Raw genomic sequence first — 576,716 nt, 5'->3', positions numbered from 1 at the left:
AGTATTATACAAGAAAAATAAAATCCCTGCTTCTCAAGACTGTAATAAAAACGTTTGCATACTACATTAAATAAAACAAAAGAAAATCATTGATTTGAGTGTTATTTTCTGCCCTTCCTGCCACTCTAATGTTTGTAGTAGACGCGTTTCGGAGTACTTCCATTCTCAAATCTACTTTTAGGACTCAGACTTCCTAGAACGGAACGGAATGATAGTGGAAGATTTATGTATCTCCCTACTAATCGCAAAGCCTGGATGAAAGTCCCTTGCTGCTGTGTCATTTTTTTCATCGGGCGGGTATTTATTTATTTGGCGGTTATATTTTGATTTATTTTATTTATTGGCGGAATCGTGTATTGCGTTCCGATCCTTTAAACCAGACTGAAATATTTACCGGGGGTGACCTTGGGAGACTAGCCGCATATGCGCTTCGTCCTCCCGGCGTGATTCCCCTACAGTGCGTCCGCTGAAGTCCTTTGTGCTGAAGTCTTCACCCTAGCAAGAATGCGCCTCATGAGGACTCTAGTTGGTGGAGGATGCAATGCACTCCCCTCGCCCGAAGGAGAGGCATGTGCTATGGGTGAAAATTTTGTAAGAGTTTGGAAATAAAGATGATTGGTTGGTGAAACACGGTTGGGAAGCTTTCTTCACTTGGACTGCCTTCATCATTACGCCTCGAACGGATTCAGGCTCGGCAGGGTTCAATCCGTAGTAGTAGGTCATTCTTATTCTTCTTTCTTTTTCAGCCTGCCTTTCCGTAAAACCGGCTGTAAGTAATTTACAGACCGTAACCACAACCCACCGGGTTAGTCTAGTAGTGAACGCGTCTTTGCAAATCAGCTGATTTCGAAGTCGAGAGTTCCAACGTTCAAGTCCTAGTAAAGGCCTCTTCTCTTTTACTTTGGGCGATTGCTAGGCTTCTTCTTTTGCATTTGTCGCTGTCCGTCGGCGAGTATTTCTGAGTTGGGATCGTCTAAAAAATAGTGCTGTTAAGCTTCTCCCACTCACTATCCATACTGTCATGGCCTCTTCAGCTTTATCCTCCCGCTCTAAAGTTTTAATTCTCCCTCTCCCTTTCGCTCTAATTTCTTGAAACTAATCCTTCTGATTCTTTATTTTAATAATTTAGGATTTTTAAAAATTACATCGGATTGAGTGTTTATTTGTTCATTACTTATGTCCTGTCCCTTTAAATTTAACTTGGATATTTCCATTTTTGTAGGACATTTAAACGTTTTCCTTTTTGTACAATATTTACATAGATTTTATTATTTCATTGAAATTATGTCTTTTTTCTATCAAATATGTTGTTTAATTTGATTCTTTTTTCTCTTATTTACATGTTCTTTTATATGTTCATTAAATATTTTTTTTTAATTTTCGCCCCGTTTGTCCTATATATGTCGTGTTACAATCGCATTTTATTATGTATATTCCTTCTTTGTTGTAATTGTTTTTTTCTTCTATACTATTTATAAATTTATTCTTGATGTTGTTTTTCTTGGTAAATTCTATATTTAGGTTATATTCCTAAAAAAAAAATCATTTAGTATTATTACATTTTTTCCCCATGAACGTAAATTTTGCCAAATTTTGTTTATTTTCTTTTGGTCAATTGTCGTTCCTTTTCGGCTTCTTTATCTTTCAAAGTAGTTCTTTATTATAATTAAATATACGCTGCCATTTGAAATGTAATATTTAGTTATTTTATATATTCCACTTTAGGTAACGGTAACCTCTATTGAAAATATGTCTAAACGCAGCTAATTTATGTTGTTATGGATCGTTAAACTTAGTGTTAATAATATTATCAGTGTAAGTGGATTTTCAACATATGCTTAATTCTAGATCTCCTGGCTTCCTTCTTACATTCAAATCTCAAAGGTTTATCATATTGTTTCGTGTTTTACTTTCCCGTCTGGATAGCGTTATAGCAGAACTATAGCTGTACAAGGGAAAGTATGGTAATCGGTCCAATTTGGGCATATGCGGTTACCACCGGATTTTTAAGTTTTTACACCTAAAGAACCCAAAAAACCAGATGAAAATTTTCCAGATGTTAATGTTTCTATGTACGTGTGTGTGAGTTCGGTGTCGCTCTCTAAATTAACTTATATCTCCAGAACTACTCCACCGATTTTGACCAAATTGGGTCATATTATTTCTATATATGGAGCATAATGCCATTATATTTTCAACCTAAAAGGTTGAGGGGATGAGGCTATAGAGCAAGGTCACCTTCAGTATCTCGAGATATTGCCTAATTAAGATCATATTTTCTTAGGCATATTTGTTAACAATTAAAAATAACAATATTGTAAAAAAAACTTTTGCAAAATCGCAATCCTTCCCCCAAAAAAATGCTGTTATAGTTGTCTGCTATATCGTAACGTCACAGGTGAGCGGTAGAATTAAATAAATAAATAATATTTGAAAGTGTAAAAAAGTAACTCGGTCTCGCTGGGTCTCGAGCTCAATCGCCCGGTCTACTCGGTACCTGATGCGTTAAGCCTCGCGGCTACATCGGTAAGCCGACCGTACAAGCGAAATTTGTTGTTTGTAAGCTGTGAAATTACATTAGTTTAGTTAGTGCGACCGTAGCCGCCAGTACCGCTACATTTGCGCGAATTAAATACGGTATGCGCGCACGCTTTAGTTAGAATCACTAAATTAAATACATTAAACATAAAATATAATATCTAAATAAAATGATAAATATTTTAAATTAAGTTGTGTATGTAAGCATCAGAAACAACCCGCAGTTGTAGGATTCTCCCGGAACGCTTGACGGGAACGTCTGTGTTTGTTGTTTCTTTTGTTTTGAGTTGTGCCCATTATTTTTAATAAAAAATAAATAAAAACATTGTAAATAGACAATTTACAAAAAAAAAAATTATGTTGGCCGCCATATTGATTTTCGCCTTTGAGTATCTTGAGTAACTCCTTATCTGTATCTTTCAAGAAAAAAAAAAATATAAAAAAAATACTAAAATTAAGTTTTTTTATTAGAAAAGATAATCTTTTTTTGTTTAATAAATAATAGCCGACTGTCAAATTACAAAAATAAAGTGATTTAAAAATGTCAACACCCTTCTTTATCTTATAAAAATATAAATTAAGTAGTAACTAAATAATATATGTACAGATTTCCCACGGAGTAACATTCAGAGCATGTTCAACTGGTGAAAGTAATGAAAAATTAAAATACGAAAGCTATTGGATTTATCGGAAACTATTCTGAGATGTTACGGAAAGCCACCGGAAATATTTTACGTCGGGCAGAGTACTTTGTGAAGGAGGGAATTTCGAAGAAATACCGTAACTGAGGTTTGTTATTCTGTTACCATTTATCATTTCATGTATTTTATTTTGCTGTTTTACTACGTTAAGAATAATACTTATTACGCACAAAAAGAATAATACAATTTTCTGTCTATTTTTTGTCTGTTTTGCTCTAATAGAAAAACGATTTTTTTTATTGGGTGTATTTTTCATTAATTTTCCCAGAATTAAATTCTCTACAACTTTTGATACTGTGAACGGTTACACAATTGTTGAAATATTAGTTTTTATTAATATCAAATATTTATACAATTATTAATCCAACAATCTTCCATGGATTATTACGATAGAGTAAAAGTCTCTTTATTACTCGTATTACTAGATCGTTGAAAAGTTCTCAATGAGGGCTTATTACTGCAGTTAAGAAAAAGTAAAATATCCAACGTTTTTGGAATTTTGGGCTTATGGACACTTTTGGTGCAGTCAATTGCAATCAAAAAGGGGAGGTGCCCAACAAGATGTTACAACAGTCTTAAATCAAATATTTCAACATTGTACGACTAATCGTTTTTTAGTTACGTGAAATACATACGTCTCGTCGAAACTAGTTAAAATGGGTTCAGGGATAAATATTTGCGTTGAAATCTGAAAATGTAAATTTTTCGCGATCATAACAGTTCCTTTGCTTCGTACAAGGAAGTAAAAACCTTGTTTTCGACACCGAATTTTGTGTTTTACGTCGGGTATCTTAAAAACTACCGGAGTTACAGTTCTCGGACCTGTTTTATCCTATTTCCCAGCTCTAATTACATAAGAAACCACCAACTTTACTGCTCAATTTGGATATTAAAAATTAAAGTAGGGCTTCTTTTTATTAGAAAGCTGAAATCCGGGCGAAATTTTTCGCTAGCCGTAACTCGAACACAAATCGTTTCCAGACCAATGTTTATTGGCACCTTTCATGATTATTTTCACCAATAGAACATGTCCTGAAAGTTTCTTCGTTGGACACTCTGTATATTTATTTGAATACATCATGTATTTGCAATCATTAAGTCCTGTATTTATTATTTTATAATCATATTTACGGTACGTAAAGTTAAATTAAAAAAAAAAAAAAAAAAAAATTAAATACATTATTTGTTAAGGTGATCTATAACGAAATGAATATAGAATGTATGAAGGGGAAAACAGCAGTAGGGAGCAATATAGGAGATTGGTTGATGCGACCCGCATATAACCAAAAGTTATTAACTTTGCCGTAGATAGAAGTTGTACGAAGTAGATTTTTTTTCTTGTTTTATAAACACACAAACCGCCAACGCCCACTGTAAACAAAAAAAAAAATATTGCATTAAACTCCCTCAATATTGCAGTAATAATTATTTATTGTACCAAAGGATTCTGAATGTCGACCTCACAAAAACGTTTATTATTCATCTAAATATTAACCGAAAGGTGGGCTATATCTTATTAAAAAAGAGTAAATTACTTTAATTACCCCTTCATTTTTCAAATGTCACTCTTATTAGAATTTTTTTAAACAATATTTTATATCTCCTCTAGAATTATGATAATAATTGATTTGAGAGTTATTTTCTGCCCTTCCTAGCATTGGCAGTGCAAGATTCGTAGTTAACGCATTTAGGAATACCTCCATTCTCAAAACTACTTGTAGCGCTCATTTTAGAGTGTAAAAGTAATTTTGACAAAGGAAGTACTCCGAAACGTGTCAACTACGAATGTTACAGGGCTAAAAAGGACAGAAAATAAATTCAAATCAAATCAATCACTCTTATTAGAGTTATAATAGAAATATAAATAGGTTTTCAATTTAATGTTGCCAACAAGCGAATTTATTTTCTAAAATAAATCTGATTATTTAGTTATTCAATGTCGGCAATCTTGCCTTTTTTTGGAGGTGAGAAGAGTGAAGGAAGCAGTGGATTATAGAGAATGTGCAATGAAAAAATCACTGGCAAATTATTGCATGACTTTCCCGGTTACACCGGTCAAAAAGTTGTATTGTAAAATTATAAAAGATTTTTAAAAAAATGTAACAAAAATCAATTCTACAAATGTTTAAAGAATATTGAAATAAGAAAATAAAAGAAAGCTGTAAAAAATGAAATCATAAAAGATTCTAAGAAATTGTAAAATAAAATAGCCTTAAAAAGTCATTACATGTTCTTGTACAACTTTCCAGTACAAAAAAAAGATTCACCAAAATTAATTTTAAAACTTTTGGAGCAGGGAAAAATAAAAAAATATTTCTCGAATTTTTAAAAATTTCGAAGCCCAAATATCAAGCGGCTTTTTTTATTAATTATAATAATTACCAAAATAAATCTAAAAAACAAAATTCCAAAATTTCGAATCAAAGATGTATTGGTTAAGGGGCTTCCCCTCCTCTTTAGAGGCCGTGAAAATTTAGGAAAAATTTATTTATAAAGAAATGATCTATAACAAAATAAAATTAATTTAAAAGAGAACTGTTTAAAAATATTGAAAAAAAATAAGGCATAACTTTTATGAGAGTAATGGAAAAAAATTTGCTTCTCATTTTGGATCCGGAATATAATGCAAGTGCCAAAGATACTTTAATTTTAATAGCCCTGTAAATAATTAAGAAAAAAAATTACTAATAAAAATGAAAATAATTGGAGCCAAAAACAGAATATTTATTTTTCAGAGACGGGAAAAAAATGTTAAGAAACTTTTTCTAAAAATATTCATATACAGGTTACGCTTAAGTAAAGTTTCCTCTAAATCTAATAATCCCCCATTCAATAAAGGCTGAAAAAAAAAATTTCAAAATACCTTTTGCAATTTAGGTACGGAATTAAAAATTTAAAAAGATTACAAGACATTTCTTGATTGTTCTATATGTGAAGTATAAACTACAAATAATTTTTGAAAAAATATTTATATCGAAACAAATCTGGCAACAAAGTAGTAATAATTTCCTGGCATTGATTATTATTTATCCTTATATTGATACGTGAAAAAAGTTAACTAAGAGTTCTTTCTTTTTAACTAAGAGTTCATTTTGGGGTAATTTGAGGTGAAGTTTTGTTGTTTAATTATGATTATAATAAAAATATTTAAAAATTCAAAAAATCGGTGGGTTTTTATTCTTCCTGCTCCTCCACCACCAAAATAACCTTCCGAGAAATATTTTTGCCTTTTTTATTTTTGCTATGTTAAATGGAAGGAACTAAAAAAAAAAAAAAAAATCACGAAAAAATATACAACCATTAGAAAGTTACCACGATTTCTTTTTTGGGGGTGGGGATGAATTATAATGAAGTTTTGTTGTAATATAATTACTAAAAATTTGAATAAATTCAAAAATTCTTTATTTTTAAATTTTGATCGCCTCTCTCTCCCAATGTTGCCCACAAAGTATTTTTTGGGGGATCTTATGAACTAAAACTATGCCTAAAACACATTAAAAATATGCAGTAATTAAAAAGATTAATTTTTTAAATTTTGCAAAATATGTACTGAGCTTAATACAAAGTGCGTTCATGTTTTGAGAAAATCAACCCCCCTCCCTCACAGCTCTGGAAATATTGACTCCAAAATCTTGCCAATAAATTGCCCCATATATATGAGTGTAAAAAATTTCATCAAATTCGGTTTATCCAGTCAAAATTTATTAATCTCTAATACGCCAACGCAAGTACATAACCCAGTTTTTTTTTATTTTTTGAGATCCCTGGGACATGAAACATCGAAAAAAAAGCAATACCTCATTTTCTGACTGATTGCCATAGTTTCCTTCATTCAGCATAATTGTAGACTTATACAGGAAAGTAAAACAAACAAAAAAAAACCAACATATATTTCAATTTTAAGCGGTAGGGATTGATTCTTTGACAAATATATTTTTGGATTATTTATAAAAGTATTCTAAGTAACAAATCTTCTCTAATAAATTTTTCTTTAAAATGCCAATGAAGAAATTTGAAATTGGTTTTTTCGCGATATTCCTCAACTTATATACAACTTAAATATAAATATTTGAGCCAAATTTGAAGAAAATCTGTTCGGTTAATCTTGAGATGTAAGGTCAAAAGCTTTCAGACACCCAAACATATGCACACACACACATACGTTCTGTTGGTCTACATGAACTAGTTGGACACTAAAACGTATAAAGATTTGCAAAAACTATATACCGATTTTTGACATGATCAAATTTTCTCCTTTAAAATAGTTATATAACTATAATTGCTAGGAAAATAATTAATGTAAACATTTTATTACTGAGGACTACTGCCTTCAACTAGTACTTAAGCAAAAATTAAGTGGAATATTAAAGTATGTAAGCGAAGAATAATATTTAAAAAAAAGTTATTAAAATTTTTGAGTAAATTGTGAGTTCTGTGGTGATAACTTCCCATCCAATCAACCCATTTTAACTAAAATTAGATGGCGTTAGGGCACTACATATTTAGATTTCAGCATATAAAATATTATAAAAATCAGTTAATTCAGTCTAAAAGTATCATATATATATCTTATATACAACATCCAAAAGTGTGAACTGTTTTGTTTTGGAAATTCCTCAATAAAACGCTGTTTATCATGATTATTAAATATTTATCATTAAGTAAATTTCCATCTGATGTAAAATATCATCCCGTAAAAAGTCATAATAAATTTTCTAGATAAAAAATGGGGCTTAGTTCATCGTTTCCAAAGCCCATCTTTCTCGGTCCACTTAAAGGGTCTCTTCCATATCTTTCCTGTGTGTAGCCTCAAATATAACCTGGTACCATCGCTGTCTCTCTCATCCATGATTTTTCTCTCACCTGGAACCCGTTCATATATTCACAGAGATATATATTCCTATCGGAATAAATTTTCCTTAGATGCCCATACTTTTTAATGCACCGATTCCCTTCGATGGCATCCAGCACTGTTCTTGCAGTCTTCATTTTCTTCCGTATATCTTCATTTTGTTATCCTATTCTTTAATGTTAAGTGACAACAACGTCTCAAAAATTCATTTCTGTCGATATCAGTTTCTTTTTGATTCCGACAACATCCATACCACTGTCCCGTAGGTCACACAACTTTCCCTTAAATAAACAGTAAATTAAAAAAAAATATTTTCCAACAATTTATTTAAAATATAATTAAAAGATTTTATTTTATTTATAATTTAAATAGTTAAAGATTTATGAATTTTAAATCATACCTATCTTTTATTTTACAATTATCCGTGTATCTTATGATGAATAATGGAGCCCACTTTCAACAGCTGTTATAACTTACTTATTTTCCCTATAACTAACTTTATTTAAGGTTGCATCGCTTTACGAACACTCTACGAACGCTTATTTATCGCAAAGAATAAAATATTTATCAGAAACTATTATTCAACAATTTTGAGTCTATTTTAAGCTGATAATAGTATTAATCAGCTGGTATGATTTATTTTTGTTATAATATTATACGCTATAATCTCACATAAGAATTGTGTTTTTGTTGTTTATTCGAATAAAGGTACGCTATGATCCCTCCCACTGCGTTATTACACCTGTAGACAAAAGACTACATACATTGCTGCATGCGTAAAGCATTACAGAAAAAGATTATATTGTTTTATGTAAATATACAAAACAACGTAAATAATCATAAAACAAATATGTACTTTGAAATATGCTCATTTTATAAACAACGTGTATTATTTGAATTAGCGGAAGTAAGAGTACGAATCAAATATTTTGTTTCTCTCTTCTTAAAAATGGAATGGAAGTTAAAGTAAAATAATTTCTTTTTATTCATTTTTTTCTTTGACCTCTTAAAAGAATGCTCAAAACCATTAATTTTATTGATAAAAGATAAGCTGTATGACAAGTAAAGCACAACTTTACATATACACAGTTTTCAACTGTGTATTTTCAACTGTGTTTTATTATACTTAAAACTTTTATTACAAAACATTAAACGATTCTTTTATACATTAAATTAAATTTAATAAATACAGTGTTTACAAAATATGTGAACCGTTAAGTAACTTTTCAAGGATTAAAAATAGAAAAATGAGATTTAGCAAATACTTCAACCTCGAAACGATCTATTTTTATGTATGAGTTCACTCTTAGCAATTTTTATGGGATAGCTCAGAAATGTTAAATGGAATGGATCATAATACATCCATCGTTATAAAGGCCGTTAAAAAATACAACTTCTGACGTAAAAAATATCGCACTATGATAATCCTAACCAAAATAGTTGTAATTTAATATATCTTACAAATAAGTTTCAAAAATTGCGTACAGTATATCCTATATAGCATTCTCGTACTGAAAAATAAATCGTTTTGAGATAAAAGCAAATACAAAATTTTATTTTTTCTAGTTGAATTTTTATTTATGAAATACTGTAGAGACCTTTTTTAAAGTAAATTAAATTACCACCATTTTGTTAGAATTGTATTATTTAGAAAGATTATTACATCAAAACTTTTATTTTTAACTTTTTAACCTTTCAACTTATAATTTTATTTTCCCGTCTAGATATAGATATAGCAGAGCTCTATAGCTCTAGAAGGGAAATAAATGCAATAGGTCTAATTTGGGCATATGTGGGTTTTACCAGATATTGACGTTTTGACACCTAAGCAACCCAAAAAACCGGATGGAAATTTTCTGAATGTTAATGTTCGTATGTACATTTTTTCGGTATTGGCCTCTAAATCACCTTATCTCCAAAATACTACTACTGGACCCATTTTCACGAAACTTCTATAGATTACTTCTATATATGGGGAATTGATGCTATTAAATTTTCAACTTAAAAAGGAAGTGAGGCTGTACAGCTAGGTCATCCTCAGTATCCCGAGATTTCGTTTAATCAAGATCATATTTTATTCTTCATTTGTTTATAATAAAAAAATAACAATATCCCAAAAAAGGCTGTTGACGTCTGCTACGTTGCCACGTCACAGGTTAACGCAGAATTAAATAAATTAATAATATTTAAAGTGACAAAAAGTAACTCACTTCGGCCGGGTCTTCAACTCGATCGCCCGGTAGACTCGGCATTTGATGCGTTAAGCCTTGCGGCTACACCAGTTTCCCGACCGTAAAAGCAAACTTTGTTCTTTGTTCTTTAGTTGTGAAATTACATTAGTTTAGTTAGTGGCGACCGTCGCCGCTAGTACAGCCACACACGCGTTAATTAAATACGGTATGTGCGCGCGCTATAGTTAGAATAATTTAATTAAATAAACGAAAAAATAGAATATTTAAGTAAAATGATAAATATTTTTAATTAAGTTGTGTGTGTGTGTGCGTGTGTGTGTGTGTGTGTATGTATGTGTAAGATGTCCAGCAGAATCAACCCATAATTGTAGAACTTTCCCGCAACGTCGTTTAGCCGCGTGACGGGAACGTTCTATTTTTCTAGTTGAGCAGTTATTTATGAAATCTTTTTTTAAATAAAATAAATAGCCATCATTTTGGTTAAAGTAGTAGTACTTCGAAAGGGTTTTACATAAAAATGTTTATTTGCCAATAACTTTTTTCATTCACTCCTCAATCCTTAATGTCTCTCAAAGTTCGAATCCTTCATTAATTTACGTGTCTGTAGTTGAAAATAATATTTCTTCATTGATTCTTTGCCTCACTGATCCTGTGAAACGAATAAGAAAAACCTTGGCTGTTACGATGCATTAAGATTAAAAAATTAATTCACCAGACAAAAAATAAAAAATTGTTAGGATGATTTACACAACTACGAGATAAATTATATAATTTTATATAAATTACATGTAAATAATTCCCTTTTAATAATAATTTACCTTATAATAGATAATTTACTTTTATATAAATTATTCCCAGTACACCAAGAAACAATATGTTTGAAAAACAAAAAAAATAATCTCTTTCAACATGCCGGAGGTAGATTTCACCGGTGCTAAGTAGGGAATAAAAAAGATTTCCACCTTAAAGTTAAGAAAAATGTCAAATTTACTCGAAACGACAAGGTTGCATGTGAGAAAACGTTTCACACGTTTAGCATAGGACAAACTCCATCTTACAATTCCAGCAATATTTTGGTCATCCATTGCCGTAAACCCCCACGGCAATGCGGTTTGGTTTCCATCTAACCAAACTTAGATAAGTTTTAGGCGCCCTAAAACTTATCGATTACACGAAATTTTTTCGTGTAATCGACGACGTTATGGTGTATATAAACTAGCTAGCCGATCCTGTAAAATAAACATATCGCAATGCGCACATCGATTTTGTTTTCATAAGAAATCGTCGGAAAGCCGACCCAACAACTAACAAACGGCAGTTATTATTCAGCAATCCAACCGTAATGTCTTCTTGTGACAACTTTGCTACGCTTGAGATAAGTGGTGCGGTTTTAGTAACGGGTAGTTTAAACGAATAAAAGAGACAACCTCGAAGTTGGTGGAGGACTGAGCTATTCACAAATAATGGGGTGACAAGGAACCGATGTTAAACATGACGTCACATATAAATATTTATTTAAATCCAAAAGAAAATAATTCAATTTATAATCGAGATTCTCTTTAAAATAAAAAAAAGTTTTTTTTAAATTTAATTATAAGTTAGAGAATAACTTAAAAAATCCCTTTCGGCACAACGGAAGGATAAAGAAGTAGATTTCACCGGTGCTAAGTAGGGAGTAAAATAGATTTCCACCTTAAAGTTAAGAAAAACTTCAAATTTACTCGATACGACAATGGTTGCATGTGAAAAAAAAAGATTCAGCATACGACAAGTCCCATCTTCTTACAATTTCAGAAACATTTTGGTCACCCCTTGCCGTAACTGTTGGTCATATCAAAAAATTTTACTAGACGAAAGTTTTAGGTAATGTTTATAGGACTAACGACCACTTTAAACTGATTCGATGCTGTGCCTATTAAGGGAGGTATGTTTTTTGCCTTCGAATTTCCTTTTACCAACTATTGGGCCAATAGTTGATGACATCAAAAAACTTTATTTATATAAGTTTTAGGCCCTTATCCAAAAATAGTAGAAACTTTAAAGGAATTCGATATTTTACTTAGTAAGAGAGTAATAGCGATATTTTGTTTTTTTCGAAAAAGCTCCTCCATTTCCACCCCCATAGTCCGATTTTTCTAATTAACGAACTCGACCGAGATTTTGGCTCGTTATATTTTATATATCAATTTGAAAGTGATTGACGCAAAATTACGGCAGTTATAATGTCCACGAGTGGTTTTGGGATCTGGGGGATGTGAAACGCGAAGATATGTCGAAATTTTCGGAAGTCGAATCATGGTACCCATTACAATAGGTAGCTTTCTTATGAAATCTACCTAACAGTTCACATTTGTATCCGAAGAGATAAGAATAAAACGAAAGACCAAACTTGGGGTAGTATTCGCATGAAAGCCATAAAAAAACCGATTCTCTAATTTTGGTTATTCCACAGTAGGACCATTCAAAAAGGACTTCACAACTTTAAAATCATACAACAATTTATTGAGATGACTTAATGATTCGGTTGAGGACTCATTTTATAAAACAACACATCAAGTTTGTCACCTATCACTCACTTTGATTTAATATGGCTTCCATTTGTAATGTGACATATTCGATTTTATTCCAGACTGTAGCCAGCAATTCGGATGGTATCTCTGCAGCTGAGGCGTTAATTCAAAGAATAAGAACAGCAGGTAAAGGTATTACATAAACCCGATCTTTAATGACACCCCATAAGAAAAAAATCTTGCGAGATCAAGTCTGGGGAGCAAGGTGGCCATGCGATTGGACCTTCACGACCAATCGACCGAACTGGGAGTCAAGTATCAAGAAAATCTCGGACTTCTAGGCGGTAGCGAGGTGGTGCCCCGTCTTGCTGATAATAATAGCGTCCACCTCAGCCATAAACTTTTTACCGAAGAATCAGAAAATTTTGAAGTATGTCCAGATAAACGATACCATTTACGGGTTTCTCCTGAAAGAAGAACGGACCGTTCTGTCTGGAATAAGAACATCCTGTCTCGACGAAGGTTTGGTGCCAAGAGTAAATTTCAAGCTTATTAGGAGGCTCCCTACCGTAGTCTCTACGAAAATTATGTGTAACTTCAGTTGCTGACTACAAGTCGTGAATTACCCACAGCGAGCACGTTTCGAACCAGTAAATGTATCTATTATATAACAACACTGGTAACAGCGCTGGTGGCGGAATTCAGTACTAATGAATTAGAGTCAAAACTTGACGTGTTTTGCCATGAAATGAGACCTAAACCAAATCTGTAAGTTACCTCAAAAAAGTTTTATATGTTTTTAAAGTTGTGAAGTACTTTTTGAATCACCCGAATAGTGATTGAAATGATTATTTCAATTATGCTGTCATTAATAAAGGCTATTAATTAAATCATATTACTGTTATAATTTTATTTTTCCTACAAGGAATAAATCATAATAAACTGTTAGCATCGATGCCATTCTATGATGTACTACCGTGTTAAACACGCCGGTATTTTCTACAGATTATTCGATCTTTGATCCATTTATAAAAAATATGATTCATTTATAAATATCTTCAGACATTCATATTTCATTATTAATGTAAACAATGACTCACAATAAATGTCTACAAGCGTTTGGTTTTAATCGAGAAAATAAATCATTTTAATAATTTTCATTTAAAACATTTTCATTTTTTACGAGGGCCAATTATATAAAAAATGAAGCTCTTAAGACAAATGTTGAGGTCGTACTTGGATTCAGCGTCAACAAAATCATAAGTCAAACTGTGTAACAAAACTATTGTTTTTTTGTTTTTTTTTTAGTTTTATCAGCATCAAATGCTACTATGTTCATTAGGCTGATGACATTTGTAGCGTATGAAAAAATGCCATACCTGAGCGGAATTCAAACCCGAGACCTCCGGATGAATGGCTGAGACGTTACCGCTCTACCGAGGAGATCAACTAAATTGTAATTTTTAAATTAATAAAAATTTAATAGAATAAAATAATTATATAGAATAATAAAATTAGCCGATCATTAAATGGCAATTGAAATGTACAAAATATGTATGTTACGTACAACTTATAATTATGTATACATTGTTTTTTATATATTAATACCTTTAATATAATAAAAAAGGTTTGTGCAAAACACTGAAATAAAAGATTATCTGGGGTTGCAACCTTTCGAGAGGAGTTTCGGTACAAGATCCAAAATGAGATTGAACAAACATGTTAACTGGCTCGTGGTTAACCTCCTGGGTAACAGCGGGGATGCCTAAAGCGATTGCATATATTAGATATGCGAGATCTAATATAATATTGTGGTGAATCTAACTATCCTAGAATGTTCAGCATCGTCAAAATTCTTCATTTTTTTCCGCCATTTACTTTTGTTGGTTCTTTGATTTGTTACACCATCTCTTTGTTTGATTCGTTATTCTTTGTGTGATAGTAAAAACTATTTTTTGGTGTTTTCTCTACTTTATATATTTTGAACTTTGGACTGATCTTTGTATGTACTTATTTATATTTATTACATATTTCTGTACACTGTATAAGATACGTATATATATGCATAAATATGTATACAGGTACAGTTCTTTGAAAGATTTCAATGGAAAGCTCTCTCAGCATGTCATTGTTTTTTGGTATTAAAACTTACTTTTGGTTGCGGTACATTTGAATGGAACGTAAATTAAACACTGCGGCAAAAAAAAAAAATATATATATATATAAATCGTAGGCAAATTAAAAAATCAGGCTTATTGCAATGCGCCCGGCTAATTGGAAAATGAAACATATTTACATTATTGCTTATAATTATAAATATAATCTAACCAAACTTAACCTACATCGCAGTTAGGTTAGCGAGCGAAGCGAGCGTAGGTTATGTTTGGTTAGATTATATTTATAATTTCCAATTATCCGGGTGCATTATAATAAGCCTGATTTTTCAATTCGTGCACACACACACACACACACATTTAATTTGATGGGAAGTTACAATTCTCATTTTTCTCTAAAATTTAAAACATTTTTTTTATTAAAATCATTCAATATCAAAAAATATATATACAGATAGATAGAAAACGTTTGATAAGATAAAGAATGATACTTGTGACTAAAATGACAAGTGAAAATATAGGTAACCATCCAGTCTATTTTAATGCTTTTCATTAAACAGTACATCAAAAATCAATATTCTGCATTAATAAATGGGAGTAGTATAGATTAAATTCCGGAATACCCAGTGATTTTAACTGTTGTTGTACCCTTCACTCTTCATTATCAGGATCAGGATTTAGAGCTATTATTACTAATGTCATTGTTACCACATTCATGTAATACTACCAAACAAAATAATAAACCTTGTATAAAGAACATTTAGTAACGCAAAAATATTATTAAAATAACAGCTCCTAAATATATAACAAATATTTAAAGTAGATAAAAAAATATTTTTCCAATTTATATGAATTTAGTTTATATAATATACAAACTATTGCATGACTATACTGTCAACACCTTGCATAAGCTTTATCAAGGCAAAATCTCTCTGTTTTGGCAGGAATTCAAACATTAAGGGTATGAATTTTATATTTATAAAAAAATAATTTTTAAAAGGACTTAGAAAAGATCTTTCCTAAAATTAAAAAAAATTAAAATATAAAGTATAACTATTATGAAGGTAATGAAAAAAATTGCTTTTTATTTTGGGATCGGGGTATATTACAGGAATCAAAATAACTTAACTTTTACAGAGTTAATAACTTAACTCTTTAAACGACTCATGAAGATACGGAAAAAAATTAATAATAAAGATTAAAGGTTAGAGCCAAAAAATAAAATATATATTTTTTAGACGGAGGAATAACTTTTAAGAAACATTTTTCTTTAAGTATTCATATAAAGGTTAAGCTTAAAAAAATTTGCTTAAGTGAAGTTTTTTCTAAATCTAACAACAGATTATTTAACACTTTAATTAAAGTTTTTAAAAAAAATTTCAGCATTTTGTATCCGGAATCTACAATTTAAAAAATATAGATATTTCTTAATAGCTCTATATATGAAGTATAAACTTTCAAAACATTTTTGAAAAATATTTAAAACGAAGAGAGAAAGAATAAAAGCTCATAAAATATATAATTCAATCTGAGGTGATGGGGTTAATTTTTTGAAAAAAATTTTTTTTATTATTACGTATGCACTGTAGGTAACAATTTGCTTTAATAATGTTTTCTCTAAAGTGCCTCTACAGAAAAAAACAGAAAATTAAAGAAGAAAATTTGATTTGAAAAATTCAAAATAATAGGTCACAGAAATGGGATGTCAGAAATTTTTGAGAAATCTGGAGTAAAAGACAAAAGATTGGGGTTTAAAAAATGTATAATTCATAAAATTAATTACTTAATTCTATGTATAATAATTAAATTTATTCAATTAAATCTATTATTTAATTTACAATAAAATAAAGATTTTTTTAAAACTTGTTTTTTACTCACTTACAATGTTATTTTGCGCCGAAATAAAATAGTGTGTTTTTCGACTCCCATTTTTTTGCCTTCGACCCCAAATTTCTCGAAAATACTAAAAATACAGTTGTGGCACCTATTTTTTTATAATTTTTCATGTAAATTCCATATTCACCCCTAAATTTGAATCCTAAGAATTACGGCCTGGCTTAATTTTACAGAAGGTACAGAAATGTCGGGGTGACATCTTTCGTCAGCCGACACTTATTAACAAAGCGTGTTCTATCCTTTGTTTATAAACAACTTTCTTCTTTATTTTCATCAGCAGAACATGTTCTGAAAGTAAATTACATTCTTTGTGAATCACTCTGTATATAATTTTAAAATTAATGTTTTTTTAAACTTTAACCGAAGGAGAAAATTTCTACCGTTTATCTAGTAGGTTTTGGATTCGAATCCAAATCAGGTTTGGAATTTTTTAAGTACTACAAAATTCTTTCTTCATCAATCATGAAATACACAATAATAAATAACAGTCCGACAGTCTGTTGTTATATTATTAATAAATAGCTTAAATAACACTTAAATATTTGTGGGGGAGGGGAGAATGAAATAATAATCAAAATACACTGAAAATATGAAAAGATGTATGGAAAACTAATCACATAGGAAAAACATTACTTTTTCCTTTTTTACTCCATTCTACGAACTAAAGCAAGCATTGTGACCGGGAAAAATTTCGGTTATCGCATTTCAACGGAAATATCCATTTTGACCATTCCTGAATCCGTTTTGACTAGTTTCGGCTTGACGTCTGTACATATGTGCGTACGTGTGTATCTCGCATAACTCAAAAACGATTAGCCGTAGAATGTTGAAATTTTGAATTTAGGACTGTTATTATATAATATACAAAGTATTGCATGACTTTTCCGGCTACGTCAACACCTTGCATAGGTTTATCACGGCAAAATCTCTCTGTTTTGGCAGGAAATCTTTTGCAATTCAAACATTAAGGGGTCTGAATTTTATATTTAAAAAAAATAATTTTATAAAAGGACTTAGAAAAGATCTTTCCTAAATGTGCACCTCCCCTTTTTATTGCAACTGGATCAAAAGTGTCCAAAGAAGGCCAAAATAAATAAAAAATTGGCTTATGTACTTTTTCTTAACTGCAATAATAAGCTCTCATTGAGAGCTTTTCAACAATATATCATAAGAGATACTTATTTTCATTGGTTTCAGAGTTGTAGCCAAATAAAATTTTAATTAATGAAATATTTGGATCTTACAAGGGGAAGGCACATCGGTTCAAATACGACATAATCTCCTTATAACTTTTTTTTTTATTTAATTTTAATATATTGATATATTAATAATTATTAACCTCTGATTGTAAAAAAAGTTTACAATAAATAATAATTCAATAACAATAAAAAAAAGAAAAAATCTGAAGCTATTAATGAAATAAAATTTTATGCACTTTTAAAAATGTGTTTATGTAATTTAATAGGTGGAGAAGCATGTCATGTGGTGTTCACATCAGATTTTTTTTAATACATCCATATGGATTTAAAGCAAATTCTTGGGTATGTATAATGGAGATTATTTATCTATAATTAAAACTTGCTAATAATAAACTAAATGTTAACAAAGATTTCATGTTTAACATTTTTAGCAAAACGCATTGATGGATAAACGACATACTGATACATATTGTTATAGAACAAGCACATGCTAACATAAAAACGAAATATCTTGTTAACTTTTAAAATAAATGTGATGACTAATTATTTTAATTTTTTTTATACAATAAAGTTTATCTTTCTGAGTTATCATATTTTTTTAGTTAATTAAAATGAAAAAATGGTTACACAATATGAGTTTGCATTATGATTTCATTATTACGATGCTAAATCTATGAGCTCCTACATTGTGAGTAATAACATCATTCCCGATGCGTTCATAGAGTCGTTTAAAATTATAGAACACAATTATCGTTTATAATTAAATTTAAGACGTTGGATTATATTGGCCAGTTTAATCAAGGAAGGAAAGACAGAGTTGTTAAAATTTTGGGAAAAAATATAAAAATACGCGGAACAATACAGAAGGGAAAATACATCTGTTATCAATATTACACAGAGTGTTTCTAAAATGGTGGGCTGGTTATACTTCTTCGGATTCTACTTTTAAAACTAAACAAAAAATAACCTGAGAAAAAATAACAACTTCTCCTTCGTTCTTCCTCTGTCCGCCATTTTTTTATTTTTATATAAAAATTTATATCTCAAGTTCGGATAGAGGAATCACATTAATATTTTGTGAGAGTCTTTGTAATAAAGTTTTAAAATTAGCAAAATTATTCTGGACTTAAATACCTTCACAAAATAGCGGCCATGTTTATTTTTCAATCCGTTATATTTCCATAAATATAATTTTTATCATAAGGTATGTTATTGCTAAAATATTATATCTTTTATTTTGAACAAAATTCAATTTTATTTGTTAAAATCAGTTAAAAAATAGTCGAGTTATGGCAGAAAATTGATGTTGTAATTTTGTGTCTGTTTTCATGCCCACCACTTTACGTTCAATTCGATTAAATATTAATTGTTTTTATTATTGTTAATTTTAATACTGTAAATTAGTATCAAATTAAGTAATAATTTTCTCACATTAAAATTTAACATTACATAATAATAAAACAATTGATATTAATTTTTCACTTTAGTATAATTTTACAAAGCGATTATTACTGCTGATCATGTTAACAATGTAAAACTGAAGCTTCTTTTAACAAGAATGGTGTTCAAAACTATCACAACCAGCGTATCTGGAGGGACGAGAATCCTCATAGTACCTTCCAAAGTAGGCATCAACAAAGACTTTTCCTGAATATAAGGACAGATATTTTTAATGACTATCTTTTGGGTTTTGTCATTCTACCAAATCATTCAAATGGAGAAAATTATCTTGCTCATTTGCCGAAAATCTTCCACATTTTTTGGAAGACCTACCTCTACATACAATTAAGAGGAAATATGTGGTTTCACTATGATGGAGTTGCCGCACATTTCAGTCAGTTGGTATCAGATTTTCTGCATGAAACTTTCCATGAAAAAATGTATAGGTCGCGGAGGCCCAGTGTCCTAGCCTGCCCAATCACCTGCCACCCCTCTTGACTTCTAGCTGTAAGGCCGTTTGAAACATAATTGTTTATTCAACTCCAATACTTAACATTGAGGATCTTCAACAAAGGATCCAAAATTGATTTCAAGAAATTAGGAATACTCCCGGAATAGGAGATGGGAAGACCGAAGGAGAAATTGCCATTGTTTCTAAGGATTTTTTTGTTTAATTTTAAAATTAGAATCCGAAAAAGTATAGTCAGCCTACCATTTTAGCAGCACTCTATATATTATATTATCGTTAGAAAAGAATGACAAAACAAAGTAAAATGTTAAATGGACTCAATTTTTGATATATACAGATATATTTAAATATAAATGCTCGTTTTTATAATTTGTTTTCAAAGATATAAATACTTAATTGATCACGTGGCGGAGTGGTAGCGCCTCGACGTTTTATCCGGAGCTCCCAGGTTCGGATCCCGAACAAGTATGGCATTTTTCATAAGCTAAAAAATTCAATTCGAATATTAAAGAAATCCAACAAAAAAAATTTTAATTAGTATATAAATTTATTGGGATGCCAATATTTACTTTTCATCAATTATTCAGTATTATTAAAACCTTCACTACTTAATCGTTCAAAGTTAATTTTTTCAACGATTTTAGTTACTTAAATAAAATTGACAAAATACTATCCTCAAATATTGTTAAAAAGTATAAACAAAAGAAATAATGAAAAATAAAAGTGTAGAAAGGAGTTAATACAGGAATGCAAACTTTCCCCTTCATTATTCGATCAGTATAGTTAGGAAGTTCTCAACAAAGTTAATTATCAGTTAGTTAAAGTTATAGTAATCTAAGGAGAAAGAATTAATATGCTGCGATTCGCAAAGATATTGCTGTCATTACTGAAATGAAATAGAATTAAGATATTGATTGAACAGAATGGAAGAAGTTTTAATTAATTTGGAAATAAATGTGAACAAAACGAAATGGCCTATAATAAAGACAGACAATATAATGTTGACTAAATGCAAAGAGATTAGAAGTGAGAGTTCATCTATTTACGTAGTAAAATAATTAACGATAGAAATAGGATTCTTCAGGCAAACGTTGCATTTAATAAACAAGCCGCTGACCTACGAGTATAAAGAAATCAGTTTAACATAATGAAGAGCTTTCTCAACTCTTATGTATGGCGTATAATACTCCACGACTGTAAAACTTGTAAGATGGGAATAGAAAAGCAAAGAAAGCTAGAGTTATTCGAGATGTGGTTTTGACAAAAAAATTTGAAAATAATAGGGACCAAAAAGGAGGTTCTTACCCAAATAGGTGGGGAAAGAAACATCTGATAAAACATCAGAAAATAAACTATGAACTTATTGGTCGACTCGTTAAATACTTCGATTATTATCCTAACCAATATAATATGTGTTATTATTCTAATCAGGGTATTGACACAGATGGGGGAAGATAAATATACAACTTTTTTCGGCATAATTCCCTATACTGCAGAAACCGGTCGCATACGATCATGTCATCACTCTACCCGCAATAATTGTACTCCACGAAGGGTCTCAGCATTCGTTCCTTTAGATTCGCCTTACAACACCGGTAAGGAGTCAGCTCACCTCCACTTATGGCAGGTCAGGTAGATTGAATCATCCGATGGCTGTTAAACGCATGGAATTTTCCCTCATGTGAAGTATGCAGGTAGTTAAATGGATTACCCCCAATCGGCAAATTACACAGTTTCTTTCTGGACATACTGTTTTTCAAGATTGGTTGACCAATTTTTTTTTTTAAATTCAGGCTTGTGTCCGGAATATAGGGCCATTAATGATGTGCGCCATGTTTTATTTGTCTTCCCCAGGTACATAGCTGAACGTACCAAAGTAGATAGAGAGCTTGCGAGGATCAGTTGAGGTCTTGATCTGCAAGTTAATTGGAAAACTGAAAGGGAATGGTACATCATAGTTGGTGGCTTCCTTAGATTCTTAGCCCTGCGGAGGATGGAGGAGAAACTTCACCTGTGGGATAATAAAGCACCCGTACGTTATTAACCTCCTTTTGTAGGAGTACAATTATCTCTTATTATGGGTACATAATAAGAAGTGGGTACACTTCTTGATTCTTTTCAAATTGAACTATATTACAAAATAATAAAAAAAAAATATTTATAATAATTTTGAAAATCGGAAACATAAAATAAGAAACATACTAGTCAGTATGAAGAAATATCTATGGCTGTAAATAAATTGCTTTTCGTGGTGTGGTAAACTGTAGCCCTTCCGAATTTGTATATTATGTTATGTTGTTTATAACATAACATTGTTTTATTTGAATTTATCTTATTTATAACGAACCTATGATAGAGATATTAAATTTTCGCTATAAATTCGCTAGGTGTCCGGAAATATAATGTTTTCCGGTATCGAATTGAGGCAAATCCGAACGGATTTCACACCATAACCAATCAAACGTCCGCGTCTGAGCACTAGTTTCCAGATCGACGACGTTTTGAGTGCGATTGATTGTCATATGAACAAAACCCTTCTTATTAGCCAATTATGTAAATACAAACAACGACTAATCATTGCGTCGACGTAAATATCTTACTTGATAATGTTATGAATTAGTTGGTCCTCGATTTGGTACACGATTAAAATAAATTTCGCGTCCTGGGTTCACTTATTTTGAAGGCCCGTTCACTCGTCCTCGATTAGGCTTTCTTATATGAGATTTTATCTCATCGGTTTTAAATATCTATGATCGGGGCCCTCCAATTTCGCATTACTCTCTCGTTTTTCTGTTTCAACCTCCGGAAGCACTGTAAAGTATTACTTCATAGCGTTAATGAGGATGATATGTATGAAGGTAAATGAAGTGTATTCTTGTACAGTCTCAGGTCGGCTATTCCTGAGATATGTGAATAATTGAAGCCCAACTACCAAAGAACACCGATATCCAGGATCTAGTACTCAAATCTGTATAAAATTAACTGCCTTTACTAGCAGTTAGTAACATTACTATGATGATTATGCATATATGATTACTATGTAAAATCCTGAAAGGATTTTACATAGTAATCATCTATGATACATTCACATAGATGATGAAAACTTTATTCCAAATTCGTCAAAGGCTATCAATTTGGAAAGCATAATCGATTAATTGTGCTTTGTTCTCATACAGTAAAAACATACAAGCTAAAACACCACGATTTTTTGTTTTATTGCGGATACAGGCATAGAACTGTCGGAGATGGTTTGTAGATGGGATGTAGCAAACGGCTCATAGATCCGGTCACCAGCGAAAAGTGAATATGCACCCCTTTCACAATTTCCCGTCTGTTATCAGATAAAAATGCTCTAACATAAAGTTGTGAAAAAGAATATATTCTGGTTCAGTGATCTATGTGTTTATGCTTCACATAAACACATAGGTCACTGAACCTAATACGAAATAATACCAAAGCAAATACGAAATGTATTTGCTTTGAGAATGTTATTAATTCTTGATTGTATTTTAAAGTGAGCAAAAAAGAAAATATTAAACATTTAGAAAAAATTAAATGAATATTCTAAAAGGAAATTTAAGAAATAAATTATTTATTCTGAATGGAAAATAGTAATAAATTATGTAGATAATATCAAGAATGGGTAAAATGGGTAAAAGAGACAACCTCGAAGTTGGTGGAGGACTGAGCTATTCACAAATAATGGGCTGACAAGGAACCGATGTTAAACATGACGTCACATATAAATATTTATTTAAATCCAAAAGAAAATAATTCAATTTATAATCGAGATTCTCTTTAAAATAAAAAAAAGTTTTTTTAAAAATTTTATTATAAGTTAGAGAATAACTTAAAAAATCCCTTTCGGCACAACGGAAGGATAAAGAAGTAGATTTCACCGGTACTAAGTAGTGGGTAAAATAGATTTCCACCTTAAAGTTAAGAAAAACTTCAAATTCACTCGATACGACAATGGTTTGATGTGAAAAAAAGATTCAGCATACGACAAGCCCCATCTTCTTACAATTTCAGAAACATTTTGATCACCCCTTGCCGTAACTGTTGGTCATATCAAAACTTTTACTAGACGAACGTTTTAGGTAATGTTTATAGGACTAACGACCACTTTAAACTGATTCGATACTGTGCCTATTAAGGGAGGAATGATTTTTTGTCTTCGAATTCCTTTTTTTACCACCTACTGGGCCAATAGTTGATGACATCAAAAAACTTTATTTATATAAGTTTTAGGCCCTTATCCAAAGAACAGTAGAAACTTTAAACGAATTCGATATTTTACTTAATAAGAGAGTTATAGCGATATTTTGTTTTTTCGAAAAAGCCTCCCCATTTACACTCCATGGTTCGATTTTGCCCGTTAACGAACTCGACCAAGATTTTTGATCGTTATATTTTATGTATCAATTTGAAAGTGATTGGCGAAAAATTAAGGCGGTGATCGTGTCCACAAGAAAGTGAAATTATATATATATATATATATATCTACCTAAAAGTCAAACATACACGAAATCATAAAAATGAGCGCTAAAACTAAATTATTAAACATTTTAGCCTTTGCAGACGATATATAAATTTTCGCAGGAGATATATACGAGGCAAAAATCAAAATTCAAAAACTAAGCGAATACGCAAGCAAAAGTGATTTTAAAATTTCTTATGAAAAACGAACTGGTTTTCCAATAACAAAGAGAAGCGAACTAAAACTCTTAAAATTTCCGACAACAAAGAAATAAACAGAGTTCAAAAATGTAAATATTTAGAAGAAGTCATAACATCGAATATAAATGCTAAAAAAAATTGGATGAAGAATGGTGTAAGAGAAATGAAAACCGCCTACCATCTCACGAAGATTTACAAGAAAAAAATCCCTGTCATATAACTCCAAATTGAAGCGCTATAAAACTGAAGTCCTACCAGAAAAGAATTGCATGGAGAAGAATTTCTGCAGTTTTTCAGAACAAGAAATATCAAAAGTAGAAAAAAGAATTTTACGAAAAATTTCTGGAACAAAATATGAAAATGGAATTTACAAATTGAAAAGTGAAAAAGAAATTTAAAAACTTCAGAAAAAACAGGAGATTTAATACGAAAAAGAGGGTTACACGTTCCTGATTTTTTAAGCACAATGAACGACCAAAGATTCTAATATTAAATTTCTACATAAACAAAGCGACAAAGACTAACTTGTTAAAAAAATATAAACAAATTTAAAAACATTAAACATTTCTATTATTCTTAGATTCAGGAATCTAAGTTTCCAGAGAGAAAGAAAAAGAAGGGTATAAACCTGAATAGATGAACGGTAGGAAGGCGACAACAACAGAACAACAGAATGAAAACCTTTTGGGGGAAAAATGAATCAAAATGGGTTTTATTTTCATTTCTCGACGTTTCTATGCAAATGGATCCGTAGAGATCGGAACGAAAGGAAAAAATAGAGGATACCGCGTCTCGGTATTTCGTAGAAGGGGAAGACCCGGGTTCGAATCCTGGTCAGGCATGGCATCGATTTAAACACTATCAATTTCCCCCGGGCTAATAACCATAATTTAAAAAATGTTTTAATTTATTTTTTAACGGATAAAATATCCTAATATATAATAATTTAAAAACAAGCAATAAATTTTATTTATTATAAATACCTAATTTTTGATTGAATCTTTAGTATAATTTAAATAGGAAAGTGTCGTGATGCGAAAAGATTTCAATCTTTTCCGCACCATGAAAAATGTTCACTCGAATAAATATTCAATCTTAGCTTTATAAGGACATTCTAAAGACGTTGTAAATCTATTCGTAACATTGTAAAGATTACATGTAGAATATTTAATACGTATAACAAATTATTCAGTTCAAGAATTCAATGTTCATTAATTATTTGGTTATCTTTCTAATTAACTACATATATATATATACATACATATATATTAACTACATATATATATATATATATATATATATATGTAGTTTATATACTAGTGTGTTATATACTGTGTGTGTATATATATATATATATATATATATATATATACACACACAGTAGTATATATGTATTATTACACCGATTCGTTAACTCAAGTTGAACGATACAATTTCTAATATAAAACAATGTTAAAAAATCCCCTCCACCAATAAAGCCCAATATCGTAGGAAAATAATGATGAAAGAGAAAGATAAAGATATAATAAAGGAGATAAAAGAAATCTGCACACAATAAAAGTTCTATAATCGTAAAATAATAGCTTCTCTTTTTTTTGTGCTACTGAGCTCTAATAATGACACTTCAATATAAAGAACTTCACTAATTATTTGAAGATCAACTCGGACTATCTATCCATAAAATGTTTTTGAAATTTATAAATATATTAAAACGTCTCATTACTGAAACTTTTACAAGCAGTTAGTAACGAGTTTCAAAGGATAGATAGATCATTATTTTCTAATAATATAATACTTTGAATAGGTATTTCATAATAAAATAAAATTTAATAGTTTTAGCTGAAGAGTTATTTGTGTTTTTAATTACTGAATGACTATCTTATATTGGTCTTGTTTTTTGATTGAACCAAGTTGGATAAATTTCGATTGATGATTTTTATATATCGGGTACTGTTGTTAGCTTTTTTGTCACATCTTTCAAGAAAGCAGGAAGATAAAGAAATTACGGGTCTCATATCTCAAAACTTTGCTAGAAGGATAGGTAAATCTTTTCATGTAATTTTAAATTGCCCTTTAGAAGATTAGAATATTTTTTGATAGTGTTCGAGGTTTCGTCTTCTTCAAATAGTCATAAAAAAGTGGAAGAAAAAACTAATTTTTTATATATTTGCCGTTTCTGAACAAGCCTATTTTTTTTGCTGGTTTTTTGTCAGTTATGGTTTTTCTTGATATCTTCAGACTGGATTAACCGTTTTTTATTAAATTTTGTACCACGTCTTATAAATATAGTTCACTGATGCTATTTAATTTTGATCACACTTTGTTAAAACTTAATGAATCTTCTCTCTTAAAATTTGAATCATGAGTAGGTAATGTTTTCAAAAAAATTAATATCCATTAAGTAGCCTAAACTACTTTGTGGAGTTTTGACTTAATCAAGATTTTTTTCAATCAAGACAATTTTCTTTCATTTCTGGATTTAAATTTGTACTAATAAGATGATTCCATTACATTAGTTTGTCATTTCGTTTATTCTTTTAGGATAATTTCATTCAGGGATTGGGGATAAATAATCCTATTTTTTTTTATTTATCATTTACTTTTTTTTAGTTTATTCATACGGACATACAAAACAAATTAAATTCCACTTTAAAGGATTCTTCCCCTTAGATTTCTACGGTAAAATGATGAGCTGCCGAATTTAAAGGTAGTCGCACATCCATTCAACTTGACGAATGCTCACGATGCCCTAAACCTTCCATAACCTAATATAATTATCATAAAAACGTATTGAAAAATCGCCGACTGAAACACGCGAGCTTGCTGATGTAGCAAATAGTCCGACAGATCGTGACCACTACATTTAACGCGACGTTTTGGGTATTAAAAGATTTTCCGCTCGATGGGCGCCTATTTATTAATATGGGACAACAAACGCATTCTACAGAACAATTCTCGGAAAAATTTAGACTTAATTAAACGTGATTCCATTGGATTTCTTCGACTTTTATAACAGCCAATGACACATGGATATACCATTACACACTAGAGATTAAAAGTGGGTGGAAGCAGGTGAAAGTGCGACAAAGAAAGCAAAAATGGTTTCAACTGCAAGGAAAGTTATACGAGAGTTACATTTTTTTTGGATTCTCTTTGCGGTGGAACTCATAAAGTACCAGGAAAAAGACAGAAACATCACTGGAAAATATTACGCTTCAGTATCGAACCAACTGAAGGGTCTCGTTCAGAATAAAGTTCACATCTGGCCAAACAGAAACTGCTCTTTCACCCACGAAAATGCACCTGCACACACGTCTCGCATTGCAGTTGCGAAACTCCATTACTTACTCTTAGAAGTGCTTCCACATATCTACACTCTTGGCATCCAGCGATTACTTTCTCTTCTTAAACCTGAAGAAGTGAAAATTCACTTCAAATGATGAAAATTTCACTATATTTTATATTTCCGTTAGCATTACTATAATTGATTTGTGTTATTTTCTGCCCTTCCTAGTACTGTCATTCTAACATTCGCAGTTGACGCGTTTTGGAGTACCTCCATTCTCAAAACTGCTTGTAACACTGAGTCTCCTGAGTAGGGATCGAACAACGAATAAAGAGCGATGTTAAACTCCTCACACACCCCAATCCTCTTGTCATGGCCTTTTCTGCTTTTCCCCTCCCGCTAAATGATATGATTCAAATGATGAGGTGAAATATGATAAAACCGTTCATTTTGCAATGCTGGAAAAATCGAATTTTCCTACGGATACTGAAAAGCTGGAAATTCGTTGACCTAAATGTTCCGAATTGCCAAGTGACTTCGTTGAAAAATATTCTGTAAATTCTTGAGTTTTCTTTGTCAGGCGGAGAACTTTCCGAAGGATCCACGTATAATTATACAGAGTGTTTCATTTTAATCGCCCAAGGCGAATTTCTCAAAATATACGCACAATACAAAGAAGAAAAAATGACCAAGACAAAAGTTACTCAGAATGGAGAGGGACACCTCATAGTGCCCTCTGATTTGACCTTGAACTTGACCTTGCCGTTATTTCATGGTTAAAAAGATTTTTTTATATGGAATGACCTATCTTTGACCCCCACCAATTAAAAGAGCACAAAATTCTACATTGAAATATGTAGTCACACATATGATCTTGGAACGTTTTTGAAGGTCGTACGGCTAACCATCAGAGATAGTGTTATACGATTGTATAAAATCATTTTTATGCTCTTTCCGATTCTTTGCAAGATAAATGGCCTGGAATACTATAAATAATCCAGGAATATTGTATGGCCTTCAAAAACGTGTAAATCGTATAACACTATCACCTGTATAACACTGTCTCTGATGGTTAGCCGTATGGCCTTCAAAAAAGACCCAAGTCATATTGTGACCACATATTTGAATGTAAAATTTTTCTCTCTATTTACTGGTTGGCTCAATTTGAAAAAATCTTTTTAACCTCAAAATAACGGTCAACGCCACGTTCAAGATCAAATCCAAGGTTACTATGAGGTGTTCCCCTCCATTATGAGTAAATCTTGTTTCAGTCATTATATTGTATTTTGAGTAATTTACGAGAAAATCGCCTGAGGCGATTAAAATGAAACAATAATAGGAAAAGCTAGAAAATGAGCAAATGGATTATTTAAATAAATGTTTTGCAAATTATTATATATATATATATATATATAAAATAAACAAGAGCTACAATTAAAAATATTTAACTGATAGCCTACGCTGTTATTTAAATATGATGAATAAATTAATATGATTGAATTAATATTCAAGCCTAACTCGTAAATATATATTTACACTTATAATTACTGAAAAGTACCTACCACTTTATATAATTAATCACTTTAGGAAATTGAAAAATAATCTGCACCATATTACATTAAATTTATCAATATTACAAAAGAGCCTTATGTAATTCTGTCACAACCAATTCTCTCTGTTAAGTAAGCAATTTAATATTACCTAGATATGGTCTTCATAACCCCACTTAAATACTTTCATGCAGACGAGTTTTGTGCGTGCTTGTCAATCATTTGTCATTTTGAAAGAGAAATATGATACGTAAAAAATATAGCGACATATAAATTGTAAAGTAAATGGTGTGACTTAAAATTTCTCAGCCATTCATCTTCGGTAAAACTTATAAAATTAGAAGATAATTCTTTATAACGCAGAAATAGAAATTTCTTTTTTCTACTTTTACATTTCAAAATATAATGAAATACCAAAATTTTGGCTACAGACGACTGAATTAATAAAAATTAAATTAAAATCAAACTATTAAAAGTCCAAATAGAACGCGTTCGTAAAATCACGCATTATAAAACGGACGCACAGACAACAAACGAAACACATAGATCATGTAATTCGTCATCTATCTGTATGTGTGAGTAGTTTTGTAGCAGTACAACAAGCATTACCTTAAAACAAGCCCAAGGTATATTCATTGTGAAAAATTACAGTCAACAATGATTTTGTTAAATGAGAGTGAATAACTGATTCTTATAGTATTTTTTATGCTGATTTCAAATATGAAATCGGAATTCTTCCATCAGGCTTAGTTTTTTTGTAACTACCATTATTATTTTCAGGTAGTATCATGCATGAACTCCATAAGCATATTATTTTGTGGGCAAAAATACGTTCATAAATATTCCCTCTGCCATGCGGCCAGTACCACATAGACAAGAGCTTCCAATTTCAGTACCACCAGATATATGGAACTTAGATGAAGATGAAAATGTCGAATCTTGTGCTGACTTATCAAATGATGAAGAAAGAGATCCAAACTTTCCAGAAAATAGATTTAATTAATCGTCAGAATTAAATGATCTGGTTCATGATCTAAGTTTATCAAAGAATCAAGCAGAAATACTGGCATCAAGAACTGAAAGAAAGGCATAGTTTACAACCAAGCACTAAAATAAGTGCATTCCATGACAGACAGTCAGAATTAGAACATTTCTTCTCTCAGTACAAAAACTTAGTATAGTGTAATGATGTGGACTATTTACTGGATGTTTTGGGATATATGCACCATCCTGACAAATGGTGACATTTTACTGACTCGTCAAAGCTTAGTTTAAAAGCTGATCTACTTCACATTGGAAATAAATACCCATCAATACCATTAGCATACGCTTGTTCACATGAAGGAGTCTTACGAAAATATGAAACTTGTATTGAGCAGGATTCAGTATGGGAAATATTTATAGCATATCTGTGGAGATCAGGAAGTAATAGCGCTTTTACTTGGACAGAAACTTCTTGCACATTACTTGGACTGAAAAAATTAAACGCAGTGATCATCCATCAGTATTCATAAACACAGTTTGTACGACATTTATAGGTCGCTTTTACGCTCTTCAGAAAACTAACTAGCCCTCGACAATTCGGAGGGCTAATTTACGATTGTGGGTTGTTCAAAAGGCTATAATAAACCCAAGTTATATCGTTCACATACAATTTCAATATTTCTGAAAAAAACATGACTTTAACGACGACTTTCAATACTGTTGTAGTTCAAATGCTCATTCGAGGTGGTTTGCATTTTGGAAAATCTATTTTTTATTCAGATAAAGCTTGCTTTTCTCTTTTTAAATACACTTACGGCACCAAAACAATTCAATATGGAGTTATGAGAATCTTTATATTTATCAAGAAATTTTATTGGATTCTCAAAAAAAAAAAAAATAAAAGAAAAGAAATCGGCATTTAATGAGTAATTTCGCGATAAAGAGTGGTCGGACAAAATATTTTCCACAAAAACATAAACTGCAGAACTTTATCCAAAAATTATTAGAAATTTCGTATCCTTGCTTGAAACTGAAGAACAAAACTGCCGGCTATAGCAAAGATTGGCATGTAGCACCCTACCGTTTTTACTAGGGAGTTATTACGCGAATTCTTCAATGACTGTGTAATTTTCCACGGTCTACGGCCTGCACATCCCCGGATCTCTCATTACCAGATTTTTATTTGTGGAGTTATTTAAAAAGTTTTCACTAATGACCAGCACTCTTTGTATAAATTAAAAGAAAACATCGAAGACAGCATCTCTAACATTTCTGTAGAAACTATAAGAAAACTTGAAGAAATAATTTGATCCTGCATCGACACTAAATATCGACATTTTAAACGTGTGATATGTAAGTGGAAAAAATAAAATATACTTGCGTATTTAGCTTTATCATATAATTAAATGTCAAGATTAATGACATTCAGTAAATATTGTTTGTTTTATACGTTATATTTGTGACTTTATGCACGCATATATTTTATATACGTGTGTGCATATGTTCGTCAAACATATACCCACACAATATAAATATATAAGCGTACCCTAAGAAAACGAAAACTTTTTTGATTTAGTAACACTCACCCAATCCCCCATCGATTCTATTGAAACTCTACATACCTTTTAACGAAGGTTCTAAAAATGTTCTGTGAAAATTTTAACCTTCTAGGATTTATACAAACAAAATGCGGTTTTCAGATTAAAACATCAATTTCAGATAAACCGCTATTCATTACAAAATAGCTGGAAAAAGTAATTAAATAAAAACAGATGATGTATTGTTAAACAACTGTTCAAATTGAATAAAAGTTAATAAGTCATAACCGTTAATATCTTACTGTTTTTAATTATTAAAGTTCTAATCATCATCTGTTTTTAATCATTTTTATCAGCTATTTTTTTTAAATAAAAAAGCTATTTTGAATAAAAATGTGGTTTTTCTGAACTTGATGTTTTTATTTGAAAGCCGCTTTTTTGCTTTTATAAATTTTAGATGATTTTAATTTTCACAGAAAATTTTTAGAACCTTCATTGAAAGATCTGTAAAGTGCCAATAGAATCGGTGGGGAAATTGGCGATTGACGCTAATTAAAAAGCATATACCTCTTCGTGGGACACACGGTATACGTAAATACTCGTATTTACATATACCTATCACATGACATATATTAAACGTCGTAGTTTATAAATCGTTAACACATAGTTGCGCGTAGTTTTATCTGGGGTGTCTGAAGTAGTGTATTGGCCCTGCACATAATGGAGGACTTAAAGAATAGCACACAATAGAACAGTCGCCGAACCAGGATTCGATCTCTACCTACTCGCCAACTGAGCTTTCTTTTCATTATTTTGTATTAGTCAGATCTGAATTTTATAAGTTTAGCCTGACTTTTAAGTAAAAATTAGAAAAAAGGAAAAGTAAACGATTTTTGTCCTGCAATTCTTAATACGTATGAAACCGCTAATGTTTCCTTCTTTTAATTTCTAATCAGTTTCTTTTCTTCAGGTTAGTACCACGACATTGTCTGAAGATTTTTTTTAATGACAAAATAATCCAGAATATTTTTTCATAAATAAATTAATATATTTTTATTATAATCACTATATAATATATATATATATATATATATAGATCATTTCATAAATGAGGAGATATCCTATTCCTTGGATAAAGAAGGAACTACCTTAACAGTTGTTTGAATTAATCAAGGAAAACCATGGTAGAACATTAATCAAAGAAATATCACAGATTTCAAAAGTAATTATAAAATTCATTTACACATATATATAAAAAAAAAATGAAGTAAGGTGATACAGAAAACGAGATACAAAATTCATCAACAGAGTTATATTGTCTCCGGAAAAAAGTCTTGTATTTTTAATTTTAAATAAATTGTATTTTAAAATTTTATATAGTATTGAAAATTTTTTTAAAATGGTTCGGTAATCTATTATAAACAAACATGGAAGCATAATAAGGTCATTTTAGTATTGAATTAAACAAAATCGGTTTTGTTGTTTGGCTTGATAAAGGTGGATTTTTTTTTTAAAAAGAAAACGTGATTATTTTTTTAGCGAAGATAGTACATTCATAAATTTAAACACAAGGATAAGTTAAAATGTTTAATTTTTTAAATATTTGCATGAAGTGTTATATCAGAGAGAATACAAATTTACTGAATCACGGAGTTCGTTAGAACTTCGCCGGTAAGAGGCGACGAATTCTACGAACAACGTTTACAGTTCTAAACTTAACCTAATCTAACAGTGAAATGAAAATTGAAAAAAAATATATTTCAGTTCAATAATATTAGTAATAAAGAATACTTTAAAAACAAATACCTCGAATTCTATTAGACAACGACCTTTTTTCCATTTGATGAACCGCGGAACTCGAATATGTCATTTTATTCATTTTTTACGGTGACTTTACGAATCGCGCCGCTAGATAGCAGTACTCAATAGTAATAAGTACCGTACAAACACTTGATAATGTACTTGAAATAACAGAATTTAAAAGAAAATATACTACAGCTTGTTTTAATAGTAAATGCTGTTATGTAAATGAAAGTACTGAAGATGAAAGAATTGTTTTAATGTATCACTTCTTTAAAAAAAAAAAGTATTATTTTACAAGAGATTATACTAGTTTAATTAAAAATGGAATAAATAAATTCGATTGGTAACATCGAATTTAATAATAAAAATCAAGGGTTACACTTACAAAGTATAAGTGCAATATTATAACACGGATTTTCGATTCGTAAAGATCATTATCCTAGTTTTAATAAAAAGGAAAGGTATGGTATGAAATGAATGATATGACTATCAACAAAAAAAATTGGCCGTGAAATTCACTTTGTTTACTGTAAGACAATAAGTTTTAATAATAAATCCATTAGGTAACAATCAGTAATTCTTAAAAAAAATAAAAGAATAATCTAACAAAACGCAGTGATATCAAAAAAAAATTCAATCAAATTGTAAACCGTACGGTAAGAGTCTCGCAGATATCATTTCTTCCGTTCAAAAAACTAAAATTTCTGTATTATATTTAAAACTATTTTTAACAAAACGAAACTGATATCAAAAAAGGTAAGACACTACTATATTTCTACATATTATCAAAATCTGTTATAAATTTAGAAATTTCTTTAAAAAGAAATATATGTTAAATATACATAATAGACAATAGATAATAAACAATGTTTAAGCGTTCCATACATATAATAAGCAAAAAAAAAAAAAAAATTTGTTACAAAACTCTTACCGGCCCGATTTCATTTATATGTAATACATATCACATTTACAGAAATAACACAATTCTTATTATTATTCATTGTTTAATAAATGAAATGAAATGGTAAGAGTTTTGTAACAAATTTTTTTTTTCTTATTATATGGAACGCTTAAACATTGTTTATTATCTATTGTCTATTATGTATATTTAACATATATTTTTTTTAAACAAAATTCTAAATTGATAAAAGAAATGTAGTGACTTGCCTTTTTTTATCAGTATCGTTTTGTTAAAAAAAATTTATTTATATTACAGAAATTTGTTTTTTGAGCGAAGAAATGATATCTGTGAGACTTACCGACGGTTTACAATTTCATTGTAATTTTTTTGTTGTTGATAATATTACTTTTTGTTAGATTATTCATCTATTTTTTTTTTAAATTTAGAATTAAAAATAACAAAATTAAGGACCTCAGTGGCTGAGTAGCATTTCGTGTGGTGGTCCTGGGTTCGAATCCCGGTCAGGCATGCCATTTTTTCATACGCTACCAATTCCCACCGGACTAATGACCACAGCTGTTGATGATCGCTCTTTCATAACAAAAAAAAAAAAAAAAAAATGGGTAAAAGTATAGCCTTTTATGGAATTTAAAGGCAGAAAAGCTCCAAAAAGTATGAACATGCCCTTTAAATGCATCTAACAAAAGATAAGATGTTAAAACATTAATATTTTCAAAGGTAATAAATAAATAGATTTTATAATATTCTAATAAAAATTTCGAAAATGGTACATCACATTTATCATTAAAGTAAGTCGGTGATTTAAAGTTTAAAGTTCTGTCAAGCTGTTTAATTATGACTATTATTATATAACAGATAATATTAGACATCGAAACGTAGTAGAAGAAAATAAAACTGGAGACAATAGAAAAAGAAAAGAAAGAAGAAAAAAGTACGGGAACTGGTAAGCTAATTTAAATAATCCTGAACACGAGAAACAAGAGATAAGATCGATAACGCTATTGTCACACCCACAAAGTCTTTCAGTACTTCAAGTAAATTAAATCGCTCAACTGTAACCATAGAACGAACGAACCTACAGAATGAGAATACGTAATTTAAATCGTTGACATGAGACAGGGATTAAAAGCCTGAAAGAATAAAAAAGAAAAAACCATTAAAAAAGTATCAAACTATCACTCAAGATTTTATTCCACGAGACCGACATTTAAATGAAACAAAATTAAACGATGCGTTTATAAAAAGTTAATATTTCTTTGTTGGTTCATACGAAATATTTAACTATACTTTTTACTCGGCAGCAGTAGAATAATGAATGCGCAGTTATAAATTTGAAAGTTTCCATTAACGTTTTTAGGTCTAACCTAATGCCCAAACAAATGTGATTTGTCATAAATAAAAACCGAATTAATAAAAATAAGTATCTATAAATCGGGGAAAAATAAAACACAAGGATAAAATTACAAAAAAAAGTAAAAGTAATTAAAATAAATAACGGAAAATATCGGATTACAAAGCTCAATACAAAACGTTAAATTCATGACAAACATAAAAAAGACTGGAGAAGAGTGAATTACTTTTCCCGCTTTGTTCTTGATCTTTATTTCGAATACACCATGCCCATCAGACTGGTCTAGCGGTTAACTAGATTAACTAAGGTTAACTAAGCGGTAAGTAGATTTCACCGGTGCTAAGTAGGGAATTAAAAAGATTTCCACCTCGTACTCAATACGACAATGGTTGCATGTGAAAAAAGTTTCACATGTTTAGCATACGATAAGTCCCATCTTTTTACAATTCCAGTAACATTTTGGTCATCCCTTGCCGTAAGGTTGGGTTGGTCATATCAAAAATTGTCTCAGACAAAAGTTTTAGATAATCTTTAGAGTATAACGACCACTTTAAACTGATTTTGATACTGTGCCTATTAAGGGAGGTATGATTTTTTTTTTGTCTTCGAAAATCCACTTTTTCCACTCCCTGGACCAATGGTTGGTGATATTAAAAAACTTTACTTAGAAAGGTTTTAGGCCCTTATCTAAAGAACAGTAGGAACTTTAAACGAGATTGGTATTCTACTTTACTTAATAAGAAAGTTATGGCGATATTTTATTTTTTCGAAAAAGTCCCGCTCCATTCCCTCCCCCCCCCCATGGTCTTATTTTGGCCGTTAACGAACGGGACCAAGATTTTAGGATGCGTTATTTTTAAGGAAAAATTTGAAAGTGATTGGCGCAAAATTACGGCAGTTATCGTGTCCGCAAGAAAGTGAAATATATATACAAACTTCTGAACTGACGGTGGTTTTTTGGGGTCTGGGGGATATGAAACGCGAAGATATGTCGAAATTTTCCGAAAGTCGAATCATGGTACCCAGCTTTCTTATGAAATCTGTCTAAAATCACCTTACGGTTTTAAAATATTGATGACTTAATTTAGAAATATTTTAGAATACTTTTACGAAAAATATTAAAACAATGCTATTGCGAAAAATATTAACTATACTATATTTACAATAAAATAGTTTATAAAAAATCAAAATTCTTAATAAAAAAGTTTTTTCTTTAGAATCTTACTCCTTATTTGACATGGGGGTAAATTGTTTAGCGATCTCATATTAAACTAGAGCGACGTTAAATTAACATAAGCCGCATACGGATCGGCTGGCTGCATTGCCGTACGTACAAACCCGTGCCTGAGGACAGATGTTTTCGCTGTTGGGGTTCAGGCAACTTCTCTGCGAAATGCAAAGGAAAACACAAAACCCAATTATGTTTCAACTGTGGAAGACCGGGCCATAAGAGCGCGCAATGCACGAGCCCGCTGACATGTGCGATATGCGGATTGGAGGGCCATTGGACAGGAAGATGTGCGCCCCAGAAATTAAGCTCTTGCAGTTAAACATGAACCGTAGCAGAGGGGCTCACGACAATTGCTGGTAGATAGCGATGCAACAGAGAGTAGATTATTGCAGCAGAACCTAACGCGTTCATGATTACTCGGCCCGAATGGATCAGAGATAAGAACATGGTTGCGGCAATTGGTTTCCCTTCGATGGGGACACCGGAAGGGACATGCGGATCTGGCAAGGGTTATGTATGGACGGATCTGGGCGATACGGTGATCTTTTCTGTATATCACTCACTGAATGCGGAAGTCGCGTATTTTTCGCCCTTGCTTGATGAACTGGGAAATGAGATACGGAAATTCAGAGGTAAAAAGATAATATTGATTGGCGATTTTAATGCTAAGTCACCAGTTTGCGAGGACAGTACGTAACTTAGGGCAGTATCTAGCTGATAAAATCAATGGTTTAAGACTGACGTCCATGAACGCCAACGTATATAAGGTCACAACGGAACCAAGACTAGTGAAGCCGGAAAGAGTAATCACCTCGAGGAGTGGGTGTATACGGTTTTCCGAAGTAATAGGGGTAAAGTTGGCCGACATAGTAGATCCAGAAGAATTGACAGCAATAGTCACCGCAGAATGCGATAAGGCGAGAGTTCTAGTAAAAGCACCAGAAAAAAGACACGCATACTGGTGGGGACCTGAACTAGAATTACTAGGTAAATGAGCCTGGGCATCACAAGAGTGTTACAAAGAGCAAATAGACGTGACTGTCAATTTCGTAAGGACAGTGCCAAAAAGGAGTACGTGGAAGCCACATCCGTATATGCATCAGCTATTAAAAAAGCCAAGACTAAATGTTGGAAAGAATTATGCGAGGACATTGACAGAGATCCGTGGAGGAAGGTTACCAGTTGGTATTAGGAAGATTAAGTCGACGGTTACCGGTGATCGCGGAGGATAAGGTACGTGAAGACGTCGAGAAGTTCTTTCCGGAACGATTAGAGCCTACCAGAGAAGAAATAGTAGCTGACGATATACCGCTGTTTACCATGCAGACCGCGGGTAAAGAAAATGAAGCTGCATAAGAGTCCGGGTCCGGATGGCATTCCGGTTGAAGTCGTCTGGATACTGGTAGAGGAAGCTCCAGTTACTATACTAGACGTAATGAGTAACATGTTAAAGGTGATTTTATCTCTACTTCTTGGAAGACATCGCGACTAGTCTTAATACAGAATCCCGTGGCGCCGGAGGGCGCAGTACCATATAGACCGATCTGTTTAGTTAACAACCACTGCAAGTTATTAAAGCGAATGTTAGAGGCGAGGCTGAGGAAGTACACTGAAGAGAAAGGTGGCCTACAGTTTGGTTTCCGGTCGACGAGATCTGCCACTGATGCAGTAAAAGAGGTGATGAAAATTGTAGATAATGTGGCGATAGATACTTGGCGTACGTATCAAATCTCAGTGGTCATATTGATAGATGTCCACAATGCATTCAATTCTCCCAGCTGGGAGGCTATATTCAAGGTGTTGAAAGAAATCAATGTGCCTGCATACCTGAGAAGACTGATTCAAAGATATCTGCAGGAGAGAATTTTGGTGTACCATACGGGCAACAATGAGCTCAAGTTTAAAGTTTCTAGAGGGGTACTCCCAGGGCTCAGTCTTGGGCCCTATACTATGGAATAGTACTTTAGACGGGATCTTACGCCTACAGTACCTAGAAAGGGTGAAGCACCCCTTCCGGATACCCAGATGCGAGGTCAAAACTTCATAAAACAAAGATCGTGAAACATGAAAAACAATCGTGACATTGTGAAGCCCCGGTTTTTTCGTCAACAGATCGCAGTGCTTCAACCTCTAACTGAAAAGCAGGAGAAGAGAGGACAACTGTGAAACTAAATGACACAGGTGGCCACACCTTCTTCGAGTGCTCCAGGTGGGCCAAAGAGAGATGCACTAGAATCATTGGAAGATTTGTTCTGCAAAACTACTGAATAAACTGCTCGACAGTGAAATCAACTGGAAGGCGATGCCTACCATGTTCCAGGCCATTCTTCAAACAAAAATGACGGAAGAAAGCTATCAACGATGATTACTGCTAGGTTGGGTGGCGATCAGACAACCTTGGTGGGGAGGTACCTGGAGGCAATTAGGGGTTGCCACTACTGTTGAAATACCCAGAACTCTCTGAAACACTCACTAAAGTCTGCAGGAAGTACAGAATGCCCCTGAGTAATGCCGAAAGACGGTGTCGGGACATGTTACAAACGGGGGAAATTTTTTAGTCGGTTAGAGCCTGACGCTGTCGTCTGTGCGGGCAGGCGGCGGCTGGAAGAGCTTTTCCCCTCTTCCGACGGAAGACAACACTAAATTTTATTCAATGAAAAGAGTAATTTTTACACGTAATTATTTATTCGCATATTTATATTTTTTAATGCTCCAATTAAGGCTTAAGTAAAGTTTACAACTCTTTGCCAGCTTTTGCAGTAAAAATTTAAATAATAGTTATGAGATCTTCTTCTTCTTCTTTCACGCAAATATTTGAACTCATAATAGGCTATTTTCTTTCATCTTTTTAGTGGTCTTCCAATGTTTCTCTTTCCGCATGGCTGATAATTTTTTATCTGTATCGGAATCCTATTATCAGACATTCATTCCTGGTGTTGCTTCCATCGATTGCGGTAATCTCTTTCATTCTTTCATTTAAGCTATAGATTTCCAATTCGGTTCATATTTTTTCATTCCGTACTCGATCTAACCATGTGCCGCCCTTTAGCCTCCTTAGAAATCTCATCCCCACTACCCGTATCTTACTTTCTTGTCTTTTTTTGATAACCCACGACTTGATTCCATCAAGAAGAACTGGTGTGGGCATAAACTTACAGAATTTTAATCGTGCTTCATTTCTAACTCTGTTATTCAACGTTCTGCTTATGGTATCACAAACATCTTGGAATTATTTTTACTTTCTTTTCTACATCAAAGTCCGTACAAAGCTGATATCGCAACCCAAATAATTGGAATGACATTTATGACATATTAATTAAATTAATTTTTTTATTGATGTTTCAATAAATTTTTAATTATTAAAAAAAATATATAAAAAATAACTACAGAATTGTCTACAATCTATATGTCACACTCACGCGCGAGTACAAGCAATCACGTAAACTAGTACAACTGAAAACATATACGGATTGTATTATAAAATTCGTATGTATATCTTCATGTAAATGAAAAAAAAATCTTTATGTAAATAAATTCTATATAATAGCATTCTAAAGAAGAAGCAATCAGAGTAAGTTTCCTAAGGCTTCTGCAAACAAACGAAGAGCCACCGTACTATTATGTAATACGAAAGGATTTTATGAAAGAAAAAACCATAAACAAAAAAAAAAGAAAAGAATTCTATTCTTTCTTTACACTTATTTTATAAGAGCAAACTCATTTTTTAGTTCTTTCGCTGCTATAAAATAAGTTACTTTTATTTAAAGAAAAGAATCCCCTAGGAAGGTCACGCCGTACTTTAAAAAGTCCTGTAGCTATAACACTTCTGTTTCAAGTTCTATTCATAAAAAAATATGATAGTAAAATTGTCTACTGCAAAAAATAAATAAATAAAAATAAATATTATTATATACTGATTTTATAAATAGTTACTTATGAAACCACAACAAACTTCAAACAATAAATAATTTAACTTTGAACAAAACCTTGCCGCGATAGTCATAAAAAAGCACGCATTATTTTGTTTGTTTTCCGGGTACACCAGTTTCAAAATATTTCACAACTTTATTAAAAAGAGATTATATTTACATAAAAAGACGAAAGTTTGTTTTTTGTTTGAACCAACCGACCGACCCTTTCATATTTGTAGGATACATTTGTGTTATTTCACGAAAGGTTTTAAGCCATTGATGGAGGCACTACCCTCCTTGGGGATTGAAGTTGTGAATTAAAGATATTCATTAAAAAGATTAAAAAAATCTGATGTGGACACTACATGACTTCCTTGTATGCCTATTAAATTACATATACACATGTTTTGTTGCACTTCATTTAAACTTATTTCATTTTAAAGTGAGATACGATCCTTTAATTTTTTAATGAAGTGGACAGTTACAGAATTGCATTGTGGCGGACACCGCATTGCATCATATTTTTTGGAGTTTCCGTATCAATATTTTATATTAGTTTATACATTAATTTTGTTTCACGTCGCTCAAGTAGTTATTTGGTATAAGTGAGAACGTGTCGGATCCGTAACCATGCATACATCGGTTCGAATCCAATTTAATATACATTTTTTTTTTTTTTACTTTTTACTTCCTTGTACGAAGTGAAAATTTCGGTTTTCAGGTTTCTACAGAAATATCCATTTTTACCATCCCTGAATCCATTTTGACTAATTTCGGTGTGACGTCTCGTCGGCGTGCGTACGTATCTCGCATAATTCAAAAACGAAATTTTTCGCTATCACAATACTTCCTTTACTTCGTACAAGGAAGTAATTATAACTAAATTAATTTCTGTCTCCATGGCAACAGAAATAATTTATGAAATTTTCCTCGTCAAAGGTGGGTGTACTTTAGTTACCATAGTAACTATTATTTTCTGTTTTGTAATTTAGTTTTTTTTCAGGTTTCTATAAATCCTGAATACTTTAGTTGTTATTTATCAGTATTATTCTTATAACCATGAGGATAACGAACAATGCGCGGGACCTCCAGGGGAGCAGCACCCCGGGGTGCTGCTCACTTCACCTCACGGGGTGCTGCCGGGACTCACTTCACTCGCTCGTTCGACTAGTAGATATAAAATAGTATTTATATAAAAAAGAAAAATAAACCTTAAAATTATTTTTGATTAAATACAATTAAAATTATTTTCTTTCTTTTTCTTTCTTTCTAAGAAGGAGGTTGATTATGTTCATGTGACTCGAAGCTTGCTGGAATGGAACATGGAATGGACATTTTTTACAATTTATTCCATGACGGTTAGATAAAATGAAACATGATCTGCTTAAAATTTTTTTATTCCGACGATTTAAATGTCAGTCATTAAAAAAAAAAAACAAAAACAAAAAAAACACTTTTGTCAGAATATTGATGTATATCTTGTTTAATATTATTTATTTAAAAATTCCGATCTCCGTCGCTGAGTAGATAGCGCCTTTGCATTTCATGCGGAGATCCCGGGTTCGAATCCCGGTCAGGCTTGGCATCATTTCATACGCTACCAATTTCCACCGGCCTAATGACCAAAGCTGTAATGCCCGCTCTTTCATAACAAAAAAAAAATTATTTGTTTATTGGAAATTTAACATATTTTTTAATATCTTCATTGTTACCGAAAAATTAAAAACAGAAAATTTCATTGTTACTCCATCTTAACCTTGGAATTTAAAAAAATTCTTTCTAGCGTGCACTTCACCGTAAGAGAATGTGTGTACAACTTTTCATCAATTTATCTTCTATAGTTTTTGCTGGGCATTGATTATGAATCGCTCATGATATTTTGTTGATTATATATACGTAATTATGAACTATGTAAACACTAAAGATTCAATTTAACAATAGTGAATATTAAATTATTCAAACGCTTTCGGATTTTATTCATTCATCATCATAATCGATTAATTATAAATTTTACAGTTATGCATTTAAACAGGATAATAGAAATTAAATGAAATAAATAAATGACTGAAATCTATGTATTCGTAACAGTTGATTGTCAAGTATTAAAACTAAACTAAGTCATAAGTTAGATATAAACGTCTTGTACGTAAGAGATTTTCAATTGTTATCTTACGGATAAGAAATTTTTATTTAAGGTATGACTTTATTTACTATTAATACTTGAGTCAACTGTTATAAATATACAGATTTTAATCATTTACTTAATTTAATTTCTATTATCCTATTTAAATACCCAACTGAAAATTTTATAATTAATCGATTATTCTTGAAGATGGATGAATAAAATCCGAAATCGTTTGAATAATTTTAATATTCACTATTGTTGGTAAGTTATACGTTTATTGCTTATATATGGTTTATATAAAATACTAACGGTGCCATGCTAAAATTTAAATCAGTTGTTAAATAACATGTATTGATATGATTATTAGGTAAAAATAAAAATAAAATGATGCTTCTTACAAATAGATCCAGAGAAATCTTAATATATACCGTTATAAACAAGGTTTTTCTTCGTGTCATAAATTCGAGATATCAATATATTTGCTAACCGTGGAGCAAGTATTGGAAAAATACTACAGTTTATTTCAATATTTGATGCTAAGGTTATACAAAGTCGGTTATACATAGTTATATAAAATAAACACCCATTTATATGTAAGCGTTGTTACTAAAGCAGTATATATATGTAACAACAGCCATATTTCAAACAGACTTCTCTACCACGGTCGTGGCAGTAAACAGTCCCCTATGTATAGTGAACGAACATCTCTCGTATAGATGCGGCGGTTCGGTTAGTCTCTCCGATGTGCTTCATTTCATCCGATTCACGAACCCAATTACAGCACGTGTTCACACCGCTCAACCTCACCCTCCCGACTCGATCTTCCTGGGATGTTTTCTTTTACAAATAAACTAGATTGTAGGCCAAGACCCACTGACTGACTTGACTCTCTTGAGCATTCACTCAAAACAGAGAAAATAATGGGAACCACAAAAAAAAAATAATAACAGCAGGAAGTCAATTTTGAGCAAAAATACCGACCACTTTAATAAAACTTGCATCAGGGAAGCTTTTCTTATTCTACTTCGTTATTTTACACGACAAAAATTCAAATATGTTTTATGAATTATTCATTTTATTTCGTTAATTCTTTGAAATATTATTATTATTAGACATTATTTTTTTACACTTTGTGGCCCTTATACTCTATTACAAATTATGAAAACCTACAAAGAGATAACCATTGAAATTCTTCAATTTAAATTCACAATAGAAAGTAACATAAAAGGGTATTTTTAAAAACTAGAATTCATACATACATTAAGATACTCCAGTAATTAAAGGCCTTTCTTTGCTCGATTATATTTATAATTTTTTTTTAAGATAAAAAATTAATTTAAATAAAATAAAATAAATTTTTTATTCTGATTTTTATACATCACAGTGTGTTCGAAAAATCGATGTACAGTATACTTTACAATTATGTGGTGCACTTCGTTCTTTCCCATTAGATTTGTTGCCTTGTAGGTTTGCTGGACTTTGATTAATAATTAACTAAGATGTCAGTTGTTGAGTTTTAATTGAACGCGCTTAGTTTCGTTTCGTTTGTTTCGTTTATCGGAATCAATATTTGCGAGAAGTTTAATGGTTTTTTTAATGGTTTTAAAGTTTAATGGTAGAGGAACGTATATTTTGTCATTGAACACATATTTCGTGAAGTAACAAAAAAATATATACTGATTTAAAAAGTACAAGTTTTCTGAAAAGTTTCCAAATATCTCACCGCAATGTAGTTTGACCTATTATCGAAAAATATATGGCAACAAGTTGAAGACGCTAATCGAAGTGGAAGACCACCTAAATTAACGTACAAAACTGCTTGATATTTATAATGTTATGGTCGAAAATCCATTACAAAGTCAAGGAGTAAGATATCACAGCAGCAAGATATCGAACTTACTAAAGCAGGTAAAGGTGAAACACAAGAACTGAAACTTTTCCCCTACACAGTAATGTGAGTTGAAGAACTGAAAAATTGAAATCTACAGATCATACCAAAAGACTAAATTGCAAATGGTTTAAACTTTTTATTGTTAAAAATTCCGTACGTATCCTCGACATTACATTTTGTTCACAGATGAAGCGTAGTTTCATCCGGGAAGGTGTATTAATTTACAAAATAAACGACTGTTATCAACAACTTTTTTTACCCTGTTTCCCCTCCGAGAATCACCGTCAGGTATTACTTCAGAGGGTGAATGAGGGTGATATGGATGAGTATAATCTTGTACAGTCTCAGTTCGACCATTCCTGAGATGTGTGGTTAATTGAAACCCAACCACCAAAGTACACCGGTATCCAGGATCTAATATTAAAATCCGTATAAAAGTAACTACAGAACGTTGGAACTCTCGACTTCAAAATCAGCTGTTTTGCAAAGACGCGTTCACCATTAGACCAACTCGGTGGGTTATTATCGGCAACTAACTCCAACGAATTACACAAACAATCTTTACACGTAGCGAAAATTGGAGCCTGGGTCGGTGCGATTAGAACGCGCATTGTGGGTCCAATCTTTTTTGCAAATACAGTAAATAGTGATCGTTATTGTGCTGTTTAACAAACTTTATCTGTAAGTTAACAGAAGTGGAAATCAATTACGGAGTTCCAAGAAATTGGCGTCAGAGCACGTGCAGTTAACAGGTTAATGACCTTTTTACTAAATGGCTTTGGTGAATAAATCATTTCGAAAGGTTTGTGGCTTGCACGATCGCCCGATCCGACTCCCCGAGATTACTTTGTACGGGGAGCAGCGAAACAAGCAGTTTATCGAAACAGACCACGCAGGATTAACGAACCAAAAACCGCAATAACGACATACGTACGAGACATTCTAGTACATCAGCAGGTTAAAGTGTATGAAAACAATCTGAAACGTGCACAGTGTTGTATTAATGTTGGAGGAGCTCATTTAGAACACCTTCTATAAAAACTATTCCAGTTATTTTAATATCCATTTATATGAAATAACGAATAAAAATACAAAGTAATAATTAAGAGTGTTTGTTTATTAAACTTTCATAATTTCAGTACACAACTTTCTGAATGCTCTGTACAATAATACATTATATAAATCACATCAAGAATGGGTAGAATCAACTCTAATGATAAAAAAGAGGAACTGCTCCAGTATTTCCCACAATAAATCAAGGTGTGCATTATATTATTAATTGTTAGCTATTAGGTAGACTTCATAAGAAAGCTACCTATTGTAATGGGTACCATGATTCGACTTCCGGAAAATTTCGATATATCTTCGCGTTTCACATCCCTTAAACCGTAAAACATTTATATATATATATATATATATATATATATATATATATATATATATATACACATTTCACTTTCTTGTGAACACGATAACTGCCGTAATTTTGCGCCAATCAATTTCAAATCGACATATAAAATATAACGATCTAAAATTTCGGTCAATTCGTTAATGGGAAAAATCGGACCAGAGGGAGTGGAAGTGGGTGGAATTTCAGAACAAACAAAATATCGTTATAACATTCTTATTAAGCAAAATAAAATATCGAATTCGTTTAAAGTACCTACTATTCTTTGGATAAGGGCCTAAAACTTATCTAAGCAAAGTTTTTTGATATCACTAACCACTGGTCCAGGTGGTGGAAAAAATGGGGTTTCGAAGACAAAAAACATCATACCTCCCTTAATAGGCATAACATCGAATCGGTTTAAAGTGGTCTGTTAGTCCTCTAAAAATTACCTAAAACTTTTGTCTGAAACAATTTTTGATATGACTAACCATTACGGCAAGGGATGACCAAAATTTTGCTGGAATTTTAAGAAGGCTTGTTGTATTCTAAAAATGTGAAACGTTTTTGACATGCAACTATTGTCGTATTAAGTAAATTTGAAGTTTTTGAAACTTTAAGATGGAAATATTTTTTATCTCCTACTTAGCACCGGTGAAATCTACCTCCGTCTTCCGGCGTGTCGAGAGGGATTTTTTAAATTAAATTTGCTATTAGTAGCAATTCTATTATTAATTATTATTCATAAATCAATAACAATTTATCATTTTTAAATAGTTATTTATTTATTTCATTAAATACTTAATTTTAAATACTAATAATTTAATTTAATATTATTAAAATAATAATTTATAATTTAATTAAAATTAATTATTAATGGTAATTGATCCTGTTGGAAAATTTATTTGGTTTATAACATATTTACATAATATTTAAAAATCGAATTTATTTATAATGAATTTAAATTTTATATTTATCATTTATTTGTAATAAATTTGCGTTATTTTAAAATATTTGTTTTCGGTTTTTGTCATTTCATTTCATTTCTTGTAGGGATTTCATTTAACATAATAGTTAATTTAACCTTAGTTAGTTAACCTTATTTTTAACTAATTCTTTCTTTTTCTAGTTTAGCCTCCGTGAATTACCGTTCAGGTATTACTTCAGAGGATGAAATGTATGAATGTAAATGTATGAGTGTAATCTTGTAGTCTCAGTTCGACCATTCGAAAAATATACAACATTCTATCAATTTAATTAAATATTAAGGAAATACAACTATAAATATTTAAAAAAATACATTTAACAATGGATTTAGGTTCAATATAAAGAGTAAATATAGTCGACAGGTACAACTGGAAATGAAATTTATATCTCCCAATCGATTGCTTCATGGAGAAAATATCGAATAATAATAATATCTTACAATCAGGTGTTATCCTCAAAAATGTGGATGTTTTAATTAAAAAAACGAAATTATTGCAAAATGGAGATTTCAAATATGCGAATAAGGTATTTTTAATGTACTAAAACAAAAATCTATAGAGTAATTTATTCGGTAAAAAGAAATAAAAATTTGTAATTTAAATGTAATAATAAACAAAATATTAAATTATTTTCTTTATAAAATTCATCTATGCTAATGAAAACTTATATGAAATGATTTTTTTTTATGAAAATTATCTTAGGTACATGGAAACAAAATTTTAAAAACTTTTGTTTACAATATTCATATAAAATTTCATTTCACGAATAAAAGTGGTTGGGCAACTTTAAATGTAGCAATAAAGAATTATTAATTACATCTATGTGGCGGAGTGGTACCGTCTCGGCCTTTAATCTAAAGGTCCCGTGCTTGAATCCCGGTCAGAATTTTTCATACGCTGCAAAATTCTATTTCCATACTCCATGCACAACCTTTAAGCTTAGGTGGTGATATATATCATCAAAAAAAAAAATGTATTATATAGCAATTTATTTTATTTACAGTAATCCAACTGTAATTCTGAACAACGTTTCAAAGATTTTATTGCACGATGATTCACTTTCCAGTTGCTGGATAACTGGATGAATGCATCCAGTTGTTTCCATTTTGTTGAGATGGTTTCTAAACTTATACGGCTTATAATTTTAACAATACTATCAAATTATTCGATTTAGTTATTTGGGAACCTTACGAGTTATTTTTCGTGAAATAAAATTGTGAATATTATAAAGAAAATCATTCCATATGTAGTTTTTACTGGCATAGATTAATTCTATAAATAAAATGATTTAATGTTTTAATTTTCTAAATTTTAAATGACAAATAATTTTTTCTTTTTAGTGTATACACTGCTTTATTAATTTTAAATAAAAGCCTATTTAAACTTTTTTCATTCATCCTTTCGTAAAATGAATAAAATTATTCAGTTACGAAATTATTTTATAATAAACATTTTGTGTTGAATCATAAAATAGGGTCATCGAAAAAAAACATCATATCTCAGAAACTGCTAGAGATAGTCAAACGACTGTTTTTTTTAAAAATTCACCAACTCAAAAAATTTTTTACATACTTGGAATGTTTCAATATGAGCTTCGTTCATCGCTCTGCAAACATCCAGCTCATAATCGACCTCTATCCAGATCCCTCGGATCTTCCAGTGGATGATACGTTGGCTTAATTGTTTTCGCATAGTTGTAGGATATGGGGATTTCAGCAACCCAATGAAATTATTGAATACGTCAGAGATTCCCCAAAAATGAATACGTATGGTGCAGTCTGATGTCCGATCGTGTGATCGGCCCATTCTCTTTTCATGAGCCTACTATCACAGGGCTTGTTTATTTATATATGCTATAATTGTACTTTCTCCCGCAAGTTGACCGAATTGAACAAGAAAGTAACGTTACTGTAATGTTTCAACAAAATGGTGCGCTCCCATTCTTTAGCTTAAGTGTTCGATGCGCTCTCAATGAAAGATTCTCTAATCGTTCAATTTGTCAACCCGGTTCTGTGCTTTCGCCTCCGAGAAGCCATGATTTATCATCCTAAACTTTTTCTATGGAGATACGATAAAAACTTTGTCTACAGTGAAAAAATCAGGGATGTACAACATTTAAGACATCGGATTACCGCTGCTATTGCCACAGTTAGGTCTCCGATTACCCAGCGGACCTAGGATGAAGTAGATTATCAGCTGCACGTTTGCAGAAGGATCAACGGAACTTAAATTGAAACATTCAAAGGTATGTGAAAAAAAACCTTTTGAATTGGTGAATTTAAAAAAAAATATCGTTTGATTATCTCAAGTAATTTCTGAGATACGATTTTTTTTAAGTTGCTCTAAATTATTGCAACCTTTTTCGATGATCCTATTTAAACAGCTGTAATTTTTTGTCATAAATAAAATTATTGAATTGTACGACTATTTTCAAATAAACAATATTAAAGAGCGCAAAAAACGACATAAAAATTAATAATCAATATTTTGAGGAAATAAAAAAAACGAAGAGCTAATAGAACAGGTTAACCGAGTGAAAAACACGAGAGTAGATTAAAAAATTCAAAAAAATGTTTATCAGAAACAGTAGCTTCAAATTCAAAACAGAAGAGCATCGATAGAATAGAATGTAATCATTTTTATCACTCGCAAATAAAACTATTAGAAACATCAAAAGAACAAGAAGCTAGATTGAAATTCAACGTTTAAATTTTTTTGCAAATTACAGCGAATGTTCTGTAAAATTAAATTTAGACAGAATATTTGGAGATTAATTTTTCAACAAAAGAAAGAACTTATCGACCTCAGTTTGAGGTTATATCTGAAACTTAAGTAGCTTACCTATCATAACACCACTAAACACAATAGTGACATAAGAAAAATCTAGCATGGAACTTTCCCTCTGACATGGAGCTAATTTGATCCGTAATTATGGACACGTCGGTTCGAATCCGACTTCATATACAAATAGTTTTTTTAAATTTTTTTTAAAAATTTTAATATATAAATTTATTAATAATTATTAACCTCTGAAAAAAGTTTTGAATTAAAATGAAAAGTACATAAAATGTTATCTTACTAATAACATTTGATTTTCTTCATATTTGTTTCCAATTAGCGGTAAATAATTATTTTTTTAAAATCAATACAATTAAATAAAAAAAAGGTTAAAAAATGGAGATTAAATTCGATTCGAATCGATGTGCTTTCCCGATGTAATATCTAAATATTTCATTAATTAAAAATTCATTTGGCTTTAACTCTGGAACCAATGAAAATAAGTACCACATATGACATATCGTTGAAAAGCTCTCAGTGAGGGCTTATTACTGCAGTCAAGAAAAAGTTCAAAATCCAAATGTTTTTGAATTTTGGGCTTTTTTGGACACTTTTGGTCCAGCCGATTGCAGTCAAAAGGGGAGGTGCTCAACTAGATGCTATAACAGTTTTAAATTCAAAATTTTAACATCCTACGACTAATCGTTTTTAAGTTATGCGAGATACATACGTACGTACGTACAGACGTATCGCCGAGACTAATCAAAATGGATTCAGAGGTAGTCAAAATGGCTATTTTCATTGAAATTGGAAAACCGAAATTTTTTGCCATCACAATACTTTCTTTACTTCGTACAAGGAAGTAAAAGATGCTTAAAAATCTATATAAACATATATAAGGAAAATAATAAATTGCTACTAATAACCTTCACGACAACACCACATGCACAATTATAAAAAGAATGAAGCAAAAAAAAAAAATTAAACTGAGATACTATTAAAAAACTTACGTCACATCTGAGGTATTTAACTCAAATAATAATCATTCATTTTCATAAAACTACGAAAGTTTCCTTAAACAGATATTACTTACGATGTCAAATGAAATTAATAAATGAAATTACCTGAAACAAAAGAAAAACACATATAATATACTATAAATATACATATTTATACAAGTACTAATTATTATTTTATTAATTAAGAAACCTTCTAATTTTATTAACAGACTTCAACAAAATGGAAATTATGTATTCGACCCGTGTATGTATATATTATGTTTGTTTGAGCATAACATTTTTTCCCATTAATCCGATTCAAATAAATCTTGCTGTAATCGACGCAGCTGCTTTTCGCGGTGGTAAGATGATTTTGAAAAAAGAATTAGACACCAAAAATTGATAAAAACTGACAAAATTAAAACTGAGAAAAAATACAAAAACGTAAATCTATAACTATTTCAAATATTAAAAGGCGTTTTTTTTTTGTTTTTTTTTTATACTCGTGTCTTATTCGCTGGATATCATAATTACATGCTAGAGACTAAACCAGTGGTTCCCAACCTTTTCCGAGTCGCGGTGCCCTTTTTCAATAAAACGTTTTCCATTCCGCCCTATCATAAGTAAAGGTATGACTACTCGTAAGTAAGAGATAAAAATAAATAAAACTCGTGTATCTTCATTATCGTTTTACTTTATTAACATTAAATTAATAATTACAAATATCTTGGTTCAATTAATTATGAAGCTTTTGCAATATTTCACGGCGTTCCTGTGAAGATGCCGCGGCTCCCCTGGGCGCCGCGATGCACGAGTTGGGTTCACTGGACTAAACAGTAGGTAGGAGTAGATGAAAGCGCATTAAAGAAAGTAAAAACGTTTCCATTGGCAAAAAAGGTCATAGTTGGATTTTTTTTAAATTCTCGTACTGTGGTGCTCCTAAAATTCCTGGAAAACGATAGTGTCATCACCGGTAGTTATTACACGACGCTATTGGACCGATTGAAAGGTGTTATTCAGGCTAAACCGTCCACATCTGACCAAAAAGGAACTGCTCTTTCACCACTACTGCGCCTGCACACAATATCGGGTTGTGACTACAAAGTTTCGTGTCTTAGCTTCAAGTACTTCCACATGTACCTTATTTAAGTTGCAGCGATTACTTCCGTTTTCCAAACTGAATGAAATGGCTCGCTGGATGTATATTCACTCCAAATGATGAGTTCAAAGTTTAGACAAGTGCTTAAGTCATGTTTGAACATGCATATGATACGTTTGAACACGTCGTACTCTTAGCACTATAAAACAGGATACGCAAGGTATTGTAGAACGTCAGTTTAGATTTCAATGTAAAGTGCTTGTCCGGTGCCTTTATTTAAGTTTTTAAATGCATAGTTTAATTGAAAATAATTATAATTGAGGTTTCGGTTTTTTAGTGAGCGGTCAAACGGAGTAATTGTTTTTTTTTCAATTAGATTCTTATGTAAAATGGACAAGTTTGTGAAAAAACGAAGTGAGCCATCTACATCCATCAAATATGTTGGTAAAAAACAAGGTTGTAAGACAGTTATTAAAATTATGGTTTTACCTCACTGAATGGAAAGCCATAATGATTTGAAGTTCTCCTCGATGAAAGCATGAAGCTATCAAAATTAATTGGATATTTGGAAACTAGGAAACTAATCATCCTGATCGTAAAAGCAAATCCTTGGAATTTCTTGAAAGAAAATTATATACTTTAAGATATCAAAAAGCTTCTATTGGTTAATCAAGTCATACTGATAAAAGTACAACTGAAACATCTTATCTTGTACCTTTAAGAGTAGCTAAGATATACAAACTCCATAGAATCGCAGAAAACCTCACATTTTTCCTGCAATTGATATATTCAGTGTTTTATTAGGAGTGGAAGAAGCAAATAAATTGAAAAAAATTTCACTTTCTAACGGCACAGGCGAATCAACGACATGGCTGTCGATATTCGCAATCAGATAATTTTGGAAGTGAGTTCAAATGAATTTTTAGTCTACCTGATGAATCAACAGACGAGGCAAACTTTTCTCAGTTCTTATGTATTATGAGATATGAATTCGATAGGGAAAATTCAATCGAAGAAATTATGTTGTTTTGAAATTCGATACCCATTTATGCAACAGAACAATGTCTTTTTGTTTTTTTTATGAAGCTACTAAAAACTATAACATACACTGGAAAAAATAAATCGCAGTATGTGGTGATAATGCAAAAGCGAAATAACAGGAAAGAACGGTGGATTTCTGAAAATATTAAAAGATTGCCTTGTAGGAAGGGCGGGATTGACGCACTGCTTCCTTCACAGACATGCACTTGCCACAAAAAAATATGCTAGAAAGTCTCAAACTAATTCTTCGTAAAGCTGTAAAAATGGTTAATTTCAGTAAAAGACGACCATTATGTTAATTTCAGTAAAAGACGACCGAATAGCTGTTTGCTAAACTATGCGATGAAATGGACGAAAAGAAAAAAAATCACTTCTTTTCCGTATAGATATCAGGTGATTATCGCGGGAGGAAATGCTAACTCGATTATTGGAATTGTGAGATGAATTAATAATAATTTTTCCAGGATAAAAACAGTCATTGTCAATGGTTTTTTCTGCAGAATAATGAGAATATGCTGCTGTTGGTTTACTTAGCTGATGTATTTTCGCATCTTAACGACTTGAATGCTAATTTACAAGGACGTGATAAAAACATTTTATTAATGACAAACTTCTTGTTTCAGGTGAGTCTATTGCGGGGAGGTAGACACACCTGAACACACCTTCTTCGACTGTAGTAGATAGATGCCGCTAAGGAGAGACTTTTCTTTTTTTTCCTGTTTAGCCTCCGGTAATTACCTGTCAGATAATACTTCAGAGGATGAATGAGGATGATATGTATGAGTGTAAATGAAGTGTAGTCTTGTACAGTCTCAGTTTGACCATTCTTGAGATGTGTGGTTAATTGAAACCCAACCATCAAAGAACACCGGTATCCACGACCTAGTATTCATCAAATCCGTATAAAAATAACTGACTTTAGCTAAGGAGAGACCTAGAGTGGATCACATAATGCTGGACAGCATGCTGGATTTCTCGCTCGAGGGGGTGAGGCAGTAGCGAGTGGTGGCAGAACTCGCCACGCAGGTTCTTTGACAGAAGGAGTGATATGATGGGCGGAAGGTAAAGGTAGAGTCGGAAAGGGTGGACAGCCTCATTCAGGAGGGGTGGAATGTTCTGGTAATCCACCCCCGATGAGTGATTGAGGCCTACAGGGGAGACGGGGAAAATAAGGACCGATGTCCCGGTGGGGGGGGACTCCTTCGGGAGTCTCCTAATTAGAGCCAAGGATGACAAAAAAACCCGGCTGATCGGGCGGTGCTGCTGAGAACAACATAGCCAGGCCTGGCGGGGCCGCCTGAGCAGTTAGAGGCTATGGCACCACCCGAGGCTATGTTTATACTTAAATTCGGATCCAGCCTCGGGAGTAGGAAAAACAAAAAAAGGTGATAAAAGGTACGGTTTCAATGGGTTCCGTACTAAAAAATTGTACTCGAAGGATAGGTAATTTTTTTCAAATAATTTTATATACTCTGAAGTCGAAAGATCTAAGGTTCAAATTCTAGTAAACGTTAGTCGTTTTTTTTTTACGGATATGAATACTAGAAAGTGGATGCCAGTGTACTTTGGTGGTTGAAGTTCAATTAACCATACGTCTCAGGAATGATCGGCCTGCGTCTGTTCAAGACTACATCTCATTTGCATGTCACACTTATCGTTTGGTCTCATCTCATTGGGGCATGAGTGAGTTGCTTATTGTTCACTAGTTGAAAAATTGCAACATATACATTGCATTTAAATTCATTCATACATATCATCCTTATTCATCCTCTGAATTAATACCTTATGGTATTTCCGAAGGCTAAACGGAAAAAGAGAGAGTTGAACTGATTGCAACGTACACATTAGAAAAAGAATAAAAAAAGTAAAAATAAAATAAAAATTAATACTCCTTAGATAATTAAGATAGTGATAGTGTTTAATCTTACTCAAACCCCCATAAAAGGGTGAGGGGCAAAAAAAAAATAATTGGGCAAATTCATTCAGAAATGAGGGACAATAAGCCTAAATGTTTTTTAGTCATTTAAAGTTCTGCTTAATGTCTTCAGACTGGATCGTTCGATTTTTATGAAATTTTGTACTATGAACTGTGAATATTAGTTACTGATTCTATTTGATTTTGGTTACAAGCGGTAAAAGGGGAAAGGAGATACCTTGGGTCTCGTATCTCAAAATATTAAACAAAAACTAGAAATGTTTTTTTTTTTACAAAATTCAGTATATCTTAGGAGGTTTATACATTTTTGGTTCAAATTATGTCGTATCAGATTCTAGATTAAAAGAGTGAGGGAAAAAACTTTTTTAATTTTTTTTTTTGAGCCGTAAAATTGGCTAAAATAGGTCACATATTATTAAAAAAATTTTGGTATTTTATTTCGAAGAATATGGTTGGAAATAATTCTTTTTTTTTTGAAAAGGCGAGTAATTTATATTAGATGTTTTCCTCAAATGAAACTTAAGTTTCTGTATGTAGCACTAATAGAATTTAAATTATAATAATTATTGATATCATTATATAAAAATAACTTTAAAATATTAACCTACGTATAAATATCGTAATTTAACCCCGGGAAATACTGACGTCATTATAGTTAAAAATCCTACTTTATTAACACAAGGTGCGATAATAAAATTTAAAACATATCTTTATACTCCATTATTTTATTTTTTAAACGAGTTGAGTTCTTTTACTTATATTTATTGATGCATCAAATATATTTATAAAAAAAAGTTGATTCAACAATCCAAAAAATTACTCCATGCAGCAAGCGATAAATAAATTACCTGCAAGTAACAGATTGTTCTACTATAATTACAAAAGCCAACAATGATGATTGACTGTGATAACAGTGAGAAATTTGTTACAGTAAATTTCCTTTTTTTATGAAATGAGTATAATATCTCTTTAATTAATAGTACTGTACCTAAAATGAAAAATGAAGCCTGTTTTTGAAACCATGTAATTCAAAAATGTGAAGTCAATTACAAAAATTTGATTAATGATTCCTTTTAATACATCTGTTAATTTATATAAAATTCCATAATAAAAAAGCCGGTATAACTTTCTCTTTGAAACCGGAAAAGTTATAAAACTGTAACTCTCGAGCCATTTAATGCAAATAAATTTTAACTGATAGGAGAGGTTCTGTGTACGGAATATTTATTATTCTATGGATTTCTTTCTTTATTCAGAAAGAAAGAACTAGTTTATTTATATTTACACTGATTTTTAATGACAATTTTAAATTTGGTAAAAAGCTACTGTTGTGTTAAAAATTTTTATTCTGACAACTTCTAACAGCTTTGAAATGACAAATTGCAGGCAACAAATGATGTAAAAAAGTAGACCAAAAAGAATGGGAAAAAATTTTGCGCAAGAAGACCGTCTTTTTGTGATCATATTTTGTATAATATTTTTTTAAATAATTATTCAGTTTAATTTTTTGCGCAAGAAATATACAAAACATAAATTAACTGAGAAAACTAAGAGAGGTGTAATTTTTTAAACCCTAATATTAAAATATATTTTCGGCTTATAAGAAAATTAAATTATTACAACAGTAGTTCGATGAAAAAAAATTTAAATAACGAGTAGACATTACACACAAGCATCAAGTTTAACTGGCTCATCACTGTGACTCACAGCAAAAGAGCGTATAAAAAATACAACTATACGAAGTCAACATACCTCAAATATAGGTTAAATTGTTAACATAACCTCAAATTCAGGTTATATTGTCAACATAACCTCAAATTTAGACAATCTTAAATTGAGATTATGTTGTCTGTTGTCTCGATCTTAAATTGAGCGTAACTGAAGAAGACGAAACCAATGTTCATCAAATTTTCACAGGCAGAATTTCATACGCACTAATATATGAAATTCAATGAAATTGATACAGTAGTTTTGGAGAATATCAAGCCACAAAATTTTCAAATTTTTTGTAACTACTGAACGTATCTTAAGAAATACTCAACCAATCTTCATCAAATTCTTACATGTACAAGTTCAGATGGACTAATTACTACAACATAATTAAATTTAAATGAAATTTAAGTAGAAATTATGTAGAATTTTCGAGCCCCAAACCTTTATACATAAATGTTATTTTTGAGATTCTGGAGCCAGAAAATTTTACATATGACTGGTATTTTCGTAATCCTCATACATCTAAACGTAAAGAAAATTCATTTTCGCCCCCTAATCACACCATGTGAAGAAAAAATATATCAAGCTTATATATATAAGGAAATTACATTTTAAATAAATGGTATTTTCGTACTCTTCATACCTCAAAACGTAAAGTAAATTTAATTTTACTTCCGAAGAACACCATGCGACCAGAAAGTAATACCATATTTTTCTTCGGAAAAAAAAGACAAAGAGAAAGTTTACAGCAAAAAATAAATTACTAGTACAAAATTTGATTATTGGGAATAGCTCTTTTACTAGTTTTATTATATCAATGCAAACATTTTGACATCGGGATTCTTCCCATCTAAGTATCAGACCCATTTAACTGGGAGTTAACTAAATCGCAGTTAATCCCAGTTAGTAACAGCGCTGATGAAATTGGAATTATTTTAATGAAAAATTTAAATACATTGGTTTATATTCTGGTTTGATTAAACTTTTAAAAATTATTTAACTTCATTTGCTCTATTCACACAACTAAGTAATTAAATTTTAAAAACATTTCAATTACAATAGAATATGATTTTTCCAGACATTAAATGATAAAGAAATGTGAAGTGTGTGAAACTTATTCTTCGATTAGTAACCTACATTAGCGTAACATTGGAAAACTAACTTTAAAATTAAAAATGTTTTCCATTTTTACTATCTTAATCTTACTTTATGTAGTATTTTTCTATATAAATATTACCGTCAGGTCATTTAAATTTCATTAATACCTATTAGTTGTAAATTTAATGGTTTTATGTATGTCAATTAGCTAAAAATTAGCAAAATTTAACGTTCACATTATTATTATTTCAAGGAATTTAGTCTGTTATAAAAAAAGTGCTGAATTATACTTTAATAAAATTTAAATTTATACACGGACAAGTATTTTATTAACAAGTATTTTTATAAACAAGTATTTTATTTCCTTTTTTTATTAATAGTAATTTTGTTTTAAATTAAAAATAAAATATTTCGTCAAGGATTCTTTCTTTAATACGTGCGTTAAACTTATTATTATTCAACACTACGTCCTAATGTAAAAAGAAATAAAATTAAATATCCAGATATAGTTCAGTATGACTACGCTAACATTGTACAATAATAGAAATAGACCATAGTTAATTATGAAATTAATGATATGGCAATTACCACAGCTAGAATGTGACTGTAAAATTTTTATTACGGATATTGAACCGATGCATAATGCATTTGTTTTTCTAATTTTAAAAGACTGCGACGATTGAACCATTAGCTAGAAATAATGACGTAATTATCCTTCACCTCAAAGATCGTTTTTATATTTGTAGGTTATGCATAATATATTAATTATACAGAGTGATATTTAAGTATGGAAACAGCGTTGTACTGCATATCTGAGAGGTATTTGGAGGCAGAAATAAATGGGGTTCTACATAGTTAAAAATTATCTGTGTTATGATTTTTTTTTTGTCCGCCATCTTAGATCCGCCATATTGAATTAAACTTAATTTTTTTTTAAATAGGAAGGTGGGTATATGAGACATGATATCGTTTTAAAATTTTACAAGAAAAACATTGCTGAAACCCGTTTTTCTATTAATGCCTTCGTTATCGAGTTATAAGCATTCAAAGTTACATCTTAATAAACAATAACTAATTGATATTATTTTCTAGATAAAAATTTACCTCCAGTGTCAATATCAGCTGATATTTTATTACTTATCGTAAATGGAATAGATCAGCTGGAAATACTTAAAAAAGTAGTACAATTTTTTTTTAATAAATCGGCTGTTAATTTATAACAATGCAGTTTGTATTATGTTGAAACAATGTGACTTATTAACGTCTCACTTCACCTTTTTACTTCAACTTGTAATGGTAAAATTTGATAATACTAGTAAAAAATTAAGTTGTAGTCCTAGAGATTCAAATTTTTTTTTTGGTGAAAGTTTTATTAATAGTTTCCTCGTTCATTTATTTAGTTTTATTAAATATTAAATCATCAAATAACAATGCTTTCTTTAAGTGAAAACAAAATAATAATTCTGTTGATGATGTACGGGATACGGTGAAAGAGTACAACAGGTATGCGATTTATTTAATAACATATTTCCCAACAGAGAACCGATACGTAAATTGATTGTGATCAAAAACAATACAGGAATTTGAAGAAACCAGTACTGTAAAGAATCGTCCTCGCACCGGTACGCAAAGAAATATCACAACCGATGGAAAGTAATTAGATGTATTGCAGACCTTTGTTTAACCCACCGGGTTGGTCAAGTGGTGAACACATCTTCCCAAATCAGCTGATTTGGAAGTCGAGAGTTCCAGCGTTCAAGTACTAGTAAAGACAGTTACTTTTAAACGGATTTGAATACTAAATCGTTTATACCGGTGTTCTTTGGTGGTTGCGTTTCAATTAACCACACATATCAGGAATGGTCGAACTGAGACTGTGCAAGACTACACTTCATTTACACTCATACATATCATCATCATTCATCCTCTGAAGGAAAAATTTTACCTGAACGGTAACTCCTGGAAGCTAAACAGGAAAAAGAAAGAAGACTTTTGTTGAAGACCCTCATTCTTCGATTCGGAAAGCTGTTGTCCAACGTGACATCAGTTATGTTTTCGTTAAAAAATTCTTAAAGAAATAGTTGTGGGGTTGTAATTGATCACTTAATAAACAATAAACTACAATAATATTTTTCAGCGGGAGAAAATAGTTTTTTCTAGGTATGATATACAGCTGGTATAAAAACGAATGATCCGATTTCAAAACTTTATATCTATAAAACCATGCATTGAAAATGAATCAAATTTGCAGCGATTGTAAGTATGCTTCCTACATTTTCAAATATCGGCCACCAGATTTCAATACTAGCACTCAAACGTACGCTAACCTCAGTCGTAAACAACACGGCATTCACGCAACAGAAGGCGTTTTGCGAATTACAATTTAGCAAGACAGTCCGGAATTGACAACCTCAAAACAAAAAAAAAATTGACAAAAAAAAGAATGTTTAAATTTAAGACAAACAACCTACGCGCTCGCTAACCTCGTCTAATTAACTTTAAATATACAAATTACATAATACGTTATTCCTTAACACTGGAGGCGGTTAATCAAATTAACCGCATTCAGGATCTACTGATGATGAAAGTTGAATAAATATAATTTTATAACAAAACTGAACAAAGGGAAAACCTCTCTGACCATTTATTTGAGTAGTTATCGTTCATCCGAGAGATTAACATTTCTGTATAATCTGAATGGCCCTTTTAATTTAAAAATGCTGAAAATTTGATAAAAAGTTTTTATAAATGCGGTGAATTTGATTAATCGCCTGCAATGTTGGAGAATAGCATATGTAATTTGAATATTTTACGTTATTAACGCTGGAACTAATGAAAACAAATACCATTTATGATATCGTTGAAAAGCTCTCATGAGGGCTTATTACTGCAGTTAAGAAAATGTCAAAAATCCAATTTTTTTTAATTTTGGGCTTTTTTGGACACTTTTGGTTCAGTCGATTGCAATCAAAAGGGGAGCTGCAAAACTAGATGTTACAAACGGTACTAAATCCAAAATTTCAACATTCTACGGTTAATCGTTTTTGAGCTATGCGGGATACATGTGTACGTACAGACGTCACGCCGAAATTAGTGAAAATGGATTCGGGGATGGTCAAATTTCGTTGACATCCGAAAATCGAAAAATTTCTCGATCACACTACTTCCTTTACTTCTTACAAGAAAGTAAAAAAATGTAATTATTAGTAACAGTACTAAATAATAGTATGGTAATAGTAACTTATCAAATTGAGTACCATTCCCGATTTCATTTAGACTCAAGCAGTTGTACAAGCCTTTCTGTCAAAGGCGTCTAATTTCATGGATTGGTTCAATGTAAAACAGGATTAAAGCATTACAAAGTAGCGATAAACTATTCATTATTTGAAGTCTATGACATAGGCTTTTAACAAAGCTTATTTGAATGAAAGTCAAATAATTAAACAAAAATAAATTTTAAAATTCATAATTAGTCATTGGATAAACGTTCAAAAAAACATTATAAATACAAAGCCTATTTATAATTGAATTATTCCTTTGATTAGTTTGTACTTAAAAACACTTTAATGTTAAAAACAGACAGAAATAATCCCTTTCTATATTTTCTTTCTCAAAAGAAGATTTAAACGTATCTAATTGGGGTTCTCAAAACGAAGGAATTGAATAAAATTTAATATTTCCCCTCTACTTCAATACACTTTATTTTGCACTGCGTGCAAGGGGCAATGAAAATTATCATTTATTCAACAGGAAAAATGGAATTTACTGTAGCAGATGAATGAATCTAACGCGGTTTAACCATAAGTATGGTTAAGAGTAAAAGTATACTCATGTATATTCTTATATAAAATCGTAACACAGAAAAGTTTTTTTCTCCATGTTTATATATTAAAATCAAGAATCTTTAAATAATTTACGAGTGTCGCCCTCAACAAATTACTGTAGAGAAAATGATTATTTATTAAATGACAAAAATAAACTAACGCAATTTTGTACATAATCCCCAAATACATTTACGCACTTGTCCCCTCTTTCTGTGAGGTATTTTATTCAAATAATAAAGAATTGTTCACTTCGGTGAACAATAGAAATTCTTGAACCTGCTTATTATCGATAAACTCAGTGGAAAGTAGAAACTCTTTGAGATGACGAAAGAAAAACATCTGTTGGTGAAAAATCGGACTTCCCGAATAGATATTCGAAACATATGCAGAAATTAATTTTAAAAACTGTTTACTATATTCGTACCAAAAATCGATTTCTGAAATCGTTTAATATTTTAGGCAGATTTCATAAGAGATCTACCTATTGTAATGGGTACCATGATTCGACTTCAGGAAAATTTCGACATATCTTCGCGTTTTACATCACCCACACCCCAAAACCACCGTCAGCACAAAAGTTTATATATATATTTCACTTTGTTGTGGACACGATAACTGCCGAAATTTTGCGCCAATCAATTTCAAATTGTTCCTTAAAAATAACGTCTCAAAATCTCGGTCGAGCTTGTTAATAGGGAAAATTGGACCATAAGGGTGGAAATGGTGGTGGGACTTTTCGAAAAACAAATTATCGATATAACTTTTTTATTAAGTGAAATATCGAATTCGTTTAAAATTCCTACTTTTTTTTGAATAAGGGCCTTAACTTATCTAAGTAAAGTCTTTTGATATCATCAACCATTGGCCCAGGGAAGTTAAAAAATTGGGTTTTGAAGACAAAAAAAAATCCTCCCTTAATAGGAACAGTATCGAATCGGTTTAAAGTGGTCGTTAGTTCTACAAACAGTACCTAAAACTTCTGTCTGAAACAGTTTTTGATGACCAATTTTTACTTCAAGGAATGACCAAAATATAGCTGGAATTGTAAGAAGATGGTGCTTGCCGTTTGCTAAACCCGTGAAACTTTTTTCACATGCAACCATTGTCGTATCGAGTAAATTTGAAGTTTTTCTTAACTTTATAGTAGATATATTTTTTATCCCCTACTTAGCACCGGTGAAATCTACCTCCGCCTTCCGGCGTGCCGAAAGGGATATTTTTTTTTTAATAATAAATGTGCTCGATTTTAAATAATAATTATCAAGTCACTAATATTTAAAAACCTTATGATTTTTACAATTTTTATATTGAATTTGAAATTAAAATCTGTCGAGGGCAAAGCAGGAAACGTTGTGCAAATTTCAGGCTATTTTAATTTTATTTTTTAATGCTAAATAAAACTACTTTGACTATTTTTTAAACTTAAAAAATAGTTTTGGAGAAACTAAATTCTATACATTTCTTCTGACCCACGCTTCTAAGTTTCTTTCTAATTGGTCAGCTAAAATTTGTTTATTAATTTTTATTTATTTATACAGAATGTCACACGAAGAAAGGAAGAAACTTTCAGGACATGTTCTACTGATGAAAATAATGAAAAAAGTTCATATAAACATAGGTCTAGAAAAGTTTTTTCGGATTACGGCTAGAGTAATATTTCAACTCTTCTAATGAAAAGAAGCCTACTGAAATTTTTGGGACCCAAATTAAGCATTACAATTGGTGTTTTCATATGTAAATTGAGCTGGGAGGTAGGATAAAACAGGTTTCAGAACTTTCCAGTAGTTTTTAAGATATCCGATGTAAAATACAAAATTTGGTGTCGAAAAATAATTTTTTTTCTATGTTTGCAGTGCAATAGCGTTGTTAAATGACTAATAAATGTGGAATATTCAGTAAAAAAGCTTGTAGAGAATTTAATCATTGAAAAGGTAAATACAGCCAATAAAAACTATTTAAGATCATTAAGATCGTTTTTTCCCTTTTCCGATTTGTCTCTTTCTACCTTTTTCCCCATGCGTAAATCGGTCCAGTAGTTTTTTATTCTATAGCGGACATACATATTGGGAATATTGAAATGGAATCGTAAAATATTTAATATAGTGTGTGTTGCTTTTACGTCCAACAGAGAGCGCTGTTTATCAAAGAAGCATGTTTTTACCTGTCGCAGGTAACACTTTAGGTATATAAATAGCAGATATATAAAAACACGCACATAATTTTAATGCAACGTTGTGCCAAAATTTCAAAGTAATCGGAGAAGAACTTTCAGAGAGTTAGGATTTTGAACAAATAACATTTACAGTTTAATTTATATAGATGCGATTGTTTTTATTCACGAAAAGAATGAACTACAATCAAAAATTAGCACCGGAATGTACCGATCACTAGCGAAGAATCTCGAATCATTAGTATCAATTTCTGGAGTTAAATTTATAATTTAACTTTCGTTATATCAATTTTCATCATTAAAAATAAAAAAAGTAATAATTTTATACAAGAGGTAATCAATTTTGGACACCAAATAACCCTATCCCGAGACGCCGCTCGCTAAGCAACCCGCCCAGCGCCCAGAAGCGTGCTTACGGCACGCCCTCCGCAGCTGGTATTATATAAATTGAAAGTAAAACAAAGTCATATAATTAATTTTAACGGTAATTCGTCAATATTTCGAGAAATTATGTAATAGTTTTTTATTTATTTTTCGAATGTACGTTGCAATTTGTTTAACTAATGAACAATAACCAACAACAACCCCCCCCCCCCCATGGCGAATGAGATGAGGAGGAGACATATATGACATGCAAATTAGGTGTAGTCTTGTAAAGATTCAGGCCGATCATCCTGAGTCGTGTGGTTAATTGAACCCCAACCATCACAGTACACCGGTATTCACTACCTAGTATTTAAATGCGTCTGAATCCGACTAACCTTTACTAGGATTTGAATCTCAGAACTTTCGACTTCGAAAATCTGTTAAACAACAGATTTGCAACGACGAGTTAACTATTAGATTAGCCCGGTAGGCTATGAAATATCCTTTCACCACTGATTTTAATTTTGGAAATAAGAAAAAACGCAAAGAGCCAGATCTGGCGAGTAGGGAGGCTGAGGGAGGACAGGATTATTTCACCTTGAGGTATGAATTCAAAATCGAAAAAAAACCAGAGAGCATTACTGACGTGGGATCGAGACTGATGTGCTTTCTTCAGGGTGAAATTCTTTGCCGATCCAGTGATGATTGAACTTTTGACTCAATGTCTTAGTCGTAAACCGGGATTTCGTCTCCCGTTATGATCCTTTTCATGAGTGCTTCATCGTCATCGGCTTGTTCAAGAAGTCGCGGACAAACATCCATTCGATGTACTTTCTGCTGTTCGGTCATCAAACGAGGAACAAACTTTGCTGGAACTCGATACACGTTCAATTATTCAATAAAAATGTCACGGATTGATCCGATCGAAATACTAACCTATTCTTCAAGTTCTCTGAAAGTCGATCGGCGATTTGCACGCACCAGATCGTTGATTTTCTGATTACGGGTGTCATAAGTTGAAGTCGAAGACCTTCCTGGTCAAGGGTAATCTTTGAATGACTGAAGACCGGTTTTACATCGTGAAAAGCATTCGTAAGATTGCGTCCAACTTAGAGCATCGTCTTCGTAAGCTTATTTCAAACGTTGAAACGTTTCTGTGAAAGTTTTCCCCAGTTTCTCGCAAAATTTTACGTTGTATCCTTGCTCCCGAAAACCTCACATTACAAAAACTGCTACTAACACTTAAACACGTTGCATTTGAAGAAATATAACACGAAAACTAAACGAGATATCAAATATCCAAGCATATGTGCTTGCAGAGGAGGTTAAGCGGAACGCAGTCCTGCTAACCGCACGACACTAAATATCTTCGTTGGCGCGTAATTAAAAATGTTCGGTTATTTTCTGAACACAGCTCGTCTAAGTACTTTTCCATACTTTTTGTATTCATAAGGACTTACATACAAAGGAACTTTTATTTGCAAACATCATTCATTAATAAAGGAAAAATGGCGGCTTTTTCTATTCAGTAGTAAAATTTGTTTATTATTTTTTTTATCCTAATAATTTTCGATTTTAATTTCATTCGTTTAATCAATCTTTAAAAAAAAAAATATATATATATTTTAAAACCGAAACATTTTTCGTAATTATAAGAATTTATGCGTATAACAACAGTTACATAATAATAATAATAATAATAATAATTTTAAACCCAAAATTCATCAACTAATTTCTACAGGTTGTAGGTATAATTTATGATGTGTAAATTTTTATGGTGTTAAAACATGTAAAATATGCTGAATTAATGAACCCTGTTTAATGGTAATGTCAAATACGTAGTATGTATATATGTTGACTGAAAGAGAGGGACAGAGATATAATGGTAAGAGAAAGCTAATACGAAAAAGAGTACCCTTTGTATGTAGAACGAAACAGTGTTTATAATGTATGCAGCAGTCTCTTGTTAACTTTGCCATGCAGAATATTTTATATATGTGCTTTCATACGATATAATTGCAAGTTCTGATTAAATTATTCTACTGTTAACTGAGTTTAAAGTCTCTAATAAATAATGAGGTGAAAAGTTGTAATTTTTCTCTTTTTTTAATAAGAAACCTTTTTTCAGAATATAAAACCGGTATATAATACAGAATAAATCTATTTGAAATTAAAAAAAATATATAATCTTTTTAGTTATTTTTATTGTTAATAATAATACAATGAAGCAAATATTTTCAATGAAGTGTTAAAATAATGGTGAGAAAGAAGTAATTATTTTTCAATGAAATCCTGCATCTAAAAATTTATAAAATTTTATTTTATTTAAATTTATAAAATACTTTTAAAAATATTTTATCTTTGCTAATTGCATAAAAATCCTTTAATCTTTAAATAAAAGATATGTTAAAAAAAAAATGTTAAAACACCACTCTTAAATTAAACGCTGTAAAAGGTAAAAAATAATTTTAAGACGGTATCTCAGAATGGATTTGACAACAAGCTCTGATGGTGATGTGTAAGAATGTGAAAGTCATGGCTTCAAATTAAAAATTTGATGTTTTTGTTAATTTTTTCATATGCGTGATTGATGTCCTAAAGAGTGGGGTGCTCATGTTTTCTCTTTTTTAGTGCATTTAATGTAAGAGTGGTTTTTAAAAAGTCTTTTTATATATTTCTTTATCTTCTACTTTTTATTCTTCATGAGTTTATACTTTACAGTTGCGCTAGAGCACAGGTTTGAGCGTATTTAACGAAAGATCGGATCGGTACGCTTTACGGTAGGTAAGTGTAATCAAAACACAGGTCTAAACGATTTAGTCTCCGGATAACCAAGATCCGGTCGATCAAGAGTGTACTCAATGCGTTATACATTTAACACTCGACCGGCTGATACATACGCCGTTTGCATCGTGAAAATCGGACAAGCGGTTGCCGAGATATTACGATGGCACCTCATCATCCCCCTCCACAATTTCCGAAAGGCGCCCCGGGGCACTTGAAAATATTATCATCCAACGGGTACAACTGGGAGCGAGTGAAATGTTACAAGAGAGGTCGAAAAAAATTTTCAAAGCGCTAGGACCGTCCGTTTTCGAGATATTTGCGATTTTCGTCCGAAAATTAAGATCCGGTTAAAAAGTACTAAAATTTCACCAGGACAATGCTACGGATCATAAAGTCAAAAACACTATGATTTTCTTGGATCAGTGTTTTCATGAACAAGTGATTTCGAACGGGTTGTGGCCCCCTCGGTCTCCTGATTTATTCCTTCCCGACTTTTCTTGTTGGGATATATTAAAAATGCCGCCTACAAAACTCATCTGCACACCGTTCCCGAATTGCAGAGCGAAATTGATCGATGTATCGCTGCAATTCCTCAACAAACGATACAACATGTGTTTAAGAGCATGCAACATCGTACTAAATTACGTTTAACGTATAATGGAGCCACTTTCAAGTACTATTGTAACTTTGTAACTCATTGTAACTCATTTTCCCATAAGGTGCGTCACTTTTTGAACTCTATGTATATGGGTATCATGGTGTCCCCTTGTCCGGTGATGAAAATCAGGCCGAAACAAGGATATATACAGACAAACAATTGTGCAAAATTTCGGCTGTTTTGGTCGATGAATTTTCGAGATATGAAGCTACGAGAAAAACTGTTTAGAAATAATGTTACATATCCCCCTCCCACAACTAAATCCGCTTGATTTAAAACTTTAAAATTTTAAATAACTTAATAAACACTTTCTTCATATAAAGTTCACTTTTCTACTATCACAAACAAAAATTAAAAATAGTGAAAATTATACCTCCTCTTTCTTAATTCTGTCCAAATTTAATGCACGATCAATGCCCTCTAAATATATAACTCTTTTGAGGAATTAACGAAGAATTTATGCTAAGCTAATCGGGAAATATTAATCAAAATCCAGAAACGCGAACATACATACACACATTTATCGAAAATTCTGTAGATTTTTTTTTTTTTCTAAGAGTATCTTGAAAAGTCTACATTTTAAAAACCCCAATACCCAAAAATCTAATCAAAGCTATCTATGCTTTCCCTTTATAGCTATGCTTTTGCAGCAGCAATAGAGCTATTTCTGGGAAAGTAAAAATTATACGAATAGATTTGTAAATATTTTGTCAATGTTCGTGTTTCGTTCTTTCCGTAATTTTATACAAAGCTAAAACAAAAATAAATAAAAATAAAAATTATTTGATACGCTTAAATAAACTCGTTAAAAATGTATAAACTAGTTTATATCTAACAAATTAGATTAGAAAAGACTGCCCTCTGGCTATGTGTCTTTTTTCAGTTCTCTACCACCTATCCTTGAACTAATTGAAAAATAATTATTATTCATTAAAAACTTGTCTGCCTCTAAAAGTTCAACTTTTTTAATAATTATTTGTTTTTAAACTTGAATATTAATGTATTTATTAATTATTTTAAAGAGATAATCTAAATTTTAGTTTTCTACCTTAATTATAAATTTTATTACTCTTTACCGAGATTTTTTTAAAAATATTTAATTGCAAAATTATATTTAAACGGTGTATAAATTGTAAAACAAAATTGCATTCATAAAATCATCTAAAAAAAAATTTACTTAAAATTTAAATCAAATGGCCAATCTTAGTTTTAATAAACAATTATCATTATAGATAACAAATATCTAAAGACAATGGTAAACGGCACTTGAAGTTATAATAAAAAATCTGATGTGAACACCACTTTAGTTCCTTGTATGCCTATTAAATTACATGTACATATTTTTTTTACAATCAGAGGTAAATAATTATTAATTAATCAATATATTTAAATTAAATTTAAAAAAAGATATTAGTCTTATTCGAATCGGTGTGCCTTCCTCTTGTAACAACCAAATATTTCATTAATTAAAATTTTATTTGGGTATAACTCTGGAACCAATCAAAATAAGTACCACTTATGTACGACATATCGTTGAAAAGCACTCAGTGAGGAATTATAACTGCAGTTAAATACAAGTACAAAATCTAAATATTTTATTTCCGCTGAAATCTGACAACCGAATTTTTCGCAATCACAATACTTCCTTTACTTCGAACAAGGAAGTAAAAATATTAATTGTCACATCTTATGGGTTCGACTTAAAATATGGTTAAAATTCTACGTAATAAACATAAAATGTATTTACTCTTCGGTATCTTAATTTTTACAAAATAAATAATTTATGTCATAAATAATTAATAAACTTTTAATTATAAAAAATAATACAAAATTAAAAAATTATTATGTTAGTGAGTCAATTACAAAATCAATAATAAACCTTAAAAAAATTTTTACTTTTATTTAAAAAAGGAGACTAGCTTATAATTTTATTAATGAATTAATGATGACTCCTTGTTCCTTATTCACAACGAATTCACCGCACACATTCTCCTACTTTCCCGTAGATCGAAGAACACTGTCACAAAACGGAATATATTCTCGAAGTATTTTCCGTTCTTACGCTGAAACTGTTATTTCATATTCACTTCGAATGATCGCACACTGACCCAAACAAAATGAAACGGAAGTGTGTCAAGGACGCTTTATCCTACATATCGAAGAACCTGGACAGTTGTCACTTTCTGCCAGGTCTTTCTGATTAAATGGAAGGTTTGGTTTCATTTAGTTTATTTTTGACGTGAAACGTCTTCAAAATCACATCAAAACATACGGGTACCAGAACAGATATATTTAGCGTAACGAAAAGGTCTATATCGTCCCGCCTTAATAACCCTCTAACTATTCTCAGAGACGTAAAGCGGTGCCATCTTATAACTTACACGATCAGCTCGCCGATACGACTTTGATTTTGCGTCACTGGGAAACGGGTGGTCGGGAAGAAGTCACAGCGCAGATCGGCCAAAACTGGTGCTCTCACTCATTTCCACTTAGTGTAGCTCACGACTTAGAATAACAGCGCGGTGATTCGTGTGTTTTTTTAAGAGTTTGTCGAGATACATCGATTTAAGCAATAATAAGTGTATTTTGGGCAATATTTACGTGTAAAAAATTAAAATAAACGTGTAAAAATGTTAAACGTACAAATTCAATTTGTCGCTTCAGCCCGCGAAAAGCCAGCCAGAAATATAAATTACGCAGATCGTAGAGGAGGTTATGGGCCACACACACATACCCCTATGTCCGGTGCCGAGAGAGCGAGACTGTGTCGGGAGCGTCGCGAAGCTGGCACGGCGCTCTCAGTGAACGACGCCGACGACGCGAGCATCTCTACCGCTGCTTATTATGCCTTATGTCTCTTTCTTCTCATGTGACACACCGATGTTTTACAAAATTGTCCTCGAATATTAATCGAAGTACGCAGGCAATGTCTCGTTATATTCGATCCAATGCACTAAACGTTACTCGCTGACATACAGACCGTCCAATTTATCTGTAGTGTTAGCCAAATGAAGGAACTAAAATTTCCATTACAGACTTTCAGTTTTGTTAAAAAAAAAGTTGATGATTACTCTCCCATTTAACTCTACGGCTTTTCATCCGGAGGTCCCGGATTCGAATCCCGATTAGGCATGGCATTTTCACAGGGTACAAAATAAAATAATTATTTCATCTCATCCTCTGAAGCAATACCTAACGGTGGTCTAGGACGTTAAAAAAAAATCTTACCGTTCCTGAGATGTATGGTTAACTGAAATCCAACCACCAAAGAATACCGGTATCCACGATCTAGTATTTAAATTCGTTTAAAAGTAACTGGCTTTACTGGATTTGAGTGTTAGCACTCTCGACTTCGAAATGAAGCTGATTTACACCGATAGGTAACTAAGTTTCTATATTACACTGTTAATTATGTCGGATTCTGAGGAAGAAATGGCTTTAACAACTATCGATATTAAAGAAAAGGCAGAACATATGACTAATGGCCTGTCACCACTGAAATTGTTTAATATATTTTTTGAAAAATTAAAAAAAGATATTCCGTAAATAATTTATCTATCATTGATCTATTATCAATGTATCTTATCATGCATTGATTTAAATCAATAACGCCCTCCGAGCTACAGACCGACCAGCTTATCTGTAGAGTTAAATGGAAGAACCACCATCGTATTTTTTTTTAACAAAACTGAAAGTCGCCAATGGAAAATCTTAGTTCCTTTATTTGACCAACTCTACAGATAAATTGGTCGGTCTGTACGTCAGCGAAACGTTTTTAGTGCATCGGATTGAATAAAAAAGAAATATTGACTGCTTAATAAATTTAATTTTTACATAAAACAGACACTAAATGGTACATGATATTTATTTAGACTAATATTCGACGACAATTTTGTTCAACACCGATCTGTGATATGAGAAGTAAAAAGGTTAGGTATAATAAGCAGCGGTAGAGCTGCTTGCCAAGGGAGGTATCCTCATTGCTGAGGGCGTTTGTAGTCCATCCACATACAAGAGTGGTTGGATTGGGGCGCTCCGATGACGAATTAAGAACCCTCGAGGTATGTCAGGTGTACCCGGTTGCCCCTGGGTGATTAAAAATGGTCGAAAAAAAAGGTTCGTATACTTCTTGGGTAGAGGTGCTCGCGCCGTCTCCGTCGTTCACTGAGCGCGCCGTGCCAGCTTTACGACGTTACCGAAACAGTCTCGCTCGCTCGGCACCGGACACTGAGGTACCTGTGCGTGGCTCATAACCTTCCCTTTCCAACGATAAGCGTAATTTATATTTTTGGCTGGCTGAGGCTAACATATTGAATTGTTATACTTTTTTACAAGTTTACTTTAATTTTTTACTCATAAATATTGTCCAAAATACACTTGTTATAACTTAAATCGATCTATCTCGACAAACTCTAAACACAAACGCACCAATTACCGCGCTATCACGTCTATGTCGTGAGCTATACTACTGAATGGAAATGAGCGAGAGAGCCAGTTTTGGCCGATCTGCACTGAACTCCCTCTCCCCAACAACCCGTTCACCAGTGACGCAAACTCAAAGTCGTATCGGCGAGCTGATCATGTAAGTTATAGAATTACACCGCAAATACGTCTCTGGATTAATAGTTTAAACTTATTAAGTCAGGACGATATAGACCTTCTCGTTACGCAACAAATTTCTGTTCTCGTACCCGTATGTTTTGGTGTGATTTTAAAGACGGTTCACGTCAGAAAACAATGTATATGTGTTGGTCTGATTTTGATCAATTTCTCTGGAATGCGTAATTATTAATATTAAAAATTTGGCTTAAATATTTCTATAAATGAAGCAGTGAGTCTATTAAATTTTAAACTAATAAGATAGGTTATTTAGTAACATTTTAAAGTTTCAGCATTTTGTGAGGGCTTGTAGGAATATGAAATTCAGTACAGTGGTAGAAATATATAATTTAGTAGAAAACGTATTCGTCTACATACGTTCTTTTTTTTAATCCAATCCGACAACGCGGTACAGCCTTACCCAAAAAGACAGTTTTTCTTAATTTTGTTATTTTTCAATTTTGTTTAATTTTTGCTAACAGGTTTTAGGATTAATCACCAAATTATTTTTTCCCATGATATCTTAATTTTATTAGCTAAAACTGATTACCTATTTACTGATTACCCCTAAAGAAAAACCGCATTCTTTTATATATGGCGTTAAAAAACAAAATTAAATTATATTTTTGAGATATAATTTGATTAGAGATGTAATTTCATTACTGATGTACGTATTTATAATTTTTGTAAATAATTTTTTCGCATATTTTGAATTTAAGACTGAAACAAAAAATTACATCCGGTAAACAGTGCTACATTCGGTGCCCCTTTGTATCACCACTTTGAACCTTTAGAAACATTCTGTAGAAACTGATTTCTAAATGTGTCATCTATAACGATAACTAAAATCGTATTCTATTTCCCATTTCATAATTAATTTTAACAATTTAAAATAATAATAATAAAGTCATTAATGTTTAAAACCCATTAATATTAATTAATATTTAGTAATAAATATTTGTAAAGGACAAAGGTAGGAAATTTATGTAACTATTTGCCGGATTTTTAAAATCTAAATAAAATAATTTTGTATAACTTAAACATAAAGAGGGTGAAACTAAACGTAGTACATCTCACAAAAAATACTGACAAAATTAGTCCATTGCATCAAAATACAGGAAATCATTCTGCAAAATATCATCCAAACGGCTCAATCAAGTTTAGAGATATCAAGCAAAAAATAAGCCAATATGCATACACACAATATGTACATGACTGGAAATTTTTCAATACTAAAATTTTGTTTTTTTGGTGGGTAAAGGGGTTATAAAACGTCGAGATCTGCAAAAACCACGACATTCAAAGTCTGATCATATTAGCATACTTTTTCTTACACAGTATTTGTATTTTGAAAGTGTATCCTTCAAAATGATAAACCAAATTTTTTTTTACATAAAATCGATATTAATAAGCAAGAGTTCGTTTGTTAAATCATCACATCTGAACTGCCCTACCGAATTTTGTAAAACTTGCAAGATGGTACTACGTTGAACCCGGTTGGAGGCCATTCAAAATAAATAATTATTGATTTTATTTTCTGTATAAATATTAAGTACAATCTAAATTGTTGGTTCCTAGATTTTCAACCCGTCAAATTCTCCGGATCGCCGAAACCGACAGCGTAGGGGATGGACTTGCGCCCCTGAATCTCTTCGTTTAGAAGAGAGGAGATTTACAAGGGTGCGAGTAGGTAGATGCAAAGGCATCGCTTGTTCTTAGATGGTAGGATGGATGGGAACAATCAAAGGGCAGATGGGGCTAAAGATTGATCCCGGACTTCCAGAGATAGTAGTACTGCAAATACGGGAAATTGGGATACGTGTTGACCCAGTTCCTTACAAATAACGAGTGCTTAAAAGCATACCTGTGCGCGCGGCGTTGAGATCCTGATAGAAAATGAAGCTATTGCGGGGAGGAGGTCACCGCAGAACATACGGTGTACTTGTGTACAGGGTTCCTACAACAACGGGAAGGATACTGAAGGGAATTCGGCATACTTTCTCCAGATAACATCACAGGGACTATGCTGCGAACCGAACGGACGCGGTATCCACGATATTTGTTAAGATTATCTATACGAAGATGGCGGAAGTAGTTCAGGGGTGAATAATTCCCCCCGAGTCTTCCTTGGGCCTATCTTTATATTAAAGCAAGACCGGTCCCAAAATGAAGGTTAAAAAAAACCGCTCTGGATCACAAAACTGGAGAAAGGATATTTGCAAAATTCATAAGTCACTTGTCCATTATAGATCGGTATCTTAGAATACAGGTAAATAATTATCTGGGCAAAGCCAGATACGCAGAAAGTTATTAATTAAAAAGGCAAATCTTCATTAATTTTTTAAAAATATATATATATATATTGAATGAAATAGTTAAAATATTAAAATAGTTACGATTATTACCTTCGAGGCGCAGTAGTCTCTCTTTCATCCAGCAGGTTCTGGGTTCAGTTTCCGATTTAAAAAAAAAAAAAGAGGAAGAAGTTGAGAAACAACAATTAACGTAGGCCTTCAGTTATCGGAAAGCAAATAAAATTGTACAATTATAACTAATAATATTTTATTTTAAAGTCTTCTACTTTTTATTCGATTTTTAGGCCCAGCATTTATTTACCTTGTGCCTTTCCATCCAATTCCCTCTGATTTGGTACACATTAAACTAAAATAAAACGTTTTAATTGTTTCCACTGAGAGTTTTTAATCGTACATTTCACATGTAACAAAATTTTAGTTTGAACCTATCGTAAAAAAAAAAAAAATAATAAATAAAAAGCAGAAGAAAATGGGGGTCTTTAACAACATATTTAAGATGCTAATACGATAAATCCTTTAGCTCAAAGGCATTATTATTTCATTACATTAAAATTAAAAAAGACCTATTTATTATAAAATTAATGTGTGCCCATTAAAATTTAAATTAAAAACAATTTATTCTAAATATTAACATATATTTAAAAATAAAATCACTGCGATAAAAATAACCATTACAACACTCGTTATATTAATTATAATCATTCATAAAATAAATACAATTTCATTAAAAAAAAGAACATCAAGTCGATTAGTTATAATCTTTTAAATTATAAAAGTAGACCTCTACAATATGAGGAGGGGAAGTATAAAGTTAATCTGCCGCTAATGTTTTATATTACAATGTTAAATTAACGTTTTAATAATAACTGAATTAATTATAAATTACAGAAGAATAATAAATTTAAAAATATAAAAATAATTTATTTATACAATTAACAAATCTCTCAAACAATAAACAAACATATTATTAATAAATTAGACGGTTGCCATTTTTATATTTACACCGTCTATAAAATTAGTAATGCTTCAATTATTTTCACCGTCTATAAAACCTATTATGTTACTCAAATTAACAACGTTTCAGTGTTTTAACTATTACTACAGAGTAAAAAAAAAAATTATTTTTAAATTTTAATTTTCTTTTATACAGATTGTCCTTTAAAGGTGAGGCCAAACTGTAGGAAGTGATAACCCACTGAAGAAAAAAATGTCAAGAAAATATAGGTCCAAAAACGTATATTTTTCTGTCTGTCCACCATTTTGTGTTTTTTAAGAAAAAAATTATTTTTCAACGATACTTTTTGTTAACAGATTTCAAAATGGCGGTCGTTTCAATTTTTCAATCTTAAATATCTTAGGAATTATTACATTGATCAAATTGTGTTGTATTATAAAAATTATGAAGCATATTTTTTTTAACAAAACGACAACTTAGTTATAAAAATCCGAAGACAAAAAACAGAGTTATTGCAAAACCTATGCCTAAACCGATATGGCCGCCATATCCGTTTAGGCTTACTTTTACCAATAACTGTGTTGTTTTTCGTCGGATTTTTACAACTAAGGTGTCGTTTTGTTCACAAAAAAATGCTTCATAATTTTTATAATAATAACATTTGATAAATCTAATAATTCCTAAGATATTTAAGATTCAAAAATTAACGACCGCCAATTTGAAATTTCTCAACGAAGAGTATCGTAATTTTTTTCTTATTAAAAAATGTTAGTTTAAAATAAAGTACAAAATTTTATTTCATTATTTTCAATCGTTCTTAAAAAATAATTTTTTTTAAAACACAAAATGGTGGACACACAGAAAAATATGCGTTTTCGAACCTATGTTCATTGACATTTTTTCTTCAGTATGTTAAGTAGAGTCACTTCCTAGAGTTTGGCCTCACCTTTAAAGAACACTCTACTAATCAAATGGTAATTCTCTTTTTTCTGTTTAGCCTCCAAAACCACCGTAAGGTATTACTTCAGAAGATGAATGAGGATGATATGTATGAATGTAAATGAAGTGTAATCACGTACAGTCTCAGGTCGACCATTCCTGAAGTGTGTGGTCAATTGAAATCCAACCACCAAAGAACATCGGTAAATATGATGTAGTATTCAAATCCTTAAAATGTTACTGTCTTCACTACAATTTCAACCTCAGAACTCTCCACTTTGAAAAACAAATAGTAACAGTGTTTTTTTACTTTCCCTGCACGTAATTCGTAATATATCAGTTACGGAAGGACGTCGCTAGCGCCCACTCTGGCAAGTATTATCTTTAAAATAGGGAATTTTGACACCTTCAAACTCATTTTATTAGATAAGAATGTTTTAAGACATATGAATTGTGTTTAAAAATCCTGAATAAAAATGTTATGCACAAAACAGTTTTTCGAATAGCATTCTTGTTTTTTTTTCCTGAAGCGCATCAAAGTCCCACAGTCATTACTCTAAAAATAGTCAGACTTCAGAAGTGGTACGAAAGAGATCAGCTGATCCTGATCGATCAGGAACGACTCAACCAATTTTCATCAAATTCTAACATGCATATCTAAATTTAAATGTAACTGATGTAATAGTTTGGTGATTTTTGAGCCTCAAAATTTATACTTAGGCATATATATAAAATATATCCCTTCAAGTATTTTTCATGATTAATATGTACATAAATATTTATATTGAAAAATGTTCACGTATACAATCATGCTTTTTCAAAACAAAGATCTACTTCCGAATTTATTTTCAAAATGAATGATCATTCTTTTTTAAAAAAAAAAAAATATTTCTGAGCAAGTATGACTTTATCTACTTGGAAATCTATAGACTCTATGACTCTATGCAAAAAATGAAATCAAAACATATTCTGTCAAGCTCAAATTTTCATTCGATCATTTTCTTATTACGTGAACTTTCTTTTATATTTCAATATGAGACATTTTTTATACATACAGCTCTATGCCTAAATATAATTATGTTGGGCTAATGTTTTTTGCAAAAAATTTATATATTATTACATATCAACGAAAGAGATGCGATGAACAAAATGTATCACAAGTTATTTTTAAATATTATTGTTAATAGCGTATCGTATCTTACTGAATTCATCCTGTAGAATTCGTAGTAGAATAAAAACAAAATGTCTCGTATTAAAATGTGATTCGTATAAAAATAAAATGGAATCGACCCAAATCATTATTCGATTCATTTTCAATCGAAAACCACGGGACTTTGAACATACTTGACCGGTCTAATAGAAAAAAAAAACACAGTTTTAGTATTGAAAACTTTCTGGAATAATGTACGTGGGTATGAATGCTAGCCTATTTTTTTGCTTGATATTTCCAAACTGGATTTACCAGTTTGGATAATATTTCACTGAATAATTCCTGTATATGGGGCAATGATACCGGTTAATTTTGGTCATAATCTCCAGAGGGGAAGATAGATACAGACCTTATGTACGCATAAGAGGTTTGAAGGAAGTTAGTTCTCATTAGAGTAAGAAAATACTACAGTGGGTCGCCGATCATCCGAATGCTGATTTTCCGGATGTTAAATATCCGGACTACTTACAAGCGCACTAGGATATTTTTAAATGTACTATTATTAGAGTATAGTATATTTCGGTATCTCTAAATTTTATTCGAAGAATGGTAAATTTTTCCACATAATTTAATACCCTTAGTTAGCAAAGATACTTTGTGATGGTGTTTTGTTTTATTCAAACCTCCATGAAGTTGTAAAGGTACAAATAAACCTTTCTTTTTTATTATTTGTCGTTTTTAGGTTTAAAATTAATTCTTGTCGTAATTAAATGATTCAATTGCATTAGTATGTCACTTCGGTAATCGTATATATCTATTCATAACTGGTAAAGAAAAATGTTATCAGATTTATCCTTTGGGAATATACAATAAACTAAACCCAATAAGTATACGAAACTAAAGAAAGTCCTTTTTACAAATTTGCATAAAGATTGTTATTAAATAAAGTGCAATAAAAAAAAAATCCTAAGCTATCTCTTGCATTAACAGCGTGTAAATGTTTCTAATAAATTCGTACAATGACTACGAGAGTTTATTAATAAAAAAAACAAAAAAAACAGCTTTTAATGAATAGAACTGTGATACAGTTTTTACCTTATTCCAAATAAATAATAATAAATTTATCTTTTTATTAAACCAGATCCATATATATATATTCTGGGATGTAGTTAAGCGCCTACTGTGCAGGACAATATGAATAACATTAAAAATAAATTTAAATTATTCCAGAAGTGATATTTCTATGGATTCGTTGTTAGTATATTTATAAAAAGATCATTTTCGAAAACTACATAAAGTTACCCTAGCCACACAATCATAAATCTTTCACAACGACAGGTAATCTATATAACTTAAATAATATCTAATATCGATAAATAAATTTTAAGATGATACTAACCATTCTAAAAGTTGGATAATAATTTCCTACTATGGGCAACCATACATTTTATTAAAATTTAATTCTCAAAAGTTTCAATCTTCTGACATTCAAAGAAAAAATTAGGATACAAAATTTTCTAAATACTTTACGGGATTCCATTCTTTAATTCGAAAGATATTATTGTACAAACAAATACATATAGTAACCATGGGCGTGCGTGCGAACGTAAGCAAGATAAATGCTGACATGTACTAGATGTCACAAAGGCCTTGTTGCTTTGTGATACGTTCAATAAAATTTAGTATATTGCATTCTCGCTGTTTAGACAAAAGGGAATGAATTGTTTGTTTGCTTTCAGGGCTAACGTTGGAAATTTCTAAAATATCTAATCCGTTACACTGAACTATTATTATAACATATAGATAAATAAAATAAATAAACTACATAAATATTTATAATTTTTCTACATAAAAAACCACTGTTGGACATATTTTAAATAATAATTATAATTTTTTTTAACTAAATCAATAAATACTCACGGAAAAGTGTAAAATAAATCAAAATATATACTTTTTTGGTTTCAAGTAATTTATAACAAATATTTTTAAACAAAACAGTATTTTTTTATAATGCTTTATTTTTTTATTTTTTAATCACCATTATATCCGAAAATTCTGAGTGTTTTTCGGAAATTCCTGGGCATGAAAAAGAAAACAGAAGATTTTTCAGGTATATATATATATATATATATATATATATATATATATATATATATATATATATATATATATATATATATATATAGTATCCCATGAAGAACGGAGAAACTTTCATGACACATTCTACTGATATAAGTAATGAAAAAAGTTCATATAAACATAAGTTCACAGAAAACCGTTTCGCCCGGTTCTCAGCTCTTCTAATAAAAAGAAGCCTACGGTAATTTTTGGAACCCAAATTAAGGAATAAAGTTGGTGGTTTCTTATGTAATTTGAGCTGGGAAATAGGATAAAATAGGTTCCAGAACAGCATTATTATATGGTTATTTATTAGGTATTTATATAATTTATTTTTTATTTTTAGTGCATTTTTATATTTGTTAATATATTATTTTTTTTTGTTTAAAATTCTCAATTTTATTTAATTATTATTTTTTACTTTTAGAGGGTTTTTCTAATTTGTTTCCTTTTTTTATTATTAATGTTAATGATAATATTAGTTAAATAACAGCTTTTTTTAAAAAAAACTTTTATATGTAATTAAATATATTTTTGTTTTTTTTAAGACTAAAAAAAGTAAAAATATTTATTTTTACACATCGAAGTTACATACGTGTACCAAATTTCATTGATTTTCATACGATAAATCAAAATATATAGCAGTTGCAAGATTTGATTATTCCTAAAGCGGGTTAAATAAAAGCTTTTAAAAAGTAATTAAAACTTTTAAATTTGGGATCAGTTTTATCCTATTTCTCTGCTCAAATTACATACGAAACCACCAACTTTATTCCTTAATTTGAGTCCCAAAAATTACAGAGGGGCTTGCTTTTATTAGAAGAGCTGGAATCCGGGAGAAGATTTTCGCTAACATTAACTCGAAAACAAAACGTTTCCAGAACTATGTTTATATGAATTTTTTTCATTACTTTCACCAGTAGAAAATTTCCTGAAAATTTCTCTGTTTCTTCGTGGGAATATTTTTTCAATGTGTCACTTTGCAATTAAATACATTTAGATCAATGACTTTCCAAACTTTTTAATACCCTATGTATAATGCGAATTATCCAACTTTTTCAATAAGGTCTGAAATAAACGGTCTGAAATAGAAAGTTAAATTTCTAACGTATAAGGGCCGAATTTTATGAATGATGCTAATTTAAAACAATGGTGCCGTTCATTTCGAGAAGGGGGAACGAAAGTTCAAAATGATGAACGCAGCGCTGTCCTACGTCGTTGATAACGAATGATTTAATTGAAAAAGTTGACCAAAATATTTCGAGAAACAGCGGCGCAAACCGTGTCACATTTATTTTTCCTTAATATCAGCGCAAAAGCTTAAAGCTTGTGCGTGGGATATAGAAATAGAATGCTGTAGCGTGTGAAAAGTTTCGTATCAAGATTCGAGACCGGGACCTCCGAATAAAAGGCCGAAATTAAAAAATTGGGGTATGAATAATTGTGTGCCGGATGGGTGTCGAAGATATTAACCGACACTCACAAAGAAAACGAGTTACTACAGCTCATGAATTATTTTCAGGCGCTACGAAATGAATTGATGTTGTTGCAGGAGACCAGATTTCTTATTCGAACGTCGAGACAAAGCAGCAGATGTTGCGATGACGCAATATCATTTCCTACACAGAAGATGTTCAAAAAAGAACAATTGGTAAAGAAGCTTACAATTACTGATTTTTGAGACTAAAAGGGTGTCTTCTTGTTTGTTGACTGCAGTGAACTACTTTGAACACAAAGTCGTACTGCGAAACGTTAAAAAATCATAGGTTTTATAAAAATCTATTAAAATCGCTCTAAAATCAACCGACTTGGGCCAATGCCAGTTTGTTTTTGCATTTTTGCATGTCAATGCCCGATCATACATGAGAAATAAGACAGTGAATCGATTGGAAAAATTTCGTTGGAAAATTTACAATCATCCACCTTAAAGTACTGACTCAGCTTCCAGCGATTACTTTCCTTCTTTTCATCTTAAACACTGTGTAGCGTCACGAACCTCAATGACGTTGAATTGAAAAATGGCATAATTGCATGGTTGAAGTCACTGGTGGCGGAAATTCTCGAAGAGGAAAAAAGAAGCTAGTGAAAAGCTACGTAAAAAGTATTGAAGCTGAAGGTAGATACGTAGAAAAGTAGCAAATTACTGGAGTCTTCATTCGTAAGTAAAAATAGTTCCTCCATATTTTATAGTTTTGCTTTCGTCTCAAAACGAACTTTATTTTAAAAACATGCCTATCTTTATTTTGTTTTTTCGAAGTTTATTTTTCAAAATTATATTGCTTTTAAACTTTTTCATATGTTAATATTTATTTAATACTCTGTCCTAATGTAAAAATAGGAAAATGAATGAGTTCCTCAGCTAGAAAACAGCTTTGGAAAAGAGCTATTTGTAGCTCTTTTCCAAAGCAAAGATTTTTGCCAATTGTAGGAGGAGTATTCCGTATTGTACTTTTCGTTTATAGATAATCTTAGTTTTCTATAAATCTGTTCAATACATGGATGAATCAGGATTATGTGATTATTGCAAGAAGAAATAAATAAAATCAAATATTGAGATATTTTTCTTTAAATAATAATAAAAGAGCGAATAAAAATTTACAAAAAAGTTCGTATATGTTACCGTGAAATACCGATATGTGGCAAATATCGATATTTTCCGGTGAATGTCGATACATATCAAATATGACTGTAAAAGACCGAAATATCTGCTTATTCGTAGCTTCGCCAGTTTATGTCGACAAACACACATAAGCTCTGGTGGGTATCGAAATGATAACTAAAAATTAAAAACAAATCACCCGATACTCCCGATCTCTTAAGGAAATACATTACGAGACACCCTCATAAAAAAAAAACGAAGTTTAAATTTAAGCCGAACGTAACCTACGTCCGCTAATCTCGTCTGATTTAAGTTAATATAAAAATCATATATGTTATTCTCCAGCACTGGAGGCGATTAATCAAATTTACAGCATTTATAAAAATATTTATTCGAATTTTCTGCATTTTATTAATTGAAAAGGCCGATCAGGATATACAGAACATGTTAACTGTGTGGATGAACGATAACGATATAAATAAACGATCAAATGGTTTGCCCTTTGTTCAATTTATTTTTATAAAAATATTTTTATTCAATTTTCACCAGCAGTGCATGCTGAATGCGATGAATTTGATTAATTGCCTCCAATGTTATAGAGTAACATATATAGAGTGACACAGAGATGTATACCCATTTTGGAATGAATCGAACACTGTTACTGTTACTCCAACCTGTAATTTAATTGACGTAGCATGTGTGTGAACTAATGCCATTTATTTTAGTTACCATGTCTGAGCTGTCAGTGGAACATCGCGTGTTCACATACGATGCGTATGTGAGAGGTGGCGATTCGGTTGTGGCAGCTCAGAGGTCATTCCCCCTCTACCCACCGGGTTGGTCTAGTGGTGAACGCGTCTTCCCAAATCAGCTGATTTGGAAGTCGAGTGTTCCAGCGTTCAAGTCCTAGTAAAGCCAGTTACTTTTACACGGACTTGAATACTAGATCGTGGATACCGGTGTTCTTTGGTGGTTGGGTTTCAATTAACCACACATTTCAGGAATGGTCGAACTGAGACTGTACAAGACTACACTTCATTTACACTCATACATATCATCCTCATTCATCCTCTGAAGTATTATCTAAACGGTAGTTACCGGAGGCTAAACAGGAAAAAGAAAGAAAGAAAGAGGTCATTCCCCCGACATCGGACTGACACGGAGCAGTAACAACACGGAAAACCATACTGAAATGGGTTGAACATTTCCGAAACAAAGATAATGCAATTTCGAAAACGTCACCAAGGCGTTTTCGAACTACATTACGTAAGGTGAGAACACAAGAAAATGTGGAGAGAATGAGAGTAGCAGTTTTCCACAGCCGCAACGTTCTGCACGGCTCCACACAATAGCATTACGATTTGGACGGGAATCGGTTAAGGAGAACCTTGAAAACTGACTTTAAATTTCATCCATACAAGATGGTCTATGTGCAGCGATTACTCCCAAAAGAATATGAACAGCGGAAAGACTTTTTCGTAAAGATATAAGTTCTTCTCCACGATGAACCAGATGCACACGTGTTTATGAGCGTTGAGGCTTATTTCCATCTAAACGGGTACGCTACCAGCAAAACTGGCCAGGTGTATGAACGACCTCTGCATTCATCCCGTGTGACAGTGTGGTGCGCGATATCAAGGCGTTATGTTATCGATCCCTACATTTTTGAAGAGGAGACTGTAGTGGTGACAATGAATTCTGATCGGTACAGGAACATGATTATCACCTTTTTATAGCCATCACTGTAGCACTTGAACATGGGTCACAGATGTGTGGTTACAACAAGATGGGGCGACAGCACAACTTGCCGCTCATTCAATGAAAACTCTACGATAATTGTTTCCTGGTCATGTGATTTCCAGGTTCAGAGATGTTCCTTGGTCTCCTCGATCTCCCGAGCTGAGTACGTGCGACTTCTTCCTGTGAGGATACTTAAAGAAGCGTGTGTACGTCGAGAAACCTCGTACATTACAGCAACTGAAGACAGGTATTCGTAGAGAGGTACAGGAGATCACGCAGGAGACACTGGAACGGGTGTGGGTCAGCTTTATTTAAAAATTTGAAATATGTATCAAGGAAGATGGTCATCATCTTCCAGATGTAATTTTTTTCCACCTAACATAAATGAAATCTGTTTCTCCACATGTTCAAACCAACATAATAAAATTTGGTGAAAAATTAAATGTGTCGCGTTCATTTCAATATATATATATATATATATATATATATATATCTGTGACTCTTCATAATTTATTATTTAACGTTGATTAGACGAGGTTAGCGAACGAAGTGAACATAGGTTATGTTTGGTTTAAATTTAAACTTCCTTTTTTTACCAGGGTTTCTCGTATTCTATTTACCTTAGATATTGGTATTGGTTGGTTTTATTTTTTTAAATTTCTAGTTATCGTTTCGAGCCCCACCTTAACTGTGTTTGTCGACATGAACCGGCGAAGGTCCGAATAAGCAAATCTTTCGGTCTTTCACCAACATATTTGACGTGTGCCGAGATTCATCGAAGAATATTGACATTCTCTAATCTCGGTCTTTCACGGTAACTATAAATATACGATTTATACTAGCATCTATGTTGCGGCTTCGTCATTCTCAACGCCATCAGTTTTTTCGTACATATTATTGTGTTTTTATCACGTAAGGGGAGGCAGAATGAACTAAGTCCCGTCACATACAGTAAAAGTATCTATGTTGGTTGAGCCGAAGCGCCGTACATCGTCGCACCCGTTAAAAAATCGAAATTCAAAAAAATCTGAAAATGGTTTTTATATATTTATATGACGATTATTTGCAAGCCCTAATTTACGTGAATATCTCGTTTAGGATAGTCGGGAATGAGAAAACTTTGCGGTCATTTTACAAACTTTTTTATCTTACTTCACCCTTTTCAAGGTAGTATTTTGAAAAATGAAGAATCTGGTTTTTAGATATTTACATACCAAAAATCAAGTAGCTATTCATTTGTTACAGAGATATTAAAAAAAAAAAAAAAAAAAAAAAATATAGTAAATTTCATTTTTATTCCATTTTAACCTGTTAAACTGGCAATTTAAAAAAAAATAAAAAAATTTAGTGTTCATTTATACCGCAAGAAAAACATGTTTAGGAATTTTCATCAATTTAGCTTCACTAGTTTTTGATGGACTTTGATCAGTCAGTCAGAACAAGTTGATTTATAGGCATAGAAGAAAGATATGTATGTATACTCTAATATTGCTTAGGTGAAAATAAATAACTTTATTAAATGTCAAACACTTTAGATCGTTATATCAAACCATAAATAGTTACAATGAGAGTTTTATGTATATGTCCTAACGCATCCCTGTCGAAAAGTATTGTGACAATGAAATTATATAATATAAGGAATAAAAATGATTTTGGTTCATTTAGCATACATTTATATAACTAAAATCGTTCAGTAGGCAATGAAAAGAAACATGATTTATTCATAAATCATTTTAACTGTAGAGAGGTAGGAAAGTAGCATAAATGGTGAGATGTAAGCGAACTGAATGAACGTTTGAACATTAAGGATATTGAAAATGCACATCTTAACATCTTACCGCCCATTCCATTTTACGATTCTCTTCCTCTCTCTCCACGCCCGGGCCCAAACCACTTGAACTGCCATCTATCCGAGAGCAAACATCGTTGATATAAATCCTCTAAGTAGAGGGATATTATCTACGAGAGTATTTCTCATAATTTATCATCCAATTTTTCTCTCTGTTTTAGTTAACCTGTCCCAACTCTGTTACGTGACAATTTTTCTTATAATTTCGATTACTGAAACTTTCTAGCCATAATAAAAAAGATTTAATAAATAAAATTAGTTATTAATGAATAAAAAACAAAAAAAAAAAAAACAATATTTAGCTCCCTCAAAATGAAAGTAAAAACGAGTTTTAATGACATAAAAATGAACTGTCAGATCATTGTTTAGCGTCTATAAATATAAATCATTTACATCAATATTTGAAATATTTAATGCGCGCGCGCGCGAGTGGGAACGTTAAGAGCGATTTTGCCGCGCTTCATAAAAGTTTAATACGTAGGTAGGTTGAAACTTGAGAGGTTTTTCATACTCTCCTTAACGAGCTCTGTTATATCTTTCTTGCAAAATAGAACATGCCTTCTTTTTATGCCTGTTTTAGCTCTGTTACAGGTTAACCCGCACAATGATGGTGGCCACGAGATCTCCCCAAACCCTTCCCGGACACACGTGTGTCTGGAAGTTTTCTCCAAACAGTAGGGCTCCCACGGAAGGAAAAATCCTGTTAGACCGAAAGGCTCTAGCAACAAAAGAAATGCAGAGGACGGATTGAAGGAAAATATTGCCGGAACTATTTACGTATATCCGCTTAGTCGCCCTTTATCAGCCTCAGTCAATTATTTCTCATTGGTCTAAAGGACTGGAACGCAAATACCAAATCTGTCCATATATAAAATAAAAAATATAAAATCTATAACCACCACTAAAATAAAAATAACTCGCCAGATAAAATAGAAAGACAAAGCAGCAAGGGAAATTTGTTCAGGTTCTGCAATTAGTAGGGAGAAAACAAACTCCCGCTATCCCTGCGTTCCGTTCCGTTCCGAAGATATTTAAATGTTAATCTATCCTTGTGTTAATATTTATGAATGTTCATTCTTTTTTAAAAAGATTGTTCATTTATTCATATAAAACAACAATATCCACTTCTATGACCGATTTAGATCTATGATCCTGCGTTGCAATCCTTACGTTACTGGGAGTGTCATAGGCTCTTTCTTTTCTGTTTAGCCTCCGGAACCACCGGAAGTTATTACTTCAGATAATGACAAGTGTGAATATAAATGAAGTGTAGTCTTGTTTAGTCTCAAGTCGCCCGTTCCTGAGACGTGTGGTTATTTGAAACCCAACCTCCAAAGAACACCGGTATCCACGATCTAGTATTCAGATCCGTATAAAAGTAACTGCCTTTACTAAGATTTGAACCTTACAACTCTCTAGACTTCGAAATCAGCTGATTTACGGTGACGAGTTTACCCACTTCACCAACCTGTTCAGTAGGTTTTCCTGGGCAATGATGATGAATCACTCACGACATAATTGTACCTATAAAGCAATTTATCCTGACTGACAGATTCATCAAGGCTCAACGACTGAAGATAAATTGATAAAAATTTTTAAACAAGTTTTTCTTACAATGTAAGTACACACTAAAAATATATTTTTTTGAAATTCCGAGTTTAAAGTGTTAAAATGGATTTTGAATTTTTTTTTTTGAAACGAGGCTTTTTAATTTCTTGGTAATAGATGAAGACTTGAGTTTTGGTGTACGTAATTTTCAAGTAAATAACAAAAAAGCAATTTCTAGATTATTCTAAATTCGACCTTGAAAAAGGTGAAGATAGGTAAAATAAAAATTTGAACAATAAGTTCAAATTTTCCCCATTTCCAATCATACTAAACGAGATTGGAGTTTGCAAATAATCTTCAGATAAATATTAAAAACCATTTTTTAAATTTAGATTTTTGAACGGGTACGTTGGTGGACGGTGGCGGTAGCTCAACCAACACAGCTACTGTTTATGTATGTGCGATGCGATTAGCTGCACCTGTCTCCGGTTACTTGACTAAAGAAAATAAAATAAGGTAATTAAAGATAAAAAAAAAAATGAGAAACGGAAATTATAAAAACTCGTGGTACTTATTTAAAAAATAACAGCTGGTCGTCATATGTTATAAAATCATGTCAACGTAAACGTCCTGTCAATTTGGTGGTCTCTCTCTTTACCGCGATTTTTTATAAGTTACATTTGAAGTTTTAATTACTATTACAAATAGGACGAATATGAGTTCCTGAAACTGGAATTTAATTCCGAAAGCTTTTGAACGCGTCGAATTTAATTGTTGGTAAGCGGTTTTTTTGTATATTAACTTTAATTATATACTTATACCAACGGGCCATGCTTAAAAAATTAAAATTAATATTAAAATTGTAAAAATCTATTTAAAGTGACCGCAAGTACCGCCACACCCGCACAAATGAAATACGGTATACGCGCGAGCTTTAGTTAGAATCATTGAATTAAATACACCAAAAATATTCTATTTCAATAAAATTACAAATATTTTAAATTAAGATGTGTGTAAGCCGTGCATCAGGAAAAACCACGTGACAGGAAAGTCCTACAACTGTGTTGTCAGCTTTTTTTTACCTGTACGGACTTTGATCGAATAAATTTTTTATTTTTATAATTATATATATTGTGATGTTGCTCTGAGTTTTAACCACGATTTCCCGTGATCAATACAGGCAAATGCTGGGTTAGTTTTTTATATCCTTGGAGTAACACATCTACACATTCCTGACGTGATCTGTGTAATCCATTATGTTTATAGATACGAATAAAAAAAAAAAATTTCTTTATTATCTAATCCTAAAGTATGTAATTTTTCAATACGTTACCGTAGTAAATTACCGCAGTTAACTCATTACTGGAAACAAACCGGTTCCCTGAGCTATGACAGAATAACTTATTCTGTCGTAATAGTTGGATTTCAATCAATTAAAAGAAATCTATGTATTTAGTATGTTTTTTATGAAACTAATCATTTTTAATGTTCATGTAACTATTTTTATATCATTAATTCTAGCGTAAAAATAATAATAAAAAAGCTTAAAACAAGAAACATCCGATAATCGATTAACTATAAACAAAAGAACGAAGAATACTTCGAACGGTTGTAGACCCGTCAGAAATGGAGGAATTACGATGACACAGAACTGCTACAAGAACAACATAGAGAAAATATAGAATATAATCAGTAAATAAAGAATCGCCCGATTAAGATTACCTACAAAGAATGAACCCTAAATGCAATTTAAATATTATAAAAATTTTAATTCAGTAACAAATGGATCAGAGAAACCGGAAGAGGCATGGAAGAACTGTAAATAACACAAGAAATCATCGAATAACGTTAACGACTGAGAAAGTAACCGTAAAACGTCACGGATTTACAGGAAAAACAGAAAAAACGGAATAAGTAAGCCTGAACAGAAGAAAAAAAGAAAAATATCGGGAAATGATGAGGGAGATGTAGAAGAAAAATAAAACGGATTATTTGGAATAATGTACTTCATAATAGCTAAAACGAAAAAATTCTAAAACAACTTAAATGCTCAGAATATTCCTTTCGTATCGATAATTTTTTTAATGAAAAAGCGGGAATCAACTGCTATGGTTATTAGCCCTGTAGAAATTGGTAGCGTATGTGAAAAGCCTGAGTGGGTTTTGAACACGGACCTCTGCACGAAATGCGTAGATAATACCTACTCGGCCATGAAACTCCGCAATTCTTATTTTATAGCTGAATTTCAGTTGAAATAATATTTTAATAACATAGTAATTATATTATATATAATTAGTTATTTATTATTAATAATATTTTATAATAAATACCTTTTTGTCCTACTAATATAAGTGAATAGGTAAAATCTTGATCATATTATAATTGTATTATAATTATTATTCTGTAATTAGTAAAACAAACGCTATTAAATTAGTTTGAACCTGTTTTACATTATAAGCAGACGGCTACACCATAGTCTGAAAAGTTAAATTAATAACATCAAAAAATCTGTTGAAACAAAAACTAATAATATACCAGAAACATTTCTAACTTTCCTCACAAATTTTACATTAGATTAATGTTTCTGACACCTATCAGAATAAGTATATACAACATAAAATAAATTACAAGTATACAACCGAAATAATTGTAAATATCCGTATGCAATACAAAATATAGTGTTGGATAAAAAGTTTTTTAATATTTAGATGCAAAGAAAATTTTCTTATACAGAGTGTCCCACGAAGAAACGGAGAAATTTTCAGGACGTGTTATTCTGGTGAAAATAATGAAAAAAGTTCGTATAAACATAGGTCTATCAACGCTTTATTTACGAATTACGGCTTGCGAAAGATTTCGCCTACATTTTAGCTCTTCTAATAAAAGAAAAGCCCTACTGTAATTTTTGGAACCCAAATTAAGGAGTAAAGTTGGTGGTTTTTTATAAAATTTGAGCTGGTAAATAGGATCAAAGAGGTCCGAGAACTGTAACTCCAGTAGTTTTTAAGATATTCGACGTAAAATAAAATTCGGTGTCGAAAAACAAGTTTTTTTTTAGGTTTGTAGTACAATAGCTTTGTTAAATGACTAAAAACTGCGGCAGATTTAGTAACAGAACTCTGTAGACAATTTAATTCTGAAAAAATTAATGTAAATACAGCCAATAAAAGTAAAAAAAAAACATTTAAAAATGGTTTTTTTTTTGGAAGCAAAACATACGAAAAATAAACAGAATGTTATTTTAATCAATCACCTTTTCCCATTTTTGGGATAAAATCATTACCCATTGCAGAACTGTGTTTTTTGAACGAAAAACTGCAAAAATGATGTTAACAGGCCTCTTTTGAAACTTTATATTGTTAAGAAAATTCTGAAGAGACCGAAATAAATATTATTCTGACTGTCCAAACTAAACTTCTCGGTGTATGAATGTTCGGCCAACCTCTCTAATTTTTCGAATGGTTAACGAAAATGTGTGAAATCTGGCGTTGTCGTGATAGAAAACGACACCTTCCTTATATGCCAATTCCGGTCGTTTTATCACAATCGAATGGGATAATCTTTCCAGTTGTTGATAATAGAGGTTAGAATTAACGTTTGACAAGGCGACAGCAGCTCATATTGAACAAATCCTTTCCTATTTCATAGCAAACACATGACTACACTTTTCTTGGAGTCAATCCTAGGCTTTCCACCATTGTTAGAGCTTTCACCTTACTTCGACCACCATTTTTCAACATTATTTTTGTCAGTAAGCCAATTGTCATGGCCTTTAATGAACTGTTTCAAAAATTGAGATTTAATTCTGTTTCCGTAATGATTCGCTGATGGAAATTCGATTAGGTAAGCACTTTTTCAATGTTAAATCATGTGACACGCAAACATCGCGTTCTTTTTTGTATTCAGCCTTTTTCAAATAGTTTAAAATTGTTTTACATTGCCGTCTAGATACCGCTATAGCAGAGCTATAGAAGCTCTAAAAGGGAAAAGGGAAAGCTCAGTTTAATTTAGGCATCTGCGGTTTTCACCAGATCTTGACGTTTTGACACCTAAGGAACCCAAAAAACCGGATGGAAATATTCCGGATGTTAATGTTCGTATGTACGTGTGTTCGGTATTGGCCTCTAAATCACCTTATATCTTCGGAACTACTGGATTGACCAAGCTTGTTTAGATTACTTCTATACATGGAGCAATGATGCCATTAAATTTTAAAATTAAAAGGTTAAGGGAGTGAAGCTGTAGAACAAGAGTCACCCTCAGTATCGCGAGATTACGCCTAATCAAGATCATATTTTTCTTAGGGAAATTTGTTAACAATTAAAAAATAACAGTATTTACAAAAACACAATTTTGAAAAATTGCACCCTCACTCTCACCCCAAAAACTGCTGTGAACTACTATTCTTTTTCTGTTCAGCCTCCGGAACCACCGTAAGATACTAGGATGAATGAGGATGATATGTATGAATGTAAATGAAGTGTAGTCTTCTACGGTCTGAGGTCGACCATTTCTGAGATTGTGGTTAATTGAAACCCAACTACCAAAGAACACCGGTATCCACGATATAGTATTCAAATCCGTATAAAAGTAACTGCCTTTACTAGAATTTGAACCTTAGAACTCTCGACTTCGAAATCAGCTGATTTGCGATGACGAGTTAACCACTAGACCAACCTGGTGGGCTGCTCTAAAGTACTGCTATGTTTTGACCTTATGAATAAGTGCTACAATTAAATAAATGAATAATATTTAAAGTATCAAAAAGTAAATCGGTTTGATTGGGTCTCGAACTCGATCGCCTGTTGACTCGATACTTGGTGCGTTACGCCTCGCACCAGTCTACCGACCGTACAAGCGAAATTTTTTCAGTGTAAGTTGTGAAATTACATTAGTTTGGTTAGTGCCGACCGTCGTCGCTAGTACCGCCACATCCGCCCGAATGAAATACGGTACACGTGCGCACTTTAGGTAGAATCATTGAATTAAATACACGGAATAATATATTCAAATAAAATGATAAATATTTTTAATTAATTTGTGTATGTAAACCGTGCATCAGAAACAACAACCAAACGTTGATCTACAATTGGTAATTGTAATCCTTTGGGTATTGTATAAACTTTCCCGAAACACGGCTTTAGCCGCATCCTACAACTCTGTTATCACCTCTTTTTTTTGGTCGATGTTTAGTTCGTTAACGATAACACAATCGCTAATGACATAGGCTTTATCAAATTTTTTCCATAATTTCGTCAATATTATGAGCCCTTGGACGACCAGGGCGAGGGCATCAATGACATCAAAATTTCCAAATTGAAATGGCAATTGAAAATGCCACCTTCATGTACTGATACTGCATCCTGTTCATAAATAAAAAAACAATACTTTTAGCAGACCGAATCGCATTCTTCCCTTTTTTGTAATAAAATTTTAGAAATGAATCGAATTTCTTCATTATTTTCACTTATTTTCAATATGAAATAACTTTTGAATAAATAAACTAATCTTTTGAATAAATAGCCTAATCATAACCTTTCTAAACGTACTGAGTGGTATGTCTCCTTTTAAAATCACGCACGAGTTGACAGATTTAATGGTACTTATCGTTTATTGGTTATCTGCCCGCCATATACAATCTTTGTTTAAATCAATGTTTTACCTAATGTAATTTAAATGACATCCACAATGGTTGGAACACCATCTCACTCTAGCGCTTACAAACAATGTCATGTTATGACCTTTTGGACATAGACGATGTTTTGGTAGGATCCCGGTCTCAATAAAGAACTGCATGGCGTTCTGTTCCGTATTTGGTAATTGACAAACGCTCGTTTTGTACAATGTAAATTAGAAGCACAAAACTCCGAACCGATCTAATTGAAGCGAAATACTGACTAGAATAAAAACTAGAAGTATTTAAAAGATATCAGTTGAATGATAAGCGCTGCTGTCAATAGAGATAACAATTATCAAATCGTAATAATTGTTTCAATAATTCTAAAATATAGTCATTTAAGTAAATAATATATAGCTAACATGTAAATTGATTATTACTTACTGATTTGAACTCGTTAGAACGAAAAATCGTTTGGCGGGCAGATAACCGATAAGAACCGATTTAATTAATATTACCAGATATATGCGTTCCTAAAGCCATCTATCGAGAGAATACGATGAAACCTTTTATCCAACCATCTATGGAATCTAATAAAATAAATTTAAATAATATAAAATAAAAAGTTATTTGGCAATGAAAAACGGAAATAAGGAAAAGCAAATAGAAAAGTAAAAAAAAAATATATATATATATATAAAATGTTTCTAGTAATTCTACAGTTTCTTTGCTACATCAAAGGTGAATCGTCTCTTTGAATGAAGATATTACATTACATAAACGTTTCCTGGAGCAAAGACACCACTTTCTCACAAAAATATCATCTTTTGACTTTTCTTTTCATAATCTTGTTACCCAGGTTGAAGATATGTTTAAAGTGAACATTTTATTTTCCTAAGGTAATATTTATAACCTTATCTTCCGTAAATATAACTGAATTTATATTTACTTAAAAAATAATTTATAAAATAATACCATAACGTACTGATATTATGTATGATCTGTCCTTACCCAGGCTTTTTGCATCTTCTCATCACCATTCCCCTCTAATTCTATCTAAACTTGTATGATCCCGAGGGTGTCAGTTTCGTTTTAGATCTACTATAATTTATACTATTTTCCGGTCTCTCATTTATTTCAATATACATGAAAGGGTGTTATGCTTCCGTTAGCATTTTTATGAGATACTGTCCATTTAACAAATTTTCCCATTGATTTTTTTTTAAATACGAGAGTTATTAGCTTTGTGTCGAGGACACAAATAGCTGTGAAGGTAAGAACAGTTTTTAAAAGGATTATTAAATTTTCAGGACATTAAATTGGTAACCCTGTGATGACGTTTTACCAACTTTTTATGAAAAATTATTTAACCTCAAAATTTCATTTTACGATGGCGAGTTCTCTTGAAGTTTGCGAATTAGTTAAACAGGGTCCAGTGATCGGCTTTCCGAAGGTAAAAAACCGGTTAAAATTTACTCTCATATGACCAAAGAATACGGACAAGGTTGTATGATTGCAGATATTTTTAAAAACGGGTAAAAAAATGAAAAAAACGATCGGACTGAAGTGACTGACGAGAAGCGTTCTAGACATCCAGTTGAAGTTTTAATTATTCCAGCGTTTGAAATTCATGTAAACTCTCTCCTTCAAGAAAACTGACGGAGTAATTAAAACTTTACACTACTGTAAAAATTACAAATAAATGTCGTTACAGTTTATAATTTATCACCGACAAGCTCGAGTACCGTTGACGGATCATAAGGAGAAGAGACTTCGCGTGTGCACAGATCTGAAACAACAAAAATGAGATGTTTTGTGCACAATACTCTAACTTGTTGTGGATTCAAGATTATGAAATAGAATCAAAACAACAGAGCATGAAGTGGAAGCACACGAATTCGCCTATCAAGAAAAGATACTTTACCGCCAGCAGGAAAAATCATGATAAATATCTTTTGGGATTGAAAAGGCCCGGTTTTTGTCTATTTTTTTTAGATCACCGAACAATAAACACCGAATTCTACTGTAATATGCATATCAAAAAAATGAAGCCAACACGTTTTTTAAAGAAAAAACGCCCACGATCTTAGCCCACAAAGGCATTATTCTAGTTTACGATACCGCCTGGCTTCAAATACCTTAGGTAATTGGAGAAACCATCGGCAAATTACAAAGAAAAGTACCACCCCACAACCATAAGTAAAGTCTTGACTTAACCTTATCGGATTACCGTTTGTTTGATCCACTCAAGAAGATGTATGATAAGAAGTATAATGGTTATGACGATGTCAAAGAAAATTGGCTCCGAAATCAAGGCAAAGATTTCTTTTCAGCAAAAATAAATAAGCTGATTTACAGAGGGATAAGTGTATTAACATATTGGAGATTATGTTGAAAAGTGAAAAAAAGTCACATCGATTAAATATACCGTTTTAGTTAAAGATTAATTTGTGTCTTTAATTACTAAATCACCGTCTTACATTTAAAAAGGTGTTTTTTTCCCAGAAGCAATATTATGTAGATGAATTTTTAAGTAACATAAAAAAAAATTCTTTTCGGCACGCCGGACGGCGGCGGTAGATTCCACCTATATTAAATAGCGAATAAAAGAGATTTCCACCTTAATGTTAAGAAAAACTTCAAATTTACTCAATACGACAATGGTTGCATGTGAAAAAAACTTTCACATGTTTAGCATACGACAAGCCCTACCTTCTTACAATTCCATCAACATTTTGGTCATTCCTTGCCGTAAGGGTTGGTCATATCAAAAATTATTACAGACAAAAGTTTTAGGTAATGTTTAGATGATTAGCGACCGCTTTAAACCGATTTGATACTGTACCTTATTAAGGGAAGTTTGATTTTTTGTCTTCAAAACCCCACTTTTTCCACCCCCTGGGCCAATAATTGGTGATATCAAAACCTTTACTTACGTACATTTTAGACCCTTATCAGAAGAATAGTAGGAACTTTACACGAATTCGATATTTTACTTAATAAGAAAGTTATAACAATATTTTGGTTTTTTCATAAAAGCCCCCATGGACCCATTTTAGCCGTTAACGAACTCGACCGAGATTTTGGGACGAGTTATTTTTAAGTAATCATTGGCGCAAAATTACGGCAGTTATCGTGTTCACAAGAAAGTGAGATATATATATATATACTTTTGAGGTGACGGTGGTTTTGGGGTCTGGGGGATGTGAAACGCGAATATATGTCGAAATTTTCCGGGAGTCGAATCATGGTACACATTACAATAGGTAGCTTTCTTATGAAATTTACGTAATAAAATACCTCTGAATTTTTCCATCCCGTTTAATCTGTACATAAATAATTTTTTTTTTCATCAATTGTCATTTTGCTTAATATCTTCAGAGTTAATCATCTTATTTTTAAAATTTTTGTATAATCCATAATTTATAAATACAGATCATGAAAAGAAAAAAAAAAATTTATAAATATCTTTCCAGTGTTGGAAAATTATGGTCATTTAAAACACCGAAACAAGTTAAAATATATATATATATATATATTTCTCCTACAGTTCAGGTGGTTTTCTTTTCGCAGTGTATATATAAATTAATATATTACAAAAAGTTATTTTTTTCCTTTGTGTACAAGGAAGTATTGCGATCGCAAAAAATTTCAGCTTTCAGATTTCAATGGAAATATCCATTTTGACCATCCCTGAATTCTTTTGACTAGTTTTGATGTGACGTCTGTACGTACGTATATATCTTGGATAACTCAAAAACGCCGTAAGATGTTGAAAAATTTGGATTTTGGAATTTTTTATAATTGGAATAATAAGTCCTCATTGACAGCTTTTCAACTATATATCATAACTAGTTTTTACTTTCATTGGTTCCAGAATTACAGCTCAGTAAAAGTTTAATTAATGAAATATTTTGACCTTACAAGGGGAAGGCACATCAGTTTGAATCCGACTTAATTTCCTTATTTTTTTATTAATTTAAACATAATAATTATTAAACATAATTATTTAAACATTAATAATTATTAACCTCTGATTGTTTTAAAAAATTACAATAAATAATAATAATAATAAAAATATATGTAATTTAATAGGCATACAAGGATGTCGAGTGGTGTCCACTTAGATTTTTCATTAACATTTTTGTATTTATTTCTTATAAAAAAAATATTCTCTAATGAATTTTTTTAAAGAATGTGTTTGAAATAAATTAATTACAGATTTTTTGTTGTCTTGATGTTAAAGTGGTTTGATAGATCCACTGTTGAATTCGGAAGTGTTTCAAAAGTTTTTAACAAAAAAAAAAAAAAAAAAAGGTGGCGCCCTGTTTACATCTTTTGTTGCAATTTTCAGGAAGTGTATGTTTTTATTTGGTGAATAGAAACTTCATCTGTATTTTTTCTAACTCTGAACTTTTATTGTCGTTTTTCCTTCAGTTTGTTGAAAATAAAAAGTTAAAAAAGTCATTCATCCATTTTTCTTTCTGTTTTTTTTTTTTGTCAATTGTGTAATGAAAAGCTGTTATAAATTCAAGCATATATTAATTTTCAGCAACGATATATTCAGCAGTAAAATATAAAATAATAATGTCTTATTTGTTACTAGTAATTAAATTGAAATTACTTGAGTACATTTTATTCTATTATAAAACGGGAAGTTGTTTTGCATCCGGAAGATTTGGGGTTTGAGTCCTGGTTAGGCTAAATATTTTCATTCGAAAATTAATTTTATAATATAAATATATATATATATATATATATAATGTTCAAGTATCAAACTTATGTGATAAATTAAATAGCTAAAATTAAAATAGCTAATTTTTGTCTTCTGAAAATTATACAGCTATTTTCAAGAATAACAAGAAGAATCATATGCCAATAAAAGTGAGGAAATAGGTTTTTTCATCGAGCCGAATATACTGTCGCATATTACCATGCATAATTCTCGGAATCGTAGATGATATCTATCTCTACAAATAATATTTATGTGTTATGTTAATAAAACGTAGCAATTTCATAGTAGACTCTAGGGTGTAGTGGTAGCTTAACTCAGATCAAAATGAATAAACAAACACTACTTCTAGGTAGTTATATCTGTCGGCCTCCGTGGTGCGAGTGGTAGCGTCTCGGCCTTTCACCCGGATATCCTGGGTTCGAATCACGGTCAGGTATGGCATTTTTCACACACGCTACAAAACATTCATCTCATCCTCTGCGGAATGAATTGCTTGACTGTTGACGCGGAGGAAAGGTAGTTAGTTATATCTACCCTGAGAGGAGTGGTAACCGGAAATACTGAAGATACAACTGCTGGCAGTTGTAACTTTATTGCAGCAATAACTATCTTTCATGTTGCAACTTGTTCGCGGTTCCCTCTGCCACCTACCTCGCGCTACCACTCCCTTAGTGTATAGCCTTAGTTCATAAGAGGATCCTTCTATTGTTTTACAACGCTCATCTTGTTTTAAACTATCCTCTTTTAACTCTCATGAAGAGCAGACTAATTTTAAGTTAATCGTTGCCATGGCGTGTTTATGACAGTTCATGAGAGGAAAATTACATCCCAAGAAAAAACATAAAAATTAGTAGGTGTAAGGAGCTATTAAGGTTTGAAAATGAAAATGTAAATTTTCCAGCAGAAGAAGTTTTACCTGAATTTTGAGGATGTGCTCTATCGTCCAGGAAAAAAAATGAAATTTTTTTTGGATTCCTTGCGACCCTGGTTTTCAAAGCGGGATTTCACTGGACATCGGAGTCTATCGTTCTACTGTATGTAAAACGATTAACTTTGTTACAGATAAGATTATCGCTAAAGCAAATAACTGGATACAATTCCCATAGATAGAGCGAGAAATAAATGAGGCGAAGTCGCTAATGGCAGAGACGTTTTATTATGCCGATAGTAATAGGAGCATTAGATTGTACCCGTATAGAAATAAAGAAACCATAGCGATACGGAAACGAATACATTAACCGTAAAGAGTATGCCAGCCTTAATATACAAGCTACTTGTAATGCGAATGAAGAATTCAGCAGTGTAAGCGTTGACTGGCCTGGAAGTGTCCGTGATGCCAGGATATGGCGGCGAAGCCCGGTTAGATCAGTTATCTCGCTATACAACGGTTCAGCATGCTTACCATCCTGACCCCCATGGGGGAAGACACCCTCCATATGAAGATTTCGGTCACCACGCTACCTCCTCCGTATCTAGCCCTCATGGGCTTTACCAGAGGTCATGTTCAGTACCTCGGCAGTGACATCTTTTGGTCAAGCCTCATCCAGGATGCCACCGATGTGAATGCCACAAGCGACATTCCCATCGGTATACTACTAACTAACATAAACTTCAAACAAAATACATCTATCCAAGTCTCAAACGAGACTGAATGACTTTCTAAGAACCAAGAAACTGAATTCTACCTACCAAAGAGGTAAAAAATGAGTTCGACACACAAGGAATTATAAAACGCAATATAAAAACACTAACAAAACATAACAATAACAATAAATAATGTAACACGGCATAACCAACGAAAAAACTATAAACAAACAGAAAGAAATTAACAATAAAACCAAGCATAAACACAAAGAAGGAAAGTTCAAGAGAACATCACACCCCTTCAGCAATCCTTTCTTTCGCTAAATATGTGATATAACTTTCTACGATCACCTATTCGGCCCGGCTTTTCCAATTAATACGAAGGTAAACTGTTCAACAGTCAACATTGTTCAACAATCCGAATTACGGACACATACCAGAGTCAGCCAGGCCGAATTTCTGTAGTCTGTCCCGAAAAGCGCTATGCCCTGAAAGAAATTGCGTCACTACTTGTTCAGGTGTACCCAAGAGACGTCCTGAAAATCAACAACATTAAGAAAAAAGATCATGCGTACAACGCCCAAATCCCGTGTCCGGAGTCTCCCGGTAAGCACGCTAACCGGGAGACTCCGGGTACGTAATTTTACCACGGCTAATAACTCCGTTCAAACCTCCTCGCAACGTGGAACAGCAAAATCATACTCGCCAAAGAAAGTCATCATAGAAAGATATTTTGAGAAAATCAAGCTACGCTTTCTAGTACTGGCGAATCACGTTCGAGTATCTGTTGAGAAAGTAGGAAAAGTTATTTTTTGTTATTCTGTATTATATAATGTAGCAAAACAATTGAATCGCAGATGTGATTTTGAAAATAACGCCGTAGTAGAAGACGACTACGAAAACGGTGAATATAATGAACACCAAAATGAAAACGAAGGAACAAAAATTCGAGGCGAACAAAAGCGTCAAGAAATGTCAGAGATTTTATTAAATGCATATTAACTTACTTTTTCAATCACTGTATTTTGTAAAGTCGTTCTTTTCAGTTTATGTCTTTTTCCTTCATCAAAATTCGTTTAAAAATCTAATAAAGATATATCAAAATAAATAACAAAAAATTTTAAAATAACATGCTAATAATAACATCTGATTAGGTGCTTTTTTGTTCACGAATGAACATACACACAACGTGTAACTGCAGTGTACTGAATGTAAGCTACAGTGTGCGTGCACCCGCATGTAATGCGCGTGTCGGCGCGTGTGCACCGACAGGTTAATTTTTTTTATTTTATTTTATTTATTTAATTTTTTGGTAAAGGAAAAAGTTTTAGGATGTATTTTATTTTAACTGAAGAGAACAAAAACTAAACTATTTTTTTATTTTCCACGAATTCTTTACTTACACAACTTTCTAAGCAATCCCAACATCCTTATCTTATTTAGAGAGGATGATGAGGACCATCAGAAGTAGCGATGACGATGAAGAAGAAACCCAGCAGTCGACAGAAGAGCGAAGAGGCCTGTACCTTCCTCTGTGTTGCTCTTTTCAGGACTCACAGGTCTCTCAAAGGTTACCGTTAATAATTATTTACCACCGAAAATACGAAAACAGGCTAAAGAAGAAAGAAAAAGGAACTGCAACCACGATATCCAATCCCGGTCCAGTCGTAACCCGGCCGACACAAGAAAAAAAGATGGCGAGAATGAAAAAGAGTCTATAAAACCTAAATTCCCCACCATCCTTCTTACATCCACCTTACAATTTAGGCTCATCGTAAGCACGTGCGACTCCCACTAGCGAAGGGAGTGCATTGCATCCTCCAACGACCATGATCCCATCAGGCGCATTCCTGCTAGACCGAAAGCCACTAGCAGGGCAGGCAGTAGATGGAATGAAGGGGAATTGTACCACGAGAAAGACGCAAATATACTGCTAGACTTCCAAAGTTAGCCCAAGTAATTATTTCAAATTGATCTATTCGGATCAGAACGCAATCCATAATTCCATCCGTAAACAAAAGAGATATACCGACATGAAAAAAATAAATTCCAGAAAATAACTACCCTTATAATTAATAAGAATGACCCAGCAGCAAGGGACGGTTTTCCAGGTTCTGCGAATAATAGGGCATATGCATCCTCCGCTATACTTGCGTTTTGTTCCGTTTCTGGAAGGTATTCCGTTTCTCGAATGGAGTACCTCCATTCTCAAAACTGAAGCTAGTTTTGATAATGGAGGCATTCCAAAACACTTCCGCTACGAATTTTAGAGTGACAATGCTAGGGTGGGCAGAGAATAACACTCAAGTCAAAGGAAAAATATTTAAAATTATTTATTTTTTATTTGTCAAATTTTTAATCTCATATAAGTTTTCTAATATAATCAATAAATTTGACAAGCGCCCCCTTTATAAAATGTCGCAAACGTTTCCAGTTGATATTCATGAGATTATGCATAGTCATTTTTTCGTCATACATGGATTATGGTTGTAATTTCTACCTTAATTCTTTCTTTAAATGATTAAAATCACGTAATTTTTGTAAGTTAACAATGTTTTTAATGTATACCTTCAAGAAAAATTCACAAGGGATTATATGTGAATTTCTTGGAGACTACGGTTTTGGACCTTCACAGCCTACTATTTACATGCAAATTTTTCATTCAAGACTAGCTAACGAATGTATCAAATTTGAGATTACTTCATTTTGTCAAAAATAAATTCGATATACATTATCAAGTTCATCCAGTTGAAGAAAAAAATAGCCATTTAACATACCAAGATAAACATTTTCATTAGTAATTTTTTCAGAAAACAAAAAAAGATCCAATTACAAGATTTTTTATTAAATCACGTCAGATATTCAACACCTAAAGTTTATGCAAAACACCTAAAGTTTCCCATATTTCCTCAAAAATTACACGTCGGCTTCGGACTTCCATATTCGTGAATCCTGTCAATTTACACACCCATTAAGATGAAAAGTAGATTCATCCATAAACATTAATTACAATTTTTTTCTCCGGGTGATGATAACGCCAAAGCGTTCTTTGCCCACAAATTATTCGCTTTGAATAATTTTTCCAACAATTTCCAACAGAAAACTAAAAATGGTTTTCTGTATCAGACGGTTTTCTTTCTTGCAGTAACAAAAATTTTGTATGCGTACACGTGCAATCTTTTGGGTAGAACGTTATGAACAGTTGATTTTTGAACTTGTTACTCGATGATCGATCGATTTATTACGAATTCTAATTGCAAATTTTCCACTCCAACACCTTATTATGATATTGATGGCCTACCCGGTACTTTCTGTTTTAGAACAAATAGTTTATATGAATTAGCGTCGTCTATTTTTTCTTAAGGTGGATGTTTTTTAAATGCATGTCAAACTGAAATTATTAACTTCGGTTTGGCACGTCACAAAACACATTCTACTTTCCTTGCACAGTAAACAAAATAAACAACGAACCACACATCAGCAATAGTACAGAAATTTATACAATTATTAAGATGACTTAACACCAACTTTTAGGGTACAGGCTTTCAGTGCTACCAACATAATATCTCGAAATTTCCCTAAAACGTAGATCTTTTTTCTTTTTTTTTTAACCTCCGGGGCCGCAGTTTAGCATTACTGTACAGAGGATGAGATGAATGATTTGTAGCGTGTGTGAAAAATGCCATGCCTGACCGGGATTCGAACCCGGGACCTACGGGTTAACCTTAAGCTTATAATCTAACCACTGTTTTAAGACAACCTACATATAGATGGAATTATTCACTGAGATTTAAAATATTTTAGCAGGACATATATCAAAGGACTATGGCGTTGCTTATTGTTCATAATTTGAACAGATTGCAGAACACATATTAATAATAGAAAATAAAATTAAAAAAAAAAAATTTAATTCTACTTCTTTAAATCTAAGCTTTTAAAAGTCAGCGCCAAATTGAAGGGTTGATGGTATTTTTTTTTTTTTTTAATTTAGTGCCGACGTTTTAAAAATTAAAATTTTAAAGAATCGAACAATTTTTTTAAAATTTTTAGTGGTATTTTTAAAATCTGTTTTATTTAATGTTTATTTTTTATTTTATTAAAACCAATAATTTTTAGAATAATATAATAAATATTTTTCAAAACTCTTTTTTTCAATCACAAATTATAAAACGTCTGAAACTTTTATTAAAAAAATTTTACCCACTATCTAACTATTTTATTTGTAGTATTAAAAATGTGTTCACATTCATCATATTTCAAATAAAATCGTGATATTTTAGTTTGGATTAGGATTATAATACAAAACATTTTTTATGTGTATTTATATTTATACAGCGGAGGGATAATTTCATAGATTATGGAAATAATATAATGTTTTTTTTTAAAATTAATTTTGCTTTAATCCTAGAATCATAACGAGCGTTCTGCCAGATTACGTATCTATAAAATACCAGTTTTTTTCCGAGTAGGGGTGGGGTTATTGAACTCTTTCTCCGTGTATCTTCCTACCCTCGCATAGTGTTGATCTTGACAGTGACCCGGTAACTACTGCCGAATTTTGTATTATTAGCCTTCGTACACTCAGTGTATAAACTTTATGAACAAATTAATAAAAGTTTGATTGATTTTATTAATTATTTTTGAAAAAAGAATAACATCAGAGGTGGAGAATATTGATGAGATGCGATACTCCTTGAAGAGGTCGTAATAAAAATATTACGTGTATATAGTTTTTAGAGCGTTTGGCATCATTACTTCTCATAGATATTTAAATTTTGATACTCTTTTAATTTCCTGATTTTTGAGAATTATTAATTTGATTAAAATTTATTTTTTTTATCGTTAGAGAATCATTTGTTCTTTCGAAAGAAATTTGTAAGCCTATTTTATAAGTGTTAGTTCTTTGTTATAGAACTGTCACGACCGAAGCATGGAAGCAATAGTAATATATTGTATAATGATTGGTTTACTTCGATCCACTAGCCTCTACTCTTTAATGTTACTATTGTAATATTAACCAAAATAAACCCGAAATTCCAGGCGAAATGAAAAACTACAAAGTTGGAATCCTCTTCAATATTTTACTATTGGTACGTGCAAATATTACTAATGTATATTGGTACGAAAAAGATATTTTCATATCAAACAAAGTCAACAAAATTTATTCTCTTTTGTCAACTAAAAAATGAAAAAGAATTTATTAGTTTTAGTGGTAATAAAATATAATTGAATTTCATAATGGTACGAAAAGTGCTGTTGTTTAGGTTGAAAAATCTGTCACTGTAGAAAAAAACTAGGAGATTGTTCTGTATATTACATGATAACATAAGTAGTATTATAATTAATTAACATGTGATATATTTACCACAAATTCAATGGATTAAAAATATTAAGAAATCAACGTCAAAAAGAGATTTTTAAAAAAATATTAATGTCCATCTGACCTTAAAGAAAGGAAAAAATTAAAAAAAAGACAAATATCTTTTCCGACGCCCTCACTATTTCGTAATCATAAACGTACTGAATTTTAGAGTATAACTCACTACATACGTTCGAATATACATAGATTCCTACACACAAGCATCAAGTTTCAACTCGCTCGCTAATATCAGTGACTGCATAAGCGCATATGAAAAATACACCACTATACAGTTAACATAGCCTGAAATCTTTTCGACTTTAAATTGAGCGAAACTCAAGAACAACTCAACCAATCATCAAATTTAAACATGCACAAATTCATATACATCATTACAACATAACTAAATTTCAATGAAATTGATGCAGTCATTTTGGAGATTTTTGTGTCACAATCTGTTATACATAAGCGTATAAATGTATAAGGAAACTCCATTTTATGTGAATGATATTTCATATCCCTCATATCTCAAAACGTAAAGCAAATTCATTTTCATCCCCCTCCATTACAACCATACGACCCGAAAGTAATACCGCACTTTTTTTTGAAAAGTCAGTAAAAAACTATCAAGGGATCTAAATCGCATTATTGAAGAAAACCTTGGCACGACCAGTAAAAATGTAGAAGATATTCCTCAAACATCATCGTAAAAAATTCTTCGCTTTTTGTCTAGCCAGAATAACAAGGAGGATTCGTTTTGTGGTGTACTAATTAGAAATAGTAAATTTTATATGAAGAATACAGTTTACTCAGCATTAGAAAAAAAATTAAAAAGAAATCTAAAAACGTTGTTAAAGATATAGTACTGTAAGATTGTTATGAATAAATAATAGTACATTATGAAACAAGCATATAATCATAACCGTAGATGTACGAGAGCGAAGTAAGTTACGACATGAGTATTGGCGAGTATCGTAACTAGTAAGAGTGCATTAATGACCATTTAGACAGTTGCTTACCGTATTTTTGTTCCGCTGAGAAAATATTGCGATTATTGATTTAGATCAGGGATAGAATACATTTTTACGGAATATATTGTTTTAAACTTTTCAAAAAAATACATTAAACAATACATTTCTATGGCAATAGGTTATTGGTCATAAGTTCTCGATTTTCTTTAATGTATATCGGTGTTAAAGACTTTTTCTCAGAATCCGATATAATTAACAAAACGACTGTAATACAGAAACTTAGTTACATATCGGTGTACTTTCAAATTAACCTCTGTCAACAGCTAAATCGGATTAAAATCAAAGTAAAACAACAGCCGATACATTACAATATCCGTTTCTGATCGGTCAGTGGTAGAAAAGGGAAAGGCTTGTGATCGGTTGAACAGTTGTATCATTTTTTTTGTGTTTTTTTTTTAACTCCGGGACCACCGTTAGGTATTCCTTCAGAGGATGAGATGAATGAATATTTTTGTAACGTCTGATAATGCCAAGCCTGACCGGGATTTGAACCGGGGACCTTTGAATGAAAGGCTGAGATGCTACCACTCGCGCCACGGTGGCCGGCAGCTGTATCATATTGAAAATCTATTTCATAACGACCCTCATTATGATTCCCGTTGTGTAATTCAAACGTTATAATACAGCCGTAGAATAAAACTTTTTTTTAATTAATTAATTTTTTTATATTTTTTAAGCATTGGTCAAACCACTCATTATGAATAACGTATAAGTTTTTTACAGTTACGATACTACGAGGGATATCTCTAAAGTAAAGATCACTGGGAAATTTATCTTCTTAAGGTTGGCAAACCTGTCTTTTATGGCACGCTAGTAATGCACACACTGTATTGTTGTCTGTAAGTTGTCTCGTTGCAGTATCTTTGATTACGTGTCAGTTATTACGTTATAAAATGAATACGAAACTCGATGTTGCCGCCGACTATGAAATACGTGAAGTCATACGTTATTGAAATCATTAAAACTCTAAGCCGGCTGAAATTCATTGGTTGCTGTGTACGGTGGTAATGTAATGAATGAAAGAATCGTCCAAAAGTAGAGTAAAGGTCTAGAAATAACAGAATTAATGTGGATGATGAAGAACCTTCGGGAAGCCCTCGATTACCACAGACGACTTGTTGAAACGCGTCTATGATGAAATCAGAAAAGATTGTCGCTCAACGATTTCAGAACTGGTCCTTATCTTTCCTGATGTTTCAAGAGCTGTTACCGGTCGCATTGTTCATGACCATTTAGGCTTCAGTAAGGTTTGTGCACGTCGGATGCCGCACTGCTTAAAGGAAAGTCTCAAAAAATCCGAATGGGATCGTTGGAATTTTTGATGCGCTACACAGAAAAAGATGATGGATTCCTTATTTCGACTGTTACCAGTGATGAAACTTAGATTTAGTATGACACGCCAGAGAAAAAGCGGCAGTCAATTGAATGGCGTCATCCTCGATCACCAAACAGGCCGATAAAAGTCAAGCCACAGCAATTTGGACGCAGACTGATGCCCACAGTCTTTTGAGATCGGTTTGGCATACTGCTGGTTGATCTCATGCCGGGTGGAAATATTATTAATGCAGAAACCTACTACGAAACCCTACGTAAGTTACGGCACGCCATTCAAAATTGGCGACGTGGACGGCTGACCGATGGCGTCGTCCTGCTGCACGATAATAAACGTCCACATGTTGCGGGTCCGACACGTAATTTACTGAGAACATTTGGATGGGAAATTTACGATCACCCACCGTGTAGTCCGGATTTAGCTTTTTCTGATTACTAGTTGTTTGAGAAATTGAAAGAATTTTTGAGCGGTAAGCGATTCACGGGTGACGATGAACTTAAAAATGTTGTTAATCAGTGGCTAAATGGAGCAGGGGCAGAAGAATACGACGAGTGTATATTGAAGCTAGTGCATCGCTACGGTAAATGTTTTAATTCATGTGACGATTATATAGAGAAGTAGTATAAGGCATTTAGTTTAAGAGAAGCAACAAATATTTATAAAATTTTCAGAATAATATTTTTTTATAATGAAACGGTGTTTACTTTAGAGGTAACCTCTCGTATATTAAGTAAACATTTGTTTTAGAGAACACAATAGCAAGTTTCAAAGGAAAGTTTAAAATGTTGCACTTTTGTTATAAATGGTGAGGAAACAAAAACTATTGATTCCCTAGAACTGAAATGACTTTAGAAAAATACATACTTATATTTTTTATATAAAATTATAATTACAATTTATAAAACTGCTTACCAATAATTATCAGTAGTAATACACGTTCTAGCGCTTTCAGAAAATTATTTCCATCCTCAGGAACGTATTACTTGTATAACTATAACAATTGATCCTCAAAATTATTAAAATTAAGTCATACGTAATTCGGTTAGTCATTATGGTGGTCTTAATTGTTATGTTTATTGGGAGGGCATCAGTTTGGCCAACATAGGAATCAACAATTATTATTAAAATTTATTTGAATAAAATGTCATTATCAAATTTTATTTGCTCGTTTATCAGTTTTCTGTTATTTAAATATATGTGATTTTTTTCTAAAATATTAGTTTTATATATAATATTAGAATAATCAAGTATATTAATAAAATTGTCTGGGTCGTAATTACGATTTTGATTCAGAATGTGTTTGGTAAAATTAGATTTTTCTACGTATCCTTTGTTTATACAATTTATATGTTCTTTAATCCTGATTAAACCTGATTTAAATCCTGACGTATTCTAAATCGCAGTCAGCGCATTTCAAACTATATTCACCCTATTTATTTAGATTAAATTTATTATTGATTTTGAAGGATCTCTATTATTTATATATTTTATTATTTTGTTGTTAGCCACGTGTGCAGTTTTTAATCCGAATGATTTAAAATTTAATATATTATTTTACCATTATTAGTTATTTATTAATACTAACATATATATATTATACATTATTCATTTCAATATTTTCTCAACTTACTATTTAGTATTATAATCTTGAAACCATTTTCAACCCCAGTACGATTAAGGATTTTTGTATTCTCACAACGTAAACTGTCAGCAACACTCCTCTTTTAATTAATAACTTCAACTATACCGTTAAGTACAAAACCAAATGGTTTTCAACTTTTCCATTGTTATCATTTGTTTGTTTACTGAAACTTAGATAAATATCTCAACAAATGCCCAAAATTTTCTTTTACAGAAGCATAAAATATAAATCGAGTGTTTACGTATTTTAAGAATATCAGGTTACGTTCTACAAATAAAAATAAAGAAAAAAGTTCATTTAAATATGAATAAGGAAACGGACCTTCATTTGCGCGTTATAATTTACGAAAACTTTCGGTCTGATTTCTTTTAACTAATTTATATTCAAATCTCGATCACATATTCAAACTTAATACATGTCAAATTTCGCTCACATTCTTGGAAATTAAATTAAAGGGTAAATTTTATGATTATAGAGTTTTTGACTTAAGTATTTACAGTAATTTTTGAGAAAATTATTGTAAAACACAAAAAAATGCTAGTTTAAAACACAATTTTAGGTAGATTTCATAAGAAAGATACCTATTGTAATGGATATTATGATTCGACTTCCGGAAAATTCCAACATATCTTCGCGTATCACATACCCCAGAACCTAAAACAACTGGTTCAAAAGTTTATATATATATTGTTACCACATATATGCCTATTTTAATATCGGTGGACGACAACGGTAGCACCTCAGATGTCAGCGGGAGCACAGTATATACGTACCCTCTGGTACAGCGTCAATCACGCCGCGCAGATGACCGAGCAGTTCTCCCACTATAGCGGCCCCACCACTCTCAGGCTTCAATAAAAGAGCGTGCACAAGAATGAATTTTTAATTCATCGTCGACCACCACTTGGAGAAGACCAAGAAGAAGAAGAAGTTCCCTGGCCGCCTCAACGTGGGACCTCCCGGCGGATGTCAACATCCCCGTCGGAGTAGCAGGCCTTGCCGGCCCGCCGAGGGAGTCACTGGACGCGGAGCTACTTTCCCGCTCCAGCTCGCTGGGATTCAATCGCCCTAGCCGGCGGACTCAGCAGCAAGAGCCGGTCCAGCGTGGAATCGCTCGGGGAGAACCGCGCCGGCGAAAGACCGAAAGACGACCGACGCCGACCCGACACTGTGGGGCTCTAGGGACCACCACTGCCACGCTGTAGTGGGGACCCAACTGCCACTGAGGGGAAGCCCGGTCTGATTTCAATCGACAAGCCGCAACTCCCCGACTGCAGCCAAGATGACTTCACCGGAGACCAGCTTCCGGACCCAACTGCTCTTCACAGAGCTAACGGCAAATAGGTCCCTTTTTAGAGCTACACAGGGTTATAAATTATAACGAGCCGTTGAAGCCAATCGAGTACAACAACAGCCCTTCTCAGGGCTAAACAACTTCTATACAAGGCCTATGGCCCGAACTGCACAGTTAGCTACGGTTGTTAGTGTATCTGGCGTAATGGCAGCACATGACTTTACAATTTTTTTACTAACTCGTCGATTGTTGCTGGTTTTAGTCGATACAAGTCATTCTTGATGGTCCCCAAAATGTAGATGTCCAGAAGTGCCAAATCAGAAGACCAAGTGAACAGCACCTCTTCGACCCATCCATCGCCCGGGTAGAATTTTATCGACGTACGACCTGACATCTCGAAGGTAGTGAGGTGGGGCTCCCCGTCTTGTGCGTAAAAAGGTTTATCACCATATAGGTTTTAGATCGCAGGCAAAATCCTTGTCTAAAGATTATCAAGATACGTCTCACTAGTTATGGTACCCTCGAAAACGAAGGGACCAATCAAACTACGCACTGATAGACCACACCACACAGAAGCCCCCGGTAGATTCACTGCCCTATCCACGTGAGCTTGAGGATTTTCAGGAGCCAAGTAGACACGAGCCCAATAATGGCGGTTCACAGTACCGTTAAGTCTGAATTGTGCCTCGTCAGTCCACACAAACTTCCCTGCAAATTCCTTATCTACGCCAACCATGTGCTGAAACCATTCACAGTACTTCATCAGTCGATCTGGGTCGTCCTCATTCATCATGTGTAGCATGTGTAGCAGTCTTGGAATGTAAACTTTTCACTTTGCACGCTTCAGAATGCGTCTAAAATTTGACCCACTCACCCCACTTTCGTGCGCTCCCTGGTTCACTGATTTTTGCGGTGATCGAATGAAATTTTTCAACACCGCAGTACTGGACGCCGGACTTGTAGCTATTCGTCGTCGGCCAGAATTTTCCTTGTTCCAAGCTCTCTCTGCCATTTCCGTTGAACCTCGTGAATGTTCTCGTACTTCCAGTAAAACTTCAGTACAGCATTGGTTCCACAAACGATAAACTAACCTCAGCCATTGTTGCTACTCGACTGCCTTCTGCTGCATTGGCTAATATTACTGGCTCGTTCCACCACCAACCACCCGCGCAAGCGCGGCATAAATTGCCAGCTCCGCCTACCCAGACAAATTTAACACCTTACACTACAATTCACATTACATTAGTGAGTGTAAGTTTTTTGTTTAAATATTTTTTAATTAAAAGTAGTGAGTACATATTTTTGGACCTCCTGTTTATAATTCACATGCATATAATACTATATGAATATGAGCGCGCACACAGTATCTAAGGGAGGTTTCCAGTTATCCAAAGCGACTTCCAAAACAATTTTGGAACAAAATTCAAAATTTCTATTGTTTGGCGGCAATTTAACTTGGTTATTTGTACGTCAAACCTAAAACATTGTTTTACAATAATTTTCTCAAAGATTACTAGAGATATAGCAATATATTACTATAAAAATAGCAACTGTTTTATTCAATTTTTTAGTTTTGTAAATAAATATGAAACCATCGCATTCATCTATTAATTTCATTTCCAAGAATTTTATTCTGACATTATTTTACTCTTGAAACAGAAATTAGAATAAAATTTTTCATATGCTACAACTGGAAAACAAAGTGTTCCCAGAATCACCGTTAAAAATATGGTTTTCTTTATTTTTACTTGTAAACCATGTCTTGAAATTATCTCCATTTCTTTTTTGGACATCTTATATAAAGATACAGAGAGACACATATTATACCTTTTCTAGTTAAGAATTTACATCAGGTTTTTCCTCTAGACTATATTAAATTCCTTAAAAATGTATTAAATATAAACAAAATTATGTTCTAAAAAACCTGTTTTAAATTAGTCTACAAAAAAATAATCGATACTTTGATAATCGTTATATCGACAACAGCATATATACAGAGATCACTAAATTTCTATATAGAGAAATTAATCGCTGATACGTTGTAAAACATCTACAGTTAACATGGATGATATAGACTAAAGGGGTTATTGTTGGAAATTTCTAGGGTGCACTTTTTTTATATTTCCTTAGCCTATAACATCAAAAGGATGACGGTACGGTATGCATTACGTATGAAAGGAGGAGGGGCTTGCGTTTGTGCAGTATAGTGGATGAGTCTGAGGTGCACTTCCACGTGACTGCACAAAGGATATATATATATATATATATATATATATAACAAGAGAACGGTCTCCCACCCGCAACTACCTTCTATCCTTATATATATATATTTATACTCGTATATATGCCAGTTCTATAGACGTGTACCCTTTCCCCTATTTGTACAATATGTTCACCAACCAAAACTTGCCTAAGCGATATATTAGAAAAACATAATATTTACTTTAATATAAGATTAAAGTAATTTTAAAAATCAGTTACTGAGTTTATTTTTAACAAGTAAATCTTTGGAAATAAATTATAATTAGTATTTATATAAGACAAAGTAACACGGAATATAATTACATAAACCTGAAAGTCCTCGGAGAACTTTCTAAAACAAACACACACATATACACACACACAAACACAAATATATATATATATACACACACACACAGTGGGATTATCCGAATGTCTAACACACCGGACTCTATTTTTCTGTTTAGCCTCCGGGAATTACCGTTCAGGTATTACTTTAGAGGATGATATGTATGAATTTAAATGAAGTGTAGTCTTGTAAAGTCTCAGTTCGACCACTCCTGAGGTGTGTGGTTAATTGAAACCTAACCACCAAAGAACACCGGTATCCACGATTTAGTATTCAAATCCGTATTAGGACTCCGCTTTTACTAGGACTTGAACGCTGGAACTCTCGACGTCCAAATCAGCTGATTTGGGACGCGTTCACCACTAGACCAACCTGGTGGGTTCTAACAATGGTGGGCGGACTAGACAATGTTAACAAATTTAATACAATTTAAAAAAAAAAAAACCAAAATACTATTTAAATAAAGCTTTGCTTCATTTGTTGTGTTCATAAAACGGGAATACCGCATGATTTAATTGGAAACTTTTACAATAAAAAATCCATATCTAGAAAAGCCAAACTAAGACACTATAAAACAGTAGTCCTTTCAGAAGTCTTACATAGTTCAAAAATACTATAAACGTTCTAAAGCAACAACATAAGCATAGTTGAAAAAAGAATCCGCATAAAAGTATATGTCCGAAATATAAGGATGGAATTTACCAACTAAGAAAAGCGGAAAAGTTATAACAAAAAATAGAAAGAATTTGAACAACAATGAGGGAAAGAAGCATTAACATTCTATGGGAATCTATACAGAATGAATAATAACAGACTGACAAAGAAAGTGCTTCATTATATTAATAAAAAAAAATTGGTACAGACAGATCGAAAAAACACCCCAAGTAACTAAAGATAACAAAAAATGTAATAAAGGAAAGACATACGTTACAGAAATTGGTTGGTAAATCTATGTTTAGAGAAAAAAATAAAACCTAAATGAAATCTCAAGTGGAACGAAAAAAGAAGAAAAACAAGCAAAGAAACGAGGAAGTTTAGGGAAACACAAAACAGCGTAAATTTAGGCCTGTGTAAACTAATTATAAAATAACATCTGAAAATATTGATTTAAATATGTTAGTTTGGCAAGCATGAACTATGATGTAATAATTCCTTTTATTCTATTATACACATAAGGTAAGTCAAAACAAATGACTTCATTACTGAAATCTTTGTTTTATCTAAAGTTCATAATTTTACGCAGGGCAGACGTTTTTGTAACATATTACTACAGAATCTGTTTTTTATTATACAGTGTCCGACCTAAAGGTATCCAAAAGTAATGGCCTGCATTTAAAAAAAACAGTCGTCGTAATCTCTTTAACATAGACTCAATCGACAGGAAATATTTCTAAAATTTGTTCTGTTATACTCTCAAGGTCAGCGGAATACGCATGCGCAGGCATGCCGTAGTCTAAAATGCAATTGTAGTCAATAATAATCAGTCGAGATGTAGACCCCCGCAACAGCATGCTTTGGTTAGCAGAATTTCAATCAATTACGTACATTCAACAGAGTGTACCAACTGAATGGATTATCGGTCCTCTTACATTCCAAGTTTAATCGTCAATTGGATAAAACTGGCAGCTTGGTTTCACAGACATTTGGATGAAATCATCCAAATGATACGCATTCAACGCCAGTCCAGGAAAATCAATTAGGCGGGCTAGTTATGAACTGCAAATTCCTCGTTCCGTTGTTCACGACATTGTTTGTAAGCGGCTCCGGCTCAGTTTGTGAGCGTACAAGTTGCAATTCCTTTATCATATTAAATCAAATACTCGCCGCCTACGATATTAGTTTACACCAGACGTAATGCACCGTATAAAAAACAATGATAATTATCTTGATACGCTGTTATTTGGTGTTACGCAACAATTTATACGTGCGGGAAAGTTAACAGACACAATTTGTCGAATTTGGGGTACTGAAAACCCTCATACAGCAATCAAAAATGAAAGGGACACACCGAAAGTCTGGTGAGGACTGCTTAAAAATGGGGTCATCGGTTCTTTTTTTCATGGAGCCCACTGTGACAGGACACGCGTACCTCGATATGTTTGACAACTTCGCTGTTCCTCAGATTCCTGCAGGCTTCAGTTTCCAAAAAGATGGGTTCCACTCACATTTTTTTTCTAGATGTTACAATATTCTTGAACAACACTTTCACAAGATGTTGGATCGGACGAGGAGGTCTAACTGCGTGGCCATCTAGATCTTTAGATATCACTCTTTTACCCACGGAGTTGGTCTAGTGGTGAACAAATAATCACAAATTAGCTGATTTCGAAGTCGAGAGTTCTAAAGTTCAAATTCTAAAGGCAGTTACTTTTATACGGATTTGAATATCAGATCGTGGATACCGGTTTTCTTTGGTGGTTGGGTTTCAATTACCCACACATCCAGGAACGGTTGACCTGAGACTGTACAAGCCTTCATTTCATTTACATTCATACATATCATTCTCTGAAGTAATACCTTACGGTGGTTCCGAAGGCTAAACGGAAAATAAAAAAAAGAGATATCACTACTTCAGACATTTTTGCTTGAAGATTTATTAAAAGCTGTGTGTACGAAAGAAAAGATCAAGATTTTGACGATTTAAAACAAAGAATTGTTGAAGCTGTTGGTCGAATAACACCGCAGATGCTCCTAAACACCTGAAAAATTAGATTTTTGCCTAGACGTCTGCTGAGTCACAAAACATGCATATATTGAACTTGCCTAACTAACATTAAATCTTGGTGAGTTGCTGTTTTTATTTTTTTTTAAATTATTAAACTTCATTAAATGGTTCTCTTAATAACGCTGTTATTTTTGGATACCTTGAGCCCGGACACCCTCCTACGTTCTGAGTATGTTTAATTTAACTGAAATACATTTATTTTTTTTTTTATTTTCTTCTTTTTATTAAATGTGATACCTATTAAACCCATTAAACATTCAAATGGTTTGTCCAATACGTGTGGTAATAATTTTATTCAATTTTTCAATTATCCAGATTTCTGAATATCCGTGTACGGTCTTGCAAGGATTAATCCGGATAATCGGCATTTCACTACACGGAAAAAAAATAAATTAATAGAATGGAAAACCAAAAAAAGATAGCTTTAAAAAACCGAATAATCTAAAATGTAATCTGGCCATCATCATAAAAAATGTAGAATAAGAAAATTTATCTCTACAAATGTAAAATTTGGTATTTGGAATATGGCGAATAGTTCAGAAGCGTTAAATTTTGCTGAATATTTTACGAGATCAAAACTGAAACTTTAAAAGAAATCCAAAAGAAAAAACCTTTTAGAAAAATATTTGATCCAATAAAGGATGACATAATGTATATAAATTTCGTCCCGTAGAATGCTACACCGGAAATTTAAAGAAATAATGCACGATAAGAGATTGGATTTCATAGAGCACAGTTTAAGAATAACTGATAATAAAATTCCTAAGAAAATAATTCTCTTTTATCTACAAAGTAAAATTTTAAGTATGTATCATGATAAAATTAAAAAAATATATATAATTTAGACAGGAATATACGGAAGCGTAATAAATATTTAGTAGAGATGACAAAGTTAGCTATTTTATTAAGGCGTTTCAAAGTAAAATTACCATATAAAACTACCAAATAAAGCTGTAACTACTATCATGTTAACACTAATGTTAGCAAGTCTGAATTCAGCTGAAAACCAACAGCATCTATATTAGAGTTTCCTACAAGTTTAAACAAAATTAATCCAGAAAAAAGGGTTTATACAGCAGTTTTTCTTAACATTATTAATACTTGATTATACACATAAAAGTGTAAAGAGTGTAAGTGTTAAACTACAAAAAAAGTTAGTGTAAAAACAAAACATACATAATATGTACGTAAGAATGCAGCGTCTCATTTTCACTGGCCTTACTGTTTTCTTTATTAATCTTTCATATTATAATTTCTATTTTGATTTTACTTCATTAATATTTTAATATGTAATATATTATAAAAACCAATTTTTTTTCTATAATAGAATTTATGTCAAACATTTCTTTGTTTCTATTGATAAATACTTTTAACTCTTGAACCCGTGGATCAATATTAAAAATTAAAGGTACTTCTTTCCTGTCTAGATAGTGCTTTAGCAGAGTTATAGCTCTAGAATATTCGTTTGCAAAATGGGCAATAACGCCCCCTTGTGCGCTGGAGGCCTTCAAGGGGGATGGTAGAAGGCCCACAGAAAATTGGGGGCGTTCAGGCAGTCTAAAAAAAGGCGATGACTGATTAAAAAAAAAAAGGCAAAAATTATGTTTTCCTGATATTTTAAACTAAAATTAAATACCTACTACACTAGTACAAAAAATGAAAGTGATACCTGTATTTTATGATAAAAAATAATTGTATTCAAACTACTTTAACTTTACAACTAAGACGCTTAGACAAATTAAAAAAAAAAAATTGAAGTTTGAATACTCTACTTTTTGACAGTATAGTTCAGATTTCAAAAATCACTAAATTAAAAAAAAATCAGTGAGAAGAAAAGTTTTAAAAATCTGAAAGTATTTTTTTTTGTGTTTGATCTAGCGCATGGGGGAAACTAAATTTTTCATTAAACTGCATTAAAGCCGTTTAAAAGCTTAAAACTTTAGCTTTAATTCCTTTTTTTGTATGCCTCTACGATTTTTCTAAACCGAAATATTCCACTTTAAAGAGAAAAGGCCGCTTTTATCTTTAATGCTGCAAATCTTCCGATCTAAGCAACGTATTGAAACAAATAAATATGGAAATCTATCTAAAAAATTTATCTAAATAAATATGGTTTCGATCTAGCTGATTAGGCTTTAATAACAAATTGTGATGTCTTTAATGTAGCGTTGCAGTTTTCGGCATTGGTTGTAGTTTTTGGATATTGTTCATTTTGTGCCGAGATATTGAAATCTTTAAAGATTGAGATTGCAATTTTTTTCACCCGCTCTCAGCCTTACCCAAGATCATGTTACAGTTACATCAGTAAAGATTTCAACATCTTGACACAAAATGAATAATATCCAAAAACTACAACGCTACATTAAAAACCTCACAATTTGTCATTAAAGCTAGATTGCGCCATTCATCGCCAACATTTAGTTGTGGGAAACCTGAGTGAACGCTTGCTTACAACACTAAAATATGTTACCAGAGCAGTTAATAAAATCAGGAGCAACTCACTAAATGATAGATCATTTAGTCAGATTTGCGTTGCCAACGATGCAGATTTCAACCAATTGCTGTTTCACATAGAAGTGCGCTAGCTATCAAAAGGTCTGATTCGATTTTACAATCCGTTTGACAACTGTGATAGAGTTCCTGAAAACAAAGATACAGAGTTGCGGGACAACCTCATTACATCAAAGAATGATACTGCGTATTTGACAGACCTACAAATAAATAAAGACAAAATAAGAAAAAAACGTTGTCCAGTCTTTTGTTCTTTTGTCTAGTCAGTTGAACTGTAGCTAATATGTAAGTCAGTGAATCGAACCAAACAGTAATGGTGTGAAGATGCGACTTGAATCCTAGGTATCACGAAAAGAGCTGGTCAAGTCTAATCACAGATTAGTGATAATTACAGCCATTATGACTTCTCTAGTCCGATTTAGAATGACTAGATAAATTAAATTATGATATTTATATAACTGTATCCTAACTATAAGTGTGCACCTAAATAAAAATGTCTGGAACTTGATCATTAAAATGTAATTTTATTTGTTTGTTTTTCTTTTTTTATATATATATATATATATATATATATATATTGTCAGCAGTTAAATACTGTTCACACCTAATTTCCATGTTTCATTGTTGACAATACTTTTTATTTTCATAATCATTAAAGGTTTATTTACTATTTTATTTACAATATGTGACAACAGTTTTAATTTATGAAAACTGGAATTTTTTCTTTATAATATTTAAAATATGTTGATAGTAAGTACAAAGAATACGTTAAAAAATGTTTCATTAAACTTTTCTAGACATCAGTATTTCACATCGTAACCCTGAGTGAAACTTTCCTGAATCAATAAGTTTCGAGAAAATAGAACCGTTAAAGTCGCATCCGAGTCTGAAAGGCCATCTAACCTTGACAGAGAAAAAATTAAATTATATATCTGATAGAAAATCTAAGAGAAAACTGACACAAGAAGCAGAAATCGTGAAAAGTTGTGATTAAACTTACAAAAGTATACCCGTATAAAATAACTGCAGTGCATCAGTTAACATCATTTATTCTCCTAAACATTTCTAATGGTTTATTAGATTTTATAAACAAAAAAATCTAATGTGGACACCACATGACTTCCTTGTATGCCTATTAATTTCCATATACACATTTATTTTTAAATGAAAAGTACATAAAATTTTATTTCATTAATAACATTTCATTTTTTTCATATTTTTCTTTTATTGTTATTATTAAATTATTATTTATTGTAAAACTTTTTTTACAATCAGAGGATAATAATTATTAATAAATCAATATATTTAAATTAAAAAAACTAAAAAAAAAAAAAAATGAAATGAAGTCAGATTCGAACCGATGTGCCAAATATTTCATTAATTAAAATTTTGTTTGGCTATAACTCTGAAACTAATGAAAATAAGCACCACTTATGATATACCGCTGAAAAGCTCTGAATGAGGGCTTATTACTACACTTAAGAAAAACTCCATAATCGAAATATTTTGGATTTTGAACATTTTTGGTGAAGTAGATTGCAATCAATAGAGGAGGTGCACAATTAGATGTTACAACAGTCCTAAATCCAAAATTTCAACATTTTACGGCTAATCCTCTGTGAGTTAGGTGAGATACGTACGTACGTACAGACATCACGCCGAAACTAGTCAAAATGGATTCAGGGATGTTCAAAATGTATATTTTCGTTGAAATCTGAAAACCGACAATTTTCGCGATTACAATACTTCCTTTACTTTGTACAAGGAACTAAAAAGGATAGCAATTATTAAGAGAGAACGATGAAAGGATCCGTTTACAATAGCAATCTCAATATCATGGATGAACTAAAAAATAATAGAAGTGAATTTATAAATGCAATGTTTAGAGGTTCAATATGTATTTTCAAATGTGTTTAGGCATGCGTGGAGGAAAATGGTGGCCGTATTGAGTATCTCCTGCAAATAAAAGTTCATTGTAGTAAATATTTTTTTTTTTTTTTGTGGTTTTTAGGGGCATCGACTACTTTGGTCATTAGCCCCATCCCACTTCAAAAAAAAAATAAAAAAAGGGTTCAATATTTCACATTTTCATGTGCCAAAAAAATGATCAAAATTTTACTTTTTCTTATAACTTCTGATCCAATAAAATTACTTTCTAGGCTTTCCTTTCGGCCATCCTTTTTTGCCCTTTCTCCATTCTTCTGACGGCCTCAACCTCTGATGACAGCGTATTTCCTATAATAACTTGCACCTCCATTTGCGCAGATTCAGATTTTTTTGTCACAATTTCTTTAAACTTGTGACTAGGCGACGGAGTGATTCGTTTCTCTTTGCTGGATAAGTCAAGATTTTTAATTCCCACACAAGTTGGTGACTTTACAATCGCAGATTTAGTAGGTTTTTAAACGGCGCTGGTGTGTCTTTCATGTCAACGGCGTCAGTCCGGGGATGAGCCTTCTCATCTTTACTTTGTTTTCTCTGATGAGTCGACTCAATCTTTGAATCAATGGTTCTTTCAATCATTGTCGCAAGACTTGGTGCCATCGTGTTAAGCAACTGCTCCACATTAATTTTAGATGTGGAAGGGGCAGCCGCTGCTTCTGCGTAAGAAGTCGATGGTCGTGGTGTACGTTGATTGACTATTTTCTTCGCTTCAGGATAACTGACCTTCTGAAGCGTTTTAACTTCCTGAATCGCTGTTTCTAATTTATACGTAGGGCAGTTTCTTGAACGGCAATTGTAATGCCCTTTACAGTTAACGCAGGTTGGAGGGTCTTTACATGGGTCAACCTCATGTGTTTTCTCTCCACATATACATATTTCCTGCGCTTCATATCTTGCTGCTGTGTGTCCGAATCGTTGACACTTAAAACATCTCATCGGCTGCGGGATGAAAGCTCGTACATCAAGCCGATGGATGCCAGCTCGTACCTTTTCAGGAAGATTCGGCCTATTAAATGTCAAAACATGCGAGGTCGAAGGAAGAATCTCACCATTTCTTCTCATAGTAAGTCTGCGACATTGAGTCACTCCCTGACTTGACATTTCTTGTACAATTTCTTCTTCTGTACAATTAAGAAGATCGCGACAAACAACTCCTCTGGATGAGTTCAGTGTGCTATGCGGTTGGACAGAAACCGCAAATCCACCGATCTTCTTCAACGCCAAAATTTTCTGACTTTGCATGTCGTTGATGGTTTCGACATGCAATCCATTAAAGGTTTTACGAATTTCCTTAACGGGTCCACCAGCACAATAGTAATTTCTCTTGCGATTAGGAATGGACTAACTGGAATGAAAGTTTCCATTCTCCTTAGTAATAATTAAAAATCTTGGCTTAGGTGCGCTATAGCCAAATAGACTTTTCTTTAATTCTTTACTGATTCTATCAGCATCTTTTTTAATCTTATCAGATTCTTTACTTTTTTCCACTTCGCTTGTGGCGAATCGGAGGTTTCTAAACGAGGGTGTTTACGTGCACCCTCTGCCACGTTAGTTTGTTCAAGAATGTTCATGAACATATATCCCTTCTGTGGCAAGGCTAGCCGCCGGGGTACACCCCCACTCCAGAGCTACTAACCTTGGAGGTCCGATCCGGTACTCCGGTGGAACCGGCATATGTCCTGGCAGAGAGCGGATTCGCAGTCTCTGCACTGACTCCAGGCTCCTACTCACCGAAGCTTCCAGAGCTCCCATGCACCGACATACATGGGCACCATTGCTACATGCTTGCCATCGCAGGGGGCATGTGGACAACGGAAGGGTCTCCGTTACACCTACAATAACATTTACCCTGGCCGCCACATCGCCAGCTCTAAGTTTGGTACGTGTCCACTTCCTAATCAATAAATTGTTCATATCCTGCAGGTAGCCGAAAACTCCAATCCGTCTATTGACCTGAAGATGGAGACAGGTCAATAAAGTAATACATCCGAGGAATTTACTCGGAGCCCCGTTAGCCAGCTATATATGTATTGTACATAAGTACAGCTGTTGCCGCTCTGGACGTGGAACGTAGATATTGTGTTCCGGACGTGGGGATTACCTACCTCAGGGCTGTAGTAAATATTATTCCTGTTTCTATGTTTTCATATTTTAATTTAATAAATGTTTGTAAACAATGGAACCATTGTTTACCATTCGATTTAAGATCGCAAGGAATATTTCAGCAGCTGACATTCATCGTCAGATATGTGAGGTTTACAGGCCTAATTCAATGATTGACAGCAAAGTGAGTAAATGGGTAAGACTGTTCAAGGACAGGCCGAGACAATGTCCATGACGAACCGCGATCGGCTCAAACTTCTGTAATCACAAACGATTGGTGCGCGAAGTTAATGCAAAATTTCGTGAAGACCGGCGATTCACGATCTCCACTTTTTCACTGATATTCTCAGAAGTTTCAAAGACAGTGCTATACAAAATCATTTCAGAAATCTCACACTTCAAAAACTGCTCGCGCCATGGGTTCCCAGGCTGCTTCCTGGGAACCCATGGCCAAAAAAGACAACACCAAAAAAGATGAATGGTTATTGATTTAACACCTTTGACCCGATACTATGAGAAAGGAAATAAACTTCCGGAGCAAATTGTCATAGTTAGATGAGACATGGGTTTCTCTCATTACTCCAACATCAAAGCGTTAGTCAATGGATCGGCGACACACAACATCTCCAGCCAAAGTGAAAGCTAAAAAAAATCAACACGCAAGATTATGGCAACTGTGTTTTGGGATAGACATGGTGTCCTATTATCTATCCGCAAAGGGACAAAAATAAACTCAGCTGCGTACTGCGAGACCTTGACGAAGCTTCGGCGTGACATATAGAAAAAGCGAAGTGGGCATTGTCATCTGGAGATTTGTTGCTGCATGACAATGCTCGACCTCATTCTTCTACTCAAACTAGAGTTAATTAGATCTTTTGGATGGCATCACATGGACAACCCATCGTATAGCCGTTACCTGAAGGAGTTTCTCAACGCTCAGCGATCTGACACCGATGAAGAAGTGAAAACAAAGTGTGAAGACTGGTTGTCTTTAGAGGCAGCTGATTTCTATGACATGAACATAAACAATCTAGTAAAATGCTATGATAAACGTTTAAAAAATAAGGTAACTGTGTAGAAAAGTAACATAAAGCGTAAAGAGTGAACTAAAAAAAAAGGTTTTTGACAATATCTTTACCAGTTTTGTTTGTATTAAAAATCAGATGTTACTTAAAAAATAAACCTCGTATAATGTAAGTATTATATTTTTTTTTAAATATAGTTACAGATGATCAAAATCCATTACCATCGTTTTTTACAAATTAAATATAAATTACATCTAACTTATTTTCTTTGATTATAGCATCTACGATTCTCATACCAGGAATCTCAGAGGTTACACCCCATGTCATTAAAAGTTAACATAATAATTCTTTTTTAATTAATATATAATTTTTCCCTTCAAGATTCTTTATATTTATTTTTTTTATTTTTTGTTGGAACAAAGGGGACTTTCCAAACTGTAAATCGGTTAACAATCTTTTTTAATACAAGGCAGAAAGGCAGATCTACAAATAACACAGCATTAAAAACATAAATTATTGTAAAAGTTCCCGATAGTTTTTTCTCGTGAGATACAATTTAAAAATATAACAATAAAAAAGGAACAATTGGTAGAAATTGTCTAGAATTCTAAATTCTAAATCGTACCGTTTAGAATTTTCGGTTAATTCAAGATTCAAGGAAAATAAATTTTATCCAATTTTTCCCCAAATTTTTTTGATGCAAATGAACATGTAATCTTTTCTTAAAAAAGAAAAAACAGAATGAGAGTGAAGAATGAGGGGGAAATGTACAAGATAGAGAACAGTTTCTTTGAAACTAATTTTGTTTCACAAAGACGGAGAAAATTCTCCAGCAACAAACTTTGAGAACGAAAGGAAATTACTGTTTACATCTTACATTACTTTGTTCTTATAAACGTTTGTAAAACACTCTTACTTACTTAATTAACAATGTTAAATTCTAAAAGTTAGAAGTTTACTGAACTAAGTGAAAGCCTGCCAATTGCAAGAATGAACATTATCGAACATTACGTATTAATTTACGTAGAAATAAATGTAATTACATTTACGACAATTTTAGAATAAATGATAAAACAAACAACTTATCGATTACAGGATACCTGAATTATAGATATGTTGGGACGCCGATTTTCCGGATGTCCAATTAATTATATGGCAATTACATCCGTACTAGGAAATTTAAAAAAAAATAATTTTTTCAATAAGTGCATAAAACTTTACTGGAACAGGAAATATAATTTTATCGAACTTTGTTTTTCCCGGGTTCTTACACGATTACCCAAAAAGAAGTGTAATATATTTAGAGTGTTTATATGTATGTATGTTTGTTCTACCATAGCAACTCAACGGCTGAACCTATTTGTATGTGTAACCCAGCGTTGGAATCCTTACGATACCGAGAGTATCATAGGGTATAAAAATATATGTAAATATATATTTAGTACTGGAGATTTGCCGGTTGAAAAACAAACTTTAATGAACTGTAAGCCTCTATCACTGTGTGAGCAGGGTTTGAACTGAATAATTCGATTCAATCGAATGAATAATATTACAAAAATAATATTAAATACATTAAAAAAATTTCTGTTTAATAATAATGGGCTTCCTGTGGGGACGGCGTGTGAGGTTAAAGTGGTGAGGTTCTGCGAGCACCTCGTAAGAGGCTAGACCAATCATCAACATCAACCGGTAACAAACGAGGTGCCTCTGAAGCACTGTTTTAGGATTTGCAGTGGGATGCTCTTGCAATATATCTGCTAACAATCGTTCGATTTTCAAAATTCAAACGGGGTATTTGTTAGTAGGTTGAAGGCTAACTTTTGCACGCATCAGGTACACTCTCTATCTAACAAATTCACGGTTATTCGGAAATGTTGTTATACCTTCGCAATTAATCTTCCGATTTTCATTTATTAATGTGATCTGTATATTCTCATTTATGTTAATGACTCTAATAAAACTGCATGTGTTTTAAACTGCATATGAAATATGTTTTGCCCTAAAAGGAGTGTAATGTATTTAGGGTGTATCTATAAATGTTTGTTCTACCGTAGGAGCTCGACAGCTGATCCGATTTAGGTGTATAACCCCGCGTTGGAATCCTTACTTTGCCGGAAGTATCATAGGCTATATCAATTTGTATATATATATATATATATGCTACCCTACTAAAGGGCATTTGTATATGTGTCTTGTGTGTATCCGTACTCCTTAGTATAGTACCGAAATGTACCGATTACCAGCGCAAAATCCCGATTCGTTAGTACATGACTCGTGATGGTCAGGTGCATACTTGTTATGTTATTACATATCGATATATCGATATAAATGCGAAATATAAATTAATATATTTTTTTTATTTACGTGATTGTTTTTCTTCATAAAATAATGAACTATAACCAGGACGTAGACTCCGGAATGTACCGATCAAAAGCGGAAAATCCCGATTCGTTCGTATCAATTTCTAGATTTAAATTTCTAATTTAACTTTCGCTATATCAGTTTTCATCATTAAAAAAAAAAAATTTTTACACAACAGGTAATCAATTTTTGACACCAAATAATCCCTTTCCGAGACGCCGCCCGTCAGGGCAACCCGCCCGGAGGGCCTAGCTGCAGAAGCATGCTGTAGGCACGCTTTCCGCAGCTAGTATATATATATACAAAACGGTTAATCAAATTGTAAACAAAATTGTACTACCAAAATTGTTATCAGCACGCTATTTAATTATCCTATATTAAAGAGCATAGTTTGTCAGCAATTTTTTTTTCAGACGTGCTTTTTAATTTTCAATGTTTATCTCCTGTTTAATTAACTTTTACGCAATTCATATAGCAGAAAATATATTTAAATTCAGGCTTGTGTTAAATAATTTTAAAATTAACTTCCGAAAAGATCGATGGAACCACATTAATTGGACGATCATAAACAATGCTGTAATGATTTGTATCCAATCCAGGGTAGTCGCTAGTAAAAATTCATTAATGTTTGTCTATCGCTATTTACTGATTGGAAAGATTATACACAGATTATTTGTTTAAAATAATTAAGTGATCTTGCACCTCATAAACGAAAATCACACAGAAAAGCAAGTAGAGATTACAGGATTTTTTAAAAGAAGAAACAGTATTTTTAAACGTATGCTTTTATTATTGATTTTCACTACGTTTTATCACATTAAACGTACTGTAAATTTTTTTCTTCGATTTTGATCATTTTTATGAAATTTTACTCTTTATAACACAAAGAAATTTAACTCAATTACTTTTTGATGCGTTTTACTTAAATGTTTTTAAATTATTTTATAAAACAGTGGATTAGTAAATTTTTTTCCGATAATTTTTGTAAATCTTGATTCTTTTCTTAGCAAATTTACACTCACTGGAATTATTATATCGTATACTCTCTGTTTTTTATTTATTATATGTATATTCTGAGTATCTCTTTTACTATAATAAATGTATTTTTTGTCTTTTTATTAAGTGTGATACCCATTAAATATTAGACTGATTTGTCCAGAACGTATGATAAACCTTTTTTAATATTCTAATTTTCCCGATTCGGCCTTGCAAATGTCATTCCGGACAATTGAAGTTTCACTGTATTTATTAAGACCAACACGCACACGTCTACGCACACACACAAACATAAATCTCGGGTGTCTGGATAGTAACTTATACCCCCTCTAACGTTTTTATAATTGAGATAACTGGATGCGGTTTGCGGCATTCTTCCTTGTACCGAAGGGTTTCTTCAACGAATGTATATTTCACTCATTTCGATTTTTGGGTAGTGGCGAGTGGGGAGCAACTCAAAAATTTCAAATGAGACGAATGTTCATTTGTTATATAATTTTTCAAGCAACATCTGCATTTCTACTTGGAGGAACAGGGAGGGCAGTTTGAACATTTAATATGAGGTGAACAATATCATATTTTTAAATTAAATAATCTTATTAGGCGGTATTTTTATTTCATAAGATTATTGGACTTTTCTTTTAAATAAAAGATAAATAAATAAATAAAAGATTAGGAACTCGTGAAAAATTAATAAAATTGCAAACTATTTTTACTTAAATTAAATAAAAATTCTTCAAGATTGTATGTTTAATTAAATCATCTGATATCGACACCACATGACTTTCTTGTACGCCTATTAAATTACATATACACATTTTTTTTTTTTTAATGAAAAGCACATAAAATTTTATTTCATTAATAACTTCTGATAATTTTTCTTTTTTTTATTGTTATTATTGACTAATTATTTACTGTAAAATTTTTACAATCAAAGGTTAATAATTCAATCAAAATATTAATAAAACAATATATTTAAATTAAAAAAATGGAGTTTAAATCGGATTTGAATCGATGTGCTTTCCCCTTGTAAGATCCAAATATTTCAATAATTAAACTTTTATATTGCTATAACTCTACAACCAATGAAAATAAGTACCACTTATGATATATCGTTGAAAAGCTCTCAATGAGGGATTATTACTGCTGTTAAAAAAAAGTCCAAACTCCAATTTTTTGGATTTTGGGCTTTTTTGGATACTTTTCGTCCAGTCGATTCCAATCAAAAAGGGAGATGCCTAACTAGATCTTACAACAATCCAAAGTTGCAACATCATACAGCTAATCGTTTTTGAGTTATGCGAGATAAATACAGATAAGTACAGACGTCACGCCGAAACTAGTCAAACGGATTGAGGGATGGTAAAAATAAATATATTCGTTGAAATCTGTAAACCAAAATTATTCACGATCACAATACTTCCTTTACTTCATATCTCTCTAATCGGATAAAATTTCCAAAGAGATAATCAGGATATTTCAACTAAGAAAAAAATTGCAGGGGAGCATACAACCGTAGTTCTAGATATCTGAAACAAACCCACCAGGTTGTTCTGTTGATGAACGGGTCATAGAAAATCAGCTGATATCGAAATGGAGAGTTCTGGCACCTTTAAAAGGATTTGAATACTAGACTGTGGATACCGGTGTTCTTTGGAAGTTGGATTTCAATTAACCAGACATCTCAAGAATGGACCTGATACTGTACAAGACTTCGTTTACTTTTATACACATTATTCTCATTTATCCTCTGAAGTAATAATTTACCGTGGTTCTGGAGGCTAAACAGAAAAAAAACTGTATGAAACTAACACATTTTTGGCCATCATTTTGAATTGAGCGATCGAATTTAATTTTAATTGGATCATTTTTCTTGTCTCATCGATCTTTAAAATGATATACCAAATGACCATTGGTCTCATTTAAAATTTTTGAGTTGCTCCCCCCATTTACACGATTAAAATATACGTTCATTGAAACAGCCCTTTGCTAGAAGCAAGAATGCCTCAAATAGCATCCAGTTATCTCAAGTATAAAAAAAAAAGTTACAGGACGGTGTAACCTTTCAAGCCATCCGCTATATACTCTCTATATATGTGTATATGTTATACATTACAGTCCCGTTAAGCGCTATGGCAGAGCAATAGTTCTAGAAGCGAAAGTATTGCAATCAGTCTTATTTGAGTACATGCAGTTTTCATCGGATCTTGATGTTGTGACACCTAAGCAACCCAAAAAACCGGATGGAAATTTTCTGTATGTTAATATTCGTATATATGTGTGTTCCGTGTTGGTCTATAAATACCTTATATTTCCAGAACTACTGAACCGATTATGATCAAAATCGGTCAGAGTAAGTCTATATATGGGACATGGATGCCATTAAATTTTCAACTTAAAAGATGAAGGGGGTGAGGCTGTAGAACAAGGTCACCCTCAATATCTCGAGATTTCGTCTAATTAAGGTCAAACGTTTTTTAGACGTATTTTTTAACAATTAAACGATAGCAAAATTTGCCAAAAACATTTTGCAAAATCGCATCTCAAACACCAAAAAATGCTGTTGCAGTCGTCTGCTTTGTTGTGGCGTTACAGGTGAGCGGTAGAATTAAATAAATGAATAATATTTAAAGTGTAAAAAAGTAACTCGGTCTGGCCGGGTCTCGAACTCGATGGTCCGGTAGACTCGGTACCTGATGCGTTAAGCCTCGCAACTAAATCAGTCTGCCGAGCGGTTAAGTGAGATTTGTTCTATGTAAGTTGTGAAATTAAATTAGTTTAGTTAGTGCCGATCGTCGTCGCTAGTACCGCCACACCCGCGAGAATTACATACGGTATGCACGCGATCTTTAGTTAGAATGATTGAATTAAAAAACGAAAAAAATATTACATTTAAATAAGGGATACATATTTTAAATTAAGTTGTGTAAGCCGTGCATTAAAATAACCCACACTTGTTGGATTTTTTCGGGACGCGGCTTCGCCGTGTGACGGGAAAGTCCTACAATTGTGTTTTCAGCTTTTATATATATATATATATATATATATATATATATATACATATATAGAGAGAGAGAGAGCGAGACAGGCAGACACAGTGAGAGAGAAAGATCGGAATAATCAATCCAATATGTTATATTTTAATTTTAAATTACTCGTCATTGTTTCTCTAGCGAAAACATATAGATGCGCAGTAGTTCTACCTGGGTATTTTCTGAAATCGTGTTGTGGGATAGTGTACTACGATAGGACACTAACGATTGATTGGCTTCTGGTCAGAGGTTGGCCAGAAACTAATCCACGATCCAGCAATCCATTCCAATTAAACGTAATTTTAAACTTTCACGAGTAATATTTCTGTTGGTGGATAAAGGTATATATTTAAAATGATCTAATTTATTAAATATACAGTTGACAAAAATTACCTTTTGATAATCAAAACGATGTTTTCCATTTGGTTACCTGAAAAAGATTCAAATGAAAAATATGTTACACTTTATCACCTTAATACATTTATCTAAATTAAATAACTGAAACATAAAAATAAATTAAATTATAGATTTAAAAAAAAAATAATCAAACAATTTTAGTTACTTGAAATTAAGAAATTAGTACAATAAAAAAAAACGGAAAACTTATGACACTTTGGCTATCGGAGGCTTTGCCTTCGATAGATTACTACTTAGACGGAAAATTAAGTGAAATATTAAAATATGTTATGCAAATAATAAATTAAGAAAAAAAATTATTCCACTCTTTAAAAGTGGAATTTTGAGATATGGGATGCATCGTGACCATGCTTCCCAATTCCTTGTTTTAAAATTAAATGGAATCAATTTTACTTAATTAGAAATCACCGTACAAAAGTTTATAAAGATTAGTTAATCCAGTCTGAGATAATCAAAAAAAACTGGAACGAAACGCAGGAGTAGCAGGGGATACACATCCCTCTATTAATTTCAGAACCTGGATTGCAGTCCCATATTGCTGGGTCTTTCTAACTATCGGGAGAGTATTTGTTTGTTAAATATCGGTTATACATTGGTTTTGGCTATAAACGGAACTGTGAATTGCGTCCGATCCTTATAGATCAAACTGAAAAACCGTTACTTGGGCTAACCTTGGGAGACTAGCAATATATTTGCACATTTCTCCCGGCACAATTCACCTTCAGTCTGTCCAGTAAAGAGCTTTCGGTGCTAGTGCCTTTCGGTTTAGCAGAAATGCGCCTGATGGGACGCTATAACTGACGAGGAAAAAAATTACGCTTTTATCCCGGATTCGTGAATGAAATCGAATAAATACATAACTGAAGTGACGCACTAATGTAATGGAATCATTCTAAAATGGGACGTTGATTATACAAACGCCGTTTTTCGGATGTCCAGCTATTTTTACCTCTTATATCCGTACTAGGGTAAATGAAAAAAATAAAACTATTTAAAAGATCTAAAATAATATTCACGTAAAGCTTTGCTTAAAGGGTATTTTAAAGAAAATATATTTTTATCGAACCTTTATTTTAATTCACTTTTTTTTGTAATTCCGTATAGCACAAAACTTACGCAAATTTAGGCACGTAAGCAGTTACTTAACTTCTGATAATATTGAAGGAAACACATTAATTAATCGAACCTGTAACTTATATCCAAGGCTGTCAGATGAAAACATTCATGAATGTTTGTCTGTGCTATGGACGGATTGGAGCGATAAAAAGAATGCGGTTCTATACAGATTCCTTGTTCAAAAAATTACGTGATCTTGCGGCTCAAAAATGAAAATCAACATTAAAGCAAATGCACATTACAGATTTTTTACTTCTTTGTAAGAAGTATAGGAAGTATTGTCATTGCGAAAAATTTCGGTTTTCTGATTTCAACGGAAATATCCTTTTTGACCATCCCTGAATCCATTTTGACTAGTTTCGGCGTGACGTACTTATGTACGTATCTCGCATAACTCAAAAACGATTAGCCGTAGGATGTTGAAATTTGGATTTAGACTGTTGTAATATATAGTTGTGCACTTCCCTTTTGATTGCAAACGATTGGACGAAAAGTCTCAAAATAAGCACAAAATCCAAATAAAATTGGATTTTAGACTTTTTTTTAACTGCATAAATAAGCTCTCATTAACAGTTTTTTAATGATATATCATAAGTGATACTTACTTTCACCGGTTGCAGAGTTATAGCCAAATAAAAGTTTAATTATTGAAATATTTGGATTTTACAAGGGAAAGGCACATCAGTTCGAATTCGACTTCATTTCCTTCTTTTTTTTTTAATTTAAATATATTGATTTATTAATAATTATTAACCACTGATTGTAAAATAAGTTATATAATAAATAATAATTCAATTACAACAATAAAAAAAAAGAAAAAATCAGAAGTTATTAGTGAAATAAAATTTTATTTACTTTTAAAAATGTGTATATGTAATTTAATAGGCGTACAAGGAAATCATGTGGTGTCTACATAAGATATTTCTAAGAAAGGAATAGTGTTTCTAGAGGTATATTTTGGTTTAGTGATTGTCGCTAAATTTTAATCTATGAAACTTAGCGTAATTTTTAAGAATTTTTTTTTAATTTTATGCAGGAACTCAATTTCAGCTTGGTTTTCTCTAATAAATTTTTTAAATTACATTTTTTATGAAATCGTGCCGTCGTAAATTATTATTTCTTTCAGATAATTTTTATAAATTCTGCTTATTTTATTAGCAAATTTCTATTCATTGGATATTTTGGTAACGTATTACTGTAACTTTTTTAATTTTCTTATTATCCGGGTTTGAGCATGCAAAGATCTATCCGGATAATCGATGTTCTATTGTAATTAGTAAAAGAATGTGAATTTGAATACAGAAGAAGAGGTTTGAATACAATACCGGAAGAGCGGGAAGTCCTTTGTACTATAATAAAGCCAGCTTAATCGGATTCTGCTGCTAACAGTTCTCACTGCTGGTATCGGTTACTGCTGATGGTAAAGGTGGGGAGGATAAGTTGTGGTGGAGATCGTCAGGTGTGTACATTCGTGGTGAGATGACCTCATTTTTAGTCGAATGCGGAACGATGGCCAATACGAGTGCGTTCGCTGTCGAAGAGCGTGTGTTAGGTTGCCTGTGAGTCCACACGCTGGTAAAATATTGAAAAACATTACGAATGATTTCTTTTTGCGTTTTGGGAAAGCGTTACAAACGTTGCTGACGTTGGAGAAGAGGCTTTAGCAACACAAAGTGTTCTTGATGCGCCACACAGTGGGAGGCTGAGTATTCGAGCTGAAATGTGTACTGCTGTGGAGACACTGATTCAACGAATGCCGAGGAAATCAACGCACAAATATTAAGGCATTCCAAGATCGACAATGACAAACCATATGCGGAAGGATTTGAAAGTTAAATCTTTTCTCCTAGTCACAGTTAACGAGTCGAGTAACTATGACCTTGATCGACGTGTTTATGTAAGTCAAATTAATTGAACGCTTTCCGAGAGCAAATGAAAAAAAGAACATCATGTTCTCAGACTTGTATGCGATTTATCGAAGCTCTAGTAACGGAAATGTTTTTCCTGGACGAAAGACAATCCTCATTTTTCTAATGAAATGGAAGCACAATCCGCCTCATGTTATGATTTTGGCTGGGATGAGAGCTGAAGAAAATCTCCTTGGTCCTTACTTTTTCGATGGCGCAGTTAATCAATACAGTTGTCTGAGAACGATCGAGGAATGGTTGCTTCCAGAATTATTGGCAAAAGGAATTGTTGACATCATGGCGTTTCGGAAAGACTATAAGACTCCAGCGCATTTTTCTCTGAATATTCGTAGACGCCTCAAAGACATTTTTCCGAATCACTGGTTCGGACGCTGGTCAGAAGAGTTACTGGCTCTATCGCCTTGGCCAGCAAAGTCCTGACTTCAACGCACCCGACAATGCACTCTAGGGGTTTTGTAAAAGACGAGATCCGAAAACGTAGATACCTCAAAAACGAGCAGCTTCAATACGCTATTCGATCAGCATTTGTGATGATCACCTGATGTGCTGTTGGGTATGAACAACCGAAAATGAAGCCGCACACAGCTGTGGTTTGAACATTATGGAACCAACACAGACGTTTTAGATCCACAGAAGGTAAGCTGTACGCATTCTAATAATGTCATAACTAGGGTAACGGGACTTTCTGCCCACTTTATAGATAGTATCAACCACTTAGGTAAAATACATTAAATTATAAGAAAATATCACTTACTATTTGAATAAAGTATTGTTACACGGAACCAAGGTCCTTATTTCCTTGTTCTCTTGATCAATTAAGACCAATATTAAATGGCATCAATGTCTCATACTGAAATTAATATGCCAAATTTCATCAAAATCGGTCTATTCAGTCTGGAAAAATCAATGAAAAACCACCCAATATACATGAATACATTCTTCCGGAATTTTTTTTAATGCTAAAATTGTGTTTTTAGAAGAAGGGTCACGAAAAATCAAGATCTGTAAAAACCCAAACATAAAAAATGTTACCCTATTAACATATTTTATATTATACAGGACACTGTATGCCATAGTTTAGTAAAAATTAGTTAAAATCGCTAAAATAAATTTTTAACTCTCTGATAAACAATTTGTTTTCTTTTCTCTTTTTTTTAAAAAAAAAAAACATCTCTGAATTAATGCAAGTAGGAAATAATTTTAGCGATATGAATAATTGATTACCTTTTCGTAGCATGTAAAATGAAAGCATTTGTGTCAGAAGTAGTAACAAATGATTGGCATGCAAATTACTTTCTAAAAGTTACTTTCTGAAGTTGCTTATCAAACTTTCATCAATAAAAAAAAAGAAAAGAAGTAATGAATATTAACAAGAAATAAGTGCGAATAAGGAATGAATTCATCGCATATTTATGATACAATTTTCCAATGCATAATCTTTCGATTAGTGTTCCATGATAAATTAATACAAATAAAGTATATGTGAATGCAAATTGTAGGCGAACATTTAGATACAAATGTACAACCTAATTGAAATTTAACATTTACATACATAAACAAGTATTATTATTTATTCAGAAGTTCAAAAGTGAACAGGTATTTAGATTTGAAATCTAAAACAACGATAAAGTATATTATTAATATTTATATCAAAAAGAGAATACTTAAGTGTAAAAAAAAATAATACAAATTGCAATCTGTATATTCTACTGCGTGAATAAGCAATAAAGTTCCGTTTAAACTTAAAAAAAAATACATTTAAAAATTAAAAACCAGACTTTACTATATAATTCTTCATGTAGACTTTAAAAAAGAGCTTTTAAAAATTAAAAAATAAACACATTAACGATTTGTTATTATTTAATTATTAAAACATCTAAAAAATGATAAAAGAAACAAAAATTTTAAGTTTTGAATAGTTAATTATAATGTAAAATCTTTATTTAATACGCTCTTTTATATAGAATATAAGGCTTATAATAATAATAATAGTAATAGCTTAAATCGTTATAAATGTTACTTAAAAAGGGTTAAAAAAGTTTTAGAAGTTATTATGGTACAATTTAAGAGAACTTTACAGTCATATTACTTTAATGTAAGCGGTATTGTAAGAGAACACACCTGTGCTCATCTATACGGGTTAGACTAATAACAAAATGGACGCTAGTGTATGGAACGCTCACAATACTAAAATAAATTGGTATCAATAAATCTAAATTCCGAGTAGCTCGCTACCGAATTCTGAAGCTCTGCGGTGGCTCTCCCCGTAAAAAGCTGACAAAAAATATTGTCAGATAGAACTGAAAGCAAACAGTCGATAGTAGTTTACAGAATCAAAAGTGGTGCTACTAGTAGTAGCATTAACTGTAACCTCAAATAAGTGCAGTTTTAACCGTTTCGGTTTGGTTGTAAGTTGCTCATTCGGAATTATCTAAACTTCAAGCCGGTTAGGATCACTGCCAGGCTACGTGTTTCTCAAATCTAAGCCTCCGTATAGTCTATGATCCCCCTTTGGTCCCTTCTTTAAAATCCTTTACAAAAGGATTTTTATCCTTTATTCTTTAATTAAATCAATAAAAGAAAACTACTAAATAGGCGAGTGGTTAGTATCATTATTACTAAATCATGGAATCCCAGATTACACAAAGTTAAAAGAATGGTTAATTTTAACCGTAGAATTCCAAGTCAGTGATCGAAAGGCTAAACTTTTTATAGTTTTGTTGGACACATTCACCATACTTAATTCTGATTACTAGAGGGGATTTTCCATGGTAAAACTTGAACCTGTTCTAATTTTAATAATGTTTTCGAGAAAAATAAATTGATATCTTTAACTGTTTGAGAAAGATAAAACCATTCGATACAAACATAAAATCATTTAAACCGTTTAAAAATAAAATATTTACAAATTAAAAAAAAAACAATTTATTTAATTCCTGTTGCAGCATTTAAAAAAATTTTTTAAAATTAAAAAAAATACTTCCATGATTTCTTATATTTTAATAATTAAAATATGTATAATAAAATCCGCACGACGGAAGGCGGAGGTAGATTTTACCGGTGCTAAATAGGGATAAAAATATTTCCACCTTAAACTTAAGAAAAACTTCAAATTTACTCGATACGACAATGGTTGCACGTGAAAAAAGTTTCAAATGTTTAGCATACGACAAGCCCCATCTTCATACAATTCCACCAAGATTTTGATCATCCCATACCGTAAGGATTGGTCATATCAAAAATTGTTTCAGACCAAAGTTTTAGGTAATATTTAGAGGACTAACGACCACTTTAAACCGACTCGATACTGTGTCTATTAAGAATGTATGATTTTTTTGTCTTCGAAGCCCCATTTTCTCCACCCCCTGGACAAATGGTTGGTGATATAAAAAAAATTTACTTGGATAAGTTTTAGACCCTTACCCAAAGAATAGTAGGAGCTTTAAAGGAATTCGATATTTTACTTAACAAAATTATAACGATATTTTGTTTTTTTAGAAAAAGCCCCCCCCCCCACCATTTGACGAACACGACTGAAATTTTTGGACGAGTTATTTTTAAGTAATTATTTGAAAGTGACTGGCGAAAAGGTACGCCAGTTATAGTGCTCATAATAAAGTGAAATATATAGATATATATAAATGTATATATAAAGTTTTGAGCCGACGGTGGTTTTGGTGTCTGGAGGAAGTGAAACGCGAAGTCTAAAAATTTGATAGTCCAATAATTGAAGTCTTAAAGCTCTGTTTTAAGAAAGTTTGTTTTTCTGTCTCGTTTTATTGATTTTTTTAAATTAATTCTGGAAAGTCATTAATCTAAATGTATCGAGTTTCAAGGTGACTAAAATAAAAATTATTAAAAAATTGTCATGCCGACAATTATCCAAACGGCCCTTATATATATATATATATATATATATATATATATATATAAACGATGGTTGAATCGTACTTGACTGCATATATAAATAATACTGTGCACCATTATTATCATTCATGTAATAATATTCTATTTAAATATAAAATCGGGACATTATTACTTCAGTAGAATTCTTTAAAAAAGTATTATTATGTAAATTTAACTGCAAATTGGAGAGAATTGAAATACATTACGACTGACTATATAACGAATAGCAGACGTTACTACTGCTTATCTTTAACGTGAAAATGATTCGGTGCAATAAAAAGTTATTGAACTGCAGTCTGAATATCTTATTTAACTATTATAAGAAATAACCTCATTCGTAAAAAAAAATAATTTAAAAGCGTAAATTAATCGTAAAATGTACCGCCAAATTTTATTGAATATGATAAAATATGATAAACATCTGGTTTATCCGAAGACAAAAAAAACGAATATTTATATCAAGATAGTGAGAGAAAGAAATTTTGAGGAGAGTAATAACAAGATTCAAATGTGTCAATGCGAAAAATAATCCAAGATTGAACTACCATAGGGAAATAAGACATAGCCTCTAGAGAAAACTTCCATCACCCTTTGTCCCTCCGGTGTTTTCTTTTTTTATTTTTTTACAACCATTTTATTGTCTCCCTTTTGAATCTTATAAGAATACATAACAGCAAATAAAGAGAGCTATTTGTTTACAAATGCATCATACGGCTTTGTTAACTCACTTTCTTGAAAGTATATATTTTACCCCTTTTTTTCTTTTTTTAAGGACAATTTAGTTTATCGAAGTGGAATCCATTTAAACTACAGACGATTTTCATGTTAACTCTTTTGAAAAGGAAAAGTTCTGCAGAAAGAGCTTTATGTATAAAGGTTTGCATATAATATATTCCTATCAATTTTTTATTATATATATAATTATGAATATTTTTATATATATATATATATAAATATGTATATAATATATATATATATAAATATGTATATGATATATATATAATTGTATACAATAAAAATTAAAAAAATAAATAAATAATTGAACCTGTATTTAAGATTCTAATAATGTTCTTGAGAAAAATAAATTTATATTTACAACACAATCTGAGAAGGATAAAACCATTCAATACAAATACGAAATCAATTGAACTTTTTAAAAAGAAAATATTTCAAAATTAAAAAAAAAGTTTACTTAAAAAGAAAAGTACACTTAAAAAGGGTATTTAAAAATTTTTTTAAATACTAAAATGATTTCTTATTTTTATAGTTATACTTCTTTTGGCGCGTTAAGAGAAACTCAGGGTGTATTTTCAGCAAGTTACGGAAGTTGCGCGCGATGATGTAACACACCATGAAGATTTGCGCAGGCCCAACTGGATCAGTTTGCACGCACATGTGTGTAGTGTTTAATTTAGTCAGTCGTTCAATACAATTATGTGATTAGCACGTGTTGGAAACATAACAGATATTGAGTAGTAATAAATATATATTTATATATACGGATTTCTGAAAACGGATATTTTAAACTGTGAATATTTTTGTTCATATTTATAAAACTTTATTTATATTGCGGTGTATGTATTTTTTTTTTCGTGAAAATTGTATGTATAGATTTGAGCTTATATTTATGTATTATTTTTTGAGTAAAATTATATTTTTTAATGACACAGAAAATAGCACATATCACATAAATTCTCGATTTTGCATTTACCAAAAACAAACTTTTTAAAAAATACACTATTATAAAATAAAATTATTTGAATCATATTTTTCATATCATAAGCCGCTCATAACCCTCGTGCCTATTCTATCGTCATCCGAAGAATTAATGTAACTAAACTAATCGAAATAAATTCGATGAATTTTGTTTTATATGACAACGAATACACAATACTTTTTAAATTATATAAAATAAATATTATTTAATTTAAGTGTTATTTATTCATACTTTACTCATGGTATTTAATGTCATCTACCGATCATTTGACTCAGTTCAAATATTTTTGAATACGTAAAAAAATCATTTTTTTATTCACGCCAAAGTAGCATAACTTCTTATGTGCGTACATAAGTACACACGAGCTTTTTTCTAATAATTAAAATATCTATAAAAAAAATCATACATTTTAAAGTTTAAATATCTAATTATAATGTATATATTTTTCCGTTCAGACTAAATATTTGATAGTTCAATCTCAGCCAAGATAGTAACTGAAGTCTTAAAGCAGGTAAGTCTGTTCAGGTCTTTTTTATTTATAAAAATAATAAATAGTATACAATATACTTATATATAAATTTCAAAAAAATAATAACAGAAATTATTCATAGTTTTATCTTAGAATACGACTATATAAGTCAAGTAAAAGAAGATTACTAGTGTTTATGATAAAAATAAATGTAAAAAAGCTTATAAACCATAATCATATAATAAAATACGTTAGGATTAATAATAATGAAAATGATGGTGAAGATTTAAAAGGAATATATAAAATTAAATATAATGAATTTAATAAAATTTATATTGGTAATACTAATAGAACTAGAATAAAATAGAATAAAAAAAAAATATTTATAGAATATTACAATCTCAGAAGAAACAGAAAGAGAGGTGTGTCTAATATGGCCGACCATTTGTTACAATGTAGGCATAGTATTACAGATGGCAAAAATAATTTAGATATTCTAGAAATTTGTAACAAAACAAAAAATTGAATATATTTGAAAAATATTGTAATTATATATTTAATAAGAATTGATAAAATTAAAAACCCCACGAAGACGTTTCTACTGCAGCGCCCCTTGGCTGCTAATAACCGCAAAACTAATCAAGAACCTGCTCTGAAATGATACCTGTGTAATACAAAAACGCAAAAAAAAACGGCTCAGCTGTTTTAGAGAAACACATCTACTGCAGCGCTCCCTGGTGGCCTATATCGGTAAAAAACGTTTCCTGCTCTGAGATGATACCTATGTAATGCAAAATAAAAAATCGCATCAAAATCGGCCTAGGCGTTTTACAAAAATACATCTACTACAGTGCTCTCTAGTTGCCTGTAACCATAAAACATGTCTAAGAACTTGCTCTGATGTGATTCCTATGTTACGCAAAAAAATTGCATCGAAATCGGTCTAGTAGTTTTTGAGGAAAATGGTAACAGACACTCACACAAACTCACACACGACCTCACCCAAAATGTATATACCATATCCGTTCTGTCGTGAGTAAAACGTATGAAATGATGAACCAACAGATCGTTTTTGAAGATGATGTTTTAATGAAAGACATACTGGGTTGCAGCAATTGGCAACAGCGTTTACGAACGTAGTTGTGTGACGCATTAAATTTACATCATTCCAGTATGGCAGTGAAGTTGTGTTGTTACAAATTTTGTGGTTGTTAGGGTTTATCATTTCTAAATTTTTATTTCTTTTTTTGTTTTTGTTATTTGTTAATGTAACTGCAGAATTATGTACCTGATGATGATGCAGGATCTCGCGAAAGTCGACTATTGGTATTAGTTTTTTTAGGTTTTTTCTAACTGTATTTGGTGGTTATGTAGTTGTTTTTTTGAGTTTAATTCGCACAGTGGTCAGTATGTAGATGAATTATTTATTATTTGAATTTTCAGAAAGTTTCATATATATATATATATATATAAATATATAAAATGTAGTTAACTAAAAAGTAGAGAATTAAATTACTAATAAATAAATGTTTAATTTCAATAGTATACAGAACGATTCATGTAATGATACCGACGTTTTCTGAGCTCATTCTACTAGCGAAAATAAATAAAAAAGTTCATATACAAATGGGTTCGGAAAAGCTCCGTTAGTGAGTTACGGGTAGCGAACTATTGCGCTCTGATTTGTGGGAAAGGTGTAAAGTAAAACCATACTGAAATTCTAGGAACCAAAATTAAGGAGTAAACTTGAAGGAGTAAAATTAACCTGAAAAATTGAATAAAACAGGTTCCACAACAATATCCGACGGAAACTTTTCATTAATAATTTCTGGAATGTTAATTATTTTGTAACTGTTTAAGTTATAAAACTGTTTAAGTAACTGTTTAATTTTTTTGTAACTATTTTGTAAGTATAAAGATACTTATTAGTATTTACCTTAATATTATTTCATGTGTTTTTATTATAAATAAATAAAAAGGAGTTTAATCACATCTATTCCTTTTTAATTTTATAATTAACTGCACATTTTAAATGCCGCTCTGTTCAAGATTTCGGGTTTCCCATAGTTTCCCTTGATCAAACCAGGAAAATATTTGGTTATTTCCTTTGTTTTATCCGTGGAATAGCATATCTATCCGTTTCTTTACGTGATCTATTATATATTGTTATACAAAGCGATTAGCAAAGAACGCAACAAATTTTCAGGATATGTTGTAGTGGTGAAAAGAAAGAAGAAAATATGTACAAACTTATGTTTGTACATATTTTCATTCATTAATTTCATTAATTATGAAATTTTGTTAGCGCCTTGAGTACGTTAGTCAAAGAAGAAATAGAAACATGTATTATTTTGTATTTATTTATTTAAAAAAAAAAAAGAAATTATAAATGTTAATGCTATTTTATTGCTTTGTTATTTTACTGGTATATAAATCTGTTATTTGTATTTTGATACATGAATTGTATTCTATATAAGGATAAAAATTATCAATATCTGGTCACGAACTGATGGGTAAGAATTGTTGCACCAGAAGTGGTTTGCTTAATAAAAATACTTTCAAATCTTACATTTAAAAAACCTTTCTATTTATAAAATATTATTATCATAAAGTAATCTAAATTAAAAATCATATAATCTTTTATTATTTTTTCTATTATTATATTTAAGGAACGTATTTAATTTTTATAATTATTACAACATTATAATTATAATTATAATGTTTTATAATTATTTTTATAACATGTTTTTTTTTAGACAACAAAATCAAACGATTGTAGACTGTCAACATACAACAGAAATTATTCTAAAAAATGTATAATATTTTTCCAAGAATAACAAATATAATATGCCAGGCTTACTACTACTACCAATAATAATTAGAGGAATGAAATGGTTTTCCATTGTCTTTTTCAGGCACTCAAATTTACTGTTACATATTAGCATGTCAAGTCCATCGAAATGTTTCTAATATTTATATCTATTAGCAACAACTTCAATATATTCATTATAACGACAGGGGAGTATGTAATAAACATCATTACTATTAGAGAAAATAATTAAAACATAACTTGTAAAAATTAAATATTTCATAAGATTGAATAATCTAAAAAAAAAATAATAATAATAAAAAATAAATAGATAACGAACCTGAGTAACGGATTCCTACCAAGTAAGAAAATATAATAATGCGAAGAATCCAGAAAGGGGTTAAAGAAACCCTTTTAGTAAAGTTAACAGGTTCGATTAACAATCGTCCTTTGTAATACTGCCCGCTGAAACACCTAAAGTAATGTTGTTCATGAAAACGGGTTACCGGTCTAGGGTAGGAATCTCATGGGAAAATGTGAGGGCGGACGATCATTCTCACGCTTCGAGTTGGGTCTGATCCTTCAGGTAAAGAGGACAGGAATATAAATACTCCGGGGAAGACCAGTTGACGATCAGTCTGCGAGAGAGTATCCTGCGAAGTGTTAATATGCGAGTCAGTGAAGGAGCGAATTTCTAATGCGTACACGTTCGATGCGATTAAGGTGGCGTCACAAGTAATTTCAGTTTGGACAGTATATGAAAACGAGAAAAGGTTTGATGAGTTACTGTTAGACTATAAGTGAAAGAGGATAATGTACTAAATTTCATTGTCTAAATTGTATAAATTGTCAGGGCGGTTTATTTGTGAACAGTAAAGGTATTTGCAGTAAAATAACTTTATACTTGTCTTACCTATTGTAATATTGTTGTTAATACAAGACTATTTGTTAAAAGTGTTAAAGTTAGCGGTCATACTAATGAATGTCTTTTTTAAATGAGACTGAATTCTGGTTTTCAATATTTAACTATCTGTAAATAAATCCTAATGATTACTTTAAATTCTGTTTTATATGTAATCACTGTTTATTATTATTCTTATTACTGACATTTACTACTATTAATGTTGTGTTTGTGTGATTACTAAATTATTATTTGTTTATTATTAACATTTATTATTATTGTTGTTTGCTGTCGTAGTTATCGTTATAGTTCTGATAATTATTGTTGTTTATTATTATTTATTTGTCTTATGTTCTTAAACGAATCATTTTTAATTATATAAGCATTTTCAATTGTCAATCTTTTAATATCCTAATCGAGCCGCGAACATCCGACAATACTTTTATGGCATTTTATTTTAATATGGCATATAGGTAAACCTATATATCATATATAGGTTTACCTATAAGACTGTATCATGAAATTCTCCCGGGACTTTCATAACCTATTCTACTAGTGAAAATAATGGAAAAAGTACATATAAAAATATGTCCTAAATTCTTCGTTTGCGAGTTACGGCTAGTGAAATTTTATATAACTGGTCTTTGTTTACATTAAATAAATATTTTTCTCACAAATTTAATAATGTTCTGTTTCTAAATAAAATTCGAATATTTCCAACTTCCCTTTGTTTTATTCAACTTATCTTACATCATTTTGTTCAGAAGTAAATTTTCTACAAATTTTATGTAAAAGTGGTAAGTTTTTATTATTCATTTAACAAAGTTATTGTACGTCAAACATAAAAAGCAGAATTTTTTTACACCAATCTTTTGGATTTAACCTCAGATTTCTCAAAACTTACTGCAGATACAGTTGTGGGGCCTATTTCATTCTATTTTTCGGGCCAAAAATCATAAAATACCACTAATTATGCTCTTATTTAACGCCCTTAAAATTTCATTTCGCTCTTAAAGACTTCATTTGACCGGGATAGCTGAAATCCGAGCAAAATCGTTCACTAGCCGTAACTCGTAATTTAAGCATTTTAGGACATATTTATAAGAACTTTTTCCATTATTTTCACGATTAGAATAGGTTATGAAAGTCCAAGGAGAACGTCGTGATAAACTGTATAATTATAGATAAATAGTATATCATACAAATATAAGATAAAGTTTACAAATCGGGATAAATTTTGTACGTTAATCCCGTCCATTAAATAAATATAATTTTAACGTTGAAGAATGTTGCAAGGATATATCTACTTTGACTTGTTTTGCTAGATATTTCCAGACAAAATGATTTACATATATAGGGTGATGATGTAATTTAAATTTTGTTAAAATCGGTAAAGGAAGGAAAGAAGACAGAAAAATTTTGTTTTTCAAATTTTTCTTCAAAAAATAAAATAAATTTTTAAATAATTTTTTATTTGTACATTTAACGTACTTTAATATTTAAATATTTTTCCTTATATGTAGTTATATGGGAAATGTAAAATATCTAACAGCAGAAACAAATTTGAAGTTTACAAATTTTGGTTACCATTCATGAGAAAGAAATGAAGTGGCACGATGTAATGATGTAATTAATCGTGATATAACGTAACGATTTTTTATAAACGTATTTTCAATTTAAATGGCTTTTGCCCAGTTTCATAATAATCTAACCCGATCAAAAAACAAGTGGTTTAATCAATGATCAGTTAATTACTTATTATATTTAAGAGGTACTAAATAGATAAAACAAACCTGTCGTATTACAACTAATAAAAGTTATGTAAATTATAATTTAGAAGATTAAATAAGGTTAAAAAATAAACAAGTAATAATAATTTAAATTAATTATAATATAATTTATATAAGATATTTCTTAAGGTTCCTTTAAAAAATCAGAACGAGTTAACAAGGTATAAAAATGGGCTATGAAAATATTGTTTGGCATTTACAAGCACGAATCACATAGACCAATATTTAGTAATTTTAACTTGATCTTATCTCATGTTTATAGCTTTGAATGTACAATCTTTGCTAAAAAAAAAACAGTCACTTATATATAAAAAAAATTAAGGATATCTAATTCAATCAAACAAGAAAAAAGTACTGTTATTTAAATTTAAAACGTACGTTTACCCATTTTTTTTTTTTGAAAAATACTGGGTATTTTTCTAACTATCGTAAGAAAATCTTATTGCTCTATTAAGAAATATAATAATTAAATGCAGTATACTGTAATGCAGATGAAGTCACTATCTATTTTATAAAATATTTTGAACATTACATTGCTTTAAAATTTATAATAATTATTTTCTTCCCGCGTTACTTGGAATAATTTCAACCAGTGAATGGATTATTGATTTTTTAAACTGTCTGGGCTCAGTTGTACGAACAGCGTAAGATAGGAAAGAGCTCAATGGTGCCGTTGTACGACCAAGAGTAAGATGAACGGAAATATGTAGTATAGAATTTAATTTCCTCAAAGTTATTCTTTTTTTGATTTTTGCTTCGTTTTAAAATAACGATTTGAAAGACTTAAAAATAATGGAAAAAATATAAATGTATTTTCATATACGTTACCGTAGTAAGCAAATCATTTTGGTAAGATGTTTTTGACGATTTAAAATTTTTAATTTCCAGAACTTATTTTTTTTAAAATTAGTTTACTTTTAATATTAGTAAATATTTAATTTTACAACAAAGTTTACTACAAACTGGTTTAAACAACAACGATTAGTTGATAAAAAATAATCTGATGTGAGCACCAAATGACTTCCTTGTACGCCTATTAAATTACACACACATTTTTGCTGTATTTCATTTAAACTTATTTCATTTGAAAGTGACATACGATCCTCCAATTCTTTAATAAACTGGACAGTTACACGATCGCTAAAATATTAGTTTTTATTAACATCAAATATTTATATAATTATTAATTCAACAATCTTACCTGAAATATTATGTTAGAGTAAAAGTCCCTTTATTACTCTTTGATTAAATGTAAGTGTTATATGTATTTAATACTATGTTTTTTTTAAATTATTATGATGTAACCATCATCAAAATGGAAACAAAAACGAAACAGAAGAAGGTTACTAAATTTTATAGCGATATTTATTATCAAGTAGACTGAAATAATTGCATAAGTAAAAATAATACGATCCTAAAACTATAATTTTCAATTAATATTAAATAATCAGATGTTTCACCAAATCTCATGTGGTCACCACATGACTTCCTTCTACGCCTATTAAGTTACATATACACATTTTTAAAAAATCAAATAAAATTTTATTTCACTAATAACTTTTGTTTTTTTTTAATGATTTTTTTTTGTTATTATTGAATTACTATTTATCGTAAAAAAAAAACATTACAATCGGAAGTAAATAATTATTAATAAATCAATATATTTAAATTAAAAAAAAAAGTTTAAAAAGGAAGGAAATGAAGTCGAATTCAAACCGATGTGCCTTCCCCTTGCAAGATCCAAATATTTCATTAATTAAAATTCCATTTGGCTATAAATCTGGAACCAATGAAAATACGTACCACTTATGACATATTGTTGAAAAGCTCTCAATAAGGGTTTATTATTGCAGTTAAGAAAAAGTCCAAAATCCAAATGTTTTTGGATTTTGGGCTTTTTTTGGACACTTTTGGTCCAATCGATTGCAATCAAAAATCGATGTACAACTAGATGTTACAACAGTCCAAAATACAACATTTCAACATCCTACGGCTAATAATTTTTGAGTTATGCGAGATACATACGTATATACGTACGTACAGACATCACGCCGAAACCAGTCAAAATAGATGAGGGATGATTAAAATGGATATTTCCGTTGAACTCTGAAAACCGAAATTTTTCCGGGTCACAATACTTCCTTAACTTCGTACAAGGAAAAAAATTAATATTCCAAAAAGAATCAATAAAAATTAAATCTAAATAACAATAATAAACGTACATATTATAATTAGGAGGTTCGTTCGGAAAGTTCACGTCCTGACAAAGAAAAAAATAAGATTTTTTCGTAATTACTATTTAATTTTGTAACGAAATCACCTTCCAATTCGATACATTAAGAATAACACTTTTCCAACTATTTAAATACATTCAGTATAATATGCGATTTATCTAATTTTGCAAAATAAGTGGTTGTCTCAGCTTTAACCAAATCAGTCGAAGTAAATCTTCGATCTTCATTCAGATTTTTAAAGAGGAAGTAATCACAATCAGTATGCCAAATACGATGAATATGGCGATGTATTAGCACTTTGTAACGGAAATCGTTCAGTTTTGCAGCGAAAACCCGAGATGCGTGCGCGCGCGCGCGAAGACGTATTCAGACGTGGTAAAAGAGCATTTTCTTTTTGACCAGATATGGAAGTTTAACTTGAGTAAAATCCTTCAATCGGTTCAATAGTGAATCGTAATACTCCCAGTTGAACAAGTAGTTACCTAGCACTATTTGTGTTGCAAAAGCAACTAAAACTACTCCGACACATTATTAGTAAACTCATAATATAATGTTTACACCTCGATTCGTTTGATGTTAATAAACAAACAAAAAATTAATTTAAAAGTAAATTTATCATTTATATGAATAATGTTTAGAAAAAACCATTCTTAAAATAAATTTAAAAAAATAAAAAGGAATAAATCACCATCCATATATCCTAATCTATTTAATAAGATAGTGTAAACATCGATAGTAATTCTACTTGAAGTTTAAATATGGGCAGTAGTTCTACATTAAGGCATTGCTAGTAAGTGTACCGCGAAAAAACATCGTAGGTAGGAAGAAGCCAGACCTCCAGGCGTTAACTGACACTCGGGCGTCACCACCCTGGAAGTCAAATGACCATTCTAAACCTTGACAAGCGAACTATAAAAATATTTTAAATAGTATTTTTATGAAATACCGAGACGAGATATTATTATATGTATAAATTTTAAGGTTATGTTGAAAATTTAATTGTAACTGGTTGGTGTATAGCGAAAAACAAAATCTAAAATAATAGAAAATGAATTTACATAAACGGTCAAACAATTTCTTCTAATTAAAAAATTTAATAAAAAACAGCCCATCTTTCTCTTTAATAAGAAAACATTCAGTTTTTATAAAGATTCAATTCAGATAATAAAAAAAGGAAAAAAAAACTAAAATACTGGAAGCAATAATACCACAAAAAAGAAAACCAATTAAAAAGAGGAGATAAAACAGCAGACCATATTAAACAATTATTTGATTAATAACTGAAATAAAGTTACAGAATTCATCATATTTGGTAAATATACATTAAATATGGTTGAAGGTGTTAAAAATTTAACCCATAGTTTACAACTTTGCTCGGTTTGGAGTTTTACCACGTAATCGAGAGAATTATTTATTTATTTATTTTTTTTTTTGTTTGGGGGCGAAAAACGCCTGTGCGTTATCATCGCCCAGAATTTCCTTTAATAAAAAGGTAAAATAACTGCAAAATAATAAAACTTATAAGATTTTAAATTAATATAAATCATACAATAAAAATTTATTAAAACAAACGTCAAAAAAGTGAAATAAAACTCAAAACTAATATCGCCGACGGAGTCTTTAAAATATAAAAGTTAAAATAATAAAAAAAGAAACTAAATAAAACATAACTAATTCCGATAGGTTGTGCAAAAGGCTTCCTTCTCGGATAATAAAATTAGACATAGGACCAAAAAAATCAAAATTTAAAGTAAAGGAAAAAAAATCATCAAAAACTCTTCTAGCATAAAAATACATATGATAATATTAAAATTTTTGCAGTAACCTGGTACTACGCAAAAACAGAAATATCCGGTTCAAAATTTCGTTATTATTGTACAAGATACCACGGATGTTTCTGGGTAGATTAAATTTACGACGCAACGCCCATAACATATGCAGTCTATGAGAATGTGACAGTTAATGAAACACGAATACATCACCATCCGACCGAAACCAAGAAACAATCAAAACTGCGGGTTGAAGTCTGGAACACTTGCCAAAAAAGGCGAAAGCCATTACACGATCAGGAAAGGTGATGGTTTTGTGACGCTCATGGCATAATCTTCATAGAATACCTGGAAGATAGTAAAATGATAACCGAGAAATATTATGCATATTTATTTGGTAAACTAAATGTGAAAATAAAGAAAATATGACCAAAATTTATAAAAAAGAAGGTTTGTTTTTAACATGCATCAACAAATTCTTTTGTGATCGCGGCAGGAAAAGTGGTCGAATTATGGTAGGAAATTCTTCCGTATCTTCTCGGAAAGAATTAGCATTTTTTGTTTCAAAATATAAATACGTAGCTTTTTGAAAAGAAATTTACACAATATAATGAAGTTATTGTCGAAACATTTGCCTGTTTTGAAAACTTAGATAATTATATTGTATAAATGGGATAAAACACTGGAGCATTATTGGACTAAGTGTACAGACTTGAAAGGAAATTATGTTGAGAAAAACGTTTTCCCAAAAAATTATGTCTATTTTTTCAGGGATTATCAAAAACTCAAGTGTATGCAAAAAAAATTAACAGATTTTAAATAAATGGAAGCGTGATATTTAAATTTCCTGATATATAAATCACTAGACAACAAACTCTTAGTATTCTAATCATTTTTTATATGTAATCTCTTTTCACAATAAATTTCAAGTAATATAAACGACTATAGCATAAAAATAGTAAATTAAGTAATTAATTAAACATTGATTAATATTATAGCATTAAGTTAAATTTTTAATTGAAGGATTATTTAATCATTTTTTTTTTACCTCCGGAACCACCGTTAGGTATTGCTTCAGAGGATGCGATGAATGAAAAATAGCGTGTGAATATGCCATCCCTGACCGGAATTCAAACCCGAGACCTCCGGATGACACATCGAGAAGCTACCATTCACGCCACGGAGGCCGACAATAAAGAATTTTAGAATTTACAAAATAAAAAACTATGAAATGTTTTTATCGTTGCATTTTTTTAAAGATTGTATTGAAAGGATATGAATGAAAATAAATGTAAAAAATGTAATTAAAAGCAAGGATATGAAAATACAACGAAACTTACAGCTAAGATGTCGTGAGCAAGTATAAAATTTGTTATATACTGATAAAAAATAAAACAAACACGGCTTCATATATTCCAGTTTATACGTAGATACCTCTATTATATAAGGTATACCTATGAATGTGGATCAACAGTTTTATAAAGATAGTGGTTTACGGAGACTACGGGTGCAAAACAGAATTGAAAATGCGGCTTGGATAAAATAGAACAACAAACCGTGAAATACAAAGAAAATAACATCATTATATATATATGAAAAACACCGACCATATTTTATTTCTGAAAATAGGTGACGTAAAAGGAAAGAAAACTAAAAAAAAAACCTGGTGAAAAAGCCACGAATAGATGCGATCATAAATGTTTAGATTGGACAGGTGGGAATGGTATAACGTTTGTACTATGTAAATAATCACGTTCCTTCACTTCTTTAATTCACTGACGTAAATAATTTAACTAAATAACTCTGAATCAATGAGTTAAGAATGTATGTTAAATAAAATTACCCAATCAGTTAAAAAAATATATAGAAAAATAAAAAACTGAAAAAAAAACTGTGTACGATGAAACATGAAGCTTGACTTTACAACCTCGTACGTCATAAAAGTATAGTCATTGTAGTAATAAAAGTAGATTATTTTTTATTTTTTTTAAACAAGTATTCTTAATTTAATCAAGGAGAATATATAAACAAATAAATCATCTATAAAAACATAATATCATTAAAAATTATCAATTCCCTCAATAAATATACAAAATCACAAAAGAATTAAAAATAAAATGATAAAATAACTTGAAAAAAACGAGCATTTATTGAACTAAAAACTTACTTTTTGAATATTGCTTAACTGATATTTGGAAGGAAATAATGAAAACAGGTTGGCCAACCACGAAATACAAAAATATGGTATATTTAGATTAATTGCGCGTGAGTTATTTGTTTTATAGCGTTTCATACAGTTCCTTTCAATTAGCTTGATAGTATTGATTATATGAGAATTTAAGATGAACATTTTCAACAGCTGATTTGATATCAGTGCTGTCGTAAAGGAAATTAAAAAAAAATTTAATTATAATTAAAAAAATAAAATATCATTTAACCAACAACGAATAGCTTTATTAAGTAATTTGAATACAAATTAAACATAAGTATCAAATATAAATGCGCAAAGAACAAAATATAAAACTCAACCAATATTTAGCATTAATTAAACAGTAGTCTACCTTTTTCCTATTTACCCTCCGAGAATCACCGTCAAGTACCACTTCAGAGGATGATATGTATGAGTGTAAGTGAAGTATAATCTTGTACAGTCTCAGGTCGACCAATTATGAGATGTGTGGTTAATTGAAACGCAACCACCAAAGAACACCGAAATCCATGATCTAGCATTCAAATCCGTATAAAAGTAACTGCCTTTACTAGAACTTGAACGCTGGAACTCTCGATTTCAAAATCAGCTGATTTGTGAAGGCGCGTTTACCACTACACCAACCCGGTGGATATAATAGACAATCTAGCTAATCATTTACAAAAAAAAGTACATAATAGCAATTATTCATAACTTATGGATGAATCTGAATCATCTAAATTAATAATTAATTCGTCTGTCTACATCCCAACCCTTAGGGGAAGACATTGTGGCGATTCCAGTCGCGTACCACCCCTCCGTTCCAAGCCCAGAGGAGCTTTACCTCTTTAGACCCTCTAACTGATTACACCTCACAGTCGTCAACCAGGCCTCAGTAGGGATGTCACCGATGCAAATGTCTCGGCAAACATTTACATCAGTAAAAATTATTAACTCAGCTAACGCTTTCGCATTAGGCTTCTTTCGGACATCTTCACACTTCTTTTCCTACAATATCATCCTCTGAACTAGCTAAACGAGTCCGCGGAAGCACGAACCCCGCAACTAGTCCAATTTTAATATCAACGCTTGTGATTTTAAATGCCTCAACCATCGACTAAAAATAACGAATACAATGCTAAACTCATACCGTCTACAGCAAATGCTAATTCATCTACAACATCCACTAAACTCTCATTTTTCCATGAAGTTGTTTCGATTTCCTTCACATGATTACAATAACGCTGCCTTCATTGTGAAGCCGTAAAGAATTCAAATTTTTCTTTTAAAACTTTTTAACAGCTAAAGCGTATTGTCAGTATTGTTATCGTCTACATGACGTTTAACCTCTGACGGTACTTCCTCTATCGGGTTTAGTTGTGGACGATAAGGCAGTAATAGGAGTACAGTATGACCTTCTGATTCAAAAATACAGTATATTTACATTTAATTATTTTAGGTTTCACAATTTGTACAAGTCGATACAGTTCCGATTTTAACAATGACATTGAAAATGGAATTGCGTTTTCCCCTCAACCAATTTTGCATTTCAGCCTTACGGGTATTCGACTCGGGAGAGGATTTGACAATCGCGTTGTGATACGGCGCATCGTCAAGTATGAAAACGGATTCATCGAGCGAGTAGGGGATTAATATTTCTTCAAACCGCTTTTTAAAATTAAAAAAATTCATATCATCGTGATAGTACATTCACGTCGAGCCTGACTTAAACATTAACGAACAGTTCGGAACAAAATCGGGTTCTCTGCCAGCATTGACTATAATTAGACGATTTCATTTAGAAATTGGTGCAAAGTAACTTTCTTTAAAACCATCTGTCTGTTTTTCTGGATAGATGAAAAAGTTTTTCTGGTGTATAATTGTTAAGGACAAAATTTCGTCTATATACACAATATTCCGATACCGTATCACACTATTTAAAAAATTATCCCTTTTCAGTCTTATGTCATATTTTGTAAAAAGACTGCATCTATTATTATGATTTTTCCGCCAGTGGAAACCTAAATTCTGTATGACACATAAAAACTACATTTTACTTCCGAAAAAACTTAGATCTTTAACGACCTTATTGTAAATAGAATCTACAGTAGGATTTCTGCTTTTAGTTATGTGAAAGTTATTAACAATTCGTTTAATTTGCATCAAATTTATCTACCACCGATAAGGGATTTCTTCTTTTTCTATTAATATTTGGTGTTGAAAATGACGACTGGCATGTTTTAAATTCCCGATAAATCCTATAAACAATGCTTGTACTAACCCCGGTTTCAGTCGCTGTTTTTTCAACGACATTCGCAGAACGTAAAAGAATTAAAGACACTGAATATTACCTCTCTAGTTTGATCCTTAATGATTTTACTTCAGTCTAACTTGTTTTTACATTATGACATTTTAAAAGTGTACAAGTAACAATGGATGACAATATTCATTTCGATAGGAAAAAATAAAACAAAAAATAACCAAAAACGAAATTTTATTTCCCCTTTATAAACTTTTAAATGAAAAATTTCCTATGCGCTTAGTATCTACTATTAAGTTAATTGAAAGCAACAGTAAATACTGTATATCTATCAATTAATTTTTTTTGCTACAAATTTTGTACCATTAATTTTTAAATAATAAAAAATTATAAAAATTATATAAATTTACGTAGAAGCAACTGATGATGATTGTGTAACAACTGAAATGGCCATCAAGGTTTGATTTTAAGTAAATATTTATTGTAAACGATTTTAAGTGTTATCATATTTCCAATTTTTTTTCAATAACCGTTAAACATATACTTTTATTTGTATTTTTTTTTACGGTAGAATATTTTTCAACAGTAAATCCATGAAAGATTTAAAAATTAATCCTGCAGTAAATTAGTTAAATGTTTCCTTTTGTTTAAGCATTGCAACAACAAAAAATAACAATAATTTGCGTTTAACTACAAATACTATGTATAAAAAATAAACTTTTAATTTAAAGAGATCTATAAAAATAAGTTAAATTAATTTAAGAACAAAATCTTCTATCTAAACTCAGCAAAATATGTAGAAAAAAATATTCCATCTCTCGAATTATCTTCCTCGTCAATATTAGAATGAGGGATCAGAGAAGAAAAAAAAGATTAAATTTATAAAATAATGAAAAAAGAGAGAGTTTAAATGAGTAAGACAAATTTTTCAAAATAGAAGGAAAAAGGCTAGGAAAAGGCTAAAGTTGAGACTTTAATTCTTAAAGTCTCAACTTTAAGAATATACTGAAAAAAAGAGATAACGAGATTTAATAACTGAAAAAAAGATTATTTAAAAAAATATATATATTTTTCTCTATGTAAATTTATAAACTCGAATAAAATTATAAATCTCAGGTATTTTCATTCGACTTTTATAAAAACCCATTAGTAAAACTAGATTATTTTTATAACAAAGAAAGTATAAACAGTATTGTAAGAAAATAAGACATATTTTATTAAACTCTTTAAAAAAATCTACAGGTAGAAGGAAAAAATTGTGTAGGCAGGCCACGCTTGGAATATGTAAAATAAATTGTTAGGGATGTAGGATGTAGAGGGTATACTGAAATGAAACGACTAGCACTAGATAGGGAATCTTGGAGAGCTGCGTCAAATCAGTCAAATGACTGAAGACAAAAAAAAAATCAAAAAATCTGACAATTCAGTTGTAGGACCTACAACTGTATTTTCAGTTGTCCTACAACTGTAGATTGTTTCTGACACACATACGCGCACAACTTAATTTAAAATATTTATCATTTTAATTAAAGAGAATTTTTTTCTTTTATTTAATTTAATAATTCTAACTTAAGCGCGCACGAATACAGTATTTGAATCGCACGGGTGTGGCGGTACTGGTGGCGACGGTTGGCACTAACTAAACTAATCCATTTTCACAACTTTCACAAAACAAATTTCGCTAGACTAGTGTGGCCGCGAGGCTTAAGGTACCAGGTACCGACTCATCCAGCCGATCGAGTTCGAGACCCGGCTAGACCGATTAACTCTTTTACACTTTAAATATTATTCATTTATTTAATTCTACCTCTCACCTGTGACGTTACAACATAGCAGACGACTACAATATTTTTTTGGGTAGGGTTGCGATTTTGAAAAACGTTTTTTTGCAAATATTGTTACTTTTTATTCGTTAACAAATGTGGCTGAGAAAAATATGAACGTAATTAAGCGAAAACTGGAGATACTGAGTGAGAATAACCTTGCTCGACAGCCTCATCCCCAAGACCTTTTAAGTTGAAAATTTAATGGCATGAATGCCCCATTTACAGAAGTCATCTGACAAGGTTTGGTCAAAATCGATCTAGTAGTTCTGGAAATAAAAGGCGATTTAGAGGCCAAACCTAACACACGTAGATAAAAATATTACCATCCGGAAAATTTTCATCCGCTTTTTGTTTTTTTGTATTCCTTAGGGGTCAAAAAGTCAAGATCCGGTGAAAACCGCATACGACCAAATTGGACTGATTACAATACTTTACCTATTAGAGGTACAGCTCTATATAGACGGGAAAGTAAAATTCTAATCATGAACATAAAAAGAAATCGCACCTGAACTCATTAAATAATAGATAAAACACTCAGTAACATCTTTTAAAATAAATGCCAAATCACAGATTAAAATTTGAAAAGATAATTTGTTAGTAAAAAAGGTTCACAAAGCTGAATTTTTTTTTCATGCTACTACAACTTAACTGTTACCAATTTGATGTATCATATACTTTGTTGTACATTACCTTACCGAATGATATTAAAGTACGGAAAGGCTTCTTATATCAAATTGAGGTATGTTAGGAGGTAGAAAGAAGTGCGATCTAAGTAGTTACAAAATTACTACTATAGTATACTGGAAATTTTTGTGCGCCACATTGAATCAAACTATGTGTTTCTTTTTCAATAGGAAGGTGGACAATACATGATTTTATTGTAAAACTTTACGAGAAAAACGATGGCGATAACCGTTTCTCGATAAATGTCTTCGTTTTCGAGTTGTAAGCAATCTAAGTTCCAAAAGAGAAAAATCGCGGTAGTAATAAAACGAAACTTTATTAGTAGTAGCTTCTTATTTCGTATTACCTTAAGAATTACAGCCAGTAACAGACTTTAAACGGTTAATTTTAGAATGAATGGCCAAAAACTAATATTTCCCAAAATAAATAACACTGATAATAAATAAAATACATAACATCTAATTTGCAACACTACTACAAATTAAATGGTTAGGTTAACTGATATTATTTACTTTAAATATTGCAATATTTAATTGTAAAATTTAATAAAATTTTTTTGGTCATAAATTGTTTAATACAATAAATTTAAAAAATCTGTTATTAAATTATATAATAAATTAACTGGGGTTTTTTTTTTTAATTTAATAATGCAATTTGTATTACGTTACAACAATGCAAATTATTAACTCTTCCGTTTTTGCAACTTGATTGCTTATAACTCGAAAACGATGGCATTTATCGAGAAAGGATCTTCGCCATCGTTTTCTTGTAAGTATTTACGATAAATTTTTATCGTAAAATTTGATTTAATGTTGTAGATCCAAGATGGCGAATAAAAATTTTAAACACACCATAAAGTAATAATTTTGTAACTATGCAGATCCGCACTTTTTACTATCTCCTAATATCCCTAAATTTTGAAATATAAAGCAGTTTCCATACTTTTCCGCTCTCCGTGGTGCGAGTGGTTGCATCTCGACCTTCCATCCGGAGATCCCGGGTTCGAATCCCTGTCAGGCATGGTATTTTTCACACAAGCTACATATCATTCATCTCATCCTCAGAATCATTACCTAACGTTGTTCCCTGAGGTTAAACAAGAAAAAAAACTTTCTATACTTTAATATCACCCTACATGTCCGCATATATAGTGATTATTCCCCCCGAAAAAAAAATCATGATTTAAAGTTAGCTTGTCGGTTTTTTAAGAACACGGATGAATGTGTTTGGATGATGTTAGCGAGATTTAAATTAAATAACTTAAATCTTTAAAGGTAAGCGTCTAAACATCATTAATTATACACAGTACTAGCAATAATTGCTCATACAAACATAATGTATCAAGGCTGGTTTATAACCTTTTATAAATGCACCTGCTCTCCCTCCACATTGTCGAATAATTTTTTTCTGTTTAGCCTCCTGAACCACCGTAAGGTATTACTTAACAGTCTCAGGTATTACTTATACAGTTTCAGGTCCACCATTCCTGAGAAGTGTGGTTAATCGAAACCCAACCACCAACGAACACCGGTATCCACGATCTAGTATCCAAATCCGTATAGAAGTAAAACTACCTTTACTAGGATTTGATAACTGCCTTTACTACGATTTGAATTTTAGAACTCTCGACTTGGAAATGAGTTGATTTGCGATGACGGGTTCGCCATTACACCGACCCAGTGGGTTAGAGACTGTCTAATCTACAGTTGACTGTCTGATCCGGCAGGTCGAGCCTTGGGTCAACCGAAGCTTTGGTGAGGCACCTACTGGTTGACCAAATTTTTATCTGGCCACGGCGTGCTTCGGGTATGTTTATATGCCAGGAGAAGAGCAAACGACCCCTTTTGCCTTTCTTGCGGAGAGCTTGATACACCATAATAACTCGTGTTCGACTGTTGGACGTGGGCTGCTGAGCGTCGCTGCTGTGAGTTGTTGACTGGGCTTCTTAGTTGACACAATCATAGACTTATGTTATCAGGGGCAGAGAGGATTCGTGCGGTAACTGCCTTTGTACACGGATACTCCAGCATAAAGCCAAGGAGCGGCAAAGGGTTGAGGGACAGTCACCTGCGGAGCTGCCGTTCATATGTGCTTGCACGGATGGGCGGCAGTGATGAGGCGCTGGAACTCCATCATCCCTTCGCGAAAAATACCGAGACCCGATGTGAGTACCCTACACCGGATGCTCTCACTAGAAGCATTGGCGACAAGACCGAGTACCGGCTTCTGGGGTGGGGTCCAGGAACGACATAGTCGGGCTTGGATACCCCGCCCTAGGGGTTAGAGGCAGGGAATGAAAAGATCTAAACGGCGAACAGCGGGCTGATCTGTCGGACTACGATTTTGGCCGGCAATCGGGGAGGCTCGTTTAAGTAGACAACCCCCTAAGCCACAGCCTAGGGGGTTGTCTTTGCTTTGTTGTGGATCCGGCCCGGGGGGGTAGGGTCAAAAAAAATTCTATCGTTGATTAGTGTAACAGAACCGGTAAAAAAATTAACAAGGGCAAGGGAGTCAGTTAGTTTACGATAGAGTTTTATAATGCCAGTTTGCAGCGTGGTAGGACGGAGTGTCCCTACCATAAAACTAAAATAGCAATTTCCAACTTGGCCCCTTTTTGAAGTAAACTCCATTTAATGATTTTCGTGTGATTCAGTAGCTTATTAAAATACTCTGTAGAAATCATGTGTATTCTACTTTTGTATTTTATTATTGATTTGATCGATTTTAAATAATAAAAATAGTCAAACAACCGATTGGCTTCGGTTTTCTGAATTGTTCTGATTATTTTCGTTGAATCTTCTCGTTACTTCTTACTACTTCATTTTATCTACTATTTCCCAATCATTTTCATGCCCTCATTTCAAATTTTCAAGCTTCCCTTTTGCCCTTTTCTTAGCGAAAATGTTTCACTAACATTTAGTGGGACATTTATCAGGTTTAACAAAAACCTAAGTTCGCTCCAAACACATAAATTACATTAAATAAAATTAGTTTTACCTCCTCTATTACAGATTTATGAACTGAATTAATCGGTAATCATGTTTGTTTTTTACATATGTATTAATAATTAATAAAAAGTATAAAATCTTAAATAATATTTATTTCATTTTCCGCTTCCCCCGGTACAAGAGACACGGTAACGCTAACATTTTGAACACCGATTCTCTTCTATATTGGCAACGATTAAAGGTGCATTTGATTCTTTTTTTATTAATTTTAATTGTTGAATCAATAATTACCGCTGATGGATCAGTAAAAACCAATAATTCTACTGCTTAATATAGAAATTGAGGAAAGAAAAAAAAAGAGGTGCGCTCGCATTTGCCTTGTGCGTGTAAGATATGATGTTAATGGAAATATGATCAGTTAAAATGGGTTTAAAATCCCCTAAAGTATTATTTGAGATATATTCTAGTAAACATGAAAAGGTAATTTATTAAAATTTTCGTAACACGACAAAAGTAAATTCATTATAACTAATAATAATAATAATAATAAAAATATAATTAAAATTGCTTAAAAAAAAAACAAAAAAAAACTGGAGATGAAAGTGTATGAACATGCAAAAAACGGATTAGAATGAAGATAAAAACGCAAATTAATCGACGACAAACATTAATTATTTACATTATGATAATGAAATGCAAAAGCATTTGCGTGAAAACAAAACACGTAATATTTCAATAAAGGAATATAGGTAAAATTTTGAAAAATTGTAAAATTACGGTATTAATTCCCATATATTAACATGAATAAAACAGATTCTTTGTACACTTGGAATAATGTTCATGAATACAAAAGTAAGTAAGTAAACGAAATAATTTTTGAAAAAATAAGAAATAGTTTCAAATTAGTAAATAACTATACAGGTTTTAGGATTTCATAAGAAACCTATTGGGTACCATGATTCGACTTCCGGAAAATTTCTACTTATCTTCGTGTTTCACATCTTCCAGGCTCAAAAACCACCGTCAGTTCAAAAGTTTATATATATACATACGGTCGAGTTCGTTAACAGCCAAAATCGGACCATGAAGGTGGAAATGGGGAGGGCTTTTTCGAAAAAAGAAAATATCGCTATAATTTTCTTATTAAGTAAAATATCGAATTCGTTTAAAGGTCCTACTACTCTTTGGATAAGGGCCTAAAACTTATCTACGTAAAGTTTTTTGATATCACCAAACATTGGTCCAGGAGTTTCGAAGACAAAAACATCATACCTCCCTTAATAGGTACAGTATCGAATCGGTTTAAAGTGGTTGTTAGTCCTCTAAACATCACCTAAAACTTTTGTTAAAACAATTTTTGGATATGACCAACCTGTACGACAAGGGATGGATCAAAATGTTACTGGAATTGTAAGAAGATGGGACTTTTCGTATGCTAAAAATGTCAAATTTTTTTTACATGCAACCATTGTCTTATTGAGTAAATTTGAAGTTTTTCTTAACTTAAGGCAGAAATATTTTTATCCCCTATTTAGCAACAGTGAAATCTACCTCCGCCTTCCGATGTGCCGAAAGGGATTTTTTGAATTTAACAATTCGTTTATAAACTTAAAATTATTTTCATTATACAGTAATGTGTCTAATTTATTATAAATAACATAATACAGATCTGTTTATTAACGGATACTCCACGTTGATTGTAAGAAACTTAAGGACTTATAGAAAAGTTATGTAAATCCGCGTTAACGGACACAAATAAAGGCAGGTTAAATGGTTATTGAAAAATTGCAGAACAAGATCGCGCTTAAAAACATTTACAAAAAATCTTTATTTAGAATCTTTAATCTAGATGGCCATATCGATTCTTAGCCAATCATCCTCAGTAGATACGACAGAAATGTGTGTAAGAAAATATAAAATAAAAAAGTAACATTACTCGTAATTTAAAAATGAATGGAAAGCCTTAATAAAACCCTAAGTTTTCCACCCTTATTAAATGTTTATTATACTTACAAACAGCGTGTCATTAAACATGAAAAAGGCTTAGTATTTCAAAATTGAGGGATTCTAGGAGGTAGAAACAAGTGATGCTTTACATAGTTACAAAATTACCACTAGGAAATGGTGTGTTGGAAATTTTTATTCGTCACATTATATCAAATTTTTTAAATAGAAAGATGGAAAACTAAAAATATTTTTAACGTACACACTTACAAGATGTGGAAAATCGTTTCCAAATTAATCCCTTCGTTTACAAGTTATAAGCAAAACCTGAAAATCGCGATTGTAATAAAAAGACCTAACACGCTCCGTAGCAGCTTTTTACTTCCTTATACGAAGTAAAGGAAGTATTGTCATCACGAAAAATCTCGGTTTTCAGATTTCAACCGAAATATCCATTTTGATCATGCCTGAATCCATTTTCATTAGTTTCCGCGTGACGTCTGCACATATCTCGCATAACTCAAAAACGATTGGATTTAGGACTCCTGTAACATCTAGTTATGCACCTCCTTTTTTGATTACAATCGACTGGACCAAAAGTGCCCAAAATAAAAAAAATTTCGATTTTTTTCTTAACAGCAGTAATAAGCCCTCATTAAGAGCTTTTGAACGATATATCATAATTGGTACATTTTTATTGGTTTCAGAGTTACAGCCAGATAAAAGTTTACTTAATGAAATATCTGGATCTTACAAGGGGAAGGTACATCGATTCGAATCCTACTTTCCTCCTTTTTTTTAACTATTTTTTTTTTTTTTTAATTAAAATACATTGATTTATTAATAATTATTAACCTTTGATAGTAAAAAAATTACAATAAATAATAATACAATAATCACAATAAAAAAGAAAAAAAGATAAAATATCAGAAGTTATTAATGAAATAAACTTTTATGTACTAAAAATGTGTATATGCAATTCAATAGGCGTACCAGGAAGTCATGTGATGTATACACCAGATTTTTTATAATTTATCATGTTTCTGTGATGCTGTTCTCATTAAGGTTTTACTATGGTCTGATCCATCCACTCAAATGTTTGGTCAGTTCCTTTTCTATCGGGGAAGAAGCATATTTACATATGGTTGAACATAATACATGTACATATATACATTATTTCTTTATGTACCGAGCAGTATGAAATTTTTTTATTTAATTTATCTGAATATAATGTAAAGTTTTTAAGATGTTTATAGCTCTAAACAGAAGTATTTTTATTTTTTCTACTTTTCGTAAGTATAAAAAAAAAATAAAATAAAATTTATCATAAATTTTCCCCCGTGTAGATACGTTTATCAGTACGATTCTCTTTTACTTTGGATTTATTACTTTATATTATTTTATAACCTTCATTTCTTTTAATTTACTTGTTTTCCAATCACCGTAAAACATTTTCCTAAAAAAAATTCTATTTCCGCTAAGAAACCCTCCCGGCTTATTTCCTAAACTAATAACAACCGCTTTCTTTTTCATTTTCCTAGATACGATTCTTACATCAACAGTCGTTCAAATTTTAAATGGAAAAAAGAAATATAATTAATCTTTTACTATTACTGAAAATAAAATGTTCTTTAAAATTTGAAGCTCTACTCTTGAACCTCAATTTTTTCTTAACGGAATAATATTTATGTAATCATGAATTTTGGAGTTCATTGTTATCTAAATGAAAAAATAATTAAACAAAAAAAATAATTCTACAACGGGTTGCATAAATTTCCTTACTTAACCTTTGAGAGATTTTTATTTCAAATAAGCCTTATATGATTTTTAAATATTATTGTCTATATTGTTATTATTTAAAATGATAAAATTAATTATAAAAGAAATACAAAATGAAAATAAATTTTAGATAACGTACTTATTAAACGATCTTAATAACCGATTTCTAAAGAATGTTTCTTGTGAAACAAATGCGACGGTATTTCATTAGATGCATCATTAAGATGCCAAATGTTGCAATAATTATCTCATGTAATTTTTATTTCAGTCTTGATTTTGTAATATGCACTAAACAAGTTTTGAGAAAAATATAACTGGCATTTTGAAAACGACAAAATAAAATGTAATTGAGATTTATTTTGCCTTCATAATACAGAGTAAACGGGTTTAAATATGTATTTGTAGCCCCGGGGAATATTAGAATCGAATAACTTATACAATAGAAACCGACAGCCCATCTTGTAATTTAATTATCATGGATACCTAGAATGTTGCGCAACGTGTTTTTGCCATCAAAGCTTTATAAAAATAATGATAATGTGGAACTGCGCTTAGAGAATTTCGCCGGCAGTTTAATTTAGGACACCACTATCAGTACATGCAATTAACACGTAGATCGTAGTTCTGAGGAAATAGATTCAGCAACGAAAAAAAAATATCGTGGTGAGGCGCGGATAATTCGTATACGATTATTCGAGCTGCTGTTATAAGAAGTCCACACCGTTCAATTCATCGTCATGCAGTGTCTTTACAGTCGCATAGTTCAAGTGTTCGGCCGGCCTATGTGGCGCTAGTTGTAGCGTCTCGGCCTTTCACCCGGCGGTCCCGCGTTCGAATCTCGGTTAGGCATGGCATTTTCACACACACTACAAATTATTCATCTCATCCTCTGAAGCAATACCTAACTGTAGTCTCCGAGGTTAAACAAAACGAAAAAAGTTCATGTGTTCGAAGAATACTGGTGCCAGGATTTACTTTACCATCCAAATTGCAGAATAATAAACAAAATTTTCGTTCTTGGATATAAGAGAATATTTTCAGCCGCAGATATAATCCACAGCCTTGGATATAATTTGAAAATTTTGAAGAATTATCATCTTTGGTCATCCGCCCCGGACGACTAAAAATGTCGAATAATTTGCCGACTTGATTGGGTTAAAATTATTCTATTATTTTATTTGCTGGTTCACTGAAATAAATGAAAATCTTTGCTTTGATTATATCCCAAATTATTTTTATTATAATTTTCAAACTTATACTTCATACATGTAACATTGTTATAAATTAATTAATTATTCATGACTGTTAAATACATGTTGAGTCTCTGATGGTTGGTACTAGACTGAGTAACCACAGAGAATTAGAAAAATTCATTTAATAAGAGTAACAAAACCAGTCAGAATTTAGCAGAGATGCCAATCTTCACTTAAAAATTAAATAACTCAATTAAGTAACCTCATTTAAATAATCGTGCGTCTTAACATAACTATATAGCTACACCACCGCCTTTCACAAAGCAACAAGGTTACCCGTGCGTTGTGCTGTGTCTCGTACGACATAATTGACCCTTATTTTTTTTTTAATATAAGAATGGCTTAACGGCTATATTTAGATCAGATCGATACATCAACGTGATGAAAAACGTTGTTCCGTAAAAACTACAGGCATTTTCACAAATTACTGACAAAGCTTGTTTTCTACAAGATGGATCAACATCACACACAACACGAATATCGATGGCTGCTGTAAGCCAATCGTTATAATTTCGAGAAATAGTGACATTCCATGGACATCCAGGTTACCTGATTTGTCAGAGTGCGATTTATACTTGTGGGGTAATCTTAAAAGTAAACTGTATAGTAATTAGTCGGTCAACCGTGTACGATAAAAGAACTCAAAGCCAATATCCGAGCAGTAAGTACTGAAAATCCTGTTGAATTGTTGAGTCGAAACAAGCAGAGTTTCACTACGAGACTGCAAGAATGTCTACGCAGAGACGGTTTTCACCTGCAAAGTGTGATTTTTCAAAAAATTAATTTTTGTATATATTCGTAAAGGCATATTTTTTACTTTCTTGTTCGAAGTAAAGGAAGTACTGAGATTGCGAAAAATTTCGGTTTTGAGATTTCACTGGAAATATTGATTTTGACTAGTTTCGACGTGACGTCTGTACGTACGTATGTGCGTATGTATCTCGCATAACTAAAAAACGATTAGCCATAGGAAATTGAAATTTTAAATTAGGACTGTTGTAACATCTAGTTGTGTACTTCCCCTTTTGATTAAAATCGACTGGACCGAAAAGTATCCAAAAAATCCCAATATCTCAAAAGATTTGTATTTTGGACTTTTTCTTAACTACAGTAATAAACCTTCATTGAGAGCTTTCCAACGATATATGAAGCGGACTTATTTTCATAAGTTTCACAGTTTTAACCAAAATAAATTTTAATTAATGATATATTTGGACCTTACAAGGAGAAGGCAGATCGGTTCGAATCAGAATTCATTTATTATTATTTTTTTAACTTTTTTTTAATGTAAATATATTGATTTATTACTAATTATTAGCCTCCAGTTGTAAGAAAGGATACGATAAATAATAATTCAACAATAACAATAAAAAAATCTTATGAAAAAAAATATCAGAAATTATTAATGAAATAAGATTTAATGAACTTTTAAAAATGTATATATATATATATATATATATATATATAATTTAAAAGGCTTACAAGGAAGTCATGTGGTGTCCACATCATATTTTTCTAATTAAAAGTTATAAATACGTTTTTCGTAGAAATATTTAATTTCTAAAATTTCCCGTTTTCCTGAATTGCTTTCTATAGCAGATTTCTTTTGTTAGGGGTATTTGTGAGCTATGAACTCTAGTATTTATATTTCTTTTTGGAATTTTTGTGGAATCCCAGCCAAATTTTACAAGATAAAAAAACTGTCTGATGATATTAGAAAAGTATCTGTTGAAACATAAAATTTAATACAATTAAGATTTCAAGCTCAAAAAACTATTGTATAATTTTAGGCTTAAGAATTAAACAGGTTTAGAACAATATGAAAAATCTAAAAAAAATATCCAATTTTTTTTTACATATTTTTTCTATCAAGGTACATCCTCATCCCTTTGGTAAATCAGTAAAAAATTTTAATTTTTTTGCATTGCTCTGATCAAAGTTTTACCATGGTTTTTCTCTTATTCCATCCAGGTAAATACTGGGACAGTTTTTATTTTTATTCGATGTAGTAGGATATCTACCTATTCCTGAAGTGTTTCGTATAATGTATTATTAAGAACCGATCAGCTGAATTATTTATTAATTTACTGCATCTGCTTTTTCTTTATTTTGTAATAAATTATTATTTTTTATTTATATAAATAAAATACCATTATATAATTAAAACGCCAGAATCAAACAGAAAACCGCCGACTTATAAAGAAGTAGAAAATGCACTTAAAGAACTTAAAAATAAGAAAGCAAGCGGAGAAGAGCAAACAGTTGCAGAAATTTGGAAAAATGCAGGAGAATCAGTTAAGAAATCTTTGCATAAAATTTCTCTGGATAAAATCTGGGAATCCGAAAAACTTCCAGAACATTGGACAACAGCTATTACACATCCTTTACACAAAAAAGGCGACAAGACAAATCCGGACAATTATCGTGGAATTTCGTTATTGAATTGTACGTATAAAATTTTATCTAGAATTATTTACAATAGAATTAAGGACCAACTAGAAAGCGAACTAGGCAATTACCAAGGTAGTTTTCGACCTTGGCGCAGTTATCAAGATAAAATTATTACTCTGAAATTACTTATAGATATTTATCATGGAAAGCAAAAACAAATGATTATTTCTTTAGTTGATTTCAAAAAATGCCTGAGAAATCTCGGATTGGATCCTAAATTGGTTTAACATTGACAAATACAAAATCTAAAGTGAAGTTTCGTGGCGAATTTTCCGAACCTTTTTACATAAAATCCGGACTGAGACAAGACGACGGACTTTCGCCTTTATTATTTAACTGTGCACTAGAATTTATGATGAGCAAACGGTTTAAAATTAATCCAAAAAAAATTCACATAGGATACAAAAGAGATAACTTAAATTTAAATTGCCTAGAATTTGCCGACGACTTAGCTTTATTACCTAATAGTATCGCAGAAGCCAGAATACAAATAACAAGTATAGAAGAAATTGCGAATAAAATTGGACTTAAAATTTCTTACGAAAAGACTAAAATGATGGCTATAGATCCTTTAGTTATTAATTCTTTGAATATTAATGGAAACAAAGTAGAACTTGTAGAAAAATTTAAATTTCTTGGAGAGATCATTACTTGTAATTGAACGAAAAATAAAATTGGACTGAAAGACTTAATAAATTATTTAAAGTGCTACAAGTAACCAAAAATACTTAAAACAAAAAATCGCTCTCGATTAACACTAAAATTAGACATTACAAAACTGTGGTTAAACCAGTAATTACTTTCGCGAGGGAGACTTTATTTAGATTAAATCAGAAAAATAGGACTGAACCTTTGCTTAAAGTTGAACGCAGGATTTCTTAAAAATATAAACACGAAAATCAGTACAGATTATTGCCTAATAAATTTCTGTACGAAAACTTGGAATCCTTAATTGATACTATGAAAAAGAAGCGAATTTCTTTCTGTGCACACTTGTTAAGATTACCGCAGGTTTAGGATTACTAAGAGAATTAACGATCAATTTTGGTCTTTAAAAAATCCGCCATTATGGATCAAAGAAGGCATGCAAGAATTAAATTTGACTTACGAAGATTTACTTAATAAATCCGAAAAATTAAAATTTGTTATTAAAGATCCGACTTTAAAGTAAGAACTTTTAATTATACAAAAAGGGTTTATTCAGAAGAGGATCGTAAAGCAAGATCATTAGGATGACTAAATATTGGGAGAAAGTAAAAGCTAAGAACTTAAAGGCCAAAATATCGGCAAAAAAGAGTTGAAATATTCTGACTTAAGTACTCCTTTGCGGCCTTAAAAGTAAAAAAAAATAATAATAATAAAAGACAAGCTACGTTTTTGTGTATGCCTAATAAAATTACTTAACGATTTCGCTGAAAATTTCACATTTTATTATTATTTGTCCCGGAAGTGTTTACATATTATTAGTTCCATAATATTTATCACTAATAAGAAGTGATAAACATTTCTCCTACAAAAAAAAAAAAATAATAAGTCTAAGAAAGTCGATATAGACAATGACAATAGATATAGAACAAGACGATATCTATCGATATATACAACGACATTAAATTTAATTAAAGAATTAAGTTTAGACTATCTGTTAAGAACTAAATTTTATTAATTTACTAATATTATTTATGATAAATAATTTTTATAACATTTAGTGTAGGAAATAAAAATAGACAAAAAATTATCAGTTTGCATTACGATGCTACTGCCGGGTTAATTTTCCGCAATAACTCGATTGTTTGACAACGGATTTTTACAAATAAGGTGTCAATAAAACACTTAATTTTGTAAAAGTAAAAATTTGATCAAACAAATAATTACAAAGATATTGAAGGTAAAATTAAGATGGCCACCATTTTGAAATTTTTTAAGGTGACGTTTTCAAAATTGTTTATTCTGTAGAATAAGAGACTAGTCGTAGATTTGTTAAATCTAATTAATTTAGATTTACCCGTTCCTGATAAATAATTTTTTGTTGTAAATCACAAAATGGCGTCCAGAAGGAAAACAAAGCAAAATAGGACTTATATCGATGTGAACATTTTTGCCCATTTTGGTGTCCTGAAATATGGCGAATACGTCCCGGAACCTTCTGTATAACAGAATTGTAACAAGGTCGTCCCTGTGTGCGCATTACGTGAAAACTACTGGACCGATTTTAATACAACTTTACAGATATATATATCACAGGGGCTTTCTCATTATCTCCAGTTAGAATTATGACGATATTCCTGATGAGGGTTAAGGTATCAAAGATATTCATTAAAGAAAATAAAATTATTATCATTTTAATTAGCTTAAATTGACACATTTTGCCAACTTTTATCGGTTTTTAATATGCCTTCAAGAAATAAAAGTAATCTTTCTTATTTTTCAAATTTTTCTAAAAAAAAAAAAAATGAGTATCTTGGTCTTCTGAAACAGCTGAAGCGCGTGATTCTGGTTAACTGCTGACTGAAAGCGCTACGCACAGACTCGAATTGCAGCTTTGTCTACAGTATGACGTAGAACTTCTACGTCAAGAACGGGAGAAACGTTATTGGGAAGAGAGCTTTACAGGCTTTAATTGTTATTTATCAATATTATTCTAACAACCTTGAGGGCAACAAACACATTGGGGGTCCCTGGCGGGCTAATTGTAAATAATATTAATTAAAATATTTAAAAATAAACCTTGAAATTTCTGCATCCCGTTCAAAGTATACATAAGTATGTCCCCAAATAATTTCCATTGAAAACTTTATTTTGTTGTCATTTTTTATATTAATTGTATTTATCTAAACATTATTTCATGTGTTTGTATTTTGATTAATAATATGGATTTTAATTGCATCTGTTTTTTTTAAATTTTATAATTAATTGGTTTTTGCGAAGCCTTTCTTATCAAAGGTTTAATATGGTTTCCCCTGATACATCCAGGAAAGTGCTGTGGCAGTTCCATTTTTTAATATAATAGGTATCTATGTAGGCTATTCCTTATGTAATCTATATAATACGTTATTTATGTACCTATCAGAAGAAAAATGTTTATTTATGTATTGTTTTATGTCCAATCAAAAAAATATTATGTAATCTTTTCTTTTTTTTTAAAGGAAGTTACTTTTTTTTAAACATTTTTTTAACGTTCTGTACAGTTTGTTAATTTTAGAAACGTAACTAAAAAGTGTAAGTATTTATGTTTTATTTTTCTTTAACTTAAAACGTTTATAAAGGTTTAAAGTATTACAGTCGTGTTAGTTTACAAGAGCTGACCATCAAACAATGATCAAGGGTGATCTCACGGTTACATTGTGAACCGGTCTTATAGGAGGGTACAAGTTGTTACCATGACGACGGCCAGGGAGGCGTCCTTCCCTAACCTTGTGTTCACCGCCTATCTTTTGCCCTCCCGCTCTCTCTTACTCTAACACCCTCTGATCTTTCATCAACTGTTTTATTATAATTGAATCTGTTTCGTTGCTTTCAACGTAGCAGCGACTCGGTACCGGGTCGGTACATATCCTTTTTTAGCTTTGCTGACTTCCCTTAACGACTTAGACGAGTTGCTCGTCAGGAAGTCGGAGTTTCCGCCGTGGAAATGATGTGGAGTTAGAGGTCGATACTCCGCGGTCTGATTTCATTTCATTCGGATGTAACGAACGCGTGTATAGTCAAATCAGTCGGTCGGTCTAATACCGGAAACTTTAGATGGAAGGGTGTCGTTAGATCAATATGCAGATGTTCTACCCCCTCCCAACACTTACTCGTGTCAGATATTTGCAGGTGTTGTCCGTCCTTGTTTTAAATGGAATCCATTATACTATTGTTTTCATTCTGCTTATAGATTCGTTTTATTCGACAAAATTATTGCTTTCTAATACATATATGTCTATCCTATTTGAGAGATATTAAATTTTAATTAGAGAGCATATTATTTTAAATAGATTATTGTTAAAACAAACTTTTCTTCGCTTTTATTTGAAAAAATTATTCACGGAGATATTTTTTAAAATTTTTTTTATAAGTGGATCTATAAGATTACTTTGCTTGGGTGAAACTAAATATCGACAGCAAAAAAATTTACTTTTACAATTTAAAATTTACCTTTTAAATTTCATTGTTAATGATCGAGATCTCTTAAAATATAGTGTTTAAAACTTTACTGACTAATGAAGAATGTGTTTATAAAAGAGCATAAAAAAAATTATATAATTTATTAAATTATACTTCAAAATGTAATATTTCTTTTGAATTAAAGGACATAAAACTACATGCTGAAAGAAACCTCTTTACTTCTTGTACAAAGTAAAGGAAGTGTTGAGATCGCGAAAGATTTCGGTTTTCAGATTTCATCGGAAATACCCATTTTGACCACCCTGAATCCATTTTGACTAGTTTCAGCGTGACGTCTGTACGTACGTATGTATGTCGCATAACTCAAAAACGATAAGCCGTAGGATGTTGAAATTTTGGATTTAGGACTGTTGGAATATCTAGTTGTGCACCTCCCGTTTTGATTGCAATCCACTGGACCAAAAGTGTCCAAAATAGCCCAAAATCCAAAAAAATTGTACCTTAAGAACGGATAAAATATTTTAAGAAAAACTCATTAACCATGTATTAAACTCCAACAAAATAATTAGGTTTTAAAATTGTAACTTTTAAAATTCCTAAATAAAAGCCATTTAAATATTTGAATCATTAGTAGCTAGATTTTTTCGAGGTATGAGACGAAACAGTTTAATAATAACGTTGAATATTCCTCCATCCCTACATCAAAGGAAAAGTAAAAATTTTTAACTTTATCACGTAGTTCGTTAGAACTTCACCGGTAAGAGTCCACAGAACTTGACGGCAAGCCGAAGTCAACAAACTATGATTACAGTTCTAAACATGACCTAATCCGCCACCTTCCCTGATGCGAGTGATAGCGCCTCGGCCTTTCATCCGGAGGTCCCGAGTTCGAATCCCAGTCAGGCATGGCATTTTCACACGGTACTTGTCATTCATTCATCTCATCCTCTGAAGCAATACTTAACGGTAGTTTCGGAGTTTAAAAAATGAGAAAAAAATTAAAAAATAAGCATGAAAAGATTATATTTTAGTTCAATTAGACTTCTAATAAAGAATACTTTAAAACAATATTTCGAATTTTGTTAGACTACGTTTTTTTTTCCATCTGATGAACCGCGGAACTCGAATATGTTACTTTTTCTCAAAACGGTAGGTCTACGAATCGTGCCGCTAAGAAGTAGTACTTGATAGTACTAGGTAGCGTACAAAAACTTGATAATGTACTTGAAAGAATAAAATTTAAAAGAAAATATACTACAGCTTGTTTATTAGTAAATGCTGTAATGTAAATGAAAGTACTGAAGATGAAACAATTTTTTCAATTCCCTTCACTTCTTTAAAAAAAATACAAGTGTTAGTTTACAAGAGATTATATCTGCTAATAAAACTCAAAAAACACGAACGGTAGGAAAGTGTTGCAAATGCGGCAACAAGGAGTTGTTAATAAAACAGAAATAAATTCGATCGGTAAAATTTTTATTCTACAATTAGAACTATTTGAACTAATCAATGGAAAAATAAAAAAAAATTCATTTAATAATAATATACAAAGTGTGTCCACAGATACGATAAAAATCGAGGGTTACACTTACAAAGTAATAAGTGCAATATTGCATCACAGACCTTCGATTCGTGACGGTCATTAAACAAGTTTTATTTAAAAAGGAAAAATATGATACGAAGTGAATGATTTTACTATCGACAGAAAAAATTAGCCGAGAAATTAAAAAAATATATGTTTGTTCTAGAAAGGTAATAAATTTTAATAATAAATACATAAGACAACAATTAGTAATTCATAAAAAAACTAAAAAAATAATGTAAAAAAACGCAGTGATATACAAAATAATTACAATGAAATTGTAAACCGTACGGAAAGTCTCGTAGATATTTCTTCCGCTCAAAATGCGTAAATTCTGTAATATAAATGAAACTGTTTTTATCAAAACGATACTGATATCAAAAAAGGTAAGACGCTACATTTCTATTATCAAAATCTGTTATTAATTTAGATTTTCTTTAAAAAAAAATACACGTAAATATATGTAACAGACAATATACGTACAGTAATATAATAGATATTACACAATGTTGAAGCGTTCCATATAATAAGCAAAGAAATAGAAAAATTTGTTACAAAATTCTTAGGGGCCGATTTCATTAATAGTAATACAAATCACACTTATGTAAATAATACAATTCTTATATTATTCGTTGTTTAATAAATGAAATCGGGCCGGTAAGAGTTTTGTTAAGAAAAGAGTAAAGTTTTTAACTGTTATTATTGTTATTATTTAATAACAATAAAATTAAAATAAATGTTTATACAATTATTTAAAAATTTAAATTATTTTAGATTATCCTATTATATACTATTTTATAAAAATTGGAGAGAAGTATGGATTGGTTTCATAGATATCCTTATGAAGCCAATCAGGCACTCAACAGAATTTGAATTACCTTTGTTTGAAAAGTTCAGTTGCGCTTGCCTTGCAGTTTCATATCAGTTTGAACTTTCGATAATGGGCTGTCTCGCTTATTCAACAAGAATTTTATTATGTGAGCGATAAATATAAAATATCATCATCTAAATCTTGTAAAAAAGTAAAGAAAAAGTGGAGCATTATTTTTGAATAATGATACGAATTTTTATTTGTTTAAGATTGATCATTAAATAAAAATAATATAAAAGGCTAATAATCTTAAAGTAATAATTTTAAATAGTTTTAACCATTTTTATTTTTAATTAATTAAAATTTGTCTCTTCTTGTAAGAAATTTGAAAATTATTTTTACCTTCAATATTTCACTTATTTAGTCATTTATTTATTTAATTTTTTTTTTATTTCTATAATTGTAAATGTGTCGATAATTCTGTAGTCTTAAACAGTATCAGGCCGACCATTTCGGAAATTAGTGATTAAATTAACTCCAATCACCAAAGAATAACGTTCATATAAACAAAGTTCTGGAAATGCTTTATTTTCAAGTTACGGCTAGCGAAATATTTCACTCGGATTTCATCTTTTCTAATAAAAAGAAGCTCTACTATAATTTTTAAGAAGTAAAGTTGGTGGTTATTTTATGAAATTTCAGCTGGGAAATAGGATAAAACAAGTCCCAGAACTGTAACTCCAGTAGTTTGTAACATATCCAACTTAAATACATAATTGCGTGTCGAAAATAAGTATTTTTTTAGTTTTGTAGTAAAACAGCTTTGTTAAATATAAATAACTAATTAATGCGGAAGATTTAGTATAAAAAATTGTAGAGAATTTAATTCTGAGAAAAATAATGTAAATATTACAGTCAATAATGTAAATATTAGTCAATAAAAAGTAAAAAAAACTTTTATAAATCAGTTTGTTATTGAATCAAAACAGACGAAAAATAGACAGAAAATCGGTACTGTACTAAAAACCTAAAAAAAAAAACGTATCGTTGAATTTTGTGTTTTACGTAGGATATCATAAAAACTACTAGAGTTACAGTTCTGAGATCTGTTTTATCCTACTTCCTAGCTCAAATTACATAAGAAACCACCAACTTTAGTCCAACTTTAAGTCCCATCAACTTTGGGTCCAAAATATTATAGTAGGGCTTCTTTTTATTAGAAAAGCTGAAATCCGGGCGAAATCTTTCGCTAGCCGTGACTCGGCTAGCAAAACAAAGCGTTTGCAGACCTATGTGTATATGATTTTTTCCCCATTATTTTCACCAGTAGAACTTGTAATGACAGTTTCTCAGTTTCTTTGTGGGATACTTTGTATAATGTCATTTTAAGCTTGAAATATTTTTATGAATATGGTTCTTTTAATGATATATTACATTATTTATACATTTTTTGTTTGTTTTTTTTTTCACCTTTGTAATTGCCATGATCACATATTTTAAAATCGTATTGTATTCTTTGAAAATACAATACGTTTTTTATAATTAAATATTTCTTACAAAGCTTATAAACATTCGATTTAACATTTCGGTTTTCATATTTTAATGGAAATATCTATTTTGACCATCCCTAAATCCATTTTGACTAGTTTCGGCGTGACGTCTGTACGTACGTATCTAGCATAACTAAAAAACGATTAGCCTTAATATGTTGAAATTTTGGATTTAGGACTTTTGTAACATCTAGTTATGTATCTCCCCTTTTGAGTGCAATTGACTGGATCAAAAGTGTACATAAAAGCTCAAAATACAACAAATTGGAGTTTGGACTTTTTCTTAACTGGTAATAAGCCCTCATTGAGAGCTTTTCTAAGATATATCATAAGTGGTACTTATTTTCATTGGTTCCAGAGTTATAGCCAGATCAAATTTTAATTAATGAAATACCTGCTCTTACAAGAGGAAGGCACATCGGTTCGAATCAAACTTCATCTCCTTTTTTTTTAACTTTTTTTTTAATTTAATAATATTGATTTATTAATAATTATTAACCTATGATTGTAAAAAAGTTTTACAATAAATAATAAAATTCAACAATGACAATGAAATAAAAAAAATATAAAAATATTACAAGTTATTAATGAAATAAAATTTTATGAACTTTTCATTTAAAAAAAAAAAAGTGTATCTGTAATTTATTAGGCGTAGATGGAAGTCATGTGGTGTCAATATCAAATTTTTTGACAATATAATTTTAGTACCCAAAAAGAGAAAGAAACTTCAACAATAAAAACATTCCGATATTAAAAATAATAAATAAAAACTAAAAGTTTTCCGATCCGAAAAAAAAACAATTTTTATTGAAAAAGATAATATTTGAATTCTTTATAACTGTAATAAATTGGATCTAAAAAAGCATAAAACAAATAAATTTTTAAAGAAAAAATCTAGTAAAGTGAAATTTTAGCGAAAAATCCAAAAATTGGAAGGTTTCCGAGCAAAAAAAAAAAATAAATAAATTCAGATCCAGCGGTAGGAAGAAAGAAAAAACGTCATGGTGCAATGATAAAGAAGAGAAAACTGGAAAAAGAGAAAACAACAGATAGACTGAAATAAAAGTTGTCACGTGATCAACAGAAACCAAATCGAAAAAAAAGAAACACGTTTTTATACTTGTGCATCAATTCATTCTATTTTTAAATATAGTTTAAAAGCAAATCAAACAGTGTAGAAATGTTACAACGTATATATGCAGAACACCTAAAAAAATGTTGGGCTTTTTATACTCAGATTCTGCAGGTAAAAATGATCAAAATAATGTATAAAAAAAAAATATCGATTTCCCTTCCGTTTTTTTTTGTGTCATCAATTTTGTGGTTTATTAATGAAATATTTATAACTCAAGATCGGAATGAGGAATTATGATAATGTTTGGTACACATATTTATACCAAAGTTGTTTAATAAATAGAGATTTATAGTGAAAACACGTTCACATAAATTTCAAAATGGCGTCCATATCAATTTTTCAATCATTTATATATTTCGATAATCCTCAGTTTTATCATAATAGGTTAATTAGCATAAATGTTAAGAATTTTATTACGATCAAAATGACATCTTAATTTTGAAAATCGCTTCAGCAATAACCAACTAATGACAGAAAATATGTGACAATCTTCTGTCAGATTTCATCTCCACTCTATTAAATTAGGTACTTGATTTTTTCCTCTATGATATCGCTACATAAGCTTGAAGCTTGTGCGTGGGGTATGGAAATGGAAATTTGTAACAAATTAAAAATACTATTCCTGACCGGGATTCAAATTCGGGATCTCCGGATGAAAGGCCGAGACGCTACCACTCTGCCACGGAGATCGGCATTTATTATATTATTAAGTGATTTACTGTTAATTACTTTACTAATTATTTTTCTTCAATAAAATTTTATTACAAATTGGACAATGACTCACTTTTTAGCGTACGATGAATATTAATCAAGATAGGCCAATTTTTTTTGTAAACCTCACAACTAGCATATTTGTAATGAGGAGAATCCTCATAATTTCTACCAGAGCAACCATTAACAATTATTTTCCCTAACCGTATATGCAGGGACGATTATCTATAAAGAGAAAATTGAAGAGGTTGAGAAAATACCTCAATCATTAGATAGAAAATCAAGAATTACAGTTTGAATTACTTTTACCGAAGGCGCAGAAATCAGAGCGAAATCTTTCGCCAGCCGACACTCGATAACAAACCTGTTTCCGAACCTATGTTTATGTGAACTTTCTTCTTTATTTCACCAGCAGAACATGTGCTGAAAAGTTGTTCTTTATTCATGAACAAACTGCCATTTCCTTAAAACGTTCGTGCAAAATTTCCATAAAAGGATAGGTTTTGATCAATGCGTCCTGTCAGTTATTACCTATAGAAGCAACACTTGGGCATTAATCGCTCAATCATTACAGAAGATGCGGGTAGTACAAAGAAATATGAAACGATGTATGCTTGGAGTTAGCAGGCGGAATAGGAAGACCTATAAATCGATCAAAGAACAGTCGAAAGGTCATGATATCATTATGAAAGTTAAAGAATTAAAATGGCGGTCGACAGGCCATGTACCAAGAAGAATTGATGGCAGATGAACTAAATTAGTACTTTAATGGGTAGCACCAGATGTTAAACGTATACGAAAAAGAATGAAGGCTCGTTGGATTGAAGATATTATCAAGTACATTGGACCGCATTGTCAGAAGATCGCACAAGACCGTTTTAGTTGGAAACATGCTGAAGAGGCCTTCATCTTGCAGTGGATCGATAACGGCTGAAATGGTGATGATATAAATATATCTATGATTCAGAATCATGAAAAATCAATATTATTGTAATAGTTAAAACGATTCGAAAAAAAATTTCCTACTCTGTTAATAATTTTTTTAAAACTGTTGTCAGTTTTTTTAAACCTACTCGAAAAATCGTATGTATTTTAAATGTTTATCTTAACTTTGTGGGTTTCATTTTTCGTAGCCTAATTTCTTCTTCTTAATATATATTAATAATTTATTTTTATTAAATTGCTCAATATTCGAATAACAGAGGTAAAATATTATTGCTTCCTTTAAAGTTTAAATGACTGATATCATGATATAGACTTAATTTTTTTAAAGAATTTTAATTATTAAAATCCCTTACGGTTTGAATTTCTTAGTGCAAGAGTTCAATTTTTACTTCCTTGCATGAAGTAAAAGGAAATATAATAATCGCTAAAAATTTCGGTTTTCAGATTTCAACGGAAATATCCATTTTCACTATTGACTATCCCTGAATCCAATTTGAGTAGTGTCGGCGTGACGTCTGTACGTATGTACGTACGAAAGTACCTCGCATAACTCAAAAATGATTAGTCGTAGGATGTTGAAGTTTTGGATTTAGGATTATTGTAACATCTAGTTGTGCACCTTCCCTTTTGATTGCAATCGACTGAACCAAAAGTTTTCGAAATCCAGAAATATTAGGATTTTGGACTTTTCTTAACTGCAGTAATAAGTTCTCATTGAGAGCTTTTCAACGATATAAGTGGTACTTATTTTCTTTGGTTCCAGACGTATAGCCCAATAAAATTATAATTAATGAAATATTTGGACTTGCAAGGGGGAAAGTACATTCGAATCCGACTTCATTTTCTTTCTTTTTTAATTTAAATATATTGATTTATTAGTAATTATTAACCTCTGATTGTAAGAAAGCTTTTACAATAAATAATAATTCAATAATAACAATAAAAAAAAGAATAATAATAAATGTAATCTATATAAATAAAAATGTAAAAACTTGGTTGTTCAAAATCTTAAATCTTCGAAAATTGTTCCCCGATTACTTTGAAATTTTGGCACAACGTTTCTTTCTAATACGTGCGTGTTTTTATACACCTACTATTTACATACCTAAGATGTCACAACTGTGACAGGTAAAAACATGTTTTTTTTATAAAAAACAGTGCTATCTGTTGGACGTAAAAGCAACACAAGCTATAATAAATATTTTACGATTCTATTTCAATGTTTCCGATATGTGTGTCCGCTATAGACTAAAAAACTATTGGACCGATTTACGCGCGGGGAAAAAGGGAGAAAGGGAAAACTCGCAAAAGGGAAAATCTTAAAAAGATAAAAGGGAAGAAAGTAAAAAGGGAAGGAGGGGTAAATGGAAAAAATAAAAGGGGGAAAACGGGGAAAAGAAAAATTGGAAAAGGAAACGGAACGGAGAGAGGAGAAAAAAGAAAAGGGGAACGGAGGAGTGAGGAAGGGGGAAAGTGAGAAATACGGAAAATAGAAACGGGGGAAGAAAAGGGGAAAAAGAAATAACGGGAGAAATGGAATATGGTAAAGAGAAAAATGGGAAAAGGAAAATGGGGAATTGAAATGGGAAATTGACGGGGAAAGTGAAAGGGGGAAAAGGTAAAAGGGAGAAAGGATAAAAGGGAAAGGTTAAATTTTATGAAGTTCCGTGATGTTCATTTTGTTAATGTTTTATAAAATTTCAATTGTGTTCATTATATATATATATACTCAAATCTAGCAAAAGCGAAGCATTGCCGGGTCTTTTAGTAAAAATATAAATGTATAAAAACTATATGTAATTAATAGGCGTACAAGGAAGTCATGTGATCCAGATCAGATTTTTTTATCTATGCATTAGCTTGGATGAAATTATATACACGTTTTGTTTTAAATTTAATTAAACGGATAATAAAAATATTCGCTTGGTGTGATAGACATTAGCGCTCAATTTATCTTTGAAAATTTCATACACGTGAGACTAATCTCATCCTCATATTAAATCATGAACAACTGTTCTCAAGGTATTTAATTTTATTAATATCTACTAAGACATTAAAAAAAAAACAAACTTAATTTACGTTATTAAATAAAGTTTGTTTGTATTATAATTTTACGTTATTAAATAATAATAAATTGTTTTAAAATTTAATTCCAGTTGTCTCAAGTATTTAATATTTTTTAATCTGTAAGTAAGGAATTAATTTAAATTAAACGTACTCGTGTAGCATATTGCAGAAGTTATAACAGTAAAGGAAGTTCCTGAAATTCTAATGGAATGTGTCTGATTGTAGATCCCAATTGGATTCTCTCTATCCCATTCCACAAAATTCACTCTCTCACTCTCTCTCTCTCATTCCAGTTTTACAGATCATGCAAGTTAACTGCGTAACTTTTGTCTGCTGGCATACATCCAGCAGATCTCTTCTTGCAGTAATACTAGTAGCGAAAAATACGAGCGATATCAGCATTAAGTTGTTATTGATACCGCTTTGGGAATTTTCCTCCCTCTTGACCATATGTTTTATCTGCGTTCTACTGTTTACTTAAGATAACTTTTGTATTACATTATTTTAATTTTTTTTTACTACTTAAAGTAAATTTTAATTTAAATTCTATTTTATTTCTATTTAAACATGAACTGATTTAATTATCCTAGAATATTCAAAATAATCTAGTTATGGTTTACGATATCGTTTACTGAATGAACGTCAATATGAAATTATTTAAGATTTTTATTTGTTATGAATCTGTTAATTACATATAGTACTCTGTATATTTTAATACTATGTACATATTTTAATTGTGAGTTTCCTGGTTTGGTATAATCGATATTTAAATAAACTTTTTATTATCTTTTTAATTCTAACTTTATTATGATTGCATCTTTACACCAGCTTTGTTACTGATAATTTAGACCTAACCTTTTTTTATGAATTAGATTACATTATTCCATTCAATTAATTTGATTACATTTCATTTGTTTTTTGTAATCATTTTCCATTATTTACCGACATTTTGAAGAAAATTACGGTTATTCCTTTCGGTCACACGGTGTGACTGGAGGGGTGAAGTTGAATTTTCTTTACGTTTTGACGCATGAGTTGTACGAAAATACCGTTCACTAAAAATCTAATTTCCTTATATGTAAATAGGTTATGTATAAAATTTGTGGCTCGAAAATCACCAAAACTACAAAATCAATTTTACTGAAATTTAGATATGCTGTATTACTCTATCTGAATTTGTGGATACGAGAATTTGATGAAGATTGGTCGAGTAGTTCCTCAGTTACACCCAATTTAAGATCAACACCAGGCAACATAACCTCAATTTCAGTATTTTTGCGGTCGCTTGTTGGAATTGGGAAGGGGTGAAAATGGATTTTCTTTAAGTTTTGAGATGTGATGATTACGAAAATAGCAATCATTCATAAAATTTTGTAGTCCTAAAATTTCAAAAATAGCATTTATATATAAAATTATAATTATTAAATTAATTAATAAAATAGTAATAATTGAATTAATTAATTTATAATTATAATTATAATTATTTATTATTAAATTAAATTAATTACACAGTTTTTTTTTTGGGATCATAAGACCCGAAAAACTATAAAACTACTAGCTCAATTTCATTGAAATTTAGATATGCTGAAGTTAAGCATGTAAAAATTTAATAAAGATTGGCCGATTCGTTCTTGAGTTAAATCCAAGTTAAAGTCGACAACAGACAACATAACCTCAAATTAAGCTTATATGACTTTGTGTATTTTTCATATGCGCTTATTCAGTGATGAATAAGTTTACTTGACGCTTCTGTGTAGCGTCTTCTGTATTTTTAATTAGTCCATCAAATTACGTTTTTAACAACTTAATTTCTTATAAATGAAAATATATTTTAATATCAAACATTATACCCTTTTTTTTCTTTTAATCGCCGTTAGATATTACTTCAGAGGAAGAGATACATGACAATTTTCATAGCGTGTGAAAATGCCATGCCTGACCGGGATTCGAATCCGGGGTCTCCGGATGAAAGACCAAGACGCTACCACTCGCGCCACCGGGGCAGATTTCTCATTTAATTTGTTTTAATATATTTATTGAACCAAAATTATTCAAAATAAAACAACGAAAAACTGGTCCTCTTGCGCAGAACAGCATAAGTATTCATTTTTAAATTACCATCTAGTTTTAAATATTTGTAGTTATTTTAAATAAATAAACAACCTTTACTTTTAACAGCGTATATATAATAATACATTATACAGATCACTACTCCATCAATAAAGAAAAAAGGAACTGTCTCAGTATTTAGCTGGATAGATCAAGGGAAACCATGGTAAAACCTTGATGAGAGTAGCATCACAAAATACAAAATTAATTATACAAAGTACCTGGTGCGTTAAATCTTGTGGTTACAGCGGTCTGCTGACAGCACAAGCGACATTTATTGTCTTAAGTTGTGAAATTACATTAGTTTAGTTAGTGCCGACCGTCGCCGCTAGTATCGCTACACCCGCGCGAATTAAATACGATATGCCCGCGCGCTTTGGTTAGAATCACTGAATTAAATAAACGAAGAAATATTACATTTAAATAAAATGATAAATATTACGTTGTGTACGCATGTGTGTTACAACCTACAGTTGTAAGTCCTAAAAATGTGTTTCAGCTTTTTTTTTACTTTGTCGGCTACAACTACATTGCTGCTTTCACCAGAGTAGCTGTAAAGGGAAAGGAAAGTATATTGAACGAACATAATTTTACCGGGTATCGGAATTTTTGCACATGAGAATTACAAATGTCGTGGTTTCAAGATCCCCATAGTCCAAAAAAAAACACAAAAAATTGCGAAAATTTCGGAAAGAAGTATATGTGTAAATACATACGTATGTTACCCTATATTTGATTAATATACTCGCACTGCCTCAACATAAAATTTCTAAAAGAAATGGTCCAATAATTTCATATGTGGAGTACTGATGAAATTACATTTTCAACAAAAGCAAGGGTATTTTTCACCAATTTTTTGCCCGATGAATTAATTCACCAGAAAGGAACATAAAAATATAATTTTTTGGCGTATGAAATGTGTCGTACCTGACCCGGGATTTGAATCCAGGACCTCCGGATCAAACGCCGAGACGCTACCACTTTGCCAAGGAGATCGGTGGTAGAATATTGAATTTTAGTATGATGAAGTATTAATTAATTTAAAATTCTAAAGCTTTATGACAATCGGATTTAATGTCGGAGGGGTATTCAACATTACTTCTAAACAGTGGGTAAAATTTTTTTTCGTCTTGTTGAATTACAATACCTAATCGGGCAAACTTACTGAAATAAATAAGTACTTCAATAAATAAATTTTTAAGTCCACAAAAAAGAAAGCGGAAAAATGAACCCGTACTTGAACTATCAATTTTTTTAACTTAATTTTCAAGATTGAAAATCCAAAGGGGTCTAGCATTAATGTATAGGCTACGACATGGAGACTTTTAAACAAACGACGTGAGATTCTACTTAAGAACGTAAACATTTTAAAATATTTTCTTATTATTTCTGATACTTAATCTATTTTCCAAGTCGTGGCTGTATTTAAAATGTAACTGTCGAGCAAATATGTCAAATTGGATCAAATATTTCTACTAAATTCGATTCTAACACAGAATAAATCTGGTGGTGAAAACATCATTTGGTCAAGGTATCAAATGGAAACCAAATTATTTTACTGAACATTTTGGTCTTTTGCAATTGTTATCAAAATATTTTATAATCGTCATTAATATTTAAAAACCTTATGGCACATTTGAAATAAAAATCTGTCAAACATTACGATACAAATATTGTCAGCCTTTTAAAATTTAAAAGGGTCATCATACTTGAATGCATTTAAAGATTCTTTTAAAATTTAAAAGGTCTCTTATACTTTAAAGCTCCTCTTGTTAACTCCTATTAAAATTTCAAAGACTTATTAAACTTTTTCTCCTTAATGATATCCCTAATTTACTACTATAACAGCAAATCTTAAAAGAGATCAAACAAACGATGAAATAACTACTTATCGAGTGAGAGGCGATATTTATTTACGTACAGTGACAAAATCCTTTTAAATTTGCTTCACTATCTTAATTTAGAAATTCTACGATTCTGTACATTAGATATTACGCAACTTATGAAAATGTTAGATAGTCTTAACAGAAACTTTATTTGATTTATGGATAACTGTACTCAATTTAAACTTCCTCTTCTTTAGAAGCTCAAGCATTTTGTTGTAACAAACTTTTACTTCATGAGTTATGTATTTAATTTAATTGACAATCTTACTTTCAAGCAATATTTTCATTAATTTTTTAATTTATAAGTTTTACAAGTAATATTCTACGAAGAAAGATCTAGATCCCTTTTAGTAGCGTTCTGTTTTATCCCAAAAATTATATAATATTAAAAAAAAAAACAAGATTCCTTAATATAACTTAACAGGTAACGTTTTCCATATTATTATGTGGTCAAAACATAGTAATATAATTAGATGGGTTTATTACGCCATTACATCCACCAATCTTTGCTTAAACTGTATAGAACAACACTTGCATGACGTTCCCAGTCTCTTTTTATTGGTATGAAAACAGAAAATAAGCTATGTTTTTAAGGAGAATTTCTAAAAGTAAAATTTTAAAGAGCTATAATGCAAATATCTGACAAAATACTTGTACTTTCCGGGTATTAATTATTTATTTTTATATAATGAAAAAATAATTATACATGAAAAACGTTTCCTAAGATTTCTTTTTTGGGTTGGGAGTAATTAATGATGAAGTTTTATTATAAAATTATCATTATATGTTTAAATAAACTAAAAAAGGTTTTTTAAATAAAATTTAAAAAATCAGCATTTTTTCAGCCCCTCCATCTCCAAAATCACTTTTAAGAATTTTTTTTTTATTTTGCTTCGTTTAATATGTTCAATGAAAAAAAACAAATAAAAATTCTACTAAAGAATGTACAACAAATAAAAAGTTATCCAAGATCTTTTCTTCTGGGGGAGGGAGTGAATTTTGATCAAGTCTATTAAATTACATATACACATTCTTTGCTGCACTTCATTTAAACTTATTTCATTTGAAAGTGAGATACGATCCTTCAATTCTTTACTAAAGTGGACGGACAGTTACACAATTGCTAAAATATTAGTTTTTATTAACATCAAATATTTATCTAATTATTAATCCAACAATCATACATGAAATATTAGGAAAGAGTAAAAGTCCCTTTATTACTTGTATTACTAGATCAGTATTATTCGTATCTTCGTTAGTTTTCCGATTAACAAAAAATTGGGATTTTTGGTTAATAATTTTTGGTTAATAAAAGTTAATAATAATTAAACTGTCCGTTTAGTGAACTCCTTAATACTGGTTAAAAACGTAAATAAGATAAAAAAAATATTAAAAGGAGATTAAGTCAGATTCAAACCGATGTGCCTTCCTTTGTAAGATCCAAATATTTCATTAATTAAAAAATTGTTTGGCTATAACTCTGGAACCGAAGAAAATAAGTTCCACTTATGATATATCGTTGAAAAGTTCTCAGTGACGACTTAATACTGCAGTTAAGAAAAAGTTTAAAAAACAAATTTTTGTATAGGTTTTGAGCTTTTTTGAACATTTTTGGTTTAGTCGATTGCAATCAACAGGGGAGGTGCACAATTATATTTAAAAACAGTAATTAATCCAAAATTGCAACATCCTACGTGTAATCGATTTGAGTTATGCAAGATACGTACTTACGTACGTACATACAGAAGTCACGCTGAAACTAGTCAAGATGAATTCAGGGAAGATAAAAATGGATATTCGGTTAAAAATTTGAAAACAAAAATTTTTCGCGATTATAATACTTCCTTTATTTTGTATAAAGAAGTAAAAATTAATGTTATTGTTTTTACGTTTTTACAATTAAAAGTTTAAATAAACCCTAAAGTTTTTGAAAAATTAAAAAAAAATCTGTATTTTATAAATTTTATTGGCTCCTCAACCCTGAATATTGCTCCCAAAAATGTTTAATTGAATCCCTTACATGAATTCCTGAGACATTAAAATAAAATCGGTTAAAAAAATATACAATAAATAAAAAGGTAGCTTTTAACGATTTTTGGGGTAGGGAGAACTTTCAGGCAACATTTTTAAAGAATGGTAAGATAAAAATGCACGCATGTACTTCAGTATTAATATTAAATTACAAGAAAAAATGATTAAAAAACATGACAGCCGAAAAAAAATATTGCTCTTTTTGTTCTGGTTTAGTTCCAGCGTAATTTTGTGCACTAACTAATACCCGTTAGAATTTTGAAAAGCGGAATATCGGTTGCGAAGATATAACATTTCCGTTACCTGTTAGATCAAGAGTGTACCTGTTGTATGCGAAAGTTAGCCTTCAATCTACTAACAAATACCCCGTTTGAATTATGAAAATCGGACGATTGTTTGTAGAAACATTATAAGAGCACCCTATATCACCTCATAAAACAGCGCCCCAGGAGCAACCCGTTTGTTACTAATTGATGGTGATGGTTAGTCTAGCCTCGCACGAGATGCGAGATTAGACCAATCACCTCTTTAGCGTCGCACTCAGTCCTCCATATGAAGCTCATTATTATTAAACATAAATCTTTTAAACACATTTTTTTTAAATATGTTTAATATAAATTTAACATATATTAAATTTTATTATTTTTGTAATATTATTCATTCAATTGATTCGAATCGTTCAGTTCAAACAGTGATAGAGGCTCACGGTTCGCCGTTTTTTAATTCAATTGATTAATATTTTGCTTCAACCAGCAAATCTCCACTACCACATATCTTAACTTACTAAAGAGCAGAGCAGAGAGAGAGAGAGAGTGAGAGAGAGAATTAGAGAGAGCAAGAGAGTATTAACTTAGCACCGGAATGTACCGATCACTAGCAAAACATCCCGATTCGTTAGTACACGTCTCGTGATGGTCAGGTTATACTTGTATTATTATATATCGATATTGCGCATATATATCGATATATGTACGAAAATATAAATTAATAATATATTTTTACTTCCCTGTACGAAGTAAAGGAAGTATTCTGATCGCGAAAAATTTCGGTTTTCAGTTTCAACGGTAATATCCATTTTGACTAGTTTCGGCGTGACGTCTGTACATACGTATATACCCGTGGGGGTACATACCCATGTATGTACGTATTTCGCATAATCCAAAAACGATTAGCCGTAGAATGTTAAAATTTTGGATTTAGGACTGTTGTAACATCTAACTGTGCATTTCCCCTTTTCATTGCAATCGACTGGATCAAAAGTGTCCATAAAAGCCCAAAATCCAAAAACATTAGGAATTTTGAATTTTTCTTAACTGCAGTAATCAGCCCTCATTGAGAGCTTTTCAACGATATATCAAAAGTGGTACTTATTTTCATTGGTTCCAGAGGTATAACCAAATAGAAATTTAATTAATGAAATATTTGGATCTTATAAGGAGATATCACATCGGTTCGAATGCGACTTCACTTTCTTTTTTTTTTGCGTTCCCGTGGTGGTCAATCTTTTTATTTTATATTTATTAGTCAAGTAACCGAAGGCAGGTGCAGTCAGTCACACATACAGTAACAATGGCATATCGCATTTCCCGTTGCTCAGTTGTTTCAGTCGAGCGGGATTGGGCTTTGAAGTACTCGGTCGCTTTCCAATCTTGACTGTCTTTCGTCTTCAGTCTCTGCCGCACGAACAGTTTTCATCATACATGCTTTTTTGTATTTCTCCCAATTGAAGAATGTCTTTTAGGCATAGTATGATGTTTTGAAAAAGGATCACAGAATTTAAAAGATTGCAGTTAAATACTTTACACACTTTAAATTAGTAAGACACACATGATAAACAAAAGCAGCTGTTTATTTATGTTTTTAAACAGCTGTAAAAAAATTGTAAATGAATGAATCGTAAAAATTACATATGCATGTGCGCTAAATCAATTGAAACTTAGAAATGTTAACTTAATGGAATTAACTTAACTTAACTTAACTTAGGAATGAAACGTAGGTACGTTAAAACCTCAGTTCTGTTCAAAATTAATCAATTCAAAAAAATGTTAGATTTTGAAAATTAAATAAGCTTTAAGGAAGAAATAAAGTATTTTAAATTTCGTTGTAAAATTTCGTTATCTCGGAGGTCCAAAAAAATTAGCCTATGTTCACCGCGCAGGGCTTCAAAGTGTAGGTGTGCAAAATTTTAGACAAATCTGTCCGGTAGATCTCGAGTTAACAAGGAACAGACAGACTAACAAACATTGATTTTTATATATATAGATTATTAACCTCTGATCTCTGATTGTAAAACTATTTTTAGAATAAATAATAATTCTACAATAATTCTCTTTTCTAATTGTGTCAAGGAAGGTTGTTAATTTCGTGTTACGATAATTTGTTTCGTAAATTGAATATAATATATAAAGTATATATATATATATATATATAAAGTAGATATTTTGTTTTAAAGTTATTTTGGTTTTAGAAAGCGCGATGATGGTAACCCACTCTAAAACTTATTTCCCAATGAGGAAGGATGCTTAATGAACGATGATGAACCCTTTTTTCGCTTTTACTTAATCAATTTTCATCAGTCAAAAAAAAAAAAAAACATTTTTATAAAAGAGGCAATACATTTGTGAAAACCTAAAAATACTATTCCGTGACGCCGCCCGCCAGACCAACTTGTCCGGAGGGCCAAGCAGCAGAGGGCGTGCCTAAGGCATGCCTCTGTAGCTAGTGTATTAATATAAATATTTATATATATACGAGGTGTGTGAGAAAAGTAATGAGACTGACTTTTTACTTACCAAAGATTTTATTTTTTTCAAAAAATAACATTATCCCCTTCAAAGTAGTTCCCTTGGCTTTACACCGGCGGAGTCGATGTTCCCACTCCTGGTAGCAGGGCTGGAAGGCTTCAACCGGTAGGGCTTTTAACTGGTCGGTCACAGTCTTTTGAATGTTCTCCAGAGTTTCAAAATGACGTCCTTTTAAGACATGTTTCAATTTCGGGAAAAGGAAAAAGTCACAAGAATTCAAATCAGGTGAATAGGGGGGTTGAGGAACAGCAGGAATGCGTTTTGAGGTCAAAAATTCCCTGATGGAAATGGCCGTGTGACACAGAGCATTATCATGATGAAGCATCCACTTGTCTGCAATGTCTGGTCTCAAGCGAATCACTCTTTTTCTGAGCCTTTCAAGGACAACTTTGTAAAACACTTGGTTGACAGTTTATCCTGGAGGAACAAATTATTTATGTACGATACCCCTACTGTCAAAAAAGCAAATCATTGCAAGCATTCTCAAAACGTTTAGTTGCTGTTTACGAAGAGGAACGATTGGATCCAGTTTTTCATAAAAACATTAACTGCAGAACGTCATTCAAAAATTATTAAAAATTTCTTACAAACATACTTGCAACCAAAGATTGAAACTGGTGGTTATAGGAAAAAATTTCCTATATAGGTCTATTATATGTATACATATATATGAGGTGTGTGAGAAAAGTAATGAGACTGACTTTTTACTTACCAAAGTTTTTATTTTTTTCAAACAACAAAATTATTCCCTTCAAAGTAGTTCCCTTGGGCAGCTATACACCGGCGGAGTCGTTGTTCCCACTCCTGGTAGCAGCGCTGAAAGGCTTCAACTGGTAAGGCTTTTAACTGGTCGGTCACAGTCTTTTGAATATTCTCCAGAGTTCCAAAACGACGTCCTGTTAAGACATGTGTCAATTTCGGGAAAGGAATGTCACAAGGACTCAAATCAGGTGAACAGGGGGGTTGAGGAACAGCAGGAATGCGTTTTCAGGTCAAAGATTTCCCTGATGGAAATGGCCGTGTGATACGGGGCATTGTCATGATGTGATGTAGCATCCAATTGTCTGCAATGTCTGGTCTTATGCGAATCATTTTTTCTGAGCGTTTCAAGGACACCTTAGTAAAACACTTGGTTGACAGTTTGTCCTGGAGGAATAAATTCTTTATGCACGATACCCCATTGTCAAACAAGCAAATCAGTACGGTTTTGATCTTTGATTTGCTCATTCGACGTTATTTCGGTCGAGGAGATGACGGAGTTTGCCACTCTTCGCTTTGCCGCTTTGTTTCAGGATCGTACTCAAATATACAGGATTAATCACCTGTGATCACACGATTGAAGAATTTTTGGTCATTGTCAATCCTCCCAAAAGATCTCAAGGCACACGTTTCTTCGATTGTCCTTCTATTCCGTTGTGAAGTTTTCCGGCACCAATTTCGCACAAAACTTTCGCATGTCCAAATCGTCTACCAAAATGTGATATACGGTGAAAGTGTTTAAATTTAACTGTTCACTCATCATCCTTATTGTTAAACGACGGTCTGATCTCACAAGAACCCTCACACGCTCAACGCTTTCATCAGATTTTGAAGTTGAAGGCTCCCTGAGCGAGGTTAATCTTCAACGTGTTTTCGGCTTTCCAAAAATGATTTGTGCCAGCGGAAAACTTGTGCTCTTGATAAGCAATGTTCCCATAGGCCTGTTTCAACTTTTCAAAGGTAACAATCGCGGATTCCTCAAGTTTAACAAGAAACTTGATTGCACAACGTTGCTCTAAATTCCGACGCTCCATTTTCGTAATACAACAAAAACACAACTTCACTGATAGCGCTGTCAAAAATAATGTGTTGGATGAACGGAGTTGAAACTCGTACTGAGCATGTGGAAGGGATGACCAAACTGGTCTAGCACGGACCTGTAGACACAGCTTTGCCAGATCGCTTGCAGTGTTACAACTCTCATTACTTTTCTCACACACCTCGTATATAGCCTATGACATACCCGGTATCGTGAGAATTCCAACGTGGGGTCATACATCTAAATCAGTTCGGTCGTTGAGCTGCTAGGGTGGAACAAACAAACAATAAACTAAACATACACCCTAAATACAACACTCCTTTTTGGGCAGTCTGTAATTAATTAATATAAAGTTGGATTATATTTACAAAACTTTGAGAAAATTAACTCCCGAACACCCTCACACCACTGGAAATATTAACCCCAAAGTTTTACCAAGAAACCGCCCGATATACACGAGTCTCTGTACAAAATTTCATCAAAATCAGTGAATCCAGTCAAATTTATAAAGCTTCAAACACTCCGACACGTGCAAATACGTAAGTATGTACGAACAATACCCCCCTTTTATTTGTTTTTTGATGTCTCTGGGTCACGAAACGTCGGGAAATGTAACAAAAACCTATACCCCATTTTTTGACTGATTACTATACTTCATTTCTTGCAGCGCAGCTCTAGTGCTATAATGCCAAGAAATTAATAACAGATAAAAATTTGATATTCTAATAATGCTCACATAATTATTATTTATCAACCTGAAGAGTAACAATTCGATTAAACGATTTTTAAATCGTTCATTGCCTTGTTTCATGAACGCAAATATTGTTAATTTTTATAATAATAAGTGACGACTATACATCTTAGCAAACGTTTTACACTATATAGATATATACCTTTTTCTTTTTTTTTTTCCTGTTTAGCCTCCGGTAACTACCGTTTAGATAATTCTTCAGAGGATGAATGAGGATGATATGTATGAGTGTAAATGAAGTGTTAGTCTTGTACATTCTCAAGTTCGACCGTTCCTGAGATGTGTGGTTAATTGAAAAAACCCAACCACCAAAGAACACCGGTTATCCACGATCTAGTATTCAAATCCATGTAAAAATATCTGACTTTACTAGGACTTGAACGCTGTAACTCTCGACTTCCAAATCAGCTGATTTGGGAAGACGCGTTAACCACTAGACCAACCCGGTGGGTTATATAGATATATACCGGGTGGCTATATAGTAACTTACTCTCTGAGAAGAATAATGCAATAGTTTTACCGATATTTAATGTTAGATTATTATAATTTATTCATTGAATACACAAAATTAATGTTTTAAAGAGCACTTTCGATAAAAATTATAGGAAACTACACCGTTGGACTAAAAATTATGACTCGATAAATATTAAATAAACCATAAAGAGAACAGTACACAAACCCGTTCACTTTGAAAAAAATTTCTATATAAATCTTTATTTAAATTACGAGGAAAAGCTTATAAATTCCATTTCATTAAAAATTAAAATTTTCATATTTTTGGTATTTAAATCAGTTTTTATTTCAAGTCTTCAATTATAGCATTAATTCCTTATTTTCTTTGGGTTTATCTTAAAATAAAAAGTGAAATTACTAAATAGATACTCCGTTCTCAATAAATACAAAAATAATCTAATGTACAAAAACAATAAACAGAATGTAACAATGTGGATTTCAATAATATACTAATACAATGAAAAAAAATAAACACTATGATTACGGCAATAGCCTCAAAGTAAACAGCACAACGGATAATATATTACATTCTGCTCCAAAGTATAATTGTTAAGATGCCCTCTATATAAAATAGTAACATACAGATTACTAATCTTAAATTCAGATATCGTATAACAAATAATAAAACAATGCATTTTTAAATTTATCGGTAAACATAACATTGTTACAATTACGAGAATAGAATAAACGATAATTACATTGGAATTTCAAATTTATTTCATTAAAATTAAAATGAATCCGTACTCTACTGTTTGCTTTAAAGCGCCGTAATAAAATACTATCTTTACCATCATTATTAAATATTTATTCTGATTACATGTATTCCTGTCTAAAGTATAACGTCATCTTTTGCCATTCGTGAGGGAATTTTTCATGAGTGAACGTCGGTTTCCTCAAAACGTTAGAATGAGTTTTGAAGTTTTTATTTTCACGTATAGATAGCGCTAAAGCAGAGCTACAGCTTTAGAAGAAAAAGTATTGTAATCGGTTCAATTCGGGCATATGCGGTTTTCACCGGATCTTGACATTTTGACACCTAAGGAACCCAAAGAACCGGTTGGAAATTTTCCGGATGTTAATGTTCGTCTGTACGTGTCTGTGTCTGATGTTAGCCTCTAACTCACCTTACATCTCCAGAACTAATGGACCGAATTTTACCAAGCTTGGTCAGATTACTTTTATATATATGGGGCGGCGGCGTTGATGCCATGAAATTTTCAATTAAAAAGTCCAGCGGGTGATGCTGTAGAGCTAGGTCACCTTAACTATCTTGAGATTCAACTAATTAATGTCATATGTTTCTCAGGCACATTTATTAACGATTAAAAATTAATAATATTGCAAAAAAACCTTTTCCAAAGGAAAGTTATACTTTCCTTTTCAAAATTTTTAAACAGATCTTTAATTTTTTTTTTTTTTTTTTTTTTTTTGTTAGTAACCACTTTTTTATAAATACGTTTTTCCTCTCATAAGTAAGGAAATCCTTTAATCAAAAATCTTTTTAATTGAAATTTGGGAAATTTGATGCTTAAATGTTACTTTGGTAATCATGATTTTACCTGTGTAGCCGGGAAAGTCATACAGTAATTAGCCAGATTTTTACTTCCTTGTACAAAGTAAAGAAAGTACTGTGGCCGCGAAAAATTTCGGATTTCAGATTTCAACGGAACTATCCATTCTAACCATCCCTGAATCCATTCTGATTAGTTTCGGCGTACAGATACGTCTGTACGTACATACGTATCTCGCATAGCTCAAAAAGGATTAGCCGTATGATGTTGAAATCAAGGATTTAGGACTGTTGTAACATCTAGGTATGCACGTCCTTTCGATTGAAATCGACTAAACCGAAAGTGCTAAAAAAAAGGCCAAAATTCAACAAATTTTGGATTTTTGGCTTTTTCTTAACTATAGTAATAAGACACCATTAAGAGCTTTTCAACGATATATCATAAGTGGTGCTTATTTTCATCGGTTCCAGAGTTATAGCCAAATAAAATTTTAATTAATGAAATATTTGGATTGTACAAGGGGAAGGCACATCGGTTAGAATCCGACTTTATTTCTTTTTTTTTTAAATTTAAATACATTGATTTATTAATTATTAACCTTAGATTGTATGAAAAAAAATGTTTACAATAAATAAAAATTCAGTAATAACAATAAAACAAACAAAAAATATGAAAGAAATCATATTAGTGAAATCACATTTTATGTACTCTTAAAAATAAATGAATATGTAATTTAATATGCGTACAAGAAAGTCTAGTGATGTCCACATCAGACTTTTTATTTTATAATTAATTATGTATTTAGTAAAATCCTTTGATTAAGGTTTTATAATGATCTATCTCGGAAAATATTAGGGCGTTAAATTTTCTATCCTTTTTTCCGTTTTGATGCGATTACCTAATGCATTATAAAAAAATTAGAATAAAACATTTATTTATTTATGAATCTAAACAATAAATTCAAGAAAAATATTTTTCCGTATCTTTTAAAAGAGAATATTTTTTAACCTTGGTGAATTCACTTATGTAAATATATAATAAATAAATGTACACATGTTCCAGAAAATATCTACTCAATAATTTTGCCAATATAACAACAAGAAATTACGTATTGTATCAACGAACATTAAGTGTATAGAATAAAACGAAAATAATTACAACAATTAAACGATTCAAAATCTTACAAATCAAATACGTAACAATGTCCCTAAAACGAACGAATGGGTTAAGGGAAATAGGATAATTTGGTTTGGTACTAAATAACGGGTAGGATGACAGAATTAATTAATTTCAAATTATGGAATCGGGCGGCAAACGTCAGCTTCATACAACTTAAATTGTAAAGATCTCCATTACTGTTTAAAACTTGTAACAGATTAACAGTTAACATGGAAAATATTACTTCATATTAATTTAGAATTTTAGTCATATCTTCATTAATAATTAATACAATGCTTATGTTTATTCCTTGATAAATTAAGGTGTAATATTTTGGGATATTAATGCTAATGAAAACGAATACAGCAAACCGACACTTCATCGAACATTCTCTCCTTATGGAAATTTCTCTACAAGGATTTAATGCAAGGATTTAATTTTACGTCTTAGAAAATATTTAAAAATATTCAGGATGTCTCGGAAGAAACGAAAAGAATTTCAAAACATGTTCTAGAAGCGAAAAACGCTTCGTTTTCCGGTTATAGATTGCGAAAGATTTCGTTCTGCTTTCTACTTTAAGAATAAAATAAACCTACATTAACATATACGGAACTTAAATTAAGAAGCAAATTTAATGATTTCATATGTTCCGTGACCTATAAAAACTGAATAAAACAAGTCCCAGAACTATATAGTCTACCGGGCTGGTCTAGTGGTTAACTTGTCATCGCAAATCAGCTGTTTTCGAAGTCGTGAGTTCTAAGGTTAAAATCCTAGTAAAGGTAGTTTTACTTTTGTATGGATTTGAATACTTGGATCGTGAATACCGGTGTTCTTTGGTGGTTGGGTTTCAATTAATCACACTTCTCAGGAGTGGTCGACCTGAAACTGTACAAGACTACACTTCATTCACATTCATATATATCATCCTCATTCATTCTGTTGAGTAATACCTTACGGTGGTTCCAGAAGCTAAACAGAAAATGAGAGAGAACTATATATAGTAATTTTTTAAAAAATTAGTGTAAAATAAATAAAAACTGTTTTTTACTTCTATGTACGAAATAAAGGATATTATGATCGGGAAAATTCTGGTTTTCAGATTTCAACGGAAATATCCATTGGACCATCCCTAAATCCATTTTCACTAGTTTCGGCTTTACGTCTGTATATACGTATGTATCTCGCATAACTCAAAAACGATTTGCCGTAGGATGTTGAAATTTTGGATTTAGGACTGTTGTAACATCTAGTTGTACACTTCTCCTTTTGATTCCAATCGACTGAACCAAAAGTGTCCAAACAATTCCAAAATCCAAAATATATCTGGATTTTGGACTTTTTATTAATTGCAGTAATAAGCCCTTGTTGAGAGCTTTTCAACGATATGTATGTGGTATTTATTTTCATTGGTTCCAGAGTTATAGCCAAATAAAAGTTTAGTTAACGAAATATTTGGATCTTACACGGGGAAGGCACATCGGTTCGAATTCGACTTCATTTTCTTTTTTTTACATTTTTTTAAATTTAAATATATTGATCAATTAATAATCATTAACCTACGAATGTAACAATTTTTTTACGATAAATAATGATTCAACAATAATAAAAAAAATATATATATGAAAGATATCAGAAGTTATTAATGAAATAAAATTTTATGTACTTTTAAAAATGTGCATATGTAATTTAATAGGCGTACAAGGATGTAATGTGGTGTCCATAAAAAATTTGTTTTAAATAACAAAAATGTTTTTGAGGTTTAACAAAAAATAACGTGGTTAAGTTTCTAGAAAATAAATAAATTTGTAGAAAATTTAATTCTGAGAAAATGTATGAAACTAACATGGAATAAATTTAACAAAGTTTTCTTTTATTAAAAATGAAATATAACATCGGCCAGCCTCCGTGGCTGAGTAGGTAGCGTCTCAGCATTACGTGCAGATAATCCCGGATTTGAATCCCGGTTTGGCATAACATCTTTTCATACGCTACCAATCTCTATTGGGCTAATGACCATAGCTACAGATGCCCCATTTTCATAACAGAAAAATTACACATTATTTAAGATTCATTTAGGGAATATTTAAACAATTTTTCAACCTTTAAACATTATATTCTGAAAAATACAATTGAACAAATTCTCCTATTTTAAAACGTTCTATTTTTCATTATGAAATCAGTATACCCTTAACTCTGAATCAAGGGAAAAATTTTAAATGAAAAGTATAGGGTTGTTAACTTTTAAAGGGCATCAATAAAGGAAAATTACACAAAAACATTCCAGCTATACCAACTCTAAGTTATTTAATGTTTTTTTCACAAGTGGTTTCAGGTGTACAATACCTCTTAAATAATTGTTCAACAAAGAAACACTAAAAAAAAAAAAAATAATAAAATAAATAAAATAAAATTTAACAAATGCTCTTATCTAAAAAGAATGTTTTTTTGTATTATGAGATTTACTGTACATTACTTCTGAAAGAACCTAGAAAATATTAAATGGTTGTTATTATTTAATAATTAAATAAAATATCCAAGAAATATTTCTGGAATTACGCACAGATTTCTATTACACGAAGGCTTATGTTTCACCCTATAATAACTTTGATAAGCTGGTAATGAAAAAATAAAAATTTGTAGAGAATTTAATTCTTAGAAAATCAATATAAGTACAGCAACAATTAACTAACCGATTGCGAAGAACAATTTATGTATTTAAAACAAAATAGATCGAAAATGTAGCAGAAGAATCTTATATTATAATCTAAATTGAAACAACAATCATTTCAATATTGAAAAATATCTGCAAGCAAAATCAATCATCAAAAATAATTTTAAAAAAGACGATGGTTTATTAGTTTTGAAAATAATATGACACTTTTTAAATTTTATTGTCTTATATTAGAAGACAGTTTTGAAAAAATGAATAAAGACATTTTTTTATATTTTATGTTGGTAGTAAATTAATAACCGATTAACAATTGAAATTTAAGTATTACATTTGAATAGTTTTGAATCGTTTCAAATGAAGAAAATAGCAGTGTCAGAGTATCACTTTATAATAAATATTACAAACGTTTATAAAGACTTTTAAAAACTTCCTTTATACTTTTTTGTCATAAATAAATCAAATTTTTATCAAACATTGGTTTGCTTGGAATTTCTCCCGCCACCACGCCATTCGTTCGCTCTAAAGCATAAGACCGAATGTTTGTGCCACAAACGGCAACTGAGGCTCGAATAATATAGTGACCAGTATCTTAAATAGCTCCTAGAGCTTATCTAACTACATGAGCGGACTAAGCGCGGTGCCATACACCACCGGCTTACGTGTCTCAACCGCTCACTTGTTACATATTTGCTAAAATGAGTAAGCGCATCCATTAACTACTAAAAATATATATGATATCGATAAATTAAACTTTATTTCGCCTAGACATCAATTCGCTGCCACGCCTAGGTCGCTGAACGACAGCAAGTACCTGTCCATCATATTAAAGCGCTTGGAGCCTCAATTGGCTGGTGGTCAGCCATATATATCTCTAGATTAGCTTCACACAGCAGTGCGGTAGGAGTCTTTTCACTTAGATAAACTACTGATGTTGGTTGTACAAAGCAACCGCATCAAAAAACTCCCACACGGTCCGATAATGGGGCTCTCGTCACATTGACTCGCCGCTTGTGAGTGGCCAATTTTCCCCTTGACCTCTAACTTTCAGGGTGGCCCGGTCTCTGCCACTCCCCAAGAGCAGGGCAGTCAAATATCAGGTGTTCATTTGACTGGACCTCCCCGCAGACGCAAAGGTCATCAGCTGCCAGACGGAACCGAAACAGATATTGGTTTAAATTAACATGGTTGGTGAACACCAGGGTACCCGTTGACTTAAAAACGAGCTCGAGGCATACTATCCCCCAGATCCTGTATAAACATGTACAAGTATTTTCCCTTAGTCGTAGTGTCCCATTCCAGCAGCCATGCTTCCATCGCAAGGCTCTGCAGCCTCTTCCGCAGGCGGGACATGGGCAACTGAACGAAATTTAAATCACGTGCGTTGTGATCACCGTTCCGCTTCGGTACTGGCCCGGCTCGAAACCGCATATCAAATAACCCGGCCTCCCGGCTTCTTCGCAACTCCTCATGTCTGCCCGATCGTTCACCACTAAATCGATTGGGAGAGCCTTTCCCAATACGGTGGTAACCTCGTAGGAGGTTGTTTTAAAAACAACAGTGTATACAATTAAGGCTCTGCTCTGGGCACCTCATAAATTTTGAACTTATTGAACTTGAAATTATTATCATGCATTGCATGAGTTTAACTGGCGGGTTAATTTGAATCTAAAACCCCGCAGGTAGCTGTTTTGCAGATTTTTACAATTTTGCAATTTTTTACACCCGCACCCTTAATCTACCTCCGTACGGGAGGATGTTTGCAAAAGTAATGGTGGAATATTGTACTGTCACTGGACCTTAGTAACAGTACAAAATTTCATCAACAGGCAATGCCATGAAGTATGTTAAATTATTATACCTGCACTCTTAATTTAACACCATCCCTACGCTCACATTTTGCTCACTCGACTTTTATCTGTTTGGCCCGCTCAACGATGCTTTGCGAGATCATTAATTTTACACATATACAGACTAGCAGGAAGCGGTTGCAAAAAAAGCTTTATGATCGACCAAAAACCTTCTTCTTGGAAGGAATACGCAAGTTTGTTAACAACTGGACCAAGTGCATTGACAAGGGAGATAGATGTCTATGTCGAAATTTAATATAGATGTTAGCCGGCCTTCTTGGCGCGAGTGGTAGCGTCTCGGCTTTTCATCCAGAGGTCCAAGGTTCGAATCCCGGTCAGGCGTGGCATTTTCACACGCTACTTGTCATTCATTCATCTCATTCTCTGAAGCAAGCAATATCTAACGGTGATCCCGGAGGTTAAAAAAATACATGTTAAACCCCTATATTTGTGTAAATAAATTGTAGAACGAGAAGTGTAAGTGATAATATTACACTTTATATATATATATATATCTTTTCTTTTTCTTTTATATCAAAGCTACTACTAATTCTTGTTCTTTCAATGTAAATTTAACTTCCCCAGACTTTATTCAAAAGAGGTGGTATTGTAAATTAGTATTCTTCCCCCGTTAGTGGTTGTATTCTAAAGAAAAATCCCCGAACTTCTTCTCAAGTAATTACTGTTACACACCAAACTTCACAAAGCATTCGATTTCTTTTAATATACTTTTAAATATATTATGTTCGTTCGTGCTGTTTTGGATTTGTAACAATTTTCAGTTAAACTAAATTTATTAAGTTTACATGTCTCTACTTAGTTCTGACCACGACTATGATTTAATTAAAGGTAAAGTAGAACTTACTAATTGACTTCACTGACTAAAACACAGTAGCTTTCCGTAGTTAAAGTAACCTATATGTGAATTAATCATTTATAAACGTCTTTACTTAACCGAGTGGCAGGTAAAGCTAGAATATATTGTTAGCAGTATTACTACAATGTCGGTAACAAGCTCTATAATTGAAGAGTTAAAGGCCACGAAGAGTAAATTGGGATTCTACGTTGACCGTAAGTAGGTCAAATTTTAAGTGAAATTTTCTTTTTAATTGGAAAATTTTTTTTTAAATTTAATTATTGTTTTAAAACTTCACTTCTAGTCTGTATAAATGTAAAATAATTTTCGTTTTTTTAAAGATTCTTTATTTTTAAAACTAAATTAAATATAATAAAAGAAACTTGAGATCAGTCCAAAAAAATAAATTATTTTTATAAGAAAAAATATATAAAAGCGTTTAGAAATTCTCAGTACAGTACCGAAAATTAAAAAAAATAATCGAAATTAGAAATACTGATTAAAAAAAACTCTTTTGAAGTTCAGCATGCTTTTCGTAGGAATGAAAAATCAAATGAACTGGGAAAAAACGTAGTAACAATCTCAGCAGAGTTATTTTTATCCTAAAATTAAATTAACCCAGTCTCATTTCATTCATTTTGCCTTACCGGCTTTTGCTGCTACAGCAACATAGCTACAAAGGGAAAGAATAGAAGAAATCTACCGAGTTGTTAGATAAAAGGGCTTTAGCAAATATTAGCGTTTTGGAACACCAAAGAAATTATAAAAATTTCCTGAAGATGTCTCTACGTAGAAGTGTTGGACTGTATTTTGCCTATGTCCGTGGTGGAGTGGTAGCTGCTCGGCCTATCATCCAGAGATCCCGGGATCGAATCTCAGTCAGGCATGGAATTTTTCATACGCTATAAAATTTAATTTTCATATGCCACGCACAAGTTTCAATATTATCTGCTAATATCATCAAGCAACGTAAAAACGAAAATCGTAGGACTTATTAGAAGATAAATTCTTCGAGAATGACCCAAAAAATTTCTACAAATGGAATGTTGATTGCACTAAAATAACTTTTAGAAAAAGTTAAAAAAAAGGGAAGAAGTAATTTCCTGCATATTTAATTTTTTATAGTAAAAGTTGAAAATATGATGAAAATTATTATGTTACGACCAAAAAAAAAAGTTGATCTTTGCCAAATATATTTAGTTATTTATTTATCCATCCCAATTTTGGCCTAAATTTTCAAATGCATTATACAACGGGACATCACTGTATTCATTTTTTTTTTTTTTGAGTAAACTATTTTTTTTAGATTTGTTGAATAAGATTGCTATAAACTGAGCCAAATTACTGCCTCTTCCCAAAAAACAAGCGGGCTGAATTGGACTTGTACTATAAATTAAAAAAAAAATTCTATCTTCAAGATTAAAAAATCGAACTGTATCTAATATTGAAACAAAAGACATGGGAACTTTTGTAAAAAAAAAAGGCACTCTTACGGGGCCTGAAATAAGAATTACAATTTTTTTTTCTGAAACTTTATCTGTTTTTCAAGTTATATTTGTAACCAAGATTGTTATATAAACTAGCTGTCGAGCAAGAGGTTCAAACGGGACCCAAAATTTTTACTTAAAGTTTGGTTTTTCTTTATACCGGGTGTTTGTTTTAAAGTGTAATCCAATTTAAATAGAAAAATATGATATATTTAATGCGAATAGATATAAATATTACAATTATTTGTGCATAACAATATTGAGATCAAACTTTTTTATAAAAAAATGTTGAAATTGTCCACCGTTTTCATCAATGCAAGCAATTAACTTCTTTTTTTTCATATTCCATTCAACCTTCCGAAGTGTAGCTTTTCCAATTTTTCGTAATTATTGAGTTATGTTGGCTTTCTGCTCTTCAATGATGTGTGGATTATTTTTTAATACACAACCTTTTAGATATCCCTGGGGAAAAAAATCTACAACAAAGCCAGTCGATATTACTACTACCCACCGGGTTGGTCTAGTGGTTAAACTCTTCATCGGAGATCAGCTGATTTCGAAGGTTCAAATCCTATTAAAGGCAGTTACTTTTATACGGATTTGAATACTAAATCGTGGTTACCGGTGTTATTTGGTGGTTGGATTTCAATTAACCACACACTTTAGGAATGGTCGACCTGAGACTGTACAAGCCTACACTTCATTTACATTCATACGTTTCATCCTCACTCATCCTCTGAAATAATACCTTACGGTAGTTCCGAAGGTAATGAGAAAAAAGTCTATATTACTCTTTCACTAAAGATTTCACAAAAGGCCCATCTTATTGAAACCACGAATCTCTCTCATATAATTCTAGATTCGCAATAAATTGCGTTACAATTTCTTCGTAGAGGTCTGCATTAAGCGTATTTTCAAACAATATGGGGCCAATTATTGTTCTTCGCCTGGAAACTGCACACCACACACATATTTTCTGTGGTTGTAGAAGTCGTGAATGGATGATGTGAGGATTTCTGAAGCTCCAATAGCGATCATTCCGACTAATAACGTAACCACTCAAATGAAACCGAGCGTCATCTGTAAAAAGTACATTATCTAATAGTTCAATGTTCTGACGAACAAAGCGATTAAACCATTGTCAGGAGTAGAGTCTTGCAGTATAATCAACCGTATTCATGTGATACATGAATTTGTTATGGCTTTAATTTAAGCAGCCGGGTAGCTTTACAGCATTGATTCTAAAATTTTTTCGCCCACCGCCCACAAAGATTTTCTAGCGCTCTAACATTTTTAAACTTACTATCTGTTACAAATAATAATTGCAATTACTATTTTTAAGATGCGCTCTTAAAAACAGTAATTCCTATTTCTGGTTCAAACATACATTTTAAATAAGAGCAATTAAAATGTATATTTAATCATATCTGAAATTATTTTTATTAACATTCCTCTTAAAAAAATTACAATTGTATCTCTACAGTTATTTAACAACAGTAGCGATAGTTTATTCAGTATAGCAATACAATAATCAAAACAAAGCCTTCAATTGAAAAATTACACTTACATTAGAAAGATGAATCTGATGTGCTTTAACGAATTTGTTAACATCAGGTTCAAATTTTCTTAAAAACAGCCGTAAGTCGCCGCGTTCGGTAACATACAGCTGATTTCTCTTTTTGGTTAGCAACATTGCTACCAAAAGAACGCCTCCAATTTTCTGTGGGCCTTCTTCTACCGCCCCTCTGAAGGTATCCAGCGCCCACTTTGAGAACGAATACTTTAAAGCCACTATACAGACATATATTCCTTATTGATGCGCAATGATTTGTGAGGCGAGTTTAAAAAGCCTAACCTAACATCTTCGAGAAGTTTCGTCAACAACTACTGAACGTTTCCGCTATGACTCTGATTGCAAATAGAACCAGTCCCTGTATATTTCTTTATCAAACGATGAAGTGAAGATTTATTTGGTAAATTCTTACCAATTGTAATGAATTGTAATTGTAACGCTTTTTGGCACAAAACAAAAGTTTTAGTTTTTAAATAAAAAGTTATTAGTTTTTAAATAATTTTCCACAATAAAAATCCTTACTTCCATGTTCAAAATCATTTCTTCTTAATAAAAAATACACTAATAACCAAAAAAACCTAACTGTTCACAAAAACGAAATAGAAAATTATATCAGTTGATTATAAAACAACAATAGCCAACCTCTTCATCTGAAATTATTTGTATTATCTTTTCTAGTAAGTATTTTTCTAGAGTTGCGTTTTAAAACAACCACCCAGTAGTAATTATACTCTAGATAAGTCTAATTTTGATAATAAAAGCGTCATTTGATCAAGGGGTTCAAATGGAACCAAATTTGTTAACTAACCTATTTTGATCTTTTTTTGCAATAAATGTATTCTAAATATTGCGTAATTAAATCAATAATAATTAAAAGCTCTATGGTGTATGTGAAATAAAAATCTGTCTTCGAGGCTAAATTGAGCAAGATAACAACCAGCTTTCGTCGATTTGTTTTTATGGAAAGTTCATTTGAAAAACAAAAATTTTCGATCTACGAAAACACTACCAAAAATAGCGGCCATTTAATATTTTTTTCAAAATTGCATCTTAAATAACATATCGACAATTAAACCTAACAAATTTCAATTTAGAAAATGTTCCAACATCAAAACAATCTATTTTTCCGGAATGAAACCAACTCACACTCAACCACCACGAAGCAACACAAAATTCTTTAATAGAACTTTTTGATACATACTTTTACAGGGCATTAAAAACTAAAAAATTGACGTAAAAACGTTCGAGCACAATATCCATAACCAAAATGATAGCCACTTAGATATGTAGTGAAAAATATGTCATGTAGTAGCATACCTAAAATAAGTACTCTTGTACAGTAAATTAGACTGTTTTAAAATAGGATACTTTAAATATTTATTTTGAATAAATATTTTATTTATGTAACAAAAAATAAATTTTTTCCCAAATTTTATAACTGTTTAAATGTTTTAGATAGATTTCATAAGAAAGCTACGTACTATAATGGGTATCATGATTCGACTTCCGGAAAATTTAGACATAAATTCGCGTTTCACATCCCCCAGACCCCAAAACCACCGTCAGCTCAAAATTTTATATATATAGTTAACCACTCGACCAGTCAGATGTAAAATTTAGATGCTAATCTATTTAATTAAAATGGTTTTCTGCTAAAACAATTTGATACAATATGTTTTCATTTATATTGACAATGTAACAATCTATTTTACGGTATGAAATCACCACGTCCTCCAAGATTATATGAGGGACAAACTCAAAAATTTTTAAACAAAGGGTAGGTTTGTTAACATCATATTAAAGGACATTATTAAGCAAACATTTTGACGCAAAAAAATTTTGGACTACGACAATCCTAACCAAAATGCTGACTATTTAGTTTTTTCACTGCTAGTTTTAAAAATTACTCTGCAGTACCTTTTAAAAACATCCCTTCATCACGCCGAAAGGCGGAGGTAGATTTCACTGTTGCTACGTATGGGATAAAAAAGATTTCTATCTTAAAGTTAAAAACAAACTTCAAATTTAGTCAATACGACAATGGTTGCATGTGAAAAAAGTTTCACATGTTTAGCATACGACAAGCCCCATCTTTTTATAATTTCAGCAACATTTTGGTCATCCCTTACCGTACAGGTAGGTCATATCAAAAATTGTTTCAGACATAAGTTTCAGGTAATGTTTTTATGTTTAGAGGACTAACGACTACTTTAAACCGATTCGATACTGTGCCTATTAAAGGAGGGTATGATTCTATTTTGTTCTCGAAACCACATTTTTTCAATCCCTTTGCTAATGGTTGGTGATATAAATAACTTTACTTATGTAAGTTTTAGACCCTTATCTAAAGAATAGTAGGAGATTTAAACGGATTCGATATTTTTCTTAGTAAGAAAGTTATAGCGATTTATTTTTCGAAAAATCCCCATCTCCACCACCATGGTCCGATTTTGGCCGTTAACGAACTCGACCGAGATTTTGGGATAAGTTATTTTTAGGAACAATTTGAAATGATTAGTGCAAAATTACGATAGTTATTGTGTCCAGAAGAAATTAAAAAATATATATATATATATTCTCTATATATATATATATATATCCTCCTCTATGAATCATGAGACCTTGCCGTTGGTGAGGGGGCTTGAGTGCTCAGGGATACAGAGTAGCTGGACCGAAGGTGCAACCATATCGGAGAGGTATCTGTTGAGAGCCAGACTAAGGAATGATTCCTGAAAGAGGGCAGCAGCTCTTTCAGTAGTTGTTAGGGGCGTGAGTCACAATGACTTAAACGGCCATATCAACATCACTCAGTCCTCTGAGTACTGCGCAGCTGAAAGCAATGGAAAACTACAGCTGTTTTTTTTTTCCAAGAAAATGTGGCTCTCTGCATTTTCAAAAGCAATAATGGAGGCGCCTTCCTTGGTAAAATATTCCGGAGGTAAAATAGTCCCCCGTTCGGATCTCCGGGTGGGGACTACTAAGGAAGGGGTCACCAGAAAAGTAAAAAATAACATTCTACGAGTCGGAGCGTGGAACGTTAGAAGCTTAAAAAAGGTTGGTAGGCTAGAGAATTTAAAAAGGGAAATGGATAGAGTAAACGTGGATATAGTAGGAATTAGTGAGGTTCGGTGGGAAGAGGAAGGCGACTTTTGGTCGGGTGACTTTAGAGTAATTAACTCAGCGTCAAATAATGGGCAGGCAGGAGTAGGTTTCGTGATGAACAAGAAAATAGGGAGGAGAGTGGAGTATTTCAAGACGCATAGCGATAGAGTCATTGTAATAAGGATAAATTCAAAACCTAAACCGACAACGATTGTTAACGTCTATATGCCTACAAGCGCCCATGATGATGATGAGATAGAATGTGTATACGAAGAGATTGATGAAGCAATTACTCCTTTTACGTGTTTACGTAAAAGGAGATGAAAATTTAATAATAGTTGGAGATTGGAATGCAAGCATTGGAAAAGGCAAGGAAGGAAATATAGTGGGTGAATACGGGCTGGGCAAAAGGAATGAAAGAGGGGACCGACTTATAGAGTTTTGCACGAAGTATAATTTAGTAATTGCCAACACCCAATTTAAAAATCATAATAGAAGAATATACACTTGGAAAAAGCCAGGCGATACTGCAAGGTATCAGATAGATTATGTCATGGTTAAGCAAAGATTTAGAAATCAACTCGTGGACTGCAAAACTTACCCTGGAGCAGACATTGATAGCGACCATAATTTGGTGATAATGAAATGTAGATTGGGGTTTAAAAACCTGAAGAAAAGGTGTCAGATGAATCGGTGGAATTTAGAGAAGCTTGAGGAAGAGGAGGTAAAGAAGATTTTTGAGGAGGACATCGCAAGAGGTCTGAGTAAAAAAGATAAGGTAGAAAATGTAGAAGAAGAATGGGAGAATGTTAAAAAGGAAATTCTTAAATCAGCAGAAGCAAACTTAGGCGGAATAAAGAGAACTGGTAGAAAACCTTGGGTTTCAGACGATATATTGCAGCTGATGGATGAACGTAGAAAATATAAGAATGCTAGTGATGAAGAAAGTAAAAGGAACTATCGGCAATTAAGAAATGCTATAAACAGGAAGTGCAAACTGGCGAAAGAAGAGTGGATTAAAGAAAAATGTTCAGAAGTGGAAAGAGAAATGAACATTGGTAAAATAGACGGAGCATACAGGAAAGTTAAGGAAAATTTTGGGGTACATAAATTAAAATCTAATAATGTGTTAAACAAAGATGGTACACCTATATATAATACAAAAGGTAAAGTCGATAGATGGGTGGAATATATTGAAGAGTTATACGGAGGAAATGAATTAGAAAATGGTTTTATAGAGGAAGAAGAGGAAGTTGAGGAGCATGAAATGGGAGAAACAATACTGAGATCTGAATTTAAGAGAGCATTAAAAGATTTAAATGGCAGAAAGGCTCCTGGAATAGACGGAATACCTGTAGAATTACTGCGCAGTGCAGGGGAGGAGGCGATTGATAGATTATACAAACTGGTGTGTAATATTTATGAAAAAGGGGAATTTCCGTCAGACTTCAAAAAAAGTGTTATAGTAATGATACCAAAGAAATCAGGGGCAGATAAATGTGAAGAATACAGAACAATTAGTTTAACTAGTCATGCATCAAAAATCTTAACTAGAATTCTATACAGAAGAATTGAGAGGAGAGTGGAGGAAGTGTTAGGAGAAGACCAATTTGGTTTCAGGAAAAGTATAGGGACAAGGGAAGCAATTTTAGGCCTCAGATTAATAGTAGAAGGAAGATTAAAGAAAAACAAACCAACATACTTGGCGTTTATAGACCTAGAAAAGGCATTCGATAACGTAGACTGGAATAAAATGTTCAGCATTTTAAAAAAATTAGGGTTCAAATACAGAGATAGAAGAACAATTGCTAACATGTACAGGAACCAAACAGCAACAGTAGCAATTGAAGAACATAAGAAAGAAGCCATAATAAGAAAGGGAGTCCGACAAGGATGTTCCCTATCTCCGTTACTTTTTAATCTTTACATGGAACTAGCAGTTAATGATGTTAAAGAACAATTTAGATTCGGAGTAACAGTACAAGGTGAAAAGATAAAGATGCTACGATTTGCTGATGATATAGTAATTCTAGCCGAGAATAAAAAGGATTTAGAAGAAACAATGAACGGCATAGATGAAGTCCTACGCAAGAACTATCGCATGAAAATAAACAAGAACAAAACAAAAGTAATGAAATGTAGTAGAAATAACAAAGATGGACCACTGAATGTGAAAATAGGAGGAGAAAAGATTATGGAGGTAGAAGAATTTTGTTATTTGGGAAGTAGAATTACTAAAGATGGACGAAGCAGGAGCGATATAAAATGCCGAATAGCACAAGCTAAACGAGCCTTCAGTAAGAAATATAAGTTGTTTACATCAAAAATTAATTTAAATGTCAGGAAAAGATTTTTGAAAGTGTATGTTTGGAGTGTCGCTTTATATGGAAGTGAAACTTGGACAATCGGAGTATCTGAGAAGAAAAGGTTAGAAGCTTTTGAAATGTGGTGCTATAGGAGAATGTTAAAAATCAGATGGGTGGATAAAGTGACAAATGAGGAGGTATTGCGGCAAATAGATGAAGAAAGAAGCATTTGGAAAAATATACTTAAAAGAAGAGACAGACTTATAGGCCACATACTAAGGCATCCTGGAATAGTCGCTTTAATTTTGGAAGGACAGGTAGAAGGGAAAAATTGTGTAGGCAGGCCACGTTTGGAATATGTAAAACAAATTGTTAGGGATGTAGGATGTAGAGGGTATACTGAAATGAAACGACTAGCACTAGATAGGGAATCTTGGAGAGCTGCATCAAACCAGTCAAATGACGGAAGACAAAAAAAAAAAAAAAAATATATATATATTTCACTTTACTTATATATATACCTATTTATAAATCAGTTAACAAGTTTCTGAAGTTCAAATCCTACTAATAGTTAGTTGCTTTTATATGGATTTGAATACTAGACAGTAGATCCCGATGTCCTTTGGTGGAAGATTTTCCTGTTTAGTCTCCGGAACCACCGTAAGGTATTACTTCAGAGGATGTATGAATGTAAATGAAATGTAGTCTTGTATTGTCTCAGGTTGACCATTTCTGAGAAGTGTGGTTAATTGAAACCCAACCACCAAAGAATACCGGTATCCACGATCTGGTAATCAAATCCGTATAAAAGTAATTGCCTTTACTAAGATTTGAACGTTAGAACTCTCGACTTTGAAATCAGTTGATTTACTATAACGAGTTAACCACTATACCGGTGGGCTACTTTGATGATTGGGGTTCAATTAACCACATGTCTCAGGAATGTCGGTCTGAGTCTGTATGAGACTGTACCTCATTTATATATCATACATATCATTCTCATCACACTGGGTCTTCAGAGGGGTTGATTTGTGTTAACTACTTGAACAACAGATTGAACGTACACGTTAGGAAAATAAAAAAATTGCTTTGTAATTTATTGGTCTATAGTGTAACGAGGCAAGATAATAAAATTAATCATTATATTTCGGTTAGAAAAAAATTATTGCTTTACTATTTCAGGGTGTTCATGAATTATTTATTTATGAATTATTACCATTATAAATTAGTTGTTTTAATGAAAACTTTGTAAGCTAAAAGTTAGTTGCCTTGCAGCCTTGCCAAATTTGTATTGTTTATAACAGCTCAGTGTTACTTGTTTAATCTTCATATCCGTTAAAATTATTTTCAATTTGATTTTATTTTATTTTAATTATTTTTATTTAATTTTATTATTATTATATAGTTATTTATCATTATCTACATTTATCAAATGAACCTATATTTTGTAAATTAAAAATTTTAACTTATCCATGCGTTTATGTCTATTAATATGTAGTATTTTCTAAAAAGGATAGTCACATATTTTTATAAAATAACAATAACAATTTCTATCAGAAAGATTATTATTATATAATAATTCCTTTCAAAATCTTCCCATAAATCTAAAGATAAATAATAAAAATTAAGAAATTTTATTTTTCGAAAACAATATACTCTATGAATTTTTAAATAATACTAATTGAAAATTATTAAGTTTGAATTCTCCGCATGGTATTCAATTTGAACAAAAATATTTACTCCCATATAATTATCTGGGCTTCTGAATTGCAATTTATTGTATAAAATTGTTTTTTCTTTAATGTACTACTTATCTTAATATTATTTTATGTATTGAATTAAATAATGAATATGGACTTAATAAAATTTATTCTTTATCAAATAATTAATTGTTTTATTTTGTGTTGCGGATGCGTTGAAGATTTGACCATAGTTTCCCTTGTTCCATTCAAGCTAATGGTGGAGGAACAATTCTTTTTATTTATCAGTAGAGTAGCATTCCTGAAAGTATCTATAAAATGTATTATTATTTACCTATCAGAATAAAAGATTATATTGGTTTTTTCTTTTTTGCTTCCACGCGAACGTGAGATTATCCACTCCCTCATATCCTTAACGTAACCTCCTCCTTTTTCTCGTCTAAAGGAAAAAGAAGAAGAATGGAAAAAAAAAGACGAAGAAGAAATAGGAAGTCTAAAGGCAACAAGAAAGAAGAGGAGAAGACTCTTCGTAGTGCAATACCCTTCTAAGAGCTTACCCGCATGGCAGCGATCCGTTCCGTGATTTTGTGCATCCAGTCGTGTCGTTGCTATTATGCAGAAGACCTGGGAGAAGATGATGAAGAAGAAGAAGAAAACGATATCTCACACCCTACTTCCTGCAACCTAATCAACTCTATCAGTCTTACCAACCGATAAACAGCTAACACTCGTTAGTCTTGCCCTCGATACACCTCTCCTGCTACAGAGAGTAAATAATTACTACAAATCACTAAAAAAGCGTAGAAGGAGTTTTTAGAGGATGGACTGAAAGTAAAAATGTACCATGGTGGAGGATTTTAAGGCGAAATAATGACTAAAAATTAGTAATGATTTTATGCTCCTCCATAGGTACAACTACTTCAGTACAAATTACAGTGTTTCGTGAGCTTTTAAAATTGAATAAAACAAGTTAATAATTAGTCATAACCATGAATTATGTTTTTTACTATTCTAGTTCTAATTATCATCTGTTTTTAATCATTTTTACCACTTACTTTGTAATAAATAAAAATGCGGTTTATCTGAAATTGATGTTTTTATTTGAAAGCTGCCATTTTGCTTCTGTAAATCCTAGAAAGTTGAAATTTTTAAAGAACATTTCACGAAACTTTATTTATTAAACTTAAGGTCTGTAAAGTTTCAGTAGAATCGGTGGGGGAATGGCGAGCGATATTAAATCAGAAGCGTATACACTTCTTCGTGGGACACTCTGTATATAACGAAATTAAATTTAGTAAAAGATATACAGAGTGAGCAACATATAACCGAAATCATAATGAAACCGCTATCCATCACTATTTATGAGACTCTTACATAAGTTGCGCGGCGCGATTAGTGGATGTATATGTTACTACTGATTGTTGCTTCAGTTTATCAGGTGGTTACGTGTCAGTGCAGTATAAGTTTTGTTGCAGTGCAATATTGTGAATGCAGTTGTGTTTGTATAAAATGCCTTATTCAATCCAGGAGAGGATAGTTGTAGTTGAGGCCTATATTCTTTCCGGATCGTATGAAGAATCTCGTCAAGTATTCGTACGAAAATTTCCGAATGCCTGAATCCTAGCGAAGAGTTGCATAAACGATTTAAATAAAAAATGGCGTACAACAAGTTCGATTTCAAATGCAAAACGAAATAGGCAACCTTCCGTTAGGACTTCACAGGCCATTGCCGATATTCAAAGAAAAATTACTGCCCGTCCAGAAGACGCCATTTTTGAAGAATTCTTTCTTTTTCCTGTTTAGCCTCCTGTAACTACCGTTTTAGATAATACTTCAGAGGATGAATGAGGATGATATGTATGACTGTGAATGAAGTGTAGTCTTGTACATTCTCAGTTCGACCATACCTGAGATGTGTGGTTAATTGAAACCCAACCACCAAAGAACACCGGTATCCACGATCTAGTGAATTCTATGAATTCACTATGCGCAATTCTAAGAATTCTATGCGCAATTAACTGATAATGAAAAAGAATACAGCTTCTTCCAACGAGACGTAGCAATTAAAGGAGAGATTTATGCATGTAATCCCCATAACACTGATGAACTGAAGGTGAACATTCAAACATTCAACCAGAAATCAACGCAACTGATAACAAGGTTTTACGTCAGACGACTCTCAACATGATCAGTCGAGCACAAAAGTGCATTGATGCCTGCAGGGATGTCATTTTGAACATCTTTTGTAACAATAAGTTAAATAAATGCAACATTTAAATTACGTTTTACGATTTTCTTATTTAATTTATTCGTAAAATACCATTCCAACATAACCTACCAATTCTGCAACGGTTACGTTATGAGTTCGGTTTTATGTTGCACACTCTGTATAATTTGTATAATATATTGCATAATTGGAGTACTAAGTTTTGAAAATGGAGTTACTCCTAAACGCGTCAATATTAAATAAAAAAATGAAGCTAATAATGGCAAACGCTATTGAACATAGAAATCATAGTGTTCATAGTAGAAAATGTAATAATAATTTTTATCTTAATAACAACAGTTTTAATCATAGAAGTTCTAAGTTATTTTTTTTTTTCTTTTCGAATAGCTCATTTAGAGGGCACGCTTAATCAAGTTTTTAGCCCATGCTTCTTTAATTTTTCTAGAGTGGTGTTCTTTGTCTTCTTGAGTCCATTTTCTCCCTCATCTATTAGTGAGTTTTTCCTCTCCTGAAACCCTAATTTTTGTATTGTTTTTCTGAATGTTGCTCTGTCTTTTAAAATGTCTGAGTCTATTGAATTGTTTACTAGGTCATTGTCTATTTCTTTAAGCCAGGTTATCTTGTTCATGTGAATGTTTAGTAGGGTAAAGATCTGTTTTGTTAGTCTGGTATTCTCCATTCTGTATATATGTCCATAGAATTGCAGTCATCTTTTTCTGATTACATCTGTTATTTTGTTTTATTTTGGAATATAGCACTTGGTTTGATCATTGTTTATAATCTAGTCCTGTGTTGTTTTTTGGGCCTGTTATACGTAAGATTCTTCTTTCTATTTTCTCTATTCTCTCTACGTCCTGTACTTTCATGTAGTTTCAGCGTTTCTGCCGCATATAGTATTTCTGGTGTAACTACCGCTTGGTAGTGTCTTAGTTTGGTGTTCCAGGAAAGGGATTTCTAGTAGTAGGTATTCTTCTAAGTTATTTATTTATTTATAAACTTTTTGTTATTTATGATTTATGCAATAGTAAGACTGGTTAGGTTTGGCTGAGGTAAACATTTCAGTGGTCATAAGAAAACCGCAGTTAAAATTTTGTAATCATTGGTTCGGCAGTTATCGCAGTTACCAGGTAAAAAAAATGAAAAATACGTTGTCTATATAATTGTGAAATAAACGGAAAAAATTAAAAAAAAAAAAGCTTAAAAACTGACTCAGGTAGTTAGTTATCTTCTTCACTCACCGACTCGGTTTGAATCCCGCCAGGCGGTGCTTAGCGCTTATTTATCAGTGTAAATGCAACAACCGTTTTGTTGTATTGGAAAAATACTGAATTATGTATCGCCACGATTAACGCTTCGGTCAAAACACTCTGTATGTATCATCATTACAGTCAGGCAGTATACCGCAACATAAATTAAAGTATCAGTGACACCTGGAGCGTAATTGTTCTAATTTTTTTAACGCGTTAATAACGGGATGAATTAAGCTTGGTATGTTGTACGAACCAAATGCCAATTTTACAGTTCACTGCTTCCCATTTCATATCTGTGTACGCTCAATTACAGCTGTTAATAAACCTTAACGTTTCTATTAATGGTAAACATAAAATTTCTCTTGCCCACAAAGCGGAATTTCTGGGTGTTTTAATAAATGACAAGTAAGATCAATTAATTTCGTTTGTAACAAAATCAAGGTGTACTGGAAGCGCTTTTAATAGAATGGTAAAGTTGTCATCATAATGCAATATTATTTATGCCCACATATATGGAGGCATTACGCATTATATGTACAATCTTCATAAAAGGATAGTGGGGTTTTGAACATGAAATAAATAAAAACAAAAATACTTACAGCTGATGTTGTTTATTCATCGAAATTATCATCTCGTCAGTTTTTACTACCTTGTATGAAGTAAAGAAAGTATTGTGATAGCGAAAAATTTAGGTTTGAGATTTTAACGGAAGTATCCATTTTGACCATCCCTGAATCCATTTTGACTAGTTTCAGCGTGACGTCTGTACAAACGTTCATATGTATCTCGCATAACTCAAAAACGATTAGTCACAAGATGTTGAAATTTTGGATTTATGATTGTTGTAACATCTATTTGTGCACCTTCCCTTTTGATTGCAATCGATTGGACCGAAAGTGTAAAAAAAAACCCAAATTCCAAAATATTTTGATTTTGAACTTTTTCTTAACTGCAGTAATAAGCCCTCATTAAGAGCTTTGCAACCATATATCATAAGCGGAACTTATATTCAGTGGTTCCAGTTACAGCCAGGTAAAATTTTAATAAGGAAATATTTGGATCTTACAAGCGGAAGACACATCGGTTCTAATTCAACTTCATTTCCTTTTTTTCTTTAACTTTTTTTTTTAAATTTAAATATATTAATTTATTAATAATTATTAACGTCTGATTGTAAAAGAATGTGTACGATAAATAATAAATCAATAATAACAATAAAAAATAAAAAAATATCAGAAGTTATTAATAAAATAAATTTGATTACTTTCCATTTTAAAAAATAAAAATGTGTGTATGTAATTTAATAGGCGTATAAAAGGAAGTCAGATTTTTTACATAACATATATTTCAATATGTGCACGAATAGTCCCTCGGCAAATGTCCAATCGATACTCAACTTCTGTCCATATCCGAATTAACATATCATCTGTCATGGTAATCCTTTCCTTTAAGTGATGTAGGTCGCGTATGTTTTGTGAACAAAAATTGTATTTTAAATAATCCCACAAGAAAAAATTCTCATGTGTCAGATGTGGACTCCTTACAGGCCAAGGTACAAGTCCTTACCGGCTTATCCATCGATGTCCAAATTTTCCGTTCAAAGCCTGGCTGACGAATATATTAAATTCGGGGGTTGTAAATGAATTCCTTGTATGTTTTCAAGTTTATCCGGGTGAAGAAAGCAGCAATTGTTTAACATATCGAGATAAATGTTTCCATTATCAATCTATTCAGAAAAGAAAAAAAGGCCCGATTATACGATTTTTCATCACACTATACCAAACATTAACTTAAGGCATGTCGCGTCAGTCCACCGGGCTGGTCTATTGGTTAACTCGTCATCGCAAATCAGTTGATTTTGAAGTTGAAAGTTCTAAGGTTCAAATCTTAGTAAAGCCAATTACTTTTATACGGATTTGAATACAAGATCGTGGATACCGTTGTTCTTTGGTGGTTGGGTTTCAATTAACCACACTTCTCAGCAATGGTCGATCTGAGACTGTACACTTCATTTACATTAATATATATCATTCTCTGAAGTGATACCTTATTGTAGTTCCGTTGGCTAAACAGAAAAAAAGGCGTGTCGCGTCGTTTGTTAAAAATTACTTGTGGGATTTCAGTTCTCCATATTCTTGAATTGTATCTGTTAACACAGCCATTAATATAGATGTAAAATATCAGTTACATTAATTATATCGTCTAGAAATGATTCGATTTCTTTAATTTTGTAGAAAATCTCAACGCGAAATTAGAATGTTTTCTCAATTTCAATTCCTGCAGTAGCTGGATTTTATATGCGTGAAATTTCAATCTTTCGTGTAAAACTTTGTGAATTGTTGTTCTTTGAATATCTAACTCGAGCTTCGACGAGACATGGTTTTGTCAGGACATCTGATCGCAGATCATCTAATTCGTTCAAAAGTTTTGTCTGATACTCGTGGTCTGCCGGTTGATTTTTCCTTGAGACCAGATCCAGTTTCTTCGAACTGTTTGGAATGACGTCGTATGCTATTTTCATGCGGTGGCTCTTTTCCATATTCACGTCGAAATGCACGTTGAACTAAAATTACGTAATTCAGCCAGCCACAAAATACACTTTGCCTTTTCTTGAAAAGTGAACATAGTGACGAACTAAACACACCTCAGCAACAATGCAAAACCTGGTGTGGTGGTTTGAACTGCTGTTGCGCAAACTTTTAAATTGGAGGCTATCAGGGCTACCAACATAACTTCTCAAAATTTCCTGTTCAAAGCTTGATCTGAATTACAGACCCCACCATTATTTTATGAATATTCTGTATTTATTACGCGCCCTTAAGTATTGATCGTGCAGACTGTTATTTATGAAATTAAAAATGTTAGTTTGTCTTTGTTTTTATGAATTTTCAGTCTTTGCTGAAAAGGATAGATAGCGATTATTAGAAAAACAATATCTACATTTATGAAACCAGGCAGCAATTCTTTTTCTTTTCTTATAACTCAATACAATACTTCGGCTTACAACAAACGGCCTAATTATGCTTTTGTTGCCATTATTAATAAATTTCCAAACTGTTTAAATATTTTCCCACCAATTTATTTACAGTACTATTAGGTATAATATTATTTACAGTTTACTTGGTTCATGAATTTTTAAATAGTATTAATTAAAACTTTTTAAAATCTCAGAACTTTTGCAATCTTTTTGACTGTACAAATAAAATTTACGCTAAATAATTTTCTTTAACGGCTTCTGAATTATGAAGTATTTTGTAGTAATTCTTTATACGAAGCTTGGCTGATAAATTTTGCACATATATGCGTAGCATAGTAATGAAAAGCGATATTGGAGTGAGATAAAAAATGAATAAAAATACAATACCTTAGCTACAAAATGCAGTATTTAGTTTTCAGTATAATCCCCGTTTAAACTGATACACTTTTCCTAACGTGTGACTAGTTTTTACATTCCGTCACTGAAACATTCTGGCAGTCTTTCTCGGATCCAAGTGGCCACAGCTTGCTTCATCTCATAGTCGGTGGAGTAATGATTACCTTTGAGATTCCTCTTGAGATGAGAGAAGAAGTGGAAGTCGCACAGAGCCGAATCCGGCGAATATGGCGGATGCAGAGTAGGTTCGAACTTCAATTACCACAAAGAGCTATCAGAGAGTTTGTACGGTACCCAACGTGCACAGATTTTACGATAACCCAACCGCTCGATAATATGGCCTACTCGTTCTTTAGATATGCCAAACTGAACAACGATGTTGGTCAGTTCTTGTTGTTGTTCTGTGTCTCGTCAGACACAGAAACTGGTCTTCCGCTTCGAGATGCGTTCTCAATTGTCGCTTTACCAGATTCACATTCGCGAAATTTCAACCCACCTACTTACAGTGCTGCTCTCAACAGTTTTGCTACCGTAAACCGCTTTTAACGATGAATATTCGTAGGATTCACATTTTCTGCTGTTAAAAATTCGATCACGGCGCGCGTTTTAACCGTGTTGACATATTGGCTGTACTGGACTCCATTTTAACTGTTACTGAAACCAAACCGATGAACGGATTTCAACGCATTATCGCAGGTTTGTAGAGGGGTATTTTAGCTATTGTGTGCTGCCACGCTCAACTCGATAATAACTTTGTCTCCGTGTAGCACGCTAGCGTGCAAAATTTATCAGTTGAACCTCGTATCTATACTTCTATATATTTATTATTACATAGACGAAGATGGTTTTTGTTTGTTCGGAATAAACAAAAAACTACTCGATAAATCCCAATGAAATTTTAACCCATGTTTCTTGGCATAACTGAGAAGGTTTTTAGATATATTTCATCTCAATATATAAACACCATAATGTATATGGTGTTTCATTTTAATAGCCACAGGCGATTTTCTCGTGAACTACCCACAATACAAAAAAATGACTTAAACAAAATTTACTCACATTAAAGGGGAACACCTCATTGTGCCCTTGAATTTGACCTTGATCTTATGTTTAATTTAACACGATTTGTTTTAAATGGATTGACCTATTTTTGACCCCAGCACTGAAAAGAGCAGAACATTTTGCATTGAGATATGTAGTTACACATATGACCTTGGACCATTTTTGAATGTCGTACGGCTAACCATCAGAGATGGTGTTATACGGGTGATAGGTTTGTGCAGAGATAGTGTTATACAAGTTACACGTTTTTGAAGGTCATACAATATTCCTGTAATGTTTATATTTCAGGTGATTTATCTTGCAAACGATGGGAAAGAGCATTAAAAATGGTTTTACGCTATCGTGTGTGTATATATATATATATATATATATACACGATATATATACATATAATGTGTGTGTGTGTGTAGTAATGGAGATTTGCCGGTTGAATTACAACCTTTAATTAATTGTGAACTGATAGTGTCTATCACAGTGTGAGCTGGGTTTGAACTGAATGACTGGAAACAATCAAATTAATAATACGTATTATAAAATAGAATTTTAATTAATAGAATTAAATTTACGTTAAATAAAATAATATTAATTAAATTTAAATTTTTTTTGTTTAACAATAACGGGCTTCCCGTGGGGACTGGCTGTGAGGCTAGAGTGGTGAGGTGATGCAAAGACCTGGTGGGAGGCTAGATCGATCATTACCATTCACTGGTAACAAACGGAGTGCTCCTGGGGTGCTGTTTTCAGAGGTGCAATGGGGTGCTCTTATAATATCTCTGCAAACAATCGTCTGATTTTCAAAATTCAAACGATATATTTGTTTAGTAGGATATTTGTTAATAGGTTGAAGGCTAACTTATGCATACATCAGATAACTCTCGATCTAACAGATCACGTTTGTCCGGAAATGTATATGTCTATATATATATATATATATACATCCCCCCTTACATCTCCGAGCCGGACATCCAATTAAGTATACCCGACTCGGGAACGTGTCCTTTCTGGATCTTTTAATTGGCTGGCACTAATCTCCAACAGAAGAAAACAGGCCCGGCCATGCCGTTCCCAGCACCCCCGCCGGAGACCGGGTCTCAGTCTTTCCTTTTGCCAGCCTCAAATCGACGACGCAGGAGCCGAAGCCGCCAAAATGTATCCGTGAACCCACACCGCCGGCCGGGTCTCAGTCTTTTCATTCATTCACACCTAACGAACCCCAGGAGTCCCCACTCCATCACGGGAACCCACTCATCAGTGCATGTGAGCCCTCACGAACGGGGCTGTCCGCCCAGCCCTGCTGTAAACTAAAACCCTCAGTATCCCAGTCGTCTTGCATCATCTTCTTTTATTCTGAGGACTGCTCTTGCAAATATAGCTAATTTATGCCAATTTCCGGACATGCATTTATACGATGTTCCTCCCATCGTCTGCACACGAAGATATTGTGTTTAGTATCGTCAACCGCATCGCAGTAACAGCAGATGGGTGACTCTCTCCAGCCAAACCTATGCAGGTATTGTTCAAACGCACCATGTCCCGACATGAGTTGCGTTGTGTGATAATCTTATTCGCCACGAGATCGATCTAGCCAAGCATCCAGGTCCGGGATAATTCTTCTGGTCCATGCACGCACAGTGCATCATACGATAAGGTTCGGTACCTCGAAACTACGCCCAGAAGCGACTTCTTATGAGTGCTAGTTAATTTTCTTCTGTTACACTTGACATTAACCGCATCAACCCATACCGGGGCGGCGTACAACAGAGACGATGTTATCACCGAGGTGATAAGACGTCTCTTCGACGCACGCGGGATTACTTGTCCCGCAAAGAGACCTCGCAAGGCACGAATTGTTGTTTCCACTTGTCGCAGATCATGTCCACATGACTGGGGTGTTTGAGGTGTTTATCCAGTAACACCCCTAGATATTTAGCACTTTCCACCTCGACAATTGCCTCTTCTCTCAGGCGCAGTTTTAATCTTCTGAGTATCCTCCTATCAGTGAAGAGGATACTCTTGCATTTGGAAGGAGAGCCTTCCAAACTGTTGTTGACGAGCCATTCATTAACTAATTGTAAAGTAACATTCCCCTTGTCCTCCACTTCATCTAAGGTATTGGCCTCCACTAGCAGTAAGATGTCGTCCTCGTATTCTACGACATTCACCCCCGGCAGGAATTGAAATCTGAAAATTTCATCATAGAAGATGTTCCAAAGTAGGGGTCCAAGTACAGACCCCTGCGGAACGACTTCAGTTACCATAGTTACTATTACTCTAACCGACCGGGTTGATCTAGTGGAAAAATCGTCGTCGTAAATCAGCTGATTTTGAAGTCGAAATTGTCAGGTTCAAATCCTAATAAAGGTAGTTTTATTTGGTAGTTTTAAAGGTACTTTTATTCGGATTTGAATACTAGATCGTCGATACCAGTGTTCTTTGGTGGTTGGGTTTCAATTAATCACACGTAGTCGATCTGAGTTTGTTCAAGACTACAAATTTACCGGTACAGTTACATTTCACTGATAAGTCGCTAATAATCTTAATTGTTGATGCGACTATAATTTTTTTTTAAATGTTACTATTATTCTATCTTTTGTAAATTAGTTTCTTTTTCAGGTTTCTGTAAAGCCTGAATATTATAATTATTATTTATCAGTATTATTTTCACAACCATGAGGATAACATACAGTGCGGGGTCCAGAGGTTGAAGTCCTCCGGGTAGATGGGATGGCGACTGAACCAAGCTGTCAGGGCGCCGGTCCTCCCGGCAGATTGGAAATGGCGAACGAAGCAACTTCTGTGGCCGTGGGGTAGGTCCCGAGGAGCCCCTGAGTTGGCTCCGAGATGACCTGAACGAGGGTGCAGGTTTTGGATAGACGGGCCAGCTAGTATTTAATATATTTACTTTAAAATTATTTTATTTATTTATATCTCAAATAATTAGTAAGGAGTTTAAATATTATATGATATCTTTATCATATAATTTGTTTTTATATTTATAATTTATTAATGTTATTTATACAATGTATTATTATGTTGAGATCAGAATAAAGATTAATCTATTTACATGCGGATTAAATTCAGTACACCACGCTATTATCACATCCGCTCTTTTGTCAAAGCATTGACAAAATAGTAACGCTGTTCTTTTTCTGTTACTACTGACTGAAAAGGAATAGCACCAGGTGAATAGTCAATCACTTTACCACTCCAACCGGACACTACCATAATCCTATTTTATTTATTTCCAATCACATATTGTTACATTAATTTACAATTATAAGTAATTAATTGAACAGAGAGAGAGAGAGAAAGAGTGAGAGAGAGAGAGAGAGATAGAGTGAGAGAGAGAGAAATGTAGAAGTGAACTTAAATAAAATTACAATAATTAATTAATAGCAGTTAATACTATTATAAACTTGTTAAAGGTATACCATAGATTAAAATCAATTTTAATTGATCTTTATGAGTACCGGACCACTGCAGCATCTTCGGGAACGAACGAGCTGATGAGGCTGCCAAGAGAGCAGCAACAAATGGCCTCTAATTGGAATTAACGTATGACAGCTACTTCACGAAGGTGAAGTGGCAAACTATAAACATGTAGCAAGCTATAAACATTGCAAACTATAGTGAATGGAATAATTTTTGGCTGCTGAGTCCTTACACGGCCTTACGTAGCATCCAGGAGAACATCTTCGAGAAACCTTGTCTCCCAGACAACAGAAAAGCCATACTAACGCGACTGAGAATTGGGCACACAAAGATAACTCACGCCCAGCTATTTGGCTCTTCTCAACAGAAATGACCCGTGCTATGTAAAATGGTCCGTGAACCATTTACTCCTAGATTGTTCAATGTTCGGAACTCTTCGTCGGTAATTCAATCTGTGTCTTTAGATTTATTATCTGTGATTTAGATGATAGGCCTATGGCCTATCATCTTCCTTGGGATACACAAATGTGTGCTGCAAATTTGAAAGTCGGTTGGTTAGATAATTAAATTTTTATTAATTTTATTATTATTATTAGCTTAAATTAACATACTTATCGAAATTTCATTGGTTTTAATTGTTAATTTTGGCCGATCAAATTGAACTGTCAAAAGTTAAACAAATACGAGTATGTCTTATTTATCAGTATTATTCACACAATCTCCGCTGTTTTTTTGTGAAACACAGCGGAGATCCAGGGAGCGATGCCCTCTGGCTAGATTGGAAAGGCGAGCGAAGCTAGCCCTGATCGGTTAGGTGACATTTAATATAAAGTAAATTATTATAGAATAATTCAAAATTCAGATGCCGCTAATGAAAATTACTTTGAGCACATATTTACGTACACGCAGTGACGGATCCAGAGGGGGACATGCCCCCAAAGGCCCCGAAGCCCTTTCATTTTAAGAATCCACTTGCAAAGAATTTAAATATTTTACCAATACACTGTATTGTCAAAATAACCAGTTGGAAGTTGCAACTTTGTAATTAACATATTTTTTTAATGGGTAATTAACAGAGGCTGACGTCACTTGCTCTAATGCATCTTCATAACGACATACAAATTGATATAATAGATCGCGTTATCGATCGGTATACTAAGATGCGTAATCATCGAGATAAAGTTATTTCGTAAATAAATTACTTTGTATTCTTATTATTATTATTATGTAAAATTTTAGATTGTAATGGATTAATCATAAATATTGAAATGAACGAACAAATAAAAATTAACTTAATTTAAATCTTCATCGTATTATTTTTTATCCCATCTTATATTATTATATAATTTTGATTGTTTGATTAAAGTTATTAGGACTATACAGTCCGAGCTTAAAATTAATTTTTTTTCTGTATTCCACGTGAGGGTCAGTTCGAATAACCTACAGCTTAATTTTTAGAAATAGAAATTAAGTTGAAGAAACTAAAGCAATTTTTTGGTTTTGGCGAAACCGTCCATTTTTACTTCTTTTACAGCAATACTTTTTTTTTTCTGAATTTTTATGGGCATCGACTGCTAAGGTCATTAGCCCTCGTCATAATCTTTAAAAGAAACTACTATCACCATCTGGATCGTCATATGTAAGGGTGTAAAGGGGCCTTACATTTTATTTAAAAGCACAAAACATTTAAGACATAAAGACAAGGACAATCACAAACACTTATGGGGTGTAAAGGGCCTCAATATTAAAATTTGAGATAGGTTCTCAAAAGACCATAAAAATTAAAATTTCAGCTTATCAATACCATATCGTTCTTTCTTTCTTCTACGAGTCTCATTTATAGTTGTTTAAGCACCCTCGGGGCGACCAGAACCGCCGTTGAGCAGTATATCAGTCGCGCCAGGGTGCCGTGGCAGTTGAATACTTCTTATAAACAGGCTATAGGCATGCACAGCGTACACCCACAGCCTCGCGCCCTCAATCCACCCTTGAGGGTCCCCCATGCCATCATCGGACACACCCCGACTCACTGCTCTTGAATGCAGGTGGGCCAAAATGGCCTAGGCAAGAGGGCTACCTCCCGTCACTATACGTGCCACGTTTCGAGACTCCCTTATGTATATATGCATACATTTAAAATTAAACTTATCAATACCATTTTTTCTTTATATATATATATATATATATATATATAAGCTACCGCTTAGAGTTTCTTTTGTCACAGCAATACTAACGATTGATTAAACGTTTTTTCATGTTTAAAAATAGTTCAGAATAAAAGTAAATGTATCCGATAAAAGTGTATGAAATATTATATACTCAACCCGATTAGAAAGGAGTAGGTAAATGTTCCCAATGCCCCCCCCCCCCCTCCCCCCGCAAATTCAGTTGCTGGGTCCACCCCTGTCTACACATTGAGTGGGATGCAAATAATTTTTATACAATCATTTGTCTCTTTAATTATTGGATGAACTTCGCGAGCGCGTTATATTACATTACATACATGCACACACATACAAACTTATTGTGATGAAATAAATAATGGTGTTATCAGGAATAATCAATATTTATATTGCATCTGTCTAATTTCAGTAAATGTTTATTATATTTATCTTATATATGTTGAATGCCGTTTTAAGAATTAATTATCACAAAAATTACATGTTCACAATTCTTCTAAAAATATTCATAAATAAACGAACCATTTTTCATTTCAACTTATCGCATAAAATGAAAAATTCTATTCAAGTTGCTATCCAGTGGTAGCAATTATAAAAATAATCTAATACATTTTCAGATATAAATATGACGAATAAATAACAAAACTTACCTGATTAAAAGCAACAACTGTAGAACCGAGTGCTATACTGAATGTGTTCATAGTTAACAGTTAACAGTGGTTAAAGGAAACGATGATAGAGTCGGGGTAGACCGTAAAAAGACCTTTCCCCCTATGTTATTGCTATTGTATTATGTAGATAGTAATTCACACGACCAAATTCTAACCTTAACTTTCATACAGCTGAGAAATGCCATTAAGAAGTAAAGTAAACAACATAACTTTCCACTTTATTAATTAAACTCGACTTCCACATGGAAAAGAAAAATTGATGCGTTCATTTAATACATGTAGCGTTCCAGGATGTTTTTGCCATATTTTGGTAGCCGTATTTCTCTCATTAAAATTTTGAAAAAAAAAATGGAAATTCTTTTCCGATGTAGATTTTATTCAATGAATTGAAAATACATTTAAATCCATTTTGATTATATTTAAATCTTTTCATTTTAATTTTGAAATAGTTACTCAACAAAATAAAGCAACAACCCAAATTTTCAATACTGGTAACTTAGCATCGCAATTTCGAAAAATATTCTTTCAAACTTTTAAAAGTTTGGAGCTCATGCATCGGGTTTTTTAATGCTTAAAATATTCACTAAAATTGATTTTAAATAAATTACAATCAAAATTTAAAAAAAGAAAATCGTTTTTTTTTAAATTTATTTTTTTAAATTTGTTAGATCCTCCATTAGGGGAAGGATATTAAGTTATTTTAGTGACTTTATTATTTAACAAAATACGTTTAAAGTATTAAAAATTTGAAACTATGAAAAATTTTAGTTTTCATTTTTGGGGCACCTATATTAAGGATATGTATTTGGGTATTATTATTTTTTAAGAAAATAATCCCTTAGTGATGAAAATAAATTTAAAAAAGGATTTTTTTTTAATTTTTTAAAAAATTTAGATACAAATAAAATTCTAAATAATCAAATTGTTAATTTTTCTAGGAAGAGGATGAAAACTTTTGGCTAATTTTTACTATAGCTCTAGAGCTATGCTGCAAGAAGGAAAGTATGGTAATCGGTAAAAAAAAAATGGGGTTTGGGTTTTCTCGAGGTTTCTTGACCAACGGACCCCAAAAACTTAAGGGATCCCAAGTCATGAACCTTAGTAAATTTTGACTGGATTTTGATGAAACCTGGCAGAGATTTGTGTATACTCGTATGGGACAATTTGTTGGTAAAAGTTTGGAGTCAATATCTCCAAGGGATGTAGTATATTGTTTATTTGGGGTGTAAAGCTTGTTCAAAATTTTACTAACTTTATTCCACTTTTTGTATTAAGCTCAGTGTACGCCTACGTACATAATTTTTTTTTCCCTGTTTGTTTAACCTCCGAGTCCACAGTTAAGTTACTTCAGAGTACAGTTACACAGAGTAGAGTTACTCCAGAGGATGAATGATTTGTAGCGTGTGTGAAAAATGCCATGCCTGCCCGGGATTCGAACCCGGGACCTCTGGGTGAAAAGCCGAGACGCTACCACTCGCGCCACAGAGGCCGGCAACGTACATACTTATCTTATCGTTTTTTATAAAAAAAATGCGTCCAAATTCGAAAAAAGCTATATTTTATTTATTGCACACTTTTTAACCGATTTTTTTTTTTGTCTTCTGAAGCAAAATACTAATGAAAATGGTCCAAAAAAATTATTTTGGGGAATATTGACGGCGGGGGAACCGATCAAAGTTTAAAAATATAGATTTTTTACTTTTTTTACTTTTTTCGTGTCATTTTTTCAGTATATCAGAATAAATAACTAATTCCGGGTAAATGTAACAACTTTGTTGTCACCTTTTTTCCAAGATATACCAAAGAGTAAGTGTATCAAAAAATTAAAATTTGTATACTTTAAAATCAATGGGTAACTTATGAAATGGATTTAAATTTAAAAACATTTTTAAAGATTAAAAAAAATTTTTTTATAAAAGACCATGGAGTGAGATTGACCAAACATTTTCATAGTGATATGAAGGCCTACTGATATTGATAATATAGATGCAAAAACCCCTATTAACTACTTTTCTGAAGCAAGATGTATCTAACAAAAGAAAGATTTTTTAATATTAATTAAAAATCTCTAGTTATTTGTGACATTGAAAAAAATTCAACTTTTGTAAGAAAACTCTTTTGCTAAAGTTCCCTGGTAAAGATTTGAAATTTTATTCCGGACAAAACGCTATCACCTTTTTTCCCCCCAATTTTTACAAAAACTTAATACATTCTTCCTCTCCGAAAGTAATACCTGTCTACCAAGTCTAAAGACAATGTGTCAATGGGGCCCAGAGTTATACGACCAAATACAGAGTCATACTTACGTACGTATACACGAACACACATCTTTATGACAAAATTAGATTTGTTGGAATAAAAAAGGTTTTCTGCAGATTATTAACGATTTATTTAAATCTACTTCTTTTTTTCTTAAAGTTTGATTTTAAATATCTCCTTAAAGAAAAAAACTAAAAAAAGACCAATTTTTTTCGATTTTCTTTTATCGACCTATGTACTTTCCCGTTATAGATATACCAATATATATCGCTATAGCCGGAACAGTAAAAGTTCACATGACAGGTCAAGGAAAAAGCAAAAAATGTTCATAATACGGGAATTTTTCAGAAATTTGTTTCTCTTATTTCATGAAGAAAAACCGCAAGACATATTAAATGCTATGTAACATAGCTCCGATAAGTTCATGCGAAAGTCGGCCTGACAGATATATATTGGCGTTGATCCTCTCTCATCACATGTAAAGTGAAGGCAGTTCAAAAGTTATTGACCTCATCTGTGGAAGACAAATTCAGTACAGTAAACAGTGGATATTTCAAGGCTGGATGAACAAATTTTGATGAAATTTAGCATAATGGTTTTGGCATGATATACGCTATTGATGCCGTTTAAGTTTGGTAACAATCGGTCAAGTGGGCAAGGAGATACAGATCTAATGGATCCCTTATTTAAACTTTTACTCAACGGTTGAGCAAATCTTTTTACATAATTTAATATCCCTTGATAGTAAAATACTTAACGATGGTGTTTGGTTTTATTCAAACCCCCACATAGGGATTTGAGCAAAGAACAACTTTTTTTTTGTTACTTCTGGATTCAATCAAAATTTTTCATTAATTACACGATTCCATTACATTAAACCCGCCGGGTTGGTCAGCGTAAAATCGGCTTATTTTCAAAGTCGAGGTCCGAATACTTATACAGGTAGTTACTTTTACAAGGATTTTAACGCTAAACTGTGGATTCCGGTTTTCTTGATGGTTGTATTTAAATTAATCACACTTCTCAGGAGTGGTCGACCTGAGTCTCTTCAAGTCTAAACGTTTACTGGTACATTTATGTTACATTGCACTACTTCTGCAGCTACGTCAGGCCTGGCAAGCCAGTAGCGGTAATTGCAATTGCTCACACAAACGCGCGCGCGCGTACACACACACACAGGCAGGCAGATAGACAGAGAGAGAGAGCTCTCAATAGCTAGAAAAACCGGTTGCAGAAAATAAACATGATTCATTACATTAATTTATATTTTTGGTGATGTATTTAGGCTACTTCATTGAGGGATGGGATATAATAAACTTAAATATTTTTGCTTTTTACGTCAACAAATCTTTTCCTTAATATCTGCAAACCGAAATTAGCTGATTTTTATGTAATATTTTACGTTGAATTCTGAATATGGATCACTGTTGGCATATATGTTTGGTTAAAATCGACAAAAAGGAGTGGGGAGATATGGCCAGTACCGTATTTCAAGATTTTACTCAAAGAGTAGAATAATTTTTGTTACACACTTACTTACTTACTTTACTTGTATACTTTTATGTTATAATGTTCCACTTATCCTCCTAAGCTGCAGTCTGTAAAACTCTCTACAGACCGAACATAAATTTGGGTACGAGAAGAGTAGTCAAGCACCCGGTTGCTGGCTTTTTCTGTTATTAATATAATTTTTTTTGTTTCTATTAATTATATTTTACGTTTGTTGGATAGAAGTCAATATTTTTTATTGTTTTTATTACTATAAAATTATGCATTACAAATAGAAAATTATACTCACAGAATGCTGCTTCCGGACTTTAAACATTAAAATGACAGAAATCTGAAAAAAAAAACAGGAAAAGATTATATAATTCTATATTTAACTACCAAATAATAATAAACGTTAATAAATAATAAATTATGTAATTATTAAGCGAATATAAAAATTACGTATAAATATTATTTATTTATTTCAGCAACTACTGGCTAACTGCCCAATTAAATTTAATTATAAAAGATAACAAGCCTGTCTAGGATTCGAACCAAGAACCTTCCGGATGAAACCTAGTGACACTACCATGGAGGTTGGTGAATTGGTGACCTCCATGATATATAAATGATAACAATGAAAGTTAATGCAATATATGTATATTCCTATTTAACAAGCTCTCCTTTCTGAGTCATAATCACCTCCCTATAAAAATTACAGAAGATAGATTGATGAATATTTGTATAAACGATTTTTGAACTTCCAATTTTAAAGAGTAAAAATGGAATAACAATGAAAAAAGTTGTAACTTTTTTAATTTCTCGGTAATAAATAAAGATATACAATTTACTTAATTCTGTGTATAATTTTCAGGAGAATACCTGAAAACCAATTTCTTTTCTTTTTTTTTTTGTCTTCAGTCATTTGACTGGTTTGATGTAGCTCTCGGGGATTCCCTATCTAATGATAGTCGTTTCATTTCAGTATACCCTCTACATCCTACATCCCTAACAATTTGTTTTACATATTCCAAACGTGGCCTGCCTACACAATTTTTTCCTTCTACCTGTCCTTCCAATATTAAAGCGACTATTCCAGGATGCCTTAGTATATAACCTATAAGTCTGTCTCTTCTTTTAACTATATTTTTCCAAATGCTTCTTTCTTCATCTATTTGCCGCAATACCTCTTCATTTGTCACTTTATCCACCCTTTGATTTTTAACATTCTCCTGTAGCACCACATTTCAAAAGCTTCTAATCTTTTCTTCTCAGATACTCCGATTGTCCAAGTTTCACTTCCATATAAAGCGACACTCCAAACATACACTTTCAAAAATTTTTCCTTACATTTAAATTAATTTTTGATGTAAACAAATTATATTTCTTACTGAAGGCTCGTGTAGCTTGTGCTATTCGGCATTTTATATCGCTCCTGCTTCGTCCATCTTTAGTAATTCTACTTCCCAAATAACAAAATTCTTCTACCTCCATGATCTTTCTCCTCCTATTTTCACATTCAGTTGTCCATCTTTGTTATTTCTACTACATTTCATTACTTTTGTTTTGTCTTGTTTATTTTCATGCGATAGTTCTTGCGTAGGACTTCATCTATGCCGTTCATTGTTTCTTCTAAATCCTTTTTACTCTCGGCTAGAATTACTATATCATCAGCAAATCAAACTTCTACATTTTTCAAAATTTGACCTTGAAAGGGGTGAAGAAAGGTAACAAAATTTTGAACAATGATTTAAAATTTTCCCCATTTCACCATACTATACGAGATATTCACTAAATTTGAGCTTGCAAATAATCTTTAGGTAAATATCTTAAAACCATTTTCGGTTTTTTTTTAAATTTCGATTTTTTAAGAGGTGCGACGGTGAACAAACCTTTTTAAAAGGCTGCTCAACCAACAAAGCATTTGTCATTGTTGTATGTGCTACGCGACTGGCTTAACCTGTCTTCCGTTACTTGACTAAAAACATAAAATAAAAATAAAAACTGACCTCTACCGGAATCGCAAGTAATATAGAGCGAGCGAAGCCACGACGGGAAATGCTAGTATATTTATAATTTATTAATTTAACCTGATTATTATTCATACAGCTACAAAGCTTAATTTTTGTTATGTAATATTCAAAATGTTATGATGGTAGCCTCACTGTCTGTAATCCCGAAAGTCTAACCGAGATTCTAACCTACATAGAATGTCGGTAAGGCTAAAATAAATAAAAAAATAATTAAAAAAAAGAAGAGAAACTAAGTACCGTCACCTCCCACTGGTGTTGTCGGATAACGCTAAGAACCGGAAATAAATAAATTTTTCCCGTACGAAGGACGGGTAACCAGCTATAACTATTATTTTTAAGATGAAAGCCGATTATTTTCAAATTCGAATCCTTCAAATCACTCAAAATTTTGGGTTCTGTGATGATCAAACTGTTGCTCTGAAGAAATTAGATATAACACAGATAGTCTTTATAAATTGAACAGGTTTCTCACTAGTATACGTTTAATGAACACAAGGAGGTCTAGGGGAAAGAGCCCCTCGCTAGATGGGAAGTGACTGGCTTGTATATATATATATATTAATTTTATTAATCATGGCCCGTTGGTACTGATATAAATAAATTATTAATTTCTTCTTACCAACTATTTTTATTATTATGTCCGAACGCTTTCGGATATTAATCCATCATCAGGAACATTAATGTCTTATGCATTATAATTATTTCGTTCACAGATTAATATATTAAATGAATTTTAAATTTTGAAAACAAAAATTATAAATACATGAATTGATCGCCAAAGGTTAAAAATGATGTCGACTTTGTCCGTCATGTCAGTAAGAAGCTCTCAATTGCTATGTGTTTCTAAGAATCAAAATTATTGTTTAATATTTGTTGAAATGATACATCATTATCATATTTCGTTAGTTCATTTATCAAATTTTTATTATTTAAGTATATATAATGTTTTTCAATAATATTTGTTTTATGAAGGTTATTGGAATATTCTAGTATATTAATAAAATTATCTGGGTTGTAATTATGATTAATTTGCGATTTGGAATATATCGGGATAACAAACCGATCTTTTTCGATAAGAATTAATGAACACATTAATTGTATAAATAGGGGAAATAAAGAACGAACCAAATTTGCTAGACATATCTTAGAAAATAATCACAATTATAACCTTATAACCCAGATAATTTAATTTAATCCAGTCAAGAGAATGTAAAGGTCTCTTGACTGAACAAATATTTGTTCTGAATTTTTTAAATGTTTTTAAATTTTATTAACATACAATTTTTTCAAGATAAAATGTAAAAAGCTAAACTTAATGTGTAACTAAACAAATCAAGAATTTATAAAAAAAAATATCACTGAAGTTGGGCTTAGGCCCGAAAACGTTTTGATGAGCATAAAAAGTAAAGATAAAAGTGTTCTCTAATTCTGTACTTTGAATAGGCTGAAAAAATATTACATTATATATTGTTATTTAACGTACTATATATATATATATATAAAAATAATAATAAATTCTTTGTGTGAAAAATTACATACATAAAACTTGTTTAATTTCTTAAAGAAGTATAGATTTATTCTCATTTACCTCTGTAAATATACGAAAATCTTATTTAGTCGTTACGTCTGAACTAAAATACAATGCTTTACTTTTCAATGAAATTCATACAATACAATTCATTGGTCGGGGTGTGAATGCGTGGATCCGACTGATAAGCCACCTTTGTTACAGAGTATGATTAATGCCATAAACTTTTATTGTAAGCGCTGAAATTTAAATAAATCCATAATAAGGTACGAAAATTTTCTTCGTACCTTTGATTACGTGTGAGTTATTACATTATAAAATGAATAGGAAAATCGATGTTGCCGCCGACTGTGAAATACGTAGAATGAAAGACTTTTAAACAACCAAAATATTAAGTCGGCTGAAATTAATAGGCAGTTGGTTACTGTGTACGGTGACAATGTAATAAATGAAAGAAATGTCGGAAAATGTTGTGAAGGTTTAGAAATAACAGAATTAATGTGCACGATTAAGAACATTCGGGGTGGCTCTCGATAATCACCGAGGACTTGTTGAAACGTGTCGAAGATGAAATCAGAAAAAGATCAGAGCACAACGATTTCCGATCTGGCCCTTCTTTTTCCTGATGTTTCAAGAGCTGTTATCCGTCGCACTATTCATGACCATTTAAGCTTCAGAAATATTTGTGCAAGTCGGGTGCCGCACGTCTTAACGGAAAGTCACAAAAAAATCCGAATAAGATCTGCTTTGGAATTTTTGATGTGCTACACAGAAAAAGGTGATGAGTTCCTTAACTCAATTGTTACCGGCGATGAAACACGGATTTCAAAAGGCAGTCAAGTGAATCGCATCATCCTCAATCACCAACTAGAACAACAAAGGTCAAGCCACAGCCATTTGGACCCAAACTGATGGCCTCAGTCTTTTGGGATCGGTTTGGCATACTGCTGATTGATTTCATGCGCGTGGAACGACTATAAATACAGAAGCCTACTGAAAAACTGTACGAAAATTACGGCACTCCACTACGGCGACGTGGCGTACGTAAGTTACGGCGACATGGACGGCTGACCGACGGCGTCGTCCTGCTGTACGATAATGCACGTCCACATGTTACGAGTCCGACATATGATTTACTGAGAACATTTGGATGGGAAATTTACGATCACCCACCATATAGTCCGGACTTAGCTCCTTCTGATCACCATTTGTTTGAGAAATTTAAAAACTTTTTTGAGCGGTAAGCGATTCGCGAGTAACAATGCACTTAAAAATATTGTTAATATTGTTGCAACAGAAGAATACGACGAGGGTATATTGAAGCTGGTGTATCGCTACGATAAATGTCTTAATTCATGTGGCGATTATATGGAGAAGTAGTATAAGGTATGAAGTTTAAGAGAAATAAAAAATATTTATACAGTTTTCAGAATAAATTTTTTCACAAAGAAACGATCTTTACTTTAGAAATAACCTCTCATTATTTGTATGAAAACCGGAATCGATTCGGCCTATTGGTATAGCATTTACTTTAATTATGTTTTAAAAATATTAATATCTACGCAAAATAGTATAGCAATGAAAAAAGATGCAATTATGTTTACAGAAAATAAGATCAAGCGGTACAAGTTATGGATGAACACTTAGAATAGTGACAGAAACTGACTTCAAGACAAGGAAGAATATATTGTAATTTCTCGTTAAGAAAAATAAGGAATTGTATAAGACAAAAATGGTTACAACCAGCTAATAGGGAGGAGTGAAAAGTTCATTTAAATATATCTCTATGGTTGCGAATGAATACGAGAGGTCGGAGGAGAGGAAGGTTATTATCATTGTAGATGCGAAGAGGCGGTGGAGGCTCCAACCGTCTCTGCCTTGTCTCAATATTTCTTGTCTCAATTTCTTAAGAATAAGGTCATCAAACACTCCAATATATTTACTAGACTACCTGCACAGTGTAGCGATATGATGCTGTCATATACCCAAATCTATGACTGCACCAGAAAATTTAAAAAAAATGCGTGAAACTGTACAAAATGAGCGTTCAATAGACGTTCAGGGACAAGTACGACGGATGATGCATTTAATCGATCCGCGACCTTATAGAAGACGATTGGCATGTTATAATTGATGAAACTACTTCGAAAGTGGGTATCAATCACGGAGGTAACCATTCCATTATTACAAAGCACCTAAGGTTCCGCAAAATCTGTGTGAAGTTAGTTTCAAGACTTTTGACAGAAATCAGAAACAGGCCGGTCTGGATATTTTTTAAAGCTCCTGAATCAATTTCGACAGAGAGAAATAATTTTTTGAATCGAATAATCACTTGTGATGAGACATGGATTCATCGCTACACTTCTGAGTAGAAATTGATGTATGGAATAGCATAGGACTAACGAGCTTTACCTGTAAAAGCGAAAACGCGTTCATCAGCTGAAAAAGTTCCCGCAACCGTCTTTTGGGACTGAAAAGACGTATTTCTCGTCGATTTTCTCCAGTAACGTAAATATGTAAAAATAGTTTTCATTAATGCATTCTAACTTGTAAATTATTTTGTAGTCATTTTTTTATTTAGTATCTTTATGGATGTACTTTAACAAAATTTTAACTGTTTACATTTTAAATTATCAGTTTACATGTAAATCATCTATCTTTTTTTACAGATTTTTCAGAAAAAAAATACGGATTACCCTCAGTCGCACAATGGGAATGGGGAATGAAAATTGAATTTTCTTTATGCTTTGAGGTATGAAGAATACGAAAATACCGTTCACTTAAAATGTAAGTTCCTTATATATAAATACATATATAGGCCTATACAAAACATTTGTGGCTCAAAAATGTCCAAAACTATAAGATCAATTTCACTGAGATATTCAGTAGTAGTCCATCAGAAGTAGTGCAAAATTTGATAAAGATTGTTTGAGTTTTCCTGAATTACGCTCAATTTAAGGTCGACATTAAACACCACCTAAATATTAGGTATTTTTTCGGTCGCATGGTGGAATTGGAGGGAGAAAATGAATTTTTTTACGGTTTGAGGTATGAAAATACCATTCATGTATAAATTTTTGTGTCTAGAAATCTTTAAAACTATTGGATCAATTTCATTGAAATTTAGGTATGCTGTAGTTGTGAATATGAAAATTTGTTGAAGATTGGTCGAGTCCTTCTTCAGTTACGCTCAATTTAAAGTCGACAACAGACCACATAATCTCAATTTGAGGATATGTGAGTGAGGTTTAGTGAGTGATTTTGGTGTGTAAGTTTAAACTTGACGCTTGTGTGGTCTATACACAACACTACGTATATGCCTTGTTTTCCGAAAGTCAGAGCATTAATGATTGCGAAGAGTGAAGACGTGGAAAACGGAAAGTTTCTTCAATCTTCTTGTGACTTCATGTTTTTTTTATAAGTAACTGTGTATTTTGAGATGCTGCTCTAACCTAGATTTTATCATGGTTTCCCTTCAAATATCTAATTTTTTTAATATAATATAATAATACTTATTAATTATAATTTTCTTATTTAAGTATTTATTAATTATGGCATTTGTGTTATTTATTTTTTCATTATTATTTTTTTAATATCTTTTAATAAATTAAATTTATATCATACACATACATGTGTGTGTGTGTGTGTGTATTTTTAAATTGATGAATTTTAATTTATTTTGGTGATTACAATAAAGATAAATATCTAGTAAAGGTCTTGCTTGATTTGAATCAACCATACATTTAAATTACATTATGTATGCTATTTTATAAAAAAATAATTCAGGTATTATTTTTAATATAAAAAATAGAGAGTACTAGGAAAACTTACTCAGTAGTTATATCTGAACGAAAGAAAGAATAAGATTTTCTTTTCAATACATCCTAAAACAATGTGTCTTTTCATAAGTATGAGCCTTTGATAAAAATGAATAAAAATTTCTTTTCTGTTATAAAAAACATCGTTACACCAGTATATATTCACACTTTACTGACTCAGTATTTTTCTATTTTATATATTTTTTATACTTATCTCAGGCGTATTTTACAACACACACACACATAAACGTGACTTTATTAAGAATATGTTTGGATAGCTTGTTGACTGTGCATTCATGATTCACGATGATGGTATCATTTCTTTATACTAGATTTATTTTCAAAACTAAAAACAAAGATTCTTATTTTGCTGCATTTTATGATTTGTTTCAATTTTACTCATCTGTTACTTACACTTTTTTTAAATAGCTACAAAAAATAAATGAAAATTTGTTATTCATATTCACAATGATGAAAAATACTGACAATACTGCTGAAGAACTTTCCCGTCCGGGAACGTCCTACCGGTTGTTTTTGAAGCGAAGTTGTGAACACACACAACTTAATTAAAAATATTTATCATTTTATTTAAAAATAATATTTTTTCGTTTATTTAATTAAATGATTCTAACTAAAAAAGCACGCACGCATACCTTATTTAACTCGCACGCATGTGGCGATACTAGCGGCGACGGTCGGCACTAATTAAACTAATCTAATTACTCGACTTACATAGAACAAATTTCGCTTATACGGTTGGCAGACCGGTATTGCCGCGAGGCTTAACGCACTAGGTACCAACTCAACCGGGTGGTCGATTTCGAGACCCGGCCTGACCGAGTTACTTTTTTACACTTTATCATTCATTGATTTAATTCTACTATTCACCTATAACGCCACAACATAGCAGACGAATACAAAAGCATTTTTTCGGGTGGGAGTACGATTTTACAAATATTGTTTTTGCAGATATTGTTAACTTTTAATTGTTAAAAAATATGCCTAACAAAATATGACCTTAATTAGGCGAAATCTCGAAAATATTGAGTGTGACCATGCTCCACAGCCAAACCCCCCCCCCTCGCCCAACCATCCACAACGCCACGGTAATATACATCGAAGTAATCTGACCAAGTTATGTCAAAATTGGTCTAGTAGTTCTAGAGATACAAAGTGATTTAAAGTGTAACACTGAACACACACACGTACGTACGAACATTAACATCCGGAAAATTTCTATCGGTTATTTGGTTTTTTAGGTTCCTTAGGTGTCAAAACGTCAAGATCCGATGAAAACCGCATATGCCTAAATTGGACCAATTACAATATTTTCCCTTCTAGAGCTATAGCGCTATCTAGACGGGAAATTAAAACGATGTAGTAACTGTAGTTTAAGTTCAGTAACCATTGTGTTCTGTTATCCATTGTGAATTTTTTGGGAATGGGGCTTTCGCTAATATTTGAGAAATTTTCAGCATGGATAACAATCAAACTTGTTTAATGTGATTTTCGTTTCAAACAATACAAATTTTTGGCGATATGACTTACGATAGAGTATGTTTCACGTATGAGCACTCTTTTTTTTAATTTTAAGTTAAATTCGTTAAAATACCCCAAGATGTCTGCAGTAAATACTAAATTCCATAGTCATTCATTGTTTGATAATAGCGTTTATGGAGCCGACCTCAGTGGCGCGAGTGTTAGTCTCTCGGCCTTTCATCCGGAGGTCCCAGGTTCGAATTCCGGGATCAGGCCATGCATTTTTCAACGCTAAAAAATTTCCATTTCACCTCATTCTCTGAAATATATATCACACGGCGGTCCGGAGGCTAACAAAATAGTGCTTATGGGCAGTTTACCTCATTTAGAAAAATATCTATTACTTCATTGATTTCAATAAACGTCAAAAAACCTTTCCATTGCCAAGATATTGAACTGCTGTATGGCAGGACACGTCAGGATATTCGGCTTCGATCTCTAATAAAAAATCAAGAAACTGACGATGATTTAAGTCCACAAGAGCGAATAAAGTTAACCGCTAACATAACTAGTTCAGTAACACAATGCCAGATTGAGGTGACACCCACAATGAGCCACTGGCGTATTATACAGAGAATTACCACATTACACAGAGTATTACAGAGAATTATAATTATACAGAGATAATTATTAGAGGTTTGGAACATTTAACTTCTTCACAAGTCTTAAATTTTTTTCAAACTAATCCTTTCACCGTTTCATACGTATTTCTATCACCATCAATTACGACGCATTTTAACTGATTCCAGTGCAAATTGTACTATGATAGCGTTTTCTCGACTTCCTTAAAGATATTTTCGCCTAATTCGTTCAATGTAAACTTCATAGAAGCTTCATTTACCTTAAACTTAGTATTGACCCCTCGAATAAACAGCAGAAATTGGGCAGTATCAGTAATGTCTCTCAACTCATTAACAGAAACGAAAACCGCTTGAAATTTTTTCCTTTTTTTTAATTACTCTTAATGTGGCTTCCTATCTTCATTCCCTAAAGGAATACACCTTCCATGTGACGGTTTTGGTGATGGTTTCGGTCGCTACGCCAACCCCACCGAACCTAGCTCTTATGGGCTTTACTGGAGATCATCTTCAGTACCTTGGCAATGACATCTTTCAGTCAAGCCTCAGCCAGGATCCTACTGATCGAACATTCCCATCGGTACTACTAACATAAACTCCAAACAAAGCACATCTAGCCAAATCTCATCGAATCATAAAAACGTTACGAATCATAAAACGTAACACAAAAACAGTAACAAAACGTAACAATAACAATAAATAATTAACATAACAAAACTAACGAGAAAATTAAATCTATAACCAACAATAAAACCAAACATAAGCACAAAGAAGGAAAGTCCAAGAAACCATCACACCCCTTCAGTGATCCTTTCTTTCGCCACATATGCGATAAAACTTTCTACGATCATCCATTCGGCCCAGCTTTTCCAATTAATACGAAGATCAATGGTTGACCCGATAATATCAAGCCGACAAATGGTCTAGGTGCGCATTAAGTCATACCTAACACATTCATATATCACATGATAAGCATCGTCCAACAATCCGCATTGCGGACACTTACCAGAGTCCGCCAGGCCGAATTTCTGTACTCTGTCGTGAAAAGCGCCATGCTTTAAAAGAAATTGCGTCATATACTTGTTCGGGTGTACCCAAGAGGCGTCCTGCAAATCAACAAAATTATGGAAAAGATCATGCGTATAACGTCCACACTCTGTCTCATTCCATCTGACTTGCCACAGGACGAATCCATGCTGGTCTACCTCCTTTATTTTCTCCGAAGTCAATTCACCTGACTTCTTAACAACATAACGATGTTGCCTCTCAGACGCAGTCAAGTCTACTTAATTCACCATCGGTAAATGGTTTTCCTTTCTTGGTAAATAAATGAGTAATTCGTAAGGTGACTTTAGTTACTTCATTATTACCATTTATTTTTTTTTATTTTTACGAATAAATTGCGTTAACAGTTAGTTTAACATTGAAAAATGAAGTTTATCAAATGCTTACGTATGAGACTACATAACTTCTAACCCAAGCCAACATCGAGTGCAATAATCTTAAAAATTTATAATACTAATGTTAAAATTTTTATATTACTTTAAAGGGCATTGAAAACCAAAATTTTGATTAAAAATATTCTGGCTCCGACAATCTTATCCAACGCGGTGGCCATTTAAAAAGTAGCCATTCAAAAGTGGTAAAATGTAGATTGTTTTGAAAAGGAGAGATTTTCAAATCTTAATTATTTAAATGTTTAAAAGTAGTACAGTTAATAAAGAGGTATTTTAGACCAATTTTGAAACTAGATATGTAAATGGACGCCATTTTGGTCATGGTTGTCGTAACCCGTTGTTTCTTTGGTTGAACTTTTTACATTTTAAGTAATTACACAATCTTATCCTTTTAATTGAATTTTTTTGATCTGATCACACATGAAAACTTGTGGGTGTGTTAGTCTCATAACTGAAAAATAGATCTTTTAAAGGTAGAATATTTAATAAATTTTATATTTTTTTTATTTTTAACGGTTAAAAATCTATTAATAAAGATTTCCCATACACACCCACCGTATCATATATTTTATCAAGGCTTTCAATACAAATAAATTATGAACAATAATAGTAAACAGGGAGATCGCAGGGCATCATGTAGTAATCTTGAGGGATATTTATGAAGTCACAAAATTATTTATTGGAACCTTTGAAGGGGAAAACATTACATGAAAATTGGAAACATGAGCGGAAGTCGAGGGTGCTGAATGTCTCTTGCATTATTTATTTTATATTTAGACGACGCCAGTAGAGAGAAATTGTAAATACTGGATTTGCTTACACATATAAGAAAAAGTAGACAATTTTATTTTTTCCAGTTGTTTGTTATGATCATGTGATTATGGTACGAAACAGATGTATTCTTCAAACAGCATTGTTGGAATTTTAAACGACGACAATTAAGTATAGGTTGTACAAAAAATAATGTCGGGCTTTTAGGTAGATTTCATCATAAGAAAGCTACCTATTGTAATGGGTATCATGACTCGACTTCTGGAAAATTTCGACACAACTTCCGGTTTCATATACCCCAGACCCCAAAACCAACGTCAACTGAAAAGTTTATATATACAAATATATATATATATATATATGTATATATCACTTTCTTGTGGAGACGATAACTGGAAACTGGGGGCTTTTGGGGAAAAATAAAATATCACTATAGCGTTCCTATTAAGTAAAATATCGAATTCGTTTAAAGTTCCTACTATTTTTTGGATAAGGACCTAAAACTTATGTAAGTAAAGTTTTTTGATATCACCAATCTCTGGCCAAACGGGTGGAAAAATGGAATTTCGAAGACATAAAAAATCATACCTCCCTTAATAGACACAGTATAGAATCGGTTTAAAGCGGTCATTAGTCCGCTTTACTAATGTCATTAGTATATGTTGAATTGACAGATAATTCATTTTTTTAGAATTTTTTTAATTGATATTATTTAAAAACTCATCAACCTTACTATTACATAAATAGATACTTCTTTTCGTTTTTTCCCGATAATTACGAACACTAATAAACGAACCATTAATAATTTTACAAGGGCGAGTTAAAAATTACCTACACTTCCACCACAACACAATTTCGTGGTTGTCATTATGCTTTCTGCAGATGTGTGCTTAGATGGTACGACTGCAGTCAAGTGTAAGAAATTTGATTCCGATCGTGTTATTTGCCCTCTGACTTTCCAGTGTAATCTCATGACCACTCCGCTAGCAGTCTCCTCCAAGGATTAACGAGCAGTGATCCGATTTCTTGGGTGGAAGAGTATGAAATAGGCTGAAATTTATCATAAACCTTTATCACAATACTGAAACAGTGATTTATCGCGTAAAAGTGGTTTTTCGCGAATAAAACCACGGTGAAAAAAGGTGGATAAAAGCCGATGTCAACCGGCCAATCGAGTTTGAGACCCAGCCGGATCGAGTTATTTTTTTATACTTTTGCATTTTGAAAAAAATGTAATTTTTTAATTGGTAACAAATGCGCCTAAAACAAAATAAATGACATTCATTAGGCGAAATCTCGAGATACGGAGTGTGACCTTGCTCTACCAGGCTCGCCACCTTAACCTTTTAAGTTGAAAATTTAATGGCATCAATGCACCATATATAGAAGTAATCTGACCAAGTTTGGTCATAATCGGTCCAGTAGTTCTGGAGATATAAAGGTAACTAAGAGGTAAACACCGAACACACAAACGTACATACGAACATTAACATCCGGAAAATTTCCATCTGGTTTTTGGGTTTTTTTTTATGTTCCTTAGGTGTCAAAATATCAAGATCGTTGAAAACTGCATATACCAAAATTAGAGACCGATTACAATATTTTCCCCTGCAGAGCTACAGCGGTAAACGGTAAAGTAAAATTAATTGCTACATATTTTATGGAAAGAGTGTAAGCATTTACACAATTTTGGTTCAATTATAATTTAAAGAAATAGACAACCTACATTACTCCTTAAAATATTGTCCTTTTTTTTTTTTTACTCATTTGTAAAATTTGTTTTTGATTGTTTGAAAGGTAATTTAAGTTATGCATAAGTTCCCTAAATGTAATATGAAATATTTTTCTTTCTTAGTGTTCAAGTCGGATGAAAATTCTATAATTATTTTTTCGTGGTGAAGTGTCTACTGATGATGATTATTTATCAATGTAAATGATTATCTAGGTTTATAATTCAAGATAAAATTCTTCTAAACTTGTCTAGAACGTAATGTTATCTTAAAATTTATTGTTTTGACGTGAAACGTCTTTAAAATCACACCAAAACATATGGGAACCAGAACAGAAATTTGTAGCGTAACAAAAAGATCTAATCGTCCTGCCTTAATAACTCCCTAACTATTAGCCTTAGAGACGTAAATTCGGTGTCGTTTTATAACTTACATGGTCTTATCGCCTGATACGGCTTTGAATCTGCGTCACTGGCGAGAGGGTTGGCGTGGAGGAGACAGCGCAGATCGGCCAAAACTGGCGCTGTCGCTCATTTGCATTCAGTGTAGCTCACGACTTAAGACGTAATAGCGCGGTGATTCGTGTGTTCCGTTTAGAGTTTGTCAAGATAGATCGATTTAAGTAATAATAAGTGTATTTTTAACAATATTTATATATAAAAAAATAAAGTAAACGTGTAAAAAAGTATAAAAATTCAATATGTCAGCCTCAGCCGTGCAAAAGACAGCAGGAAATATAGATTACGCATGTCGTTGAAAACGGGAGGTTATGAGTCACGTAAAAGTACCCTAAGGTTCGGTGCCAGCGAGTAAGTCTGTTTCGGGAGCGTCGTAAAGCTGGTACACCGCCCTCAGTGAACGACGCCGATGGTGCGAGCACCTCTATTGCTGCTTTACCCGAACTAATGGACATAACGAGTGAAGATAACACCTATATATCTGTCGAAGACGTGTCCGAATCGATGGATATCAACATCAGTCGAATTGATGCGATGCAGGACCATTGGCGTGCAGCGGAGAAACGATTCAAAACGGTATTTGAAAACAATCCGTTTGGTCTATCTTACAGCGGTTTGTGATTGACTCTGGTTCGACAGAGATTTAAAGCAAGCGAAAGCTCGTAACATTCCTCTTCTTCAGACTCCCCGGCGAAAATGTACCTGCATTTCGTTTGTATAGTATCTGTAGCAAGTCGATTAGATGCCAATAAAATCCCGACGCGTCGAAATAAAAGCAAGCAATAACATCGCGCTTGAATATCGTAGAAATGGTCCGTCTACCTCGTCCGAACTGTCTATGGCACGAGTTTCTGCAGCCAGAGCTTCTGCAAACCTACAAAGCTTTACAAGCTGCAGAGAAACCATCGTCGATGCCATCAGTCTTTGCGACAACTCAATCTTGAGAAAAAATAACATCGGCGACATATACCTGGTGGATGTGAAAGTCGAAGATCATCCGCCGTTTATCGTCGGTACCGTATATATACATCACAAAACGTCGGTCGATGTTAAGCTATGTTTTTATCAATCACTCCTGTCACTTTCCCGCGAATTTAACGAAATTATTACCAAGCTCTTCCCAGACCTGGAGACTCCGATCGCTCTCTGTGGCGACTTCAATAACGATCCACGACACAACAGCTCCGTCGTTGACTTCATGAAGAATGAATTTGGCCGTAAATATATGTACCATTTTGTGTCTGTTTTATGTTAAAATTAAATTTAGTACGCAGTCAATGTCTCGTTTTTATTTTAAATCAATACACTAAAAGTCACTCGCTGACATACAGACCGACCAATTTATTTATACAGTTGGCCAAATGAAGGAACTAAAATTTTCCATTGAAGACTTTCAGTTTTTTCAAAATATACGATGGTGGCTCTCCCATTTAACCCTACAGATAAGCTGGTCGGTCTGTAGCTCGGAGGTACTTCAGCCAAGGCATTTAACCTTTCACTTTAAACCAACTGTCGTGCGCCTCGACACCGCCCCACCCGATGTTTTTTCGTAGGTTACTACTCCAGTCCATAGTTATTAGTAAATATTTCATCCTTCAGTGCATTACAGTTTCGTTCTTCCGTTGTTATTTCTTTTTCTGAAATGTTTTATTCGAATGAGGAAGATTAGTTGTTACAGTGTAATGTTATGTACATTCTAGTTCCTTTCGAAGTCAAATATTTGAGGAAATATTTCCAACTACCAGTATCCCAGCAGAAAGTAGCTTACACGATATAATTAAATCATTTCAAAGTCAAAACGAAATCTGCGACCTTTCGTTAGGACTGAAGAGGTTATACTCACTCAAAATTAAAAGCATGTCCATCGGTTCGAAAAAATTTACACGTAAATAATTTTAAAAAAATGCGGAATAATATGCACACCTTCATTGATTTAATTTTGAAATCGTATCACATAAAAATTTAAGAAACAAGAAATCTTCTCAAAACATCATAAAAAATAAACCCGATGCTGTATTTCACATCAGACGAGGGACGGTTTTATTTATGCGGACATATTAATTCATACAACACGAGGTATCGGATGACTGAAAATCCTTACCGGATGTTTGAGCGTCCAGTTCAAGATAGAAAAACTGTATATGTTGCGCTCTTTCTGGTAATCGTATAACGCAACCAATATATTTTGATCGGAATACCAATTCAGATGTACAATGTATAATTTTCGAAAATTTTTTACGATTAACGCATCTTGAAAAAGTGTACGGATTATTTCAAGAAGACGTGACACAATTCAAACGATTTGCTAGCGGTTCATGCGGCTTTTATAGAAGAACGAACTGTCGGCAGAAGGCGGCGGGCTCCGTGTTTTGTCTGGTTGCGATTTTTTTTTTTTGGATCTATCTCGAATGCTAGAATTTGTGAATAGAATTCCGTGCTATCGATGAACTAAAGACGAACATTTTTCAAGAAATTGATGGTATTTACAACGTTTTGCGTCAGATGAGAAGTGCTTTGCTTTGCAGAGCACTCACTTCCAACATCTTTCACAGATCATTTTCATAAAAATTTATAGACATAAAATTTTGTTAAAGTAAAGATAGAATTTAATTTATATTTTCATTTCATAAAATGCTACATTTTCACAACTCTGTTTGGTTTTAAGGGTTGTTCACTCTGTATTTAACTTAATTTCAAATTTATTTTCAAAGAAAATTATCATATTTACCCCACATTTATATAATTATTAATTAGTTTTTATTAATATAAATTGTAGTATAAAACAAATTATATTTGATTAAATTTTTTAAATTTTAATTTAAGTTACTATTTGAACTATTTTAAGTTATTAAATATTATTAAAAAGTACAAATCCACCTTACCAGCAATTAATTTTGAACTCCTCAAGATCTTTCAGTCCTTAGACCATCGTTTGATTAAAATATCATTATAAAATAAAGTTAAAAAATTAAAATATTAAGCCATAATGACTGATTGCTAGTTATCAGTATACTGAAATATCTTGAGAATTTCAAAATTAATTGCTGGTAAAATTGATTTGTACTTTTTAACAATATTTAATAATTTATTAATAATATACCAGTGGTAATCATGTTTGAGAAATGGTTTATTTTAAGTTAACTATTTTATTAACAGTTGATTACTTTTGATACAGTTTACAGTACGTTTTGATATAATACTTTTGATTACAATTGATTACTTTTGTTTTTAGATGACGACATTGACTGCTTTGTTCATTTTGTCTTTATGAGAATGAAAATCTACAATGTATGTAAAATGCCATCCCTGACCGGGATTTAACCCCGGGATCTAGATGAAAGGCTGAGACGCGACCACTCCGCCATAGAAATCGGCAGTTATAACTTTATATTTATTGAATGAATCTTTTTATTTAGTTTTCCAAGGTTAAACAAAAAGTATATACAACATTCACAATTTTACGATGTAAAATTTGTTACGATGTGGTGGTGATACGTCTTGTACACGTGTTAGGTGGAGTGGGTAAAATTGTCGCATCTTTAATGTTTGCCACACGTTCTTCGGTCGTGTAACATTTAAACGACGTGACAACCTTCTGGTGCTTGTAGTAGCAAGTGATTGTATAACATCGAGTTTTCTTTCTCTATGTTTACATTTCTTATAAACCGTTATCGACTAGCATCTACTAGTTTTTGATTTCAACATACCTTTTTCTGTAAGACCGCTATCCGTTTATTCAAATCTATCATAACCGTACTAGATTATTTATTTTTAATTTTAACTGAATACGCCTCAACACACCAAATGTATTCAAACTGTGTTATCTTTCATCTACGTGTATAGCAATTAACTAATAATAGAATTCATTTTTTTTTAAATTGTCTACTCAAAAGTGTAGCACATAAATTACTCGTTGTTTTTGACCATTATTGAAAAAGTTATCAATTAAAAGATTTCTCGCATAATTTATTTTGTTTTAGATTTTATTTAGTTGTTATTTATTTTAGCATTATGAAAAACATCTTATTCTACCGTGTGTTTCAGAATGAATGTCGGGGTTTTAAAGTTATGTAATATATTTAAATCTGACTTACATTGATAAATTATACTGAAATGAAAGAGTAACTCCAACAGTTTTTCCTATAAATGTTCAATGTGAGCACCGTTCATCACACGGCACTCATCCACTGATAGGAGAGTTCATCCTGTACTTTAACCAGCAACTCTGGAACAATTGATGAAAAATCTGCTTCAATCCTGTGAAGTTATATAGATCGGCCGGTAACGGTGGCACATACATTTGATCCTTTATAAAGCCCCAAAGAAAAAAATCGCACGGGGTCAGGTCAGGTCAACATGGAGGCCAAGGCAATCTGGTCTACCGCTGACATCCCCGACGACCGGTCCAGCGGTCGGGAAGAATTTCATTCAACCGAACACGTACAGCGAAGAGGCGCACCATCTTGTTGCTAAAAAAGTTCTGTGGTTCGTATTACAGTTGAGGAAAAATTTCCTAGGACTATACATAAAAGAATCTTTTACACGTTCAACATTGTTTTCGAAAAAACTCGGTCGTCCTGTAATTTTTCCTTTACCAATACAGCCAGCGGTTTTAAATTGTTTATACCATCTACGATTATTATTGTCATCCGGGGATCACAACGGAACGCACGTTGAACGGTAATTACAGATTCACACTTTGAAAATTGCAAAATAGAGAACGCTTTCTGTTGGGAAGGTCGCCATATTTGCTACTAGCGCTTTCAAGCGGAAGGTGCAGGAAATAGTTTATGAGCTTGCACACAGGTAAAGCTATTTAAATTTCTCTTTCATTTCTTGTATAATTAGTGAATTCACGTGAAACTTGAGAAATATTATATAGCTTTAAAGCCCCGATATTCACTTTGAAACACTGTATATTTAAAATTGTATTGATCTTTGTAACGATGTGATATTTATCTGCTTTTCATTCAGAGGTTTTGGGTTCGAATCTAGGCCATACATGGAATTTTTTCACGCACTACAAAAAATGAATTGCATTGTTATCCACCGGTAGCTGTTACATGGCGCCAGAAAGAATAAAACGGAATGTTTGATTTTCTCTTCTTCAAAGTCAATTATACATTCATTGTTCAAAGGGAAATATCTGTTAATAATGTGATTCGAACACCTATTTTCCGGATGCTCAATTATCTGGACCACTTACATTCGTTTATTTTTCTCTACTAGACATTTTTTTTTTCTCTACTACGAGGGAGTCTGTTCAAATGGTAAACAATAATCAACCTTCACGGCCCAATGAGTCTTGTACAGACTCACGCCGACCATTCCTGAGGCAAATAAAAGTTTAATCGTAAAAATAAATTAAAAAATTTAAGGCTACTAAAAAAAAAAAAAAAAAATGAAAATCTAACATACTATTCAAATTATTTTTTAAAGCTTTGAACTTTGCTTCAACCGAAATGTATTTTTATCTTTCTATTTCCTGGAATTTCTAGTTGGCCTTTTACAAATCGTAGAGTATAAAACATATGTAGATTTAGCCTGCGTTAAACTAAATTAAAATTAACTTCTGACAAGATTAATGGAAGTACGTTAATTTGTCGAGCATGTAACTTGCTCCAGGGCTCATATTGGACTCTGGGCTCATATGTTAAAACACACGTAAATTTAGGCCTGTGTTAATCTAAATATAAAATTACCTGCTGATAAACTTAATGTTAATACGTTGTATTGTCGAGCAGATAACTTGCTCCAGCGCTCATGAATAAAAACCAAAACATCATGAATATTTGTGTATCGCTATGGATTAGTCAGAGCCACAAAAGCAAAAAATAAAAAATAAAAACTGCAATTAAACACATTCTCTGTTTAAAACGATTACGAGATATTGTAGCTTATAAAAAAATATGAACATTAAATTAAGTACAGATTACAGACTTTTATAAAAGAAATCTTGTTTTTAAAGGTATCTTTTGATTATTGAGTGCCACTAAGTATTATTCTATTAAATGAGGTAATTCTATTGATATGAGGTAATTAATTCTATTAATTTTTTTTCATAACTTATTGTGAATCAGTTTCTCTTCAATAGGTTATTTTGTAAATATTTTCTAATAACTTTTTTTAATTAAGTTTAAAAAAAACGTAGTAAATTTTAATTTCTTTCAGATAATTTTTGAAAATTCAATTTGTTTAATTATCAAATTTCTGTTCACTGGATTCTTATAACTATTACCGAATCTATTTTGTATTACATTGTATTTTTTATTTTTGTACACTGTATTTATGATTACAGTGTATTTTTAATTTTACTGAAATACATTTATTTTTTTATTAAATGTGATACTTGTTAAACGTTAAAATGATATGATCTTTACGTATGATAAACCTTTTTTAATTTTCCAATTATCCGGTTTCGGCCTTGTAAAGTTCAATCCGGATAATCAAAGTTCTACTGCATTTCACTGTATTAAAAAAGATGAATAATAATTCTTTTGAATGGTACATTTTGGTCTATTTTATTTTGAATTAATGTTAAATTTCTATTTTTTTTTTTTATTGATTTATTTAAATTAATTTTCGTAGAATTAAGTTCTGTACAAATTTTTAAAAATAAATATTTATTTATCCGAGATTTATCAAAGTAAAGGTAAATCTATCAAACCCTTTCTTTTTCAAAACCAGTGTTTTTTTGTTTTTTGTTTTACGATACTTTTATAAATAAATTACTAAAAATAAAGATGTGGGACCTATTTTATTCACTTTTTGATGTAAAGAAACATAAAAAAACAATAAATTTTCGTTGAAGAATTTCAAAAAGGTTTCATTTTTACACGACTACCCAAAAAGTAGTGTAATGTACCAGGGTTATTTTTTTTTCAATGTCCGATCGGTCACGAAATTAAAACCACAGTGAAAATAAAATTTTTTTTATTTGTGACAAGTACTTATATAGTTACGTACTTATATAGTTCTTTACATAGTCGCCACTCCGATTTAGACATTTGTCATAGCGTGGTACAAACTTTCGAATACCCTCGTCATAGAATAGAGCCGCCTGTATTTTCAGCCGTGTTTCTACGCTGGTCTACAGTTCGATGTCTGTACCAAAATGTTGTCATTTTGGTACAGACATCGAACTTTTGTACAAAGTTGCCTTTGTACCACATTCAGCCACAATTCAGAATAAGCGGTGAGGAATGTTGTCATTAGGCATTGTATTTCTCCATGACAATGCTCGGCCGCACACTGCAGCAGTAACAAAGAAGCTCCTGCATCGTTTTCGTTGGGAAGTGTTTGATCACCCACCATACAGCCCGGACTTGGCTCCATCCGATTTTCACCTCTTTCACACATGAAACACCGGCAAGGAGGACAACATTTTGGCACAGACATCGAGCTGCAGATCAGCGTAGAAACATGGCTGAAAACACAGGCGGCTCCGTTCTATGACGAGGGTATTGGAAAGTTGGTAGCACGCTATGACAAATGTCTAAATCGGAGTGGCGACTGTGTAGACAAATAGCGTAACTATGTAAGTACTTGTTACAAATAAAAATTTTTTTATTTTCACTGTGGTTTTAATTTCGTGACCGACCAGACCTTGAAAAAAAAATAACCCTCATATATATGGATGTTTGTTCCATAGTACCAACTTCACGGCTGAACCGATTTAGGTGTATGATTCTGCGTTGGAATCCTTACATTTCCGGGAGTCTCATAGGCAGTCTATAGGGAGTCTATATAGCTATATATATATATATATATATATATATATATATATTTACATTCAGGTGATTAGAAAGGAAAGGGAAATAGCCTGGAAATTGTTTATACAGCTTGAAATGAGGAAAAAGTTGATACAACCGTATATCCAAAACCGCTTTGTTACAGAGTTACGCTTTGAATTCCGAACGAAAAAGGATTTCAGCATCCCAGTGAAATTTCAGTATATTAGGGGTAAAATTGATGTTTTTTTTATGTTTTTCACTTGAAACATCCAACAAAACAGGTCCCAGAACTGTATTTCTCGTAGTTTTCGTGTTATCCAACGTAAAACAGAAACATTCGGTGACGAAACCTTTTTTTTATTTTTGAAGTACAATAACTTTGTACTTCTTTCTCCCACTAACCCTAAAATATGTGTGTTGTCAAGTAGTTCAGGAAAAATCATAACGAAATCTTGATAAATTTAGCAATAGCTTGTAGTCAAATGTGAAAACGTAGTGTCTGTATAACATGGAAAGTAATGTTTGATACGAGCTCGTACAATCCGAGTTCGCTACCCCAATTTTCCCCCGGTGAAATCTACCTCCGCCTTCCGACGTGCCGAAACGAATTTTTATTAATTACAAACATAACAAAAAAAAAATTGTATGAATCTTTAAAAATTAAAAACAGCTGTTTTTAGTCCAATGAATCTAGATCTTTGAAAAATTAATATATTTTAAATTTACATTTAAAAATATTCACAGTGGTTTATACTGTAATAATTTATTACACGACGGCCCAAAAAGGAGTGTGATGTACGTAGAGTATATGTGTTCCACCGATTGATCCGATTTAGATGTATGATTTTGCGCTGGAATCCTAACGTTAACGGGTGTCGTAGGCTATATAAATAAGTTTAAATAAATTTAAAAAATTCGATAAAAAGATTATGATATATACAAAATTGTCACCCGGCACGGTCTTTAATTCCCCGTTATTAAACAGCAATTTTCTTTTACAGTCGTGATTTATTAATTTTTAATATTTATCTCCTGTTACCATTATAGAAGATATCACGGCGAAATATTTTCGTCAGCCATCTCAAAAACAAACCGTTTCCTGACATATTTATAGAAAATTTTTACTTATATTCATGTCCAAATTCATCTGGAAGGTTTCGTGTTCAAATCTTGGTATGGCTTACTCATGCAGTACAAAACTTCTCATTTTATTTGTTGAATTTATCACTAAAAATTTAAATACAAATTTATTACCTAAATATTGCCAAGTAATAATTTTGAAACATTCTGAACAATATGATAGATAACTCAGTAATACTTAGTATTATTATTTGCCAACCTCCATGGCAAATGATAATATTTCTGCCTTTCACCCGGAAAGTACTTCTTTGAATCTCGGTCACGCTTAGGGTTTTTTCATAAGCTAAGAAATTCATTTATCATCCAAAAACACGGTGTGAAATATGTAACTGGGCGTAGGCCGCTGTTATTACTGGAGAGAGAGAGAGAGAGAGAGAAATATACAGTGTACTAAGAAGTGTCGACCAAGCTTAAAGAACTAATTCAGGACATCAAAATAAACAAAAAATGTTCACGTGAAAAAATTCACTATCTAGCTGTATTTTACATCTACCCGCCATTTTGTGTGTTTTTAATAAAATTTATATGTTATTAATGTATTGAGATATTATAATGAAATTTGATAAATAATGTTCTACAAAATAAACAGCACTGAAAAGTTTACCTTTCAAAATTCCAAAATTTCGGCTATTAAAAATTTGTATTCATTAATAATTCCGTAAATATTAGTTCTATTGAATAATTCTTCACTAAATAAAATATTAAGTCATTTATTGTGAACAAAATGACACCTTTTTTTGTTCAAATTGATTGATAAATAGTTGAGTTATAACTAAAACTGTAAAAGTAGATCGCAAAAAATTGCGAGTAAAAAGGTACAAAATTGTCAGACTGCATAATTTTTGAGATCCACTTTAACAGTCTCAACTGTTTTTCAACCGATTTGAACAAATAAGGTGTCATTTTGTTCACAATAAATGACTTAATATTTTATTTAGTGAAGAATTATTCAACAGAACTAATATTTACGGAATTAATATAGTTTAAAAATGGTTAATCGTTTCTAGGCTGTCGTTTCTGATTTTCAAATGTAAATTTTGAAATTTTATTTATTTTGTAGAAATTTGTTGATCAAGTATCGAAGATACTTGTTCAACAAATTTCTTTTAACATATATCAATCTGTTCTTAAGATATACATAATTATTAAAAAAAAGCAAACGATTGTGGACAGGGAAAATAATTTTTTTTTCTGGTGCACGACGAGATGTCGTTATCAGCGCCCGGACACAATATTACTACAGTAACAGTTTAGAAAAATAACACCAAACTTAAAAATTTAAATATCAGCAATAGAAAACAAGTAAAAATGCACAATATTAAAAAAAAAATATTCCTCATACAGTACAGGATAGATGTAAGCGCCTATGTCGTTTGCTAAAGGCGAAATAAAACCATAATGAAAGACAATATTAAATATTAAATTAAAAGTAAAAAATACTAACATCTGGCATATACTAAACGTATATTTACGAAATTATTATGGATTAAATGTGCCTAATCGCCGCCGTTTTAGAATTTTTAAAGACAAATTTAGCAGTTTCATTTATTTTGTAGAATATCTCTTTGGATACATGTTCATAAAAAATATCTGAATACAGATTCCAGGATATGATGCACCGTTAGTTGTTAATCGCAGCTAACACAAACGGTTGCATCGGTATGGGTCACGAAATGTCCATTAGTGAGCTTAGTGTGCCCTATTCGCAAACAACAAATAATGACCGCCATTAAACGGTTATTTCTGCATGGGGATCTCCACGGCGACACAATGTTATTAACTGGGCAAAGTTTATTAGTGATTGTAGCATTCCATTCACTTTGATATTCATCACGAACTACAACGTTGATTCTCATATTTTTTCGCTTACCGCCCACATTGAGAATCAAACATTTTCTAGCCCACTCCAGAATTTTTAAACTTACCATTGCTGTTTTAAAGATGCTCTCTTAAAAACAGCAATTGCAATTATTGTTTTTAAACGTGGCATATCCTATTTCTAAGTTAAAATTTTAATTTTAAAACTGATTTTATTTCTTTTAATTTCATAATTTTTGAAATCTGAAGTATACTGTCAAAAAGTAGAGTACTCAAGCTTTAAGTTGTTTTTTTCGTCTGTCTAAACCTCTTGGTTGCAAAGTTAAAGTAGTTTGAATACAATAGATTTTTTATCATAAAATATAGGTGTCCCTTAAATTTTTTGTACTAGTGTAGTAGGTATTTAAATTTAGTCTGAAATATCAGGAAAACATAATTCTAGCCTTTTTTAAAATCAGCTATCGCCTTCCTAGACCGCCTGAACGCCCCCAATTTTTTGTGGGTTTTGCACCGCCCTCCCTGAGGGTCTCCAGCGCTCACAAGGAGACGTTATTGCCCACTTTCGGAACGAATGAACTACACAGAACATTTATCTACGTGAAATTTTTGTTTATTTCGATGTCCTAATAGTTCTTTAAATTTGACTAACATCTACTGAATCACTTAATATAATTTTGAGACTGTTAAAAAAATTGTGATCAACTATAATTTATTTTGAGTCCAGTAATTTATTTATGATCTGTACATCCTTCCTTGATGTTTAGGGCTTACTATGCACAATACAGTGGTCATATTTGTATTTATTAAAAGCTATATCCGCATAAATTTTAATTTTGAAACTATTTATTTTTAATACAACCCGAAAATTGAATTTAAAATTAATATAATTTTTTAAAACAAGCTTCTACCAACTAAAGAATAAGGTACCTTCCTTTTTTTTTAATTTTTGTTTCACTTAGAAAAATATAAATACAATTTATAATAACTTTAAATTTTAAGAACGGTTTACCTTTCTTAGCTTCATTCTTTTATTATATGTTGACGCGTTTTGGAACAACTCCATTGTCAAAAGTTATTGTACTGGTACTTTTAAATTTCTGTTAATCTTTATATAACGTTTAGTCAATAGTTAATAAATTAACGGTTAGTTAATAAAGGGAGGGGCGTTTAGTCAACGCCCCTTCCTTTATTTGATATTTCATGCATTATCTGGCCTTCTACAATCCTGGAAATAGATAAATAAAATTAAAAGATAAGTATAACCGTCAATAACAAATAAACAAGATCAGATAAAGCATGACGTCAAATAAAGGAAAAGGCTATATACTAAACACTATATAAAGACTAAGGGAAATTTAAAAGCATCAGTACAATATGTTTTGACAATGAAGTCGTTCCGAAACGCATCAACATATAATACAAGAATGAAGTTAACAAAGGTAAACAGAACTTATCATAGAAATCATAGTGTTCTTAGCAGAAAATATAATTATCTAAATTACAACAATAATAAACTTAAAATTTATTTTTCTGTATTAGCGTCTATTTTAGTGGATCTTTAAATATTAAAAGTTAAATGAATTTTTAAATTATTATAGTATTAAATTTTTATTGTTATAAGCGTAAATCTTTGTGGTACGTTACATTTTAAATCTACAGGGAGTAATTTACATGGATATTTTGAATGAATGAGGTTGAAATATACTTCAAATTATTTACTGTTTGTATGTATCTATGTATTATATATATATATATATAAAGAGAGAAGGATTGATGGGGTGGGAAGGAAGAGAGAGTACAAATCTCTTTTACAACAATTTAAATGAAATGAAGCTTTCATAAGGGTGGGGGTGACAAACGATAAGGGAGAATGGAAAATGGATGAATGCAGAAGTACGCTTGCGCGTGTGCGTGTATATTTATGTACGTAAAAGAGAGGAAAACGTGAGAGGGTCAACTTTAAATAATACAATTCGACATTATCAAACTGTTCACGTACTAGCCTCTTCGTACAAAGTTGAGCACAGTTTTCAGATAATTGAAGCAACCAAAATATTGGCTTAAATTAGCAAATTTATATGGATTCCGACAAGTATTATAAGTTATATTAAAACTGTATTGTTATGTTATTTTAACAAAATCATTATTTATTCAACCAACGTCATATTGGTATTTCAGTTTCCATTACAAACGGAAAACTAATTTCAAAATACGGCTTTATGTAAAGATAATATTTAAATCCTTTGGGACTGCTTATTCCTGAACTGGCCGAAATAATAATTAATAGGTATTAACAATTTTCAATAATAAACATAGTTATAAGAGAAGTTTTTTGCAGTTGCTTTTTTATATAAATAAGGAAAAGAAAATAGTTTTTTCGTCCCAACAACATTCTTCCATACCGAATGGGGATGCTGCACCGGAATTTTTTTGTGGGCCTTTTCAAGGCTATGGTTAAAGTTTTCTAAGAGCCGAAAAAAATGAATCAAATAGACTAGCTGGAAGCAGGATAATAATCTAATTATACACTTTATCACATTCAAAAATATGGTACACGGTTTTTAAGCAAAATGTGTTTGAATAAATAATAAAATATCAATACAGATGTTATTTTTTAGTATTATTAGATAATAACTTAAAATGTCCGCTTAAAAACACTATAGTCCAACAATGCTTAATTTAAATTTCTACGTACATAAAAAAAAAGCATAATTAGTTTTTACTAATTACCTTCACTTTCGCCCTTCCAGCTTGTTTTGGAACACATTTGGCAATCATTGAGCCCTTGCTTTCTGCCATCTTCTGATCGCTACTAAAAAACAACTAAACCGCTTTCACATTCCTTTCACCGATTAAACTAGAAAAGGGAACAAACAAGAAACGTTCCATACACACGCGGAGAAATAAACTACCTTCCACTAGCATGCCAGGGTCGGAACTGCGGGAGTGACAGTGCTCTTTCTTTCTCGCAGCCTCGCGTGCAGCTTCCTATGTGCGCATGCGCACAACTGCCAAACACCACGCCACTGGAACTGTGAAGCGCATAGTTCCATACAAAGATCTTTATATCTTTTTCAAAAACTTGGGGATGACTACTCACATTAAGCTTAAGGTTTTATATATTGTACAAGTATAGAGAAATAATTATAGAAGAAGGACTCCTTATATTAAATATTATAGATAATATCAAGTGGAAATAGGGGGTGCTTCAGTTCCACAGAGCCTATACGCGAGCTGCCACTGAACAATTAAAAAAATAAATTTTAAATTTTATGTGTTTTCAATTGATACGTAACGCAAAGAACATCCATCATCAGTATACCATTTGATATACCAGCATCTAGTTTCCGAGAAAAAATAGCGAGGTTTCAAATAGTCACAATTTTGGAATAAAGAAAAACAGAGAGATACAATGTACATCAAAATGTCGAAAAACATACCCAAGTTTTTGATACATAAACGTTTTCGCTTTGAAAAAGAATTGGTTAATTTAATTTATTTCTGCCTTGAATGAAACAAGAGAAGAAACATTAAATTCTAATCAGAAGGTGAAAATATTTTTCCGATATGTGTTCCATCCGAGGATTCAAAAAGTTCACGGTAAAGATTGTAATGTACATAGAACCACCATCTATAAAACAGTTGCCCACGTTCAGCAAAATCTAAAGAAAAAACTCCCGTCTAAATTTATTTTCCGTAAACTGGCTATGACAATGAGTGTAGCAAAACAGATGGAATATATTTATTAATTTCTGTATACCAGGTTACTGAGTAACAGCACATTGACATGATGTTAACAGTACTCTGCAGAGAAGCCAAGGAATCTGTGCGCAGTCTGGCGTGTAAGTGTAAATGTACCGGTAAATGTGTAGCCTTGAACAGACTCAGGCTGATCACTCCTGAAACGTGTGGTTAATTGAAACCCAACCAACAAAGAACACCAGTATCTACAGTCCAGCATTCAAAAGCATATGAAAACAAATGTCTTTACAAGTACTCGAATTTTAGAACTCTCGTCTTTGAAAATCAGCTGATTTTGCGAAGACAAGTTTAACCGCTATAAAAATGCCTTGTGTAATCGGTCCAATTAATTGTAATCAACGTACAATGGAAAAGGCGAGGAATATGGGATGAAGATAAATACAAAGACAAAAAGCATGATAATTAGCAAATCAACCAAAAGGGCAACAGTTAGGATTTGGGGAAATAAAGTTGAGCAAGTGGCATCCTTCAAGTACCTGGTATGCATCATTAAGGAAGATATGAAGTGTGATCAGGAAGTGAAAGTACGAATTGCGAGGGCAAAGGAAGCATTCAGCAAAAAGAGGAGTGTCCTATGTAGCAATGTAATTCTGTGACTAAGGAAAAAACTTGCGAAATGTTTTGTGTGAAGTGTGGCTCTTTATGGGGTAGAGACATGGATTATTAGGAAGGTAGAGGAGAGAAGATTGGATGCCTTTGAAATGTGGGATTGGAGGAGGATGGAAAACTCAGCTGGGCGGATTCGGAATGAGGAGAATGGAAGAAGAGAGGGCGATTATTGAAATAATAAAAAGAAGAAAATGCAACTGGTTGGAAAATTGGCTGAGACGTAACTGCATTTTGGTGACGGCATTGGAAGGATTTGTAAAGGGGAGGAAAGCGAGAGGTCAGAGACGAATGAAAATGGTAGACAATTTAAAAAGGGAAGGAAGTTACTATAGAATGAAACGGATGGCACAGAATCGAGCAGAGTGGAGGGCGGCCATGTGAAAACCTGCCTTTGGGCAGTACAGTTATTATTATAATGTATGACGTAGGAGGTAAGGATGCCCGCTTCCGTGGCAGCGTCTCGGCCTTTCATCCGAAGGTTCCGCGTTCGAATTCCGGTCATGCATGGCATTTTCACAAGCTACAAATATTGTCATTCATCTCATGCTCAGAAGAAATACCTAACTGTGACCCCACAGGGTAAAAAAAAAAAAAGGTAACACGGGTGGGGAATTACAAATCCTGATGCTTCTTTTTTTCCAGGACATCACCTACGATAGTCAAATTTGTAGACAAAGTAGCGTTTTGAAGGTAACGAAAACATTTAATGCTTGTCTTTTGGGAGGTAGCGGTTACGGAATAAAACCACGGTTAATAACGCCTTTTAAGGATCCGTGCAACAGGGGTAAAGAATAATTCAATAAAGTGCACGTAAAAGAGTGAACAGTTATTGAAAAAGTGACTAGCCAAATAAATGCTTTATGATGAGGGAAGACATTTCCCACGCGGTAGATGCCGGTAACGAATTCAAAAGAAAATGTAGCAGATTTTGATATTCTTGTGGAAATTATCGTTCGATAGCTAAAAAGAATCGCGGCGTGATAGACGAAGGAAGAATGATCGAAGTGATAAAAAAATACTGAACTGAGAGAATGACGATCAAAACTAGCCAGGCAAATTGTAAAATCGCTATCTTAAAATAAAATGTGATCGTACGACTGAATTCTTTTATATCCTGTAATTGAAGCATTCAAGAGTTATATCACAACTAGTGACTTTTAAAAATAAGCTTCAATATCGGTATCATCAGCCCAATAAGAAAAGTTATTACTTTAATAATAGTACTAAATACGAGGAACTACATATAAATGCTGTACAAGGTTTGTTCATTTTAAATACAGTACAGTAGAACACCGATTATTATCTGGATTGGTAAAATCAGTCTCTTATAAACCATTACGGTAAAATTAGAAAAGGTTCATCATACGTACTAGACATATCAATGTAATGATTACTGCAAAAAACATTAAAAAAATAAATGTATTTCAATAAAATTAAAAAGATACTCACAACATATGTAGAATGAGTAGACGTTTGATAATAAAAGAATCAGAATTTACCAAATATATCTCTTTCTTTTACTGTTTAGCCTTCGGAACCACCGTAAAGTATTCCTTCAGTGGATGAATGAGGATGATATGTATGAATGTAAATGAAGTGTATTCTTCTGCAGTCTCAGATCGACCATTTCTGAGACGTGTGGTTAATTGAAAACCAATTACCAAAGAATACCGGTGTCCACAATCTAACAAAATATATCTAAAATTTCGTACCCTGTGATTTTATTAAAAAAATATCAGTTAAGAAACTTATAAGAAAAACTTACAAAAGAGAAATTGAGTTCGGTTAATGTATGTTATTAAAAATATGATTCTTAAAAAATTTATTTTTTTTAAACAAAATCGAAAAAATTACAATACGTTTAATAGAATAAAACTTAATGAATCAATATTAAACAAATACCTTTAAAAACACTAAATCTTCTTAAAAAATATTTGTAAGCAGTAATTCCTTTAATGCCGATCATTTGTGAGTTGCAAGAGTAGGTAATGATTTTAAACAAATTATCTGTGTAGAATTTCATTATTTTTAAGACTTCTCAGTTCATAATGGTAGACAATCATTCATGAGAATTTTAGTGTGACAGATCTGGATGCAAGTCATTACATCATGGTTTAATATTGACCAATTAATGTGTTTCTATCAATTTTTTTTATAATTATTTAAAAACAAGCCTAAATTTAAGTGTATTTTGTGCTATAGGAATTGTAAAAAATCAATTTAAAAACCCGACAAAAACAAAGATCTATAAAAATACTTTTTCTGTTGAAGCAACGATATATTTGAATAGTACATAGATTTTTTTTTAAATAATGTATTAATTTTTTTTTAAATTACCTAGAATGCAAGTAATTCAGATAACTGAACATCGGGAAAATCGGTATCCCATTGTATTTACTTCAATTATTACATATTTACTTTACAGAACAAAAAAAATTTCCGTATTTCCTACGTTTTATTTACTTCACCATCAACATATCCCCATGAAGCTAATTACTCCTCCTGATTACGTTGCAGACGAAAATTCAGTTAGTTTTGTGGCTTGCTAAATTATAGTGGATTATAATTATTAAGCACGAACACCATCGTATTTTGGATTAAAAAACCACCACATGAAAAGAATATTCGCCAATAGGATAATCAACTAAGAGAAACAAATAACCTATTGAAACAGTCACGTTCTTCTCAACCCACACACTGATCAGTGTCTGGCGAGATCGTTGAAAGCTTGCGAAGATATTTGCATAGCGTGAAAAAATATCAGTGTTGAAATCAGTGAAGTTCAATTAGACGTTCTAAAAACAATTCATTATTTTTTTTAAAAATGACTATACTTTACACCAGAATTAATCCATACGACAAAATTAAACAGCTTAAATACGTTTCAGACATTTTGGTTTCGTCTTTAAACAAGTTTATTTTTATTAATGAAGAAGTTACATTCCATGTTTAAGAATGAGTTCATCGATATAATTTATAAATACGAGGTACTGAACCTGTAATTTTCATTTATGGAACATCAATGTGTTGGCCCAAAAAGTTAATCTATAGTGCTCAATTGTATCGTAAAGGATCTTCTTTTCTAAAAATATTAGGAAACTACTTCCTGAATATATTAAAGGAGTATGCAGTTTCCCGAATATCAGAGAATTCCATTATAAAATTACAGAAAGCTTATCCAAATTTTGCCAATTTCATGCAGAATAACCTTAACGAACATATTTTTTTTTTTTTTACTAGTGAGTCGAACGAAAAAGGTAGATAACCTGGCCACCACGTTCTCCAGATCTTGCCCCTGTGGATTGTTTTTTGAGGTTACATGTATTTTTTGTTCAAATAAGAAATTTTGTTCTTTTAAAAGAACGGATTACTGAAGCTGTTTCGTCTGTCACACCGAATTTTCTCTATATGGTAAGAGACTGAATATTGACTTGGTGAATACGCGGCAATTAAAGGAATACGGAGTTTCCTTTTGTTTAGTGGTAAGAACAGGAAAAGGAAGAAGAAAATAAGTAAAATTTTACTGATATTTCGGAATTATGGTGACAGAAGACTGGAAGAACGCAATGCAATTACAAGGAAAGAGCGATGTTGCCATCAGTAAGAAGAGGAAATTACTTCGTAGTAAGTTTGTATTTTACATTATTTAAGGAAGAGGTTAGACAAAATGCTATGAATAGATGATGATGAGGAGAGGGACTGGATTGAGACTTTTGAAATAATGATAGGAAGAAGGATGAAGAAAGTTAGGTAAAAGGATGAAACGAGGAATAAAGAAGTAATGAACAGGATTAAAGTTGAAAGAGTATTTATGCGGGAACTACTCAAAACAAAAAGAAAACGGTTAGGACATGTAGTTAGAGAAGTGGAATTTTGACAACTGAATTAGAAAGATCAGTAGAAGTAGAAAGAAGGCGAGGAAGAAGAAAGATGAAGTTAATAGATGTGGTGAAGACTGGAAATTGCGAAGGGACGAAGGAGAAGGCTTGGAGTAGAAATGGATGGAGAGAGCGATGGTAAGGTACCTGCCGCCAGGCTGAACACCAGTTGATGATGAAAGAAATGCGTATCGATATTTTCTAAACAGGTAGGAATCTTGAAAAATTTTATTTTGATATATACTTCACGATTACGTCAAGCTTTGTTCCAAAACTACTGTTGTTTTAATTCTACACAACCCTAATTTATTTATACACAACCCCACCATTATTTTATAAACAGACTGTACGTACGCATTTAATGTACCAGTATATTTCTTTATTGTATGAAACCTCGCCTGGTTTGTGGGAAACGGTTTGATGTTTCTTTAATTCGTGCATCCTTCGTAAATTTACTAACCAAATAACAAATCTAAATAACTTTTTGTAGCTTATATTCCCCCTACTTTAATATTTAATTCCTCATCATCCTTATTTTTCATCATATTTCATAGTTATTGTTTTACTCATGTTTACTTTTTAAATTGAATTTCCTTCCTGGCATAAATCCTTTAAAAAATTACTTTTTTAACTCATTCTTAATTCAAGCCATAACCACCAAGTTTTTTTTTTCTTTATGTTGTTTATACCATCTAAAATTTCTCTTTTATATTAATTATTGCATATTCTATTTAAAAATTAAAATGGAATGAAAATAATTTAAATCTTTCATTATATTTTTATGCTACAACTTGTTTTTTCTCGTTTACTAATCTTGCTACAAATTACCTGATTCTTATATAAATTACGTAAAACATTTCTGTCTATAATTCTCTCAAAGTTTCTTTTTTTCTGAAAACTTACTACTTCCTTTAACGTCCATAATTATACGTTTCATAATATATATTCCAATAATTATCTTCCTATACTGGTTTTATTTTTCACATAGATCTCCATCAACAAATTATTATTATTATCCATGCATTCATAGTTATTTTAGAAAATTTCTACTAAAATAACACACCAAACAAAGAGATAAAGAAACTTAGATATAAACTGTATAATGTTTTGTTGCGCGTTCGCGGTTTGACAAGGATGTTGAGAGACTATCAAACGTAAAATATTCCTATAAATACAATTTATTACTCTAACAACATCGAAAATAAATAATAATAATAAATGTAAGACATACAAAACAGTAATTCAAATGACAAGATTTGTTTAGACAGTTAAATTATAAGAACCAGAATATAATCTAATTTACTATAAACGTTATAATGACTGCTAGAACGTGATTGCATTAACAAGACAACACCCTCCTTCTTTTCCTATTTAGCCTGCGGAACCAACGTAAGGTATTACTTCAGAGGATAACACCAAAAACGTCTAAACACAAGATAACACCAGAAAAGTCTAAAGTTCACACATTCAATTTTTGCAAATATTATTTATTTAATGTTTATAAAACGGCTACCCTACACACTTTATGAATGAGTAGATAGAATATTGTCACATTCATTACTGTTTACCAATAACTCACCGAACAACTTCCTGTATTCACCCACTGTCCAACTGGAATCCTCGTGACGTACTCTTCACTCGTTATTACACGCTTACTGAAATAGCTGTCACCGCAACTGCATTGAACTCGGGCTTGCGAAACTAATCACTGTTATAGTTGTTATCACTACTACGCCGAACACGCCCTTCACCGAACAACTGACTGTTATCCGCTGGTCCCTGACAATATTTATATCCTCTGGCCTGCAGAACCAGTACACGCTTCATCCTTTTAACTGTTGAAGCGTAATAATTTTCTTCATCCGCGCCCTTAAGATTTTCTATAAATTCTTATTCCGGTCCGGTAACCGTTCTGGTTGAACAACAGCGTTGGGAGATGCCATTGTCTGTATTACATGGAACAGATTCTTAAACGGACCCCCGTTACTCTAAGAAAAGGATCACTTTTAGTTCCTTCTGGATTCTTCATTTCATTATTATTTTCTCTTTTTTTCTTCTTAAATAGAATAAATTCGTTACCATGGTCCGCTCTACTGGTATTGTTTACAGTATTATAAGTATAAATAAAAAAAAAAGAAGCTATATACGGTGGGTTTGCTTTAATATCTTCTTTTGTGAATTTTGCTGTATTTTACTTTTCTAGTTATCAAAATGTCCCGGGAGAGTTAGCTGCTCTTAAAGAACTAATTTAGGACATCAGAATCAAAAAAAAAAAAGCTTTGTACAGTATAAATAGATTCAAATATTTTACCTAAAACAGTTCCAAAATGGTGACCATTTAAATTTTTTAATTATTAATAACTCTGTAAATAATAGTTTTATTGAATTACGTTTTATTAGATAAAATGTGAAACGTTATATAATAAACAAAATGATAAAGTATACGTTTAAATTGGTTGATAAAAATCCGAGATATGATTGAAATTGTTAAGATCTCCAAAATTATGCATTTTGACAATTTTAAACCAGTTATCATTCAGTAGTAATAGAAAATTATTATTAAATACGTTTAATTAAATTTTTGAAAGAAGTGAAAACTAATATTTATGGAAAAATTAATGACTAAACAAGAGATAATATTAAAAATTAAAAAACACGACTGCAAAAAAAAAAACATTGCTCTTTAATATCAGAACTGGAGGGAAATGTTAATTCAAGAAATGGAATTAATGTATAGCATTTTATATGTAAAAACAATTGTTCCTTTTTACTTCCTTGTACGAAGTAAAGCAAGTGTTGTGATTGCGAAAAATTTCGGTTTTCAGGTTTCAACAGAAATATCCATTTTGACTATCCCTGAAACATTTTGACTAGTTTCAGCGTGATGTCTGTACATACATACGAATTTACGTCTCTAAGAAAGTACGTATTTACATACGTACGTATACAATGTCTCGCATAACTCAAAAACGATTACTCGTAATTTTTTGAAATTTTGGATTTACATCTTTTGTAATATCTAATTATGCATATTCCCTATTGATTGCAATCGACTACACCAAAGTGTCCAAAAAAGCCCAAAATCAAAATAAAAGAAAATCTGGATTTCAAAATTTTTCTTAAATGCAGTAGTAAACCCTCATTGAGAGCTTTTTAACGATATAAGTGGTAATTATTTTCATTGGTTCCAGAGTTATAACCAAATAGAATTTTAATTTATGAAATATTTGGATCTTACAAGGCACATAGGTTCGAATCAGACTTCATCTTCTTTTTTTAAAAATTTAAATACATTGATTTATTAATAATTATTAACCTCTGATTGTAAAAAACATATTTACGATGAATAATAATTCAATAATAACAATAAAAAAAAAATCTGAAAAAATATCAGAAGTTATTATTGAAATAAAACTTTATGAACTTTTCGTTTAAAAAAATGTGTATAAGTAATTTAATAGGCGTACAAGGAATTTTGTAGTATTCACATTAGATCTTTTTTTACTGAAAACTTTATACGCCATAATATATATTAATCTGATTTCTGCTCTAAGTAAAAAATGAAACCGAATTGAAATTCTTGTATCTCAAATAAAAAAGTAAATTGGATGGTTACATATTTCTCTTGACTTAAAAAATTGAAGAAAAACTGTGCAAAATACAAAAAAATAACTGATATCATTAAACATAGTTTTTTCTTTGTTTTCTTTTTTAAATTTGATGTAATGTAAGTTAAACTGCTAGATTAAGAAAATTCAGGTACGTAACATGAAAAAAAGTTTTAAAAATTGTACTTGTATTAAATGGCAAAACAGATTGAAACGTCATAAAAAAAAGAATGTATATAAGATTCTTTTAAGGAAAATAAACATTATTTATATAACTTTTCAACCTTTAAACATAAAAAAATAAAATTCAACAATTCTCCACCTCAGAAGATTTATTTTTTGTGTGAGAACCAAATACCATCAAGTCTGCATGAAGGGGAACTCAAAAAACTTTAATTGAAAGAGTAGGGTTATTATAAATCATCTTAAAGGACTTAAAAAGGAAAATGTTTATTAAAAAACTTTGTGACAATAGTAATCAAAATAGGGGTTATGTAATATATATGGTTTTAAAATTGGTGTATAATACTCGTAAATAATTTCTCAACACCGATATAATATAAAAAAAAAAATTTAACAAATACTTTATCTAAAAAGAACCTATTTTTTGTTATAATACCAATACTTGGGCATACTATACATTACTTTTGAAATTAGCTGTAAAAATTATTAAATGGAAGTCATTTCGGTTAGTGTTTTTGTTGTTCAAAATTTTTACGTTAAAATTGCTGTTTTTAAATGCCTTTTAAAATTATGTTAACAACCCCATCCTTTTCATTTAAAACGTTTCCCCTATGGGAAATCTCCATGGTAGTTTGATTTTTGATAATCCCATAACGAAAAACAGACCGTTTCGTGATAGGAACATTTACTAAATTTTATTTTTTACGTCTACTTGTTGAAAATTTGTTTAACGATTACCATATTTTGCTATTACCCAGTACATGGATAATATATGTACTCGAGCGATAAATGCCAGTAATGCAGAGAAAGAGAGATTGTGAAGCACCATAATAGTAATAATACGTATTATAATAATTGTGTGTATGTGGCAACGCCATCTGTCAAGAATGACGTTAATTACATTATGTAAATGATAAATGTTGAGTTAATTACAAAGCTTATCGTATCCAAACAGAATTCTCCGATGGAATAAAATTAATATTTAAATAGGTAATAATGCAGATCATTAAATTCAGTATTTTAATAAATAAAATTTATATAATTTCTTTTGAAATTAATTTCATACAAGTTTAAAAATTTTAAAAAAGTATAATAAAATCGTTGTGTTCAATAAATCCTGATAAAAATCTGTCAAAATATTGCTTGACTTTCCCAAATATAAATCATAATTTAAAGAGTTAGAACCGAAATATATATATATTTTAGAGGTGGAGAATAAATTTTAAGAGAGGTTTATCTAAAATTCATATATATATTAAGCCTCACAACCTCACGAATTCGTTTAAGTAAAATGTTCTCTTAATCTAACACACGTTTCAATAAATGCTAAAATACAAAAAATAAAATTTTCAAAAACATAACTGCATTTTAGGTCAGGGTTCTTCTTTCTTTCTTTTTCCTGTTTAGCCTCCGGTAACTACCGTTTAGATAATTCTTCAGAGGATGAATGAGGATGATATGTATGAGTGTAAATGAAGTGTAGTCTTGTACATTCTCAGTTCGACCCGTTCCTGAGATGTGTGGTTAATTGAAAACCCAACCACCAAAGAACACCGGTATCCACGATCTAGTATTCAAATCCATGTAAAAATATCTGGCTTTACTAGGACTTGAACGCTGTAACTCTCGACTTCCAAATCAGCTGATTTGGGAAGACGCGTTAACCACTAGACCAACCCGGTGGGTTAAAAAAATCTGTAGACATTTCTAGTTAGCTACATACTAGTATATGAAGTATAAACTTTTAGAAAGTTTTTCCTTCAAAGAATATTTTCTGAAAGTTTTTTCCAGAAAAACATTTAAAACGAAGGGAGATACATCAAAAGACAAAAAATATTTATTTCAATTTTAAGAGATTGATTTTTTGAAAAAAAATTGGATTATTTAAATACACACTGTAGGTAACAAAATTGCTTTAATAAAGATTTCTCTAAAATGCCCCTGAAGAGAATCGAAATCGACTTTTTCGCGATATTACCCCACCCCGTTAACGAATTTTGAAAAAAATATTAAAATGATCAATGCCCCATCTATACAAACATTTAAGCCAAATTTTATGAAAATCGGTATGGTCAATCATTGATACAACGCCAAAAAGCAGTGCGACACACATACGTACGCATATACATCTTTTTTTTTGGGGTGGGGGGAGTGAGTCTAGATGAACTACGAGTAGTTGGATCCTAAAAAGTAAAGATTTGCAAAAATCCAAATATCTAATTTTTTCATGATCATTATACTTTTCCCTTTAATATATTGTATTCTAGTTGGATTCTCCGATACAGTAATAATTTAAACACAAAATTATGAAAACAGTGATATCAATTAATCAACTTGAAATTTCATGATACAATTTTTTTCAACAAAAAAAAGATTAAAATAAATTTTTTACCGATAGGAATTTTCTAATATTCAAGTCCCATAAGGTTTAAGATAAATGACTACTGGTAAAAAATCGGTACAACCATTCTAATTGTTTTTTATAAAATTCATCATTTTTACTACAAAAAGAATTGAACAAAATAATAATTATTTGTTTAATGGGTAAGTAAGAAACTAAAGGGATAGAAAAAAGCAAAACTGCGAAAGCATAAGCTGCCTGCATGAATCAGGGAAAATAATTGTAAAACCATTGCTACAGCTTTAAGCTGCCTGCATGAATCAAGGGAAACCATTGTAAACGAAGGCTTAATGCCTTTTACCACAACCCCAACTTTCTCATTTAAAACGTTTGTTTCCCCTATGCTCCAGGATACAACGAAATAATGTAAAAAAAAAAATAAAATTTTACCGAATTAGCCGAATGAAAAAAGATTTCATTTAAATACAAAAATAGTAAAAAGAATATTATTTAAAATATGAATTTGCAAATGCCGAATTAAGCTTTAAGAAGCTTTGCTCGGTAAAACATTGCTGTTAGCAAATATGAAGCTTATTTATTTTTTACACTGAAATAATTTAATTAATGTTGCCTGCATGAATCAAGAGAAATCATCGTAAAACCTTGATCAAAGCAGCATCAAAAAAACATAAGATATAATTTTTAAACCACCTCGTATAAAGTCACCTATTCCATAACATATTTTAATAATTTCAAAATAATAAAATTGTTTTATTCGTGAGCCAATAAATAAGGTAGTTTTTATGATGCAACAAAAATTAAAAAAATTTTTTCTCTCACACTTTTAATTTAGGGTTCAATGGGACGCAAGATGAAGAAAAAATGTACAAACCTCCTAACAAATATTTAATTACGTGAAAAAAATATTATTCTACTCTTTGAGTGTAATTATTTTGAACCATGTTGACCATATTTCTCCCTCCCCTTAACAAATTATAACCAAACCCGTATATAGAAGTTAGCTTATAGAATTTAATAAAAATAATTCTTTCCAATTTAAAGGTATCATGCAAAATGATAACTATTTTGGCTTTCATTTCTTCTATTTTTAAAACATTATGGATAATTATTTATCTGAATATTTAAATTTTTGGACTCTTTTGATTGATCCTCCTTCTAATACAATTAATTTTTATTATAATTTTTTTTAAATTAAAAAATAACCAAAATTTTTATTTTCAAATTCATATTTTAAATAATATTCTTTTTAGTATTTTTATTTTTGAATGAAATCTTTTTTAACTAATAAAAATGTAATTTAATTTAAAACTTTTACTATTTAAAATTAATTAAAGAGAAAAAAACAATTATCCTAAATTATTTTCAACTGGTTAAACTTGTTTTAAAACATTACAACTTTATTAATATTTACGTAAAATAAATGCATATAACATAAAGAAGATGAAAAAGTTTTAATACTATTTCTACTAAAAGATAAGTAGCTTAATAAGACCTAACATATAATTTACTTAAAAGATACAAACTAAAGTTATTTTACGCAGGAAAAAACAACGAGTATTAAAGTATTAAATAAATTTAATTTAACATCTACGAATATATTAAACCATAATAAAGTTTAAAAATTATAAAGAGAATTTAAATATTAAATGTACTTCCTGTTTGCGTATCATATAAATAATACGGGTTTTTACATTTTAAAAACAATTTAATAATTTTTTAATTTTAAATGGCCGAATAATATTATTTTATATTATAAAATTATTCTTTATACGGAATTGCAGTATTTAAATATCTGTATGAGATTCATATTAATTTAAAATAACTGCATTCTTTATTTAAATTGATTTAAATAGAATTAATTAAAAAAATAAAAACCTGGCAATAAGCCCGATCATATTTGGATTGAAATATCAAACGTTATTACGTAAGTATTTAAAGATTATTTTTACAGCATTTTTTAATAAATTTATTTCAATTGTAAGAAATATAATAAATATGGTAAAAAATTTGTTATATTTAAAATGCGTTTATTCCAGTTATAAAAAAAAAATTATAAGCAGAAAATTAACCAGCAATATCTGGCTCGTAACTCTTAAACAGAACGACGGTAAAAGTTACCGGTAAGTAGAATTAAATATTTGTTCTCAATAACAAGGTGGAAATGAGAGATAACGTAAGAAAGTTAAAAAAACTTTCCACCTACAAAATAAGCTACAGAAGTACGGCGTACCTGCTTTCTAACATCAGAAAAACATATAGTGCCTTCAAGTAATCCAAGAACAAATCCCAAATCTACATATGTAAATTTGCTTTTAGAGAGTTCCTGGTGATGGGAATATTGTGGCGAGATTGCGCTACAATAGATCAAAATGCATAGATCATGTGCTCCAGCTTGTAGATCGTCGTCCCACCAAACCTTGTCAATAGTTTCCCAACAGTAGAAGTCCATGTTTTTTACAAGCCCGATTTATAATTATTGTGGAATATTATTCAATGACACGGTTTTATTCTGAATACTAAAATGTTTCTGTGGCTAATTTTCCCGGTAGTGCAATATCAAATAAATCGACAACTTCTTGATTATTTTTTATATTTCATGATACAGTGAAACTACTGTTCGTCCGTCAGTGTTAGATGAAAATAGTTTGCACATCATTCACCAGTCGCTTTCCAATAAAGCCATTCAAGAAACTTACCCGACAAATTGGATTTTCAGTCAGAAATATTCACAAGGCTAAAAAAAATCCCAATTTCCCAATTTATATCGCGTGTTACAAGAACTCGAAGAACCTGACTTCAAAAGGCGACTTCAATAATGTAAATGATTCAAATGTTAAATTCAAGATAATGTTGACTTCTGAAATCCTTACATTTATCGTGCAAGCATTCTCAAAACGTTTTGTTGCTGTTTACGAAGAGGAACGATTGGATCCAGTTTTTCATAAAAATATTAACTGCAGAACGTCATTCAAAAATTATTAAAAATTTCTTACAAACATACTTGAAACCAAAGATTGAAACTGGTGGTTATAGGAAAATATTTCCTATATAGGTCTATTATGTGTATACATATATATGAGGTGTGTGAGAAAAGTAATGAGACTGACTTTTTACTTACCAAAGTTTTTATTTTTTTCAAACAACAAAATTATTCCCTTCAAAGTAGTTCCCTTGGGCGGCTATACACCGGCGGAGTCGTTGTTCCCACTCCTGGTAGCAGCGCTGGAAGGCTTCAACTGGTAAGGATTTTAACTGGTCGGTCACAGTCTTTTGAATATTCTCCAGAGTTCCAAAACGACGTCCTGTTACGACATGTGTCAATTTCGGGAAAGGAAAAAGTCACAAGGACTCAAATCAGGTGAATAGGGGGGTTGAGGAACAGCAGGAATCCGTTTTGAGGTCAAAGATTTCCCTGATGGAAATGGCCGTGTGATACGGGGCATTGTCACGATGTAGCATCCAATTGTCTGCAATGTCTGGTCTTATGCGAATCATTTTTTCTGAGCGTTTCAAGGACACCTTAGTAAAACACTTGGTTGACAGTTTGTCCTGGAGGAATAAATTCTTTATGCACGATACCCCATTGTCAAACAAGCAAATCAGCACGGTTTTGATCTTTGATTTGCTCATTCGACATTTTTTCGGTCGAGGAAATGATGAGTTTGCTACTCTTCGCTTTGCCGCTTTGTTTCAGGATCGTACTCAAATATCCAGGATGCATGACCTGTGATCACGCGATTGAAGAATTCTTGGTCATTGTCAATCCTCCCAAGAAGATCAACGCACACGTTTCTCCTTCTGTTCCGTTGTGAGGGATTCCAGCACCAATTTCGCACAAAACTTTCGCATGTCCAAATCGTCTATCAAAATTTGATATATGGTGAAAGTGTTTAAATTTAACTGTTCACTCATCATCCTTATTGTTAAACTACGGTCTGATCTCACAAAGACCCTCATACGCTCAACGTTTTCATCAGATTTTGAAGTTGAAGGTCTCCCTGAGCGAGGTTGAACTTCAACGTGTTTTCGGCTTTCAAAAAATAATTTGTGACAGCGGAAAACTTGTGCTCTTGATAAGCAATGTTCCCATAGGCCTGTTTCAACTATTCAAAGGTAACACTCGCGGATTCCTCAAGTTTAACACAAAACTTGATTGCACAACGTTGCTCTAAATTCCAATGCTCCATTTTCGTAACACACAACTTTACTGGTGAATAATAATGTGTTGAATGAACGGAGTTGAAACTCGTACTGAGCATGTGGAAAGGATGAAAAACCGGTCTAGCACAGACCGGTAGACACATTGTTGCCAATATTACCAATCTCATTACATTTCTCACACACCTCGTATCTATATTATATACTATACTATATATATATATATATATATACTATATATATATATATATATATATATATATATATATATATACAGGTCTATAGTATATATATAGATCGTATGATTTCTCGCCTCCACAATCCCCAGATCTGTCACTAAATTTTGATTTTACTTTCCCGTCTAAATAGCTCTATAGCAGAGCTGTAACTCTACAAGGAAAGTATTGGAATCGGTCCATTTTAGACATATCATGATTTTCACCGGTGTTTTGACACCTATGGAATGAAAAAACCGGATCTAAAATTTTCCGGATGTTAACGTTCGTTTGTTCGTGTGTGTTCGATGTTGGCCTCTAAATCACCTTATATATCCACAACAACTGGATCGAATTTAACAAAACTTCATTAGATATATATATATGTGGGACATTGATGCCTTTAGATTTTCAACGTAAAAGGTCAAGGTGGGTGAGGATGTGGAACAAGGTCACCCTCACTAATTCGAGATTTTGCCTAATTAAGGACATATTTTTCTTAGACAGATTTGATAACGATTAAAAAATAACAATATATGCAAAAAAGATTTCTGTAAAATTGCACCCCCGCCCAAAAAAAATCACCTTATCTAGTGCTATGTTGTGACGTCACAGGTGGCGGTAGAATTAAATAAATCAATAATATTTAAAGTTTTTGTAACGTAACTCTGTCTGGTCGTTGTCGAACTCCATCACCCGGTTGATTCGGTACCTGATGTGTTAAGCCTCGTGGCTACACCGGTCTGTCGACCATACGAGCGAGATTTATTCTATGTAAGTTTGAAATTACATTAGTTTGGTTCGTATCGATCGTCGGCGCTATTACTTCCACAACCGTGCAAATTAAATACGGTATGCTCTCGCGCTTTAGTTAGAATCACTGAATTAAATAAAAGAAAAAATATTGCATTTAAATAAAATTATAAATTAAATTGTGTGTGTAAGTCGTGCATCAGAAACAATCCACAGTTGCAGGATTTTCCGAAACGTGCATGACGGGATAGTCCGACAACTGTGTAGTCAGCTTTTTTATTTGTGAGATCATCTGAAAGGTACTGTTTTCAGAAGAACAATCCGTAAACTTTGAATGAATCCAGTGATAAAGTCGGAAACAGAATCTTTCTAACATGTACGAGTATACAGCGACTCGGAGAAAATTTGTACAGAGTATGAAGAAACAATGTGACGTCTGCACCAAACTCAAGGTGATGTAAATATTAAATGTGATATGAAAGTAGAAAAGATTTTTAAATATAGTCCGTTTAGTTTCTTGTATCATATAATTATATTACAACTGTCATTAAATAAATACAGATTCTAAAACAATATTGTTTCTTTGCCAATTCATGTTTATAGTTAATATTTTATTACAATATCCTATTATTGGCCTTTGCAGTACAGTATAATATTAAAAATAAAGGTTAAATGAAAGACAATCGCACACTAGTATATCTAATAAAAATTGTATAATTTGAACCTAACACCGAAAATACTTTTTCGAATAATTTAATGAGAATCTTATTCTTGGAATACATTTATAGAATTCAATAATTAGGCTGTATGGATTTTGGCCACCGGGTTGTTTATTGATTAACTCGTCATCGCAAATCAGCTGATTTCGAAGTCGAGAGTTCTAAGGTTCAAATCCTCGTAAAGACAATAACTTTTATACGGATTTGAGTACTAGATCGTGGATACCGGTGTTCTTTGTTGGTTGGGTTTCAATTAACCACACATCTTAGGAATGGTCGACCTGAGACTGTACAAGATACTTCATTTACATTCATACGTATCATCCTCGGAAGGAATACCTTACGTTGGTTCCGAAGACTAAACAGAAAAGAAAGAAGGCTGTATGGATTTTAATGGAGTTAAAACTGTTAATCAATCAATATGCTGATCAATATGCTGATCTCTGTAACTGAGTGGTATTGTCTTCGCCTTTCATCCGCAAGTTTCAGATCTGAATCCCAAACAAATATGAGATATCTGACATAAAATTAATTATTACATTCATCAGCAAATGTAATTTGGTAACAATGTTATTTTATTTATTAACTTATTGTATAAATACATAAAAATAGTCCACGAAATTTTGTGTTCGACTCCTGGTCAGGTTCACCATTTTCATAAATAACTGAAATTGGGAGGAAGGTGTTATTTGCTAACAGCCACTAAATTGGAAAAGGTTGTGCTTTTTTTAAATAAATAATAAACATAAGGAAAACGTATATTTATTTATGTAATACCGTGTTACAAAGTAACAGCACAATGACATGATGTCAAAATACTTTACAGAGATGCCACGGCATCTGGCGCAGTCTGTCGTGTAAGTGTAAATGTACCGGTATAAATGTAGTCTTGAACAGACTCAGACCCACCACTCCTGTAACTATGGAATAGTTAACACAAAACTACGGAATGTTCATGCGCAATTGATTCATGATGCGTCCTCAAATTTTTTTATGAAGAAGGGATCTACAAGCGCTCTTCGTGGGAAAAAAGGTGTAGAAATTCAAGAAGACCAAGTAGAAAAGCAATAATTATGCTTTGAGACTGGAAGTAACAGAATATGCAGCTTGCATGTCAATCAACGTTTCTAGTTTTAGCAATTTGGGTCGACCTCTTTTGGCTGCATCTGCCACATTTCCAGTCTCTTGGAACTTGTCGTTTGATGGAGGATTCCATCCACACCGTACTTTTCTGTGAAGGCATTCTGGCTCTGGGTATAAGTGGCAGGCACATCTAATATATCTGGAGGCAATGAATATTCTCTGCTGCATTGTGTATCGCATCTTTCCTCAATTAAACATGCAACAAAAGAAGGAAATATTCTCTTTCACAAGGCTGCGTTGCTTTTTGAACACTTTTTATTTTATATGGATCTCAATCTATACTGACCCCTTTCATTCGCTTTGGGTGTCACAAGTGTTCTTAGTACTTTCTTCTCTACGTTATTAATCCTTTGAATATATGCAATGTCGTTCAGAGAATGGCATTCTATGTAATACTGTATGTTATACTGTGTAATAATCTTATTTTTGCCTTGATCATAAAAGATTTTTTGTTGTAGATGTATTTTGACAGTTAATATGCTAGTTTCATTTAGGTTTTTAGTTCTGCTGTGACCATTTCTTTTTATCGTTTGGTTAGATCCATTTTCCCAAGTATTTAAATTTTTCTCTTCTCTGTATCGTTCTATATTTTGTTTTATCTTCCTATTCTATACACTTTTTTTTTGCGATGAACTCAATTTTTTATCGCGACAAAGTAAACACAATATTATTTTTTCATTATTAAAAAAAATATTTTAAAAATGTATTTTTGTTACTTAATTCAAATTTATATAAACAGGTGTTTAAAACTGCTGGAAGATATTATTTCTTTATTTTTGTAATTTGTGGTTCTAGGAAGGGCAAGTATTACGTCATAATATTTAAATGGTTATTGCAATATAATCAGAACCCTCGGGAAAGCGGTATATAAAGAAAGGAATTATTTCTTAACCTCTGACACGGTTAGATAATAATAGCCTGTAGTTGAATCTAGAAAAATGTTAACCAAAGATAAATGTTATTATGTTCAAGCAGATAAATTATTATATCATACTGCTTGGTTTGTAAACTATAACTGAATTATAGGCCGGTCATTCATCATTCATTATTTTAATTTAACTATATATTTTAGCGTTTCTTTTTACCTTTCCTCATTATTGATCTTTTTTTTTAATTATTTTACGTCTATTTTACTGCAGCATTTTAATCTTCAATGAGAAAAATAATTAATTTTTTTTCATTTAAAATTAGGTCATACAGTCCTTTGTTTTTATTACAATGTTTAAATGCTAATAAATCCTGAAACCTTAAAATAATTTTCAAAATTCAACTTTCTTATGGGTTTTTCTTAATTTCTGAAAAATCTTATTTTCTTTGCCAGATCGAAAACTTTTCTAACGGCAAGCAAAAAAGTACATTTTTTTAATCCATAGAAGGATCATACAGATAGCAAGTTTTTTTTTTTTAAACTCCAGGACCACTGTTATGTATTGCTTCAGAGGATGAGATGAATGATTTGTAGCGTGTGTAAAAATGCCATGCCTGACCAGGATTTGAACCCGGGACCTCCGGATGAAATGCAGAGATGCACCACTTTCGCCGTATATAAGTTATCTATTTTAAATTATTTATTCAACCAAAGATTGTTCAAAAGAATATTTTTTATAATGTAATTATTTTTAAAAGTAAAATGATAAATTATAATTTTTTTATTTTTAATACCCCGCTTATAAGCTATATAATTTATTAAACGGCATATTTACAAAGGGAAAAAAGTACAGTGATTAGCTAAGTGTTTGGTATCCGAGTATTATTGTCAGTAAAGATAGCTTTGACACCAAAGAAACCCCCTCCCAAAAAAAAACAGGAAGTTAATGTTCGTATGTACTTGTGTGAATTCGGTGTTGGTCTCTAAATAACCTGATATCTCTAAAATTACAGGACCTATTTTGATCAAACTCGGTCAGATTACTTCTACATATGGGGCATTGATGCCATTAAATTTTCAACCTTAAAGATCAAGGGGGTGAAGCTGCAGAGCAAAGTCACCCTCATTATCTCGAAATTTCACCTAATTAAGGTCATATTTTTCTTAAGCATATTTATTAACGATTAAAAAATAATAATATTTGCAAAAAAATTTTGCAAAATTACACTTCCACGCCAAAAAATTCTCTAAACTACTAACTAAGTAGCCATACTGCGTCAATAGTACTTCCTGTCACCACAAGGAGCGTTAGCATCGCAGTTGGCCACCTTGTAATTTCCCTTTTTCCCTGTGGAAATTCCCTTTTCCCTCGTCCTCTTGGACCGGAAAATTTTTAATTCCACAGGGTTGCCAAACAAATTATTTTTTACATTTTAAATGTTAATTATTTATTTTATGTAATTTGATTAATAACTAAATTATATTTAATTGATATTTAAAATCTATCGATTTTTGTTATTTCAAAGGTTGGTAGCACTGACGTACAGTTGTAGTCGTTTATTATGTTGTTACATCACAGGTGAGCGGTAGAATTAAATAAATGAATAATATTTAAAGTGTAAAAAAGAACTCGGTCTGACCGGGTCTCGAACTCGATCGCCCAGTCGACTCGGTACCTGGAGCGTTCAGCATCGCGGCTACACCAGTATGCCGACCGTACAGGTCAAATTTCTTCTATGTAAGTTGTGAAATTAGATTAGTTTAGTTAGTACCGACCATCGTCGCTAGTACCGCCACACGTACGAATACCGCATGCGTGCGCGCTTTAGTTAGAATCATTGAATTAAATAAACGAAAAAATATTATATTTAAATAAAATGATAAATATTTTAAATTAAGTTGTGTGTATATGTGTGTGTAAGCCGTACATTAGAACCCATTGTCTTGTTAACTTTTTTAAATGTACTTAAAGCTGACCTACGTGGCGGTGTGATAGCGTCGCGGCCATTCATCTGGAGGTCCCGGGTTCAAATCCCGGTAAGACGTGATCTTTTTCTTACAGGGTAACACTCAATAACATTTTCAATTATGGATGATAATGAATTTTCGCTGTGTGAAAAAAACGATAACATGCCAGACCAAGACTCGAACTAGGAAACTTTACATGAAAGGCAGAGACGATACCATTCCTCCTTGAAGAACGATAAAATATAAAATTATCACGATATTACATATAATATAAAATAAAGAATAAAAATAAAGATATGCCAAATTTATCTAATCTGTACATTATACATGTCGTGTGTAAAACAAAATCCAGCAGGTACAAGAATGAAAGCAAAATATCACTCCCGAGCTGTATTACAATTAAAATTCTATGATATTGCACTACAACGTGTTTTGTACATTAAAATTTACTGCCTTTACTTGTAAATGGACAAAGGTACTGAATAACCTCTGCGTTATTTGAAGCAGACCGCGTAACACGTATCTTCTAGTGAGTAAGGGTGGCGCAGGTGCTAACCCTCTGTGACTAAGTTGGGTAAAAAGTTGACAATAGGAGGGTAAATTGGACAAGTTACATTTAAAAAAAAAAGAACTTGATTGTCTTTTTCTCGATCCTGCAACCATCCACTATTGTTTTTTTTTTTTTTTTAATTAACTACGGATCTTCGAGTATAGGTATTCAGTTATGTAATAATCTACAGAAATACAGAGTGAGCTTATTAAAACCGAACCGTTGTAGATTAAAATATTGCAACATGTAAAATTTTATAAATGAAACGAAACCGTTAATTAAATGATTTATTTACATTAAAAAAAGGTTTTCATATTTAAACATTTTATATCTATAAGATCAATTAAATATATTTCATACACAAACCTTATTTATGTTATGTAATCATTGTATTTTCCAAGTATTTTCATTTTTCTTATATATATATATATATATATATATATATATATATATACTATAGTAGATATATATATATTATTTGTATACCTGGAAAGTATATTGTACATGGAAAAGTATACTTTTCCTAAACTTGGTTCAACAGTGTCTTCAAATCTCACCACGTTAATTAAACTCATTTCCCTCGATGTCATAGAATGGTAAAATTTTACACAGCGACGTAACTCGGGTGACAACACAATATTCCATTTTTAATTTCATATATTTCTATATTTTATATATATAAAACATTTATATATAATTTGTCGGAGATACAAGGGAAGATCTTGAGCAAGGGAGCTGAATCGATAAGATGGAGCTATCGATCCGATTGATTTTGATTGTCGATTCAGTATGAGTAGATCAGGTGGCTGTTGAGGTTTGAATTCTAGATCGTGGACAACGGTGTTCTTTGGGGGTTGAGTTTCAAATAACCACACATCTCAGGAACAGTCTCAGGATCGGTTGAAGTACAAGACTGCAGTTCATTTACATTCATACATATCATTCTCTAAAGTAATATTTATAATGGTTCCGGAGACTAAACAGAAAAAGAGAGATCAAGTGGCTGTTGAAGCGGATTTTAATATAACGTGTAAATTTAACTTCTAACATATATTTACGCTAATAATATGATTAAATAGCTGATATCATTTATAAAGGAAATGTAATTATCCAAGTTATAATATAGGATAAAACTGCATATAAATATATATATATATTTTTTTGTTGTTTAATTAAAGATTAAAAGAATTAAAACTAAAACATTTCTAGTCAGTTTAAATACTAAAACAATTAAAACATAATTTATTTAAATGTTCAGAAACATGCTTTTTTCCAAAAAGTAAATAACAAAGGAAATAATACGTACTAAAACATAAAAATAATTTTGTTTTTCAGAATATAACTTTCAAAAAAAAATTGTCCATTTATAGATGACAAAAAAAAAAGCATGGGGCGCATTCTTATATATAAGGCACTTTAAAATTAGACTGTTTTCCACGCTTTTTAGTCAATGCATAAATGAAAATATTTTTAAAAGGAATTTTCTTGAAAACAAAATTGTATTGTCTCTGTTTTTAAAATAGTAAAGGAAGTATTGTGATCGCGAAAAATTTCGGTTTTCAGATATCAGCGGAAATATCTATTTTGACCATCCCTGAATCCATTTTCACTAGTTTCGGCGTAACGTCTGTACGTTCGTATCTCACATAACTCAAAAACGATTAGCGATAGGATATTGAAATTTTGGATTTAGGACTTTTGTAAAATCTAGTTGTGCACTTCCTCTTTTAATTGCAATCGACTGAACCAAAAGTTTCTAAAAAAGCCCAAAATCAAAAAAAAAAATTGGATTCTAGACTTTTTCTTAACTACAGTAATAAGTCCTCATTGAGATCTTTTTCAACGATATATCGTAAGTGGTACTTATTTTCATCGGTTCCATAGTTATAGCCAAATGAAATTTTAATTAATGAAATATTTGGATCTTATAAAGACAAGGCCCATCGATTCGAATCAGTCTTCATATCTTTTTTTAACTTTTTTGTAATTTAAATATACTGATTTATTAATAATTATTAATTTCTCATTGTAAAAAAAAACTACAATAAATAATAATTTAATTATCACAAAAAAAAAGAAAATATGAAAAATATAAAAAGTTAATGAAATAAAATTTTATGTACTTTTCATTAAAAAAAAAAAATTATAAGTAATTTAATGGGTGTACAAGTAAGTCATGTGACAGCTACATCAGATTAGGTGAAACATCTGATTATTTGATTTAATTTAAAAAGGAATATTTCAGCAATTGTGTAACTGTCCATTTTATTAAAGAATTGAAGGATCGTATCTCACTTTCAAATGAGATAAGTTTAAATGAAGTGCAGGAAAAAATGTGTATATGTAATTTGTAGGCGTACAAGGAAGTCGTTTGATGTCCCATCAGATTTTTTTTTCTGTTTGAAGGAAGCATGTTTTTAAACATTTTTTAAAAAATTATATAATTTTATATACCTATAAAATATATTATACAAAAATAAGTAAGCTCAAATATAATTAAAATTTACACGTTGGTAGTTTTGCAGATCTTCACGTTTCACGTGAAAACGCTTACGTTTTTACTTAATATCTTCAGACTGGTTAGACTGATCTAATTGAAATTTGGCTCTATCATTCAGGTAAATGGAACGATTTATGGAATTTCTCTTTAGTCACAATCGGTGGAGAAGAAGAAGGAAATAAAAGGACCTGTATCTCAAACTTTTATTCAATGAGTACATTTCTTTAATGTAATTCAATTCCCTCCCTTTAAGTACTTGAAACACTTTCTCTGATGTTATTAGTTCTTAGTCAAATCCCAGAAAGGGGTGGAGGCAAAAAAACGTTTTTTTTCTTTTTTGTAATTTTTTGAACTCAAAATTATATTTCTGTACTAATTAGATAATTATATAACATTAATAAGACAAAAATAACCTAGGCTCATAAGCCTATTTTTTAATCAATTAATTTTTTATTTTTATTTTTTACGCCAGTTATCATTTTGCTTGAAATCTTCATATTAGATAACCGTATTTTTTAAATTACGTAATTTAATTTTGGTTAAAATTTGTCAATGTAGTGGGGATACGATCACTATGGGTCACTATTGGTATTTCAAAATTATGAAAATATTACAAAACAAGCGATATAGAAAACCTAAGATCTTATTTCAAGAAAAAACACATCACTCCACAAAGCTGACAAGCGATACACACCCCTCAATGAGGTGTATATCACTCGTAACCAAAGAATAACATGTGAAGATTAACGGGCAGGAAAAGCACTCTGTGGTAATCGCTACAACATAATGCAAGATCCAAACATAGACCGAACATTACCATACAAATGGCTTACAATAGGACAACTACTCCCAGAGACTGAAGGATTTAAACTAGCTGTACATGATAAAGTAATAGCCACAAAAAACTACATAACATAAGTCATGAAAGAAAACATAGATCCAGATACGTGCAGAAAATACCTTACGTTCAAAGAAACTATAGAACATATAACAGTATGTTGTAAAGTACTCGCTGCAACAGACTACACTGAAAGACACAACACAGCGGCGACAATAATTCATCAAGAACTTGCAGTAAAATATGGACTTATCGCAACACACATGCCGTGCTACAAGTACACCCCTGAAAACGTACTAGAGAACGCAAACTAGAAACTATACTGGGACGATCGATACTCACAGACAAAACAATTACATGCGATAGACAAGACATCATATTAATCAAAAAATCAGAAGAGTATACGTTCATAATAGATATTGCTAAACCGAACGACAATAATTTAATATTAAAAGAAAGATAGAAAATAGAAAAATATACTCCCCTTGCAATAGAGTGAAAGAAATTTGGAAAGAAAACCTAATAACAATGTTACCGGTTATAACATCAGTCACTGGGGATAATAGCAAATACAATGACACAAAACCAGAAGAAATTAGATCTTCCAGTACATATTCACACCAGCATACAAGCCGTATTTCTAAAAATAACTGCAATAGTCAGGAAGTTACTACAATAGAAAAACAAGTGAATTGGTCCGTCACATGATCTGAATTACCACTTCGGTGAGAAACTTCAAAATAATGATGATAATAATATTATATTATTATTATTTACAGATACAAATGTCGTATGAAAAAAATAATAATTGTAAGACGATTATTAAATATAAACTGAAATCTCAAAAACTAACTACTGTAGAATTAAAATAGTTGAAAAAAATAAAAATCAGAAATAAAAGCAAAAACAACTAAAATATATATATATATATAAAAAATCCCTTTGTTTTAACGCAAACTTTACACATTATAACACAACCATTAAACCATAATGCTCATAAGTTGAAGAAATGATGATGGCAGTCAAACAACTGAAAATTAAAATATTAAAAAAAAAATTTCAAATATTTTAGGACCAAAATATAAAAACAAATGAAATATTTTAAAATGAAATAAAGAAATTAACCAAAAATATGAAGAAGAAAAAAAGGACTAAAAAAAAAAATTAGATTTTTACGGAAACTTAAATTAAGAAACAAGGTTCTTTAAAATTATCTTTCAAAAGTAAAACTTATAAAAAGATTGGTTTTAAGAAATAATTATCTTAAATCTAAAAATATAAAAAAAACCAGCTGATAACACAGTTAGTGGACTTTCCTTCTGATGGAGGAGCTTTTTTCTGATGCACCGGTTATACACACAACTTAATTTAAAATATTTATTATTTTATTTAAATATAATATTTTTTCGTTTATTTAATTCAATGATTCTAACTAAAGCGCGCGCGCACATCATATGTAATTCGCGAGAGTGTGGCGGTACTAACCGCCACTTTAAATACGATTTTACTCTTTGAATATTCATTTATTTAATTCTACCGCCCACCAGAGTCGTCACAACATAGCAAACGACTGCAGCAGCTATACGTCAGAGCTTTACTAGATCTCCTTGTTGTAAGAGGGGCACTAGTGAAACAGTGTACCCACTTAGCCACTAGTTTATCTAGAGAATTTTTTGGGATGGGTTAGATTTTACCAATTTTTTTTTTGAAAATATTATTTTATTTTAATCGTTAACAAATGAGCCTAAGAAAAATAAGGCCTTAATTAAGTGAAATTATTAGGAGGTGACTGCTCTGCAGCCTCACCTCCTTGACCTTTTCAGTTGAAAATTTAATGGCTTAATAACTCATTTATGAACAATTTGGTCAAAATTGGCCGAGATATAAGGTAACTCTGGAGATATAAGGTGTTTTAGAGGACGACACCGAACACACTCGTACATTCGGAAAATTTCTATCCGGTTTTTGGGCTTTTTGGGTTCCTCAGGTGTCAAAACGTAAAGATCCAGTGAAAACCGCCAGTGAAATTGGGCCGATTATAATACTTTTCCTTCTACAGCTATAGCTTTGCTAAAGCGCTAGACGGGAAAGTAAAATTAAACATCAACTAAAAGAAATTTTGGACCGAAATACTTTATGGAAAAACATTTTTTTTTTAATTTGAAGAGTTTTCATGAAAAACCAAGAGGAAAAAATGAAGAAAATTTTATAAAAAAAAATTAGATAGACGAACAATGAAAAAGTAGTAGGAGAACAGGAAATAAAACAGTAAATAAAGTCGTTTTTAAATGCGATCCGTAAATGATCCAAACGAAAAAATTTGAAGTTTTCAAATACAGTAGTAAAGTATTTTGTTAATAATAAGCAGAATAACTATCGGAAAATTTAATGATTAGAAGCTAACCTGAAATGAATTTGTGATCGCTTGAAAAAAAAATATTCAGAGATATATACGATAAGCTAATCTAACCCATAAATTACTATTGGTGACTGCCGATAAGGGGGGGGGGGTGGTCTGCATGAAATAGGGGAAGTAGAATTAAGGGTAATTTAACTTGGTAGTAAGCGATGTAGGAGTGACTTTTTCATCCTATTTTTCTTACTCAAGCAAAAACGACAGTTTGCTTTTACGAGTAACAAATGAAGCAAATACATCAACACGTTTACAAAGAATTTTTCTTTTGAAGTCTAAGAAACAATATACTTTAATGTCACGCTACATTTTATACTTTAAATTGGTTATAAATTTTAATATTTTAACACAAAATACTAGCTGCAGAGGCTGTAGGCACGTCCGCCTCAGCTAGGCCCCCCGGGCGGATTTCCCTGGCGGGCGGCGTCTCGGAATAGCATTATTAGGTGTCAGAAATTGATTATCTCTTGTGTAAAAATATCTTTTTTTGAATGATGAAAATTGATATAACGAAAGTTAAATTAGAAATTGATACTAAGGAATAGGGATTTACCGCTAGTGAACGGTACATTCCACTGCCTAATTTTTGGTTATAGTTCATTATTTTATGAAGAAAAACAATCTTATAAATAAAACAAATTCTGATGTGGACACCACATGACTTCCTTGATCGCCTATTAATTACATATACACATTTTTAAAAGTACATAAAATTTTATTTCATTAATAACTTATGATTTTTTTATTGTTATTATTAAATAATTATTTTTCGTAATAAAATGTTTATAATCACAGGTTAATAATAATTATTAATAAATCATTATATTTTAATTTTAAAAAAAATATGAAGTCTGATTCAAACCGATGTGCCTTCCCCTTGTAAGATTCAAATATTTCATTAATAAAAATTTTATTTGGCTATAACTCTGGAACCGATGAAAATAAGTAACTCTGATGATATATCGTTGAAAAGCCCTCAATGAGAGCTTATTACTGCAGTTAAGAAAGCTGGCTTTTTAGGACACTTGTCGATTGCAATTAAAGGGGAGGTGCACAACTAAATGTTACAACAGTCCTAAATCCAAAATTTCAACATACTACGGCTAATCGTTTTTGAGTTATATGAGATACATAGCTATACGTACATACGTGCGTAAAGATATCACGCTGAAGATAGTAAAACTGGATTCAGGGATGGTCAAAATGGATATTTCCGTTGAAATATGAAAACCGAAATTTTGCACGATCACAATACCCCCTTGTCGTTCGTACAAAAAAGTAAAATTATATTTTTAATATATATATATATATAAATGCGATATATCGATATATAATAACAGGTATACACCTGACCAACACGAGACATGCACTAGTGAATCGGGATTTTCCGCTCGTGATCAGTATATTCCGGTGCTAAGCAACGGGGGAAATACACACACACAGACAAAACACACATACAAATGCCCTTTATTAGGGTAGGATATAGAGTGATATTAAAAAATGGAAACGGTTTCATATTTCAAAACTGAGGGCTACTAGGAGGTAAAAACAAATGCAGATCTACGTAGTTACAAAATTACTACATCTAGTAATCTACGACCGAGAATATTTAACTAATTTTTAAAATTAAACATAGTGATAATTTTTTTTCCTTAATATCATCATATAAGGATAAAGCTTGTGCGTGGGATATGAAAATGGATTTTGTAGCGTATGGAAAATGACATTCCTGGCCGGAGTTCGAACCCAGAACCTGCGGATGGAAGGCCGAAAAGCTACCACTTTGCCATGGAGATCGGCAATTAAACTAAATATTCGTTTCCGCTAAAAACATTTTTTTAAGATTCATACAAACGTGAAGGTTCCAAATACTCGCACTACAAATTTCAACGATTTACAAAATTTTTATGCGTCTATCCTTGAAAATAAGATCATTAATGCGAATTTACAAAGCGGTCAACATTTCTACCGGTCTTACACTATGATGAAAAGAGGTAGCACTTGTTTTGCCCGATTTAAATTATTCGATCCCGTTACAAATATTTTCACGGTTAATACCCTTATTAGAAAACTGTTTTAACATTCATCAGTTCATTATAAATCGTTGTTCTGCCTTTGTACACTTTTAAAGAATAGTAGAGATTTTGAAATAAATTTAAAAAAATGTTATAATGATGGAAATTCTTTTCAAAAGTTGATATTTTCTACTTCAAGAATGCCAACTTGAACGTCGCATAGTTCAAGTTTATTCTTTTATATAATTATCCATTGTTGACATTTGTCTGTAATTATTAAACGATCCTCGTGCTTCAACAACTACGCTTAATGAAACACTTATGGTTGCGTAATAATCATTATGCAATAAAATAAATCTCACGCGTTCAAATACTAATAAAGGTTTAATTTTACACTTAATACGTGAAATTAATAAATTGTGTAATTTTACAAAATTTTAATAACGGAAAGTTCACGTTACATTAAAGATATAATTATACGGCCAAGTTGGCCAGGTACACGATATTATTTATTTTTTAATTTACATTTTCGGAAATGATATTGATATGATACTAAATTAACTTTTGTTGTGTTTCTTTATCGTGTAAAAATAAGTTTTTAAAATAAAATGTAACAATATTAAACAGTTAGATAGAAAGCCAAACAATTAGATCTGAAAATGTCACGTTAAAAGCAGTGCCATTATATCTCCCCCCAAAAAAAGTCTTCCGAATCAGAATTGCCTAATAATGCAGTTTTATCGGAATCTATTGCCTATTTATTTTAAAATTACATTACAACGGGCTGCTTTCATCTATCCCCTTTCTGGGGGCGGAGTTCCCAAATAAAACTCTACGATAAGCTTCGAACTTCTCTCTTTTTACACGCTTTAAAATACAAATTTTATTGGCTCGTTCGATGCACGTCTATGTCTGTTATGATGTATTTCTATGTCTGTACTAGAAATGCTTCAAGGTGTATAGAAACGGAAAATGAGGAGCAAAAAGATATATTAGGTTTTTTCTAAAGGACCACAGAACGGCCCTTTTACATAAAGGAAATTGACACGGTTACATTTCATTAAAAAATTAGTCCAAACTTTTTGCCATTGCCGTTATACAAATTACTTCTTAAAATGTTATATTTTTTTTGTGTGACAAATATGATGAAGAAGACTATGGTATTTAATAATTTTATGTATTAAACCAATTAAATCTGTTAAAATTTAAAAAAATAATAAAAGCACATAAAAAAAAAAAGATTTCGCCAACAAGCGGTCGAAATCAGAAAATTCTGAGCACGATTTTTGAAATTCGCATTTGATTTGCAAATGAGTGAATTCTGAGCTCGGTAAGCGTGCGAGTGCTAAACATTGCTCGTTAATATAGGACAATTAAATTCCGGGTGATAATTTTGTATTTAGTATGAATTATTTCTTTTTCTGGCATGAGATGACATACTTTTGATGGGAATATATTTAGGCATAAAAAAAAAATAAGATGACAAGCTTTTAAGGCTTGTCATCTTTATTAAGGCTCTTCAAAGCAAAACAGAATGGTTTGGTTTTGTTGTATATGAAATCAATTTGATCTTCCTACAAGAAACTCTTTATCGAATAAAATATCCAGATATCCGTTATGTACAATAGAAATACTATAGTATTTATGGAAATTCCATTCACGCGTTTAGCAATATTACAAGAATATTATGGAATAGTTTTATTAATTTTCAGCAAAATGAATAAAACTAACATTTTGGGACAAACGAGTCCGTTTCTCAGAGTCTCATCGGCGTTTGTCTTATTTCGGTGTAGTGGTTCTTTATTGAACATACGACGTTATGAACGCCGAAAAAGTATAAAATACATAAGCTGAAGCTTAGCAAGCCATAACACATCTTCCACCTGCAGAGGAGGCTTTACAGCCTCGCGATGGATACATGGCAGCAAGAATGGCACACCACAACTAAGGGAAGGTCCTTGTAAAGATTTATACAGTACTTGAGGAGGATGGTATGCCTCTTCTACGTTTTTAAGGGCAACGGGTGCCCAGATGCTCTCCAACCACGCAAACTTGAACCAATATTTGTTTCGGTTCCGCCTGGCAGCTGATGAGCTGAGCGTCTGCGGGGAGGTTCATTCGAACGAAACATGATGTTCGAGTGGCCAGCTCTTGGGGGGGCCAGAACTCAGGCCACCCTGGAACTTTGATGTCATGGGGAAAATTGGCCACTCATAAGCAGCGAGTCAATGTAGCGTGACCCGCATTGTCGGACCGTGTGGGTGTTCCTTGATGCCGTTACTTTGTTCAACCGGCATCAGTAGTTTATTTAAGGGAAAGATTCCTTCCTCGCTGCTGTGGGAAGCTACCTGAAAGTTATGGCTGGCCATCAGCCAATTAAAGTTCTAAGCGCTTTAATATTGGTAGTTGCTGGCATTCAGCGACCTAGGCGTGGCAGCGAATTGCTGTCTTGACGAGATAAATTTAATTTATTGAATGTCATATAAATTTTAGTAGTTGACGGGGTGCGCCTAACCGTTTTAGAATACATGACAAGTGAGCGGTGGGACAAGAAGCAAGTAGTGAGTGGCACCAATCTTAGTTCGCTCACGCAATTAGATTAGCTCTAGGAGCTAATCTAGTTGGTCGCTAAACTGATTCGAGGCTCAGTAGCCATTTGTGACACAGACATCCGGTCTTATGCTTTAGGGCGACCAAATGGGGTGGTGGCGGGAGAAATGCCATGCAAATCTAATCTAATCTAAAGCCATAACACAATCAACCTTTATCAGCACCGTAATCATATAGTAACTTAACAAGCGTTATGCGTAATAAAGGTAATCTTCTATACATATCAAAATGAATGTTTCTTTGTCCCGTATGCGTTCCTATACCATCCAACTGACTGTCATGAAACATTGGTGAGTTGTTGTACGCACGCCCGCGAAGGTTTCTGAATTAGATTTGACCCGCTAGGTAGCGCTGGGGTCAAGGTATTTCGAAAAATTGTATTTACAGTTCGATTTAGAATATATATTAGTTACGTAAAAAGAAATATTTTTTTTTAATAATGGACTCGCTAGATATCGCTGGGGTTGAAATATTTAGAAAAATTGTATTTATGGTGGATCTGACCCTTTTTCAGAATATATATTAGTTACGTGAAAAGAAACATTTTTGCAAAAACTATTCCCGCTAGGTGGCGCCGGTGTCGAGATACTTACGAAACAAATAAACCAACAGACTTTCTTTTTATATATATATATATATATATATATATATATATATATATATATATATATATGTATATATAAAAATCAATGTTTGTATGTGTGCACGCTATAGACTAAAAAACTATGGACCGATTTAAGCGCGGGTTTTTTGTAAAATGGTACGCTTTGTCGGGAGAAGGTCTAAAGCTATTGAAATCCTCGATCTGACCAGCAGAAAGTAAGTTAGGGCTATTTTGAGCCGAATACTGTGTTTAAAGAATAGTTTTAATTTAATCCGATAGGTAGTGCTGTTGTTTTGGCGATTGGATTTATTTACACTCTGACTTTTATAAAGTGGAAGGTTAAATTTTGTGAAGTTCCGTAATGTTCAGTTTTTTAATGTTTTATCAGACTTTCAATTGTGTTCATTTAATTTATTTATATATACTCAAATCTACCAATAACAAAGCATTGCCGGGTCTGCTAGTGCGTAATAAATTACATTGTAATACAGTGCGCATGCGTTGGTACTAGAATTTGTTTAAATACCAAAAACTTAGAAAATTTCTCTTTATTTTGCGGTATATTTCTTTTTACTGCCGTACTTTTCATCCAAAACTATTATTCTTTGAAATCCACTATTATTTTATGAGTGTGTACTTTGTGTAATACGTATTTTCAGATATACATTTCTTATCTTCTGACAAGGAACAATATATTCGTTTCACTGATAATATTTTTATAATAAAATCTTTCCAAAGCGACTTAATTTAAAAATAGAAATTACTAATTCCCAACTAACGTATATCATCATTTACCACGTGAAATATTTGTCAGAAATGACGGTTGCAAAAATAACCTGCACGTCATACAATGATTTTACGGTTTCCCATTGATGATGATATAATAATTAAACTAATACATATTAATCGATCCATACGGAATTTCAATACTAACCGCTTTATTTTGTCTACGAACCAACATACATTGAAATAAAATAATTTAGATAAAATAAAAAAACTTGGCTGCGAGTAATTACCGTTATTAGAAAATTAAACACTTAATTTAAGTTGTGGCGCTTTAAATTCATTCCTACTCACATTTAATTCATCAGCGATTTCCAGGGTTTTCATCTGACACATTTATGTAAAATTTATGTATCCAAACAGACGTACATTTCATATATATGTGAAGCTAACTTTTCTTTTATTTCCGAATATTTCGCGTTTTTCCGTCGATACTTTCTTGTTTTTATCTAAGACATGATGCCAGCCTTATCGAACGCTGTACTTTTCATTTTTCTTACACATATGCTATTCTTATTTCAAACGAAAACGTAATCGTTTATCGATTATTTTGACAACGATCTTCTAGTATGTAACGCTTCGTGTATAGTAGAACTATAGGAAGTGAAAAAAGAGACCACGTTAATTCACTGTTGCAAACAAATACGTGTTATTGTTTATACAAAAAGAATTAAAATCGTATTACCGGCAGATATTTGATTCAGGAGCGTTCTTATTTGTAAGTGGCAATAGAAAGAAACGAATTTTTCATAGCCAATAAAAATAACAGAATTTCAGAGGAAAATCGCAAAATATTCAGAAATAGAAGAAAAACTAGCTGCCCATATATGGAATGTACTTCTGTTTGTATACGTTAATTCTACAGAAAAGTTTCAGATGAAAATCCTGGAAATCACTGATGAATTAAACATCGGTAGGGACTAATTTAAAGGAAGTCTTACCTGAGTACGCCAATTTGTTTGCCGATATAGTTTTTCTATTCAAAGGAGAAAAAATTACAGCGGTTGCAAAAGAAGCAGACGAAGATAAACTGATAAATTTTCCAACATCATAAATTTACAAAAAAGAATCGATTAGTACCTAGTTCAAATCATGAATGCGGATCAGACACCGGTGATTTTCGCAATTCTATCGACAACTACTGAAAGTGCAAATGCAAAGATGTTCATGGATAGACCGCCGGTTAGTCGGTTAATAATAACCGCCGGTTAGCCGGATAAACACGTTAGCCGGTTAATGCTGACCATACTTTCGGACGGGAAAATTTACCCACGTATGTCATTTTTAAGCGAAAACATCTACCGAAAGGGGAAAAGTTTCCGTCCTATAATGTCGGAGGTCTTATATTCCGCCTTATATGCCTGCTAGGTCGGTAGGTTTAGCATCGAAAAGACTTCAGGGGACGCACTGAAGGGGAATCTCGCCGGGAAAACGAAGCACTCACGCGGCTTGTCTCTCGAGGTCAGCCCCATTGAATACTTAACCGGTCTAAAGGATTGGAAAGCAATAATTAATTCTGTCCATAAATAAAAGAAAACATAAATATAACCGCCATTATACAAATAATAAAAGAAGTGATACAGCAGCAAGGGACTTTTGTCCAGGTACTTCGATTACTGGGGAGATACTTAAATCCCGCTAACCTTGCGTTCCGTTCCCGATATTGTCATACTAAAACAAGAAAATGTATGAATAAGTAATGAATTAGTCTGAAAATGAACAAGGCGCTTAATTACGAAAAACTTACTTATTTGTAACGGACATATTTAGAGGTTCGAAGTTGAAGTGAAGAAGTGAAGTTCGAAGAGAAGACTGATTGCTGAAAACTGTGATCAGGTTATTAAAACTGATGGAATGGCATTCTTCAACCTCTAGATTTCTCCGTAAACCGACCATTTAAAACCAAACTCCGTTAACACTACAAAAACCGGATGGCCAACACCACACAAAAGACTACATCATTTGGTAAAATTAAGAAATCGTCTTTCATACAAATTTTTGAGTAGATTAGTCAGAAGTAGCGAATGATTTGATTAAAAATTCATTGATGAAATGTTCTTTCAACATTTCGTACGCTCTCCATGGAAGTAAGAACGATAATATGTGGTTAAGCGATTACAAAGATAATTGTAATACTACGGATGAGGGAAATTCCACCAATAATGACAGTAATTAAGGTAAATACCTATTATAATTTTTACACGTTTAATTTACTGTATAGATTGATTTACTGAGTTACGCAATTAATAAATACTGTTATACGAGCACTTCAATCTTTTACGGTGATGTTTTTAATAAAATGCAAAAAAGTAACGATCTTTCTTTTATTTTGTCCAACAAACCTAGATGCGTGTCTTACACGAGTGCGCGTAGAACATCGGTCAATACATTAGCTTATAAGGTAATGTAAGGATCTTAAAAAATAAGATTTACCTTTACTCAGCTATTTTTTCTTTCCCGTCTAGATAGTGCTATAAAAATAAAAGTATTATATCGGTCCAATCGAGGCATACGCGGTTTTCAACGTATCTTGATGTTTTGATACCTAAGGAACCCAAAAAACCGAATGGACATTTTCCGGATGTTAATGTTCGTATGTACGTCAGTGTGTTCGATGTCGGCCTCTAGATCACCTTATATCTCCAGAATTACTGGACCGATTTTGACTAAACATGGTCAGATTACTTCTATAATGGGGAGGGGCAATGATGCCATTAAATGTTTAATTTAAAAAGACAAGAAGGTGAGATTGTAGAGCAAGGTCACCCTATGTATCTCGAGTTTCGCTGAATTAAGGTAATATTTTTTTCTTTTTCTTAGGCACATTTGTTAACAATTAAAAAATAACAATATTTTCAAAATCGCACCCCCACCCAAAAAATGCTGTTGTAGTCGTCTGCTATTGTTGTGACGTCACAGGTGAGCGGTAGAATTAAATAAAAGAATAATATTTTAAGTTTACTCGATCGCCCGGTCGACTCGATACCTGATGCGTTAAGCCTTACCTCTAGACCGGCTGCCGATCGTACAAGTGAAATTTGTTCTATATAAGTTGTGAAATTACATTCGTTTAACTAGTGCTGACCGTCGACTAGTGCTATTAGCGGCACACTCCTGAGAATTAATACGGTTTGTGCGCACGCTTTAATTAGAATCATTGAATTAAATAAACGAAAAAATATTATATTTAAATATAATATTTAAAATTGTGCAAATAAGCCGTGCATCAAAAACAATCCAAAGTTTTAGGACTTTCCCGGAACGCGGCTTTAGCCGCCTGACGAGAAAGTCTTACTACTGTGTGGTCAGGTTTTTTATTATAAATGTATTATGTATTTTTAAAAATGTCATAAAATAAAAAACCGTGATATTTCTTCATGAATAAAGTATTTTTAAGTTAAGAAAAAATATTTTAACTTTTATAAACGATAACAAGTCTAACATAAGAGACCCTAAAAAAGAATGTATTGCACTTTAAATATCCTATTAAAATGTATTAGATTTTAACCAAACTGTAAAAGTCATTATTACTTGTGCCAATGTATTAAGACAACCGGGGGTATTAGTCGCTACTGCTATCAAGTACGGGGTGTTGGCAGTAATAGAAGAACGGTAGAAGGGAAAATGTTATTTATGATACCCTTAGGAGCTGATTCACACGTACACACTATCTACGAAGGAAAAGACCACTTGACTTTCTCGAGCTCGCGAGGTGAAAAAAGTAAGATAGTAACGCAGCATTGAAGGAAATGTAAGAAAACCTAGTAAAGAGAGGCGGTACTAAACATGAAATGAATACTTTTAGTTTTCATTGCCGCTTCACCTCCCCGTGTTTAAAAAGAGTGTAGGATCACTTAGAATGACACCGAGGATGAGTTAAAACACGCCAACTTTCCTTTTACCCGAAAGAGAAATTCCTTTTCATAAAATCTGCATACGGCATTACGATGCGTAAACCGGCTTACTACACACATAAAGGAGGTAAGATTTATTGAGTCATAAAATATAAACTACGATGAAAACGTTACATTTTATATCATCTTTCTTATGATACACCGTTATAATACAATTCTACCCACTCGTCATTTTAGATTTTATAAATCACACGCACGCAGAAAAATAATATAACTCATTTTTATTTTGACATATCAAATATAATATTATACCTAATTAATTATTCGTTAAGTAGGTTGCCTGGTAGAAAATTATCAAAAAAATATAATATATTAATTAATCAAATGCATATTAATTTTAGTTTAAAGGGGTATATAAAACGAGCTGACTTGTTACGTAATAAGGCTTTAAACTTTAAAGCAACCTATTTCTTTTTAATTTTAAATAACTCTTTATTATGAAATATATATAAAATCAAACTAAACCAATCGCATTTCATTTTTACTGATGAAATTGAAACCTCAACAGTTACGGATATTAAACTCGTATTAATAATAAAATAACTGACTATGAAAACACGATTTAATATTCTCTATTACATAATAATTTCTAAAATGGAATTTTATATTTTTACTTTCGCAGTACACCTGCACATACAGTTTACTGTACAAAGCAATTCACGAAGAATGAAGTAAACTTTCAGGTCATGTTCTACTGGTGAAAATAAAGAAGAAAGTTCATATTAACACAGGTTTAGGATAGTGAAACCCACCGCATTGGTCTACTAGTGAATGCGTTTTCGCAAATCAGCTGATTTCGAAGTCGAGAGTTCCAACGTTCAAATCCTAGTAAAGGCAGTTACTTTTGTACGAATTTGAATAGTAGATTATGAACACCAGTATTCTTTGGTGGTTGGGTTTCAATTAACCACACATTTCTGAAATGGTCGACCTGAGATTGTACAAGACTACACTTCATTTATATTCATACATATTATCCTCATTCATCCTCTGAAGTAATACCAAACGGTGATTCCCAGATGCTAAACAGCAAAAAAAAAGTTCAGGTTAGTGAAACTTCGCTGGCGAAAGGTCTCGCCCTGATTTCTGTTCCATCGGCAAAATTAAGCCAAAATGTAATTCATTAGACGTAAATTAAGGGGTAAATTTACTGGTTTTATATGAAATTTCACCTGACAAATTGAAAAAATAATTCCCAAAACTGTGTTTGTAGTATTTTTGACAAATCTGGAAGTAAAGATAAAATAATTGTGATCGAAAAACATATTATTTTATCTTCGACGTAAATAATTTTGTTAAATGGGTAATAAACACAAACAAATTTTAAATAAAACTTACAGAGAATTTGATTCTAAATAAAATGCTAAGAATAAAAACCACAAAAACTAAACACAATCGTATAAATGTCTAAGTTTATTAAAAATAAAAGCTATCAAAAAGTAGCAGATTTTAACTAAACAAACTAAACAAAATTTAACTAAACAAAATTTTCAATATTGTCACCAACAGAAAAATTTCAAAATTTTCATCAACACAAATAATAAAACTAAATTACAAACAATAAAACCAAATTACAAACAACTATTAAATAAACTGCTGTACATGTCTTCCACCTCAGTGGATCGGCACTCTGCTCGATCTGAAATGTTTTTTGCGGCTTTCCGTAGTTCAACAGGGTTGTTTTGTATTAGTTGTAGCGCACTGATAATTCTAATAACTAACGCTTCTCTTGTATTACTCTTTTGTTCATATACATTTTATATTTTTCAATTTTTAAGGTCAGATTTTATTTTTATTTTTTGTCTTGTCATTTGACTGGTTTGATGCAACTCTCTAAAATTCCTTATCTAGTACCAGCGGTTTCATTTCGGTATATCCCTTACATCCTACATCCGTAAAAATTTGTATTACATATTCTAAACGTTGTCTGCCTGCACAATTTTTCCCATCTACTATCCCTCCAATATCAAAGCGTCTATTCCAGGATTCCTTAAGATGTGGCCTGTAAGTCTACCTGTTCTTTTAGTTATATTTTGCCAAATGCTTCTTTCTTATCAATTTGCCGCAATACCTCTTCATTTGTCACTTTATCCATCAACCTGATTTTTAACATTCTCTTACAGCCCCGCATTTCAAAAGCTTCTAATCTTTCTTCTCAGGTATTCCGATCGTCCAAGTTTCCCTTCCATTTAAAGCTACGCTCCAAACATATATTTTCAAAAATGTTTTCCCGATGTTTACATTAATTTTTCATGAAAGAAAATTATATTTTTGGCTGAAAGCCCGTTTCACCTGTGCCTATTCGGCAATTTATATCGCTCCTGCTTCGTCCGTCTTTAATAATTTTACTTCCCAAATAACAAATTTCTTCTATCTCCATGGTCTTTTCTCGTCCTATTTTTATATTCAGTGATCCATCTACTTTATTTCTACAACATTTCATTACTTTCGTTTTGTTCTTGTTTATTTTCATGCGGTAGTTATTGCGAAGGACTTCATCCGTGCCATTCATTGTTTCTTCTAAATCTTTTTTACTGTCGACTAGAATTATTACATTATCAGCAAATCGAAAAATCTTTATCTTTTCACTTTGCACTGTTACTCCAGATCTAAATTGTTCTTTTACATCAACTCCTAGTTCTACGTAAAGATTAAAAAGTAACGAGGATAGGGAACATCCTTGTCGGACTCCCTTTTTTTTATTACGGCTTCTTTTTAATGTTCTTCGATATTTTATAAAACCATTAAAGTTACCCCTGAATTTGGGTCACAAGAATTACAACTGGCTTAATTTTACCGAAGGCACAGAAATCAGGGCGAAATATATCGCCAGGCGACACTCGCTAACGAAGCGTATTCGAACGTAAGTTTATGTGAACTTTCTTCTTAATTTTCAGCAGTAGAATATTTTCACCCGTATTCTACTGAACGTTTGCTACTTCTTCGTAAATAACCTCTGTATAAGTAAAAGTATGCTAATTCAGTTAAATTTTGGATGTCTGGAAGTTTTTTGAAATTTAAAAAAAAAATAAATATCTATTTTTTACACTATACTTATTGATGCGAACAACGTATACAAGTAATATGTAAATGTAATAATTTTTTTACATTGCTGTATTTCAGTCACCACGGTTACATAAATATAATTAAGTAACATTTCTAATCTGTTGTACTTTAATGAATATCTGTAAAATACTTAATATTCTTACAAAAATGAGGATACGAACGCGTCGAAGGTCAGGGGCTCCGCCCCCTGTTAGAGGTCGGGCGAGCGAAGCGAGCCCTACCGTCTAGCAGGAGGCAAGAGAGGTCAGCAATGTTTTTTTGGGAGTCGTGATTTTAATTTTTAATGTTTATCTGTTATAACCCTTTAACTAAGAATTTCAAAAATCTAGAAGTTAGTTTTTAAATATTCACATTAAGATTGCACACCCGAAAAATAAAATTTTATGTTAAATTTACTCATTTCATTGCGATTGCCTGAAGCTAAAATAGTAGTTTAATAAATAGTTGTTACAAACGTACATACTAATATCAACATTCAGAAAATTTCCATCCGGTTGTTTGGCTTCTTTAGGTGTCAAAATGTCACGATCCAGTGAAAACCGCGTATGCCCAAATTGGACCGATTACAATACTTTCCCTTATAGAGTTATAGCTCCGCTATGCTATAGCACTATCTAGACTGGAAAGTAAAAATACTTTAAAAAACTACGTAAAAAATCTCGTTATGTAAAGAAAATTGTAGAAATGAAATTTTATTGTTAATGGATTTCTATTTTCGACCTGCTGTAACATTAAGATTTCAAATAATACGTTCATTTTAAATTAAATCAGAAATATTAAAAAAAAACTAACATATAATTCATTTGGGACTATTATAAAATTAACCAATATGTAAATGTTTATACACATGAGATTAAGTATTTTTATTAAAAATATACCTTTATTATATTCCAATAGATGTCGTGATGTATGTAATTGAATAAAGATAGAATTATTTAACAACAGGTGGTACATAAACGGTAAACAATTTAAAAATAATAATGAAAATAGGTTGTAGCGAGCCACGACTATAAAAACAAAACTGCACGAAGTTTACTTTTGATAATGGTCATAACTGGAATAACTTATTAATTTATGCAGTATAGCTCTATATGTAAATGTTTATTCATTCTATTTAATATCATGTAAGACAACAATTTATTTCTTAAGTTATGAATATTATAACTTCTATGCTGTATTAAATGGAAAAAATACAATAGTACACTGCATTTAAAAAGTTGATGTTAAAGTTATATTTAGACTAAATCATGTGACAATCCCAACTCTAATCGAAAAAATATGACCTGGATAACTAAACAAACAGACTGCTGTAGAAATATAAAAAAAAAGATTCTTCCTTTAAGAAATGGAAAGATTTCCCTTCAAATAATTCTTACAGAACTGACTATAACAAAATCAGGAATAGGGTTACTAAAATGATAAGAGATCGTAAAAATTATATATTATATATTTCTTATGTAAAAAATCTGATGTGGACACCATACTTTACGCCTATTAAATTACACACACACACTTTTTTTAAAATGAAAAGTACATAAAGTTTTACTGCAATAATAACTTCTGATATTTTTTCCTAAATAAAAATTTATCCATAGAATTTAGTGACGATACAAAAGGCGTAATTAAGCAAATTATGTTATAATAATTATATTTATACCGATTTAAATGATGTTCTTCGATTGTGTCGCACGGTAGTTCTTATTAATAGAAATTCCTACAAATATAAAACTCATAATCATAAAATATAAATCTCTGAATTATTTTTATTAATAATAATAGTTTTCCTTTATTTAAATTTTAAAAAATCTGATGTGAACACCACATGAGTTCCTTGTACGCCTATTAATTTACATATACATATTTTTAAAAGAGCATAAAATTCTATTTCATTAAAAACTTCTAATATTTTTTTTCATTTTTTTTTATTGTTATTATTGAATTATTATTTACCTTAAAACTTTTTTTTTACAATCAGAGGTTAATAATTATTAAAAATCAATATATTTAAAAAATAATAAAAAAAAAGTTAAAAAGAAAAGATTAAGTCTGATTCAAACCGATCTGCCTTCCTCTTCTAAGATCCAAATATTTCATTAATTAAAATTTTATTTGGCTACAACTCTGGAACCGATGAAAATAAGTACCACTTATATATATCGTTGAAAAACACTCAATGAGGTCTTATTACTGCAATTAAGTAAAAGTCCAAAATACAAATTTTCTGGATTATTGGATTTTTTGGACACTTTTGGTCCAGTCGATTGCAATCAAAATGGGAGGTGCACAACTAAATGTTACAACACAGTCCTAAATCCAAAATTTCAACATTCTACGGCTAATCGCTTTTGAGTTATGATAAATACATACGTACGTACGTACAGACGTCACGCCGAAACTAGACAAATATGATTCATGGATAGTCAAAATGGATATTTCCGTTGAAATGTGAAAACTGACATTTTTCGCGATCACAATACTTCCTTTATTTTGTACAAGGAATTAAAAATGAAATAAGAAAATCTAATAATGATTCCAAAAAACTTTGGCAGTTTAATAATCTTTTAAGTGGGAAGTCCAAGAACAATCTAGATGATAGAATTTTAAAACACAAGTAATTTTGGTGCTGAGAAAGACTTTGCTACTAGACTGGCTAAATCTTTCGCGTCAGAGGTTGGAAAAATAATTCCAAAGTGCTGTGTTAAAGTAGTGCAGAATCATGCTGTTAATGAAATTAATCTAAATTTTCACGTCCGTATAGCAACCCTTGGGTTCTATTATTAGCATAATTACTCGACTACACACATCCAAATTTCCAGGCTTTGATAAGGCTAGAGTCACTGATCTAAAATTACTGAATAAAACACTCAGTCAACCAATTGCTGATTTAATAAATTTTCCCATAAATTTTCCTGAATTAATGAAGGTTACCATTATAAGACGCATAATTAAACAGGGTGGTGATCGTAGTTTAGAAAACTACGATCATGTAACTAAAGACACATGGAATGCAGTGATAATACCGTAAGATGGACGGCGAATCCCATGTTTTTAGAGCGGAAGGAATTTAAGTAGGGTATGCTTACGAAGGAGAGAAACACACTACCATGGGTAGTAATGGTTGTAATCACCTTCTTCAAGACATTGAACTGGTTAAGGATGATATGGATACATTTTTATATATCCTCACAAAAAGAAATCCAAGGGATTCATACCAAGTTATCTAGCTGGCCGTAGTTGAGGTTCACCTCTACCAATCCAGCTGTTTTCACCGGGTAGCAACGATTTCCGACCTGGCCCTGCTTTTCCTGATCTATCAAGAGCTGTTATTGGTTCATGACCATTTAGTCGCATTGTTCACTGACCTTCAATGTGTAATATTCGCGATGTACTGAGCGTGGAATTCCTAAACGTGCAGATAACATGCGAGAATCAGTAGTTGGACTTGATTTATCATAAGTAAAATCTGCTCATAATACTACAGGCAGAAAAATACGTATTAGATACATATTTTACAAATAAATTGCTGTTGTAGGATGTCGTTGGTAGATAATTTACGTAAATTTTTTCGGAATTAAATTTTCTACCAATTTAACCAATACGTTTTATTGATAATTTAACAAAGATATTTTACGCCAAAGTTAAAAACCTGAGTTTTTCAAATCAATCTTACTGTTTATTACTCTCTATTTCGTATAAAATAATGGTGATACAGTTCTTTGAACCGATAATTAAAAACGTTTTAGGACAAAAACCATAAGAAATCACTAAATTCACCCCATAATTTACATTCCCAGTATTTCAGTAGGGCTTCATTTCAGCGGAGGAACAGAAATGGGGCGAAATATTTCACAAGTCGTAACTAGCTAACGAAAAGTTTTGCACTTATATTTATTTGTACCTTTTTTTATTATTTTAATGAATGAAATACGATTATGAAGTTAGCAGAATACTCCCGGGATACTCTGTATACTGCTCATGGGTGCATCACTTTATGAACACCCAGTACATCCAATCGGGTTTTTGAAAAAATGATTACAGTAATAACTATTTGAAAACGCGTGATTATAATAAAAACTGACCGCTGCATCTTAAATATGGTCTCGTTTTATGTAAAATCGTTTTATTAAAAAATTTAGATAATGCTTGTCTATTTGTACAAACAAAAAAGGAAATAAATTAAAAAATTATTGTATGAAATATTTGTAAACAGTCTGTATTATGTTATATTCTGTTCTTTATTACACACAGAATAGAATTTTGCAGCAGTCATGGCTCCATGAACCGTAACTAGCATTAACATTAGATTCCATTATCCTTTATATTAAGTTTACCGTTACTGGAGGTTTCACTATACGGGATATCAAAACTGCATTATACATATAACGATAACCGTGAAACTATGTCAGAGTATTGCATTACATACACTTTCATTTTTGTTTTTCATAAATTTCCATTAAAACAATTAACAAACTTATTTTTTATACATTACTAGTAAAAGTAAACCCTTTAATAATTATGAATTTAAAAATCTGAAATGGACACCACATGACTTCCTTGTACGCCTACTAATTACATATACACTTTTTTTTTTTTTTAATGAAAAGTACAAAAATTTTATTTCATTAATAACTTCTGATATATTTTCATATATTTTTTTTTCTTTATGGTTGTTATTGAATAATTATTTATCGTAAAAATTTTTTTACAGAGGTTAATAATTATTAATAAATCAATATATTTAAATTAAAAATAAAGCTAAAAAAATTAATTTAAAATAAAAAAGGGAGATGAAGTCTGATTTGAACCAGTGTGCCTTCCCCTTTTAAGATCCAACTATTTCATTAATTAAAATTTCATTTGGCTATATGAAACGGATATTAATAAGTGAGATGGATAAAAATAAGTAACACTTATGATGTATCGTTGAAAAGTTCTCAATAAGAGATTATTACTGCAGTTAAGAAAAAGTCCAAATCCAAATATTTTTGGATTTTTGGCTTTTTAGGACACTTTACGTTTAGTCGATTGCAATCAAAAGTTGAGATGCACAAATAGATGTTGCAACCGTCTTAAATCCAATATTTCAACATCTTACGACTAATCGTTTTTTGAGTTATGCAAGATATATACGTACGTACAGACGTCACGCCGAAACTAGTCAAAATGGATTGACGGATGGTCAAAAAGGATATTTCCGTTGAAATCTGAAAACCGAAATTTTTCGAGATCGCAATACTTCCTTTACTTTGTACAAGGAAGTAAAAATTAAATCTCCACCCGTAGATCCATTTTACGAGTAATAAACAGATAAATAAATGAAATAAAATATTCAATACTTATATAAATTTACAGAGGTTAAGATGGAAGATATGTACGATGGCCCGTCCCCCAGCCTACTTCTACCGTCCCGTTTCCACTCGCTTAAATCATCATTTCTTTGAGCAATGGATCCGTTGTGTAGATCCCCACATCACGAAGATCGCTTGATCTAACACGTTCAGATTTTTGCAACTAGGAATGGATGAAAAATGTTGTATACGAAACAAAAATACATTCTCGCGAGGAATTAATGGTCCGCATTATGGATGCGGCTGAACAACTTAAAGACAATCCTGAAGGACTAAAAAGAGCAACATAAGGTGTACGGAAACGTGTCAAGAAATGTACAGAAAATGGCGGACACATTTTTTATCATTTATTATAAACTTTAGTATAATCCACTTTGGTTTAGTGTACTGTGTCTCAATAAAAATCCAAATTTTTCTAACTTTTTTTTGTTTCATTCAACTTTTCTTACACCATTTTGTTTAAAATTGCAGAGTTTTCAACTCTCTCTAAAACTTTCGTTTAAAAATGTTTAGTGTCTATTAACCATTTAACAAAGTTATTGTACGACAAACATAAAAAGCAGGGTTTTTACCTCAATTTATTGATTTTCGCCCGAGATTTCTGAAAAACTACTACAGACCGTTCTGAGACCGATGTTGTTCGACTTTTCAAGTCAAGAAAAATAAGAAATCACTAATTCCGCTCCTTAAATAACGTCCTAAAGATTTCACTAAGACCTCATTTCTCCAGTGTAGCTGAAATCCGAGCGAAATCTTTCACTAGTTGTAACTAGTAAACGAAGAATTTTAGAACATATGTTCATATGAACTTTTTCTATTATTTTTACGAGTAGAATAGGAATATATATATATAGGTTAATCTTAACATATTTATTTAACTAAAGTTTTTTTCTAAAACCTACATCCCTTTCAATACAGGCTAAAATAAGAGAAAAAAATTTTCAAAAAAATCTTTTCTGCATTTTAGGTACGAGATCCATAATTTAAACAAATTATAGACATTTCTTGATAGCATTTCATGACATCAAATAAAGACCTTCACAAAATATTTGAAAATATTTAAATCGAACGAATATAGAGAAAAACAACATAAATCTTATATTTCATTTTTTAATGCCTCTGAAGAAATCGAAATTGTTTTTTGCGATATCCCTCATCCCCTTATCGAATTTTGAAAACAAAAACAATATGATCAATGTTCTATACATAGAAATATTTGAGCAAATATGAAGAAAATCGGTTTGGTCAATCGTGAGATGTAAAGCCAAAAGCACAAAAATACATACGCACAATGTTTTTTTGTTTTTTTTTTTTTAATGAACTTGTTGGACCCTGAAACATAATTAACCCGATATCCCAATTTTTGACATAATCACTGTACTTTCCTCTTTAATATTCTAGCTATAACCACCAGGAAAGTGAAAACAAGATAATTCAAAACATATTTAATCTAAATTATTTAAGCACATACAAAAAACCAGCGAACGATAATAATAATGCTTAACGGCGAAAAATAACGCGTTATTGTTACGCTTCGGTCCAGCGAAGCCTTTTCGGACTTATGTTTATATGAACTTTTTTCTTATTTTTAGCCTCTAGAATGAGTTTTCAAAGTATTGCCCTATCCTCCTAAATCACCTGTATATGGTTTATACGTTGAACTGGTTGAAAAAAATTCAAGTTAGTTTTACAAACTTTAATAAGTATTATTTAATAATTCATCGATCAAATAATATTTTTATTGTATAAAATAAATATTTTACTCTAATCGGTCAAAGGGGCTGGCCTAGTTATGGTAAACTCGTCGTCCCAACTCAGTTGTTTAACAGCTGATTTTCGAAGGTTCTGAGGTTCGAATCCTAGTAAAAGTTAGTTATTTTTATACGGATTTGAGTACTAGACAGTGAATACTTTGGTGGTTGGGGTGAAGTTAACCACACATCTAAGGAATGGTCCGCTTGACTCTATACAAGACTACACCCATTTACATATCGTATGTCATCCTCATCTCATGGGGCCGTGAGGGATTGCTTATTTTTCACTAATTGAACAAATTGCAAAATATTCGTTAGGGAAAAAATAAATAATAATAATGGTATTTTTTAAATAAATTGGTTGGAAGATTTCTTTAAATGGTTCTGCAATCTATTTAAATTTGGCAACAAATGTACAATAATTTTGTTTATCCTAAGTTGGGTTACATCGAAAACAATTTTCAAAAAAATTTTTTTTCGTGATAAAAGTTGGATATTGGTATTTAAGTGTAAGTAACCATTTGTTTAGCAAAGATTACCATTCATAAATTTTAAATCAATTATAAGCAAACGTATTTAATCTTTTTTATCATAAAATCAATTTTTGAAAAGGATATTTATATATATATATATACATAGTGTGTGTATTACAAAGTTCTCCCGGAACTTTCATAATCTATTCTACTCGTGAAAATAATGGAAAAAGTACATATAAACATACGTCCTAAAATGCTTCATTTGCGAGTTTCAGCCAGTGAAAGATTTCGCTAGGATTTCAGCTATCCCGATGAAATGAGGTCGTTCTGATATTTATAGAACGTTAATTTAAGGTCATAATTACAGAAGATTAGATATTTCTAGGAACTCTTGAAACTTCTGCCTTGGTAGCAGACTTGTTAATACCTTTAAGATACATAGAAAAATCGAAGATTTACAAAATACCCTTCCATAGTTCAAATTTAGAAGAAGAAATTCGAAAAAGGGACTCTTAAGAAAAATCATTGAGCTGCGGCCGGACAGTTTCAATTTTTAATTTCAACTATTTGCAGTTTTAACCTGATTAAATAATCCGATTATAATAAGGGAAAGACTAAACGAAAATTTTAATTTTTTTTATAATTTCACTTATACTAAACAGTTAACTGAACATTTTACGTCAGGAAAAGAAATGTTTGATTTAGAATTAAAATCGAATTGAAATATGATTTTGATTAGAATTGTCGTAGTCCAAAGCAATTTACGTAAAATTTTGTTTTAATATCATTGAAAATGAAATGTCACAACACAATTAAAAGTTCACCTTTTAAATTCACCTTTTCAATTAAAAGTTTTGTGTCTCCCGTCGGGGCTTTACGGAGATTTGAGCGTGTGGTAGTGTCATACCGAAAAATAGATCGTTTCGGCAAAGGAGCATTTGGTAAATTTCCTTTTTTGTATGTTTAACTATTATTAAAAAGTTATTTGAGGGCTCTCGTATTTTGTTAAAATTCGTTATAAATGCGATAGATCGATATATAGTAATATAAGTATACACCTGACCACCACAAGACATGTACTAATGAATCGGGATTTCCCGCTAGTGATCGGTATATCTCGGTGCTAACCTAAGGGGGACGGACACACACACAGACAGACACATACAAATGCCCTTTGGTAGGGTGGGATATACACGTTACCAGCGACACCGCGTGGATGTCGAATAATGTCGGCGAACAATAAAAATAATGTAAAATACAATATAGTAAAATCAAATAAAATATATTACAATACATTAAATTAGAAAAAAATAAAAACATTATTATCCCGGGCAGTTAATTAGTTAGTTTGTAAACTATGTTGTTTACCGATCGGGTTGGTCTAGTGTTGAACGCGTCTTCGCAAATCAGCTGATTTCGAAGTCGACAGTTCTAAGGTTCAAATCCTAGTAAAGACAGTTACTTTTATACGGGTTTGAATACTCTAGATTGTGGATACTGGTGTTCTTTGGTGGTTGGGTTTCAATTAAACATACATCTCAGAAATGGTCGACTGAGACTGTACAAGACTACACTTCCTTTACACCCATACATATCATCCTCATCCATCCTCTGAAGTAATACATGACATTGCTTCCAGAGGAAGCAACAGAAAAAGAAAAAAAACTATGTTGTTTGTCTGGCGATTCTCAGCTTGAATGAATAAATTTCTTGGTGAACCAACGCTTGAGAACCTCACATACAATTGACAGTGACCAAAATAATTATTTTCCAACAGTAATTCAGCACTGTTTGGAGATTGTTCTTTTGATTTTTTTTTTTTTTTTTTTTTGATGATCATCGCGTATGATATTCTTAAAGGTAATTGCAAAGTTTAAATTGAAACGAAAGATCGGTTGAAATTATTGGAATTCTCGGTATGAAAACATCTTCTCCTATATTTCTTCCTTCTACGATAATTCTTGATAAACTTTTGATATATAGACGAGTGCCATTGCAAAGTTTCGGCGACTTTACATTCCGCAAGAGCATAATAGAGCAAAATTATTAATTATTATCATTATTATAATTGTAATCGTAATTATGAATTGGTTACATAAAAATTCATAATTAATTAAAATGAGACTTTTAGCGGAAAGAGTGCGTTCAATTTGGCTTAGATTGCAAGCAGAATTCGTAGATGAACTTCAACTATGTGAGAACACGTACAAAGAAAGCGAGTGGGTGCATTTTCCCAGATTGTTACTCGTAGCTCTCAACCAGTTGTCCCAACTGGAGAGGTTCCAGCAGACCTTTTCACTTCCTCGCGTCGTTATTGAAAATGAAAATGTACATTAATTGTAAAAATAAATGTTGTGTAGTTTTAAATAAATTAAAAAAACTGCGCCATGCTTTTATTTAACTAAATATTTTCATTACTTTTAATTTTAAAATTGAATAATTATTAAATTTATTTATTTTTTATTTATTGGTTATTTATATAATTTATTTTTTACTTTTCAGTGCATTTTTATATTTGTTAATGTATTAATTTTTTTTGTTTAAAATTCACAGTTTGATTTAATTCTTATTTTTTTACTCTTTAGAGGGTTTTTCTCATTTTTTTCCTTTTTTTATTAATGTTAATATTAATATTAGTTGAAAAAAGCTTTTTTAAAAAATAATTTTTTATATGTAATCAAATATATTTTTTGTATTTCTTTTTAAGACTAAAAAATAAATAATAATATTTATTTTTACACATCGAAGATACATACGTGTACCAAATTTCATCATTTTCATACGATAGTTCATGAGAATGAAAATTTTCAACTAAAAGCATGAATTTAGCGTTGGGGTAGCGCGTGGGGGTGGATCATATCAAATTCCGACACCGTAGTGTATTGTCATCGAAGTTACATACGTGTACCAAATTTCATTGATTTTCATACGATAGATCAAAAGATATAGCAGTTGCAAGATTAGATTATTCCTAAAGCGAGTTAAATAAAACCTTTAAACAAGGGGCATTTTTGACTTTTTTTTTTTTTAGTTGTAACTTTTGTTTTAAAATGATCCTGAAGGTGGGGATATAAGCCCTGTAAAGTTTGATTAATATATGTTTAGTACTGTGGCTGCAAAATGGTTACAGATAGAATTTGTATAATAATTTTTTGTGTCTATAAACTTACACTGAACTAAGAAGGAGATTCTTAATAGTCATGAATAAGTTAATCAGTAGTCTTCCGGTAATAATTTTGAATATAATTATATATTATGTTCTCATACGCACGACATGTACGAGTGTTTATAAAAAATATGTCACTCCAACATTATAATTAACCAGAATATTGACCTGATAAGCTTATTAATTAATTAATATTTCCTAAAACACACACAACTAAGACTAGGCCATTCATTAATTACAAAGTATTTTCACATTTTATATCGTATTAAAAGATTTTAGTATTCATTAAAATATTTAATATATGAATAAAGTTAATAAATGTATTTTTAAAACATTTAAAAAGTTTTTAAAATAACTGTTAACGATTTCATTTGAAATTTATTGCTTAGAAAAAGAAGTTAATTTTTATGTTCATGAAGTTCGAGATTAGTAAAATTTTATCTTGTTATATAAGCATACGAATTAGAAACCTTGAAGAAACAAAATATTCAACTTTGTAAAATAATATTTAAAATCATATTTAAATAAAATAAAACAAATTTTAATTTTCAAAAACCGTCGACTCTAGCTCCCGAGGATTTTGCTCTCGATAAACTACCAACTTCAAAGTTAAACTAATCAAATGTTAAACTATAAATATATTAAAACTATATAATATATATATATATTAAAAAATTAAACTATTAAATGGAAAATTAAATGAAGCGTGGAAGTAAAGAATTATATTAAAAAGAATTACTCTACTTTTTGAGTAAAATTTTGAGATACGGGGTATAATGAATAGCAAATAAAACAAAAATTAAGTTCCACAAAGGGTTAAAAATGGCGGTTACAAAAAAAGGGGTTCGGTTCAGTTTTTACGATTTTTTTTTTATTGTATTATGAGAATCTTAAAGATGTCTGTTCATTTACTGTTGCGTAAAACGAGCTCTGCTGCAACTAAATAGAAATATTGTTAAACCTCTTACAAGCAAAGAATGGGATTAGTCAAATGGAAAAAGGAACTAAAGGTGTTCTCTGTTCTCTTGATATTCATTCTATTTTCAAAAAGATAATCATCATTACTCATATACATTTTAGTCTACAATCAGTCTCATACAACAACCTAGTTTGCGGTTGGTTTAATTGTTATACTGTGAACACTTTCAGTTCACAAGAACGGGCTGATTAGATAGAAAAAGGAAATGCCCTAGTAATTACCTGGATGGATCAAGAAAAACCGTAGTAAAACCTTTTTCACAGCAGCATCACAAAGCACCCAATTAGTTAGAAAACAAAAGATAAAAGTAACAAAAAAAAATCTTCGATCAATCGAAACCAAATTTTCACCCATGTTTCTTGGCATAACTGAAAAGGTTTTTAGATATTATGTCATCTCGAAGAATCAACCGGTCGACTGTTTTCAAATTTTCAGGATGCATTCATATTATACCACGGAAAGTTTTAAGCCACAGAACGAGGCCGAAGCTCCCTTGAAAATTAAGATATTACAAATATTTATTTCATCATCCCTAAGAAGGGTGCAGTTGTGAATTAAAGATATTCATTATGGAAAAGAAAAAATTAATCCTTTTACTTCATTATTACATTTCTGCCACCGTAACAAAGAAATAAGTTATGAATTTTTTGTCTACAAAGGCTTGTGTACTTTAATTACCACAGCTATTATTAATCTGTCTTTTGCAATTTAGTTTCTTTTTCAAGTATCTATAAAGCCTGAACTTTTATTGTTATTTATCATTATTATTATTAGCACAATCATGAGGAAAACGTTCAGTCCGGAAGTCCAGGGGCGAAGCCCTCTGGGTAGACGGGAATGGCGACCGAAGCGAGCTCTGCGGCCTTTGGGTAGGGCCACCGGGTTGGTCTAGTGATAAAATCGTCATCGTAAATCAGCTGATTTCGAAGTCGAGAGTTCTAAGCTTCAAATCCTAGTAAAAGTAGTTACTTTTATACGGATCTCAAGACTAGACAGTGGATACTAATGTTCTTTGGTGGTTGGGTTTCAATTAACCACACTTCTCAGGGGTGGTTGACCTGAGAGTGTACAAGACTATACTTCATTTACATTCATACATATCATCCTCTGAAGTAATACCTTATTGTGGTTCCGAAGGCTAAACAGAAAAAAAAGAGAGAGTAGGCTCCGTGGCCCCGGGAGGCCTCGAGGAGCCCCAGTGTTGGATTCAGGATTCGTCTGGGCCAACCTGGGCCCTGAGGGTCCAGGTTCTAGCTATACGGGTCGGCTAGTTAAGGTATATACTTGAAGATATTAATTATTTAAAAAAAACTAAAAAATAATTCACAATACAGAAGACGTTAATGAGAGTTATTTTGAGCACAAATTTATGTACAATATAAAAGAGATGCAGAAAATAATTTTTTTTTTTTTAAACTTTAAAAAAAAAAAAAACATTGTTTTCGTAAATAAAAACTCCCTTTCGGCACACCGGAAGGCGGAGATAGATTTCGCCGGTGCTAAGTAGGGGATAAAAAAGATTTCCACTGTTAAGAAAACCTTCAAATTTACTCAATACGACAATGGTTGCACGTGAAAAAATGTTTACATGTTTAGCATACGACAAGCTCTATCTTCTTACAATTCACCAATTCTTTGATCATCCCTTGTCGTAAGGGTTGGTCATATCAAAACTTATTACAGACAAAAGTTTTAGATAATATTTAGAGAACTAACGACCACCTTAAATCCATTCGGTACAGTACTTATTAAGGGAGATATGATTTTGTTTACCTTCGAACCCCCATTTTTTCCACTCCTGGGCCAATGGTTGGTGATATCAAAAAACTTTACCTAAATAAGTTTTAGGCTCTTAACTAAAGAAGAGTAAAAACTTTAAACGAGTTCGATATTTAACTTAATAAGAAAGTTATAGCGATATTTTATTTTTTCGAAAAGCCCTCATTTCCATCCCCATGGTCCGATTTTGCCCTTTAACAAACTAGACCGAGATTTGGGTCTTTATATTTTATGTAACAGTTTGAAAGTGATTGGCGCAAAATTACGGCAGTTATCGTGTCCACAAGAAAGCGAAATATATATATATATATATATACACATATAAACTTTTGAACTGACGGTGGTTTTGGGGTCTGGGGGATGTGAAACGCGAAGAATTGTCGAAATTTTCCGGAAGTCGAATCACGGTACCCATTATAATAGGTAGCTTTCTTATGAAATCTGCCTAAAAATCTTTCATTTATGATTTTATTTACATAAATGGGTGAAAAAGTTTTTAGATGTTTGATAATTTATTACAAGTTTTAACTGAAGCAATAAGACCGACCTCCTTCTCGTAGGCTAAATTATTGTGTTGAGTTGACACACGAAGAAGAGTTTTGTTGTCTAGTTTGATAGAGAACAATACTGGTATTTTTTGTCAATAAATGACTATTCTTTTTAGCAAAGATTCCACATACATAAATATATAACCTTATAAATAGTGTATACTTATTTTAGATTAATAACTTATCGTCAATTATTTCCGATAAGAAAATCTTTAAATACCAGTAAATTACACATCGGCAATTAAAAGATATCATTTATCACTTAACAGTCATTCATACTTGTATTAAATCACCAGATAATTAGTGGCAGTGTTCGTAAAATATTACTGAGATAATCTAATAAAAATAAAATAGACAATGCTGGAGAAACATTTAAATTTAAAAAGAGGTACAGACATATCAATAGATAAACTGTGATTTAATAATTAAATGTAAATAAAAGTCAAATCATTAGTTAAAGCACATAATTTTTTATTATTTCATATACTAGTATAAAATAAGCATCATATAATTCAAAGAATTATAATTGGAGTGTTAGAGAATAAAATTATTATTAATCAATGACGATGAAACTAATTCTACTTTTCAGTGTAATTCATTCATTGAAAAGTAGGCAGTTGTCCCATCCTCACGTGAGCTTTAATAATTCCAAAATTAATGAATTGTTCACTTCGGTGTCTGAGCCATTTTTGTATTGCATTCATGAGCTGTTCATTGTTGAATTTAGTGCCAAGTAATAAAAGCTTGAAGCCTGGGACGAAGCGTGGCGACGTCTCGGGCTAGGAAGGTAGCCCTCATTCCTAGGATGTTCTGGTCCGTCCTTATGGAAGAATAGGGGGGGTGGGGACGGAGCTACCCTATGATGGTATGGGAGACCCTCAACGTGTGAGGAGACGGGTCGCGTGGGGTAAGCACCAGATGTGCGCAACGCAAACCTGGTGCTTCGTAGGTTACGGACGGGAATGACCAACCGGGTTCGTCTAATGGTGAACGCATCTTCCCAAATAAGTTTATTTGAGAGTCGAGAGTTTCAGTGTTCAAGTCCTGGTAAAGGAAGTTACTTTTATACGGATTTGAGTACTAGATCGTGGTGGTCGGGTTTTAATTAACCACACATCTCAGGAATGGTCGAATTGAGACTGTACAAGACTACACTTCATTTACACACATACATATCATCTTCATTCAGTCTATTTTTTTCCCCCTACTCCCTCGGGCCGGTTATCCAATTAAGTATTCGCACCCCGAGGAAGTGTCCTTTTACTCAAAGGAGGCCTCTCCACCCACCGGCTGTGTGTCCGGCACGGTAGGTCGGCCCCCCCGGTCGGATCTTTTCTTTTTGTTTTCTTTATATTGCCTGCCTCAAATTTCCAGGCTAGGAACCGAGTCCGGCTTTGCCGTCCCCAGCCCCAGCCACGGGAACCGGGTCTCGGTCTTTTGGTGTTGCCTGCCTCTAACCCCGCAGAAGGTAGGCCAGGCCCGACTATGTCGTTCCCGACCACCAACTACGAAGCCGGGTCTCGGTTTTTACATTCCCAGTCCGATCTCGTAACGCCTACACGCGGTCCTAGCTTTCATAAAGAGACAATACTCATGAATATCCTAGTTCTACAATTACTTCAGACTTTATTAGTACCCCATACGCCTTTCAGTGTCATCTTTCTCTTTTAAAACTAAAAAGGAGAATTTTTCAAAATTATTCCAATTTTGTCTAGAACTCAATATGAAGCTGATTAGTTCCTCGGGTGTGAGATTCTGTATTCCCGTGCGGAACCTAAGTGTTGTGCATTTATCGCATTCAAATAATGTATGTTCAGCTGTGTCATCGCGTTCACAGTACCAACAACGTGGAGAGCTTCTTTTGCCAAAGGGGAATAAATATTCCTCGAAATTTCCATGTCCAGAGAACATCTGAGAGACATAGTAGCTGACCTCGCCATGCTTTCGATTGGCTAATGTCTGAAATCAACCTTTTTGTCCACATAGCCCCCTCATGTTGACTCCATCTACGCTGCCATGCCTGCATAACCACTTCAGAAGCATCACCCCGTGCCATGCCCTGAAAGCGAAGCCAACGTTCCAAAACCTGGAGTTTTATGGGTTTTGTGGACGCCAGAACGCACGCCGTCTCATAAGATATTGTGCGGTATCCGAACATCACCCCAACTAGAGCCTGTCTATGTAGACACCTCAGTCGTTTAGCATTCCTTTGCGTGAATATGGCTCCATACCAAACAGGTGCAGCGTACAATAAAGCCGAGGTGCATGCGGAGACTAAAACCCTACGATTAGATGATCGTTAGGCTTCACGCCCAGTCATTAATATCAGTATGGCTTTGAGAGTTTTTTCAGCAGATTTACATCTCTCAGCGACGTGTAAACCAAAATTTTAGGACTTATCTATTATTAGGCTAAGATATTTAGTATGTGCCACCCTACTTAATCTATGTTCTCCAATCCACAAGTCGCGGTCTCGAATATTTCTTCTGCACGCAATCATTATGTACTCGCATTTGACCAGAGATAATGCCAGTCCATGTTCAGTGAGCCAATCGCATACAGTTTCAAGTGCTCTATTGCCAGAGATCTCAAGTTCTAGCTCAGTCTTGGCGTCGACCATGATAGCTAAGTCATCAGCGTATGCGACAACATCAGTCCCGGCTGGCATCTGCAATCGCAGTACGTCGTCGAAAGCAATTAGCCATAAAAGTGGCCCCAGGACTGATCCTTGAGGGACACCACCGTGGATTTGATAATTCAGTGTACCCTCCCACGTGTTTACCCTTGTCCATCTGTCTGAGAGATACTCAGCAATCTGTCTCCGAAGACCAGCGCTTACATTTCTTTTGTTGAGTGCTGTAATAATCGTAGCCCATCTGACAGAACCGAAAGCGTTCTTAATGTCTAGAGTTATTATCGGTGAGCGATGTCAGTAGTCCACCAGTATGCCGGCTGATGCCCCATCTTCATTCATTCTGTTAAGTAATACCTGAACGGTAATTCCCGGAGGCTAAAAAGGAAAAGAGAAAGAAGATTATGGAGGCGAAGGGTAGTTCTCCAGCTGAGGAATGGGCTGGCTATCCAGAAGAGAAAGTCGCCGTGTCCTGATGACGGTAGGGAGACCCCAATGGTATGCCCTACAGGGAGCTAGACAGGGAAGGCAGGCATCTGCCACGATACCCTGAAGTGACTGAGTGATGCTTAACTGCCGGACTGGTGGCTCCAACCGAAAAAAAAGTAATAACTTGTTGAGAGGGAAAAATAACAACAAATATCTGATGGTGCGAGATAGGGTCTGTAAAGTGGATACGGCAACACACCTCACAAACCACCTTTTGAATAGCTTCTACTGTCTTTTGAACGGTGTACGGGCGGACGTTATCGTGTAGAAGAATTACACCTTTTAAACGAGAACAAAGGCTGTTTGCTCCTTATTGTGAGTTTCATTTTATGTTTTAGAATGTCACACTAGCACTCAATGCTGATTGTAAGTTCTTCCAAATAACGCTAATGAATTGATCCTTTATATTTCTAAAAACATCATTTTACTATTACTTTACCAGCTGACGTTAGGTATTTATTTTTTATTTTGTTTGGTGGGCGAACTTGGATGCTTGCATTCCATACTTCGGTTCAAAATTATGAATCCATATTTCATCACAAATTGTTATGCGATCTAAAATAGCATTTCTTCCGCTAAAAAATGTTTTGTTTCTTTTTATTTTTATTTTTTTTAAGTTCCATACAAATTTGAATTCAGGTGTCTGTGATTTCTAGTCGATAGTCTTAGAACCAACCATGTATATGTTTTGCGATAATTCAGTTTATCACGGATGATGGAATAGACACATACCAATTTTTGTAGCCGTAGAAATTTCAGCAATTTACCATGTTTTTATACGACTGCGAATAAAGTCATTACCGTGATTTTGCAAGAAGTCATTCGGAACTTCCACAGATCTTCCACTATGATGGAAATCGGTGACGATTGTTCCACTCGTTTAAACTGAACGAACCAGTTTCAAACATTTTCACGATTAATACACTTTTTTCAAAAGTAAATTTCGGTAGGTTTTAAGTAAATAAAAATCTAATCACAGCACACTGTTCTTCCATGGTACAAACGAAGCCGATAATTTCAAATAAACAAAATATGTAACGAACACGTACCGGCCTCCATGTCGCGAGTGGTGGCGTCTCGGCCGTTGACATCCGGAGGTCCCGAGTTCGAATGCCGTTCAGGTATGGCATTTTCACAAGTTACAAAAATTATTATTCATCTCATTCTCTGAGGCAATACCAAACCGTGGTCCAGGGTTAAAAAAAAAATAGGAAAAGCTGATATTTCCAATGTCAAGGGTGTTTAAGTTTATTCTATTAAATAGTTTTTACATTGTTATTTGTCTCTTTAATTATTAAATGACACTCGTGCATCATGCTACAAAGAACATATTGAAACTAATATCTCCTTCTTAAATACTTTTGTAATTTTTAATTGATTTTAATAAAATTGCACTGACATCAGTTGACAAAATTATTCTTTTTTAAATATAGATAAGTAAACAAATTTTCTTTTTTTTTGAGTAAAAAATCTGATATGGACACCACATTACTTCCTTGTACACCTATTAAATTACATACACACATTTTTAAAAGTACATAAAATTTTATTTCACTAACAACTTATTTTTTTTATTGTTATAAATAAATTATTATTTATCGTAAAAGGTTTTTTTACAATCATAGGTTAATAATTATTAATAAATTAATATATTTAAATTTTAAAAAAAGTTAAAAAGAAGAAGAAAATGAAGTCTGATTCAAACCGATCTGCCTCTCCCTTGTAAGATCCAAGTATTTCATTAATTTCAATTTTATTTGGCTATAACTTTGGAACCGATGAAAATAAGAACCACTTTTGATACGTCGTTGAAAAGCTCTCAATGAGGGCTTATTACTGCAGACGAAATCCAAAATCCAGATCTTTTGGATTTTGGGCTTTTTTGGACAATTTTAGAGCAGTCTATTGAATTCAAAAGGGGAGGTGCAAAACTAGATGTTACAACAGCCCTAAATCCAAAATTTTAACATAATCGTTTTTGAGTTACGCGAGATACATACATACGTACAGACGTCACGCCAAAACTAGTCGAAATGGATTCAACGAGGGTCAAAATGGATATTTCTGTTGAAATCTGAAAACCGAAATCTTTCGCGATAACAATATTTTCTTTACTTCGTACAAGTAAGTAAAAAGTCTGTAAATAACGTATTCTATCAATAATTTAAACCAATAATCCCAATATTTTCTCAGCCATGGGAAAAATACGATATGCAGCTCTTTTAAATGGCCATAAATATACTATTCATGCGAAGTTTCCGACATTCGCCAAGACTCGAATCGTAAGTTACTTTGCACTCGTGCATCAATAGTTATCATTAAATGCTCGATGCATAATGTACTGTTAATTAATGTAAAGAAATCTATAAACAGATAACATAATAATTATATTTTCATTATAATTAGCTTGTAGTTAAAGTTTTAAAACAATTTATAAATAAATAGAGTTAACCTATTTTCGTTCATAAATGTTAACTTTTACTATATACACTTTCTAAATATTAACAGAGAAAATAGTTCGTAAAATAAAAATACGGTAAAATGGTTGAGTAAGAAGGAAAGAGGGGCGACCTTATAAATAGATCTCTAACACAAGTTCATAAAACAAAAACAAAATACAAAAAAAACTAGCCCAAAATCAAATGTCGAGGAGAGTACAGAATAGAATTTGAAGGAGGGAGGTTGGTATTTTATAAACAGGGAATATAATGGTGTGCGAATGAATAGACAAATTTCATAACAAATCAATACTTATAACAACATTTGTACAATGATTTGAATTCAAGCAACGTATACAAATAACTACGAATAACCTAAATAAAAACAAACAAGCAACAGTAAATGAATTCTTTTTCCTAAGTATAGAGAATTCTATACTACTACCAATAGAATTCGTAAAACATGTTTACAAATTGTCGAGCTAAAAATATAAGATAAAAAGCAAACAAACAAATTGAAAACAAGAGATGACTTAAAAATTCCAGAAAATGGTTGCATAACTTTCTCCTTGACAGATTTTTACTTAAGATACGCCTTAAGGGTTTTAAATATTAATAATTTAATTATTCAATAGAATAAAATAATTGCGAACAAAATCTAAATATCTATATAAATAAAAATGTAAATGTTCGCTTGCTCAAAATCTGAAATCTCCGAAAGTTTTTCACAGACTGCTTTAAAATTTTGACACATTGCATTCGAATACGCGCGTATTTTTTTTTCCTACTACTTATATACCTAAGATATCACACCTGTGACAGGAAAAAACATGATTTTTTTTTTTAAAACAGTGCTAACTCTTGGACGTAAAAGCAACACACACTTTACTAAATATTTTACGATTCCGATTCAATGTTTCCGATATGTGTGTCCGCTATAGAGTAAAAAACTACTGAACCGATGCACGGGGAAAAAGGGAGAAAGGGAAAAATTAGAAAAGAAAAAAATCGAAAAATTTAAAAGGGAAGAAGGGGAAATTTAAAAAAGGGGAGAAATGGAGAAAAAGGAAAAATGGGAAAAGTAAATAGAAAGGGAAAAAGAGAAAAGGGGGAAGGGGAAAGACGAAGGGTGAAGGGGAAAGAGGAAGGGGGAAATAAGATAAAGAGAAATGGGAGAAAGGAAACGGGAACGGAAGGGGAAGTGAGGAAAGGCAAAGGGGAAATCGAGAAAAGTTAAAGGGAATACGGTAAAAATGAAAGTGGGTGAAAGGGAAAAGGGTAAAATTTCTCCCTTTTATGTAGTAGAGATTTGCCTGTCTCTACTGCATACACACACACACACACACACACACACACACACACACACACACACACACACACACACACACACACACACACACACACACACACACACACACACACACACACACACACACACACACACACATTCTTATATAGCTTGTGATATTCTGGTAACGTAAGAATAAATATATATATATATTTAAATGAATACAATTGAAAGTTTGATAAAACATTAACAAATTGAACATTACGAAACTTCACAAAATTTAACCTTTCCTTTCTACCTTTTACCCTTTTCCCTTTTACCTGTCACAGGTGTGATATCTTAGGTATATAAGTAATAGGAATATAAAAATACGCGCGTATTCGAATGCAATGTGTCAAAATTTTAAAGCAGTCTGTGAAAAACTTTCGGAGATTTCAGATTTTGAGCAAGCGAACATTTACATTTTTATTTATATAGATATTTAGATTTTGTTCGCAATTATTTTATTCTGTTGAATAATTAAATTATTAATATTTAAAACCCTTAAGGCGTATTTGTGGAAAATGAAGTGTTTTTAACTGAAAAAGATATTCTGAAAAATGTTGAAAAATGTGTCATTTTTTCAAAGTAAAATCTACATACCAATTTTTACGACGGTAACACCTTCATCATTATATAGTTTCATGAAAACGTTTGCTCCTCCCTTACCAACCCCCCAAATTGGATTATTTAAATAATGTTATAATTTTATTTCTAAGAAGAGTCTAAATACTAATTATCACGACTGCAACACCTTCGGTTCCTCAAAAATACAATTTTCATACAAAACTTACTCACCTTTCACCTCCTTATTAATGGATTTTTCCAAAATCTTTCCTTAATTGAGATCTAGGTTGTAAAAAAATTTACCTTCCAAAATTTGCTTACTTAGGTTAAGTGGTTTGAACTGTGCGTTGACGGGTTAGCTGGAAAGGGCGGACACTGTTTAAGGCCTCTACACACCCTCCGATTTCCAATGTAGGAAATGAGATCGCTATCCACACTCTACAATTTCTTTCTTCCGATCTCGTCATTAGTAATTATCACTGAGACTCCCGATCTGATCACACCCTCGTAATGGCACCTTTTTTGTCAAAAAATCAAAAAAATTGCGGTTGCTCTTACAACATTATTGATCCTCCAAAAGCCCCCACCAGAAAGAAAATTTTGACAAAAAAGTGGCTAAAGAAAATAAAAAATTTTACCCATTCGATTTTGTTGAAGAAATTTAACTAGGACGATTTCCGAATTTTTTTATATATTTTATGCTTCATATTCGAACAAGCTAAAAACACAATTTTTTGTATATTTAAAATTAAATGGTAAAATATAGTCACATATTCTTAAAAATTAAGGTGACCAAAATAATGTTTTTTTTAAAAAATATTAACATAAACTGTCTTTTGTCTTCAGTCATTTGACTGGTTTGGTGGAGCTGTCCAAGATTCGCTATCTAGTGCCAGTCGTTTCATTTCGTTACACCCCTTACATCCTACATTCCTAACAATTTGTTTTGCATATTCCAAACGCTGCTTACCTGCACAATTTTTCCCATTTACATATTCCTCCAATATCAAAGCGACTATTCCAGGATGCCTTAATATGTACCCTAAAAGTCTATTTCTTTTTTTAACTATATTTTTCCAAATGCTTCTCTCTTCATCAATATGCCGCAACATCTCTTCATTTGTCACTTTATCCACCCGTCTGATTAATTGCTAGTTCTATGTAAAAATTAAAAAGTAACGGATATAGGGGACATCCTTGTCGGACTCCCTTTCTTATTAAGGCTTCTTTCTTATGTTCTTCGATTAATACTGTTGCAGTTTTGTTCATCTAGATGTTAGCAATTCTTCTATCTCTATACTTAAACCCAAATTTTTTAAAATGCTGAAAATTTTATTCCAGTCTACGTTATCAAATTCTTTTTCTAAGTCTATAAATTCCATTATAGAATTGGTTGGTTTGTTTTTCTTTAATCTTCCTTCTACTATTAATCTGAGTGCTAAAACTGGTTCCCTTGTCCCTATACTTTTTCTGAAACCAAATCGGTCTTCTCCTAACATTTCTTGCATTCTCCTCTCAATTCTTCTAAACTAAACTATAATCTCCTTAAGTACAGGTAATAAAAAAGTGTCGCAACCTTATGAAAAAATGAGTAAGTTACAATAGTAGTTGAAAGTGACCACTATTATGCGATTAACATAATTCAATACGACGTTTCATGCTCTTAAACACACGTTGTAACATTTGTTGAGGAATTGCCGCGACACATCGTTCAATTTTGTTTCTGCATCCTCACGCCGAGAACAGCGTGAGGATGAGTTTTGTTAGCGGCATCCTTAGTTAAAGTATCCGACAAGAAAAGATCAGAACGCGATAAATCAGGAGACCGAGGGTACCACAATACTATCGAAATCACTTATCCCTGAAAACACTGATCCGATTTGTTGGGTGTATGAGTCCTAGCATTGTCCTGCTAAACCGCGTGTACTGCAGCCGGTCTGCAGGCATAGTGTTTATAAATTTTTGCACGATCTTTATACAGCGCTCACTGTTCACTGTGCAGTGAAAGAATGTCATGAAGATTCGCCTACGTGACACTGCAGATTAAACCCGCTTTTTATCCGTGCAGAGGAAACTTGTGCAGCTGATGTGGATTATCTGTACACCAATACACTAAATTTGTGAATTTCGTGTATTCACGTCAATATGAAACCGTGCCTCCTCAGACCGAAACCAGTCACAGAGTTTTTCCCCGTCTGGCGTTACAGATGACAACAACCACTACAGAAAGCTACGTTTTCCAGTGCCTGCATGTAACAACTCGTGAACAACACGAATTCTGTACAGATGCATCTTTAAACGCTTGAGCGGTGCCGTGTGGGTACTAACGACGTAGAGACTAGATCGGTTAGTTAGGCTTCGCAAATTTCCTGGGACTAACAGAATATAAAGCTTGCACGTCGACCCACTTTTCTGGTGTTAGCGCTTTTGGTCGACCGCTTTTACTGCATCTGCCGAATTCTCTGTCTACTCGAACTTGCCGTACGGCCGCTTGATAGAGGACTTGGTTTTGCACACACACCAAAGGTTTTTGTAAAGGCATTCTAGGTTTGGGCATAACCGGCATATCTAATGTATTTCTTTTCTTTTTCCTGTTTAGCCTCCGATAACTACCTTTCAGATAATACTTCAGAGGATGAATTTGGATGATATGTATGAGTGAACTTGCCTTACAGCCACTTGATAGAGGACTTGTTTTTGCACCCACACCAAAGGTTTTTGTAAAGGCATTCTAGGTTTGGGCATAACCGGCATATCTGATGTATTTCTTTTCTTTTTCCTGTTTAGCCTCCGATAACTACCTTTCAGATAAGACTTCAGAGGATGAATTAGGATGATATGTATGAGTGAAACTTAAGTGTAGTCTTGTATATTCTCAGTTTGACCATTCCTGAGATGTGTGATTAATTGAAACCCAACCACCAAAGAACACCGGTACCCACGATCTACTATTCAAATTCGTGTAAAAATAACTGGCTTTACTAGGACTTGAACGCTGGAACTTCCAAATCAACTGATTTGGGAAGACGCGTTCACCACTAGACCAACCCGGTGGGATATATCTAATCTATTGTGAGACAATGAATATTCTCGGTTGCCCTGGTTAACCCATTTTTCTTCATTTTTTCTCGATTAAACCTTCAACAAAAAAAGTAAACATTCTTCCATAAGGTTGCGTCACTTTTTTAACACTCTTATCATTATTATTATCTAATGATAAGATGATATCATTATTTCATGTATATTTTAAATAATTAATATGGACTTTATTCATACGGATTTTTTGTTTTATAATTAAATATATATTTTTTGACGCTACTCTGATCAACATTTTAACAAGGTTATTATCCATCAATAAAAAAAAAACATTTTTTTTTTTTAATTTTCTGTTCTAAAAAATATTCATTTTACAGTGTTTCACAGTACAATTTATTTTTCGATCACTGTATAATTATATTATTTCCTTTTTTCATTTTTAAAATTTTTTACGAGTATATTTTTTCTACAGCGTATACTGATTATGACTGTTACTCATCAAAATAAATTATAATATTTGAAATTAAATAATGTAATTTTAAAACCTACAGGCAAAATTATAACAGCTGAAAGATTATACTACAAAAACTATTTAAATTTATTTTATACAAAATGAACTTTATCCCTAATACACATTCCATCTCTTTTTTCTTAGATTCCTGTTTGATATTAAAAACATTTTACAGGGAATCAAATTATAAAAATATTTCATGAATATTTAGTACTGTGACGCAGCAGTTTAACCTATTTTATTTTAATATAGTCAATAGAAATTGCTTATAAATCGGGTAAATAAAGCAGAACCTTTTTTTTTTAATTATTCTAATGCAATGAATTATTTAACGATTTTTTTATAAATGTTATATAAAGCAGAACTAATTTAATAAGATGAAGAAAAATAAATTTATAAAAAATATGATTTAAATTTTTAATATCAATGTGACGTAAGTTTGATTTAATTTATATTTATTATTTAATTTGTTATAATCAATTTAGAATAAAAGAAAATCTCTTGATTGCGTATATATTACTAAATTACGGTTCGGTGACAATTTTTAATCGAAATAAGAAAATTAGTTAATAATTATGATTTAAAATAAATTTAAACTGTAAATGAGAAATAATATTTTACTCAGTTAATTAAAAAAATTCTATCTTAATGTTTTTATATTATTAAGCTTTATTACATTTTTTCGTAATTAATTTTATTTTTTTATATTTTATTGACTCGTTTACAAGCACATTTATTCTCCACGAGTTGGTACTAAAAAAACTACAGCGTATTTCAAAATGAATATCGGGATTTTAAACCTATGTAATATTTCTCAAGTTTCACGTACACTGATTAATTAATTATTCATAAAATGAAAAAGCAACTCAATTTTATCTGTGCGCAAGCTCATAAACTGTTTCCTATACTTTCCGCTTGTAAACGCTAGTAGCAAAGATGGCGACCTCCCAACAGAAAGAGTGCTCTGTTTTGCAGTTTTAAAAGTATGAATCTGTAATTACCGTTTAAAGTGCGTTCCGTTATGATGCCCAGAGTTACAATAACCTTCGTAGATGGTATAAACAATTTGAAAACAAACGGTATATTTAACAAAATTAACATAATAATAAAATTATAATAATTACTCAGAACCATTATCTCATGTAACTATCTTAGTTAACAAATACAAAATGTTGTATTTTACGTATGCCACAGTTGATATCTCGTAAACCAGAAAACTGTCAAAGAACCTTAAATGGGAAAATTTTCTCGATTTTCAGTATATTAAAAGTATTGGCGATTTCGAAATAGACATTTCTTCAATATAAGAACCTAGTTCATTTTTTAAAAATGAAATCACATAATTCTAAGACACTTTTATTCGGATAATTTGCCCTAAGATAATTTTACGTACACAGTTTTCATGTCGGTGAAACTGCAGCGATAAAGTGAGGAAGACATCAAGAAGAGACCAATATTGGATAAGGTGTGCCGCAGGGCTGCATGTTACCACCTTATCTGTTCAATGTTTGCACAGAGTAAGGGCTGAATGAGGTAAGAAAAATGTTGGAGGAAGTGGGAAAAGTAAGGATACAAAAGGAAATAGTAAGTATAATGGGATTTTGCTGATGTAACAGTATTTGCAGAGAATTAGCAGGATTTAATGGCAATGTTGAAAGAGATTCATCATACTCAGTAAAATACTTTCATCAATAAAACTAAAACTAAGATACTTGTGGCAAGTTGGAATCAAACGAAAGCACAATGCTTGCTGAGAAGAGTGTTTAGAAAATATGCACTGCTTTACGTATTTGGCCAGTAACATACGAACAGATGACCGATAAAAAAAAGGAAATAGTAAGCTGTATCAAGCAGGTTAAAAATGGATTTAACAAAAAGCGTTATTCAATTTGAACAAACAAAATAATAGCTTCAAGAAGAAACTGTTAATAACTTTTGTCTGGTGTGTGTTTTTGGTCGGAAGCGAAACACGGGCTCTTCGAGGGCTGATGGAAATGAGAATTAAAGCTTTTGAGATGTGATGGTACCCCAAAATGAAAAAAAAACGGTGGATAGACAGTGACTAATTATGAAAAGGTATTAAAGATGGTTGCCATTGATAAACCTTGCCTCTTGATCAAGTTAAAATAAAAAAAGGACTGACTGAGTTGATAATATTTTAAGACACGAAGGGATGATCAAAACGATATTAGACGTATGGGGGAAGGAAAAAATGAATCTAAAGGAAGATACGAGGTTCAATAATATCGACCAGATTATAAAATATGGTATCTTCAGAGAGTTAAAGAAATATGCTGAAAACCGGGAAGATTGGAACCAACTGCAAACCAACCCTAGGATTATCAACAAAAAAAAGAGAATTTCTCGTAAACGCAACCGCTCAGGAAGTACACAACACATTTCCATTTGATACTATCAACCATACACACAGAGAGGTCCAAAAAAATGTGGTCGCTGTTTGTAATTAAATAATATCTAAACAAAAAGACTTACACTCACTAATCTATTGGGCAGTGTAAGGTATTAAATGTGTCGTGGTATACGGAGCTGGCAATTAATGCCGCGCATATTCGGATGGTTGGTGATAGAACGAGCCAGTCGTATCAGCCAGTGCAGCAGAAAACAGTCGAGTAGCAACAATGGCTGAGGTTCGCTTATCGTTTGTTGAACCCAAGCCTATACTGAAGTTGTACTGGAAGTACGACAACATTCACGAGGTATAACGGCAGTGGCAGAGAGAGTTTGGAACAAGGAAAGATCCGGCCGACCATGAACAGATACAAGTCCAGTGCTGCGGTGTTGCAACATGTCACCCGATCACCGCAAAAATCAGTGAACCAGGGAATGCGTGAAACTGGCGGTCAAGTATTAGACGCATTCTGAAGAGTGCAAAGTGGAATGTGTGGTTTTGGGGTCTGGGGTATGTGAAACGCGAAGATATGTCGAAATTTTCCGGAACTCGAATCATGGTACCCATTACAATAAGCAGCTTTCTAATGAAATCTGCCTAGTATTACATTTAAATTATAAAAATTAGTCTAGGTCATTAAAAATTATAAACCTGGAAAATTATAGAAATACAAAATTTTATACTTCAAAATCTATTCAAATTTGAAAAACGAATTTCTCATTAGATCTAAGTAAACCTCTCGTATATCAATTTGTAAACTTATTACACTGATTCTATATTCATATTTCTAACGTAGGAGTAAATTTATGTAATTAATAATATTAACAATTTGAATACAGAAGTAAAAAAAATTATAAAATATTTTGAAAATTATTTGAACTAAATTATATTTATGATACTGAATTCATTAGTAAAATTCACAATATTGATATTATTTCAATTTAATAAAGTATTTCTATATTGTTAAAATGTTTACGTCAAGAATATTTAAAAAACAAATGCGTGTAAATGGTATGGATACAGATATATTTTTACTATTTCCCTCTCTATCTTCTTCTCGCCGAATTACTTCAACATCACGTCTCCGAATGTTTTATTCAAATCATCGTAAAAATTACAGTGTGCGCTCTAATAGGTTTTACAAACGGTTATGAATTAAGTGTACAGTTTAAAAGAATGTAAGTAACTTAAGTGACAAACGTATTAGCATAAGCGTGACAAATTAGAATAATAAGGAAACGAACAAGTAAACTATTTCTAGTAGACAAAGTTCAAAAACCCTCATAAATAAAAATTCTTATTTGTCACTATTACTTTATAATTTCTTTGTCTATGACCTCCGCTTAATAATTTTACAAGAACCTTTCGGATACTTCTCGGCCTGACAAAGATCTTCATAAATCTTTTTATTTTTCAACTTATTTAGTTGCGATTCGATATAATTAAATGCAATTCACTTTACAACCGTTTAATACCCTCAGTACAATACGATTTATCTAATTCTTCAAAAACGAAAACATTTGCCTCAACTATGACCACATCTTTGAAATAAATTTTCATCGAGCAAACCATTTATTACGGTTTATGAAGAGGAAATAATCGCTGAGAGCCTAATCTGTCATTATAAACACTTCGAAGCGTAGATCATGGAGTTTTTGCAATAACAACCCGAGACGTGTACGGAGGCGGGTATTGTGATGAAAGAGCACACTTTATTTTAAGTGCCAATCTAAAATTTAAAAGGTAAAAATTTTAAATTGTTTTAGAGCATTTTGTTGTGCAAATTTAACCCGAATAGCACCCTTCAATCGGTCCAGCAGTGGAAGTGAAGTTTAATACTCCCTCCAGGATACTTCTTTTCCAGGAGATTTATATGTACCACACTACGAAAATTCCAAGAAAACAACGTAGCCATGAGTGTCCAATCGATCTTAAATTTTGTGCAATTATAATAAAAACTCTACTGTGGACACCATATGACATTTTTATGCCTATTAAATACAAATACTACAAATACACATTGTTTTAAAATGAAAAGTACATAAAATTTTATTTCATAAATTTGTTATTATTATTTATCGTAAGAAAAATGTATAATCAGAGGTTAATAATTGTTAATAAATCAATATATTTAAATTTAAAAAAATGAGATAAAATCTGATTCGAACCGATATGCCATCCCCTTGTAATATCCAAATATTTCATTAATTAAAATTTATTTGGCTATAACTCTGGAAACTATGAAAATAAATACCACTTACGATATATTGTTGAAAAGCTCTCATTAGTGCTTATTACTGCAGTTAAGAAAAACTCCAAAATCTAATTTTTTTTTATTTTCGGCTTTCTTGGATACTTTTGGTTCAGTCGATTGCAATCAAAATGTGAGGTGCAAAACTAGTTGTTACAACAGTCCGAAATCCAAAATTCAACATCCTACGTCTAATCGTTTTTTATGTTTTTATTCTCGAGTTATGCGAGATACATACGTACGTATAGACGTCACGTCGAAACTAGTCAAAATGGATTAAGGGTTGGTCAATCAAAACGGGTATTTCCGTTGAAATCTGAAAACCCACATTTTTCACTATCACAATACTTTCTTTACTTCGAACAAGAAGTAAGTAGACATAAAATGATGTTTCAAGAAAATAATAAATTCAGGAATAAGACATAAATGGGGGTCTTATAATAGCAATACGGTTTTGCTTTCAAAGATAAAATAAGGAAAAAAACGATTTCAGTCATCTGAAATAATTAAATTATTTCAGGAGGTTTGTGTGGTTCTTAACGCACATAGAAAAACATTATATCCAATCGTGTTTATTTTAATACATAACTTTGTAATAATGTAATTCCAAAGAAACTTTGACATGGAAAACTATAATATTCTAATGAAAGAAGAAATTTTTAAAAATATTTAAAACAATTCATTTACATTAAAAAATTTTTATGTAAAATTATAATTTATTTATATTTTCATCGAATTTTTGGGTGTTACGTTGGATATCATGAAAACTAGTAGAGATATAGTACTGGGATCTACTTTATTCGATTTTTCAGGTTAAAAATCTTATGTGGATACCACTTGACTTCCTTGCAAGACTATTAAATTATACACATTTTTAAAAATACATAAAATTTTATTTCTTTAATAATTTCTGATATTTTTTTCTTTTTTTAATGTTATTATTGATTTTATTATTTATCGTAAAGCTTTTTTTTACAATCAGAGGTTAACAATTAGAACCAAGTACAAAAAATTAATCGACTATTTAAACAAGCATAAATCTTTATTAAATAAAACTCTTTATTCTTCAAACTTGCTACTAAACCAATTTTAAATTTTGAAATTCCGATTATTAATTTAACGATCGATCCTTGAGGAATTGATCTTTGTTTTAACCAAATTGATTAATACGTTTCCCCATCAAATAATAAATTTGAATTTGTCAAAAATAAATATTCTTTAAATTAACTAAATTGAGTAACATCTATTTTGATTTATTTGATTGAATTATGGGGAAATACTTCTGGCTGTCTAATCTGATTAGTAACCAACCCTGGTTGCAGGGCACCTGGACCTTCCACTGAAGGAATTGATCGAATATAATACATTATAAAATTGTAGCAAATCATATAAATGTGTTAGAACTAATATTGAATTGTAGTATTAAGGTGAAATTAAACAGTCAGCTCAAAACAACCGCCATTAGCGCAAAAGTCTCAGCTTCTACTAATGTTGCCACACAATAACTTAATATCAAAAATCAATCTATCTGTGTGTCTTATAAATATTTATTCTTAGTCGAACTGTAGTGTTTTCTTTTACTTTTCCGACTTACTTGACCAACAGAATAGAGATATAAAGATAAATTATATAAGGCACAAAAATTTTGGTATCAGCTTTTAAAACTGGCGTCTTCAATCCCTTAATCAAAAAAACAAACACAAATTAAGCTGTAAAAATTTTCGGAAGATAAATCTACGGACAAACGTGTTTGCCTGTATTTTGATTAATAACTCCGAATTAGCTCAACATAAATTTTTCAAAAAATTGCTCAAAATATTTCTAAATATGAAAAGATACCGATGATATCAAATTTTGGACAAATGTAAACAAAACGGAGAAGTAGTTTTCGTCATTATTAATTTTTAACATTTTGTATAGTAGTAGTAGAAAATTGAGCTTTAGTGAGATGAAAATACTTTATTGTGTTATTTAAATTTCAAAATTTTAAATCGATTGTATTTAAATTAGGGGAAATACTCAATATGATTTCTAAACAGTTTTTTATATCTTGAAAATTCGTTGAAAAAAAAAATGGACTAGTACATAACAGCCCTGGGTAGAAAAATTTCCAAAAGATGTATGTACATAAAATGTGGTCTGTATTTGGTATTGGTCTGTATTTTCTGGACTGGGTTAACATAAATTATTTGAAAATGGTTCAAAATATTTTTAAATATATCGAGGATTGTTGCCATTAAATTTTGAATAAATTTAAAAACCGGGATATGGTACTTTTCAATATTTAAAACGTTTTTAATTTTTCGTGCAGTGATCATAGAAAACGATACTTTAATAGATTAAAATACTTCTCAAGCAATTTTAAATTTCAAAGATGTACGACACGAAATGTATAATTAGGAAGATATTCAACATTATTTCTAACTAGTTTTTATCACATACCTCTAAAAACCGTAAACCAAAAATGTTGAAATTTCGAACAAATATTTGGATTATCCGCCTTGGACTAATTTTCGAGCCATCGTATAAGAGACATCAGGGAATCTATATATATATATATACAAGGAGGGACCGGAAAAGAGCGGAAGAAGACATAAGAGCCCTAACGAGAGTGCATGACATAATGGATACAGTGAAAGCTCTGAAATGGCGATGGGCAGGGCACATCACCAGAAGATGTGATGGAAGGTGGGCAAAGACGGTCCTTGAGTGGAGTCCAAGAGAGCGACAAAGACCAAGAGGAAGGCCACCAGACACAGGCATTAGAAGGGTGGCTGGAACCAACTGGCAGAGGACGGCGCAGGACAGACAAGCATGGCGAGAACTGTTGAAGGCTTACCTGTCGAACTAGACTAGCTTTATAATAATAATATATATAGTAAGTATCGTTTATAGTGACATATCGAATATAGTGACCAAAAACTTGTCTCTTCGTTAGTTTGGTATGCTGTTAATACATAAATATTTGTAGATTATTTATAATGACATTGTTTGTAGCGACTTATCGGTTATTATGACTAATTTTTCCTACTGTGATGTAACATTTTATCGTTTATAAAGACGGACAGAAGTGACTCATCAGTAACGTAGTTATCTACATTGTAGCTACAGAAATATTTTGACGGTTCCTTTTTTCTTACATATGTACTGTAGTTCTTTTTTTTAACTTCTTTATGTACCAGATTATTGTAAACTGAAGCCCTCACTTTCAATTGTTATTAATCATTTGCCGTGAGCCTATCATATCGTATGTAATTCATTCAATAGTGAATGTTTAATTAAAATATTCACGATAGAGGAAAAGACACACATTATCAGGAGGTTAGAGAATGGGAAAACTTATACGACATCGCCCAAGAATTAAGCGTAGGTCATTCGACAATATCGGTGATATGAAAAAACCGTGAAAAAATTAGGAAAAATTTTGAAAGAAATTCTGTGAAATCAGAAAAATTAATTCCTAGTCAACATAATGATATAGAGCAAGCAATATTAAAATGATTTAAATACTGGAAGACTAGTAGAATTCCTATTAGCGGCCCTATATTGCAAGCTAAGGCGAAGGAATTTTCTGAAAAATTTGATAGACCACGTGAAATAACTTCAGCTAGGATACAACAGTTCCATCAGCGTAACGATATTGTATCGGGGAAAATAATTAAAAAGGCCGCAGCAGCTCCGACTGGTGTGTTAGAAAAATGGCTAGAAACCATTTCGCCAAAATTAAAAGAAAGCTATTTGAACGAAGAAATCTGTAATCCTCATAAATCCGGTCTTCTTTTTAAACTGATTTAATCCTTCGGTTTAATGATTAAACGTGTTTGGGTAGAAAATTATCAAAAGAAAGACTAACACCACTAATTGCTTCAAATATGACTGGAACTGACAAAAAAGTAACTTCTGGTTATAGAAAAAAGGGCTAAACCTCGATATTTTAAAAGTTTTAAATCAAGGTGTGATCAAATCTGTAAACGTTTACTAAAAAAAATACCTAATTTTATAAATGATTCAGGATTTAGATCAAAAAAAGGAAACACGAATAACTATTCTGACCACAGGCTGGCAAAGTTACTGACGTTGCATGTGAAGAAGAATCTTTAGCGAAATGGGGCAATAACTCTACAAAACCGATCATCGTTAAATGCATTATTTGAAGATTATCAGAAGGTTGGAAAAGATTTAAAACTAACAGATGATGATATAGTGACTTCAATACTAGTAGAAATAGATGGGGACGTAGGTAATGATAACGATGACGACTTACACCCGCCAAATCTTCCACACGTTTTAGCGGGAATAAAAACCGTTTGGCGGTTTCTTAGTTTTACACAAGTTTCTAATGAAAAACAAAGTTTTTTATTTAGAAAAGAACCTTCAAAAACTGTATTACAACACAAAACGTACGAATGAAACCAAAATAACCGAAATTTTGTACTAAAGTAATTTTTACTTTTACTTTACATTTACTTTTAAGGCCGCAAAGGACCACATTAGTCAGAATAATTCAAGTTGTTTTTGCCGATCTTTTGGCCTTTAAGTTCTTAGCTTTTACTTTCTCCCAATGTTTAGTCATTCTTAATGTATCTCGCATTTCCTTTTTTTTAAATTATGTATATTGACATTAATAATTGTAAAAAAAAATTACGATAGATAATAATTCAATAATAATAACAAAAAAAAACTTATTAGTGAAACAAAATTTTATGTACTTTTCATTTTAAAAACCTGTGCAAATGTAATTTAATAGACGTACAAGGAAGTCATATGATGTCCACATCATTTTTTACAGACCTCGCATTTAAATGCGGAACAATTTTTTGAAAATCCTATTTTTCCTATTTTAAGCTTTCTTGAAGGGGGTGTTAGATTTAGTGAAAACTTTTACTGAAGCAAATTTGTTAGGTTTAACATACATATGAATATTTTTAGAAAAATATTTCTTAAAATTTATTCTTCCCTCTTCAAAAAAATCTATATTGCGGTATTTTTACGTTTTTTTTTGTTTTTTTTATCAATCCATTTTAATTTTTATTATTAACAGCTGGCAAAGTCATACAATACTTTATCAACTTTTTTTATTTTATAAGTGTTTAATCTTTTTCTCTCAGTGATTTTCAAATCAGGATCTCCTAAAAGAATTTCTAATTTCCAAATATTTTCCAGCCATAGGCTTTTTTTTAAATATCTTACCTCGAAGTAAATTTTATACTGTCTAGCTTAGTTTATATTATTTGTCGCATTTTTACTGTCTACATTTTACGCTAAAACCATAATTCCACTGTTTTTGTTTGATTTCATTTCTTATCTGTTAGTAATTTACAAAAATTTGTATCATTAAAAGAATTTGTGGCCTACCCCCGTGGCTATGTAGGTAGCGTCTCAGCATTCTATGCCGAGGTCCCGCGTTCAAATCGCGGTCAGGTATGGCATCTTTTCATACGCTACCAATTTCTACCGTACTAATTACCATAATTGTTGATGCTCGTTCTTTCATAAAAAATTTAAAAAATTGATGTTTGTACATTGCATGTATAAAATCCAACCTCATTTTCTGTATTCTACGGAAACAAATTATTATTAAATCATTATTAGTTCTCAAATCAAATAGGAAAAAAGAAGTACTTTTTATACAATAGATGCAAATAAATGTTATGAACAAACTTTTTCTATTAATTTTAATAGCTAGAGTGATTTAAAATACGCGTCACGACTAATTTTTCTTTTTAATTTTAATTTAGAAATACAGTAATTAATTTATCATTAAATAACAAAACCATTACTTATCGCTTAATTAAATAACTAAAATGGCATTTTCTTTAATTAATTTACTTTTAACAATTAATCAAATATTCAGAATATGAATATATTTTAAAGCAGTTTAATTCTTTCATTAGAAAATACAGATATTATTTCTTTGAATGATATTTATACCAGCATATTTTTAGAATAAAAGAAATTCAATAAAAAGATTGTAATGATAATGAAAAATAAATTTGATTCTCAGTTTTATTTTACAAACTACGATATTGAAAATACTGAATTTTATATAGAAATAAACTCTTTTCATTGTGAATATTTGAGAATTTAAATTTATGTAAAATAATCTTTAGAATAAAATCTATTTAATAAAATTTACAGCATATTAAAGGATTGAAAAGAAGTTTGCAACCTATTATTATCTTTTTAATTGTAATGCAATTTCCACTCTTTTTAACTTCTTAAATAGATTAGATAAATAAATATTTTACTCTGATCTGCACGTTATAATATATTATCCAGAGTGTATCAAAAAGTTCTGTCGGGACTTTCATAACCTATTTTACTCGTGAAAATAATGGATACGCCTTAAAATACTTCGTCTGCGAGTTACGCCTAGTGAAAGATTTCGCTCGGATTTCAGCAATTCCAGTGAAATGAGATCGTACTGAAATTTTTAAAACGTTAATTTAGGGACAGAATTGGTAATTTCTTATGGTTTTTGACCTGAAAAACCGAATCAAATAGGTCCAAGAACCGTATATGTAGTAGTTTAAAAAATGGGATGAAAACCAATAAATTGGAGTAAACCCCATGTTTTTTATGTTTGACGTACAGTAACTTTGTTAAATATGTAATAAAAGCATAAAAATTTTGAACAAAACTTATAGAGAATTTATTTCTGAAGATAATAATGTAAGTAAGATAAGTTGAAGATATAAAGAAAAGTTACAAAAATTAGGATTTCATTTAAAAACAGAACGTTACTAACTACTAAGCCAGTTTCCTCCAAACCATCGAATACGAAACTCCGATCCGCTTAGAACATTGGTTCTGAAAGTGGTCGTAACGCTCCCTTGTGGGCGCTGAAGGTCTTCGAGGGGGGCGGTAGAAGGCCTAGAGAAAATTGGGGGCGTTCAGGCGGTCTAGGAAGGCGATAGCTGATTAAAAAAGAGGCAAAAAATATGTTTTCCTGATATTTTAAACTAAAATTATATACCTACTGCAGTACAAAAAATTAAAGGGACTCCTATATATTATGATAAAAATTAATGTATTCAAAATCCTTTAACTTTACAACCAAGAGGCTTAGAGACCAATAAAAAAATTAAAACTTTAATACTTTACTTTTTGACAGTATACTTCAGATTTCAAAAACCATCAAATTAAAAAAAAATAATAATAAAAAAAAAAGTAATAAGAAAAGTATTAAAAATTGGAAAGTTTTTCTTTGTGTTTGATGGAGCGCATAAGGGAAACCAAAATTTTCAGTAAACTGCATTAAATCGTTTAAAAGCTTAAAAATTTAGCTTTAATTTCGTTTTTGTACGTCCTTCTACGACTTTTCTGACCCTAAATATTCCACTTTAAAGAGAAGAGGCACAACTTTTCTCTTTAATTCTGCATATCTCCCGATCTAAGCAATGTGACTGATACAAATAAAGATGGAAATTAAAGGGGTTTGATCTAGCTGATCTAGCTTTAATGATAAATTTTGAGGTCTTTAATGTAGCGCTGCAGTTTCTGGATTTTGTTCATTTTGTGCCGAGGTGTTGAAATCTTTAAAGATTGCGACTGCAACATGTATCACTCGCTCTCAGCTTAATCCACGATCATGTCACTCTCAGTCATTAAAGATTTCAATAACTCGACTAAAAATCCAAAAACTGCAACGTTGCATTAAGACCTCACAATTTGTCATAAAAGCTAGATCAAAACCCTTTAATTTCCATATTTATTTGTATCAATACTTTTCTTAGATCGGGAGATATGCAGCATTAAAGACAAAAGTGGCCTTTTCTCTTTAAAGTGAAAAGTTAAATATTTAAAGTGGAAAATTACAATTGTAATTTTTCTGAAAGCAATTTTAATAAAAATACTTCCAAACATGATTTAATATGCGTTTTAACTGCTCTCATTTAAAATGTAAGTTTCAACTCAGAATTACGTAGGATATGCCACGTTGAAAAACAAAAATTGCAATTGCTATTTTTAAATGTGCATCTTAAAAACATTAAGTGCAATTATTATTTTTAACAGATGGTAAGTTTAAACATTTTGGGGGCTAGGAAATGTTTGATTCTTAATATGGGCGGTGAGCGAAAAAGTCTGAGAATCAATGGCTTAGAAAGACATCGTATACTGTCCCGTAATTGCGTTGAATGCATCGATAATAATTTCATCAATAACAGCGTCGTGTTGGACAGATCGTTCGTAGCTCGTACGGTAGTGAACCTGTTTCCCGAAAATTGCGCTAATTGTTTTGGAATCTGGAATCCTGTGATTCGGAAAACGTATTTCATACTCTATTACAGCAGTAATAGCATTACCATTACATACACCCTAAATAAATACCATAGCAGCATATTCATCTGTTGTAAATCAGTACGACATTACTTCAAAATTAAAGTGAAAAAAATATAAATATGTAAATAATTTCTATTTATTTATATACTAATTTTTATTTTACTATTATTGTTTAATTTCCATTTTTTAACAGCAATTTTAAACAGTAAATTTTGTTTTTACAAATTTTTCACCTCACCAAAAAAGATTTTGGTTTTTGTTGATATTAAATAAGTATTTTTCTGACAAATGTAGTAACGTACTTGTTTCTAAACAAAATTCCAATTTTCTAACTTTATTTGTTTTATTCAACTTACGTTATAAAATTTTGTTCAGAATTAAATTTTCTATTTCGTGTTTATGGAAGTCTCGAGAGACTTCGTGATACATTTGCACATACACACACAATACTATTCCGTACAGATATTATATATATATATATATATATATATATATATATTCACATATAAATATTTCTGCCAACCTTTTTTTGTCAACGAGTTTTCGAGATAAGAGACAAAAACTGTTTAAAAATAATGTTGAATATTCCTCCATTTCTAAATCCGATGACTTAAAATTTTGGAATTTTAGATAACGTATTTTATCATATTAAGCCCAATCTTCTACGAACACTAAACAAAATTAAAAAATAAAAATTGCGTAAATTACCTTTCCCCGTTTTAATATTGTCCAATGTTTAATATCATGAATGCCAAATATATAGAGAAATCTTTGAGTCACTTTTGAGGTATTTATACTGAACCAGTTCAAAGTTATTAATCAACATGCAGGGTAACATACGAATACATACTTATATCTTCCATAAATTTCTATTGTTTTTTTGGACAACTTGAAACTTCAATATTTCCAAAAACCCTAATGCCCAATATTTAACCGATCTATGTACTTTGCCTTTGCAGCTATGCTACTGCAACAAAAATAGAGCTATATTGGGAAAATAAAACGAACTGCCCAAGTATTTACTTTATTTATTTTTTAACCTCCGGGTTCACCGTTAGGTACTGCTTCAGAGGATGAGATGAATGATTAGTAGCATGAGTGAAAATGCCATGACTGACTGGGATTTGAACCAAAGACCTTCAGATGAAAGTCCCAGTATTTATTTGGAAAAATCAAAGGAAATTGTGCTAAAACATTAAGGAGAGGAGCATCACAAAATACAAAATTAAATTATAAAATAATTTTTTTTAAAACTGACAATACAGTTGTAGGACTTTCCCGTCACGCGGGGTTTTTTTCTGAGGCACGGCTTACACACACAACTTATTTTAAAATATTTATCATTTTATTTAAATATAATATTTTTTCGTTTATTTAATTCAATGATTCTAACTAAAGCGCGTGCGCATACCGTATTTAATTCGCGCGGGTGTGGTAGTACTAGCGACCATTTTAAATACTTTTTTACGCTTTGAATACTATTCATTTATTTAATTCTACCACTCACCTGTGACGTCACAACATAACAGAAAACTACAACAGCTGTACATCGGTAATACTCCAGCGATTCTTGTGCTGAGAGGGGATACTATTGACGCAGTACACCCACTTAGTCGCTATTTTATTTAGAGCATTTTTTGAGTTCGGAATATTTGCAAACAAATTTTTTTTGCAAATATTATTATATTTTTAACTGTTAACAAGTGTACCTAAGAAAAATAATACCTTAATTAGGCGAAATCTCATGATACTGAGGGTGACCAGCTCTACAGCCTCACCCCCTTGACCTTTCAAATTGAACATTTAATGGCATAAATGCCCCATATATAGAAGTAATCTGGTGAAGTTTGGTCAAAATTGGTACAGTAGTTCTGAAAATATAAGATGATTTAGAGGCTGACACCGAACATACACAAATATATACGGACGTTAACATCCGGAAAATTTCCATCCGGTTTTTTGGGTTCGTTAGGTGTTAAAACGTCAAGATGCGGTGAAAATCTTATATGAACAAATTGGACTGATTATAATACTTTCCCTTGTAAAGCTATAATTCTGCTATAGCGCTAGACAGAAAAGCAAAAAAGAATAGTTGTGATTAAAGGGTATATATATATATATATATATATATATATATATAACTTATGGATTCCAAACAACAAATTAATTGTATTAAAAAGAATAAACAAAAAACAGTGTTCATGTAAACATAAGAAAATACATTTTTTTTTAGTTGAAGATCTTTTTTTAATCTTCTATAATCAGCTTCAATTAGTGCTAGAGGAATAGCACTTGCGACGCGTGCGAGTCGCGATAATTTACAGGTTGAAGAGTTTGACATTTGAAACACCTTTCGAGGATTAAACACGGTAGTAATAAATAATATAACAGGTGCTACTGGTATACTGACAACGTTTCATTGGCTATAAATCCAATGAATTATATTATCGTATGAATTATATTATAAATTAAACAAAGTAGTAGGCTGTGTCGTTCAGGTACGTACCCCCTCCACAAAATCAATTTATTTTCCTAGATTGATGATAACTACTATCCAATACAAAAACATTTACTCTAAAATTGATAAATGCCTGTTACTAAATAAATCATTTAACTTTTGCAAATTAACGTAACGTAGTAGTACTCTTGGTATTCAATACAAATATTGTTTACGGTAAAATATAATAATAAATTATACAATTTTTTTTCTATTGTAATCTACGGAACACGTTAAAACAATTAGATTTTATATATTATTTAAACAGGTTGGATGCTTGCCAGTTTTTTTGAGCAGGTATTTGTTCTCTTGAACTTATTCTAAGTTCAAGATAAATTTTCTCGGTTTTCTTGAAAAATCTTTTAGATTTTATCTTATCTTTGCAGTTTAGGCCTCCTATCAACATCAAGTGTTCTGCCTGAAAGCAGATTCCTTACGCTATCGCTTTCTTCATCCATTTCCGTTCCAAGCCTTCTTCTTCATCCCCTTGTAGTTTCCAATCTTCACCTAATCTTTTAACTTCATTCTTCTTCTTCCTCGCTTCCTTTCTTTTTCTACCGAACCTTCCAACGCGATTATTAAGATTCCATTTCCTCTAACCTTTTAAGATTATTATTATTACTATTATTACAGGTTTCCTACAATAATTTAAGATTATTAGGTTTCCTTTTTATTTGTGTACCTCTCGCATAAGTGCTTTTTCTTCTTTAATCCTCTTCACTACTTCCTCATTACTCGCTTATCCGTACATATTTTCTCCCTCTTCCTTATCCTCCATGATTTACTTCCACTCAATAGGAGTTTTACTGAATAAAAAAAATGGAAGAGGTTAGCCGAATGCTTAGCATTCGGTTAGCCTCTTCCTTAACTCTTTAAGTCCAAATTATTACTACATATTAATTTCCTCTTCTTACTGAAGATGGTTTTCCATCCATATCCTTTCCTTTAATTCATTCCATTGTGCTCTTCAGTAATTTTTTACTTATCCTAATCTTTCTTCAATTGTCCTTGTTATTAAATCCTGTTTGTTATTTACTTTCATTACGTTAGTTTTACCATATTTATTTTCATTTCGTGCTGCACTTTCATTCCTTCTTGTAAGGCTGTTAACAATCTCTGAAGCAAGTGTGTGTCATCAGAAAACCTTATGCATTACATATTTCATCCTTCTGCACTTGGATCTAATATCTTATTTTCTATTTAACGATTTTTTCCATTTTTTATTTATTTGCTAGTGCCATTGCTTTTGTTGAACATAAATAATCAGATTTTATTGTTGTCTAAAAGTGCCTAAATATTTTACTTTAGCCCACCTAGCTGGTCTAGTGGTTAAGCCGTTGAGGGAAATCAATTGTTTAACAGTTGATTACGAAGTCGAAGGTTCTAAGGTTCAAATTCTTGAAAAATTAGCTGCTTTTATACGGATTTGAATATTGCACAATGGACACCGGTGTACTTCGGTAATTAGGATTCAATTAACCACACGTCTCAGGAATAGTTGACCTGATTCTGTACAAGACTGCACCTCATTTACATATCACATCATCATGTCTCATCTTACTGTCACGGGTGAGAGGGGCGGGGGAGTAGTTTATTGTTCACTAGTTGAATAGATTCCAACCTACGTTAGAAATATAAAATCAAAATTAAGAATATCGATTTTTCTAGTTTAATATATATATGTATATAGATATTATATACTGTAATCGTTTTAGAAGATTATTAATTAATTATAAAAGTTTTCTATCAACAGATATGCTAGTTAATTTTATTTATTTGCTTTCTAGATTTCATTTTATCATGGTGCTGTTTTGTAATATTTCTCTACTACATATTACTTATTCATTAGTGTTATTAATAAAACTGGAAATATTCAAAATATACAAGGGTACGGCAGCCTTACAAAAACTTCTCCACAGTTAAACAAATATCCCTACCTGGAAACGATTTCATGTTCAGTACGAGACAACTAGACCCAGAGGGGAACAACTCAAAAATTTTAAATGAAACGATTAAAATTCCAACGCATTATTTTAAATGTCATTGAAAACAAAACTTTTGACATAAAAAGTATTGGATTATAACAGCTGCAATCAAAACGGCAATCATTTAATATTTTTCACAGCTAGTTTCAAAAGCGGTGATCAGTATATCTTAAATAACTCTTTAATAGTGAAATATTAAAAAAAAAATTAACAAATGTTCCTATCCCAAAACGGCTTATATATTAGTATATGATCCCTGCTGGGGTACACTGTAGGGAACTTTTGAAACTGGTTGTGATAAATATTAATGATTATAATTTTTAATTCCTTGTACGAAGTAGCAAAAATTTCGGTTTTCAAATTTCAACGGAAATATCCATTTCGACCATCCCTGAATCAATTTTGATTAGTTTCGGCGTGATGTCTGTACGTACGTATAGCTATGTATCTCATATAACTCAAAAACGATTAGCCGTAGTATGTTAAAATTTTGGATTTAGGACTGTTGTAACATTTAGTTATGCACCTCCCCTTTTGATTGCAATTGACTGGACCAAAAGTGTCCAAAAAAACCCAAAATCCAAAAGATTTGGATTTTGTACTTTTTTTTAACTGCAGTAAAAAGCCCTCATGGAGAACTTTTCAACGATCTATCATAAGTGGTACTTATTTTCATCGGTTCCAGAACCGAATCCAAATAAAATTTTAATTAATGAAATATTTGGATCTTACAAGGAGAAGGCACTTTGGTTCAAATCCAAGTTCATCTCTCTTTTTTTTTAATTTAAATATATTGATTTATTAATAATTATTAACTTCCGATTGTAAAAAAAAAATTCAATAAATAATAATTCAATAATAACAATAAAAAAATATGAAAAAATATCAGAAGTTATTAATGAAATAAAATTTTATGTACTTTTCATTTTAAAAGATGTGTATACGTTATTTAATAGGCGTACGAGGAAGTCATGTGGTGTCAACATCAGATTTTTTATTACATTTGTCGTAGTTTGAAATTTTTTAGTTAAAATTTTTGTTTTCCAAGGCTCTATGTCACAACCAACTTTTTTCATTAAAAAACATTTCTAGTAACCCTTTCCGTATGGTGCTTAGGAGTATGATGGTCTCACACGGATAAAAATAATAGATCATTTTGAGGTAGGAGTATTTGCTAAATTTTTTTATATTTAAAATTGAAAGGTTATTAAGAGATTACACATAATTTATAAACACTTTGCATACAGAATTATAATTGAAGTTTTAGAAATAACTCCGTCAATAAAAATAGTACATTTTTTTGTTTTTATTTTTAAGTAACTTCCTTTCATTCCATCACATCTAATATTATAATAAAAATAGATTAGAACAAAGAGGTTGATTTCATCTCACCTTTCCACTAGAATTCAAAACAGGTTATAACTTTTGTTTTAATTGCCTGTTACATTTAAAAATAGTTTAAATGCATTACATAAATTACAATCAAAAGCATTAAATACGACATTAAAATATATAAATAAAACAAAAAGGAAAAAATAGATGCATCCTGTTTCAAACTATTTTTTTTTTCTTTTTTATTAAAGTAAAGGAAATTATTCAATAATATTTATTTATAAAAAAAGCTCATGTAACTTGTTAATTCTCCTGTACTCAGTAATAAAATAAAATATTTTATAAAAATATATATTTTTGGATAATTCCTAACATAAAATGAAATGTATTCAAAATAATAAGATATGAAGGATATTATTTAAGTTAGACAACATTATTTTCATCAGTTGTCAAATGAAATTTAATTTTATTGAAGAAACGTTTCTTCAGAAAGAACAAATGGCTGGAAAAGTAATGCATGACTTTCCCGGTTACGCCGTTCAAATCATACAATACCTTGCACAGCTTTTTCATTTTACAACTGAAATTGTATTTGGAATTATTATTTGAATTGAATTTTGCAATTTAATTTTAAAGTCTTATTTTTAATTATTTTTTAAAAAATTAATAACAAAGAGAATTATTTAAAAATAATGAAATAAGTATAACTTTTATGACTCAGTGTAATATATACTATAATTTTAATAACCCTTAAGTGATGACGAAAAATAAAAAAACAATTTTTTTTTAATAATAAAAATTAAAAGAGCAAAAAAAAAATATGTACTTTTCTTTGATCGTTTTTTATGAGATTATCGTTATAACGATTATTGATCGTTATAGCTCAACTGCTATGATCATTTAGCCAAAATGAAAATTTGTAGCGTATGAAAAACGCCATGCCTAACCCGGAATTCGAAGCAAGGACCTCCAGATGAAAGTTCAAGACGCTACCAATCCGCCACGGAGACCGGTATGTAAGCGGGAAATAAATTTTATGAAATATTCTTTAAAAATATTCATATATATCTAGGCTTAAAAAATTTCCTTTTAAAGTTTTCTCAAAATCTAACACTCCGCTTCAATAAAGACTAAAGTAAAAATATTTATGGACCCCACATAACTTCCTTGTACGCCTATTAAATTACATATACACATTTTTTAAAATGAAAAGTACATAAAATTTTATTTCATTAATAACTTCTCATATTTTATTCTTTCTTTTTATTGTTATTGAATTATTATTTATTGTAAAAGTTTTTTTACAAGCAGATATTAATAATTATTAATAAATCAGTAAATTTAAATTAAAAGTTAAAAAAAAGGAGATGAAGTCGAATTCGAACCGATGTGCCTTCGCCTTGTATGATCAATATATTTCATTAATTAAATTTTATTTGGCTATAACTCTGGAACCAATAAAATTAGCACCACTTATGGATATATCGTTGAAGAGCTCTAAATGAGGGTTTAGAACTGCAGTTAAGAAAAAGTCCAAAATCCAAACGTTTTACATTTTCGGCTTTTTTGGATACTTTTAGGCCAGTCGATTACAATCAAAACGGGAGGTTCACAACTAGATGTTACAACAGTCCTAAATCCAAAATTTCAATAGCCTACGGCCAACTGTTTTTGTATTATGCAACATGCATACGTAAGTACAGACGTCACGCCAACTGTTTTTGTATTATGCAACATGAATACGTAAGTACAGACGTCACGCCGAAACTAGTCAAAATGGATTAGGGGATGGTCAATAGATATTTCCGTTTAAATCTGAAGACTGAAACATTTCACGATCACAATACTTCCTTTCCTTCGTACAAGGAATTAAAAATTTCAAAAGGAAGTAAACTTTCTAAATTTTAGTTCCGGGGTCTATAATTTATAAAATTTCAATTTAAGACATTTCTTGATTACCTTTTCAAAAAGTCTTGAAAAATATGTAATCCGAAAAAAGATAGAGCAAAAGAAGAAAAAACTATAATAAATAAAATATATATATATATATATATATATATATATATATAATTCAACTATAAGAGCTAGAAGTTGATTTTTGAAAAAAAAACATTTCGATTATTATATATGCATTGTAGGTAACCTACAATGTTACCTACAATGTTAACCTACAATGAGTTGTTACCTACAGACACTGGAAAACGTGTAGCATTCCGTCAATGGTTCACGTCATCTGTAACGCCAGCTGGGGAAAAACGCGATGATCGTTTTCGGTCTGACGAGACATGGTTCCACCTTGATGGATACGTGAATGCACAAAATTCAAGCATTTGGAATACGGAAAATTCACATTAGCTGCAAGAGTCTCCTCTGCACCGGATAAAAAGTGGATATTTGATGCAATTTGATGTAGGCGAATCTTTACGAGATTCTTTCACGGCACAGTAAACATAGGCGCTAAATGCAGATGGTGCAACAATTTGTAAATACTAGAATAGACATGGTTTCAGCAGGACAATGCTACGTCTCATACAACCAACAACACTATGACTTTATTGGATCAATATTTTCATGGACAATTATGACGGCCATCTCGGTCTCCTAATTTATACCCACCTGATTTTTTCTTGTGCCAATACCTTAAGGATGCTGCTTACAAAACTCAATCTCACACCATTCCCGATTGCATAGCGAAATTGAACGACGTGTCGCTACAATACCTCACCCAAATTTACAACATGTGTTTAAGAGTATGCAACGTCGTATTCAATTAAGTGAGTCGTGTAATGGAGGCCGCCACTTTCAACTACTACTGTAACTTACTCATTTTTTTCATAAGGTTGTGTCACTTTTTCAACACAGTATTAAACGAAACAAAATTTTCAATATAACAAGCCCATCGAATTAAATATTTTAGAAAAATAACAAACAAAACCAATTTGCCAAAAATTAAATAAATTGCTTAATATTTCCTCTGGCGCAATAGTTTATTTTTTTACTGACGAATTAAAAAAGTAAATGTAAACCAAAGTAAAAAAAAAATGCATTTCTACTTTAATTTTTCGGGTTTTATTACAATTTTCTTGGAACAACTAGAGAGATACAGTTTGGGGCCCCATTTTTAAAATGTTTTATTTATATAAAACCACTAATTTTTGTTAATAATTTGTGTCAGATTGATTTTAGTGGTGTGTTTGAACTTCAGAGGAGAAATCTTTTCACTCTCTCCGTAACTAAAAAGTGAAGTGTTTCCAGACCAATTTTTAAATGAATTTTTTACAATATTTTAATGAGAGGAATACGCCTATAAATTATGAGAGAAATTTTTTATAACTTGCTATATGTTAATAATTTACAATTTAATTGTAATTATACGAAATATTAATAATTAATGATATTTGAATATGCTTCCTCTTGATAAAAAAATATATCGATTTATAAAATTACACAATGTTTATAATCAAGATTTATATATATATATATATATATATATATATATAGTTTACTATTACAGAGTACTATTATATATAGTATTCTACTTATCACTTATTTGTAGTACGTTTGCACAATCTTTAAATTTGTATTTTGGTTTCATAACTGTTTATTGTATATTGTTAAATGAAGGTCATTTACATTGTACTTAGTCATCTATTATTGTTGTAAATATTGTAAACAGATTCTTTCAAAAATATGATAATAACAAAATATTTAATTAATTATAATTATTAATGTTTTTATTCTTAATTAAATACCGGGTGTTAAGAAAGTATAGAAGCCCTTAAATAACTTTTTAACAGTTGAATATGGTAAAATTAAATTTATCTAATACTCGCATTTCGAAACGATTACCACTACTCAAATCACCATTATGGGGCGGGGAAGTCATCATTTTAAAGGTCATTAAAAAACAAAAAATATGATGCGACCACCTTCGGTAGTGTCTTGTCTTATGTAAGTAAAGCATACGGATGATGAGGAAGACGGAAGAATTAAATTGAGACTTTTGATATTGAGTAAATGGAGAAATAAAATGAACATTAGAAAGAATTATATATCAACATCCTAACATTGTTTTTTATACAATTTTTTAAACGTTTTTTCCCCACACAAATATACATTAAAAAAAAACAAAAAAAACGGGTGGAGCTGTGTCGGAGCGCACATCGTGAAACGTTACAGACCTTGGATAAAATTCCTCCGCGCTAAAAACCGACCAACTTATCTGTAGAGTTAAATGGGAGAAACATCATCGTATTTTTTAAACAAACTGAAAGTCTCCAATGGAAAATTTTAATTCCTTCATTTGGCTAACTCTACAGATAAATTGGTCGGTCTGTATGTCAGTGAGTCACTTTTAGTGTATTATATTGAAATAAAGATTAGACATTGACTGCGTAGTAAATTTAAATTTAACAAAAACAAACACTAAATGGTACATAATATTTATTTTGACTAATATTCGACGACAGTTTTTATTAACATCGGTCATGCGATGAAGTAATACGAGAAGTAAAATACATAAGGCCTAATGAGCAACGACAGAAGTGCTCGTGCCGTCGGCGTCGTTCACTGAGCGCGCCGTGCCAGCTTTGCGACGGTCCTGAAACAGTCTCGCTCGCTCGGCACCGGACATCGGGGTACCTGTGGGTAGCCCATAACCTCCCCTTTCCAACGATATGCGTAATTTATATTTGCGGCTGACTTTTGCGCGGGCTAAGGTTCACATATTGAATTTTTATACTTCTTTACATGTTTACTTTAATTTTCTGCACATAAATATTGTCTAAAATACACTTATTATTACTTAAATCGATTTACCTCGACAAAATCTAAACACAAACATACGAATCACCGCGTATCATGTCTAAATCGTCAGCTACACTGTATGGAAATGAACGAGAGTGCCAGTTTTTGCCGATCTGCGCTGTGCCCCTCTCTGCCAACCCGCTCAACAGTGACGCACATTCAAAGTCGTATCGGCGAGCTGACCGTGTAAGTTACAAAATGACACCACATTTACGCCTCTGAGACTAATAGTTAAGGAATTATTAAGCTAGGACGATATAAACCTTTTCGTTACGCTACAAATTTCTGTTCTGGTACCCGTATGTTTCGGTGAAATTTTAAAGACGTTTCACTTCAAAACATACATTTTTTTTTTGTCTTCAGTCATTTGACTGGTTTGATGCAGCTCTCCAAGATTCCCTATCTAGTGCTAGTCGTTTCATTTCAGTATACCCTCTACATCCTACATCCCCAACAATTTGTTTTACATACTCCAAACGTGGCCTGCCTACACAATTTTTCCCTTCTACCTGTCCTTCCAATATTAAAGCGACTATTCCAGGATCCCTTAGTATGTGGCCTATAAGTCTGTTTCTTCTTTTAACTATATTTTTCCAAATGCTACTTTCTTCATCTATTTGCCGCAATACCTCTTCATTTGTCACTTTATCCACCCATCTGATTTTTAACATTCTCCTATAGCACCACATTTCAAAAGCTTCTAATCTTTTCTTCTCAGATACTCCGATTGTCCAAGTTTCACTTCCATATAAAGCGACACTCCAAACATACACTTTCAAAAATCTTTTCCTGACATTTAAATTCATTTTTGATGTAAACAAATTATATTTCTTACTGAAGGCTCGTTTAGCTTGTGCTATTCGCCATTTTATATTGCTCCTGCTTCGTCCATCTTTAGTAATTTTACTTCCCAAATAACAAAATTCTACTACCTCCATAATCTTTTCTCCTCCTATTTTCACATTCAGTGGTCCATCTTTGTTATTTCTACTACATTTCATTACTTTTGTTTTGTTCTTGTTTATTTTCATGCGATAGTTTTTGCGTAGGACTTCATCTATGCCGTTCATTGTTTCTTCTAAATCCTTTTTACTCTCGGCTAGAATTACTATATCATCAGCAAATCATAGCATCTTTATCTTTTCACCTTGTACTGTTACTCCGAATCTAAATTGTTCTTTAACATCATTAACTGCTAGTTCCATGCAAAGATTAAAAAGTAACGGCGATAGGGAACATCCTTGTCGGACTCCCTTTCTTATTAGGGCTTCTTTCTTATGTTCTTCAATTGTTATTGTTGCTGTTTGGTTCCTGTACATGTTAGCAATTGTTCTTCTATCTCTGTATTTGAACCCTAATTTTTTTAAAATGCTGAACATTTTATTCCAGTCTACGTTATCGAAAGCCTTTTCTAGGTCTATAAACGCCAAGTATGTTGGTTTGTTTTTCTTTAATCTTCCTTCTACTATTAATCTGAGGCCTAAAATTGCTTCCCTTGTCCCTATACTTTTCCTGAAACCAAATTGGTCTTCTCCTAACACTTCTTCCACTCTCCTCTCAATTTTTCTGTATAAAATTCTAGTTAAGATACATTTTATCATTCTTAAATAATTTCAGCAAAAACTTATTAACTCGTATCATAAACATTAAGGTAAAAGTACTTTTGTTTTCAAAGGTCTAAATTTATTGTATTAAACAGCTATTTTTATTTTTACAAATTCATAACATTTTTCTGTTAACTTTTGGTTGATGAAAAAATTCAATCAACCACCATTCTCATTTCCACGTTTAAAGACCGCTAATGGGTGGGCTTGTAACGACAGCCGTAAGGCCGAGATGTTAGTTAAGCACCTAGGAAAGTTGTTCCAACCGAATGAGATCCAAGGAACTATCGAGAAAGAGTTTAGTTAATTCTTAAATAACCCGATTCCTTTACGTCTTCCTTTGAGGCCCTTGCCGAAAGTGGAGATACAAGAAGTGAAGAGGATTGAGAATATACGAAAGGCCCAGGGTTTGACTGCATTACACATAGGATAATATTTGAACTGTCGTCGAGAGCTATTTCTTACATAAGCAAACTATATACTGCAATCCTTAGGACAACTCACTCCCATCAGAATGGAAAATATCGTATCTAGCGATGGTGTTGTAACCTGCCAAAACATCGCAGGAAGTATCTTTGTATAGGGCTATAAGGCTACAACCGATTTTATCTAAAATGTTTGAGAAACTGTTCCTGCACGGATTATGGCCAGTGTTCGAAAGGGAAGGTGAGAAACCCGAACAACAATTTGACTTTAGAGGTTCATTGAGCAATGGAACAAATCCATAGAGTTACTAGTGTTATCGTCACTGTCTAGAAGAGAAAAAGTATTGTTTAGCGGCCTTTTTGGACGTAGTACAAGCATTTGACAAAGTTTGGTTGTCTTGTCTATTCAAATTAAAATCGTATCTGCCACAACCTTATTATTTAATCCTACGCAGCTATCTGGATGATGGCTTCTCACGAGTTAACTACACTCAAGAGATATTTAAATTTTTCAACAATAACGCAGGAGTTCGGCAAGGCTCAGTTCTGGGAACAGTTGGCTATATCAACTGATATTATTTTCTAAATAGAAATTAACTTCCAGTGTTAATAGCAACTGCAAATTTACAACAATGCAGTTTGTATTACGTTGAAAAAATGTGACTTATTAACTTCTCATTTCATCTTTTTACTTCAACATACTTGTAATGGTAAAATTTGATAGTGCTAGTAAAAATTATGTTGTAGGTCTAATAGTTCAAATTTGTTTTTTGGTGAAAGTTTTATTATTAGTTCCCTCGTTCATTTATTTAGTTTTATTGAATCTTCAAATAACAATGCCTTCTTTAAATGAAACCTACACAACTCTATTGACGTTGTACGGGTATGGTGACAACCTTTACAGGAGATAGGTGATTTATTTAACAATAGATTTCCAAACACAGAACCGATAAGGAAATCGACCGTGATCAAGACAGTACAGAAATTTGATGAAACCAGTACTGTAAAGAATCGTTCTCGCATCGGTAGACCAAGAACTGTCACAACCGATACAAAGTCAATACATGTGTTACAGATCCACATTCATTGATTCAGGAATGCTGTTATCCAAGACATTAGTTATTTTTCAGATCAAAAAATTCTTAAAACAAATAAATTTCACCCTTATAAGCTACACACCTGCTGCAAGAGTTTTCAGAAGATGATTTTCACCGCCGAGTTGAGCATTCTGATATTATAACGTAAAAATTAGACGTAAGCGCAAATTTTTCTAATTTAATAATATCTACTGATGAAGCGACTTTTATTTGGTGAATAAGTAAAACTTATTGGAGCGATATTTTAGCGATAATAATCCTAGATGGATGTCAGAATCCCATACACAAAACACTCAGGAAGTAAACGTTTGGGCAGGAATTGTCGGTCATTGTATTGCAGGGCCTTTTAATTTAGATGAGAACCTTACAGGAGATAGATGCTTACTGCGACTTGTTAGCCGACAGGATTTTACCAAATATTGCATAAGAATTAAATAATAAGGTATGATTTCAACAAGATGGAACACCGCCTTATTATTATCTAAGGGCACGGGAAATTTTAAATTAAAAATTTCCAAATCGCTGGATAGATCCTAGAAAAGCCATAGAATGTCCTTCCAGGTTCTCAGACCTGTCTCCTCTGGATTACTTTTTGGGGGTACCTGAGACAAAAGTTTATAAAACAACACCTGCGACATTGACAAACTGAAGGAAGAATAATTGAATCTATTAGTATACCACCAAACATGATTTAATAAATTATAAACGGATATTTCTTGAGGTTAGCATACTGCCAAGCTGTAGAGACGAAGAATTATGATCATTTATTGTAGAATGGTATGCTTTCAAATCCTATTTCGTTAGTAATTTACGATCGAAAACATTTATTTAAAATGTTAAAATAAATATTGTAATAAGTAAATAATATCAGTTTATGTAGCCGTTTAATTTGTTGTGTTGTTAAATATTACTTATTGTTTATTATCATCAATATTATATCACTGTTTAAAGTTCGTTATTGTATGCATTATAAATGTAAAATGTAATAAAATCGTTTAAGCTGTGCGTTTTTTCTTGCTTTATTGATAACACGATTTTTCCGTCATTGCAACTTTGAATGATTATAACTCAATAACTATGGCATTAATAGAAACAGGGGTTTCACCATCGCTTTTGTAGTAAAATTTTAAATCGAGAACATGTGTCATACATCCACCTTACTATTTAAAAAAAATAAGTTTCATTCAATATGGCGAATCCAAGATGTTGACAAAAATTAAAAACCCACCATAATACAGATTTTTTTAACTACGTGCAACCCCATTCTTTCTGCCTCCAAATACCTCAGATATGCGGTATAAAGTTGTTTCCATACTAATATATCACTTTGTTACATTGTAGGAAATGATTCATTACAGTTATAAATCTCTTTAAAATTTAAATAGATACGTCAATATTGTCGTGGATATTATTTTAAAGTTACGAACTAATGTTTTTCTGAAGATAAATAAATAAATTTAGCTACAATATGTACTACTTGCTATTGGGGCTTCACGAAATTAAATAAATCATTATTTATCTTTGTTCAGTACGCAGTAAATCGAACCGATTCGTTGGAATGTTTCCAATCAGTGGTATTATCGATTAGTTTTAACTTTTACCTGTGGTTGGAAAACCATATTTGTTTTAAAATTTTATACGCTAATTTAATTAATGATTTTAATTTATCTCAGTAATATTTTAATTTGCCTTAATTCTCAAAAAATAACCTGATTGTTTGGATGCATTTAAAATACAATCAAATTATATTATTTAAAATACATATAGATTTAAAATATTTTTTTTATAAATATCCATGACAATATTGATGTATCTATTTAAATTTTAAAGAGATTTATAACTGTAATGAAATTTCCTTCAACATATATATATATTTATATTTATGGTATATATTTAAAATACATACAAATTTATAATAAAATTATTATAAGTTTCTCTTTTCAAAACGGATTGTTCAAGTAATTTGTAAAATAAAAAGAATTTAATTAGTTATATTAGTTATACAAAAATGTTTGTAGGCTATTTATATACCACACACATACACGCTCACACACGCGCGCGCACACACTCGTATATAAATAAAAATAACCTGAGTTAGTACCTAATTTAGATATCCCTTTAAATGTTTAATTCATAATGAACCGAGAAACGAATGCAGCATTAACCGTGAACATTATTTTAAATTAGTTATCAAAAAATTAGTTAATCTCTAATCTTTTGGTTGCAACATTTTTTCCTGAAAATATCTTCTACAGTTAGTTCAATTAAAAGATTATTTATTATCTATTTTACGATACAATCTATTTGAAGTTTTATAAATAAAATGGATAAAGTACTGGTTGCCCGCGGCTCCGCTTGTGTGAATTTGGATTTGTTTGTTTTCAAAAGAAACATTCGTTTTTTGTTAAAATTTTACCATAATATAAAGGGGATGATGTTTTAGGGGACAAATTTGCAAATTGTTTGTAGTGGTTAGCTTTATCCAAGAATTTTCGTACGCTGGAGACTTCTTTGACCAGCCATGTTTAGTCTTCTTCGGACAATCATTTCTTTTAGGCGAATAAAACCACTATATTTTTAAGAAAATGGGGAAATTTGTTTGCTTTTACACAGTCCCCAGTAATAAACAACTAAACGTAAGCGTTTGAAACTGCGCAGTACGGTATCTAAAGGATCACACTTGACAACTATTCAAGTAATTTGGTAATAGTACTTGCGCCATTTCTGTCGAAAACTTTGCGAACGATCCTAATAAAATAATAATAAGCGATTATTATACAGTAAGGGAGAGTACAGTTGAAGAAAAGAATTGTGAACCGTTACGTTTGTAGTATTCTTATGTATAGATGTAAAACACGGTAGCTAAGAAAATAGAGAAAAAGAAAGCGTGGAGAGGTTTGAAATCCGATCACAGAGAATATTGTAGAAGATTAAATGGAAGACGAAGTGGAAAAGTAAAGAAGTATTGAGAAAAATAAACAAAAATAAAATTATAAAACAAAATAATCTTTTATTTTTCCTGTTTAGCCTCCGGGAATCACCGTCAGGTATTACTTCAGAGGATGATATGAATGAGTGTAAGGGAAGTGTAGCCCTCTAGTCTCAGGTCGACCATTTCTGAAATGTGTAGTTAATTGAAACCCAACCACCAAAGAACACCGGTATCCACGATCTAGTATTCAAATCCGCATAAAAATAACTGCCTTTACTACAATTTAAACCTCGAACTCTCGATCTCGAAATCAAATGATTTGCGAAGACGCGTTCACCATTAAAGCAACCCGATTGTATTCAAACAAAATAATCTAAAGGAGGATAACTAATTAGCTATGACATATTATAATATGAATATGAATATGAATATAAATTGAAATAAATCCAAGAAGTAACAGTGAAAGATGAAAAAAAGAGTAAAGCTTATAGGAAATCTAAATGGAGGTATCAGAATTTTAACATTTCAGCTGGAAATAGGGAAGAATAGAGATGTACATTGTGCAAAGGACCTCCCTAAGGGCAGATAATATATGATGATGATTGTAATGATTCACTACATCAGCGATTCTCAATCTTTTTAGCTCCACGACTCTCCACGACTGCCAAAAAATAAAAAACTATATATATAATGAATATTCAGTGACCTCCCAACCACAACCATAAAAACTCCCAAGCTGGATTGTTTGCGAAGGATATGAACATACATGTATGAAATGTAAAAACATGAGCAATTTACAGATTCAAACTTGATGTGTACGTACTCCTGGTAATTTGGTCTGCTTGCATCATGTTCGCTGTGAGGGAATCGTGTTGGAATAGGCATATGTTACGTTTGAATATATCGAGCTCTCAGTAATGTAAAAGATGCGTAAATGATTGCAGAATGTCAGTTTAGTTTCGAATGCGAAGCGTGCGTCTGGTGCATTTATTTAAGTTTTTAAAACAGTATTTTCATTTAAAATAATAATAATAATAATTGAGGTTTTTTAGTTTTGAAGAAATAGGCAGGAGCAGAACTTCAATATAATCAATCCAACAAACACACTCAACCAAATTTGAATATTTGAATTAAGTTTGGGACGCAGCCCGTTACCACCCGGTAATTCCGGACTCCCTTTTAGGTTTTTCAGTTTAAGAAAAAACAGTGTAACTGTGTTTTATTTTTTTTTTCCAATTAGATTTTTATGAAAAATGATAAATTTGTGATAAATGAAGTGAGCCATCTCCAGTAATTCGATTGTTAAAAAGACAAGATAGTTATTTAAATTATGGTTTTATTTCATTGGATGGTAGATCACAGAGCGTTGTTTGATTTCAAGTCCTCTCTGAAGAAATCATGAAACAATCGAGATTAATACGACACTTAGAAACTAAACATCCGAATTATACAAAAGCCAAAAAGGTTGAGAATCACTGCTGTAGACGAATCAGTCATTTAATTTAAAAAAAATTTTTTTTGCTTGGTGATATAATCACGTAAGCTTGAAAATTGTGCGTGGGATAGACTATGTAAATGTAGCGTATAATAAATGCCATGCCTGACCGAGATTCGAACCCAGGACCTCCGGATTAAAGACCGAGACGCTACCACTTGCCTCAAGGAGGAGATAGTCTTACGCGTTTTTGACAACAATTTTTTTTGTTTTTGCTTATGTTTATCGGGATCCTTGGAATTTTTCGAAAGAAAATTACATACTTTGAAAAATCAACAAACTTCATATCAATTGCAGCAGGCAATTAATATTTTCGTTTTTTTAATAGGCGTAGAAGAAGCAAAAAAAAACTAAAATTTCCGCTTTCTAACGACACATATGGAGGCGAATCGATGACATGGCTGCCGATGTATGCGATCAGATAATTCAGCAAGTGAATTGTTTAGTATGCAATGTGATAAATCAACAGATTTAACAAATATTTCTCAGTTCTTATATTTTGTGAGATATGAATGCGATAGGGACAAATTAATCAAAGAAAATATGTTGTTTTGCAAATCAATACCTGGTCATGCAACCAGACAATATCTTTTTGGTGTTTTTTATGAAGCTAATAATAACTGTAAGAGATTACACAAAATGTATTACAGTATGTAGTGATGGTGCAAAGACGATAAAAAGAAAAAGAGTGGAACTTTGAAAAAAATTAAAAGTTCGTCTTATACCAAGTGCGGAAATAACGCACTGCTTCCTTCACAGACATGCTTTCTCCACAAAAAATATGCCGGAAAATCTCAAACATATTTGTTGTAAAGCTGTAAAAATGGTTAATTTTATTAAAGGTTGACTGTTACCGAATAGGCTGCTTGCTAAACTACACGATGAAATGTATGAAAAGAAAAATCTCTTCTTTTCCGGACAGAAGTTAAATGGTTATCGCGGGGAAAAGTTTTAACCCGGTAAATGGAATTTGCGAGATGAGTTAATAATATTTCTCTAGGATAAACAAACGCCATTCTCAATGTTTTTACAGAATAATGTTGCGGCTGGCGTACTTAGTTCATGTATTTTCACATTTAAACGACTTGAATATGAATTTACAAGGATATGATAAAAAAACTTCATTAATGAGAGACAAATTCCATGCTTTCATTAAGAAACTTGATATCTGTATTATTCGCCTTCAAAGCAAACATTTTGATATGTTACTACTCACTTCCGATTATGCTGAGAAAAATTTGGGTGAGGAAGCTACTATTATTCACCACTGTTTGGATAGTATGAAGATGTATTTACGAGAACTAAAAATTCAGTTGACGAAGATAAAAACGATTTTTCGAAGAGATGGGTGCTTTCCTTTTTCTGTTTAGCCTCCGGAACCCACGTAAGGTATTCCTTCAGAGGATGATATGTATGAATGTAAATGGAGTGTAGTCTTGTACAGTCTCAGTTCAACCATTCCTGAGGTGGGTGGTTAATTGAAACCCAACTACCAAAGAACACCGGTAGCTCGATTTAATACTCAAGTCCGTATAAAAGTAACTTTATTAGGATTTGAACCTTGGAATTTTGGACTTCAAAATTAGTTAATTTTGAACTACTAGACCACTAGACCAACCTGATGGTTTGAAGAGATGGGTACTGAATTCATTTACTGGAAACACTGTTGCACCTACTAAGTTACCGGTGAGATTCACGACCAGCTCATCGAAATGTCTACCGACAAAACATTACAACTACAATTCTCATCCGAAGATTTAGGTACGTTTCGGCTTGCTCATCGAAGCGAATATGGAAATTTAGTCACAGAAACATTGAGAATATTAATCCCTTTCGTCAACTCGTCTTACATCTGTGAAACGAATTTTTCGTCTATGGTTGCGTTAAAAACTAAATGTAGGAATCGTCTTTAATCACTTAAAAACGATTTGTTTTTGTGTGTTTCTAACTTACATCCTCGTGTGGAGAAACTTTTAAATGAAAAACAAACGCAGCCACCTCATTAATTTATTTTCTTTACGTGTGTACTTATAAGTGGAAAAAGAAGTTTATAATAAATGATGTTCTTTTTCAAAAAATGATTTTATTATTGTTTACGTATAAATTTGTAGGCTAATTTGCGAACCCGCTTTTATATCACTGCGACCTCTTCATTTTTAGGTAGATTTCATAAGAAAGCTACCTATATAATGGGTACCATGATTCGACTGCCAAAAATGTCAACATATCTTTGCATTTCGTATCCCCCAGACCCCAAAACCACAGTCAGCTCAAAAGTTAATATATACATATATATTTCACTTTCTTGTGAACACGATAACTGCCGTAATTTTGCGCCTATCACAAATTGTTCCTTAAAAATAACTCGTCCCAAAATCTCGGTCGAGTTCGTTAACGGCCAAAATCGGACCATGGGGGTGTCCAGGAATCACCGTTACGTATTACTTTAGAGGATGATATGTATGAATGTAAACAAAGTGTAGTTATGTACAGTTTCAGGTCGATCATTCCTGAGATGTGTGGTTAATTGAAACCCAACCAACAAAAAACACCGGTATTCACTATCCGTGTAAAAGTATTGCCTTTACTAGGATTACAACTTTACAACTCTCGACTACAAAATCAGCTGATTTGGGATGACAAGTTAACCACTAGACCAGACCGGTGCAAATGGGAGTCTTTTTCGAAAAAACAAACTTTCTTATTAAGAAAAAAAACTAATTCGTTTAAAGTTCCACTATTCTTTAGAAAAGGTCATAAAACTTATTAAAGTAAAATTTTTTTATATCACCAACCAGTTCCCCAGGGGATTGAAAAAATGGGGTTTCAAAGACAAAAAAAATCATACCTCCCTTACTAGACAAAGTATCGAATCGGTTCAATGTGTTCGTTAGTTCTCTAAACATTACCTAAAACATTTAGGAAAAAAATTTTGATATGACCAACCCTTACGGCCATCAAAATATTGCTGGAATTGTAAGGAGATGGGGCTTGTCGGCTGCTAAAACTGTGAAACATTTTTCACATGCAACCATTGTCGTATTAAATTAATTTGAAGTTTTTTTTTTAACTTTAATGCGGAAATCTATTTTATCCCCTACTTACTGAAATCTACCTTCGTCTTTCGGTACGCCGAAAGGGATTTCTTTTTTCTGTTTAGCCTCCGGAACCACTTTTAGGTATTACTTCAGAAGATGAATGAGGATGATATGTATGAATGTATATAAAGTGTAGTCTTGTACAATCTCAGGTCGACCGTTCCTTAGGAATTATGGTTAGTTGAATCCCAACCACCAAAGAACACCGATATCCACGATCTAGTACACAAATTCATAAAAAAGTAACTGCCTTTCTTAGGATTTGAACCTTAGAATTCTCAACTTCGAAATCAGCTGATTTGCGATGATGAGTTAACAACTAGACCACCACGGTGGATATCACCACGACCACCAAGTTGTGAAAGGCTGTACTAAACATTTTTCCATAATAATAAAGATAAAAAATTACTTCATTGGAATTAAAATTAAAGATCGCTGAAAAAAAAAATCAATGTAAATTCAGAAATTTTATATTTGCATCAAACGGCTATCTGCATAATTTTTACGAACAAGCTTTATATCGAATAATACGATTTATTACATTTCTTTTCAACGAACTTTATAACACTGAAGTGGGGGATTTACAGACAACTGGCGCGCTCTGATAATATTATTACAATGGAAACCGGGAGTGTACGGTCAATCTACAGTTCAATTATTCCAGTAAACTAAATAATTAAATTAACTTCGCAACATGCACGGAGAAAATAATTTAATATAGTAATTTAGCTGTAACAGTAAATAAATTTTGTCAAAGTGATTTTAATCACGAATGTAAATATATTTTTGAAAATTTATTTCGTTTTTGAAATTCTGTAAAATAAAATGAAACCTTTTAAAACAAAGTTTGAAGATAAGCTTTTTATGCTACCGAGAGTATATTACTTTGTGTGGATTTGAAACATATAAAATAAGAAAAATAAAGCATCGAGGTAATTGTAATACGAGTTTGGAGAATATTAAATATATAAAATTTTTTTTCTTAATTCTGATCAGTACACAGTAATACATTATGTACATCACTGCATTAAAAAGATAAATGATAAATATAAAAATAAATTATAAGATAAAAGAAACTACCAATCTCCGTGGTGAAGTGGCAGCGTCTCGGCCTTTCATCCAGGGTTTCCGGGTTCGAATTTCGGTAAGAGGAATTTTGAAATGGAATTTTTCCTACGTAAAAAATTCCATTTCAATATTTCAACGAACAAGCTTCCACAGCTTCTGCGGTAAATTAATTTTTTAAACAAAAAAAAAGAAGAAAATTGATGCGATTAAAGTGTACATTAATTATTTAACATATAAATACATGAAATAATATTACGATAAATACAATATAAAAAGTTATTACAAAATGATTAACAATTCGATGGAGAAGGTGCTATTGAAGATTATTTTAAACACATATTTATGTATATGTAGAACAGGATACAAAAAACAAACGATTATTTAATTAAAAACTTTATAATTTAAAAATTCCTCGACCAAAAAATGCTGTTTCTGTAAAAGAAAATGTTTTTTTTATTTTTAATACTTTTATTTATAGTCGCATTAACAATTACAGTCATTAGCGATTTATAAATGTAACTGTACGGTAAATTTGTAGTCTTCAACAAACTCAGGTCGACTACTCCTGAGACGTGTGGTTAATTGAAACCCAACCACCAAAGAACACCGGTATGCACGATCCAGTATTCAAATCCAAATAAAAGTAACCTTTATAAGGATTTGGACCTGAGAACTTCGACAACGAAATCAGCTGATTTACGACGACGAGTTTACCACTAGACTTTTTATAGCCCGGTGTTTTATAAAATCTTTTAATTTTACTTTGAATAAATTTAAAAAAATTATTTTTCAATAATTTATCAAAAATGGTAATGGTAGCATAATAAGCCCATTTTCGTAAAATGAAATATTTTTTAGCTACATGAAAAAAGTTTTGTTGCCTGGTTCGACAGAACAATAAATGACGACTACAATTTTTAGAAAAGACTGTACGTACATAAATATTGGTCTACGTTACTCAAACTTATGGAGGGCAAGGAACGACGTGGAAGCCCATTTTTGTATTTTGAAAACTCGTTCTGACTTTTTAAGTATGCCCTAACAGATAATACCTTCGGAAAGCAGCTGTGCACTGAAATTATTGAAGTGTAATAGCGAGACATTCTTAATTATTACTTGGTATCTTTATTTCATAATTTTATAGAAATGGATATTAACGGAAATAGTTTATGAAAGGTGTTGAAAATGACCTCCTCTAAAATCAATACAACACTGCACACGCTTCAATTTGTATTCAAACATTTCAACCGGCTGATAAACTGTAATCTCTCGGACGTATGCCTTTATTATAGTTTGTATTTCGTCAATCGTGCATGGTCTGTTGAGATACACTGCTTGTTTCGCTACTTCCCATAGAAAGTAATCTGGAGGAGTCATATCGGGCGATCGTACAGGTCAAAAACCTCTTGAAATGATTCGTTCACCAAAACACTTCCGTATAAAACTCACTGACCTGATAGTTGTGTGCTATAGCACCATCTTGTTCGAAACAACCGCGATTGATTTTCACTTCTGTTAACTGATAATAAAGTTTGTTAAAACAGCACAGTAACGATCACTATTAACTGTATTTTGAAAAAACATTGGAACCGTAATGCGCGTTCTACTCACACCGACCCAGATTACAATTTTCGCTTCGTATAAAGATTTTTTCGTGTAATTTATGGGGGTTACTTGTTGACCATAGTCGTGTATTTTGTGAATTAATATACCCCCCACGCATCATCTCTAAAACTTTCGACCATAGCATCCGAAATAGCAGCTTCTGTTCGTTTAGCTTAAGTGGTCTGCCACTTCGATCAGCGTCTTAAACAGAGCCTGTTGCCCGAAATCTTTCGATAAGAGTTCGAACTGCATTCTGGTGAGGAACCAGAATTATGCAAACATTTCAGAAAACTTGTCACCTTCACGAAAGAAGTGTTAAATGAGAAAAATGCCTTTCTATACCAAAAGAACCGTTACATTTCTCGCAACTATTGACTTTGATTAACGAAACTACACGAAGCAAGTTCCATCACCACTCAACAACTGATGTCTTGGTTTAATAATGAAAAACGCCCAACGAACCCACAGGGCATCCAACCTAACACAACAGAATGCAGCACATAATTCTAAAGCATACTGTCAGCGACTTTCCCAACGCACTGTAGTATAATTTATACGGGAATATAAGTAGGCGTAATAAGTATTTAGTAATTTATGACAAGCCTTATGTTTTATTTAAGCGCTTCAAACCAAAACATTATGGTGTGATTTTGTTACAAATGAAATCAATTCTATCATCTCAAGAGAACTTTTCATATAATAAAATAACTCAAAATATTCGTTTTATGGCCAACAAATCTATATCATTAATGAGAAATTTATTCATTACGATTAACTGGGAAATACAATGCAACGATTTTATCTAAGAAAATTTCGTAATATGCTCTATAAATTTTCTTTGTCACATTATGCTATTATACTCGCTCTTGTTCAGTAAAAGTGAGAATAATTTTTTATTAAAAAAAACCTTCTTTGAAATATTTATAACGTTAAGTTGAAAATGATCAAGATACCTTATTAAAAGTAAATAAAACAATAATATTAAAAATAATAAAGATAAATAATAAATACATTAGTAGCAAAAAACTAACAGTAATTATAGTTAATTGCTATCATTAGTATCGAAATACAATAAACAATAAATAATTATTATTTTATTAAAAAAAAATGATTAAATCAAAGTAGAAATAGAAATGAGAACTTAAATACTTACATATAATGACTATTAACTTTTTTTACAGATTGATCCAGACATGCAGAAGCTGTTCCCTCACCTACAACAGAAAAAATAAAACAAAATAAAAATTACATTTATAGAACCAAAAATAAAAAAATCTAATGTGGAAAGCACATGACTTCCTTATACGACTATTAAATTACATAATTTTTTTCCTTTTCATATATTTTTTTTATTAATGAATTATTACTTAGCTTAAAAATGTTTTTCAGACAGAGCAATAATAAATCAACATATTTAAAACAAAAAAAAGGAAATGAAGTCGGATTCTTGCCGATGTGCCTTCCCCTCGTAAGATCCAAATATATCATGAATTAAAATTTTACTAGGCTATAACTCTGGAACCAATGAAAGTAATTACCACTTATGATGTATCTTTGAAAAGCTCTTAGTGAGGATTTATTACTGCAGTTAAGAAAAAGTCCAAAATTTTTTTTTTTTTAATGATTTTGGACTTTTTTGGACCCTTTTGGTCCAGCCGATTACAATCAAACGAGGAGATGCACAACTAGATGTTAGAACAGTCCTAAATCCAAAATTTCAACGCACTACGGCTAATCGTTTTTGAGTTATGCGAGATACTTGTACATACGTAAGTACAGACGTCACGCTGAAACTGGTCAAACTGGATTCAGGAATGGTCAAAGTGGATGTTTCCGTTGAAATTTGAAAATCGAGATTATTCGCGATTACAATACTTTCAGGAAATAAAAATAAATAACTAAATTACGGGTTAATTCAGTCCCCTATTTTTTTGTGGGTTAAACGTTATGTATTGGAGTAATTATTAACTTTAATAAGTAGGCTCGATTCGGTTACAATGTTTTTCAACAAGGCTAGCAAAAATATTATAATTTACCAAAAAAAAATCTGGATACCGCGATACCCATATTGAAACTTTGACGGGATCAAATCTTAGGTCGAAGCTGAAATATATATATATATACCTAGCTAATTATTTGTGCAAAACTTCAACTTTAGTTGGTTAAAGGTATTTCAAGATACGAGACAAAAACAGATTGGAAATAAAGTTGAATATCCGTCATCCTTAAATCCAATCGACTTAAAACTTTGAAATTTAATTAACTTAAGAAGTACTTTTGTCGTAGAGAAGCTCTATTTCTATGAACACAATACAAAAAGTAAAACTAGCGAAAATAGATCCTCCCTAATTGTGTCCAAGATTTTTTTTTCTGGGCGCACAGCGAAGTGTCGTTATCAGCGTCCGGACACAATATTACTGTAGTAAATCATTAAAAATTAACTTCAAGATTAAACAGATCTAACACGCCCGTGCCGTAATTAAAGGCTAAATAAACCAGAATGAAATACAATATTAAATATCTAACTTAAAACAAAATTACCATATCAAAACCTAATTCATAATTACAGGGTTATCATAAAAGAATGGTGCGGTTTCAGTAATTCATAGGAAGATTGTAGGGAAATTTCTAGGTGTTATATTGGTATCCCTGAAAGCATCCAACCCAAAAGTTTGTTTATCAGCAGTTGTAACCACAACGTCAGTTCTTGTATTGTTGTTGCGGTGAGTTTAGTGAGTTACTATGTCCTCGGATAAAGACAAAGCAAAGTGTGTTTTATTGATATCTGAATTAAAATCCATAATTTTAGTTCAACGTGCGTTCCAACGTGAATTCGGAAGAGATCCACCACACAAAAATAACATAACACGTTGGTTCAAACAATTTGAAGAAACTGGATCAGTTAAGAAACAGAAATCAACCGGCAGACCAAGTGTACCAAACGAAACGGTTGAACTAATTAGACAATCGGCAATTAGAAGTCCTGGGAAGTCCATCTCCCGTCAAAGCGTCGAATTAGGTATTCCAAAATCAACAGTTCACAAAGTTTTACATAAAAAACTGAAATTACACGCTTATAAAATCCAAATACTGCAGGAATTGAAACCCGATGATGGTGTAAAACGTTACAATTTCGCTGTTGAAATGTTGTGTAACATTTCCATGTTGAAATGTCGGATAGAATAAGTGAAAACGAATCATTTTTCGTCTGTAAAAATGATTGTTAACAGACAAATGGATGTGTTAACAGACACAATTCACGAATATGGGGCTCTGAAAACCCACACGCAATTATTGAGAAACAACGCGATTTGCCTAAAGTTAATGTTTGGTGTGGTGTGATGAAAAATCGTGTAATAGCGCCTTTCTTCTTCGCTGAAAAAACAATTAATAGAGTTTTGTATCTTGACATGTTAACCAATTATTGCTTTCCTCAGCCGGATGAACTCGAAAACATTCATCGACTTCATTTCCAACAAGATGGTGCTCCCCCGCACTTCAATGCACTGGTCACGGACGCTTTGAACGAAAAATTTGGAGATCGATGGATAGGCCGGCAAGGATCCATACTTTCGCCTCCAAGGAATCCAGACCTGACTTCTTGCGACTTTTTCTTGTGAGGGTACATCAAAAGCGTTGTTTATACACAAAAAATTCGCGAACTAAACCACTTAAAAAACAGGATTAATGAAGCAATGACAACTATTAACGAAGAAATGTTAACCAATGTTTGGAGAGAAGTTGAGTATCGTTTGGACATTTGTCGAGCGACTAAGAGCGCACATATTGAAATTTATTAATTATGTATAAAAATGTTTGAGACGATAAATTTGAAAAATAAAAAACATAAACTGTAAGTAATTCTGTTTTAATTTAAACCATGTTCAAAACCGCACCATTCTTTTATGATAGCCTTGTATTATCTGGAATACGCTAAATGGCATAAATATACATAACTCATTATAGTAGTAATAAAAAATATCAGAATATAGATGCATGGCCTCAAGAAATAGAAAGTCATTTGATTACATCTTCATATTGTTCTCTAAAATACTTCGGATGTTAGCCCGTAATTTCAATTCCGAACGCAATTCCCCACACCAAACACAGTCCCCAAAGATATGGTGAACGATTAGTTGTCAGTCGCAGTAAACACAAACGGGTTCATCGGTCTGAGTCATAAGATATCCATGAGTGAGCTTTATTCGCAAACGGCATGTAATAACCTCTTTTCGACGTTTATTCCTTCATGAGAAACTCCACGGTGACACAGTGTTCTTAATTGGACGAAGTTTATTTTCGAGTTAAAAGGTTAAAATGGATTTTGAATCTGGGCTATTCTTTTTCATTTCTCGTAACAAATGAAGATATCAATTTGATTATTGTTGCGTGTAATTTTCATGTAAATATATAAAAACCAATTTTTAGATTTTTCTAAATTCGACCTTGAAAGTGGTGAAGAAAGGTAAAAAAAATTTGAACCATGATTGCAAATTATCCCCATTTCCTACTATACTAAGCGAGATATTCACTAGATTAAGGCTTGCAAATACAGATAAATATCTAAAAATCATTTACAGGTTTTATAAATTTCGACCAAATACATCCACTGCCACTGTTACTGGATATGCGACACGACTGGCTGCACCTGCCTCCGGGTACCTGACTAAAAAAATTGACTGCGACGGGAAACCCAAGTAACCAAATAGCGCAATTTATTTATTTTTTTAAAATATGGGTTTTACCCATATTTTATATGGGTAAAACCGATAGCAGAAAAAATAATACTTTATAATTCAATCCATGGAACTGGATTTTAAATACGGATAATAATGCTGTTGAGAAATAACAATATGTAAATGAATAGATCTTTTATTCAAATCAGTATATAGTAATAAAATATCTACGAGTCGAAAGTCGAATCATCTTCATCTTTTTTTTAAATATTTTTTTTTTTTAATTTAAATACATCGATTTATTAATAATTATTAATCTCTGATGGTAAAAAAAATTACAATAAATAATAATAATAATTCAATAATAACAACAAAAAAAAATCAAAATAATGTCAGATGTTATTAATGAAATACAATTTTATGTTCTTATTTAAAAAATAAAAAATGTATTTATGTAGATTAATAGGCGTACAAGGAAGTCCTGTGGTGACCACATCAAATTTTTTTTTCCTTTTTTTTTTTAACAAAATTAACCATTACGAAACGCAAACACAGGCGCATGTACACAAATTGTGATACAAGAGTAAGGTAATTTGCATTCAAACTATTAAAGCGGGTGGATAATTCCTCCTCATCGATTGACGTCAAAGCAAGCAAACAAGCTGCTGATAATAACAGCCGCAATGAAGGTTTATACCCCTGGATATGCCGGTCGCTGGATAATCGAACACTGTACAAATTATTTCACCTCTAAATTTGTATTTCGTACACCATTTGAAAAGTATATAATATATACTACTACAGTTGATTTTTTTGAAATTTTATAACAAACAAACTAAAATAACAACTTTGGGGGGTATAATGTTCATTTATATCAGATTAATATTAAAATTTTGAAAAAGTCTCTTCTCTCTGAGAAGTAAATGAAAAAAAGTATAAATATTAACAACTTAACTGGTAGGCCGATTTTTGTGGAATTTTTAACTGGACATGAAATCTCATTTGAGGCTTGCATAATATCAACAAGAGACTGTAAGATTACATTTGGAATTTCACATACACTTAATCTGTAGAACGAGACTCCGTACGGCATCTTATTTTGTGTGTTTTTCTCTATACACACACGTGTTTACCGCATTCCAATTTAGAAACTAGCGTCCTGATACATTAAAGTTTAATTATTTTTAGAAAATAAATGTAAGATTTTAGTGCTTTGAGTTTTTATTTTTATTTATTTAAAGGGGAATTATCTCATCCATTTGGAATCAAGAAAGAAATTACGCAGGGGGACGGAATATCTATTAAGTGTCTCTTTAGTGTAATCTTTGAAAAGATCATAAGAGAATAGAGGAAAGCTTGCAGAGATAAACGCCTGAAGCAAATCAAATTGGGATATGCGAGGGATAGTCAATTAACATTGATTGTCTGGCCTTTGCAATCCATCTCTTCCTTTTGGCAGAAGATACAAAAACGGCAGAATACAACTAAATGTTCTACACGAAATGACCAAAAAGGCAGGCTTACAAATTGCCATAGAAAAGATTATATGATAAGTATTAAGAACGCACCAAAATTGTTACAGACAGAATTTGGATGAATTAAGAGGACGAACAAATTTAAATATATACTTGGGTGAAATATCTAACCAAATGGAATGGACAAAGAAACAAAAAACGTCAAAATCATTACATTCTAAAATCCTATGGCCTAACGAAGGTTGAGTACATTAAGATACGCGTCTCGAGGATGGAGAAGATCAGTCACTATTCAATGGTAATCCGACCGGAGTTTTATACGCGACAGAATGCGTAACTCTGAACCAAGGGGAAATACATGAACTGGAACTTTCTGAAAGAGGGAAAGTAAGGAAAATCAAGGGCCACGAAAAAACTAACGACGGTTAGAAATTATGAAAGAATGAGAAACTTTACCGGGAGTTAAGATAGAATAACAGAAGCAATACGTAAGTGAAAACTGTCATTCTACGAAGATCTGACAAGAAAGGATTCAAACAGACTTACGAACAAAATGTTTGACAATTGTAATGGTGAGAAGACGAAAGTTAAATGGTTCTTGCTAGAACCATTTAAAGAAGAACTAAAGGTAGCAATATAAAGGGGACAGATTTAAAAGACAGAAGGTGCTTAGGAAAAATGTTAGAATACAAAGGGAACCAGTAGAAAAAAAAAGAATGCGCTTACCCAAAGTGGTCAGAAGAAAGAATAAAGCGGCACGGTGAAAGAATGAAGGAATATTGGAGAGATAAATAACTAGCCAAAAGATAACTATTCTATGTGGTCCTTCAGCAACCGGTGTCGAAAAAAAGCTCAATTTTTTATTTATGAAATATAAGTTTAAAAAAATCCCTTTCGGTACGCCGGAAGGCGGAGGTAGAGTTCACCGTGCTAAGTAGAGGATAAAAAATATTTTCACTTTAAAATTAAGAAAAACTTCAAATTTACGCAATATGTTTAGCAGACGACAAGCTCCATCTTCTTACAAGCCCAGCAACATTTTGGTCATCCCTTGCCGTAAGAGTTGGTCATATCAAAAGAATTTTTATGTAATATTTAGAGGACTAACGACCACATTAAACCGATTCGATACGTGTCTAAAAAAAAAACTACCAAAGTATACCGGTATTGTCTAGAACTCAAATCCATATAAAAAAACTAACAATTGTTAGGATTTAATCAGAATCTTCGACTTGAAATTCAGGTGTTAAATAACTGATTTACTATGACGAGTTTACCGCTAGACCTATGGCCTATGGTGAGCTATCTATATATTAAAAAAATTTGTTAACTCAAGTCTCTCTTGAGAGAGAGAGAGAGAGGAGTGATTTGTTTTCTCTTCAAAACCCAATTTTTTTCACCCCTTGGGCCAATGATTGGCGATATAAAAAATGTTATATCGCCAATACTATCCAAAGAATAGTAGGAACTTTTGTAGCGATATTTTGTTTTTTCGAAAAAGACAATTCTTCCCATTTCTAGTCCGATTTTGGCCGTTAACGAACTCGACCGAGATTTTGGGACGAGGTTTAAGGAAAAATTTGAAGTGATTGACGCAAAATTACGGTAGTTATCTTATCCAAAAGAAAGAGAAATGTATGTATATATATATATATATAAACTTTTGAACTGACGGTGGTTTTGTGGTCTGGTGGATGTGAAACTAGGGGAAGTCGAATCATGATATCCATTACAATAGGTAGCTTTCTTATGAAATACACCTCAAATAGATATTTTTCTTTCAGTTTTAGTTATTAGTTCATAGTACCTATCTCAGTATATTGCATATATTAGTTTTCTTTTATATTTCCGTTGTATTATAAATTAAGCGTAAATGAGATTCCAAATAGGATCTCGTGGCCAGTTAAAAAGTGCTGGAAAAATCGCCTAGCAGTTAACTTGTAAAATTTAACAACTTAACTGCCAGGCTTAACTTAACTTATAATTCTCATTTTTTCTAAGGTTTATTTATTGCTTCGGAATAAATTTATTTCAAAATATTAATAATGGATCCGTGCTACTTCGCATAATCAATAAATACATCAACTTAGGTTATAGTACATAATTTACTATTTGGTTCACAAGACTTCCTTCCAGACAACGTTAACTGTACATCGACCTTACCATTCATTTCCACTTTAACAATTTTAAAAGATTTTGCGCGTGACAGGGCAACATACAATTGTCCATAGCTAAAAACTGGTTTAAGTAGGTAGGTCCTACTTGATTCAGAGTTGTCCTTGAGCATTAATTTGAACATTAATTTAATTAATGTTCATTCAAATATTTTTTTAGAATCGAGTTTGAGGGCTCATTTGATGGGGCTTGACGCGGTGGATGTTTTGGACCTTAACGAATTCTTTATGTTAATTAATTGCCGAGATACCATTTAGTTAAGGCTTTGAGTATGAGAAAAGCTATGTTTGCTTAAAACTCCTCTCATAATTGAGTGAGCGTATTTGGTGCATGCTGGTTACGTGTGGCGTGTTTTAAGTCCGCAATGAAGTCTGTAATTAAATTAGTTTCTTAGTAACTGAAGAAAAACTAAAGTTTTAAGTTTACCAATTTTTTTTAATATATAGATAGTTCACCATAGGCCATAGGTCTAGCGGTAAACGCGTCGTCGCAAATCAGTTATTTAACACCTGAATTTCGAAGTCGAAGATTCTGATGTTGAAATCCTAACAAATGTTAGTTTCTTTTATATTGATTTGAGTTCTAGAAAATACCGGTATACTTTGGTAGTTTTTTTTTAACGTCCGGGACTATCGTTAGGTATTGCTTTGGAGGATGGGATGAATGACAAGTTTTGTAGCGTGTGAAAATGCCATGCCTGACCGGGATTTGAACCCGGGGCCTCCGGATAAAGGCCGAGATGCTACCACTCGCGCACGGAAGCAGACTACTTTCGTGGTTAGGGTTCAATTAAAGGCACCTTTCAGGAATGCTCAGCCTTCTTTTTTTTTTTTCCTGTTTAGCCTCCGGTAACTACCGTTTAGATAATTCTTCAGAAGATGAATGAGGATGATATGTATGAGTGTAAATGAAGTGTAGTCTTGTACATTCTCAGTTCGACCGTTCCTGAGATGTGTGGTTAATTGGAACCCAACCACCAAAGAACACCGGTATCCATGATCTAGTATTCAAATCCGTTTAAAAATAACTGGCTTTACTAGGACTTGAACGCTGTAACTATCGACTTCCAAATCTGATTTGGGAAGACGCGTTAACCACTAGACCAACCCGGTGGGTTAGGAATGCTCAGCCTGAGTCTGTACAAAATTACTCATCATTTACATGTCATACACATCATCCTCATCCGATGGGGCATGAAGGAATTGCTTATAGTTCACAAGATGAACAGATTACAACGTACACATTAGGAATGATAATTCATAGATTATTTATTATTCCAGTTAAATGAATATGGTATCCCCCTCCCACAAAAGTTGATTGATTAGTTACTGATTGATTAGTTACTATAAAATTTATAAAAAAATCAACTGTTAAATAAACACTTTTCAAATGTAGAGGTGTACGAAATATGTCCAGTGTTTGATTATCGAACGACGACCTATCCAGAGGTATAAACCTTCATTGCGGTTGTTAGCAGTAGCTTGTTTGCTTGGTTTGACGTCAATCAATGAGGAGGAATCGACTACCTACTTTATTAGGGGTTTTTTTTTTGTTATTTTGACCACCGTTAGGTATTGCTTCAGAGGAGAGATGAATGACAATCTTTGTAGCGTGTGAAAATGCCATGCCTAGCCGGTATTCGAACCTGTGACCTCCGGATGAAAGGCAAAGATGCTACCACTCGCATCCGGAGGTCCCGTGTTCAACTTCTGGTCAACATGGCATTTTCACGCACGCTAAAAATCATTCATCTCATCTTCTGAATCTACTTTAATGGTTTGAACGCAACTGTTGTTTGTATCAAAATTTGTGCTCGTGCGCCTGTGTTTGCGTTTTTGTAATAGTTGATTTGGTTTCGGAAAAAAGCATTTGTTTTTAATAACAAAATCTTTAATTAATTGTGTTCATCTTATTATTTATTTTAATATTCGAGTAATATAAAACATTTTAAGTTAAAATTATAAAAGAACCTGTCTGCTTAACATCTCGGGAAGTATCGTCAATAAATTAGTAAATAATATATTTATAAAAAGTAAAAATAAAATGTCATCAGTGAAGTGGATCTTTAATAAACATGTTCTATAAATCAAACTATATTAATTAATGGATTGCATCGTGACGGAGTGATATTTTAGTCTAACATACGGAGATTCAGAGTTCACGTTTTAGTATGGCATGTTATTTTTTTTACACATCTATCATCCGCCAGTAACTATGACTGAGACTACAAACAAGCAATATTGCATAAAATTCGAATAATTTCTAACTAAATATCCACGATAAGAAAATTTCCTTTATCAAATTATTAACCCAGATTCATATAGTTTTAATAAAGGATTACCTGGAGTAATGGTAGCGTCTCGGGCCTTTCATCTGGAGGTCTCCGGTTTGAATCTCGATCAGACATGGCGTTTTTCACACACTAAAAAAATTCCATTTTCATATCCCTCGCAAAAAGCTTCAAGCTTATTTGATGAAATCATTAATCCCTTCTCCTCAAAAAAAAAAATGAGTAGAGAACAATCACTGCATTTTTATTAATATTAAATATGCGTGAAAAGATTTTCTATATATATTTTATTCGTTTTTACTTTTTAAAAAAGTAAAAATAAAAGAAAAATAATTAAAGATTATTTTGTTAATCTGTTATGCGTTACCTTTCATCTTATTTATTAAGTACCTGTAAAAGCCTAATATTTTTTCTTACATAGTTCGTTTTTTTTTTTAATTTCAGGTAAATTTGTTTATTTGATCCTAAGATAAATTGATTATTTTTGCATTTAGATCCTAAAAATCCTTTCTTTTTTAATTGCATTCCCCAATATCGATTCTTTGACTACCATCATCATCGTTTCTGCAGCATATAATCATTCTACTAGAATGGGTATGTTATGGTGTCTAAATTTTGCGTTAAAAGAAACGATTTTTTTGTTTTACTCGTATACAAAGTGATTCACGAAGAATGTAACAAATTTTCAGGACGTACTCTCTTGGTAAAAATAAAGAAAAAAGTTCACACAAATGTAGGTTGGGAAAGGATTCCCCTCAGCGAGTGTCGGCTGGCAAAGATTCCGCCCTGATTTCTGCGCCTTTGGTAAAATTAACCCAGATTATTATTCTTGGGACCCAAATTAAGAAGTAAATTTGGTGGTTTGATGTGAAATCTGACACAAAAAAACCTTAATAAATATCTCCCAAAACTATAATTTAGTAGTTTTTGTGAAATCTGGAGTAAGAGACTAAAGGATTGAGGTCGAAAAATACACTAATTTATGTTTGGCGTAAAAATGGATAATAAACACATAAATGTTTTATACAAAACTGTACGGAATTTAATTTTGAATAAAATAGCATGAATAAAGTTCCCACAATGTAAATAGAAATGAAAATATTTTAAAGTTCTTTAAAAACAAAATATCAAAATGCGGTAGAATTTTAACTAAGTATAGAAACAAAATTTTCAATATAACAAAACAAAAAAATTAAATATTTTAGAAAAATAAACAATTAAACTTTAAATCTACGTTTATATGAACTTTCTTTCTTCTTTTGATCAGTAGAACATGTCCTTAAAATTTGTTACATTTTTCGTAAATGAGTCATATTTTTTATTAGTCGATTGGCTAGTTACATTTTATTTCCTTTCAATTCTGAGTTAGATCATTCTAGATTTATTTAGTGTAGTATTATTTCACTGAAATATTAAAATTTGTTAACTAATTTAACTTTTCGTGGTTAGCTTTTTTTAGTTATTTCTGTGCTTTTTTTTAATATTCGTCACACATCCTGTTTTATTTTGTTAATAGAGAATTTGTAATCCCATTTTTTCGGCGATTGATATTTCTATTTGGATTTTTGCTACTATGAAATTATTTATGTTTATTTCAAAAAGTCTACAAAGGTAAAACAATTAATTATAGATTGTCATTTTCCTAACCTAATTTACTTTTCATCTAATTTAGGTTCTTTTACTTATTGTTTTTTTCCTTTTATAAAAACTTAGATATTAAATATTAATAATTAAATAAATAAAAAAAGATGAAAAAAAACAATTAGTTCATCAGTGGTCAAGTTATATAATAATCGGGAACAAATTAACCAATTCCTTCGTCTAGTATGTTAAATTAAGTAATTACAATACTTAACTTACAGGTAAATTGAAATCAAATCTAAAAACTAGTAATTAAACATATATATATATATATATATATATATATGACTGCTCACTTAAATACGAATATTAGTACAAAACGCTGTTGCACTCAGATTTATAATGCAAAACTCCCTCTCTCTTATACGTAAATTACTGAATTTTTTTCACCACAGAAAGAGAGGCTTCATTCATAAGTTTTATGAATAGCAAACAAAGCTTTTTGTTATTCAAAAAAAGTATTACAAGAGACGTTAAAGGGAAAAAGTAGATAAAAAAAATAATAATAAAAGGGGAGAAAGAAAAATAGAACTGCAAACATTATGAGATCTGAAGTGATGTACAGAAAGGTTACGGTAGACCAGTAGCAGTAGTAGTAGTAGTAGAAGAAGAAGTATATTTTTCCTTCTTTTACTTCAAATATAGTTTCATCTTTAGCTTTGTAATGATGATAAATTTTAAAAAGAACAAAATATAAAAAGATGTTTTTTTCTCGTTAAAAGCTTAAAAAAATAGTTTGCTTATTTATTTATTTTTTTATTTTTTTACTAATGCAACCAGTAAGCTACAATATCAGATATAATTTTTTTTTATTCATTTATAATGAATACTAAATTTCTTGTATTTAAAGAAAAAATACATTAATAAATTTTTTCCTAATGAGGTTCATATTTTAAATACGTAAAGCACTTACTAATGTTATGAGTTTCGTTTACGTAATCAGTTTCCTTTAAGATAAAAAAAAAACGGAAGATCATTTATATTATAGTTTATTAAGAACGAAATGAATATTACAACATCCAATCATTTTTTATTTCCTAATGTGTACGTTGCAATCTGTTCATAGTGAACGATAAGCAACCCCCTCTCCACACCATGGACCAACGACATTAGGATATGTATAACATGTAAATGAGATGTAGTCTTGTACAGGCTCAGTCCGATATACATGAAATGTGTGGTTAATTGATCCCCAACCACTAAAGTACACCGGTATCCACTGTCTAATACTCAAATCAATATAAAAACAACTAACCTTTACTAGGGTTTGAACCTCAGAACCTTTGACTTCGATATATAATCAGCTGTTAAAAAACTGATTTGCGATGACGATATCATTTAAAAATTAAAAAAAAAAAAAAATTAATTTTAAAACGTACTTTTCTTGAAAAAACCAATTCGTGCAAAAAAGTAAAAAATATTTTTTCGTTTTCAAGAAAATTAAAAAAAAATTACTTTTAGAACATTTTCTATTTATGCGGCGCGCTCTGATTATATGAGAACAAACTCCAAACATTTCTTATTAGTAATGCACAAATAAAAATTTTTTTTAAAGAAAAAGGATCAAAAAAAGATACAAAGAAGAAAGGCCGATAAAGAATTAAAATGATAGAAGATCTATAATGAAGTGGGAATGAATAAAGTTTTTATAATTTTCGTTAGAAATAGGTGAAAATGAAGTTGGAAATTTTAACCTAAGAAGAGGAATTAACATTCTGAAAATTTCCATCCGGTTTTTTGTGTTCCGGTTTTTTGTGTTAAAACGTCAAGATCCGGCGAAAACCACATATGCCGAAATCGGGCCGATTACAATACTTTCCCTTCTACAGCTATATAGATCTGCTATAGCGTTTATTTCGGCGGGAAGGTAAAAAAGTGAATAATTTAAGAAGTAATAAGAAAAAGGAATGAGTAGAAATCAAAACAATTGAGAATAGAAAATTTAAATGGTTGTGATATATCATAGAAGAGTTTTTTAAACAATGCTAAAAGGATCAGTAGAATAAATAAAAAAGAATAAAAATTATAATATAAATGGAAGAAGAAGCTATCAATATCTTAAAATTTTAAATAGGATTATGATTCGTTAAATGAACATTTCACGATAAAAAAATCTCGTAGGTAAAAGTAACTCCATTGGGATTAGTAATAAGTTTGCTAAAAACAATTAAAAATGTGTGAATTTGCAAATTTTTTGAGACAGCTGCCTCTGCACAATATGCTATTCATTTCTACAAACAAGCTTTATATAAAATAATATGGGTTGGAGTTTTTTTAAACCGATGACGTGCGCTAACAATTCAAAACGACTATTGTTCTAATGGAGACTGAGAGAGTATTCGCAGCTCAGTTATTCCAATAACCTAAAAAATGAAATTAACTTCGCAATATGCATGAAGAAAGTAATACAATATACTAATTAGTTCTACCCGTAAATACATTTTATTACAAGGAATTTAAACTATAAATTCAACCATATTATTGAAAATAGTAAAGCGAATTGTAACTCAGGAATAAAAAAATATGTTTTTCTTATAAACACAATTTTACAATTATTGTACACTATTATGTTGCAAGATAATTCCAGTCATCCATTACACTGATAATCTGACCATCCTTTATCAGTGATAATTATTTACTTTGAAACTTTCTGGAAAATACTTTTAGGTTATGTTTTAATCTTACTGTAATCTTATTTGTCAAGAAGTTTTGAAGACCTCTGTACAAAATATCCGAAAAGTCTCGAAACATAGGCGAAATTTTAATATTTTTGTTTTTTTTTGTCTGATTGCAGATAATAATGTTGTTGCAGAAGGAATAATGAAAATTTATCCTGTTTTGCAACCGTGAAGTTCATTCACATCGTAAATTTACTCATTTGTTTAACGGACGATATCCCGAACAACACAGCGCCAACCAGTATTCCGCAGCACTATGGGAAGATTTGACGAGTTTAAAGGTACAACATGTTGCCGGTTTGTTCGATCGCTAACGAACCGACCTGTAATTGAATATTTCTCGACCACCGTCCACGATATTCTGAGGAAAGAAAATTTTTATGCTTTCAAGCTCCAAATCCTGCAACACTTATCAGAAGATAATCCTGATCGTGGGATGGAAATGTACGGGTGGTGTTTGGACAGGATTGTGGTGAATGCGAACTTTTTATCAGGTCAATCTTTTAGATATACACTGTATTTTTATTTATCATCTTCGCCGAAATCTTTTAGGATTTCAAAAAAGGGATGGTTGATGTACAGTAAAGTACGCTTTGTTTTTAGATTTAACAAAGAATTCTATATAGTTTTTCACTGAGGCTTATGCTTGACGAATAAGAAATTTAACAGAAAGAATTTATTCAATACAAGATGGCGATTTTATAATCCGCTTTGATATTTTCTCAATTCTTTTTTTATTTTTATTTCGGTTTTTTATTTATTATTTATTGTTTGTTTTTACTTTTCTGGCGTAGTAGTAGTAGTAGCAGTAGAGCAATACTGCAAGAAGGAAAGTATGCTAATCAACCATAAAATGGGGTATGGGTTTTTCATCAATCCACGTTTCACAACCCAGGGACCCCAAAAAACAAAAAAGAAGCGGGGTAAATATTCGTGCATACAAATGTACGTGTTTTAATCTTAATAACTTTGTACTACATAAACCGATTTTGATGAAGTTTTGCACAGAAACTCGTGCCCCGTATACAGGGAAATATCTTGGTAAAGGTTTGGGGTCAATATCTCCAGGGAATGGGACAGATAGTTTCTTTGGAATCAATTTTTTTCAAAATTTTGTCAATATAGACCCACTTCATATTTAGCTAGTACATGCTTATCTTATAGTTTTTAAAAATATTTTGACCTCAAATTCTCCTCCTACAAAAGTCAAAAAACTATTTTTTTATTTACTGCTTATATTTTAACCAAACTATTTTTTTGTCTACCTAAGAACAATAGTGTGCTTTTGGCCCCCCAAAAAATACTTTTGTTCTTGGGAGCAATATTAAGGATGGGGAGCCGATCAACGTTTAAAAATTCGATTTCTTTTAAATTTCTTTTTTTTCATGTATCATTATTACTTCCCTGTACGAAATAAAACCAGGCGAAATCGCCTGGAAATTTGGATGTGTGTAGTCGAGTAATTATGCTAATAATAGAACCCAAGGGTTGCTATACGGACTTGAAAATTTACATTAATTTCAGTAACAGCATGATTCTGCACTACTTTAACACAGCACTTTGGAATTATATTTCCAACCTCTAACGCGAAAGATTTAGCCAGTCTAGTAGCAAGGTCTTTCTCAGTACCAAAATTACTTGTGTTTTAAAATTCTATCATCTAGATTATTCTTGGACTTCCCACTTAAAAGATTAATAAACTGCCAAAGTTTTTTGGAATCATTATTAGATTTTCTTATTTCATTTTTAATTCCTTGTACAAAATAAAGGAAGTATTGTGATCGCGAAAAATTTCAGTTTTCACATTTCAACGGAAATATCCATTTTGACTATCCATGAATCGTATTTGTCTAGTTTCGGCGTGACGTCTGTACGTACGTACGTATGTATCTATCATAACTCAAAAGCGATTAGCCGTAGAATGTTGACATTTTGGATTTAGGACTGTGTTGTAACATTTAGTTGTGTACCTCCCGTTTCGATTACAATCGACTGGATCAAACATGTCCAAAAAAGCCCTTTTTTGTAACTGCAGTAAACCCTCATTGAGAGCTTTCCAACGATATATCATGGTACTTATTATCATTGGTTCCAGAGTTATAGCTAAATAAAATTTTAATTAATGAAATGTTTGGATCTTACAACGGGAAAGGCACATCGCTTCATTTCCTTTTTTTTAAATTTTTGCTTTAATTTAAATATATTTATTTACTAATCATCTTTTGTTTATTTATTAACCTCTGATAGTAAAAAAAATTACAATAAATAATAATTCAATAAAAAAAAAATATGAAAAATCAGAAGTTATTAATGAAACTGTACTTTTCATTTTATAAAAAGTGTATATGTAATTTAATAGGCGTACAAGCGAATCATGTGGTGTCCAGATCAGAATTTTTTTCACTATATAAGAATAAATAACCAATGATAGGGAAATATTACAATATTGTTATCAGCTTTTTATTTTTCTTAATATTAACTTTTAATTTCAAGATTTAAATTAAATAAAATAAAAATATTGATTTTTTATCATAATGAACACATTTCATTATTTTTTCCGTTATATTTCTGTTTTAATTGAATGGTTCTTAAAAACTATTTATATGTAAAATCTGTTTAAAAATGAAAAAAAAAACATAATCAGTAAAAGTTTTATTCTTTTATCTTAGAATTAAACGTACAAAACCAGCCTCTTTTTCACAACCACACAGTGTTTAGACGGGCTGTTCACTCAATCGTCACCCTAATGTTAAGACAAGGGTTGTTGCGCTGTATTCTACACGCAGCTGCAGTTTAGAAGTAGCAGTAGTAGGGTTGTACATTTTAATCTTAGGTTGCCTTTGCTTTTTTCTGTTTAACCCTCCCTTAATCTTTTATCTACCACACTCTACAGTCATCACTGTTGTTATAGACCTATTTCTATTTAGAATATTACACTACTTAATGCTAGTTTTAACCAAACTAGTATTTATTCATAATGAATAAACACTAGTATTTTATAATAATGAATATTTTATATACAAACAGACACCATTGAATTACCTATTGGTAATTTTTTATCTAGATATATTTTAAACCATAAATTAGAATAAAAGTTATTCGTAGCATATAAAAAAAATAACCTTATAAAAAATTATATGAAATATATTGTTGAAAGCAAAACAAAAAAACGATTCTCTTTCTGTTGATAGTTATTTGTGGGAAATTTTTTTAATTTTTCTTTATATAATAGAAGCCAACAAAGGATTGCATAACTTTACTGGCTTTAACTTTTTAACGAATTATATTTTACTAAATATGACATAAGAATTTTTAAAATATTTAATGGCTTAATTTTATAAAATCTAGAGTAAAATTTCAACAAAATATCAGAATAATTCGATTAATTTTTTTTTTCTATTTGACCTCATAATCAAACGATGTTTTTATTAAAAAATTTATTACATTTCGAGTGTAATTATTAAAAGATAAAAATAAAGACTTTTTTCTACAAAAGTTTTAATATTTTTTAACTCCCTTGTTGGATAATTTATCTCGTATAACAATTTTAATAACAGCCACGATTTGAGGATTTCAAATAAAATAAAATTGTAAAAATAAAAATATAAAAAAATGTTTTAAAATGTAAGTCAGATCTCGTGGATATTATTTTTTTTTTAAATCTTCTGTTGTCTACATTAATACTAGATACAGATGGATGGATTTTCACTCCTGAAAATTAAATTTCAAAAAAGAATGACATATTAAGTACGGCACTCATTCAGCCCCTTGTTTTTGGAGATTAAAAGTTTATTTATTGGAGTGATTATTGACTTTAATAAAAGTTGGCCTGGTTTGGGGCATTGTTATTCAACAAGGCAAAAAAGTAGTTTGAAAAAAAAAATCTGATGTGGATACTACATGACTTCCTTGTACGCCTATTAAATTACATATAAACATTTTTTACTGCACTTCATTTAAACTTATTTCATTTCAAAGTGAGATACGATCCCCTAATTCTTTAAAAGTAGTCAGTTTCACAATTGCTGAAATGTTAGTTTTTATTATCAAATATTTATACATTAATTCAACAATCTTGCATAAAATATTAGGAAAGAGTAAAGGTCCCTTTATTGATGTATTGAATGTATTGATGTATTGAATGTAATACTGATGTATTGCTACATCAGTAGTATTCATATCTACGTGAGTTACTGATTAACAAAAGTTTCAGATTCCTGATGTGTCGTATAAATAAAAATTAATAATAATTAAACTATTCCGTTTAGTGAACTCCAGTATACCGGTTACCAGTGGTAATTTCAACTTTACGGTGTAGAATATTCAGTTTTTATTATTGGATTATTTGGTGAATAATCAAAAATGAAAAATAAACAATCACAAGAAAAAATGATAACATGAAGAAAAATATATCTCAAAAAAACGACAAGAGGATGAATGGGATGAATGTGAAGAGGAAGAAAATGTTAAAAACAAGAAAAGAATAAAAAAATTAAAGGAAGATAATAAATATAAAGAAGAAGAAAATGTTAAAACTAAAGAAAGAATAATAAGGTTAAGGGAAGATGGCAAATATAAAAAGGAAGAAAATTTGAAAACTAGATACCGTGTACACAAATTAAGATCAGAAAAATTACATCAAACAAAAGAGAAATTAAATGATTGGCAACAAAAAATAAGTAAACTAAATGATAAACTCCGACTTACGGAAATTATAGTTCGACAATATCAGAGAAGTAATAAACCAAAAGATAAGATTTTTTTTTCAATTTATTAAAGATCGAGCATGTATGTGTATGTTGTTCCTGTGAGGGTCTATTTTTCTGTCACTCTGCAGTTTACTTTAACGTCGATAAAATTAAACATAAATTCCAGAATAATTAAATAAAATTAAACAGAGATAAAACTAGAAAATCCAAAAATAATACGATTCTAAATTATAATTTTCACTTAATATTAAATAATCAGGTGTTTAAAAATCTACTACGTATACACATATGTAATAATGCATGTTAAATTCCATGTACACATTTTTAAAAGTACATAAAATTTTATTTCACTAATAACTTTTTTATTGTTTTTTTTATTGTAATTATTGAATAATTATTTATTGTAATTTTTTTTTACAATCACGGTTAATAATTGTTAATAAAACAATATATTTAAATTAAAAAAACGAAAAGGAGTTGAAGTCTGTTTCAAGCCGATGTACCTTCCCCTTCTAAGATCCAGTATTTCATTTGGTTATAACTCTGGAACCAATGAAAATAAGTACCACTTATGATATATCATTGAAAAGCTCTCAATGTGAGCTTATTACTGCAGTTAAGAAAAAGTCCAAAATCCAATTTGTTTTGGAATTTAAGCATTTTATGGACCCTTTTGGATCAGTCTATTGCAATCAAAAGAGTTTTTAAATCATACGAGATACATACATGCATGTACAGACGTCACGCCGAAACTAGTTAAAATGGATTCAAGGATGGTAAAATGGATATTTCTGTAGAAATCTGGAATTCAAAATTTTTCACGATCACAATACTTCCTTTACTTCGTACAAGGAAATAAAAATGATCTGGAACCATGATAATTCGCCTTCTTCTGATGGTGTCAAATTAAAAGCATTAGGCTAAAGTAGGTGTGTGTGTGTGTGTGTGGTGTGTGTGTGTGCGCGCGAGCGTGAGTGCGTTTATATATATATATATATATATATATATAGGTTGATTCACAAAAAGGCAACTTTTAAGAAATTTTCTATAAGTGAAGAAAAGAAGAAAGTTCATATAAAACGTTTTTCGTAAACTCTTGGTTAGCGAGTGTCGACTGGTGAAAGATTTCCCCCTGATTTCTGTCCTTTCAGTAAAATTCCGCCAGACTGTCTTCCTTCGAATGCAAATTAAGGGGTAAGTTTAGTATAGTTTTATATGAAATCTGACCTGAAACTTAAAAAACAAAAAAAAAGGTATTTTTAAAAGCTTTTATTTAACTCGCTATAGGAATAATCAGTTCTTGCAACTGCTATATCTTTTGATCTATCGGATGAAAATCAATGAAATTTGGTACGCGTATGTAACTTCGATGTGTAAAAATAAATATTTTTACTTTTTTTTAGTCTTAAAAAATAAATACAAAAAAAAATTACAAAAATATATTTGATTACATATAAAAAATTATTTTTTTAAAAAAGCTTTTATTTAACTAATATTTATATTAACATTAATAAAAAAGGAAACAAATTAGAAAAACCCTCTAAAAAGTAAAAAATAAGAATTAAATCACATTGAGAATTTTAAACAAAAAAATATAATATATTAACAAATATAAAAATGCACTGCAACGTAAAAAATTATATAAATATCTAATAAATAACCAATAGATAAAAAATAAATAAATGTAATAATTATTAAATTTATAAATTAAAAGTAATGAAAATATTTAGTTAAATAAAAGCGTGGCGCAGTTTTTATAACAATGTTTTCGAATAAGTATTATTGTTGTAAAAATAAATGTTGTGTTGTTTTAAATACATTATAAAAATTAATCTCCTTTTATCTTACAGGAGATGCTTATTGCAACTTGTTATCCGACAGTGTTTAACAAAATATCCGGGAAAATGTAGGACAAGAATTAAATAATAACGTGTGGTTTCAGAGAGATAGGACACCACCTCAACCCACCGGGTTGGTCTAGTGGTGAACGCGTCTTCCCAAATCAGCTGATTTGGAAGTCGAGAGTTCCAGCGTTCAAGTCCTAGTAAAGCCAGTTATTTTTACACGGACTTGAATACTAGATCGTGGATACCGGTGTTCTTTGGTGGTTGGGTTTCAATTAACCATTCATCTCAGAAATGGTCCACCTGAGACTGCACAAACTACATTTCACTTCCACTCATACATATCATTCTCATTCATCCTCTGAAGTAATACATGACAGTGATTTCCGGAGGCTAAACAGAAAACAAAAAAAAGGACACCAACTCATTATTAACTAGTGCACGGCAATTAAAAACCCACCACATGCAGAATTTGTTTAACTATGCAGAACCGCATTTCTTTCGGCCTCCAAATATCTCTCTGATATGCAGCATAAAGCTAATTTTTTTTTGTCAAAGGCTTTGAAGAATACGAGGGAAATATTATGTTGAATATGCCCACCCCTAAATCCAAATCGACATAAATCGAAGGAATATTAAAAAAATTAATAATTGCTTTTATTGTACTAAAACTTAATATTTTATGACCCCCTGTACAAAACTCGAATTTTAAAATTTCGAAAACTACCTACACCGTTACATAATTTCATCCTAAATTTAATGACATTCGACCGGGTTTGAATCCCGGTCAGGCATGGCATTTTCACACACGCTACAAATCATTCATCTTCATCTTCTGAAGAATGCCTTATTAACGGTGGATACGGAGGTTAAAAAAAAAAAAAAAAAAAAAAATTAATGTCATTAATGGACTTACATAAAGAAATTTTTTTGCTGTTTTCTAAGAATTTATGTTGAACCAATCCGAAGATATTAAGTTAAAATACAGGCCTAACACAACGTACGTACTACATTCTTCCATAAATCTGGTGAAACTTTCTATAATGTTCTTTTAATTACTACGATAAATAACTTTTAAGTCTCCCCCAAAAAAAGAGAGCTTATTACGTTCCTTACTAAAAATATTAATTTTTTAAACTTTAATTTTCATAGTTGAAAATCCAGCTGTATCTACCAATAGGATTAATGTAGACAAACCCTAGGCAATATGGGAAGTTTATTTTTAAAAAAAAGAGTACAATGGGATCCGGCTTAAGAATTTGAATAATGTTTTAAATTTAAATAATTTTATTCTTTCAAATCGTGGTTGTTATTAAAAATGTTATACGAAGAAACAGTAAATCAGAGCGGTCAAACGGAAACCATTTATTTTTAATAAGAATACCGATTTTATTTCAGTTATACTTTTAGCCCGACAGGCTGGTCTAGTGGTTAACTGTTCTTGATAATCACTTGTTTAGGAGAAACTTGTTTCGAAGAAGAAAATTCTAAAGTTAAAATCCTAGTAAAAATCGGCTGCTTTTATTAGAATTGAATTCTATGGAATGGTGTAAATTGATGATTGGGGTTCAATTACCTAAACATTCCAGAAATGGTCGGCCTGAGGTATAATAAACCTACTTTTTTTCATCGCTTATCGATTTTTCTATGACGAAATTAAATGATTTTTATGAGATTTTGTTTACGATACCTTCTGAATAAGGGGCTTGAACGCTATTTAATTTTGATTAGAATTGGTGAAATGGATGGGGATATATGATGCCGTATTTCAGAATGTTGCCGAGATTAGAATAAGTTTTCTCTAAATAATTCTTTACTTGCAAAACTACAATTCATTTACACGTCATACATATCATTCTCATCTCATTGTAAGGGGAAGTTGCTTATTTATTTACTAGATATAACAGATTGCAACGTACATATTAGGAAAAAAATGTATACTTTTAATGCATCATTTTAATGTAAAATTCATTTGATCAATGGAATCAAATCTGATCGAATTTTTTTATACTAGAATGTTGTTCTTTCTCACAACTAAACTCTAAATATCGCATAATTAAGTCATTAATATTAAAAACAAAAATTATGGCGTATTTTAAATATAAATATGTGAAGGGCAAAGCGATGAAAGTTATGCAATACTTTGCCGGCTTTTTAGTTGATAATTTATACTAATCTTATGAACTATTATTACCGCTTTGAAAAAAAATCATTGTTTTAAACACAATACAAAAGGCAAATAATAATATATTATTTTATCTTAACAAATAACTAATAATAATATAATTTTTCTTTTGTAATACTGTGTCACTCATGCTAATAAGGATGAAACTTTTTTGAATTACATAAGCATCTCTTGTTTAGTTTAAAATACATTTATAAAGATCAGTAATTTTATAAATAAATCAATACAAATTATAAAGAATCAAGTATAAGAAAATTTAAGATTTAATAACTATAGTAAAACACGCCTGTCTCCGTGGCGCGAGCAGTATCGTCTCGGCCTTTAATCCGGAGGTCCCGTGTTCGAATCCCGGTCAGGCATGGCATTTTCACACGCTACAAAATTGTAATTTCATCTCATCCACTAAGGCAATACCCAAAGGCGGTCCCGAAAGCTAAAAAAATAAAATTGACTATACTAAGACTCTAACTTGATATTTCAGACATATACATCACACATTGATGTAGACACTACATGACTTCCTTGTACGCTTACAAAATTACGTACACACATTTTTTTTTTAATGAAAAGTACATAAAGTTTTATTATATTAATAACTTCGGATATTTTTTCTTTTTTTTTAATATTTTTTTTTATTGTTATTATTGAAGTATTATTTATTTTAATTTTTTTTTACAGTCAGACGTTAATAATTATTAATAAATCATTATATTTAAATTTAAAAAAGAGAGATGAACTCGGATTTGAACCGAAGTGCCTTCCCTTTGTAAGATCTAAATATTACATTAATTAAAATTTTATTTGGCTATAACTCTGGAACCAATGAAAATAAGTACCACTTACGATATATCGTTGAAAATCTCTCAATTAGAGCTTATTACTACAGTTAATAAAAAGTCAAAAATCCAACATTTTTGAATTTTTTTTTTCTTGGACACGGTTCAATCGATTGTAGTCAAAAGGCGACGTGCACAACGAGATTTTAAAACAGTCTTAAATCCAAAACTTCAACATCATACGACTAATCGTTTTTTGAGTTATGCGAGATACATACGTACTTCAGACTTCACGTCGAAACTAGTCAAAATGGATTCAGGGATTGTCAAAATAGATATTTCAGTTGAAATCTGAAAACCGAAATTTTTCGCGATCACAATACTTCCTTTACTTCGAACAAGAAAGTAAAAAATTAGAAAAAATGTTATTGCATAATTAGAATCACCCATATATTTTGCGTAAAAAAATAAAAATATAATAATATTACATCTTCCGTTGTTACTTTACCAGCTAATAGCTATACAACATACCACAAATAAATGAAAGTATACCTACTGGGGCAAATTTTGTATACCGAAGTTATTAAGGATCTTTAAGTTTTTATGACCCTTTCTAACCCAAAAAAGAACCCCCCCCCCCATAACCACTACTTTAGCATTCAAAAAGATTCCGGAAGAATGTATGTTTGTAGGCTTGTTTTTGCTTGATCTCACTAGCCTGGATAAATAGCTTTAGGTGAAATTTGATACGAAGATTTTTGTATATACGGCTCATTCAAATCATTTAATTTTGGTCATAATTGGTCAAGGGGCAGAAAGATAAAGATATACAGATCAGATCAAATCCAATTTCTTATTTTTTCGTGGTTTCTGGACTCAAGTCAAATTCTTGTACTAATTAAATGACTCCATTACGTTAATATTTCACTTTATTTATTTTTTCAGACGATTACATTTCGGATCTGGGGATAACAACCCTATTTTTATTTTTTTTTTGAGGGTGTGGGGGCCTTTTTTGTCAGTTATCGTTTTTGTTTGATATCTTCAGACCGGATTAACTTTTTTCTTTTTTTTAATTTTTTACAATGTCTTCTGAATATGGGTCATTGTTGTTATTTAATTTTTTTTTTAAACAATTCCCGCTATAGCGATATATGCTCCAATAGCTGTAAGTGAAAGTACACAGATCGGCCAAAAAACAAATTTGGTCTTTTTTAAACTTTGTTGAGATATTTTAAAAAAACAATTTTTACAAAAAAAAAATAGATTTAAGTAAATTGTAAATAATCTGCGAAAAAAATGTTTATTCCAAATCTGCCAAGTCCAAAAAATCTATTTTTGTCAGACAGACAAAAATTTTGTGTGTATGACGTTACGCAATGTGTCAAAGTGTTAGACGTATGAGACCTCTGTCGCACTTGGTACTGAGATCGCTAATGAGTTACTTTACAATGATTATTTTGAATATTTTTGACCTAATTTTAAGCTTCTCATATCACCATCTAATGTATCCAATCAAAATACTTCAGAATACCTGAAAAAAATTAAATTAATACACGACTGTTTAAAAATTTGAGAATTCTACCTCGTGCTCCCGGAGTTGAATTCCAAGCGATACGAGAAGATGCAATCAGAGATGATTCAGAGGATGAAGAAAGTCTGCCCTGATGAAAGACTGCCTCAGTCTGTCCAGTCAAAGAATCTGCACCACATTGTAAAACTACAGCACGAGATTGAATTGTTTCCATAACTTTCGATGTAATGGGTACAAATATTCATAACTTTCACCATCCATTCCATCTCTCAATGGAATGTTAACTGCATAATATTTACCTTTTCCAGCACCTATGTTCAGTTCCAGGGAAATACTCACCATATTTATGAAAAGAAACAGTCATAACTCTAACTGTAGTATATAATGCTACTTCAACACCAACACCATGGTGTACATCTATGTCAATGTATAGAACTTGTTGCTGATATTTTAATAATTATAATATGCACAACACTGTCACTAATATAACAGAAACCTGATGCTTCCAATTTTTTTAGCGTGATGAAATCGACGTGCATTTTGTTTTACAACTCTGGTCTCCGTTGACTGATTTTCTTCAAATTTGGTAGACAGGTACCACACCTTTGACGGAAGAGAAAATATCAAATTTTTGCAAAAATTGAAGAAATGTCGAGGAGTATTTTGGCCGAAATAAAATTTCACATCTTTAGTGGGGCACTTCAGCAAAATATTTTCTTTACAATAGTTAAAAGTTTTTTAATGAGATAAATGATCACTAAATGTTCCCAAAAAAAAATGACTACATATATTTTATTATTATTTTTTTGATTAATCAACGAAGTAATTTTCATTTATAGTTTTTCATCGTTTTGCATTCAACCACTACAAGAATTTTTCGTCTATCCCACCACTTCACCGGTCTGTGGTAACAATTTTTTATTAAATTTAAAAAAAAATATTTTAAATTTATATCCATCTCGAAAGTTATCTATTGCATTAAAAATAATGTAAAAATCTTTTTTTTTATAGCCCTAACTCTTTAGTATTTCTTGAAAAAAAATTTGCCAAAATGTTTAACCCCTTCCTACAAAATTATAAGTTTGTTTATTTAGAATTATGGCTGTATCTTTGTATTCTTTAAACAGTTTTAAAAGCTTTTTTTTAAATTTATTATCACCAGTTAGAGATTATTTTCTTAAAAAATAATTCTCTACCTAAATGCTTCCACTTGAGTTTGCAACCGCCCAAAGCACAATTTCAAATCTTTAATGCTCAAAACGTTTTTTTTAAACAATAAAGTCACTAAAACAACATAATACCCTTTCACTGAGGGGAGCTCCCAAATTAAAAAAAATAAATAATTTTTTTTTTTTTTAATTTGCATTTTAATTATTTAAAACAAATTAATTTTAAACATTAAAAAAGCCAGTTTTTCAAAAAATAAATTTCCAGTTTTTTGTATTGCAATTTTTATTATAAAAATGTTATTCATTGTATTTATATTCGTTTATTTAGATATAAGAAAAACATATATTTACAAAATATTGGAACAAAATTAAATAATACAAAAGACGAAAAAAAGAAAAACAAATTAAAAAGACGAATAATGATGGTTAAGAGAGAATTTTATAGAAATAAATATAATTATGTATTTCAGTTAGATGGAGTTATAGTTAAAGAAATATTTTGTTAATTGTTTTGTTGAGTGTAATTCTATACGGATATGAAACATTGGGTATTAAGGAAGAAGAGAAAAAGAAAGGTTGAAAGGTATTTGTAATATGGTAATGAAAGTGGTTGAAGAAGATTAAATGGACAAACAAAGTAAAAAATTGAGAAGTTATGAGCAAAAGAAATAAAAATAGAAATTTAATCAAACAATTCAAAATAGAACGCTAGGACAGTATGTATCATAAGAGAAAACTGATTAAAAGAAGTTTTAAAGGATCAATGGAAGGCGAAAGAAAGAGGATGGAAAAGAATACAAAATATAACGATTTAAAATGAAGTATAAAATATAAAGATATTAAAACAATAAAGAATGGAAACGAACATGATACAAAGAACCTTTCTAAAGAATGAGACTACATAGTGATAATAAGGATGAGTGTAATGGTTCACTAAATATATATTTCTAAAGAAAAATATCTCACGTAAGTAAACATAACTAGAAATTAATAAAAAACGTTCCTTGCTTGCTAAAAAACCCAATCAACGATAGGTGAAATTGCAAATTTTAGACAGCAGCTGTTTCTTCACAATACACCATAAATTTCTAAAAACAAGAAGCTTTATATAAAATAATATGGGGTGACATATGGTGATGGGGATTTATAAATTGATGACGTGCACTAATAATTCAAAAGTACTATTGTTTTAATGAAAACCGAGAGTAGTTCTCTAACGGTCAATCTGCAGTTCAGTTATTCCAGTAAATAAAAAATATATTAATCTTTGCAGTATGGATGAAGAAAATAATTTATTATATTAACTATATTTAATTACATTCTATTACAAGGTAACCTATTAATTCAACCATATTATTGAAAGTATATATGTAATATGTAAAATATATAATGTTGAAAAAAAAAGCACTGGATCTTAGCCCGCAAAGCCATTATTCTACTTCGCGATAACGCTTGACCTCATATGACTCGAAAAACTATCGATAAATTTCATGTAAAAGTATATACCCCATTCTCGGACAGTCCTGACATGACCGCATCGGATTTCCCCTTTTTTGGTCCATTAAAGAGGCGTTTCTTGGTAAGAAGTTTAATGGCGGTGATGATCTCAAAATAATGTGGCTCCGATATCAAGACAAAGATTTCTTTGCGGAACGCATAAATAAACTGATTCAGAAATGGAATAGTGAATTAAAGTCGACTATGTTGAAAAAAAAGTCAAATTTTAAATTAAATAAACCGTTTTAGCTTCAGAGTAATCTATCTTTAATTATTAATTGACCCTCGTGTATACTAAGTTTCGATAAAAATATAATTTATATTTATTAAGCCTATTTTATTATAATTAAGAACTGTTCAACTTTAATACTTAAAGGATTTTAAATCACCTGTGGTATAAACATATATGTACATAATAAATAATACTGTTTTAATAAATGTGCTATTTAATTCAATTAAAATAAATGTATACCGCTTCAGTAACCTTGCTATATTAACATAAAAATAAAATAATTTAATTTATGCCTATCTATTCAAATAAAACTGTGTAAAATTACTGGTAATTTAAATTTTATAAAAAATTAAAATAACCTTCTGTTGTCAGTATTACAATTAGGTTATTCTTTAATGAATTTTTAAATAAGGAAATTACTATTATGCTGATTACGCGGGCGGTACCCGGTCGAATTACATCTCGTCAGTCGATTATATTAAGAGAAGCAGTGCATAGAAAGGTAAGGTAAAATGTAAGATTTCACCAAGGTCAACAAATCGGAGTAAAGTTATTCTGGCACAATTTTTCGCTACAGGTGATCTAATGTTAAAATGGATATAAGGCGTTGTAATCTTATTCAACAAAATAATAATTATTTTTTTAATTTTATTTTTATTTACCAAAGTACAATTATAAAATCTAAAAAAAATAATAATAAAAAAATACAAGAAATAACATTTTTGACAACATAATTATCATTATTCATTGTAAATAAAGTTGCCATTTCATATGGTAAAAGCTGCAGGGTGAGCAACTTAAAATCGAATCGCTCCAGACTAAACATAGTGCCGCAAGACGTAAAACGTTTTTCAGGATTTTAATAGGATTTTTTCTACAGGGTATTTAAATAAAAGGCAAAAACTGTTTCATATTAAAATCCTTTCACCCCTAATCCGATCGACATAAAACTTTGGAATTTTATATACTTAATAAGTACTTTAATAACCCGCCGGAGTAGTCTAGCGGTTAAACTCGTCATCGTAAAATCAGCTGATTTTTGAAGTCGAGATTTCTAAGGTTCGAGTCCTTGTAAAGGTTGACTGAAGACTGTGGATAACGGAGTTCTTTGATAGTTGGGTTTCAATTAATCACATGTCTCAGTAGTGGTCTACCAGACTCTATTGCAGGCTACATGTTTACCGGTACACTTACATTATACTAAGAAGCTAGGTGGGCGGCGGGGGTCCAACAGGATCGCCGTCGCTGGGTGCCCCTGGGGGACGCTGGAAACCCTCACGAAAGTGCAGAACAAGAAGTGCGCGGCACGCGCGGAAGCGATGCCATATCATAGGGTTCTTTCCGTCACCGCATTGCGAGAGGGGAACGGTTTTTAGTGGGTCCCTGTTCTTCGGCAGGGAACCCCACACACCATCAGTACGGGCTGCTGGGCATCTGGTAGCAGATTTCCCCTCCTCCAAAGTAAAAAAAAAAGATGTCTGTAGCTACTCAGTCCTGGCAAACCGGTAGCGGTAATTGCATTTATCTATACACACACATAAACAACAGACCTGGCAGTAGCTGGATAACTGATTGGAAAAAACTACCTCTCGCTTTCAAGAGACTCGTTAAAGACATACTAGTGGAGAAGGAAGACGAGGCCAGGATACTTGGACTTGGATAGTGGACCAACTCGGAAGATCAGACAGAGTGATAAGAGGTCCTCGGTTTGAGGCAGAATCATAACACCGGACAGCGACGAGGTGATGGACAGCCCTGTGTGGAGCCTTTGTTTGTCCATGCTTGCAAAGATGGGCGTTGGAGATGATGCACGGGAACTCCGGACCCCCTGAGCTTGATGGCACCCTGGGGGGCCTTTTATATTAGAGGAGAACAAAGATGAAGCTATGCTACTTGGACTCGGATGGTGGTCCACCCCGGAGGATCAGATAGACTGATAAGAAATCCTTGGTGCGAGGCGGAGGAGCGACCCTCCTCTGCGGAACCTTCGTTCGTCCTCGATGCATGGGGACTCTGAATCCCCTGAGCTCGATGGTACCTCTTGGGGCCGAGTATGCTTGGTTCCAGGAACGGTGGTGGGGTGGAAGAATCAATGAGACAAGAATTTTAGTCGGTAGGGTGCAGGTATACATATACATACTCTCTTAGTAACATTTATTAGAACCTGTCCGATTCCCACACTGCCCCATTTATGGGGCGTGCGTAAATAGCATTTCTCTGACTCATCGTGAAAAAAAAGTGGTTTTATAAACCAGCTTTACGAAGTTCTCTTCAATTTCATTTCTTTTCGTTGTTAACTTTTTAATTACAAACCACTGAGTCTGTAGCTTCTTAATGTTCATTCTAAATTTAGCTTATTTACTTATTGTTCAATTTTAACTCTGAACAGATTGTAAACTTCTGTAATGTAGTAATAAAAAAATACAAAAAAAAATGGATTTATTAATAATTATTAATTTCTGTTTTAAAAAGAAATTACGATAAATAATAATACATTAATAAAAAAAAATATGAAAAAATATCGTAAGTTATTAATGAAATAAAATTTTATGTACTTTTAAAAATGTTTATATGTAATCTAATAGGCGTACAAGACGTCATGTAGCGGTGTCCACATCAGATTTTTGTTTATTTCTTGTTTTATTTAAAAACCTTAAAATTTACAATGTCAACAATAGAATTCCTGAACGTCTAATTGTTGTCTTTACTACTATTAATTATGTTTATTTCCATTTCGTTACCGTTATACTGTTGTTTATCCTCGGATTTAAAATAAAGATAGATTCTGTTCAAAACTTTTAAATAAATTTTAGTTTCTGTCAAAAGAACAGTGTCATTGTCAAACTTTAACATCTGTATTTTTTCTTTTACCCTTTTACTGCTATTGTAAATGTTTCTTTTATTACTTTTCCATGTACGTAATAAAAAAAAGTAGCATAATACTACACTGTCGCTTTACTGGAATCATCGACTCACCTCGTCCTTTCATGTCAGTATGATGTATTTCTTGATATAGTCTACTTTTATTATAGCTACCTGATTAGTGTTCAGATTGTTGGTAACTTTTTTCTTCTTCTTCTTTTTCTTATGTTTTTTTTTTTTATATAGAGCATAAAACATTTTAACCCTATCTGGGTCATAGTTGTCTTCGTTTATTTTTATGTCCTCTAGAAGTATCTTTTTTCAATGAACTGCTCATTACTTATGAATGTAATCGATTTTAAGAATATTATTATCATTCCAGGTAGTTTAATAATTAAAGAGACAACAAATGGCAACAGGAGGAAAAAATTTAAAAAAAGGCGACTCCCAAAAACCAAAAGTCGTGACAAACATTGCTCTTTAATATAGGACAATTAATAAAGTAGGATAATTAAATAAAGAGCGTGCGATATTAATAAATAAATATATAGCGTGATATATACGTACATATTTATATAACTTTTGACTCACAGTAACGTAAGAATTCCAAGCGGGATCATATATCGATATCGGTTCAGCCTTTGAGCTGCTACGGTGGAATAAACAAAGAAACATACACACATAAACTCAAAATACATTACACTCCTTTTTTTGCCGTCATGTAAAATTTATTTAATTATATAAAGTAAAGCTATCCGACATTAAAGTTTGCAGCAAAAACGCAAAAAATAGAGGGCTGTCCAGAAAGTAACTTACGTTTTGAAATAAAAAACAAAAAATAAAAAATAAAAGAAATTTTATTCTATATATTTGAAATGGACAATCTTAAACTATTTTTCTACATAGTCGCCATTTAAATTGAGGCACTTATCACAACGGAAAACAAGCTTTTCAGTTGTTTCTCTGCCGCCTTACATTTTTGGCACAATCTTCTCCAAGCATCCCCGATACAATTTCATGCAGTAAACCTCGTGAAATTAAGCGAGAATTCCGTAGTCGTAATGCGGCGATTTTCACGAATTTTATCGTTGATTTTCATCGTCAGTTCATTAGTCATAAAGACTAGGCCGACCACTGCGGTCTTCATCATGAACACTGGTGCGGCCATTTTTAAACTGAATGCACCACTGCCTCACTCTACCTTCACTCATTATTTCATCTCCGTACACCTCACGAAGTTGCCGATGAATTTCAATCGGTATGAATTTTTTTGCCAGTAAAAACCTAATCACTGAACGCACCTCACAACTCGCGGGATTTTCTATTGAAGCGCACATTTCAATAATTCACAACGAACAAAGTAGAAAAATCACAGTCTACCTGCTACGGGATTTTCTATTGAAGCGCACATTTCAATAATTCACAACGAACAAAGTAGAAAAATCACAGTCTACCTGCTACGACAGCTTGATGCTTACTGAGTGTAGAAACGTTTTGACGCCAAGAAGTCGGCTCTATCCCCACCCATCTCTACGCTAGGCACAAACGTAAATTACTTTCTGGACTGCCCTCGTATCAGCTGTTCCAAAACAGTTTACTCGCGGATATTAAAATAGTATGGTAGAAAATGTATAAATCGTTAAAAAGTTTTATAAATTGATCGTACAATTTAAATCGGGCAAAAAAATTTCACCATTTTTATCCTTGCTGGAGACAAGTGGAAGTTTCGAGTGACGCTTTGCAAAATCGCATTAATGATTTTACTCGCATGGACAATCTCATAAAAAATTGGAAAATTGCTTATATTTGCAGTATGAGTGATTATTAATACGGTCCATTTAAAATTATCCATAATGATGAGCTGAATTACCCGCATGTTGAAAGTTGGTTCTGAAACCTTGAAAATAGAATTATAAAGATCCCAGAATCTTCACATTTGTATGGAACTTAAACGACGGTTTTTCCCGAAAAATTAATCCTTTTTTAGATCGTATAACTTATGAAGAAAAATGGATTCCTCATATTTAGCCCGAATCCGAACGTCTTAGTATGGAGTGAAACATCCTACTTGGCCTGAAATTAATTCAAAAGTTATCGCTTTACCCGGTAAGGTGATTCTAATGATGTTTTTGCCTATAAAAGCCCAATTTATTTCAATTACTTAAAAGAGCGACAGTTTCACTACTGTGACATGTTAAAAAATAAACAGTAACTCACAGTAAAGAGGAAACGTCCGGATTTTCTCTAAAAAGGCAAAATTCTTCTGTATGATAACTCCCCATCCCACACAGATTGAAATGCACTGTAAACTCCTTAAAAAGTTGGTAGAAGGTGTTACTACATCCACCTTAGAGATCCGACCTCGCATCCAAAAATTTGTTTTTGTTTGATCCTGTCAAACAATCTTAATTTCCCGTCTAGATAGCGGTATAGCAGAGCCATAGCTTAAAAAGGAGAAATAATTGTAATCGGTCCAATTGGGATGGAAATTTTCCGGATATTAATGTACGTATATACACGTGTGTGTTCGGTGTCGGCCTCTAACTCACCTTATATCTCAAGGACTACTGGACTTATTTTGAACAAACTCGGTTAGATTATTTCTATATATGGGGCATTGATGCCATTAAATTTCAATTTAAAACGTCTAGGGGACTGTAGAGCAAGGTCATCCTCAGTATCTCGAAATTCCGCGTCATTAAGACCTATTTTTCACAGGCATATTTGTTAATAATGAAAAATATTAACATTTGCAAAAAACATTTTTGCAAAATCGCACCCCCACCCAAAAAAATGCTGTTGCAGTCGTTTGCTATGTTGTGGCGTTACAGGTGAGCGGTAGAATTAAATAAATTAATTATATTTAAAGTGTAAAAAAGTAACTCGGTTTGGCCATGTCTCGAATTCGATCGCCCGATTGACACGATACCTCATGCGTTAAGCCTCGCGGCTACGCTGGTCTGCCGACAAGCGAAATTTATTCTACGTAAGTTGTGAAATTACATTAGTTTAGTTAGTTCGGACCGTCGCCGCTAGAACTGGCACACCCCCACGAATTATATACAGTAGGCGCGCGCGCTTTAGTTAAAATTATTGATTTAAATAAAATGATAAATATTTTTAATTAAGTTGTGTGTATATGTGTGTATAAACCTTGCATCAGAAACTACCGTGGTTGTCAGATTTTTACGTGGCACTCAGTTCGTAGCGGGACAAGTATTGTTAACAAATTGATTCTAATAAAAAGGAACCTCCTTTGACGGTAAACGTTATTTATTATGAGTTGGGGAAAATTCTTCGTATTTTAAAGCAAAAGAAAAATAAGCATTTTTTGTTATATATCAAATGAAGTTTATTAAACCAAATAAGTGGAGTTCAGATCAACCACTTTAGCCATTTTTGAGGTAAAATCATAATCCCGTCAATGTAGAACTTCTGTGTTTTCTGAACGAAAAATTATAACTAATTTGCACAGGTTTCTTATTAAATGAACTTTATACCCGTAATAGAGTTTTATGACCGAAACAAATGATACTTTGATGGTGCAAGGTCAAGACTATACAGTGGATACATCCAAAATTAGCGGCCGAGCTTCGTAATGGAAGATGATACCTTTCCTATCGATTAATTGTGGTTGCTTTATCTCGATCGCTCGGCGTTATATTTCCAGTTTTTTTTAGAGTAGAGGTTAAAATCGATCGTTTGACCAGGTGGATCCAGCTCACAGTGAACAATTCCTTTTCAATCCCATTACTTAAACAGCATAACTTCTTTGGTGTTAATTCTGACTTTTCCATCATTTGCGAAGCTTCTTCTTGCTTGGGACACGATGTTTTCCGTAAATTATTGTCATACGTGATCCATATTTCATAGTAATGAACCTTTCAAAATATGCTTCGATCTCGTTCCATATTAGCAACGATTCGTGGATAAAAATTTCGACCCATTACATTTTTTCATTGTTAAATTATGACACCCAACTTCGATTATATTTTTTGTATCCATTACAACCGGTACAACCAGTATAAAACCGCTTTATGAAAGACTGCTAATGTGCCAGTCTAGCCAAATGATTTTCATGATTTCATCGAATTTTTCAGTCATAGGCTAACCAGAGTGATATGATCATTGACATCAAATTATCCAGACTGAAAACGCTTGAACCAGCTTAGGCCACAAGTACTGACAGTACAACATGTACATAAATATAGATTTATTTTAGCAGCCTGCCTCGCAATCTTCCCTTTTTTTAGGTAGATTTCATAAGAAAGCTACCTGCTTTTTTTGGTAATGGTACCTGAAATGGGTACCATGATTTGACTTCAGGAAAATTTCAACTTATCTTCGCGTTTCACATCTCCCGACCCCAAAACCACCGTCAGTTCAAAAGTTTATATACATATTGTCACCGAACGGCTTCAACAGCACGTGGAACTTACTAACTTTATGGTAGCCCTGAGAAGGGCTGTTGTCATCGAATGGTTTTGACGGCTCTTGATTCATAACCTTATGGTGGCCCTGAAAACGACCATTTTTTGCGTTAGCTCTTGGGAGCTAACAGAGCTGTTGGATCCGGAAGCTGGTCTCCGGCGAAGTCGGGGAGTTGCAGCTCGCCCAATAAAGACAAACCGGGCTTTCTCTCAGCGGCAGTTGGGTCCCCATTACAGCGTGGCAGTGGTAGCCCCCAGAGCTCTGCGGTGTAGGGTCGGCGTCAGTCGTCCTTCGCAGGCGCGGCCGAGGCGGGACTCCCCGAGCGATCCAACTGTGGTCCGGCTCCTGCTGCTGAGTCCGCCGGCCAGGGCGATTGAAGCCTGGCGAGCTAAAGCGGCAAGGTAGCGTCCGCGTCCAGCGGTTCCCTCGGCGGTCCGGCCAGATTTGCTGCTCCAGCGGGGATGTTGCCATCCACCGGGAGGTCCCACGCTAAGGCGACCAGGGAACTTCTTCTGTCTTCTTCCATCTTCTTCTTCTTCTTCTTTTCCAGGCGGTGGTCGACGATGAATTGAAAATTCACTCTCGTGCACGCTCTTTTATTGGAGTCTGAGAATGGTGGGGATGCAGCCCCGCTATGGTAGGAGATCTGTGCGGTGGGAGTGATGCTTGTAACAGCGCGTCCGTATACGGTGCGCCAGCTCACATCGTTGCTACCATTATCACCCGCCGATATTAAATTAGGCATATACGTGGTAACAAAATATATATATATATATATATATATATATATATATATATATATTGATATTGTGGACACGATAATTTCCGTAATTTTGCGCTAATCACTTTCAAGTTATTCCTTAAAAATAATTCGTCCCAACATCTCGGTTGAGTTTGTTAACGGCCAAAATCGGATCATGGGGTGGAAATGACAGAGCTTTTTCAAAAAAACAAAATATCGCTACAACTTTCTTATTAGGTAAAATATCGAAATCGTTTAATGTTCTCACTATTCTTTGGAAAAAGTATCTAAGTAAAGTTTATTGATGTCACTAACCATTGGCCAAGGTGGTGGAAAAATGTGGTTTCGCATACAAAAAACAATCATACCTCTCTTAATAACCACAGTATCGAATCGGTTTAAAGTGGTAGTTAGTCCTTTAAACATTACCTAAAGCCTTTGTGTGAAACAATTTGTGATATCACCAACCTTTACGGCAAGGGATGACCAAAATGATGCTGGAATTATAAGATGGGGTTTGTCGTATACTAAGTACGTGAAACTTTTTTCACATGTAACCATTACTGTATTGAGTAAATTTAACGTTTTTCTTAACTTTAAGGTGGAAATCTTTTTTATCCTCTATTTTTTTCTCTTATTCCCCTACGCTGGACCCTTAATTAAGCGTAGAAACAGCGTAGGGGATGTCCTTTCTACTCCCTTTCTACTCTAACAGCCCTTCCCACCTACCAACAGTATGTCCGGCTTGGCAGGTCGAGCTGCCGGTCGGATCTTTATTTTATATTATATTTGTAAGCAACCCATTACAGTACCGCACTTCCTGAGTAGTTTTTTTAGCAGTGATCCTATATGAAGCTATCCAACTTCCACTTGTCATTATTCAAAAACTACAGAAGAGATCCCCGATCCCTCATCAAGAACGGCCCTCTTTGGCAAACCGTCCTCTCCAGATCGAGGCTGCCCTCCCTAACTAACATGCACAGTTACACACGATCGAGGTGAGGTCCCAACCGTCACGGGATTTTGTCTTCAATATTCTAGAAGCTAGCTTCTTCACATTTCCCCAGGCTATTTCTCCAGGTTACATGGAAAGCATATAACCCATAGTCTTTTTTGGAGTAAGCCAGGTCAACCTCAGCTCCTTTCAAACACCGTCCCACCTACAACAGTAGAATATGGTGTGCTCCGGTGTGTCCTGCGATTCGCAGTATCTACGAACAGATGTAGCGCGTTTACCAAACCGAGACAGGTACCTTCAAACTGCCCATGCCCGGTTAGCAGGTGGGAGAGGCAGAATCCCACCTCTCCAAAGCCACGCTGAATCTATAGATCAATGTTACATATAATGCGTCCTGTCCATTCTCCCGTAGAAGAAGCATTCCAGACTTCCTGCCAATCTCTCAAAAGGATTTGTCTAGCCTCAACTTTAGGCATTCCGTTATACACTCTGTATAGCATTTGAGCTCTCATCAGAACAGGAGGGATGCCCGAAACCACTTCAGCAGCATTACGGGAAACAGTCCTGTATGCCGCAATAACTGTAATGGCAATTCGTTGCTGAATTGACGACAGCCTATCAACGTTCCTTTTACTGGTATATGTTAATCCATCTAGGCTGGGGCCGCATAGGAAATTATGGATAAAGCCACTTGCAGGATAAGTCACCTCTTGGACGCCCGCGGTCCTTTATGGCTTCCCATAAGTATTCTATAAGTTGATCTAACTTGTCAACACTCTCGGCACGCTCGGATGTTCTCATCAGATGTGTGTTGAAGAGTCGATTCTTCTCGATCCACACTTCAAGGTATTTAGCACACCGAGGTACTTATAGGGCACCGAGGTATTTATCCTCTACTTAGCACCGGTGAAATCTACCTCCAACTTCCGGCGTGCCGAAAGGGATTTTTTGTATTAAAATTTCAAAATTTATTCTTTATTTTTTATTTTCATTCAATTTTAAGAATCAATAACTTTAATATATCATCACACCTTTACAAAAATATTCAGTAGGATATGTGACTTTTCAAAAGCACGCAAGTGCTGCCAGTTTTGATTAATACTACCAAAGTTATGTGGTCCTAAAGCTATCTACCGGGAAAATATTAAGAAACGCTTTTCTACAACCCAATATCATTTTATTTTTTATTTCATTTTAAAATCCTTATTAAAAGTACCTATTAATATCAGACAGTTTTTCATTCGAGTAAGTATCCGATGCTGGAAAGGTTTACCATATAAAATTCTATTAAAACTAAGCTTTAATGTAAATACACTGTTACGTATTAATTATTTGTTTGCTAGAACTACTATGTTAAATTGTATCTGTATGATGAATAATTATCACTCACGCATTGTTACGTATTAACACATTACGGTCATGACCTTGGAAAACAACGCCCTCTTACAAACTTCAGTCGACAATCTAAAAATAGTTGTAACTAAACAAGAGAATAATAACGTCTACTGCTTTCGATGATCAATTATAGACTGGCTTTGTGAAAATTTTACATTATATTAATCAACTCATATTTTAACGAATTAACAGAACATTATTTACATCTGATTTGTACCTTACACGTAGCCGGTGTAGACTCTATAAATATATATATAATATCAAATAAAAATTAGCTGTCATTCTGTTAGAAATTTTTGTTTTTACTATGTTAGTCTAATTCGTTGTTTTATGACGGTTTAATGGAATTCATTAAGTATTCAAAACATTCTGCTCTATTATGGCACATCACGCTTTAAAGATATTAAAAAATATAAATATTAAAATAATTAATATATTAATTACTTTCCCGTCTAGATAGCGCTGTAGCAGAGCTATCTACACGGGAATATCTAGAAGGAAAAGTATTGTAATCGGTACAATTTGGGCATATGTAGTTTTCTCCGGATCTTGACATTTTGACACCTAAGGAACCCAAAGAACCGAATAAAACTTTACCGTTTGTTAATGTTCGTATATGCGTGTGCTTGTGTTTGGTGTCACTTATATCTCCAGAACTACTGAACCGTTTATATGTATATTTATATATATCATCTCATTCATCCTGTGAAGTAATACCTGACGATAATTCCCGGAAAAAGGAAAGGAAGTATTGTAAGTGACAGTATTCTACTCGTTCATAAAATGTAGGATAGTTCTATTGTAAACAGTAAAAGTAATAATAGGGAGTAGTATGAACACACACTTTTCATGTTTATCTTGTTAATGCTATATTAGTTTGTTTCTAGCGATCATTATAACGTTTTTAATAAATCTATATGTATTCTGGTTTTTATAATTTAACTGTAATTAAATAAATCTTGTCTACTATTGTGTATGTTATATATAGGTATTATTATTTATTTTTTCTTATAAGTCTTTAGAATAATAAATTATATTTATTAAGAAATAATTACGTTTGTTAGTCTCTAGATATCATTATCGAACCGTGAACCCCCAACAATAAACTTATATATTTAACAATATGCCAATAAGTATAAGTAGGATATTATGAAAACTTCTGAAGTGCGGTTCTAGTTTCTATTTTATTCAATTTGTCAAGTCAAAAACTATAAGAAACTACAAATTTTACCCCTTAATTTGGATTCCTAGACTTTCATTCCGGTTTATTTCACTCTTTGCCCTGGAATCAGAGCAAAATCTTACGCTAGCCGAACTCACTTCATTATTTTCGTTAGCAGAATGAACTTAGAAATGCCGGTAACACGTGAATTGCCTTGTATAAGAGCTGAATTTAATTTCTTTTTTTAACTTTAATTTTTCAGACTGAAAATCCTGCTGTATCAATATGAAAAATATTAGACTCAACTATTTATAACATGATTTTCTAAAATTAACAATTTTTAAAGTGAAAGCTGTTAATTCATTTTACAGAGGTCGAAAAAGGGTGTTTACTAAATATTTGAAATGGTTTTAATTTATACTATAGATTTTAATTTACTTATTAATTATATTCTAAACTAGCAAACGCGGCAATGTTTCGCTATTTCTAGATTATAATCTATATATATATATATATATATATATATATATATAGATTAAATGAAGACAATTGAAAGTAGATGAAACATTAAAAACCTGGACATTACGGAACTTAACCTTAATAAAATTAACCGTAACATTAACAAAAGTTAACCTTTCATTTTATAAAAGTCAGAATGTAAATAAATCCAATTGGCAAAACAACACCACCTATCGGATTTAATTCAAACTACTCTCTAAACATAGTAGTCCGTCAACCCTAACTTTCTTTCTTCTGGTCAGATCGAGGATTTGAATAGCTTTAAACCTTCCCCGGACAACGTGGACCATTTTGCAAAAACCCACACGTAAATCGGTCCAGTAGTTTTTTAGTCTATAGCGACCACATACGAACATTGTCTTTTATATTATATATATTTTATATATATACTTAAGAAGAATATCTGTTTGTAAATTTGTTTGTTTCGTAAATAATCTCGGCACCGGCGCCAACTAACGGGTCCAAACTAATTCAGAATCCTTCGTGGGCGTGCGCACAACTCATTAAAGTTTCCTCGCAATCGTATGAATGGTATAGGAACGTATGCGGGACAAACAAACAATCATTTTTATATATGTAGAAGATACAATATAATTTTGATAATTAAAATATTATTCAGTTAACCGGGACCCACCATTCTTTACTACAAATTTTTCTTCTTTTTCTCAGTTATAATTTCAATACGAGATTTATTTTCTTTTTTTTTTTCTAAGGATATTTTTTGTTTTGTTTTACAATTAGTATCCGAAAAAGTATAATCAGCCCACCATTTTTGAAACACTCTGTATGTACATATATATACGTTTAGATAAACTAAAAATATCTGACAAAAGAATTACACTATATACAAAACTTTCATCCTATATTAAAGGGCAACTTTTTTTTGACAATCGTGTTTTTTTTTTTAATTTTAATATTCATCTCTTGTTATAATATATTTTAAATAAATAAAATTGTTCAAAATTACACTTTTTTATGTAGTATATAACTTTAAAAAAAAATCATTATAAATTATGAAAATTCATTAATATTTTTTTAAACAAATTAAATATAAATTATGCGTCAATTATTATTTATTTTCACACCTAAACTTCTCGCAGTACCAGGAATTTAAATGGATAAACGCCGCCCTTTGAAAATTAATTAATTTTTTTTTTTTTAATTATATATACAATCTTTTTACTGGAACAAAGAGGACGTTTCAACAAAATTTAATATGAATATAAAATACAGTAGATTGATATTTTAAACTCAAAATTTAAATATTATTCACTTTGAATATTGATAATCCAATAATTTAGGTTATTCTAAATACGGAGGATGATGGAGGCGTGATGTCGTCATCATGTCATCACGCCTTTATATGATACAACATTTAATTATTAAACAGCTTTACTATTCTAGATAGGGAAACAAGTTCAGTTACATAACTTCTAATCATTAAAATCTGAATTCAATTGGAATACACCCTTAAAAATATATACCTATGTATTTTCTGAAAAAGCAGAGATCTATACGAAAAGTTTAACATACAGGAAAAAAGGAAACCGATAAAAAGAAGTAAAATAATAAAAATTGAATCGTCGAAATAAGGCGTATAGCCTTTATTGACAATCTGGGTCTTTTAACTGAATCGAAAAAATACAAAATAGCTCAAATAGAAGAGTTAACAGGAATAGCCTAAAAGGTAGACCTGCAGGTCCTTTTTCAAAACAGAAATCATGACAAACATCAAATCATTCACTAAAAGACAATACGGACTAAATAGGAAGGATAAATGTTTCCCCACATGAAGTACCTAAGAAAGATTATAAGCGGAACCTGAATAAAAATACTTCAATTGAAAATAGAATATTAAAACTGGAGAAGCTTAGATTTATCACCAAAGACATCTAAGATAACCACACAAGATCGCGAAATTAGGATATGATACAAATACAACTGTAGTTGCTAAGACCAGTATTCTTATATGGCCCTGAAATATTAAACCTAATCTCGAAACCGACCACGAAAAATTACTTACAACCGACAAAAAAAATTATAAAAGAAAATCAATTGTCTAAAGGTTGTCCAAAGGAAGGCGATCTACCAAATTCAATAACGTGAGTTTCATCAGAGGTATATTAAAAAAAAACTTTAAAAAAATTTTATAGTACAATGCACATACAAAATAATAAATTTTTTTTTTTTTAAATCAACGCCCATCTTTTCAAACATAAATATATATTTTTCGTTATTTTGTTCGTATCTCCCTTCGGTTTAAATATTTTTAAAAATCTTTTCAAATTTTTATATTTTATAAATAAAGCAATCGCAATATGTATACAATTTTTTTAGGTAGATTTCGTAAGAAAGCTACCTATTTTAATGATGCTATCATACGAGTTCCGGAAAATTTCGACATATCTTCGCGTTTCATATCTCCCAGACCACGAAACCACCGTCACTTCAAACGTTTATATATATATATATATATATATATATATATTTCACTTTCTTGTGAACACGATAACTGCCGTAATTTTTGACCAATCACTTTCAAATTGATACATAAAACATAACAACTTGAATCTCGGTCGAGTTCGTTAGCAAAATCGGACCATGGGAATGAAAATGGAAGGGCTTATATCGTTATAACATTTCTATTAAGTAAAATATCGAATTAATTTAAAGTTCCTACTATTCTGTTGATAAGGGCCTAAAACGTAACTAAGTAAAGTTTTTTAATATCACCAACCATTGATCCAGGGGGTGGAAAAAATGGAGTTTCGAAGATAAGAAAAATCATACCTCTCTTAGTAGGCACAGTATCGAATCGGTTAGTCCTCTAAACATTACCTAAACCTTTTGTTTGAAACAATTTTTGATATAACTAACTCTTACGGCAAGGGTGACCAAAATGTTGATGGAATTGTAAGATGGTCTTTGTCGTATGCTAAACATGTGAAACGTTTTTCACATGCAACCATTGTCGTACTGAGTAAATTGAGGTTTTTCTTAACATTAAGGTGGAAATCTTTTTTATCCCCTACGTAGCAGCGGTGAAATCTACCTCCGCCATCCGGCGTGCCGAAAGGAATTTTTTTAAATTCCCGGTTCTAAAATTCAAAATGATTTTTTGATTTTTTTTTCTTATTTTAGCCTTTATTGAAGGGTTTTTCATTTAGAGAGAACTTTACTTAAGCAAATTTGTTAAGTTTACCGTGTATATGAACATTTTTAGAAAAATATTTTTTAAAAATTTACTTTTCACCTCAAAAATCACATTCTCTGTTTTTTTTTTTGTTTTGTTTTTCGGTATTAACCATTTTAATCTTTATTATTAAAAACATTTTTTGTTTTTTTCTTTATCAGTTAAAATAAATGTAGCTCTGGAACCTTTATTATATTCCAGACCCAAAATGACAAACAATTTTTTTCTACAAATTTCATGAAAGCAATCCTTTTATCTTTTCAGTATTTTTATACAATTCTCTTTTAAATTAATCTTTTTTTTTTGTTATGGATCATTTCTTTATAAATTAATTTTTCTTACATCTCTCTAAAGAGTAAGGAAGCCCCTAAAATCCAAAAAAATGTTTTATTCTAAATTTGAGAATTTTGATTTTTGATCTTATTTTGGTAACAATGATACCAAAATACAATACTTTCCCGGTTTTTTTGTTTTTTGTATTAGAAAAAAGTAAAATTTATTTACGAGAAGTTATCTCCAAAGCAAAGACCGTTTCATGGTAAAAAAATTTATTCTGAAAACTTTATAAATATTTTTTATATATCTTAAACTACGTACCTTATACTACTTCTTTATATAATTGCCACTTGAATTAAGACATTTAACGTAGCGATATACTAGTTTCATTATACTCTTGTTATATTCCTCTGCCGCCACTCCATTTAGTAACTGATTAACAGCATTTTTAAGTTCACCATCACCCGCGAATCCTTACCACTCAAAAGTTCTTTCACTTTCCCAAATAAATGGTAATCAGAAGGAGCTAAGTCCGAACTCCATATTATATGGTAGGTCATCGTAAATTTTCCATCCAAATGTTCTCAATAAATCATGCGTTGGATCCGTAACATGTGGACGTGCATTATCGTGCAGCAGGACAACGTCGTCGGTCAGCCGTCCATGTCGCCAATTTTGAATGGCGTGCCGTAACTTACGGAGGGTTTCTGCATTAATAGTTGTTCCACCCGGGATGAAACCGATCAGCAGTATGCCAAATCGATCTCAAAAGACTGTAGCCATCAGTTTGCGTCCAAATGGCTGTGGCTTGACTTTTGTCGATCTGGTTGTGGTGATCGAGGATGCCGTTTTCTCTCTGGCGTGTAATAAGAGATCCAAGTTTCATCGCTGGTAACAATCGAAATAAGAAACCCATCGCCTTTTTCTGTGTAGCGCATCAAAAATTCCAACACAGATCCCATTCGGATTTTTTAAAGACTTTTCGTTAAGACGTGCGGCACCCGACGAACACAGACCTACTGAAGCCTAAACGGTCATGAACAATGCGACCGATAACAGCTCTTGAAACATCAAAAAAAGAAGGAGCAGGTCGGAAATCGTTGAGCGACGATCTTTTCTGATTTCATCATCGACGTGTTTCAACAAGTCTTCGGTGATTATCGAGGGCCTCCCCGAAGGATCTTCATCATGCACGTTAATTCTGTTATTTCTAGATCTTTACACCATTTTAGGACGTTTCTTTCATTCATTACAATATCACCGTACACAGCAACCATTGAATTTTAGCCGGCTTAATGTTTCGATAGTTTTTAAAAAACATATGACTCCACGTATTTCATAGTCGTCATCAACATCGATTTCCCTATTCATTTTATACGAAATAACTCTCACGTAATCAAAGGTACTATAATGCGACAACAATGCAGTATGTACATTACTAGCGTGGCCATGAATGACACAGGTTCGCCGACCCTAAGGAGAGAAATTTCTCAGCGGTCTTTACAGATATCCCTCGTATGCATATAGAAAGTATTAGGAAGTTCTCCCATGACTTTCATAGCCTATTATACCCGTGAAAATAATGGAAAAGTTCACCTAAAACCTTCGATAACGACAGCACAGTTTACAGTACCCGATATACTTAGTATACCTTACAGAATGATTTAAACACTAATATAGTATTGCGCAATGATGATCAGCTGTTGCTATTTTATTGCAGATTTTGAAATAATTTATTGTATTTCTGTTTAATAAAAATATTATTATCTAAGTAATTTTTATTTACTTATTTTTATTTTACAATTGGTGTGTAATGTCCATTTATTATTTTTTTCTAAATTTTAACAGCAATTTTTAACTGTAAATTGTGCTTTTACAAATTTTTCACATCACCAAAAAATGATTTGGTTTTTATTTACGTAAAATGTTACTTTTCTGACAAATATAGTAATATACTATTCCCAAATAAAACTTATCTTATACAGTTTTGTTCAGAATTAAATTAAAAGTTTTATCTAAACGTGTTATGTGTTTATTACCCATTTAACAACGTTATTGTACGTCAAACATAAAGAACAGGGTTTTTTGCTCCAATTTAATGGTTTCATCCCAGATTTACCAAAAAATACTCCAGATACAGTTCTGGGGTTTTTCGATTTTTCAGGTCAAAAATCATACTAAATCACTAATTTTGCCCCTAATTAACTTCCTAAACATTTTAGTACCACCTCATTTCGCCGGGGTAACTGAAATTCGAGCGAAATATTTCACTAGCCGTAACTCGCAAACGAAGCATTTTGGGAAGAATGTTTGTACAAACTTTTTCCATTATTTTCACGAGTAGAATAGGTTTTTGAAATCCCTGGGAGAACTTCGTGATACACTGTGTATGTGTGTTTATATATATATATATATATATACATATTCAGACATCGGCTAATTGATGTGACTTGCATTAAAAAAATAATACGGGTAAAAATCTCACACCAATTTTTCAGCATATATGGCATATTAAAAACGGTAAAGAACGAGTAAAATAAAACTCACCTTAACAGAATTATTCAGTTATTAGTATATAATTTTTCACGTTCGATAAATTAATCATTTACAATTTATAATTTTAAATTTAATCGAATAAATTATTAGGTACTCGAAAAAATTCGTTTAACAATCATTTGATTATAACTATTACAATTAACCAATTAATCGTAGAAAATTTAAATTATAAATTAATATAAAGTACGACAAAGTTACTTTTAAATCTGAACAGAGGAAGAGATTCATACTTTCAAACGGAGACGAGTTTCTAATATAATAAGTTGCTACTTTATATGCGGCTAGTATTTATTACAATCAAATTTTTTGTAATTTCCAGCTAGTTAAAGCTAGATATTACGGTAACAGAAATAAACCGATCTTTATTTAATGAAACAATGAATTGAATTTTGAATATGACTGTACATCCTGTGTTACAATCAGTTTACAAACATGTAGTCACTTATATGACACTTTAGATCGAAGATGCAATCATACTTGTCCTCTTCGTATTACAGATTCACTACCATTACGAAACTCCATGACCATTGAATAGAGAAACACAACTTCACGCACATTCAGCAACTTAAGTTATGTAACTATCTCAGAAGCGGAAGTTACAGTAAGAAAATTATATCCGAGCCTGTCGGTCTGCGGTATGGCCTTGACAATGTGCCTCAGCCTACGGTGGTGTTAGTGAGTAATCGGTCTAGCCACCCGCATTCAATTGCTTTTTAACCTTATTTACGGTTAGTTCACTCCAATTTACTTCTTAGAGGCTACAATAATTATTACCGCTCGTGTAGCCTAAAGCGTTCTCGTTCAACTAGGTAGATCTTGCAGCCGGGCTCTGTGGCGCGAGTGGTATCGTCTCGGCCTTTCATTCGGAGGTCCCGGATTCGAATCCCGGTCAGGCATGGCATTTTCACACGCTACAAAAATTATCATTCATCTCATTCTCTGAAGCAATACCTAATGTTGATCCCGGAGGTAAAAAAAAAAATAATAAAAAAATAAAAAAAGGTAGATCTTGCAGGAGATTAACGTTTACTTTTTACGTAATGAGAATTAAAAATAATATTTCTATTTTATTGTTAACTAGCAGACCTAGCATTGCTTCACTATTGCTAGCTTTGAGTGTATATATATATATATATATATATTAAATGAACGCAATTGAAAATTTGATAAAACATTTAAAAACTGAACATTACGGAACATCACAAAATGTAACTTTCCCTTTATCTCTTTTTCCCCTTTGTCCCTATTTCCCTTTTTCCTTCTTCACTTTTCCCCTATCTCCCTTTTCACCTTTTTCCTATTTCCCTTCTTCACTTCTTCACTTTTCCCCTATTTACCTTTTTCCCTATTTCCCTTTTCTGATTTTTCCCTTTTTCCGGCATGTAAATCGGTCCAGCATTTTTTTAGTTTATAGCAGACATACATACGAACATTACCTTTTATATATATTGAAGAAGAAAGTCTGTTTGTATATTTGTTTGTTTCGCAAATATTTTGACACCGGTATCACCTAGCGGTTATAGTTTTTAGCAAAAATTTATCTTTTCACATAACTAATGTATATTCTGAATATGAGCCAAATCGGACCATAAATACAATTTTTCGAAATATATCGACCGCAGCGCCATCTAGCGGGTCCAAACTAATTCAGAAACATTCGCAGGCGTGCCCACAACTCACCAAAGTTTCATCGCAATCGGATGAACGGTTTAGGAAGGCATAAGAGACATACAGACAGACAAATATTCATTTTTATATATATATATATATATATATATATGTATAGATTAAAACGACTCACTTGACAGTATAACAATGTCGTAAATATTTTTTTTTTTTTATTCTAATTATTAGTACATAATACATTGTATATATCACATCAAGAATGAGTTTACGTGCTATTATATGGATAAAAAAATTAACGTTCCCAGCATTTGTCTAGTTAAAAGGAAATTATTATAACACCTTGATTAAAAAAGAAAATAAAATGCAAAGGCGTATTTAAAGGCCATATTAATTATTTAAAATATAAACACAAAGTATGTCAAGATAGAAAATACATTCAAAGCAATTAATGAAAATTATTTGAATTTCTCCACCGGGCTGGTCTAGTGGTTAACTCGTCGTTGAAAATCAGTCTTTTAACAGCTGATTATCGAAATCGAAGATTCCAAGGTTCAAATCCGAGTAAAAGTAGAATGCTTTTTTTTCGGGTTTGAATACTAGATAGTGGATACCGATGTACTATGATGGTTGAGGTTCAATTAACCACACGTCTCCGGAATGGTCGACCTGAGTTTGTACAGGACTATACCTCATTTAAATGTCTTACACATCAATACCAATTCAATGACCACGGGCAGGGTTACTTATTGTTCTTTAGTTGAACAGACTGCAACTTACACTTCAGGAAAATAAGTAATCTAAAATAAATATCTAAATATTCATTGAACGTGATGGAACAATTCAGGTTTTTTTTTCATTCAAAAAGAAATAACATTTTAATAAACTCATCGACATAATAATGTTTTTGTAAAAGAAAATTTTTTAATTTTATTTTAAATAAACTGGTAGAAAGATTACATCTAAACGGTTCAGTAATTTATTAAAAATGGTAATAGAAGCATAATAAGCCCGTTTAAAATGAAATATTTTGTTAAGCTGCATGAAAACAGTTCTTGTTGACTCGTTTGATAAAAGCGGATATATTTTTATTTTTTAACAATAAGTGAAGAGTATACCTTTTACAAAAGATCGTGCATTCATAAATATTTAACAACATTTCTCCAACTTATGGACGCCCATTTTTGTATCTTGAAAACTTGTGACTTTTTCAAAAAGTTCCAAGCGATAATATTATATTTCAAACAGGAATATACGTAAGCGTAATAAATATTTTAATAGTTATGACAAGCTTAGCGTTTTATTAAAAAACTTCAAAGCAGAAAAATACGATTTGATTAAATTGTAAACGGAAATCAATTTTACCTCAAGAGAACTTTTCATTTAATAAAAACCTCAAAATGTTCGTTTTATGGACAACCAATCGATATTAATGAGAAATTTATTCATTACGATTAACTGAGAGACGCAAAGTAACGGATTTGTCTACAAAAAATCTACAACACAGTTCAAGGACTTTCCTGTCACGTCGGTAAAGCCGCGTTCGGGGAATATCTTACAACAGTGAATTGTTTCTTATGCACGGTTTACACACACAACTTAATTTAAAATATTTATCATTTTATTTAAGTAAGATATTTTTTCGTTTATTTAGTACAATGATGCTAAACAAAGCGCGAGCGCATACCTATTTAATTCACGCGAGTATGGCAGCACTAGCGGCAACGGTCAGCGCTAACTAAAATAATGTAATTTCACAACTTACGTAGAACAAATTTTGCTTGTACAGTCGGTATACCGGTGTAGCCGCGAGGCTTAACGCTCCAAGTACCGAGTCGACCGTAAGACCGAGTTCGAGACCCGGCCAGACCGAGTTACTTTTTTAGACTTCAAATATTATTAATTTATTTAATTCCCAACCTGCAACTTTACAAAATAGAGACGACTACAAAACGTTTTAGGATGAGGGTGCGATTTTGTAAAAAGGTTTTTTTTGCAAATATTGTTATTTTTTTAGTTATTAACAAATGCGCCTAACAAGAATATAACCTAAATTAGGCGAAACTCGAGATACTGAGGGTGACCTTTGTCTATAGCCTCACCCCCTGACTATCTACGTTGAAAATTTAATGGCATCAATGCTCCATACATAGAAGTAATCTGACCAATTTTGGTCAAAATCGGTCAAATAGTTCTAGAGTTATAAGGTAATTAAAGGACAACACCAAATACACGTACATATGAACATTAACAACCGTTTTTTTTTTTTTTACTTTTTGGGATTGTTATGTGTGAAAACGTTAAGAAACCGTATATACCCAAATTGACCCCATTACAACACTTTCCCTTCTAGAGCTCTAGCGCTTTCAAGACGGGAATGTAAAATGTCTTAATGTGCTTTATAAATTTACTTTGTTATATTATACTACTTAGTGTACTCGCACTTGTTCAGTAAAAATGAGAATAATTTTTATTAAACAAAAAAATATTAAGTTGGAAAATTTGTAACCTAACTTGAAAATTATCATGAAACCTTATTAAAATAAAATAAAAAATGTACATGTATTTAAGTACATTAGTAACAAAAACGCGCAGTAACAGTTGATTGCTTCATCAGCATCGATTTTATAACAAGCAATAAATAAATACTATTTTGAAAAAAAATATATAATTGATTAAACAAAAATAGAAATAGAAATGAAAACTTGAATACTCACGTAAACTACGAGTATTACTTTTTTCATTTTTACAATTTATTGATCCAGACGCATAAATTTTCCACTTACCTAAAACAAAGAAAATATAAAATAAAATAAAATATATACAAAATAATATTTATATACATTACTTTGCCGCCGAATATAGCTAGAATATTAAAGGGAAAAGTATGGTGATCATAACAATTTTTTACGTTTTATGGTCTAACTAGTTACCTAGTTCAAGAAAATATGTATTTCGCACTGCTTTTGGCCTTGTAATTCAGAATTGGCCGAAACACTTTCCTTCAAATTCGGGTCAAATATTTCTAAAAATTTATAGCATTTTTTATTTTTTTCAAAATTCGTTAAGGAGGTGGGGGGATATCGCTAAAAACCGATTTCGATTTTCTTCAAACGCAATTTAGAGAAAAATTTATTAAAGCAAATTTTTTCGTGCAATATATATATAAATAATCTAAAAAAGATTTTTTCAAAAAATCAACTCTTGAAATTGAAATATATGTTTTATTTTGGTTTTTCTTCCTTCGGTTTAAATATTTTTCAAAGATATTTTTCAAGATTATACTTCATATATATAGAACTATCAAATGTATACATTTTTTTTTTAAATTTAGATCTCAAACCAAAAATTCCGAATTTTTTTTTTTTAATTTTCTTTTTCTCATTTTTGCCTTTATTGGTTTTACATTTATAGAAAACTTTACTTAAGGAAATTTGTTAAGCTTAAACTTAATATGAATACTACCGGGCCTGTCCAGCCAGAACCTGGACTCTCGAGGCTCAGGTCAGCCAAGGCGAATCCCGTAGTCAAATCAGGGGTTCCTCGAGGCCTACCCAAAGGCCGCAAAACTCACTTCGCTCACCAATCCCAATTTGCCAGGGGACCGGCGCCCTGGACACCCGTAGAGCTTTCTTCGGTCGCATCTACCCAGAGGGCTCCACCCCTTGGATGTCCGCACGTTTAATTTATCCTCATGGTTGCGAGAATAATAATGATAAATAATAATTTTATTATACGTAAAAATTCATCGACAGTATAATATTGTTTTTAAAAAATAAAATCTTTTAATTGTATTTAATAAAAATTTATGGATAGTTTTTATTAAATGATCTCGCAACTTATTAAAAACAATAACGGAATCATAATAATTTTTTTCTATAATAAGCCAAAGTATTGTGTTACGAAAACAGTTCGGTTTTATACAGCTGGTTATCGTTATTTTCTAAAATGACTATTTTTCTTAGGAAAGACTATACATTCAAAAACATAAGTATACGGTTAAAATAATGCATTTGTCCTTTTTGAACATATAGAAAAATTTACTTGCATCCATTTAAAATAATGTTATTTAGAAATAAACATACTATAATATTTATCATCAAACCGTACATTAAACTGCTGTAATAAAACCTACATACATTTCTGCCTACCTAAATACAAAGCCTACATTGACGAGAATATTATTACAGTAGGAAAGGATAAACTCATTCCGGCGAGAAAAGATAAGGATGGTTTCCAGTCAACTGCCTCATTAATCAGGTCTTAGTGATTATTGATTCTAGACACTGTTGTGTGTAATAATGCAGGCTGCTTTTGATCCATCTGCGATTTATTGACATGGTAACCGATGCAGTATATTAACCACGCATTAGTAATTACACTGCTGGTGTTTAGAATTATCAAACCGACTTCATCCCGGATAATACCTCACACTTTCTCACTACATTTCTCTAGCAGGAAAATATTTCATGAAAACTACCATGTATTCATGAATATTCATGTGTACATACTGATTAATGTTTGGCCAACCGTTGATTTGCATACAGGTATGTAAATATTGTCTAGTTGTAAGTTTTTATCCCTTTTGCCACTTTCTGTATTTTCTGTTGCTTTCCTATAGGATTTTAGGTCAATCATGATTAGATTTAAAAAAATATGACGCCTAGAAATGCTAGGACTACGTGCTAGGAGTAATCTGGAAAACACATGTTTGTATAAATGAGTGTATTATATGAAAAAGAAAAAAAAGACTGGTGAAAAAAAAAACAATGTCACCAGGGTTGAATCGTGGACACGTGTAGGGACAAGGGAGGTAGCCTCAATGCTGGTGACGTTTTTCGTTCATCCACACGCAAGAGTGGTTGGATTGGAGAGCTCCGATGAAGCATTGACCTTAAGGTACGTGAGGTGGCCGCGCAATTCGGCGGGGTATACGTGAGGTGCATACCCGGTCTCTGATTAGGGTATAGTGACGGGAAGGGTAGCCTTTCTGGGGAGGGACGTCCTAACAACCAGAAGTGGTGATCATGATGTCTCAATGAACCAGGAGGGACTCCGACGGGTAGGACAGCGATTAGCTGCACACATAGGGTGGGTTAATCTGCAGCCACGTCACTCATGGCCGGCCGAAGCAGCGTCTTCTAGGCGATTACCGGTTGCCCCTGAGTGGTTAAAAAGGCCCGGAAAAAAAAGATATGCAAATATTAAAAAAATATACCTTTAGAAAAAACAAAATTATTTTTAAGGGTGTGGTGCAGTTACCAACTATATATATATATATACACATAGATAGATATATATACATGTTTCACATTCTTGTGGACACGATAATTGCCGTAATTTTGCGCCAATCACTTTCAAATTGGTACATAAAATATAACGACAAAAAATCACGATCGAGTTCGTTAATGAGCAAAATCTAACCATGGGGCTAAAAATGGGAAGACTTTTTTGAAAAAACAAAATATCGCTATAACATTCTTATTAAGTTAACTATCAAATTCGTTTAAAGTTCCTATTATTCTTTGGATAAGGGCCTAAAACCTACCTAAGTAAAGTTTTTTATATCACCAACCATTGGCCCAGAGGGTAGAAAAAATGGGGTTTCGAAACCAAAAATATCATACCTTCTCCTTAATAGGCACAGTATCGAATCGGTTTAAAGTGGTCGTTAGTTCTCTATCATTACCTATCGTTATTCTCTGTCATTAGTTAAACATGTGAAACTTTTTTCACATTTAACCACTGTCGTATAGAATAAATTAAAAGTTTTTCTTAACTTAAGGGGGGAATCTTTTTATCCCCTACTTTTTTCCCCCTTCTCGCCCCGACCGGATATCCATTTAAGTATACGTAGTCGGGGAGAGTGTCTATATACTCAAAGGAGGCGTCCCCCACCCACCGGCAGCACATCCGGCACGGCAGGTTAGCCTCCCCGGTCTCGGATCTTTTATTTTCCATTTGCCATGCCTCTAATCCCCCACCTCATGGCCAAGGTCCGGCAACGCCGTCCCTCAGCCCCTCGGCAGGGAACCGGGTCTCGGTCTTTATCTTTTGCCATGCCTCAAACCGGCGGCACCGACCCCACTAACCACCAAGGCACCCGCATGGCCGACACCGCCGGCCGGGACTCGGTCTTAACTTTACCCCACACTTCCGCAGGAGTTCCCTCCCTTCTCAGGAACCCGCACACCTCAGCATGCGGGCCCTCCACGGAGGGACTGAAGGGCCCGCATGCATATCCCCTACTTAGCACCGGTGAAATCTACCTCCGCCTTCCGGCGTGCCGAAAGGGATTTTTTTATTCTGGAAATAAAAATTTGTTAGGTTAGTCTTTTTGCGCTCATTCTGACTATGTCTGTAAAAGTCGATTTTTCTGTTTCTCATCGTGTCTGACAGTTTTTCTGTTTTTCAGTATACTGTTTCGTTTTTGATGTGGATTTATTTTTTGTTTTGGAATTTGGGCCCAGGATTTCTGTTCAGATTTTTCTTTTTTTTATCTCCAGTCTTTCCATCGGGTCTTAGTTACTGATGGATAATGTTTCGGCTGCATACAGGGATTCCCCGGTTTGATTATCGTTTTTTTTTCCAAGATAAAATTATTTTATTTTAGGTTTTTTGGTGAGTTGAAAGGCTGTTTTGAGTTTACCTCTTCTGGGTATAGTTGCCATAACCCGAAGGCATTTACTACAAACTTTTTTTTTTCTATGCCAGTTAAAATGATAAACACAATCCTAGACTTTTCATTTAATATTTTTTACTCTCTTGTATAGTGAGAGGTACGTTTTACTTACTTGTATGGTGTTCTCGCATTTAAAATTAGATCTTTTCGAGATAAGAGTAATTATTGTTATATTTCATTTTTCTATATTTATAACTTCTGAAAAGTTATTTAACGGTTGCCATAATTTATGTACACTCGATACCATAATGATATATTTTTTTAAATAATAATAATAATAAGTAATTTGCAAACACAACTGTGAGAAACTTCAGAAAAATTTTACTAAGCTGAAATGATTTTATCTGAATCTCGTTATTACAAACGTCTTTAAAAGAATCATAAGAAAAATAAATAAACACATAAATTAAAGTTAATTAAAAATGACAGCCTGTAATTTTAAAAGCAGTACATATATTTAAACATATCTTATAGATCTTTATAAAATACAGTTCAGTACGTAATAAAATGTTATTGAACCGTAAAAGAGGCGTGAGACACACACACACATATAATTCCACTGCAACTGCACTGAAGCAGAAATCTAGTAACCTACCTCTAAAGGTAGAATAATACAAGTAGCGATGCAGTAAAACGAATCAAATGGAATTATGTCAGCAGAAGTATATATACAACTGAAGATCGATTCAGACCGTTTCAGACATCTGCGACCAAAGTAATTCTTCTACATGACTAAAATATCGTATATTATATAAATATTGAAAGTTTTAAATATATGATTTAAAATTCATAGATCTTTTACAATTTTGTAAAGTAATATCTTTAAATTTCTATCGTCATACTTCTGTAACGTAATGAGTATTCACTCATCAATTTAACGTGTAAATGATATAGCGACAAAAATAAATTTTATACGATAACTAGCACTCCCGTTGCGCTTCGCTCGCTCTACATGGTTACCTGTGTCTTTCCCGTCGCGGACAATTATTTTTATTTTATGATTTCTAGTCGAGCAACCAGAGGCATGTGAGCCAGTCGCGTCGTCATACATCCAATACTGTGATTGTTTCTATGTTGTTTGACCCGCAGCGCTGTACACCATCGCGCTCCTTAAATAAATCGAAATTCAAAAAAATCCGAACTCCACATCACTTCCTTGTACGCCTATTAAATTGCATATACACATTTTTAAAAGTACATAAAATCTTATTTCACTAATAATTTCTGATTTTTTAAGTATTCTTTTTAATTATTATTTAGTGAAATATTACTTATTGTAATTCTTTTTATAATCAAAGGTAAATTAATAAATCAATATAAATAATGTTAAAAAAAAAGTTGAAAATGAAAAAAGGAAAAAAATGTTGCAAACAAAGAAAGAATAAAAATAATAACAGAAAATGATAAATATAAAGAGGAAGAAAATGTTAAAACCAAAGAAAGAATAAAAAGATTATGAGAAGATGATAAAGAGAGAGAAAATTTGAAAACTAGAGAACGTGTACACAAATTAAAATCAGAAAAATTATGTCAAACCAAAGAACGATTAAATGATTTGCAACAAAAAACAAATAAACGAAAAGATGATCAACTCCGACTTAGGAAGAATATTATCCTACGATATCAGAAGAGTAATGAAGTAAAAGATAAAAAGTTTTTGCAATTTATTAAAGATCGGGTATGCATTCAGTGTATATGTTAGTCTTGTGAGGGTTTATTTTTCAGTCGCTCAGGAGTTAACTTTAATGTAGATAAAATTAAACAGAAATTCCGGAATAATTAAATAAAATTAAACTAGCAAATCCAAAAATAATACGATTCTAAATTACAACTTTCAATTAATATTAAATAATAATCATATGTTTCACAAAATTTATTACGTATACACATATGTAATAATGCGTATTAAATTATACGTACACATTTTTAAAAGTAAAAAAATGTTATTCACTAATAACTTCTGATATTTTTTCATATTTTATTTTTAATTGTAATTATTGAATAATTTATTGTAATTTTTTTTACAATCATGGGTTAATAATTATTAATAAATCAATAAATTTAAATTAAAAAAAAAAAAGTTAAAAAAAGAAAAAAAAAGATGAAAAACAAAGATTCGAACCGATTTGACTTACCTTTGTAAGATCTAAATATTTCATTAATTAAAATTGTATTTGTCTATAACTCTGGAATCAATGAAAATAAGTACTAACTTATATGTCGTTAGTGGCTAGAAATCACTTTAATGCTAATTTCTTAAACTAGTGGCGTTGCACTATCGTGCTGGAAAATCTTTTGCAATCGGATTTTTTGTGGAACACTTGTATATAATGTGAATAAAATTTTTATATAAGGACTCTATCTTCCTGCCCCTTTCACAGACTGTTACTAAAACTAAATGGAAACGATGTTCCCGTATATAAAAATCATCATACAAAATTTGGTAAAATCGGTTAATTTACTTTAAAAATATCAAGCAAATTGGTAACTGACGGAGGAAAAAATTAGGTTTATTATCCCCACCCTCGAATGAAATCACTCAAATACACAACCAATCTTACATACTAATTTAATGGGATAATCTAATTAGTACAAGAATGTAACTTTAAGTCTAGAAATGACAAAAAAAGAAGTGTTTTTGTCACTATCCCTTTGTAGGAGTTTGCTTAAGCCGGAAAGCCACCAGAAAGTATCGTAGTTACCTTTAGTGTCATTAAATTATACGAAAAACCTATCTATACTTTTTTGTAAGATTATGAATGCGGGACTCGTATTTCCCTGCCCCATAAACCGATTCTTAATAAGATTAAGTGGCATGAATGTGTACTGTGTTAATTTCATCCAGACCGGTCCATTAAGTTTGAAATATGAAGCAAAAATTAGGCCAACATCTTTCTGGAATTGTTTAATGCTAAAATTTGTTTTTTGCTAGGAACAATAAGAGGCTAAGATCTATAGAAGGCTGACATGCTAAATATGACGCGAATAACATACTTTCCCTTAATTATATACTGTATAGTAATGCGGTATAACAAAATAGCTGCATAAATAAAATTATCAGCTGGACAGAATTAAGATAAATAACTCAAGTAGCTTATTTAAATAAATATTTTACGAACTCAATTATATAATTTATAACAGATACATTAATTTAAAAAGTACAGAAGTGATATAACTTTTTAATAAATTTCAATTCAAACAAATTAAACCAAGGACATATAACAAATATTTTCATTGTTATTAAATGAATAGTCTTTATTAACGAACACAAATTAATTCATTTAAAAAAATTTCACTTTTTTATATTTTAAATATTTATAAAATTAAACCAGCTGTTACTCGCGTGGATTTTAGATTTTTATCTAGAATAATTTCTCAAAAGAAATATAAAATTGTTGTAAAAATTGTACAATAACGTACAATTTTATAGTTTTTGAATTCAATTGATAGCATAGCATGTAACTTATAAAATATAATCGGTTTTCGTATTCATGAAAACATTTAAATACTGAATATTAATTAGGGTACCTAATGTTTAATGTAGGCCATTAATGAACCAATCTTTTCATAAATCTATTTTAAAATACAATTAAAACATTTTCTTTTTAAAAAATAAAATCTGATGCGAACATCACATGACTTCCTTGTGCGCCTATTAAATTACATAGACACATTTTTAAAAATATATAAAATTTTATTTCAGTAATAACTTCTAATATTTTTTCATATGTTTTTTTTTTACTGTTATTATTAAATTATTTTTTATCGTAAAGCTTTTTTTTTTTTACAATCAGAGGTTAATAAATATTAATAAATAAATTTATTTAAATTAAAAAAAAAAAAGTTAAAAAAAAGGAGTGAAGTCAGATTCGAACCGATATATAAAATTTTATTTCAGTAATAACTTCTAATATTTTTTCATATATTTTTTTTTTACTGTTATTATTAAATTATTTTTTATCGTAAAGCTTTTTTTTACAATCAGAGGTTAATAAATATTAATAAATAAATATATTTAAATTTAAAAAAAAGTTAAAAAAAAGGAGTGAAGTCGGATTCGAACCGATGTGCCTTCCCCTTATAAGATCCAAATATTTCATTAATTAAAATTTTATTTGGCTATAACTCTGGAACCAGTGAAAATAAGTACCACTTATGATACATCGCTGAAAAGCTGTCAATGATGGCTATTACTGCAATTAAGAAAAAGTCCAAAATCCAATTTTTTGGGCTTTTTTGAACACTTTTGGTTCATTCTATGGCAATCAAACGAGGAGGTACACAACTAAATTTTACAACAGTCCTAAATCCAATATTTCAATATCCTACGGCTAATCGTTTTTTTAGTTATGCTAGATATCTACGTACGTACAGACGTCACGCCAAAACAAGTGAAAATGGATTCAGGGGTGGTCAAAATGGACCACCCCAATTAATTAGTTATTTTATATAATCAGTATCTTCATATTATTTCAGCACATTTATAATTAAAATAATTAATATGGACACTACTACAATGTTTTTTTTGTTTTATTTCTAACTGTGTATTTTGTGATGCTGCTCTGATCCACATTTACCATGGTTTCCCTCAATATATCCAGGCAAAATTCAACTGGAGCAGTTTCTTTTATTATCGATAGAGCAGCATATTTACACCATATATATATTATACAAATATTAAAATAAAAGATTTATTTTTCTCATGTAAAATCTCTGTAGCATTTTTCAACAAAACGCAATTACGGAATTATAAAAAAAAAATTTTTTTTTTTAATTTTTCAGGAGTAAAATAGGCTTCAAAACTATTGAATGGGTTTTAAACAAAATGGAAGGTTTTATAGTCGTTACAATTTTTTAAAAGATAATTAAAAAAGACTTTAATTAAAAATAAAAATTTTAATAAGAGAATGAATTATTTTTCCACGACAGCAGCATATGTTATATTCATTCATATATTTTCTATTCATAATTATAAAGTTTTAAATCCCTCGACATAACGCTACAGTTCGTTACCTACAATAGATTAGCGTCAGATGAACAACATCAAGTACTTAAGTTTCGTATTCATAATTTATTTTTTTATTTTTTTTTAATAGGTTGAATTTATCGCATAAAATTTATTTACAAGTAAATTAATTAATAATTTATTTATTCTCAAATGAACAACAGTTTAAGCCCAATCACATTTACTATATGGTAAGTGAATTTTTTAACGTATGGAAAATCCAATACCTGATAGGGATTCGAATCTAGATCCTTCCGGATGAAAGACATAGATGTTACTGTTATTAAGGTAAATAAAAATTCACAAATTATTTTAGTTATTCCTTAAACTGATTTTATGCACATTTTTATTCTTTCTGTTCTGGGCCAATTTCTTAGCTTTGATATATAATTCTTAAATAAAATATTCTAAATCATTTTTTGTAAATATTAAAATCTTTATCCCGCTCTCCTTCAACTGTTATTAATCTTACTATGCTGTTGTTACTGCTACTATTACTACCACACACACACACACACAAATCTAATTCATCTTACATGGTACCTTATTCATCTGTTAGATAAAACATTTCGCTAACCGTTCCTCGAAAACAAAGCGTTTTCATAGTTACAATTACATGTGAACTTTTTAATTATTTTTATGAAAAGAATATGGTAGAAACTTTCTGAAACTCTGTTTAATAATAAAAATATTTTTAACGTAAGACAATTTTATTGAATAAATTGTCTTCACTTGTAGCACAAAGTGTTTAAATATCTTTTAAATTCACAGATTTCTATTAATAACCTATTTTTCACTGAAAATATAAACAAATTAAACCGGGTAATTCAGAAAGACTTCACAATTTTCGAAGCATACAAAATTTTCTTGAGGTAATTTACAGATACGTTTGAGGTCTCATTTCAAAGAAAAACATATCAAATTGGTTATTCAGCATTTACTTTTGTTTGATATAGTTGGTTTACATTTGTAATGCGACATACATCTCACCTGAAGTCGATTTCATTCCAGACTGTAGCCAGCAAATCAGGCGTTACCTCTGCAACTGCGGCGTTAATTCTAAGTCTTAGCTAAGCCCGTCACCTTGGTGACGGGCGGCTTGCTTCGAAAGACAAGTAATTGTACTGACTAGCCCGAGGCCAGTGTGAGCGATCATAGGCTTAGCTATTGTTTACGGAGGCGGTCTAAGAGCACCAGATTCAGGTCGCTATAACCTAAGGGGCCTGGATCGACACAGGCTGAGGCGTGTATGCGATGCTGCCTTACAGGGATTCCAGTGGCGCATGGACAGTAGGGAGGAGGTGGAATTGATGGCGGAGCAAATCGGCCCGGCCATCAAGACTGGCTGTGATGTGGTCCTACGGTGGCCTAGGCCAATGGATGGACCCATCACACAAATGCCAGTCCGCTGATCTTAGCGTGCCTGGAGCCGTCATGACCCCTTCTTCCGGGGGGGGGGCGTCTATGGAAAGCAGAAGGAGGCCCAGTAAGAAATGGTGGTCCTCTGACCTTAGCGTGCTGCGCGCAAGAGTGAGGTCCGCGAAAATAAGTTACCAGCGCTGCCCCCTAACGGGGACCATCGTTAACCACGTGTGCGCTGAGCGTCTTCGGATCTACCGGCGTGCCCGTAATGAATACGTTCACGCCATCAAGGAAGCCAAACTCAAGTTTTGGAAGGACTCCAAGCGCGAGTTGAAACGCGATCCCTGGCAGCTCGCAAAGACTTGTTGTTACAAGCCGAAGACATTGCACGTGTTGTCCAGTGTTCGGTGCGGGTTTGGTGGTCGTGACCACACATTAACATCTGTGGCACCTACCAGGCATTCCTGGATACTCTGTTTCCAGGTGCTCCAGAGGGTGAAGCGAAAATTGGCGTTAGGGCGGGTGAAACACCATTCCCTGGCGTTCAGACCGTGGAACCCGAAGATATAGACCGAGTGGTTTCTCGAATAGCATTGAAGAAAGCACCGGGGATTGACCAACTTGACCCGGATATTTTTTACCATCTGCTACCTGTCATAAGAGAGCCGCTTGGCAGACTGTTCTCGGGATGCCTAAGCTGGGCTGCTTTCCGGCTTGCTGGAAGGTGGCTTTGGTGAGGGTGCTCTTAAAACCTGGAAAGGATCCTGGTGAGGTCAGCAGTTATCGGCCCATCAGCCACTTCCCGGTCCTCGGCAAGTTGCTGGAAAGGCTGGTTGTGGAACGGCTCTGGGAAAACATCAATATGAACTGTTTTCTTAATCGAGGCCAATATGACTTCACGAAAGGGGTTGGTACCGAGGATTGCATCTTAAATGCTCTTGCCGAGGTGGAAAGCGCCGCCTGCAAATACGTTTTGGCAATTTTTATTGACATAGAGGCAGCATTTCCTTCCTCGTGTTGGAGTTCTGTCATCTATGAATTGGAACGCCGCAATGTTCCCGAAGTCCTGCAGGCCGTGGTAAGAGACTATTTGTCTAACCGCACGGCTCTCTTTAAGGATGCGCACCTAGTTGTGGAAAAATCCGTCACCAGGGGAAGCCCGCAGGGTTCCGTTCTCGGTCCCCTGCTGTGGAACTTGGTGTTTCATGGATTTCTGGGGTCGACATTCCCAGAAGGGGTCACGGCCCAGGCTTTCTTCGATGACTGTCTCCTTTTAGTTCGTGGTAATTCACGACCGCAGCTACAGAATAGGGCGCGAGCGGCTTTGTCAACCGCCGAGGGCTGGATTGACATGGAAAATTTAAAGATTTCTATGCCCAAGACGAAGTTTATGCTTCTGAAGGGTACAGACAAATTATCAAGCAGTCGTAACCCCCACATTAAGTATAAAGGCTGTTTAATCAGCCGAGTAAGGGTTCATAAGTACCTAGGTGTTTTGTTTGATGACAAGTTGCTTTTTAGTAACCACATTATGCAAGTTGTGGCGGACGCCGTCTCTGTGATGCACAAACTTACAAGGATTGCTCAAAGGGATTACGGACTGTCGGATCGCATAAGCGGCGCCAATTTAGGCGCATAAGTTCAAAAACCTAATTTGGGCGCACTGCTTCAAAATTTAAGGCGCGCCAAGCGCAGAGCCTTGATAGTATGCACTGGTGTTTTTAAAACAACCTCCTACGAGGCTACAACCGTATTGGGAAAGGCACTCCCAATCGATTTAGTGGTGAAAGTTCGGGCAGCCATGTTGAAGTTACGAAGAGGTCGGGAAGTCGAGGTATTTGGGATGCGGTTTCGAGCCGGGCTAGAACCGGAGCGGAACGGCGATCACAATGCACCGGATCTAAATTTCGTTCAGTTGCCCATTTCCCGCCTGCGGAAGAGGCTATGGAGCCTCACGATGGAGGCATGGCAGCTTGAACGGCACACGACAAGGGAAGATCCTTGTATAGGTTTATACAGGATCTGGGTGGACGGTATGCCTCGAATTCATTTTTAAGGGCAACATGAGCCCGAGTGCTCTCCAACCATGTAAATTTAAACCAATATTTTTTTTCGGTTCCATCTGGTAGCTGATGAGCTGAGCATCTGCGGGGAGGTCCAGTCAAACGAACAGATTATGTTCGACTGCCCAGCTCTTGGGAGGGCCAGAACTCAGCCCATCCTGGAACTTAGTGGTCAAGGGGAAAATTGGCAACTCACAAGCGGCGAGTCAATATAGCGAGAGTCGCATTGTCGGACGTGTGGGAGTTCCTTTATGCGGTTGCTTCGTTCAACCGACAACAATAGTTTACCTAAGGGAAAAGACTCCTAACACGCTGCTGTAGGAAGCTAACCGAGATATATGGCTGGCTACCAGCCAGATTAAGGCTCCAAGCGCTTTAATGGTGGACAGGTACTTGCTGGCATTCAGCGGCCTAGGCGTGAGAGCGAATTGCTGTCTTTGACGAGATAAGTTTAATTATTGATAGTCATATATGTTTTAGTAGTTGACGGGGTGCGTCTACCTATTTTAGTGATGTATGACAAGTGGGCGGTGGAGGACACGCAAGCGAGGAGCGGTGTATGCTACCACGCTTTTAGATTAGCTGTAGGAGCTAGTTAGAACACTGGTTGCTAAACTGTTTCGAGGCTTAGTAGCCGTTTTTGGCACAGACATTCGATCTTATGCTTTAGAGCGACCGAATGGGGTGGTGGCGGGAAAAATGCCAAGCAAACCAATTAAGTCTTAGCTCATCAAGATCGGGAGGCAAAGACCTGATCTTTAAAGAACATTAAAAAATCTAGCGGGTAAAGTCTTGGGAGCGAGATGGCGGTACGATCGGACCTTCACGACCAATCCATCGACCTAGGAATCGAGTATCAAGAAAATTTCAAACTTTAGGCAGTTGTTAAGTGGCGCCCCGTCATGCTGATAAGATGGCGTCCATCTTCATCATCATCGTCTTACTGACGAATTAGAAAATCTTGATGCGCGTCCAGATAAACGATACTGTTTACGGTCGCCTTCTGGTAGAAGAACAGGCCGTTCTGTCTGGAAGAAGAACAACCTGTCTCGACGAAGGTTTGGTGCCAAGAGTAAATGTTACGCCTACTAGAAGGCTCCCTACCCTAAAGTACTCTTTCGTAGAGTACTCTTTATGAAAATTACGTTGAACAGCAGTTGCTAACTGCAAATCGTGAAACCAAAACAAACAGCGGGCACGTTCTTCACCAATAAATGTATCCATTTTTAACAACGGTAGTGGCCGCATTCGGGGCTAATGGACTACATGACCTTAGGCTATGAAATGAGACCTCAACCGAATTTGTAAGTTATCTAAATAAATTTTCATATGCTTTTAAAATTGTGAAGTCCTTTTTGAATCACCCGGAATATCTTTGTACCTATATAAATAAAGGTTATTTACAAATATAAGATTTTATTTACAAATATAAGATTTCTTATTTCTTCTGCAAAGGAAGAGAGATTACAGTTTCTCAGTAATTTAAACAGCTAAATTTACGCATCTTTTATGTCTTAAAAGCAGGATTTTTAAAGCCATAAATAACGATAACAAAAATCATTATATAACTTTATTTAAAATGTCCTATGTGTCATTTTTATTAATTGTACCTTGATATCGTGATGGGACATGATAAAATTATTTTTACAATTAGGTTTTTCCTTTCTGATCAGAAATTATATAGAATATATTGTAGAAATTTTTTTAAGTAAGAATTTTAAAAATATTAAACAAAAAAAAGTATTTTTTTTAATCAAAAGCATTTGAAAATTAAAATATTATCTTTTTAAAATAAAATCTGATGTGGACACCACATGACTTCCTTGTACGCCTATTAGATTATAGGTACACATGTTTTTTAAAATGAAATGTACACAAAATTTTATTTCATTAATAACTTCTGAGATATATATATATATATATTTTTTTTTTTTTAATTGTTGTTATAGAAATATTATTTATCGTAAAACGTTTTTTTACAATCAGAGGTTAGTAAATCAATATATTTAAATTTAAAAAAAAGTTAAAAAAAAGGAAATTAAGTCTGATTCGAACCGACGTGTCTTCCCCTTCTAAGTCCAAATATTTCATTAATTAAAATTTAATTTGACTATAACTCCGGAACCAATGAAAATAAGTACTATTTGTGTTATATTGTTGAAAGAAACTCTCAATGTGGACTTATTACTGCAGTTAAGAAAAATTCAAAAATCCAAAGTTTTTTGAGTTTGGGCTTTTTTGGACACTTTTGGTTCAGTCAATTGTAATCAAAAGGACAAAAGAGAGGTACACAACTAGATATTACAAATGTCCTAAAACTAAAATTTCATCCTACGGCTAATCGTTTTTGAGTTATGCGAGATACATACGGACGTACAGACGTCACGCTGAAGTTAGTCAATATGGATTCAGGGATGGTTAAAATGGATATTTCCGTTGAAATCTGAAAACCGAAATTTTTCGCGATCACAATACTTTCTTTACGTCGTACAAGGAAGTAAAAACATTTAAATATTATAAAACACCTCCTTTTTTTAATTAAAAAACTATCCAACTTTAAATTAATAATTATTTTAAAGATTAAAAACCATTTTTATATTTTTAAAGACTTTTTTTAAATTAAAATAATTTAAAGATAAGAAACATTCTTTTTTAAATTACAAAAAGATTTTCAGAATAAAACATTTAAAAAAAGTTATAGTAAAGAAGTCATAAATCAAAATACTATGTTGTTACAACAGTTAATCAAAACATCTTAACCTCGTTAACCAACCTGAACTTTGTTACTTTACCACATTGACATAACTTGTAGAATTTCACACAACTACAAACACGCTAACAAATAGTCTAGCAAATTACATCCTAGAAGCAGAATGTAGATATTAATAAAATATCTCATTTAAGAAATATAGATTTTACCCCCTGACATCGTACAATATGATTAATATTTTAACACAACCACCACTACTTTACTGAATTTTCCGCCAATTTTTTCCTAATAAAATATATATCTTAAGAACGGACTGATGTATTTTCATGAGATTTGGAATAAATGTACCCTACAAAATAAATAAATTTGAAATATTTACCTTTGATAATTCAAAAATATTAAATATTTTTATTTATTATCGGATCTGTAAATAAAAGTCTTATCGAATTATGTTTTATTAAACAAAATGTTGAACTTTTTCTCATTATTATGTACAAAATATCTCATTTATTTTAAATGAGATTTTATTTAAAAATCGTTTGGTAAACAACTGAGAATGCTAAACTAGATCGCATAAATTAAACATTCTTAAAATTTTGTATCTCTTCTATTAGTAATAATAAAAATTGTTTTTATTATTCAATTAGTAAAGGAATTGAAAACAGGCACGTAATTATCTGAATCTTTGCGATCCACCATCAAACAATTTTACCTTTAGCTCAGCTGTTTATCAATCGATTTGAACATATGAAATATCATTTTGTTTACAATAAAAAAATTAATCTGATGAAAGTAATACTTACTTACTATTAATGATTAAAAAACTCAAACGGCTACTTTTTGAAATTTTTGAACTTACTTTTTTAACAGATGTTATTTTTTTATATATATATATATATATATATACACACCAAATTTCATTAAAATATCTTCAATTCTCAAACAAAAATATCAAATAAAATATCTTCAATAAGTTTTTATTGAATAAAACACAAAATGACGATCAGAAGGGTAATGAAGCGAGAACGAGAGTATTTATCAATATGAAATTTTGTTGTTTATTTTAATAAATGTATCAACCCATTAAATTAGACCAATAACTACCGGAACATTCTAATATAATACAATATTAATTATGTACCTATAATCTAATAGAAAAATAAATTATTGTTAGAGGTTTAATTCGACATAATTTAATTAAATAACGACCTTTATCAAATTTACAGATACAGCGTGTTTCAGAATGAATATCGGGGTTTTAAAGCTATATAATATTTTTCAAGTATTAGTACATTAATTAATATACATGGAATGTAAGAGCAACTCAAACAGTTTATAGCTGTGTGCAAGCTCATAAACTCTATCCTGTTCGTTCCGCTAGAAAGCGCTAGTAGCAAAGTTGGCGACCCTCAACAAAAAGCGTTCTGTGTTTTGCAGTTTGCAAAGTGTGAATCTGTAATTACCGTTCGACATACGTTCCGTTGTGATCCCCCGGGTAACAACCACATTCGTAGATGATATAAACAATTTGAATCCACCGGCTGTATTAAGTAGATTTCATAAGCTACCTATTGTAATGGGTAACATGTTTCGACTTCTGGAAAATTTCGACATATCTTCGCGTTTCATACTCCCCAGATCCCAAAGCCGCCGTCATTTCAAAAGTTTATATATATATATTTCACTTTCTTGTGGACACGATAACTGCCGAAATTTTGGGCCAATATTTCAAATTGTTCCTTAAAAATAACTCGTACCAAAATCACGGTCGAGTTTGTTAACAGCCAAAATCGGAACATGGGGGAGGCTTTTTCGAAAAACCAAAATATCGCTATAATTTTCTTATTAAGTAAAATATCGAATTTCTTTAAAATTCCTACTATTTTTTTGGATAAGGACCTAAAATTTATCTAAGTAAAGTTTTTAAATACCATCAACCATCATGCCTAGAGGGTGAAAAAAATAAGAGTTTTGAAGACAAAAAATATCATGCCACCTTTAATAGACACAGTATCGTATCGGTTTAAAGTGGTCGTCAGTCCTCTAAACATTACCTAAAACTTTTGTGTGAAACAATTTTTAATATGACCAACCCTTAAAGCAAAAGATGACCAAAATGTTGCTATGATTATAAGAAGATGGGGCTTGTATGCTAAACATCTGAAACTTTTTTCACATGCAACCATTGTCGTATCGAAATTTTGAAGTTTTTCTTAACGTTAAGGTAGAAATCTTTTTTATTCCCTACTTAGCACCGGTGAAATCTACCTCAGCCTTCCGGCGTTTCGAAAGTGATTTTTTGAAAACGGAATAGTCTAGGATGACCGACTGTCCGATGACAATGTTGAAAGTGTAAGAGAGTATTTTGTGCGTAGTCCTAGGAAATCCGTTAGGAAGGCTAGCCGCGAATTGGCAATTCCATTGACGTCTGTGTGCAGGGTTTTAATGAAACACAACTGCGTTCATATATATAGAGCTGTTACAAGCTCTAAAGCCTACAGATTACGGTTTGCGTGCTAGCTTTGCAAATGAAATGATGCATCGTAACGATTAAGATATTATCGTGTCGTGTGCAGTGATGAATCAATATTTCAAGTTAATGGAAAAGAAAACACTCATTATGTCCATATCTGTAGATGAAAAAATGTTCACGAAATATTGATCTGTGAAGGAGACTCACCAAAACAGCATGTTTTTTTGTGCCGTATCCCGCCGGCACGTTTACGGGTCTTTCTTTTTCGTGGAAGTAAGTGTGTTTGGAATGAATTATCTTGATGTGTTACAACTACAACATTTTCCTCAACTGCAATACGAACCGCAGAACTTTATTTGGTTCGCCTTCTCACCGGCATAAAGTTGTACGTGATCGGTTGAATGAAATTCTTTCCGACCGCTAGATAGGTTGCCGGGGACCAGATGACAGGGCTTGATTGCAATCAAGCCCTGTCAAAGGTTCAAAGGATCAAAGGTATGCGCCACCGTTACCGGCTGACCTACCCGACTTGAGACAGAGGATTGAAGCAGCTGTCGCATTGATTACTGCAGACTTGCTGATTAAAGTATGGGATGAATTCTCCTATCGGCTGGATGTGTGTTGTGTGACGAACGGTGTTCCCATTGAACCTATAGGAAAAACTGTTGAGTAGCTGTTTGATTTCGTGTTTCATTTACCAATGTTAAGTAAAACATAATAAATATTGCTTAAACTTTGAAACCCTGATATTCATTTTGAAACACACGGCATAATATTAACTATGTATCTATAATAAAATGGAAAAATAGGCCTAAATAATTATTAGGTGTTAACTCGGCTTAATCTAATTTATATTGCCGACCTCCGTGTCGCGAATGGTAGCGTCTCGGCCTTTCATCCAGAGGTCCCGGGTTTGAATCCCGATCAGGTATGGAATTTTCACACACGCTACAAATCATTCATCTCACCCTCTGAAGCAATACCTAACGGTGACTGCGGATATTAAAAAAAAAAATCTAAATTAAATTAAGAACTTTATCAACAAATTTACAATATAATAAACATTGCTCTAAAAAAAATGAAAACAATATTAATTTCACGAAATAAACAATAAAATTTTTCCTTATTTTCTAAAATAATATTTACATGTAACATGAATAAATTAATTTTGTAATTAAATATCTCAATTATTAATTAACTTATTAAAGAAAATGAGTAATTAATTTTTATTTATTGATTAAAATGATACTTCGACAGTATGTATTAATATATATAATACAATATAAATCTTCTGTAAAAAAAAAGCTAATTCGATTTTTACAATCCGAAAGATATGTGTTCAAAGCGTGAAAAAGGAACCTCACGCAAATCCATAAATCTTTTGATTGAATAGAAATGGACTTTGTATAACCTCTGACACGCAACAAATACCAACGCTCTTAACCACGTAAAATTGAACATTTTCCATTACTACCTAATAGAATTATAAACATATAAATAAACAAAACACGAGCACTTACACGTTTCACGTCAAGTTATAAGTAACATATGAGATAGAAAGGTCATACGTCATACAATTGCTAAAATGGTAACTGCCAGACCAGGCAGGTGTTTCATGTACATGTTCTTTGTTAAATATATTTTTGACACATTTTAGTTAACAAATAACATCCATCCTTAACAAACTATATTTACGCTAAATTTTAAAAGGATTGTATACATTTATTGAAAAACAAAAATCAAATACAATTTTTTTCTGGAAAATAAATGGGTTTGTTTTAATATAAAAATTTCGTATTAACGTAAAATCATTCTATAAATTTTTTTTCTTTGATGAATTAATACATTACAGAAGCTCTAAAACGTTTGTGGCGTGGGAATACAGAAATGAAATATTGTAGCGTATAAAAAATGCAATGCCTCACCGGGATTCGAACCCAGGACCTCCGGATGAAAGGCCGAGTTTCTACCACTCCGCCACAGAGGTCGGCTTTAATTTAAAACAGTATATTAAAAAGAAAATTTTTAAATACTTTGTTTGGGAATTTGAATGGAAAATTAGATTCTCACAAAGAAAATGAACCGACACAGAAAGGTGTCGTATTTCTTAACATAAAATTCATTAAATGATTACGCAACAACGAACCTAACTCGCTAATAATTGATTTTATTTTTCTTTAGACACACAAAGTGATTCAGGAAGAACGTAACAAACTTTCAGAAAATGTTCTACTCGTACAAATAAAGAAGAAAGTTCATATAAGCATAGGTTCGGAAAAGTTTCGCAACGAATGTCGGCTTAAAGAAGGAATTAAACGAAACCAAATTTTCAGCATAAAACAAAATTAAGTCCTAGAAAAATAATCAATTTTTTTTTTTAAATAAAAAATCAAATCACTTGCAAACGAAGCCTTTCTGAACTTAAGTATATAGTAACTTTCTTCTTTATAGTCACCAGTAGAATATACCCTGAAGGTTTGTTACATTCTTTGTGAATACTCCGATTAATTATTGATTGTTTAATAATATAAAAATTAAAATTAAATTCTAGAATGTTTCATAGAAACTGTAAGAATTTGGAACAGCGACAAAAGAAAAGAAAAATCTTAACAACAAAGTTGTAATACTTTCTTGGCATCTGTTACTTATTCTTATATAGCAGAAAAATAACGATAAATGAAAAAAGTTACCTAAGATATATTTGTGGGGTGGGGGTAATTTATGTTGAAGTTTTATTGTGTAATTATCGTTGTATGTTTAAATAAACCACAAAGAAAGTTTTAGACATTAAAAATAATCCGTATTTTCTTGCTCCCTCACCTCCAAATTCACTTCCAAGAATGTTTTTTTTTTTTTTCTACGTTTACTATGTATTAAATGTTCGATAATTTTTTAAAAATCTACTAAAAACTGTACAACCAAGAAAAAAATACTAATTTTCTTTTTGGGAGTGGTGGTAAATTATAATGAAGTCTCATTTTAATATTATCACTATAAGTTTATTATTAAAGACAATTAAAAGTTTAAATAAACCCAAAAAATTTTGAAAAATTAAAAAATCGACATTTTTAAACTTTGATCGGCTCCTCCTACTCCCAAAATGCCCACAAAATATTCTTCTTTTTTGTTTGCTGCACTATACTATGCTTAAAAAGACATTAATAATAAAAAATTCCAGTAAAAAATATGTAATAAATAAATAAATTTTTCGATTTTTGGGGAATAGGCGAATTTTGGGACAATTTTTTTTAAATGTGCTAAAGTAAGCATACATGCATATACAGAATTAAATATAAAGGGCTATGTTGGTAAAATTTTGAAAAAATTGACGCCCAAAACTACATGCCCGGGGAAATATTGATCTTAAAATTCATCAACTAATTTCCCATAAACACGAGTCTATGTATAAAGTTTCATCAAAATCGTTTTATCCAGTCAAAAGAATTTAAGCTTCAAACACGTCAACACAGTACATACGTACGTACGAACATTATCCCCATTTTTTTTCAGGGATTCCTGGGTCATGAACGTTGAAAAATTAAAAAAAAAACCATTCCCCATTTTTTGACTGATTATCATACTTTCCTTCTTGCTTCGTAGCTGTAATATCTATGATGCCAGGAAAGTAAAAATCATATTAACAGGTCCGGAAACTCGTTTTCGAGTTATATCTTGCGAAATATTTTGCCCTGATTTCTGCTCAGACAATAAAATGAAACTATACTGAGATACTTAGAATTCAAATAAAAAGAGTAAATTTGATTGGTTTTAATTTTTTGGGGATCTGAAAAGCTAAATAAAAGTAATCCGGACCGAATCTCTAGTTCTTTTTTTTTAAATTATAGTAAAAAAAAACCCCTTTCGGCAAGTCGGAAGGTGGACGTAGATTTTACTGGTGCTAAGTAAGGGATAAAAAGATTTCCACCTTAAAGTTAAGAAAAACTTCGAATTTAGTCAATACGACAATGGTTAAACACGTAAAAAAGTTTTACGTGTTTAGCATACGACAAGCCCCATTATCTTACAATTCCAGCAAAAGTTTGGTCATCCCTTGCCGTAAGGGTTGAACACACTAAAACATTGTTCAAACAAAGGTTTTAGGTAATGTCTAGATGACTAACGACCACTTTAAACCAATTACATACCGTGCCTATTACGGGAGGTATGATATTTTTTGTCTTCGAAACCCTATTTTTCCATTCCCTGGGCCAAGTCATATCAAAAAACTTTACTTAGATAAGTTTTAGACCCTTATCCAAAGAATAGTAGACACTTTAAACAAATTCGATATATTACTTAATAAGAAAGTTATAGCGATATTTTATTTTTTTGGAAAAAGCCCCCTTATTTCGACCCCCATATTCCGATTTTTCCCATTAACGAACTCGACCAAGATTTTGAGTCGATATATTTTATGTATCAATTCCAAAGTGATTGGCGCAAAATTATGGCAGTTATCGTGTCCACAAGAAAATGAAATATGTATATGTAAGTATAAACTTTTGAACTGACGGTGGTTTTGGGGTCTGGGAGATGTGAAACGAGAAGATATGCCGAAGTTTTCCGGAAGTCGAATCATGGTACCCATTACAGTAGGTACCTTATGAAATCTACCTGTCAGAAAATATTATTAACGGAAAACAGAATCTTTACGTATCACAGACAACAGGTTAGTTGTAAAATTTGTAAGTTTGTAAATTCTGAGAAATTAAATGGAAGTAGCGTCTGAACATGAGTAACGTGACAAATATATACTCTATAACAATTTTAAACTCAAAGCTCTTGTAATTTTCTCAAAATTAAATTCTCTTCAAATTTTATTTCTTTATTGGCAATTTAACGGATTTATTGTATGTCAAATCTAAAAAAATATGATTTACGACACCAGTTTTTTTTACGTTTTACTATTATTTTCTCAAAAATTATTAGTGATTTTGGGACCTGTTTTATTAATTTTTTCAAGTAAAAAATATATGAAACCACCAACTTTAACTCCTAATTTAATTTAAAACTATTTCTATGTTGCTTAATTTCAGCCTTAGAGTAGAAATGCAGAGCGAAGTTTTAAGTAAAGCTAGATCTCAAAAACGAAGCGTTTCTGGACCCATGTTTACATAAATCTGTTTTCAAATATCTTTTGATAACGTACAGTATATGATAAACATCAAGAATATCTCATCAAGAATTTAAATATAATATTTTTTTCGTTTATTTAATTTAACAATTCTAACTAAAGCGCACGCGCATACAGTATTTAATTCACGCGAGTGTGGCGGTACTAGCGGCGACGGTCAACATTAACTAAACTAATGTAATTTCACAACTTACATAGAACAGATTTTCCTTGTACTGTCAGCATACTGGTTTAGCCGCGAGACTTAACGCACGAGATACCTAGTTGACCGGCCAAACGAGTTACTTTATTACACTTTACATATTATTCATTTATTTAATTCACCGCTCACCTGTGACATCAAAATCATAGTAGTAGTTTAGAACATTTTTTGGGGTAGGGGTGCGATTTTGCAAAACTTTTTTTGGCAAATATTGTTATTTTTTAATGTGTCTAAGAAAAATATGACCTTAATTAAGCAAAATCTCGAGACACTAAGGATGACCTTGCTCTACAGCCTCACTCCCTTGAACTTTTAAGTTGAAAATTTAATGGTATCAATGCCCGATATATAGAAATAATCAGACAAAGTTTGGAGAAATTCGGTCCAGTTGTAACAGTAGTTAGTTAAAATAATTTAGAGGCCAACACCGAACAAACACATGTATATGTATTCGAACATATATAGCGCTAGTCGGGAAAGTAAAAAAGATTAAAAGAGGTTTTATAAAGGTAAGGTAGATCTTTTTGTATAAAGAAGATGCTTCAAAACAAACAAAAAAACAATAACAGAAAGGATCAGGAAGAAAGACAGTGAGAGATTTAAAAAGTACTGGCAAGAAATAAAGAAGAGGGACACTAAGAGAAGTGTTAAACTTGGTCTATAGTAGACTAATAAAAAAGATTAAATATATAAACAGATATTAATGAATATAAGTTAAATAAATTTATAAATTTCTTTAAACTTTAAAAGGCTGGTTGCTGTGAATTTTATCAAAATTTTTTTGTTATTCAACCATTATGAAACATTTTCTCCTTTAAATATCTAAATATAAATACGAAAATAGTTATATTACAAAAACCATCTATTCAAGTGTATATTGACTGACGTTTATAGGTCAATGACAAACGAAAATATTCTGATCTATTTAAAGAAAATAATCTTTCATCTATAACGCAAGTAAGCAAACTATTTTCTCATATGCTAATATCATATTAATTTCTCTTTATTAATTAACTAATTGTTAGTGGTAATTAAAATTAATTATTTAATATAATTAAAATTATATATTATCAGAATGATAAAAAAAGAGCATACAATGCAAATTTCTCTAATAGTCTATTGAAAGTAAATGTTAACTACTTAATCGTTAAAACATAGAAAATATTCTTATGGAGTAAAATAGATAGGTAAATTATGTACTAACGTGAGAAAATGTGAAATTTGTTAATAATTGCATACATATATATATCATACATCACCCGCGGATTCACTCACAGCCACCGAAGAAGTAGATGAAGATCTTCTTTTTCCACACCTTCACATTTTTAATACTTACAATTAAAAAAAATCAGCAATTGCGACTCCCTCCGGAGAAGGGGGCGCATTGCTCCCTCCAAACTAGGGCCCCGTTGTGGCGTATTCATGCTAGCCTATGAAGCGCTAGCACCGAATGGACTTCAGCGGACAGTCTGAAGAGGAATTACGTCGGGAGCACAAGTTTCAAAAGCCTAGTCTCCCGCGGTCGGATCCAGTAATGGGTTGAGAACGCTGGTCCAAAACGGATATGGAACGCTTATCACAAATCCGTCCATAAATATAACAAAACTTATAACCGACACTAAAAATAAACCCTTGAAACACGCCCGATTACAGAATCGTACAGCAGCAAGGGACACTGTCCAGGCTCTGTGATTCGAAGGGAGAATTGTGATACTCCCGCCACTTTTGCATTCCGTTCCGTTCCGGATTCACTCGTGTGGATTTTGGATTTAAACCAAGAATAAGTTTTGAAAGAAATATTACATTTTTGTGAAAATTCTACTGTAATTTAAAGATTGATATTTTTATTTGGCATATTAGCGAATTCGTCTATTTACATTTAGACTGGTCTAAACCATTCGTTCCCAAAAGTGGGCGATAACGCTCCCTTGTGGACGCTGGATGCCTTCAGAGGAGGAGGTGGAAGACGCACAGAAAATTGGGGGCGTTCAGGCGGTCTAGGAAAGCGATGGTTGATTAAGAAAAAAACGCAAAAATTATGTTTTCCTGATATTTCAAAATAAAATTAAATACTTACTACACTAGTACAAAAAATTAAAGACATCTATATTAAATAATAAAAAATTATTGTAACAAACTACTTTAATTTTGCAATCACGAGGCTTAGAAAGACAAATAAAAAAAATTTTAAGAATGAATACTCTACTTTTTGATAGTATACTTCAAATTAAAAAAAATAGTAGATGATAAAAAGATTTCCACCTTAAAGTTAAGAAAGACTTCAAATTTACTCAATACGACAATGGTTGCACGTGAAAAAAGTTTCACATGTTTAGCGTACGACAAGCCGCATTATCTTACAATTCCAGCAAAAGTTTGGTCATCCGTTGCTGTAAGGATTGACCGCACCAAAAGATTTTCAAACAAAGGTTTTAGGTAACGTTTAGAGGATAACGATCATTTTACATCGATTCTATGCTGTGCCTATTAAGGGTAGTAAGATTTTTTGTCTTCAAAACCCATTTTTTCCACCCTCTGGTCCAGTGATTGGTGATATCAAAATACATTACTCACATAAGTTTTAGACCCTTACCTAAAGAATTATACAAAATTTAAACGAATTCAATATTTTAATTAATAAGAAAGTTATAGCGATATTTTGTTTTTTCAAAAAGCTCCCCCATTTCCACCTCTATGGTCCGATTTAGCCGTTAACAAACTCGAACGAAATTTTGAGTCGTTATATTTTATGTATCAATTTGAAAGTTATTGGCGCAAAATTACGATAGTTATCGTGTCCACAGGAAAGTGAAATATATATATATATATATATATAAACTTTTGAACTGACTGTGGTTTTGTAGTCTGGGGGATGTGAAACATGAAGATAGCTTTCTTATGAAATCAACCTAAAATCAGGAAAAGAAAAATTTTTAAATCTGAAAGTTTTCCTTAGTGTTTAATCGGGTGCATGGGGAAAACGACATTTTTTCAATAAATTGCATTAAAATCGTTTAAAAGCTTAAGAATTTAGCTTTAATTTCTTTTTTTTGTATGTCTCTACGATTTTGTTGAACCGAAATATTCCATTTAAAGAGAAATGGCCACTTTGTCTATAAAGCTTCATATCTCCCGATCTAAGCAACATATTGATACAAATAAATATGGAAATTAAAGGGTTTTGATCTAGCTGATCTAGCATTAGTGATAAATTGTGAGGTCTTTAATGTAGCGTTGCAGTTTTTGGATTTTGTTCATTTTGTGTCGAGATATTAAAAATCTTAATGACTGAGACTGACATGATCTTGGGCTAAGCTGAAAGCGAGTGATACATGTTGCAGTCTCAATCATTATAGATTTTAATACCTCGGCACAAAATAAGAAAAGCCAAATACTGCAACGCTACGTTAAAGACCTCACAATTTGTCATTAAAGCTAGATAAGCTAGATCAAAACCGTTTAATTTCCATATTTATTTGTATTAATACATTGCTTAGATCGGGAGATATATAGCATTAAAGACAAAAGTGGCCTTTTCTCTTTAAAATAGAATATTTTTTAAAAATATTTAAAGTGGTAAATTACAATTGTAATTTTTTTTTAAAGCAATTTTAATAAAAATACTTCCAAATATGATTAAATATAAATTTTAATTGCTCCCATCTAAAATAAAAGCTTTCAATTCAGAAATAGGATGTGCCACGTTTAAAAAAAATTATTGCAATTGCTGTTTTTAAGAACACATCTCAGAAACATCAATTGCCATTATTTTTAACCATTAATTTTCTGTTGTCTGCCATTTTGGGTTTTTAACAAAAAAATTATTTTTCTAAAAATTTGTAGTTTTTTAACTAACATTTTTTAATAGGAAAATATAACGATACTCTTCGTTGACAAATTACAAAATGACGGTCATTTCAATTTTTCAATCTCTATATCTTAGGAATTAATAGATTTATCAAATTGTGTTGTACTGTAATGTACTGTAAAAAAAAGCATTTTTTTGTAAACATAACGACACCTTAGTCGTAAAAATCAACAGAGTAATTGCAGAAAGTACGCCTCAACCGATATAGCGGCCATTTTTTTTTTTTTTATTATCGTGACTCACTCTACAACAACCAAATTTTCTGATTAAAATTGTTAAAAATGTAATATTATGGATGTTTAATAATAATTATTGTAAGCCTTGAAACAATTAATTCTCAGTAATAAAAACGTGATCAAATACATAAAATCAAATACTTAGGTTATTCAAACAAATTTTGAAAAAGAAATAAATAAAAAAAAAATATATATATATATATATATATGTAAAATATATATTCAAACAAATTTTATTCATCAAAAAGGCTGTAAGTAACTACTCTGTGATAATTGCAACTGAAACAGCTGATTTTTTTTAATTATATTGTTTTTTTTCACTTCTGAACAAAACAATTTCATGTTCTATTACTTCTAATGAATTGTGATACGTGTTCTGAATTTTGAAAGTCTTTGTTTTTTTTATTGAAAATTGTCATTAATCCTGTTAATAATGTCATTTAAAATTAATCAAAATTACACAAATAATGAACTCGCTGACATGCATTTTACATACGGTCTAGACAGTAGCAATGCGAGGAAAGCTTTACCAAGAAATGTATCCACACCGCCTTCAGCCATATAGAAAATTATTTTCACCTCTTCATGCACGTTTAGGTAAAACTGGGAGCCTTAATGCCATCATAGTTGGTAACGGTAGACCTAAAACAGTTTCAACGTCAAAGGTAGAAGAAAGAGTTTTAAACAAGTTTGCACAGGATCCAGAATTATCGTGCAGAAGAGTTGCTATCCAAGAAAACATATCTCGTAATACAGTGTGAATATACACTCGCAATTACTGTACCCGAACCATCTGTAACGAGTACAAGCTGTTCTACCAGGAAATAACCAATCAAGGATTGCATTCAGTTGGTGGTTAATTAACAAGTTTAACCATAACCCGGAGTGGATAGCTAACATTCTTTTTACAGACGAAGTGTCTTTCACTAAGGATGGTATAAACAACTTCCACAACCGACATGTTTGGTGTCAGAAAGATCCTCATGCAGTATTTAAAGCAAGAAGCCAACACAGGTTTTTTCTGAATGTTTGGGGAGCAATCTACATGAATAAGCTAATCGGGTCTTTCTTTTTACCATATATATTGAAAGGTGACTAATATTTGGAATTCATAAGAAATTACCACCTGAACTTACAGAGAACATTCCGTTGCAAAGCTCAACAAGTGGTTCAAGCATGACGGTACGCCTGCCCACTTTGGAATTGCCATTAGGGAAAAATTGTTTTCAAGAAAGGTGGATCGGTCGGGACGGTCCAATTCGTTGGTCTGCACGGTCCCAAGGTCTGAACCTAACCCATTACCTATTACCTGTGAGGATATTACCCATTACCTGACTATTACCTTTGGGGATAAGTAAAATCTCTTGTTTATTCAACACCAATTGTCGATGTTCATCAGTTGGAAGATAGAATTATCCGCTCTTTCAAACAATGAGGGAACATCCAGGAATTTTTAGCGTGTATATCAGTTACTAAATGTGTGAATTGTTGTGTTAGAGTTAATGGAGGTGTCACATTGAACATTTGTTGTGATTCTCATAAAAAAAAAACAAACAAATTTTCACATGCTCTTATAATAATTATTAATATTAAATATCCATAACATTTAATTTTTATCAATTTTGATCAGAAAATTTAATTTAGTTACAAAGTTAGTCACGATAATAATAAAAAAACAAAATGGCCGCCATATCGGTTGAGGCCTACGTTTTGCAATGTTTGTCGTCGGATTTTTACGACTAAGGTGTCATTTTGTTCACAAAAAATGCTTTGTAATTTTTATAATACAACGCAATTTGATAAATGTGTTATTACTCAAGATATTTGAGACTAAAAAATTGAAACGACCGCCATTTTTAAATTTGTCAACGAAGAGTATCGTTATTTCTTTTTCCTATTAAAAAATGTTAGTTTAAAATAAAGTACAAATCCAGTACGATCCTCCAATTCTTTAATAAAGAGGACAGTTACACAACTCCTGAAATATTAGTGTTTATTAACATCAAATATTTATAAAATTATTAATTCAACAATCTTATATCAAATATTAGGATAGAGGAAAAGCCCCTTTATTACTCGTATTACTAGATCAGTATTATTTGTATCTTCGTGAGTTGCTGATTAAGAAAAGTTTTAGATTACTGGTGTGTCACATAAATAAAAGGTAATAATAATTAAACAATTCCAATTAGTGAACTTCTGCATACTGGTTCCAAATGTTAATTTCGACCTTTCGATGTAAAATATTCAGTTTTTATTATTGAATTTGGTGAATAATCAAAAATTAAAAAGAAACAACCATCTAGGAAAAAATATAACATTAAAAATATCTCAAAAAACAACAAGAATATGAATATGAAGAGAAGAAAATGTTAAGAACAACGGAAGAATAAAAAAATTAAGAGAAGATGATAAATATAAAGAGGAAGAAAATACCAAAACCAAAGAAAGAATAAAAACATTAAGAGAAGATAATAAATATAAAAAGGAATAAAACATTAAGACCAAGAAACAATAAAAAAATTAAGAGAGGATGATGAATGTAAAGAGAGAGAAAATTTGAAAACTAGAGAACGTGTACCTAAAATTAAGATCAGAAGAAGTATATCAAACCTAAAAGCGATTAAATGATCGGCAACAAAAAACAAATAAACGAAAAGATGATCAACTCCGACTTAGGTAGAATATTATCCTATGCATTCAGTGTATATGTTAGTCTTGTGAGGGTTTATTTTTCAGTCGCTCAGGAGTTAACTTTATTGTAGATAAAATTAGATTGAAATTCTAGAATAATTAAATAAGGTCACACAAATTAAACTAGCAAATCCAAAAAAAATACGATTCTAAATTATAACTTTCAATTACTATTAAATAATCATATGTTTCACAAAATTTATTACATATACGCTTATGTAATAATGCGTATTAAATTACATATACACATTTTTAAAAGTAAATAAAATTTTATTTACTAATAACTTCTAATATTTTTTCATGTTTTATGTTTAATTGTAATTATTGAATAATTTATTGTAATTTTTTTTACAATCATGTGTTAATATTATTAATAAATCAATACATTTAAATTAAAAAAGAAAATTTAAAAAAAAGAAAAAAGAAGATGAAGCCTGATTTAAACCGACTTGACTTACCTTTGTAAGATCCAAATATTTCATTAATTAAAATTTTATTTGTCTATAACTCTGGAATTAATTAAAATTAGTACCACTTATTAAACATTCAAAATTCTTAAGTTTTTGGATTTTGGATTTTTCTGGATACTTTTGGTCTAGTCGATTGCAATCAAAAGGGAGGTGCACAAATAGTTGTTACAACAGCCCTAATTCCAAACTTTCAACATTCTACGGCTGATTGTTTTTGAGTTATGTGAGATACATAAGTACGTACGTAGAGACGTCACGCCGAAACTAATCAAATGGATTCAGGGATGGTAAAAATAGATATTTTCGTTTCAATCTAGAAACTGAAATTTTTCGCGATCACAATTCTTCCTTTACTTCGTTTAAGGAAGTAAAAAAGCTGAGAATAAATTTGTAGGAATTTCCCGTTACGCGGCTAAAGCTGCGTTGCGGTAAAGTCTTACAACTGTGGGTTGTTTCCGATGCACCGCTTATACACACACATATTAATTTTATCTATATATATAAAAATGTTAAGTTCGTTTGTGTACGCTTCAAAAACTCAAAATGTTCTGCACCGGTTGAGCTCAAATTTTAGCACGATATATAACCCGCATCAAAGATTGTTTTCATATATTTTTAATAAATCTATCTATCTATTTTTAATTTGGAAATGTAAACAAAGGAAAACCAATCAGATCAATGCAAGATCGCCGCTGTCAAACACAACGACCAAATTTCTTTGAATTATATTTAACAGCTAAAACATCTGTATTTTATTAAAAAAAAAAATCACACCAAAACAAAAAGAAAAGCCACCAAGAAGGATGACTTACAGTAAATAAATTAAAACACCCAACTTTCTTATAGCCCAGATAGACTTAAGACTACGCAAACAAAAAAAGTCGAAATAACAAAATACACAGAAAATAATATCCCTACATAATGACCAAAAAATCCTTTGTTAGGTTAAATATTCACTTTTGTCTGAATTTACAGAAGGCATTTACAACGAAGCATTGATAAATATTGAAGACAAGTGCTTAGCTAATCCAAATAAAGTTCTTAGTCAATTGGGAATGCCAGCACCCACCCGAGCTGCGATTTCTTCATTTGATGTGGATTTACGCCGTGAACAGTTACAACATTGGTGATCTTCAGTCATATGTCCAATCAAACATTTCCAAATTAACGCGTAAACAGAAAGGCATTTATGATCGCATAATGCAAATGATAAATGACGGATTTGGTGGGACCTTCTTCTTGGATGCGCCAGGAGGAACTGGGAAAACATTCCTCATTAGATTGATTCTAGCAATGGTTCGATCTAAAAATGACATATCCTTAGCTCTTGCTTCGTCTGGAATAGCTGCGACATTGTTACCAGGTGGAAGGACTGCGCATTCAGCTCTGAAGTTGCCATTAAACATGCAAATCATCGAGACTCCCACGTGCAATATTTCCAAAGCATCCTGTACGGGAAAAGTATTACAAAAATGTAAACTCATTGTTTGGGATGAATGCACGATAGCACATAAAATATCGCTTAAAGCTCTTGATCGATCGTTAGGAGATTTGCGGAAACGTTCAACCATTCGGGAATGCTTTGATATTGCTCGCAGGAGATTTTAGGCAAACATCCCCTGTAATTCTCGATGGACACCAGCAGACGAGATAAATGCTTGTGTGAAATATTCAACACTGTGGCGACACGTACGTACATTGCAGTTGACTACGAATATGCGTGTCCAGTTGCAGAATGATCCATCAGCTGAGGTATTGGCGACAGTTACTGGACATTGGAAACGGACAGCTGCCAGTCGATGAGACGTCTAGACGAATATCATTTCCTGATAATTTTTGTAATTTAGTAACATCGAAAGAAGAACTGATCGAAAAAGTATTTCCTGATATTCAAATTAATCATAGAAATCACGATTGGCTCAGTGAACGAGCTATCCTTGCCGAAATGAATAAAGATGTCTATCAACATAATAATGTTATTCAATCCAGCATTCAAAGTGAGGAAATTACATATAAGTAGATAGACACCGTTGTGGAAGCAGATGAAGTAGTTAATTATCCAACGGAATTTTTAAACTCACTTGTTCTGTCAGGGATGCCACCACACATATTAAAATTGAAAATAGGTGTGCCAATTACTCTGTTGCGGAATATTAATCGGCCACAACTCTGCAACGGCACGCGACTTGCAGTTAAGAAATTGATGAATAACGTAGTGGAAGCAACGATTTTAACGGGGCCTTTCAAAGGTGAAGATGTCCTCATTCCTCGAATACCCATGATCCCAACCGATACACCATTTCAATTTAAAAGATTGCAATTCGTATGCTTTGTTTTGTTTCTCATTTCTCATCCATGCAACCACGATGTGCCACAGCGAAGCGTGGCGGGTACAGCTAGTATATATATATATATATATATATATATATAATTTTATTTATATATAATATTTTTCGTTTATTTAATTCAATGATTCTAGCTAAAGCGGGCGCGCATACCGTATTTAATTCGCATGGGTGTGGTGGTCTAGCGGCATTAACATAACTAATGTAATTTCAGAACTTACATAGAACAAATTTCGTTTGTACGGTCGGTAGACAGGTGTAGCCGCAAGGCTTAACGCACCAGATACCGAGTCAACCGGGTGATCGAGTTCCTTTTTTGCACTTTAAACATTATTAATTTATTTTATTATACCGCTCACCTGAGACATCACAACATATCAAATCAACAAGAGTATTATTTCGGGTGGAAATGCGATTTTTCAAAAAAATTATTTTTGCAAATATTTTTATTTTTTAATAGTTAACGAATGTCCCTAATAAAAATATGACCTTAATTAAGCCAAATCTGAAGATACTGAGGGTAACCTTGTTCTACAGCCTCACCCCCACGACCTTTCAAGTTGAAAATTTAATGGCATCAACGCCCCACATATAGAATAAATCTGACTAAGTTTCGTAAAAATCGGTCTAATAGTTCTGGAGATATAAGGTGATTTAGAGGCCAGGATCGAACACACACAAGTGCATAAGAACATAATATCTTGAAAATTTCCATCCGGTTTTTTGGAGTTTGTTAGGAGTCAAAACAATCAAGATCCAGTGAAAACCACATTGTCGTATGTCCAAACTGGACCGATTACATTACTCGCCTTCTATAGCTATAGCGATATCTAGACGGGAAACTAAAATGTAACAAATAAAGAAAATTTTTACAACCTTGTACGAAGTAAAGGAAGTATTGTGATCGCGAAAAATTTCGTTTTTCAGATTTCAGCGCAAATAACCATTTTGACCATCCCTGAATCCATTTGGACTAGTTTGGGTATGACGTCTGTACGTACGTTTGTATCTTCCATAACTCAAAAACGATTGAGTATATAGGATGTCGGATGTTGAAATTTTGGATTTAGGTTTGTTGCAACATCTAATTGTGCACCTCCCCTTCTGAATGCATTTGACTGGACCAAAAGTGTCCAGAAAACCCAACTTAACTTAACGCAGTAATAAGCCTTCATTGAGAAATTTTTAACGATATATCATAAGCGGTACTTATTTTCATTGGTTCCAGAGTTATAGCCAATAAAATTTTAACAAATGAAATATTTGAATCTTACAAGGAGAAGGCACATCGGTTCAAATCCGACTTCATATACTTTTTTATTTAACTTTATTTTTAATTAAAATAAATTGATATATTAGCCTCTGATTGTAAAAAATATTTCCAATAAATAATAATTCAAAAACAATAAAATAAAATAAAAAATATCAGAAGTTATTAATGGAATAAAATTGTATGTACTTTTCATTTTAAAAGAATGTGTTATGCATTTTAATAGGCGTTAAAGGAAGTCATGTGGTGTCCACATCAGATTTTCTTTTATTTTAAGAATGGTCCCTTAATATCTGATTTTTGGGTTTTTATAGATATGATTTTATTATTATGTATTTTAGTAATGTAAAAGTTATTCATACTACTATTTTTACATTTGATTTAAAGCTTTCATTTGATGCCGTTCTTGCTGTATATATATATATATATATCATGAAGATTTTATAATGGTTAAGTGGTTTAAATATATTAATGTTTCTGAATAGTAAAAACGTTTATTCGAAAAATTTATTTGAAATTTTGTTTGTTTTTTCTTCCATGTCGGCTGTAATCTTAATATTAATAATATATATGATCTTAAGAGTCAGATAAAGTACAAATATAAGATGAAGGGAAAACCTAAATACAAAAAGAAAAATCAGAGTTGCCAAAGTAAGCTGTAGGATTATAGTAAGTGTCTTCTATTTACCCAGAATGCATAAGAATAAAAGGAAGATTAAGAATATGGACAGGCAGAAAAATCTTTCGTTTTGCAGATTAGAAAAATAACAGTCGTAAGATAAACCGACTGATATAGTATTACTGAATGTCTAAAAACCTGAAATAAATTTAAAAAATAGTATTCATTGTGTTAAATAGGATAAAAGGACCTGTGTTAAAGGATATTATTATTTTTTCTTTTAAATCCGCCTATTTCCTTGGTGGAATGGCACTTGTCTCAGCCTTTCATCTAGAGGTCTAGGGGTCGAATCCCGGTAAGGCGTTGCATTTTTTAATACGCTAATTAATTCCGTTTTCGCCTCCAACGCACAAGCTTCAGCCTTATGGTGAGGTCATAAAGGAAAAAATTATAAAAAACTTATATATATATATATATATATATATATATATTTATTTATTAACTGTTTAGCTTTCGCTGATGATATAACATTGTTAGCTAAAAACTGGAATGCAGTTGAACAACAAATTAAAGAATTAGAAAAATAAGATGCTAAATGGAACCAAAGAACGAGTTTGAGAAAATGAAAATGTTGAATAATGATAAAAACAGCCCGAATTTCCTTAGAATAAATAATAAAAAGCATAGAGAAAGTGGATAAATTCAAACATCTCGGAGAACGGTTCGATTGGAATTTTTTCTAGAAAAAAGCGTTAACAGTTACAGCTAATAAAATGGAATTAGCTTTCCGGTTAACATTAAACATGTATAACAAATGACAGCGTCTTGTCTTTATCATGAAACTCAATTTTTTTTAAATTTTATTAATTTATTTATTTATTTATTAATTATTAATTTTATTAAAATATGAAATAAAAGGTTCCAAACAGCGGAACAGCGGAATATATATAAAAAAAAATATATATATATGACAGCCTTTTTGGAAAGTTCTCGCCGTGAGAAAATGAAACAAAACTTTTTTACTTTTCAACGTTTCCTTCCAATTGGATACACTCAGACAAACCGATTTTCATATTTTTAATACCCTCAGTAATAATGTGGTTTATCCAATTCTGTAAAATAAGTGGTTATCTAAGGTGAATTTGACCTAATCATTTAAGGTGAATTTTCGTCCAGCGAGGCACTTCTTTTTAGTTCTTTGTTTGGTATGAGGAAGTAATTGCTGGGAAGCAAATAAGGCGAATGTAGAATAAGTTCAAAAAGAGCAGGTAAAGGAATTTGCGACAACAACCCGAGACATATATTCAGGCACATTAACATGATGATGGAGCACTTACTGAAGCTACTGAACTAATTGTGGACGTATAGCCCGAATAGCAGCATTCAATCAGTCCAGTAGTGAAGCGACCTGTCATTTTCCAAGTAGTCTACGACCACTACAATCAAGATTATTGAAAAAAACAACTTTAGCTATGATTTTTTTTTTTTTGCAGATGGAACCGTTTTCTGTTTCTTCGTCCCAATTTCACCTGTTTCGAATCGCAGTTGAGTCTTTGGCATGTAATAGTGAATCAGTATGCTATATTTTGTCATAGAACATCGAAGAAAATCAGCGGAAACGTTTTTAAGATTTTAAAATCTTTTGAGAAGAGTTCAATCGACTGTTAACAAACGAGGCACCTATCTCGAGAGGAAAACGATTTCATACCAAAAACATCGTGTAAAATGTAGCAGTCACATCTATCAAGATGTTTTCGATGACACCAAGCTCGCGTACCTTCAGTCGCCGATCATTTAATACAGCATCGGTGTAGCAGGTCTGGGCTTACCGAGTACACATATGGTATAATAAGTCCTTATTTTTTTTGAAAACCTCACAACTATAGTCACATCAGATCTATACGTCGACGTACTGAAAAACTTTGTTCGTGTTGTTGTAGACATCTCCACATATTATTGAGTACGGGGTCGGTTTCAACAAGATAGCTCAACATCACACACACACACACACACACACACACACACAGCAAAGAATATCGATAGCTGCTTTACACCATTTGTTTGGCAAACTTACAATTTCGAGAAAGGATGTCATTCCACGGCCTCTCAGGCCACTTGATTTGTCGGTGTGCAATTTTGTGGGTGATCAACTTAAAAGTAAATCGCATAATAGTCGAACTGCTGTGTTAGAAGAACTAAAAACGAAGAACCAAACAATAATTCCCGAAATTCCTGTTGAAATGTTGCGTCGAACCGTGCACAGTTTCACTACAAGATTGCAGGAATGTCTACGCAGAGGCTGAGCTCACCTGCTAGATTTAATCTTCAAAAAATAAATTTTGGTATATGTGTATTCTAGTATATAAACATATATATATATATATATGTTTCTAGTCGGAAAGACTATGGGCTGTCGGGTCGTCAATTGTACAAGGTGTACGGCGGTGTCTTCCAGAGTATGACCACTCACGCGGCGCAGGTATGGGTACATAGGTTGGATAGTAATAGAGAATTCATTCGAAATTTAAGGCAGAACCCAGCGCAGAACCTTGATTTTATGCAATCGTGTTTTTAAAACAACCTCCTATGAGGTTACTAATGTCGATCTAATTTCAAACAGTTGCTCGTCTTCCGCCTTCGGTAGAAGCTTCAGAGTCTCCCGATGGAAGCATGGCAGCAGAAATGGAACACCACGAGTAAGGAACAATCTTTCTATAAATTTATACAGGATCTGGGTGGATGGTACGCCTCAAGTTTATTTTTAAGGGCAACGGGAGCCCAGGTTAACCAACTACGTTAATTTAAGACAATATCTGTTCAGGTTCCGCCTGGGAACTGATGAGCTGTGGATCTGCGAGGAGGTTCAGACAAATGAACATATGATGTTCGACTGCCGATCTTGGAGGGGGGACAGAAACCAGGCCACCCTGAAACTTAGAGGTCAAGAAGAATATTGGCCACTCATAAACGGTGAGCCGCATTGTCGGACCGTGTGGGACTTCCTTGATGCGGTTACGTTGTTAACCGGCATCATTAAGGCAAAAGACTCCTACTGAGCTGCTGCAGGAGGCTACTTTCGAGGAATGGTCGGCCATCGGTCAATAGATCCAAATGGTGGACAGGTACTTGCTGGCATTCAGCGACCTAGGCGTGGCAGCGAATTGCTGTCCTTAGAATTAATTTGACGCGATAAATTTTATATTTATGATATATTATAATATAGGCAGGGTACGCCTACCCGATTTAGTTTAATATATGACAAGTGAACGGCTGGACACAAAAAGCTAGTGGTGTATTTTTACCAAGCTTATACCGTTCACGCCATTAGATTAGCTCTAGGAGCTATGTAGGATATTGGTTGCTTAAACTGTTTGAGGCACAATATCCCTTCGTGGTACGGACATTTGGTCTAATGCGGTAGGGCGACCGAATGGGGTGGTGGCGGGAGAAATTTCACTAAACCAAATAAATATGTGTATTCTATTCAAATATTTTAAATAAATTTATTTAATATAATTTTTTCATAAGAATATCTAAATTTCAAAACTTCCCTTTTCCCTGAATCACTGTTTTATTTATATGTACACAACATAAAAATGAAAACGACTTGCCCGTTAATAACTTTACTTTTTTACTAGAAAGTAAAATAATAAATTAAATAAATATATATATTATAATATTGTACGTATACTACAACTTTATTATTCTACGAATACTTTCTAGCAAAGAAGTAAACTTATAAACGAGTAATTCGTTTTACTTTTTATGTTCTCCTTAACGAGTCGTATGAAAACAAAGAGAGAAAGACTAAAACAAAACAGAGAGAAACAATTTAATTAGTGTAAATTATAATGTTATGAAGCAGTAATGGGTTACAATAAGCCGCTTTCCGACAGAACTGTGGTTTTATGTTCTATAATGTTTTGCAATTGTATTCTTAAACAACTGTACATACTGTTCTACATATCCAACATATTACTACTTTATGTTTACATAAATGTACAGTTAATTACTGACTATGTCATACATAAACATGATTAAATTCGTAAATACAACACTTTATAGATTATTTGCATAAATACATAAAATATATTTTTCTTATTACTGATTTACATAATGCAATTCAATTTATAATAAATTTTTAATAAATCTATTTAGATCAGTTTTTATTTGTCTTTACTCATCAAATAGATGAAAAAAATTTTAACCTAAAACTGTGATGTCGTATAACCAATATACAATTTAAAATGAAATGTCATTACTGTATTTAGTTTATTATAAGTAAAAGCGTTAGAAAAATTAATCGATAAAGAGCAGTGTTGCCAACAGTTGTTGTTGGATTCATAGATTAAAACAACACGAGTTTTAAAGAGACCTAGCAAGCCAAAAATCGGTTTATTATGATGAACATCAAAACAAATATGGGAATTGGTTTTTATAGGTTTTGATATTTAATTTTAGTGTATTCTTTTCTCGGCTAACACCTTTGAGAGGATGAATAAAATGAATCTGAGAGGTGGCTTTAGGAATCACTCCCGATAAAAGTTGCTTAATTCATTCCTGCAGCTGGTAGTAAAAATTAAAATTAAAAAATCTGTTGTGCACACATGACTTCCTTGTACGCCTATTAAATTACATATATTTTTAATATATTTATTTTCTTTTATTACTTTTTTTTTGTTATTGTTGAATTATTATTTTTTATTGTAGAAATTTTTTAGAATCAGAGGTTAATAATTATTAATAAATCAATGGATTTAAATTAAAACAAAAAGTTAAAAAAAAAGAGAAATGAAATCGAATTCGAACCGATGAGGCTTCCCCTTGCAAGAACCAAATATTTATTGAGCTATAACTCTGGAACCAATGAAAATAATTACCACTAATGATATATCGTTGAATAGCTCTCAATGAGGACTTATTACTACTGTTAAGAAACAATCCATAAATCCATTTTCTGGGGGATGCTTGGGCGTTTTTGGTCACTTTTGGTCCAGTCGATTGCAATCGAAAGGTAAGATGCACAACTAGATGTTACAATAGTCCTAAATTCAAAATTTCAACATTCTACGCCTAACTGGTTTTGAGTATGCGAGATACATACATACGTACGTACAGACATCACATCTAAATTAGTCAAAATGGATTAAAGGATGGTCGAAATGGATATTTCCGTTGAAATGTGAAAACCGAAATTTTTCGCGATTACAGTACTACCTTTCAAGTACAAGGAAGTAAAAATGCGATGTGGATACCACATGACTTCCTTGTACGCCTATTAAATTTAACACATAAACATACAATTTTTTTTAAAATGAAACGTACATAAAATTCTACTTCATTAAAAACTTCTGATGTATTTACATATATATATATATATTTATTGTTAACGAGTATTATTGAATATTATTTATCGTAAACATTTGATTGTAAATTAAAAAACAATTGTTAATATGTGTGAATCGAACCGATGTGCCCTTATAAGATCCAAATATGTCATTAATTAAAATTTCACATGGCTATAACTCTGGAACCAATGAAAATAAGTAACTGTTATGAAATATCTTTGAAAAGCTCTCAATGAGGGCTTAAAAGTCCTCAAGAAAAGGTCCAAAATTCTTCTTTTTTTTTGTATTTCGGGCTTTGTTGGACACTTTTAGTTGAGTCGATTGCAATCAAAATGTGAGATGCACAACTAGATATCACAACAGTCCTAAATCACTAATTTCAACATCCTACGGCTAATCGTTTTTGAGTTATACGAGATACATACGTAAGTACAGACGTGACGCCGAAACTACTCAAAATGGATTCAGGGATGGTCAAAATGGATAATTCCGTTGAAAACTGAAAACCAAAATTTTTCGCGATCGCAGTAATTCCATCACTTCGTACATGGAAGTAAAAACTAAAAATGATATTTAAATTTCTTCTTCTAAATAGATAAGTTATAATATGAATTGTTCCCAAAATACAAGTTATATCGTCAACATCAAATAAAAATCTCGGGTCTTTTTGTTAAAATTACAGAGAGTGATATTAAATTATGGAAACGGTTTCATTTTAAAAACTGAGGGGTACTAGAGGGGTAAAGAACAAGTGCGGATCTACATAGTTACAAAATTACTACTACTTATGCTGTGTTGGAAATTTTTAACCGCTTCATTGAATCAATTTTTTTTTAAATATGAAGGTGGGTAGATATGATACAATATATTAATGTAAATTTTTAGGAGAAAAACGTCGGTGAAAACCGTTTCTCGATAAATAAACGTTAATCGTTTTTTAGTTTTATGCAAAGTTAGTAATAAAACAATGTAAAACGCTAGTTGATAGGTGGGTTTCCTCTGATGGACATGTTACACAATTTTTGTCTGGAGAGGGTGTTTTTAAAACCAAGTTAGCCAGGTTTGTTTTGGTTGACTTCGGAATTTTCCCGGATTTTTTTTTTATTACAGCAAGTTACTTGTATGTAACTTGGATATAATAAACTATTCTTCTACGATATTTAGAGTGTGGAGCGGGGTTTGCGCTTCCGCGGAATTAGTTTGTTGTGAGTGCTACAAAGTAGAATAGTACAGTCTGAACGAAGACAAAAGCTTAGTTACAAACACCGATGGAAATGCCTATTAAAGCATTTAATTTGGATGAATGCATGCATTTCGAAAATGCTTGAAAACATTTCCATCGATGGCATCCCTAGAGCTTCCTAACTCATGACTACGAAATGGAATCAATGTCTAAGAGTCAATAAAATGACCTACGTTGTAGCCCATCAGGGCTATGAACGGATGGGGTGGTGGCGACCGGAATCGTAACAAGGCAGGTGTCTTTCCGTTGGGGGGGGAAGAAAATAGGTAATATTTAAGGGGCAGGATCTAAAAACTTAGCATGGGAATATAGGAGAATTGAGATATTGACACGGTGCAAAGGACCAATCTAAGGCCAATAATAAAATCACGAGGATTACGTAAAAAAGTAAAATAACAAAAGTGAACTCATGAAGAAATTTAATCAGTTTATGCTCAATATAAAATAGAACAGAACATAAATTTATCTACATTTGAATGACGAGGTAAAGTTACCTCTTTTTTCACGAAGAGATTATTCATATAATATTCATTTATAAAAAACAAATTGCGTAATTAATTAGTACTTACAAGTATTAAATATTACAACAAAATTTCTAACATGAAATTTTTAAATCCTGATCTTATTAGGAGTTAAGTCGCACCTTGCTTTTTCATAAAAATCATTCGCAAGCATTCGTATTTGCAATAAGAATAATATTATTTACATCATTAAAAATTAAATACCACTTATTTCTTGCAGTGTTAATAATATAAAATGTTATTTTCTAATACGGATAACCATTAAATTTAAAATGCACCGAACTAAATACCTTTCTTTAAATATCTACTTTCCCCAGCATTTCAGAGTATTGGTGGAAGCAACTTGGAGAGATATTTTACGGGTCGGATGCCTGTATAGAAACCAATCGATGAAGTCAACACATGATTTAAAGAGTTAATGAAGTTGAAATAATAATAAATGTTTACAGTTCATCATCACACAATGTCAACTCGCAACTTCAGGTTTCTTTACGATGATACAAACTGTATAACGTCATTAATCTTTCCCTTCCACTCTCTCCCACACTCTCTCTTTCTATATATATATATATGGTCGGGTCTCGTTCAATCTCTCTTCCCATCTAGCCCAGACGTATTTTCAAAATAATCAAATATGTTGAATTGTAATGTAAATATTCAAATTGTTTCAAGAATTACAATGATGAATATTTTACGAAAAAATATTCATTGAAATTAGAAATAAGGTTATTTCGTACAAAAGTACGAGATTTATTTAGTTTTGGGCTAAATTCTAATTATCGTAACTATTGAGAAACAATCGTTTAATCAACCTCTAAAAGTAGAAAATTGTTATCTCGATCGATTTTGATTTGATCGAAGTTGACGTTCTCAAAAAAAGGGCAAAAAAATTCCTTTCTGCACACCGGAAAGCGGAGGTAGATTACACCGGTGCTAAGTAGGGAATAAAAAAAGAATTCCACATTAAAGTTAAGAAAAACTCCAAATTTACTCGATATGAAAATGGTTGCATGTGAAAATGTTTCATATGTTTAGCATACGACAAGCCCGTTTTAAAATTCTAGAAATATTCTGGTCATCCCTTGCCGTAGGGTTGGTCATATATAAAACTGTTTCAGACAAAAATTTTAGGTAATGTTTAGAGGATTAACGACCACTTTAAACACATTCGATACTGCGGCTATTAAAGAAGGTTGATATTTTGTCTCCGAAATCCCATTTTTTTCACCCCCTGCGCCAATGGTTGATGATTTCAAAAAAATTATTTACATACATTTAGGCCCTTATTCAAAGAATGGTAGTAACTTAAAACGAATTCGATATTTTACTTAATAACAAAGTTATAGCGATATTTTGTTTTTTCGAAAAAGCCCTCCCAATTCCACCCCCATGGTCCGATTTTGTCCATTAATAAACTCGACCAAGATTTTGGGCCGTTATATTTTATGTATAAATTTGAAATTGATTGGCGGAAAATTACGACAGTTATCGTGCCCTCAAGAAAGTTAAATATATATAAATGTATTTATAAACTTTTGATATGACGGTGGTTTTGGGGTCTGGGGATGTGAAACGCGATGATATGTCGAAATTTTCCGGAAGTCGAATCATGATACTCATTACAACTGGTAGCTTTCTTATGAAATCTACCTAAAACGAATCACTACTGGCTGTTCAAGTAATTCGCAATTGTAAAGATTACTTGACATACTAAAATGAGATTTTGAAGTTATAAACAAAACAATTTTACAAAAACAGCTGATTATGTCATCACAAGATTAACAACCTACTATTCTGAAAGTATGATAACCCTGTTATCAACTGTTTTGCACAGCTATTTCTGTCAAATTATTGAATTACTCTCGTAAATATATTCCAATTTCTGTAAAGGACAAGTAAAAATGTTATTTTATTTATTACTGCCTTTTCTGAAAGGATGATTATTACAAATACGTATAAAGTATTTTTATTTCAGTTCCGACAGAAATCTTTTGGCAGTGTTATTTATCGGAAAATATTTTCTAGATAAAATAAGCTTTAAATATTCCTTTAAAAAAAGTATTTTAATATTTAACATTAATTTTCCCCAAAAAAATAGTTTAAGATTAGAATTTTATATGTTTATCAATTTTATAAAAAATTATTTATTTTTATGAAAGAACGGACATCAAAAGGTAGTATGGTCATTTAGCCCGGTGAAAATTTATAGCGTATGAAAAGATGATATGCCTAACCGAGATTCAAACCCGGGACCTCATTAAATACCGAGATGCTACCTATTCAACCACGGATGTCGGCGAAAAATTACGTTATTTCTAATAATTATAACTGGATTTAATTATATAAAATCTAAGCCAATTATTGTTCAACTATCAGTAATGACGTCTAAAAATCTTCAAAAAAAAATTAAATATGGAAATTCTACATTAATTAAAAAATTACACGATTAACTTATCAAAGAGCGGTGTACTTGTAAAGACGATTATAGTATTAATTATATTACCTGCTACTTAAAACAGTCAAAAGAGTGTTACAAAGAAAAAAGTGTAAAGTTACTCTAGCTAAAAGGTAAACGAACTTCGTTTATTAAATCTATCCAACCGTTTTTTATGCTTGTATTTTCTTAATCATAACTAAGTGTAAATTTTTTTTTAATAAAAAAAAAGTGAGTTAGATAAAACTTTACATTATATAAAACATATTAAAATGTACATATTTTAATAATATATGCAGAAACCAGGAGAAATATTACTTCTACAGCTATTACTAAAATCTCTTAATTCAAGCGGCTATTGGGCAACTTTTTTTAGGTAGATTTCCGAACAAAGCTACCTATTGTTATGAGTACCATGATTCGACTTCCGGGAAATTTCATCATATCTTCGCGTTTCAGACCCCCAGACCTCAAAGCCATCGTCAGTTCAAAAGTTTATATATATATGTGAATATTTCACTTTCTTGTGGACACGATAACTGCAGTAATTTTGCACCAATCACTTTCAAATTGATACATAAAATATAACGACCCAAAATCTCAGTCGAATTCTATAATGGACAAAATCGGACCATGGGTGTGGAAATGGAGGGCTTCTTCGAAAAAACAAAATATCGCTATAACTTTCCTACTAAGTAAAATATCGAATTCTTTTAAACTTCTTACTATTACTTTAGATAAGGGCTTGAAACTTATTTAAGTAAAGTTTTTTGATATCATCAACCACTGTCCCAGGGGGTGGAAAAATGGAGTTTCAAAGACAAAACTATCATACCTCCCTTAATAGGTACAGTATCGAATCGGTTTAAAATGGTAGTTAGTCCCCTAAACACTACCTAAAACCTTTTTCTGAAACACTTTTTGATATGACAAACCTCACGTAAAAATGTAGCTGGAATTGTAAGAAGATGAAACATGTCGGATGCCAAACATGTGAAACTTTTTTCACATGCAACCGTTGTGCTTCCCGCGTGCCGAAGGTTTTTTTTAAGCCTCCGAAACCACCGTAGATATTGATTCAGATGAAATAGAAATGTAAAGTGTGAAAATGCCATGCCTGACCGGGATTCGAACCCGAAACCTCCAAAAGAAAGGCCGAGATATTACCAATCACGCCACGGAGGTAGGCGTCATATTTTTATTTAATAATAAATTATCATCTCAAAAAAAAAATAAGCTGACAACATAGTTGTAGGACTTTCCCGTCACGCGGCTTTAGCCTTCCTTTTCCCTGTTTAGCCTCCGGTAATTACCGTTTAGATAATACTTCAGAGGATGAATAAGGATGATATGTATGAGTGAAAATGAAGTGTGGTCATGTACAGTCTCAATTCGACCATTCCTGAGATGCCAAAGAACACCGGTATCCACGATGTAGTATTCAAATCCGTGAAAAATAATTGACTTTACTAGGACGAACGCTAGAACTCTCAACTTCCAAATCAGCTGATTTGGGAAGACGCGTTCACCACTAGACTAACCCAGTTGGTTACGCGGCCTTAGCCGAATCATGGGAAAGTACATCAACCTTGTTTCTGATGCAGAGCTTCTACACACAACTTAATTCAAAATATTTATCATTTTAAGTGTAATATTTTTTATTTATATAATTCAATGATTCTAACTAAAGCGCATGCACATACCGTATTTTATTCGTGCGGGTGTGGCGGTACTAGCGGCGACGGTAGGCACTAACTAAACTAATGTAATTTCACAATTTACATACAACAAATTCATTTATGCGGTCAGCAGACGAATTTAGCCACGAAACCTAACGCACCCGGTACCGAGTCGACCGGGCGATGTAGTTCGTGACCTGACCAGACTGAGTTACGTTTCTAAACTTTAAATATTATTCATTTATTTAATTCAACCGCTCACTGTGAACACACAGCATACCAATAGTGCAAGGCATTTTTTGAGTTGGGGGTGCGATTTTCCAGATTTTTTTGCAAATATTGTTATTTAATTGTTAATAAATGTGCTTATTAAAAATATGATTTTAACTAGGCGACATCTCGAAATACTAAGGATGATCTCGTTCTACAGTCTCACCCTCTTGACCTTTTAAGTTGAAAATTTAATGGCATCAGTGCCCCATATATAGAAGTAATCTGACTATTTTTTATCAAAATCGATCCAATAGTTCTGGAGATATAAAGTGAGTTATAGGCCAACTTCGCGCACGCACGCACGCACTACATATGACCATTAACGCCCGGAAAATTTTTATCCGGTTTTTTGCTTCATTAGCAAATTGTCAAAAAGTAAAGATCCGGTGAAAACCGCATATGCCCACATTGGACCGATTACAATACTTTCCCTTCAAGAGCTACAGCTCTGCTATAGCGCTATCTAGACCGGAAAGTAAGAAATTGAGATCAACACATATTACTGAATTTTTTAGTTTCACTTTTTCTTTGTGTCAAAGAATACAGTTTTAAGTATATTTCTTTAACATAAAAAAACCTAAAAAACAAAAATTCTTCTGTAATTCGTGGTGTGTATAGCCTCCTATTTTTTGCTCCTGAATGTTTATCCTTTCCCGCTGTATTATCGTGATAGGGAAGCGGTTTATATATTTTAAAATAAAAGGAAGATGATGGATGTATCACTTTTATTCTTTTTACATAATATTTAATGGATAATTTATGCTAGTTTTAAAGGAATATAGGATCTTATATTTAAAAAAGAAGAACAATTAAAAGTAATTTAAAAAATTGTGGTCCTAATACTTTTCTTGAAAATAGTGGATTTATCCACTTTGTCCATTCATATGGAGGTACTAATGAACAGCAATAAATTTACCTTACATACTTCGTTAAGATTTTTATGAAGTATTTAGTTGTTTTTTGATACAGCAGGATTATGATTTAACCTTAATTAAATTCTCCAAAATTTAAAATGTAAATCTTAGTCGACCCTATTCTTTTATTTTTTAAATGCAATTCTCTACACTACTCTCAACAAATTGATAAAAAGGACTTACTTAGAAAGCAAGGCAGAAGAGTAAAATCTTAATTAAAGGAAGATATGAATTTAGACTGAATTTTAGAAGGGTGAAGTTCGTAAAAGCGAAACAATGGTAGCCCAGACTCCATTTAACAATGGTAATTTCCCCGGATATTTCAAGTGGTTTGGCCTATCGGTTGATGAATCTTGGGTCTGTATAAATTCGCTGGTGAGAATACTACGTTCAATCATCATGGGAAATTAGTTAAGAGATTCTCCTCCCAAAAGTATCTCTCAGTCTCGGATTCAAACAAGGAAATCCAATCACGAACAAAATTTATATCAATAAACGATAATGGTATACAAGTCATTCATCGTGTTATGCATCGAAAGCGGGTGTAAATTTTTGTTATAAATAGCATAAAATTAGAAAGTCGCCTTTAAAAAAAAAAAGAAAAATTTTATCTTTAGAATTTTTACTTCATAATAAATAGATTAATTAAAATTTACGGTTTGATACCACTATTGGGGGAGGGTAGATAAATGAATATTGGATTAAAGCCAAATTGCCCTGTTAAACTCTCTAGTAAAATTTTCAGATTAAAGAATTAACCGTTCACTAAACATTATAACATAATCAATCAATTAACAAGAAAAGCTTATTAAGTAAAAGCGTAAAGTATATTTTAAACGTAATACATCATCAGTAATAAAATAAATTAGAAAAGTACTGCGTGATTTTTCAGGCTATTAGTCATAAAAATTAAAAGAGAGAACTAAATTAGCGGGGAATTAATTTTAAGAAACGTTTTTCTAAAAATATTCATATACAGGTAAGCTTAACAAATTTTCTTAAGTAAAGGTTTTTCTAAATCTAACATCCATTTTAAAAAAGAAAAAAAACATATATTTCAATTTTAAAAGATGGGTAGTTGATTTTTTTAAAACGTTTTGTGTATTTTTTATTTTGCCTTGTAGGTAAAAAATTTGCTAAAAAGTTTTCTCTAAAATGTCTGTGAAGAATATACAGATAGATTTTTCGCGATATCCTCCCACCCATTATAGAAAATTTAAAAAAAAAATATTATCTATGCCCCGCGTACAGATATTTGAACCATAATTGAAGAAAATTGTTTCGGTCAACCCTAAGTTGTAAAGCCAAAAGCAATGTACACCAACACATGGAGATTTACAACAAAAAAACACTATATCCCATTTTTTACATGACCCACCATACTTACCCCTTTAAAATATTGCTATTGTAGGTATATTCCTCGGGAAAGTAAAACATAATAAAAAGAAATTTACAAATTTAAATATCTAGACAAAGTAATTCAGAAAAATGGACCAGACAAGATGTGTTTAGAAAATCAGGCAGATAAAATGGAAATGATTTTCCAACTAACCAAAAATCTTTCAAATAAAAAAACCATTTTCTACATTGCGAAGTTCAAATATTACAACACGGTTAAAAAACTTGAAAAATTTTAAACGATAGAAACTTTAACATTAAATAATCAAGGAAAAGTAAAGAATATTTTGAAAAAGGAGTGAAAAATTTTAGGAAAATATTAGGATTGAACTATGAAAATTATAAAAATTTTTAAAGATCAAACGAGGAAATTTACAGAAAATTTGAAAACATAAACGACACATTAAAAAACTGAGAATTGTTTTTTATAAATAAAGAAAGATTTTCAACTTCTTTGATAATCTCAAAAGTAAAAGCAACCGGCTTTTAGAGATCGTAATTAGAAAAGAAATTTTAGACAAGGAAGATTTCAAAAAAAGAACATGAGTTTAAAAGATTTAAATTGGCTCAAAACAGAAGAGAATACAATAATAGGTGAATCACAGATAAACACAAAGATTAAGAAAAATGATGACAGAGACGGGGAAAGATTAAGGCCTCAAAGAAAATTAAGATGGTTCACGCGGTCCAGAAATGCCCAATTCGAAAAAACATACATATATATTTAGTCCGAGCAGAAAGTAACAGTAATCTTATAATAAAATCTAATTATCTAAATTCTTCAATCGGACTTGATTCAAATTTATATTACGTTCTAAGCACTTAGTATAATTGTATAACTATAAATTAACTATAATATTCGTATGTAAGAAAATATGATCAAATTTAGCATATCGGGATTTTTGCAGTTCTTAACACTTCATGATACCCTGCCATAACCTAGACAACTGTTATAGAATTGAAAAATTCAAAAAGGATGTATTTATGTTAACCTGTTTTGGTAGACAGAGTTCAAATACAACTGGCACAATAAGTAGCAATGATGCTACTTAACTCTGGCAAAAATCGGACATATTCAAACGGTTGAGGGCAAAAAACGTTTTTGTTCTAATTAGATGATTCCATTATATTAGTATAGTATACTTCTTTTTTTCTATTTACGCTCCGAAACCACCGTAAGGTATCACTTCAGGGGATGATATGAATGTAAATAAAATGTAGTTTTGTACAACAGTCTCAATTCGACCATTCCTGAGATGTGTAGTGGTTAATTGAAACCCAACCACCAAAGAACATCAGTATCCACGATCTAGTATTCAAATCCGAATAAAAGTCTTTACTAGGATTTGAACCTTAGAACTCATGACTTCGAAATTATATTAGCCCACCAGGCTGGTCTAGTGGTGAACCCATCGCAAATCAGCTAATTTCGAAGTCGAGAGTTCTAAGGTCCAAATCGTAGTAAAACTTTTATACGGATTTGAATACTAGATCGTGGATACTGATGTTCTTTGGTGGTTAGGCTTCAATTAACCACCACACATCTCAGGAATGCTCGTCCTGAGACTGCACAAGAATACACTTCATTTACATTCATATATATCAACCTCATTCATCCTCTGAAGTAAAACCTTACACGGTGGTTCCGGAGGCAAAACAGAAAAAACAAACATAACTCCATTGCCGTTACTGGAATTATGTAAATTTAATACGTCACACATCTATGTTCTTAAACACTGTTACCAACTACTACAACCCACTATGTCTTTAATTAAAACAGCATGTTCAAATATGGTCTGTTGGTTCGTCTATTCATGCTATTGTTTAAACTTATGTATAATATTTTCCAAATATAATCATTTTTTTATTGTTATTACAAATTTCGAAATCATTTTGACAATTAGTAATACTATGCTTCCACTGCAACAAATGGTCAGTCACGTTAAATATACCTCTCTTTCTGTTTCTGTAAGCACTGTAATGTTCCATACATCTTTTTTTTAAGATCTGTTAGTAATAACAACACAAATTTTATTGCATTAATTACATTTAATTTTATACAAAATTTAAAGATTTATTTTAGGTTTTTTTCTGTTACTGTGTTCGGTTGATAAGTTATTGTTTTTTGAATTTAATTAGCACAGTGGTCAATAAATTGATGAATTATTTGAATTTTCAAAAAGTTATATTTTCAAAAAGTTAAAAGTTACAGAGTATATTACAAATATTAAAAACGCACCAAAATTGTTACGGACAGAGCTCGAAAGAATTAAGAAGAACAAATTTAGGTACTTGTGTGAAATTATCCAACCAACTGTAACGTACAAGGAAGCAAACATCGTTACGATCAATAAGAAGTCTTATGGCCTAATGAAGGACGTGTAACGGATTTCAAGGATGGACAAGATCGACCAGTATACAACGGTAATTCGAAAAGGAGTTTTATATCCTGAAAGACAGGTCTAAGGAACCTTCGTTAGTTTTTCTGGGTCCTAGGACCCAGAAAAACTAACGACGGTTTGAAATTGGAAGAATGAGGAACTTTACCGGGAGTTAGATATAGCACGGAAGCAATACCTAAGCGAAGACTGACATTCTACGGTCATCTGACAACCATAATAGATTTAAAAAGGTTTACGAAGAGAAAGTTTATAATAAAAAAAAATAAATGTAATGGTAACAAGACAAAAGTTAAATGATTCAAACAAGTTGAAGAGAACCTTTGAGGTAGCAAAGTAAACGTGACGGATTTAAAGAAATCCCTTTCGGCACGCCGGAAGGCAGAGGTAGATTTCACCGGTGCAAAATAGGGGATAAAAAAGATTTCCACCATAAAGTTAAATTTCAAATTGACTCGATAAGACAATGGTTGCACGTGAAAAAAAGTTTCACATGTTTAGCATACAAGCCCCATCTTCTTAAAATTCCAGTAACATTTTGGTCATCCGTTGACGTAAGGGTTAGTCATATCAAAAATTGTTTCAAAAAACGTTTTAGGTAATGTTTAGAGGACTAACAACCACTTTATACCGATTCCATACTGTGCCTGTTACGGGAGGTATGATATTTTGTCTTCGAACCCCCATTTTTTCCACCTCCTGGGCTATTGATTGGTGATGTCCAAAAACTTTACATAGGTAAGTTTTAGGCCCTTATCCAAAGAATAGTAGGAACTTTAAACGAATTCGATATTTTACTTAATAATAAAGTTACAGCGATATATATTTTTTTATATATATATTTTTTCACCCTCATGGTCCGATTTTGTCCATTAACGAACTCGACCGAGATTTTGGGTTGTTATATGTATGTATCAATTTGGAAATGATTGACGCAAAATTACGGCAGTTATCGTGTCCACAAGAAAGTGAAGTGTATATATATATATATATATACGCGAAGATATGTGTAACGCGAAGATATGTCGAAATTTTCCGGAAATCGAATCATGGTACCTATTACAATAGGTAGTTTTCTTATGAAATATACCTAAAAAGAGAAGAGTGCTTATAGAAAAAAAATCTTAGAATTGAAAGGGATCCGAAAAGAGAAGAAAGAATGCGCTATCTAAAGTGGTCGGAAGAAAGGACGAAGCGGCACAGTGAAAGGAGTGGAGTATCGAAAGCTAAAAAATTAAGCAGAAGTTAACTAGTCTGTGTGGTCCTACAGTGACCGGTATCGAAAAAAAATTACAAACCACATTGTATTTCAGCTAAATAATTGTTTAATTTACTTTTGATTTTAATATAATTTACTACATTAATTAAGTTAACTCAACCGTAGTAACTAAACAGACTTATTTCAATAGTTCAGTAGTTACCAGCCATTCCGATGGGATGTAATTTCCAAATGAACGACAATTTCCTGCCTTACACACAACCACGTATTCATATGTACCAAACTAAATCATTACCGGACGTAACACGTCAAAAATCACCATTACTTTTTAATAGCATTTACACACAATAAAAGGTTGCTCTTGATCAAATGTATAACGTATCCCTCTCTTTTTTTTACAATATAAAATTTACCTAGATTATTTTTTTTTCAGTTGCACTCTCTATATAGGTGCACTACATAAATATACAGTATTCTATATAAAAAAAGTATGCGGTAATTATGCCAGGATTTTGCAGGTATTATTCACATTTCATTACTTCCTCTAATCAAAAAATACAATTTTCATATTGAACAATTCCAGAAGAATGTGTACATATGTATGTACAGTCGCCGCCAAGTAACGGCGAGCTTGGAATGGCGACGTATAAGCATGTTCCTCGCTCTTAGTAACCCCTTACCAAATAATTATTTTATTTTTAACAAATGAATGCAACATTTTTGAAATTAAATACACTAAGCTAATTCTGTACTGTACATTGTAAAATGTAATAACGGATGACAAAATATTATCTATTACTAATTGCACTGTAAATATTGCGATAGATGGTTATTACTGCAACTTTAATTACCTACTGGAAAATGAAATATCCGTGTAATTCCTCAGCTGGAACCTTCTCCTTTCTGTATTCACCATCTTCAGTGCAATTGTCACTATTATCACTGTCACTACGTAAAGAGACGATGAAAGGTTCTGCCAGAGAATCAATTAACGATTCTTGGCTATAATAATCACATGTGATTATATGTAAATCTTACCGTGATATTGTAAACAGAAAAGAAACTATTTTTGATTTCCTAGTCTGAGATAAGTTTCGTATGAAACTAAATATTTTCTTAAAAAATGCTAAGACAAAACTAATTTTAACTTGCATTACGGTTTCACATACTACTCATATCGGTAATTGCACCTTTTACTTAATTTTTTTTTTCTCCTTGGGCCCCGGTTCAACAATCAAGTATTACTTAGCCCAGGGGAGTGTTCTTGCTATTCTAATGAGCCTTCCCACCAACCGGCAGTCCAGCATGACAGGTCGACTCACCGGTTCCGGATCTTTACCTTATTTTCATCTTGCCCGGCTATGCCGTTCCAGGGCCCTGCCCCAGCAGCCGGGTCTCGGTCTATCTTTTATTTACATTACTTTATGTTTTACTTAATAAACTTTTATTTCTTTCATTGACACAATTAAACATCTATAATCTGTTTCCCAGCAACAACGAGCAGATGTATTGATTATTTATAATTGACTTCAAGAAAGCCCAGCACCAATAAGCACCCCTATAATCCATTTTATTTTGGGTGATACCTTGTAACAACTGCTAGTAGATGATAATGAAATGAACGTTTTTAGCTTATTAAAAAATGCCGTCCCTAACTGGAACTTAAGCCCAGAACCTCCAGACGGCAGAGAAGCGTCAGACATCAACCCTAATTTAAATATAAATTTTTCAAGACAAATCTTAAATAAACTTAACTCACAGATACCTATGTTTTCAGTTTAAAGACCTTGTAAATGAATTATTAAAGTAATATATAAAGGTTAAGTTATTTTAAAAATTAATTTTTTTTTTCATAGTGACTTTTTAGTACTTAGACTTAGACTAAATTTAAAAATTTTTAAATATTAGTGAGTAATTATACCATAATTAAAAATTAATATTGTTTATTAATGAATAAACAGTGTTGAAGTTAAAAATGTATAATAAATATTAAATTAATACTCATATTATTATATTAATATATATATAGTAACATATTAATATGTTAATATATATGTTTAATATATAAATATTTGATATTTAATAAATAAATATTTATGTTTAATATATATTAACAAATTAATATATTAATATTTGATATTAAATAAATATAAAATCAATTTCAAACAAATTTGTAGATGCTAACTGCAATTTAGTATTATTATATTAAATTATACAAGATAGACAACGCAAAACACAAAACGCAAAGCACAAATTAAGCGTTTAGTGTTTACTATTAAAGACAATAGTTTGTCTTTACGTCATAATAACAATAACTGCGCAATCACACGTGTATGTGGTTGTATGCGCGTGGGCGTGCATGAATATTATACACAAATAACATGGTAAGAATATTAAAAAAATTAAGAAAAATCTTAAATTTCAAGATGAAAAGTTACTATAAGACATATAGATTTTAAATCGAATTTTAATGCAGGTAAAATAAAATACAATTCGTTTTCAAAACACTTATTTAATACATATATACCATTTTAATAAAATTAAAAGTTCCCTTTTCTTCAGTTCTTTTAAAAAAGACCAGTTCCTTTTCGTACTAAAAAATCATTTCTTCATTGAAAATAACATACAGTTCTTCTTTTTACAATATGCTCGTATAGCTTTTAATTAAAAAAAAAAAAACCTTTTTAAAAATTCATACACCATATATTTTAAAAATTATAACCTAAATGAAAACAATTAAAATATTTAAAGAAATATTAGTTAATGAAGTATATTAAAACCCATTTAACTCAATGAGAATATACAATACAGATTTGGACAGTTTTTTCTCAAAGTTAATATGGGAGGATAATCTAATAACAATTAATTTCTTTCTGAATATGGACCGAAGATTTTATAAATCAATTAATTATTTAAAATATAAATACTGAATGAAGGTACTAAATATGGAAAAAAAATCCCTTTCGGCACGCCGGAAGGTGAAGGTAGATTTCACCAGTGCTAAGTAGCGGATAAAAAAATGTCCACCTTAAAGTTAATAAAAACTTAAAATTTACTCGATACGACAATGGTAGCATGTGAAAAAAGTTTCACATGTTTAGCATACGACAAGCCCCATCTTCTTACAATTCCAGTAACATTTTGGTTATTCCTTCCCGTAAGGGTTGGTCATATCAAAGATTGTTTCAGACAAAAGTTTTAGGTAATATTTAGATGACTAAACCACTTTAAACCGATTCGACACTATGCCTATTAAGCGAGGTAAGATTTTTTTGTTTTCGAAACTTCATTTTTTCCTCCCCCTGGGCTAATGGTTGGTGATATCAAATCACTTTACTTAGGTAAGTTTTAGGCCCTTATCCAAAGAATAGTAGGAACTTTAACGAATTCGATATTTTACTTATAACAAAGTTATAGCGATATTTTGTTTTTTTCGAAAAAGTCCTCCACTTTTCCACCTCCATGGTCCGACTTTACCCATTAAAGAACTCGACCGAGATTTTGGGTTGTTATATTTTATGTAGCAATTTGAAAGTGATTGGCACAAAATTATGGCAGTTATCGAGTCTACAAGAAAGTGAAGTACATATATACTCGTATATAAAGTATATATAAACTTTTGAACTGACGGTGGTTTTGGGGTCTGAAAGATGTTAAACGCAAAAATATGTCGAAATTTCCCGAAGTCGTATCATGAAGTCGTATCATACAAAAGGAAACTTTCTTATGAAATCGACCTAAAATAAGAAAATAATATACAATTCACAAGACGTTAATGAAAATTATTTAAGCACACTTTAACGGATGCAGAAAAATCAGTTTTATTAAATACTTAAAATAGCATTTTCAAAAGTTTTCAGCCATTGATATCATCAGATGGGAGATATCATAACTGGCGATCTAATTTTTTTCGTGATGATTTTAGTTAAGAAACTAGAAGTTATATTTATGCAATCCCCACAAGTTCTTTTATATAAACTCTTAGCAAGTGTTCCAGCAATTCTGTCCAGCGCAATATAATGTGGTCGTAATTTCACGACCCCCACTAAATGAAAGTCCTCAACCTTATACAGAGATGACGCATTTCAAATGACTATGATATTTATCAAGTATGATCCTTTACTTGGCATGCTGCAAAGTGGTAGATGCGTGCTTTTAGACGCTTGTTTGTAATGATCTAATAAAGCAAACAAGTTTTGACATTTTTTTGAAAAATGGATAGAATTGAAGTTCAAGTTTTTATAAAATACTTTGTTTTAAAACGTTTAACTACGACTGATGTACAGAGTTAGGTTTCAGTTAAGATGAACATGAATTTCAAATTTCTTCGACGCTTTATAACAATACAAGAAACATGGATTCACCAATATATGCTAAAAATCAAATAGCAGTCCACAAGTGTGTGGGATTAGGTGAAAGTGCATCAAAGGAAGCGAAAATGGTTTCAAATGCAAAAAAGATCATTGCTACTGTTTTAATGGGACTCTCGTAGTAAAAGACTACCTCAAAAAAGGCAGGACCATCACCCGAATAGTATTATTTCACTACTGACAGATTGAAGGGTGATATACAATCCAAACGTCCATACCTGGCAAAAAATAAGAGCTATTACAGAACGTCAACGCCCCCTTCATACACGTCTCGGATTGTTGCTGCAAAACTCCACGACCTATGCTTCGAAATGCTTCTATATGCGCCATATTTACTTGGTTTCACTATCAGCAATTACTTCTTCTTACCAAACCTGACGAAATGTCTCTCTGGACTGATTCACTGATGATGTATGCAAAACTGAAATAACCGCTTATTTTGAAGAATTGGACAAATCGCATTATACTGAGGACGTCAGTATAACGAAAAAAAATTTGACAATCGTGGGGATAAATATATCAAATTGTAAGACGTTGAAAAATAAGATTTCCTGAAAAATGTTTTTTGTCGAGAACTTTCCGAACGGCGCTCGTATTTTAAAGTGCATTGATAATGTAATATTAATACTCTATTTTAAATGAATTGATGAAAAAGTTTTTTAATTGTACAGTCATTTATTAAAAACGCAACAATTACAAAATAATTTCTTGTATGCCGAATTATTTTGCTGAGTTATACGACATCAAAATTCTAAAGCCAGATTTCATAAAGCTTTAGATATTTTTATTTTTTAAGAATAAATAATTATTAGTATAGTATTAATTATTATTATAGGGAAAATCGCACATTCATAATTTAAATTTTTAATAATGTTAGAAACCGTATGTTTGTGAGTAAACTCTTAAAAAAATTATATAACCTAAATAAAAACAAACTATTTATTTGACAAAACTAATTGAATAATTAATTAAAATTATTATATATTTTTTATATTTTACGACAATGTTTCTTACAGGTTTTTAGTTATTTAAGTAAGATGTTATATAATATTTTTACATGATATAATGACGTAAATGAAACGTCATTCACCCAAATAAAGAAATAAATAAATTTAACAACTGTCTTAACAAAATATTTAACTGGACCACATGTTTTCTGTCAGATTGGAAATATAAAAAAATTAATAACATTTTTTTAATAAATATTTAATACGCATACTGAGTAACACAGTACTAGGGTACCGAGATTAAACCATTTAATTTTCCTGATAAAGTATTTGGGCTAATGATGCAAAAATGTATGTAATTTGTATATTTAACTGTTGAAAAGTTATTTAAGGGACGCCGAACTTAAACTTAATATACAGATCTAATTCTAACTGACTAATCTTTTGGTTAGCATCAAATCGTTATTAAAAACAATGTAATTAGAAAAGAATAATTAGTCACAAGAACTTTAATGCAATTAATATTTTATATGAAACAATCCTGATATATTAAGAATTGCTTGAACTACCCAAGAAATTTGAGCAGAATATTCTGCGAGTGCATTATTGCATAACTCTGAATATCTGGAAATAGTAAAAGATATTTTTTTTAAATTACTGTAATAATAACTTTTTAGTATGTTCTTATTTATTTATTTTTAATAACTGATTTTATTTATTAGACATTTTCCAATTGTAATACAGAATTTTTCTGTCAAGTTTTTATCTGTTTTTTTTTTCTTTTTTTAATAAATATACATTTAATTAAAACTATTCTTCATGTTTAGTTGATGTTACTTAAATAGATTTTCTCTCTTGCTCTACATATTTTTCTAACGTGGTGCCGTGGTGGTGATCATTATTCTATCATGCTGTATTTGTTTTTGTTGTATTTCATTTATTTTATCATCTGCGTATGTCAAATGTAAGACTGACGATCATAAGGATCTCTATTATGGAATGACCCACTAATTTTACTGATTTTTCTTTTGCTTGTTTAGTATATAGTTGTGACCCTCTTATATTAGCTACTTGCTCTTGTTTGGATAGCTGAAGTCTAACATTTCAGATAACTGCCCACACGGTGGGTGGGGTTGTTGTGTTTTCTTTATTGATTTCCATGATTTTTGAGTTGTTTTTCTTATACATGTGTTATATGATTTTTACCCTTGCGTTTTATTATGTGTTTTTACGTATACTGTATGAGTTTCTTCTGTATGGGCGTAACTCTATAAATGTTCATAGTGCTTATAGCGGCTGTTGTATGCCTGGTGTGTGGCGTTAATTTTTTTTAACAACGAAAAAAAAAAAAACGGGGAGCTGACCCAAAAAATAATGGGGCCAGGGGACGAAACGTGGAACCGTGTAGGAACAGGGAGGCAAACGTTTCGCTGAAAACGCACTCTTGCTACACACGAGTGGTTGAGTCGGAGCGCTTCCGATGATGCATTAAGGGCCCTCATGGGATTTGGGGCGGGCGTGCGTGACGGGGTGTATGCACGGAGGCATACTCGGACCCTGAGTAAGATAGGACCGGGAAGGGTACCCCTCTTGGGGAGGAGTATTTCGGTTATCTAGAAGGGAGAGTCGAGATGCTTCTATGACCCACGGGAGACCCCGATGGGTGGACCAGGAAGGATCCAGAGCTAGGGGAACGTTTCAACGCCACGACACATAGGTGCAACCGAGGTAACGTCTTTTTTGCGGCTACCCGTTTCCCCTGGTATGTTTGAAAAAGGTTAAAAAAAGAAATAGATTTTCTTAGAATTAAATTTTCCACAATTTTGTTGTAAAATTTTATAATTTTTTTTTATTGGCAATTTAATGAAATATGGCATCAGAAATAAAAAAAAATGTGCTTTGCGACACCAATTTTTTATTTTACAATATTTTTCCCAATAATTACAATAAATTGACCTACGGTGTGTCCCTTTCATTTTCGATTACTGTAATTCGACAGTAACATTGGAGTTTTCAGTACCCCAAATTAGGCAATTTTGACTTTTAACTTTCCCGCACGTAGAAAGGTTGTTTCTTCAGTAAAAAGAACGTATCAAAATAGTTAGGATTGTTTTCGATACGTTCATTACCTCTACAGCAAATTAGGCGAGGATCAATTGGTTTAATGTGATGAAGGAATTGTAATTTGTACGCTCGCAAACGCAGCCGCTTACGAACAATGTCGTGAACAGCGAAACGAGGAATTTGTAGTTCATAATTAGTTCGCCTAATTATTGATTTTCCAGGACTGACAGTGAATGCATCGCCTACACGATGCATCGCGTCTCTTCACTAACTGGAACATTTGGACTTTGGACGATTTTCAGTCGGTGAAACCAAGCTTCCAGTTTCTCTTAAAATTATTACACAGACGAGCAGATCTGGATGAAAGTGGATCGACATTCCATACAGTTTGTCCACGCCGTCGAACACGCATAACTGATTGAAACTCCACTAACCAAAGCAGCACTAAACCTTCTGCTGCGGGGTCCAATTCTCGACTGACTACAACTGAATTGTGGCCGGCTTGCCTGCGCGTGCTATTCCGCTGACTTTGAGGAGTATTTAGAACAAATCTTGGGAGATATTTCTTTGACCGTACGCTTAAGAGATTACGTCGTTGGTTTTCTAAACATAGGCCGTTATGTTTGGATACCTTTAACCCGGACACCTTGTTTTCTAGGATTTACTTTATTAAATGTTTAACGTAAAATATCATCAAACTTATATTTTAATTTAAGTTCAATTAATTTCAATATGGCTTCATTATATCCTCCTAAAATAAATCAGGATGAAAATTTTTACAATCTACAACTGGAAAACAAAGCGTTTTTTGGACCCATGTTTATATATACTTTTTTCTTTGTTAATACTTTTAGAACATATCCTAATTTTTTCAGTCTCCAGCCACCGCATGCTACTGTCTCTGTAAAGAGAGTACCATTACATTTCACCAAAATTAAGGATCCACCAGGCGTATTCCTGCTAGACAAAACGCATTAGCACCAAAAGGTAATCAGAGAGTGGACTAAAGAGGTATTGCACCAGGAGATGAATGCAAAAGTTTTGCAATTTTCCCAAGAAATAACCTCAGTTAAAATTGTTTATCATACTCACGATTTAAAAACAGGTTTGGAACTCAATTTCAAATTCCGTCCTCTTAAAAATAACATAAACTAAATCATTCAATAAAAAGGATGTTTTAGAAAAGGACAAATGTCCATTTTTGCGTCCTTCTCCTAGTGCAATTTCATTCCATTTCGGTTTAGCAGAAATGCTCCTGGTGGATCCCTAGATTTTTTGAGGGTGTAATGTACTCCCTTCGTGGAGAAGTCGCATGCAGTGGGTGGAAGCTGAAATTTCATGATATGTTCCGAAAGGATTAAATTAAAAGGTTCCTATAAAAAAGGACAAATGTCCAAATTCTGCAATAATTAGGGAAATAAAACATCCCTGATATACTTGAGTTACGTTTGGTTTCCTAGATTTTTTCCGTTTCTTTGCGAGGCAGTCTGTATATTAGGTTGTTTGACTGAACAATAAAACATTGATTGTAATTTAATATTCGTTAAAAAATTGTTAATTTTACATAAACTACGCATTTTCATATATTGATTATTTCTTTTGTGATAAATGTGGTATTTATTACGATTACAATAAATAAACAACTTTCCTTAAGAAAGGATGTTTTTTCTTCTTTAATTAATTAGGCCTAATTCGAAATAGTCGAGATTTCTATAACAGAAAAGAATTTTATCCTTGTAAGGAAAGTGAAACAAGTTATTGCCTATGATATCATTCTAAGACCGGTTGTCACCACAAACGACAAAATTATTTCTACTTGTTCTGAGCCGGTAGTAAAACTGTATGCGGTAAAAATAGATACTGTTATGCGATGGAGCTTGACTTTGAAAAAAAAAAGAATCCACTTAACAACTGTTAAGTTCTTTATAATAAACGTCTCTGGGTCAACGTTATATTTTATTATAAGTAAAATCGATGACCTTATGTAATTTAAACAGTGTGTAAACTACACTTACTTCTTTATAAGATTGTCGTAAAAGTTACGTCTTCCCGTTTTCAAACTATATTACTACTTTAACATTCTATTACTAAGGGTATTTAGAGCATGTCTATAACAATTCTTTGATCCTTATTTTGTAAGATTTCTTCTATTTTATTGAAAATAATATCACGTATAAGTTATTTGATTCTAAAAATTATTTGAGCGTCACCAATATTCTACACTGTAACAAATAATCTCGACCAGAGATGTAAGACTAAGAAGATAAAACAAAAATTGACAATCAGTTCTTTTATGAATAAATAAATTATTTTATTTTAATCGATATATAATAACACGCGTACATTGTATAAATCATGTCAGGAATGGATACATATAAATAATATTCCACCGATAAAATTTAGCATTTACCTGGATGAAATAAGGGAAATCCAGATAAATCCTTGATCAAAGTAGCATCACAAAATAAACAATTCATTTGTTTAATGTAAACGCATGAAGTCAATTAATATAAAAAAATAAATAAAAAATAATTAGCAATTCAGAAAGCGTTGATGAAAATATATTAGACTTCATATTTTTATAAACGAACAGGTCTCAAAAAATCACAGATTTTTTAAAATTTTAATCAATTTTTTTGGCTTTTATATCGCTAAATAAGCTTAAAGCTTGTGTGTGGTATATAAAAATGGAATATTGTCTGACTGGGACTCGAAACCGAGACCTCCGGGTTAAAGGACGAGACTCTACCACTCCGCCGCGGAAAAAAATAACGAAACACAAGAATAGCGGGAGTTTAGTAACTCCCTACTAATCGCAGAGCCTCTCTTTTTTCTCCCTAACCTCCAGAACCACCGTAAGGTACTATAACTTCAGAGAATGAATGAGGATGATGTGTATGAATGCAAATTAAGTGTAGTCTTGTACAGTCTCAGGTCGACCACTCCTGTTTAATTGAAGAGTGTTTAATTGAAACCCAACCACCAAAGAATACTGGTATCCATGAGCTAGTTATCAAATCGGTATAAAAGTAACTGCCTTTATTAGGATTTGAATATTGGAACTGTCGACTTCGAAATCAGCTGATTTGCGATGACGGGTTAACCAGTAAACCAGCCCAGTGGGCTAATCGCAGACCCTGGACAATGTCCCTTGCTACTGTCTTTTGATTATCGGGTCATTATTTATTTAGTAGTGGTTATAATGGCGGAAGAAACTTTATCATCAGTATATTTTCTAATTAAAAGAAAATATTTTAATTACATTTTAAATAAACTCATAGTAATATTTTTTTTTTTATTAAAAAAAATAAAAGAAGCATAATGTCGCCAGGTGAAGTATAGTGAGATTCACGAAAACTGTTCTGTTGTCTGATTAAATAGAAATGAACACTGTTATTTTTTCAAGAATAAGTGACTATTTTACTTTTCTGAAAACTGTAGCTTTCTCCCCCACCCCACTGTTTAGCCTCCGGAAGTTAACGTTATGGTAAAATTCATCCTGCAGATGATGAATGAGGATGATATGTATGAGTGTAAGTGAAGTGAAGTGAAGTCTTGTACAGTCGACCATACCTAAGATGTATGGTTAATTGAAACCCAACCACCAAAGAAAATCATTGTTCACGATCTAGTATTCAGATCCGTATAAAAGCAACTGCGTTTATTATGATTTGGACGTTGGAGCTCTCGACTTCCAAATCAGCTGATTTGCGAAGACAGGTTCATCACTTGACCAACCCGTAGGTGGTAAATATAGCTAGAATAGCTATATTAAAGGGAAAAGTATGGTGATCATGTCAAAAACTGGTTATCAGATTTTTGCAAATATTTTCGTTTTAGGGTCCAACAAGTTCATATAGACCAAAAAAAGTGTCTGTATATATATGTAGCACTGTTTTTGGCCTTATATTTCTGGATTGACCAAACTGATTTTCTTCGAATTTGGCTCAGATATTACTTTATATGAGACACTGAACGTATTATTTTTTTCAAAATTCGTTAACGGGATTGCGGGAATCACGATAAAAACAATTTCAATTTTCCTCAGAGGGATTTTATAGAAGACGTTATTAAAGTAAATTGTTACCTACAATTTATAATTATATAAATACGTAATCCAAAAAAACATTTCCAGTATATTTTCCAAAAGATTAACCTCACCCCTCATAAATTGAAATATGTGTTTTCTTGTTCTTTTGCTCTATCTCCCATCGGTTTAAATATTTTTCAGGAACTTTTTGGAAATTTTATAATTCATACATTTTTTAAAAATTGTTGGCCCCGGATGTAAAACACAGAAAGGCTTTTTGAATTTTTTATTTAGCCTTTATTTAGATTTAGAGAAAAGTTTACTTAAAAAATTTGTTAACCTACATAATTTAATTATCATACAAATGAATATTTTGTAGAAAAATGTTTCTTATAATTATTCCCCACCTTTAAAACACACATAATATATATATATATGTATTAAAACATATATATATATATATATATATATGTTTTAATACATATATATTTATATATTTCTTAACGCGACTTGCAGTTAAGAAATTGATGAATAACGTAGTGGAAGCAACGATTTTAACGGGGCCTTTCAAAGGTGAAGATGTCCTCATTCCTCGAATACCCATAATCCTGACCGATACACCATTTTAATTTAAAAGATTGCAATTCCCAATTCGATTGGCATTTGCAATCACAATCAATAAAGCTCAAGGACAATCTTTAGAATTGTGTGGTTTAGATTTAGATGCAGATTGCTTCTCACATGGGCAAGTGTATGTTGCGTGTTCCCGAGTCGGCAAACCAGATAGCCTTTATATCTACGCAGACAGTGGAAAAACAAAAAATATTGTATATCCACAAGTACTGCAAAATTAAACTTCTATGAAACGTATGCTTTGTTTTGTTTTTAGTTTTCGGTCAAAGAAGCTCTAGCGCTAGTGTTGTCTGAAATGCTCAAAATAAAGGGTCGAGAGATGGCAGGCACACCTGTGTTGTTATACTATTGTTAATCAGTAATTATTATTTATTATGGTTTTATTTTAGTTTTAGTGTTTTAGTGTTATTTCTCATCCACGCAACCACAATGTGCCACAGCGAAGCGTGGCGGGTAGAGCTAGTATATATATATATGAGAGTAAGTCAACTATTATCCGCAATTTAGTTAATATTGTCGTGTTGCGTAGACGACGCATGCGTGGTTTAATTGTTGTTATGTCTGTACATGTTTGAAGCTGCTAGGTTAGTTCCATTATCTCTGCCCTGCCATTAACCATAGCTGCTCCGCTTTCTGTTCGCATCAAAGAAGAGCAACGTTCAGTGATCCGTTTTTTGTGATCAGAAGGTGTATCAGAGGCTGAAATTCATCGACGACTTTCGGTACAGTGTGTTGCCGCAACGGAGTGTCTACGAATGGATTGAAAAATTCAAAAATGGTCGCACAAGTGTTACGCACGACGAAGGAGCCGGACGACCGCTTACCGCCACAAATGAGGAAAACACTGAGCGTGCACGTGACATGTATTCTTAGACAGACAAGTAACTATTGATGAAGTGGTACATCGTCTGCAAATTAGTCACGGTTCTGCCTACAAAATCATTTACAACAGACTTGAATTTCATAAAGTCTGTGCAAGATGGGTCCTAAAACAACTCGCACAGTTGCATAAACAAACGCGCTTGGATATCTGCCAAAAACATTTGTATCGCTACGGTAACGAACGAGACATCTTCTTAGACAGAATCATCACCAGTGACGAAACATGGATACATCATTACGAGCCGGAGAGCAAACGACAGAGTATGGAATAGAAACATCCAAATTCGCCCTGCAAAAAAAGCTCAAAACCCAACCATCCGCAGGAAAATGATGCTTATGGTTTTTTTGGGACTCACAAGGCCCAGTACTGGAACATTATGAGGAAAGTGTCACGACAATAAACAGTGCGCGTTACAGTGAGATGCAACAATGGACCAGGTGCGTTGAAATGCAAGAGGACTATGTTGAAAAATGATGTACATGTAAGTTTCCTATTTGTATTGCAATAAAATTTATAACTACATTGCGGATAATAATTGACTTACCATCTTATATATATATATATATATATATATATATATATATATATATATATATATATATATATATATATATAATGTATATATATTTTATATACTGTATCTATGTTGAGATATGAATAAAAATTCTTACTACATGAATTTCACTGAAAATTAGATATGCTTTTACAATGTAACTGTACATGTGAAAATTTGATGATGATTGACTGAGTTTTCTTCAGTTACGCTCAATTAAATGTCAACAACAGACAACATATCCTCAATTTAAGGTTATGTTGACTTTATATTGGTGTATTTTTCATACGCGCTTTTGCAGTGAGTCGCAGACTTAACGCACTAGGTACCGAGCGATCGAGTTCGAGACCCAGCCAGACCGAGTTACTTTTTTACAATTTATTTCATTCTACCGCTCACCTGTGACATCACAACATACCAGATGATATCAACAGCATTTTTGGGGGTGGGAGTGCGGATTTGAAAAATATTTTTTGCAGATACTGCTATTTTTTTATTGTTAACAAATGTGCCTAAGAAAAATGTGACCTTACTTAACGAAATCTCGAGATACTGAGGGTAGCCTTGCTCTACAGCCTCACCCGCTTGAACTTTTAAGTTGAAGATTTAATGGCATCAATGCTCCATATATAGAAGTAATCTGGCCAAGTTTGTTTAAAATCGGTTCAATAGTTCTGAAGATGTAAGGTGATTCAGAGGCCAACACCGAACATACTCACACATATACGTATGAACATTAACAGTCAAAAAATTTCCATCTGGTTTTTTGGGTTCGTTAAGTGTCAAAACGTCAAGATCCGGTGAAAACCGCATATGCCCAAATTGGACCGATTACAATACTTCATTTACGGACGCCTAAGCAGTGTCGGGCTCGCTAACAGGTGCCGCAAGATGTTATTAATATGCGTATGTAAACCTGCGCACTACCGACTAAACCGCCTCCCTTGGCTACCACCCTTCCTGGAACCGTTAACGAAGCATTCCTTTTGGAAGGGGATTATACGCCCACTCACACACTCATACGTCAAAGTGCAATCGCATCAAAATAGGAATATCAACAATAACAAATCAGCTAAACAACAGCAAACAAGATAAAGAAAACATACATCAAGATACAGAAAACAGATTACGAAACAACATACAAAGAAAAAAGTCACACAATATATACAAATACAAGACAAGAAAAACTCAAGGAAACTAGTCTCACAACTATATAAACATCATAAAAAAAAATCATCAACCAATTCAACAAGAACATAAAAATACGCCTGACCCCTAGTAGCATGTTATTAAATACGGTATGCACGCTGGCTTTAGTTAGAATCATTTAATTAAATAAACGGAAAAATATTATATTTAAATAAAATGTTAAATATACGAAATTAAAGTCGTTCTCAGACACAACTGTGTTGACACCTTTTTTTTTAATTTTACGTCTTTAAAAACGTGTATTACGTAAAATCGATTTTCATTTTGTATTTTATGATATATTTTAAGTAATAATTAACAAATCATTAATATTTAAAAACCGAACAGTCTAACATAAAATTCAATCAAGCCTGAAGTCGGAAAAGTCATGCAACCCTTTACCATTTTTTTTATTTTTATTTTATAAATACAAAATTTGTTTATTTAAACATAAAAAAATAAAATATAGTTATTGCTAGTTGACATACATCTATATCCGTTTTATTAATCAGTTTGCCTATTTTTCAATTTAATTTCAAAATCCAAAATAATATGTAAGATTATACCCCACCCCACCCTATTGTTTTAATAGTAGTAACTCAAGAAAAACATACTACATGACTTGTAAGACTATATAATTAATTTGTATAATGAGGAGATAGCAAAAAGTTTATTTTGTTTTAGTAGCGCATTTGTCACTAAAATATATAGCAGAGCTGTACAAGTTGTATCCCTCTTCCCTGTAATTAAACTACGTAACCGTGCTATCTTAAACAAAAACCGCTAAGTTTAAAATTTAACTTAAGTTGTAATTTACATTTAGTCGTTTTGTTTAGTCTATTATCTGAATAAAGAAGTTTCAGTTAATTATTTCTTTTTAAGACTTTTTATTAAAAAAATAAATATAAAAAATAAAATAGTTTTAATTTTATTCTTTCGTGCTTATAAATAATACAAAATAAATTTAGATATTAAACAAGCTTGAACAAACACGCAAATAATGACATTATTTTTATATAAAAACACGAACAGCTGTAAAGCAAAATTATAATCAATCAGTATGAATATTACCGTGTTACCTAGTTTGCATATTCAATACAAACTAGATATGTTAATTATTTTATTTTGACAAAGAAAAATTGTAATTGAAAGAAGTAAAGGGTGTGTGTATGTGTGAGTGTGTGTGTGTGTGTGTGTGTATGTACGATATTTTTTGAAAAAAAAACAGAAAGGATTTCAGAATATGTTCAAGAGAAAATAAAGAAAAATCTAATACAGTTGTAATACTTTTCTGGCATTGATTATTTCTTCTTATATAGTGGGAAAATAACTATACATGAAAAAAGTTACCTAAGATTACTTTTTTGGCGGGGGGGGGGGGGAAACGTGCGATGAAGTTTTTATTTTAAATTATCATTATATGTTTAAACCAACAAAAGAGTACTTGCGCATTAATCGGCACGCATATTATTTTACATAATTTTATGTATTTATTATGTATTATTGTATTTTATGTATTATTTTTATTATTATGTATTTTTAAGAATTAATTATCAACTTATAGTAGTATATAATTTGTATGTTAATTAGACGAGGGTAGCAAGCGAAGCGAGCGTAGATTATGTATGATTAGGTATGTTGATATACGTACGATCGTCAGTACACGTTATCAACATAATCTTTTCTTTTTTTTCTCTTTTTTCCTTACTCCCCTACGCCGGACCGCAATTAAGCATACAACAGCGTAGGGGGTGCCCTTTCTACTCTAACAGCCCTTCCAACCTAACGGCAGTATGTCCGCTATGGCAGGTCGAAGTGCCGGTCGGATCTTTATTTAATATTATATTAATAAGCAACCCATTAGAGTACCCCACTGTAGTTTTTTAGCAGTGATCCTATATGAGACTATCCAGTTTCCATTATTCAAAGACTACCACAAGGGGCCTAATCAAGAACGGCCCACCTCGGCGAACCGTCCTCTCCAGATCGAGGCTGCCCTCTCTAACTAAACATACGCACAGTTACACACGATCGAGATCCCAACCGTCACGGGATTTTATCTTCAATATTCTAGAAGCTAACTTTTCCACATTTCCCCAGGCCTGCAAACTGAAAAGCATATAATCCCTGGTCCTCTCTGCCAGGCCAAGCCAGGCCTAACCCAGCTCCGTTCGAACACCGTCCCACCTACAACAGTAGTATATGGTGTGCTCCGGTGGGTCCTGTGATTCGCAGTATCTACGAACAAATGTAGCGCGTTTACCAAACCGGCACAGGTACCCTTCAAACTGCCCATGCCCGGTTAGCAGCTGGGAGAGGTAGAATTCCACCTCCCAAAAGCCACGCTGAACCCACAAATCAATGCTATGTATAATGCGTCTTGTCCATTATCCCGTAGGAGAAGCATTCCAGACTTCCTGCCAATCTCTCAAAAGGATTTGTCTAGCCTCAACTTTAGGCATTCCATTATACACTCTGTACAGCATTTGAGCCCTCAGCAGAACAGAAGGGATGCTCGAAACCATTTCAGTAACATTACGGGAAACAGTCATGTATGCCGCAATAATTTTAATTGCAATTCGCCGTTGAATAGACGACAGCCTATCAACGTTCCTTTTACTGGTATATGCATACATCTAGGCTGTGGCCACATAGGAAATTATGGATAGTCACTTGCAGGATAAGTCACCTCTTGGACGCCCGCGGTACTTTATGGCTTCCCATAAGTATTCTATAAGTTGACCTAACTTGTCAACAACATTCTCGGCACGCTCGGATGTTCTCATCAGATGTGTGTTGAAGAGTCGATTCTTCTCGATCCAAACTCAGAGGTATTTAACGCACCCCGACGTGTTAACCTCAACATCTCCAATAGTTATTCTCATCTATCGTATTCACCTCCTCCCAGCGAGTGCAACGGCCTTGGACTTATCGGAGGCCAAACTAAGACCTCTCAAATGTAGCAACTCACTCACTTTTTGCACAGCGGCATTCGCCGTATCTTCAACCTCTGTTTCAGTACAGCCGGCGACCAGGAGAGCCAGGTCGTCGACATAGACAACCAATTTGATGTCTCCATCAATTTCAAGACGCAAAAGCCCATCGAAGGCAAAGTTCCACATGAGCGGGCCCAAGACCGACCTCTGCGGAACCCCACCAAACATTTCAAAGGAGGTCTCTCCATCCTCGGTCAGAGTCGTCAGCTTTCTCTCATGCAGATAACAATTGACAATACCCAATATATATATCCACTGACTCCGCGTGTATGCAACGAAGCCATGATCACTGGCCACGAAAGGCTTCCAAAGGCATTCCTGACATCTTGGAGGACCAGTAACGGTATCCTCCGTCGATATTGGTCAAGGTGCTCGTTGCCCGATCTTTCGCCCAATTGAGGATACGCCTAATCATCCGTAGTCGACCTCCCCCCAACAAAACCATACTGATTAGAGGAGAGGCCGCCCGATTCTTCCACCTCCTTCCAATGCCTGTCGACCATTAGCCGTTCCATTAGCTTGGCAATCGTGTTTAACAGTGAAATAGGACGATAGGCAACGCTACCATCTTCCGTTACTGCTTTCTTAAGGATTAAGACCAGCAGCGTCTCACTGTGCAGGGAAATAGCAAGCTTGTAGCGCACAGTTTAACGCGTCAACGATTACCCAAGGGAGCCTTGAGACAATCGTCTTAATAATGGACCCCGGGACCATGTCCGGGCCCGGGATCTTATCTGGATGTAGCCGCGAAGCGGCTCCTCGCAACTCATCGATGGTGAATCGGTGAGTATGGCCTTTTTTTTTATCAATCTTAACCACCCCGGGGGTAACTGGCATCACCTACACGAATCTAACCACACGTAATCTAACCGAATATAACTTACGTTCTCTTCGCTCGTTAACCTTTTCTAATTAACGTTAAATAAGCAAATTATATACAAGATTTAACTAAATTATCTCATTTATATTATTATTACGCATTATTTTTGCGTGATATAAATAAAAAATATATAGTAATACGAAAATTATGTAAAATATTATGCGTCCCGGTAATGCGTAAGTACCGTAAAAAGGTTTTAAAGATTCAAAAATCGGTATTATTTTTTTTTTCTACTTCCCACTTCCAAAGTCACGTCAAAGAAAATATTTTGATCTGTCTACGTTTATTATGATAAATGTAAAAAACTAAAAAAAAGTCTACTAAAAAATGTACAACAAATAATAAAGAGTTACCTAAGATATCTTTTTTGGAGGTGTGGATGGTGAATTCAGATGAAATTCTATTTTAATTGTATTAATACAAAAGTTTATTATTATATTAAAAGTTTAAAAATCCAAAATAAATTTTAAAAATTAAAAAAATTAATACTTTAAAATTTTAATCCACTCTCCCAACCCCATTATTGCTTAAAGTTCAAAAATAATTTTTTTTAGGATCTATTGCACTACTAATAGCCTACGAAGACATTAACAATAATTCTGTTAAAAAATATGCAATAAATAAAAAAAAACCTTTTAGATTTTTAGGGAACGGGGAATTTTGGGGCGTAATTTTTTTTTTTAATTGTAAGATAAGTATGCATGCACGCACGTACTGAGCTTAATATAAAGAGGTATTATGTCATTGCCAACAAATTGCCCGATGCACACGAGTCTATGTACAAAATCACATCATAATCGATTTATTCAGTCAAAAGTTATTAACGTTAAAACACACCAACGCACGAACATTACGTAACACTTTTTTTTGCTTTTTGGGGTCCCTGGGTCATGAAACATCGAGAAATGTAAAAAAAAAAACCATACTGCATTTTTGACTGATAACCATATATTCCTTATTGCAGCATAGCTCTAGATATATAATGCCAAAAATGTAAAGTTTACGAAGATATTGGTCCAGAAATTTTTCGATTTCTAAGCATGTCGAACTGATTTTGATTCAACATATTTTTAAGAATTGAACTGATTCTTCTTCATATTTAATCGACTTTATTTGCATACATTTTCACAAAATTAAAATTTTCTAGAAATGTTGTTCACTGGCAATTTAACGAGGTTACTGTAGATCAAACCTAAAAACAGTACATTATGTTTTTTTTTTAAATTTAAAATAATTGGCTTTAACTTGATTACACTGCCAGTAAAAAAATTATTATTAAAAATAAGTTTATAAAATATTTAATCCCGATAAATCTATACATTAACGTCAATAATTGAACACTGACAATTTTGTGTACAACAGAATACAATCGTTATGGAAAAGAATACTGAAATAAACGTTTACAGATTTGGAATCCTATTAAGGAATTTATCTTGATATTCACGAAGTGCAGCTAGCGTATACCAGTAAATAAAAACTATTTCTGCATATTCTTCATTTCAAAAGTGAAAAGGAATTTTTCGAAAATGATACTCAATCGCTGTAATGTTTTCAATTTTAAAAATATATAAAATTATACAAATGAATTGCATTACACGAATTTAAATTTATGGTCAGTTTTTAATACACCCGACTTAAAAATAAAACATTTTTCAATTTATTACATTCCCGTCTAGATAGCTCTGAAGCACTAAAAGGGAAAGTATTGTAATCGGTACAATTTGGGCACATAGGGTTCTTGACGTTTTGAAACCTAAAGAACCCAAAAAAAACTGGGAAGAAATTTTCCGGATGTTAATGTTCCCATGTACGTATTTTCAGTGTTCGTATCTAAATCACCTTATATATCCAGAACTACTGGACCGATTTTGACTAAACTAGGTCAGATTACTTTTATATATGGGGCACTGCTGCCATTAAATTATCAATTTTAAAGGCTGTAAAACAAGGTCACCCTCAGTATCTCGAGAGTTCGCCGAATTAAGGTCATATTTTTATTAGGCACATTTGTCAACAATTAAAAAATAACAATATTTAGAAAAGACAATTTTTGCATCCCCACCCCAAAAACGCTGTTGTAATCGTCTGCTATGTTGTGATATCACAAGCGAGCAGTAGAATTAAATTAATGAATAATATTTAAAGTGTTAGAAAAAACAGTCGTTCCAGCTGGATCTTGAACTCGATCGCCCGGTTGACTCGGTACTTGGTGCGATAAGCCTCGCGGCTACACCGGTATGCCGACCGTACAAGTGAAATTTGTTCGATATAAGTTGTGAGATTACGTTAGTTTAGTTAGTGTCTACCGTCGCCGCTAGTACCGCCACACCCATGGGTATGGACATTAAAAGAATAAGCTTTAGTTAGAATCACTGAGTTAAATAAACAAAAAAAATATTAATTATATTTAAACAAATGAGAAATATTTCAAAATTGTGTGTGTGTGAAAGACGTACATCAGAAAAACCCACAGTTTTAGGACTTACCCAGGAGGCGGCTTTACCGGCGTGATATGAAAGTCCTAACTGTGTTGTCAGCTTTTTTTTCTGGTACATTTCTGAATATTATGAGACATTTACGCACAAATTGGCTCTATAAAGTGTAGAACTAGGCGCGGGTTTCGTGCTTCCGCGAACTCGATTTGCTAGTTCAGAAGGCAACGAAGTAGGACAGTCAAGATTGTCCGAAAGAAGGCTGAGTCATTAACTCACTGATGCAAATGTCTACCGAGGCATTTGCCTCGTTGGGTGGCATCCCAACGAGCCCTGGCTTGTTACTGTGAGATGTAAAAAGTTAGAGGGCAAAAGACGACTCCCGTTAAAGCTCATCATGGCTGCAAACACGGGGGGGGGGGGGGGTTGGCGACCGGAATCGTCACAAGGTGGGTGTCTTCTCCTACGTTGGTCGGGATATTGGTACATTTCATTAAAATATAATATCATGACAGTATCACAATATCATCAAAATAAAAATAAAAAATATTTAAAAAATGTGGCAACCTTTCAATAGTAAAACATTCATTCATTTGTGTTCTGCCATTAAGTCCGGTTTTTTCATTGCCATTCTCCATTTTATTCTATCTTGCGCCAATTCTCTTTTCGTATTTTCTACTTTGCATAATCCCATCCAGCATTTTAGACCTCTTTCTTCCTCTCTCTTTTTACCTTTACGAAACTCTCCGTTGCACCTACCACTAAACATTTTTCTTTCATACAATGTCCCAGTCAGTTCCTTTCCCTGTTGTTAATTACATTTAACATTTTCCTGACTTCTTTCATTCTTTCTAATATAATTCCCAATAAACTACCAGAAATAAAATATTCAAATATATCTAAATCAATTAAACTACATCTTAAATTACAATAACTATAAAACCGAGATATAAAATCACCACAAGAAAACATGATCTTGCCGTCTGACATTAATCACCTACCAACAAACATATCTCAAATGCCTCAATTCGCCTTCTGTCCACCTTCCTTACTGTCTACGTGTCAGCTTCAAATATAACATCTTGCCAATCTCTTTCTTAAAATCCAGTTCGATTTTCTGCACATCAGTGCGATTTTCTTCTCCTATAAAATGTTTCCTTACTCCTAGTTATCCTCGTTTTAACCCTTGCGGTAAAAGTAAGGTCTTCGGTTATAATGCTGCTCAAGCATTCAAAATTCTCCACCTATTCTAATACATCATCACTTATTCTGACCTCAATCTTCTCTACTTTTCCGCCTGTTATCATGCATTTTGTTTTCTTTGTTTCACTCTCTGCAACCACCACTATATCATTAGCAAATCATATACATTCCACTTTCCTTCTTCCGATTGCCACTTCTCTTTTTCAATTAAAACAACCTTTAATTATCTCTTCTACGTATACATTAAACAGAGTAGGCGACATGCAGCACCCACGCCTAACTTCTCTTCCAGTCTACATCTATGAATCAACGCAGTTCCCTAACAATACACAGAGTAAAAAACTTTCAGGTTATGTTGTTATACTGGTGAAAATAAAGAAGAAAGTTCATATAAAAACGTAGGTTCGAAAACGCTTCGTTAGCGAGTGTGGGCTGACCAAAAATATGTGTGCCTTCAGTAAAATTAGGCCGGATTGTAATTCTTGGGATCCAAATAAAGAGTACATTTAGCAATTTTATATTAAACTGACCTAAAATATTGCAAAAAAAAATAAATAAGCCCCATAACTATATTTTTAGTAATTTTTTTCGAGAAATCTGTCGAAAAAATCAAAATATTTCGAACGAAAAACATACTCTTTTATGTTTGACGTAATATAACTTTTTTAAACGAGTAATATACATGTAAAAATTTAATCAAAACTTTCAGAGAATTATATTCTGAGTAAAATAGTATGAATAAAGCCCACTAAAACTAAATACAAATTAAGAATTACGAAGTTTATTAAAAACAAAACAAATCAAAATGTGACAGATTTTAACTAATTATTAAACGAAACAGAATTTTCAATATTACAAAAAAAATGTAAATGTATTAAAAAAGCATCAATAAAACAATTTAGTAGACAAATAAAAAGCTAATTAAAAATTAATTTTATTTACATTTGTTTGAAATAATTTATTTCATAAGTTGGCAATACTAACAGTTGAATTAAAGGTTTTAGACAAGAAAAATTTAATAAAAATGATCCCAGAATTATATATCTAAGAGGAAAAATAAAAAATTATACACTTTCCATTCTATAATTTACTTACTCAAAGGTAGGGGTTCAAAATTTACATCATTTTTCTACATAGTCACCTCCGTCGTCAGAGCACTCGGTCCAGCGGCTCACAAGCTTGCGTATTCCTTCCAAGAAGGTATTCGGTCGGTCGCAAAACCATTTTTATACCACCGAAACCATAGAATTTACACCTTAATTAAGTTCAAAAAATGTCGTTTCATTCTATCTTTGGAACAGAAAAATTAAAGCGAAATAATCTGCAATCGATCTCTAAGACAAAGCGTTTCTAGACTCACATCTTTATATAATTTTCACCAAGAGAACAAAATTCTTTACGTTTTTTTCCAAACACTCTGTACATTTAACAAAAATTATTCATTCCTGTGAATGCTTTTAACCATGTTGTGTACAAAAAATAATTCCAAAAATTTATTTACAATTATTTTTTAATATTAAAATATGTTAGAAATATTTTATTTATTTAATTTTTAAATAACCGTATTTGTACTGAAATAAACCGAAAGAATGTTTTTCCTATTTCATACAATGAAGTCAATATTCTTTGTAAGTGGCTTTTATATGTTACTGCAGTAAAACTTGGCTTTAACCCGCAGCGTTGCGCCGTAGATGATTCAACCCTCTTGACTGATGGCCTTCGTAAATCTTACCCATATTGTCATTTTTATTATTATTTTTTCTTTTTTTTTATATATATGTTACAGTTGTTTCGCTACATTTTATAGTTTATATATATATTTTAGAAAAGAAATGAAATGTACTTTGCCTATGTTTTGATAACTTTACTCGATTCTTTTATGTAGACTGTTACAAAGTTTTTTCTTTTTTTTTAATGATACCTTTAAAATGAAAATAAGGTTTTTAAATGTTAAATAAATATTTAAAAGGAGAAATTTTTTTAATTTTAAAAATCAGTGTTGAAAAAAGAGATAAGATTTTGTTTTAAATTTTTTAAATAAATATTAGTATTTTTACTTCCTTGTAAAAAGTAAAGGAAGTATTGTAATCGCGGAAAACTTCGGTTTTCAGGTCATTTTTGCCAAACCTGAATCCATTTTGACTATGTTAAGCGTGAAGTCTGTACGTATGTATGTATAACTAACAACGATTAGACGTAGGATGTTGAAATTTTGGATTTAGGATTTGTAATATCTAATTGTGCAACTCCCCTTTTGACTGCAATTGACTTGACCAAAAATATCCAGTAAAGCCCAAAATCTAAAAATTTGGATTTTTACTTTTTCTTAACTGCAGTAATAAGTCCTCAATGAGAGCTTTTCAACGATATATCAGAAGTGGTATCTATTTTCATTGGTTCCAGAGTTATAGCCACATAAAATTTTAATTAATGAAATATTTGGATCTTACAAGGGTACATATCGGTTCCAAAACGACTTCGTTTCCTTTCTCTTTTTTTAATTTTTTTTTAAATTTAAATATATTAATTTATTAATAATTTTTAACCTCTGATTGTAAATAAACTTTTACAGTAAATAATATTTCAATAATAACAATAAAAATAACAAATATGAAAAAAAATCAGAAGTTATTAGTGAAATAAAGTTTATGTATTTTAAAAAATGTGTATATGTAATTTAATAGGCGTACAAGGAAGACATGTAGTGTCAACATCAGATTTTTTAAATGAACTAAGAATTATAAAAACAAAAATTTTTGTTGAACAGTAAAAAAGGGGAATGAATAGATTTGTTTGGTAATTTAATATTATTAAATAAAATTGAAGATACATTTTATAAACGAACGGAAAGGTACACATAAAATGTTAAGTTGATTTTTACGTTCATCAAAAAAAACAAAACATTATACCATGATTTATACTGTATTTCATTTGATCCTTTATAAATAAATAATGAATAAAGTATAAATTTCTTTAAAATATGTATAATAAAACTAACAAAACCATAATTATACTTTATTTCTTATTTATTTTTATGATTATGAAAAATTACAAAATATTTATCAAAAATTAGAGAAATAATTTTATCAGAAATAGTTTTTTTAACGAAACAAAAAAAATAACCAAAAAATATATATAACACGTCCAAATAAAAGTTCAGTTATGCAGTAATGACACATAATGATCATCAAAAAAGAAAATTAATGAATCAGTTCGTCAGCCAATCAATTAAAAAATATATATATATACAGAATGATTTAGGGGGATAAGGAAACAATTTCGCAACTTATTCTAGAGTTTGAAGCAAGGAAAACGTTCACAGAAACATATGTCCGAAAACGATTTGTTATCGAGTTACGGCTAGCAAAAAATTTCCCTTGTGAAATAAAGTCATACTGAAATTTTAAAGGCGTTATATAAGGGGATGAACTTGATAGGCTTATGTTTTTTCAAATAAAAAAAAATTCAAAAACAGTACCTCCCATAGTTTTCAAGAAATCCAGCGTAAAATTATTTTTAAATTCAGATTCAATAGGAAAAATATAGGCACAGATTCGAGTACAACAAAAAAATACTACGTAACTTAATTCTAAAAATGATTAAACACAAACAGAATTATGTCAAAAAGAACTAAACCGCCCGCCTATTGTTTATTATTAACACGTAATCACAATTTTATAATTTAAAGACAACAATGAATAATAATCAAATTAATTTCGAAGCGTAGCCAACCTAATTTTTTAAAGGACTAAATTTATTTTACTAAAAACAGGTTTTTAATTTTTACAAATTCATAACATTTTTCGGTTAAGTGGTTCTGTTTTGTTTTCAAAAGAATTTCTTTTTTCATAGACATTCTGAGAAAATGAATTTTCTCAGAAAATTGAGTTTTTTCAAACCCAAAAAAACGTGTTTTTCGTCACCGAAATCTTTCTGTTTTACGTTGGATATCTTGAAACCTACAAAAGATACAGTTCTAAGATCTACTTTATTCGCTTTTTCAGGTCAAAAAAACATAAAAAACCATTAAGTTTACTCCCTTATATACTAGTACCGTCTTAATTTACGCCATAAGTACTAGAAGTATTTTATCGAAGGCGACGCCCTCGGTAGATAAATTCCTTTTTTTTAAGCGGTCATTATGTCGGTAAATTTTTTTCTGATAATAATAAATTTTTATCAAGACATAAGTTCAAATACAAGGGAAACTCAGTTACGTCAGTTTTCCAATAGAAATCTATTTCGATATGGCCTATGTTCCAAAGTTCCAATAGGAACATGAATCGAATTTTCACCTGCTAATCGATTTATAAAACGGAATGAAAAAAGCCGTTTTTGAAACGGTTAATTACGGGCGATAAAAAATGGATAAACTAAGAAAATAATGTACGGAACAGATCGTGGTCGAAGTAAAGTGAAGCTCCGCAAACGGTGGCAAAGTCAAGATTGATGCCGCGCGCGCGCGCGTATGTGTGTGTAAATAAAAATTAATAAATAATTAATATAAGTATAAATAAATATAAATTAATTAATTGAAGTATATTATAATTAATTAAATAATAATAAATGCGCAGTTTTTGCCATCAATTTTTTCGTTTATTTACATCGAAATGTAAATTAATAAAATTTAAAAAAAATAAATTTAAATTCATTGTGGCGGAAAAATTGCTAAAAAATTTTAGAATAGGTTAAATAGTAATATTTATGTCCAAGACATATGTGGCACTGACCAGGATTCAATATTTTAACAATTGTAGAAAATGTTAGGGGGAACTTACTTTATAAATAGCCTTTAAATACACACACACACACACACATATATATATATATATATCTCGCTAAGTACGATCCACTCATTACAATATCCCACAAACTTTAAAAATTTTAATCTACTCTGAAGGATTCCTTTGGATTATAAGATTTTTTTATAACAACGTAAAAAATAGTAAAACCACAATCTTCCGATTATCTTTCTCCCAGAAAATGATTATACTTTACAACAAGGGTCTTATCTTATGTAGGGTGGTAATATCATTGAATCTTATTTTGGTTTTATTATCTTTTTTTCAACTGTAACTTGTATACAAAAAATAAAATATATAATCTCAATGCTATATAAGAAGAGAATGTTTTTTTTCGTTTGTTACCGATAACCCGCGATACTACTAAACCAATCATTAACAAATTTTAACTATAGCTTTCTTATGATCCCATGAATGTTTATCACAGTTTAAACCTAATCAATCTCACTAACACATTAATCATAAATAAAAAGCTCTTGCGCAGTTCTGCGCAAGAAGACCGACTTTTAGTTATTTTATTTTATATAATTTTTTGCGCAAGAAATACACAAAATATAAATTAAATGAGAAAACTAAACTTTTTTTTTTAAATAGCAGAAAATATATTTTAGGATTAATAAGATTAATCTATTTTAATCTTATAAAATCTATATTAATCTATTTTAGGATTAATATATTTTAGGTTATAAGATTAAATTATTATAACCGTAATTTGATGAAATAATTATAAATGAATAAAACTCTACAGGCAAGCAACAAATTTAAACTCACTCACCAGCGTGATTAACTGCATAATGGCGTATGAAGAATACACTAATAAAAAGTCAACATAACCTCAAATTGAGGTTATGTTGTCTGTCGTCGACAATAAATTAAGCAATAACACAGGAACGACTCTACCAATCTTCACCAAATTTTCACATAAACAACATCAGATATACTACTATAGTATATAAAAATTTCAATGAAATTATCTAATAAATATGGAAATTTCCGAGCCAATGATTTTACACGTAGCCCTATGCTGAAATTCCATTTTAAGTGAATGGTATTTTCGTATCCCTCATTCCTTAAAACGTAAAGAAAATTCAATTTCACTCCTCAATTCTACTGTGAGACCGAAAGTAATAACGTACTTTTTTTTCGAAAAGTCGGCAAAAACTTATAAGTAAATAATTTCAACTTCTTTTACTAAATTTAATGTTGTTCTAAGATTCAAATCGTAGTAAAGTCAGTTAATTTTATACGGATTTGAATACTAGATCGTGGATACCGGTGTTCTTTGGTGGTTGGGTTTCAATTAACCACACATCTCAGGAATGGTCGAACTGAGACTGTACAAGACTACACTTCATTTATATTTATATATATATATATCATCCTGATTAATTTTCTGAAGATTACTTCAGAAAATGAATGAGGATAATATATATAAGATATATATACCTTACGGTAGTTCCGGACGCTTAACAGAAAAATAAAAATAAATGTAATCTATATCGATTGTATTGTGTCTTTATCGATCGCTGTTTACGTCAATATCGACTTCTTCAGAAAGTTATGTGCTTTAATTGTCTAAGTTATTGTTTTAATTAAGTTATGTGAAATTTAATGTCACTGTCTAATCTGGCGACGAGTCACGAAAAGTCTCACGCCAGTAAAGCAGTACTCTGCAGAATTTTATATCCTGAACTAAGAAGTTCCATTAGGGTAAACTATATACATATTTGGCATAGATTCGACTTTCAATTTGAGATTAATGTTTTCATAACGCCTAAATCGCCGACGTCACAGACAGGAAGAACAACTTCTATGGCTACTGGAATTTATGATCGTTGACAACGGTAACTCTACGCCACAGCGTTCTCAATGACTTCAAGAACAACGTCTTCGCTCAGCTCAAAATCGAGTCCAACCTTCGAGAATCAAATCGGTTTTGATTATCACTCTGAAACTAATTACCTGAATTTGAAACATATTCAAACAGGTAACGCGGTCAATATATGAAATCACTGCAATTCCAAAAAATGGAATGGTGGAATCATGGACTTTGCTGCGCTGAAAGCAAAGTAGTTCTTGAACTAATTCAATATCCTGCTGATTTCATTAAAAAGTCTGATTTTGGGAACTTATTTTTTTATCTAAAAATTTTATTTTATCCGTTTTGTTTTAACAGCTACAATTCTGAGAGTATTAGTTCACACATAATTACTAAAAAACTATTTCCAATTTTTAAAGTTCTAACGCATATATAGCACGGATAAAGCCGAGACGGGAAATGCTAGTAGATAAATATAAATGAAATAAATAATAGTGAGAGCAATCGTTTAAATTCTAAAAATATCAAATACTTTAAACATTTCATTAGTCACAATCTATAATTAATTATTTATTGTTAAAAAAATATAACAGATTTACGCCAAATTAAGCGTTATTTTAACACAGAATAATGTTGTAGCGTATGAAAAGAAACGGTCCTCTCAGGGATTTGAACCTTCAACCATACGCACACCAGAAACTGACACCAGCACTACGCCACGAAGAACAGTATAACATTAAAAATGTATGATGTTATTTGACGCGGTAATCGAATCCATTACATAAGGACATAGCTTTAGGCGCCGCTCTACTGATGGAAATAAAAGATAAATAGGTAAATATATATTTTATGTAATCCTACGCTGATATATTTATACAGATTGTATTAATAATAACGCTCTTTCAATTTTAGTCGGATGATATATATGTATTGATTTTCATTTCAATATTTTATAAGATAAATTGTGATTTATGGTATAGACGTTAATAATAATGAAATCAGTTTGTTTGTAGATATAATTTACAGAGATGAAGGTTGACAAATCGGAATTAAACCAACGAATAGGGAACCGTTAGTAATGTCAAACAATTATAATTTCCAGAAGATTAAAGATTAAATGTATGAAATTTAACCGATCTGAATGGGCTATCCTTTCAACAAAAATAAATAAAATATTTTATATAAATTATACAAAAAACTGATTAAGCAGATAGATATACTCTGAAGTGGGTAGCTCGTCGTACCTTTCATACCGTCATCCGGAAAGTTATGGGTTCGAATCCTGATAAATAATTGCTTTTTTTTAAACACGTGCTTATGTAATAAACTATATACCACCTACTTTTTAGAGACTTTTCGAAGAAAAGTGCGGTATTACTTTTGGTCGGATTGTGGGATTGGTAGGGGAGGGCATGAAATGAGTGTTCTTTACTCTTTTAGGTATGAGGAATACGAAAATACCAGTCCTTAAAATATAAATTCTTAAAATATATATCTAAAGAGGAAAAGTGTTTTAGTTTGTTCGGGATAAACTAAAAAACTACTCATTCAAACGCAACCAAATTTTTACCCGTTTCTTCGTGGCATAATTGAGAAGATTTTAGATATATTTCATCTTAAATATATATAAGTAAAGATTTGCCGGTTGAAGCACAAAGTTTAATGAGATGCGAGTCTCCATTACTGTATGAGCTGGGTTAGAACTGAATGATACGAATCATTAGAATTTTACGTCTTTAACGTTAACTACGTCAATTTACGTTTTTATTTATAAATTTATTTTAAATTTACGTTACATAAAATAAATAATATTAAATAAATTGTAAAAACTTCTGTTTAACAATAACGGGCTTCTCGTGGGGACTGCGTGTGAAGCTAGAGTGGTAAGGTATGCGAGCACCTCGAGAAAAGCTAAACCGACTATCACCATCAACTGGTAACTAACGAGTTCCCCTGGGACTCTGTTTTGGGAGATGCAATGGGGTGCTCTTATAATATCTCTACAATCAATTATCTGATTTTTAAAATTCAAACTTAATACTAATTAGTAGATTGAAGGCTAACGTTTGCATGCATCAGGAACCTCTTGATCTATCAGACCACGGGTATTCGGAAATGTATATACAAGTAAATAAATTATAAAGTTTTTCCTGTTTGTTTGTTATCACATCACGCGAGAACCGACCGACCGATTACTTTTTTAAATCTGCTGGATAGATTCGTGTTATACCAGGGAAGGTTTAAAGCCATCGACCGTGGGAGGCCGTAGCTACCTTAAAGATTAACATATTAAAAATATTCTTTATTTCTTCACCCCCAAGAAGGGCGAAGTTATGAATTATAGATATCCGTGAAGGAAAAAATAGATTAATTCTTTTAATTCATTATTATATTTCTGCCGCCATAGCAAAGAAATAAGTTATGAATTTTTCGTCGTCAAAGGTGTGTGTACTTTAATTACCATAGTTACTATTGTATTTGTACTTACTATTACTATTGTATTTACCATAGTTACTATATATCCTGTATTTTGTAATTAAGTTTCTTTTAAATGTTTCTATAAAACCTGAGTACTATAATTATTATTTATCAGAATTATTCTCACAACCATGAGGATAATGTACAGTGCAGAGTTCAGTGGGTAGACCCCTCCAGGTAAATGGGAATGGCGACGGGAGCAAGTTCTGAGGGTGTACAGGGCGCCGTTCCCCCTGGTAAATTGTGAGTGGCGAGCGAAGCGAGCTCTGCGACTATAGAATAGATCCCTTGGCCTTGGAAGCTCCGAGGAGCCACTGAGTTGGCTCTGGGATTCGCATAGGCTGACCTGAGCCCCGAGGTGTCGAGGACGTGCCGACTAGTAGTAAAAAAAAGTATATATATCTTTAAGTTTTCTTTGTTTTGCGTATTTCTTAAGCAAAAAATTATACAAAATAAAATAATTAAAAGAGTCTTCTTGACCGGAACTGCACAAGAATGTTTTTTTAACTAACTATCAGACCTCATTTATGATTTAAAGGTAACACTGACAAGTTTAATAGTATTTCAAGTGATACCACTAAATTTTAAATGCAAATTTTGTTCTCAAAATTCCATTTTCAGGGCTACGATTGGACTACCTGGATTAAATTCATAACTTTGTAATTAGTGAAATAAAATCAAGACAATATTTTTAATTTTGAGTAAAAAAAATTAATTTAATTTTCTGTAGAATTTTGGCCAGTATATTTTCATACAGTATACCGGAAGTATCGTCTCATATTGAAAGGCAGATATCATCTTGAGGTAGAAGAATTAATTTTTTTTTCCTTAAACGTTACACAATGTAAATCACTTTTGAAACTATTTGTGAAAAAACATTATATTCCCGCCATTTTGATTAGGGTTACCGTAACCCCAAATTTTATTATTGAAAAAAAATCCACGTTTACCGAACCAGACAACGGAATTGTTTTTGTATATCTTAACACTTCAGATTACAAAGAAAGAACCTTATATATTTCTGTTTACCGACCGACCCATTTAACAAATCATCCCACCAATTTATTCTTTTTATTTCTAAATAGATGTTATAACCGTATTTGCACATTATTCCATTCTACCAATAAACCATGGTGATTACACTTCATTTTATAATTAAATTTTGCGTTCATTAAGAAGTAGAATAAAATAAGAATGTAATTTAAGAGTAGTAAATAAGATTACGACTGTCTCCCTAGATATAGATAACTAAATAATTTGTTGAATTCTAAATTGGGTGTCGGGTGAGACTATAGTAGACTTTATGAAAGAACAATAATTCAATATCATCAGTAATACGCTCCTAAAAATACTTGTTTAATGAATCTTATACAAAGCGATTCACGTAGTGTAACGGGCTCTTTCTGAGTTCATTCTACTAGCGAAAATAACGAAAAAACTTCATTATAAACATGGGGTCCGGAAACGCGCCATTAGCGAATTACGGTTAGCGAAAAATTTCGCCTTCATTCCTGGGTAAAGAGTGAAATAAAATCATATTGAAATTCTAGGAACCCAAATTAAGGAGTAAACTTGATTGTTCTTGTGGTTTTTGCCTTGAAAAATTATATAAAACAGGTTCCAGAACCATATAGCTAATAGTTTTCATAATATCTGACGTAAAATAGAAAAATGTATTCTTTAAAACCCATGGTTTTTTTTTTACGTTTGTAATAAAAAAACTTTGTTAAATGATTAAGAAATAAGAGTTTTAATTGAGCTTCCCATACTTTGATAAATAATAGAATATTTATTATTACTGATATATTATTCCAGGAATTAATAAAATATTTTTACGTCTTACATAAATTTCTAAATTTTTTTACATCTCCCACAAATAATTTCAGTACTCATCCGTTATGTTTTAAGAAACATTACTATCAGTTGTCAATTGGTTTACCCTTAAATCATGGCCACAGAATACTTTTTTTTTAAGTAATTGAATATTTTTTAAATTAAATTAGCCGACCTCCTCGGTGGAATGGTATCATCGGCTTTCATCCGAAGGTCCTGGGTTCGAATCCCGGTCCAATATGGCATTTTTCATCGGCTACAAATTTCAATTAACATATTCCCAGATACAAGTTTCTTTTTAAGCTACTGTGCTGAATTAATTCATTAATCGAAAAAATTTATATGATTTTTTTTTTTTAAGTTAAAAAAGCTGACACAGTTGTTACCCGAAACAACTTCGTTCTACAACTGTGAAATTTCTACAACTGTGGGTTGTTTCTGATGCACGGCTTACACACACAACTTAATTTATAATTTTATTTAAATATAATACTATTTTGTTTATTAATTCAATGATTCTAACTAAAGCGCGCGCGCAAACCGTATTTAATTCGTATGGATGTAGCGGTACTAGCGGTGACGGTCGGCGCTAACTAAACTAATGTAATTTCACAACGTACATAGAAAAAATTTCGCTTGTACGGTCGGTAACTGGTGTAACCGCGAGGCTTAACGCATCAGATACCAAGTCGACCGGGCAATCGAGTTCGAGACCCGGCCAGACCGAGTTACTTTTATAACTTTAAATATTATTAATTTATTTAATTCTACCGCTCACGGTGACGTCAAAACGAAGCAGTAGTTTAGAGCATTTTTTGGGGTGGGGGTACGATTTTGTAAAATTATTTTACAAATGTTGTTATATTTTAATCGTTAACAAATGTGCCAAAGAAAGATTTGATCTTAATTAGGCGAAATCTCGAGAGATTGAGGAAGACCTTTTTCTACAGCCTCATCCCTTTGACCTTTTATATTGAAAACTAAATGGTATCAATGCCCCATATATAGAATTAATCTGACCGAGTTTGGTCAAAATACGTTCAGTAGTTCTATAGATAATTTAGAGGTCAACACCCAACACACACGTACATATGAACATTAACATCCGGAAAATTTCCATCCGGTTTTCTGGGTTCCTTAGGTGTTAAAACGTCAAGATCCGGTGAAAACCGCATATGCCCAAATTGGTTCGATTACAATACTTTCTCTTTTACGGCTACAGCTCTCCTATGGCGCTATGTAGATGGGAAAATAAAAATGTTGCCACCGTTACGTTATGTGTAATAACCATTATGGGTTAACGTGTTTGAAACTATGGTTTTTTGGCAGATCCTTTTTTTTAGTTATTGTGTTACTTTACAATTGACTTAGTTTTTATTCAGGAAGTCAATAATCAGCAATGTCTGTAAAGATTTTTTTTTAAATAAATGGCGATTTCTATGACGGTGATGCCACATGAACTCTGCAAGAAACGAATTTGTAACACCACACAAAATTTCTTTTAGACTGATTCGCTAATTTCCATGTATTTTCTATAGTCTCTTTACGGGTTCCACTTTATGGATCTACTAAATTTTTTGATTAAATGTTTGCTGGACAGAGTTTCCCGATAGGTTTGCAATTCCTCGATATGTCCGACATTCCTCCGAAATAATTGTTGATCCCGCTTTTATATAATTTGTTAGCGAAGGCATTAAAGTTTACGCACTTCTGTCTGGCACCGTGATCCAAAAATATTACTTTATTTCTCGGCAGTAGCTACCAAAAACCCACTCTCTTTTTTCTGTTTAGCCTCCGGAACCACCGCAAGGTATTACTTCAGAGGATGATTTGTATGAATGTATATGAAGTGAAGTATTGTACAGTCTCAGGTTGACCGTTACTGAGATGTGTGGTTAATTGAAACCCAATCGTCAAACAGCACCGGTATCCACGATCTAGTATTCAAATTCGAATAAAACTAACTACCTTTACTAGGAATTGAACCTTAAAATCCTCAATTTCGAAATCAGCTGATTTGCGATGACGAGTTTAACCGCTAGACCAACCCGGAAACACACTGCTAAAGCAAAAGCCTTATTACTAAGGCTAACATTAAGTTTTTGTTGCGTGAACAAACTCCTGTCAATTACAAATGTTTTATCGGGTCCGCTGATAACCAACGGATCAGTAATGATATCGTGAGTAAAACTCTCGCAAATATAATTACTTCAGTCTACAAAAGTGTTGCAGTTGACTTCGACCTTTTGTTAGAAATCAAAACTTACTTGGCATTTTGCCCGACCATAAATAAATAATACTATTTTCCGAAATGGAATTTATAACCTGTCAGAAATTTATTTTGGCGTAACCGTTTTAATTCTGTACAATTCTGCTTAATGCGTTAACAATTCTGTTAACGCGTCTTCCCAAATCAGCTGATTTGGGAAGACGCGTTAACCACTAGACCAACCCGGTGGGTTTCACATTAAGAGCTATCCTGCTGTAAGCAAACGCGTGGTATTGTAATAGACTGTTTCGAAAGTTACGCGTGTTAATATGTTTTATGTTTGATTTATGACCTGATTTCTGTTTGATGTTTTCATTTGCCGTCGACTGAATCGAGGTATTTACGGATTAATTATATTGGAGCTATATATTTACAGCTGTATCACAATTGACAAAAACACGGCAATCGATGAATTATTATATAAATGCTGGTGGGAATTAACAAATTAAGTCACCCGGTACTTTACTGCACTAACACACGCACACGCCCACGCTGCAGTAAAATCCCACTACTGCAAGCAACAGCTAGGATAACTATTACGCTGAACACATTATATGTACAGTTAATCACTATGTTAATATATGAATACAGTAACAGATATTAATAAAACATGAGATAATTTAATAATAATAACATTACTACATTTTTTCCTGTTTAGCCTCCGGGAATCACCGTCAGATATGACTTCAGAAGACGAATGACGATGATATGTATGAGTGTAGCCTTGTACAGTCTCAGGTCGACCATTTCTGAGATGTGTGGTTGATTAAAACCCAACCACCAAAGAACAACGGCATCCACGATCCAGTATTCAAATCCGTATAAAACTAACTGCCTTCACTAGAACTTGAACGCTGGAACTTTCGACTTAAAAATCAGCTACTTTTTTTACAATCAGAGGTTAATGAATATTAATAAGTCAATATATTTAAATTTTAAAAAAACTACAAAAAAGTATATATATATATATATATATATATATATATATATATATATATATATAAGAATCCGGATTCGACCCGATGTGCCTTCCCCTAGTAAGATGTAAATATTTCATTAATTAAAATTTTTGTTTGGCTATAACTATGGAACCAATGAAAATAAGTACCACTTATGACACTTCGTTGAAAAGTTATCAATAAGGGCTTATTACTGCAGTTAAGAAAAAGTCGAAAATCCGAAGATTTGGATTTTCGGCTTTTTTGGACACTTTTGGTCAAGTTCGTTTGCAATCAAAAGGGAAGATGCACAACTAGATGTTACAACAGTCCTAAATCCAAAGTTTCAACATTCTACGGCTAATCGTTTTTCATTTATGCGAGATACGTAGGTACGTACGTACGTACAGGCGTCATGCCGAAACTAGTGAAAATAAATTCAGGGATGGTCGAAATGGATATTTCAGTTGAAATCTGAAAACCGAAATTTTTCGCGGTTACAATACTTCCATGTACAAACATTTTTTTTGTCTCAAAGAATTTTGAGATAAATAAATTTAAAAAAATAACCATTCAATTTTTAAAAAAACTATTTCATATACAACAGTTTCCACCAACTGTGACAAAATATTTTTTTTTCCAAGATAAAACTTAATAAATCAATACATGGTTACACGACGAGTTGTGTTCTCTTTAAAATTAAGTTGTTAAATTTAATGTTTACATGTTTTTTCCTAATCATATCATGTTTAAAATTACTACCCGATTGTTCTATAATTAAACCGTTCGAAAACAATGAACCACAACGAGAGGAATTTAAACTAAAACTGTACGTAAAACATTGCCATCGCATGAGAAAAGGTAATAATCAAAGTTCCCGTCATAAAAACGTGAGAAATTATTGTTTACAAGCATTTCAACGCAGAGATAAAAGAAAATATATTCATCGTTAAATTATTATACATTTTTTTTTTTTACTCCTTACCTAAACAAAATAATTTTATTTAACAATTTTACAAAAAAAAACAAGCTATTCACATTAATACAATTAGAAAACAAACAGTTATTAAATGAGCATTTAAAAATTAAAGGTACCACTTAAAAATTAAACAATTAAAAAATTTAAGGATTCTTTAAAAATTAAATAACCAACTATAGTAAAAAAGATTAAAATGAATATAACAACGAACAGGCCATGTTCTGTAGTGAAAAATAAAGAAAGATTTTCATATATACATGGACCCGGAAATGCTTCCGAGTCCGGAAATGTTTCAATTACACTCATACATATCATCATTCATCCTCTGAAGTAATACCTGACGGTGATTCCCGTAGGCTAAACAGGAAAAACAATATCAGTCTATTAATTAACGAAAATAATTTATTCCAACGTTGCATAAAAAGTGGCGGTCAACCTTGATCGATTACATCTCCGGAGATAATTAACGAATAGTAACGTTTTTTAAAGCAGCGTCTTTCCGAGTACTTTTTAAATATAAATTTAGATAAAAATTCGTGAAGATATTCAAGTTTTTGAAAAGCAAAAAATTACAAATACGTTTCAAAAATTCCCTAGGCCCTCCTGATTAACCGATTTAATTTTCTCAAAATGTATTTCAAAGTATGAGTGCACTTTTATATGTGATTAAATTTTCAAATATCTACAGACTTGATTTCATGTTCTACACAATTTGGAAAAATAGCATTTTTTTTACTTCCTTGTATCGTACAAGTATTGTAATCGGGAAAAATTTCGATTTTCCGATTTCAACGGAAATATCCATTTTGACCATCCCTGAATCCATTTTCACTAGTTTCGGCGTAACACGTACTTACGTATCTCGCATAACTCAAAAACGATTAGCCGTAGGATGTACAAATTTTGGGTTTAGGACTGTTATAACATCTAGTTGTGCACCTCCCCTTTTGATTACAATCGACAGAAGTGTCCAAAAATCCCAAAATCAAAAGAAAATTTGAATTTTCTTTGGATTTGGACATTTTCTTAACTGCAGTAATAAGACCTCATTGAGAGCTTTTCAACGAAATATCATAAGTGGTAAAATTTTAATTAATGAAATATTTGGTCTTACTAAAGGAAGTCACGATTCGAATCCGACTTTATTTCCTTTTTTTATTTTTTTTTTTTAATTATGTTTATATTGATTTATTAATATTATTAACCACGATTGTAAAAAAATTTTACAATAAATAATAATTTAATAAAAAAAAATTAAAAAAACATGTAGTGAAAAATATATAGGTAATTGAATAGGCGTACAAGGAAATCAAGTGGTGTCCACATCAGATTTTTTTAAATCTGGATTGTAAAATTATTGTGCAAATATTATCTGATCAATTTTATTATCAGATGTATCAGATATGTACTTTGGTGGTCGGAGTTCAATTAACCACACGCCTCAGGAACGGTCGGCCTGAGTCTGTACAAGACTACACGTCTTTTACGTGTCATACGTATCATCCTTATCTCATTGGTCTACACGGGGGAGGTTGCTTATCGTTTACTAATTAAACATACTACAACGTACACATTACGAATAAATAAAAAGCACTATTATTTAATCTTATAATCACTATATTTTTTTTAGTAACAAAGGGGCGGAGTGAAATATATATATTAAATGAATAAATATTTAATATTATTTACTTATTATGTAATATGAAATAAAATTTCCCATACATTTGAGACGATATATTACCTAATTCAAAATAATAAACGGACAAAATAATTTCCAGTATTTTTCATTTCATATATATATATATATATATATATATATATATATATATATATATGAAATATATATATATAGAGCGAGTCAAAAGTATAGAAACTCTCAACAACTTTAAAGCCGTTCCAGATAGAATACTACTGTACATCGTGGATGCCGATGTTCTTTGGTGGCTGGGATTCAATTAACCCCACATATATTAGGAATGGTCAACCTAAGACTGTACAAGACTACATTTCATTTACATTCATACATATTCTCATTCATCCTCTGAAGGTAATACTTTACAGTGATTCCGGAGGCTAAAAAAAAAGACAGATTACTGTAACTTACAGGATAAGGTATCAGTCAACTAGAGTAATAAAATTTCTCGTCAAAATTCAGTAAAGGCAGATAAAATCAATTAGCCAACCGATAACAATAAATCCTCGTAAGAATCGAACAGTGTAGTAATGAAATACAGTAAATGGAATATTACACAACAAGGAAGTAAGCTTCATTTTTGCAAAAATGGTAACAAACCATCAATGATACCTGATCAGCACGATTATGCGACAATATTTTTATTTATTTGCTCATTAAATTGGAATAAAAACAATTGTTTGTATTAAAATATAAAAGTTTTTCAATTTTTTTAAATTTATGTTTAACTTATAAAATAAATTTTATTTAAAGTAGATTAAATCTTAATTTAATTCAGTTTAATTTCTTTTTATTTAATTTTATTATTTGCCCTTACTCGTAGTAAATTTATTCATTTTCAAAATCCAAATTTCATCCCGCTGCCATTTTCGGTATACACATCGTATAAACTTTTTATTTATATCATTTTTCTTGTCTTAAAGAAACCTTTAAAAGGTTTATGACACAAAAGATGTTATTTTTAAAATATTTGAGTTATAATCCCTAGACCACACTCCCAATATGGGGTTGAAATTCTGTTTCTCGTCAAAAGATTAAATAATTAACTGTTACGTTATCTTGAAAGTTACAATATTATATCTGGAACGGTTTTAAAGTTGTTGTATGGAGAGATTTTCGTAATTTTGACTGATTCTATATAATATTTTTTAGTAAACTTCAGCCAATGCAGAATTAAAAAAATTACCTTTCGGCACGCCAGAAGGCGGAAGTAGATTTCACCGGTGCTAAGAAGGGAATAAAAAAATGTTCACTTTAAAGTTAAGGAAAACTTCAAATTTAATCAATACATCAATGGTTGCATGTGAAAAAAGTTTCACATGTTTAGCATACGACAAGCGCCATCTTACAATTCCAGCAACATTTTGGTAGTTCCTTACCGTAAGGCTTGGTTATACCAAAAATTGTTTCAGACGAAGATTTAGGTAATTTTTAGAAGAGTAATGGCCACTTTAAACCGATTCGATACCTATTAAAGAGGTATGATTCTTTTTTCTTTTTGAGACCCCATTTTTTCCACCCCCTGGGCCAATGGTTGGTGATATAAAATAAATTTACTTATATAAGTTTTAGGCCCTTATTCATAGAATAGTAGTAACTTCAAACGAATTCGATATTTTACTTAATAAGAAAGTTATAGCGATATTTTTTTTTCGAAAAAAACCCCACCATTTCCACCCCCGTAGTCCGATTTTGGTCGTTAATGAACTCGACCGAGATTTTGGGACGAGTTGTTTTTAAAGAACAATTTGATAGTGATTGGCACAAAATTACGGTAGTTATCGTGTCCACAAGAAAGTGTAATATATATATATATATATATTTATGTATATATAAACTTTTGAGCTGACGGTGGTTTTGGAGTCTGGAGGATGTGAAACGCGAAGAGATGTCGAAATTTTCCAGAAGTTGAATCATGGTATCCATTACAATATGTAGCTTGCTTTTTTATGAAATCTACCTAATTGCAGAAAACTAAAGCGATAAAAGCTCGGTCTGTAATTTACATTATTGTAGTAAAATTTAAATATTGAAAAGATTTTTTTTATTCACTATGTTTTTGTTATTTATGAATAATCAGTGAAATCAAATAACCAATAACTCTTATCTTTGAACGAAATCATACGAAACCGAAAATCTTACATTTAAAAAAAGTAAATCTTTAAGTATAATTTTGAGATTTGAGGCTCTTAGTAACCGAACCTCCATATACACTTGACCAACCAATTGTAATCAAATTTAAATGACATCAATAAACTATATTTAGAAGTCATTTTCAAACTTTCCCAATGCGGTTAATCCATTCTCCAAAAAAAAGCCATATCCACTCCTATAAATGGTATTGTAAATATAAAACCAAAGTGACACAATAATTTAATGGAATCATATAATTAGTACAATGTGATTTTGAGTTCAGATGTGATAAAAAGAAAAATCTTTTTCTTCCCATCCCTTTATGGGAAGTTTGAATAAAACCAAATATTATCAGAAAGCATCTTAGCTATCTAAGAGACATAATTAAATTACGGGAAAAAATCTGTCTAATATCTTAGTAAAATTTTGATACGGGATAATTTCCTTGACCGATTGTATGACCAAAACAAATAACATGACGTCCCATTTACATAAACCATCTTTCCAAATTTCATCTAATTCGGTTTATCTACTCTGGAGATATCAAGCAACAAACAGGCTAAAATAAAAAAAACCCTCCTGGGGGAATAAATAAATTCCTCCTGGAATTTTTCAATGCTAAAATATTTTTTTTTCGGATGTTTTTTTAATAAGATTGGAAGGTCATGAAAAGTAAAAATCTGCACAAAAAATTAAACCCCAAAAGTTGATCCGATTAGCATTGTCCCGCAATGTGAAACAATTCTTTTTTTTCTTTTTTGTTACGATTCAGATGAAATATTTTTCATTTTAATATTATATTTAATGTTTAAATTTATTATTTTTATTATTCTAATACGGTAGTAACATTTTATATTTGTTTGAGTTTAATAATTTTTAGTAAAAATTATACACGCATCGGCTGATAAACATGAATTATTTCAACACCGAGACAAAGTTAAGAGTGAAAGAATTAAAATATAAAATAAACCAAGTTAAATTTATACATCGTTATTTGAAATAATATAAGTAGAAGAATGAAATTTTAATAAATATTACCAATAATTACACGCAACTATTTATCATTTAACAATTACGTTAACAAGTCATTAAATTCGAACAATTTTTAGGTTGTTCCAATAATTTACAAATAATATAGTACATCAGACAATTAAGTATCATAAAATAACACAAAATTTGACAACAAAAAATGTTACCTTTTTCAAGAAACTACGAGAATTGCCGTTACAAATTACAGATGTCAAAAGAATATGCAGCGATACAGATGACGGCCATCGGTAGTAAAATGTTGAATACTATTTCTCAAATAAGAGCACACTAGCATTTAAAAATTAAATACATAATATGTTTTATTATAAACAGTTAATAACAGAAAACACAGTATTTAAATTTTAAACTGACAACGCACAACAAACCGCTTGGCTGCACACACCAGTCCAAGTAAGCAAGCACGTCAGAACGTGAAACAAGACGACCTACACGCTAACCGACGTTCTACTGGCGTCTGCTCCGGATCCGGTAAGCTCTGGTGGGACGGTTGAGGTAGATTGCCGGCGCATGCGTACTGTCTACTTTCAATAGAGATCGACAATGTTACCCCTTCACCTACACCGTTATACCACTCCATGGTGCTTCGTTATTCCCGACTATAAAAAAATGATAACTACCCTTGCGTCGTTGAATTGTCCTCGCTAAATACCCTCGCGAGACACTCAGCTCTCGATCAGAAACATTTAAAACGTATGTGAACTTTAATAATTATTCGAATAGCCTTACTATAAAATATCGCTAGTTATTAATGACAAAATAAATAAATAGATTCGGTAAAAATTATTAATTTAATAAGGTCCTCATAGCTAAATTTTAGGTCTTGCCAGGACATAGTAACATTTTCAAAAATATTTTGTATTAAGAATTTATTTTTATGCTTATGAAATAATTTGTTTGTTTTTTTTACTTCAAACATTTGTGATAAAAAAACAAGCCTTACAATAAAATTTCCTTTTTTCTGAAATACAAAAATTATATAATTCGTATCACTTACCATTAAGTTCATTTATTTCAATATTTTCCTACGAATAGTAGTTCTCCTTGGAACTCATTAGATCATTTATTTATTTGCGGTTGTTTTTTTTCTGTTTTTCTATCTGCCCAGTACCTCTTCATTCTTTCCGATATCTCTTTCCTTCGTTCTTCAGTAAGTTCAACTCTGTTGTTCTTGCGTTTTGGTGCTTCTTGAAACCTTTCACTCTCATCTTTTAATATTCTCTTAAAAATTTCTCTTTCTCTTATAATTTCTTCACTTCTTTTAGGTCTTCTTGGACTTGTAAGAGCCATTTGTCTTTAGATTTTTTACTTTAAAAGAAATAAAGTTTGTTTTCTCAATCTACTGTTATTCATCACAAATATATATAAATGAATGTTTGTTTCTCTCGTATGTGTTCCTATACCATTAATCCGATTGCGATGAAACTTTGGTGAGTTGTTGTGCGCACGCCCGCGAAGGTTTCTTAATTAGTTTGGATCCGCTATGCAAAAGCTGGGGCGCTGGGGTCGAGATATATCGAAAAATTGTATTTATGGTCATATTTGGCTCATATTCTGAAAAGAATATATAAAACGTGAAAACCAAAATTTTTGCAAAAACATAGGTGGTACCAGTGTCGAGATATCTACGAAACAAACAAATATACAAACAGACTTTCTTCTTCTATGTTTATAATAGGTAATTTTCGTATGTGTCCCCGCTATAGACTAAAAAACTATTGGACCAATTTACGCGAGGGAAAAAGGGAACAAGGGAAAATTAAAAAGGGAAAATAGGGAAAAAGGGGATAAACGGATAACGGTAAAAAATGAAAAAAATAGAAATACTGTTAAGAAATGAAAAGGAGAAAAGGAAAAGAGAAAAAGAAACGGGGAAATAGGGAAATATGGAAATAGGAAAACGGGAAAAACGGAAAAAGTGAAAGTTACATTTTCTGAAGTTCCGTAATGTTCAAGTTTTTAATGTTTTATCACACTTTCAATGCACTTATTTAATCTACATATACGAGAGTTACTATTTTTCAAGGTCCGATCGGTCACGAAATTAAAACCACAGTGAAAATAAAAAAATTTTTATTTGTAACAAGTACTTACATAGTTACGCTATTTCTCTACATATTCGCCACTCCGATTTAGACATTTGTCGTAGCGTGGTACCAACTTTCCAATACCCTCGTCATAGAACGGAGCCGCCTGTGTTTTCAGCCATGTTTCTACGCTGGTCTGCAGCTCGATGTCTGTGCCAAAATGTTGTCCTTCTAGCCAAAGAGCAAAGAGGTGAAAATCGGATGGAGCCAAGTCCGGGCTGTATGTAGGTGATCAAACACTTCCCAACGAAAACTCTGCAGGAGCTTCTTTGTTACAGCTGCAGTGTGCGGCCGAGCATTGTCATGGAGAAAGACAATGCCTGATGACAACATTCCTCTCCGCTTATTCTGAATTGCCCTTTGTAGTCGTTGAAGAGTCACGCAGTATGAGGCTGTAGTGATGGTCCTGCCAGATTCCATGAATTCCACCAAGAGCTGCAAACAGCGTAGAAACATTATTTCACAATGGTGTGGTGTGTGTGTGTGTGTTTGTCTCTCTCTCTCTCTCTCTCTGTGTATGTATGTGCGTGTGTGTATGTGTGTGTGCGTGTGTGTGTGTGTGTGGAGAGAGTTTCCAAAATTAAAAATGAAATTTAGTAAACGAACCTAATTCGAAATTATCTATTTATCAGTTAGAGACTACCACATTCCAGGTACACAGAGAGACATCAATCACAGAATGTAACTAACTCACTTTTTAAAACTTTACAGAGTATGGTAACAGATTATTTTAAACAAAGAAGTTTAACATAAAATCATTAAGCTACGACAATCCTTACCAAAATAACATTCATTTAACATATTTATTTATCATAGGTAGTTTTAAAATAGCCTATAGTTCATTCCAAATAGTAATCTCATACTGAAAAATAAACTGTTTCGAGATAGGAGCATTTGGAAAATGTTATTTTACTTTTTATTATTACTGACCAGTTATTTTAAAAGTACGTTAGACCACACTATAGCTATGCTGCAAGAAGGAAAGTGTGGTAATAAATCAAAAAATGGGGTTTATTTTGCATTTCTTGACGTTTCATTACCCAGGGATCACAAAATACAAAAAATCTGATATGGACACCACATGACTTCCTTATACGCCTATTAAATTGCATATAAATATATATATATATATATATATATATATATTTTTAATGAAAAGTAGTTAAGATTTTATTTCATTAATAACTTCTGACATTTTTTCGTACATATATATATATAAATATTTTGTTGCTATTATTGAATTATTATTTATTGTAATTTCTTTTTACAATCGTGGTTAATAATTATTAATAAATAAATATATTTAAATAAAAAAAAAGAAGATGAAGTCGGATGTGAACCGATGTGCCTTCCTCTTATAAGATAAAATGTTTCATTAATAAAATTTTATTTGGCTATAACTCACGAACCAATGAACATAAGTACCACTTATGATATATCTTTGAAAGCACTCAATGAGGGCTTACTACAGTTAAAAAAAAGTAAAAAATCCAAATCGTTTGGATTTTGAGCTTTTTTGGACACTTTTGTTCCAGTCGATTGCAATCAAAAGGGGAGGTGCAAAACTAGATGTTACAACAGTCCTAAATCCTAAATTTCAACATCCTACGGCTTATCTTTTTTGAGTTATGCGAGGTACATACGTATGTACAGCGTCCAGCCGAAACTAGTGAAAATGGATTCACGGATGGTCAAAATGGATATTTCCGTTGAAATCTGAAAACCGAACTTTTTCGCGATCACAATACTTTCTTTACTTCATACAAGGAAGTAAAAAAGGTGGGGATCGTACATATAAGTACGTATGTACGTGTGTTGGCGTGTTTGAAGCTTAATAAATTTTGACTGGATAAACCGATTCTGATGAAACTTGACACAGAGACTCGTGTACATATGAGGCAATTAATCGGTAAAATTTTGGGGTCAATATTTCCAGGTGGTGGAATAGACAGATTTTGAGGTCAATTTTCTCAAAATTTTGCAAACAATCCCACTTTATATTAAGCTGCAGTACATGCGTATATTCTTAAATTAACATTAAAAAAAAATTTCCCCCAAATTCTTCCCTTAACAAAAAATCGAAAAGCTATTTTTTTTATTTATTGCTTACTGTTTAACTGAATTTTTCAATTACCGATTAAAATATAGTTTTTTGAAATTTTTTAAACATTTATCACACATCATTATTTTTCCACTTTATAAGAATAAATAACCAGTACAAAGAAAGCACAAAAATTTTGTTTTAGATTTTTGAAAATGATCCAGTTACAAAAGAATAGCTTAGTTAAAAAACCTATGCTACCATAAATTTTAATTTTTATTTATAAACCATTCTTATAACTGGTATTTAGTTTTTAATTAAATTTATAATCATTTGTCAGTAGAAAATTTTCAATTTTGTCTAATAGTTTGGTTTGCTATAGCTACAAAAGGTTTGTGTGTGTATTAAAGTTTTTAAAAGTGAGAAAACACTTATCAACGCGCACGCGCACGCACACAAACACAGACCAACAGACAATAAATTGACTCCTTACGGATGAAGTTCACTGAAGGCAATAAACATTTAAGTGGCAACTTCATGAGAGAAATTCTCCTCACCCGCATTGTCATTGTCACATAGATATCGGACTAGTCACTCTCTCTTTGTCAAGTCGTAAATCAATCATTTTTTCCTTCTGTATCAAATATTTCAGCTATTTAAACCTTATAATATGGTTTAAAAATAAACACTCATCACATATTATTAATACAGTATGAGAACCATCGGTACATTTTTAACTATTAAAAAACTCTTTTTAAATATTAAAAAAAAAAATTAATGGAAAGCACAATAAAATTAAGTTATCATATAAAATATTTATGTAATTTTAAATAATAATGGTAAGTTTTATTATTCTGCTTTTAGAATTTAATTAATTAATTATAAGTGTTTTTTTTTTTTTTTTTTGAGGTGGGCGTCGACGTTTTTGGTCATTAGCCCCTTTAAACTTCAAAAAAAAAAAAAAAAAATTTCTTTTACTCTCCTATAAAACAACACTAGCGAAATTGTCAAGAACTAGTCTTGTAAAAAAAATATCTAAAGGTAGACTTAACAAAGGTTATTCAAACCCTAAAAACACAACATAACAAGGGTGTAAAGGCACTTGTTATTTTAAAAACTTTCTAACCATTTCTTGCGAAAGTTTTTCAAAAACTATCAAAAAACACTTTACAGTGATAAAAATTAAATAAAAAACATGTTGAAAAATCTCTTTCGGCACGCCGAAAGGCGGAGGTAGATTTCATCGTTGATAAGTGGGGGATAAAAAATATTTCAATCTTAAAGTTAAAAAAAACTTCAAATTTACTCGATACGACAATGGCTGCATGTGAAAAAATGTTTCACATGTTTAGCATACGACAAGCCCCATCTTCTTACAATTCCAGCAGCATTTTGGTAATCCCTTGCCGTAAGGGTTGGTCATATCAGAAGTTTTAGGTAATGTTTAGAGAACTAACGACCACTTTAAACCGATTCTATACTGTGCCTATTAAGGGAGGTATGATATTTTTGTCTTCGAAACCCAATTTTTTCTACCCTCTAGGCCAATGGTTGGTGATATTACTTAGGTAGGTTTTAGGCCCTTATTCAATGAATAATAGGAACTTTAAACGAATTCGATATTTTACTTAATAAGAAAGTTATTGCAATATTTTGTTTTTTTCGAAAAAGCATCCCCATTTCCAACCCCGTGGTCCGATTTTGGCCGTTAACACACTCGACCGAGATTTTGGAACGAGTTATTTTTAAGGAAAAATTTGAAAGTGATTGGCGCAAAATTACGGCAGTTATCGTGCCTACAGGAAAGTGAAATAAATATGCATATAAACTATATATATAAATGTATCTATAAATCTTTGAGCTGAGGGTGGTTTGAGGGTATGAGGGATGCGAAACGCGAAGATATGTCAAAATTTTCCTAAAGTCGAATCATGGTACCCATTACAATTGGTAGTGTTTTGATGAAATCTACTTAAAAACCTGTAAACATAAGATGACAAGGATGTAAAGGGTCCTTGCCACTCAACACCCCGTATAATAATGTGAAAGGTATTCAAAAGCACATGTCAAGACTATCATGTTATACAAAAGTTAAAAATACACCTTTAATTAAAAGATTCTTCATAGAAACATAAAATCAATCTCTTCTTAAATTATATCGCCTTGTTTCCCTTTAGGCCATCTTTTTCTGCTTCTTTTTTTCATCTTCCTAGAGACTTCGATATTGAGTTCCAAGGTATTTGAGGCCTCGGAGATGGAGTTTTCAGATTCTCCGCCATAAGTCGGGGAGGATCTGCTGCTCCCGGTATCAGATGATACCGGCTCCGTTGGTGCGGTCAGAGGTACGTCACGGTCGTGACTGGATACAGTCACCGCTAGAACATATAGGGCGGCTGAAATGCTTGCCCTCTCAATTAAAGTCCTCAATGCTTTTGGAGGCTCCATTGTTGAGTTTTCAAAATCTTTTTTTCTAATTTCTTTACTTCTGGTTTCGCGGCTTCCTGAATGGTGATTTTTGTAGCTGGACGTTTATCTTAGATGTAGTTGGCTCATACTTTCTCTCAGGTTTTGCTTCTTTTGGCTTCACTTGTGTACTAGTCGCAGGCTCATTCTTGGGTTTTATGGAGTTCTTTCCTTCGAAAACTCTTGCTTTTTTCTGCGTCGGTTTTGAACTATTTCCTCTTGATGGTCATCTGTTCAATTTCTGATTCATGAGATGTTCGACCGTGTTTGCTAGGACCGGTGCTATTTCGGATATTATCTCCTTTGAAGCTATAAGGGCTGCAGCAACCTGCACATACGACGCAACCTTTGGCGATCTGCTGAACACGATTACCCTATTTTCCAAGTAGCTAACCTTTTGTATCGTCTTAATTCCTGATTAGCTATTTTTTTTCTTGTAAGTAGGACAGTTTCGGGATCTCGCAGAGTGATGTCCATGATAATTAACACATACAGGTGGGTCCCTGCATGGGTCATCGGGATATAATGGCTCACCGCAAACGCAGATTTGTTTTCTTGGTAGGTTTGGCGATTTTGTACATCTCGCCGCTGTATGTTCAAATCGTTGACATCCAAAGCATCACAGTAAAGTCGATATAAAAAGTTGAATATTCAATCTATGAGATCCTGCTTTGATTTTCTCCAGACACTTTGGTTTATTGAAGGTCAGGACTTATTGAAGCAGAGGGAACAACTTCCCCGTTTCGTCGTAAATTCATTCGTCGACACGCAACAACTCCTTAAGCACATAACTCTTCCTCTTCGGAGCAGTTCAATAAGTCTCTACAAACAACAACACCCTCTGAGGTATTTAATATACCGTGTGGTGTGTGACCTCAATGTGTAGTACTCCAATTTTCTTAGCTTTAAGAAACCGTGATGATTGTCGTTCACGGTTACTACAAATAATCCAATTGCGGTCTTCCTAATATCATTTACCGAACCTCCAGCGGTTTGCGATACCTCGAACTATCACGAAAGCGTTAATCTTCAAAAAATTTTCTTGCTTTTTCTTGATAACAAGATATTTAACAATCGTTCCGCCACTCTTCGGTCGAAACTTGTTCGATCCTTCTTTTCAAAAACTATGAATTTTTCTTTACCTTTAAACTCAATACTTTTCCTCACCTCGCTTCTTAAGAAAGATGTTCTCTAAAACTAGGGTTTCTACGTGAACCCTTTGCCACGGAAATTCTGGAAGTTGAATATTCCATAATATAACGTTTTGCCAATCAATATGTCACATGAAGCGGGCGGAGAGGAGGTTTGGTGTGCCCCGGATCCAGCCTGGGTTCCCACAATCAGCCGCCTCCAACAGATTTAACCAGGACCGGGTAGTCAGGTACTGCCTGACCCACGATACCGACATCCCAGGGCTCACATGTAGCAGTAAGGATCCGACAACCGTACCCATAGGATAATCCCTGCCATGGGCCGATATGCTTGACTCACGCTGAGCGGCGCAAGATTTCGGCAGAGCAAGCTCACAACAGCCAGAAAACAGATTTCACCCACAATGACTAAAAAATTAAAAGGATCAATAAAAAATTTGGGTCCTATTAGACTCCTTGACCAAATGACGTTATTATCATTAAAATTATACTATTGTATTTAGAGTGTAATTTATTTTTTTTTAAATCAGTCTTTAATAAAAAAGGTTTGGGTCTCGTCTTTTCCTCTTGCTCACAGCTACCGCAAATACAATTTTTAGTAACGCCACAAATTGAAAAACATATTAAGTAATATAATAGAAATTGCAAAATTTTTTTTAATTCTTTAATTCTTATGTCAGACCAATGAGATTTCCATTTTTAAAAAGTTTCCGTATCGTCTACATCAATATCAGAAACAGTTAGACTATCAATTTTAAAAATTCGAATTAAAAAAATTCATATTTTGAGTACAAGTTGCATTCAGAGGCCCCTTGGTTTTTGGATTTTAAAGACCTATTTAACGGAAAATTATTTACTTCATTAAGTCGACCATATTCATTTCAGTGTTATATTGAAAAAGGGTGGAAAAAATTATATTTTATTAAAAAAGTGGGATGCTCCCTTGTCCGATTGGATCAAAGATTTGACTAAAGACATGCGCGCTCGCGCGCGCACACACACACACATATATATATATATATATATATATATATATATATACTGGGTGGCTGAAAAGTAACTTGTGTTTTTCCAGTTAGATGGCGCTTCTTAGCACTACGCTCGCAACGTGAAAATGCGTTGAACTATCAGTTTCCAAATCCTTGGATAGGTTGACATCGAAGTATTGAATGGCCAGCCAGGTCACCTGATCTGAATCCCCTTCATTTCACTGAGGAATTTAAAATCAACCTAGCATAGCTTGCAGCCAACTTCTCTCGAAGAATTAAGGGAACGCATTAAGGAAATTTCATCAGAAACTTTTCACAATGAGAGTGATGCCTTCGAGCAGCGTCTGTATTGCAGGGAGGAACAGGGAGAGTAATTTCAACATTTAATATGAGATGAGAAGCAATAACATTTTTTAACTGAAATAATTTTATTAAGCGGTATTTTTAATTCATGAAATTATAGAACTTTCTTTAAATAAAAGATAAAATTAATTACTCATGAAAAATTAATTCAATTGCAAACTGTTATTTACTTAACTTAAATCAAACGTTTTAAGCCTGAGAGTTTAATTAAAAGAAGTATTCAAAAGATTCCATTAATTATTTTTTTAAATTTTTAATTAATCTAATGACATTTGTGATCACTATTTTTGTTTAAATAGTCAGAATTTAATTTTTTTGTTGCCGTTTTGCTTGTCTTGCAAAGACCTTTAAAACAATTTATATGTCCAGGTTAAAATGTTTGAGTCGTCCCTCCGGCCGAATACTCTAAATTGGAGCTTATCGGTCAAGGAAGAATGCCGCAAACCGCATCCAGTTATCTCGATTATAAAAAATGTTAGAGAAGGGGAATGTAAATTACTTTTCAATCACCCAGTGTATATGTGTATATTGTTACAAATTTCACCTTTTTTGTAATGGGTTTTCAAGATTTGAGAAAAAACTGTTAAACTGTTAAGAAATAATGATGATTCTCCTTCATCCTAAAACTCGATCGACATAAAACTTATGAATTTTAAACAACTAATTATCTACTTCGTAGTCCCTCATATATAGAAAATTATTGAGCCAATATTTAAACCTTATTTTGTTGCCAATCAGGAGGTATTAATCAAAGAAAAAGTAACTCACGCATTTACCTATGTATATATTATCTTCCGGATATTTCTAAACTTTGTTTGTTTTTTGAACTAAATGGATTTTGACACGTTGACATTTGCACAAAACTCCAGTACCCAAAATTCTGGCCGATCGCTACTATACTTTTCCTTAATAACTAAGCTGCTTCAATAGCACCACAACCATGAAAGCCAATTTAAATTTTGAAATTCTTCCCGCATATTAAATAGTTATAAGCAATTCTACTGTAGAAAATAACATTGTCCTTACTTCTTGATCGATTATTAAAATAGTATTTAAATAAAAGTTGAAATGGTTTTTAAAAAAATATTGAAAATTAATAAAGGACAAAGGATAGTCAAAACGGAACTACAAGAGTCACAGTTCACAATGATTTTCTATTTTCCATCTTCATGAGCAAAACTTAAAGTAGAAACAATGCTTTTTACTTCCTTGTACAAAGTAAAGGATGTGCAGAGTGATTCAAAGAAACGGGAAATTTTTAAAATTAAATAACGTTAATGAAACATTTTTTTTGAAAATGAATTTTATTTCATGTAATTGTACAAATGTTGCCATTTTAGGATACATACATTTTAGTTTATTTTTTAAAGATGACATGTTCCAGGTGACCTCGTCTTCCACGTAAACACTCACGAAGTCTCTTCGTTAAATTGTTCATGGTTTGACGTAACATCTCAACTGGAATTTCCGCAATTGCTTCTCGGATCTTTGCCTTCAGTTCTTCCGTTGTAGCATTCTACTGTGGAACACTTTGCTTTTAAGGTGACCCCACAAAAAGTAATCGCAAGCTGAGAGATCAGGCGATCTGGGAGGCCATCTAATGTCACCGTTTCGTGAAATGACACGTTGTCCAAACAATCGGCGTTCAGCTGCCATCGATATTCGTGCAGTATGTGACGTTGCTCCGTCTTGTTGAAACCAGGCTGTGTTAATAATAGGTGGAAATCTCTTTTGTTGTTCTACAACAAAGGTTTCAAGCACGGCTACGTAACGAGCTGACTTCACTGTAATCGCAAGACCGTTGTCATCCTCAAAATAATAAGGGCCTATAACACCGTAAGATGACATAGCATACCACACGGTCACTTTCTGGCTGTGCAACGGACGCTGGTGTAGCTGCATAGGATTTTCTTGTGCCCAGTATCTAAAATTTTTCTCATTAATAAATCCACTGTGGTGGAAATGCGCTTCGTCTGACATCCACAGTTCGTGAACAAACTCTTCGTTATCATTTATCTTCTGAAGCATTACATTACAGAATTTTGCTCGCACAACTGCATCGTTCGGTTTCAGTTCCTGGACGATCTGCAACTTGTATGGATGGAATTGCAAGTCCTGCATTAACATTCTTCGAACACTTGAACTATGCAATTGTAAAGATGCTGAGAGACGACGGATTGACCGATGTGGACTTCGTGTGTAATCTTGTAAAGCCTGAACATTCTGTGGTGTACGGATGGTTCGCTCACGGCCTGGAGGTTTCTTTTTCATTGCCGAAACAGTTTCCTCAAAATTAGATATCCATGTTAAAATCGCATGTGCTGATGGAACACGGTCGTGCCGCCCCAGATTAAAATGACGGCGAAATTCTCTACGCGCTCCCTCCACACTGTCATTGTTTTTGTAAAACGCTTTGATAGCAAATGCACGTTGCGCACCACTCCAAGGATCCATGACAATTAAATGGCAGGTTAGGTTAGAGAGGCTGGCGCCACTTATCAAGTGGTAACAATCGCCCACGGCTACCAACACAACTTTCAAAATTTCCCGTTTCTTTGAATCACTCTGTATTATGATCGCGAAAAATTTATTTTTTCATATTTCAACGGAAATATCCATTTTGATCATTCCCGTATCCATTTTGACTAGTTTCGGTGTGACGTCTGAACGTACGTATTTATGTATCTCGCATAACTCAAAAACAATTAGCCGTAGGATGTTGAAATTTTTGATTTAGAACTGATGTAACTTCTAGTTGTGCACTAGTAACTGCAGTAATAAGCTCTCATTGAGAAATTTTCAATGATATACCATAAGTGGTACTTATTTTCATTGGTTCCAGAGTTATAGCCAAATTAAATTTTAATTAATGAAATATCTGGATCTTAAAAAGGACATCAGTTCGAATCAGACTTCATCTCTTTTTTACTTTTTTTAAACTCTTTTCTCGTTTTTTTCAAGTATTTTTTTTTAAATTTAAATATATTTATTTATTAATAATTATTAACGTCTGAATGTGAAAAGATTTTTACATAAACGATAATTCAATAATAACAATAAAAAAGAAAAATATTAAAAAATATCAGAAGTTATTAATGAAATAAAATTTTATGTACTTTTAAAGATGTGCATATGTAATTTAAAAAGCGTACAAGTAAGTCATGTGGTGTCCACTTCATATTTTTTAAATTAATTAAAAATTGTTTTTAATAATCGTAAATATACGTATTACAGTTTCATTCATTTGTTTATTTGTAACAAATGAAGTGCGAGGTTCATTTATAAATGCGGTTAAGATTGAGAGGGTGGGCGCGCACGCCCGAGTTTATGTACTTCTGTTTGTTGTTAGGGAAGGAGCACTCGGTACGTAAGAGGCGGCCGATACCATCATTTCATCGACTACTCACTTTAGCAGTCTGCTGTCTGCAACTATCGATTGATGTTCGCGTAACAACTTCCAAGCCAACCGATAACTAATTCTGTTACATTTTTTTAATCATTGTAATCTTTAAATGTTTATTTAAATACTTTAAAAATAGATAATTTTTTAACTCTATATATTTGACGTAATGTTATTTAATTCAAGAGTGAATTTCATTTCCCTTCTTGTTATATAATAATATTTCCCTTCTTGTTTTTAATGTTAATAAAGGGTCTGTAACCATTTTTCATCATAATTAGGAATCAAAGGCGGTAATTAAGAGGGTTCTGCAACTACGCATTCAGAAGCAGAAAAATAACTACCCAGATTTCTTACCCTTACTTCATAATAATAATAATAATTAGTCAGGCAACCACCATTGCACCCACCCGAAAACTAGGGCCCCATCAGGACATTCCTCCTAAACCGAAAGGTACTAGCGCCGATAGGCCTTCGGTGGACGGACTGAAGATAAATCGCCTAGGGAGAAAGAAGCAAATATTCCGCTATCTCCCAAGAAATAACCACAGTAAAAATATTTTCAGAAACTCTTTTACAGAGGATCGGAACGAAAATTAAATTCTGTCTGTATTCGGAAGATATTAAACATTTTATTTCATTTATTTAATATTTAACATTTTTTTAATACCTAGTTAAAATCTGCTACATTTTTATATGTTTTTTAATAAACTTCTAAATTTTTACGTTTGTATTTAGTTTCTGTGAAATTTATTCGTATAATTTTATTCAGAATCAAATTCTCTACATGTTTTGTTTATTTGATATTACGTATTTAACAAAGTTATTTTACGCCAAACATAAAACATTGTGATTTTCGACCCTAATTGTTTTGCCTTTTATCCCAGATTTCTAGAAACTACTCAAAATATAGTTCTGAGACCCTTTTTTGTTTAATTTTTCAGGTCTCAATTCAATAAAATCAATAAATTTACCTCTTATTTTCTCTTATTTTCTGTTTATCCTCAGGAACCAACGTTAAGGTACTACTTCAGAGGATGAATGAGGACGACATGTATGAATCTAAATGAAGTGTAGTTTTCTACAGTCTCAGGTCAACCACTCCTGAGATGTTTGATTAAATGAAACCATCGAAGAATACTGGTATCCACGATGTAGTATTCAAATCCGTACAAAAGTAACTGTCTTTACTACGATTTGAACCTAGTATTACATCTTAGTTTAGATCTCAAGAATTACAGTCAAGCATAACTTTATCGAAGCCACAGAAATAAGGGCGAAATTTTTCGCCAGCCGATGCTTAATAATGAAAAGTGTTCGAACCTATGTTTATATAAAATTTCTTTTACATTTTCACAAGTAGAACATGCTCTAAATGTTTGTTATATTCTTATTGAATCACTGTATATGAATAAAACTTAAAAGTTTTTTGTGTAAAAAAAAATTGAAATACGAGTACATCATCTGTAAGATGTAGATTTATTACAGTAAAATGTTGAAATCTAAATTCTTTTGCACAAATGTGAAACGGGAATAGATGGCGGAAAAGAGAAAATTTGATTGAATCATTTAATTTTATCTGATATCGGTCGGTCGTGGAAATAGGTTTTGGTAATGATATTTTCTGTTGAAGTAAAAAACTTTTACTCCGGTTCAGATTGATTTTTTTTTAAGGAAAAAGAATCTATAACACATCTTACCTCTGCTGCCTGCTTGTAATATTTTGAACGTAAATCATGTTATTAAGATTGCCACAGCATGTTCATAAATTATATAGATGTATTTGTATAAATACGTTAAAAGAAAATGAAGGATATTTTTATTTTACGAATAAAAATCTTTCATTTTATTAATTTCAAATAAAAGTTCACACTATTAAGTGCCAGGAGAGAATCTACGAAGTTCTGCTACTGCTAATATTATTATTTCAAAATCTAATACAAAACCTTAATAATCTACTGCAGATAAAAAAGTATGCGTTTAAAAGTACAGAGTGGTTCAGGGAAACGGGAAATTTTGAAACTTGTACCATTGAGCGAGTTTCACCATTGAATAGCTTAAAGAAACCAGCTCACCTCATCTTGTTGTCGTGGTTATTTAGAGTGATGCACATCAAAGCATTTATAAACGAAAAAACACTGTGGAGGCTGCGCGTAGAGAATTTCGCCGCTTATATATTTTAGGACACCAAGATCGCGTACCGTCAGCAAATGCGAGTAATGGATATGTAATTTTAACAAAGTAGGTTCAGCAATGAAAAAGAAACCTTCACAAGTTGTGAAGGTTATATCGAGATTTTTATAGTTTATCATATAAAGTTCGCACCATGTGGGAAGAATACTATTCCAGGACTTACTTTACCATCAGTACGAGTTGCAGATCGTTCAGAAACTGAAACCAACCGATCACTTAATTTGCCAACAATTCTGTTAACAAACGATCGTAAAGATAAACGAAGATACTGACCTCGTTAATAAACTGTGGATGTCCGACAAAGTGCGTTTCCTCCTCGACGGATTTTTATTCTCGTTTTTAGGCACAAGAGAATGCCACACAGCTACATTAGCGCCTGCTGTACAACAGTATGATTCTGTGAGATGTTCTGTGTCATCGCAGGGCATTACGACCGTTTATTTTATTTTTTTTTCAAAACGAGGGTGAACTCAACAATACAGTTATATTAAATCGATACGTCACTGTTCTGGAAAAGTTTATTGCGTAAAAACTACAACATTTCCACAAATTATTGACAACGCTTGGTTTTAACAAAATGGATTAACATCATTCAAAGCACAAATATCGTTGTCTGCTGTAGACCAACCGTTTGGCGACCGTATAATTTCGAGAAATTGAAAACATTACACGGCAACCCAGGTCTCCTAATCAGTCGTATGCGATTTCTTCTTATGAGGTCACCTTAAAAGCGAAGTGTATATAGTAGTCGACCAGCTGCGATAGAAGAACTAAAAGCCAAAATCCGAACAGGAATTTCTTGTTGAAATGTTGCGTCGAACCGTGCAGAGTTTCACTGTGCGACAGCAGGAATGTCTACGCAACGCACTGGGTTGGTGACAGAAAATAATCAAGAACAAAACGAAAATAATAAAATGCAATAGAAATAATGTAGATAGACCATTGAATATAAAAGTAAGATGAGACAAGATTATGGGTGTACAAGAATTCTGTTATTTGGGAAGTAGAATTACTAAAGATGGACGAAGCAGGAGCGATATAAAATGCCGAATAGCACAGGCGAAACGAGCTAGAAACGAGCTAGACGATCAGTCAGAAATGTAATTTACTTACATGAAAAATTAATTTAAATATCAAGAAAGAATTTTTGAAAGTGTATGTCTGGAGCGTAGGTTTAAATGGAAGTGAAACTTGGACGATCAGAGTACCTGCGAAGAAAAGATTTGAAGCTTTTGAAATGTGATTCTATAAGAAAATGTTAAAAATAAGATATGTGGATAAAATGTAGAAGAGGTTTTGCGGCAAATTGATGTAGTAAGAGGCATTTGGAAAAATACAGTTAAAAGAAGAGATAGACCTACAGGCTACATATTTAGGCATCCTGGAATAGTCGCTTTGATATTGGAGGAACAGATAGATGGGAAAAATTGTGCAGACAGGCAAAGTTTTGAATATGTAAAACAAATTTTTGGGGATGGAGAATGTAGGGGATATACCGAAATGAAACGACTGGCACTAGATAGGGAATCTTGGGGAGCTGCGTTAAACCAGACAAAAAGAAACCGTTAGAGATATCGAATCACGATCTTTTTCAATCGATTCTCCGAATGAGAAAACATACAATTTATTAAGTGTATGTGTGCACGCACACATACCTTTAATTATGAGAAGTTTGTAACTTATTTCTATTGACATGTGACAGAAATGTAATAACGAAATAAAAGGATTCAATTTGTCAAGCATGGTACCGCTGATATGTTAAATAAAAAAATTAACAATTAATATAATCCACCTTATCAGCACGTTGACACATTCTCTAGATCTTTGGCTTACTTGGAAGCCATCATCAGGAGTTAAAATTAATGCATTAAAGTCAAAGTTTAAAATCGTAGTTAAAATGTATAAAGTCATGACTGTCCCGGTCCTACTAGTATACTGAAGGAATATACATATACTCTGGTGGATAAAACGCAATCATAAGGAACCATGTTATCAAAGAGAAAATTATTGGATTAAATTATTACTTCTTTATATCTATGCTTAGTATGTTTTTAAATAAACAAAAAGTAATAATTTAATCTAATAATTATCTCTTTGAAACATGGATCCGTTTGATTTCATTTTATTCCACCAGAGTATATGCATGTATATTTTTAGAGTGATATTTTGGTCCTGTTACCTGTAATTTAGGTGTTCTGTGTGCTGTAATTTAGGTGGAATAAAAAATGTATTTGTTACTTACAAAAGAGATTTAATAAAAAGCTATTACTTACATAATTGTTAAAGAATATGCTCAAAATGCCCACCCCTTGCGGTTATACACGCACGGACTCTTTTCAGCATATTAGCAGAAACCTTTTTAAGAGTTGCATTAGAAATATTCTAATATTTCTAATGCGTAATTAAGTCTGTAATATTGACTTTAAGTTTATCAATAGTGTGAGGATTGTTTTTGAAGGCCTCGGACTTAATATATTCCCACAAAATGTAGTCAGGAGATGTGAGGTCTGGACACCTTGAAGGCCATAAGCCCTTGCTTATTATTCGATCATCAAAGAACTTTTACAGAAAATCCATGGTTTCTCGAGACGTGTGGCATGTAGCACCGTCTTGCTGAAAACAACAATACCATTCTTTAGGTTCCAGGAGGGACGCAAATTGGCGCACAATATTCCTGTATACTTCACCATTTACTGTCGGTTCGAAAAATATGGGTCCGACTATACGATGACGAGATATCGCACACGACACACCAATTTTTTCAGGGTGCAAAGATTTGTCTTGTAAAGCGTTAGGATTTTCAACCGCCCAAATTCGACAGTTTTGACTGTTCACATAACCGTCGAGATGGATCCAAGCTTCATCACTAAAGAACACTGTGTTTAAAAATTCGATTCCGTTATCATTTACGAGAGACCTAAACCAACGGCAATATTACATCGCTTGTTGAAATCTGGAGGCTGAAGCTCTGATCGTACGCAATACGGATACAATTTCAATTTTTTAGCAGCTTTCTGAACACTCGAATATGACAAACCGACTTGCATGGAAAGTTTTTGTAAACTTTTCCGTGGAGAATTGAGTAATTTTGTTTTCATATTCTCTAAAACGTCATCTGTCAAGCGAGTTGATCGAACACTACGTTTTCTGTCGCAAACAATACCTGTCTCTCGAAATCGGTTTGCTAGCCTGGAAATTGACATTTTTTCTGGCGGAGGAACACCAATAAATTTAATTTGAAATGATTCTTTTACACTCGCGTACGATTTCGTAGCAAAATATTGTTCAAGAATGAAAACTTGTTGTTCTATGGTAAAAGACATTCTGTTCGTAACACGACCGGAAACGGCACAAAAGTTTACACAGCTCAAGGAGAATCAACTCACACTGCCGTATCTATACCGGTTGAGTAGCGCTACCAACTTCGTGTCACAAAACAAAGTTTCCCTTTCTTAGAAAAAAATTACCAGACATTAACAATTGGGTAACTAAAAAATCACCCAGGACTGGAACAGTCACGACTGTTTATAAATTTTAACTATGATTTTTAAACTTTGACTTTAATGCATTAATTTTAACTGCTGATGATGGCTTCCAAGTAAGCCGAAAGATCTAGATAACGTATCAACGTGTGGGTAAGGTGGATTATATTGTTAATTTATTTAAAAGGATTTGGTTACCACAGTTAGCCCAGAGCATAACTTATTTCTGTAGCTATGGTGACCGAAATTAATTTCATTTTTAATTTTTTCAGTCTATGACTTATAATCTTCCCTGGTATAACGTAAGTGTATTCTGCAAATTTGAAACAATCGGTCGGTTGGTTCTCCAGTAATGCGAGAACATACCATCAAACAGACAGACAGAAGTAAACTTTCCGCTTTATATACATGATTGCGTAATTTTAATGTTGCATACTAATAAACAATAAAAAAATAATGAAATATTCATTTCAATTCGTAAAAAAAAAAACAAAAAAACAATTTAAAACATTTTATTAACATACGAATCGGGATCTATGTCCCTTTCTCTGCTAACATTATTATTTGCCAAATGAAAAAGGTTTTGTCAACTTTTTATTAATTTTGTATAGTTTTAATTTTAAAAAAATTACAATGAAATTGTAAACCGTACGTTAAGAGTCTCGTAGATATTTTGTTCCGCTCAAAAAACAAAAATTTCTGAAATATAAATAAAACTGTTTTTAATAAAACGTTACTGATATCAAAGAAGGTAAGACACTTGTTTAATAAAAAAATATAGGTTAAATATATGTAATAGAAAATAGATATACAATAATATATAATAAACAACTTTTAAGCGTTCCATATAATAAGCAAGAAATAGAAAAATTTGTTACAAAAATCTTACCGGCTCGATTTCAATTACAGAAATAATACAATTCTTATGATTATTCGTTGAATAATAAATTAAATCGGGCCGGTAATAGTTTTGTAACAAATTTTTTTTTTTTTTACTATATGGAACGCTTAAACATTGTTTATTATCTATTATTTCATATCTATTGTCTATTACATATATTTAACGTGTATTGTTTTTTTAAACAAACTTATAAATTAAGAGTATATTATTACCATTTTCAACATCGTACCTTTGCGAAACCGGATTTTCTGCGGTGGTTGCTTTGAAGACAAAATACAGATCTCCGCAAAATATAGAAAAAGAACTCAGTGTTTATTTCTAATAATAACCTTCCTTCGAAAAACTTTGTTCTGCAAGACAGACCCAAGGGAGTCACTAATAATTATTAAACTTCTTTTTAATTTATTATTGATAAGTTAATTCTTAAATACATTGTCCAGTACTAATACAATCCGATTTATAAGTGTATTATATCATTTTAAATATATATTTTATTATTTATTATATCAGAAAGTAATTTGTTTTGTTTTCCTTTCAGTAAATTAATTGAGGTTTTTAACAATATTTTCCTTTCGATATGCTCACGCCCCCCTAGGTAAGCGCGCCCCATAGATTGAGAAACACTGATTTACTGCGATGACCTGGTCCCATTTAATTTAGATCAACAGTAGAATGTAAAAAATATTAACATTTAACTGGCGCTGTATGTGAAACTTAGAACAATTTAGTTTAACTGAATGTCAACCACTGTTAAGACTCAGGTTTTTCATTTTCTCAATTTTTATTAAAAGGAGGAACTTTACATTTTGTTTAAGGACTTTATATTTTAAAATAAAAATTTCTACTTTTCAGTATATTTCATAAGAAAGCTACCTATTTTCGAAAAAACAAAAAAAAGCTATAACTTTCTTATTAAGTAAAATATCGAATTCGTTTAAAGCTCCTACTATTCTTTGAATAAGACCCTATAACGCATCTAAGTAAAGTTTTTTTTTTATATCACTAGCCATTATCCCAGGGGGTGGAAAAAATGAGATTTCGAAAACAAAAAAAAATCATACCTTCGTTAATAGCCACAGTTTCGAATGGGTTTAAAGTGGTCGTTAGTTCTCTAATCGTTACCTAAAACTTTTGTCTGAAACAATTTTTGATATGACCAACCCTTACGGCAAGGAATGATCAAACCTTTGGTGGAATTATAAGATGAGGCCTTGTCGTATGCTAAAAACGCGTGAAACTTTTTTCACATGCAACCATTGTCGTATTGAGTAAATTTGAAGTTTTTCTTAACTTTAAGGTGGAAATCTTTTTATCCCATATTTAGCACCCGTAAAATCTACCTCCGCCTTCCGGCGTGCCAAAAGGAATACTCCTTTACTCTTATTAATTGAATTGGTCTAATGCCTTATTTTTCGGCAGTCTAGTTCCATCCTCCAAAGACTCAACTTGTGTTTATTACGAATGTATAATTAATTGATATAATAATGATATATATATGAATTACAAGTTCAAAGTAAAATAAAAATTGTTTATATTATAAACGAAACAAAGACTTTTATTTATTTATTTGATTGAACCAGCAAATAATAAATATTTAGAAAAATTAATCCTAACCGAGGTACTGAACCAAGATGGCATATTATTTTACAACCATTAAGAAAATACGGTTAATTAAATTTACACTATAGTAAAGTTTTATATATATTATAATGGTCTGAAAGAAAGTATACTTAGTATAATTCACTTTGTATCTGTAAGACAGGTCATGCAATACATCAATTTCAATTTATCTACGCCTCACCTATAGGCACTCCATCTGATGAATTACATTTTGATAACTAGCAAATGGACAGAACGATGGAGTTCCGGTCTTTGAGTCTATTCATTAAAGATTTAAATCTTAATATAAATTATGCTGCGTGCACCTACAATTTCCTTTTATAAAATTCAGTTAATTTATATACCTTATTTTTTTTTATCTGAGATATTGCTCGTAACAGCAACTTAAATAATATGTTACACATACATAGATAATCAATATTGGTACGAGATTTTTATTACTGTAACCTTTTAAAAATTTATTTTCTACAAGTTGGTACTAGTTTACTGGTGAAAATAGACTTCATAACTTTCTAAAGCATATAAAAATTTATTTAGATAACTTACAGATTCGGTTGACGTCTCATTTCATAGCAAAACACATCAAATTTTGACTCATGTAGTTTATTAGTGCTGAATTCAGCCACCGGCGCTATCATTAGTGTTGTTAGTAATTCACATTTACTGGTGCGGAACGTGCTCGCTATGTGTTTTGGTTTCATGATTTTCAGTCAGAAACTGCAGTTCAACGTAATTTTTGTAAAGGTTGGGTTCCTCCAAGTAAGCGTGCAATTTACTCTTAGCACTAAACCTTCGTTGAGACAAAACTATTCTGTTAAATATACAAAATCACCAGAATTCCACGCGACTCTGAAGCTGCTATGGAAAAACTTAGAGACTCTCACAAAACTTTGGAATACATTCGTGATAGCCCTGAGATCAATTTTTTTGTGTTCTAAGCAAACAAAGACTGTACGGTCCTATCATCTTCCAAGAGGCAACCGTAAATGGTATCGTTTATCTAGACATGCTTCAAATTTTTCTAATTCCTCAGTTGAACGATGATGACCAAGATGGACGCTATTACTATCAGCAAGACGATTGATTTGCATGGCATTTCTCCTGCCACCACCCCATTCGGTCGCCCTAAAGCATAAGACCGAATGTCTGTGCCACAAACGGCTACTGAGCCTCGAACCAGTTTAGCGACTAGCATCCTAACTAGCTCCTAGAGCTAACCTAATTGCGTGAACGAACAAAGCATGGTGCCACACACCACTTGCTTCGTGTCCCACGTCTCACTTGTCTTTTTTCTAAAATAGATAGGCGCAATCCGTCAACTACTAAAATATATATGACATCCAATAAATTAAATTTATGTCGTCAAGACAGCAATTCGCTTTCACGTCTATGTCGCTGAATGCCAACAAGTACCTGTCCACCAATATTAAAGCGCTTGGTGCTTTAATTATCTGATGGCCATCCATAACTCTCGGGTAGCTTCCTACAGCAGCGAGGTAGGAGTCTTCCCGTTAAATAAACTGCTGATGTCGGTTAAACAAAGCAATGGCATCAAGGAACACCTACACGGTCCGACAATGCGGCTCACGCCACATTGACTCGCCGCTTGTGAATGGCCAATTTTCCCCTTGACCTCTAAGTTCCAGGGTGGCCTAAGTTCTAGACCGCCCCCCCCCCCCCCAAAGAGCCGGGCAGTCGAGTATCATATGTTCGTTCGACTGAACCTCCCCGCAGACGCACAGTTCATGAGCTGTCAGGCGGAACCGAGATAAATATTGGTTCACGTACGCGTGGTTGAAGAGCACCTGGGCACATGTTGCCCTTAAAAACGAAGGAGAGACATACCATTCTCTCAAGTCCTGTATAAATCTATATAAGCACCTTCCCTTAGTCGTGGTGTGCCATTCTTGCTGCCATGGATCCATCGCGAGGCTCTAAAGTCTCCTTCTCAAGCGGGAGATGGGCAACTGAACGAAATTTAGAACCGGTGCATTGTGATTAACGTTTCGCTCCGGTACAGACCCGGCTCGAAACCGCATCCCAAATATCTCGGTCTCCCGCCTCTTCCCAACTTCTACGTGGCCGCCCGAACTTTCACCACTAAGTCGATTGGGAGAGCCTTTCCCAATACGGTGCTAGCCTTGTAGGAGGTTGTTTTAAAAACACCAGTCCATACTTTTAATGCTCTGCACTGGGCACTCCTTAAATTCTGAATAAGTACTCGATTTCTGTCCAACCCATGCGCCCAAACGGACGCAGCATAAGAGGCTATACTTTCGAAGACACCTCGGTACACCATGTACAAATGATGGCCCGACAGCCCGTAATCCATCCGAGCAATCCTCCTAAGCTTGTGCAACCACAGAGACGGCGTCCGCTGCTACATGTCTAATGTGGTTGCTAAACAGCACCTTCTCATCAAACAAAACACCTAGGTACTTATGAACTCGAACTGGGCTGGCTACACAGCCTTTATACTTAATATGGGGGTTACGACTGTACGATAATTTGTCTGCACCCTTGAGAACCATACACTTTGTCCTGGGCACAGAAATCTTTAAATTTTGAATGTCCATCCAGCCCTCCGCGTCGACAAAGCCGCCTGTGCCCGGTCTTCTAGCTGTGGTCATGAATTACCACGAACTAAAAGGAGACAGTGAAAGCCTGGGCCGTGACCCCTTCTGGGAATTTCAATCCCAGAAATCCGTCAAATATCAGATTCCACAGCAGGAGACCGAGAAAAGAACCCTGCGGGCTTCCCCTGGTGACGGACTTTTTCACAGCCAGGTGCGCATCTCCAAACAGAGCCGTACGATTAGCCTCTATGTCAATAAAAATTGCAAAAACATATTTACAGTCGGCGCTTTCCACCTTGGCAAGAGCATTTAAGATGCAATCCTCGGTGCCAACCCCTTTCATGAAGCCATACACATCGATTTAGAAGTGAGTTCATTCGATGCGTTTCCAGAGCCGTTCCACAACCAGTCTTTCAAGCAACTTGAACTTACCGGCAAAAGGCTGATGGGATGAGTCGATAACTGCTGACCTCACTCGGATCCTTTCCTGATTTTAAGAGCACACTCACCAAAGACACCTTCTAACAAGTCGGAAATCCGACTTGTTAGATTTCACCTTCCTTGGTGTTGGGAATCTCTTCTTAAATAGGTATTCATTAAATACTTCCAAAAAAGTGATCGGGGAGGCCTTCACCAACGCCCTAATTGCCTCTGCAGGCACTCCATTCATTTCTGGGCTATTTCCAAGACGTAGTCGAGAGACCGCGTACCACAGCACCTCCGAAGTGATACGCGGTATGTCTGTGGCTGCCAACTCCCTCCATCTCAGCATCTCATCTCTCAGAAACAAGGCGTGCATTGTTTCCCGGAGTTGCACCTCACGAAGCCTGGGGAGTGATCTTCCCAGCCTCTTTGTTACCAATTTTTATGCTATGCCCCAGGGGTTCTCCTCCAGCTGGATACAGATCTCCCACCATCTATTCCGCGTGGCCTTTGTTGATGGCTCCTCGGAGGCTCCTTGCAGAATCTTTCCATTCTGTCATGGCTCTCTCGGTCTCCTGTCGATCCTCTCCCTCTTAAACTCGTGAGGATACGCCTTTTGCGAACACATATCCTCCGCAGATCGGCAATGTAGTCCGACCACCAATATATCTGCATTGGACGCGACCGCACCTCTCTTCTCTTCAAGGTCGAAGTGCAAGCATCCTAGACGACTTCGTCGATCTAGGATGCTCATTTAGGATACGTCATCTAGGATGTCAACCTCCTCCCAGTTCTCTTGTCCTGCCTGCGCCAATGACTCTATAAACGCCGTCTGTAACCACTGAAAATCCAAGAGCCCAAACATCCATTGCCCAGCTCGTCTTTCTTGACGTATCTATCTATGTCCAACTACCACCTCAATACATGGGTGGTCGCTGCGAGTCTCCTCCTCTAGAACCCGCCATCGCCCAGCGCCCGCCATCACGTCCGTACGCCAGGTCGAGGACGGATTCCGCTGATCCTCTTGAAAAAATAGGTACCTCCAACTCGTTGAGGCACACCATACTCAACGACGCCGTCACTCCGACAGAAGCCGCCCACGCTCATTCCTACCCCTAATTCCGGGCTCTTAGCATTAAAGTCCCCAAGCACAAACACTGCACCTGTGTGTACCCTCACAGTCGCCGCCAAGTCATCCAAAAACTTACGGTAGCGATCCATGCCGCTATTAGGGGAGACGTAGCAACTAAAAACCACCCCCTCAACGCAAACCCACACAAAGCTATCAACGCGGCCCTCTTGGGTAATAGCCAGTCCCTGCCTCACCACCATTATCAACGCACTATCTCCAGTATCCCTGGTCCAGTCAGCCTCTGAAACCGCAGTCCAATTTGGCTCAGCAACCACAATAACGTCTCCCGCAACCTCCCTGGTAATAGCCCACAGGAGGTCATGAGAGCGTCTACTCCTATTTACACTAAGCTGTGTTATCTTTAATTTGTAGCACATTGTCCGCTACGTTCGTAATGGCCGTCCGCAACACATCTTCTACAAACAACTCTTTCGCGGCAACTAGCCTTGATGTGCCCATCCTTGGCGCACTGGAAACATTTCTTGGACTTATCTGATCCCTTACACGATGCCGCCTTATGACCCAAATCCCAACAGCTGTAGCAACGCTCCTGTGAATAAAATTTGGAGCCCAGTTGACTTCCTCGACTAAATGACGTATTTATCACCAAAATTATTTAATTGCCAAGAAGAAAAAATCAACATTTTTAATAAAAAATAAAATTGGATCACATTTGATTTCCTTGCATGACAGCTATCTTATATAACATTTTAAATAACAGCCACAACTTGAAAAAATTTCTGGTGCTTTGATAATGTATGAGAAGTCATTAAAAATCTTTAAGTCAAGTCCCAAACGACTCCCTTTTTTAATAGTTCCCAAGTCACTTATACCAACACTAGATACAATTTAATTTTTCAATTTAAAAACTAAAATGATAAAAAATTGATATTTACGTACGGCATTAATTAAACTCCTTTTTTAAGGGTTTCAAAGCTTATGGGGTAATTATTTACTTCAACATTAATCGGCCCGCTTTTTGGAGTTTTATTCAATTTAAAAAAAATTATTGATTATTAAAATAAAACGGCGCAACGTGATGCCTCCTTGTGCGATGGTTCAAAATCAGGCCTAAGTTGTTGAATGTATGTGTCGTGAGACACCAAATATATATATACATATATATATTTGGTGTCTTACGAAGAAACGGAGAAACTTTCAGGACATGTTCTAGTAGTGAAAATAATGAAAACGGTTCATATAAACGAAGGAAATATTCACGAAAATTTCGCCCAGATTTCAGCTCTTCCAGTAAAAAGAAGCCCTACTGTAATTTTTGGGGCTCAAATTAACGAGTAAATTTGGTGGTTTCTCATGTAATTTGAGTAATCTTTACTCATTTAAAGATAAGATGTGTCATATATGAGTAGGGGGAATTACAACAAGGATGGGGATAAAATATTATTAACTAGGATGGGTATACCAGTTAATTTCTTAGTATGTAAGAGAATTTTGTATTGTGTGTATGAATGTGTATTGTCACCTTAGGAAGCTTAGAAAATTCTAAGTGAAACGTAGTGAATTTAATTTATAAGTTCGTAAAGTTGATTGGTTAACCCAAGAGATTAATAAAGGTAATATTTTAAAGTAAAATAAGTCTTTTTTTTATATATAATTCTATCCAATCAAGAGAAAAATAAACAGAAATAAATTAAATTTAAGTTAATATATACATATATATATTTAATATAGTATAGTAGAAAAAATATTTAGATGTATATAAATGGTAAATTTCAACTTTTTGAAATTTACCATTTCCGGTAAATTTATATTACCGGTTTGCTAGACATAAGGTAAAAACTATTAAGAAATAATAGTGAATATTCTACCATCCCTCAATCTGATCGACTTAAAAGTTTGGAATTTTAAATTATATATACTTTCAACATAGTACAGCTCGATTTTTAAGAAAACAACCCCTCCCCTCTTTTTAATTTTTTCCAAAAATAATGCCATCAATGACCATATATGAAACTTTTTTTGTGATATTTTCGACGAATTAATGTTAAGCCAGTCCGAAGAAACTAATAAAAATACAGGCCAACACAAGTAACAAGTAGGTACATAAATTTTCCAGAAATTTCTATAATTTTTTGTGATTTTGGACCAAGGATATCCTTAATTATCAACAACTGCAAGGAATCCGATACCTAAAATTTTAGATGACAGTTTATTCTTTCCCTTTTAAGCTATGCTTCATCAGCAACCAAAGCTATAGTCAGGATAGTAAAAATACGAGTAAAATATTATCACTTGAATTTACATTTACGAGTTTCTTTTCTTTTAATTACTATTTATCTTTACATGTTATTTTTTCCTTCTGAATTAGTTCGACAGACGGTTTTAATAGAGTATAAAGTTATTTTCTTTACCGAACTATTAGATTATAATAAACCTGAAAGAGATATGATACAGAGGTCAAGAGTTCCATAGTAAACTGCAAACGCCTTTCCCCTTCCCGAAAATTACCAACTAATAATTAACCGTTCGTTCCTTCGCTCTAAGTTTATCCATTCGGACAGTTTTCCGATACTACCATCTGCTGCTTTATTAGGGCATAAACAGCGCTAAAGAAATATTATCGGCCAAGAAGTACGATGTAGAGTTTAGGGGATTTTCTTCGTAGAAACCCACCACTGAAATGTATTGATATTTGTTATATTATGCTAATATTATTGATCGGGAATAACATTTACTGTTAACATAATGCTACTGTGCTTACAATGAGCCTGCTTTTTTATTTTTACTTTATCAATATTATCCGTGGATTTCCATGGCGGAGTGGTAGCGTCCCGGCCTTTAATCTGGATGTCCTGGGTTCGAATCCCGATCAGGTATGGCATTTTACCCACGCTACATAAATAAATATTGTAAATTGGCTAACACTATCTCGGCTACCATACCAGTGATTCTCAAATTATTGTAGCATTTCATTGGCAGTATGCAAGGGCTTCTCACGGTGGTAAGCAGACACAGCAATTTAGAAACAAACTATTTTAATAAAATAAAATTTTTATTATAATTATTTTAGCGCAAAATTATTAGTACGAGGGCCGCCTTTTAGGTTTTTTTAAAAATAATGAAAGAAAAACTTTGGGGGATAAATAGCTTTACTGTATATTCGCCTTTAAGATTTATACTTTCGCATGCGTTCTAACCGATCTCGAAACATTTTTTCTACTGTTGAAGTTGGTACCTCAAAAACATGGTTTTGGAAGGATTCAACAGCTTCTGCCGGTGATGAAAATAGCTGTCCACGCATTTTTTGTTTGACATTCGAAATCAAAAAGAAGTCGTTAGCCGATAAATCAGGTGAATATGGCACTAATAATTCAATTTTTTTCTCCCTCAAATAATCAATTATTTGATGTGTTGCGTGAGAGCTGGCATGGTCACGATGAAGAATTATGCGACGTTTTCGGTTTTTTTACCTGATTTAATTGATGACTTCTGGCAAACAAATTGTTATACGCTATCCAGCATTATCTGTTCTTCACTCCTCTAAAGCAATGGCTGCTACATAATATAATCAAAGCAATAAGCGATAATTTTCTTGGAAGTGTTCGCGAACGAACCACTTTTGTTGGATTCAATTCATCTTGGAACACTGAAACGGTTGATTGGCTTAGTTTCCTGCTCGTACGAATATACCCAAGTTTCGTCTCCTGTTACGATGTTGTATACGGATTTTGTATTTCCTCGGTCGAAATTTTTAGCATTTCCTTACACCGATTGACACAAATCTGTTTTTGAGCTTCGGTCAGATTATGCGGAATCCATCGGGAACAGATCTTTTTCGCAACTAAATGTTCATGCAAAATCGAATGAACTGTAGTCTTCGATATGTTTAAGAATGCCTCTATATCACGGTAAGTCGCATGACGATCCTCCTCAATCATGCTGCGCATAGCATTGGTGTTTTTTTGGAACAACAACCGATTCCGATCGACCTTCATGAAATTCATCGCTGACGGAAGCACGACCACGAAGAAATTCTCCAAACCGATTGTAAATAGTCTATTCTGATTCATTAACAAAAGCTGAACGAAACGATTCAAGGCGTTGTTGCTGAGTTAAGCTCTTACTACAATCATCTAACCTTCATGAGAAAGTTCCATTTTTTTAAACGCTCACTCTGAACAAACTAGTCCGCGATTTCTGCGCTGTCATTGTTGTAACAATAAAAAAGTCAAATTTCACAAATAGTAATGTCACATCTCAATAGCGCAACCTAGTGCTCGTTTTTAAAAACTTATAAAAGGCAATCTCTGTACAACAGATATTTATTATTATTAATACGTGGATCAGCGGTTTTCAAACATTTTTAATGCATTATAATACAAAAGTATTTTATCATGGATTACTTTTTCACTTAATTTGAGGAGATTACTTCAGTATAGGAACAAGAAGAATATCAGTTATTCGGCTAGTAAGAACGAACACGCAACGCCGACGAGTTCTTACATGCCACAGTGAACATGTAGCATTCTGTTTGTGCGCCACTGCGTGGCGCACGTAACAAGTTTCTTAATTGCCACTATAAAAGGATTGCTATATTTTCTTCCAACTGTATCATGTCAATCGTGGTTATCTTACAGGCATTAGGATACAGTTGCTTCCGGTTTACCTGCTTTGTGATAATCTGATTGAAAACATTGATATCTGTCTTAATTTTCCATTGAATAGAAGTGGTAGTCTTAGCACATGTATTTCGAAAGGAACTTTTTTCCTTATATATAATTAACTATTTAACTTTAAAATTTAGTTAAAAGTTTTCAGTACTAAATCTTTTATTTCAACAAATTTTGAAAGCATACCATTCTAAAAAAAACTGAACAACAGCTTTTCCGAAATGCGGCTTTAGCCGCGTGACGAGAAATTCCTACAAATGTGGGTTGTTTTTGATGCACGGCTTACACACACAATTTAGAATATTTATCATTTTATTTAAATATAATATTTTTTTCGTCTATTTAATTCAATGGTTATCACAAAAGCGCGCGCGCATACCGTATTTAATTCGCGCGGATGTGGCGGTGCTAGCGGCGACGGTCGGCACTAACTAAACTAATGTAATTTCACAACTTACAAACAACAAACAACAAATTTTGCTTGTACGGTCGCAGACTGGTGTTAGCCGCTTAACCCCGCCATACGAGTTACTTTTTTACACTATAAATATTATTTATTAATTTAATTCTACGGCTCACCTGTAAACATCACAACACATCAGTAGTTTAGAACTTTTTTTGGGTGTAGGCGCGATTATGCAAAATTTTTATTTGAAAATATTGTTATTTTTTTAAATTAACAAATGTGGCTAAGAAAAATAAGACGTTAATTAGGCGAAATCTTGATATACTGAGGGTGACCTTGCTCTACAGCCTCAAATTCTTGACTTTTTAAGTTGAAAATTTTATGGCATCAATGCCTCGAATATATAAGTAACACGACCAAGTTTGGTAAATATCGGCCCGGTAATTCTGGAGATACAAGTTGATTTACAGGCTGATATTGAATGTGCGCGCGCGCATGTACACACACATACATACAAATACTAACAATCAGAAAATTTCCATCCGGTTTTTTGGGTTCGTTCTGAACCAAAACCTGACCTTCTTAACAGAAGGTCAAGATCCGGTGAAAACCACTTATGCCCAAATTGGACATTATTACCATACTATTCCTTCTAGAGTATAGCTCTGCTATAGTGCTATTTAGACGGTAAAGTAATATCCGTTTATAATTTGTTGCAACATCTTTCTTGATATTTGTACAGATTCGTCAATTGTACGCCTTTTAAGTCGTGAAGGTTTACAGGGTTTTTTTGTATGTATTACATTTTAAGTCACATCAAAAATAATAATTATGTGGAGACCTGGCATTCCATTCCACGACTACTCTTAATATAGGATCTATAGATCCTATATTTAAGATCACTGAATATACCTCCTATTCAATGATCTGGAAATGATGTCTCATTTAAAATTTTACTGGCCATTAGATAATATTGAGGTGGCGTCCCATCTTTCTGAAACCATATGTTATTTAATTTTTATGCCAAATTTTCCTGGATATTTGGTAAAATCTCCTTCTCTATAGCTATAAACTGTAATTAAGTTGTCGGAAAAGTAAAAGAAAATTGTTACAGACATCCTTACTAATATTATAAATGTGAATGTGAGTTTGTTTGTTTGTTACGCTTTCACGCAGAAACTACTCAACCGATCATCATGAAACTTCGTACACATATTCTCAAAGGTATTGCGAAGGACATAGGACACTTTTTAGTAAAAAAAAAAAACAATATTTTTTCGGGAGGGTAAAAAAATTTATATTGTTAGGTATGATCGTCCGACAAAAAATTTGACCAAATTCAACGCCATCTGGCGTTGCAGTAAGTAAATGAAATAAAGTGCCAATCCAACACTGTAATACCGACGGTCAAGTCACTATTCAACTGAGTATAGTGCTTCTGCTGTTTCGAATCCTTCTGTATTTATTGTTATTCTTCTGTCACTTCTAAGCAATACTAAAACTTTTCCAGTTTTTGAGGTTAGGTGCCTGTTTATTGTTTTAGTTCTTTTCAGTTTTTACTCTGTTTTTTTCTCTAAAATGCCTCGGAAGCGCAAATCTAATCTGTCCAGGGGTTCATGACGGGCCCGGGCGGCAAAAGTTGCTCGAACTCAAGAATCTTCCGCTCACGCAGAACTAAGACGACAACAACAAGCGAGGCGACAAAGTGCTTTGAGGGCTGGTGGAACAACTTCTCTGAGACAAGAAAGGTTAGATGAGCAAGCTGAACGCCAAGCTACCTTAAGAGCAGCTGAAACGCCAATTCAAACACAAACTCGTTTAGAAAGACAAGCTGAAAAGCAGGCAGCTATAAGAGCGAGAGAAACTCCAGAACAATCGCAGGCGAGAAGAATCGTTCATGCAGAAATGCAAATCGCGCGCCGTCGAAATTTCATGCGTAACAATTGGTCTGAATTTAATAATTCTGGATTTCAATATGATCGATCACTTGAATACCATAAGCATTCTTTAATTGGTATTGGCTCAATGAATAGAAAATGTCAGCATTGCGATGCTTTGAAATGGAAAGATGAAACTGCTGGAATGTGCAGTTCCAGTGGGGATGTTTCTACTTGGTGAACCAGAGGAGCCTTTGAAAACTCTATATTTAAGTGTTACAGATGAGTCGAAGCAATTTTTAAGTAAAATCAGAAAGTATAACTCTTGCTTCCAAATGACATCCTTTGGAGTAGATAAAGTGATAATAATGCCCGGATTTTCACCAACTTTTACTGTACAAGAACAGATATATCATCAAATTGGATCAATTTTTCCAGCAGATAATGAACAGCATATATTTTTGCAGGTGTATTTTATGGGTGATGAAGAAAATGAAGTAAACCGTCGTTGTCAGTATACTGAAGAAGTCGAAAGAGATACAGTATTTAAAATTCAACGAATGTTACACAGCCACAATTTGTTGGTAAATACCTTTAAAAGTGCAATAGAAAACTGGCCTCTGGATAATTACATAGTGGTCATTCATGCTGATCGGACTCCACGTGGCGAACATAAGAGAGGCGTTATAATGCGCCGATGATCAATGAAGTTGCTGTTTTCGTTACTGGTGATCAATGCTCTCCACGAGACATAGTGTTACGGGCACATAATAATACGCTGAAACGCGTAGTACCCGTTAATTTTCAGTAAAGGTGAGCCAGGATATCATTTCAATATTCCAGTCATTAATCTAACAACAAGACAGCCAGTTCCCAATAAAAAAGTTTCCTGCGTGGATTTTTATGCGTATCACTTGATGCTTCGAGAGCACGACTTCAATCTCCTTTTGCGGTCAAGGCAACTCTTTCATCAATTCTTGGTAGATATTTATATTAAAGTAGAGAGCGAACGCCTTCGTTACATTTCTATAAACAAGACGAAATTACGAGCTGAAAATTACATACATCTAGAAGATGCGATTAGCGCAGATGGTAATATTAGACCTAACGACATAGGCAAGATGGTTATTTTGCCTTCTACTTTTGTGAACAGTCCCCGTTATCTGTATGAATACACTCAAGACGCTTTCGCTTATGTACGAACGTACGGCAGGCCTGACCTCTTTGTAACTTTTACCTGTAATCCTTCGTGGCAGGATGTAACTCAAGAGCTAATGCCCGGGCAAAAAGCCAATGATCGACATGACATAGTTGCTCGCGTATTTCGTTTAAAGTTACCCGCGAGCAAAGCCGCGGGTAAAAGCTAGTTTAAACATAAAGGAGAAATCAATTATAAGGAATAACAACAAACAATTTATGATTAAATTAATTTAAGTCGAATAACAATGCATACTCAGTTAAAATGAAATTGTTTTCACTTTTAAAAAGATTCAAAGAGAGAAATATGAACAATATGAAAGAAAGTGTAAGATAATTATGAAATACCCATAGAAAATTTTATACTAAAAATCTCAAACTAAAAAAAAAAAAAATAGAATATTATTATTTGATAAAAAAGAGAGAAATAGAGAAGTGATGAAAAGGTTTTTCATTTACCTCCGATATAAAGGAGTCGTAGAAAATAACGAAAATCTTGGCATGTCAGACAAAAAAAAGAAAACTAAATAAAAAGAAATACATGATATTTCAATATAACCACCAATTACGTCATAAAATTAATTCTCTTTCTTTATCCTTTAAAAATGTCTTCTTTTTCATTCAACTAACCAATACACCTAAAAATTTTAGTTTTTACCTTAACAAGCTAAAGAATTAAAAATATTGTTTCTCCCCCCAAAAAAAACAAAAGTTATATTTTGTGTAATTAATTTTTAAATCTCAGCTGACAGTAAACTGGTTTTACAATTAATTTTTAAAAAAATTAATTTTTTCCATCCCTTTCAATGTATACTCAAAATTACTTTTAATTGCCGCCTTCTAAATATTTACATTAAAATTATTTCATATGTTTGTTTTTAAATAATTAATATGGATTAAATCTCACTTATTTTTAGATGTTTTACTTTAACTTACACTGGTTCAACCGTGTACTCAAATCTTGCAACCAAAGTTCCCTTTAATTTTTTCAGAGCTGCGCGCACAAAAATCAATTGTGGCCAAAACAAAATTATTCAAAAATCAATTTGTGCAAAAATTTTTATTGTATTACATACAAATATATCAATATATATCATTGTTAACTTTTTAAACTGTTTTTTTTGTCTTTCATAGAAATCCATTCTTTTTAAACTTCAGTTAAACACCATCAGTCGAATGCGTTTTTGATCGACTATGAACAAATGCGACACTCATCGCGCGAAAAGCTCTTTCATCCCAAACCATCGTTAAAGTGAAATGAACATGATCTATTTAAAAAGAATGGGAAAAACTCCTTTAAAGTGAAATCTAACTCTTTTTGTATGTGCGTCAAAGTTAAACGTTTTAAAATGAACTGCTTTATTAAAACTCAAACTTCAATTTCCACCAATTTTTAGAAAATGTTAAAAGTTATTTGCTTTACTCAAACGCTACAATCGTCTTACGGTTTGTAAATTATTTACATCCTGTTTACGAAAGGCTAACTAAAGATATAAAGAAGAAAGAAGAATGAAGATCAGCCCCCGCTATCACGGACTGGAATCCGACCAGACCGAATCCGTCCAAGATGCAGTAATGAAGACAGCTCGAATGAAAAAAGATCCTAACCTTATCACACTAACAAACAGTACATCCTCGGCCAAGGCCTCTGGTCTTTTCGGGGGCGTTGCACGTACCAGTACATCGCTTAACGCAATCAGTTTTGGCTTTACATTACTCCTAAAATCCAATACTCCAATATCAATGTATGCTTCGTTTACAACTTAATAACTGATACGATCTGATACGTATACCAACCAGTGGCGGACTGATTCTAATGCCGCAGCCCTGGTCAATAATTCTTCCCGGTCTAAAGGATCAAAATGTATCCTAACCCCCAAGGTGGGTGGAAAGACACCCACCTTGCGACGTTACCGGTCGTTACAAGACCCTTCCGTTCCAAGCCCTGAGGGGTTTTACCGGAGGTCATCTTTAAACTAATTACATCTCACAGTCATCAGCCAGGCCTCGGTCGGGATGCCACCGATGTAAATACCTCGGTAGACATTTCCATCATTAAAATACAAAGCAAGTACTGTCTTCACGTAGGCCTCAAACGGAAATCTTCACAACCAACCTAACATGATTCCCTCAAACTAACTGACCGAAACCGCAAACCCCGCGCCCAGTCCAGATTTGACAGCACCGTTCGTGACTGTGAAGCCTCAGAAAACGAGCGAGGTGAAAGGTAAATCAGTGCTACAACCATACCAATCAATATTATGTTTTACGCAATATAGAAATTCAGACCTACACCCTAATAAGTCGACCAATTTAGGTCATCTAACAAGGGGAGTAACCTCATTTCGGTACCCGCGGGAGCCGGACCGCACCCCCACCCGGTCTAATCATGGAGTTTCGCGTGGCATTACCAAGTCACGACCAGGACCGCCACCGGCAGAGGAAAGCCACGTCCGCGGTCTTACGGGCTATCATACCACGGGTGGCCGCGCCATAGCGGCGCGGCCACCCCCACCAGCGGGAGCCCCAAATCGAATTACAAACAACACCAATATAATCATGGCACGATGCCAATGCGCCTACCTCCAACCAATCCATTGCTTAAGCAGGAACCCTAGCCACCCGGGTTCCTATCACGATCGAGTATCGCGATTAAACTCTCTCTGCAAACCTACACACCGCAAGGGCGCGAAGAAAACCAGCCACTATAGACCACTCCTCGCGGATCATCCAGTTAATACGGAGATCCAGAAAGAAATGTATCTGTCCGCGAATGGCAAGTCTGGCCACAACATGATGCGCGTCATAAACCTGCCGTATAAAGGCACCATCAAGAGACTTCCTGCATAGAATAGCAGACATACAGGTATGCCCTAGACAAAACGTTTTCCAGTTGTGAAAGACTGGAAGATCACCCCCAATTACATATGGATGCTGCAGAAGGACAACATCGAGGCTACGTCTCTCTGCAATCTCAGCTAACAGCCTGGACTATATAAGCACCCTGGGCATTTAGTTGACCGAACCTAACCATCTAAGGAATTAAAGTACAGCGCACCGGCCCTAACGTAACAGCCACACTCCTTACTAACAACAGTTAGCACAGGCCGGAGCCTTGGACCTGTGCGAACAATCATCACGTTTGTGGCTTTCCTCCCCAGAATGGGCACACAAGGCAAACTTACAAAATGTATCCCTGTGACAATATCTACAGCACTTGAAACATCTTTGGATATCCACGTTCTCTTTTATTCGGCAGGACCCTTAATCGATAAATAATCTGTCTGCAGACGTAAATTTTTGAAAGAGACCAGAACTTACCTCAAAGACTCCGTGATATTTATGGGTATCACGCCTACCCGTTTTAAAGACTAACCTGCAGTACCACCGAAAGGCGGCTTCATCCAAATCAGTGTTCTGCTACCTAATGAAGGACAAGACATCTTCGTCGGTCAGGTTACGGTCAATATCACTGACTATAATACGGGGTCTACACGTTCTCTTCGAGTTTATTTTCACATTCAATCGCTTAACCGCCGTGGAATCTCTAATTGCCTGAATGGTTTCTGTGTCATCCGCTACCACAACTAATCCCTTGCCGGTCTCTTTAATGTTCCTGATTTTAAGACCTTTCCGGTCACCCCGAAGGGCAACCAGGAGGTCTTTCTTCAGCTAACTACAGAACACAGTCGAGACCTCCGCCCTATTAACAAACGCATCCTCAAGTTTCCTAGAGGACTAGCTAGTTTCATGTCTGCCCCCGACCACCTCAGCTTACCTACGCGGTTGCATCGGGGCGGAGGCCGGTTTTTGAGCTACAGTTATTTCTTTAGGCCTTGAGGCAAGATTTTTGGAACCCTCGACGAGAGCTGTGAAAGCCGTTCGGAAGAATTCGAGTCGAGGCAATAATCTCTTCTTGGAAGCTGCACTAGTACATTTGGGGTTACCTAAATAGGAAGACAAGCCACCCAGTTCCGCCAAAACATCACGGGCCAGCAGAGCAGAACTGCCAGGTCTGCCCCGGGCTTGTAAAGACTCTTCAATAAGTGGGTTCATACCCTCCCAGGTGGTCAACCCTATATCTACTTCTGAACTATCGTTGTCAGAACCAGTGTACGAGGAGGTCAAAGTAAAAAGCTCCGGCCTCCTCCTCCGGCTAGGCCTCTTACCTACCTCACTAACATCTGTCATGGACGGAGATGCCCTGACCTAACAGTATACGAACAATGTTCGCTGTATTCCTTCTATTTAGAGATACTGGTCACAAGACCACAAGCGTGACGACTACCCGCAGCGAGCCACGAGCAGCTGGAGACCTTCTGTATTCTCTTGTCACTCTTTGCACCTCTTTGCCGCTACTGGATAAAATGTGTGAAATCAAAGATCAACACACAGTTACAGATTAAGGCTCTCGCTCTAAAAGAGCGCGAGCAGGACTAACGGTAAAGGCCCCTTTGCTCGTAACAGGAACTTGCGACCAGTAGTCGTTGCCCCTCTTTTCGCCGCGATGAGGTGGGTGCTCGAACAAATCTTGCGCCAAAATCTCTGAATCCCGGTGAAAAGGGGTATGAATCACCTTAACAATAAAGGCGCAAAACCGTTGTAACAGTTCTCAGACAGCAAGATTGTGAAACTGGGGAAGGTACACACTCGATCTCCAGCTCAAAAATAGCACTGAAAAAGACTTTATACAATGCAAATCTCTGCTCGTGAAAAAAGACCAGAGGTAGGGTCAAAAAGCAACAAATATTTTTGTCCGTAAATAAAACAAAATAAATATAATCACCATTAAATAAATAATTAACCGCCCGTTAAAAGAAAGATACAGCACCAAAGGACTTTTGTTCAGGTTCTACGATTAGTAAGGAGATAGATAATTCTTCCGCTATCCTTGCTTTCCGTTCCATTCCGTACAATAGCCGCAAAGAAGTAACTATATTCACGCGTCTCAAATTTAGTAGCATGTCATGGATTACACTTTGACAAATATCAAAGTGCTGTGGTCATGGTACTTGCGCCACCTTTGTATCAGACCGAGAACTTTCTAAAAGATCCTAATATTATAATGTACCCTTAAAAATAAATTATTTATTTATTTATTTTACTTTAATGAACTTCTAAATTATACTAAACGCCATATAAGTTGGCGGGTGGAGTGACTTTGCCTTATTATTGTTTCGTCAAAAACAGTAAAAAAATATATATATATATATATAATTATACCATTACGAATAAAATTATCTCTGCGTAAAATATATCAACACTTACATGTAATTTTTTGTTTTCTTTTTATCGGATTAAAAATAAAAAAACTGTCACGATTCTTCACGAGATTTTCATGAAAGTAAATTTTATACAGCTATAAAAAAATAATCAATGGTGATAAAATTTTATTATTATAACAAATAGTTCATCTAACCCTTATTTATCACTCAACCAAGTATTATATCGGTTAATCAATTTTTAAATTGTCCTTATTTGTTTTTTTTTTCTAAAAGAAGGAAATTCAAGGAACTGATTGGCATTTTGCGATAAAATTGGAATCGTTAATGTACCACGAATTGGATTTTATCAATTTGAAATCCAAATTGAATGGAAACGTGTAATGGAGATAAATTTGGAAGTATTTTATAAGCTGATTTCCATGGCGGAGAAGTAGCGTCTCGGCCTTTCATCCGGAGATGCCGGGTTAGAATCCCGGTCGGGCATGACATCTCCACCAGGCTAATGTTCATAGTTGTTGATTCCCGCTCTTTCGTAACAAGAATAGATTTAAACATTTTTTCAAATAGATAAATTTTTTTACATATTTTAGGCATTCCTTAGTTATTGATTAATTTTTGTTATAGTTTATTATTGTGCTAGATAATATTGGTAACAGATTGTACACCCTAAAAGAGTCACTCTATAACTTACACTAAATGGCATATTTTTTTAAATGCATATATTGTAGTGAGATGGCTAAAATAATGCAAAATATGGTGGTACGACTGGAGCTGGAGTGGGGAGGACTATTTATTGCATGTAAATCTGAGTACTGCCATTGATGATTTTTAATATTTTTTATTTTTCATAAAAACTAATCTTCGCTTGACCGATGAACTTCAATTAATTCTAAGGCTATTGCTGCTTCCAATTCGCGAACGAGAAATTATGTTACATTGTAAGTTCCACTCTTCCTTTTCACCTCGTGAAGATGCAGCGAAGGAGATGAGCCCAGCAGTCACCAACCAAAAGAATGAAGAGGCCTACACTTTGGCCCGTGCTGCCCTTTTCAGGGCCGGAATAATATGAGGTTTACGGCCTATAACCTAATTACACCCGGTTCACGGAAAGGCAGGCCTAAGAAGAAAGAAGAACACAGAAGAAGAAGGAGAAAAAAGAAGAACGAAAAATCACAAAACGACTCACCACCACAGACTGGAGTCCGGCCGACTGAGCCCAGCCGAGATGCAGCACGAATGACAGCCAGAATGAAATCTCCTAAATTTCCTTACCAATTATTCACCTTCCTTTCCTAACCTACAATTTTACTTCAGTCAGCACATCCGACTCCCTTCGAAGAAGGGAGCGCATTGCTTCCTCCAAACACTAGGGCCCCAGAAGGCTTCCTGTTAGCCCGAAAGGCGCTAGCACCGAAAGAACTTCAGTGGACGGACTGAAGGGAAATTATGCCGGGAGTACGAGGCTCGTACTAGTCTCCCACGATCATCCCCGGTTAAATATTTCGCATTCTTCTGAAAGACCAGAACGCAAAAACCAACTCCATCCATAAATAAATCATAAAAATCTATAACCGTCACTAACTAAATAATGGCCCGATCGATAATAGAAAGACATAGCAGCAAAAGACATTGTCCAGGTACTACGATTAGTCGGGAGATAATAAACTCCCGCTACCCGTGCTTTCTGTTCTGTATTGCCAGTCTGTGTTGAGCATTGGTTTTTACAACGAGGTTGCGTAATCGTGTGTTGTTTTTGTTAAAATGCAGTTAACTGTTGAAGAACGTGTATTCGTGATAAAAAATTATTCAGGGACAAAATGTCTTGTTATATATCGGCGAAAGTTCAGCAAGAGATATGAAAAGGAAGCACCTGTGAAAAGAGTTATTCAGAAGTTAATTAAAAAATTTCATGAAACGAGTTCGGTGTTAGATCAGAAACGCGCCGACACAGATCAATTTTTAACACCGTAGATCGTACAGGACATAAAAGCGTCAATTACAAGATCTGCTCATAAATCTTTGCGGATACTAAGCCGGGAAAAGAACATTTTACTAGGTTCAGCTCATACTGCAGAGAGGAGAACGTTAAAATGTTATTCGTATTGAATGCAGGTTTTTAATGAGCTAAATAATACTGATTACGCTAAAAAGGCTCACTTTAAAAGGGTTCAAAAACTTTAATAGAAGTATCTTGGTATTTTAAATCGAGTGTTTTTTTTTACAGATGAAGCGTGGTTTTATCTTGGTGGGTAAGTTAATAGTCAGAACTACCAGACCTGGGAAACTGAAAACAAGCACATTTTCTTTGAATCCCCTACACCCACAAAAAATAGGCTAAGGCGTGCGGTGTTAAGGCGACGACTAATAGGACCCTTGTTTTTTGAAAAAAAAAAAACTGTGGTTGCTGCCGACTATCAAGAAATTATCCAACAGTTCTTAGCCTTACTGCAAAAGGATGAGCGTAACTGTTGTTTGCAACAGGACAACGTTATTTGCCTTACAGCTGACTCTACTGTGAAGATGATAGAGGATTTTTGTCGGTGGAAGAATCGTTTCTAAAGAATTTGGCCATCAAGATCCCCTGATCTGATTTGTCCAAATTTCGTTCTGTGGGGTTACTTAAACAAAACTATTTATAGGAGCAATCTTCACACCCTGCAGGGATTGAAGACAACCATTACCAGCCATCCAGGAAATAGACCGGGTTTAGCTAACAAAAGTAGCCAGGAACATGGTCAAACATGTTGAAAATTGCGTAGAAATGGCGGAAAATATTTTTCAATTAACTATTATTTGTAGACTAACCTAATGGAGCCTCTTTTAAGATGAATATTCTGTAGATAAAATAATTAAATTCTTTTAAAATCTTTTCTTAAATTTTATTTCATTTATTGGCAATTTAAAAAAGTACGTCCACGATGTTGGTTAAGATTATCCAGATAAAGATAATAGAAGAAATGCAGGAGTGAGAAATTCCTGAATCTCCCTTGAGGATGTGTTCATACCAAAGCAGATCCGGCCCTAAATGAGTAACCAAAAAAAAAATGCAATTTTGACTTTAAATTTTTATCTTGGAGAGCTATGGGTATAATACTATTAATGATTTTTAGCTTTTATCCAAGAACTCACAAAAACAGAGCAGTACGGTAACATTAAAATTGCATATTAGATAGATTTCATAAGAAAGCTACCTATTGTTAATGGATAACATGATTCAACTTTTTGAAACACATCTTCGCGTTTCATATCCCCCAGACCCCAAACACACCGTCAGTTCAAAAGTTTATATATATATATTTTTTTTTTACTTTCTTTTGAACACGATAACTGCCGTAATCTTCTGCCAATCACTTTCAAATTTATACATAAAATATAACTACATAAAATATCGGTCAAGTTCGTTAATGGGCAAAAATGTGGGCCATGGGGATGAAAATGGAGGGGCTTTTTCGAAAAAAAAACAAAATATCGCAATAACTTTCTTATTAAGTAAAATATCGAATTCGTTTAAAGTTCCTACTATTTTTTTCGATAAGGACCTAAAACTTATCTAGGTAAAGTTTTTTGATATCGCCAGCCCAGGGGGTGGAAAAAATGGGGTTTCGAAGACAAAAAAATCATACCTTCCTTAATAGCCAGAGTATCGAATCGCTTTAAAGTGGTCGTTCGTCCTCTAAATATTACCTAAAACCTTTTTCTGAAACAATTTTTGATATGACCAAACCTTACGGCAAGGGATGTCCAGAATGTTGCTGAAATTGTAAGATGGGACTTATCGTATGCTAAAAATATGAAACCTTTTTTTCACATGTAATCATTGTCGTATTGTATAAATTTGAAGTTTTTCTTAACTTTAAGATGGAAATCTTTTTTACCCGCTACTTAACATCGGTGAAATCTACCTCCGCCTTCCGGCTTCCGAAAGAGATTTTTTTTTAGCGGTGGAATTCCTCATTTCTGCACTTCTTCCTTCATCTTTGACTAGACCTTTACATAAATTTCCAATTTCATAATCTTAACCAAGATCTTGAACATAATTTTTAGATTTATTGTAAATTTACTTTCTTAAATAGCTAATAAATCAAATAGAATTTTAAGAATAAATTTGAAGAGAATTCTAAGAAAATCGATGTAATTTAATAGAAACAAAAAATGTTTCAAATAGTAACAAATTTTCAATAGAAGAAACAATTTTTTTTTTAAATCCAATGCAAGTTATCAATTACAGTTAATTATTATTAACCTATGCCTATTATTAATGTATATAGTTAGTTTCAAAAACTAGCATCGTTTTTTTGTAATTTTTGATATTTTTACAGATGAATAGAAGCTCATTCATTTATATGTAGTTAAGTGATCGATTCATCAAATATATCTATGGGATATTTGTAAAACACATGATTGCATGTGTGATATTAAACATGACATAACATAATAATTATTTATTCAGCCGGACTCAGTGATGACCTGGATAGTAAATATATTAAATAATTATGAAGACAGTACGTAGCAATTTAATTAACGACATAATGCAGTGTAGCAGAATATTAAATAATCAATGTATGCTGCATTCTGCACTCTGCATTCTTATGTTCAATGACATGTACTCTACTGCAAAATAAATACATTTATTATTCAAATTTTAATTATAAACACTTTTCTTTATTAATGTTTCAATTATGTTTTAGATATTTACATAAAATTTCTAAACTTAAAAATAGATATATTTTTCATAGGATCTGCACAAATAAGAAAGGTTGTGTTCACGTTGATCAGCTAATTGCAAAATTGGGCCGTGTAGCTAAAAACAGTAGTTTTTAAGTCTTACAAAAATATATCTATATATACAAAAAAGGAGTTGATTTCTTTGAAATGCAAGATTAAGGATCCCATAGGTATACAAAAAAATTTAATTCGGCAAAGAGAGTTTTATTTATTGCAGGGATGGTTTTTATGTTTTTCTTTTTTCGATTAAACCACAGTAAACCGCACATTTATATTGCACAAATTCCGCTACCCAACTTTTTTTTTCTGAAATAGCTAAAAGATTCGTTTTTACTTCCTTGTAGTATTGTAATCGCGAAAAATTTCGGTTTACAGGTTTCAAAATAAATATCCATGTTGACTATCCCTGCATCCATTTTGACTAGTTTCGACGTGACGTATGTACGTACGTATATATCTCGCATAATTAAAAAAATATAAGACGTAGGATGTTGAAATTTTGGATTTAGGACTTTTGTAACATCTAGTTGTGCACCTCCCTTTTTGATTCAATCGGCTGAACCAAAAGTGTCCAAAAAAAGCCCACAATCCGTTTTTTTAGATTTTTAAATTTTCATTAACTGCAATAATAAGCCCTCATTGAGAGCTTTTCAACGATATACAAAAGAGTTACTTATTTTCATCGGTTCCAGAGTTATAGCCAAATAAAATTTTAATTAATGAAATATTTGTATCTTACAAGGAAAGGCACATCGGTTCGAATCCGACTTCATATGCATATATTTATTTTTAACTTTTTTTTAATTTAAATATATTGATTTATTAATTATTATTAACCACAGATTGTAAAAAAAAATTACGATAAATAATAATTCAATAACAATAAAAAAAAATATGAAAAATATTAGAAGTTATTAATGAAATAAAATTTTATGTACTTTTCACTTTAAAAAAAGTGTATATGTAATTTAATAGGCATACAAGGTAGTCAAGTGGTGTCCACATCAGATGTTTTAATTATTTATCGATATGTCAAATAAAAAATATGTTCTCGATCGTTATTTAAAGTTATCGGTTATCAAATATTTTTAAATTTCTGTTTTTTTTTTTTTTTAATAACTTTTAAATGAAACATCATTACAAAAATGAAATTCAGGACAATGATAAATCTCGATTTTTAGGAACTTTTGAATTTTTTACAACCTTTCTACACCCAATATTAACGCCGCAAACCGCGAAAATTTACAGTGCAAACGCTATTAAGTACAGGGTTTTTTAAAAAATTGATGAATGTACTTCTTGAAAATGTCTATTGAGGTGCACTTTTGGTTCCATAATGTGCGTATCGATAAGTACAGCTGTAGCTAAAACATGAATACAATAATTTTATCCCGGAGAAATGCTAATAAAACATCTTCCGTTTGAATTTAAAAGAACTCAATTTCCTATCTGATTATCATATGCGATGACAGTAAACAAAGCCCAAGGACAAACTGTGGAATTTGTGGGTTTGGATTTAGAAACACCGTGCTTTTCTCATGGACAACTCTACGTTCGATACTAGAGTAGAAAGTTCTAAAGGACTTTTTACCAGAGAAGGCAGAAAAACGACAAATATTGTGTATCGCGAAGATTTAGCAGTAAAATTATGAAAAAATTAAAGTACCTGAAAAATGATGAAGTGATGCCCGGCCAAACAAGGCTGAGCAGCTAAATGGAACGATAAATGCGGATCGATAAATGGAGCTGTAGCTAAATACCCACTACAATAAGTTCATCGCGGCGAAATGGTAATATTTGGCCGAAAACGATTATTTTTTATTATAGGTCTGGACCACTTTTATTCTATTTTTTAAATAAAAAACTATAAGGAAGCACCAAATTTACCGCAAGAAATTAAATACTGTTTAATTTCATAGAGGGAGCTGAAAGCAGGACTAAATATTTCGTGAACCGAAACTCGCTATCAGTTTTCTGACTTATGTTTATATGAACTTTTTTTCTTATTTTTAACTATATGATCATCTCCCGAGAGATTTTCGTGCAATTTAGATATGCACATGCAATTTTCTACACATGCACTTTGTTGTATTCGGTTGATATCTCCTGACGAGATGGATGATTATGATGAAATTTATACTATTTCAGTATTTGGAACCACTATATCAGTACATTGAATGCTGTTTAATTTGATCAAAATCACAAAAGGATGCAAGAAAATTACAGAACCTTAGAGTTCCCTAATCTCAAAATTTAACTCAAAAAATAGATATATTTTTTCACATAATTCGCACATAATTTCATCAGGTAGGTAAAATACTTTCTGACTGTGTTTATTCTTTTAAAACTCGCAAAAAGGGTTACTCAAAAAAACACTATTTTTCATTTTCAAAGTTACATTCTTGTGTTAATTAGATGTTTGAATTAATTACATGGGGTACTGACGACATTTAATTTTAAATGTCAATCGGTCAAAGGGAGCAGGAAGACAAGGTCCTCCCTAATCGGTCCCGTTTTTCAAAATTTAATTCAAACGGTAGCTAATTTTTTCACATAACTTAATGTCCCTTAATAAAAAGCTATTACTTACATAATTGTTAAAGAATATGCTCAAAATGCCCACCCCTTGCGGTTATACACGCACGGACTCTTTTCAGCCTATTAGCAGAAACCTTTTTAAAAGTTGCATTGGAAATATTCGTGATTAAGTCTGTAATATTGACTTTAGGTACATCAATAGTGTGAGAATTGTTTTTGAAGGCCTCGGACTTAATATAGCCCCGCAAAACGTAGTCAGAAGATGTGAGGTCTGGGGACCTTGGAGGCCATAAGCCCTTGCTTATTATTCGATCATCAAAGAACTTTTGCAGAAAATCCACGGTTTCTCGAGACGTGTGGCATGTAGCGCCGTCTTGCTGAAAACAACAATACCATTCTTTAGGTTCCAGGAGGGACACAAATTGGCGTACACTATTCCTGTATACTTCACCATTTACTGTCTGTTCGAAGAATATGGGTCCGATTATACGATGACGAGATATTGCACACCACACACCAATTTTTTCAGGATGCAAAGATTTGTCTTGTAAAGCGTTAGGATTTTCAACCGCCCGATTCGACAGTTTCGACTGTTCACATAACTATCGAGATGGATCCAAGCTTCATCACTAAAAAACACTGTGTTTAAAAATTCGATTCCGTTATCATTTATGAGAGACCTAAACCAAAGACAATATTGCAATCGCTTGTTTAAATCTAGAGGCTGATGCTTTTGGACTGATCGTACGCGATACGGATACAATTTCAATTTTTTAGAAGCTTTTTGAACATTCGTATATGACAAACTAACTTGCGTGGAAAGTTTTCGTAAACTTTTCCGTTGAGAATTGAGCAATCTTGTTTTCACATTCTCTAAAAGGTCATCTGTCAAGCGAGTTGGTCGACCACTGCGTTTTCTGTCGCAAACACTACCTGTCTCTCGAAATCGGTAAGCTAGCCTAGAAATTGACATTTTCTCTGGCGAAGGAACACCAACAAATTTAATTTGAAATGATTCTTTTACACTCGCGTACGATTTCGTACCCAAATATTGTTCCAAGAATGAAAACTCGTTGTTCTATGGTAAAAGATATTCTGTTCGTAACACGACCAGAAACGGCACAAAGGTTTATACAGCTCAAGCAGAATCAACTTAAACTGCTGTATCTATACCGGTTGACAGCTACCAACTTCGTGTGACAAAACAAAATTTCCCTTTCTCAGAAAAAAATTAACAGACATTAACAATTTGGTAACAGGACTAAAAAATCACCCTGTACTAACTAGATGATTCCATTACATTAAAATTTAACCTATTTCATTCAAGGGTGGGGCACAATAAGACTTGACTGTTTTTTTTTTTATCAATTATTGTTCTGTTTGATGTACTCAGACTACAATAACAGATTTTTACGAGATTTTTTTACGTGATTTTTGAATATGAATTGTTGATAACATATTTAATCTTTTTATATTTAGTGAAGGAGAGGCAGGATAAGATCACTATGCTTCCTGTAAATATCCCGGAAATAATACTTTGGTAACTCTTTGCCGACTTTTTTAAAAATTCTTAATTTTTTCGAATTTTATGATTTATATAAAAATATTAGAATTAAAAAATACATATATATGTGTGTATTGTATGTTACTTTAAAAACGTTTTATATTCAATAAAATTCATTTATAGTTTTTTAATTTTTTAATATAAACTCAATCCTTTTAATATTTAAAATAAATCTTATGTTACGTCATATCTTCACATCAGTATATTTTAAAATACTGTATGTATTGTAAAGCAGAGTAAATAATAATATTTTATGATTGTAAAAGCCGTATTTTCTATCAGGCAACTTTATAAAGCATATATATCCAATTTTACTACATCAAAAAGGGATCAGAGTGCTCTCGTATATACTGTACGTATTTAACTTCGTTTGTATCAAATATTGCTCTCTTCTATTTGTAAGCTAACAAATATTTGTCACGAAATGCTTCTTTAATGGAATGAAAAAACTGAAAAAAAAGGGAGTTGCTCAATAAAATATTTTTTTTTTTTTTTTAGATTTTCTGTTATTTATATTAGTAATTCAAAAATATATTTATTGTATAACACAAAAGAAATAAAGAAACGTTATACTTTTTGAAATATTCAGACGCTCAGAAAAAATGGAAAAATTGATTGGTATTTAGTTACTTGAATACAGATTCATTGTTTATATAACCGAAGCGTAAAATTAAAGACCATGCTAGACAGAAATGAGACAAAAAAATTGCTGGACTCAATTTTGAGTCCAGCAATAAGACAAAAGAAAGAAAACAAGTTATTTTATGACTACAGTAACTCTATTCCTATTATTATGCCGATCTTCGTGGCGGAGTGGTAACGTCTTGCCTTTCATCTGGAGGTCCGTGGTTCGCCTTATTTTAATAAAATAGAAAAATAAACGATACGTGAAACATTTAAACAAAATGCACAAGTATAATACTTGCAGGGTCTTACATTTTCATAAAACCCAAAAAATAAAATTGAACACAGTAAAATAAATACAGAAAATTTTTTTGAATAATTTGAAAACTCTATGTTCGGTTGTAAAATGATATGAAGGCACTACATTTCTATTATCAAAATCTGTTATTAATTAAGAATTTTGTTTAAAAAAAATACATATTACACTATGTAATAGGCAATAAATATGTAATAACAGATAATAAACAGTGTTTAACCGTTCCATATAATAAGAAAAAATAGAAAAATTTGTTACAAACATCTTACCGACCCGATTTCAATTACAGAAATAATACAATTCTTATGATTATTCGTTGAATAATAAATGAAATCGGGCCGGTAATAGTTTTGTAACAAATTTTTCTTTTTTTTTTTGCTTATTATATGGAAAACTTAAACATTGTTTATTGTCTATTCCATATATTAAACAGTATTTTTTTTTAAACAAAGTTCTAAATTAATTACAAACTTTGATAATAGAAATGACTTACCTTTTTTGATATCAGTATAGTTTTGCTAAAAACAGTTTTATTTATATTACAGAAATTTTTGTTTTTTGAGCGGAAGAAATGATATCAGCTATACTTACAGTACCATTACAATTTGATTGTAATTTTTTTTGGATATCACTGAGTTTTGTTAGATTATTCTTTTATTTTTTTTTATGAATTACTGATTGTTATCTTATGAATTTATAATTAAAATTTACTTCTCTTCCAGTACAAACAAATATACACTTTTTGAACTTCTCGGCCAATTTTTTTTTTTTTTTTTGATTCTCATAACATTCACTTTATACCATATTTTTCCATTTTACCTTTACGAATGCCTTTACAAATCGAAAATCCGTGATGTAATATTACACTTATTACTTTGGTGTTTATGGATAGCCGGAGTTGGTGTGACTCCGGCTATAACACAGACTGCCTCCCGTGAAACTGTTCTATAACCGCCTGTAACAGCCAGCAAGAGGAGTCGCTGAGCCCGTAGAAAAATGTCCGCGTAATACCTAAAAGCCATGTGATGAGCCCAGACAGGCGCAGCATACAGCATTATAGCTTCGCTGACACCTTTGTAAAGAATACGCATTGCACGGTAATTCAACCCCCAATCGGGATGAATGACTCTACGAATTCCATAAAAAACAAAAGCGGCCTTTTTTGCTGTATACTGTAAATGTTCCTTGAACCGAAAATTCTCATCAAGGATAGCAGCCATGTATTTTTTAGCCGTAACGTACCGAATGGAGAGATCAGCCATCCGAACTCGGATTCGTCGGGAAGCAGCCAATCGGGTCTTAAGCAACATCATTGTGGTTTTCTCTTGGCTGAAAATCATCTTATGTTGGAGGCTCCACAGTCGGAGTGTCTTACAAGCATGAGCAGCTCGGAACTCTACCTCGTTACCCGAATCCCCTTACATCAGTAGCAGCGCGTCGTCAGCATAAACGACGACACGAAAACCACATGGCAATCTTAAACGCAACACGGAATCGAATTCTATGATCCAAAGAAGGAGACTCAGAACACTGCCCTGAGGGCATCCTTTAGTTTAGATCTTACGAACCTCCGAGCCGCAATCACGCAGGGAAACGGTCCGATGGCTAAAAGAACTTGAGAGCACTCTAATTCATTTCATGTACACCTATGCTTCTGCATCTGAAATAGAGCAGAGGGCCACCCACCGTAAATGCCCCGTTCAGCAACATGATTAAGTTCCCTATTTTATCCGCCGCAGCGAACGTGTTAAGTAACTATTTTTTTCTCCTTAACCATTTTCTAAATCAGCAGCGATGTCGTTTCTTAGTCCGTAGCTCTTTTTCTAAGGTTTTCATATATTGTAGATTCTTCCAGTACATACTTAACAGTAAGCGGTTTTCCACATACACTGCACATTGGCCTTGTTTTTACCGGTTAACATATACGAGTTTTTTATTCACCTGTGACCGATTCTGAGTCTGGTCACATATTCCCGGCGAATAAGTTTTGCATTGCTGTTTTTAATCGAATTTAGTCTTCCCCATTAATTACTCCACGAGTTTCTGATATTGGTAGATGACTTTTAACGAGAATAGGGATTACATCCATATTCTCATAAATTGTTGCCGTACTGGCAGCTTCGTCTGAGCTTTCATGTCCTGGAATCCATACAAATACACATCGCTGTCCCGTTCGGTTTAATACATACTGAATGGAGAGGATGTTTGAGATAAGGATATCCTCAATGTTCTTGTTCCGAATAGCAATTATTGCTAAAGAGTGCTAAACTTAATGCTGAAGTGCTTAAAGAGTCGAAACATAAAAGCTCTCTCTCTTCACAGAAATGTTTTATGTAGCTAAGAACTTGCTGTATAATAATGAGCTCTGCGTTGTAATCGCTGGCTATATCTTGCAGTTTTCACAACGGAGCTTCACTATATAAGTATATGGAGCATCGATCACCATATTCAGTTTTAGAACCATCAGTATAAATTTTTATATATTCTTCATAGCTACTGATGATTGGCGGAGATTCCTGTCAGATGATCATTGCTAGTTTCTCCTTAATTTTTCAGAGAGATCTAACCTTCTGCCTGGAGTCGGTAAAAGCCATGATGGTATTTCTCTCGTAGAAACTGCTAATGTGTTTGGTAAGCCGATTCCATGTTTTGTTGTTAATTCACAATACAGTATTCCAGCTGGTCTGGAATAGATAATGTGGTGTTCACATAATACAGCCAAAGGATTGTTATTAAACGTTTTATAGTTTATGCGAGTAGGAAAGGACCGCATATTTTCTGCATACATTAATAGTAAGATCTCAATTCTGTAATGTAATTGCATTATGCCGGCCTCACACATTAATCTAGTCACCGGGCTAGTAAGGAAAGCGTCTGTGGCATATCTGATTCAGTTGCGCGCGCGATTATGTATGACGTATAACTCTTAGATGCGACTTTGTAGCGGTTAATAAGAAAAACACCCGTAATCGAACTTCGACTGAATCAGTGCTTTATATAATCTTATTAATGTCTCTTTTCCTGAGCCCAATTGATGTCAATAAATATATAATAATTTTCAGTATTTTCCTGCATCTAACATCCGAATACTGTATGTGTAATTCCTAAAAAAGGATTTATTAAATAATAGACCTAAAAAGTGTACATTACCTTTATTAAATTGGATGGTAATCAATATTCTCAACAGAACTATGATGAGGAATTCTCCTCGTACACAAGCGAACACAGCAGGTTTTCTCTGGTGAAAATTTGAATCCCTTATTCTTAGCAACTTCGTTGACGGTGTTTATCGCTCGTTGATTTATACTTCACCATAACTGTATTGTTACTGGCATACACGATTGCCAGATCATCGAAGTAGACTCTTTTACTGACTTCTCCTGGAATGGCTAATATTAGTTTATTGACGGGGATCGTAAATAAGGTACCGCTCAACGGGGAACACTGTGGTATGCCATTTTCCTATCTTTTTTCTGACGAGTTCTGATTAGATTTCTCTTGTATTCTGTTTTTGTTGATGTTTTGTTTTATAAATTATGTTTTTGTTGTTGTTTTTGTCTTTTCTTTTTTTTTTACTCTTTATTTACCCCGCCTTCCAGAACCGAACCCACAATTAAGCATAAATACAGCTCCGAGGGGTGCCATCGCCTCAAACTACCTCGAGAACTCAAGGTCCAACCCAGGTAGCCGGGACCCGGTCTTTCGATTAGTCGCAATGCCTCAAATGAGGGGACCCCCAAAGGGATCCCACCGGGACTCCAGTCTTTACGCCTGACCACTAGTGAGGAACCCCCAGAGGGATCACCCACCAGGACTAGGGTGTTATTTACTCCCCCATGGCTCCGCCGGAGCCCCGTCCATTCATCGGTGATGAGACGTCGGAGCGTCCCACCCCTCCTGGACGAGGCTATCCCGCGCCGAAGCCACAATTCTAATTCGCTCCACAGCGAGTACACCACACATCCGGTGTACATTTCTGCAACCTCGGCCCCCGAAAGCGTGGCCAGAGGTTTTGCAGGAAGTGCAACGAGCTTCCTTCTGGCAATTCATCTTTACACGGCCAACCTCCCCGCAGTTAAAATATTGATTACATATGATGACTCCCCCAGCTATAAGTCACTTATAGCTGGGCGAGTCTTAAGTTAAAAAATTGGCCGTCCTGTCAGGACCACTACACAGCTTCGCCGGCTGTCCCGTACCCCAACAACGGAAGCACCACTCTTCCAGCAACCGGCGCATTACTCAGCAGGCCACCCATCCAATCCGCACCCGGCCGTCGTGTAGCAATCTATCCGCCAGGATGGGTGGCAAAGCTAGCGTCACTACCTGAGTGGACTCGTAGGGAGGTCTAATCGAATGCACATTAATCGTAACAGAGTCACCGACAACACGACGAAGATCTCTCATAAACTATTCTGTGGTTGAGGCATCTACATCCTTAATAAGAACATGGACCTGTTTACCTCCCTACCTCCAACACCGTCGTAACATCATCTACCTTCTCGGCAATCTCCCTACGGAGCCGCTCAGCATCGCCCCCTCGGCCCGCACTAGTGAGAGAAGGTCTTCTCCCTAACTCTGAAGGGCCGAGAGGGCATCAGACTCACCCGACGATACATTGTCCTTCACGGTTCGCAGGGTTTTGACGTCCTGTAGAGTTAAGGAGTACGTGGATGTACACAGGTGGTTCAAGTGCTGTCGTTTTGGCCTCAGAGCCAAATTCTGTAAGTATGCGTCGGTCTGCGCGCACTGTGGCGAGGAAGGTCACAAGCGCGACGACTGTTCTCAGAAAGCCGAGGCCGATCTTGTGTCTACTGTAAAAGGTTCAAACTCAACAGTAAGGACTATGGCTGTTACTTACGTGCGGTAGAATTGAATTTCAATTCCTTGGATACTTAGTATCCTTCTTTGAAGCTTGATGTTTTGTATGCAGAGTTAGGTGAACTGGTATAAGCCTCGGGGTTTTTTTCGTAATGCTCATCACAAGCTGGGCGATCTACCAGGTCATCCGGGGTTTTTGTTTTTCTGTGTTATTATGATCCATTTGCTCCTCGATGCGGAGGGCTGTAGGTTTGTAGGTTTTTAGTTTGCGATGCCAAATCGCTTCTTTGGCGACAGTTAGGTCGTGACTGTGGGCTCTTCTTGCGGGTTGTGACTCTGATGGCAGAGTCACAGCCAGTAAAAAATTAAATACGCACTAGATAAATTAATGAAATTAATGAAATAGAAATACCCATCAGTAATTTTTTAAATAAATAGAAATACCCATCAGTAAGGAACTGATTTCCAGCCTTGGCAGTGAATAAGGGGATAAAATATCCCCCGTGATAATGCGTTCTGTTCTGTTTCACAGTTTTAAGACGATCGGATTGCGGGGTGATGCAAACGCAACATTATTTCTAAACTATTTTTGCCTCGTACCTCGAAAATCCATACACAAAAAAAATTGACTCATATAAAATTGATCCTTAAAATTGACGCATATCACACGCGATCGTATGCCAGTAAACACAGATCAAAAGTGAGTGCAAGTAAACCCCATATCGCACGCAGAGCGAAACACGGTGCTGATAGAAATCTCTGAGACAAACGAAGGAAATATCTCGCATAAGATTACCGAGAAGAAACTAAAGTAATAAGATCTCAAAATCGAGGTAAGCAGGATGTATGGCATGAAAACTAAGATAGTGCCGGTAGTTGTCGGAATCCTTGTAATGATCCCTAAGAACCAGGAACAAGATTTGAAGGAAGTGCCAGGGAACTTGAGAACAGAGGACATTGAAGAAAAGCGCTTAATGTACAGCCCACATCTTGAGGAGAGCGTTGAATTGAAAGATGTATTTGTATTTTTCCTTATTTTTGTTTACATGTGTGTTATTGCGTTTGTGTACGTGTAGTGATGTGTAGATGTGTTTAATGGCGTGTTTGTGTGTGGATAGAATCGTGTGGAGTGTAGTAGATTTTATCCCACAGAGGACGACATTAGCGGTCATTCCTCTAAGCGTGCCGGTTGTGCGCCGGAGAGTGACCATCCCCGCCGGACTTAGTCGCTTCGCAAGTTCTTGAATCCAAAAAAAAATACAGGGAACTAGGGTACAAGTTGACCCAGTTCATTTCCGACAATGAGTGTGTTTTAAGACATTTGTGCGCGGACGCTTAGACGTTCCGTGAAATGCAATTGCGGTAAGAGGAACGCCGCAGAACTCACAGTATTCACGTGCAATCGATTTCTGTAGCATAGGGAAGCGAATTTGGCGCTCTCGCCACAGAGAACATCATCGGGACTATGCTTCAGACCAAATGTCAGTTTAGATCATCCGAGCCAAATTGGCGGAAGACATCCAGGAGTGAATAATTACCTCCGAGTCGCCCTTGAGACAAGTCCCCGGCGGCAAGATCGAAGATGAAATATGAAAAACCTCAGGATCCCGATAAGTTAGAAGCGTGGGACCAACAATGGAGGTACGGATGGAAATAAGACACGTAGGGTGCTGTGATAATACCGTAACTTAGGCCCGGTACCCCATGTTGTGGAGGGGGAAGGGTTTTAGTTTGTAGGCTTACAAGAGAGAGTCTCGTACCCCACAATACTATGGGATACGAAACCACATGGTGTCTATAAAAGGTTTCCCCTTCTCAAACAAAAAAAAGTCTGTGAAATAATAATAATATTTATAATTTTTATTTAAATAAATAAAAATACTTTTACTTAATTACATTGTGTTATTTCCATTACTTTTTTTTTTGTTCATATAGGACACCGCCGAGAGTTTTTCCGGCTTGTTAATCGTAATTATTATCGTTCAGAAAATGGTTGTCGTTTTACATATTTACAGTTTTTATTATGAAGTAAATATTTTCCTTTAACACATCATTTATACATTAATATAATATTTTTATGCTGATGAGATGATGAGATAACAGACGGTGTTATATAAACACTTATAGAAGTATAGATATAACATTACGCTGTTATTCAAACCAAGAAGGTGTGACGAATAATATAAAATTACATCACACCGATATCAAATGTTTTTGTTGTCGTTATAGGTAGTAGCCTAAGTTTCATTTCTGTAGTTTACATTTCTATTAAAATGAATTTTTGTTAGGAAAAGTATTTTATAATTATTTAATTGAATTTCTCTCGTTATGAATTATTATACCTTTTATTTACATCGGTAGATAACAATACATTACGTATCATACATTAGGAATGGCTAGATACAACACTAAATGGATAAAAACATGGGAACTGTCACAGCATTTACCTGGACGGATCAAAGGAAGCTATTGTAAAAGCATGATCAGAACACGTACGAAAAAATACTAATATAAAATAAAAATAAATGTTCTTAAAGTTTTAATTATTTAAAGCTGATATCCGTGGCTGAGAGGTAGCGTCTCGGCATTTCTTGCGGAGGTCCCGGGTTCGAATCCCGGTCAGAATAGACATATTTTCATGCGCTACTACTTTCCACCGGGGTAATAACCATAGCTGTTGATTCTCGCTTTTATAACAAAAAAAAATTATTTATTTTCTCCAGTTCAGAAAGTTCAATGAAAATTATTTGAGTACATATTTATGTATGTTGATCGGATATACAGAAATCACAGTTTTTTTAAAAAATTCTTATCGTTTAAACAATCAGACTAATATTATTCTGTAAAAGAAAACGTTTAACTGTGTTTTAAATAAATTAGTGAGAAAAACTACCTTTTAATAGTTCATTAATCGGTAATTCATTAAATAAGTCCCTTTTCTGATGTGTCAAAGTATTTTGTTGTTACAGTTCTGTTGTCGGGTTTGATAAAGGTGGTTACTAAATTTTTTTTAGAATAAGTGACCGTTTTTTTAGAAAAAGAAATAGCGGTTGTATAATTCATACATATAGGTATCAAACACTGATCTGACAGCCCATTTTTGTTACTTGAAAACTGGTTCTAATTTTTTGAAGAAATCTAAACAGATGACATTGTACTTTACAGAGAACAAGCTGGCATGCCTTGCCAGAACCTGGACCTATTTGAGCTCAGGTAGCCTAGGCAAATCCCGAAGTCAATTCAGGAGCTCCTTGCGAGTTTACCCGATCCGTGCGAAAGTTAGCCTTCAACCTACTGACAATATAATAGGAGCAATATAATAGAGGAGCAATATAATAGAGAGGTGATAGAATGCCAGGGAGGAAGATTTACACAAAAAGAGGTCATGGAAGCTATAAATAAATTAAAAAATAAGAAAAGCCCCGGCCCAGATGGCATCCCAGCGGCCATCATTAAGATAATAGCTAGGATCGTACCTTGGGAAATAGTCGATGTAGCCAGCTACGGCCTACAAAATAGAAGCTTCCCTGAATGCTGAAAGGAACCAAGAACAGTCTTCCTCCCAAAGGCAGGACAAATTCAAGAGAACACAGCATATAGACCGATTACGCTCATAAATAATATGGGAAAAGTAGTTGAAAGGTTGTTAGAAAATAGACTTAGAGAGGAAATAGAGGAAAAACAATGTCTACATCCGGAACAATACGGATTTAGAAAGGGACGGTCCACGGTGACCGCAGTCGAGAAGGTAAAAAACTGGGCATTAAATTCCATAAGCGGTACATGGAGGACTAGAAAAATCCCCATGATCATAATGCTTGATGTTAGAAACGCATTTGGTACGGTCCCCTGGACAGCCATCATTGAGGCGCTTCAAGCCATGCAAATAAGTAAATACTTAGTAAATCAGATAGATCAATATCTGCAAAATAGGTTCATAGAGGTCAAAACCCTAGAAAGGAAAGCCATATTTCAGGTATTCGGAGGGGTGCCGCAGGGATCTGTCCTTGGCCCAACCTTATGGAATGTTTTCTATGATAAAATCTTCAGGCTGAACTACCCCGAAGGGGTATCGATAGTAGGATACGCGGATGATATCGCAATATTAGTAGAAGACAGATATATTAATGAACTGGACAACAAGGCAAACCAAGCGCTTAGAACAATAGATGAATGGATGGAGGATAACAAATTAGAAATAGCGCCTAATAAATCCTGTTGCCTGGTCCTCTCGGGTAGAAGACCATTAAGAAGTGTGAATCTAAATATCAGAGGACAGAGAATTGATGAAGTAAAAGAAACAAAATACTTGGGGGTACTTCTGGACAAAAGTTTAAGGTTCAGCAAGCATATTGATATGATTTGTGGGAGAGTTACTCCTGCTGTAAAGGGATTAAGAGGATTATTTCAAAACCACGGCACACCTAAAATGTTTATTCGAAGATTGATAACCGCGGCTATCACTTCGACGGTACTGTATGCGGCTCCCATATGGGGGGCGGCAATGAACATACAGCGAAATAAAAAGAAATTGAGAAGTGTCCATAGACTGGCATTGCTGCGTGTAGCTGCTAGTTACTGTACGGTATCGTATTACGCGCTGTGCGTACTGACCGGGGTCCTACCCATAGACCTTCAGATAAAAGCCAGAACCCTCGGACACAGCGGTATGTCGAAAGAAGAGATGGAAGGGATTATAGAACAAGAATGGCAAGAAGAGTGGACAGGGTCCAGAGTGGGAGAATGGACCAGACGCCTAATCCCTAATATTAAAACCTGGAATAACAATAGACTCGGAGATGTCAATTTTTACATGACACAATTACTGACGGGGCACGGCTCTTTCGGTCAGTATCTGTATAGGATCGGGAAGAGAGCCACCCCGCAGTGCATCTATTGTCCAGAGAACGACGATGCCGAACATACGTTGTTCATATGTCCAAGATGGGCCGTTAACAGAGGTCAAATAGTAATTAATGGTCTTACACCAGAAAATCTCATAAACTGGTTGGGGTACAACAATGAGAACTGGGAATGGTTCCGCAGGTTCGCCGGGGAGGTCCTGCGGGCCAAAGAGGATGAAGACAGAAGAATGGGAGTATAAACAGTAGGGTAGGGCGGACAGTCACTCCATGGAGGGCCTGTACGCCTTGGTGCGGGTACCTGAGAAGAGGGTGAACTCCAGGGGAGTTTGAGTTTGGGTTAAAATAAAAGACCAAGTCCCGGTCGGCGGGGTCGTCCCTGCGGGAGCCTAGGCTCTTTGTGGGGTCGGCGCTGTCGATTAGAGGCCAAAGGCGTAAAGACCGAGTCCCGGTTCCCTGCTGAGGCGCTGGGGGACGGCATAGCCGGACCTTGGCTCTAAAGCGGGGGATTAGAGGCAGGCAATGTAAAACAAAAGATCCGAGACCGGGGAGGCCAACCTGCCGTGCCGGACGTATAGCCGGCGGGTGGGGGACGCCTCCTTTGAGAGTAAAAGGACACTCTCCCCGACTGAGTATACTTAATTGGATATCCGGTCGGGGAGAGTAGGGGAAAAAAAACAAAAAAAAAACCTTGACTGGATTTGACATGGAATAACTTGACTGTTATTTCAAGGTTAACATGATTTTTTTCAAATGGAATGATCTAATTTTGACTCCACCAATGAAAAGAGCAAAAACTTTTACATTGAAATATCTGATCACACCTATGACAGCCTTTTTTTGTAGGTAATATGGCTAATAGGCATTACTACCAAGAGCATTACTAACCAAATACATTTTTCTTCCTTGGTACATTGGAGGGAAAAACAACACATTTTTATACAGTATTTTTTTGAATAATTCTAAATATTATTTGGATTTATATTTAATTTATTCGTATGAAGAAAACTAAATATTTTACAGCCATAAAGAAATATATGGACTGATTAATTCTCCACTGCAAAATATTCTATGTGATAAATGGAAATTACACTCGCTGATAATTCTGTTTTCAAAAATAAAATCATGGAATATTTTTTAATCCATATTGGTTACTGAAATATATAAATTTTAATAATAAGTTAATTTTTTTATCAAAAAAGTTTTTGAGACATCTTCAGCGACTGAAACAACTTTTATCTGTTCTGTCTTCAGAAGATGTTTATTGATGGATTCTAATTTAGTATAAAATTAAATATTAATTTCTAATTATTCTACAAAGAGACTTAAAAAAAACAGAAGCATATCTTATCAGATTAGAAAAATATATAGTTGCATTCATTACCTTCAACCGGTTTGAAACAAATCCTACTCACAAAAATGACTACTGACTGTTGCAAAGTCGATAAGAAAGTTACTGCTTTTTTAGAATGAAACCCTTATTATCTATTAATAAGAGAACTAATATTCTGTTGTATAGTAACTAGTAAAAAAGTTTAAAAAAATGTATATACTGCATTTTGAGTGATTCATTTACAAAAGCACTTTGGGACATGCAAATAGAAAAAACCATTATTGTTGTTTTAGTCTATAATAGTTTTGAATTTGAATCTTACTTTAGATAATACTCACTAATACTTACCAAATTAACTGTAGATAAGTTTACTAGTCTGAGTTGTTTGTTTGTACTACCTGAATGTTTGAAGTTTGTGCATAGTTTGAATAGTGCTCAAAGAATTACTTTTTTGTTTGGAGTATTAAAAGTTTATAATATATTATCATAAAAAAAAGAAATTAACAAATAAATCTAATCTGATTCAAAAATATATTCTTCACAGAATATATTTTTATATACTAATAAGCAAACTTTGAAAAAATTTAAGCAGTTGGCACCCAGAAAGAAAATATTTCATCCATTAGGCTTTGCTAGTTTATTTATTCAGAACTGTGTATCACAATTATAAAATATTAAACAATTTTTTTCTTAGACCTTCAATAATTTCTAATCTGTAAATACATTTGGTAAAACTGAATTAGTAAGTTTATAAAAAATTACTGAAATGACTTGGAGCACATGAAATTATACTGATAAAAAGAAACACTAAATCTTGTAAATTCAATACATTTACAATTTTTTCCCCTTGTAAGATCCAAATACTTCATTAATTAGAAGTTCATTTGGATGTAACTCTGGAACCAATGAAAATAAGTACCACATGATATACCGTTGAAAAACTCTCAATGAGGGCTTCTTACTGCAGTTAAGAAAAAGTCCAAAATTCAATTTTTTTTTGATTTTGGGATTTTTCGGTCACTTTTGGTACCAGTCAATTGCAATAAAAAGGAAGTAAAATTATTATCTTCCAAGTAATATCTCAATTTTTTACACGACTGCCCAAAAAGGAGTGTAATGTTTTTAGGGTGTGTATATGTATTTCATTTTTTATATTTGTAAGATCAAGTAACATTGTAAATAAACAGTGATCATAGAAGACGTTGAATAACAACTATCATCTAGCAATTAGAATCTTAAATTAATATTCGCAAAAAAAGACATTACAATTAATTAAATATCAAACGAAACAATTTATTTCATCATCAAGAAATTATAATAGAACAACTTAGACATATTTCTTGATTTTAGTAAAAATATTTCACTTTCATTTAGATTATTGAAGTCGAAATAATTGTTGATTTAAGTAAAAATCTCAGTGTTTGTCATGGTAAATCATAAAAATAACACTAGATCCAGTAGTAATCTTCGTAGCTCACGATTACAATTTTGAAGTTTTCTAACAGTTCAAGATGTATATATTGAAGATAATACGATGAATTTTGTATTATAAGTCACATATGCCACTATTAATTTTAAATTAAATATAATTTTCGAAATGCGAAACTTTAGGAGATGTCCTTGTCCATTGATTCCAATGATAACTGATTCTGAGAAGCACATGATGCAGTAAACTTATAAATTTGTTGTTATTTTCAGAAGTTTTCATAATGCATTTATCTTCCTTTAATTCAACTGAATTATCTTCGAATACCTCTATGGTCACGTCGTTACTCAGGGCTGATGAAACAGGTCTATCAGAATACGATTCTTTGCTGTTATCTGTTGTTTTCGATGATGTCTGGACATGACAGACCATTTCCTGCTTAAAACTAGCCAGTTGTTTTTCATAATCTATCTTCGTTTTGTTATTTGCTCTAATAGAATCCAAATGTTGTATCTGTAGATCACGTTTCAGATTTTCATTTTCTCTTCTGAGAAATGCATTAGTGTATTCTTGTTTTTTGTATAATTCGTTGAAATGTTCTAGTTTAGCCTTCACTTCATCATAATCTTCACTTAATTCTTCCATTCTTTTTTTATTTGTTTTCATGACCTTTTCCTGTAGAATGTATTTTTCATTTGCTTCAAATAATTCAGTTTTTAGTATTTTTATGTCTTCTTGGAACCGACGATTTTTTTCATTTAAATCTTTTAAAATATTGGTTTTCGATTCTTGAATGCGATTTAATTCAAGTATTTCAGTTTTCAACCTCTTTATAATGTTGTCTCTGATATATATCTCTTGAATTGTATTGTAAGTCTCGCCATTAATTTCGATGATTCCTTTAAATACTTGACTTGGTTCAGTTTGATTATTTTGCGACATTTTTTTTTAAACCGCTATAAAAATTCTTCTTATAGCTATGAGTAGAAAAAATATAATGAATTAGGTAAAATAAACAATTCAAATATAAAATAATTCTGTTGCACGGCAACAGACTTTCAGATTAATAAAAAAAGTAGATAGAATAATTCATTGTTAACTTCCGTTGGATGCATTATATTAAGAATTCTTTTTTACTTTTAATTACATGATGATTTTATTAGTATTGCATGGTTAGTTGATTGATGTGATGCCATCTACTGAGGCAATTAATGCTGACCTTCAGAACGTGTGCTTCTGGAATCATAGTGAGTGGCTGACCTATTTGAAAATGCCCAGGGTTAAAGGGGACACGTCTGAAGAATCAGAAAGGTAAGTTAACGAACGGGAGTTTAAACAACTTTCTGTTCTACATAAAATCGTGAATGTCAGTGATGCCTTACTAATTGTTCTTAGCAAGAGATGCTTTACAGATTTTACTGAAACGAGGAGATCTGTGAGGAATGAATTTCTAGGTAATATTGTCTTCAGCGAGGGTATCAAGTATCGTTTCAAGATGTGCTATTGATGATAAAAGTTGGTTTAATTCGTTTGAGGTTCGAACGAAATTCTTTGCGTTGTCATGAACATTTTCCTCTCCGTGAAATAAAGCGTTATAACGCTGCCAAGAAGGGATTTGGCGGTTAATTCTTGAACAAGCTCCAAGTGAATAGATTTCGTGGCCATGCAAACAAATAATGAAATGTATCCGTTGGATGTTTTACATTCTCGTGTGTATGATGTCAGAATTTCAAATGGTTCACAGTAGTCCACTACGATATTAAGAAACGGTCTAGACAGTTGGTGGGCATATCTCCCATTTGTTGTTGAATGAACCTTGGTTTTACTCTGAAGCGTATAACATTCATTAACTATTTGTTTTGCAAGTTTTCGTCCGTTAACAGGCCAAAACTGTTGCCGAAGTGGAAGCAACTAATGCTTGTGGTCTCAAATGTAACTGTTTAATGCGCTCATGTTTTGCAACCAGTTTTGTAAAGTGATGATTTTATGGAAGAACAGTAGGATGTTTTGTTAGTAGTTTGAATCTGAATTGTGTATTCAACCACCAACTCTGATAACATCTTTGTTAGTAAATGGGCACAGGGATAAGAGCTTGCTATGTGTGCTCAATTCCTTGCCGTTTTTTAGATGATTGTACTCATCAATGAATGTTCTTTTTTGAACTGTCTTGACAAGAGTGATCGTTACTTGATCTAATTCATTCGTTTTAATAATCCATTTATTCTTAAACTGTAAACTTTCAGTTTTGCACTATTTATAAAACGAAGAATATATGCTGATACGCGCTTATCCCTAACAAAGGATGAATATTCATCATCTAAAGTGATCACATTAACTGGAGACGTCGACCTTCGTTCAGGTATGTCATCTTCATAGAACTCCAAATCCAATAGTTGCTGCCATGTGGAAGAATCTGACAACCACGTTGGCCCATGCCACCATAATGTTAACTTTAACAAGTGATCGCTGAAACTCCTCGTGAAGCCATATCAGCAGGATTGTCGTCTCCTCTCACATGATTTCAATCAGGGTCTGACATTTTTTTAATCTTTCCAACGCGGTTTGCTAAAAACAAATTCCAACTGGTAAGAGGCAAGCTAAGTGGTTTATAAAAAAGAAAACCTTTTGTTTCTTTTACCTGTTTAGCCTCCGGTAATTACCTTTCAGATAATACGTCAGAAAATGAATGAGGATGATATGTATGAGTGTAAATGAAGTGTAATCTTGTACAGTCTCAGTTCAACCGTTCCTGAGATGTGTGGTTAATTGAAATCCAACCGCCAAATAACACCGGTAGTATCCACGATTTAGTACTCAAATCTATGTGAAAATAACTGACTTTACTAGAACTTGAACGCTGGAACTCTCGACTTCCAAATCACCTGATTTACGAAGACTAGTTCACCTCTAGACCAACCCAGTGGGTTAATAAAACATAAACCATATAATATTATCGCGGTGGACTGCGGGTCCACTTTTTTTCAAGTAAGAATAAATAACCAATGTCACGAAAGTATTGAAACTTTGTTATTAGCTTTTTTAATTAAAATTTTTATTTATATTGAGATCGACAAATAGTTTTTTGTATTTTTTTTTAATTTTAAAAATACTTTCTTTATTATAAAAATACTCTTTGTAATGATTTTTTATTAAATTTTTACTTCCTTGCACGAAGTAAAGGAAGTATTGTGATCACGAAATTTTCAAATTTCAACCAAAATATCAATTCTGATTATCCCTGAATCCATTTTGTCTAGTTTCGGCGTGACGTCTGTACGTACATACGTATGTATGTATCTCGCATAACTCAAAAATTATCAGCCGTAGAATGTTGAAATTTTAGATTTAGGATTACTGTAAAATCTAGCTGTGTACCGCCCCTTTTGAATGCAATCGACTGAATCAAGAGTGTCAAAAAATTTGGATTTTTGACTTTTTCTTAACTGCAGTAATAAGCCCTTATTAAGAGCTTTTCAACGATTTCATAATAGGTACTTATTTTCACCAACTTATAACCAAAAGAAATTTTAATCAATGAAATATTTGGATTTTGTAAGGGGAAGGTACATCGGTTCGAATCAGACTTCATCTCTTTTTTTTAACTTTTTTTTAAATTTAAATATAATTTGAGTTATTAATAACTATTAACCTCTGATTGTAAAAAAATTATTACGGTGAATACAATAAAAAACAAAAAATATCAGAAGTTATTAAAGAAAAAATTTTATATACTTTTCATTAAAAAAAAAATTGTATAGTTAATTTAACAGGCGTACAAGGAAGTCATGTGGTATCCACATCAGATTTTTTTTTTTTAATTTTCCGTAGTCTACCTAATGATGGTTGTTTAATAATCGAAATGGTCATCTAGATTTAGAGTTTAATATGACTTGTTTAAATGGAAGTTTGTATGTTGAGTAAACGAATTAATAAATAATATTAAGAAATAAGAAATTAGAATAGCAAACATGATATATTCCAAAAAATATATAAAACACCAGAAGTAAAAGAATTTAGTTACTTATTCTTTATTAACATTTTCTGCTCTGCAGGTTCTAGGTATTTTTCTCTGATGCTCTAATCTGTGCCTTCCTCTTCACTGACGTATCTCACATTATCATTTCACATCAACCCTAACTTTCACGTGTTTTTTCTGATATATCCTTCAACCAAAGTATAAGAGCAATATAATTCTTTCTTTTAATAATGGTATTAACCAATTTCCACTGGCTCACATGCCAACATGTGGTTATTTTATTAATTTACTACACAGCCCACCTGTTAAGAAAGGGAGGCCTCCTTTGAGTAAAAGGACACTTCCTCGGGCTGCGTATACTTAATTGGATAACCGGCCGAGGGAGTAGGTGTGCACTTTTCCGAGAAAAAAATGCATACAACTCCATCACGTATGTTTTGTATTTCATATTTCAATGACTGTTATAATTGAAAAACATTGGTGATATATCAATTTATAGTTGGATAATAATAATAATCAAATACAATTAAATTATTCAGATTTTATTTATAATTTTTATTGAATAAAAACAGTTTGTCCTTGTCTAAATAAAAACTCTTGATATCAGCTCCTTATATTTTAATGAATATTTTAACTCTGAGTTTAAATATTCAGTTAATGATTATATTTTAACTAGGTGTTTTTTACTTATGACATTAAGAATATTAAAAGTGATGACTGTATAAAAGCGTAAATGATTTGGATCGAGTACTGAATTTTAAATGAAAAAAAATTTAGACTACTGAAATTAATTTCTAAAGATAAACGTCTTTTTAAATGTTACGAAAATTTATACTGAAATTTTTGTTGGTAGCCATAACTTGGAAAGATTTAATGAATATTCAGAAAATTACTTAACAGACATATTCTACTTAGTAGATAGATTTACATCGTTTATTATTTCTCAATAGAAAGATTTACATTAATTTTGTTGCTACTTATTATGTGCTCGTCCTTCCTTCTTATGGATACAACTTACGTGAAGCACTTGAGATAAAATAGAAACCATTCAGAGTACTTTAATAAGTAATGATGTTCACAACATATATGGAATCGGTATAGTGATTTGCAAAATATACCGTAAGTGTCACCAAGACGTATACGCTTTTGATTTAGTGTCACTCGCCCGTTCTCCCACCGATTTTATTGAAACTGTACAGACTTTTTAAAGAAGGTTGGAAAAATGTGTTGTAAAAATTTCAACTTTCTAAAATGAATAGAAACAAAATGGCTGCTTTGAAATAAAAAGATCAATTTCAGATGAACTACAGTTTTATTCATTACAAAACAGCCGGTAAAACGATTAAAAACAGATGATGTATTGTTAAATTGTCAAATTGAATAAAACAAGTTAATAATTAGTCATAACCATGACTAATTGTCTAATTATTTTTAATTATTCTAGTTCTAATTATCATCTGTTTTATTCATTTTTACCAACAATCTCGTAATGAATAAAAGATGTAGCTTATCTGAAATTGGTGTTTTTTTATGAAAGCCACCATTTTGTTTCTATAAATTCTAAAAGGTTACAGTTCAACAGAATCAGTGGAGGAATGGGCGAGTGGTACTAAATCAAAAACGTATACCTCTTCCTGGGACACACGGTATATTTAGCAAAGGTATGAAAGCAATAAAAAATTATTTTACTCCTTATTTACCCAGCAAATCTAGGATGAGAACTTTTATATTCTTAAGAATAAATGAGCATACAACATTCAGGAATGATTTTTGTCTTGTGGTAGATCACTTACAAAAAGACAGTCGAATAGAAAATCGATATATTTATAATCAATTACAGATTATTTTAATTTAAATTTATTTTTCAACTGTTTTAGAAATTGCTACCTATAACCACTACTAATTGTTATAATTATCAATTAAATTTCCTTTACAGCAATTATATTTAAAACAGAGAAATCTGATAATTATGAATAACAAACCTTTTCTTTATTTTTTCCTGTTTAGCCTTCGGAAATTACCCGTTCAGGTATTACTTCAAAGGATGAATGAGGATGATATGTATGAGTGTAAGTAAAGTGTAGTCTTGTACAGTCTGAGTTCGGCCATTCCTGAGATGAGTGGTTAATTGAAACCCCAACCACCAAAGAACACCGGTATTCACGATCTAATATTCAAATCTGTATAAAAGTAATTGCCCTTACTAGGACTTGCTTTACTAGGACCAGCTGATTTGGGAAGACGGGTTCACCACTAGACCAACCCGGTGAGTTATGAATAACAAACCTAACTTCCCTGGCGTGATCTATTTTGTATAATTATGTTGTAATCTAATGTAAATATTTAAATTTAAGATTGATATTATTATCGTATATTACTTTTAAAAAAACGAATAAAAATCGAGTTGCTCTGAAAATAAAAAGTTACCGTTATTCCCTCAAATGAGGGAAAGATAAAAATTCTGTATTTAAATGAAATTCTTAAATCCAGATTTTTTATACTAGGATTACTTTAGTGAGAGATATGTGAAAACTGTTATTTGCCATAACTCATTTTCATTCAACTACTGTTTTATTTAATATCCGTTATTGTATACTTCTGAAGAATATGTAATATTAAACTTTATATATTTTATCTTTGCAAACTTGACTTTGCATAAAATTTTAAGGTCAGCAAACTTCCTAGAATATATAACTACTTTAGGATAAGGTAGCAGCTCAATCTATCCTAAGGTTGTGTAATTAATTAATTCCCAGTGGTCAAGTAGTTAAATTACATTAAATAAAGAAATTGTCTTGTACTGGCAGAAACAAGGAAAGCTTATCAAACTGAATAAAACACGAGGAATATTTCATTAAAAAAAATAGGTAATTGTATTAATTGAATTTCTAAATTAAGATATATGAAAACTACTGGAATAATTAAAAAAAAGTTGTTGAATTAAGAAATCGTTAATTACGTTTTTTGATAGAAAAGTTGTCTAGCATTCGTATACAAAAAGAAAATAAACTCGTGGAAAGATTTTTTTCTTACACATCCTTTAGAGTAAGACAAATACTTAAGTCAAAGTAAAATACTTTAGATACATTTTTAGAAGACTTTACTTAGTAAGAGGAAGATTTTCTGTAGACAAGATGGAAAAGCGTTATTCGTCACCATGACAACGAGTTGCTACGTAGTTCTCTTACCCTAGGAGGATTAACGTACCCGCGTTCTGTCCAATTTTCAGAATATTCATTTTTAGGTGATTGAAGTTGTAATTTTTGAGGGTAACTTGCAAACAATCCGAAGTAACATTCTATCTTGGCTGAGCATAATAATGTACCGGTGCTAGGTTGAGGAATTTAATAAACAGGATGCTTATTTTAAATGTCATCATTGGGATCTCGTTAACAAAAGCTTTCCCTCGATTGTTAAAAACATTTTAACACCTATCTAAAGCGTTTGATATCTTTGCCGTTTTTATTTTCCCGAATAGATACCGCTATACCAGAGCTATAGCTTTATAAGGGTAACTATTGTAATCGGTTCAACTTTGGGTATATGCGGTTTTCATCCGATCTTGACGTTTTGACACCTAATGAACCCAAAAAAACCGGAAGAAATTTTTCCGGATGTTAATGTTCGTGTGTACGTTTGTTCGGTCTTGACCTCTAAATCAGCTTATATCTTTAGAACTACCGTGCCGATTTTGACCAAAGTTGGTCAGATTACTTCTATAAACGGGGCATTGTTGCCATTATATTTTCAACTAAAAAGGCAAGGGTATGAGGCAATAGAGCAACGTCAACCTCAGTATCTCGAGATTTCGCCTAATTAAGGTCATATTTTTCTTAAGGGGGCACATTTGTTAACAAGTAAGAAATAAAAATATTTGCAAAATCGCACCTCCACCATAAAAAATTGCTATTGTAGTCGCCCGTTATGTTGCAATGTCACAAATGAGCGATAAAATTAAATAAATGAAAAATATTTAAAGTGTAAAAAAGTAACTCGGTCCAGCCGGTTCTCGAACTGGATTGCCCGGTCGACTTGGTACCTAGTGCGTTAGATTGGTGGTAGCCTCACGACTACACCAATCTGCCGACCATACAAACGAAAGTTACGCATACAAACGAAATCCGCGTTCCGGGAAAATCCTACCACTGTGTTGTCAGCTTTTTCTATTAGCGGCCAATTTCACTTCAAAAAAATATATAGAAAGCTTTTCTAACTAATGAGATCTCAATGATTGCAATATTAAAGTGAACACGGTAAAGCACTTCTTTGTTTCCTTGTATATTCTCCCAAAACAATTCCCACTGCTCCGGGTAAACTCCTCTTGTGTTATATTTACAACATCAAAAATCGGATTCATCGTTTTCAATATTCAAATCTTCAGCTTCTATGGTCATTGGTTTATGGAGTAAATTGGCCGGGCAAACTTCCATAGAAATTTTTAACAGTCGATTATTGCATTATTTCTTAATCTGAATTTATAATAACAAAAATTGCAATCGGTATATTCCTTTGTCCAGCAGTCAAAAAATACGCTATAACTTCTAACTGCAGCTTACGATGTAAATATTATATGCTAGTATCAAATATTTGTAAAAGAAATTAAAAAATATGAGTATGAAAACAATATATAGAATCATTCGACATATCACGTAATGCCATCCAGTAGTTCGGTGTATTACAAACACAACTTCTTTTTCTGTTAAGCCTCCGGAACCACCGTAACGTATTACTTCAGAGGATGAATACGAATGATACGTGTGAATCAGTAAAGTGAAGTGTAGTCTTTTACAGTCTTAGGTCGACTATTCCTAAGATGTGTGGTTAATTCAAACCCGACCACCAAAGAACACCGGTATCCACGATCTAGTACTCAAATCCGTACAAAAGTAACTGCCTTTACTAGGATTTTAACCTTATAACTCTCGACTTTTCTTGAAATCAGCTGAATTGCGATGACGAGTTCACTTGTAGACCAACCGGATGGATTGTAATACATACAGCAGGGACTTAAGTTCCTCTGATTAAATAGGCAAGCTACGTACCGGTTCTAAAACGTTATGACATAATGTTTTAATACGCGCCATTTATCCTTCTTATGTCCTAGCGTTAGAAAACCATGTAAATAAAATCTAAGATTTATGTTCATTAACGGGCACTATAACTCAATCAATCCCTAATCAAATGGATGTTATGGAAAAAACACAACTACAGATGGAGAAAAATGACTTAATGATCCAAACCTAAAGAAATCATCTACAACTGTATTATTTTTATTATTTTACTTAAACAATACAAAATTGGGTATGACGACCTTGAATAAAGTGGAGAATATCTTTTTGATCTTTATTTAAAGATCTTTTTTTCTTTCCGAAACCGTTTTTATCATTGATATTAATCCAAAATCACCTCGGTGATTTGCTGTAATTTAAGTGTAATTTCGCAAATGACGTACATCATTCCTCAGATGTATCAGATTAGCTAATGTCTTAATAAATAATAATGATTTATTGTTTCCCAGCCGACTTTAGATATAGGGTTAGTAGAATGTTTTTATTTAATCATATGTTTTTTAATTCCTCCTTACACGAATCCAAAATCACTTCATTTAAATTTGTGTAATTCTACCGTTCTCTTGCAACGTCACAATATAGCAGTCGACTACAACAGTGTTTTTTGGGGTGGCGATGATGGTGCGATTTTTCAAAAGATTTTTCAAACATTGTTATTCTTTAATTGTTAACAAATGTGCCCAAGAAAAATATGATCATAATTAGGCGAAATCTCGAGATAATGAGGGTGACCTTGCTCTACTGCCTCACCTCCTTGACCTTTTAAGTTGAAAATTTAATGGCCACAGTGGCCCATATGGAGAAGTAATCTGACCAAGTTGTGTCAAAATCGGTCCTGTAGTTCTGGAGATATAACGTAATTTAGAGAACAACGAACAAGCACACACGTACATACCAACATTAACATCCGGAAAATTTCCACCACACGTCTGAGAAAAACACGTCTGTCTGAGTCTGCACAAGACTATTCCTCATTTAAATGTCACGCATATCATCCCATATCATTGAACCATAGTGGAAGGTTGCTTATTATTCACTAATTGAACACATTGCAACGTACACATTAAGAAAAAAATATACTCTAACAAGACCGGTATAACGGACGTGAGTAACGGATTCCTGCCAATTAAAAAGAAAGTAGTAGAAAATATAATAATGGGAGGAATCCAAAAGAGCTAAACAAAACCCTTTTTTTTAGGAGTTAAATGGATTAACAGGGCCGTTTAACAATCGTCCTTTGTAATATTCCCCACACCTAAACAGGTATTGTTCCGTGAGAAAAATTACCGGACCTAGGTTTGGAATCTCATGGGAAAATGTGAGGGTGGACGATCGTTCTCACGCTTCGAGTTGGATCCGATCCTGCAGGACAAGAACATAGAAATATAAATATTCCGAGGAAGATCAGTTGAAAGTCAGTTCTGCGAGATGAGAGTCTGAGAGACTCCTACGATGAGTTCTGCGAGAGAGCTCTAAGAGAGGAGTTATTATGCAAGAATATTCTACAAGATCAGTGAAGGAGCGAATTTGTAGTGAGTACAACTTCGATGCGATGAAGGTGACATCACAAGTAATTCCAGTTCGTGAAAACAAGAAGTGGTTCGGTAAATTACTGTAAATTACTTACTAAAAGTGAAAGAGTTATATTATATTTCATTCATAAATCCTGACGATTACTTTATCCTGTTTTGTACGTAATCACTGTTTTTTTGTTATTATTATTATTATTATTATTATTATTGCGGTTGTGATTACCATGGTTATTATTATTTTTTTTTTTTTAACTGAATTTTTACGGGCATCGACTGCTAAGGTCGTTAGCCCTCGTCACATTCTTTAAAAGAAATTATTATCTCCATCAGGATCGTCATATGTAAGGGTGTAAAGGGCCCTTACATTTTATTTAAAAACACAAACTTCACAATAAACATTAAAACATGAAAGACAAGGACAATCACAAACACTTACGGGGTGTAAAGGGCCCCAATATTAAAATTTGAGATAGGTTCTCAAAAGACCATAAACTTAAAATTAAAATTAAACTAATCAATACCATATCTTTCTTTCTTCTACGAAGTCTCATTTATAGTTTGCTTAAGCACCCTCGGGGCGACCAGAACCGCCGTTGAGCAGTATATCAGTCGTGCCAGGGTGCCGTGGCAGTTGAATCCTTCTTATATCAGGCCATAGGCATGCACGGCGTACACCCATAGCCTCGCGCCCTCAATCCACCCTTGAGGGTCCCCCATGCCATCATCGGACACACCCCGACTCACTGCTCTTGAATGCAGGTGAGCCAAAATGGCCTAGGCAAGAGGGCTACCTCCCGTCACTATACGTGCCACGCTTCGAGACTCCCTTATATGCATATATAAAACTACCGCTTAGAGTATCTCTTACCACAGCTTTAAACTTCCATTTTATAGACTTTTAAGAAGTCCACTGGCGTGTAAAAATGCAACTATATTTTCTTCATTTCCATTATCCAGATCAGCACTAATATTATTTGTAAGACGGAACCTCTTTCTGAGGTCCTCATATATGGTACACTCTTCTATTAGATGCTTGATTGTCAGTGTTTTATTACAAACACCGCACATTGGTCTCACTTCGCCGGTTAACAAATATAAATTTGTTAATCGCGTGTGACCGATTCTAAGTCTGGTCACCGCTACTTGTTCACGGCGAGTCAACTTAAAGTCGCTTTTCCATTTATAAGGAGAAGTTTTAACCGAGTTTAATTTTGTATTTAAACTCCTCCATTCAGCGTTCCACTTGTTTCTTACTATGTTGGTTAGACGGTTTTTAACATCTGCCACTCTTACAGGAAATGCATCCAAGTCATCGCAGACTGTTTGTTGCCTTTCTGGCAACTTCGTCTGCGATTTCATTACCTATAATACCAGCATGCCCTGGAGTCCATACAAATACGCATCGCTGTCCTCGTTGTTTTAGTACGTATAAAATGGACAGGATGTTTGCAATTAGGACATCCTTAATGTTCTTGTTCGGAATTGCGACGAGTGCACTTAATGAATCGGAACATATTAGCACTCTCTCTTCGCAATAGTGTTCAGTGTAGCGAAGAGCTTGCTGAATTGCAGTGAGTTCTGCCGTGTAGACACTGGCCACAACTGGCAGTCTCCAAGAGTGGGCTTCTTCATTTACATATATCGAGCATCCAACACCATGTTCGGTTTTAGAACCGTCAGTATAAATTCTAATATGTTCTTCGTAACTACTGACGGTTGCTAAAAATTCCTGCTGGATGATCACTGCTGGTCTCTTTTTTATTTCTCCTTGAGAGAGATCCAAACTTGTATTTACCGCTGGCAAGAGCCATGGCGGTATTTCTCTAGTAGAAATTGCTAGTGTCTCTGGTATAGCAATTTCATATTTTCTTCTTAATTCGTGGTACCTAATTCCGGTTGGTCTGGAATAGGTAGCACGATGTTCATATACTGCAGCCATAGGATGATTCGTAAACAATTTATTATTTATATGAGCAGGGAAAGCCCATACATTTGCTGCATATCTTAACAAAAGGATATCTCTTCTATAATGTAGTGGCATTATTCCGGCTTCAGACATTAGGCTAGCCGCCGGACTTGTGCGGAAAGCGCCTGTTGCATATCTTATTCCGCTATTATGAACTACGTCTAACTTTCTTAAGTGCGACTTTCTAGCGGATGAATATACGATACATCCGTAGTCTAGTTTAGATTATCTTTATATCTTTATATTGTATTGGATTATCGTCAATTGTCAACGCAGGACTTTGATGAGGAATTCTCTTCCTACAAAAGTGTACACAGCACGTTTTCTCTGGTGAGAATTGGAATCCGTTATTCCTTGCAACTTCATTTAGAGCATTGATCGCTTGTTGCTGGCATACACAATTGCCAGATCATCAACATAGACGTTTTTGCTGATTTCTACTGGAATGGCTAGTATAAATTTATTAATGGCAATGGTAAACAAGGTACCGCTCAACGGCGAACCCTGCGGTATGCCATTTTCCAAGATTCTTTCACATGAATATTCATTGTTGACGCGTACTTGGAAGGTACGGTCATTCATGTAGTTGCTGAGCAGTATAGGCAGATTGCCACGAATGCCCCATTCATGTATCTGGAGTATTATACCATGACGCCAGGTCATATCGAAAGCCTTCTGAAGATCAAAGAAGACTCCAACACAATATTTCCTTTTAATAAAGCTGTTATATATAATGTCCTCTAAGCTGATCATTTGATCAGTGGTAGAATGGTATTGTCGAAAACCTGCTTGATACGGTGATACCAGGTTTTCTTTTTCCAAAACCCAGACGAGTCGATTATTAATCAGTTTTTCCAGTATTTTTCCCATAGCACACGTCAAAGAAATAGGACGATAGCTATTGGGGTCTGTTAAATTTTTATTTTTGTTTGGTACTGGAACAACATGAGCTTTTTTCCACTGCTGCGGGTACGTTCCATCCCGCCAAATTTTATTATAAAGTTCTAATAATCTGCGTTTTGCAGTGGTATTGAGCTGCCTGATCATATTATAATGGATTTCATCCGGACCAGCAGCTGTTACCTGCTTTTTCCAACGCTTTCGCGAGTTCTTCCATTTTAAATGGTACATTATATGAGTAATTATACTCAGTTCTAAAATTTAGTAGACCTTCGAGTTCTTCTTTTTTGGTTCGAAAACCTTCCTCGTAGTTGGCCGTTCTGCTGGCCTTTTCGAAGTGATTGGATAGCAGCTCTGCAATTTCATATGGAGTGTCTTTTATTTCATCTTCATCTTGAAGGCTAGTTATGGGAGCAAAATCATTACGCCCACAAATCGCCTTCACTTTCCTCCAAATA

General features: G+C 32.4%; 1 long non-coding RNA gene across 1 annotated transcript; it reads right to left on the bottom strand.

Annotated features, from left to right (window-relative positions):
• Positions 1-130,130: 130,130 nt before the first annotated feature.
• On the bottom strand, positions 130,131-502,888 carry LOC142318412 (uncharacterized). Its single transcript, XR_012754901.1, has 3 exons — positions 502,599-502,888; positions 227,371-227,412; positions 130,131-130,148 (listed from the first exon to the last, which is right to left on the bottom strand). It is a non-coding gene; the product is annotated as an uncharacterized LOC142318412 (long non-coding RNA).
• Between the last annotated feature and the right edge of the window lie 73,828 nt (positions 502,889-576,716).

Source organism: Lycorma delicatula, chromosome 1 (assembly GCF_047948215.1).
Source record: "Lycorma delicatula isolate Av1 chromosome 1, ASM4794821v1, whole genome shotgun sequence".
In the NCBI taxonomy this organism is placed as follows: domain Eukaryota; kingdom Metazoa; phylum Arthropoda; class Insecta; order Hemiptera; family Fulgoridae; genus Lycorma; species Lycorma delicatula.
The sequence above is the reverse complement of the archived record's forward strand: the minus strand, read 5'-3'. Positions and strand labels throughout refer to the sequence as shown.